Below are 497,897 nucleotides of genomic sequence, written 5' to 3' on the forward strand. Positions count from 1 at the left end.
TAGGAACTCATTTTTGTAATGAATAGAAAGAAGCAAGATGAGGGGATCTTAGTGGGGCAAAATTAAGACCTATAACTCGGTGATCTCCGTTAAGGAAACATTTGGAACTTCCAATGATGGACAGTTTAAGTCATTTGCTTTTCCAGCCACTATTTTTTCTCTCTCCTTCCTCTTTTTTATCTGTTATAATCCCATTTGCCTTAAAGACTTTTGAGGGCCCTTGTCCTTACTGGGCCCTTATCGTCCATTTTCATTCCTTTACCTGTATTGTCCACACAAAAACCACCTTGCCCTCAAAGGATCCGATCACTATATTTTTTTCAAGCATTCCAAGGGTTCCTACATCTTGTTTCACCCTGACATTCACTTGCTCTTTCGTTACTTGATTCTCATACCAGCATGTACTCTCAGATAAGTACAAGGCTATGCTATTGCTGCCTTTGATTTTCACCTTTTGTCTGCCAGAGGAGTGTTTCTTCAAGGGCATCAGACGGACTATCCCAGGCGATTAAATTTTAAATGCTGGTTATTAGTCACTGCTGGTTTGTCAGCTCATTGTGAAGCTCAGGAAATAGGGATAGATAGTATATATCTATCTCTAGACTCAAAACAATGTCACATTTTACAGGAAATTCAGAGATGACCCTTCCCAACAAATAAAACTCATTTCTACAGACATAAGGTAAAAGCAATATAAGTATCTATTTTAACCTGAAGCTTTATTATGCATACTTTTTAAATGGCAATTTTGTTTTCTTTCCTCTCTCAAATTTTCTTATCCAGCTACTAAAATTATATAGATATATATCACATATTAAAATATATACCCACCATATGTACTAGGACATTTCTCTAGCATTAGATTGTAATTCCTCCTGGCTTTGAACTAATCACATCTCAGTAATGGAAAGAGGCAGATCGTATCAATAGGAATGCAGTGTGGGCTGCAAGTACATCATCTATTAATCTTATCTCGGCTCCTGCTTTGCCTTGAAGCTCTAGTCCCAGATCATGTACAGGTTTCTCTAATTCATTTTTTAAAATTCCCATTTCAGATGAAGCCCTTTCCACTTAATTCTGAGTGGTCTGGGTTTCAAATGAGAGTGGGTTAGGCCAATGATAGCAGCAGGCTCAGAAGGACCTATTTAACCTGGACCCTTATCTGGGTAGTTTCCTCTCATTTATAGAAGCATAAGATTTCCCAAAAAGCTACCAAATTAATGGTTGGTCCATAAAATAAACATATATATATAGTTATATACCTATGGGGAGTTGTGTCCTAGACACTCTTTACTATGTTATCAAAATCCAGGACTATAATCTTGGTATAAAAGCAAGCTAGTTTCTCGGTTGGTGTTATGGACTGAATTTTGTTCCCCCCAAATTCCTATGTTGAAGCCCTAACCCCCAATATGATGGTGTTTGGCGCTGAGGCCTGTGAGAGATAATTAGGTGTAGAGGAGGTCATGAGGGTAGAACTTAATGCTCTTATAAGAGGAGACATGAGAGAGCTTTCACTTTCTCTCTCCCCTCCATGCGAGGACACAGCAAGAAGGTGACTATCTGCAAGTCAGGAAGAGAGTCTGCACCAGAAACTGGCCAAGCTTGCATCCTAAGCTCAGACGTCCAGCTTCCAGAACTGAGAAAGTCAACTCCTGCTGTATAAGCCAGTCAGTCTATGGCATTCTGTTTTATATAGCAGCCCAAGCAGACTAAGGCAGCCAGTTTCACACACAATGCATATACCACCTCTAGAACTAACTCCACCAAGACCTAATTCCCACTGACAAGAAGCACTGATCCAGATCCCTTCTCCATGTAAGCACCTTCTCCCCATGGGGCATTCTGTCTTTGCTCTTAAAAGTTGGGTAAGCCAGTCCTTTAAATCCCCTTTATACATATATGCATTTGAATTTTGCAAGATAAGACCTGATGTCTGGTGTGTTCGCCTTTTGTCCAAAGAACCTACAGCCTGTGACCACCCAGCCCCAGCTGCCACACTTGAAGATTCTGAGAAGTCAGGGAAGACTCTCAACAAAATCCTTGTTTCTTAGCAAGAGCGTCTGGATCAAGTTCCTAATCTCATCTCCTAATCTGCTGAGCTCAGTTTTCTGTTTCTTCTCTAAGATCTCAGATAAAGCCAAGTGAAGCAGTTTGCTCTGAACATACAACTCCTAGGACTTTTCCAACCCTATGAAGGGAGAGAGTAGAGAGCTATCTATCACATCATTTCATACAAAAACCAACCATTTGTTAGATCCTAAACTATTTATTGAGTGCCTAATATATGATATATGAAGGCTATAATACCGAGTTTCTAAAAAAAAAAGGTTTTTTCTTCTATTTTACAAAATCATAAGTGTGTGTCTATGTGTAGAAAAAAAATGTTTTTAGCATTACCTGAAGAGTTGGCACCATAATCACTATTAGGAAAGAAATCACTTTTCTTCTGGACAGTCTGTTTTGGTGAGGTAGACGTGAAGGGGTGAGGGGCGTCAGGAACAAAAGCAAGAACGGAGACAGCTCAACTGTTGGGCTCCCCAGGAGACAGTGTGAGGGACTGGGTGTTGCTCCAGATAAAGAGGGGAGAAGAGGAGAGATGAAGAGCCAAACAAATGCCATGTAAGGATGGGAAACGTGTCAGGCAAAGTGGCCAGTGAAGAATGCACCCTGGTGAGCTGACTTTTACAAACAAGAATGCTACACAAAAATGAATAAATGATAGATAGATAGATGATAGATAGATAGATAGATAGATAGATAGATAGATAGATAGATAGATAGAAAGAATTGGTTTTAAAACAAGAACTGAGTAATCAACAATGCTTTGTGTTCCTGAGGGAACCCGGGTCTCACTCCCCACCCATTTATCCAATGCACACTGTGGTCCGGCAGTGGCGCCCCCTGGAGCCTCCCGGGTGCTGCGTGCAGGACTGTTCTCAGAGACCATTGTTTCTGATTCCCCAGAGCCCTTTCTGGCCCTGCCAACCCAGCCCATGCCAATTGCTCAAGTCTTTATAAACGAGTAAAAAGTAATTTGGTAAATTAGTAAATTCGGTTAATTCAGCAAATTAATCACTCAACAACTGGCAAATTGGTTTTAGGCAAATGGAACCAGCTGCCTTAGCACTAGGAAAACGAAATCATTTCCAGGCCTTGGCAAGTCTGTCCACCATTACGTTCAGCACAGTGCTTTGATGTGCACTCTTCCACTCCCAAATGCCAAAGGGTCTAAAATTCAAGAACCAGCCCTCATTCTCTGAGAGAGATCAAGGGTATAGACTTAGTCCTGGAAAGACCATCTCTGACAAAAGCTATCTATAGGTCTCCTTTAAGCAAAAAGTTAAGACAAAATGATTAACTAGGTTTACCCAAAAGAAGAAATATCCTTAAATGGCAGAGGCTACTATCAATCTGGGTAAGAAGATTATGTCAGAAGTAGGGCATAGACCAGTGGTTAGAATTCATGAAACTTTGAGGTTGGAAGTGTGGCCCAGGGCGTGACTGCAGAGTACATATGTATACAGGTCAAGGAGGGCCTGACACTCAGCTCCACCTCTTTTCTGAACATTGTCTGCGGAATGAAGGGAGGTACATGGAACTACAGAAGAATCAAGCTCCTGTACTTCTCCTTCTCCCCGCCCTACCGCCCCTGTAATTCTCTCATTGCATCATTCAAGAATTCAACTCCAGCATGCAGGAGGCAGGGCTGAGACCTCTTCTTGGTGAAGGCATCCTATGCCCTTCAGAGAGACCATCTCTTACTCTGCCACTGAATGGGAGATCACGTTGTTCCTCTGGGGTACGCTCTTTCCACGTGGTCCAGAGCTGAGCTCTAAAAAAGATCCTGGCTGTGGCCAGTTCACAGGGTTGGACTGTGCTGGGTCCTGCCAGGAAAGACGAGGCAGAAGGAATGTTGATTTTGGGAAAGAATGTGAGAGAGCATCTGCTCTTCTAACCTTATGGAATCCTCTTATAACCATCTCTCTCCTTCACCAAGACACAGAGAAGAAAGCCAAACATGTACTGAAGAGAGATCTTTTTGCAGTGAGCAGGAAAACTCCAGTTGGGAACATTAAAATCACCCCAAGACACAGACAGCACATGATATCCCTATTGGTAGCCCCCAACACTGGACCAGCCAACATTCCTGGATGGTGTGCAGATGCGTCTTTGGATCTCAAGATACACAGCCACGGTAGAGTCCCGTGCTGGGAATGGGGCAGAGGTAAGTATGTGAGTCTCCCCATCACTCCATCCACAAGTCCCAAAGGCTTGCCTAACACCAAGAAAAGGAAAGGGCAGTGTCAGCCTGGGCCCATCCAACTGGGAGCAGACAGCAGGATGACCAATATACCCAACATCAAGCCTGGGATGCTCCTGCAATGGGCCACTGGGGCAGTGGGGCAATTACCTTAAGGCTTGCCTTGAACAAAGAGTTGGGCTTATGGGCATGAAAACCCAGCAGCTCTATTCTCAAGTCCAAAAAATGGTGTTATCACAAAGAAACAAAGTCTCTCTTGGGCCCTCTAATCAGATTTGGGGAGGGGATAGATTTGTACAACTGCACAAATATGGAATTTAAAGCAAAGGTCAGAAGATGTACACATCGCTAGCTTTCTCTAGCAATCCTTGGAGTGACGCAACCTGTTATTAATAATACTCCTTCATTTGCTCAGGCGTGGAGCCAGCACACAGGCTGCAGGATCAAATGCTCGGCATGTAGCTGTGACAGAACCCCCAGTATCATCAGCAGCGGTGTGAGCACTTTTCAGAAACCACCAAATTCAATACCCCAAACACCCAAGGTTGAATTCTCCTCAGGGAGGGGCTGATTCAGCCTGTAGTTATTCATATTTGATGAGGTGCTCTGATTTTCAAGGAGGTCTAACATTCCTAACACTGAACTGGTTGGGGTCAGCCTGACAGGGTTCAGCAGAAAAAGTCCCATGGTCCTGTGGGAAGCCAGCACATGCCTTCCAGAAACAGCTTGCTTCACTGTCTTCCCAGACCTCAGCTCATTCCACTTCCTGGACTTAGATGAGAACAAGGCAAAGAAACAGAAATGGTTCATATTTCATCCTCCAGCTCCTGAGCTACAAAAGCCCTGTCACGTGGCTTCCTCCCAGAGCTCACAGAGCACAGCAGCCCCCAGATGAGCATGAATTGCCCCTCTGTCATCCCTGGCTAGGCCCTGGTGTGGCGTGTAGGGAGTTTACACTGTCACCCTTGTGCAGACAGCCCAGGCACACAGTGCTTCTGTCTGGATGGCACATTCAATTTCAATGGTTTCAAATCAAGTCACAAAAGCTGAGTGTGACCTCTACCCCAGGAAATAAGAGTGTACATTTGAGAGGGAATCTGACTCTCCACAGGAGCCTTATTGCTCTGCACTGGAAGAGACTTTGAAATGTCTTCTAACAAGGACCACAAGCAAACTTTTCTTGGGGATTCCCTCTTTGACCACCACAAACATTCTTGCTTTTCATCTGAGGATCCCCTGGGTTCCAGTTCCCAAGTACTAAGGAGACTCCTGGGAATAATGGTGCAGAGTTTGGCATGGGAAGGAGAGTAACTGTGGCATTCAGAGTTCCAGAATGTCCTCACCTTTCCACTGGAAACCCCCTCACAAAGCCTGAAAGGCCAAAACCATAGAAAAGACACGTAGCCAGCTGTTGCTCTCCCATGGCTGGTCAGGCAGCAGAAAGGGCAGGAGAGTGGGGAGATCAAGATGGAAAAGAGCTCGTCTCAAACTGTCGTCCTCCTCTTAGCGCAACAATGTCAAGTGGGGGCCAGCTCTCACAGGAAGTAAGTGCCTATGGCACTACTAAATCAACCAGTGAGTCAACTCGTATCTGTTGATATCCTTGGATACTCCTCACTGAGTTAAGCCCTGTGAAGAAGACAGAAGCACAAGGTCTGATCCTCTAAGGATGGCATCCACCAGCATCCCAGCACAGGTGAGGCAGGATGGTGTAGGGGTGAGTGCACACACTCCTGGTCCAGTCAGCCTGCATTTAAATCCACATTCCACCACTCAATAGCCAACATTTAGGCTTATTTATGTCACCATTTTCTCATTTGTAAAATAAGAATAGCAATGGGGTCAACCTTATAAGAATTGTTGTGAAAATTAAATGAGCCAATGTACAAACTTACATAAATGTGAACTATTAATGAGATAAGAAAAACAATATCGAACATAAAGCCAATAGGACAGACAGGAAATTTAGTCCATAAACTGAGGAGAGTGACAGGGAACATTTCTTCCATTTTCCTGAAATCAACTTGAGTCCAAGCCAAGCCCCCAGTAAATGTAACACAGTTGCTGTTGGGGTTCCCTGCTGCCCAGGGCTAAAGCCTCACCTGGCTCTCGGACATAAGAAGGCCTTGTTCACCTAGCACCTGCCCTGCTCTGGTGCTCTGGTTTCTGCTGAGGTGCCTCATATCCCAGCTCCCATGATCTCTGCCACCTTCTTGCCTCTCTCGGGGCTCAGGAGCCTTTGCTGACGTTAGAGACTGGGAAAGGGTCCAGCCTCCCTCAACATGCCATGCAGCCACCTCTGAAGTCTTTCTGCTGGCCTGGGGCCTGCCCGTATCTGTCAACCTCTGGCCCATCTTGTCTTCCCTTTTGGGCATCTTTTTCTCTGTCTGCTTATCCACAAAATCAACAAAGGTAACCCCAGTCCCACTTCTTTCTCTCCATCCCATCCAGGACATTTCACGGGATCATTGGACAAAAGGTGGGAAGACTTGACCCTAAGCAGTTTCTACTTTTCTCCCAGAGGCAATGATTCCAAAGGGCCTGTAAGCCACCTGCTTAGAGGGGAAGTGGGAACATGCAGCAAGCAAAATGCAAATTAATATCGAAAGATAGCATTCCGGTGCAATAATACAGCAGGAAATATTAATAATTATTAAAATGTGCCAGGCGGATGACAGGGTCCCCGGAAACCAAGACTTTGTGAACACGATTGTGTTCTACATCTCCTTACCTCCTGCAAGCTTGGGACAGGGTAGTGCAGCGTCTGGGTCACCTCAGCAGATTACAGGTGCTGTGGAGGCTCAAATCCCAGCATGAGGCTGGGGTGGCTTTCCATTGGGGAATAACTCCTTAGCTGAGCTGTAACATAAGACAGGGAGTGATCCTGGAGAAGGGCAAGAAGGAGGACATTGAAGAAGCTAGAGCAAGGACAAGGGATGAAGGTCACCATCCTGGAAGGGGAGGGAGGGCGAGGGAGACACAAAGGCAGTTGGGTATTTCTGGACCGAGGCAAAGCAGTCCTCAAAGACAGGGGCAGTTCACCGAAAAACTGTGTGCCTATGCTAAGCAGTTTGACCACTAACATTTTTGTCTGCCTTCGGAGACTAAGGAATGGGTGCCCTGGTGGTGTGGCAGGACTACGCAAAGCCTCAGGTAAAGAGACACATATAAAGATGAGTAATTTAAAACATACTTATGATAAAGCAAATGTAGGTTGATTAGTAACTCGAAAGCAAAATCTGAGTAAACTGTAAAAATAAGATAGGAACATGTTTATTCACTTATGAAGAGGATATCCCCATGTTCCCTGGGGACAGCATTGATCCTCCTCAATCCCGGGGTGTATTTCTGTAGCTAATTTTGAGAACTTTTTTTGATCGATAAGTTTTATTTTTGTTAAATCAGGATTCCCAGTAAAAAAGGAAAAAAGAAGTGCATTTTTCAGTTATCTAGTAACACACACACTCACACACAGACACACACACACACACACACACACACACACAATTCCAACAAAAGTTTTGCAAACATTACTTACTCTCACTATGTGAGAATCATCCTGTTTCCTTTCCTGCCCTATCCTATCCCATCCCATCCCATCCCATCATATTTAATTTTCCTTAAAATTCTGATCACAAATGTCTAAACTCATTTCAGAACCACCGATAGGTTTCCCCCCATACTATAAAAATTGCCATCGTTGATGTAGAGCCAGTAAACAGAGGTCAACGAGGAGGTAGCCTGGTTAAAATTTATGTTTTTAATAAATATTCTCTGGCTGTGTGGAGTTTGACTTTGAGGAGGATAAATGGAAGGAGGCAGATCAGGCAGGATGTTCTTTTGATTCTTGAGGTGGCTGCAATGAGGGCACTGAACTAAGGCAGAAATGAAAAGGAGGTGATGATCAGGATTTAGGAGCTAGAATTGTAGGGCTTGATATTGGGTTGGATGTGGATCTTAACAAATGGGAAAAGTCTCAAATGGCTCCTGAGTTTCTGCCTCAACACTGGGTCCCCCATTAACTGAAAGAACGAAAGGCATACAGGTCTTGGTGGTCAACAACTTGGTTCACCTTGACTTTGAGGTCCTTGAAGCACATCGGCATGGAGATGCCCAGCAGGCCTTTGTATATTCCCGTTTGAAAAATCAGAATTACAGATTCACGTTTGGGAATATGGGTATATTTCAGTACATAGGTAGCAATTAAAACTTTGAGAGTGGGTGTGATCCCCCTGGGAGACATCTATAGAAGATTGTTTCACTCTGTCTCTGTGAATGTGATCATATTATATAGAAACATATATAGTATTTGACATATCGAATTCATTGCTATCATATTTTACCCCCCCTACACACACACACACACACACACACACACACACTCACGCTGAAAACAAAATTAGCAAAATAACCCCTGACTTCAGAGTGGAACTTAGAGGGGCAAGACACAAAAATTGTCATCTGGCCCATTAAACCAAAGCCCATGTCCTGTTTGGGACATGACTGCTGCTCCATGAATCTGGAGGCACAGCTTTGGTGTATAGCTGCATGCAGACATCCAATCCTGTGCTCAGCATAGAGCCTGGCACACAGTAGGAACGCAAGGAGTCTAATTATAGAATGAATGATGTACGTTGTCCCACTTCCACATTTAACCATCACATGTATATACTTTGAGGTTAGGATTTATGCATGGCTGATAAAGGGGAGACCTTTCCATAATAGAAAAAAATGCTTAGAGTATGAATAAATAGTGTGGATTGCTTGGAAACGTGGCTAATATTTTTGGCAAGATCTAATAGAAATTTGTTCTGTATCTCAAATTGCAAAATATAATGACAGAATAAAAGAATCTTCTATTATGAGAATACAATGACCATATTCCTAACAAATGCAAGAGTCATGCTTGAAAGAGTTAGATGAAATTCCCCTGCTGCTACTAAAACACATTTCCTTATACAGATACATGATTTCACAAAGGTGCCACATTATATAATTTAAAAAAAAAACTACCAAAATGACTTATTTAAAAATATTTTAAGACTTAAAAATATCTATGTTAACTATATAATGAATAATAAACTGATTGCATAAATAACTTTGTTTCAAAAGGTATTATTTCCATTTTTCATTTAAGCACATTACAAACAGCAGATGCCTGAGATCATTCCATATATTGTTTGATGTTAAGATAAAAGAGCCATGCAAAACCTTCTAATCTGGGTTCAAAATTGTTTTAGCTTGACATTTTAGTCCTTTATGTACATATAGAAGAAGACTAATCACGTTTTTATTGATGGGATCAAAGAGACTTTCAGTTCTCAATGCGATGTTATAGTGTCTAATTTATTCTAAGATACTTGCTCATAAACAGGGCAATATATCTGTATGTGAACCTTAACTAACCTGAACTCCCCAGGGGCGATTAGTTAGCATTTTAAAAATCCTAATCAGGCATTCTCTGAGAAGCCTACTGCAGAAACTTCCAATATGGCTTTCTAAATCTGCACCAGAAGATGTAATTTGCATTAAAATGTCATTAGTGAAATAAAAGGTGTTCTAAGTATGTGGTCAGATAGAAACTGTATGCAAGCACATCAACTGTAGAACAAATGTGTAAAATTTTGCCCCAGTCACCTTCAGTGTAAGATCTTAGATCTGATCTAGTCTTCTGCCACTTGATGGAGGACTTTGTTGCCTGTTCAAATTAGAAGGCTTTTTTTCCTTCCAAGAATACTCTTCTATCTGCCTTGAAGTCAATGTTCATACAAAGTGTTCAGCCTGAGTGCCTAAAAGGACAAAGACCTCAGCAAGCCAAGTGCAGGACAGCTTGCTAATACATGTTAGGTGACAGCAGACTTCTGCCTGAGACTTCCAATCAGATTCCTAACACCTGGTGGCTAGGATGTGGGAAAGGGTGTTTTCCAGTTCCCACTTATGTCTAACAGTTGGAGGCTACTGGTAATCACCAAAAGAAGCTGACACTGTCATTGGCTGAGTTGACTTACGTGAGTTCTCAGGACTATAGTAAAGAGACCAGTAGGGGTAGCCAGAAATAGCCTGGCTGTGTGCCACTCCCAAACAATTTGAAGCCTAACCATTTCTAAAGTCTGAACATCCTCATAAAAAGTGGAATATAGGATGAAAAGGATAGAACATCTGAACTAGTCTAACGCTCCCATTACAGAGATGGGAGAACAGAGAAGAGACCAGAAGCTTGCCCCTTGCCCTTGGAGAAGTGAGTGACTGCCCCACACACTGCCTCAACAGAAGGCTAAACCAATCAGCAAAGAAGGGTCAGTCAGGCTCACTCTGTCCTTAGTTTAGGATCTGCTTTGATTTCCCTGGGGTGATTGGAGGGTAAAGATTTCCACTCAAAAGTATTGCTTTATGGGCTGCCATTACATAGTTGGTGGACTTTCTGCTGTAGATTTGAGGTTTGAATGGATGAAGCCACTAGACAAAATACAGAAACACAGGGATATTTGCTGAGATTAGGTCAACAGCTGAAATTTCATGATCATGGTGAGCCTTTTGAATTTAGCATGTCTCTCTCTTGTACAAATGATCTACATTTATCCAACAAACATAACTTGAGCGCTGATTATATACCAGGCACTGTATTAGACACTGGGGACACAGAACTGAAAGAGACATAAGCACCAGTCCTGGGGGCATAGCAAGTTCTCAGTAATAATTTCACAGGACTTAATTTACCTCTTGTTTTCCTAGATGACCAGAAGGACCTGGGATGATTTCCAAACAGAGATTACTAAGGAAAGGAGTTAAGGGAAAATGTCAAAAGGAAACAAGAATGAAGAGATACTGAAAGAGGTTCTTTCTGGAGACAACCTTCCCTGCATTGCCATGCTGTCTTAGGACCAGTGCCCTAACCCTGATTGAGGTAACTGAAGTTATTGGTGAGCTAAGGGATGTAAGACTGTTGGTAAAACGCAGGTCCATCAGTGGCAGGGTACTCTTGTCTTGGAAATAATAGAAATATAATATTTCTTCTCTGAGCACTCAAGCTCTGTATTTGCCCCAAATCCTTGCAATAAAGAGAGACTTCTTCCTTTCCATTGCCATTGACCAGATGAACTCAGAATCGTCTGGTGTTTGCGCCGCACAATGTCTTCAATGAAGCAGAGGTAGATGAAAGTAAAATACATCCTGTACCTTCTGCCAAGTTAGAATACAGGCCCAGATCGGGGCCAGATGTGTAAATCATGCCATATCATATTTTACCCTTTCAGAGCTCGGTTCCTCTGAGACTCTTCGAAATGGGAGCAGGTAAATGCTGACTGCTAAGGAACTTTTCCCTGAGATAGAAGCAAGAATTTTAGACTCAAGGAGAAAACCTAAATTTCCTGGTGCTGGGCATTACGTTTGCCCTTGGCAAACACTTAGAACTGCTTGGAAAAAGTAAAAAGTCTTGTTAGACATCAAAAACTCGGAACAATGCTTTAGTGCTTTAAGTGTAAATGAATCTTTGACACATATGGATTAAATTTCCCTTACAAAGCACATACTAAGACACTGAAGAAAAATGTTTCTGACAAGTCACATGCTCAGTTTACCAACTGTGTGTACAAACTATGTGATAGATCATCAGAGATCCCCAATTGTGTGCCAGCTCATGGGACATGTGCTGCCCACAGGTGGACGCATTTCACCCAATAAATGGTAATGAGAAAAGTGAATAGTCACATGCAGAAGAATGAAATTAGACCCCTTTTCTTACACCATACATACAAAAAATCAACTTAAACTGGACTGAAAATTTTAATGTAAGACCTAAAACCATAAAATTCTTGGAAGAAAGCATAGGGGGAAATTCCTTGACATTGGTCTTGGTGATGATTTTTTTCAATTTCTCACCAAAAGCATAATTAAGGAAAGCAAACCAAACAAGTGGGACTACATCAAACTAAAAAGCTTCTACACAATTAAAGAAATAAGAAACAAAATGAAAAGGCAACCTATGCAATGGGAGAAAATATTTGCAAACCATACAATATCTGGTAAGGGGTTAATATCCAATATATATTAGGAATTCATACAACTCAATGGCAAAAAAAAATAAATAGTCAAAGGATCTGAATAGATATTTTCCAAAAGAATACGTACAAATGGCCAACAGGTGTATAAAAAGGTGCCTCAAATCACTAATTATCAAGGAAATGCAAGTCAAAACCACAATGAGCTATTACCTCATACCTATTAGGATGGTTATTATCAAAAAGTGAAAAGATAACAAGTTATGGCAAATATGTGGGGAAAAGGGAATCTGTGTGCACTGTTGGTGGCAATGTAAATTGTTACAGCTTTTATGGAAAACAGTATAGAGGTTCCTCAAAAAATTAAACATGGCACTATGATATGATCAAACAATCCAACTCTGGGTATATGTCCAAAGGAAATAAAATCACAATCTTTAAGAGATATCTGCACTCCCATGTTCACTGCAGTATTATTTACAATAGCCAAGATATGCAAACTAAGTGTATCAACAGATGAATGGATTAAAAAAGTGTGACACACACAAACACACAAAATGGAACATTATTTAGCCTTTAAAAACAAAAAAAATCCTGAGATTTCCAGTCAACATGGTAGAGTAGGTAAGTGCTGTGTTCACCTCCTCTCAGGACCACATCAATTACAACTAAACTACAGAACAACCATCATTGAGAATCACCCAAAGTCTAGCTGAACTGAACCTACAACTACGGGCATAGATAAAAAGCTATCTTGAGACTGGTAGGCGGGACGGAGACATGGAATAGGCTGTTCCTACACTTGTGTGACCATTAAAGGTTTGAAGGGACATCTCAGCTGAGGAGGAACCCCTCCAAAGAAGCAAGGGGTCCCAGCCCCATACCAGGCTCCCCAGCCTGGGGTTCCAGTTCTGGGGAGAGAAATTCCCGTAACTTCTGGCTATGAAAACCAGAGGAGATTGTGGCTGAGTGAGATAGAGGTTGGCTGTACTCCAGGCACTCCCGTTATAGGGAACACACACAAATTTACTTGCTGACAGAATGACTCACTCTGAGCTCTGGCACTGGGGAAGCAGCTCGAAAGGTGCCAGGGACATACAGGGAGGCACTGAATTGTCTAGCTTCAGGGTGAGACTGGAGGGGCAGCTTTCTCCCAGACGGAGGAGCAGGCAGAAGCCATTGTTTCTTTGTTAAGTCCTCCCTCATCTCGATGTGCAGATGCAGGCAGCCGCCATATCTGACTCTCCATCAAACTGGCTATCACCTTTTGTCTGACCCACCCTAGTGATTCCCTGAGACCACACCCTACTCAACTTTTGGGCATACCCAAAAGCTGCTTCCAGTGGCCTTTCTGTATAAATAGACTGTCTAGGCTCATGCTGCAGACTTTCTTCAAATCTCTCAAAGATTCACAAAACCCAAAGAGCAGCATCTGGCTTCAGTGTGTCCTGTTCCTCTGGCTGATCAGCCCTAAGCCCCACACTAGCAACAGCTGGTCTTGGTTAGCAGCTTGGTCTCTTGAGGAACCTTCAAGCACAGCACAGGCAGCAGCCATCTCTGGATTGCTTTGTGGCTCATGCCAGGTGGCCCCAGGCTGCACAGACTGCAGCTGAACTTGGCCTGCAGCAGGTCCCTTGCCAGAAGGCCCTGGAGTCAGCAGACCCAGTGGCCAGCTTCAGATTGTGCTGGAGCATCACCTGGCCACCTCCAATGTCAACACACCCAATGAGAAGACTGGGAAGGCACCAGAGCCCTGCCAAAGTGACCCCACTCTGTAGGGTCAACTGCACAACAGCTCCTCCATTTTAGTCACAGCCAGCCCTCACAATCAATCAGCCTGAGAGGCAATCCCTACCACTAATGTGCAAACAGCAATCAAGTATCAACTACAACAGGAGGGCACACACAACCCACACAAGGGACACACCTGGAGGATCCAGCTCTGATGACCAGGGAGACTGCACCACTGGTTCCCACAGGACAACTACTTCCTAAAGCTACTCTACTAAGTCCAGAAGTCATAGCAGTTCTACATAGAAACAAACATGAGAGGCAGCCAAAATGGGGAGACAGAGAAACATGTCCCAAATAAAAGAACAGAACAAAGCTCTAGAAAATGAACAAAACAAAACGGAGACAAGCAATCTACCACATACAGAATTTTGAACACTGCTTATTAGGATGCTCAATGATCTCAGTGAGAATTTCAACAAAGAGATAGGAAACATTTAAATGGAGATAGAAACCATAAAAAGAATCAGTCAGAACTGAAGAATACAGTAATCAAAATAAAGACTACAATAGCAGGAATCAATAGTGGATTAGATGAAGCAGACGGTTGAATCAGTGATTTAGAAGATAACATAGCAGAAAACACCCAATCAGAGCAGCAAAAAGAAAAAAGAATCCCCAAAAGTGAGGCTAGTTTAAGGGGCCTCTGGGACAACATCAAGTATACCAACATTCACATCACTGGAATACCAGAAGGAGAGTGAGAGAGCAAGGAATTGAAAACCTATTTGAAGAAATAATGACTGGCAACTTCCTAACCTGGTGAAGGAAATAGACATACAAGTCCAGAGAGAGCAGAGAGACCCCAACAAGATAAACACAAAGAAGCCCACCCAAGACACATCGTAATTAAAATACCATAGGTTAAAGACAAAAAAAAAAAAATCCAAAAAAAACAAACAAACGAAAAAATATTAAAAGCAGCAAGATAAAAGTAGTTACCTACAGGGGAGCTCCCATAAGACTGTCAGATGATTTCTCAACAGAAACTTTATAGGCCAGAAGGGATTGGGTGGAAATATTCAAAGTGGTGAAAAGCAAGGACCTACAACCAAGGCTATCATTTAGAATTGAAGGACAGATAAAGGACTTCCCAGGCAAGAAAAAGCTAAAGGAGATCCTCACCACCAAAACAAGAAATCTAGAGGGACTTCTTTAAGACAAAACATAAAACAAAACAAAGAAATCAAAAATATGAATAATAAAATGGCAATAATTACATATCTATTAACAAGTACTTTAAATGTAAGTGGACTAAAAGCTCCAATCAAAAGATAGGGTGGCTGAATGGATAAGAAAACAATCCCTTACATATGCTGCCTACAAGAGACTCACTTCAGATCAAAACACACACAGACTGAAAGTAAAGGGACATGAAAAATGCACTTCATGAAAATGGAAACAAAACAAAAAAAGCTGTGGTAGCAATACTTATACCAGATAAAAAAGACTTTAAAACAAAGGCTATAACAAGTGACAAAGAAGGACCCACTAATCCCACTTCTGGGTATTTATCTGAAGAAACCCAAAACGCTACTTTGAGGGGATGTGTGCAATCATATGTTCATTACAGTATTGTTTACAATGGCCAAGATGTGGAGGTAACTTTGGTGTCTGTCGATGGATGAATAGATAGAGTAGGTGGTACATATTTAAAATAGAATACTGCTCAGCCATGGAAGGAAATGTGTTCTTGCCATCTGCGGCATGGATGGACCTAGAGGGTATTGCATTGGGTGGAGTATGCCAGGCAGCAAAAGACAGATGCAATGTGATTTCACTTATATGTGGACTCTAAAGAACAAATTAAATAAACAAACAAAACAGAAACAAACTCACACATAGAGAGAACATTGTGATGGTTGCCAGATGGGAAGGGGTTGGGAATGGGTGAAAAAGGGGCAAGGATTAAAACAAATTGGTTGCTGGAAAGTAGTCATGGGGATGTAGGGGATAGCATAAGGAACATAGTCAATGATGTTGTAATAATTATGTATAGTGTCATATGGGTACTAGATTTATTAGGGTGATAGATGGGAGGGCAGTTGGGGGACAGGGTAAAAAAGGTGAAGGCATTAATAAATACAAATTGGTAGTTAAAAAATAGTCACAGCGATGTAAAGTAAAGCATAAAAAATACAGTCAGTAATATGGTAATAATTATGTATAGAGCCAGGTGGATACTAGACTAGTCAGGAGGATTACTTCTTAAACTATATAAATGTCTACCCACTATGCTGTACACCTGAAATTAATATAATATTGAATGTCAACTGTAATTGAAAAATTAAAAAAGGAAAGGAAAATGTGAAGGGGAATAAGAGGTTCAAATTTCCAGGTATAAAAGAAACAAGTCAGGGGGATGTAATGTGCAGCATGGGGAATATCATCAATAATATTGTAATAGCACAGTATGGTGTCAGACAGTTGCGGGACTTATCATGGTGATCACTTCTTTAGGTATATAAATGTTGAATAACTATGGTGTACACCTGAAACTAACATAATATTGTAGGTTAGCTATATTTTAATAAAAATCATAAATAAGCAATCAATCCTGCCATTTGCAACAACATGGATGAACTGGAGGACATTGTGTTACTGAAATAAGTCAAACAGACAAAGACAAATATGCTATGGTATCACTTGTAAGCGGAATCTAAAAAAGTTGAACAGAACTTTTTACTGAGAGGGAAGAATGGTGGTTATCTGAAGCTGGAAGTGGGGAAAATGAGGAGATATTGGTCAAAGGGTACAAAGGTTCAGTTATAAGATGAATAAATTTGGTGACCTAACGTACAGCATGGTGATTATATTTAATAATAATGTATACTAGAAATTTGCTAAGAGAATAGATATTAAGTGTTCTTGCCCTCTCCCACACCCGCCACATACATACACGCACAGAAAGGTTACTATATTATTAGACGGATATGTTAGTTTGATTGTGGTAATGATTTCACAATTTTTATGTATATCAAACCATCACATTGTACTTTAAATATATACAATTTTGTCAATCATACCTCAATAAAGTTGAAAAACAGCATAGGTCTAATAGGGTAAAAAATGAATCAAAATGAAATAAAATGAGACGAAAAAAATCTGTGTGCTATTAACCATAGACTTGTTAATCCTCCTTTTAGATCAATGAGTCCTAGCATGACTTCCTTGACAAGAGAAACAACACTCTGAAAGTTAATCAGTCTAGGTTCTGCCTGGGACAAAAGCTAAGACTGTCTTATTGAAAAAATACTGATGCATCCTAAGGGCAACCACATAAATTTAAAATCTATAACGTTGTGACATCATAATTTGTGCACAAAAGAGAAGGTATGCCAGAAATATGTGAGTTCAAAAGACCAATAGGGAACAAATTATTCTGGGAAAAAATAAGTCAGATCTGTATGAATCCACAGCAATCCACAGTAGACAAGAGAGTCAACTTTAGAAAGTCAGAAACTAAGGTTTCTTTAGAAAGTAGAAATAAGGCTGACATATTTCAAACCTGGATAAGTGACTAAGTCCGTTAATCTAAATTTAAATCTGGGCAAGGGTGTGAAACGTGTTGCCATGAAGTTTAGAGGCTATTGACTGAGGAGTAAGAACAACTACAAAATTGTCCTGACTATTATTCTCTGGATGTAACATTCATAACACTTCTCAACCATATATAAAAGCTGTAAAAATGCAGTAAGAAAAAATAGTCAGCAGTCCTTATATATTAAATGTGTTTACGGTCTCAGCTTTGCATTCAGCATGACTTATTTTTACAACTTCTAGAAAAGGTAACTGTAATTATTAATTATTAGTAATCCCTAGAACAGCCAGCCCTGAGAATTTCTATGAGAATTTGTTAGAAGGAAAAACAGAAGGGAGGAAGGAAGAAAGACCAGTAACAATCCGGATTTTGAAGATTTGAGGAATTATAAGTGATTGAACTGGATATAGGACTTTATCATTACAGTGCATACTTGCAAATCAGAAGATGAAAAATTCAGTGCAAAACTGAGTAAAGACATATAAAAGGCAAATAAGAATGATTTATTTTGGGATGGGATGAACTGGAAAGGAGTTTTAGATGGAAGAAAGGGTGGGAAGATCTCAGCTAATTAATTTTGATTTTTTAAAAATTTTAGTTTCCACACAATGTTTCATACAAATTTTAAACTGCCCACATCATTCCCAAACTATTTTATTTCATGTTTCATCATTTGGTGAATTCAATCAGTTCCATAAAGGAAGCAGAAATAATGGCCAGATAAAAATATAAACTTCAAGAGGTTGGGAATCATTAGTGAGGAGCCCCACTCAGCCTGTTCAGCTGTGGGCTCTGCAGAGATTGAGAATCTCTTCTGAACTTAAGTCAAAGAATGAAAAGTGGCTACTAGGAGAGAGTCAGATTAAAAAGGACAAACTGTCACTAATTACTCAGCCAAAATTTTTCTAGGAAGTAGCAATACGGGTTTCAGGTATTTCACACTTTTCCCTAGAATAAGTTTTACCAAATTTTAGTAAAGACACATGGAAAGATTTCTTTCTGGGCATTAACTTAAAATCTCATTTTCAATTTTAATTTTTAGATGCCGAGTCCTGCAGTTGGCATTACAGAAGTGTTTCTGGAGGGTGGCCATGTTGCCGATGATTTTTAATGGATGCCAATGAAGAAAAAACATTCTAACTTGGAAGGAATAATTTAGGCCAGAGAAGAAAGCATAAGGCACTCTAAACACAAATCATCTATGTAAAACAAATGCAGCCATGCTGAAACAATACAGTATGTGCTTCAGACGCCCCCCCCCCAAATAAATAAATAAAAATATTGTGATACTTTTATGGGTTACAGAGAATCATATAAGAAATATTATAGAAATGATCATTTTTGGCACTGGGGAAAACTAGAGCATTTGCCTTAAACACTGTCCTGTGGGTAGAGACCCACTTCTAGCACGAAAGCCTTTTTTCCTTGCCAAACTCAAGCAGATAAAGGAACGGGAGCAGGTGGGGCACCAGGCCTTGGACCCGTAGGCAGGTGGGCAGAGATGGGATGAAGTAATGGGAATATCACACAAAGATGCCCAAAGACCTGGGATCTAGTACCATATCTGCCATTTGCTACATATAAACCATGAGTACGTACTCATCTGAGCCCCTATTTCTTGTAAGAAAAAAAAAAATGGTATGATAATTCTTGCTCTCAAAGTCCTTAGGAGGGTCAAGTTACTATATCAACTGCAAGGTGACAGTAAATTTGAGGGCTAATAATAAGCCCTTATATATGGAATCTCTTAAGAAGGAAACAGGTCTTTCTGGCTTAAAGCAGTAAGATGGAGCTTCAGCTTTCAACAGGTTGCAATAGAACAAGTGGGAGAGATATCAGAGAGTATCAATTAATGTTTAAGAACTGTAATACAGTAAGAGTGAAATTTTCATTTAATTATTGAACAGAGTTAACGGAAGATTCTTTGTGCCCAATGCACTGACAGTTGATTCAGCAGTTAGGCATGCCCGTGGCACTTTTAGTCTCATAGAGCATCATTTAATGCCATGTCACACATGACAGGAAGTCTTGCTAGACTCTCACTCAACCTGAGTCTTTCTCAGACTCCATTCTTCTCAGTCTCACTTGGACAAAGCTCTTGGAAAAAAGTTCAGCTTATCTGACTCCAACAGGGTGTTGAGTTTCTTGTGTCAAAGCTCTAGAAATAAGACACTATTCTTAGCTGGGTTTACTTGGGAAATATTTAGCAGTGGTTGTTAGCTATTCCAGGAATGAAACTGAATTTGGATGGGATCAAGTTGGCGCCTCCATTAGAGGAATGTCTGTTCTGGTGAGGAAGGGAGCAGGGGATTGTAACTTTAATTCAAATGTTTTAAACCATCTTGTGGATAAGTAGAAGTTATTGAACCCCAATTTCTAAACATAATCCAACCATAGCTCTGAGTTTTCTCATGAAAACTTCTAGTATTTCTAGTCAGCATGACACTAACCACCATGTTAATTAGTCAAACTCACCACATTGATGAAATTGTTCCATTGTTGAGAGATAGAAATTTTAGACATAAGGAGAAGCATTGGACATTTCCCCAAAACAAACCCCAAATATGTCCCTCAAAGGCTGACCATAATTCCTGGCACCCAACACTGGCATCAGTGGATGACCTACTCCAGTGTCTTAGAAGTTGCAGGTAGATAAATTCAATCAGGAAACCAGAGCTAGAGACTAGGAAGCAAAAAACAACCTTAGGGCTCAGTTGACATCTGAAGGCAGAATAATATGTAGGGAAATTATACATTTACAAATGTATATACAGAGGGGTCTGAACATGAAAAATAGTATATCACAATCCATTTTTAGGCTTTCACATATTCACAATACATATCCAACCTCTCTTATTCCCTCTGTTTGAGAAGACTCATCTATAAAAGTCCTTCATAAATGCACTTCCAATCATTGGGTCATTTAATCTAGATGAATATAGGAGTTAATATCTATAAAGCACTTAGAAAAATCCCTGGCACACAGTATTTTCTATATAAATGTTTGTTAAATTAAAATTTTAAGAATTTAGCACATTCATTTTTAAACAAGTCAACATAATTATAAACTCCTTGGAGCTTTTTAAAAAATTCCTCACAGGTCTATCGGCATTCTAGGAACACACTAAACATGTAATAAACACTACTTTCTAACTGATTCATTTCAAATATCTATTGAATACCTGTAGTGTTATTCAAAATGAAAACTTTTAAAATTTATTGTTCAGTACTTAAGTTGTATATGAACATGCAGTCAAACCAATTTGTAAAGAAGCCATCACAGTTATTTCTTCACTCTTGGCAACCTCAATGTGGTCCTTCATATCTTCAGTTCTGAGGATGAAGCGGTCAGCATATAAGGTTCCTGACATAGCCCCCAGAAGAAGTCACTCAGTGTGAAATCTGAGTGGTCAGGAAGCCACTGAGTTTCTGAGACAGGTAGTGACACAGCTCTACACTCAGGACCACTTGCTGGGTTCCTTGATCTCTGGCAGTGTTACATTGAAAAGAGCCCTCCTCTTTAAGGAGCTTTTTCTGAGTCTTATCAACTTTTTCTCCTCCTCAGCATACTTACCCTATTTAAAGTATAATTGCTCCTGGGAAAAAAATATGTATACATATATGAGGTCAGAAAATTAAGTTTGCGAACCTATTGCAATGATGTGACTAATCTTTTTTTCTTTTTTTTTTTATATCAGAGGGATTATTCATTACGAATTTGTACCAACTGGACAAACAGTTAATCAAGTTTACTATTTGGAAGTGTTGAAAAGGCTGCGTGAAAAAGTTAGACAACCTGAACTTTTCACCAACAATTCATGGTTCTTGCATCACGGCAATGCACCAGCTCACACAGCACTGTCTGTGAGAGAGTTTTTAGACAGTAAACAAATAACTGTATTGGAACACCCTCCCTACTCACCTGATCTGGCCCCCAATGACTTCTTTTTTTACCCGAAGATAAAGGAAATATTGAAAGGAAGACATTTTGATGACATTCAGGACATCAAGGGTAATACGATGACAGCTCTGATGGCCATTCCAGAAAAAGAGTTCCAAAATTGCTTTGAAGGGTGAACTAGGCGCTGGCATCAGTGCATAGCTTCCCAAGGAGAGTACTTAGAAGGTGACCATAGTGATATTCAGCAATGAGGTATGTAGCACTCTGTCTAGGATGAGTTCGCAAATTTAATTGTCCGACCTCGTATACGAGATTGCGGTAGATAAGGTGTTCCTTATGCTTACATTTTCATATTCAATTCTTCTACTTGTTTCTTTCAAACATGCATCACTTTCCCCATTTAAATTGCTGATTTCTGGAACTCCTCTGGTTTTCAATGACAAACAGAATTTGCTTAAAGACACTTCTTGATCTGCCCGGCTATTCTGCATGGGAATCTGTCCTTCCCATTTGGTGACAAGTCTGGTTTCCTACAGCAAACCGAGATGACACCCTGAGACCTATGAGGCCTGCTCCTCCAGGGCAATGAGCATCCTGAAGAGTCGAACCATAGAAAGAGAAAATGTTTTTCATTACCAAAAGCTAATGCAGAAAACAAGAAAGAAAGAGGAACCCTTGTGTCTGAGGTTGGAGAGGGTGGTCCTGAGAACATCTGCTACCTTGTAAAGAGTATAGCATAGAGGACACAAGTTTTTTGTCTCAATGGAAAGACATCTCACAAGACAGACACACAGGAGGGTCCCAAAGAAGTTAGAAGTATGAGAACACAGTGCAGGGGCTTCATTCGGTTTCTATTTTGACATTCAAACAAAGAAATGTGGCTGCTTGGGTGAACTCTCCTGACTACAAAGGAACCATCTGGGACTAATTATGATATCCAGCCTTATTTAAAACCATCACTTCATTTTGTATTTTCAGTTTCTCTAATGTAGTTAATTAAGTTTTCCTGTATCCCAACCATAATCATATAATAAAGATACATATAAATACACACACACACACACACACACACACACACACACACACACAGGAAAAAAAATGTATATACATATATATATATATATAGTATAAAAATATAAAATCTTTCCAAAGCTTTTGTGGAATTGTTTCAGGATTACCATTATGAGGAGCAAAAAGTTACAAAATTTTCCAAGATTTTTTTTCAAACTGGAAGTCATTTTCTGTCTTCTTCAACAGATATCAATAATAGCTCCAGAACAAATCAGTGGCTTACATCATTGCAACATCACATCTGGACACCACGAGTGCAATACACTCTTGTCCCTGCAAATTTGTGAGTTTTTTGCATTGAAGAAATATTACAGATCTAGAATAAATTAAGCTCTGCCCCTCTGGTCTATTGAAAACCCTTGTGGGAGCCCTGAGGCCATAAAAAATTCATATATTATCTCCTTCTCCCAAAGCTTCAGAGGCTGAACCAGATGAAATAAATCCTTTCTCTTGCAGGCTACTGGCTAGAGGTAAATGACTGTGGTGCCATTCCTCCCCTTTAGCTGTATTTCAAATCTTCCCTTTTTGAGAGAATAGCTTTAAAGAGGCTTCAGAATTCTCTGAAATCCCTGTACTTCTCTTTTCAGTTGCTAACTGAAAACTGAATTTGACCAGGAGGTAACATGACTTTGGGTGGATGACTAACTCTTAAATCATAAGGAAAGACACTAGATGCCTTCCTAAAAGAGTAGGAAGACTGTTATCCTTTTTAACTATGGAGTGGTTTTCTCTGCCCACAAAAGAGTTGGAGTCAACATGTCGAGAAAAATCTAATAAGATTTGTAAATAAGTCTTTTGATTCTACCCTCCTTTCCTGCTGGACATTTCTCTACCCCAGAGTCTGTCTGAGCTGGAGGAGAGAGAACAACTTGATTATTTGTGGATCTCTGGCAAAAGGTTTAATGAAGGACAAGGTTCAACCTAATTTCTAAAATAAAATTTTCAAATATTATTGGCACAGACTCAGTCTGTTCTCCATTACCACAGATAGCAGGAATTAACTGTAATTTTGCTTCTATTTGATTCTCTGAAAGGACAAAACCACACTTTTAATGCCAACACATGCACATTCTAATATTACAGTAAACCTTTTTCTGACGCATTTACAGATTCACAAAAAAAGAGAGCGATAAACTGAAACATTTGGCTAAGGCTTAGTTACTTCACTGAGAATCAATATTATTTCAGAAAGTGGTACAATGAAGAAATTATTAAATCCATTCTTTAAATACCCTCAGGTTAGAATTTGAATAACTAGAAAAAGAAAGAAATGCAAATTGTTTATTGTTTTCACATGCACAATAAATTCAGAAATTGTACTTCTTTCGAGAACCATATGGGAGAGAGACACTCTTTTCATCAGGAGTGGTTTTGTTTGTTGTGCCAAAAGCTAAAAAGATGTTTTTAATAACCAAAGCCAGTTTGTTATACAATCTGTCTGGATCTTACTTGTAAGAGAGATGAAGATCCCTTGGGTAGGAAATCGAGGGCGATGGGGGAGTTTTCTGAGATGATAGGAAAGTTGTGCAAAAAGCACAATTCAAATGGAAGCATCTTTAACTCATAATTGACAGAAAAACTGGTTTGCATGTATCATTGAGGAAACACTCATGGTTATTGAGGCTCCTTCAGTAACTGTGACCAAGTTCTTTATGAAGGGAAATGTGACAATGAATTGGGTGATGCAAACATGTCTCCTGAAGAATTCACCCAACAACAGCCTAAGTGGCTGCTCTTTGAACATGATTTTGAACCAAGGAAGGCCAGAACCCTACCTCAGAGGCTAGGAAAAAGATATTCTGAGGAAGGAGAGTGATCCTGAGAGGGTCACACAGATGTGTTTCACTAAACGTGTGTTTTTTTTGTGTGTGTTTTTTTAAAAAGACACATCAAAAACTAATGCCAGCACAACCTAAGCGCCATCAGTAGACGACTGGATGAAGACATGTGGTACATATATACAATGGAATATTATTGGGCCATAAAAAATGAATGGAATCTTACCATTTGTGACAACAGGGATGGACCTTGAGGCTATTATGCTAAGTGAAATAAGTCAGACAGAGAAAGACAAATACCATATGATCTCACTTATATATGGAATCTAAAGAACAAAATAAACGAACAAACAAAACGGAAACAGACTCAACGATACAGAGAACAAACTCATGGTTGGGGACAGGGGTTGGGGAGCTGGGTGAAAAAAGTGAAGGAATCAAGAAATACAAATTGGTAGTTACGGAACAGTCATAGAGATGTCAGGTATATCTAAGAGAATATAATCTTTAATATAGTCATAACTAGGACAATCGAGGGGATTACTACATAAATTATACAAAAGTCTAACTACTGTGCTGTACACCAGAAACTAATCTAAAATAATATTGAATGTCAACTGTAATTTAAAAAATAATTTTAAAAAAACTAGTGCCAGGCCATGATGAAGTTTTCATGGTCCAATATTAAATAAGAAAATTATACAAAGGTAAGTATAGTGCATTTTCCGTAAAGTTAAATAAATTCATTGTAATAGCTAGTCCTTTATTGTAAGATTATATCCTTCCTACAGTTTTCAAGTTAAAATATGCTTTAATATATTACATTGAACCACAGTAAATTATCAATATTAACTGTTTTTGACCTATAAAAATGGCAATTTCCTAGGTTTCAATCTAACATTAAATGATGATGATTAGATATGGAGCTTGTAATGGCCTTATGTGGCAACATATAGACCTGGTAACTATGTCAGTACCCAAATTTCTTTAAAATGCTCTAGTCTATATCATCCATATAACGCTAAAGTGCCAATAGAGAGTGTCTCAACTTGCAGCCTTCTAGATTTTGACTCTTATAAAATACAATATTTTTTTTTCCTAAAAGAAATCAAGACAGACACAAATGCTGAATAGAATGTTATAGACACCTGAAGCTAGGTTTATACAAAGAAGGAGCTGGCACTCTTGAGTGTTAGGACACCAGGAACACCATGAAGACATACGAGGCGGGGCTCTATGCTAAAAAAAAGACTTCCCAGCCCTCTCCCAGGCTGATTAGGAAAAGAAATTGCTGATCGTGCTCATTCATAGTCCTCCAGTGGAAGGCTATAGAAGTTGATCCTGCACTAGAAAGCATAGGTCAAAATCTATTGGTGGCTTGGTAGAAAAGAAGTTCCCAAAACACAGGGTGGTGGCTCCTGCCAGCAGTAGACATTCAGAGGAGCAATTCTATCCTCTGGTTCTCATGAAAGATGCCTGCCCGATGTGACCCTACCAATTACCGTTCAAGCACACCTGCCTGAACCACGTGGACCAATCAGATTCCCTGAGTGAGAATTTGAATTTATGGAAGGTGAGCTAGAAGGTCATGAAGATTTGGGGCTGAGGCTGCTATTTTGGATGGGCATGCTAGAACTGTATGCAAGCAGAGAACTGAAGAGAGAAAAAGTGAAGCGGCATGCCAAAGTGATGAGAGATCTTCTACCAAAGAGGAAGAGATGGAGAGACAATAAGCCATAGAAAGGAGCTCCTTTGGTTCCAGGCTGTATTCCAGTTCCAGGTCCATTCACTCAAGAAGACCTAGCTGGGTCTTGGGATTCATGAGATACCCCTGAGACTAATTTCCCTTTACTTAAGCCATTGTGGGGAACTTCTGAGTCATGTAAACAAAAGACCCCTGCTAAATTGTAATTAATCTATTTAGTGGAAGAAGAAACTGGATTATAGCCAGAACTGGCTACAAGTAATAGCCACCTGACTATATATTCCTCCTTTTAGATCTCTTCCCTTTCATATATGGTTCATCCTCTGCTCTTTCTTTCCTCTTCTGTGGAGGTGTGATAATTCAGATGTGGACGTAACTTCTAACTTGGAAAGGCCTCTAAACTAGATGACATATCAGTAAATTTTGGCTGTGTAACAAACCACTGTAAGACGTAGTAGCTAAAAACAACCATTTTTTAGTTCATAATTCTGCAGGTGGGCAATTAGGCTGACATTAGTTGGCAGTTCTTCAGGTCTCAGCTAGGCTCACTTAGACATCTGTGGACAGTTGCCGGACCAGCTGGGGGCTGGTGAGTCTAGGATGGCTTCAGCCCAGATGGCTTCTCTCTCCTCCAGGCAGTGTCTCACCCTCTAGCAGGCTCTGCCTCCATCACTGTTTACTTGGCACCTCAACAGTCTTGCAGGAGAACACACAGATGCTTAAACTCAGAATGGGCCCAGAATCACTTCAGCTGCATTCTAATGGCCAAAGCAAATCATCAGGCGAGCCCAGATTCAAATGCTGAGGAAATATATTCCACCTCTTAAGGGGAGCAACTGCGCAGTTATATCACAAGGGATGCAGATGGAGAAGGGGAAGGATAGCAGCCATTTTGCAAACAATCTACCACAGGTGGCCTCCCAGCCCAAGGTAGAGTCTATGAACAAAAGACATCTGGAAAAGTGGTTTAGTCCATCTCTGCTCTAACACCCCAGGAGAAGAGCTAGTTTCCATTTCCCTATCAGGTTCTTCCTGTCATATACAGTCATAAGATACAGAGGACCAAAAGACCAGACCCAGGCATGGGCTCACAAAGCTGATCTATGGGCTGAAAAGGTTGCAACACTAGAGCCTAAAAGCTGCAAAAAACAGAGGCAGACAGTTTCAAGAGAAGACTCCATCCAAAGAACAGCACTGCAAACACTGTCAGGGTATGACATGGTACATTTTGGCACGGCAATTTAAAAGTATCTCTCTTAAAATCCAGACTGCCAAGAGCTTGCCCACCACCCACAGTTCATCGGTGGACCTGAAAATGCTGGCTAGGCATCCCACAACTGTTAGTGGGACTTGGAGAAGGGATGTAGTTTCTAGTCGGTATTACAGGAAAGAGCTAGAGACACAGGAGACCATGAGAAAGCCACCTCTGGGGAGGGGCAGGAACTGCGAGGAAGCACATTGGGTTTCCACAATTCATGGAACTGAGCTTTTTTGTGTAGCAAAATGACCTTGAGTTGTTAGCTGAATTACACTAATACGTGACACGATTAGCACTAAAACATAGGTCTTTTTAATTCCTGGTTCAGTGCTCTTTCACATCATAATGTGAGTTTTAGATATATGAAGGAATTTCTGGGGCCAGGGATTTCAACAGCACAGAGCCCAGAGCAAGAAACTGTCTAAAGAGAAAAAGAGGATTCTAATAGCAAAGAAAAAAAAAAATCTCTTAACTATAAACTTCTAGTAATAAGAGTAAGTCCTGGGGAATCTAACGTACATGTTTAGCATAGCTAATAATACCGTATTCAAATATACTTCAAAGTTGCTAAGTGATTATGTCTTAAATGTTCCTACCACAAAAAAAGAAGTGGTACCTGCGTGACGTGATGGAGGTGTGTCTAATGCTATGGTGGTAATCATTTTGCAATATGTATTATCAGATCAACACGTTGTATGCTTTAAACTTACAAAATGTTCTGTATTAATCATATCTCAATGAAGCTGGAATGAAGAAAAATCAAAGTAGAAAAAAATAAAAATAAAAATAGTATCTCTGTTGTGTGCTACCTCAACTAACCTTCCTTGGCTAACAAAGTTTTTGCTTTCCATCGCTGCAGCTTTAGGCTCAGCTGGTTTGAAGGTCTTAGTTCCTAAGAAGAATGCTTTCATTAGGAGAGAAAGCAATGATTTTACTGAACTGGAAGTTGAGACTGCCACATAGCCAGCTTAGGGTCTTTATGCCTGTGAATCCACTGGCAAAAAAAGGTTCCCAACTGGGGGCAATTTTGTGCCAGGGGCATTTACAATGCCTAGAAACACTTTTGGTTGTCATAACTACAGGAGGAGAGTGCTACTAGCACCTAGGAGATAGAGGTCTGGGATGCTGCTGGACATCCTGAAGTCCAGGACAGCACCCCCTACAACCACGAATTATCTAGCCCCAAATGCCAATAGTATGGAGACCCAGGGTTATTCTTATGGCCCTGGTGATCCCGAGTATCAAGGGGAAATTGGATGCCACTGCACAATAGGGCAGAGAGGGCCTCTGGCGTGCCTCTTAGTACCCCCATGTGCGGTGATTAAAGCCAATGGAAAAGTGCAACAAGTCAGCTCAAGCAAGACTGCTTAACAGCCCAGAAACTTCAGGAATAAGTTTTCAGGTTACCCCACCAGACAAGCAACTCCAACTAGCAGAAGAAGGCAATTATAAACACCAGCTAGACTATGTGACTAATGGCACAAATGGTGGTACTCATGGTACTCATGAATATTTTCTCCTTATTCTGATACGAACATGTGTGTGTGAGTGTGTGTGTGTATGTGTGTGTGTGTATGTAAAATAGTTTTCTTTTCTTTCCCTCTCCCATTCCCCTACCATCTAACATAGATGGGTGATGGTTGTTAATCTTATATCTTAGTATTCAATTTACAGGATATCAAAGCAGGAGGTTGAGTGACCTATGAGAAGAATGAACATGACCAAAAACACAAAAGGGAATTAGGATCCACTTTTGGAGAAAGAATTAGTATATTTTCAGTTGTACACAGTGTCGTTGTATCATGTTAGGCAGAAGTATGACTTCGTTAATGTATTTATTTTTAAAATGAGTTTTCAGAGATATATATGTATGCCAAGGTGACAGTGGGGTGTAAAATGCCAATACAGTCAGACCAAACTGTGTCTTCCAGATTCACTTCCCTGTATGTTTCTGGTTAAGGAGGACCATGTTTGAGAGAGCTATTTGCATGAGATATAGAAGGTGGAAGTAAAGCTGCAGCCGTATTGTTTTTAACCTTCCAAAATGGTAGTCAGATACATACATTTGTAGCTCAAGCACATTATCATGTGTCTGCTGGCTCACCTTGTTAGCACAGAGCAGCACCCAGGCCTGCAGTTGCTCCACCTTCTCCTGGATCCTCCCTCACCATCTGTAATGCCTGAGCCATTTGTTTAGCTCTGTGACAAATGCTTTATCAAGGTTGGAGGCAGTGCAAACTGACATAGGTCCCAGTTCATTCTCATGGTCCCAATTCCTCTTCATGAATTCTAGCTTGTCCTTCTTCTTCCCCATTTTATATCCATCTTCCCTTCGCAGTTGCCTGCAATTCAGACTTCAAGATTTAGCATCAGACATCAAGACAACAGGCTCATGGAGACTATTTAATCAGTGTCCACAGTGGTGTTTGAGGTCAAAATCTCTGTAAAAATCCATCCATCCATATTCTCTCCACCCCCTTTCTCTCTCTCTCTTCCCTTCCATAGCCCTGGAAGGGTCCCTAGCATTGTGTTCTTATGATTGTATGTTTTTGTAAAAGTTGTAAAAATAAGCTACTTCAAATGCAGTCAACTTTTAAGGTTTTTAATTAGTTATATTTTGTTTTTCTAAATAGATGATCACCTTCATGCCTCATTTATATTTGTAATTTTATATTCATTTTCCTAAAGAGGATCTTCCAAATAGTAGCTGTTTCAAAATCTGCATCTGCCCCTGCAGAGGTCTTCCTGCATTTGAGGTCAGTTCAGAGTTGATTTTCCTTAAAACAAAATAAAACCCTTTTGCAGCTGCAGGATGAAATAAATGCAAACTGAAAACAAATGGAGAAGGTCGACAAGTCCTGAGTCCTGACCACAAGGAATATAAACATGAAGTCAATTCAGTCAATTCAGTCTTCACAGCAGTTTGCATTCAGGAAACTATCACTGTAAGAAGGAGGCCTACACTGGGAAATCAGGCTCAGTCTCGGAATATGCACACCTTCAGCAAGAAGAGGGATGGAACGGAGGGCATCGGAGCCAAAGAAAGGAGAGGAATACTAAGGGTAGAGCATTTATCCCAATCTCCACAAACATATTCTCCTGGACCGGGACCCTCCTGAAGAGCAGAAAAATTAATAACACGTAAAGAGAGTTTCATATCTCATTGGAATGACTCATTGAGGTGGGAATAAGAATACGCCTGTTTTAAAAGAAGAATTTGAGACTATGGAATAGGTTTCTAAATCCAGTGCCTCACATAAATGGGACAAAAACTCTTAAGGCCAGAGATGAGTTTTTGCTCATGATGATGCCATTGCTGGTTAAAAAACACACGAACATTTTAGGAAATATTTTATCACTGTAATATAGTTGAAAATAAAGTTTAGCTTCTTAACTAAAAACTGTAATAATATGTACTCAACAGTCAAACATTTCGCTAAGAACAAAATTACTTTTCTCCATGTTTCAAAGCTTTTCTGTTGTAACTTTTAAATTGAAGAATTAGTCTATATCTTGCATGGCCCTGACATATATACTTTTTAAACATTTTTTAAAACCACATTTATCTCACATAAATTGTAAAACCACATTTATCTCACATATATAACAGGATGGATGATGGATGGATGGATGGATGGATGGATGGATGGATGGATGGACGGAACGGATGGGGGGCAGGCAGTGAGGGGCAGATAGCTATCAATAGATGAAGAGCTGTTATTTTAAAAGTGCCTGAGTTTGACTTGGGTGGATTACAAAGAAAGACTTCTGATGAGGGACACAGGCTCTTTTTTTTTAAGAACAACACCAACACCATGCTGAGCACGTTGATTATGAAAAGTGAAGTTTTTTAGGGCCCATCCTCCAAGATTGAGGGGGGACCGGGAGGGAGAAAAATAGAAGTCTCCAAGATGGTGAAAGTTTGGGTCAAAAGAGAAAGATGGCAAGTGAGAACTTCGCTGTGAGAGGGAATTAAAAGCCCTTGAACAGAGAATTTGAAAGTATTCCCTGGCCCATGCTATAGTTCTCCAATTACCCCCTAACTTTCCGTGAAAGTCCGTCGCTGACATGATGCTTGTGTCAGTGTCAGACAGCAACTCCAGGAACTGACAGTAATGGGAAGGTGAGGCCACCAGAGGGGTGATTGAAAATCAATAGAGACAGAAAACCAGAGCTAGAAGAAACGAGAACAGACGTCACTGGAAGAAACGAGAACAGAAGTCACTGGAAGAAACAACGAGAACAAAAGTCACTACAGCTCCACCCTCCTCCTGAATTCTCAGCTATCTTGGGGAGCAGATGTATTTCTAACACTAAGGGGACTCAAGATCCTTGATTAGGAGAGTAAACTCAAGGCTGACTCCAGAAGGCCAGCATCAAGGTTACATCTGTTGCTGAATAATAACCATTATAACAACTAAGGGTGACCACCTACATTTGTCCTATTTTTCCTTCAAAAAAATGTGCAAAGGTCCAAACCACATTTTAAATGCCATTTATTTGGAACTAGAAGTTTTGCTCTAGTACCATGTGGTCCTTATAAAATGTTGATGATCTCAGCAACTGAAAGCATCATAGAGCAAACATTGCAAGTTCTATAATACTACATAGAGAAAAATCTGACATAAAGGTAGATTGTCCCCAAACGTCACTGAAAAGCTGGATCTGTTCATGTCAGTATCTTTCTAACTCTGAGGGGTAAGGGCATAGAAAGTACAAACAGGGTTAGAGGCAGAAGAGGTAGCTGTTCAGTATTCGCCCCAAAAGGTTGTGTCCCTTCTGTGTCTCCACGGAGGAAGAACAAGTGGCCTCTCCATCCCTCCCCCCAAAAGGAAATCTGTAACATTACAGATTCTCTGAGGACCTTATTCCATCAGTTTCCTCCCCTCTCTGGAATATATATGACACGTATATATTTTTAACCTTTCTCTATACCCTGGTTCCTTCCTTCTACACCAGAAGCTCCCAACTGCAGAGGCAATCAACTTGGTGTGGTGCCCATGCAGCTTATTAGCAATGATTTTTTTTTAAATACTGTTTGCATAAATTAGAGACTATTTAAGGGCTGCCCTTGAATATAATACCACTCTTACAGTCCGATCTGCCTTTTTGAGTGAAAAAGCCTGTTTATTTTCTGGGAATTGTCTGCATCCTGCAGCTACCTATTCCAGCTACCCACCTTTGTGCAGCAGGGATCTCAAAGGACTATCAGGCTGTAGAGCCCACGATCTACCAGCAGAGGGTAACAATACATGGGCACTACCCATATGGGAGGGCATTACCCATGTGAACATAGTTGTTCAGAATGTCACAGCAGGCAGATAGAAACAAAACAAACACCACAACCTTAGAACCTGCCTTATCCTACAACATGCTCCTGTTTCTTCCATTTGATTAAAATAGCGGTTTTAAATTCTTTCTGAAAAAAACTGTTAGATATGAAACAAACAAAGCAACAAATAAGTTTTAACTTAGCTAAACCTCTGTGTAAGTCTGATACCCAACAGGAAGCAGACACTCTCAAATTCGGATCAGTTAAGGAGGGTTTATGTACAAAGGGACCATTTGTTAAGGTCCCAGAAGAATACAGGAGACCCACAAGGAACAGTACAGTTGCCTGGAGCTAGTAGCAGCAGACTTGTTACCATCTCTGAGCCCAAAGGAACAAGGGAAGAAGTTACTAAAACCCGGAAGGAGAGAGTCATGTGGAGGCCATGTCGAGAGACGCAGTGATCTTCAGAGAAGGAATGCAAACCAGTCCAAGGTAGTCCCTCTGGGAGAAAACCAGGGGGAATATTCTGAGCTATCTCTACTCCCACTTTTCCATGGAGTATGATGTTCATCAGTGACCTTCTATTGGCTAAATCCAAGAAATAAACACTTAGTGCTTTTCTGGCTCTATCACTCTCTAGCATTTAACATGACTAACTATTCCCTTCATCCTGAAAGCCTTTTTGCCTTTGATTTCTGAGACACCACTCTTTTTGTGGTTTGCCTTCTTCCTTCTGATTACTTCTACCCTCGCCCCTTTACTGATTTCTCCTTCTCATCCTACTCCATAAGGATGGATTCCCCATGATCTCCCAGCAGCCTGTCCTTTCTCCTTGGGTGATCACATTCATTTCTCCATCACCACTGCCACCTCATGTTGAGCTTTCCCCCTATACCCATTGATGCTAGACTTACTCTGGGTTTCCAGAGACCAGATCTTGAGACAAGGACTTAAATGAAAGTCATTTATTTTGAAGGTGATACCAAGAAACATCATTAGGGGAGCAGGTAAGTAAGACAGGGCAGAGAAGGGAGTCAAGTGAACATTATCAACCAAGATATCACAATGAGCAAACGTTTAGTCTTGCTGGGGAACCCCAGGAAATGGTGTGAAATACATTCTAGAGAGGTCTTAGTCAAGGGGCAAACGAGCTGGAGTATTTATCCACAAGGATGAAGACCATTCCCAGGGGACATCAATTCTTCAGCACTTCTAGCCTGCCATGAATGCAGGTAGAGCAGCCTCTGAGGGCAGTTATGGGCAATGGGAAAAGTGGTAAGGGACAAAGAAATGTGGGTGGGACACTGACAGCATCTGCTCCATCTCCAGTGTTCTATTTCGAGTCCAGACCTCTTTATTTTGCCCCAGACTCACATATTCAGCTACCTACCTGGATCTCTCCCATCTCCCACCCCCACCCCTACCCTCATCTGTTTCTCCCTGATTGCAAAGACTGGCATCCCCATTCACCCAGCACCCCACATACTTTACCTACCAGTTATTTGTGATTTGCCACCTGATTGCCAAGTCCTATTGAACCAATTTCCTAAATATCTTTTGTAGCTCCTTCCTCCCACCCATTGTCTTAGTTTAGATTCTCCCTCTCTGTCTCTGAAAGATTGCAATAATCTCCTAACTGGCACTTCTGTCTCTATTTTACTCACACTTACCGGTACATACCATGTAAGCATCTTGCTTAAACTCCTCTCAAGAGCCTCACCATTACCTAAAGTCAAGATTCTAAGTCTTTAGTTGCGCACAATGATCCATTCCATCTCTTCATTTCCAGCTTCATCACTCTTCACTCCTCTAAATACCTTATAAGTGTCTGCCCACATACATGTATTCACAGTTCTCTGCACACAATAAAGTCCAATCTTTACATATGTGTTTCCTTCTGCCATGTTTGTCCATCTTCACATTACCTACCTGGTCAACTCCTACTCATGTCAAACATCACTTTCTTTGCCATATTGTTCCAGACGTCCCAAGAAGACAGACATCTGTTAGGCTATGCTCCTGTAGCACTAACAATTATAGATAACAACACACATCTGTTGGGTTGATAATAAAAGTATCCATGGGAATAATGTAAGTTCTTTACCTGAAGATCAGAACATATCAGAAGTCATGTAAAAATACAGAGACTGATTGACACGTATAAAATTATTCATGATAATGCACAACATTAGACATGAGGACCACAGACCCTTTTTTAAGAGGCCTCTTTTTCATTCAAGGGGCATGAGTTACGAACAGACTCAGTTCTAGGAATCTACTATGACGGCTCAAGTAAGGTCTTTTTAGACCAGAAGTAGATTATGATTATTACTATTATTCAGATACATGACTACTTCAGTGGACTGCCCAACCACATCTGTCATAGGTCACTTTACCATTAAAAAACATAATCTAATCTGATTAACACTCCTGCCCCTCAGCCCTTTAAACGTTGCTACTTGACCTCTGCTACTCCAGGATCGCGGCATCCTTATTGAGACTAAGGATTTCAGTTCAAGGATCTCCTACCTTCATCCATAGCCTACAGAGGGCAGCCACTAGAGCACTTTTCAAAAATGCTGATGCTATCTTCTCTATGTACTTTGCAGTGCTATGACAAAAGGAGTGTCCTCTGGGCCTTCACAGAGGAAAACAGTTATGGGGAGGGAGAGTAGGTCATACATGATAAATCCATTCCTACATCCCAATTCTCTAAGTTATTAAATTTCTTTTCTTAATATTACACCAAGGGATTTCTGGTATTGCTGTTTCATTTAGTGTATGACACTGTTGAATCCAAATTTTAATCAACCCACTGAGAAAACTTAAAAATACTCCCAACTGCTCAAATCAACACATTTAGTCCAAAGTCTGGTAAGAAAAACTATGTCAAAAAATTCAGCCCAATCTAAAATTATACACCTTGCTCTTTGAGTTAGCACCTTCAGACTCCATTTCCACATGTATTGGCCCAAGTCTTTTGCTACATAAATTAGCAAAACCTTGCAATTTCATTCTCCCAGATTTGACTTTGCAATTGGTTCCCTGGGAATGTGACTCTACTTGCCTAGAGTCACTGAGGAAAAGTAGCACCCACTGGCCAGATAACTAGTCTGGCAAGGCCATCAAAGGGTTTGCAAGTAGGGCAGGAACAGATTCATCTCTCGGAGGTAGCTTCTGCTAGCAAGAAAAACTTAGTGGAGTATGGGGCTTCAACATTCTTAAAGTCATCTAAATTCTCCCAAAAGTTACCATTCCTATTTCAAGGTTCCTCTCTTTCATAATCAATGCCCTCATGTTCATATAAGAGATGTAGAAAGGCTGTGAATTCCATCTGCAATGCAGTTTACCAATTTGTTTACCAATTTGCAGGATCAGACCTGGATCTGAGTTTCAACTATGTCAGTCCTTTGACAAGAGGTAAGAGCTCCTTACAGATCGTTATAGATCTGCCCCAGGCCTTTCACCACACCTTGAGCTGCTAAGCTAAGATCTTGAGCTATTATTTTCTTTCTATAAGCTCTCCGGCGCAGATACAAAGCAAGCTTATTCTACAGTGTATCTCCCATACCTGGGGTGACTATACATCCCAGTTTGCATGGCACCACCCTCTTTATGGCTGTTATCTTGGAATTGCTGACAGTCCCTTTCACCTTCAAAAGTGTCACAGTTTGAATAATGAATTATGCTTACCCTTCATGTACCTATAGCCCATCACAGCAACCATTTATACCACCAATGGACAACCAAGGCAACCACAGTGAAAATCTAACTGTTTCATTATGGAATGATATGGGCTTTCAGTTTCCTATTCCCTAATGCTAACAGAATCCCCACTGGTTTTAAGCCAGAGTCAGATAATCAATCCTAGATTCCCATTTTTTTGAAGGTCTGTTCCCTGCAATCATCTTTGGTACTAATAAGTACATAAATCAAGACTCTTAGTTGTAGACTACAGAATCTACTCTAGGTATTCAAACACAAAGGAATTCACTATAGAGTTTTAGGAGCTTCCAGAATTCTGAGAGGGCTGGAAGCAAACCTACATTCATGGCCAAGAATAACGCAGCCAGAAGAAATGTCCAACAGGAAACTGTTCTATCAGAAATCCCATAGTCATTGTCATTTGCTCATTGGCATCTAAGATGGCAACAGACTGGACCCATCCACACAGCTGCAGAGAAGATCCAATTTCTTTGTGTGTGATCCCCAGCCCTGCATAGTTCCTATCTTCATTCTAAGTTTTAGGCTGGAGTGTCTTCTTAGGAGAACCAAGGTCATGTGTGGAACCCTAGTTAGGGAAATGCAGTGTACTTTTTATATGTAAGATCTTTTTAACACAGAAGACCTATCAGAGAAGTTTTGGTGAGGATAAAGAGTGAGCCAATCTTCAGTATCTGCTAGGAACTGACAAAGATTATGGGGGAATCCATATTGAAGAAAGTGGTAGTAAGAAGATTAGTGGTGCTTCCGGAATTTCTAATAAGAGTTTGGGAGACACTGTCTTATTGGAAGGGGGTTTAGGGGATTTGCCTTAAAGCTGTGTTTGCAAAGCAAGCACACTGTTTTTACTTAGCTCAGATGTTTATTTCAAATAGTACTCAGGATTGCTAACAGAGGTCTAAATCAGACAAATGGGACAAACCTTGGCACTACAACCAGAGGGGAAAGGGGAGATACTACCAAGATCATCACCCCTACTTCATAGATTGAACTGGGCTGCCCGAGTAGCAAAGTGAATGACAAAAAAAAAACCTTGAATGAAGTGTTCTACCATTTTGACAGGTGTATCCTCTAAACAGTTCTGTGAAAGAGGAAAAAAATAAAAAAGCTTATTTTTTAAAGACAAAATTGTGACCTAATTTCTGGAAAATGGGAACTATGTTACAAGGTATTTTTAAATCTGGAACTTCCAGATAACCTTGTATTCATTATTTCTACATTTATCACATGGAAACTGGCAACAGGCAAGAAGGACCAAGTGTGTTTTCCCTTCTTCATATTGCATCTTTATTTTTTTGTGTGAGTCCCTAACTTGAAACATCACTTTGCTTTCAAGGTAGCTTTAGGGCAATGAATGATCATATTTATTTTTGTGGGATTTCTGAGAATTCCCTTTTCATTGCCCAGAGTCTATCCATGTAGGTGAGTAGATGCTTGAAAATGTATTTTGTGCATGTATTTTTTTTTTTTTTTTTATCAAGCCATTTGGTAAAAAACCTTGTATCGCAAGTCGAAGGGCAGACTAGAAACAACTCCTTTTGGAGACCACTGTGGACTCTGTGAGGGAGACGGGGTTTGTGCTGCTAAACATACATTTTGCAGATTGGTTGGCTTCTCAGTTCATAGCATTCGACTCCCTGGCTCCTCAGCAGCTCCCTCTCTTCGGCTGCGTCTCGAGCTTTCAACTGGGGGACGTGGGCCGGAGAGGCGATGAAATCGTAGTGCCGGTCCAGATAGCGCAGGTAGGCGAGCATGTGCAGGGCGTAGGCCAGGACCAGCAGCAGGATGAGGGCCGTGGCCAGGCCAATCAGAATGGCTGGTGAGAAGGAAGGGGCGCAGTCTCGGGCCTCAGCGAAGCGTCCGTCCTTGATGGGAAAGCCTTGGATCTGCCAGGAGAAGGAGCAGAGCGGAAGTGACATATTCTCTCTCTTCTGAGATCTTCCCAGTTGGGCTGGGGGTTCTGGACCCCTAATGAGGCAAATTTAAGATATTGTGACCATTTTTGCTGAATAATTTAAACGCATGATCTAACAAATGTGAGTATGCTTATGGAACAGTAAAACTTAATTTTAAATCAAGACTGACCTAGAAACTCCTCTAGGATATATGATTGTCATAATTAAGAGGCTCATGAAATTCAAGGCTCTTAAATAAAACTTGTTTTCATCTGTTTCTTAGGAATGTTCTCGTTCATCTCAAACCACAACTGCTGCAGTATCTCTAAAATTTGAACGTACTCAAAATTTTGTGTGTTAGTATCAATATCCCAAAGAGTTTTAAGTCTCAGTTTTTCTGCCTTTGATTCTGTTGACAGGAATTAGACAGAAAGAGTCTTTTAAGGGAAGATATCATGATTCTCAATGAGGTAAAATGGAAAATAATAAAAGCTCACACCACTTATTGAGTATTTTTTTTGTATGTATCAGACATTCCTTTAACTCATTTAATATTTACTTGTATAAGAGCCTGTAAATTACTATTTTATCCCTACCTTATGGATGAGGACAATGAGACACGAAAGTTAAGTAACTTGTCCAGAATCACACAGCATTAAGTGTAGTAAAGCAGTAATTCAAACAGCATCAGAGTTACGCCTCAGTTTACTACTTCAGAACTGCTACAGTGTTCTGTCTCTTCTTCCTCCCATCACATCTTTATCAGTCGTACTCTACAGATTTGGTACTGTTTTTTGGAAGAGCTGTATATCAACCCCTCCTTCTGTCCTATCCAGAGAACAGAAAAGAAAGCTTTCCCATATGTGAAGATGAAGTGCGTTAATTACTGGGAACCAGGAGAGGTTCAAATTGACAACTGGCCCAGTATCTAAATACTGTCACACTGAAAGAAACAAGGCTACAGAGCAACTACTCTAAACGACAGTAATCATTTGCGGAAGGCAGCCCCCACATTTAGCTGGGTTTTAGAAAATAACTCTGTGCTGCATCACTTTATTCAGTCACCCAGTTGGATTTAAAGGAATACAACAGAAAATTCAATTATCCATGAGTGCTTTACTGAGAACTTGTTTTTAGGACTTAAGTGGGCCCAGTACCGTTTCCCCGAAAATAAGACCTAGCTGGACAATCAGCTCTAATGTGTCTTTTGGAGCAAAAATTAATAAAAGACCCGGTATTATATTCTATTATATTATATAAGACTCAGGTTTATATTCATTTTTGCTCCAAAAGATGCAGTAGAGCTGATTGTCTAGCTAGATCTTATGGGGGAAACACGTAGCACTTTTCCATGCTAAAATGATCGTAGCCACCCATCACGCCATATACCTTAGGGGCCTTTCTCACCCAATTGTCTAGGCTCTAGACTGAATCCAAAACAGATTCTGAAGGAGATTCTTGGCCTGGCTCCTGGGATCCTTGGCCTGCCCCCTTCATGAAAAGGCCTCATCTTCAGAGTAGTGCCTGAAGAGTCAAGCTCTTAGTTATAAAAGCTGGCCTCAATTAATGCTGCAAATCCAGCCAAAGAGAATGTCCTCACACTGACTGCCACGTAATTCTTAACAAGACTTGGTTGAGAACAGTATCTGTGGAGAATGCCTGAAGGATATGTTGTCCGTCCCTTTTCTGGACTAGAGAGCGCAAGTACGCTGTATCCAGCCCACAGGTGTGTTTTGTTTGGCCCAGAGTTCTGAACACCCTGACAACTTCCTGTAAGAATCCAGATTTCTAGCTTCTACTGACAAGTCAAAAGATCCAGCAACACTGGGCCGGCATTCCCACAGAGCAAAACTTAGCAGGAGCTGAATAACATACGCTCCTTGTGATGCTGGCTACCCTTTGCCACAGTCCCCAGCTGGCCTACCTGAGACATCTGAGTGTGCCATGCATGTGACATCACTCACTCCATGCTTTATTTCTGGAGTATGCCAGATCAGCAAAGCAGCCTATGTGGGATGCTGCCGTCTGTATACATCCCTCAGCCACCATCACCTCTTCCTTGGGCTGAGTTTGCATTCTGCCATCTGCTTCCATTAAGGTGTTTTAACAAGGCCCACCTCTGACACCCAATGCTGTGCTCACTGTAGGGCTGCTGTCCAAAATACCAGCACGTGCTGCACAACCCTGGGATGGACGTACTTCTCGCAAGCACATTTTCAGTAGTCGTATGGACCCCATGGACATGTAACTGGATGATGATTCTTTCTTATGCTGACTGCTCCAAAGCTTCAGAGCCAAGTTACTGAGCCACCCCGAGCCAGGGCGGACAGATGGCCTTGTGGTTTTATTTACCAACTTCACCAGTGGCTCTAACTGCTCTTTTCTTCCTTTGTTTTTCTTAGCCTTATGTCTTCGCCTATTTTGCAAAGTTATCTTTCTTGTAATAAGTCACCATAAGTCATTTCTGGAACAGGGTGGAGGCATAAATCAGTGAATGCCTCTGTTCTAGTTAGATGAGATTGTGGGTGAATTATTCCTTGTTTTCATTATTACTGCCCCATTGCCCTTCCTGCATGCCTCTCTTTTAAGGGGCAAGGGAGAGAAATATATATATGCCTTTGGAGCTAGACAGTCCAGAATTCAAATTCTGCTTCTACCATTTACCAGTTACATAATTTTGAAAAATTATGTAATGATTAGAGCTTTAATTACCTCATTTGTAAAACAGGGATGATAATAGCTACCTTGCAGCATTATGATACATTTGGAAGACAAATATATAAAATAACTACCACAGTGCTGACACACAAGAGGGGGCTCACAGTGGTAGTTATTGTTTATCCCGCCACAGTCCTGAGGTTGGCACATAAATTAGGCCGTGAATTCTTTACATCCATAAGGATATTGAAATTCAGAAATTGAAAATTGAAAAGGTGAAGTAATTTGCCCAGGTGGCTGAGAAGTAATTTGGAACCAGGTTTGTTGGGCTCTAAAATGCAAGTTCCTTCCATACCCCAAGCTGCAGCTCATCAATACCACACCTCTCCAAGCTTGGGGAGGCATGTAAATACATATATAAAAATGTACTTATTATATATTAAATATATATAAATATACATGTATACACAGATATGTGAACTTCCATTTATATATGGGAAAGAGTGTTAAGTGCCCATAAAAGGGATAAGTGTGCCTGCTATGTATTTCAGTGAGTTAGAAGAACAAGTTAAAGCTTTTTTCACAGGTAAACAGGACAGAGGAACTTGACAGATGTCTCTCAGCCTGACATTCTAATGGTGAAAAGAACCTCTTATGCCCCCATGCCTTTCCCCAAATATTTTCAAGAGGATCTTTGAGATATTTTTGACTCCCTGGCTGACAGTTCCATTCCTACGCTAACTGCCAAAGCTGTCACTCACACTACAGATGTACTTCTTATCTGCCCCGATAGGATCACTGCTGCACTCCCTGAAGGAAATAAAATAATTGTCTGATAATTCCTCTCCCTAGAAGGGCCTCTCACTCTTGGAAGTGTCAGTCACTGGGCTTCAGGCCACGGCTTCATTCCGGCTTAGATTGCTGGCATTCCTCCCTGATAATTATTAGTGACTGCATAAAACTGACGGTGAAAGCAAGAGGGGTGTGGGGTATGCAGGGAGACGAAAGTATTCGCTTCCATTTCAGACCTTAGAGGATAAAGAAAAAATTACCAACATTATTTTAAAGGTACCCATTCCTTTCTTTCCCTTAAACACCTATGTTTCAATCACAGGTGTTTGCACACAAACACTGAGTTTCTTTGGCACCAACCACACAGGAGCATATGTTTTAGTTTATTACCTGGAAATCAACAAAAGTGACCTCCCACAGGCTTGACATATCATCCATGTCACTGGGCAACAAGAGGGCATCATATCGCTGTAGGCTGCTGACATGCTGGCAGTGGTAGGAACGACTTGTCAGAGCATAGATGCCAGTTGCGTTAAAAGTTGCTTGGATTGAATTATTAAAAATAATCTCGACTCGGTGCAGACTAAACCAGCTCTGCATGGACAACTTGTTGTAACTGGTAAGGGTGAATCTGAAAATGATCATGAAACAGTATTACCCCCAAAGCTCTTTTACATTTGCTGACACAGGACGTCCTCTATGAACAGTACAATTGTGCCCTCTTTTGTCAGGTAGTAGAAGTGGCTCCAAGAGAGCCTTTCACTTCGGTTCTGAGCAAGAGCTTCCTGCTGAGTGGGAATGAAAGCAAATGACAAGGCAGCCCATGAAAGTGAGCAATATAATTCCTACAAAAGGAAAAACACAGAAAGCTCGGCTTTTTTCTGTTTTTTTGTTTTGTTTAGTTTAGTTTTTAAGAGAAATACTACACTTTTTTTAATGAATAACATGCAAAGACTAAAGTGTTAAAAAAAAAGTCTATCGCAGTGTTTCTCAAAGTGTGGTCCCAGCACCCCACTATCAAGCATCACCTCGGACTTTGTTTAAAACTGCACTTTTCAGAAACCCTGAGGATAGAATCCTCCAGGTGAATTTGAGGTACAACACTTTTTAGGCCTTTTGTTCTAGAGCGTGATGGATCCTACCCACCTGCAATCCATTTCTTCTTTTATTTATTTTTTTCATTATTAGCTCCAGGTGTACAAAACAACATAGTGATTAGACATTTACACCCCTCACAAAGTGATAACCCCAACAAATCTACTACCCATCTGACACCGTATATAGCTATTGCAATACCATTGACTATATTCCCTATGCTGTACTTTACATGTCATGAATACATATATTTATTTTTAATTATAGTTGACATTCAATATTATTTTATATTAGTTTCAGGTGGCTTTTTTCTGTTTTAGAGTTAACATTTGATTTGATTTTTGCAAAACGACTGATAAAAACTTAAATGGACATTATTATAGAATTAGTTAAATAAATAATGGTAAAAAATAATAGCAATAGCTCTTACTATGTTTCAAGCACCCTTCTATGATTTTTGTGTGTATTTTATTTAATCTCCACAACAACACCATGAGAGAGATAATATTATATCGTCACTTTGCAGGTGAGGAATCTAAGACACAGAGGGGTTAAATAACTTGGCAAGTTCACTGTGAGAGCAAGTATTGGAGCTGGGCTTTGAATCCAGTCTGGTGACCAGAGCTCTTATTCTTAGCCATTGTGGAATGGAATATTCTCCAAACATAAAAACATTATAATATGCATAGGCCATGATCATTTTCTCACTGAAAACAAAATGTGTGACTGCACAGAAAAATATTCTGGAAGAATAGAGATCAAAATGTTAATAGTGATTACAAATGGTGGTTGGATTATGGGTGATTTTCATTTTTCTTTTTATAACTCAATTTTCTGACTTTTCTGTTGTCAATAGACGTGTTACTTTGTCTTAGGGCTTCTACAGAAGCAGACCCTGAGATAAGAATGTGAATACAGGAAATATTTTTGGAAGGTGATCCCAAATTTATTTGGGTATTTAGTCATTCAAAATATGTAGAACAGAGAGAAGAGAAATGACAAAAGAACGTAAGGCAGCCAGAAGTAACATATTATTAAGCGAGTTTCCACAGTGGGCAAATGGGGCTAAATGCCCATGGGGGACCATGGCAGCCAGAGTAAAATGCATGCCTGAGTTATGTCATCTGAGGGTGAAGGAGCCGGGGTTCTAATACACCTCTCTCAGTCACTGGGTGAGGGCTGCTGGGATAGGGAGGGAGGCAGTGGGCACCTTTGGCCAGTGAAAACCTCTAGACAAGAAAGACTGGCGATTGAAAGTTGAGTTGGTGGACTACAGTGCTCTCAAATGGAAATATCTGAGGGGATCTAGATGGAGTACTGACAGTGTTTGCACATTATTGTCAAAAAAAAATTCATAAAGCTTTTTCCTTTTTGGAAAAAGGTATGATTTGAATAAAAAATATTAACATTCTATATCAAACAGATACGTTATGTGTTTAGTCATGTTGTGGGATTCTATTTTTCTTACAAAATTTCTCTGAAAGGTGATGGCATGCATTTTTCTCTGTTATGATCAGTTAAACATTTGTGTCCCGTGATGTGTACGCAAGTGTTTTGAGGAGAGAGTTTTCCAAGGTTAAACGTGGGGAACACGAGGTTAGTCAAATTTAGCAAGTGCAACAACCTTTCTAAAGAGCCTGCCTTCAAAGAAACCTTAATATACAAATTTACACTGTGAATCTCCAAGAGGAGCACATGGTGTGCAGTCTCTCTCAAACATGTTTGATCACAGAATGCCTCTTCTGGGGAATCTTAGAAATATTTTCACAGAGCAGAAGTATTTCATAGAACACAGCTAAGGAAAGACTGCCCTAACACATTCTGCCAGTTTTCAAGTAATGTCAAAGGCACAGCTACCTCTAGTAAAAGATTGGTCTTATAGGAAAGGAAACATATTTTTATAATAATAAAAAAAATTAATGCCTTCAAATTGCTGCCCTCTTCAGAGCAGTTCCTAACTGCTTGGATAAACTACTGTTGGCAGATGCATCCTTCCATACATAAACACAGAAAAATGTAAGCCTGTGCTGACTGTCTGCTGGGGAATTCAGCTAACAGACACATTTTCATTATCGTTAAATGATGTGTGATTCACTGTAAGGAGCTGTACAGAAAATAACTTCAAACAAGAGCCTCAGCCCTTGGAGCTTTAAATATATTTCATTCTTTGCTCAGAGGAAAAGGGTAACACATTCTCACATTCATGCGTTCATGCGTTCTCTAGGTCCATAACTGAGGAAAACCATAGATGCCTTCATAAAAACCAAAGAAAGCGTTACTATAGAATCCCATCACATAACGCGACTGACTTTTCAGTGTAATTAGGTAGATGTGACATCTCACATGTCAGTGCCTAGCACATTGTGGGCGCTTGATACTTACATGTTGAATGAATACATTATATGGAGCTAATCTGAATCACTGAACCTATGATACTCCAAAGTGGTATCCAATACCTACCTTATACCAAGACCTTTGGGATTTTCAGCATCACCAAACTTCAGAGACAACCTAAAAAAACAGAAACAATACAGTCTATCAAAATAAGGATAACCCTTACTTCACAGTATACTTGAAGATTACCTCAAAATTACCTAAAAGCAACAAATAAAACTACAAAAGTTATAAAAGAAACATAGGAAGACATTTTTGCAATCTTGGGTAGGCAATGGTTTCTTGAAAAAACACAAAAGCGTGAACCATTAAAAAAAACGGATAAATTGTACTTTGTTAAATTCAAAAAAGTTTGCTCTTCAAAAGGCACTATTAAGAAAGCAAAAAAGGCAAGCCACAGAATGGCAGAAAGTATTCACAACACACACATAATAAACTTGTATCTAGAATATAATAAATAACACTAACAACTCAGTAAGAAGACAACCTAACTTAAAAATGGTCAAAAGACAATCACTACACAAAGGAAGATATACAAATAGCCAATAAGTACTCAGCATCATTAGTCATCAGGAAAATATAAAATAAAATCACTATAAGATACCATGGTATAGTAATCAGAGTGATAAAAACATTTTTAAATACCTACTCGTAAGCTTTTAATCTCTATATTTATTGACATTTTCTTGAAATTTAACATGAGATGTCCTCATAGCAATAACCACATTAGTTCCCTTTGAACCCAGTTCTTCTCCCTGGCAACATGAAAAGAGCCAGATGTCATCCTGCACATGCTGGGATTTGTAACACAGGTGAGGAACACCAAATTATGAACCTGAGAGTTTATATAGGACAGAGACAGCAGCCCCCCATCACCTCCTGAGACAGCAGAAACATTTGCTTCCTTAGAGTCAAAAATTTTCCTTGATAAGAGAAAAGGAAAGAATCCTTGGTACATATCTCAGAATATAAGCAGATGAGTTTCATTAGCCTGGATGCAAATAGTTCTCCACAAAGGAAACAAACAGCTGAGGTCTAATACCACGGTGTGTAAATAAATGTCTCCAAAGGGAAGACCAGAAGCTTCCCTGGGCTTCCAAGCCCTGGAATGTCTCCGTGATCCTAAGCTCATTATTCCTTGACATGTGAACACATTCCTCTGTGGTGGGAAATCTTTTACTAACTCCAAGGCTCATCTTTTAACCCAGGTCCCAGTAAAAGGTGTCCAGAAATTACTAACCACGCAGAAACATAAAATACAGTCCCACACTGACCATACCAAGTGTTGGTAAGGATGTGAAGCAACCGGAACTCTCATACGGGGCTGTTGGAAAGGTAAACGATAGAACAGCTTCAAAAAACAGTTTGGCAGTTTCTTAAAAAGCTACACACACACACACATACTATGTATTCCAGCCATTCCACCCCTAGATATTTACCGAAGAGAAATGAAAATATGTGTTCCTACAAAGATTTGCACATGAATGCTTATAGCAACTTTATTTGGAAAGTTATCTGAAAACTGGGGGAAGAAACAAATTTCCATCAAGAGGCGAACAGATAAATAAGCTATGATGTACGCATATGATGAATATCAGAATCATTATGCTAAAGTTAAAGAAGCCAAACTAAAAAGGAGTGCATACTATATGATTATATTTATATAAAATTCTAGAAAATACAAACTAACCTGTAACGGTAGAAAGTGAATCAGTGGTTACCTGGAGAGACGGGAATGGCAGGAGCGATGGTTTACAAAGGGGCACAAGGAAATTTTTGAGGATGATTAAATGTTTGTTCTCTTGAGTGTGGTGATGGTTTCAAGGGTGCACACATATGTCAAAACTGATTAAATTGTACACTTTCAATATGTGCTGTTTAGTATATTTTATTTATATTTCAATAAGGTTAAAAATAGGAATGATAAAAAGCTAAATAAATAATTGAAATGGGAAAACGTGAAAAATATAAATGCACAAAGGATGACAATGCTAAGAGACATTATAATATATAAAGGTTACAACACCTCAGTATACATTATAAAACAAAAAACAGCAAAAGTAGATAGTTATAACATATCCAATTACAAGCTTGAGAAAAATACCACATGGATGTAATTTCATTAATTTGTTTCCACTTATCATGAAAGAGAAATGTCAGCGACTGAGCTGAAGTTTATTTTAATACTATTATGGAGGAAAGACAGGGGGTGTTTAAAATAAACCTATAAATATTTTTATTCCCTAACATCATAAGCTTAGCTACCTTAGAAGCACTCATTTACAAACACTTTATAAGCTAAGCTAATTTACTCAGTAAAGGAAGTTTTCAAGAGGAACTTTCTCTAACAATATTATGGTAGTCTGTTATAAATTACTGAAAATAAAGAAATAAAATGCATTTCTTTAATAGTACTTTATAAATTTGACTGGTCACTTATTCTAACAGAAATTTCTCTAGTTTTTCCAAGGACTTAAAAGGGAACCAATGTGGTTATTGCCAATTTATAAGTACCCATGAACTGGCTCGTTAGCTGAGGAACTAAACCCTAAAGCGAAGTGATGCTGAGACTACCCTAATCTCTGCTCCCCTCTCCTGATGGAGCAGCTCAATGGCCTCCGTGCTTGTGGCGCTCCAAGAACTTTCTCCAGCCATCCTAGTTTCATTGAAAGCTGTTAACATGCTCTGCTGCAGACTAAAGAACACGAGGCCAGATTTCAACACAGCAAACCGAACAATCATTCAGTGACACTCTTCTCAGTGCCAAGCACTGCACCATAAACTGGAAACACAAAGAAACAGCACCTAGCGAGTCACTCAAAAAGGAGCTTCTTTTACTCTTCCGACTGCCTTGCCCTCCCAACTTTCAAAATGGATTCTGAATTCTTCAGACTGTAAGTGCCTAAATTCAAAATACAGACAGATGCTAGGATTATGCTCTATTTGTAGGGCTTTCAGTATTTAAAAAGACTCCCGTAGCTAATCTGTCTGCCAACAATTTGCCTTTCCCTGAACATTTTGCTTCCAACTGCTAAAACATGGTCATCTGTTTTTTAATCTGTGCTTTTGACCTTCTGTGGTTACGCCTTATGCCTTTCAGGGACTCCCTTTCTGGTTCTTGAGAACAGAAGATTTTCTAACGGCAAAGGCATCTCACTACCCTGTGCCATTCTCAGGCATCAGGGACGCTCGGTCTCAGCAGCTGGGCCCTGAAGGCGTCACATCCTAGGGAGCCCCCATTGGTCCCTTTGGGTGGGCCCTCCAGAAAGCCTGCCTTCACACTCGCCTGAGCGGGACTCCAGGAAGTAGATGCTGCACACTCAGTTCTTGTCCTAAGTACAATTCCAGGACGGTGACCAAGAAGAAACAAGTCAGGTCCCACCCAATCATTAATGGATTCATCACAAAAACCAAAGCTTCTCTAGGCCTCTTCACCAGGTAACTAGACACTATTTTACTCTAGTTAGCGTAAGTATGTTAGGAAGGTAATCAACTACTTCGAGTAGCACTTGACAAGTTCTCCCAGTTCTCATGCATACGTTTCCTGGTTTGATTTTCCCAGTCGTACGAGATAGGGCCGAGAGAGGAGGTAAAATGTCATGGTTAAAGACGTTTTAGACCCCAGCTCTATTACCGTACAGGCTGTATGACCTTAGCAAGTTGTCTGACCTCTACAAGCCTTGACTTCCTCACCTGGAACATGGGTAATAACAGCACCCGTGACTCAGGGACTTATTCGCAATAGTATTGTGAGGAATAACAGACCTTGTGCCTGCGAAGTCTTGCATGGTACTGGCCCACAGCAGGTGCTCAAGGCCTGTTAACTAAAATGATAGATGCCCGAAGCTTTTAAGTTTGATATAGTCCCATTCATTTATTTTAGCTTTTACTTCCCTTGCCTTTGGAGTCAAATTCATAAAATGCTCTTTGAACCTAAGGTCCATAAGTTTAGTACCTATGTTTTCTTCTATGCAGTTTATTGTTTCAGGTCGTTGATCCATTTTGAGTTAATTTTGGTACATGGTGACAGATAGCAGTCCAGTTTCATTCTTTTGCACGTGGCTTTCCAATTCTCTCAGCACCATTTATTGAAGGGGCTGTCTTTTCTCCATTGTATGTTTTTTGCTTCTTTGTCAAAAATTATCTGTCCTTATTTATGTGGGTTTATTTCTGGATTCTCAATTCTATTCCATTGGTCTGTGTGTCTGCTTTTCTGAAATCAATGTAACTTTACTAACAACTGTCACCCCAATAAACTTTAATTTTGAAAAAAATGATAGATGCCATCATCTCCCTCTCACAGATGATGCCCCTACGGTGGCTCCAGCGTGTGTAGTCACAGAGCTCACTGGCAGAGCTGGGCCTAGAAGCCAAGTTTTCACACTTTCTATCTCTGGGCTCCCCATGATCTTCAAGGTTCTAACGTCCAGCAAACAGCTCTGGTGCCCTGATCTTCCCCACAGATATTCTGGGATCAGGATAAATGGAATCAAGGGTGGTCAGTCAGCTATGGACAGGCAAGATGAGCCCCAGGCAATCAGCTCCTCTCTGCACAGCTGACCACAAATAAAGCGCCCTGTAGGGAATTAATTAGAGCCTGAGGAAAAAAGGCTGCGTTCTCAGCAGTGCTGGAGTCTCTTTGATAGTTGTGCTGTAACAGAATAAATAAATCTGGGAGGACTCTGGGTGCTTATGCTTACAATTCCCTAATTCCCTAACAAGAGATAGTTATCTCGCATAACAAAATAGTAAAACTTGTAATATAACTTGCAAGTTTATATTAATAGAATCCATTTTTACCCATCATCAAGAATTTTTAAATGAGAAGTTCAGAAATAAAAAAGTATTTCCAGCCAAAGCACATACATATAAAAAGAACACACACACACACACACACACACACACACACACACACAGTATGCTGTGGTTTATACAAAGCATTCTGCCCATCTAAACCAGGCCAGAACAGAATCTTCCAAAAGCCTCCATTATACCAGCAAATGTTGAAACCAAGGAGGTTTATAGAAAGTGGGACATGCCAGACTTCCTCCCACTGGACCAAAACAAATACAAGCAAAAAACTTCTCTTGGACAACTGAAAAGCAAAGAAAGGCATTGGAAACTGGTTTCCTCTTTGAAAGGGATATTTGTTTAATTTGCTTATTTTGAAACATGTTAAAAAATTCTCTGAAATTTGGATGTTCAAAGGTAAACTTGCCCATTTGCAAATATTGTTCCACAACTTCAGAACACTCCCTAGAATCAAACATTTGCCCTGACTAGAGTCAGCCATCTCTGTTTCACCCACTAGAATATGTATGACTCTACTCTGTGATATGTAATTTGCTCCCTGGTGGACAAAAGTACTTTGACACCTCACATTTGGAATTGATAACACACCTGGAATCCTTTTCTCTTTCTCAGAATGAGTTTGAGAACCTTCAGTTTCAAGCCTGATTTTCCACCAGGTAATGTAACAATCAGCTAAAGTGATCTGAAGAAAATTACTGGGGAAAAAAATAACAAAATTTTAAAAATTAATTTTTGACTTATCCTTCCATTTTAGACATTAAACATTTCCTCAACGATGTGTGTCTCTGTCATGTACAAAGGAGCATACTTTTTTTTTTCTGAAATGACAGAAAACTGGACCATCCAGTTAATAGACTAAAATGGCTCCAAGGGCTTCCTCCAGCGAAATGGTCAACTTACATGGCACTTTCTTCACTGCAATTTGAGTTATGAAGATCCACTGTTGCCTTCTGGCCAAAAGCTTCATCTGTAAGGTCCAGCCAGGTCTGGTTCTTAAATTTAATTGTTATTCTTTTGGTCCAGAAGAGAATACAGGGAATTCCACCCATGGAGACATTAATGGGGTTATGAGGGCTGAATGCATTCCAAGGTTTTTCTTCTAAATGTTCTTGTCTGCTCAGATTGTAGTAGAGGGCCTAATTAACCAAGTAAATAAAATTTAAGAGATAAATTAGTTTCCATAGTACAAAAGACTTCTTGGAAGTAAAAGGTCTAATTCACAACCTGTTGAAACTCTGGTCTCTCTAGCTCCAGAGTCCATGCTATTGTGCGGCAAAGAAGATGAGTGGACCAGATCATAACAAGCCTAAAATGATAGGTGTACCTGAAAGGCACATAAACCCAGTTTCACAACACACCCAAAATGGGAAAGGACGAATTGTGAAAAAAAAAGAGGGGATGAACTGGTGGAGCACAGCAGGTTTTTAGGGCCTTGAAAACTATTACTCTATATAACACTGTAGTATTATATGCTATAGAATCCCGTGTAATACTGTGGATAGACGAATTTGTTAAATTTCATAAAATGTACAACACAAGAGTGAATCCTAATGTAAACTATGGACTTTTGTTAATAATAATGTATCAATATTGGCTCCTCAATTTTAACAAATGTATCACACTAACGCAAGATGTTAAATATAGGAGAAATTGGAGTGTTAGGGATTGAAGGGGTACATGGGAACCTTCTATGCTTTTTGTTCAATTTTTATGTAAACTTATAACTACCCAAAAAAACAATAAAGTCTATTTTTTAAAAATGCACCATGCCATGAAACTAATGGTAGTAATCTTGTCAGAAAATAAGATCTTAAGACCTCAAATAATGCAGGACTTTAAACAAAGAAATTAACATTCTAAACAAAGGAAACAGGAGGTTTTTAGAAATCAAGCATAATTCTCCATCCCATTAATGTCCGACAGAACACTCTGTATTGCATATGTTCTGTATCCGCAGTGTCCGATGCAGCAGCCACTGACTCTATGTGGCTATTGTGCACTGGAAATGTGGCCAGTGTGACTAAGAAGCTTCATTTTCAGTTTTACTTAACATTATTTCATTTGAATTTCAATTTAAATAGCCACATGTGGCTAGTGGCTACTGTCTTGGACAGTGCAGCACCAGGTCATTTCATATACATAAACTAGCAAGGTAGTCTAACATCGTCCTACATCTTATGAAACCTTTGCTGATTTCCAGGAAGCCTGAGACAACGCACTTCAGTACCTGACTCTGGAGGTCACGAAGGCAGGTCTGTACCTGAAAGAAGATCCACTTATCTAGATCAACTATTCCATACCAGTTACTCCAGTGTATACAAATGAAAGAGAAATTTAACAGGCAGCAGCAATCCAAGCTTGCCAGTAAACCAAAGATAAAGTGGTACTACAGTAATCCTGTTTGGAATTGTAATGAAAATTTACAAGAGCAAGTGAAACTTTAGTTTTTTCCTCAACTATAAAATTACCGTGATACATTTCCCCACTCAAAGTTCAAGCAAGAATTTTATTTATTAATAGAAACAGTTATATTTTCACAGTGGCTCTGACCTGATTGATATGTGTTTTAAATTTTTTGAAATACAATCTAGCTTCCTAACACATTCATACCTGTGTGGTTGGTACTGTGAAATTCTGGATTGGTTTCATATCTCCATTATTCTGTTGATCTGTAAAATAAATGACATGAGTACAAAGGGTAAATGTTATCGATCGATTAATGTAGGTCAGTGACAATAATATTCTAAGCACTGTGAAATATGCCAGACTTGTGAAATATACCGGCTTGAGCTTCTTTTGGCTCATAATTTAGAATACACTAGTTTAAGAGATTTTCATATGACAGACTGTTGGTGCAAGCACCAGTATTCGGGAAGACCGTCACAGACAAAACCATTCCTCAACCCCCCAAAGAATCATAGGAACAATTACAGGCCTTACCATTCTTTATAGTCACTTCTTTACTTGAAGGTGTTCGAGAGCTGAAATGAGAACATAATAAAATAAAAAGATGCTTAATAAATAGCTACATTTCAAAATCTACATGAAGTTTTAAGGAGGATATTTGGGTTTATTACATCCCAGCGTAGAAGAGCAGAACATTACCCTGTCAAAACTATCCACTTTTTAAAAGTGAATTTATGATTTAAAAAGTAATATATGTTCTTCAAATAAATAAAATATTTTACAGAAAAATCTTATGATACATTGTACTGTTAACATACTAAAGCAAAAAAATTCAACCCTTTTTATTGAAAAAACAGACTCAATTGGCAGACAGGTAGTTCTGAAAATTATAAGTTATAATATATATCCTTCCAGTGTTTCACTCTACACACACACACACACACACACACACACACACACCACATATAATTTCCTTTTTATAAAATTTAAAAACAGATTTTTATAAACATTGTTTTGGAAACAATTTTTTTACTTAAAAATATATCACAAATATTTTTTCCATGTTATTACATATTTTTCCGACATAATTTTGAATTCCATGTGGTATTATAACATACAAATGTATCAATTTATTTATCCACATTCGTATTAAATATTTAAGATGTTTACAATTAATAAACAATACTACATTTGAACTTTATTGTGGATTGTTTGGTCATACCCCTGAGAAGTTCCTTAAGATAAATTCCTAGGAGTGAAATTGCCAACTTAGAAGATATACACATCTTTTTATCATGTAACATTGCAAACATACACAAATATAAACAGAAAAATAAGACACTCCCCACCAAATATGTGTCGCCATCATCTAGCTTAGATCCACTGTTTATTAGAGCCTGTGCTTTCCTCTTTCTTGGTTTTCTCCCTTACTTTGCTGGCGTAGCTTCCTGTGAAAGGGTGTGAGAGATACATTTTCTGAATCCTTGCATGATTCTTGTTTTTTATTTTTAGAAGCTAATAGGACATTTTCTTTATACCAGGCTCCAAAATGTTACAAGTACCTTATCTCACAAATATCAACTCAAAATGGATCACAGAGCTAAATGTAAAGGTAAAACTTTAAAACTTCTAAGAAATTTAATTTCCTGGATAGTAAAAGTGAGGCTCTGATCAAAGTAATCATATAACTATAATAGCGATATGCTTTAACCAAAAGATCACTATCTATTTAAATTCCAAGCTCTATAATGCAAGTTGAAAAGTAACTGAACATATGAAAGAAACACTAATGCCTAGACAACACTTCTTGAGGAGCTTCAAGCTTTCTGGTATCACCATACACAAACAGATTTTTTAAATTTCTTCAATTTGAACTTTATTTATTCAAAAATCATATTTCATGACACAGGGTTCAGTATTCAATTTTAAATCTTAATGAACAAAAAAAGAAAATTATGAGATCTATTTTACCTAAATAAGACAAAAAATTATCAAGTCATTTGGAAATATCTATTTAGCACAAGAGTTTAATGTTTATTGAATAAAAGTGTGTGAATGAATGAATGAATGAGCCACCATATCATTAATATGCTTAGCTTGAGACTTTGCTCCACTAATTAAAAATTTACATGTATTTACTAATGAAAACCTTTTAGTAGACAACATAGATTTATTTTCTTTTCAATGAATCTATAGTCATGAACATACAATAATGCTGTTATACTTCCTTTTTACATAAACTATAATTTAGATAGGCCTTGTCCACACCCATAAGCCTGAATTAATAAGGTTTTATGGGAAGCCATAATCTCAACCAAAGACAAAATATACGCATTTTTGTATCACTACATAATCTCTATACTAAAGCAAGAACTTAAAAACATATATCGGGTTAAACTTATGTGTGTGAACACTGAGAAAAGTAGGTTTAAAAGTAATTAAAAATTTTTTTATAATTTAATTATTTTTAAAACTACATGTTCAGACTCTTTTCTAAAAAAAGGGATCGCTGCAATACCTGAAAAGGAATCTAGAGCCCTAGGCTTGCAGTGGCTGGTGCCATATTTTTTATTTACCAGGTGTTCATCTCCCACATGTGCCTTCATGAAGGTGAAGGTAAAATAGCTCCATCGTGGAAAATCACATTCCCACCATGGCGTACAAGGCCCTTGAAAGACCCCAGGCTGCCAGCTATGCTCACCTCATTTTACCTCTTCCCTTTCTGCTTCAGCTATACTAGCATTCTTTAGTTCCCTGTGTAGAGCACCCCTGAAAAATGTGGTTTTATATGAGTCAGAGTGACTCCATTTCGTATGAGCAAGAATAACTCTATCTTGGACATTGAGTGCTGTGGAAATTCCCCATGAAGATAAACAACTTGTTTATATAAGTAAACAGCCACCAGATGGACAAAGCTGCAGCTGCATGGACTGATAGGAAACATGTCTGTGAGGACTGATAAGGGCATGCCACTCATGTCACATGGCTCCACTGAAGTCCTTAAGAACCCAGGACTTAAACAGCTTGGAGAGCCGGTCTCGACTGAGTGGTAACCACACTGCCACTCTGCTCGGGGAACCCTCCACTCTGCTCCGCTCCACTCAGACCGAACCTCTCTGCCAGCCCCACCTCCCAGGCCAGCCAGCCACCCTTCCTCACTCCACCAGGATTCTGATTGACTTTAGGACTGGTTTGTTACCATTTACTTATGATTATGGCGTGATGTAGCTATTGATGCCGAAGTTGCTGCAGCCCTTTGTGTGATTAAAGAGCATAGTGAAAGGCATAAGAACTTGTGTGCTCGGTTCTCACTCATGCCCACAGCTACCATGGAGACAGGTTATCCACCGAGAGCTTGGGCTCCAGGGTACACCAAGGGTCTCTCGTAGGTTAGTCCCACTGACTTGCAGGAAAAGACTGCAGCACAGACTGTGTACCTAGCAGTCGCTCGCGACATTTCCTGAATGCTTCTTCCCTGATCCGTCTTAGCACCTGCTGGTCCCTCTACCTGAAATGTTCTCCTCTTCCCCCTACATCCTAGTTATTTCCGCCATATTCTCCAGATCACAGATCAGATATCACTTCCTCACAAACACTGGCCCTAGTTACTCAGACTAGTTGAGATCATCGTTATATGTGTTCATAGTCTCCCATACTTTTCTTTCACAGCATGTTTCACAGTTTATTCATAATAATATAATTCATTAATGAGCTCTGCTCAACTAGACTTAAAGGTCCATGAAGGCAGGGACTACATCTGTGTTGCACACCATTGTAGATCCAGCACCTAACAAAGTGCCCAGCTATTTAAAAGTACCAAATATTAAAAACATGTGTTACATCCATGAATGAACTAACAAATTAATGAACAAACTCTGAAAGGGAAGTTTGGAAATGGGAGATCACACAGGATGCCACGTAAGGAGAAAAAGATTTCATTTTTGTTTAAGCATAAACCCAAATTGAGGAAGGAATATGTAAAGGAAGAGTGTTGAACCCTACTCTCTCCACGCTTAGGAAACTTATCAGGCTTAAAATACACTCGTCCTTCCTAGAGACTTAAGAACCTTGAATTGACTCAAAGAGTTAAAAGATATTTTTAATATCGGATCCATGATTTGCAAGAACATTCATAAAACAGCAACTTCTGCTTCCTTCATGATGAATTAGCATATATTATTAGATTCAAATGATTGTTGATTTGTGTGATTTCTAGGGTTTCTTCTGAACCTAAGATTATTTAAACATTAACCTTGCTTCAAAAGGAGAAATGGGATTTTTATGGTTCTTAGTACATTTTACCAGTGTACTAATATACAAATCAGTTATTTCTGCACAAACCAGGTGAGGAAACATTGCTAAGCTTCAACCACCTAAGGAATACAGGTCACTTATTATTAGAAAGTGAACCTGAAGGAAAGTATTAACTGATTTGGAAACAATAAGGGAAAACAAATAAAAAACACCTGTGCTTATAATTTTTATCAGCTGGTGACCTAAAGATTCTTTCACATAAGTTTGGCAGATCATCCTGCTTGCCGCTGTCTGTTGTGTTCACACTAAATTCCCTGTTATATTTGTTGAGATGGCACATAATAAATAATTAGGAGATATGACATAAGTTAATTGTTATTCAGATTCTGAATATTATTCCTTATAGATAAATGTCCTTATGTTCCCTTATATGATATGGAAAGAAACCAAAAGGACAAAGAAAAACAGAAAAAAATTTTTGCTTGTTAATTTTAAATAGTATGCACTCCACACAATTACCATCTCATATCAGTTAAAATGATTTAACACTTTTTCTTTGGAGGAAAGTTATAAATTTCTGAGGTTTAAATTTTTTTCCCTTACTCTCTTCTCACATAATAATGGCAGGAAAAACTGTGAAATGAATATGTACTTATAAGTATAAAAGAAACCTGACTCATTCTCTCACAGATACATACTTTGGTACATAATACAATTGTTTTTTGGGTATTTTGAACAAATAACGCTTCCCTCTTATAATAAAGACTATGTTTTTATCTCTTATTTATAAACTCTAGTTCAGTGATTTTAGTAGTTACTGAATGATCTAATCTAGCATTATCTATTTTGAATTATATATAAATGTAGGTATGCAACAATATAAAGAAATTACAGAACCACCTAATTTCACATTTGCACTGAAGTTAACAGATACATTGCATTAAAAAATATCCAATTACTCACTTTACATTCTTCCTGCCAAGTATCTGGTTCAACATTAGTGAAAATCCCATGCATAAAAAAATAAGTGAAAAACTAAACAAGATTTTTCTTTCCATTAAGAAATGAATCCGTTTCTTCAAACCAAGCATATCTGTTAACTCATAAATGCAAACAGAGCAGAGGCAGTACTTTTCATGCCATGTGACTGACAACATAGTCAACCAATTAAAAATGCAGCTTTCCTAGGATGTATTATGTGGGGCGGAAGATGGAGAGACCTGACACTGCTTAATTTGGAGTATAGAGTGAAACCAATGGGTCTATTTAAGTTATTTGATTACTCATCTCAATGAAAGATTATTATGCAGCAGATTTTTATAGAAAATCGGCTAATTAAGCTCTTTTTAGAAATTGGCATTGTTTTGATATGCTAACGCTTAATAAGAATCTGATTTTGCTTTTCAGGGAGCTGTTAAATTCTCCACAAAAATTCAAGAAATATGTATTATTACATGCATTTTTCAGGTGAATGAAAATCCTGAAACTGACCTAATTTTATATATGTGTCCTAGTTCACATTTTCCTGCTGCATTCATGACTCCCCATTTGCTGAGAAGCATGAGTACCAGTAAAGAGCACTGGCTGTGGAGTCAGACAGCACTTGAGTGCATCCCAGCCCCAGCCCTGACCAGTTACCCGATTATCAGGCAAGTTACTTTTCCTCCTGAGCCTAGTTTCCTTATCTGCAGAGTGGGGACAAAAGTAATTAACTCAAAGAACTCTCGTGAAGATTAAATGAAGCCCTGAATGGCCAAATCTATCTTGAGAAAGAACAAAACTGGAGGCATCGCACTTCCTGATTTCAAAATACAGTATAAAGCTAGAGAAATTAAACTAGTACAGTACTGGCATAAAGACAGAGACCAGCAGAACAGAATAGAGAGCCTAGAAATAAATCCACACATACAGTTAACTGCTCTTCCACAAGGATGCCAAGAACACACAATGGGGAAAAGACAGTCTCGTCAATAAATGGTGTTGGGAAAACTGAATATCCATATGCACCCTAATCTCACACCATACACAAAAATCAACTCAAAATGGATTAAACACTTAACACCTAGAGGACAGCATAGGGGAAGAGCTTTATGACATTGGTCTTGGCAATGATTTCATGGATATGACACCAAAGCACAGGCAACAAAAGCAAAAATAGACAACGGGGACTACATCAAACTTAAAAGCTTTTGCATAGCAAAGGAAATAATCAACAGAGTGAAAAGGCAACCTACAGAAGAAGAGGCAATATTTTCAAAAGAGTTATATCAGAAAATGACTGATAAAGGGTTAATTTCTAAAGTATATAAGGAACTCCTACAAATCAATAGCAAATAAATAAATACATAAATAAATAAATAATAACCTAATTTAAAAATAGGTTAAAAATCTGAATAGACATTTCTCCAAAAAAGACATACAAATAAATGGCCAACACGTATACGAAAAGGTGCTCAATGTCACTAATCATTGGGGAACTACAAATCAAAACCACAAAGTGGTATCACCTCACTTGTCAAGATGGCTATTATCAAAAGAACAAATTAAAAGTGTTGGCAAGGATCTGAAGAAATTGGAACCTTTGAACACTGTTGGTGGGAATACAAAATGGTACAGCTGCTATGGAAAACAATATGGAGATTCTTCAAAAAATTAAAAATAGAACTACCATATGACCCAGCAATTTCACTTATAAGTAATTATCCAAAAGAATTGGAATCAGGATCTCAAAGAGATATTAACACTCCCATGTTCACTGCAGCATTATTCACAACAGCAAAGATGTAGAAACAACCTAAGTACCTGTTGATAGATGAAATGGACAAAGAATATGTGACATAATCATATGTGACATAATCATACAATGGAATAGTACTGCACCTTAAAAAGGGGGGGGGGATTCTGCAATATATGACAATATGTGCAATATGTGAAATAAGCCAGTCACAAATACAACATAATTCCATTATATGAGGTATCTAAAATAAGCAAATTCATAAAATCCAAGAGTGGAATGGTGGTTGCCACGGTCTGGGGGGGAGGAGCAAATGGGAAGCTGCTAGTCAATGGGCAAAAAGTTTCAGTTAAGCAAGATTAATAAATTCTAGAGATGTGCTGTACAAGATTGTACCTATAATGACCGATACTTTATTGTAGACTTAAAAGTTTGTTAAGAGAATGGATCTCATGTTAGGTGTTCTTACCACAATAAAATAAAATTTTTAATAAATGAATAAATAAATATCAGCGATAAATGTCTTTTCTTATTTCAATGCCTGGCTAAATAAAGAACATCTATTGTTATTCCTTCATTATCAACCTCCAATCCCATCACACACACACACACACACACACACACACACACACACACACACACCTAAAAAGCACGAATAAAAATAAAAAATAAAATCCCCAAGAGTTAGTTTACATAAAAACATATGATTCAAATGCCACAATAAAGAAAATCCTCCAAAATAAATGTCAGCACTTTTGGCAAAGAACCATCTTGATCTCTTTAAAGGCAAAGTACTGAGAGCTGAAAGGTGCTATTTGTAAGTGACATTTCAGAGATGATGGATTATAGGAAGGCTGGGGACTTGACCCTAAGGAGACACGCCCCTTCCTCACTGCCACTTTACACACACACACACACACACACACACACACCATCTTCTAACATGGCGCCTGGGAGCCTTATAGAAAATGAGATTAAAGGACAATAACTGGGGAAACTGGAGGAATGCAGAGATAAGGAAGTTACTAATAAAAACTATGAAATAGAAAAGGTCACTGTCAACGTGACATTTCCATGCCCCATCTTACTCCTACTTCCCATCTTATTTCCTTTTCTTTTCTGTTCTTTCATTTCATCAGACTTCTACCCTTCCACTCCCCTTAGTTTTTTGTTCTTTCCCTGATTCTGTGGAATTTCTAAAAGCAAGAAAGTTCTGGACAGGAGTTTAGTCTTAGGCAGGGCTGTCAAATAAAATACAGAATACCCAGTTAAATTTAAATTTCAGATAAACAACAAATAATTTTAATAATAAGTATGCACCATGCAATATTTGGGGCATGCGATACTAAGTAATCATCTGTTGCTTATCTGAAATTCAAATTTAACTGGACATCTTGTATTTTTATTTGCTAAATCTGGCAATCCTAGGTTAGGGGCTCTATGCTACTCAAATTTTAATGACCATACAAATCACGTACGGTTTTCTTAAAATTCAAATTCTAACTCAGTAGGTCTGGGGTGGGACAGGAGCTTCTTTGTTTCCAACAAGCTTCCAGACGCTGCTGACGCTGCTGGCCTGAAGGCGGCCCTGTGACTAGCAAGGATCTAGAACACTACTGTGCAATGGAAATACAAGGAGAGCTACAAATGTAATTTAAATTTTTCTAGTGGACACATTGAAAGAAGTAAAAACAAACTGGTGCCATGAGTTTTAATAATATATTTTATTTAACCTAATGCCTCTAAAATACTACGTCAAATATAATTAATTTTAAAAATTATTAACAAGAGATTTTACCTTCCTTTTCCATCCTAAATCTAAAATCTGGTGTATAATATATACATATCTCAATTCAGGCTAACCAAAATTTCAAGTGCTCAGTAACCACATGTGGCCAGCAGCCACTGCACTGGACAGTGCAAACACAGAACATCTCTTTCTGCTGTCCCAGTGATACCTCACGGTCCCCCACGCCCCCCGTAGCAGCAGCAGTGTTTAACCACGTGGCTCCTCAAATCCCAGGTCAGAAGAGGGGGAGAGCCCAAGCCCCTGCCAATCCTGTACTGTGATAACAATGGTTCTGTGAACACTCAGAAATCTTAGTATTAGTCCCTTAGTGCTTACTATATAACAATCTGTCATGGAAATATGTTTCGGTTATATTTTCAGGTAGACACATGTATGTAAAACTTTTTATTTGAAATCAAGTACCACTTTAACATATTTTATGACTTGATGATCCTAAAATTTTAATATAGCATTCTTTCTGTTGAAATTTTCTCCCACTTGGTTAAAAAATATTTAAGGCAGAATAATTAGGAGCTAGAAGGTTTCACAGATGTATTTAAGAATAGAAGTCACAGTTGAGATGTGATTATCTGAGAATAGCTATCTTGTGACTTTAGAGGAGAAGAGCAGAGACAAAAAATGCTAATACGATAGAGAGCTTGTATGTCACCTGCCTGACACGGTACCTGCCTGCTCAGATGGCTGAGCAGGGGGTTTCAGTTCAGGAGAGAAACTCTGAGTTTCACCTGCCGTTTGCTTCAAAGACACTATTTCTATCTTTCAAGGCTGTTCACGATACAAGCATCCTAAAGATATTTCAGAACAAAGTACAGTTAGTTGACTTACTCACAAGTTAGTTGACTTACTCACAGACACATGCAAAATATCCCCCTCAACAGTCTCCATAAGAGAACAGAAAGTTATATATTCATGCTGCCTTCTTTTCAACTGAAAATCCCTTGGGTTTGCTTCATTTTCTGATTTACTGTGCATTACTAAATGAAATGTTACCTGAAATTTTGAATATCAAAATCTGTCTTCCCATAATCAAATATGACCACAAGGAATTGTGTTCTCGGGGGGGGGGGGATATGGATCTAATATAATTCTAACATTTGCCTTAGTGAGCATTTAGCATTTGCATTGACTGGGATATAACAGATCACAGTCTCTATTCATCCAAATGTTCTCAGACTGAAAATCACAGTAGTCAACTGCTGAAATCAATTAGAATGGTCTTTGCACACTGATTCCAAATCCAAATCCACCGACCTCCTACAAAGCCTTGCATGATGCAGCCCTTGCTGGTGTCTCTCTCCTCAGTTTACACTAGCCCTTCTCAAACCACTATGGTCCCGCACACTGGCTTGTACTCAGCTCCTCAACACCCTCCACGTGCCCAGCTTATCTGCACCTTAGTGATTCTACACATATCGTTCCCTCCGTAGGATCACTCCTCTAACTCACCCTGCATTCTGCTCACTCTCATCATAGCATAGATCACCATTTGTACTGAGACATTTATTTTCTTGTTACTTGTTTACAGTGCGTTTCCTCACCAGAAAACCTGCTCCACAAGGGCAGGGACAGTGTCTAATTAGCTGATATATACCTAGCGCTTGCAATGCTGCCGGTCTGAGTCTGTGCTCAATAAAAAGTACAGAATAATGAATAAATCTACCACAAAATGTCACATCATTAATTCCCACTTCATGCCACATGGTTGTGACTCCCAGGGCCTAAATATTTAGGCAACTGTAACTAGAAAAATCAACTAATCCACGTAGTTCATCAAAAGTAGTAGCTTGAAAGTGCAAATGGACAAAACCTAAGTTACATCAGTTCATTAGCAAAATACCATAGTATGTACTTCTTGCTTCTCGTGGAGGGGTAGGACTCTGTCATAGTTTATATATGTCAAGTTGCCTGCGCAATGAGGTGGCCAGATATTTGGTTAAACATCATTCTGTGTGTGTCTCGAAGGATGTTTCTGAGTGAGATTAATATTTAAATCAATAGACTGAGTAAAGCGGATTGCTCTCCCCAATGTCAGTGGGCCTCATCCAATCCATTGATAGTTTGAGTAGAAGACAAGATGGAGTAAGGGAGCTTTCATTGTCTCTACCTGTCCCGGAGCAGGGACATCAGTCTTCTTCTGCCTTCAGACTCACACTAGGACTGGACCTGCACCATCAGCTCTCCTGGCTCTCCAGCTTGCTGACTGCAGATTTTGGGACTACTGAGCCTCCATAACTGCAAGGCCAAGTCCTGTAATTAATTAAGTAATGGATAATTAAATAAATAAATAAATAGTTCCTATTGGTTCTTTTCCTTTGGAGCATCCAGACTAATGCTGACTCTTTATCAAGTTCAGAGCCTAACTGCTGCTACGATTTCTACCAATTTTCATTAAATCAACTTCTGAGTTGATTAGAATCAAGCCAGTAAATAAAATAGTTATAAGCGCTTCTAATTTAAATGTTAATGTTTCTTACTTTAGATTCCCCTTTGACTTGTTGGAACATGGCTAATGTGCCAAATTCGTGACACATATTTACATTCTTGGCTCTCAAGCTAAACTGAGACAGGAAGTCTGCTCTTTCATAAATTTGCCCATTGCACAAACGTTGATGGTCATGTCCTAGAGATGCCAGGAATACAAGGTAAAAAAGACCCAGTCCTCATCCCCAAGAAGGTTCCAGCCCAATGATGTGCAGAAATCTGAACACATTTTGCTGGTGTAAATACCTTTGGGATGTTTCCCGTAGCAAACCAGTGAGATCCGTGTCATGAGGTCTGTGTGCATCTTTTGTTACTGGGGTAGGTGAGTTACCCCAGTGCCCTTCCACTAACTGGGCTTTTATTCTTAACACAGTTTGAAATGGGTTTCTATTACTTGTAATGCAAAAGAAACTTTATTGAAAGGGATTTCTAAATAACAAATTTAGTGTAATAATACAGGCATGGACTATGAATGGAGGTTTGAGGGTCCGGGAGGCCCTAACAGACCTGGGCCCTAGGGAGGGAAAGGACTCCAGCACTCTCAAAAATGCTCTCTCCAGGCACCTGCAGGGTCCTCACCTTAACAGACAGGAGTTAGAGTTATAACTCACTAAAATAAAACTTGTGTTGAGAATGTGTGCTATCTGATGTTACCCTATGCTTTAAGCCATCATTTATAAGAAGACAAAATGGATTCTTTGGACAAAAATTAAAAAAAAAAATCACACTTAGTTTGAAAGACAGCATTGTATACAACTACTCCGTAAAAATCCAAGATGTTGTTTGCTAAATAATTAACATATATTTGGAAACTTTATCTTAAAACCTAAGTAAGTTTTAAAATTCACTGGCACATGTGCACATTGTGTTTTCCCGAAGAAAAAAAAAACACCTACCCCGAAAATAAGCCCTAGTTAAGATCTCAGCCAGACAGAGGCATTTAATATGTTATGACGATGTTCTAGAAGAAGATGACATGATTGTAATTGAATAAGTGCACATTGTTGTATATGAAAAAATAAGCCCTGATGGAGCAAAAATTAATATAAGACCCAGTCTTATTTTCGGGGAAACATGGCATTATTCCATAGTATGAAAAATGACGTATCTATAAACTGGTTACAGATTCATTCATTTGGGTTATCTTCATAATCAGTAATGACTGTTAGAAACAACAAGATTAAAAAAGTAATGGTTTAGTTTAATTATGTTATTTAGATTTTCTCCATGCTCATTTTTTGTGCACTAAATTTGACAATTTTTGATAGAATTTTATTTAACGTACCTACTGTGATTTTTAGATTTGTTGACGTATTTTTGAATTTAAATACTTTGATTCATGTATTATGATAATATGTAACTATGTAAGTGCTTATGACGACTATCTTCTGGATGGAATAAAACTTTTATTCAAAACAGAAACAAGCAAAAAAAGTAATGGTTTAAATAAATGGAAAAACTATTCCTGTTCAGAACTCCTCCCTTATTTTCTTCCTCTCTTCCTCCATTTCCTACTCCTTTTTCCTTTTGTTCTTTTCCTTTCAAAGAAAAAAATATCTTGTTTTACCATATTTAAAATTCTTTAAGCAATGATCAAAATTTTTCACATTTACTTTTATAGGAATTTAAAAATACATATTATAATAATTTGCATATTATTACATTCAAATAATCCAGAAATAATCCTGGTGAATCATTTCACTGTGGAATGCAAAAGCTTCAAGAGTGACCTCCAGTCATTCCCCATCACCAAAGATCAATTGGTCCCTACTGAACTCGTAGACAGCACAAATCTAGCCTGTCTATCAGATTCTTAAACCTCTCCAAGGAATGAGATTATAAAACTTAATATTCCATTGATTGAATAAAAGTATCTTTCCTTTCCTAGTGAGAAAAATTATCTTTCATTTCTTATAACTCAAAGGCACCTACTGAAATAGAAGCTCATTTTCTTTTGTTTGGTTCTCAGCCAAGTTAGAGAAAACCTGGAGAATAACTTAATATGCGTATTAGAATGATAATTCCCTTCCAGGAACTTCTCAAAGGGTATCAAAGAACAGCATCGTCAATTCACCCTAGATCCTACACAGAGGTTTAGTTATAGCAAATTTTAAAGATCAGGCCTGAATATTAGTAAGATTATATGGCACTACATACATATATCTTTAGTTTCACCTTGAAATAAATATGAGCATAATCACTGCACCAAAAAGTGTAGCTAGAATGAAAGGATAAGAGATCTCATTCATTTTGGATAGAGGAAAAATTGTATTTAATAATTTAATCAGGCAAAATGAAGCACTCAACATTTATCACTAATAGTTATACAGAGCATGTAATCATCCGTCTTATCCTTAGTGCATCTACTTTCTCACTTAAAGCTGTTATTTTAACTTGTCACATTTCCATAGCAACTAAAGCCTCAATTTTTACACTTAAAGCACTAGACATTATTTCTAACTAATCCAATATCAATTGGTAACATTGTTAAAACCTTTGGCTGTTCTTCCTAAAAAGTCAGTTCTCCCTAAAAAGTTAACTTCTCTTCCATACAGAACAAAGAATCTGTATCACCCTTGACCCAAATCTGCTCATCAACTGATTTAATTTATGAAGACCAATCTTTCTTCCTAATTGGGGAGAGGGGAAGGGGTCTGAGAGAAGTCAAATAACAATACCCTACTGCCCCACCTCAGTGCTAAACCAACAGAAATAAAACAAGGGGTGAGACAAGTAGAGACCTGAGGGCTTCTGATCACGATGACAAAGTAGGTAAAGACTGTGCTCACCTCTTCTTACAACCACATCAAAATCACAACTAAATTACAGAACAACCATCGATGAGAATCACCTGAAGTCTAGCTGCACAGAAATCCTATAACTAAGGACATACAGAAGCCACACTGAGGTTGGAAGGAGGGGTGGAAGTGCAGAACGGGCTGATCCCACACCCAAGTGTGGCAGTTAAAAATCAGGAGCAATCTCTTGGCTGCAGAGATCCCTTCTGAGGAGTGAGCCCTACACCAGGCTCCCCAGCCCAGAGTTCCATTGCCAAGAAGGGAATTCCCACAACTTCTGGCTGTGAAAACCAGTGGAGATTGTTGCTGAGTGAGAAGGAGGACTGCTGCAGTCCCAGGCGTTCCTCTTGAAAGACCCACACATGGACTTGCTCACTGACGGACTCACTCACTCTGAGCTCCAGCAATGGGGTAGCAACTCAAAAGATGCCAGGGATATACGAGGAGGAACTGAATTGTCTGGCTTCAAGGCGAGGGCTGGAGGGGCAGATTTCTCCCTGATAGAAGTACCGGCAGAAATCATTGTTCCTTTGTTGAGTGCTCTCAGCTCCCAGCATGCAGACAAAGGCAGACACTATAGCTGAGTCTCCATCAACCTGACTGTTTTCCCTGCCCTGATGATTCCCTGAGAACCTGCCTCACCCAACTTGTGGGCCCATCCAAGCCATTTCCAGTGGCTTTTCCATACAATTGGCCTATCGTGGCACATGCTGCAGACTTTCCTAAAATCTCTCAAAGTTTCACAAACCCCAACAAGCAGCATCTGGCCTCAGTGTGCCCTATACCTCTTGCTATACAGCTCCAAGGCTGGCACTAGTTCACACCTTAGCCTCTCTCAGGTAACCTCCAAACCCAGCGCAAGTGGCAAACATCTGTAGATCATTTTGCAGCTCATACCAAGTGGCCACAGGCAGCAGCTGACCTTTGCCTGCAACAGAGCCCCACCCAAGAGGCCCTAGCACCAACACACCTGGTGGCCAGCTTCAGACCACACCAGAGCACAACTCAACCACCTTCACAAACAACACACCCAAAGGGCAGACTGGGAAGGCACCAGAGACCTGCTAAAGCGAATCCTGGTCCATAGGGTCAGTCCACACACTATAGTTCCTTCAGTGTAGTGACAGCCAGTTCTCAAAACCAATCAGCCCGAGGGTCAATCCTTCCCACTGATGTGCAAACAGCAACCAATGCTCAACTACAACAGGAGGGCACATACAACCCACACAAGGGACACACCTGAAGCACCGAGCTCAGGTGACCAGGGAAACTGTGCCACTGGGCTCCACAGGACACCAACTACATAAGGCCACTCTGCTAATACCAGGACATATAGCAGTTCTACCTAATACATAGAGACAAACAGAGGCAGGCAGCCAAAATGAGGAGACAAAGAAACATATCCCAAATAAAAGAACAGAACAAAGCTTCAGAAAAGGAACTAAACAAAATGGAGACAAGAAATCTACCAGAGGCAGAGTTCCAAGCACTGGTTATAGGGATACTCAATGATCTCAGTGAGAACTTCAACAAAGAGATAGAAAATATAAAAATGGAGATTAAAAAAAATTAAAAAACAATCAGTCAGAAATAAAGAATACAATAATTGAAATAAAGAAACATTAGAGGGAATCAATAGTGGATTAGATGAAACAGAGGATCAAATCAATGATTTAGAAGGTAGCAGAAAACACCCAATCAGAACAGAAAAAAGAGAAAAGAATCCCAAAAAGTGAGGCTAGTTTAAGGGGCCTCTGGGACACCATCAAGTATACCAACATTCGCATCATTGGGGTACCAGAAGGAAAAAAGAGAGAGCAAGATATTGAAAACCTATTTGAAGAAATAATGACAGAAAACTTCCCTAACCTGGTGAAAGAGATAGACACACAAGCCCAGGAAGCACAGAGTGTTCCCAAGAACATGAACTCAAACAGGCCCACACCAAGACACATCATAATTAAATTGCCAAAAGTTAAAGACATAGAGAGAATCTTAAAAAACAGCAAGAAAAAAGCAGTTAGCTACCTATAAGGGAGCTCCCATAAAAATGTCAGCTGATTTCTCAATAGAAATTTTGCAGGCCAGAAGGGACTGGCATGAAATATTCAATGGGATGAAAATCAAGGACATACAACCAAGATTACTTTATGAAGAAAAGCTATCATTTAAAATCAAAGGACAGATAAAGATCTTCCCAGATAAGAAAAAGCTAAAGGAGTTCAAACCAGTATTATAAGAAATGGTAAAGGGACTTCTTTAGGATGAAAAATATAAATAATAAAATGGCAAGAACTACATATCTATCAACAATTACTTTAAATGTAAATGGATGAAATGCCCCAGTCAAAAAGATATAGGGTGGCTGAATGGATAAGTAAATAAGACGCTGACATATGCTGCCTATAAGAGATTCACTTCAGATCAAAAGAGACACACAGACTGAAAATAAAAGGATGGAAAAAGGTATTTCATGAAAATGGAAATGAAAAAAAAAAAACACACAAAAAAACTGGGGTAACAATACTTACTCCAGACAAAATAGGCTTTGAAACAAAGGCTATAAAAGGAGGCAAAAAAGAACCCAGTAATCCCACATCTGAGAATTTATCCAAAGAAACCCAAAACACTACTTTAAAGGGGCATGTGAATCCATATGTTCATTGCAGCATTATTTACAATAGCCAGGATATGGAGGCAACCTGGGTTTCCATCAATGGATGAATGGATAAAAAGACATGATACATATATACAAGGGAATATTATTACACAGTCATAAAAAAGAATGAAATCTTGCCATCTTCAACATGGATGAACCTAGAGGGTATTGTGCTGAGTGAAGTAAATCAGACAGAAAAAAAGAAATGCCACATGATTTCACTTATATGTGGAATCTAAAGAACAAAACAAATGGACAAACAAAACAGAAATAAATTCATAGATACTGAGAACATTTTGATAGTTGCCAGATGGGAGGGGGTTTGGGGGAGACGAGTAAAAAAGAAGGGATTAAGAAGTACAAATTGGTAGTTACAAAATAGTTGTGGGGATGTAAATTATACCATAAGGAATATAGTCAATAGCATCATAATAACTATGTATGGTGTCAGATGGGTACTAGATTTAGCAGGGTGATCTCTTCACAAATTATATAAATGTCTAATCACTATGTTGTACACCTGAAATTAATATAATATTGTTAACTGTAATTGAAAAATTAAAAATATATGTATTTAAAATAAATAAATAAATCAATAAATGAGACAAGTAGAGACTCAAATACCACCTTTATTACTGTGAAAGACCACAGTGGAGGGCAAAGTTCAGTGCAGGAAGAAAATGAACTGTAACTGAACCCCTTTCCCCAGAAGACAGATATGGCAGACTATCCTGGTAGCACTGGACTCTCAATAGGGAAAAGAAACCTGCCCCAGAAGAAATAGGAAATGTGTGCTCAGGAAGCAAGCTGAGTCCCTAAAAGGGAAAAAGGAAGAGCAGAACATGCCTAGATTATTTTTCCTAGACTTACCACAGATGTTACCCCTCCTTACCTGGCTTGGAATGAGTAAATTAGCAGAGAAAATAGAAGTTACACTAATTTAACTCTTTCTGCTTGGAAGGAAATACTAGGAAAGAGGGAAACTATTACTAGTTCTCCTTCCTAACCCCACTCCTCCAACATCTCAAGAACTACCAAACAGGATTCTTTGTGACAAAGTGTCTATCGGTTTGCATATACCTCTACTAACCAAAGGATACATCAGGTTGCAAGTTATAATAAAAATACTTTAATCTTAACAACTACAACCATTAGCATTCCTGGTGTTTTGCTGACAAATCATTTTCCATCAATTTTTGTGCCATATTTAACAGCCGTTAATTTTTTTTTTTTTCTCAACTCCTTAAAAAATCAAAGTTCTGCCTTATAACTAATCTGAACATCAATAAACATGCTCTGGTTAAGCAAATTAACTTCTTTAAGTCTCAATCCCCTCTCTGTAAAATGGGGTTAATAATAGCACCTACTACACAGGAGCAGTTTTGAGGATTAAAATAAATTATACTTGTGAAGTCCTATGCATGGTACCTAAATAACACTCATACTTGTCAGAGGTGGTGGCGATGGTGGTGATCATGATGATGTCAATGATTTTACTCTTTATGTCATGATCTAACTCCAAATTACACCCTGAACTTTATGACATCTCTGTCTCCAATGCTATTACCTATGATCTCACACCTGTGCTATTGCAGAAGCCCCCTCCGTGGATAACCTGAGTCTTCTCTTGCCCTTCTATAGTGCCCTTCGATAGCAGGCACAGTGATTTTTTTAAATGTAGAGCTGATCTTATCACTCTCTTACTTGAAGCCCTTCAGTGGCTTCTCATCATTCAGAATAAAATCCAAACTCCTTATCTTGTCCTACAGGTTGGACGTAAGCTGGCCCTGGCCACCTCTCTAACTTCTCCTTCCTCTGTTTTCCCAGTAGCCCACTACCCTTCACCCATGGCAGCCTTCATTTTGGGGGTCCCTTTAGAAAATTTAGGGCCCAAGGTCAAAGGGAATTCCCTGTCTTTTCAGGCTCCAAATTAAGTTAGTAATTCTTTATCTGGAAGTAAAAAATGTAAAGCTCCAAAAGTAAAAATTAATTCCTTCTTTTTTTCCTTTTCTTAAGGTATAGTAATCGAAATCCTTGGGTTACAACACATTCTAACTGTTGGTCCATGCCTTATTTGTTTGTTTTTATAATAATTAAACCCACTATGTAAATAAACCATAACCCAACATCCAACTATGGTCCCCACTCCGTCCACCTAATGTCACTATCATCCTGAATACAGGATACAGAAGACCTGAATAGCATTATCAGCTACCTTGGGCTAATGAACATTTATAGAACATTCTTGCCAACATCAGTAGAAAATACTTTCTTTTCAAGTGTACATGGAAAATTCACCAAGAGTGACTATATTCTGGGCCGCAAACCTCAGCAATTTTCTTAAAAATTGAAGTTAAAAAAGTATGTTCTTAGATCATAATGGAATTAAATGAGAAATGAACAACATATATTTTTTTGAAAATTCCCAAATAGTTGGAAATTAAGTAACACAATTCTAAGTAATCTATGGGTCTAAAGGACATCAAAAGTAAAATTAGTAAATGTTTTGAATTGAATTAAAACTAAAACATAACATACCAAAAGTGATGGCATGCAGCTCAAGCAGTGCTTAGACGGATCTGAGAAAGGGACAAAGGCCTCAAATCAATGACCTAAACTTCCACTTAAAGAAACTAGCAAAAGAGCAAATATAAACCCAAAACAAACAAAAAAAAGTAAATGATAAAGATAAGACCAGAAATCAACGAAATTGAAAACAGAAAAGCAATAGAGAAAATCAATGAAACCAAAAGCTGGTTCATTAGACAGATCAGTAAGATTAATAAACTTCTAGCTGACCAAGTAAAAAAGAGAAAGAAGACACAATTTACCAATATCAGGAATGGAAGATGAGACATCACTATAAATCTACATATATTTTAAAAATTATAAAGCAATATTACAAACAACTCTATGCCCATAAATTTGACAAGTTAGAAGAAATAGACCAATTTCTTGAAAGGCACACATTACCAAAGTTCACTCAAGGAGAAATTAATAACCTGTATAGTACCACATTTACTAAAGAAATTGAATTCATAGTTAAAAACCTTCCAGCAACAACAAATATACTAATATATATAAACATAGATATATGCATGCATCACAGAATGTCGTAACAGCTTTATTAAATAATTTTTGAAAACTTAGATGAAATAGACAAACTCTTAGAAAAATGACTCACCAGATCTGACTCAAGAAGAAATCACAGTTCTATGAATGGTTCTACAACTATTAAAGAGACTTAGGCTATGGCTAATTACCTTCCCACAAAGAAAACACGAGGCCCAGATGGTTTTACTAAACTTTCGAGGAACAAATCATCCCAACTTTACACTAACACTTCCTGTGAATGTAAATTCAGTTTGTAACTTGTCTCTTTGCTTTCTTTCAGGTGTTTTCATTGAACAGGGGTTTTTAATATGGTGAAATTTATCATTCTTTTCTTGTTTAGAAATATTTCCTTTCCCAAGTTCAAGAAGATATTAACTTCTATTTTCTATCAAGAATTTAAAATTTTTGTTGTTGACATTTAGGCCCTCAATCTGTCTGGAGTTGTTTGGGTTTTTTTTGTTTTTAGCCTGACATAATGATCCAACTTAATTTAGATAAATACTTTTTGTGCAGCTCCGTTTAACAGTTCTCCTTTAACACATTGATCTGACTTCTGATTCTGTCATTTAATAATATTCTATACTCATGTAAGTCCCTTGCTGGGCTCTCTATTCTACTCATTGGTCAATCTATCTTCTTCTATAGTAATACTACATTATCTTACTTACCTTCACAGAAATTTTTCATGCCTGGTAGGGCCAGGCCTTCAGGGTGTTCTGGCTGTTTCTGGCTCTTTATTCCTCCAGCTTCAATCTCATGGTTAATTGTAACCCTTTCCTTTCAATCACTCTCAACTCCCATGCCCTTCTTCAATTATATTCACCTGACTATATCCCACCCCAAGCCCTGTTAAACCCCAACTCTACCTACTTAGTCACTACACTAAATGAATCTGAAGAACACACAAAACCATACTGACTGATGTTACTTCCTAACTACTGTGTTTCCCCGAAAATAAGACCAGGTCTTATACTAATTTTCGCTCCAAAAGACCCATTAGTGCTTATGTTCAGGGGATGTCATTCTGAAAAATCGTGCTAGGGCTTATTTTCTGGTTAGGTCTTATTTTTGGGGAAATATAGTAGTTTCAACCTGTTCAACAATCCTACATTCTTTAGTCAATCTTCAATCTTTCTTCACCCACTTCTAGATTAGGAGGCAAAATTTATGTTGAAACCTAATTCCTAATATGATGGTATTAGTAGGTGGGGCCTTTGAAATGTGATTAGGTCATGAGCCCACATGAATGGGATTAGTGCCCTTATAAAGAAACCCCAGGGGCAGCCTGTTAGCTCAGTTGGTTAGAGCGCCGGTGCTCCTAACAACAGGTTGTTGGTTCAATGCCCACATGAGCCACTGTGAGATGCACTCTCCACATCTATATTGAAACAACTACTTGACTTGGAGCTGATGGGTCCTGGAAAAACCCACTTAAAGTAAATAAAAGTTTTTAAAAAAGAAACTCCAATATGTCAATTATATAGCAATAAAATTTGAAAAAAACAAACAATAAATAAATAAATTAAGAGACATCAGAGAGCTCCCTTGGCCCTTCTGCCATTTGAGGTTATGGCAGCAAAAAGAGAGTCATCTGTGAACCAGGAAGTGGGCTCTCACCACACACTGAATATTCCAGCAGCACCATGATCTTGGACTTCCCAGTCTCCAGAACTCTCCAGAACTGTAAGAAATGAATTTTTGTAGTTTATAAGCCACACAGACTATGGTCATTTGTTATAGCAGACCAAATGGACTAAGACATTATTCTTCAGCAAAACAAGGGCACTAAAGTTATTTACCCTTTAGTGTTATGAGAATTAAATAAATTAGTAAATGTAAGGCACCTAAAATAATATGTTGACACAAAGTAAGTACATACTATTATATTTAACGCTAGTATTGTTATCCTGGATAGTGCTTTCCCATCCTACCCTTTGTCCACAAACCTCTTCTCCCTACTCATTCTCTTCACTGATGACCTTCATTCTTATTTTATTGTGAAAATAGAAGTAAAAAGAGAAGTTCCACATTTCCCATCAACATATCTTTCACTTTACTTGCAGTTGTACCCCTGTACTCTGCCTTCTCTATAACTATAAATTGTTACTATTCCTGAGATCAATTCCTCCACTTGGGCAACCCTCTAGTCTACTCAGGGGCTTGCTCATACAATTATCCTTTCTCTAATGAATTATCCATTTTTTCCTTCTCTACTAGAAACAATGCCATCAGCTACAAAAATGTCAAGAAATCTGCCGTCTTAAACAAACCCATCCTGACTTCACAGACTCCTCCGGATATAGCCCCTTTCCTTTGCCTACTATAGAAAAATTCTTTGCAAAAATTGTCTATAGTTGCTGTCTACACTTCCTTCCCTCTCATACTCTATTGACTCCGATCAGGCTTATATTTTCACCACTCCATGGGATCCCCACTTGACAAAGTCACCAATAACCTCCACGTTGCCAAATCCAAAAGAAAACTCTCAGTTTTCATCTTACCCGCCTTTCAAACATACTCACTTCCACTTTCTTCACTTGGCTGTGGTTAAAGCACAGTATTGGTAACTCCTTTTCAATCTGTTTTGCCCGACTGTTTTCCTTCACCTGCTTCTGTTTTGTATCACTAAGTTTTGGTGCGCCCAGGGCTCAGGCCTCTGACCTTTCTCTGCTCTAACCACAGTCATCCCCTAAGTGGTCTCACTCAGAGCCATGGCTTTCAATGCTACCTATTCACCGATGACTCCCCTGAAGTCTCTATCTACAACTGCCCATTTCACATCCATACCTGATTGGGTAACAGGCACCTCAAACTTAATGCATCTATAACAGAACTTGTAATGTCCCCTTCGAAATCTGCTCCTCTCCCAGTATTTCCCACTCAGTAAATAACACAAGTCACCCAATGGTGCAGGTTGAGAACCATAATTAACTCCTCTCTCACATCCTACAGTCCTTAGCAAATCCTGCTGGCTCTACCATCAAACAGTACTGTGTTTCCCCGAAAATAAGACCTAACCGGACCATCAGCTCTAATGCATCTTTTGGAGCAAAAATTAATATAAGACCCAGTATTATATTATATTGTATTATATATTATATTGACCTGGTCTTATTTTAATGTAAGACTGGATCTTATATGATATAGTATGAGACCCGATCTTATATTAATTTTTGCTCCAAAAGATGCATTAGAGCTGATGGTCTGACTAGGTCTTGTTTTCGGGGAAACACGGTATATCTAATCCAACCATTTTTTACTACCTCCACTGAGAGTTCAAGCCGTCATAATCTTTCAACTGGACTACGGCAACACTCTCCCAACTGGCCTCACAGATTCATCTCTTACAATGTTTTCTCCTCACAACAGCCACAGTGATCCTATAAAAAATATAAACCCTATCTCGATACTCCCCTGCTCAAAACCTTCCAGGCATGCAATCGCATGAGGAGTAAGTCTTCACCATGGTCTACAGCTTCACATGACCCTGTGCACCTTGCAAACCTCATCTAGAACCACACTACTTCTCATTCACTGTACTCCTCTCCCCTGATCCTTCAGTTCTTGTAATGCACCAGCTTATTCTGCTTATTGAGAATCCCTCCTCTTGGAAGGCTCTGTCCCATATGCTTATGCGAATGACTCCCTCTTCTTTAGGATCTCAGCTCAAATGTAATGTCCACAGAGATGCCTTCTTAAACCACTCTATCCAGAGTAGCCACCCCCATCAGCAAGTTCCTATCATCCAACCAATTCAGTTGTATTTGCACTTATCAGTGTGTAAAACTAGCTTTATTTTTAAATAAATATATGTATTTTTCTGCCTTCTCGCACCTAAAACATATGCTCTTTAAGAGCAAAATCCTGCACTCTCTTGTTAGTTGTTATATTCCCAGTGCCTAGAACAGTGCCTGGCACAGAGAAGACATTTAAAAAACAGTTGTGGGATGAACCAACACTCCAGAAATCTCTATTTCATTCGACAAAGGAAACTAAGGTTTAAAGAGCTAATTAAAGAATCACCCAAGGTCGCACAACCAGTACCTGGCAGCTTTGGGGTTTGAAGCCTGGTTTTTAATTATTACATCACATTGCTTCACTAATTTTTTTCCATTTACCATGTTGCTTCTGAGTACGAGTTACGACTAGGAAGTCTAATTTTCCAACCTATAAGCATGAGGCACAGACGCCTTCCTCCTACCTAACGCCACTAAGCCCCGCCCCTGTGGGTTTGTCGAGAGCGCCTGCGCCATGAGTGGGTCTCGTGCAGAGAGTTCTGGGATTGGTAGTCCACGTTCCTTCCGCCTCCGACTTTCACATAAAAAGAATTAAACAACAATGAAAATTAGATATCGCTGAGTTTCACACATATTAAATAAGACGCAGATTCTGGAAAGTGGTACAAACTTGTCTTTTTCGAAGAAGAGGGCCAAGCTTCGGACTAGGCGCTGCACAGACAGCCGCTGGGGTCCTTGGCTGGGCGGGGCTTGTTCGCGGTGGTTTGTGGCTCCTTCCTGGGCTGTTTCTCTCTTTTGCTCGGGCCCGTGCTTCCGACAGGATGGGTGAGTAGTCTCGGGCAGGGTTTGGGGGATCGCAAGTGGAATTTGGGGTCTCTGGGGCGGGCGGACGAATAGGAACAGAGCGGTGAGGAGGACGCCACGGGGAAGGCCGATGGGGAAGGGCCCAGGAATCGCCGCTCCCGCAGGCACATGGCCAGACGCCGAAGGGGCCCAGGCGACGAAGAGGCCGCGGAGCTCGAGTTAACGGGGACGCTGGGAGGCCAACCCTGCCCCTGAGCGTTGGCGTGGGGTTTCATTCCTTTGGGAAAGCGCACCCATTGGAGCGCTTGTGTCTACTTCTTAGTTGGTTCAAGGAAAACTTGGAGATTTAGACTATGCACCGGCTTGTAGTCCAGGTGAGGTTAGTGTCTTAGAAGATGTAAAGCACGACGGGCGTTTTTGCGGCGGAACTAAGGTGATTTTGATTTTTAGGCAAGTGTCGCGGTCTTCGTACTGCCAGGAAGCTCCGAAGTCACCGACGAGATCAGAAGTGGCACGATAAACAGTACAAGAAAGCCCACCTGGGCACGGCCCTGAAGGCCAACCCTTTTGGAGGCGCTTCCCACGCAAAGGGAATCGTACTGGAAAAAGTGTAAGTGAAAATAAATGACCTTTCCGTCATGGTGTATTTTACTAGGGTAACTCACGACACATGTATTTCAATAAGTGGTGTAAATTTTATGTCTGCGTACCCATATTTGAAAGTTTACGGTAACGTGAGCGTTTACGGTTAGGTAACTAAGGTTTTTAATCTCTTAAAATCTGCTTGAAAGAGTTGGGGTGTGATTGGAAGAGAGAAAGTAATAATGAGGGGACAAAGTTTAACGTGTGCGAACTATTCTAAGCAATTGGCACTTACTGTTTAATTTTTGCAATCATCTCCTACTTGAGAAACTAAGGTGAAGAGAAGTTTCTTGCCTGAGGGATACAGCTAAGATTGAGCCACATGAATTTGCCAGTACTCAGATGTTTCTGACTTTACAAACAGTAATTTCATACAGTCCAATCACATTTAGGGAGGGCAGGGTTTAAATCCAGACTTCCTAGTTTGGATTCTTGTCTCATACAACTATAAAGGGGCCAGAAGTTTCTGCCATTGTGCTAATGAAACGAGGAAAAGAAAAACTTGGTTGAAATCGCAGAAGTATAGCAATTTAGGGTTGGTTGAAACAGCAGTTAACAGTACAATTTTGAGTGCGTTTTATGCTTGATGAACTGAAATGTATCCCTTTTCAGGAAGTGAGCTTACTCTTGTGCTGTTTATGTTTCAGAGGGGTTGAAGCCAAACAGCCAAATTCTGCCATCAGGAAGTGTGTCAGGGTCCAGCTAATCAAGAATGGCAAAAAAATCACAGCCTTTGTACCCAATGATGGTTGTTTGAATTTTATTGAGGTAAGTGCTTCAGACTGTTGTAGACTGGTTCTGTCTTCTCCCAGGGTGGTTTCCCCAGTGTTTTATTTAATGGTATTTTTAGTGATTGCCACTGACACCAGTAGTAAACTATTGGTTTTATTCCAGGAAAATGATGAAGTTCTGGTTGCTGGATTTGGTCGCAAAGGTCATGCTGTTGGTGACATTCCTGGAGTCCGCTTTAAGGTTGTCAAAGTAGCCAATGTCTCTCTTTTGGCCTTGTACAAAGGCAAGAAGGAAAGACCAAGATCATAAGTTTTGATGGTGAAAACACAGTAGTAATAAATTTTCACATGCCAAAAATAATGTTGTTCTTATTTCTTTTACCATTGAGATGTATGCTTTACCAATTTAGGATATTGGAAAAACATTTAATTCAGGATTCTCTAGAGTAAATGGGATTCATAATAAACTTGACCCCCTCTCTGGAATAAACAAACAGTAAATCTGGAATAAATAAATACAGCATTCTGGTATGGAGGGCTTAAAACTGAATTTCTAGCAGGATCACCTTGGGTACCCTTGACAATGCACATTCTTAGATTCATTTCCCCAGGGACACAATATAATAAATACTACCCTCTAATTGCTCCATGCTCTGGTTTTTGAGTATCTAAAGGTCAGGATCCATGTTGTAATTCTGTGTTCATGACAGCAAAATTTAGGCATGGGATGATTTAGTAGGTAGAAGTTAATGGAAGTGAATGCCTGGCAAATTAAAGCAGAGGAAGAGTTTAACAGTGAGGGGAATGAGGTATAGAAAGATTGGTGCAAGTGCTCTTTGTCCTGAGCCTGTCAGTAACCGATATTTTGACCTTGAGGTTTACTTTTGGGCCCACAAAATAGTGTGTCTCACACCCAAAGTGAAACATCCTGGTTTCTTCTGCCTCCTGTGTATTGTACCCTGCCCCCCTAACCAAGTGACCCTGTCATTCTTGGGTACAAAATGTAAGCAAAATCCTAGCAGCTTTTGTAGAAATAGTTAATTATATGGGAAGGCAATACTGAAAATGAATTTTGGAATCACGACCTGGTTTTAAGACAATTTGTAGCTACTGTAATTGAGGGTGTGGTATTAGAGGAACAGATCAGTAAGGTATATTCCCTAAGTAGATCTGTCTATGTATGGATGATTTTAAACAGGTAATTCAATGGAGGAAGGTAGTCTTCAATAAATACTATGGACCTCCATTTGCAAAAAACAAAAATGGACCTCACCCTGAATCTCAGAGCTTATAAAAATTAACATCTGAATAAAATATAAATACAGAACTTGGAGAAAACATCTTCATGATTTAGGGTTAGGTGAAGTGGTTTTAGACACTACCAATAGCACATCACACACACACAAAGGGTAACTTGGACTTCATCATACACATTTTTTCAATTTCTTGTGTCTTGAATTAAAAATTCAAAAGTTTTTTTTTTAAATTGTGAATAAGTAGATACTTGGTTACCTCATATTTGCCTAACAAAGCCCAGAATCAAAAACTTGCTCTGATCTGAGTAAGGATGAAAAGAAACCAGACTGGGAGAAAGTATTTGCAAATCACATATCTAACAAAGGACTTTTGTGTCTTAAGATACATAAAAACTCCCCAGTCTGAATCGAATTACAAAATGGGCAAATAGTTCACCAAGGAGATGACAAGCACATGAAAAGATCAATATCATAATCCATTGGGAAAATGCAAATTGTAAGGCAATAACATTGCACCTATCAGAATGGCTAAAGTTAGAAATACAATACCAAGTACTGGTGGTCCTGGAGCAACTGAATTTCATACCTTGTTGGGAATATGAACAGTCTAGTCACTGGAGAAGTTTGGCAGTTTCTTAGGAAGCTAAACGTATGATCCAGCAATTGCACTCCTGGGTAGCTGTCATACAGAAATGAAATGTCTCCCCACACAAAATCCTGTACATGTATATTCATGGCAACTTTATCTAGAGATAGCCAAGAACTGGAAACAACCTAAGTGTCTTTCAATGGGCAAATAGATTAACTGGTAGGTATATCCATAAATGAAATAGTCAGAAAGGAAACTTGTTACATGCAACAACTGTGGATCTCAGGTATTATGCTAAGTGCAAAAAGCCAGTTCAAAAGGTTGCATACGTCCTGTATTATTTATATAAAACTAAAAATGACAAAATTGTAGCGATGGAGAAGAGATCAGTGGTTTCCAGGAATTAAGGAATGGCAAAGTTGAACTATAGCAGGAGGAGTTGCTTTGCAGTGACAGAAGAGTTTTGAGTCCAGGTTGTGGTGGTGTTTACACAAATCAATACTTGTGATGGAATTTCATAGTCCTATGTACAAAAAAAAAAGTGCATATAAAAACTGGTGAAATACAAATAAGGTCTGTAGTTAATGGCATTGTACCAAGGTCAAATTCCTGGTTTTGAAAATACACACGTTATCAAAGATGCTATTAGGGAAAGATGGGTGAAGGTTATACACAAACTGCATTATTTTTGAAAATTCTTTTGAGTCTTATTTATAAATTAAAGTTTTTTAAAATTGTGAATGAGTAGCTATTTAATTTGTGTTACCTCTTATATTTGCCTAGCAAAGCCCAAACAAATCAGAAATTGTTACAGCAGAAAGAATCTGGAGATCACTCAGTCCAGTGATATTCCGAGATCCTGGGAATATCAGAATTCCCTAAGGCATTTGCTAGAGTACAAACACTCTGTATCTTCTGGGAAACAATCTTTAGGTATTTCAAAAGAAATGTCTTTTTGACAAACTCAGGCAATCTTTATGTAATAATCCCCTTGCTTTCTCCACTTACGAGAGGAGGAGGGGAGAAGGGGAAGAATGAGCAAGCTACTAATCTTACCCAGCCACATCACCCTATAAATCAGAAGTCCAAAAGAGGTAGTTCCTAATTATTTTTGAAATACTTCGCCCAATTAATTGGCACAGCTGAAATCAGAACAATAGTCTGTCCTCTAAATGAAATTGTTCCTATAGGAGACCCATCCTACTGCCAACAATACACCGTCGCACAAGTAGCTATTTAGCCAGTTAAGGCATAGATTTATGCTGGGTATTTAGTAAGAGTTTTTGTTTTGTGCCTTTTGAAGGGGAAGGGGTAGTAAAACATGATTAATAAATTTTCTGTGGGTTTATATGGAAATGTCAAAACACTCCAGTTAGTGGTGTTCTTTAAAGAAATGTGAAACTATTAGGGAAAAAGACGCAATGCCTCTATTATATGTCTTTTCCTTTTATTTTTTGGTAAGAACTTGAGAAACACAGTTCTAACTTGACAGCTATGCACATTTGAATGTATATATCTGCATATATGAATTTGCTGTGTTTAGTTCTAGGAAAATGTGTGGTGGCAGGATTTGTCTGGAGTCACTTAAAGGTTGTCAAAAAGTACCTAATGTTTTCTTACTAGCTTTTGTGCAGTCAAGAAAAGAGGCCAATATCATAAATTACCATGTTACAATAAACTTTTCACTAACAGCTACTTGAATACTCTTTATTTGAACCTATAAAATCTATTTAAATGGATCATTTAAGTATTAACTCACATTTTTTATGACATTGTAGTTAGGTGATGTCTCGAGTTTGTACTGAGCATTCTTAATTTCTAGCACAATTCCTGTCCATACTATTGGGTAAAGTGCTGTTTGTTAGTATGGAGGAAGAGAAAGGGAAGTGGATATGAAATCTTATTGTCACAGTAATGTCACCACAAGAGTTCTAGAGCAAAGCATTAAAACATTTATCGATTGTTTTTCAGCATAAATTGTCTCATGGGAAAAATCACTTTTAAAGTGACACATTTGAAGGGACCCGTGAGTGACAGATAACCTATATTTCCAAATTTGCACACACATAGTCTTGACCTCATTCAGACTGTCACTGAAGCCTTTAACATGTGGAGTGTATCTTCAAAAACAAGGGAGCCACTCAGCCCTCAGAACTTCAGCCAGGCACGGGCGTGGACCACTGAAATTCCTTCTTTTAACACTGCTTCCCTGATAACCTGAAGCTTTCAAACAGCAACTGTGACACCAATGAGGCTTCTTGGTCAGGAGAGAGGGAAAGGAGGAAATCTTGGCTGCAGAGCACCCCTTCAGGTCTTCCAGTCAGAGAAGTACCAGCTCAGTCTGCAGGTCCTCACCAATGGTCTGCTTGACTATTTGTGGTAGTGAGTTATTACTGACGGGATAGTCTACTCACAGTGTGAGAGTTCTTGTTTAATTCTAGCTTTCTAAAACCTCTGTCACTGAGGTTAATTAGAAACAGAGCAAGCAGGCATGTCACTTGGCTGGGCTAAAAGCATAGGACATATTGAGCACACCCACATTTTCAAATAAGTTTAGATGCTAACGAATACATTGCAATGTTTCCTTACCTCTTTTAGCAACCAGCTAATGTTTAAATGTAAACAATAGTGGGCAAAGTAGGCAAAGTAAGCCACATTTTAAATAAGTTTTCACTTATTTAAAATCATGCTGAGAACAGTTGAGAGAAATGTTACTTGTTGAAACATGTTTTGTCTATTAACACCTGCTTTAGAAACAGTGATTTGAAATAGTTTTGTCATATCTTTTCCCCCCAACAGCTTTGTGGACTTATTTATCCAGCTTATAAAATGCAAGAGGTTCCAAGTATTTCCCTAGGCTTGTAATTCCAGTATGCAGTGGTTGAGGTTGTTCATTCTGTGTTTTACATTCTCTTATGTTTATAATTAGGTAGTTCTTTTCCTATCCCTATACCCCTGTTTCTCTTGCCCATGGTGTGTGTGTCTGTGTGTGTGTGAATGTGTATAATAGAAGAAAGCCATTGTGAATGGGATTTATTGACCAGGATTCTTGATCTATCCCACATGGGATTTATCCCATAGATTTTGGAGGGTCTATGATCCTCCTGAAACTGTACGCAGAATTTTCTGAGATAAACACACACACAGATGCTCCCCGATTTATGATTGGGTTACAGCCCTATGAACCCATTGTAAGTTGAAAATATTATAAGTCAAAAATGCATTTAACACACTTAACCTACCAAATATAGCTTAGCTCAGCCTACCTTAAACATGCTTAGAGCACTTACATTAGCCTAGAACTGGGTAATTATCTTGAGTTTCATCTCAAGTGTAATTGCCTCCCTTTTCTTCTTCCCAGAAGCAGGAGACACAGACGGGCATTTTGTAGATACGATGGGATGTGAAAACACAAAACACAATGTCCAAAAAATGCTGGCAAGACAGTACACTGTGGAGTATAGTTGTTTAACCTCATGACCACGTGGCTGACTGGAAACCAGCTCACTGCCGCTGCCCAGCATCAGGAGAGAGGATTTTACCGAATATCGCTAGCCTGGGAAAAGAGCAAAATTCAGATCTGAAGTATGATTTCCACTGGATGCATATCACTTTCGCACCACTGTAAACTAGAAAAATCACAAGTCAAACCATTGTAAGTCAGGAACTGTGTGTGCACGTGTGTGTGTATATCAGATATGTGTGTGTACACACACATACACATTTTTCTGAAAATGGGGTCCTATACTCCTTTTTCAGGACTTACAAAAGGGTTCCTTATCAAGAAAATACCTACTGTTAAAATCTGCACAACCATGAGCAGACTTAGTCACATATTTTTCATTTTAATCACAGCTGAGAACCCTCTCAAGAAGTTGTCTATGGTTTGACATTGTTTATGCCATGTCCCCAGTGTGGAGAGGATCTACAGATGGATGATCCAGTTTACAGAACCTGCAAAATGCACATTTCACATTCTACCGATTGCACTGGCTCACCTAAGTATGGAACAGTGGGCCACTTTAGAGAAAGTTCGCCGATGGCACAGGTCAAGGCAGAATCAGAAAGAGGGTGGAAAGCCTCACCCTCAGAGTAAAAGCAAAGGACAAAACCCCAAAGACTTTTTAACATCTAAGACTGGAGTAAAACTTGATAGAATAGATCAAATAAAAAATGTTCAGTATGCACCTATAAAAATAAATGACATAATGGTTGTGATTTTAAAATATTTGAACAAATATAAAGTAAAAAAAAAAAGTGAAGCAAATATGGCATCAGTCTTGGTAGTAATTGCTGATTCTGATTTGTAAGTATTGTGAGGGTTCATGTACTATTGACTTTTGAGTATGTATGGAATTTTCCATCATAATTTAAAAAAATTACATACACATGCTAATTGTTTAACTCCATGCTTTCTGGTTATATCAGAACCAGCACAGGATGGTCAGCTCCAATCGGGATAAAATGGAGATGTGGGTAATCAAGTGGATAAGAAAGAAGCTGGAACCTAATCCAGCAGCAATGAGAAATATAAAATGTATCAGGAAAAGACGAAGCTGCGAATCCCTGCATAGTTTAGCAAGACAGAAGAGGAAAATGTTTGATTCAATAATAAAAGCAAAGTAAAATAAAATCATTTTCAAAGATTTTAGGAAATGGTAAAACAGACTGCTGTGGGAATGTAAACTGGTACAGCCTTACTGAACAATTTAGCGACATCAAAAGTCTTAAGACATTCCTCATCCTATGACCTGTTAATTCCCTTAATAACAGCATAACCAAAAAGAAACAAAAGGTAGCAACTATTTCTGCACACATTTCTCACTGCATTACTTTCTGAAAACTCTTTGAGGGAGGGGCTTTGTCTGCCCTACTGACCACTGTAGCCTTAGCACAGGCCCCCGACACCCAGGGAGTGCTCAATGAATGGATGTTAAATGAACACAGAAAAATTAGAAATAACATAAAACCCAATGATAGTAGAGTTATTTGGTACATTTTGATATAGAAGAAATACTAGTTATGTTTTTCAAATAAAATTAAATGACATTGGAAAACGTTCCAAATATAAGGTGAACTGGGAAAAATCAGGATATAAAACCATATACAGAATTATTCTAATTAGACATGTTTAAACTAGTATGAGGAAATATATCAAAAATTTAACTGCAGTTATCTCTGGGTGATACATACTTAAGCAATTTTTAAATTTTCTCCTTCCTTCAAATATTTCTGTGGTTTCCAAATTATCTATGAGGACTAAAAATTTTTTTCAAAACGAATTTTTAGTTTCACAATCTATGAATAGATAGGCAGAACATTACAAAAAGAGCCAAAGTCATATTCGATCACTTCTAATCCAAGTTCCCATTCTCCACTTTCCTAGGCCACCTCTCATGAGTTTGGTGTACATCCTTCTAGACCATTTTTTATGTTTTTACACACACACACACACACACACATATACTGCACATGCACTACAGAAAGTGTGGTATTGGTATATTTTTGATATAGTGTTAAGTTGCATGCATGGTGTGCATCTAGTTTTTGTTTTTGTTTTCTAACTCAATCTATTTACGAGAACTGCCTATTTTGATACATGAAGATTGAATTCATTCTCCTTAATTGCTATACAGAACCGCATTTTATTTAGCAAGTTCCCTATTAATAAGCAGGAAAGGCCTGGTAATCTCTCTCTCTCTGAATCTACCGAAAGAGGGGGCGTAAGGAGACCACATCCCACTCTGCTGCCGGTGTCAGGGGGAAGAAATCTTCTCAAAGGATGGAGTGGATGAAGTTCCCAAAAGAGGAAAGTAGGTCCTGTTCCTGGTACCTGCAAAAAGGAGACCATGGCAGCTTTCCCTTGGGGCTTAGTGATCACCCACAAACACAAACACTCCGCAAAGATTTGTTGAGTATTAGCAAGTACCAGGCACCATGCTAAACCCTGAAGATCTGGATGCCTGTGCAAAAAACAATGCAGCAAGGCTGTAGATACACTGAACTATGATTTCCCATTCAACTACCAGGGCATGCTTTGTTACATTTCTGCCTCATTAACAGTGACTTGGAGTATTTGAAAAGCTTCAAAATAATCCAAGAAGTCATCAAGCAGCTATCAAGTTGATTTATCCCCATGTAAAGTCAATTTCAATGAAGGAATACATGTGAGTTTCCACTTTTAAAAAAGAAATAATTTACCGTGTTTCCCTGAAAATAAGACCTAGCCAGACCACCAGCTCTAATGCGTCTTTTGGAGCCAAAATTAATATAAGATCTGGAATTATATTATGTTATGTTATGTTATATTATATAAGAACCTATATTATATAAGGTCTTATATTAATTTTGGCTCCAAAAGACTCATTAGAGTTGATTGTCCGGTTAGGTCTTATTTTCGGGGAAACACGGTACAAAATGGGACTTGATCTCTAAAATCACTTTCAGCTCTAGTGTTCTAGAATACAGGATATTTGCGATAGGACTGTTTAACCACTAGGTGTCACTATATGCAACACAAAAATTGAATAAAAGCAAGGGCTTTACGTTACACTACTGCTCAAAAAAAACTACCAAATTCTAGAATAAAAATGTGAAAGCACTTTTACAGACATGCTCTCTATAAGAATACAAAGGCGTAGCTGCAGGAACCTATCCACATATTAAAGTAGCCCAGCGCCATGGGCACAATAATAGTTAAATACTTCCTATATCCTTTTAGAACCGGCAGCAATGTACTGGCCAGAAACATGAGGGAATCAGAGGGTCCCAGAAGCAAAAGTGAGCTTATTTGTCCATTCGTTTTAAAATCTTTGATTGTTCTCTGAAGTTAGAAATACATTTCAATCACAACCTAGCACACACATACACCCTCATAGATACAGAGTTTATATATAGGGATACATTCATATATATAAAATGTACTTGAAACCAAAGCTTCACAAAATAATAATACCCTTACTATGCGCAATGTACTTTTTTTCTATGTATTTGTGAAATAATAGAAAATATATATGTTGGTCTCTTCCCCCCCCCCCCCCCCCGCCCCGTTCCTGGCACAGAGCTCCTAAAACCTTTGTGATTTCCTAAGTGGTAAGAGCATGAAGAGCATCTTTTGTTCTACTACTTGGTTTTTCACCTTAGTTTCCGACATAGATCTCCTAAATTCCTTGGAATTTCCTGGGTGATAGGAGTATCTTTTGTTCTAAAGAGGAGACTCTTGGTGGGCTCCAGAATAGCTTTAGGATGGGGGCTGGTCACCAGAGCGACCAAGCCCTGATTTAAAGCTGGGAAATGTCAATCCCATATCCCATCCTCCTGGAAGGGGACAGGGAATAGAAGTGGAAGAAATGATCAATTCTGCCCATGTGAAGAAGCCTCCATAAAACTCCCCAAAGCACAGGGTTCAGAGAGTTCCCAGGTTGGTGAACACATCTACATGATGGAGGGTGACTCACCCCAACTCCACAGGGAGAGAAGCTTCTGCACTTGGGACCTTTCTGAACCTCACCCTATGTATCTCTTCATCTGGCTATTTATCATATCCATTATTAGATAATAAACGGTAAACATAAGTGTTTCCCTGGTACTATGAGCCATTCTAGCAAATTATTGAACTCAAGGAGAGAATCATGGGAATCCCAGTTTACAGCTGGTCGGTTAAAAATGCAGGTGACAACCTGGGACTTGTGACTGGTGTCTTAAATGAGGGCAGTCTATCTATTCAGGTAGATAGTGTCAGAATTGACAGAACTGAATTGTATTGTAGGACACCTAGCTGGTGTTACAGAATTGTTTGATGTGTGGAAAACCCACACATGTGGTGTCAGAAGTGTTGTGAGTGTGGGAGTATTGTGAGAGTAAAGGAGAAACACAGAGAGTGTTTTTTCCAGACATATTCTATTTCATAAAAAAAAAAAGTTACTGGTCATATACCAATAAATTGATTTTACTTGATCTAATACATTTCCTTCCACTTAATACATTAAGAAACAGAGGCTCAGAGAGGTACAGTGATTTACCCCAGGTAAAACAGTAAGCCAGAAAGAACTCAGGCTTTTTAGGACACTGGCAGGTTTTGTTTTGGAAGATCCTAAGCAAAAATTGCAAATGTCTTTGGCATTCTCCCACCGCTTTCTGTACTCCTGTACCTTCTAAAGCCTATGGGCTAGCTAACCTACTGGTGAAAAAACTGACAAAGTGTATGCGTGATTAGTTACATGCAGCAGTCACATAAAAAATACAGGCTGTTTCTATAGTGCAAATATGATCACTTTACTTGAATGCCCTCAGCAGCTGTTTGTGGTTTTCAGGCCGAATACAAATGCTCAATATGACAATAAAGGCTCCTGCAGACGTGGACCCAGTCCTGCTAGCCAACCTCACTTTACCACTTCTCCATAAGCACCTTAAAGGGCTTTTCTCCATTCTTGACCTGGCTAAATCAAGTTTTTTGTGACTCTACTCACATTCCCCTTCTCAGAACATTCCCTCATGCTTGCTCTCCACACCTGTGCCACAGCACACATCTTACATACTGTCCCTGAATCTTCCTCTTGTCTGTCGTCTTCACTGGACTGTGGCATTTTTATGAGCCTGGGTCCCATCTTTCTGTTTGCTACCCCTGGCACCTAGCCTAGGGCTCAGTACATAAGGGGAACTCAGTAAGTATCTGCTAAGGAAATATTTGCATGTCCTTACGCAAATTTTAATCCGAAAAAAACAAAAACCAAAAACCACAATTCATTGGAAGATCAGCTCTCAGAAAAGTATGTAAAGAGCTGGATTTGACAATGCAGATCTCCATTTCCTAACATCTTGAGAGCATGAATAAAAACTGTACCAATCTTGGAAGAAATGGTTCCAAAAACCCAGTTTTGACTTCTTTTTTTTTTTTTTCTCTTTCACACATTTTTCTTGGAGGGAGAGAGAGTTAGTTAGTCTCGTTTTTTTTTTTTTTTTTTTTGTGTGTTTTTTTGACAGTCAATAGGTTTTATTTACATTGTATTGAGAAAAGGAGACAAAAGACATCCCTTTACAATTGTCTTCCAGCAATCTCACCTTTGAGGAGAATATATAACAAAATTTTATATATAAGGAAACATAAATATCTATATATACAAAACAGACATAAATACACAAAGATAAAGTGGTTATAAAGTCTCTTGAAGTACAAATTTATGAACTGACCACTAGACACAGAACTTAGATCTATAATGGAAAAAAAATCACTATGAGCCTGAAAAAAAATTAAAATACCACTGTCACTAACAAAGAAAAAATTAAATAGAAACTAGAAAACAATAATCACTGGAAAACCTGGGTCTTGTAAAGATTTCTTTCCATCAGAAGATGCAGAAACATTTTTCTCCCTGGTGCAAATGAAAACGTTTCTCAAGCATCCCCAGTTTCTTCCCTGCTTTTTCCCCCAGGCGCCAGTGTAGACGGCCGGTGTGGATTTTTTTCCAAAGATGAGAAGTAGAAATTTGTACTTTATCGAGAGTGGGTGCACTTTTCCCCCTAGCCCCCCTTTCCTCTGCCTCCAAGATGGTAGCTAGTCTCGTATTTTTAAGCTTTGGCTTGTAGGCTAGAACCTGATTATCAACCCAGCCTCTGGCCCTTCCACTGGGCATTCAAAGAACTGGCCCACCCACTCAAACCCCCAGAATGAGCCTTTCCTAGATCACATATGAAGGGCAAACAGCAACTCTTCAGTACGTGCCACCTTAGAAGATACTAAAAGAAAAGTGGGTCATCACCTTAGGTCACTTACTACCTGTAATTAAGGAGGGAAAGAAATCAGAGTGAAAGGGAGACAACTAAATGCTAGTAAGACTAAGTACAGTGAGTAATAGAGGGAGATGTGACCAGTAGGGATGGTGGTGTTTATTGATGGCTTTGTGAAAGCGAATCATACAAACGAGGTTGAGAACTGGGTAGAGGGGTGGGGAAGGAAGCATTTCCAGGTGGGAACCAGCATGAGCAACAGCCAGATAAGGATGTGAACAGAGAAGACTTGCCTGATCAGGAGCACGTTTGTGTTGGGCAGGAGTCAGGCATGAAAGGCGGTGGGAAGGAGCAGATGTGCTGGCGTCCTGACAGGGGCAGGGCCATGATCCACTGCCCCTTTCTCCACGCAGCACCGTGTTGGGTCTGATGCACATTCGGAGTTACTTACCATTTTGATCTTCTCCGTGCCCTTGTTAGGTGAGTGGGATAGATATTGTAGGCTTTTTTTGTTTTTAATAGAAATGGTAAAAGACTAAAGAAGATTAAGAAAATTGGCCCAAGTCACACAGCTAGCAATTAACCAGACTCAAAGTTTAGATCTCTAGATTGCTCGCTATGTCTCAGACCCAAGAATTGGAGTGGGCCTCCCTCACAAGTCACACAGCTAAACTTCCTCATTTTGCAAACAAGAAAAACTGAGGACCAAACAAGTTGAAGCAATTTTTCCACGGTCACACAAAAAAGCAGAGTTTAGGACATTGGCTGGTAGCTGCTTTAACCAGCCTTATTTCTGAGTGAAGGGGCTTTTCATTATGTTAGCTGGAGAAGAAACCCAGAGGAAAAATTCTCATATTCCAGAGAAAGAAGTTTTACTTTGACAAAACAATTTTTTTTCTGTTTTATAACTGTTGGGATAATAGCCTGTTATATAACTGCATTTATAAAAATGAAAATTTTTATCAACCAAAAAGTATAAGTTTTTTTAAGTGAAAAACATTCTGAAAAGAAACAGAGCTGCCTGAGGAGAGGGATCTATCTGGGGAAGGAGGTCCCCACAACATATAGGAGAATTTCAGAACTTTTTTCTGCCACTGATGAATTTTCAGGTCTTCGTCAATCAGAAAACAAAAAAAAAATTATTTTAAACTTTAAGCAAAACAACACACTGGCCCCAAACTGACATAATACTATCATCTCAAAATCTGTCAGCAAAAGATAACTGGTATTTCCAGACAAGTACATAATCCAGATTAAACATTATTATAATTTTTTAAAACCCAGAAATGACATGGCTTGAGAAATGACTTGCTGAGAAATCTGTGTTTACATTGGGGAGAGTGGGGAGAGGGGGAGGAATCCCTCACAGAAGTTGAAAAGATGTTAAGTGGCAAATACCAAAATGCCCAGCAAGCATGTAAGCAGCTCTCATCCCAGTATGAATATGTGCAGCTCAGCATTTTAAAATTTACTTTTAGCTTTTCTAACATTTTGAACTAACACTGTCTCTACTTCCGCTCCCTCTATGAGAGTCCTGCCCTTATCCTGCAGACTGGAAGTGCTGTCACAGTCCTCTTGGGTTCCCCAGAAGGTAATCTCTTCACCCTAACCATTTACCCAGGGGGCCACCCTGAGAACAAATGACTCCTGGACTTCCTTACTATCAGGTGGTCTCAGGGGCAATGCCGGGACAAATGTTAGGAGTCAGTCCAACTTGCCGCAGTTATACATAGAATTGGACAAGGCCTGTTGGGAGATGAAAACAATACAAATAAATGCCACACTAAAGGCACATCTGGACCAGAGGTTCTCCAGGACCCAATGCGTCAGGATGACCCCAGAGAGGCTGTTTCACAAGGTGGTACCCAGCATTTGTACTTGTAAAAGATCCTCAGGGGATTCCACAGTGCATCCCTCACTGACAGACACTAATCTAGATGCTCTAAAGAGCCAATTACATTTTTTCTCTTAGTTTCAGCCCCTAGCAAGTTAAAATGAAAAACAAAACAAGTAACCCGAAACGAAAAATTCTTCCAGATTATGTTCATCTTAATACTTTACTGGCTAGTAAACTTATTGACAGACTGGGTGAATAAAAGTCAAACATAAGAAAGGAGAGCATTTAATGAACATCTTATATAATAGTTTACAATATTTTCTCAGGTATTAATGATCTCACAGAGTTCTCACAGCAACTCTGTTGAGGTAGCTTGTTACTCTCATACTAAAGATGAAGAAGACATGTCTCAGCGACATGAAAAAATGACCTGAAAATGCCCTATGAGGTCAGTATTTCTATTATCATGTTACATTAACTTTTTGCTGTTTATATTGATTTGTGTCTTTGAGGTATTTCTTCAAATATATGGTATATCAGTTGCTGCAGACATTTGCTTCCAAGGGGGAAAAAAAATCCATGTCAAAATCTTGGTGACCTGAAAACTCACGGTATGGATCCTATTAAAACCAGGGTGGGCCATGTCAATGTTCAGCATTCTTCATGCTGCAATTTCTAAGCTCTTTGACTCAATAGAAGAATCTGAAGAACAAGAACAAAACAAAAGTCAAGAGGATAAAAGAAGGTTAACTGAACAGTACAGACTTATTTCAAGAAGATCAATTCTAAAACAAAAATACCCTGTCCTGTGAGTGTCACTTATAGCAAAGTAAAATGCTTGCTAAATGATTGGGTGCTAGTTGGTTGGAAAACAAAAAACGCAAGTCAGCGGTCAGCTCATTAGACATGAAAGCAAACTTACATGGTGGGGACAGCAGGGACAACTTATCAACGTACAAGAGAGACACCAGGATCTTTGTAAGAGCAAAACATTCAATCTGGGCTTTCCTTTTTACCTGTCATTCGACATTTCATTCATCTTGAGAGGCTGCTCTGGCATAACTCAGAGGCAGATTCAGCCCAACAACTGGCCCTACAATGCTCAGCCAAGATGTGATGTAGTTGACATTCCTGGGAAACAAGTGAAGATACAGACAATTTTAGTGTTTCCGTTGCAGTTTGAACGAATGGTAGAAAATCAGTTACCAACAACAAAAGAGGTGTGCCCACCACTTGGAATCCCAGCATTTCCAAATGTCTGCGCTGTTGTTTGACAAGGGCTCAAGCTCCAAAAAAACTGTGAGGATTGCTCACAAAGGTAGCTGGAGGCCTTGGGATTCCTGAGTCCCCCAGATGATTCCAATTTTATGCTTAAAATTTACAGCATTTGCTAAGGTGGTGGAGTGCAGTGATTAAGAGCATGGCTCTGAGGCAAAACCGGTGGTTTTGCAATTTTCAAATCCCAGTTCCACGCCTTAACTAGCTGTGTGACCTTGGCTGAATCATTTAACCCCTCTGTGCTTTAAGCGTCCTCCTCTGTAAACGGGGTAAAATAATAGAACTTAGCTCATAGGGGCATTATAAAACTCCAATGCATTAATATGTTTAAAATAGAAGAGCACCCAGGACACAGTAAAAATCAATAAGTGTTAGCCATTGTTATTATTACAAATAATATTTCTTTTTTAGCGTAGCTTTCAGAGTCACATAAAAAGATTTACACTTTTAAAATCAGAGTAAAAGCCAATGTATCTTGATGGTGTTTCGTACCTATTGATTTTCCGAGAATTCTTTAACAGAGGAGTCATGAATTCACTTGTCTTGCAGGGATGAAGTACGAAAAAGGGTTGCCCGAGGATTGGATGCTCCTGTAAGAATCAGAGTTGGTTCAGGATTGCCAGTGTTTAACTTCAAAAAGTTAAAATACATCATCAGGATTTAACTTCAAAAAGTTAAAATACATTATCTGGTTTGTTCCTTTAAAACAAAGGTTTGTTTGAAATTCCAAGATATTAAATTAAGATACAGACAGATTGCAGTTTTGAAATATAATTCATAATCCAAACATGAGAAGAGGCTGCTAAGAAGGAGTCATGTACTGATAAAATAGTAGTCAATCATAGGAGGGCACATGGCTTGGTTTACACAATACAAACTGTAGATAAATCTTATCAGTCCCCTTTCCTTGTCAGCTAGTGTTTCCCTTGGGTCTTTAATTATTCTTTCGTTTTTCCTCAAGGATATGTGTGAAGCCCAGTAGTAGCCTGACCATCTGAACAATGCATTTTATTCATTTCTTTGTTAGTGGTAAGGGGACCAAAATCATTTGCACTTTCTTTTATATAAATTTTGTCAACATGTTAATTGTTTCAGGCTTAACTGCATTCAGTGCCAATGGACGCATGTTCGGTGGATAGAATGGGGGGCGGGGGGTGAGAGCAGGGAGGACGTGTTGCATTATTTAAGTTGTTCTGTCTGTCTGTCTCTCTTTCTGAGTTTCTCTGTTTATCTGTTTCCCTCCTTCTGTTTCTCCCAAGACTATAGGGCTGTTTCTATGAGTTAAAAGCCCATGTGGTGAAACACCACTGCCTTTGTAGCAGAATGACTGGATAAGATACAGGTCAGACTGCTGCTAGGTTAGGGATGTGGGCATCATTTGGCAAGCAATGGTGAGCCTTAGCAGGTTTCTCTGTAGTGAGTGATCTATGCACAAATTCTATCAACACGAAAACAATGATTCATGATAAATTTATTGAGTATTTCCATTGTGTATTAACCATTATGCCAGAGACTGCAAGTTCAAATATTGCTATGATCTGAATGTTTGTGCATATGTTGAAAGCCTCATGTGCAGTGTGATGATAGGAGGTGGGGCCTCTGGGAGGTGATTACATCATAAGGGTGGAGCCCTCAGGAATGAGATTAAGGACCTTATATAAAAGGCTCCATGCAGTACACAGTATTTGTCTTTCTCTGTCTGATTTATTTCACTTAGCGTAAGCATAATGCCCTCTAAGTCCATCCATGCTATTGCAAATGGCAATATCCCATTCTTTTTATGGCCAAGTAATATTCCATTTGACACACACACACACACACACACACACACACACACACAAAACATCTTCTTTAGTTAGTCATCTATCGATGGACATCTAGGTTTCTTACCTATCTTGGCTATTGTACATAATGCTGCAAGGAACATAGGACTATGATTTCATGAATATGAGAAATCTAAAAAAAACAAAACAAACGAACAAACAAAACAAAACAGAAATAGATTCATAGATATAGAGAACAAACTGGTGGTTGCCAGAGGGGAGGAGAGTGGAGGGAGGGTGGATGAAAAAGATAAAGGGGAATAAGAGGTACAAACTTTCAGTTATAAAATAAGTCATGGAGACATAATGTACAGCATAGGGAAGATAGTCAATAATATCGTAATAACTTTGTATGGTGACAGATGTTACTAGACTTACTGTGGTGAGCCCATCATAAGGTATATGTGTCAAATCACTATTCTGTACATCTGAAACTAATATAACATTGTATGGCAACTACACTTTAATAAACAATAAAAACCAAAAAACAAATAAACAGAAATAAAACAAAAAGAGGCTCCAGAGAGAGAGCTTGCCCCATTCCTCCATGTGAGGACACAGTGAGAAGTCTATGACCCAGAAGAGGGCCCTCACGAGAAAGGTCTGGTAACCTGCTTTCAGACTTCCAGATTCCAGAACTGTGAGAAACAAATGTCTATTTTTCATAAAATACCTAATCTGTGGTATTTTGTTATGTCAGCCCAAAGAGACCAAACAAATACCTGCAAAGATCATGCAGGACCTGAAGGACCGAGGCCAGGGAAGTACACCAGCAGGGGAAAGGCACTTTGGGGCTGTGCCAGCTATCTGCTCAAGCTAGCTGTGACAGGCGGGAATGCAGGGTCAGTGTGCCAGGGCTTCTGATTTGTCAAAATAACCTAGCTTTTCATCCAGATTTTAAGGTAAAACCTCCTAAATTTAAACGTCGGCACATTTTTTTCTTCTTTAACATAGTGTGGGCCAAATAAAACAAGCCTGCCAGCGGAATTTGGACTAGGGGCTGCCTAGCTTCTTCTCCTCTTCTCAGCCAATCCAAGGAGAAGCTGAACTCAGAGCTACCCATGGGAAGAATTATGTGCGGTTTTCCCTGCTACCTCCCCCCACCAACTCCCAAACATTCATGCCTGCGTGCACGTACGTGCACACACCCACTCACAAGAAATGGGAGGGACAGCTTCTCTTGTACTGGAGACATTGGATGTGGAGATTTGGGGGTTACATGTGTGGTGAGGGCTGGGTTATCCACTGGGTGTGGGCTGGTGTATGTCTCTGCCCAGCAGCTTGATTCTGACAGCAGAGCCTGAGCTCCTTCTCTCCAGCTCTCTCCCCACCACTCATTCCCATCCCTAACCAGACCCCAGGGTCACAGCCCAGATGTGTTATTCCTGTAGTAACTCCTCCTGTCCACCAACTCGATTCTGGCTTCCTTTACCTGCCTTAAACTAATATTTATTAATTCAACACGTATCTATTGATCATCTCTTATGTGTCTCTCGGGAATAGTTCTGGATATAGTTATAGAGATCACTGTATCTCAAAGATAAACTAAGTCCCTGATCCTTGGAACTTACATGCCAGTGCAAGAGACAGCTAATAAACACACAAAACAAATAAATATACAAGATAATCAAGATATGAATGAAATAAAACAGGGTAACGTGGTTCTGGAGGGATCGTGGTGGCTTAGAGTTGATGAAGAGAAGGCCTCACAAAAGAAGTGATCTTTAAAAAGAGTTCGGAATGACAAGAAAAAACCTACCATGCAGAGGTCTGGCACCAGAGTGTTGGAGGCAGAAGACTGTAAAGGGAAATGAGCATAGGAAATGTTAAAGAATTTTAGGATTATCCTGGACTAAAATAATTACTGTTTGGAGGGTTGGGGTGTAGAAAGCCAAATTTAGTCTAAATTTTTTTGATTACTTTATTAGTAACCAATGGAAGGAATAAAGAGCCGTAACCACATCTTATTGATGAGAAGACATGTTACCTTCTTTAACAAAATGAAACCTAGACCGCCAAGGATGGTATTAGATGGAAACACCCATAATGGGGCGTGTCAGCTCCACCATGCAGCCTCTACTCCTCTCTAGGACTCACTCTTCCCTTGGCATCCCTTTCATACCCATGGGGAAACTCCTCCAGCTTTAAACATCCAAGCCCAAGCCTGTGGCTGAGGTAGAAGAGACTGTTCAAACAAGACTCCACTAAAAGCCTGGGAATACAGAAACGGTAATAAACACACAAAGAAACAGGGCTCTTGAAGATCCAGAAGTACAATACTGGGGCTCCCAGGCCCATTTGAGTCATGTAGGACATTAGGAAAAGACCTTGACTGAGTCTTCCCTTCCTGGCCTACATGGTGGATGGAAGCACTCACCACCACCCAAGAGTGTCCTCCAAAAATCTTAACCTGTCACAATTCAGTTTTCTGAGGACTTGGTGACACTCATGAGGAACGACTTCATCAGAGAGTCATGACCTTATCTCTTCCTTACAGACCTTTGGCCTAACCTTTACAAGACCTCAAAAGAAAAACCATATTAGAGTAGAACATATATCCAAGAGATACATGCACACTTATAGTTCAGGGGACCATTTTCTAAGCAGATATAGGCCCATGCCACACTACAGCTCTGCTCATTTGATGCTGCTGAGTAAAGAATTGGACTTTACTTCTGCAACTCATCTTCTGTTCAGTCTATGAAGTCTGACAATTAAGTTCGCGAACTTGTTGCAATGATGTTGCTAACATTTTATTTTTATATCAGAGGGATTATTCGTTACAAATTCATACTAACTGAACAGTTAACAAAGTGTTGTAAAGGCTGCATGAAAAAGTTAGACGACCTGAACTTTTCGCCAACAATTAATGGCTCTTGCATCACAACAATGTACCAGCTCACACAGCACTGTCCATGAGGGAGGTATTAGCCAGTAAACAAATAACTGTATTGGAACACCCTCCCTACTCATCTGATCTGGCCCCCAATGACTTCTTTCTTTATGCAAAGATAAAGGAAATATCGAAAGGAAGACAGGTTGATGACATTCAGGACATCAAGTATAATACGACAACAGTTCTTATGGCCATTCCAGAAAAAGAGTTCCAAAATTACTTTGAAGGGTGGTCTAGGCACTGGTGTCGGTACATAGCTTCCCAAGGGGAGTACTTTGAAGATGACCATACTGATATTCAGGAACGAGGTATGTAGCACTTTTTTAAGGATTAGTTTGCGATCTTCATTGTCTTACCACGTATATAGCAAGAGCAGGCATGGGTTCTGCAGTTAAGACTATTCAGAGTGAAGTCCTGCTCCACTTCTTAGTAGCTGTGAACTTTTGGGCAAACTACTTAACCGCTTTATGTCTATTTTTCCTTATATGATACTCAGAACTAATGATAGCATCTACTTCATAGACTGATGGTGATTGTTCCTTCAATGAGAAAATGCCAGAAAAGTGTTGAAAACAGTGCCTAACACATAATAAGCAGTTAGTTGGTTATTATTATTCAACCCACTGAATCTAAATAGACAAGGATAATAGCACACCAACATCCAGAATAAGGCCTACTGTACCCTATAAAGAAGCCCAATTTCAATATCTAAAAACAGGGAGCTCCTATAAAGTTATGTAGCATGGTAAAAACTAATTAATGTCTAAATATTGGAAAACAGTTGACAACTTATTATAACTAAAGGCAAGAGAGATCTTAGTAAAAAGTCTAAGTATACATATATGGCAATTAGAACTATCAGTACATTGGTATTTGAGAAAAAAAATTGATGAAAAATAATTTAAATAAATTTAAATTAAAAATTCAGGCACTTCAAAAACACTTCAGTAATCTACATTTTAGTATTCATTTTTCTTCAAACAATAGTCATATTAGTCTTAAAGCAGTCATATTAATATTTAAGGTTATGCTCTAATAAAATAAAATGCATGGTAATCTTCATGTGAAACACCTTTAGGAAAAAAAATAGAAACTCTCATGCCTTAGAAGAACTTTTAGAACAGCTTGGACGTTTCTTCAATGTAAGTTTGGTTTCCTGAAAAAGAAAAAACCTTAACATTTTTTATCCTTTACTATATTGAGAATTCATGTCTCTGTAATAAGATAGACTATATTAAAACAAATGTCTTTAAAATCAAAAGTTTAAATTGGATTTTAAAATAAAAATTATATTACTTTCGAAGATGCTTTTGATTTTAAAGGGCAAAGCTATGTTATGTTGATCAGTTTAAAATAGGAATCATTTTGTATAATCTAAGACATATTTGTATAATCTATTAAGAAAAGTTTTACACATAGATAACAATAGGAGTCGACTTCCAGTTGTAGCAGAAAGTTGAGGTCAGCAAATCTTCTTGAAAAACAACTATAAAACGGAAAAAAAAAACAAAAAACTGCCAAAATAGCAACCGTTTCTGGGCTGTAAAAATCAACCAAAGGCAAACAAAAAATTTGAGAAGTGTTTGATTCATGAAAAGCTGCTAGAACTTCAAGTTAGAAACTGCAGCCTTCTGGCCTAGAAGTACCCCCATACCCTCACCCACCTCCACCCATTCCATCAATGGGTAAGTTTTACCAGAGGGGAGCTGTCCTTGAGAAGCAGTGGCTGTGCTGCCAGTGGGGCTGACTTGATTTTCAACAGACAGTGAAAACTACCACCCAGTGGCGTTGGCAATAAAAATACCAAAATTAGTACTAAATGAAAAGGAAAAACTGTAGCTCTGCTAGCCAGATGTTGTAATTCCAGTTGAAGCAAGCAGCAAAGCAATCAGAAATTTAATGAGAAGATCCTGGAGGCAAGACAGTTGTAGAAGGACTACGTAAGTTCTCCAGGCGTCCCTGGCTGATGGGAACTACATAAATGTGCAGGGGAGATACAGGAAGACCTGATAGTGCTGACTTGAATATTAACTGAATTGTGAATGTGCTTCCAACACCCACACACATCTATCGCCAAAGGAGGGAAGATTTATGAGCTTTAGGTATTTAAGCACAATGTCTGCCCAAATTGTTGGCTAACCAGAGAACTATACATAGCTGGGTGACCCCAACGAAGACAGGCTAAAGCATGAAAACACGAATGAAAAACAAAAGCAAAGACATCAATGGCCATATGTACAGAGAGGCAAGTCTGCAGATAAAGCCAAGGAAAGTTCCTAAAACAAACAAACAAACAAATACAATAGCAACAAGAAAAAGACAACACTCAGGGAAAAATATTGGACTCCACAATTGCAACTATACGTCATCTAACATGTCTAGCTTAACTTTGAGACATGGAAAGAAACAAAAAAGTGTGATGTATACTAAGGGGAAAAAAGGCCAATTAATAAAAACTTACTCTGTGTGGGTCCAGATTCTAGATTTACAAAGAATTCAAAGCAGCTATTATAAATATGTTTGAAGCACTACAGAAAACTATTTAAAGAGTTAAAAAGGAAAAATTATGATAATGACTCTGCAAATAGGTAATCTCAATCAAGGAATATAAACTATGAAAAGAACCAGATGGAAGTTCTAGAGTTGAAAAGTACAACACAGGGGAAAAACAAAAGCACTAGATAGGTTAAGTATATATGAGATAGCAGTTAAAAGAATTAGTGGACTTGAAGATTTATTAGTAGAAATTATTCAATTTAAATGAAAGAAAAAAATAAAGAAAAATGAACAAAGCCTCAGGGACCTATGGGACAAAACCAAGTGTACCAACATAAATGTAATAGGAGTCTGGGAGGAGAGGAGAGAGTGAAGAGGCAAGCAAAATATTTGAAAAAGTACTGTTTGAAAATTTCTAAACTTTGATTTTAAAAAAAATTAATCTACAGATACAAGGAGCTCAACAAACCCTAAGTAGAAACAAAAATAAAGCCACATCTAGACACACCATAATCAAGTGGCTGAAACCAAAGACAAGGAGAAAATCTTAAAAGAAAGAGATAGTTCATCACATAAAAAAGGAATAACATTACAATAATGGTTGTCTTCTCATCAGTTCAGAAGGCAGCAGAAGAATATATCCAAAGTTCCAGAGGAAAAAAACCCAGAGCTGTCAACCAAGAATTCTATCACCAGCAAAACTATCCTTCAAAATTGAAGGTAATATAAGCATATTCCCAGGGAAACAATCTGTAAGAATCCCTTGCTAATAGACCTGCCTTATAAGATAAACTAAAGTAAGTCCTTCAGACATTAATACCAGAGGGTAACTTAGTCCATAGGAGAGAATAAAAAGCATCATAAATGGTAAATACAAAAGATGAGTTAAGTATTTTTCTTCTCTTAATTAGTTTAATAGACATAGATTATATAAGCAAAAATTGTAATACTGCAGTGTTGGGTTTATAACACATATAGATATAGTACACATGACAATAATAGCACACAGAAAAGGGAAATAGAAACATATTGAACAAAAATTGCTATGTTTAAGTTAAATTAATCAGTATTAACTTTTTTTCTATTGTTCGAATGTTAGTAAGTGTTGTTTTTGAGAGCAATTGGAATCCCAAATCTCCTTTTTGTTGTTTAACAAATCCTTTAAGTATGTTGTTAATCATGACCACTCTTCTAGCAATGTGTCATAGGCATCCAATAATTAATTACATGGTTAAATTGTATGCAGTCAACATTCAATGCTACCTCAAATGTGTTAGTTGTGGCAAATTAACCAAATCATTAATTACTTTTTAAAAACACATGAAAAATTATTTTAAAAATACTCAAAATAAATCCTGTTTCCAAGTATATAAGACTATTGAATGCAGGCCTTGAGTTATTAAGAAAATAATAATGGTTATATAATGCAGAAAAATAAAAAGTTTCCCTGGTGTGATTAGAATTCATATGTTCCCTCATTCATTCACTTAGTAAATATTAGGTCTTCTTGTCTTATATTTTGATAATGATTTAACTTTTACTAAAGACAAAGGATCTGTAATTTTAAAATGTGGTCAGTCTTGTCGATGGATATCTTAGTGCTGGAGCAGTGACAGAATTAGCTTTGCAGCCTGAGCCAATACTATTTTTTCAGCCACTTTAAATCAGCTGATCCTGCAAGCCAAACAATTTGTATTCAAAGCAAAGTAGAAAAAAATTTAAATAATTTGAAGCATTTGATCAGTGTAGACAATCAATCTAGATAATATTTTCCAAAAGCCATTTTTCTGCAATGGAGATTTGTTAAGACTTATGCAATCAAGAAAGATTATCTGTATTTTCCCCTTTCTCCTTCAGACAGCCGGAATCAGAGATGAAAGCTGTTATTAGTTGGTTTAGGAATTATGTGCTGGAATTCAAAAAATATCTAAAATCCTACACTTTATTTGTTTAAGATACCATTTTCAGAAATGGAAGAACATCAAAACTGTCAGAATTTTTTTAGTGACATTTCTTAGATCAATTCAGAAGGTAAATTTGTGTGAAAGTGCTACCATCTGCTGTCAGTACTAATGAACTGATGCAAATCTGCGCTGAGAAAAATGTCAGTGTGGAAATACATGCAGCCAATGAACTGTGTTAGGCTTACAACTCAATAAACACTTCTACTGGAACAAAGTTCTGCTAAATGGTTTTCTGTGAAAATAGAAATGATGGGTCAGATTTCTATCTCCGTAACTCCTGAGGAGTTATATAGGCACATTCTCTTATGAAATTTAATTTAGCAATGGTTAAATGTCTCATAAAATAAGTCTGACATGAATACTGTGAATTGGTTTCAGAACTACTAGATATGACTAATGCAAGGAAATGATAATATTACACCTTTATTCTTACTTCTAATAAATATGATGAGTTACTTGGTTCATTTCTTAGTATTCTTGTCTCTCCAGGAGAGCACAAATATAATTTCACATCCAGGTTCCAAGCTTTCATCCAGGTTCATATTCCAGACTGATCAAATTTGCCTTTCTCTGGGCACATTCCTTAGAAATGGAGAAGGGTATCTCCCTCATCCTGCCCCCCGCTACCCTGTAAGCAGGGAAAGCAAAATGGCTATTGAGCATGTACAGTACGAGGCACTGTAGTATGTGCTTTGCACGAGGTCACCTATCCAAATAATTCTTTGATGAAGGCTTTCTTATTGGAGAACAGGTTCAAAGAAATTATGCGTAAAGTCATCCATGTAGTGAGGGCCAAGCACCTCCAAAGTCCACACTCTTGTACTGCAGCTCCTCACCCTGCGACCAGCGTTGGTGTCAAGGACATCCCCTGGCTTTAATCCTCTCTAGTCCATCTCCTCAAATATATACCTTTTACTTCAAAATAATGTATTTTCATAAAATTGTAAGAGCAATACATACAGAGAGCTCAGCGCATAGAGAAAAGAACAAAGAATAAAAGCAGAATAACTTAAAACTGTCCAACTCAGATTTAATCGCTTTTTGGTGAATTTCCTTTCAGACCTTTTGATACACACACATTTATAGTTGTCTGTTGCTTATTATTCACTGAACAGATATTTATCAAGTGCCCACTACGTATGTGTCACTCCCTGCCATATGTGCTTTTTGTTGAAATTCTCTAAGTATCTTTGCGTCCTGTTGTACTGATTTCTGTACCTATTTTTATCATTTTTCTGTATATATTTTGTTTGGATTTTTCTAGTTCTTAATTTTTTTTTTAATGTTCCATAGGTGCTTAAAAGAATATGCATACAGATTATGTGATCTTCAGTTGTGGGCTAGAGGGCTTCCCATGTGTCACTAGATCAAGGAAGGCATTTGTGTTGTCCATGTATTATTCTCTATCTGTATCTGCTTGATCTACCAATTCTGAGAAGTTCAGATCGCCATCATGATAATTAATTTGTCCATTTTTGCTTGTAGTTTGTCAATTTTTGCTTTATCCTGAAGTTGTGTTATTTAAATGCATATAAGCATATCTTCCTAGAGAATGAAGTTTTAATAAGAAGTGATCACACTTATCTCTGATTATGCTTTCTGTCAAAAAAGGACTTTTATCTGATATTAATATAACCACACCAACTTTCTTTTTACATTAGGCATTTAAAAAATTATTTGCCTTTCAATCTTTTAGTGTCCTTATGTTTGAGATATCTTCTGTAAAAAGAACATAGATGGATTTTTAAAGAAATCTACCTTTACAATCTGTCTCTTAAATGGAATGTTTATTTCATTTGCAGGTTTTATGATTCCTGATATAATTTTACTTCATTTCTTCTATCCTATTTTAGACTTTTTACTCATTCTGTTTTTAATGTTTCTTCTTTTGGTTTCCTTTTTTCCTCCTCTGTTGCTTTATTTTGGATTGACTGAATGTAGACTCAAAATTTTTTTTCCTCTTAATTAGTTTGAAAAGTTCATGCTGTATTTCTAAACTTTTAGTAGTTATCCCACATTTTTTAAGTAAATATTTTACTTAATAAAATCCACAGTTACTCAATATTTTTACTTTTTTCCTAAATAATTCAAGTACCTTAAGATATTTAACTTTGATCACCTCTTCCTGATTTCTGTATCATTGTTGTCCAATATTTCAATTGTATCTTTTGTTTTTTAACCTCATAAATTAGATATTATTAGTTTTTTGTGACTCAGTGTTTGTTGAGATTTACTCACACTTCACTATTTTTGCTTACCATTTTTTCTTATATCTCACATATTTATCCTGGGATCATTCTTTCTATTGTTGAAATATGTCCTTCAGAAGACCCTTAATGAAGATCTGTAGGTAGTAAACAGTCCCATATTGTGAATGTTTTATCTTGCCCTCATTTTTGAAAAAGAAGTTTTGGTAGGTAAAAAATTCCAGGTTACAATTATGTTCTCTCAGCACTTTGATTATACAGAGGGTGGCAAAAAGATGTATATACATTTTAAGAAAGGAAAACTGTATTAAAATTGTAATACTCAATATATACCAATAACAAAAGATGAATACAAGTCACCTTTGACTTCTGCAATTACAAGAGGTGCTCAAAGTAGTTACCATCAGCATCCAGAACGTCTGGTTATGGCGAACTACTGCTTGAGCAACGATGACCAACGTGTCCACTTGTATACATTTTTTTGGCACCCCCAGTATTATCCCATTTTCTTTTGTCTTTCATTTTTTTTCTGTATGGAAGTCAACTATCAATCTGTCATTTCTCTTTAGATCTTCTCTTTCTCTTTGGTGTTTTACTATAATGCATCTAGGTTTGGATTTCTTTTCATTTATCCTACTTGGGTTCATTGAGTTTCCAGAATCTAAATGTCAGTGTTCTTTCAACAATCCTGAAAAATTCTTAGTATCCACACTTAAATATCGCCTCTTCTTTATTCTCTCTCATTTCTTCTCCTGGAACTCCTATTAGACATGTTTGTCCTCTCGCCCTTATATCTCTTAACCTGTTATATTGACTATCATTTTCTCAATTTTTGCTACAATGTGTGTAATTTCTTCAAATTCTTCTTTTAATATATCAATGCTCTCTTTAACTATATTTATCTGCTTTTTGGTCTAGGCCTTCTAATTGTATACTTTCCTTTCTAAAAGTTCTATTTGATTATTTCTTAAATTTTCCTGATTATTTTTATAGCCTCTTCTTCCTATATCATATTTTCAGTATTTTCTTCCATTTTTAAAAGTATATTCAACACATTTTATATTGTTGCACTGAAAAATTTCAATATATGAATTTGAGGGTCTGACACTAGTTTATTGTTTCTGCTGGCCCTCACTTTTAATGGCTAATTATGAATTCTGTCCTTTTTAATTATGATGTAATAGTAGGGCTATAAATATGGTAATTCTTTAAGGCCTGGTATTAAAAATGCATCCCTTCATAGAAGTTTATATATGCTTCTGTCTAGTGCCTAGGGGGTGAGAGGGGAGAAGAGGATTCCAACTCCATACTCACATGAGGATAGGCTTGTGTTTAGGAATTAGTTTGGGATAGTTTTCTTTTTCTTTTTATATGTTCTATACAGAGGAAGGCTAAGAGGGTCATATGGGGAAGAGAGAGAAAATTTAAACATATATAGAATGATGGGGAGTGCTATTTTAGGTAAGTTGGTAAAGTAACGCCTCTGTGCAGAGCTTACATTTGAGCAGAGACCTGACCAAGGGAAGAATAAGCCGTGTAATTCTTTGCAAAATAAAACTTTTTGCCTTGGGAATGACAAATACAAAATTCCTAAGACCCTAGTGAGGGAGTGTGCTTGGAGTGGTCAAAGAACAGCAACAAGACCAGGAAGGTCAGGTGAAATGAAGGGGAATAGTGTCGGGAGTTAGACTGGAGAAGTAACTACATAAGAGGCAAGATCACGTAGAGTCTTGTAAGGCAAAGAAAAGATTTGGAATTTGATTCTGAGTATGATGGGGAGACTTTGGAGGATTCTGAACAAAGAAGTGGCATATTCTGATTTACCTTTTAAAGTATTACTCTTGATACTGTAGAAGAAAGTATGATATAGGAAGAAGGGCAAGAGGGGAAGCAGGAAGAACAGCTAGGAGGCATGGTAGTAGCCCAGACATGACATGATGGTCGCTGGTACTAGGTGACAGCAGTATGGATGGGGGGAATGTTCACTTTCGAGATTTATTTTGAAAGTAGAGCCAAGAAGATTTGCTAAGGGATTTGATATACTGTGTGAGAAAAAGGAAAGAGCCAGGAATGGCTCCAAGGTGAAATGTTGGTTTATGTGTGCTTGACTGTTTGTCTGTTGAGGTTTCATAGGGGTTTTCTCCTTAATTTATATTAGCTCTTCAGGACCTTTTGAGAACACTGATCCTTTTCATTCATTCAATTGTCACTGTGAGCCATGCACGGGGTCAGAGTTCAGTAGCATAGTGATACATAGACAGATCACCCCTGCTCTCATAAAAGTTGTAGAAATATTAAAAATATTTTTATTTCCAGGTTTTTGTCTTTACATTTGTTCACGATGATTTAGATGTGGACAGTGATATTAGATAATTAAATTTACACTTTTCCTCCTTTTTTATTTCTTTTATCACTTTATGTTTAAAAACACCTCGTTCAAAATTCGAATACTAGATATTTACCTATATTCATGTACAGTTTACCATTCAACTACTTGCTATTCCGCAAACACATGGCTTTTTCTTACCTCCGGCCCTTTGTACATGTGATTCTCTCTGCTCGGAATAACCTCTCACCCGCCCTCACCTACTCATGCCCATTTCTCTCCTACAGAGTTCAGCTTTCTTTTATCCCAGCCCTGCCTCCCCTCAGGTGGCCTCCCTCTGTGCTCTCATTGAACCCCATGCTTAACCCCACTGCTTCATTCCACACTGTTCTATAAGGAATTGACTGCTTACAGGAGTCTTTCTCTACCATCCTGTAGTCCCCTGAGGGCAGAGGAAATACACGTATTCTGGTTACTATGTTATTCTCAGCACCCAGGACAGTGCTTTTCATCTAGTAGGCACTCAATAAATAGTTTTGGAATTACTACATAGACAAAGACATCCTACTGTGCCCAAGTAAATTGTTTTTGGTACATGCAACCTGTGCCGTAAAGGGGAATATCTGTGCGGAAAGTACCAGTGGCCCCCTATGCCACCGGGGGGACATAAAAGGGACAGAAAATTATTTTTCTTTGTCACAAAACCAGGGACAGCACCTCATATACGAGTCCTCACATAACATAAGAACTTCAATATCTGTTTTCTCAATTATTTTTTTTCCAAATTGTATCTAAGAACAAAAGAAAGGGTTTGAAAGGATGGTTAGAAATAATTCTCCACATAAAAACTTAGGTCAACTATGCAATTTTAAAATCTATTTGTTTTCTCAAAAAAATAATATTCTACATTATCATTGAAAAATAATCGATGCACCAAGATGTAAATTTTAATTCTCTGAGTTAACCTATCTTCTGCCACACCACAGTACCCCACTAAGGTGTGTTACACAGACTAAGAAGCGAGTCAAATACTACTAAAATATATAGCTATATTCGTGCCTTCCTACTTATCTCACTCCTTTATTATTTCATGTGCTTTTAACTCATGCACGAATCCACCCATCCATCAATCCATCCATCCATCCATCCATCCATCCATCCATCCATCCATCCAACCATTCATTTATTCATCAAATATTATGGAGCAAGTTCTATGTGCCAGGCACTGTTCTAAGCACTAGGCATATAAGCGTACTCACGACAGAAGTAATATCTGTTCTTATGGAGCTTACATTCTAGTTTTAGATACTAGAAAGACATAAGACAACATTCCATTATCTCAACGCCTGAGGTTTACAGTCCAGTTGCACCCCCAGTACTAAAAGTCCTGGATTTTATCTCCAGGGGAAAGAGTTCTACAGGTCAAATAAGTTTGTCACCACTTACTCCCCTTCTGTTAGGATTTCTAAAGAGAATAGAAAAGCAGATCCCTAGGAGAACAGCAATTTCACTTGGCCTGATGGGGGTTGGGGGGGTGGGAGGGTGAGTAATAGCACTTGTAACCAGGAACAAGCAAAGCTGGCAAGAGAGATGCCCTCTGTGGGAGAGATTTTTTTTTTCCAGCCTTTGGAGAGGAGGCATGGGGAGGCTTCACATTTGAGAGAAGACTGTGTAGGGATCACAGAAATGAGATGCTTCCCACTGTAAGATGGAGGGCATCCTGAGGAAAGCCTGCAAGTGCCTGAGGCCAGAGAGGAGCTCACCAGTAAACTAAAGGAAAATCACAACACGGAGGTGACCCAGGCCTCAGGCCCCACGAATGGGAAGACCAATCATTCCCTGGAATGATACTCATAGTGAGATCCTGATTCTCGCAACTCAACTACTATTTTCACCCTACAGAGCTAATGCTTGTTGTAATTGTGCAGTTCTGTAATGCTGTATTGAATGCACTGCAGTTGGAAATAACACAATGTACACAGGGTGTACATTTTCATGAGCTGAGTCAAATGAAATAGGACATCTCTCCTCCCCTCCCCTCCCCTCCTCTCTCCTCTCCTCATTTCTCCCCATGCTTCACTAGGACATCTGCAGTTCAAGGATTACAGAAATCGCTATAATATACAACAGATTATATATCACTCAAAAGGTACAAATCCAGGAATTGGGGAATTCAGATAAAGGAGAGGTTACTTCTGACTGGTAGGCAGAGGGGTCAGCAAAGACTTCCTGAAGATAAGGTATTTAATCTGGTCCAGATCTTAAGTAATGGTCAGGACTTGGGTCGGGGGAAGAGAAGAACGTGGCGGTAGAATTTAAGATAAAAAGCGGCTACTCTGAGTTTAATGGGAACGGAGTTAAAGTGAGAGACACACAGACTTCCATTTTTTAAGTAAGACTGAGAAGTTTGGTAAATTTGGAGAAGAAAAATGTTGATTTTTGCTTGTTTTGTTGTTAGTGGTGTTAAATGATTGAGGCAATCTCTGTAAAATCCAAAGTATTCTCTGGAAGTAATCAAATCCCATCCAAGATAAAAAGCAAGGTTTGAAGGACAAGTAATCCTCTCCTATAGTTCTGAAAAAAGACAGGGTAAAAGGTGGAAAGAAGAAATTCCCCAGTACAGATTTCTATCCCTAATAAGTGAGTGAGGATATAGGTAGAAAGACAGTGAAAAAATATTAAAGAAAAATAAAAAACATAGGAAAGAAATAAAAGTCTTGTCCAAGTACCCAGAAAGGTCAGCAAGTTTCTCCTTGTTTCTGGGAAGGGCAGGGGTGCCAAGTGAAACTACGCTTTGCTCTGGCTGCACCTGTTGACATTCTGTGGCCAGTTAATTAAAAATAAAATTCTAATGGTTTGGGGGAAGGTGGATTCAAAGAAAAAGAATGGACAGTTCTTTAAATTCATATGCTATGCAGAAGCCACCAGGTTTCCTAGAATTTTTATTAAAAATTACAGACATCACAGCATAGTTCTCAGACACCATCTCCTCTGCTAACAAAACTTTCCTTTCATGGCTCCAGAGGGAGTCCAGAAACGAATTCTCCCACCCCCGCATAAATCTACAAAGGGCTCCCTCCCTGGGCTGCTGACAGTCCGAACTGTAACTCCTGGATTAGAGAGCAGAGCTTGAATATATTTATAGAGTCTATATGGGTTGTCGCTTTAAGCAACACCATTAATATGCCAGAACTCTGAGTTCCCAAACTTATTCAGTTATCAATTTGCTGTACATAATTTAATCTCTCTGTATTTTGATATGCAAAATGGAAATAGAACTGCTGATACTTCACAGGGTGAAAGGAGATAACCAACAAGACCATTATAAAGCTTGCTGGGGGAAAAACAGGGCTTATGTAAATGTCTATTAATTAAACAGGAACGGTTGCACAACTAGGTCAGGCATGATGATAAGACTGAACAATCCACCCCAGCCACCAGCATCAAAAAGAAGAAATGAACACTTAATCTTTAATAGCACTTGTTGGTTGCATTTTATAAAGAATATTGAATTGTAATATTCTGTATCACAACACAGAGTAGCATATTTCAGACCATCCTCAAAGAATTCTTTGATAAAACATAAACTTATTAGAGACGACAGTCCCCTCCCCAAATAAAAACCAAGAAAGCAAGCGAATTACTAATGAAGAACTTGTAAAAAGCTAATCAAAGCTCTCATCCAGAGAAAATGAGAAAATCTGAGGCTCAGAATAATTTTGTATATTGATGAGATTTTATATAGCGTCACAGAGAGAAAAATGAAACATTTAAATGAAGAAAAAAAGGACTTGCAGTCTCTGTTTAAATGCCTTGTTATGTTCCATATCAATGTTTTTATTAAAATGTTCTGTTCCTGTGGAAATATCCCTTTTAAAAAAACACCTGATGGGTGGTGCTGTCAGTAGACACTCTTGGTTTCTCTGAGTATTGGGAGGGCCAGACGGAAGGTCCTGCATTCCGCCTCCCCCTATTTCTTTTTCTCAGAGGGGTGGCTTATCCAAGGTCGCAGCACTCAGAAACGATGAAGCCGAGACTCCTGTCCAGATTCAAGAACAGAATGTAGTCTTTTCCCATCATTTCCAAGCCTGCTAAGACTAAAAGCAGCCCTTCAGCCTGAAACAATTTGCAGGCATTACATTTACTCTATTTTTGTCTTAAAGGAAAACAATTTGGAGCTTTGCTTTCCAAGCATTAATTACTTTCCCCCCTTCCTCTCTATTACATAATGGTGACAATTGTGGCTTACTAAATCTATTTCTGGTATAGTCACTAAAACAGTGACACTACTAGAGCAAGTTATGTTAGGGTACAGAGTGATGAATCAGAACTCAGTAAATTCAGGGATTTTCAAGAACAAACTCCCAAAACAGCCTAATTTATTGATAACCAGATGTTAATGTCTGCCAACTATCACACAGGACGATGTTTTGTGAACAACACAAAATAAAATAGCAGTCTATTACTACAATTACTTTTTAGAATGGTGACATATAGAATTTTAAAGCAACAGAAAAACATACAGATGAATCTTCAAGACGATTTTTTAAAATCCCATAATGCTTCTCTTTAGATATATAATCAATGTAAATTTCTAATAAAAGCACCCTTGTTTAGAGCTAACAGTTATATATTTTCTTTTTGCTTCTTACCCAACTTAGAATAATAAAAAGATTCCTTTTATTCCAAGAATCAGATTTCCCAGTAATTTCTTTAAGTTAAAATTAGTTTTTCTCTTTAGATCTCTCAAAAGAGATTCCATAAAGAAAATTCCTAAGGATGTGATAAACTCATTACAAAAATCTACTATTACTCGTATAATAATGAAAAATGTTAAGTAAAAATTTAGCTATAAAAATTTAGCTACTATGAGACATTTCTCCCCCTTTTTTTAGACTACCAATAATTTGAAACTACATAACAAAAACAATGCTATTGACAGTCTGCAGTATTAAGAAATTATACTCTTCTATATAAAAATGTAATCATGATATTTTTTTCAGACAATACTTGTATCCTTGTATTTTGCAAACAAGCATTAGAGAGAGGAATAAACTGATACATCTGGGCAAGAATGGCAGTTTATTTTAAAGATATTTTATTAAAAATGTAAGCAACTTAATGTCAGAATAAAAAAATTACACTTTAATCCCATTTCCTGACCAAATCAATTTTTTAATGTTTCTGTAGTAACTTCTGTTGGAGTTTTAAGAACCGATTTTTATAGTTTGGATCTAGTTCAGTATTTTCTAGACAAGAAAGTTTAGGACTCCCCAAAAAGAGAGTTTAAAACCGAAAAAGAAAACTGGTATCAGGAAATACACAGGCTTTCTACATGAACTCAGGAGATGAACCCTGCGTCAAAGGCTGAGCTCTGAGCTCACCATTATTTTCTCACCATGGCCCTTCAGACCAGCAAAGTCAATAAATTTCATGATTACTTCAGACTAGGTCATCCTTGAGCTCTTTTTTCCTTCCTCTTAAAGATTGATTTCTTCCCAATTTTATTGATATCTACCTACCTTTCTATCTTTCATAGTTATGTGCACAGTGACTATATAATTTTGCGATTCAATTTTTCCTCTTACCTAACATTATTTTGCATATACTTTTTATATTTTGCATAATCCTTATAACTTTCTCTTTAGCTATTAAAGATTTAGATCATTTTTCAGTTTTATTTACACTATCATAAACTGTGTAATAGTGTAACATATGTGTGTGTATATATATATATATACATATCTATGTATATATATTATGGATTATAGATTATTTCCTTGGAATAAAATTTCAGGAATGAGTAAAAACAATAGGGATATTTATATGGTTGTTAATCTATATTACCATATTCCCCTCCAAAACGACTGAACTAATTTATATTGCCATCAATAAAAACTGGTTGACTAGTACCTCACTGTTTAAAGTAGCACGGTCTTAATATTAGAATTAGACTCTCCTTTGAGATATTTCACAAAAACATCATACAGATTCTATAAAGACTGTAGACAACCAGCATAGGCTTTATGCCACTTCTGACTTGGCCATAAGATGCAACCCTGGGGAATTACTGACTTGAGGCAGGAGAACATACGGAGAAGGGTTAGGCTCAGGGTGGGGTTGGGCGATTCTCTAAAATGCTTGTAAACACATTATGTTCCTGGATGATACTTTTCCAGATTGGCTGGAGCAGGAGCAGCAACTTTTAGGAAACGGTGTGCCAAGGCTCCAAGCGCTCAGAGCAGGCCTGCGTTGTCCACGCCAAGTCTCCAACAAGCTGGTGCCTAGGTCTCAAAGGTCCATGAAAATAGGCTCCAACAAGTCACACTAACTAAAACTTATGCTCTTCTCAGGTTCTGTGCCAGTTGGTATAAATATGGCTACAGTATTATCATATCACTCCTCTAAAATGCTCTACTTTCCTTGGCAAGGGTCTGGAAAGTAATGTTAAGTGTAAAAACCAGCACATAAAATTGTATATTCATTATGGTTACAACTATGGATATGCTGACATGAAACCTGCCCAGTATATAAACGGCATCCAAACTTTCATCTTGAGGTATGGCATGAAATAAGAACGAAAACTAAAATTGTGCATGTCAAACTGACATAAGTATAATGGGAATTAAACACACCTGAGGGCATATACATTTTCTTCAACACTTCTTATTTTTTTAGGTAGAAAATAGTCCACTGCTAGGATGTCCCTCATAAGAGGCCCATTCATTCTTTCTTGTCCTAGTGGGTGCTCCACTAGTAGTAGTAACAGCTGCCTTTTCCAGTAGGAAGGAAACTCTCAGAGCATCCACCCAGCCATAGAGCCTCTCCATTTCTGCCTCAGGACAAGAATCACTCCTGAAGGGTCCTTTCCACAAACAGATCAAAGGACAAACCCAGCTTCCCATTCAAAACCAAGAGCTCTCTCCCAGGCATTACTAATCAACCTGGGACTATCCTGTTGTCTCTACACCAACCTTCTCTGTGAAAGACTGAAGGCATTCAGTCAGGTTAGTCCACACAGAGTCAAAATGACTTTCTGCCAAGGGAGCCTCAGAGTTCTAGAATTTTACATAGTTTTATAAGTTGATAAAAATCACAGTATTCTTAATACCTATATTCTTAATACCTAGTACTCAGAAAACAAATTATAAAGGTAATTTTATACCTCTACTTTCACTTACATCTTTACTCCTATAAATGAATGTTTTATTCCAATGTCTTTGAACTTTTTTGCTTGCACACACCTACATTTACGAACTATATATCTACATACCCCTAGGCACATAAGCTGACTACTAAAATTTTTCATTAAATAGTTGTAAAGGATGTAATTTTCCTCTGAATTTTAAATGTTGACAATTTTAAATATACATACTATTTTGCATATACCTACAATTTCAAATAATGCTATTATGTCATTCTTTTAAATGCACTCAAACGAAAATAAATGCCACAGTGCTATAATACCCACCATCATTCATTTTTAAAAATATGAACAAGTGGATATTCTATATTTTTCTCCTTGAATTCATCTCATCTGCTTCTCTCAAAGAACTTTATCCTAATGTATATTTTATGCTTAAAAGCTTTTTATTGATCATATTCTTATAAACAAATATATATACATAGAGAGAGAAAGGAGTTTATTTTCCAAAATTTTCTGTGACCATTTTGCTCTAAGTGTTAACTAAGATGTCTGAGTTGTCATTATAATTCTTAGTAGTACTCAGTTGATCAAAACAAAATAAATATAAAATTTAATAAACAAATAAACATATAAAGAAAAATAGTTTTGGAAATCATAAGTTAATAGCATCATTTAGTATAACCTACAGGTCATACTTTATTCATATGTGTATGAACCCACCTAATCCTCACAATACCCTTCTCTTATTATCCCCATTTTTTAGATGCAGAAACTAAGGTTGAAAAGGCATAAACGGCTCCTCAAGGTCGCAGAACGTGGATCCACATACAGACTCACTGGCTCCAGAGCTTAGGTCCTTAACCACTACCCTGTCCTTCCTGACTCTTAAACATATGGATTGGGATGGCAGAGGATCAATAAAGGGATGTCAAATTGTTCCTTTATTTGGTGCCCTGGCTGAGCACCATGCCATGGTAAGGGATGGGATGGGAGTGAGGTAGGCCTTTGTTTTGTACAGTGGGAGAGAGGCAACAAGGGGATGTGGGAAAGGAAAAATCTCGACCATGAGTGCCTTTTCCAGCAGATGGATTCATGGGAGGGTGCATGTGGTGGTAGAAGGTCTGGGAATTCATTCCTTTAAAACTCTCCATACCCACATGTCCTTTGGGAAGTGTTCACATACACCCAAGGAGGCATACGCTCCAGTTTGTACGCTATTGGTCCACTCAGTCTCTGATACAGTAAATGTTAGAGAAGGTTTGCGAGGCATTTTTAATGCTTTAGAAACAAAATTTAATTAAAATTCAAATTATTTTAACCCTTGAATTTTACTTTAAAATGGCAGTTAATTTCAATAATTTGGAAGGACACAAATGCTAAACTGTAACAGGATAGTAATAAGCATCACTATAATCTACATGGTAGGTTTATAATGATGAGATGTAATGCATGAAAAGCTTGCAGGTCAGTAATAGAGCCATGCATAAAATGCTCCTTGCAAAATCTTTATTTGCATTTCTATTACTGAAATCATTTCCTAATAATGAAGTTGCCATGAGAGAAGCTCCATTACTAAGGAATCACTGTTACAGAAACAACATTATTAAAGCATTGCTACGTACAGGAACTTTTATTAGGATGATACAAGTTATATATCACTGTAATAAAGTTTCCATTATAATCCTAATTGCATAAAACTGTGTTGGTGGATAGCAATGCTAGGGCTGTAGGACTTTTAATAAAGTATCAAAATAATGCTTTGGTAATAGGATTGTTTAGAATACTAATACTTCAGGGAAGGCTGAACTGACTAATGGATGTTTATGTTACTGATTATACACGCTCTACCAAGAATTAAAAAGAAAAGATGTGAAAAGAACCCTCATGTACCTAGTAGCACACAGTGTGAAAATGTATGTGTTGAGGCATACATACCAGCTCTCTTTAATATAACAACTTAGCATGTCCATTTCACTTACTGGTACAACAAGATAGCAAGTGGCTAAAACGGACATTTGCAACTGTGATAATGAAGAGGCTTAATCTTCAGATATATAGAGAGCTGGAAGTCAAAGACTTAATATAATTATATACACCCACAGACATATCTTGGGAAATTGCTTGTTAGAAAAACCATTTGAATAATGTGCGTTTTTGGTGTGTTTTTATATGTGTGTGGAGAGAGAAGGAGAGGGAGAGAGAGAGGGGGAGGGAGGAAGAGAGAGAGAGAGGCAGGAAGAGGAAGAAGGAGGGAGAGGGAAGGAGAGGGAGAGAGAGGGAGAGAGAGGATGAGAGGGAGAGAGAAGGGGAGAGGGAGAGAGAGAGAGAGAGAGAGAGAGAGAGAGAGAGAGAGAGAGAGAGAGAGAGAGAGAGAGAATGAGAATATTTAAATGCTATAAGGATAACTTACTCTAAAATGCTACTCCGTATCATATATAAACGACAAAGTGATCTTTCTGAGTTATAGCTAGAAGTTAGTATTGGACTTAGGTTCACACCAGAGAATTTTAGCGTAGTCTTTCCTTTTTTTCTTTTTTTTTGCCTTTGCATTTGCATTTGCTCTAAAGGAGTCAAGTACTGGGCAGTTCCCTCTAGACGCATATATAATGTTCACCACCAGAGACCGCCGGAGAGCCATCCAATCACCCAGTGGGCACAGAGAGGCTCCAAAATATATACCTGCTGCGTGAATTCGGGCAACGAAGGTACCAGGCTGTCTGAAAAGGACTTCAGCAGAGGCTATGGCACCAGAGGCCCTAACGGGTGGCTCCGACACAGCCATATTCACCGTCGGGCAATGGGGCCTAGGTAATTTTGGTTTTGAGAACACTTATGGCAGCTGGAATGGCTTGGAATCTGCTTGGAAAGCAAAGGTAAAAAAAAAAAGAAAGAAACTATTATATTTCACCTTTGAAGACAGTGTATCCTTTCCACAATTCCCTCTTGACCTCTTCCAGATATGATGAACTGCAAACAGTTGGGTGGGGTTAACTTAGGGCCCAGAAGGTTCATTTTCCCTACTGACTCCAGTGATCAAGGGCAAATGGGAACATTCCCCTAATGTGATGGTTCCCAAATGTTTTTATCATCTGTGGTGAAGGCACATGGTTTTTGTTTGTTTGTTTGTTTTTTGTTTGTTTCTTTGTTTTTACTTATGAAATATGTTATTTTTCAGGATTCTAATATTCTCTCATTAAATATGACCAACCCAAACTAATTTGCACTGAGACAGTGAGGGACTCTATTTCTGAAACATCTACAAAATTGAAATCTTGACTTGGGAGTATGTGACATTGAGAAAGTGAAAGGGCTTAATTATCTAACTGGTCAACTCAATACCTGCAAAAACAGAGGCACCCAAATATTTGAAAATATTTCGACTTCCATGAATTTAACCAGAAATTTGAATTCAGATAATTTTGAAAGAAACTATTTAAATTTTGGCATTCATGTGAGTTTGCAGCTTATAATTCACTGATATTCTCATTTTCAATAGGTGGGGGGGCACCCCAGTCCTTCTTTCATGCCTTGCAAAGAAGGTCTCAGTTCTCATTGTGACGGGAACAGAGAGAGCTCTTACATGAAAGCCTTACAACAAAGTCGTGAAGACTCAAGAGGCTTGAATAAAGAAATGTTGATTGGTTGATTTCTTTGGAAATTGATTCTATCTTCACTGCCTCTCATTTCCCCATCTTCTCCATGAGCATTTTGTCAGTATCCCTCAAAGCACAGCTCTCCTTTAAACACCTCCCCTTTCCTCAGTCTCCTTGAAGACAATCGGTCCCACACATGGGGCCCGCACAGCCATCTTTTCCCTTTCAGCCCCCGACCTGGTTCCCTTTGCTGCAGTCTCTCCACTCCCTTTCCCTGAACAGATACCTGATTCATCATACCAGTTACCAATTTTATATCACTCTCTTGCTCAAAATGATTCCTTCTTACCTACTGCTTATTAAGCAAAGCTCAACTGGGGGTGGGGGCATGGATCCCTTTCAATATCTAACAAGAGTTATGGACCTTAGAATAATGCATAGTGCACGCAGGTTGTATGCCTATGATTCAAGGGGTTCACATATATGCTGAAGCCTGGCGATTTGTAGCCCTAGGTTAAACTCACACTCACACACACACACACACGCACACACACACTCATATATTAAAGTTTGAACTGTGCAACCCTCTATTGAGTTTCTCCGCAAGCTGCCATCAAACTATTTTTCTAGCCTTATCGTCTATCAGAGTTACCCCTAATCACTGACAAGAGGGAAGGCTCCTCTGAGCACACATCACATTCCAGGGACTATTCCAAGCCCTAAATTCACAGCAGCAAACAAGGTAACAAAGGTTCTTCGGTTGCTCTTCTTCTATGGACTTGTAATTCTCCTGTGTCTTGTCACGCCCTGACCTACCACTGCAGATCCTCAAAGGTATGCGATTCCTAGCTTTAGAAACCTGGCTCATCATGTATTTTATACTCTTGTTAATCGGGTTTGCTCTCTACTGCCAGCACACCTTGTGTTTCCCCATCTCTGTACTAGTCCCCTACCTGGAATAATCCTACGTATCTCTCCCCACTTACGTACCCAGTATTCAAAGATAATTTCAAGTCTCTCTCTCTCTCTCTCTCTCTCTCTCTCTCTCTCTCTCTCTCTCTCCAAAAAGTCTTTCTAGAACCATTTCAGGTCACAATAAATAAACTCTCTTCTTATAATGTCTATCAGTGACCTGGTACCGTTTCATATATTGCCTGTAGCACTTCTTTACAGTTGTCACCTTATGTAACTTATTATTATTGATTAATTCTGCTATGTAATCTGTGGACAAGAAGACCCTGCTATGGATGTGTTTCCAGAGCATTGCTGTCCATCACAGTGCCTGTTACACACACCACCACTAAATCTCTGTTTGTTGGTTATTACTGATTGATTTCAAGAGATGATGCCACTGAGATGATGAAATTGATCTCTAACTTTCAAGGGTGATCCAGAGAAATTTCAAAGAACTTTTCTCTGCTTGGGGATTGATAATATGACCGAAGTGATTCACAGCTTAGCAAGTCCACCAACCACTGTTATTCATCATTCTGACTGTGAGCCACCTGTGTGCAGCCACCGGCATGCGGACAACGTGTAAGAAGGTTGCTTATATCCTACACAATACTTTGTTTTTGCCATCTAAGCAGGGTAGCGATCAGATGCATTCTTATCTGACCTAACCTTCAGGTTTAGTACCTGAGTTGCTATCTTTGAAGACAACAAAGGGCATCTTAAAACAAACAAACAAACAAACAAACAACCAGATAGCAGATGAGAATGGTACACTGAATGCCGCCTTGTTTGGTGCTATTAGGCACGGTAAATGTATTTGCTATCTCTGTCTGCATCTATAACTCTCACCGTCATTTCCTTGCAGAGCAAACAAATGTTGCTTATAAACTTCCCTACACAGCCTGTCTTTGCAGGATTTTCTAACTCGCCAACGTGCTGAACAGAATCAAATGCCTTGTTAAAACCAAGTATATGGCATACAAATTACAATGCTATTCTTTATCAGAGATGGTGTGACTAAATTTCTTAAGCATTAAACTTGTTTTCTTTGAAATCTGAAGAACAATACGTCCTGATTGTTCTCCTGGCATGTACAGTTCCACTCATGCCTCTGCAACTGCACAGTGATGCACCTTTGAAATCCTGAAGAACGTCTTCCACCTTCCAGAGCCTAGGGCCATCTCCACCTGGGCTGCTGTTTACCCCAGTGGCACATTTCCATAACGCTATAGTCACAACCAGATGGTCCACAAAATGATGCTGGTTTGATGGCAAAACAAATATGAATTTATCTCTATGAAAGTATCATATTATTTGAGCTGATGTCCTATATTAGCCACCTAGTAATATTAATTTTGAACTTGCTGAATAATAAAGACCATGTTTTTATGATCAACTTGACACATGATCATTAATAACAGTGATACCTAATATTTATTGTATGGTATTGTTATGTGCTAGAACCTATTCTAAATATTTTATATGTATGATTTTGTTTAATCCATGTAGCAACTCCATGAAGTATGTACAACTATTGTCACCATTTTGCAGATGAGGAAATTGAGGCACAGAGAGGCTCAGTAACTTCCTCTACGTTTCACAACGAGTTTGGAAAAGCAAGCATTTGAATCCAAGCAGTTTAGCACTCAATTAGCTGTTCTTAACCACTATGTTATACTACATCTCATTTATTTAATTCTATTCTTTCCCCCCAGTTTTATTGAGATATAAGTGACATACAACACTGTTTAAGGTATCTAGCATAATAATTTGACTTAACCTATGCTGTGAAATAATGATTACAACAAATTTTGTTAACATCCATCATCTCATATAAATATGAAAAAAAAAAGAAAAATAAAAAATTGGCTTTTTTCCTTGTGATGAGAGTTCTATTTAGTTTCATTCTTCAACTGGTAAGTTAAGGTATCACTAACTATACCCTGTCTTGTCGTGTCACAGGAGAAATGGTGTCAGATATTAATCATGACTCCATATAATACGGTATTCAGTGGGATGACTTATGGGTAGGCGTCCAGTATTACCGTTTCTGAGTGTCCCTCCATGTATCCAGGGAACCTTTACCTTCACAACGAAATGTGCCCCATGCCATTGTTTGTATTATGGACTTTATGCTGACTCACAGCTTGTCTGACTGGATGGTTACAGCTGAAATAAGCACACAATCACCAAGAGTGGTGCTGCTCTTTCCATCACACTGGAGAGAGGGTCTAGTCAAACCATCACAGACATTTTTCCTGAGAGCTTCTGCTTCTCTAACATAGGAAGAAAGGAAGGCACTAATCCTCATCATAGTTTGGCCTACTTCAAGCATGACCTTTAATGCAACCGATTGATACAAGCTTCTCCGTGAACATAGTCACTAAAACACAAGGAAAGTATTTATTTCGTGAATATCCTGATTGGGGTGCAGAGTTAAGGCTTCAGACTAGGAATTAATGCTGAGTCTGCTGACTATATATTCCAGGTCTATTGGCCTTCTGTAACTCCTCTATATTCCTCTAGCACATGACAGTGTGAATCATTCATTTGATTCTTATTTACATGCAGCTATCATTATTTGTATTTATTTGTATCTGTATTTTTGCTACATCTTACATTGCCAGCATCCGGTCCTTGAATCATCTCTATACTGTGGATGCTGAGTTCTGTCAAATGGTCCGGTGCTGCCTTAGCGCTGGGCTTGTCTGGCTGTTGGAAACGCCTCAGGGTGCACAGACAACAAGACAAGTGGAAACACCAAGAAATGTTGCCAGGGTTGCACTGTCCCTGTGATGAATGACATCTGGATACTTCCTAAATTATTACTGCACTTGGCACCCAATCTGCAACCTGAAGGCAAAAAAATGTACATACGTAGTACTCGTATTTTCAAAAACTATCAGATCAGTTCACGTCAATGAACATTTATTAGTCCTTACTTATGCAAAGGGTGCATCCTGCTCATGCATGTCACATAAGGCAAAATAAAACACAGCCCCTACTATAGAAGAGGTGGCACTTAAGCAGGAGAGATACATCCTTGAACAGTCTTCAGTTGGTTTCCTAACTAGAGAAATGCAGAGACATCACATCATAACAAGGCATAACATTGCCTTGTTAGCTTGGAGAGGACCGTTAGGCCAGGTGGGAAAAGTGTTCCTGACAGAGAAACACCAAAGAAAAGGCCTGCAGTGATAGGGCAGTGTGGTGTATAGAGGGGGCCATAGAGAGACGGAGAGCCCGAGAGGAAGAAGTTATGTGTGTTGCGCAGTGTTGGATTATGTTTTTCCTCAACTTGTACCCACCCCAGCTCTTCACCAAATCATGTATTTTCCCTCCTAACATTTCGCTCTAATATTATTCCTTTTTCTCCATCCCCCCCATTTTTATTGGTCCACTGCAGTAGTCTTCCCACCAAAATAAAGATTTTTATTGTTTCAAAGGAAGTTGGAGAATCACAGCTTTTATGTTGAAAGAACAAGCCATCCATGATACGGCTTCTGTTAGCTTGTCCTGCTCCATCTCTGCTGCTCTCCTCCACTCCCGTGGTCCTGCCATGGAACCCTGCACACACCTCCCTCTCCCCCTTTCCCCATGGGTTTTACCAACAAACTCCTGTTCAGCTGGAGCATTACTCCACGTGCGAGGCCTCTGTTCTTTCTCCCAGGAAGAAACACTGCACTTGTTCTGTCCCTAGCTCCTTATGCAACTTTCAAGGTGGCTCTTATTCTGCTGTGTTGCAATTGCTTGTCTGAAGAACTATTTCCCCACCAGAATATAAATCCTTTGAGGGCAAGGACTGTGTGTTAACTGTGTCCTAACCCCAGCTCCTTGCTCATAATAGGTGCTCATTTAATGCTTGTGGACGAGAGAAAGAGAAAATGAGTAACTGCTATTTTCTACCGATTCTAATTATAAGTCCGGAAGTAATAAAAGCATTTTAGATTGGATGGTACAGGTAAATCAGCTTGTCTGAGAGTGATGTTCCCACGTGGGGCAAGCCTTCTCTCTGTGGCCAGGTAGACTTCAGCTGTCAGATGTGCGGATGTTACAAGTGAGGAGCCCAATGTTGGTGTTAGGCTGCTAGCCCGACTCCCACGGCAACACAAGCCTCCGTGAAAGTAGCTGCCGAAGGTGTCTTCACTGTGTACAATGCCACAGCTAATCAGAGAGGACTGTGTGGGTATACAACCACTACATGCCAAGATTATGCCTCTGTAGAACCTACTAAATAGTCAGTGCCTATAAAATGTTTACTATTAATATAGCTTTTCCACTAAAAGAGAAGGGAGTCAGTGGAACCACCATCCTAGCATGCTAATTAATTCTCTGTGTGAAAAGAAGTACTAATCTCCATTTTAAAGCATCAATCATGGAAAATAAACTGAAATGTGACCAGATTTTAAAATGCTGCTTGTTCTAAAATCAGATGTAAATGAAAGCTTACAGGATTCTGTAAGAGGCAATTATATATGGTACCACGAAACCCCGTTTAAACTCAATCTTCTAGGAAACTTTAAAATACTTTTTCCAGTTTGAAACCATTCCTTAATATTACCCTTCATATGCTTTCCTTGTCTAAGAAGCTTTGCTCTGAAAAATGTTCTCCCTATCTCTAAGTGAAATATTACAGAATTTCCCAGAAGCATTAGCGGTGGTTTCTTAGCAACTGTTGATATGTCTCAAAACATCCTGAGACAATCTTCTCTGAGACATGTAGTTTCTCTCTTTCTCTCTCTCTCTCTGCTAACAGAATTCCACAATATGGCACAAAAGATTCATGTGGTTAAAAATAACTCTGGACACACATTTTTAAAGTTGATGGAGTGTTAATGATTTAAGTGTTCCATATCACAGCTTGGGTAGGTATGCCTCGACAATAGTATATCAAAGGGTTCTGTGCAAAGAGACTTTAGAATATTTTTCTTTTTTAATCACACCATTAACACTCGTGACATTTCAGAAATAATGTTTATCGATTTTGGTGTTAACACTCCCATAAATTAAGTGATGTAATAGACGGAATTATTGTGGTACTATAAAAAACGTGCCATTCAGATTGTTAACTACATATTAGAAAAAGCAGGGACTCTGGATTTATGTAAAAATAACCTCTGATATGAGTAGTAAATAAGAGATGAAGGAAACTGCTATCGTCCAGTGATGATGGGTCTATCTCCACCATTCTATCTTGGCTGTTGCACCCAAAACAACTGAACTTGTTTAATAAAAGCAAGTTATAATAGCAATGATCATTCTGCGCGCACACACACACACACACACAACTCAAAGATGAAAAATAAGACACATGAATTTAAGGTTACTCATCCCAAAGGAGCCAGCATAATGAAAAGTATTAGAAATTGAGAAAAAAGCATTTAGAACCTGTAGGAGAAAAGAACCACATGGTACAAAAAGCTAAAATGACCCCTAATAATCTGGGGGGATATAAGCTTCCTCAAGGGACTTGCCTCTTTCACTAGAAGAAGAAAGTCAGAGTGCAGCCAAAATCTGTGATTACAGTTCTGGGATAGGAGTAGGCAAAGAGGGAAATGGTGAAATCACCATGTAATGGACAGACTGAAGGCCTTCCCCTGTGTGTCTGTGTGTGTGTAATAGGACATGTATGGGATAAAAATTGTATTTACGCCTCATAGGGTTATTGTGAGGAGTAAGTGAGCTAATGCACATGAACATAACATAGTGCCTGGAACATAACAGGTGCTTACCACATGTTTAGCTGCAATCATCATCATCATCATCACCATCACCATCATCCTTTCTCCCATTTAATATGGGGGACAATGAGTTTCCAGGGAAGTTAGGCAACTTACTCAAGGTCACACAGCGACCAAGGGAACAGGCAGAGACTGACTGATCTCTGACTAATTGCAAAGCTCCTGACCTTTCCAAGGTTTCTATTGGTGTAAGCATTCTTACCGGAGGGTTAAGCATTTTGCTTCTATGAAATGGGTTTCATATAAAAAGACACATATAGCTGCTGCTACCATCTTCATTCTTATAATTGTAGACTCAAATAAATCTAATTAAATGACTCATAGTATGAGTTCTATTGGTTAGGCATATTAGAATAATCTATTGCTAGGCTAAGACATTTCCTGGTCATAGGTTAAGTATCTACAAGTGGCTTTTGCTGAAGTGTTGCCAGTCTGTCATTGATCTCCCATTCTGTGCACATCCGATTAGCATTCTTGAAGTTACATAAGTTACTGAGATGACTAACTTGATTATGTTGTTTTAAAACAATACTATTACTGTGGATATAATTTTTCCATATCTGAACATCAAAATTCATTCATTAGAGAGTTCATCAAATAAGTCTGGATATAAATTAGTAACATGTCTGTGTTCTGGTTTGGAGATGAAAAAAGCAAGTTACTTGAAAATAAAAGGGCAGAAGATTTATTTTTAACCCAAGATATACTTAGAGTTAATAGTCCTAAACCCGTGTGGCTCAGGGCCAGGGCAAAATTCCCTAATTTGAATCTTTTTGTTGCCCTTCCTCTTTGCTCTCAAACAGACAAGCTAATAAGCAGCGGGGACATATCTTGGATCTACAGAATATTTCTACAGTTTCTATTTTCTAAATCATCAAGCTGTTCTTTAGTTTTATAGAGCAGTTTTTCAACTGTTGAGGATCTTTCTGCAGAAAAGCAATTTGATTTCTATCCTTGGCTTTTCGATTTTACATTCCATTATCACTAAACATTGATTAAGCCTGCTACAATACACTCCCTTGTATTTGGGCCTTTGAATTCTCAGAAGGTCAGTATTTATTGCAATTTAACAATTTGGAAATATTTTTAAAATATGGTTAATGCAGGTGCTGTATTTATCAGTGTTAACCTTTGTTTTTTATTTCAGAAAAGAAATGAATTGATGTTTCTTAACAAATATGGCATGTTTAATTCAAATCTCTTTTAAAAAGATATATAAAAATATTCTTTTTATGGGAATATTATTACTAAAGAAAACTTAAGATCTGGTAGGCAGCTTTCTAAAATGGCTCAATAATCCTTATCTCTCGGTATTCATTCTTTGTGTAATCCCCTCACCCTGTATGTGGGCTGGACCTAGTGACTTGCTTCTAATGAATGGAATATGACCAAAGTGATGGGATGTCACTTCCATGATTAGGCTACAAAAGGCTGTGACTTCTATCGTACTAGCACACTCTGTCTTGCCGGCACTCTTTTGCCTTCTCACTTCCTTGCTCAGATGGAGCGAGCTGTCATATTGTGAGATGCTCTATGCAGAGGCCTCAGTCCAGCAGCCTGAGAGGAACTGAGTCCTGCCCACAATCACGTAAGTGAGAAAGTGGACCCTTCCCAGCAGAGCCCTGAGTGGACCAGAGGACCCAGGAAAGCCACATCTATTTTCCTGGCCCACACAAAATAGAAGATAATAAATGTAAAGCCACTAAATTTTGGGATCATTTGACATGCAACAATAAATAAATGAAAGCGATAAAATACACAGTGTTACCAATCATTCATACTATTTAGTAAATATTTAACAAGCATCTTATGTGCCAGGTACTTGGCTAGGTACTGGGAACGAAACACACATGGTCCTTGTCCCCTGGGCCCAGGAGAATATTATCCTGTCTGCTGTTCCTGGCTGCCAATTTTCATTTGCTTCCCCAAAGGAACTGGATGAGTGTTGCCTGCCATTTGATGAGAGAGCTCCTGTACCTGAGACATACACTCCTCAGAAGGCCTTTGGTAAGCCACAGCCTGGTCTGAACAATGATCTCTCGTTCTGAGAGGCTGACAGTCCTCTTCTCAGGAAGCGCAAGCGTCCTGACATATGTAGATAGTGACACTTTAATACTCAGATTCTTTTACACAGGAAGGATAAGGACAAGCCTTGAATGTGTTTTTCTCATATTAAAAATAAACTTATCCCATTAGTCTAATCATAATAGCAATTATAATTGGGACCCAATTATAATTGTTGCAACAACAATGCAACTGCAAATCTTCTGTAAATTAGTAGTCTTCATCCGCTTCTACTAAATTATTCCTATCAAGCTTATAAGATATCATACATTTAGCTCATTATCATGCATATGTTTTTATGTCCTAGTCCACTTTATTTACATTGCCTTCAGATTTTGTGCCCATTCTTTTGATGGTAAATCTATATTCTTGAAGATCAGTTCCATTTTTAGAAATATCCTAAGTCATTCATATTTAAATGTCTGTGGATTCTGACGTAGGGTTCAAAGATTACTATGTGGGAGTCCATGAGTATGAGCAGACGTCTTTCTCTTCTAGCTTCTAGACACACAGTTGGACCAATGAGTCATTTAGGCAGTACACAGAAGTGACAATGCAGCAGAACTTCATAATTAAACTGGTGGAATAAACCCCAAATGTTTGGGATCAAATTTATTAAGCTAGTTTAAAAGATAATATCTAAGGCCCAAGGTGGAGAGAGTGCAACTCTGGTTGACTAATTCAGAAAGAATGTGTCAATAGAAGAGAGAGAATTAGTAGAGATCAGGGGAAAATGGGAGTCAGAGAGCTGACGTTGGCAGTGCTCATGTAGCACAATCCAGGACAGAGAATTCTGGGAGTGTTCACCTATGTGCTAAGCACTGAATTACATGGTGAGCACAAAAGGTGTAACCCTGCTCTCCTGAACTCTACATTCTAGTAGAGCAGATGATACAGTGCCTAGACTAGTTGGCAGGAATATGCATGGTAGAGTTGGCCACACCAGGCTAGATGTTACCTTTAAAATCATCTAATTCTTCTTGTTGTGCTTCTGGGTTCACCAGATAATATTCTCATAAGGTGGCTCCCAGTAATCTCACTTGGCAGTTACAATTCATAATCATAAATTAATACATTGACATTCTAAGTTTTCCGTATCAGTCACTTATGAGTCTTACGAGCATTCTCTCCGAGAGTTGCCTAAAAAGATGAAGCAAAGTGGTGGTCACCAGGCAGGACTGGAGAGAGGTAGTTGGAAGCAGCGAAGGCAGGGAGAGATGACAAGCCCTGACCAGGGTCAGGAGGAACCTAAACTATTAGCTTGGAAAATAATAACTTGTTTCAAGTCCAAAGGCAAAGTTTAAGACAGAAATTGGAGTGTGGGAAGCAAAATCAGTATCTTTGAGTTAAGATAAGTTAAAGATGGAATCGAGTCAAGAAATAAATAGAGGCAAAAAGTTCAGAACTAAGTGAAATAAAAGATGTTGTTAGTTTTTTTGGCCTGAGAAACTAGGAGGATAGTGGAATCATTCATTGAACTGAAAAAGACTTCGTGTGAGAGGGAGTGGATTTAGGGAGGAGGAAAATCAATCCCATGTGGGCCACCTTAAGTTTGAGATAGCGTCACACTATCACATAGACTATTTAGATAAACTAATCTGAAGTGCTCAGGGGTCTCTGAGATGAAGGTTTAACTTCAGAGTCACTGGCATACAAAATGTACTTAATGACATGGAACTGTATAGAACCACTTAGAAAGAGAAGGTAGACACAGAATGTCTACAAAGCCCTGGAGGGGCTCTAACACTTATAGGTCTAATACAGGATGAACTCAAGAAGTGGGACCGTTAGGTCAAAGGGCATGTGCATTTGGTTATTTTTCTATATAATGTCAAATTGACCTCCACTGAGGTTTTATCTCTTTGCTCCCAATGAAAATACTGTTTCCCCCATTCCCTTCTCAATAAGATGTTTTCAAACTTTTCTATCTTTGCTAATATGGTAGGTCAAAAATGTCGTATCAGTGTAGTTTTTATTTATTTCTATTTATGCGTGAGCTTGAATATCTTTCCAAATATTTAAGAGGCTTGTTTGTACCGATCTGTGATTTGACTCTTCATAATCTTTGACGGGGAAGTTTCTCAAGATAGGTGAAAATAAAGATGCTTGTATAGCAATGGGAAGGATCCTGTGGCAGGGAGACATGACGAGACAAAAGAAAAAGGGCGTCACTGCAGGAATCATCTTGGAGAAGGAAGAGGGTTCAGGATCCACAGCACAGGGCAGTGGCTAGTGTTGGGAAAGGGGCAGGTACCCTTTCCCCACGGTAACAGGAGTTAAGCCAGAGTGTGTGGGTATAGATGTCTGAAGGCTTGAGCGTTGGTGCTGAGAAAATGAGGTGACTCTGATTGTATCTAGTCTGATTGTGAGGTATGAGAGGGAAGGAGGAGCTGGAGCCATGAGAGGAAACAGAGTGAAACAGTGCCCTTGAGGAGTGGGAAAGTGGATTTACTAGAAGAGTGGCAAAGGGCAGCTTGGCAGTGCTGCATGTCCTTTTGAGATTTGTGGTCATCAATTTGAAGTGAGCCTTGACAACGTGGTTGTGTGATTTTTCTCCAGAGATGTTCAATTGCTTGGATATAGGTATACCATGACAGAGATACAAGATAGTAAAGTGTTTAAAAGAGAAGGATTATTGACCTGGGCCATGGAATCATGGAACCACTGGGTATGGAGAGATGTGACAACAGTGAGGTATAGAGGTAGTGACAGTAAAAAGTAGAGGGGTAAATGGATTGAAGGACTCGTGAAGTTGGGGGAGCAGCCAGAATAGGAATGCCTGAGTATGTGAATGGGGAGAGTCTTAGGAGGTAGTACCTGAGAGAAACAAATAGAGTCCACAGTGAGTTAGCCCTGGCCTAAAAAGAGATAAAGATAGTACACAAAGATAAAGGAGTCCTGAGCCTAAAAGAGCAGTTTGAGATATGCAGGAGAGAAGTCTGCGGGAGAAGCAGGATCCTCCTGAGAGCCACGATTCAGTGGAGGACAATAGCTGAAAGGAATATTCAGTGGAAAGGCTGAGAATGTTGGAAGCTTTTCCTCCCATGGAAGAGGAATTCTAGAGAGTACAGTGAAAAGCATGGCATGGACAGACAAGTGGGAAACAGTTAGGCAGAGAAAAAACAGAAGAGAATAAATATGAGGACCCAGGAGAGGTTAGATGACTGCTCGTACTTACACCATGAGTAGGGAAAAATCTAGAACCTGTAGCTTATATATAAGAAATAATGAAATCATACAGTATAAGATGTAAGGAAATGAAGCCGTTTCCATAAATGTGTATTATACAATGATCTACAGAATTGTAAATTCCTCGCCGATAATATTGCAACTGGTTCCCTTTGAACTTAAGATTCCCTTTGAATCCCGTTGTGCATTAGGAAAGAAACTGTTCAGTATTTTACAACTGGGAGCTTTTGTGCTAAAATTAAAACCCGGAAGTTTTCTTTATGATGATAAGCCTCCTTATCTCTATAGGAGAAATTTTAAGTTCTAATTAAACTTCTAAATTAAGCTAAATGGAGGCCTCGATCATTGAATAGAATTCTAGAATTTCAAATTGCATGGAAACTTAGATGTCATCTAGTTTATCCAACCTATCCTAAAGAAAAAAAACAACACTTTTTATATTAACCCTCCCCTACTCCAAACTCTCTTTCTCAGCCTCCTCAGCATATATCCTTTAACTCTTGTGACTAAAATCTGACAGCCGCTAACAACTCGTTTTCCCTTGCTGCCCTCTCAAACAAACTCAGTCCCTGGAGGTGGGGCAGGTGTGATCCCTCCCCACAGCCAGTCCCAAACGGTTTCCCCAATGACCTTCTTCAAAAGCCCCAGCTCAAATGAGTCCCATGGCCAGCATTGTTCCCACTAAGAACTAGGCAAGCTGGAAAACATTTAACAATCTGTTTGAAGGCATCGGAGAGTTATAAAAACACGGGATTGTAGGACAAAGAATCAGGAGAAGAAGGAAGCCAGTAATGTGAGCCTGGTATTTGGAGCTGCCTTTCCTTTGTAGGGCTGACTCTGAAACTTCAGGGAATGCCAAGGAAGAGTGGCCCTGGGAAACACAGGAGGGTTTTGGATGGGGTTTGGAAGGACTACACCTCACAAGTAAGGGCATTAAAAACAGATCAGCCAATATAGCAACTAAAGACCAGCTTAAAAACATCTCAATCCTTACCTGGATCAATGTGATCAGAAATTGCTAGTACCCTAAGCTAGCTGCCTGCTTGAGGCAGAAATAAATCCTTTCTTAGAGCCTTAAATTATCTCTGTAAATTTTATATACACAACATCTGGCTCCTATTAAAAAGAAGACATATATATATATATATATATATATATATATATATATATATATATATATATACATATGAATGAAAAGACGTGACCGAAACCCGAAAGAAAAACAGACAATAGAAACAACCCAGATGATTCAGATAAAGAAATTTAGCAGACATGGACTTCAGACTTCTATTAATGTTTTCAAGACAAGCTTGAACATTTTGGTAGAAAACTGGAAGTTTTTAAATGAACTAAATTAAAATGCTAAACCCAAAAATACTGTAACTCAAATTTAGAACTCAATGAAAGGCTTTCAGAGAAGATTTACATAGATGAAACTGGAAGATAGGTCATAAAGAAAAGAAATCCAGAATGAAGCACAGAGAAACAAAAGTTGGGGGAAAAGAGCCTAACAGAAACATGAGATATGGAGAAAAGGTCTAAATGCTTATAATTGGAGTCAACAAAAGAGAGGATAGAGAGCCTGGGGCAGAAGCAATACATTTGAAGAGAAAATGGCCAAGAAGTTTCAAAAACCAATGAAAAACATCAAAGGGAACCATGAGTCTCAGGGAAGTTACATATAAGAACTATAATGATACATAGATACATGATAGTTAAAAAAAACGAAGAAGTTAATCCTGAAAGTAGAGAAAAAAGAAAGACTACCTTCAAAGAAGTTACAATTAGACTGATACCTGAATAGAAGCATATCTATTGAAGAAATCAAATCTATTATTAAAAACCTTCCCATGAAGGAAACACCAGACCCAGATAGCTTCCCTGATTAATTCTCTCAAACATTTAAAGAAGAAATAACACCAACATAACATAAATTCTTCCACAGAACAGAAAAGGAAGATCCCTTCCCAACCCACTTTATAAAAGTAACATATATTTGATCTAAATTGACAAGGACATTATAAGAAAAATTACAGGCCAATTTCTCTTATGAATATGGATGAAAATGTCCTAAGCAAAATATTATCAAACGAAATCCAGCAATATATTAAAAGAATAGTGTATTAAAACCAAGTTGGATTTTGTCCCAGGAATATAAGGTTGATTGAATATTTGAAAATCAATCAATGTAATTTACCATATTAAAAAAGTAAAAAAGAAAATCATTTGATCATCTCAAAAGATGCAGATAAATCATTTGATTTAAAAAAAATCAACATTTAAAAACACTGAGTAAAAGAAATAGAAAACGTCCTTAATCAGATAAAGAATACCCACAATAAAACCTAGGCAAACTTCATACTTAAAATATTAAAAGTTTTCCCTCTGAAATGAGATGCCCATTTCACCATTTCTATTCAGCAATTCACTGAATGCCCTAGACAAAGCAAGAAGCTAAAAAAATTCAACAAAAAAATATGCCAGATCTGTAAGTAGAATACTATAAAACAATATTAAAAGAAAAATTGAACTGAATTAATGAAAGGATATACTATATTCATAGATTGAAAAAGTCAATATTGTAAATATTCCCACTCTTTCCAAATTGATATCAGATCCAATTTAATAGCAGTCCCAGCATGATTTTGTAGAAATTGACAAGGTGATTATAAAATTTAAATGAAAGTGAAAAGAGTCAAGAACAGCTAAGAAAAAGAATGAAATTACGCAACATTCTCTACTGAATATCAAGACTTACTATAAACCTACAGTAAAAATAGTGTGGTATTGACACAAAGACAGACAATTAAATGGAACAAAGAATCCAGAAACAGACCTCAGTGTATGTGGAAACTTAATATGTAACAAAAGTGACAGAGCAGCGTGGGAAGAATGATCTTTGTTTTTTTGTTTTTTGTTTTTTTTAATTGGGGAAGGGGAACAGGACTTTATTGGGGAACAGTGTGTACTTCCAGGACTTTTTTTTCCAAGTCAAGTTGTTGTCCTTTCAGTCTTAGTTGTGGAGGTGCGCTCCAGGTCCAGTTGCTGTTTCTAGTTGCAGGGGGCACAGCCCACCATCCCTTGCAGGAATCGAACTGGCAACCTTGTGGTTGACAGGATGCGCTCCAACCAACTGAGCCATCCGGGAGGCAGCTCAGCTCAAGGTGCCGTGTTCAATCTTAGTTGCAGGGGGCAGAGCCCACCATCCCTTGCGAGACTCGAGGAATTGAACTGGCAACCTTGTGGTTGAGGGCCCACTGGCCCATGTGGGAATCGAACCAGCAGCCTTCAGAGTTAGGAGCATGGAGCTCTAACTGCCTGAGCCACTGGGCCAGCCCAAGAATGATCTTTTTGATAAATGGTGCCAATTGGATAATCACATGATAAAAAAAAATTAAATTTAACCCATACCGTAAACAAAAACCTATTCCCAGTGGCTCACAGAAATAATATGAAAGGTAAAATAAAGCACCTAGATAACAAAGCTGCCCAACCAAACAATTAACAGCCCCATGTGGCTATTTAAATTTATTAAAATTAAATAAAATTTAAAATCAGTTCCTCAGTCACTCTAGCCATATTTCCAGGGCTCACTAGCCACATGCGGCCAGTGACTATTGCATTCAATAGTAGAATACATTTGCATCTATGCAAAAAGCTGTATTGTACAGCACTGGATATAGACTATCTTCATGACCTTGGGGTAGACAATGATTTCAAACAGGCTACGGAAAGCACCAACCATAGAGAAAAAGATTCATAAGGTAGACTCCATTAAAACTAAACACTTCTGGTTATCAAAAGACATCATTAAGGAAATCAAAAGTCTGGGTGCCATGAAGGAGGAGTTATACATTTATCCACTAATGAACTCATACTCAAAAATATAATAAAACCCCTTACAAGTCAATAAGAAAAAGACAGGCCAGACAACAGGATAATAGGTACTTCATTCATATAGGAATGTATCAACCTCATTAATAAACATCAGGGAAATAAAATTTAAGCCACAATGAAATAACAAAAAAACACATCCACCAGAATGGTTAAATTTTTAAAAATTGACTATTGAACAACGGTCAGAATATGGAGCAATTGAAACTCCTACACTGCTGATGGGAGTGTATATTGATACAATAGTTTGGAAAACTGGTATTACCTACTGAAGTCGAACATATTCATAACTCAGCAATTCTATTCTTGGTATATACCCAAGAGATGTATATGGTATAGATGTATAGAATGATCATTGCTAACACTTTGGGAGGGGTGGGAGGTGGGAGGACCCATATGTCCATCAATAGTAGAAAGATCAATAAATTGTGGTATAGTCATACAATAAAATGCTGTGCTGTGTAGCAATACAAATTAATAAATTCCTGCTATATGCAACAAAATGAATGAATCACACAAACATTGCATTTAAGTAATCAAAATTTTAAAAATGTAATACATAGTATATGATTCGATTTATATAAAGTTCAAAAACAGTCAAAACTAATATAGTAAGGTTCGAGAAGTAAAACAACTGTTTTATTTATGGAGAAGGGAGAGAAAGTGATTGGAAGCAGGTATGAGGTGGGAGCTTCTGAGACTTTTAGAAATGTATTTCTTGACTGAATGATGCCTACACAGGTGGAATCACTACATGCTAATTAATACTCTGTATGCATATGATTTGTGTGCTTTTGTGAATGTATGTTATACTTCAATAATAAGATGTTTCTAAAAATCAGTTCCTTTAATATGGAAATAATGTTGAAATAGCCCTGAAGACTTCACAGGGATGCCATGTCTGCTTTGGCTCTCCATCATATCTCAGAGTCTAGCACAAATCTGGCCCACATTTGTTGAATCAATGAGAATAAAAATAAAATATAAGATGTTAACATGCTTGCAAAATGGCATATAAAATTCTATACAAATGAAACACATGAAGAAGAAAGCAGTACTATTTCTCATACAGAAGAGAACTGGTCAGTTTACATCTGCCAACTCTACCACTGTCCCCCCATCTCCTTTCCTGCTTTATTTTTTCCATAGCAGTTTTCATCTTCTATCAAATTCTACAATTTACTTATTTTGTTCATTGTTATCTCCTCCACTAGAAACGTAAGCTCCATAGAGCAGTAATTTATACCTGTTCTGTTATTGAAGACATAATAGGTGCTCAATGAATATTATTAAATTAAATTGTACCTGGGACTGTGTTAAATATATCGACTATTTTATCTTAATCTTTAAAAGAACATCCAGTGAGATCTCTTTATCTCCATTTTAGGGACTTAAAAAAAGGAGTCTCATAAAAGTATATTATTCCTTAAGATGTAGAAGAATGCTATAGGAGGAAACCAAAAAGGTAAGACAAATAGAAGCACGAATGAGATGTAGGAAAAAAAAAATTGAAATATGTCAGTCATCACAATAAAAATAAACAGATTAAACTCCCTCATTTAAACATAAAAATTATACACTGGATTTTTAAAAGTACAGCAATATGACAAAAAATATATATATAGCACGTAGACATAAGGACACTATACTTCTTGTGCCAACCAAGATGGAGTAAGCCCACTACAGCCTTTCTCTCTCATTGATTAAAATGAAAACACCAGGATTTAAAAAGCAACTACCCCCAGAACTCTGAAAAGTTAGCAGTAGTAGCAGATTGAGAGAGTAGCCAAAACTTGAACAACTTCCACGGGAGTAAGTTCACTGGTTTTTTCTCATTTATCTCTTAGCTTTGACCCAAGGGTTGTCCCACTGTGGAACTGTGCAAGGAGTGCAGACAACAAAAACACTGGGAGAAACCCTCTCTGACCAGACAACAGGGAAACAGGTCCCTGCAAGTTGAAGAGGGTGGGGACGAATCCCGTGATTTTTTTCTTTCCCTCTTTCTTCTCTCACAGTCCTGCCTCAAGGAGGGACCCAGTCTTTCTAGCCTGAAGACCAGAAAAAGAAGCCTCTGGAATCCAGAGTGTGGGAGAAATCCTGGAATGCAGAGAGCTGGAGAAATGGATGTCTTGACTCTGCATAGACCTGATAAAAGTCCCAGGCTCACCCCCAAGTGTGCATGTCCAGGATGGAGCCACCCAGCCTCACAAAGGCTTTGAGAACTGAACTGCAACTTAAACTAACACCCAAGTCTCAGAGTAACCCCTGAGAGGGGTACCCAAAGGGGAGAAGCAAAGGAGCACAGCAAATGCTTAGAAAATTAAACTGACATTAGAAATACCACAGAAGATAAGACAGAACTTACAGTCTGAACCTAAGTGGGTTGATGACAGGCTAAAATAAATAAACAAAATCAACATTCTCTTCGGGTTTTTAGCAGGACCTGGGATCTCACAACCAATAGTCAAATAACCGGGATAGAATCCAAAATTATTTAATAAACTAAGAATTAGAAAAATTTGACCAATTCTCAAAGGAAGAGACAAATGCCAATCTCAGAATGTCCCAAATACTGGAATTATTAGACAAAGACACAAAAACAGCTTTGATAAATATACTGCAGGAGGTAAAGAAAAGCTCTCCTGAAATGAATGAAAAAATAGAAGTTATCCACAGAAAAACAAAAATACCAAATGGAAACTTTGAAAAATACACTATCTGAAATTAAAAGTTCACTGGATGGGCTCTCTTAGAAGACTAAAGATGACAAAGGAACAAGTTAGAAAACCTGAATATAAATCAATAGAAATTATCCAATCTGAAGAGAGAGAGAAAGAGAGGGGAGAATTTAAAAAATAAATGGAATGTGTGAGAACATATAAAAAGATCCAAGACTATTCATGTCTCCAGAAAAATTTCAAGGAAAAGAACCTCACAAGCTATACATTAATCTGTCTTATGAAATGTAATACAAAAATCCTCAACAAAACATTAGCCAATCCGAGCCAAAAATACATAAAAAGGACACTATATCACGACCAAGTGAAATTTATCCCTGGATTGCAAGCCTGGATTAATAAATGTAACTCACCATGTTAATGGACTAGAGAAGAACAATCATATGAGCACACAACATAAAAAGCGTTTGACAAAATTGAACATCTTTTCATGATTTTAAAAAATTCTCATCAAACTAGGGAAGGAAGGAATTTCCTTAGGGAGCATCTAGAAAAGGGCATCTACAGCTAATAATATAGTGAATAGAAAATATAATGAACTATATTTAACATAAAAATATTAAATGCTTTTCTTCTAACTCAGGGGAAAGGCCAAGATGTTGATCAGGGTTCTTCAAAGAAACGAAACCAACGGGTGGGTGTGTGTGTGTGTGTGTGTGTGTGTGGACAGATAGATAGACAGACAGACAGACAGACAGACAGAAAGACAGACATACAGATAGATAGATAGATAGATAGATAGATAGATAGATAAAGAATATTTTACTTTAAGAAACTGGCTTGCAATGATGGAGGCTTTGGCACATCCAAAATCTGGACGTAGGCCAGCAGCCAGGAGACCCAGGGGAAGAGTTGCATTTAGGGTTCAAAGGCAATCTGCTGGAAGAATTTCTTCTTACTTGTGGAGGTCAGTCTTTTTCTCTTGAGGCCTTCAAATGATTGAATGGGGCCCACCAACATTATGGAGGGTAAACTGCTTTACTCAAAGCCTACTGATTTGAATGTTAATCTCATCTGAGAAATACCTTCACAGAAATAGCTATAATAATGTTTCACCAAATATTTGGGTACCATAATCTAGCCAAGTCGACATTTGAAATTAATCATCACAGCTCTCACTATTCCTATTCTACATCACTCTGAAAGTCTTAGCCAGTGCAATATAGCAAGACAAAGGGAAAAAAGGTGGATTAGAAAAGAAGAAATAAAACTGTCTTTTTTTCACAGATGACACGGTTTTCAATAGAAAATACTCACCTCCCAAAAAAATACAACATAGCTCCTAGAACTAATAAGTGAATTTAACTGTGACAACCTGGATGGACCTAGATGGTACTATGCTAAGTGAAATAAGTCAGACTAAGAAAGACAAACACCATGTGATCTCACTTATATGTGGAATCTAAAGAACAAAATAAACAAACAAAACAGAAACAGACTCATAGATACAGAGAACAAATTGATGGTTACTAGATGGATGGGAGGTTGAGGGGCTGGGTGAGAAAGATGAGGGGATTAAGAAGTATGAACTGGTAGTTACAAAAGAGTCATAAGGATGTAAAGTGTAGGGAATATAGTCAATAATATTATACAAACTATAGTGTCAGATGGGTACTAGACTTATTAGGGGGATCACTTCATAAATTATATAAATGTGTAACCACTATGGTGTACACCTAAAACTCATATAAAATAATACTGAATATCAACTATAATTTAAAAAATAGTCATGGGAATAGATAGCACAGCATTAAAAATATAGTCAATATTATTGTAATAACTATGTACAGTGTCAGATGGGTAATAGACTTATTGGGGTTATCACTTTGTGAGGTATATAAATGTCTAATCACTATGTTGTTTTGTACACCTGAAACTATTTTTTTAAAAAAAAGTGAATTTAGCAAGGTCTCAGGATACATGACCAACATACAAAAATTATATTTCTATATAATAGCAATGAACAATGAAATTTGAAACTTTAAAAAAATACTAGCAAATTACAATAGCATCAAAATCTGAAATATTTAAGTACAATTTTAAGAAAATAGATACAGGATCAGTATGCTTAAAACTATAAAACACTGATGAAAAAAAGCAAAGAAGGCATACAAAAAAGAGGAGTTATCCCTCTTCACATATTGGAAGACTCATTACTAAGATGTCAGTTCTCCCCAAATTGATCTATAGATCCAACACAATCCCAATTAAAATTCCAACTTTTGTGATATTGAGAAACTGATTCTAAAATTTATACATAAAGGCAAAGGAATAGCTGACACAATTTCGAAAAGGAGGTAAGTTGAGAGACTTTTTCTCTGATTTCAAGACTTACTATAATGCTACAATAAGCATGACAGTGCAGTAATGGTGAAAGGATAGAAAAATAAATCAATGAAACAGAAAAGAGAGTCCAAAAATAGATTTAGTCATATATGGCCAATTGATTTTTGACAAAGGTTCAAGGCAACTCCATCAAGAAAGAATAGTCTTTTCAACAAATTATGCTGGACCAATTGGACATCCCTATGCAAAACAAACAAAGAAACAAATAAATGAATAAATAAAATAAACCTGAACCCATACCTCACGCTTTACACAAAAATTAACTCAAAGTGGATCACAGACATAAGCATAAAAAATAAAACTACAAAACATTTAGGAAAAATCTTTGTGACTTTGGACTAAGCAAAGATACAATACTAAAACTACAGTACACAAACATTTTTTTGATAAATTGGACTTTATATCATTTAAAAACTTTCTGTGAAAACACTATTAAAAGAATAAAAAGAGAAGTCATATACCGGGAGAAATTATCTGTATATCACATCTGGTAAAGAACTTGTATCTGGAATATATAAAAAAACCTCTCAAAATCCAACAATAAGAATATAAAGCATCTAATTAAAAAATTGGGGAAACATTTTAAAAGACTTCACCCAAAAATATAGGAATGTCAAACAAGCACATAAAAAGATTTTCAATACTATTAGTCATTAAGTAAATGCAAAATAAAAACTATACCATGATATTACCATACACTAATTGGTATGGTTAAAATAAATTTTAAAACTGACAACAGCAAGTGCTGGTGAGGATGTGGAACAACCAGAAGTTTCAGAAATTGCTGGTGGTAACGCAAAATGGTTCAGACACTTTGGAAAACAGTTTGGTGTTTTCTTATAAATATCACATGGACTAGAAATCTTACTCCTAAGTATTTACCCAAGAGAAATGAAAACTTATGTCAACCAAAAAAAAAACACATGTTATTAAATGTTTATAATAGTGTTACTCTTAATTAACAAAAAGTAAAAACAACCCAAAGGTCCTTCAGCTAGTAAATGAATAAACAAAATGTACATTTATGCAATAGAATACTACACGACTCAGTAACAAAAAGTACCACATGAATGAACATTAAATGCATTGTGCTAAGTGAAATAAACCAGACTCAAAAGGCTATATATTGTATGACATTCTGAAAAAGACAAAACATAGGTGCAGAGAACAAGGGTTGGGGTGGGAAAAGGGCTGACTACAAGGGGCTGCACCAGGGAATCTTAACTGTGGTCACACACACACACACAAATTTTACTACATATAAATATTTTTAAATGATGTTCTATTTATTGGGAGGAAAAACAGAGAGAAATGAATAATTAAAGGGTAGAGATTTATAGACAAATACTACTCAAAAGAAAGCTGGTGCAGCTATATTAGTATCAGGCAAAATGATGTTTGGGTAACTTGCCCGAAGACATATAGATCACAAGGGGCAGATCAAGGCTTCGATCTACCTCTTTCTTGCTATAAACCCTATGCTGTTTTTAATATATCTTAATGACTGACATTCTAGTTATTAATACTTAGGGAATTCATTAATTAAAAAGAAAAATTTGAGACAATCTCTCATAAGCACACTAATTCTACCATGAACTAAATGCAGTTTTCATGTTTTAAGAAAAATCAGTAAATAAGCCATCCAGAAAAAAATGTATATTTAATTAATACTGGTGAAACTTATGTTTGACTTGGAGATTTCTTACCTTGTTTTCTTTCAATAATAATAAAAATCATCTATTACATCCACCCAAAATTTCAAAAAAATTTTTCCAGACTTCTTTCTAAAAAGAAATCAATATTAGCATTTAGAATTGAAGAACCCCTGTGACAAATCATCAGAAGAACCAGCCTACTTTTAACTGAAACATTTTCAGGAAAAACTAGAGGACAATTAGGTACATAATGTATCATTGTAAGAGCTGAATGTACACATGTAACTGGAAATATTAGGGTACATCTTGCTCCTTATGAGAAGTTAAAGGTAAATGATCATATTAACCATTAAGTAATACTTCCACTGACAAAATTAGAACGTCCCATCTTCAGAATAGTCAATGTGTAAAGTCAAGCAAAACAGCAATTGAATAAAGTTTCAAGCAAATTCCCAAATCCCAATAAATTTTTCTGGTACTGTTTCCTTCTAGGAATTTTTTTCAGTTAACGAGCAATTAAATAGTTTTAAGCAAATTCCCAAATCCCAATAAATGATTCTAGTACTGTTCCCTTCCAGGAATTTTTTTCAGTTAAAATACAATAGCTGCCTGTCCTCAGACTGTTGCAAAGTTACAGCAATCACCTCTCAGACCAAATTCAGGTTGTAATATCTCTCCTTTTAGGACTGAGTTTAAAGTTAAGGGCAAAACTACAGAAAACATATAGAAAAATGTGTATCCTCAGCCTAGCCTTCTATGTTGTTTATTAAATGCAAATCTAGTTTCTTCTGCTCACCTACATGTAGTTCAATATTACTTAGTCAGAATGTCTACACACAAAATCAAGAATTAGGCAGGTGAATTACATGGAAACCTCAAGGGAAATACACTGCATTACTAGCCAAATCCTCTTAATCAAACTTCTCCAGCCCCAGCACCGCCCTGCCTCCCAAATTTCCTCATGTTTTCACTTCAAAATACGCAAGGGCTTCTCCTTTCCATGGGCAGGGTGTACAACATCACACATTAACCAGGACCTGGAGGGAACATTCATAGTTTAGGAAATGGACTTTACTGCTTGTTAAACCCCTGCCTTTAGAAGTGTTCTCAGAGTATTCGGGCTCAGCTGAGGTCAGTCACCCAAAGCCCTGAATGGGAACATGATATGTGTCAAGCGGGGTCTCTGGTCCCGCTCCCCACATAAGAACGCAGGGCATGGTGAGGCCAAAAAGGAACACCAACGGAGCCATAGATAGGGGAGTCATACCTCTATATTCTCGCTGGAGGCTGGGTTGGAGATACAGGAAGCAGGGGCCACATAATCTCTGCCAACCAACAACCCCCAGCGTAGCCACAGCAGTTATATTATGGCTAATGGCTAACCGGTAACAGCTGATGGCCATCTAATAACCAAGCCAGCACCTTTCCACGTGAGGCCGAGAACCTGGAAACTGCTCTCTGGGACTCTGTCCCCACAGTATGAGTGCACGAATCATTTTATTTATAGACACAGACAGGCGGACATAAAGGAAGGAGCCCTTAAGATTTCCAATCCATCACCTGGAAAGTCACCTTGTCCTTAGACTGCTTTGGAAAAACCCCCCATCTGAGAATGACTGGTTGGTTTTGCTCTACTTCAGATTCCTTTAGTCTCTGTCCAATCTGGCTGAAAAGTCTTCGGGAGGGTTAGGTAGATCCTGCAGAGTTTAGGGACAGAATATTGTTAGGGGGACAGACTAAGAGAGGACAAGTTTCCTTTAAGTAGCACAGGGAACCGGCCAAAGCCAATGTTGGCTAGAGAGAGCTGAGGTTTGTGCAAGACTACTGTCAAGTACCAAGGTCAGGGGCCCACGAAGTGTCAATGCTAGTGTCACACAGCCAAGGGCTTCAGGTCAGGCAGGAATGAGACAGGAAGGAAAGCGGACTGCACACAAGCTAGGAAGAAGGGAAATAAACTGGGTAGTTTTCTGGAGCTACCTTGGTGTGTGTGCAGGTTGCCCATTGTTATCTAAGATATAAGTGAGCTGACCTGGTTTAAAGAACAGGGAAGACACTATTGGCAGCTGTAGAAACTTAAGATCCTTAGTTTCCAAAGTTAACTGGCTATATTTTCTGATTCTAAGGGAGCTTACAGAATATACCCAGAGGCCAAAAGTCTATCTCCTTTAAAGTGCCAGGATGAGAGCGAAATTCAAATACCCTGACTACCTTCCTCTGAGTCATATCATCAGCTGTTAGAAGTTGCCTCAGATTGACAGAATGAACTCTGTAATATCCAAGCTTGTGGACTCTAAGAAGTATTTATTATATCGCTATAGCAGATGCAAAGGTAGGCCTGGCCATACTGATCTCAGTTAAGACCAAAAAGATTTCTTTTTTTTTTTCTGAGCAACCTGCTAGAAACAATACAGACATATATTCCTGATACAACTGCCTCAAAAGATAGACCTGACATGTCTCGATACTAAAATTCCTCTTGTTGAGGAACAAGGTAATGTTACTTGCCTAGCTTTAACTTGACAGTCTTTTGAATTATATCGACAATGTATCATCCAGCTCAGATGTTTTCAAGCATCTTAAAGGAGCAGAACACTTTGCAAATAAAACCTACAAGGAGCCTAAAAACAGAAGGAAGTGGAGGTACTTTGATTGAAATAAGGTGGCGAGCTCCAAAGACCCATTTACTTATTTTGACCCCTTCCAGATTATGTCCCCTCTTCCCACCAGGCCATCACATACACCCTAATACACACAGAGAAGAGCCCCCAGATACCCACACTCAACCATGGGGCTTTCCTGAATCCAGGGTGAAACTCAAATTAGCTGGCACAGTAATTTCAGATCAGAGTACATGAAATGATAATGATTTGATTAAAGCTCCATCAGTAGAAGAAAGACCTGTTCTCTCAGATGAGAAGACCATTTTCCTATCGTCCACACCTGTAGCCATAGCCACTTTGATGAATGGGGGAAAATAATGGCCAAACTCGTGTATAGTTACAACTCAGTTCTCGTAAATCCAACCCTAAGAGGAAACATCATTGACATATTGAAGAGACCAGCTCTATTGGTCATTCAGCTATTGCTGGCAGTGATACAGGCACTGATGGCAAACATGTCTGTGAAGAATTGGAATAAAATATGGAAAATAATTGCATTTCACTGATTATTTCTACTTATGAGATAGACTTTGAGGATCAAAAATCATCATTTTACAGGACTCTTAAATGTATTTTCTCATTTAACAAATGTTTACAATTAATTTGATTGTGTGATGACCTCCAAGTTAAAGTGGGAGAGGAAGGCTGTAGGAACCTTTAAATGGGTTACATAAGCAACCTTCCAAGGTCTAGGGCATTGACTGCTCTGGCCATCCTCTCGTGGAGGTTCCCCACTGGCTGAATATTAACAAGTCTAAGTTTGAAAAACCTGCCTGAACTGCTGTGAGGGTGGGAGGGACAGGCCACTGCATTCTTGGTTATTAAAGACTATTTGAATATTGATCGAGTGTGGGTAGGGAGAAAGCCTGGCAGAAAGGAACATATTGATTGAGGAAGCAACTCAGACGTATTCAACTCAACTCCATTCATCAATGAATGGTTTAAAAACTTGACTACAATATCTATATATTCAATTCTAGATGTTTTGTAGGATATGTTCAGATATATCTTTATCTCAACAGGAAGCTGCAGGTTCAGCCATAGGTCCAATCACAACTATAGATTATAGAATACCACTGCTCACGGCATAGTTCAGGAAGAAGTATGTGGAGATGGAATCTCACGGAGGCCCAGATGGACTACTTCTACTGCTCATGCAGTCTCGGGCCATTCCTCCCATGAATTGCCAACCACATCCCATACAAAACAGCATTCCAAAATAGCCATCTAAAGCCGAATGTCTTTCCTGAGGAAGCAGATTGCTATCAGGCTTTTTAAAAATCTTCTTTTGAATGAGAACTACACAACTCTTTATCTAGTTAACTAAGTAAATATAATCCCCAAGTACTCTAGATCGGCCTCCCTCTTCTCCATAAACTACTAGTCTTGGCCTGTGAATATACGGCTCTAGGAAACTGGACGCTCAACCATTCTTCTATTGACCACTACAGTGGACCGTTCTTGGTAGAAGCACTGAATTATGTCTTCTGCTTCTCTTTTTCACAGTATTTAGGGGTTAATGATAATAATAGCTCACATTCTTAGCATCAACTATGTGCCAGGCATTATGCTAAACACATCCCATGCATTAACTCATATGATTCTCTCAACAACCCAATGGGGTAGTCTTTATAACAGTCCCCATATGGAAATAATTTCCCATTTTGCGAATGAGGAAGGTGAAGGGTCAAATTGCTTGTCCTTGGTCCCACTGGTAATAAGTGGAAGGACCTGAATAAGAACCCAAGAGTCTCTGATTTCAGCCCCAAACTCCCAACCTATTGAAAACATTGTCCTTGGGTGCAGCTATATATTACCGTACCAGTCAAGCTGCGCAAAACAATCTACTCTGACTAAGTAAAGCTCTCATTGGGGACTGAATAAACAAATTCTAGATGACTCCCAGGGACAATTCCCAAGGTCACACTGGAGAATGGGACACTACAAGTATGAGACCTACTGCCTCTTCTCAGATCAGGAATCTGCCATCCTAGAATCATGCCTCCATCCCCACGATCCGAAGCCTGCCTCTGCTGCAGTGACCTCCAACGCCATGTCACACATGCTGCAATTCACACCAACAAAATGATTGCCCCATCCTCCGCCTCCTGACACTCCTAGAGCTAGCAACTAACACCGAAGCCACACAGACATCGTTCATGATCCACAGTGCTCCTACCAAGTTCAACCTCCACACACTTCTGCTTTCCAAATGCTGTATAATGCATCTGATATGACAAACCTAAATCAAATTCAGGCCCCTCTCCATGAGGGAGACAGAGAATTGTGTTTTAGCTTTCCAGCATCTGCAGTACAGGAAGGGCACAAGAGCAGAAGGGGGGCATGCATGCTGAGTTCTACTCCGCTGTACCCACTGCAAGGTCCAAGGATGCAAGTCCTGTGGCGGGGTCTCCTGATTCAGGGTGCCAAATGTTGTGTGTCTAGGACCAGGTTTCAGAGTTTTCATCAGTTTTCATCTGACCCCAAATGGATCAGACTCAGTTTAATATGGTATCATTCATACAATACTATCTTGAGAATAAGATTAGCATCATAGAAGGAGCTAGAACATATTGCTGAAGGAGGTGAGCTCTCAAATACAGCCATCTGAGTTTCAAACCTGCTTCTGTAACTCAGTACATGTTTGACCTTTAGCATGTTATAATTTCTTTTTTCCTCAGTTTCTCCTTCTCTAAAACGTAGAAAGTAGCATCAATCTAATAAAGGTGTTCAGAAGAGTAAGTAAAATAATATGTATAAAGTACTTAGAAGAATGCCTGATACTTAGGAAATGCTTCCTAAATGTTAGCTCTTCTTACTGGAATAATCTTTAGACAAGATAAGTTCTAATCTTAAAAGGTTATATAATAGAGTTGTATTCGAGCCCCACACTTTTAAATTTATTTCCAATCTCATAGACCTTTTAGAAGAAGTAAGAACTTGATTTCCTGTGACAGCAAACAGAAAAGCAAGCACTCATCTTTATGGTGACGACCTGGTTGTACTTAAAGAACACATTAATCTAGTGGCCAATTACTGCCAGGAGGAACAGCTCAAGCACAACTGTGCCAAAACCGAATCTGTCAGTTTTAAAAGATGTTCTTCAGGATCCAAATGGATAATGTTTTGGAAGAATTCAAAATGCTAACTAACTCTTTAATTGTTTGGAGGGGGTGTATTTATAGTTACCTTATCCTGACAGGCCCGCTTCAATACAATTTTACTCACTCAAATATTCCAAATAAGTTTTGTTATCTGAGTGAAGTGGATGACTGACAATGCCAGCTCACAAAAACCGTGGAGTCCAAGATCCTATCTTCCATGCTGAAAGGAGCAGGACTTAGGAGTTTCCACAGATTCTGTTCAATCATTTGCACAATCTAAAGAAGCTTACAAAGAAAGGCCTTGGCCCTGCTGACAGGTCTCCTGCAGCTGCCTCAGGACAGCAGAAACAATGCTCAGTCTTAGCAAAAATGGAAATCAGACCCCTTTAGTTCTGACCATACGTCAACTTCCCTAGTGTCTACAATGTATGTGCCAGTCAATTGCAAGAACAACCACATTTCAGCCATTCATCAGTAACTTCAGTGTTAAAGTGTTTGATACATGACTCCAATTAGAAGCCTCATTGGCATCAGATTGTAACACATTAAGAACAATTATGACCAGTGTGAGCAGGCTCTTAGGGTTCAAATGGGCCCTCTAATAGACTGCTAGAAGGAGGACACCTTTTCTGAGCTTGACATGGGTCTATCTAACAAAATCTTTGAAAGTGAATATTCATTGACTCACCAATTCTACTTCTAAGAATTTATTCCAAAGAAATAACCTGACAAGTGCATGAATTATCTGTACAAGGATACTCACTTAAACACTATTTATAAGACAAACAACTGGAAAAGAACTCAATGTTGAACACATAAAATCGGTTAAAACAGTTACAGCATGGCCTTAGAATGAAATGCTATGTAGTCATTAAAGGGAAAATTTAGATGTATTTAAGTATTGGCATGAAAAATTGTCTATGATGTAAATTTTAAAAACCAGGTGCATAGTATGATCTCATTTGTGTTTTTTGTATATTTATATATAATATATACATATATGTGAATATATGTATTTTATATATAATTATATGACTGTATACAATCATTCTAGAAAGCTGTGCACTGAAAGGTTAGCAGTGGTAACTTTCACTGCTTAAGATCATGAGTAATGTTTATTCTTTATTTATGCTATTCTATATTTTATTAAAAATTATCAATATGCATTACTTTTTTTAATCAGAAAAAAATAAGTTATTAAAAAATGTAAGCCCAGATGATAGCAGTTTTATTTGAGGATCGTCTAAGATACCTACTGAGATGCACACATTCAGAATCATATAGAATCTCTAAGCTCTTTCTGTCTTATATCAATATAGGAATTGGCAAACTCAAGTGCCTTTAGAAGACAGGCAGGCAAAGTAAATAAGTGAAATAGACAGGGTATGAGGCAATAGGGAGGGGAAGTGACCATGGTTAAGTAGAGAGCACATATCCAGTCTAAAAGTATTCAAATTCAAAAAAATTTCCAAGCACTTAAAATACATCTGCAAGCTCAGTCTGAGCAGTAATCTGCTGATTAAGACCTTGAGAGTGTAAACCTACACACACAGTACATTACTGTAACGCACACAACGACAACTGAACGTCATTCCCTCCTCATCTCCTACAGCTGCTTTAAGTAGTATCTATGAAGCAGACGATTTTTCCATGTTTGTAAAATTATTTTTCTGAAATTTAATATAAAAAAAAGTTTGTCTCCCCTGATAAACTTGTTTGCTTCCTTCCATAACAGAATGAAAGCAATGAATTTAATTAGCTTTTCCTTTCTCTTTTTTGTTCTAGAAAGCTCAGAACTTTCCTTAACCTAGGTTTTGTGTTGCAACTGTCTCTTCCCTTCCATCGCTTAGTTCTTATTCCCTTGCTTGGATGGTTATACTATATGTATTCATCTTATATTAGAGTATATGTATATATACCAATTGAAATATTTTTTCGAATTCAGGTTGGACAGAGGGAAGTAGAAATAAATTCATAATATACTAAAAAAAATAACATCAGCATACAATAAAATAATTGTAATGACTTGCACAAATACTTTACATATTTTGGTATTATCTCTATTTATTGGCCTAATTTTAAACTATAGACTGCAAATATAGTACAAGGGAATTTAGCAGCTGACATTGAAAAAAAAATCAGGAACATAACAGGTTAAAACAGAAGCTGAAGGGGTTAAGAAGTGGAATGGGAAAAAACGTGCAACAATTACATTGTAGAATATGTATGTATGTGTAGCAACCATTGTGCCAAAACAGGATAAAACCAATAGCATCTTTCTTAGGAAGCTTATACCTGTATAAGGGACTCAGAACCAGTCTGGGCAAGTGTGTCTGCAGAGTCTGTCTCCTCTGCCTTCCTGCTGTCCCAGGCTGCCCTACCTGCCTCTGGCTACTGCCGTAGAACCCACCCATCAATTACCTGTACCTCAAAAACTGGAAATGAGCATATAAATATTCCTCAAACTTGAAGTTTAGGAACTAAGATGTTTATTAAAAATTAAAAATTGATGGTAGGTAATTATCAAAATGAAATGTGCTAAGATGAGTAATATTAAAATGAATTATTAAATATTTTTAATGGTATTTAATTTTTACATTTATAAGCTGTTTCGTTTTTTGGACTAGAAATTCCAAGGATCAATGAAATGCTGGGAAATTCTTTAAAGAAAACTTTTGTGTAAATTCAAAGGCATGTGCTGAGTCAAAAGTATAACTTTGATGGTAAAAAGCTAAGCAATATTCTCCTCAATCAGATATACATATAACAGAATATTAACCAGGCTTATCTCATGAAACAAACTTCAAGTTAAAGAAGTAAAAACCAAATATACCATTATAATCTGGTTACTTATAAGAAATACATTCCTTGTTTAACAATGTAGCTTGAATTCTCATTAAAATTGAATGAAACAAAACATGTCAGAAATTAATTTAATAAGACAAGCTTCTTAAGTAATAAATCATCCCCCCTTTTACTTAGATTAATTTGAACACTTAATTAGTGGTTAGTGGTCAGAAAACTTTAGAAATTAAAAGCTGGATGAGGAAGTAATATTATACCAATGCTTCAATAGCAGTTAGTATGAAGTTAAGACTTTCCCAAAACACTCCAGGGCGTAAAGCCAAAAAAAATTTTTTGAGAAAAATTAATTACTTACAAATACTAAGAAAGAAGTTTCACATATTCTTGTTTTACAAATATATTTCATAATGTAAAGAAAGTCTGAGGAACAAACAAAATTTATAAAAATGTATCTTTTTTTACCCCCAAACAAGAAAAACACAATGGAATGTGTAGACATTTCAGAATTGATATAAATAAATAAATAAATATGGAAAGTGAAGTACTTTGACAATGTATGGTACCCATGCATCAGCATTCAATAAATGTTAAAAGTCACAATGAATGTGCAGACTGACAATCTAAAAATAATTACTAATAGAGACAGAGAAACATGACACTGTCATCATTACCCTAAGCTACCAAAGAAAGTGAGATACAAGGATGAAAACATATTTCACTCTCCTAAGACGGGAAAGTGTGGTAGAATCACTGAGTAATATTAAAACATTGGAAGGTTTCTCAAAAAGTCTGCAAAATGGACACATTTACTGTGTATACACAGTACATATTTATATGTAATAAACACAAATACATTTACATTCATAAAACTACCCACTAAAGTGACTTACTAATGTCCAGAATGAATACCTAAAAACTCACAATCAACAAATTAACAGCAAATTACAGAGAAAACAATCACATGATGTCTGCAATCCCATTTAAATAAAACTTTACCGCAAAAGAGCCATCAATGGAGCTGGCAACGATTTTGAAGCAGCAACAGCAATCCATAAAAGCTTCTTAATTTTCTTGTCGTTTAAGAATTAAGCCACTTCCAGTTCACACAGATCCTACCAGGTGCACTAAATTGATGTCATTATGAGCCACCAGGAAATACCCACAGAGACCCATACCAACACGGAGAAGTTTTGTTAAACAGCTGTGTGTTTTAATTGATTTGTATTATTTAAAATAGGAACAGTTAAAAGTCAGTTATCGGATGTTGTGTAAAAGAGATGCCTAAAGACTCCAGGGAGACTGAGTTCAGAAGAAAGCCAATCACTGGAACTTCATTCAAGCACTTAAGATTATTACTAGAGGAAGCACAATTAAATCATCAGTTTATCAGCCATCATTATAAATCACCAGGCAACATATCAAGCTTCATTATTTAAGAATCCTTAACCAGTGACTTCCTGTATCACTGAGAGTCAAAAGCAATATATTCACCAAAAGGTACACGGAGTTTTGTTTTTAGTTGTTTTTGATTTTTCTTTTTTTGCCCTGAGAGATTTGTCATGGAAATATAATAAAAACTCACTAAAAGTAATTATCATATTTTTGCATGTTTTAGAGATGCTAAAGTCTTTGAAATGAATCAGTGGTATTTGGGATATTCAAAATGTATATTGCACAGGCTCCTCCTATTCCACTCCCTACAAATCTCCAACCCAGTTCTGTCACAGTACTTGAATGGGATCATATAAGAAAAAATAATCAATGGATTTGTTTCCACTTTTATGCTCCCAACACCATTCATTTACTTGTATTTAGACAGCCTTGCTTAGGTATGTGGAATCAGAAAACAAATTTCTTCAAAAGTCTTGGTTTCCAAATTCAAAGTGCACAGTTCAGGTATTAGAAAGAATACATTTGAAAGGAGAGATGACACAGGTTGGGTTTTATATACAATCCTTTTTCCTTAGTCTTCGCACCAATTCTCTATAGGTGCTACCATTATCTTTAATGAACAAATAACAGAGTCTTCACAATTTGCCCAAGGTCATGCATGCAGCTAGTAAGTGGGGGTGCTCAGAGTCAAATCCACTCTCTCTGCCACCAGCACCTCGATAAAGGCTCTGAAAGGAAGGAAGCCTCTTTGGAAAATGGCTGACCTCAAGTCTGGGCAAGAATTGCCCAACATGAACGTGCAACAACTTGTCACACCAAAAAACAAGAAGCCAGCAAAACTACTTGGGCTGTACCAACACAGCTCACAAGCCAACTTCAAAAGACTTTCACTGGCCAAAGATAGGGTAAATCAAGAATCAATGAAGATAATCACTAAAGTGAACTGAAATGAATAAAACGTTTATATCCATGAGTTCATACAGATACATAAAAACCCTTTCTTGGTCACCTTTGGAGGATGATAGAGCATCAACTGAAAGCTGAAATATGAAGAGAAAGAATCTTCACAGGAAGAAATACTAAACAACACAATAGAGATAGAGTTAGAAAAAAAATCCAACTGCAAATACTACGGGACAAACAACGTGTTTCTTCAACAAAAAACTGTACAGAAAAGAAAAAAAAAGGAGGGAAGAATGGGAATCTCAGATTCAAAATGTCTTAAGAGATGTTTACCATTTTAATGTGTAAATCTTCTTTAGATCCTGATCAAAGAAAGTGTATAAAAAAAGTTGGGGAAGTTTAAACATTAATTGCTTAAAGACATTAAGAAATTTATAATTTCAGTTGTGATAATATTATGGTTATATTGTGGTTATATTTTTTGAGTCTTTACCTTATTTTTAAATTAAACTTTTTATTTTGCATTAGACTCACATTCAGTTATAAGAAATGATATGGAGATCCCCTGTACCCCTCACCCAGTTCCCCCAATGGTGACATACTGCAAAACTATAGTACAATATCGAAAACAAGATATTGACATTGATACAGTCAGATACAGAAAATTTCCCTCATGTTGCCTTTTCCAACCAGACCCACTTCTCTCCCACCCACACCTTCCTCTCTAACAACTTGGCAACCACAAATCTGTTCTCCAATGTAAGATTTTGTCATTTCAAAAATGTTAGATAAATGGAATCAGATACTATGTAACCTTCTGGGATCTTTCTTCCTTCCTTCCTTCCTTCCTTCCTTCCTTCCTTCCTTCCTTCCTTCCTTCCTTCCTTCCTTCCTTTTCTTTTCCCCACTCAGGATAATTACCTGGAGATTCATCTGGGTTGCTGAGAGTGTCAATAGTGGGCTCCTTTGCATTGGTGAGTAATAGTCCATGGTAAGTATATACAGCAATTTGTTTAACCATCCACCTTCTCAAGGACATCTGTGTTGTTTCTATGGGCTATTAAGAATAAGGCTGCTACAAACATCTGTGAAGAGCCCTTATCTTTTAAAGGTATCTACTTAAATATTTATGGATGAGATAATATGATATTTAGGATTTGCTTCCAAAAAAACTCCAGATTGAGTGAGATGCCAAAAAAGAAGACCAACCATGAGTTTGTAAGTGTGTTATACTATTATCTCTACTTTTGTGTATGTTTATAAAAAGAAGACAGTAAGAAAAAATTACTTATCTGACTACTACACACCCTCATACATAAACACATACATCCTCAAGTAAAATTGAAGGTACGCTTTTTTATCTAATGACTTTGGCTGGTGCCAAGATCACAGGAGCTCTTTACTAAAACACAGAGATCACACCTTCCAGTGGTCATTACTGTAATATTCACTCTCCCCATTTAGGCAGGTCCAACCTAGGCATCTGTTAACTTCCTTTCGGAAGTTCTTTATTAGGTTGCAGGGTTGAGATAATAGGTAGTCTGTAATGCTGGACAAAAGCAGGTGAGTAATCACCGTAATCAAATGTATGAGATTCATGAGTGGTTTGTCTTCAAAAGAGAGGGTTCGTGTCTGACATGAGCAGGTCCTTATCATCAAGACAAATGCTGAGAGAACAGAAGTGTGATTACTAAAGATGAAGAGCAACAAACGATGTGCGCACAATCAAGCCTGGAAATGAACTGAAATGCATTTTATATTATGCGAAGGCTGCTTTTGTTTTTAAGCCACTCTACAGGACAGGATATTATTATCATGTTCAGTCTGCAAGCTAATGCTTCTTTAGTATAATTCTGCAAACTGGTATCTACTATTTTGTGCCACCGACATTCTATCAGCTCATTCTGCCCTCATGCTTTATCACACCCTCTCCTTCACTCCACTATTTTTTCCTACGCACGGGGCCTTACAAAACTCTCTCAAAGACCTCAAGCAAAGAAGAACACATAACTACCAACCCATTGACGGGTCTGGGATTAAAAGCCAAGACCTTCAAAGGAAATACTCATGATGACTTTAAATGCCAGGTAGTGTAATGGCAACAACTGGGCATCTCTTGTTAGGTCTTTAGTGCCTGTCCATGCACTGTGATAAGCAAGGCTAATGCTTAAATAATTTCTGTTATCAAAAGTGGGATAGCTGTCCACAAATAAATACCAATAAGATAAATTCCAAAGGAATATGCAAATGTTATCGTTGTATTGCAGTTCGGTTATATCAAATATCCCTCCTATTAGGTGGGCCCACTCTTGATGTTAGAAATAGTAATGCTTATTGTGTTAGGATTTATCATTATTATTATGCTATGGATAGGTAGGACAAAAATGTCCCACTAACAGGCTATCTATACGATACTTAAATGCCTATAAATTGAAAGACATTAATCAATTCCACCAAAAACAATTAAGGTATAGATTGGTTCATTTGATTGGTTCATTTGATTTGAAAGATGTCTATTTGTAACACCGTATTAGAAAACTAAGAAAATACAGTTGAGTTCAGAACCTTGTTCATATGACATGAGTCAGAACAGACATGTAGAATTAAAACCCAAAATGACATAGCCCGCCAGGAACTGTGCTATAGTCTTGCATTGAGGAGATTAGTAACAGGGCTGCTAGAGACAGAAAAAGAAAAAGAACTGGGCTCATGAACATAATGGAAAATATACCTGAGAAGGAACTGAGAAAAAAACGCTACAGTTAAATACATATGTATTTTTGGATGCTCTCTTCCCCTATCCTTTGCCATCTTCCTTTACACTCACAAACAAACATTTTCTGGGCCCTATAGATTCTGATGCTACAGTGTACATTTTTAGATGGTTTGTGGTCACTGACAAGACACTGGAAGTTGAAACTCTTAGTACTCACCTTGACATACTTAAAGGTTAATCTAAAATACTTTGCATAAAATGAAATGCTCTTGCCAAAATCTTTATGGCTGATTTGCTTATATATCTCATTACCTTTTATCATAGCAGCCACCCATGCCTTTTCTACAGGACTAGGATTTCAGAGCGGGCCATTCTTGTGAGCTGGCGGGGGTGGGGGGTTCAGAGGAAGGAACATAGGAGAGAACAAGAGGTGGAAATACGAAGACAGAAAGCAGGCAACAGGGAAGCCACGAAACCTGGGAAGAATTCCAAGAACAAACTGCACAAGATGGCTTCAGGGAATGAATCACCATGTGTGGCAGGAGCCAAGGCGGTGTGAAGTAGAGTAGAAGATAAGCTTAGGAGGGTGGGTTGGAGTGGAGGATATCTACATCATCTTGCCCCTGCCCAAGACATGCCTCATTATGTAAGTTCCCTTAATAAACTCTTGATGCTATGAAAAAAAGAGAGACAGAGAAAGAAAAAAAGAAAGGGCAAGTTGGAGCCAGGGAGTGGCAGCCCTTGAAGCCCAGGCGAGGCATTTAGACCCCATGCCATAGGTCCTTGGGAAGCTATCACAGGTTTTACATGGGCAACGTAAATCCAGCAGCGGTTAAGAAGATATGACTAATGGTAAGAGGCAGAGAGAAAAGGAGCAGAAGACCAGAGGTAGGAGGCTTTACTGATTGTTCCAGGTGAGGCTATAGGGCTTGATCTAGGAGAGTTAAAGAGGGAAAGTGAAAGGAAAAAGTTAATTTGAGGGGCAGTGTGAAAGATACATATACTTAAACCCAGTTTTGTCCTTAATTAAAACCTAGAAAATGGTCATTTGCAATCATTGTCAAAGAACTATTTATGAAATGCCAAGGATTCTATCATTATTATGACCAAACATATAAGAGGGCATGAAAATTCTAATGGTTGATAAAGTCATTTTTAAAAGAAGCTTTGATTAAGCTTAACAGAACCTTGGAAAAATAAGATTTTGATATAAGTAAAAAATATATTCAAGGAGACCATGATTGGTTACAAGGTGATGAGTATTTTTAAATTTCTAAAAAAAAGTAACTGCTGATTTTAGCAAGGCAGTAATAATGACTTACATGAGTGACATATTTATTTTGTTTATTTTTGCCAATCTGCTTTTTATATTTACATTCACAGATCTATTTTCTCTACTTTCTCAGATCACTATTACAAACCTATTATTAATCAAAAGTTATTTTTTTTCAAAGCCATCTATGAGTAAAACTTTAAATATTACAGGTCACACCAGCTAAATCATTTATTTTGTAGTGTATATGCCAACTTAGTTTCTATTCTCATTCACTTACTACCTTTTTATTGAGCACCTACTATATTATAAGTATTGTGCTGGTGCTGGGTGTACAATGAAGAATAAAACAGACCTGGTCTGTCCACATGAGAGCACACAGTACAGTGGAAAAGACAGACATTAATTAAAAAAAAACAAAAACCCAAATATATGATTTAAAATGTGATAAGCACTATGAAAAAAAAACTTACAGGGTGGTATGAGTGTTGATAACAAGGAGGCTAAACCAAGGCTGGGTCTGGGGAGGGTTTTTAAAGGAAACTGTATTTGAGTTGAAATCTGTAAGTATATAGAAGAGTGAAACAGGAAAAAGAGTACGGGAGAGAGAACTAGATGAAAAAATGAGCAGAGGGAAAGGACTGCATCTAATAAGATGAAAATACTCTCTAACCTGTTGGGTAATGGTGTCCCATGGCCCCTGCTGCAGCCGCACCTTATAGCACTCATGGACGCCTTCCCATATGTCCGTCAGAGTTAAAGGTCTTCCATCTGTGAAAGGGCATGAGAAACACAGTCAGTTAGAAATCTGTGTAGCACAATGGTGCTTGGTGTCTATCGGAACTACCCGAAGAATAGTATGATTTCTTTTTAAATCCTTGCTAATACACATACTATTTATATATCAAAAGAATGCTATATGAAGTACTATTTTCTTCCTGAGGGAAATTTCAACATTCAAGCTTCTCTCCTTTGTAACCATCTATCAGTTAAATTACCTGTTCCTTTAATGCCTCTATGAATTTTACAAAATAAATAAAATACAAATGTGTTTTGGAGAAAACTAATAGGTAAAAGCAAGGACCAGTAGACAAGACTCCGATATTCACAAGGTTGTACTATGGATGCCTCTGAAGTCTTTTTTTTTCTTCATTATTAGTTTCAGGAGTACAAAACAATGTAATAGACGTTTTACCCTCATAAAGTGGTAACCCCCAATCTACTACCCCTCTAACATCATATGTAGCTGTTACAATTCCATTGACTCTATTCCCTATGCTGTATTCTGTATCTTGTGACTCTATATGTGTGTGTGTGTGTGTGTATATATATATATATATATATATATATATATATATATATATATATAAAATTATAGTTAACATTCAATATTATTCAGCTTCAGCCTCAGGTATAAGGCATCCACACCATCCATGAAGCGCAGTGGTCAGGCATCTACATGGTCCATGAAGTGGTCTCCCTAATAAGACAAGTGCCCATCGACACCCTACATAATCTTTACAACATTATTGATTATATTCCCCAAACTGCCTTTCATCCCCGTGGCAATATAATGGCCACCAATCTGTGCTTTCTAATCCCCTCACCTTCTCCCTCATCCCCACCCCCCTCCCATCTAGCAACCCTCAGTTTTTCTCTATATCTCTGAGACTGTTTCTGATTAGTTTGCTCATTTATTCCTCTGAAGTCTTAATACATCCTGTTGTCCTTAGAATCAGAGACCATACACATACTTCTTTCATTCTCTTGTTGATCGAGTAATGTTCAGATCACTCTGTTGGATATCATGTGGAATAGAGAGAAGGAAAACACACAATCTCTCCTAGTAAGGAGCTTACCATCTAGCAGGGAAACTACGACAAGTATATCAATAGCACAACATATCAACAACGAAAATATTGGGAGAAAAAGTGATCGCTGCCAAAGGAAAACTGCAGTTCTCTGACAGTCCAGAGAAGGGAGACGTAAACAGCCAGTGTTTGTGGCAGGTGGTGAAGTGGATGTGAGCAGTGAAAAGACGTAAGAAGGAATTGACATGAGGAGACTAGTAAACGCTATAGCGAACAACAATACTCCTTTTCTTTGTTCGAACAGCTTCAATTATTCACCTATATCCTTAACCACTCAAGTAACATATTTTATTATGAAGACCATTATGGCACAAGATAAGTGGAAAAATAGGGAGATAAGTCTAAGTTCAGGAAAAATAGCAGAAAGAGGGAGTTACCTAGAACTTTTATACCAGACACGGCCAGAGAGAAGGTGGACTAACCGCTGCAATTTGACTGTAACTTGGCCCATTCAGAGCTGCCAAGTCCTTCAGACTTATGGCTGTGAAGTTTTCCTGAGGCAAGTTCACAATAATGTAAAGAAAACCCATCAGTATATTGAATCATTAGATACAAAAATATATTTGGTCATCAAGTGCAACAAAATTTGGGGAAATAATCTACTCAAACCACCACCGCCTCCCCCAAAAAAACCCAAGAACAAAACCCAAATGGCACTGTATTCAGACTTATACAAGTAGAGATGTGAGGGGGAGGAAAAAGAGCACTAGATTTGGAGTCTGGGCTGAGTTCGAATCCCAGTGTTGGCACTTACTCTTTATAAGACTGCAAGTTTTTTAGCTTTTACCTGGTAAACAAGGATAGTAATCCTTTTCAAATCTTGTTCTCATGAGGCTTACATCAGTGAACACACTTAGGACTGTGTCAGACACATAATAAGAGCTAAATAAATATTAGGCGTCTCCTCCCAGCCCTCATTGCACTACTCCAGTAATGCTCATACTGCAAAGAGAAAAGATTCATTTATAGACCATATTTCTTAGAATTTCCCCATGTTGCTGTACCATGCACATTGTGTTTGATATAGTAATATACTATTACCATAGGCAGAGCATTTCTCATGTTTGACCTGAAAAGTTGAACTTTTCCTCAACCTTTATTTTCAATAAATAGCAATAGAATATTTTGATACATTTTCAATAAGTATCTTCATCTTGGCATTTATCTGGCGGCAGGAGACCATTATCTTGTGATAAATAGTTTTATTCCATTGACATTTCCATGTCTATAAAATGAACAAGATTTATTCATCCAATTAACATTTGAATGTCATGTTTAGCTACAAGTTAAAAACAAGCTGCCTTCAGTATCTGTGTTATATTGTTTTCTGAACACATTTACAGAGTGGAGACAAACTTTGCCTTAAGATAAACACTACACATCTTCAAAACATGCACATGCACACATGTATGTGTGTTGGTGTTGGAGGACAATAGGATTGTAAGTATTCCAGTGTCAAATAGCAAACTAAATAATCAAATTATAAAAAGATGGCATGCTTTTAAATTTTTTTCAGATGTCAAAGTTAGAAGAAATCAAGTTGTAAGATAATAAAATATTAGAGCTAGTCAATTACTAATTTCATAAATAAAGAAATATACATCTGCCAAAATTATGCAGCTAGTTCATGACTGCACTGAGCTAGAATTCAGGTCTCAGGACTCACAATTCAGTGCTCTTCCTGCCATTCCATGTTGCCTCTGAAAGCAGAGACTGCGTCTATCCTTTCATCACTGCAGTCCCGCCGTGTAGTTCTAAGCCTCACTCACACGTTGCAAATGCTTTATAAATATTTACTGAATAAATGATAAGTGAAAGAACGCCTTCCTTATCTTTATTTCCTCTAAGTCAGAGAAAGGCTTTACAGACCTAGAGTAGAATGCTGGGTTTAATATCTGGTAATCAGTAATGCTTTTAATTTTATTCCTGAAAATATTTCAGTCAACAATCTAAGGATGGAGTAAATGGTTTCAATATTACCACTGTCAAAAACCTGCATCCTCTGCAGGAAACATTCATATCAAATGCAATAATCAGCAGCATAGCAACAATGTGGAGAGACCCAGAACAAAGGTGATAGAATATTTTCATCAGATTTGATGTTAGACTTGACGGTACGTACCATAAGTTTTCAAACATCACCAAATTTAGAGGGAGAGAAAAAAAGATTTAACACCTTCCAGATATAGGAATTAAAAAATGATCTGGTCAACTTCGAATAACAGATAATCACAAGGAGTTAAAAATAAGTTCAAAACAGAAAAAAAATGCATGACACTCCTATATGCATGTGTTACCACTTGCTATAAAGAGAACGGTGCATTTTAAGTGAATGAATGTGAGCGCATTCTCTAACGCATTTACAGAATTGTTTAAAGACACATGTATTAATGATAGTTAGATAAGTGCTTGTGCAAGCTACCTGGACAAAAGTGTCCATCTTTCCAGTTGCTGCTAAGTGCTTACACTATAGAAGATCTAGGTGATATAGCTTTACCTCTCACATATAGATATGACAATAATGATACAATAAAGTACAATGTAGGTTCCTTTCCCAAGCCTTCATCATTGGTTTGCTAATCATAGCTCACACCTTCATGCTCAAACACATACAAAAGTTCGTTTTGCATTCTTTTATACAAAACAAAAAATTGACCTCATCATTAATGTCTTTAACTGTGCCATACACAATTGATATCTAAAATATATTCAAATATGATTGTGACTAATTAATAACTCCAAAAACAAAATGGAGCTTTCAGAAATCCCATTGAAATCAATGAACTGAGATAGCCAAATATACAAAGAACCACATCACAAAAACAGAGCTTAAATATGGCAGACACTTGAAGAATTTTATAATTTTGTATCTGTCTACCTATTTGTGAAAACTAAAGACCCAAACTTTAGCTCAAAATTAAATGCAGGCATAAACAAATACTTGGCTGAGTTCATTAACACATTACGTGCCTTCATATTCAGTTCAAGGTATCTTCAATCAGAAACTTTAAGCCCTGTTAAAAGGGTTTTCTGTCTGGCCTCAGCCAGAAGAGACATTACCATACTCGATCAACAACTCTCTAATTTCAGACCCTAGATATTCGACAGCACCAATTTGAACATGCTTAGAAATCTCATTAATCACACAGAGGCTGAGAAGCTCAGTAAAATCCCTTGCATACTTGAAAAAGTGAAGTAGAAGCTGAAATATTTCAGCAGTAACCCACAAAGTGAACATGGTAAATTAAGGTCATTTATTTAACAATAAGCACTTATTGAGTGCCTACTATGTGTCTCTATCACCTGGAATGGTAATACACATTTGAGCGAAAGGAATATTCTATCAGCAACCTAAAATGTCAATGACAAAAGAAGAAGAGACATTGGATGAAAAATAGAATAATTAAAAAGTACAAGCTTAAGCAACTGCCAGTAGCATTTAATTGAACATTTTCATATAAAACTTCTGGACTGAGTAATAACCTACATGTCAAGTAATCTATATATTACTCAAAATGTGCAGTTTTCTATATTACATTTCTCAAGGCTATTAGTTTTCATGAACCAAATACCAGTGTGAGATATTTCACTAGCCCTAACTCACTCTAGCACGCTGAAATCACCTTTATCCTACTGTGCATAGTTTGACAAAAATTTCCTAACACTTAAAATGAAGATTAGAGAAAGTATACATTATTTAGAGTAAGTTTTAGAATAATGTTCTTAATGTGGTCACTAGAAATAAAAAGGAGTGGAGTTTTCAAAATGAAATATGTCATAATTCAATATATTGTCTTCAGGAGAGCTTGAAAGATATAAAAATTCATGTCATACTCTACAGGAAGGCAGAGATGATGCTCCACCAAAGGGGAAAATTCATTTTTGCTTCAGTGACAAAATTACATTGTGATATGAAATGAGTGTTAATTGTTCATGTGCATTCATATCAGCTACTATGCTGGCCAAGTCCGCAATTTTTATTTATCCCCACATACATTTTTAGCATTTTGTATCTCTCTTAATCTGAGGAAATCGGAATGAAAATTCCCCAAATACAGATTCTTTTCACTTATGTATGACAACAATTAATTAACTTCATTCACATGTTCCTTAAGTTTTGGTTGTTATTTGAATTACAGCGTCATGCAGTAAAATACATACATACATACATACATACATACATACATACATACATAAACAAACAAAAAACGAACAGGCGATGGAATTTGAGCCTCAACTGCTTAGTTTTCTATGTACCCTTGAATAAATCATTTAACCCCTCCACACACTCAGTTTTTATGTCTGTGCATGAGGATAATAACAATTTCTACTTTATAATGTTATTGTGAGGATCAAGATATATAAAACTCAGCTAGCATTGTTGAAAGGTACTGTGTCAAGTCCCAATTCTATATTAGCTCACAATCTTCAAACTTTTATGAAGTTGGTATTATTATTATTATCTCAGTTTGTGGGTGTTTTATTTTCTTTTCAGATGATGAAAGAAAGGAAACAAAAAGTTCAATATCTTCGCCAAGGTCATACAGTTGGTAAGTAGCAGAGCTAGGAATCAGAACCAAGGCTTTCCAGCTCCGACTGGGTACTTTTACCACTACACAGTACGTCTCTGTACCCAGGAGCTCTTTGTAAACTGTAAAGTGACACACACATATTAGTTGTGTTGTTGCTGTTGCCACTACTAGTTTCCACTGACACTGCCTAATCTAGGAGTATCTAGAATTTTGCCTTTCCTGGTTTTCGTACTAGGCCTGGGCCTACCTTTCCCCTATCACTGCATGGACAAACCTAAAGTCCAGCCAAGGCCTCTCTTGATTACTCCAGCTCAAAGTAATGTCTGTCTTCTGCGCCCTGGTAGCAATTTTTTTCCCCAGCTTTATTCAGATATAATGGACATATAACATTGTCATAAGTATAAGGTGTAGAACATGATGATTTGATATACATATATATAGGGAAATGATTCCCACAATAAGGTTAGTTAACACATTTATCATATCAGATACCTTTATTTGGGGTGTGTGTGTGGAGGGAGAACATTTAAAATCTACTTTCTTAGCAACTTACAAGTGTACAATACAGTATTGTTAACTGTAGTCACCATACTGTACATTATATCCCTAAAACTTATTCATCTTATAACTGACAGTTTGTACCCTTTGACCATTTCCCCATTTCCCCCACCCCCAGCCTCTAGCAAACACCAATCTACTCTCTGCCTGGTGGCAATTGTTACCTCTCTTACAGCCCTTAACATATGCTACTTGTTACCATGAATTTCAGGCCTGACTTTCCCTCATTAGACTGTAAGCTCCTTGAGGGCATCATCCATGTCTGATTTCCTTTATTCCTCTCTGCATTCCAGAAACATCTTCATGCCTTGTTCATAAATATTTTCCAGTAGTTGGACAGATGAACATTCAACATTAATCTAGAGCAATTAGCACAATTTACTACTAAGAATCAAGACTGGACAATCGTGATAAAAAAAAATTCATTGGTTAAACGTTCTGTAATTATAATTTAAAAACCTCATACTTTATGTATAAATCCATAGTATTAAGTAGATTCAGACGTAGTGGATACTTATTTTATTTTTCAATAACCAAACATACTTCCAATTTGGGAAATTCCAAAGTAAGTAGAAAGTGGGGCCCCATTTTGCACCATTAAAGCCCAGAGGCATCCCCTCACCTTGTCATTCTAATGCCTTTGGTTACTCTATGATGGACCCTTCCAATAAGTCCTTTACTGTTTACCATGGTCAGGTTCAATTATCTGCAATTAAGTATACCTAACTATTTTAACCCAAATAAATTGTTTAAAAGTCTTGCTTAATAATCATCTATTTTCAAAATTATGAGCCCCAAATTTTTAAATGTTATATATTTATGTAGTCATTTTGAATAGAAAATAAATGTAAGATGTCTTTTAGTGCATGAGAAAGTTGACGAATGTTACAACTGATTTTTATGAGAAATAAAATATGCCCGAAAAATAGCACAAAGAGAAGTAATTTTGAGTCACTTTAAACCAGGGGTGTCCAAACTTTTTTTCAACGTTTTTTACCAAGGGCTATATGTGGTAAAATACACAAACAGCCAGGCCACTCACTCGAGGTGAAGTACGTATTGCCTCACCTGGTTTATTTAAGTAAACTAAATATATTTTTGGAATTTGCTGCGGGCCAATAAAAAATGGATCGTGGGCCGCAGATGGCCCACGGGCTGCAGTTTGGACACCCCTGCTTTAAACTGTCCAGACACTGTGTTAAGAATCATATAATAATGCAAATGATGCTCTAACCTCTCATTTAAATTAAGTTAAACACTTACGGTAACAGAAATACATACAAGACCTTCTTGAGGAATCTTTTAATCAGAGACTGTCCCAAGGGAAGCAGCATTAGGTCCACAAGATACCTGAGACATCACCTCTGAGATATCTCTTCATCAGAACTGTGAAGACCATACCTGCCACCAGATGGATGAAGACCAATGTTCGGTCTGTGGGTTCTAAAGCAGAAGACACTATACTTTCTATCCTATCTAAAGTATGCTGTAGTGCTCACTTCGGCAGCACACATACTAAAGTATGCTGAGGGTTTGATTCCAACCTCTTGGTCTGACACCCCAGTACTGAGCATTTTGTATTTCTGGCTCTCTTCAGACTTCCTTACTCACAAAACATTGACCTATCCTGCCTGTAGCAGCACTTTCCCTATCCTTATTCCACCACTCAACTGGTCTCCTTCCCATGGAGCACGCAGGCTCCACCTTCTCAGCATAGCACCTAGCTATGAACTTGAAGAACTCTGTGACTTTAAAGGAGGAGAAAAGCAATAAACTAGTTTCAAGTTGTGCAGTGAATTTTTTCAGCATATTTTAAAAATAGGCTAATAAGTTTTGTGCTATACACACAGTAGGCATTCATTCATGTATATTTTAGTGGATGTTTCAAACAGGGTTGGTTCTGCCAAGAGTAAGCCAAGAAGTGTTTCTTCCTTTTGGACCACAACACAGACATTCGTGGGTGCAGGAACACTAATGTATAGTCTCTTGCAGGTAAGAAAATACATCACTAGCCTTTAATGTCCTCTTTCTGGCCTCTGGATCCATTTAAAATCTGTTGCTTTTTCTGTATACGGTGTTTTATACTAACATGGGATAGAATAAACCTCTTAGCTAATTAGCTGTCCCTGTAGTTTTGTTTCACATTTTTTCTCACACCTTTTCGTCAATACACTTTTAAATCAGGGCTTGATTTTTCAATGAGATTCTCTTCCCATCATATGTTCTAACCCAGTATCCTACATCTACCCTAACTCCCCACAATGTTTCAAACACATACATGGTTCAACAAATAATTTTCATTAAATTTCCTCTATTATTTGGACTTCTCAGTTCGAATATATTTTTATTAGTTAAATATTTTTTCATTATTTTTCTTAATAACTTTCACTATAAGTGAAAAAAGTGTAATAACTTCAAATTTCATTTCAATCCCTAGAATCTCTTTTTAATCTCCCAAAATTCATGTTCCATTTCACTATTATGATGTTGGCTAGATTTACTAACTGTTTACATAAATATAAGCGGCACATATGAGCTTTCTTAAAGAATCTCTAAAATCAAACAAGACTAAATTATCTGTCAAACCATTTTCTATTTTCTGCTAATTGTAATAATTAACTAGAATCATTTTTGCCTCAGTCTTTAAGTACCTCTCTAATCCACTTTTTCTTTTCCTGTTCAACAAGCTGCCTTAACTATCACTCTACTGCCAATGGTAATTTTCCCTAAAAATGTGTTCTTTCCAGCTCATTTTCTCTAAGAGGTTATTATAAAAACATTAAAATGATGCTATCAACAATACAAAAAATTCCTCTTCCTAAATTTCATTCTTCATAATTTTTTCTCCTCCTTCATCTATTCTGTTTTACTCAGTCATAATTTCTGCTCTAGGAAATCCCTCCACTGGTCCCATTCACTTCTGCTCAATCTTTCACTTTTTCTTTATATCCTCCAATCCATTCCCATTGATTATCTCTCCCATAATTTGACCTCAACGTATCCTTTCAATCATTTCCTCCACAATCCATCTTAAGGGAACCCCTACTCCAAACTGGCTTCTCACTGTTCCCCAAATATGCCATGCTCTCTCCAGCCCTTCAGCTTGGCACTGGCCCTTCTCCTTTTCTCCAATGTTTTTCCCAGCCTCTGAAAAGTCAGCCTGTTACCGTCCCTTGCAAGTTGTTGGGCAGAGCTATGTATATTTTACTTTCATTCTCTAACTTTCTCCAACCCCCATCTTTCTCATGTTCCTGTCCTTCTCTTCTTTGCACTCCAAAGAGCCTCTTGTTCGGACCATAACAAGCCTATTCCTCCTTCTCCTTGGTGACTCACACACTGCTCTAATTCCAGACTTCCCATTATTCTTCCTTTGTGCTGACCTTTACCTTGTTTTGGTTTATACTGCCTCTGAGAAGGAGTTATTATTTGGCTATGTCTTTTGCCCTGTTTCTCCATGAGCAGCCATTAGGCGTGTAACAAGTGGACAAATCTTTCACATGAAATATCTAGGTTACATTTTTAATTCTATACCCTTATTCCCTGGGCCAGTAATAGAATGGATCTACAGAAAGAAAAGACATTCAGTTACTGAATGGGAGAAATGTTTCCTTCCCTATTCAAAAGCGGCCCCTCTAATTAAAGAAATATGTCAAAACGGTTCCTAAGAAGAACCCATATGTCAGCCAAAGAATTAAATATTTTGAAAATGAGAAGAACCATTTGGTCTATTTTTCATAAGAGATTGAGAACAAAGGAAAAGAAGAGGCACAGAGAAGAAATTAATAAGAATTCAAGCTGAAATAAACATGGAAATCTCTAGTTATATCAATCAAAGGGGGACTATATAAGCTTAGGACTCTGCTGAAACCAAAACAATTATATATATACCTAAGGTTATTACTACATTTCTGACATTTTTCCATCAGCTTTTGACCAAAGCCAAGTCCCCAAAAGGGAAGATGGAACATAAAAAGTTGACGGAATGGTGGGGAGTACCTAGAAGCCTTTAGCATGGTACAAATAATTATTTAACACAGTGTGATTCAAAAATAGTGGAAGAAAAAAAAAACAAAAACAAAAAACAGTGGGCACTTAAAGATATCCATGCTTTGTGAGAATGAACTTCACAAACTATGAAGCACTACATTCAAATGTAGGCTATTTATTATTACCTGCCTCTCACCTATTGCTAGGTAGCAAATGGTATTAATCATGTCCTCCACCTCTCCCAAACCTGAAATGACAAGAGTAGTTAGGGAAAGAAAAAGATCAAGTGGCATGTTAGCTGAGTCTCAGGCAGTAGTTGGTTGGATGGACATTTGACAATATAGAGGAATAAGAGATTATCACAGTCCAATAGATTTGCACTTCAATAAACAGAATTGTACACTTGAAAGTAATATAATATTGTATGCCAATTGCAATTGAAATTTTTTTTAAATTATTTTTTAAAAAGAAAGAAAAATAAAAGCATCTCATTCCAGCAACTTCTACATAAAGAAAAGAACAAAGATTTCTTCTGGAATCTAAGCCAGTTGATAAAAGAAAAGGTAATGTCAATTTAAATGGGAATTACTACTTGTCCCCCACCCCCCAAAAAAAAGAGGTACTGGAAGAAAATTCACAGTAAACCAGAGGAACTGATTTTTACTAGCAACCAAATGCAAAAGAAATTCTAAATATCTGCCAAAAACAAGGCTAAGTGAACTATTTCTGATGCAACAAAAAAAAAAAGACCCCTGGGCAAGAAATTTTATAGTCATCCTCCTTTCTAGGTCGGAACTCTCTTAGAATGAGACAAAGAAAAATCTGGACCTGGAATAGGAGAAAGATGTTAGGAATCCACGTACTTCACTGACAGAGATTTGTTTAACACACAGATGAAAAACCAGAAAAATCAGATATCACAGAAAAAGGGAATGGATTGAGGGGAATAAATAAAAAAGTATGACTCCAGAGTAAAGGGTGATACATTTTTAGAATACCCATTAAGTTAAGTTAGATGGAAAAGAGAAAAGAAATTAATAGAATATGATAAAGGAAAGAACCATTTTTCATGTTTCGCTGCAAGAAAACATTCAGTATGCTCTGCGAAGATAAAATTTGATGTTTTAATGTACCTGAACAAGCACTAAATGAACTCTGGAATTAAAAAAATTTCTGATGCTCATTCGATATAACACAGAATGGGGTGGGGAGGAGAACAAGGAATGCTTCCTAACAAAATCAATGACTTGTTTTGGTTTTCCTTTATTAAGCATAATAAAGGGAACCTTAAAAGCATATAAATAGCACCCAAGAATGCTAATTTTTTTTAAGGAATAGAAAACCATCGTGAAGAAAAGATCTGAGGAAGTATACAAATTTCATTAAAATATAATTGGACTTGCAGGAACAATTACTGTGCTGTACTGTAAGGGGAGCTGTTGGCACGTAAGAGCAAGGCCCACGTCTGAGCTCATCCAGCAGCCTGGGCAAGACCCACTTCCCGCTAGAAGCAGTCATGTTTCAACACCTCCAATTCCCTAATGCTGACAAGCTAAACAACTTGTTTTGTCTCTGGGAGCTCTTCTCTGGTGATTAACTGCTTATGGTGAATACTAATTATAGGAAAGTACAGTATTGAAGAAGTCATGTCCTATTTCCTCTACCTGCAGCCTCGACGTCTGTGAATCTAGAAGGTACTAGGTAGAGCCATGATAAACCAAAACCAAGAAAGACATTTTCCGCCCCCACTCTGGTAAATAACTGTATTTCCTTCTACTTATTAGTATAACGCAGCTCACTGACAAGAAGCCTCCTTTAACCTCTGGGCTCCAAACCCAATAGAATTACAATAAAGTGAGTGTGTTAAAGGCCCATAATAATCATATGGATAAATCTGCAGTGAGAGTTTGTAAATTAGTGAACTCTCAGTGTCCTCAATTCCCCATGTCCCATGTTGAAAATTTACCCCAAATTGTCAGTTCTTAGGAATTGCACCTCAGATTAAAATCTTCTCACCAGGGAGTCTATGAGAATTTGTTCTTGTGTTTTAAATCCTAAGTGCTTTGTTAAACCGCCAACACCGCAAAATTAGAGACCATTAAACAATATAAGGCAGCAAGTGATTAAATCTACCAAATACACATTCAAAGCAGCTTAAGCTACTTTTTAATTAAAAATAAAATATCACTGGCTAAATTCAGATGTCTGAGCTATCCAGACAAAGTTAGAAGGCTGCTCGAAATGGCAAGTGCTGCTGATAAGACCAGACAGAAAAGGAGACATAGGGTAGGGGTTGGCTGGGGAAGTGGCTCTTGTTGTCCCTGGGCCTGGGACTGGCAGGGCCTCGAAATGCTGACCCGAAATGTTGACCCCTGTGCGGTTGGAGGACATGAAGGAGAAGTCGCACAGCGATGCAGGGTGAAGACTCCATGCGGTTGCTGATTAAATAAGCTTTATTAGCAAAGGCCTCCGAAGAGACAGGGTGTTTCCACCTTCTTGGCAAGAGGAATGAGTTGAGTAACAGCATTGCAGAAAGCTAAGGCACTGGAGATGTATAGATGGCCAAAGGAAATATTAGTGCTATGTTTCAGTAGAGCTTAAACTAATTGATAAATGGTTCTTGAAATAATTATTAGCATTGGGGGAAGAAGGTATGGGGGCTTTTTTGTTAATAGGATCACTTGAGATGGAAAGAAATTTTTACTGTAAATTTAGAAGTAAATAAACATTGTAGCTTTAAGTTGTTCTTACTTGTTTAAAGTAAAGGAAAAAAAGGGCCAGGGGGCTTAGTCAACGTTGGGCAGAAGGCCAAGAATCTGAAGATCAGACTTAAGGCTGGGATGATATCATTCACTCTGAAGTCTCGATACTCTCTTTCTAAAGCCTGAGAAAAGTTACTGGTAAAACCTTACCTCACCCACAATTTTCTTATTTTTAACTCTAATTTTTTCCCTCTCATGAACAATTTTCTAAATCTGCTTTCTGCCTTAATATGTAAATGTTATGGATTTACACTGAACTTCCAACATGGTCTTACCTAAAAAGCTTGCCCTGAAGTAAAGCACAGGCACTTGGTAGCTACAGGAATGTAAGACATGATACTCGTATTTAATCACTTCGGTTGCTGCTGTGGTGTCAGTCACTTCAAAGTCATCCAGGGGTAACTCTAAAGCCTCCTGAAAAAAAAGCAAAAACAAAAACAAAATGCGTTTGTCAATTAAAACAAAAAGTACACTAACGTGGAGAGAGAAAGATGGGTTTTCTTCTTGCAGAATAACAGTTAAATAAATATAGAACTATGAGGTAAGGAAGAGGGAGTTTCCCACATTAATGTTTAACATTTGAGTCCTGGGTAAATAGTAAAACCAGAAAACATTAGCATTAAGTAATTCCAGATTGTTTTTGAGAGACAAAGCAGGTCTGGGTAAAGAAACAGGAAGGGAAAAAAAAAAAAAAAAAAGATCTATTGCAAAGGCAACTCAGAAAAATCTTTACTGTTCAATTTTAGCAACAAGATGATGGCTATACAAGCTACCTTCTTCCTTACCTGTGAAAGCTAAAAACATCCTAACAATTGAACAAGAGGCTGTGAAATGTCCCTAAAGATTCTATTGTACTTGCCAAAAGATGATTCATTGTGTGCCGAACAATTCCCAGTTCCATTTTGAATAAGAAAGTTATTTTGCAAGAGGTTGAGTTTGTTAGGTACATTTCAAAACCTGAGCTGAATCTCTCTTCTTTATTATTGTGCTGTCTTTGGTATGCTTCTACAACAAATCTTTATTTATAATAGAGTAGAAGGCAAATATTAATGTTAGCTTAAATAGGGTTTTGTAAGCAAAGATGGTTATAGCCAGTTTCTGTCTCACCTAATCATTCTTTACTGGTTGATTTTTTTATGATGTGTTGGGTTTCTTAAGAATGTATCTTAATGTTTAGAAGCAATTAAATAGACATGTTGAGTCTGGTTCAACCCACATTCATTTATTTATTTGTATTGAAGAATTTCCTTTGAAATTAAGTTAGTAAAAGGAAAGAAGCAGGTTGGTTTGGCTCATTTCTCTCTCTCATTAAAACAGTAACAATGACAATGAACAATCAGAACGAGCTACAGGTAAGATTTCAAACTTTATCAATTTGAAATAAGGTTTCCTGTGGAGATAAATAAAGCCACAGACTGCTTTCCAGATCTGTTTCTGCTTTACCAATTCCCCATTCACCATCAATTCATTGGGGAGATATTACACTAGATAAATCACAACTGGAGATAGTTACAAAATAGTTTTTCACTAAATTCCAGTAAATACTATCAATTAAGTACAATGAATTAAATAACCAGAGAGAAATCACTGAACTAAATATTCCAGTACAGAAAATTAATACACTAGCAAGAAAGAGGTTTTTCTGTTTGTTTATTGAAATTTGTATTAGGCAAAGGTATCTATACCATCTTTTAAGGCAATTCTTTTAACCAAATTCTTTCTTTTTTGTCAACAATTGGGTTGTTTAGCATTTCTAATTTCTTCTCTTTCTTAACATTATAAAACATTACATCTTTGTGATAAAAAATAATTACAAACACTAAACAAGTACATAAAATAAAAAGTAAAATTCCCCTCATTCCAGCAGTTCTATACCTCAGATTTATAACCATTTTTAACAGGTCACTGTGTATTTTTTCAGACTTTTTTCTACTTCTTAGCTTACAAATACACACACACACACACACACACACACACACACACACACACACACAACTACTGCCAGTTAAATCATGCTGTATATACATATGGTCCTTGATTTGATTTTTCACTTGTGGGCATCCTACCATGTGCTGCCATGTCAGTGCTGTAGATTTTGATCCTTTTAATGGTTTTACTGTGTTCCATTGTATTACCATGCCATAGGTTTTATTTTTTTAACATTTCTATATTGCTGATATTTTAGGTTGATTTTAATTTTCTGCTACTACAACTAATGCTGCGATGAATATCTTAGCACATATATCCTTCAGCACCTCTGTTTTTCTGTGGTGCAGATTCCTAAAGGCAGCATTTCTGTATAAAAGGATATGTGCATTTTAAATTTTGATACTTCCAATCTGTCCTCAGAAGATGCTGTATCAATTTATATTCTCAACAAAAAGTATGAGACTGTCCTTTCCCATATCCCATAAACACCGAATGTTAGTTTTGTTTTTAATTTTTGCCTATTTGATGAATTTTTAAATGTCAATTTTTTGGTTTAATTTCTAGGTTCTTGATTATTAGTAAAAGTGAACATCTATTTATGTTTATTGGTAATTTGTATTCTTCTGTGATTATCCTTTCTTATCCTTTGCCTATTTTTGTGATATTCAGTGTTCATTTTCCTCACTGAATTATATAAATTATTTGTATTTAATTTATATAATTCCAAGGAATTAGAAATAGTAACCCCATTTGAGATATAGACATAGATAAACAGGTGTGCAGGAATGTGTGATAAGTACATGTATAATGCATAAAACATTTTCACTCAGGTTTCTTTTAACTTTGTTTCTTGTACATTTTATCTTTTTTTCTTCTTTTTTTACTTTTTATGTAGTTAAATCTGTACATTTTCTATTTGCAGCTACTGAGTTGCCTATCTTCATCAGAAGGCATCCTGCTATGAAGTCACCTCTATAAATTTATAAAAATGTTTAACTCCTTTTTTCTACATGCACATATTCTCACCCACACATTTTATTAGTTTCAGGTATACAAAAGAACATAATGATTAGACATTTATACACCTCACGAAATGATAACCCCAACAAGTTTACTACCCACCTGACACCTGCACACACATTTTAAAATTTACATTTAGACAATGAATCCATCTGAATTTTGTTTTTGTAGATGGTGTGAGGTAGGAATTTTTCTCAGATTATTTCTAATAGTCCAATAGTTCATTTTTCCCATTGATTTTTAATGCCACCTTTACTATAAATTAGATTTGTGTGTGTGTATGTGTGTTTGTGTGTGTGTGTATTCATTCCGTATTCTTCTCTATTGAGATATTTCTTCTTAGATCATCACTGCTCAGTTCTTAAGTAAATACTGAATTGGGTCATTAATTTTTGCAGAAAACTACAGAATTATACTGCCTGAGACTCAGTCCTGATAGGGAGGATAAAATTCCTGGGAAGAATGTCCTTCACCCAAACTCAAATTAAGCACTCAGGTGTGTGTTGGGGTTGACACTAGGTACTTGCAACTGGTGATCAATTAGACATAGATCTAGGTTCTCTGGAACAATTAGGAGGGCCAAGGAATAAGAGAGAGGGGCCAGAACAAGTTTCCTGAAGAGCCTATTCGTGGTTTCACTCCAGTCAATGTCCTCACTGGCAGCTGAGGGCCTCATGGGATTTGAAGGCTGGAGTGTTTGTCCTCTAATTGAGAGTGCTGCTGTGTCACCCAGCCCCTTGCTCTGGGCAGCCATCTATGAGAAAAGACATTTTTACATACTTAACTCATATTCAATGAATTTGAATCCTTGGTCTGCGTCTGCGAGGCTCTTTCCATCATTTGTGTTCACTTTTATGATACCCACACAAATATCACCCCCTCAAGCCACGCAAGTTGGAAATCACAGATTTCCACGTATTTTCTGCTTCCCTTTCCAAAAGTGTCAGACAGCGTTAGAACTTCAAGACTAAGGGTCTTCTTTTATTCATCTTTGTATTCCCAGAGACTCAAACACAGAGCTGAGAACAATAGTAAGCAATATTTTCTACTTCAGTAGCAGATCTGTTTCCTCCCACCTAAGTATACTATAACACACTTCATAGGTAATTTGCCAGCAACCTCACCCCCAGCCCAAGTTTGAAAGTAAGTAAATGGTGGAGTAAAAATACAAAAGATCACCAAAGATGACATACAAATGACAATAAGCATATGAAAAAGATGCTCAACATCATTAGCCATTAGGGAAATGCTAATTAAAACTACAATGAGATAACACTGCATATCTATCAGAATGGCTAAAATAACAAATAGTGACATCTTCAAATGTTGGTGAAGATGCAGACAAACTAAATCATTCATGGAATATAAAACCATACATCAGCTTCTTATAAAACGAAACATGTACTTACCACACAATCTGCCAATTACACTCTTGGATATTTATCCCAGAGAAATGAAAAATCTGTACACAAATTTTCATAGCAGTTTTATTCAGCATAGCCAAAAACTTGACACTGTTCAGCTGTCCTTCAACAGGTCATTGTTAAACAAATTGTGGTACATTATTCCACACTACTCAGCAATGAAAAGAGTAAACTTGATACACACAACCACCTGGGTGAATCTTCCAGGAATTCCAAAAAGAATAAAATACCTAGGAATAAATTTAACCAAGGAAGTAAAAGACCTATACTTGGAAAACTGTAAGACACTGAAAAAAGAAATTGAAGAAGATACAAATAAATGGAAGGCTACACCGTGGTCATGGATAGGCAGAATTAATATCATTAAAATGTCCATGCTACCCCAAGCAAGCTACAGATTCCATGCAACCCCTATCAAAATACCAATGGTATTTTTCACAGAACTAGAACAAATAATCCTAAAATTTATATGTAACCACAAAAGACACTGAATAGTCAAATCAATATTGAGAAAGAAGAACAAAGTTGGAGGTATCATACTACCTGATATCAAACTATACTACCGTGTTTCCCCGGAAATGAGACCTAGCCGGACAATCAGCTCTAATGAGTCTTTTGGAGCAAAAATTAATATAAGACCCGGTCCTATTTTACTATAAGACTGGGAATATAATATAATATAACATAATATAATGTAATATAATAAATATAATACTGGGTCTTATATTAATATTTGCTCCAAAAGACACATTAGAGCTGATTGTCTGGTTAGGTCTTTCCAAACACAGTACAAGCCTATCGTCATCAAAACAGCATGGTATTGGCATAAAAACAGACACAGATCAATGAAACAGAATAGAGAACCCAGAAATAAGTCCACACCTATATGATTAACTAATCTATGATGAAGGAAGAAAGGATATACAATATACAAAGAATATATAGTTTCTTCAATAAACTGTTGAAAAATTAGACAGATACATGCAAAAAAATGAAACTAGACCACTTTCTTACACCATATATATAAGAATAAACTCGAAATGGATTAAAGACTTAAATGTAAGACCCAAAACTATAAAACTCCTAGAAGAAAATATAGGCAGTAAAATCTTTGACATCACTTTCAGCAATATTTTTTATATGTCTCCCCAAGCAAGGGAAACAAAAGAAAAGTAAGCAAACATAAGTACATCAAACTAAAAAGTTTTTGCACAGCAAAGGAAATCATCAACAAAGTGAAAGGACAACCTACTAAATGGGAGAAGACATTCATCAATAATACATCAGATAAAGGGTTAATATCCAAATATATAATGATCTCATACAACTTAACACCAAAAAAAACCCAAAACAACCTGATCAAAAAAATGGGCAGAGCACCAGAATAGACATTTCTCCAAAAAGGACATACAGATGGCCAATAGACGTATGAAAAGATGCTCAACGTCACTAATCATCAGGAAAATGCAAATTAAAACCACAATGAGACATCACTTCACACCTGTCATATGGATATCATCAATAAAGCAACAAACAACAAGTGTTGGAGAGAATGTGGAGTAAAGGGAACCCTTGTGCACTGGAGGTAGGATTGAAAATTGGTGCATCCACTATAGAAGACAGTATGGAGGCTCCTCAAAAAATCAAAAATAGAACTACCATCTGACCCAGCAATTCTACTTCTGGGTATTTATCCAAAGAAATCCAAAACATTATTTTGAAAAGACATATATAATATATTCACTGCAGCATTATTTACAATAGCCAAGATATAGAAGCAACCTAAATGTCCACACATAGATGATTAGATGAAGAAGTGGTACATATATACAATGGAATATTACTCAGCCATAAAAAAGAATGAAATGTTGCCATTTGCAACATGGATAGACCTAGAGGGTATTGTACTAAGTGAAGTATGTCAGACAGAGTAAGGCAAATACCATATGATTTCATTTACATGCGGAATCTAAAAAAAACTAAATAAATGAATAAAACAGAAACTCATAGATACAGAGAACAAATTGGTGGTCACCAGAGAAAAGGGGGTTGCAGGGATGGGTGAAAAAGGTAAAAGGGATTAAAAAGTACAAATTTCCAGTTACTAAAATAGTCACAGGGATGTAAAGTACAGCATAGGGAATATAGTCAATAACATTGTAATAGCTACAAATGGTGTCAGATGGGTACTAGGCTTATTGGGGTGATCACTTCATACAGCATATCAATGTCTGATCACTGTGCTGTATATCTGAAACAAATGTAATATTGTATGTCAACTGTATTGAAAAATAAAATAAAACCTTTTGGAATAAAACAAAAAGGTTACAGACCGTATGCTTCCATTTATATAATATTTTTGAAATAACTAATTTAGAAATGAAGAACAGAGAGAAGATCAGTTTTGGGGGGTGCTGTGGAGGGAAGTGGGTATGGTTACAAAAGAGCAACATGAGGAATCCTTGTGGTGATGGAACCGTTCTGTATCTTGACTGTGGTTGTGGGTACCCGAAACTCCACATGTGATAAAACTCTGTAGAACCAAATACACACACACACACACACACACACACACACACACACACACGTAAAACTGGAGAAGTCTGAATCAGATCAGTGAACTGTATCCATGCCAATATCCTGACTGTGCTATTATACTACAGTTCTGCAAGATGTTACCACTGGGGGAAATTGGGTAAAGGGTACATGGGATCTTTCTCATTATTTCTTATTACTGCATGTAAATGTACAGTTCTCTCAAAATTTTCAATTAAAAAATGAAAAGGAAAGAAATAGTGAAGCAATTTGAGGCTTGTTAAAAACAAAATAAAATTTCTAGGACCTCAAGTGCTAACAGTACAGATGGCAAAGGGATTATGTTGATAAAGAGCGTCTAAGATCTGGGATTTGCTTTATAGTCACACAGGAGAGGGGTCAGAGGAGGGAGGTGTGAGAGGGGCATGACTGGTCATGGGGTGATGATGATAGAGGTTGCTTGATGGGTCCATGGGTGTTCATTATCATACTCTTCTGTCTACTTTTGTGAATACTTTAAATCCTCTAAAATAAAAAAAAATAATGATAACAAATATTTCTGATTCCATGTTACAGCATACAGAATCACAGAACTCTAATAGTGAAAGGAACTTGAATCATTCCATCTAGCCCAACAGTCATCCTGCAGATATGAACAAGGCCCAGAAGGGTTGGTGGTTTACCCAATGTCAACCAGGTAGTTAGAGGCACAGGTAGGCATATAGCCCATGTCTACTGACTAAAACCATTGTTCTTTGTACGATGCCACTTCCTCACTGTTACTATACTTAATTTGTTCCAATACTCTGGACAACATAATATTAACATTTTGGGTAAGTTTGATAATATTTTATTATTTTTATTCTCTTATTATGTTTTTAAAAGGACTTGGGTATACTTCATTTGATATTAAGAGTTATTAGAAAAAGAGTCACATGTACACTTATTTTCCTCAAAATGTTGCTATCTCATTAAATGAGAAGATACCTGTGTTTAGAAAATTACATTCATTCAAGGAGCTAAAAGATTAAGTGGTTCACATTAATTATAGAAACCTTGATTTTATTGAATTCAATTAACAATAAGTTGACAGTGATCTCTCACTTAGAAAATCTGATATGAATTAAGCTTTACAACTAAATCCATTAAACAGGGATCATGCTGGAGACATTTCATAGATATTTTATTGAAAGCAAACCCAAATAGTATATTGGGCTTAGGAAATGAGATCCATATCTCTATTTAGCCTGCAGGGAAAAGTAATTGAAAGAAGGAAAACTTTTCTTCTATCACTAAAAATCTCTATTACTGTTACTGAGCGAACATAACTAATGAGCTTTATTCATATTGTCCCTTGAGGGAATGAGAGTCTATTTGTTTATCTTCTACCAGTCAGGTCTTTAATGCAAACCTAACATTAATGGGCCAGAATCATAGCCAAGAAGCCAGAGTGACATAGAGGAAGAGCTGGTTCTGAGACAGTCTTTAGCTGGATCCATGTATAGATACATAAGCCATCTTAGCACAATGGGAAAATGGGCTATGTAACAAACTGGGATTTTCCTGAGCCAACAGCCTAATATTTTCAGAAGTGAGGAAGACTGCCGAAGCCTTTGACAAACCAAAGAAAAAAACAATGCCTTAAGAAGAAAAGAATTTTAATTATTAAAACATTCAAGGTGAATTATAAAAATAACCTATGTGAGACTTTCCGTAATCAGGTCCTTTGTTTCACAGCTTATCATTTGATATTGAGATGGTCTTTTCACTATCTTTACTCCTAGAATGACCTGTGTGGCTTTGAATAAGTGACTGTCACAAGAACCTTTGCGAGTGATGGCATTCTTTTAGCAACTGTGAATGGAGTATCTGGTAGATAAGACAGGGTTCACCACAGGCAGCCATGTGTCTGACAGCATCCGGGGTGACAGTGAGACAACAAGGGGTGTTCACGGAGATGATCCCAAGAATACTATCTCAGGGAAGGCTCCCCCCTTCCCAGTAATATTATCACCACTACTTCTGATTTTTGAAGAAAAAAAAAGGAAAATAAAGAGACACCATTCTTTGCTCTCCCAGTTCCATCAGAGGGGAGTGAATTAGCATCAGCATGGCCAATATGCATTCCCACTGAGAGAAAGAATCTGTCTCCTGTGGGATTAAATCCTTCTCTCCTGCCTGGCATGCTCAAGGGAAAAGCAGGAGGGAGGGGATGCAGAAACCCTCCAAAACACATCTGGCCATTTTCTGGATGTTTGTATCTGTCTCCATCGTGCTTCTTAGGCCGTTTCCTTTAGGACTGTGCGGGAGACAGGAAGACAGCTTGAGCTCAGAGCTGGGCAGCTAGCAAATAGGCTGAGTACACAGGGTCCACGGAAGAGGCTGTCTCTTAGATTCCATACTAGAGACACAAGTTCCCTGGCAGGAGGGAAGAGTAATAATACTTCACAGCACCTATTGTATGCCAATGACAATTAGTCCGTAAATCAGAAAAATAGATAAAAAGCATTGTGTTCCTAGAAAAAAATCAGAAGAACTCAGAAGGACTTTTTAAAAGAAAAGTTAAGTTCTTCTTATTTATTTTTTAAGACTCCTCAGCCATTAAAGCCAAAGAATTAACAGGATAAAGGATTTGACAATCAGAAATTCCTTATGGAGATCATGACTAACCTACGGAAGAGGGAAAGACTTGTACCTGGTATTCTGAGCTTCAGAATCAGTCAAACGTGTTTCTATTCAGAGCTCCCTTTCTTTGCATGTTACATAAGAAAGACCAGTGTCAGTTATGAGGGTTTATAGTTTTATAAGCACATTTATGCACATTATGTCATTTGCTCTCGTGCTTTAGGAGGAAAGCCCAAGGTCAGCCAGCAAGTAAGAAACAGAGCTGGGGCATTCACCTAAGCCCCTACCCCCAAGCCCACTCCTTCACTTTTCAAAAACTGTCAGATTTGGGAGGGTAAGGAACGTTAAATATATGTCTTCTTGGGCTCCACCCTCAAATTTCTGCCTTTGAACTCAGTAGTTCCAGGATGGGACTTAAGAATCCGCCTTGTTTACAACACTCCAGGTGATGCTAATGCAGGAGGTCAGCACACCACTCCAGGAAGCCTTGTCTCACATAGATGTGGAGGGTCTACTTTGGGATTCTTTCCTTAAGATAACATGGTCTACGGGACCATAGCATCAGAAAAGCCCAGTTCCCAAGACTCAAAATTATGCCCTAAACCAGTTTGCCCTCGCTGGCTTCTCATCTCATTTGGTCTCCTCTCCATGGGATCCCAATGCACCTCCACTAACCTGAGACATCAGCTCACCACCCCCACTCCCATGGATGGAGGATCTTTCACGGGCCCTTTCCTTTATTTCCTCCTATCCAAAAACCCCTTCATTGTCTCCTTTTTCTTTTGATTGATTGATTAATTATTGCTACAGTATCAATGGCCATTAATGCAAAGAGTATATTACTCCTTATTCAATTATGACGTTCAGCAGCAGAATGGTAGCTGATAACACTAATCAAAAGGAGTAAATTTTGCACCGTGTGTGTAACCACCAATGTGTAAGACTTGCCTTATAAGTATTCTAGGTTTTAACTCCAGAGCCAGGAAATTCTTCTCTGTGCTACAGGGTAAATCAGTTTCCATTAGGTTCATCTTTGCATAAAATTAAGAAACAAGAGTCATTTTTTAATAACATCCTTTGCAAAGTATAAACCAATGTACTGTCTTCAGATTTCTCTTTTCCATATTAAAAAAAAAGTCCTAGTCCTTCTAATTTTTCTTATATCCCTAGTTCAAGAGTTCTGTAAACATTTTCTTAAAGGACCAGCCATATAGTAAGCAATTCAGGCTTTTGGGGCACAAGGTCTCTGCTAGTGTCGCATGAAAGCAGCTGTCAGCAACAAGTTAACAAATGGAAGTGGCTATACTCCAGTGAAACTTCATTTACAAAAACAAGCTGCAGCCCGTGGACCTCAGTTTGCCCATCCATACAAGTCCATCTTAAGGTCTTCTTTAATACCATCTTATTGTATTTTTAGAAGTAATAAGCAGAATCTTATAAAGGGACCTGCATCTCTACTTGGTGAACTTTTGCTCTCTTTTCAATTTTTTTCTATCTTCGGGTGTCACATTAGATTTCCTGAAGGGATGATAAATGATGAGCCTTAAAAGAATGATGATCATTGAATCCAATAGGCTGAGGTTTGGCTGCAGTCATTTTCTAAAGTAAGAGAGAGCACTACCCTAATTTAAACAAGTGAGATTTTTAAATGTCTTGATGAATAAACTGCAAATTCCTTCAGCATATGAATAAACTTCTATACTCAAATCCACAAGTGAGTAAATTTCACTGCCAAAGAGTGAAAATGATAAGGTTTTGATAAATAGACCAAAAGCAAGCACTGTGGTAATTCAGATCCTACAGCATGAACTCACCACAGGCACAGGAAACATCACATCTAGGAAGGAGCAGAGAACTATTCTGAAGGATCACATAAGCCATCAGCTTCTTCCCCTTCCTCAGAACCATCTCTGGATTAGGTGGATGTGAATGGGGCTTTCCTACCAGGAGGATCCTTTAAAGAGTTCCACAAGCCCTACCTATGCCAGGCACTGTGCAAAGACCGGGTGCTGCGTTTAAATAATATGAGGTATGTGTGATCAAAAGCTAGAGTGAATGTTTAAATAAAAAGAATTACTATAGTAAGAGACACATTGCCATTAATTCCCCTCAAAGTACTCCCCCTTGCTTCCAATACGCTTAGCCCATCGTTCTTGCCACTTTCTGAAGCAGTTCTGGAAGTCCTCTTTTGTGAGTGTCTTTAGTTGCGCTGTCATGGCTGCCTCCATGTCCTGAATCTTTTCAAAACATTTACCTTTCATAGTCATTTTGATTTTGGGTAAGAGTTAGAAGTTACACGGCGCCAGATCAGTGAATAAGGTGGATGAGGACACACCGTAATGTTTTTATTTGACAGAAATTGCCAGAAGCCAAGTGTGACATGGAGTGTTGTCATGATGGAGGATGAAGTAAAGACATTCATGAAACAGGACTTCCAGAACTGCTTCAGAAAGTGACAAGAACAATGGGATAAGTGTGTTCAAAGTGAGAGGGATTATTTTTGAGGGGGACAAATGACAATGTGTCTTTTATTGTAATATATGTATTTTTTATTTAAACATTCATGGTATCTTTTGATCATACCATGTACTATTTAAGCAGCAATAAGAGAACAATGGAAGTTCTCATCTTTCAACTGGGGTGTAAGGATTCACTCAAAAATCTCATATAAAATCATTTAGATATTAGAGAAGAATAGTTATAGTCAAACGTGGCAAAGGGCATGGAATCTGGAGTTAGACCTGAGTTCAATTCCTGGCTCTGGCACTCACTGGATGGGCAGATCACTTAATCCCTCTGAGTCTCAGTTTCCTTTCTTGTTCAATGATGGTGCTTTCTACCCACTTTTCCTTTGTTTAGGGTATATTAAACAAGATAAAGTGTAAAACTATCTGTCTCATAGTAGGTATATTGATTAACTTACTCATTCACTCATCAAATGTTACAGGGTATCTTCTACGTTCTAGACCAGAGGTCGGCAAACATTTTCTTAATGGGGCAGACAGTAAATATTTTAAGCTTTCTGTATTGCATGTGTCTGTCAAAACCGTTTAACTTTGTCATTGTAGCATGAAAGCAGCCTAGACAATATGTAAATTAATGAGTGTGGCTTTGTCCCAATAAAATGTTATTTATGGACACTAAAATTTAAATTTCAGATAATGCTAATGTCATGATACACTATTCTTCTGATTCTTTTTCAACCATACAGAAAGTGTAAAAACCAATCTTAGCTTGTATACACAAATAGGCAGTAGCCATAACTTCCAAGCCTTGTTCTAAGACATCGTTTCAGTGGCTGGAAGCAGTGGGAAGAACAACAGACATCGTGCCCTAAAGGGAGGAGATATGTTCAATAATCACACAAATAACAATACAATTATCATCACAGTAAGTGCTACGAGAAAAAAATGCACATAGCTCCCAGAATATATATAATTTTACCACATCTATAAATTTGGCGTGTGAGATTTTAACCATTTTTATTTCAGCTCTTTCAGGTATAAACTAGTTGTATGTAGCACTGACCCTTTTTAATATCCTAATCACATTTCCCAAGGTTTATTTTTAGTTCAACGATCATAACATCCACCCAGACAGATTTTTAGGAACGCTTTTATTATCCAAGTTCACCAGACTGCCTTATCACCTACAGTCTGTCACCCTTGTTACCTTTAACCGCCCCCACGTCTTCCTAACCAACTTCTTGCAGCCCACTAAAACGTCTCCTTGTACACTTTGTTTTGTTCACTACACGTCCTCCTACCCTCAGCAATAGTTTCTGCTTGAGAACGCCCCTCAAGTTTCGTTCTCAGCTTTGGTCACACACATATGTGTGCACACATGTGAGGCGTGTGTGTGGACAGAGCACATACACATTTGTTCACTAATGCTCATCGAGCATCTACTGCACTGGGCTTGGTGCCACCACTGGAGTGATACTGGGAAATAAAACAGACACAATCTTTGTTCTCACTTAGCTTATAACGAGAAGGAGGGTGGGGGAAAACAAATCATTGCATAGACAATTATTTGATTATATTGCTACAAGTGCTATAAGAGTGTAAGGATGCATCTTCGGGCCTTACCTGGTCTGAGGTCAGGGAATGGCTTCTCCTGATATGGCAACTCACACAGCCCTTAGAATGGGAGTGCCTGGATGCCAGGGTGTGCGCCTGCCTTACTCACTCAGGTATCCCAAGCATCCTGAACTGTACTGGACAAATAGTAGGCATTCAAACAGTATTTGTTAAATAAGATAAATGGAGCGAGTATAACCTGTTGCCATTTTCATTTATAAATCAGAGGTCTATGAATATTTTTTGACTGTCACTCCAGGAGTCAAAAAATTTAAGCACTTATCTTTAATATGTGTATATTTACCTTTTCATCAATTATGAACCTGTATTTCTGTAGAATATACCATATATATTATACAACATGTTAAAATGGAAAACCTTAAAGGATAAGACAAAGATGAAGGAAAAATATCTCCCAAGTAATTATTTTAGTTAGGTGACGATCTGGGTACCGACAGCAGTGGCCTTCCCACCCTGCTTTGTTCTGAGCATGAAAGGACCTTGGCTGTCCCCTTGCCCTCATGCCTTCTATGGGCATCTTGCCCATTTTGCACTCAGCTTTCTGGTCTAGTGGTTGAGGCTGAATACTGTTGCAAAAATGTTGATTTTTAAAGTATCTGTTGAAAAAGTTAACACTTTAAAATGGTCACACTTATAAATAGCATGCAAATGAGCACCCAGTTTCCTGCCTTTCACTGGGCCCCTGGCTTCAGAGCCAGTGCTGCCGAGAGCCAGGCCTGAACACAATCCTAGGTGATCAGACACCCAGACTCCAAATGCAGGATCCTGCCTGCCGAGCAGTCCTGCCTCTCCTACACTTAAGGGCAGCAGCCTTAATTCAAAACCGACTCTGAAGAGCCAGAGGTGATTTCCTTTCTCTTGATAAAAAATCCCATTCTAATCTGCACCTAGACAAACAGCCCAGGGTTCCAAAGGTGTAAATCAACACGGTAAATAAAGTATTACGGACAAATATAGTTATTTTATTTATTAACAGTGAAGATACTTTCTTCACCAGTAATATTTTAATGAAAGCAATTTGAATATGCTGTACTTTTCGGTTTTGTTTTAAATCTTAATTGTGATACAGCATTTCAAAGGTCTTTTTTTTTTTTTTTTGATAGTGATTATAATGGTAGCGATAGCTAAGAAAGATCCACAGATCCACATAGAAGACGTCTGTCACTGGCTGTGCTTAGTAAATCATGACGCTCACATTTCAATCCCCTTCTGTAGTTGTTAGAGGTTGCTCTTCATATTCTAGATACTTTTCAGTGAGTTGTTAACCAACATACAGGGCTTCATGCTACTGTCAGGCACAACATACATGCAGGTCGAGGGTCATTATTAACAATAGTAAATATAAATCCTATCTCACGTAATCTTAATTTCAAATTTGGAGAGCCATTTTTTGAATGATTTGCTTATACTGCTGTTTTTACATACTGCTACATTTTTGTTTGTTAGAGTTTTCCCTTTTTTTTAAAGGAGGAATCATTAAAGCCCATAGTCTGCCAAGTAGGAGGGTGTTAACTCAGACTGGACGACAGCATCCAGGGTAACGCAGGGCATAGTAACCGCAGTGTGTCACCAGCCCCTGAAGGAGTGAGGCCACCACTGTCAGCTCCGTCCTATTGCCTGGCTACCACTGCTGCCTTGCTGTTATCTTGAGCAACATGTGTGATACCTGGTCATCTGACAAATGAACTGCATGAAGACCCAGCATGCATCCATGTTTATATATTAGTAAAGCTTCATTTAAAAAGTCCGTATCAATAGTGGCCCTAATGTGATTTCCCACATGGCAGTGGATTGTTTTGCAAGCCCTCTAGCTGCGTGCATCCTTTAAAGACTCTATGCTGTCACTCAGACCATTGTTAAACAAAATTATGAAGAAGGCAAAAATGATCTTTGGCATCCCCTACATCTATCTTGTCATGACCTTGTTTTCCTCTTTCATACAAAGCTCCCAAATCCAACCCTTCTGATCTGATCTGCAGAGGAAAGGGACCTGATACACTTAACAACAAAACATTACAGGCTGGACATGGTTAGCCTGCCAAGAGTCTTTGCCATTGAAAAGTTTTCCTGAACAGGAAAATCTTAATGAACCACTGACTATGCAGCTTCTGTATCAGAGAACAGGACACGGCGAAGAGGGGATCGTGGGGCAGCAGCGGTGGCTTCTCTGGCACACGTCAGAACAAACCCTAGGGACGACTGGCCTGCTGTACTAAGAAGGCCAGCCCTGCCAAGGCAGGTGCAAAGGGACATGTGGACATCACCAATGTCTCATGATCTGTCTCAGAGGAGACAGAAATTGCTCCTGGAAGGAACTGCATTTGATTTCCAATTGCTGGACCCTCAGGTCTCCCTGTTACCAATCCTGGGCATGCAACCACTTTTTCTATTTATAATGCTAATGATAAATCAACATGGAACAGAAGTTTCTAAAGAAAATAAAAGAAGCTTATGCTGGTAATGCTGAATTAATGTATTTTTCTGGTTACTTATAATGATAAAGAATTATTTGCATAGTAAGAAACGTGCTAATTTTATTAAAGTGCTATTAGATAAGGCTTTTAGACTAACTTGCAGCATCCTAAAAATTATACAGAATGACTTGATTTGTCAGTTCTAACCTCTTTGGAATCGTTTGCCTGCACAGTTGCCACACTTAGAGGAAAAACCAAATCCAGAACTGACTTGTTTCCTAAATGAATTGGGAAGTTGTTGTTAAGAAGCATCTGCTACTTTATTGCAGTCATGTAAAAGCATTCTTGTGCTGCTATAAGGGACTATTGAGCAGATGTTTAGAGCACTATACCCACAGCGATACGTGTATCATATAACGGACAAGGAGCTACAACGTAATTAATGATTTCAGTTCCTCTATAAACGAATTTCACTTTTTAAAAAATGGATTTAAAGTTGTGTCAAGAACTTTAACTTGTAACTCAAGCAATTCAGTAGAAAGGGAACACAAAATCATTTACAGCAACAAATAACAGAGCCAGACTCAGCCGCACAACCAACATGATGAAATCTGAGGGTGCAAGAAAGGCTTCTCCAGACCAAATCACCCTGCTAACCTCATGGATCAGCCAGAGAATTAACCATTAGAGATCAATTCCTTTGTGCCTTAAAGACAGAAGAATAAGCATTTTCACTGAGAATGGGAGCAAAAACTTAAAATAATTATCAGCTAAGATTTTTAAAATCATAGCCAGGATTTTCAAAGTGACAGTGTACTCACAATAGGGGAAGTGGGAACAGGAAACTGCAGCAGCAGCAGCAGCAGCAGCAGCAGCAGCAGCAGCAGCAGCAGCAGCAGCAGGAAAGCCAGCAGTATGTACAAACATGAACAGTGGCAGTTATAAATTGGTAACATGTTCCTCTTACTCTAATAAAATCCCGTAACTCTCAGTTAAGAAATTTAAAATGAATAACAGTGGTTAACAACCACATGAAAGTCTGCAAGAACACTGTTCTTTAATCCAAGATCCAGGCTCTATTTGGGGGTTCATGTCTTAGCATGGGTTACTCCCAATCCCAGAGCAGACCCTGAGAGGACGATTTGAGTGCAAGTAATCTACATGGTAAGTGATATCAGGAGCAACTATAAGGGAGTGGGGAAGTGAGGTAGGATGCGGAAAAAAGCAATACAGGGTACACTGGTGAACAGATTACCAGTGTGGGCAATCGGGGCTGCTTCCCTCTGGGAACATGGGGAGACTGCAGGGAACCACCTGAGGGGTTCAGAAATCAGGGTGTGTATTCACCAACTCCCACCTGCAACTGAGCACTGCTCCCTTTGGGGTGCTAACCCCTGGAACTGTGGGGTGCCTCATGCTGGAGCAGGGCATGCTCTTGCTGCTATGGAATGTGGAATGCCTTCAGGCAGAGCCATAGGTGCATGTATCAGGCACTGGAGCACACAGGGACAGGAAATGTCATGGGGACATGGGTGGGGATGGAGACCACTGTTGCTGGTCTGGGCAAGGCCTAACAACAGCGCCCAATCCCGACTTCACAATTCTGGAATCCAGAAAGCTCTGAAATTTTTTGAAAATATATTTTCTCATATGTTTGGCACCAAAATTCATTTGGTAGCAATTCTTACCTGAGTCTTTTTAGTCTTTATTTTTTCTATTTTTTATGAATATTGTTTCACTAAAAATAGTGTTATTTTTGAGCAGGGGATGCTGCCGAGACACTACTAAAAATGTAACATAATATAGAATTTACTTTTATAAAATTACATTACTTATCTAAAATCCTTAAAATTCTGAATTCCAAAACACATTGTAGCTCAAGAATTGTGGGAATGTAGTTTTCTTGTGCCTTCTACCTTTCTGTTACATTTGTCTTGAGCATAAACAAAATAACATAGATAGAAGCATTTTGACCTCCTTGAACAAAAATTCCTGAGCAATTATCAGATTAAGAAATCTGGGAAAAGGAAGAAAAGCAGATGAAAGGGAGAAGAGGAAAAATAAAGAGAAAGAAGATGGGGATAAAAAAAAGAAGAGAGACAAGGTATACTATGATAAAAAGCTAAAGGTATCAATAAAAACTGAGAGCTAGATTAAGACTGAACAAAATAACAACACAAACACATTTTATACTGCTATTCTCTAATAATATTCTACAATAATATTGTTGCCAAAATCTAGTTCCCAAAATGTTGATATAAAAAGATAAAGCAAAGACAGAAAGAAGACAGAGACTATGTATATGGATGAAACATATAAAAACTGCTTGAGAAATCTGATAATAGACAGTAATCAATAATCAAATGGGGATCACAACACACACCCAGTAGGAATAAGTCATCCCTAGTCTATAACCACCATTGCATCAGCGATACCTTCCTTCTGATTCTTTGCCTCACCCATTTCTGTGCAAGAATAGTCTCCCTTCACCACTAGAACACAAGGCTTCCTCCTTATTCAATGTTGGCTTAAAATTCCCCTGTCCTAGTACATCTCCACCGATTAACCATATCAGTCTACGGTTTGACCAAATCTCCTTAACAATGAAATTTTGCAATTATTATATTTGTATGTTCAAGCCCCTGCAGACTGGGTTTATTATGGAATGGCAGCTATAATTCCAGCAGAGCTTGTTAGCTATATGAGTATTTTTATTCACCAGGATGCTTGGAGCCCTCTCTTTATCATGGTCCATCATGTTGAAAGTCTTAATATTCCCATTTAAAATATCAGAACTCTACACTTTCAAAAATTTCTCCAGGAAAATCAAAACCCAACTTAAATGTAAAGATTTTAAAGTATAATATAAATAAAGGTCTCAGTCTTCTTAATAAGGTGATCTCATTAAATTAACACACGCATCATTTTCTTATCAGCTTCTCAAGCTCATATGCTTCATAAACCCAAACTAATTATCCTAATTATTGAGATCTACAAGCACAAACATTTATTCATTCAATAAACATTAACTGAGCATCTGGTATACCTAAGACAGTGTACTGAGGAGATTAAGAAAATAAAACATGAAAAATAAATGTCACACTTCCAGTTGTGGAGCGGCGGATTACCTAGCGCCCAGCAAAGTGGAGCTGGAGGCCACAAGCAGATACACCAGCCGGGGTCACCTTGCTGTTTCGCCCCATCTGACCGTGGCGCTGTCTGCCACTGGCATGTTTTTCCCATCCTGGTTCTTTGTTTATGAGGTCACCTCCACCAATTACACTCGGGAGCTACAAAGAGCTCCTCATCTCCTTGGTGGACTTGCTCTTCATAGACTTTGGGGTCCCCTCTTCCTGCTGCTCTGGGTCAGCATCTATGTATGAGCTCCTAAGGATTCCAAACTGGCAGCTTCACCAAATCCCTGCTTTTGTAACTTAATTTTTTTAACTATGGCTGGAAGTGTCCCCCTGGCTGCCCACAAAAAAGGCAGATGTGTGGCCAAAAAATAAAATAAAATAAAATCGGTCACGTAAGAATTGTGTAATTAGATGAGAGAGCCAAGTCATAGGAGTGATGTCAGAAACACGGCGCCATGAGGGGTTCGCCTTGATATCTCCCCTAGAAATTACAACAAATTAAACAGCTATAATTCAACAAAAGACTCCCTATGCAACACACAAACATGTCTGAGAGATCTGTGCATCGAAACATCTGAAGGTGGGCGAATCGGGGCACACAGGGGAGGAGGCAAGGGAGAAGAGCAGAGACGGGGGCCATGGGACCCAGCCCGGAGCTCACTGCAGTCTCGGGAGAGGACTGAGATGGCAGGAGCATCTTCTGTGGCCCCAGCAACCCTGCCTGAGGGAATCAGTATATAATACGGCTGAACCCAGCAATTGGGGCAGAGACCTTGGGGCAAAGACAAAATACAGAAGGGCTCTGACAACTGCAGTGCCTCACCACCAGGCAGAAAACAAAGCCATGGAGCTTGGCCGCCTCCATTGCACCGTCCCAGTGCTAGGAGCGGGCCCCAGAAAGAAGAAACTTGGTAGCAGTGTCAAATTAAAGAGCAGAATATCTACAGTCCTGAGAACTGCAGAGACAGCTCCTGAGTGGAGGACGCACAGTGCAGTGCAGCAATTCCAGTGACAAGGAAGGAGCTGTAGGGATGAGGCAGCTGTGGTCCAGCAGTCACGACTGCTCAGAAGAGGGCAGGGCCGCAGGCTCTCTCCCAGCCCAACTCTCCCAGCCTATGACAACCCACCTTTCTAGGCTGACCGCAGTGGGGGCACTGAGGTCTGCTGAGATGCACAACTCTGCATCGGGTTGCAGGGGCAACACTGGTATTTCAGAGGCTCAGAACCCCATTGCCCACTGCATCCTCCCACAGGGATAGTGCCCTGAAATTGAGGCAACCTGGTCACAGAAGAGAAACTCATCTCCCAAGGAAATCTCCCAACCTGTGAGCAGCCAAAACAATGGAAGAGGGAGAAAATAAAACATTCCAGCACCACATACTGGAAAAGCAAAAGAAAAACCTCTTTATATCAACCTGCTGCAGAATCTACTCCTGTAGATGCCCATGAAGAGAAAAAATAATTCATTAATTGTCATGAATAACCAAGGTAACAAGGCAGCTCAGAAAGAAAATGAAAAATTTCCAGAAAGTGAACTTAAAGACATGGAAATATATGACTTAAATGACAGAGAATTCAAGATTGCAGTTCTGAAAAACTTCAACAAGTTGCAAATAAACACAGACAGGCACTTTAATGAACTCAGAAATAAAATCAATGAACAAAATGAATATTTTACAAAAGAGATTAAAATTTTAAAAAAGAACCAAATAAAAATTCTGGAGCTGAAGAACTCAATAAAAGAGATGAAGAATGAAATAGCAAGCTTAGGAAATAGAGCTGACCAAATGGAGACAAGAATTAGTGATATCAAAGACAGAAATCTGGAAATGACACAGATAGAAGAAAAGAAAGACTTGAGAGTTAAAAGAAATGAAAGAACTCTACAAGAACTATCTGACTGTAACAGAATGATCAATATAAGAATAACGAGCATACCAGAAGGAGAAGAGAGGGAGAAGGGTACCGATAGTCTATTCAAACAAATAGCTGACAAGAACCTCCCAAACCTATGAAAAGAACTGGCTCCTTGAAGCCAAGAAGCAAATAGACCACCAAATTACCTCAATCCCAAAAGGCCTTCTCCAAGGCACTTTATTTTGAAACTGTCAAAAATTAATGACAAAGAAAGAATTTGCAAGGCAGCCAGGGAAAGGCATGCTGTAACCTATAAAGGGAACCCCATTAGATTATCATCAGCTTTTTCAGCAGAAACTCTACAAGCCAGGAGGGAGTGGAATCAAATACTGAAACTATTGTAAGAGAGAAATTTCCAGCCAAAAATAATATATCCTGCAAAGTTATCCTTTAAATATGAAGGAGGAATAAAGACCATTCCAGATATACAGAACCTGGGGGTATTTTCCACCACAAGGCCTGCATTACAGGAAATACTGAAGGAGACCTATTCGACCTAAAACACAAATACAAAAGGATACAAAACCATGAGCAAGATTGCTAACGGACAGACAGAAGCAGGAAATGGCAACTCCTACACAGAACAGGGCACTATACACTTAAACATAACATAAGGGTAAGAAGATAAAAACATAAAAAAAGAAAGAAAAAGATAATTTGCTACTGCAACTCAGAAATCAACTCACAGCAAAAGTAGGGATAATTTATGACAACAAAAACATAAAAGGGGAGGGAGTAAAGGTCCGAACTTGCAAAGGGGAATGGAAATAAGAAGCATGCTTTAGAAAAAGGACTGTTGTATATATGGAACTGTCTTTTATATAAACCTAATACTAATCACTCAAAAAAAAAAATACAGAACTGAGACACATAACATGAAAAAAGAGGAAACAGAGAGAAAATATCATAAAACACCACCAAAATAAAATAACAGACAGAAATACAAAGGCAAAAAAAGAAAGGAGACACCAAGCTACCAGAAAACTCCAGAAAAGAGAAAATGGCTATAGAAAACTCTCATATATCAATAACCACCCTAAATGCAAATGGACTGAACTCACCAACATAAAGGCACAGAGTAGCAGATTGGATCAAAAAACAAAACTCAACCATATGCTACCTCCAACTGACATATCTCAGCTACAAGGACAAATACAGACTCAAAGTGAAAGGGTGGAAAATGATACTCCAAGCAAACGACATTCAGAGCAAAGTAAGTGTAGCTATACTTATAGCCGATGAAACAGACTTCGGGATAAAATAGGTAACAAGAGACAAGGATGGACATTTCATAATGATAAAGGCGAAAATACAACAAGAAGACATAACACTTTTCAATATACATGCTCCCAATCAGGGAGCACCAAAACATATAGAGCATCTACTAACAGAACTAAATGGAGAAACTGACAGAAACACAATTATAGTAGGGAATCTAAATATGCCCTTGACAGCTATGGATAGATCATCCAAAAACAGAAAATCAATAAGGAAATATCAGCCTTAAATGACACATTTGATCTAATGGACATAATTGACATTTATAGAGAACTTCATCCTAGAACACCAGACTATACATTCTTTTCTAGCACACATGGAACATTTTCAAGAATAGACCACTTATTGGGACACAAAACTAGCCTAAGCAAATATAAGAAGATTGAAATCATACCAAGAATATTCTCTGCCCACAAGGATTTGAAATTTGAGATCAACTACAAAATAAAAGCAGGAAAAACCACAAATATGTGGAGATTAAACAACATGTCATTAAAGAAAGACTGGGTCAAAGAAGAAATAAAGGAGAAATTAAAAGATAAATAGAAGCAAATGAGAATAAAAACACATTGTATCAAAATTATTTGTATGCAGCAAAAGCTGCATTAAAAGTATTAAGAGGGAAATTTATACCATTACAGGCCTATCTCAAGAAACAATAAAAATCCCAAATAAACAACCTAACAATACATCTTAAAGAACTAGGAAAAGAAGAACAAATGAAACCCAAAGTCAGGAGAAGGAAGGAAATAATAAAAATTAGAGCAGACAATAGAAAAATATTAATGCAACAAAAAGCTGATGCTTTGAAAAAAATAATAAAATTGGCAAGCCCTTGGCCAGACTCACTAAGGGAAAAAGCACAAATAAACAAAATCAGAAATTAAAGAGAAAAGGTTACGATGGATATCACAGAAATACAAAGAATCATACGAGAAACATATGAAGGACTACACGCCACCAAATTCAATAACATAGAAGAAAGGGACAACTTCTTAGAAGTACATACATAACCTTCCTAGATGGAATCACAAAGAACTGGAAAATCTAAATAGACCAATCAACAGTTAGGAAATTGAAACAATCGTCCAAAACCTCCCCAAAAGCAAAATCCAGGACCAGAAGACTTCACTAGTGAATTCTATTAAACATTCAAAGATGACGTAATACCAGTCCTCCTCAAACTCTTCCAAAAGACTGAAGAAGAGGCAATACTTCCTAACTTATTTTATAAGGCCAACATTACCTTGATACCAAAAGCTGGTAAGAATAACATGAGAAAACAAAACTACAGACCAGTATCTCTGATGAATACAGATGTAAAAATCCTAAACAATATACTAGCAAATCGAGTGCAACAATACAATAAAAAGATTATACATCACAACCAAGTGAGTTTCATCCCAGGGGCACAAGGATGGTTCAACATACACAAATCGATCAACGTGATACACCACATAAACACAATAAAAAATAAAAATCATATGATTATATCAATAGATGCAGAAAGAGCATTTGACGAGATATAACATCCATTTATGATTTAAAAACATAATAAAATGGATATAGAAGGAAAGTACCTCAACATAATTAAGGCCATATATGACAAACCCTCAGCTTATATCATATTTAATAGTGAAAAGTTGAAAGCTTTTCCTTAAAATCAGGAACAAGACAGGGATGCCACCTGTCACCACTGTTATTCAACACAGTATTGGAAGTCCTAGCCAGAGCAATCAGGCAAGAGAAAGAAATAAAGGATATCCAAACTGGGAATGAAGAAGTTAATTGTCATTTTTGCAGATGACTTGATTCTTTATATAGAAAACCCTAAAGATGTCAATAAAAACTATTAGAGGAGTGACGTCATAGCAATGGCGGCAGCGGGGCGCACTTTTTGAGTTCTCCGTCGGATCTTATCAGAAACGGGAAGCTTATAACCCATCAAAGGACTCTCTGCTCATCACGCAGAACAGCGAAGAGACTCGCGCAGGGATTTCTTGCAGGTGGGGAAAAATTGGGCGAGCAGGGGAAGAAGGAAGGGCGGAGACACGCGGGTTGGGATCGGTCCACACCTGTGGCGGTAGAAATGCCCCCACCCTCGGGTTGTGGAAATCTGCTCCGCACCTGTGCCTGTGAAATTCCAGCCCACACCCACGGCTACAGATACGCAGGATATCCCAGGACGGAGGAGAGCCGGAAGCCACGAGGTGGGCGTTTACAGCGGACCTCTCCGCTGCAGGCGCAGCATATCCAGCATTAACTTCAGCTAATAACCTCAGTTGGTCCTTGGGCCGGACAAGGAACACAGACTCCGTGCCTGGGCACCTTCCCCGCTCTTCTGACCCTGCCCCGCCTTTCTAGAGACTTGATCTAGCCCCTGCACTAAGGAGCAGCGGCAGATTACAGAGGCGCCTTGGAGCGGCTCCGGGAAGACAGGCGGGCCCAGGGAGGAGGCTAGGAGCTGGGAATCTTCCGCCCCAGCCACCACCTTTTCTGGCCTGCAAGAGTGTTAAGACAGCGGGGCTGGGAAAGAAGACCCTCCTTCCATCCCCAGCCCCCACCCTTTCTAGCCAGCCTAGAAACACATCCCCAGCTGCAGAGACGCAGGGGTTCCCAGGACAAAGAGAGAACACAAAGCCAAGTGCCGGACTCTACTTTGCGTCCCAGAGCAGACCTCTCCCTCCCGCAGAGGGAGGATATCTAGCATTTGAGACTATTAAACTCCATACCTGGGCCCCTCCCCGCTCTTCCAATCCTACCCCCACCCTTCCAGAGACTTAAACTGGCTCCTGATCTGAAGAGCAGTGTCAGATTACAGAGGAGCCTTGGGGTTTGGGCTAAGGGAAGACTGGCCGCTGGCTTTGGTCCAGGGAAGAGGCTGAGAAGAGTGTGGTTTGCCCTGGACTAGGAGACAGAAGACTCATCCACCCAGATACCACCGTTTCTGGCCTGTGGGTGGGGTGTGACACAGCTGGGCTGGGAAAGAGAAGACCCCTCTTTCCATCCCCAGCCCCCACACTTTCTGGCCTGCCTAGGGCGTGGCAATTACATCGGCGGAGGCACTCCCAGGGATCAGCAGTAAGTGGTATATACAGCACTCAGCTTTCAGCAGCTGAGGAATTCCCCACACACACACACAGGGAAGAGGTGCCCTAAGACTCAGGAGAGCTGGACACAGGGCTGGTGGTGCTATTCTCGGTGTGCATATGTGCGCAAGGGCAGAAACTGCACTGACTTTGTAAAACCTACTGTCCAGACCCTCAGCCCCACGCATCTAAAGCTGCAGCCTCAGAGTCACTCTGGGCATCAGGTGACCGGCTCTACCTGCAAGGGGATTACTTGGTGGGCTTAAGCCACAACTGGCGCTGTCTTTTTTTTTTTTTTCTTTCTTTTCTTTCTGTTTTGATTTGTCTTTATATTTTTGACATCTTTGCCTCTGTCGAGTGAGGATTCTGTGCTACAGCAGAGAACAACTTGGAGATTACTTGGTGGGCTTAAGCCACAACTGGCGCTGTGTTTTTTGTTTGTTTGTTTGTTTTTTGTTTGTTTGTTTTTTGTTTGTTTGTTTGTTTTTGTTCTGTGTTGATTTGTCTTTATATTTTTGACATCTTTGCCTGTGTCGAGTGGGGATTCTGTGCTACAGCAGAGAACAACTTGGAGATTACTTGGTGGGCTTAAGCCACAACTGGCGCTGTGTTTTTTGTTTGTTTGTTTGTTTTTTGTTTGTTTGTTTTTTGTTTGTTTGTTTGTTTTTGTTCGGTGTTGATTTGTCTTTATATTTTTGACATCTTTGCCTATGTCGAGTGGGGGTTGTCGATTGTTTTTTTACATGTGAATGTATTTGACTTTTTCCTTGTTGTTATTGTTGTGCTTGGTGATTTGCTTTGTTCTGTAATTGCCCTACCAGTGCCCAGCTTAAGAGGCACAAGATTCAACATACCCAGCGGCCAACTCCAGACCAAGCCAGAGTACTACCGGGTTTGACCTACAAGTGATACACTCAGAGGGGATTCTTTACAGGCACATAGAGGCCAAAGGGCAAACCACATCTAAGCGGTCAATCCTCACGCAGCAGAATACCCTGCGTGGGCAAAGCCAAGTCTTACAACTAGTCAGCCTAGGAGTTAACTCCACCTACTCAGCAATTAAGGATCTTCTTTAACAGGACAATATACACAACACAAGAGTCACTTTTAGAGCACACGTAGGGGAGAAGAACGAAGTAGTGCAAGTCAAATATAAAGGACATTTATTATATACTAATCCAGCAAGAACTAAGAACTCCAGGGCACCTATCTAATACATCGAAGCAAACACAGAGAGTCAGCCAGAATGAGGAAACAAAGAAACATATCCCAAATAAAAGAACAGAAGAAACCTTCAGAAATGGAACTAAATGAAGCAGAGGTAACCAAACTGTCAGAGACAGAGTTCAGAATACTGATGATAAGAATGTTTAAGGAACTTAGAGAGGACATCAAGAAGGATGTAGAAATCATAACGAACAACCAGTTAGAACTAAAGAACACAGTTACCGAAATAAAGAACTCACTTGAAGGAATTAACAGCAGGTTAGATGAAGCAGAGGATCGAATCAGCGACTTAGAAGACAAGTTAGCAGAGATCACCCAAACAGAACAACAGAAAGAAAAAGAATAAAAAACAATGAAGATGGTTTAAGAGACCTATGGGATAACATCAAGCGCAACAACATGATCATAGGAATACCAGAAGGTGAAGAGAAGAAACAAGGGATTGAGAACATATTTGAAGTAATAATGTCTGAAAATTTCCCTAACCTGATGAAGGAAACCAACATACAAGTCCAGGAAGTGCAGAGAGTTCCAACCAGGATAAACCCAAACAGGTCCACTCCAAGACACATTATAGCTAAAATGGCAAAGATTAAAGACAAAGAGAGAATCCTAAAAGCAGCAAGAGAAAGACAGAGGGTTACATACAAGGAACTCCCATAAGACTATCAAATGACTTTTCTGCAGAAACATTGAAGGCCAGGAGGGAGTGGCAGGAGATACTCAAAGTGATGGAAAACAAAGGCCTACAACCTAGGTTGCTTTATCCAGCAAGGCTATCATTTAAAATTGACGGGGAGATAAAGAGCTTCCCAGAAAAGAATAAGCTAAAGGAATTCATTACCACCAAGCCAGCATTGCAAGAAATACTAAAAGGACTTCTGTAAATAGAAGAAAGACGAAAACAATTTATCCACAAATTTAAAAATGGCAATAACTATGTACTTATCAATAATCACTTTAAATGTAAATGGTTTAAATGCTCCAATCAAGAGACATAGGGTGGCTGAATGGATAAGAAAGCAAGACCCTTGTATATGCTGTATACAAGAGACTCACCTCAGATCAAAAGACACACACAGGCTAAAAGTGAAGGGTTGGAGTAAGATATTCCATGCAAATGGAAATGAGAAAAAAGCTGGAGTTGCAATACTTATCTCTGACAAAATAGACTTTAAAATGAAGAAAATATTAAAAGACAAAGATGGACACTATATAATAATAAAGGGATCAATTCGACAAGAGGATATAACCCTAGTAAACATCTATGCACCCAACATAGGAGCACCTAAATATATAAAACAGATATTGACTGACATAAAGATGGAGATCAACAGTAACACTATCATAGTAGGGGACTTCAACACACCTCTGACAACAAGGGACAGGTCTTCCAGACAGAAAATCAATACGGAAACAACAGCCTTAAATGACACATTGGACCACTTGGATTTAACCGATATTTTCAGAGCATTCCACCCCAATGCTGCAGAATACACGTTCTTCTCAAGCGCACATGGAACATTCTCCAAGATAGACCATATGTTAGGCCACAAAGCAAGTCTGGATAAATTTAAGAAAATTGAAATCATACCAATTGTCTTCTCTGACCACAGTGCTATGAAATTAGAAATGAACTACAGGAAAAAGACTGGAAGACACACAAATTCATGGAGGCTGAATAATATGTTACTAAATAATGAATGGGTCAAACAGGAGATCAAGGAAGAAATCAAAAGATATCTCGAGACAAGCGAAAATGAAAATACAACGACCCAAAATCTATGGGATGCAGCGAAAGCAGTCCTAAGAGGGAAGTTCATAGCACTGCAGGCCTACCTAAAGAAACAAGAAACATCACTAATCAACAGTTTATCTTCACACTTAAGGGATCTGGAAAAAGAACAACAAAATAAGCCCAAAGGGAGTACAAGGAAGGAGATAATAAAGATCAGAGCGGAAATAAATGAAATAGAAACCAGAAAAACAATACAAAAGATCAATGAATCCAAGAGTTGGTTCTTAGAGAAGATAAACAAAATTGACAAACCTTTAGCCAGACTCATTAAAAAAAGAGAGAGGACCCAAATTAATAAAATCAGTAATGAAAGAGGAGAAGTGACAACAGACACGAGATACAAAAATCCTAAGAAATTTCTATGAGCAACTGTATGCCAACAAATTTGACAACCTGGAAGAAATGGACAATTTCCTAGATGCATACAACCTCCCAAGGCTAACTCAAGAGGAGACAGAAAACCTGAATAGACTGATTACCACCAAGGAAATTGAATCAGTAATCAACAATCTCCCAACAAACAAAAGCCCTGGACCAGATGGCTTTACAGGTGAATTTTACAGACGTTCAAAAAGAATTGTCACCTATTCTCCTCAAACTCTTCCAAAAATCCAGAGGAGGAAGACTCCCAAACACTTTTGAAGCCACTATCACCCTGATCCCAAAATCAGACAAAGACACCACAAAAAAGAAAACTACAGGCCGATATCGCTAATGAACATAGATGCAAAAATCCTCAACAAAATACTAGCAAACAGAATTCAGCAATATATTAAAAAGATTATACACCATGATCAAGTGGGATTCATCCCTGGTATGCAAGGGTGGTTCAACATCAAATCAATTAATGTGATACACCACATTAACAAAATGAAAAATAAAAATCATATGATCATATCAATTGGAAAAAGCATTTGATAAAATTCAGCAGCCATTCATGATAAAAACCCTTAAGAAAGTGGGAATAGAGGATCATATCTCAACATAATAAAGGCCATATATGATAGACCCACAGCTAACATCATACTCAATGGGGAAAAACTAAAACCATTCCCTTAAAATCAGGAACAAGGCAAGGCTGCCCACTTTCTCCACTTCTATTCAACATAGTGCTGGAAGTTCTAGCCACAGCAATCAGACAAGAAAAAGAAATAAAAGGCATCCAAATCGGTAAGGAGGAAGTAAAACTGTCATTATATGCAGATGATATGATACTATATTTAGAGAACCCTAAAGACTCCACCAAGAAACTATTAGAGCTGATAGATGAATTTAGTAAAGTAGCAGGATACAAAATTAATATTCAGAAATCAGTTGCATTTGTATATACCAATAATAAAACATCAGAAGGAGAAATTAAAAAAGCAATTCCATTTACAATGGCTCCAAAGACTATAAAATACCTGGGAATAAATTTAACCAAAGAAGTAAAAGATCTGTACTCAGAAAATTATAAGACACTGAAGAAAGAAATGAAAGAAGATACAAATAGATGGAAACACATACCATGTTCATGGATAGGAAGAATTAATATAGTTAAAATGTCCATACTGCCTAAGGCAATATATATATTCAACGCAATTCCTATCAAACTACCAACGACATTTTTCACAGAAATAGAACATATAATCCTAAAATTTATATGGGATAACAAAAGACCCCGGATATCTTCAACAATCTTGAGAAATAAGAACAAAGTGGGAGGTATAACAATACCTGACTTCAAATTATACTACAAGGCTACAGTAATCAAAACAGCATGGTACTGGCATAAAAACAGACCCATAGATCAATGGAACAGAATAGAGAGTCCAGAAATAAATCCATGCCTATATGGCCATTTAATCTATGACAATGGAAGCAAGAATGTACGGTGGGGTAAAGACAGTCTATTCAATAAATGGTGCTGGGAAACTTGGACAGACACATGCAAAAAGATGAAGCTGGATCACCTCCTTACACCACATACAAAAATAAATTCAAAATGGCTTAAAGATTTAAATGTAAGATCTGAAACCATAAAATTCCTAGAAGAAAATATAGGAAGAAACTTCACAGACATTACCGGAGTAAGATTTTTACTGATATATCAGGAAGTAAGAGGAAAAATAAACATGTGGGATTACATCAAACTAAAAAGCTTTTTCACAGCAAAGGAAACCATCAATAAAACAAAAAGGGATCCTACTGATTGGGAAAAGATATTTGCCAATGATATATCTGATAAGGGTTAATATCACAAATTTATAAAAAACTCACTCAACTCAACTCCAAAAAAACAAACAACCCAATTAAAAAATGGGCAGAGGACATGAAGAGACATTTTTCTAAAAAGGACACACAGATGGCAAACAGACATATGAAGAAATGTTCAACCTCACTAACCATTAGAGAAATGCAAATAAAAACCACAATGAGATACCACCTCACCCCAGTCAGGATGGCTATCATCAATAAATCAACAAACAACAAGTGCTGGCGTGGATGCGGAGAAAAGGGAACGCTGGTGCACTGTTGGTGGGAATGCAGATTGGTGCAGCCACTATGGAAAACAGTTTGGAGATATCTCAAAAATCTGAAAATGGAACTACCTTATGATCCAGCAATCCCACTCCTAGGTATCTATCCGGAGAAATCCAAAACTCCAATTCAAAAATCTTTATGCACTCCTATGTTTATTGCAGCACTATATACAATAGCCAAGACCTGGAAACAACCGAAATGCCCATCAGTAGATGACTGGATTAAGAAACTGTGGTACATTTATACAATGGAGTATTACGCAGCCATAAAGAAGAAAGAAATCTTACCATTTGCAACAACATGGATGGACCTAGAGAACATTATGTTAAGTGAAATAAGTCAGAAAGAGAAAGACAAATACCATATGATCTCACTTATATGTGGAATCTAAAGAAAAGAATAAGTGAATGAACTAATCAGAAACAGTTTTGGAAACATGGAGGAAAAACAGAGGGTTGCTAGAGGGGTGGGGGGGTGGGGATAAGGGGAAGGTGAGAGGTTTTGGGAACGTACAGAGGGATAGTGGATGGGGGGAGGGGGGTTCACACAGTGTGAGGGATATAAATGATAAATGTCTAAGTTTTGCTTTGTCTTGTGCACCTGAAACTAATTAAAAAAAAAAATAAAATAAAATAAAATGTATGGAAGTGTTCCTGAAGGCATATACAATAAATGAAGAAACATTAAAAAAAAAAAAAAAAAAAAAAAGTTTTAATGTGGTATAAATAAATAAATAAATAAATAAATAAATAAATAAATAAAAAAAAAAAAAAAAAAAAAAAAAAAAACTATTAGAAACAATAAACATATACAGAAAAGTTGCTGGATACAAAATCAATGTACAAAATTCCATTGCATTCCTATATACTCACAATGAAATTTCACAAAAAGAAATGAAAAAAACAACAATTACTTTTGCAATTGCAACTAAAAGGATCAAATACCTAGAAATAAACTTAACAAAGGATGTGAAGGACCTATACATGTAAAATTAAAAGACATTCTTAAAAGAAATTGAAGACTACACAAAGAAATGGAAAGATATTCTGGGATTAAAAGAATCAAAATAGTTAAAATGGCCATATTAACCCAAAGCAATATACAGATGTAATGCAATCCCCATCAAAATCCCAATGGTATTTTTTCAAGAAATAAAACAAAAATATCACCAGATTGGTCTGGAATCATAAAAGACCCCAGATAGCGAAAGCAATCCTAAGAAAAAAGAACAATGCTGAAGGTATCACACTCCCTGACTTTAGCTTGTACTACAAGGCTACAATAATCAAAACAGCATGGTACAGGCAGAAAAACAGACACAGAGACCAATGGAATAGAATTGAGAACCCAGAAATAAACCCACATATACATGGGCAGACAATTTTCAACAAAGGAGCCAAAAACATACAATAGAGAAAAGAAAGCCTCTTCAATAAATGGTGCTAGGAAAATTGGATAGCCACGTGCAAAAGAATGAAACTAGACTGCTATCTGTCACCATGTACCAAAGTTAACTCAAAATCAAAGTCCTAAACATAAGACCTGAAACAATAATTTGCATGGAAGAAAGCATAGGTACTAAAAGTATGAACCTTGGGTTCAGAGAGGCTTTCATGAATTTGACCACAACCTCAAGGAAAGTAAAAACAAAAGTAAATGAATGGGACTGTGTCAAACTAAAAAGCTTCTGCCCAGCAAAAGAAACCATCAGCAAGACAAACAGACAACAAACTGAGTGGGAGACGTATTTCCAAAAAACTCCTTTGATAAGGGGCTAATATCCAAATTACGTAAAGAACTTGTACAACTCAACAACAAAAAACAAACAATCCAATTGAAAAATGGGCAGAGGACCTGAACAGACATTTCTCCCAAAAAGACATAAAATGGCCAACAGATACATGAAAAAATGCTCAACTTCACTAGGGAAATGGAAATCAAAACCACAATGAGATACCATCTCACACTTGTTAGGATGGCTTGTCATAAACAAGACAAATAATAATAAATGCTGGAGAGACTGTTGAATAAAAAGAACCCTTATACACTGCTGGTGTGAATGGAAATTGGTAAAGCCACAATGGAAAACAGTATGGGGATTCCTCAAAAAATTAAGAATACAATTATTATACGATCCAGCAATCCCTCTCCTGGGTATCTACCCCAAAAATCTGAAAACATTTATCCATAAAGATACATGTACCCTGATGTTCACTGCAGTCTCATTCACGACATGGCCAAGACATGGAAACAACCAAAGTATCCTTTATCCAGATGACTGGATAAACAAGATATGGTATATATACACAATGGAATATTACTCAGCCACTAGAAAAGATGAATTATTGCCATTTGTGACAACATGGATGGATACTGAGATTCATGCTAAGCAAAATAAGTCAGACAGAAAATTTCAAGAACCATATGACCTCACTTACATATGGGATATGAAACGGAAAGTAACAAAGGAACAAGACAAAGAAACAAAGACTCACAGACACAGACAACAGTTTAGTTTTTCCCAGAGGGCAAAGGGGGAGGGGGATTGGTAAAAGGGGGAAAAATGAGTAAAATATATCGTGATGGAAGGAGAACTGACTCTGGGGGATGAACACACAATGCAATATATACATGATGTATTATAGAAAAGTACAATTGAAACCTATATAATTTTACTAACCAATGTCACTCCCAATAAATTTAATAAAATAATAAAATAATAAAAAAAGAGAGCCAAGTCATGTAAGTTGTATCCACAAGTGAGTATAACTCACAGCCAACTGTGGGTTATGACTGTATGAGAAGCATAGTATACATGGGATTACAGATAAAGACCTCAATCCCAACTCTATCCTGCAAGGATGCAGAAAGTCTCGGTTTAAAAGGTGTCCGTTAGCCAGATAACGAATTACTACAACTGTTAGAAATGAGGCATAGGTTATTCCAGGCAGAAATGATGGCAAGATCTAATGTATCAGATACTGAAGCTCATGACCAATTTAGCAAGTCACCCTGACTGCCTTGAACATACGATATGTATACGTATGACACACAGTTAATGCTCAAATAGTGGTAACTATTACTGAAGCCATTTCTATAGTCATCTGTCTTTAGACTTTTCCCGTCAAATTCCATGGCCTATAGGATTCTGATGGCTTAAATCAGCATCTCCAAAACAGTACCTGCTAATGATGTCTCTTTTACTGTTAATGACACCGTCATCTTCCCAGTTATCTAGGCTGAACACTGGAGTTGTCTGATAAAAGGGGGCTTGTTTTGGGCCCTTACATTCAACAGTAATTTGCTTAGACAAACAAATACTCTCTAGGAACATGTCTTTCATTGGTTCCTTTTTTCCCAATACTGTTCCCAACCTTTTTTTTTTTTTTTAATCTCTTATGACCTCTCTTGAGGATTATTCTATTTAAATAAGCTTCTAATTTATCTTACCGTGTCTTCTCTCTCTGATTTTCCATCCATCCTTCACTTCATTTCCAGGTTATTCTTTTTTAAAGCAAAGCTCCAATCATATAGCTCTACCACATGACTAATCACAATAATAATCTAACATTATTTTCTTTCTTGCTAAGCAATGTCCTAAATGTTTTACATGGATTATTTCATGTAGCCCTACCAACAGCTCCATAAACCTGATATCATTATCATCTCTAGTGAATAAATGTGGAAATTGAACCCTAGAAAGCTTGATTAACTTGTGATGTCACTCAGCTAATCAATGATGTAATCAAGTTCCACACCCAGGCAGAGTGACTCCGAAACCGACCCTCTTAATTTGTTAGACTACCTCACAGCTACTTTCTTAGGATCTTCAGCATCTATCAAACATAGTTTAAGCTCTATACTTCAATCCTCTACAGTCTGACTTCAAGCTAACAATTCTAATCCTATTTCAAATCTCTTCCTTGAACTATAAACTATGCATGCCACTGTCATAAGCAACCTGATGCGATAAGGCCTTATTTTACCCAAACTGGGTCCTAAAGATCTTGACTACACAACTTGCCTAAGATTACAATTAGTAAGAGGTAGAGCCAGAATTCTGCCCATGTGTATAACTTTAAAGTTTGGAGATATTTGGGATTTGAGTCATCAACACGAAAGGACTAACTGGAACAACAGTAGTACATGACATTTCTAATGGACATAAAAAGATAAGGGCAAGGAAAAATCTTGAGGAATGCCATATTTCTGAGACAGGAGAGGAGGAGCTAGCAATAAGAACCTCACAGACGAAGAAAAATAAGGAGAGGAAAATGACATGGAAGTCACAGAAGGAAAAGCTTCCAGCAGATTGTGATCAATAGCCTTGGATGTTACAGAAAAATAAAGAACAGTCTGAAGAGACCATTTGAATTGATGTTTCTGTTATCACTGGTGACTTTTAAGAGAGAACTTTCAAGCATACAGGGAGAAAACGTTAAAGTGATGGGGCAAGAGGATAGAACTAGTACGATAGAAGAGTTGAAAATGTAACATGAAATGTAACATGAAGCTATCCTGTGGGTCACTGGGATCTTTCATGCTAATTTTTTAATGGCGTTAGAGTGTGTGTGTGCATGCATGGGTGTGTGTGTGTGTGTGTGTGTGTGTGTGTGTGTGTGTGTGTGTGTGTGTATGTAACTGCACACCTTAATTAGAATTTCAAATTATAAAAAGTATATGAGAATGATCCACTAGGTAAAAAAAAAACTACTCTTAACAAAGGAAGGAAATTCCTGACTCTTAGGCATAAATTTTATATATTATTTTCCTTTTTTTTTCTTTTTCGTCTAAAGAAAGCTATATTTGTCAGGATCTCTGGGCATTTTGCCCAATTTAGCTTATTTTTTTTCATATGTTCAATCTTTTCTGGGTATATTGTGACTGATACTTATAAATAATAATTTCGCATGACTACTTTATTTTTATGCCCCCTTCCAAACTAGGATTATGACTGAGACTAAAAGGGAGTATTAGGCAGAAAATACGTTTTCTGCACAATCCATAGGTATTTTAAGTAAAGGATACCTCAAAGTTGAACCTTCAAAAGCAATTTTCTTTATTAGCTTAATTAGTAATGATTGTGCTCAAATCAAGTGTATCAGTTCAAGAAACCCTTCAAGGCTCTAGATTTTGTATATAATTGCAAGGAATTAGGTATTTTGAAACATTAAGTAACTTCTAAATCTTGTCAACAATCAATCTTTCAACTCAAATTTATTGATCATCTAGTGGGAACACAGGACAATATTGATGGGGTCTATTTACAAGGAAATCTCTCATACTCATCCCATTGGATGAGTAGTAACCCATCCAATTTTTAAATTCAGAGCTACAAAACAAAACTTTATGGACACACACACACTAAGCAGTGGATTCCTGCAGCCAAATAGTTCTTCAAATGTTTCTGTTTCCAAAGGAAGTCCCCCGTCCTCCCCCCCCCCCCCCGTCTTTTAGTTCTCTCTGACTGGTTGAATATTAAGGAATCCAGTCTGTTGCTAAAATAATTTGCTTTTCCAAAGAAAATCAGGAGAATAAAAGCAAGATTGTGATCTTCATTGTGGTTTCAAAAAATTCATAGTAACTCAAAAAGCCTTACAAATCAAAGAATTACAGTTTCCCCATTCTACCACACACACTAGTATATGCACAAACATTATAATAATGCCCTTATGCATTAACAATCATTTATAATGGCTAGAAATTCATTTGTCTTTTAATTGCTTTAAAAGTGTTATCACAATTGAAAAGTAAATTTATTCAAGTGAAAAAAGCAATGGACCATGAACATGTGAAAATTAGTTTAGAGCATGTACTTCATCTAAAAGTAGAAATTTCTTTTCAAATTTTGGGCTTTTCTCTTGCAGTTTATAGTCAGGCAACAAAACTCAGGCTTTATTAAATGAATAATACTAACATTGAGTGAATTTTACTTGCATTTCACAGGCATAAGGTAGTAGGAAGTCTCCACAGTTTAGAGTAAGTAATTTGGCCATCAATTAAAGAGTTCACACACAAATTGAGGCAAAACAAAAGAGAATATTTCAGGAATCCCCAACTATCCTAGTACTCTTCCAGGGATTCAAATTTCACAACTACTATATCCCAACACATACTCCTCCTTGAAACTTTCTCTTCCTTTACCTTGATGACAACACTGTGCCCTGATTTTTCTCCTAAAATTCTGGACATCCTTCTCGGTTGCGATAGTTAACTCTTCTTTCTCTACTTACCTGTTAAATACTTCTATTCCCCAGAATTCTGTCTTCAGGCATTACCAGGCCTCACTTTACTGACCCTTTCTATTAATCTCAAATACGTCATGCTTTAGGTTTCATTTACATCCTAAATCTGAATCTCCTACCAAGATCACTCTTTGAAAGTTTAGACAAAAAAAAAAAAAAAAAAAGTTGAGACAGATTCATGTCTCCAGCTGGATGTTCCATGGCATCTCAGTTCCATGTGTGCAACATATAACCCATTACCTTTTCATTGAACCTGCTCATCCTCATACATCTCATGTCTTAGTTAAAGGTATTAAAATTCATCTAAAATAGTGCCAGGCAGTCAATAAAAACGTATTAAGGGAATGAAACAAGTCAGTTGGTCAACAATTATTAATTGAGAATATTAATATAGACAGACACTGTGCCAGGTACTAGGGAATATAGACGTAAGGAAAAAAGACAAAGTCCCTCCCTGGTGGAGTTCATTCCAATGGAGAAGACAGACATTAAATAAATTACAAGTGTGGTTTATTTTTACATTAATTGCAAGTGTAATGACAAAGGAAAAAATAACCCATCTCATCACTGAAACCGGAAAACTTTAAAATATCGTCAATTTTTTTCTTTCTCTCACATTCAATTTCTAATCAGTTCCCAAATCTTATTAGTTCCATTTCTGAAACTTTTCTGATTTATTTCTTCTCCTCCATCATTACTGTCTTGTTCAATTCAGGGCTTCATTATCTCTTTCCTTTTAACTGGTCTTCCTGACTGCAATCTCTCTTCTTTATGGTCCAGTCATGGCACTATTATATTTCTACAGTATAGATGTGACGGTGTCACAATCCTCCTGAAAACCATTTGGCATGAAGAATAAAGCCCCAAATCCAAGATATTCATGGTTCTCACACTCCAGCCTTCACTTGTCTTCCCAAATTTATTACATCCCTTCTGATCCTGGTCTCTAGGCATATCACACATGCATTCTTTCAGACCTTCCTTTTCTAATACTCAATCTCAGAAAAATGAAATTGGCTGGAAGACACTGGAGTCCTGGTTGGAGCAGGGTTCTCAAGGCCTGGCCAGATCATGTGAATGAAACTCCTCTTGTTTCAAGCTGGAGGAGCCTTAGGTCAAGGGAAAAGAGCAGTTAACAGAAGCAGTGACAGGGCCAAGTCAGCCTAAGAGTACATAGCTCAAAACCAGGTCAATCATCAAAAATGGAGGAGACGTCAACTAGGATCCGAAGAATAAAACCAGACAGCAGATAGGACAGAGATCCAAGGTTGAGATAGATATAGATACTTATTGATATAGATATAGAGGATATAGATACATGTAGATCTAGATATACATAGATATCAGACAATGGGGGAAATAGAACTCAAAGCATCTTCAAAGCTAAGAACAGATGACATCTATAGGTTTTCTTACAATCTTGTTCTCACAGTTGCCAATATTAATATAATAGGAAATATAATCAACCCAAATTTATTCTTCAAGGTTCTTCTCCATGAAAACTATCTGTAGCCCAACCCCATTCCATCTCCTAGCTAATCCTTTCCTTCACAATGTTCCCATAGTCCTTTGCATGTGCCACCTTTATAACAATCGACACACTCAGTCACAATTACTCACATGTCTGTTTACTCAACTAAAATATGAGCAGTACGTGGGTAGGGCTATGTTTTATTCATCCTTTTATCCTCAGTAGTAACACAGAGCAAGTTTGTTAAATTAATGAGTAAATATAAGGAAATAACAAGTGAATGAACAAATAAATACGGTAGTCCTAACTTAATCATACCTAATAAATACAAAAATCTGCTATTAAACTTAGAAATTGACTTTGGAAGCTGTTGCTTTTGTCTGTACAATAGTTTGGGTACAAGAGGAGAAATTTAATACTTTTCCTTGGCCTTAACTAAAGAATTCAAAAGTAAGATTCAAAAAGAAGTATTCAAATAGCCCAAAACTATGCAAATAAGCACAACTAGAAAATTATCACAACGCCAATATCATGCTGTTCAATAATGTTTTGTTTTACTTTACTTCTAAATAGTTGCATCCTAGTTAAGGCAAATGTATAACAGACATTCCACCCACTAGTTTATTCCTAAGCCTTAATGGCTTACTTGCTGAAATCATCCCACCATTCACCTCTACCTCCCATTCCTAGCATGAAATACAAAACATGGACACTTGTAATATACATGTAAAATGTACACTTTGTGTCTATTCATTTATTGATGGGAGAAAGTCTTACTTAACAACAGCCCTGAGACCAGAAACATAAGTGTCAACACAATCCATAAATTGTGACTAATAAAATAAGTTTTATTTTATAAATAAAATTATTCTTCTCTACTTTAACCAATTATCAATTTAACCAAGTATTTGCATTACTTGAATAATCATTAAGTATTATCTACTCATCTCAAATCTTTTTGAGGGCATACATAACTGAAATTTTGTAATCCTTATGGCACATAATTCAATACCAACCACCCTCTGGAAATGCAACATAAATTTGATAACACTTAGAAATAACTTGGTTGAATTAGATGACCTCAATAGCCCCTTCTAGATAAAAATTCTATTGTACTATAACTATTTTAGATTAAATAAGTAGAGACTATCAGGTATAGTAGTATAAGGGGTTCACAGTGAGGAATGTCAATCTGGTTATTTGCTAAATTAGCTAACCTGCCCTTGAAATATGCAGCCATCTCCCCATAAGAATTAGCAGTCAGCACCACTGCTTTCTACACAAAGTGCGCTCACAGCTTTTTTACTTTTTTATCCATCTTGTACCCATTCCAGATTTCTTAAGAATTTGACCTGGCTTCTTTCTCTCTTCTTGAATCTGCTACTGCTACTGCTCCTCTGGTTTCTTCCCAAGCTTCTGTTTGTATTAAGCCCTCAAATCTGGATCCTGTAACATCCCAACCTGATCCAGCTTGTCATGAAAGACTCTAGCCTCTGCTGACCTAGCCCTGCTACTAAATTGGCCTTACCTACACAGGAGGGAAATGTGCAAGATAACGTGTGAAGGATCATGGAGCAGGTGGGATAGGTAACCGTGTATCTAAAATATGATACAGTGTAATGTCATAGAAAATCAGTAAAACTTAGAACTGAATGACAGATTTGAATCTTAACTCTGCCATTTAATGGCTGAGTAAATGAACTTGGACAAATGGTTGAAATATATGATGTACAAGGAGCTCTCCCAATTCAATGCAATTTATTAAGAAAACTTTCTATCACCTACAACAGTACAAAACCAGTATAATGGATCCCATATGCCCTTAAGCCAGCTCCAGAACTGTGAACACTGGGCAGTCATATCTCATCCATGCCTCTGCCATTATTATTTTCCCTAAAGCAAATCCTAGGTATCATATATTTCATCTAAAAACTTCATTATTGTATTTTAATAATACAAATCCATTGTTATTATCACAGCTAATAAAACGAATTCCATAAAATCACCTAATACCTAATCCATGTTCAGGTTTCCCAGATTGTCTCAAAATTGTCTTAAACTTTTCATAGTTGTGTTTCTTTTAAACAGGATCCAACTAACAGTTACACATTCGATGATGTTTTTTATCAGATAATAAGGGAGAAAGTCTATAACAGGGATTAACTTGATTTGTTAATTCTCAAGTTTGGTATAAAATTGAGGACTTTACTCCACTCATCACAAAACTCTATATTTTCAGTATAATAGCCACTATCCTCAGGAGGATATTGAAATTAATTAAAATTAAGTAATACTAAAAATTCAGTTTCTCCATTCTACTAGCCACATTTCAAGTGCTCAATAACCACATGGGGCTGGTGGCTACCATATTAGAGAGCAAAGATATAAACTATTTCTCCCATTAGTAAGTGAACAGTCATACATCATTGCAGGAAATTCTGTTGGGTAATGCTGCTCTGGATCCTAAAGAAAAGACATACAATGTGTCATCAAACAATATGATGAATATTTAAATAAAAAAATTGTATTACAGTAAAAGATACATTGCCATTAATCTTCCTCAAAATACTCCCCCTTGCTTCAAACACACTTATCCCATCATTCTTGCCACTTCCTGAAGCAGTTCTGGAAGTCCTCTTTCGTGAGTGTCTTTAGTTGCACTGCTGTGGCTGCTTGGATGTCCTGAATCAATTCAAAACGTTTTCCTTTCATGGTCATTGTGACTTTGGGGAAGAGCCAGAAGTCGCCCGGTGCCAGATTCAGTGAATAAGGTGGATGAGGACACACAGTAATGTTTTTATTTGACAGAAATTGCCGTACCGGAAGCAATGCATGACATGGAACACTGTCGTGATGGAGGATGAAGTAAAAGACACTCATGAACAAGGACTTCCAGAACTGCTTCAGAAAGTGGCAAGAACGATGGGATAAGTGTGTTCAAAGAGAGGGGGAGTATTTTGAAGGGGGTTAATAGCAATGTGTCTTTTACTGTAACAATTTTTTTATTTGAACAGTCACTGTATTTCTTGATCACACCTCGTACTTATGCACCAGTCAGACCTCTCACTTCACAGAACTTAGAAAACAATTCTCACTGTAAACTTAATGTGCAGAATCACTGAGGGCTCATTCGAGTTCCCCAAGACCAACTAGACCATTCCTGATCCAGGGTCCTTCGATGTGGCTCCTCAAGAAAACGACCAGTAGGCCACTACCTACAAATGGGCTATGTTTCCAAAGTTTATTTATAACCTGTTTTGAACTTGAAACTATTTTGTTCAGGATCCCAGGCTACCTTTAAATCCCCAATTAAAACATGACTGGAATTTTACACAATGAACAATAGGGAAAAAAACCCCAGAAACTATTATTGCTATTGTGGGCTAGCCTGGAAACCAAATAACTACACGGGGTGTAATTTCTGTATGTCAAACTGTTCTTCTGGGTGGAGAACAGAGTGTCATCGGAATCACGTCTCATCCCTCACGCTCCTTTCTCCACTTCTGCACAGCGGAGAAGAAATAGCAACAGGGAAAGCAAAATGTTGAAGGACACTTCACTTGGGAAGAGCCTTCCCCCACCTGAGATAAAACAGCCAATTCCCCCACCTGAAGTAAAACAGCATCTTTATATATATATATACATATATATATATATATATATATATATATATATATATATATATATATATATATATATATATATAACTTGTAAGGGAGTCATTATAAATAAAATTCACAGTTCAACATAGGTAAATCCTTATAACTTATTTAAGCTAAGCAGTAGAAAGGCTTTCCTTGATTATTCCCGCCTATATTACAGTCTCAAAAGAAAGAAAATTTTATATAATGTAGGGTTGCTACAGGTCTTTCAACTCTTAACCAAGAAAGAAACCATAGACTAAAAGATTACTAGATTTGACTATAATTATTTTTATAATTATGTATGTCAGAAAACACTGCAAATGAAGTTAAAATACAAAAAAGAAAAAGAAAAAACTAGGCAAGATATGTATAACCTATACAACAAAGTGCTAACATCCTTAACAAATAAAAAATCTCATAAACCAGTGAGAAGTGAGTACCTTTGTAGAAAAATGGACAAAAAACAAGGACAAGCAATTTATAAAGGAAGAAATACAAACGGCTAAATAAACAGGAATATTTTCTAACTTCATTGATAAACCAAGAAACACAAAACAGAGATCATTTTTTTCCTATCAAATGAGAAAAAAAAAAAGTAACTTTAATTGCTATTCTCTAGCATTCATTCTCAGAGGAAGGTTTGCTGGAGAGGGCAGAACTACTGACACCTCTAAGGTACAACTTGTATCTTTCTCAGCTCCCACGAAAGAATGAATATAATACACTTGAAATAAGCTTTCACCCCACTGAAAACGCAAAATTCATCACATAAATATAAAATACCATTTGCAATAGTAATGATGGATAATTTTATTAAGGGGATGGGCATGATAAACTGAAAAACTTGACTTTTTATGTAATTTATTTTATCTCTATTATATTTCACATTACGGCATTTTAAAGCCTTTTTAGTCTGCTAGGATGCATCTCGCTACAGTGCTTCTTGGCATTGATTCATTAAGTATTCTTCATCTGATTCAAGGCAAAATATGCTTCTGATCAAATATGCACTCACATGCTCTTTGGCAAGCTGCAAACCAAATTAGAAAAATCATAAATCTGGTGCTAAATGTTCTGGAGGGATGGTATATGCTATACCTTCCTTATCAGAAAAGCACACATATGGATTGCAATATGTCAACAAACTGCCTCTGTGACTTTTCTCACTCCTAATTTTAAAAATCATAGAAAGATCAATAAAACAAGCTATATTACTGTATTTGGATTAATAACTAACAAACCTAGCTCCTTACTTCTCAAGTGGAAGTCATTCAAAAATACTTTGAAAGACACTCAAAATGTACTTGAAATGTACATTTTAATAACTACGTCTGCATAAAAGTTAAAAATAAATACATTTGATATATCAAGGCTGATACTAATTTTAATATCACTAACCAATTACACAATATGGTTCTCCAAAGAAAGTTTGCTGTTAAACAGCCTATGAAATCATTCTATCAGTTTGAATATGCCCCATCATTTAATAAAAGCTTCAGTTTCCTTATTTCAATCAACATAAAAAAAATAGTCAATTATCCCTAACTTCTAACCACATATTCAATGTGCATTTTCAATTTTCATGTCATAATTTTGTCACTTCACATTAAAATCATTTTAAAGGTGTTTTTTAAAAAAAAAAAAAAATAATTATAGCATCAATGTCCAATAAACCATGTACATAGTAAAAAATTTGCACCTCATAGAAATCAGGGTTTAAAAATAAAATTCTGTATACGATCATTTATGAAAATTAACAAAGATCACATTTTGCAAAATGAGATTTAGGTATACAACTATCCTACAAAACAATCAACCTTCCTATTCAAGTAATAAAATGCATTAATCAAAATTCTAAGCATAAGACTAGTCATAAATTTAAAAATCTAAAAAAATCTATCTTCATTACAGTATCTATACAAAGCTCTCAAATATATTTTTATAAAATAATGGTTAATAAACATTAATTTTTAAAAATTCATTACAATTATTATTCAGTAAATATTTATTTCAGGGGCAGTATAGTCCAAGTTCTGCGCTATGCATTATGGAGGGCAGAAAGATGCATAGGACACATTTCTTGGACGTATCAAGGAGAAAACAATCTAATAATAGCAAGGATAAGACATACATATCTCAGAACCATGGAATTTTCCAGCTTGAAAGGCTGTTCAAGTTTATTTAATCCAATATTTGCAAGTACGCATGAGAAATCCTGTGTTCAAAACAAGAAAATTTCTTTCTGATTTCTTAAAAGTTCACCATTACTTACTAGCAGTCTTCTCTTGAATTTTGCCACTTGTGAAATGCCTCGGTGTGCCCTTCACCAACTTTTCTTTTGTAGTGTTGGTTTTATCATGAATAAAACACACATACACAACAAAGATCTAGCATCTAGCATTTGTTTTGAATATTTTACCTGTTGTAATTTTTCCTTTAACGTTAGTCATATTTGGTTTTTTTTTATGTAAATCAAACTATAGATCATTTCTTCACGGTTTCTATCTTGAGGCCATTCTTAGAGAGATTAGAGAGTCATCAGAGTTTTCATCTATTAGTTGTATGGCTTCACTATAAAATTAAATTATTCAGCCCATCTGGGATTTTATTCTGGAGCACACTGTGAAATAAAGGTTCAATTTAATTCATTTTCCACATGGTTATAACATTAAATTTGAATAGAGGACACCACACACACACAAAAAAAAAAAAATTAAGGGAAAAATAAAGAGAAGAAAATAAAAAAAGGAAATTATACATAAAACGGAGAACAATTAAGTCAGCCTGAGATTTTTCCACAGCAACTTTCAACACCAGAAGACACTGACCAATTTTGCAGGGTTCTAAAGGAAAGAAGCCATGTCCCAAGAGCTGTCTGCCTAACCACTATGTCTGCATAGAATAAACAAAACAAAAGACATTCTCAACAATGAAACAGCCCCATAAAAAAACCTTCCTGGAGAATTCTACTTAATGATGGAAACTAGCCAACCAAAATATAAATGAAAATTAAAATTCAAGGACGGAAAAGTCAAGGTAAAAAAAATCATAGTGAATACTGAATACCAGTTAATTATATTTCAGTTAAATATAGAATTAAAATTAAACAATTACAGACATTAATTACAAAACAGAATGTAAATGTTATAAAGCTAAAATAAGTAAAAATAATCTTGTAACAGACAAAAATAGTGAGGGAGTAGGAAGCTAGAGTACATGTATATACGCATTTTTCAAAGCAGATCAGTGTAAATGATCTAAATAGAAACATATGTCTTAAAACCGTAACTCTTACCTCATTACATTTTTCATAATCTCATTTCTTAACTTTAGACAAATCTCTAAAATATACTGTATACTACCCCTTGTAGTGAAGAAGTACTTATTTAGAAGTTCTACAATTCTTTTAGGTACTGTTAGTTTCTTTTCCTTCTTATGTATTTAAGTAAAATTAAATTCAATCCTTTTTATTTAAAATAATAGGCATAGTATGATCAACAGATCAATGGAAAGGAAAGAAAGAAGGGATGGAGGAGGAAGTAGAAAGAGAAGGAAGTTGTATTTGTGATGATCTAATGTATTATGTTGGTTATTTGAGGGGGATTTTTAAATTTGTTCTTTGCATTTTCATCTTTCATAAAAGCTTATGTCATTATACGAACATAGCAGTGATATTTTCTCTGTTATAAAAAAATCAAACAAAAACTAGTTATAAAATAAAGATAAATAATCAAGGTTACGAGGACACTGTGCATCTTTTGGAAACTATAGAAGTGAGTTTGACCCACAAACAACTCACCTGGATATCAAAGTCATAATCCATAGATTCTGAGCCAAGTAGTGGTCCTCTGGGACCTTTTAACTTCACATATACAGAACTCTGAGGTAGAAGTCTACTTTGTATTTTAGTACACTCAAGTTCTGTGCATATTTAGGAAGTCTAATTTCCTGAGTGAACAAACCCGATGACCTCTCATAGGCCCATCCTGAACTGTCCTCCGCAGCAGATGACCGCTAAGGCACCCTCCTTCATACTCTGGACAGAGGCTTCAGTGCCTTGCACACAGCAGTGATGCAAACATTGTTGAGTGACGAATGGGGCATTCTGCTGACTGCTCTCATCTCTGTCACTGTGCAGGCTCCTTCCCACGCTTTTTCCTTTCTTCACCCTCCTACATGCAGGCATCCCCCAAGGTTTGGTTCTCACTTCACTCCTCTTCTCAGTCTAATTTCCCTGAATTATCTCATACACTTCCCAAACTCTAACTCTGGCTTCTCTTCTGAGCTCCAAACCTAAAATTGGAAGCATGTGCTAGACATCTCTACCAGGACGCCCTCCAGCATCTCAAATATGACGTGCCAAAGTTGAATTAGCTTCTCCTTAGCCCATCCCTCCCACCTGTCTCATCCCACTGGCCATCCATGTAAGATCTCCCTTACATCTCCAGTGGGGGCAACTGGCAACACATTTGGCTTCCTGGTCAGAAACTGAAAACCTGGAAGTTGTCTTTGACTCCTTCCTGTCCCTGTGATCCACACCTTTTATACCTCCATAATCTCTCTCACACACATTCCATCCTTCCCACCTACGCTGACATCATCTAATGCAACAGCAGCCCATTATAATGAAGAGAATACCAGGTGTGGACTCAAAAGACCTAGGATTTAAGTACCAGCTTTGCTCTGAATTTGTTTTGAGACCTTGTACACATTACCTAACATATTTTAGTACAAATCTTTACATCACAAAATCACTCTGACAGATATATACATAGATATATATGATTTAGGAACTGTGTTATTGTATATACTGTATGTATGTAAAATGTATATATACACAGAGAGAGAGAGAGAGAGGTATCTCTCTATATACACATGCACACACACAAATATGTATGATATATATACATGCAAATATAAATGAAAGGTAGCAGCAGCAGCAGAAGCATCCCAGCTGTTACAATATCTCACCTGATCTAGTACAAAGATGTCTAATTTTAATCTCTAAGTTGTCCAGGCAACTTTTTATCCTGAATGAAGTATTATCTTATTAAAATATCATTTGTTGCCTCTTAATGGTCTCCAATTTGGTAACCTTTGCCAAGAGAATAAAACCAAAACTCTTTAACATGGATTTCAAGGTGCTCCGTTATCTGTCTTCACCTTAGCTTTCTGACCTCACTTCTCAGCATATCCCCTGTATTACCCATGTTCTATCAAGCCACACCTTAGAATTTCCTTTTCTCACATACACCTTGCATTATGCTATTCTCTCCTGTCTAGAATTTCCAATTTAGGAAACTTCAGCTTCAAGGTCCAATTCAAATATCACCTTCTCAATAACATCTCCATGGATTCTTCATCAAAATAAGTGGTCCATATCCTAACTTGCAAATGGAAGGATCTTTACAATTCTCTCCTTTCAACTAGATTATAAATTCCTGAAGGCCAGAAACTGTGGAGTTATTCACCCTTGACTCTCCATTACTTATCAAGTCTTACATACATTAGATATTTAACGGATGTTTGTAGAACTGAATTGCACAAATAAGGTCCCTTTAAGTTTTTTAACTTCAAATAATTAGAAACACACCGCAAGTTAAAGCTATACAGTGAAAATGTATAATATTTAAATGATTAGTTGTAGATATCTTTTTAAATGAAAATGGAGAAAGACATTTTAAAAATATATTGTTAAGCTTTAAGCTAAACAAAAATATTGTTTGGTGCTCCCTCTGCTGGATTTGCAGCAACGACTTAAGAATGTTGAACAATAACACCACAAAGAAGTAAACAGAATCAGCTTATCTGCTCCTTGTATGTACCTCTTATAAATAACCACTAGAAATTTTTCATTGAGTTCGTTTAGAAATAATCCTATCTGCAAAAAAAGGTTGGTCTATGAAAATTGTTTATAAAGAGACGAAACTGATCTTACAATTTTGGTGATAATTCTTGTCAGAATTTCTATTTACACCTTTGTTCTCTAACTAAACCACCTACTTTATGTATAAACAATTTTAAATATTAGCTGAAACTACTGATAAAGTAGAATGAGATCTTTTTGTTTTCTAGTTAATCTATAGTTTTATAAAAAGGATTAGGAACATAAGAGGTTAAATTCTTCTTGTGTTTCTAAACAGAGTTATTCTGAGTACCCTGAAGGCATTTAATTCCAAAACAGGAAGCCACAGAGAGGAACACTTGGTTACACTAATGTTATGCAGATCTTTTGGAACATATTTTCCTAAACACTTGCTGAAAGAACCTTTTCTATACTGCACGCTATCGCATGAAGTTGGAGAAGGGTCCCACGGATACCACAGTGTACTTACTGCTCAAATTGCCCTTTATCACTTCTCTATTTTCCTCCATTTTCCTTACTTTAAATGGTCCCCTGCTTGCTCATGGAAAGAGTGGAAAGAAAATCAGGATGGGGGTCAGGGAATGTTTATTCACACACTATAGTTCGGTTGTTTCTGCATATATGTGCATAAGAGCTATGATACGGTTTATGGCAATCTTTCTTTTTTTAATGGTGTAGAACTGATACCATAGGAAGATTAACCCAAAACCAGCAAAGACATCACTGTTAAAGATCAGTGTCCTTTCCAATAAATTCATGTTTTCTATGCTTTTCACTGTGCTATAAAATCTCTTTAATCTAAAACATGTTAAATGAGCTCTCACCGTTGTCGCTGAAACAAAGAACAATAGTAAACCATAGACAAATGGAAAAAGCTGTGGATTCATGTAATTAAGTCGTGTGGATGCTGGAGCTATCTCTGTTACTGAGCAAATCACTTAATATGGTCAGCTCTGTTTCTCAACCTCTCCAGTAAGAGCTCAGACTACCAGTGATCTGTAAGGTGTTACCTAGGATTCCATGACTAAACATGTGAACTAGATCCTTAGTCCATTTTAAGTTATAGGTAGGTGTAAGGCAGGAAAAATAATCCCACCAAGGTGAATGCATTTTTCATATGCCATTTGATTTCATATACCATTTCAATGCCATGTTTAAAAATAGCTTTGTGTGTGTGTGTGTGTGTGTGTGTGTGTGTGTGTGTCTATCTTAGTTTATATTCAGTTATGTTTTAAAGAAAGTAAATGATCACTGAGCAATTATCCTTCTGTGCTGGAAATTAAGGTTTCATGCACATTCTTGATTATCCATAAAAATGAAGTGCAGTAATATTAAAAGCACTAATCTAGTTGGAAGAAATCAAACAGGAAACATAGTCAATATATTTGGATCTGCTTATGGTTACTTTCAAAGAATTTATGAAAATATTTATTCCATTCTTAACATTTATGCACTAAGAATTTGGTTGAAATCAGCTATGAGAATGTTAAAATAGTATTTTTAATCCATTCTGCAGAGTTTGGAAATTATTCTTTCTTGAGAAATCTCCATGTGAAGAACAAGGGTTTAACCACTGCAGGGTGTGACTACTGGCATTCTCCTGCTGGGATGTGTGCCTGTGAGCTGCCACCTCCCATCCCCACTGGGACTGCTGAGATGAGAGCCTGTAGGTGAGTGGGGGCATCCCTGCTAGGGCCATAATACAGTGGCAGCCGGGCGCAGGGTCAGAGCACAGAAAGATAGTCCCAGGCTCACCCTGACTGTCATCCAGTACATGGCAACCTCTAAAATGCTGAGATGCTGTCTTTTGAGCAAGGCTGTCAAATCATTAGATTTGTTTTTGGAATTTCAGCTCATGAATATGTCCTCTAATGTTCAGAGGGCATTCTCATTGAAATCTACCATTACATATATGACTGTAGCAAAGAAACCCTTACATCCCAAAAGATTTAATAGCATTCTTCATCATATAGTGATTCATTTCACTTTAAACTATTGAATGCCATATTCTGAAATGATACAAGGTTTCAGAGCTATAAATTAGGTGGTAGACAATGTCTAAAAAAAGACATTTTGATGTGTAGAGGAAAAATATGCAGAATATGTGATTCATTTTCATTTAACATATTATATACCCAATGATGAATGAACACAGGAAACTTATGATGTGGTTTGTTGCAAAATGGAAACAGTAGTATCCAACAAATGTTATGCTTCTTGCATTTCTTACGTTATCCGTTTACTCTATTAGCCAAAAACAGTGCAGTCAACTACGGAATAATTTCTGAACATTTCTGTAGAGAAAATTTCATTTCTGAATGAAATTACTGAACATTTTCCATAAAGAAAATATCAAGGAAGGCCATTTATCAGACTCCAGCTGTGTTGATGTCATGACGTGTAAGTGTGTGACATTAAACACTGACATTATTAGGTGTTCATCATAATATTAATAACTCAGTCCTTCGTAGGCTGTATGACATAGTATGAACTGAGAAAATCAGCTCATTTATGTCACGTTGATTTCAAAACACCTACATCAATAAATACTAGACATTTTGAAACAAAAATACATTTAAATGAAGATAACTTTATATTCTAGATGTTTTCCCCCTAGAAAATAATAATAATAAAAGACTGCATCTATGATGATTCAATATAATCTCACATAGAACTTCAAAAATAAAGCTTAAGTTTGTCTCCACTTTAGACCAGCAGGTCTCTTCTTAGACCCTTGCTTAAAAGTTAACTTAATAAAATATTGGTGTTTAAGAAAAAAATAATAGTTTTAAATTGTTGTAACTCTATTCTATTTATTACCTTCAGCTAATCCCAACATGGCAGCCAAAACTACTACAGAATCTGGTCAGTTAACATCACTACTTTGTTTGGCTGCAAAAATCAAACGTTAAAGCAGTTTCTTGACTACTATGCAGAAAAACCAGATTACCTATATCTATTTTTTTATATTGATATTTTATAATTGCACAAAGTTTGATCTAAAACTGATAGAAAACATTTTAACATTATCTAAAAATTGACAGGTAATTTTGAAGAGAGGAGATGAGAAAATTTCAATATAGATGAAATCTACTTCAGCTTGTAGACAGAGAACAGGCTTTTTTGAAACTATTAGGCAAGTGGGAGTGTAAATTATTATAATTAGCTATGAAAATTGTTTGGTAGAACCTACTAAAAATGAACATATACATACATACCTTATGGCCCATCAATTCCACTCCCAGGTATAACCCAACAGTAATATGTCCAGCTAGTCACCAAAAGAGATGTTCATAGCAGCACTCTTTGTAATAGCCACACACAAAAAAGTAAAGAATCCAAATTCCCATTATTCTGAAGAATGTATAAACAAATGTGGTACGTTCACACTACGGAATGGCATCCAGCAAGTAGAATGAACAAACAACTACATACAAGTTGGATGAATTTTACAAACATAACTGAACAAAATAAGACAGGCAAAAAAGAACATGTGCTGCATGATATATTTATATAAGATTACGAAAAAAGAGACGAGATGTATCTAAGTGTCAGAAGTCAAATTCGTGGTAATCTGACTTCTGACACTTAGATACATCTGCTAAGGAGCAGATGGTCACTGACAGTGTCAAGAAGGGGTCCTGGGGTTCTGGTGATGCTCTGTTGCTTCACGGAGGCATTGGATACAGGAGTGTGATCACTTTGTGAACATTTATTGTGCTTTAAGAAAAAAACAAACAAACTTAACCTGTAAGTAGAAGCAATAGGCGAGCCACTGAGCCCACCCCAGGCATACATACACACACTGTTATTTAGTACGGATTTCTGAAGGAAAGATTCACTCTTTTGAGGGGACAGAGACAAGTGGGAAGCAGGACAAGGGACGGAAGCTGAGGAATGGAGCTATTAACAAGTCACAGATAAACGGGAGAGAAAGAAGAGAAAGGGGCAGGCAGGTGTGTCTAAGAGTCAGTCCCAATTTCACAGCATAACTTGGAGCAGCTACACTGACAGGTCCATGGAATAAGGGCAGGGGCTAGTGTGTGTGTGTGTGGGGGGGGGGGCTGTTACATTAGGACCTCCTTTTTGAATGCAAAAGGAATCAATTGTTGATCTCTATATAACCAGATACGCTGACAACAGCTTTAAAAAGAAATTATTTTACATTTTACTAGACGAAGAATACAAAAGGAGCTCAGAAGATGTTTGTTAAATTTAACTTAATCGACATAATACTTACGTAATAGGTATTATTATTGTTGTCTACAGATAAAGAACCTGAGGCCTCGATGAGTTATTTGCACTAAAGTTTACAAATAACAGTGGTAAAATAAGTTTGGTCCTTTTTTTTTCTTGTAGAGGAGTTAGGAGGAAACAAGAGACAAAGGTAATCAATCCCTTGGTTTAATTTAATCCTTCCCCTGAAAAATAAGTTGTAATCTTTAGAAAGCCTGGCTCAATTTATTCAACACAGTATACATCACATTAGGAAAGGATTTCATCTGAGGATCAAGTTAGGATTCCTCAAACTAAAAGTATTCAAATTGGGTGTGAAATAAGGCCTAGCTGCCAACAAAAAGGAGAACCAAGCTGGGATACAGAGTTGCTTCCACAAAGCACAGCCAAGCTGTCCCTGGTCTGATAAGTATCAGGTAAGGGCACTGGCTACACATTGGAGGGGGACAAACTGTCTCCCCAAGACCTCTCCCAACCCAGTCCTCTATGCCTTGTACCATATGAACTCCAGTTTGATGCAAAAATGCTTTCCAGAAATGTTCTCTGTGAGTAACTAAAATGAAGGGGTATGTGTGTGTGTTTATTAATTTTATTAAAATCTCTTATAAGAAAAGTTAATCATACTAAAACTCTGCAAGGCCTGTACACACACACATACACACACACACACACACACACACGGAAAGTTTGCAAACTTAATTGTCCGACCTTTTCATACACACACTTTTCATACACAAACACACACACACGCACACACGCACACACACACACAAATCAAAACTATGCCTTGAAAATATATAAACCAAGTTATGTGTGGCCTATATTTTTATGTTTTGGAAAATTCATTACATCTCTAAAAGAGTACAATTTAACAGTGTTTATTTACCATTGCATTCTTACTGATATTTGGTTTACTTATTTGGAAACAAAGTTTCTTCTTTTATGATATTTTTCTAATTTGGAAAACAATAGCTTTTCTCCTGTTTCTAATGGAGCAGGTACCTAATAACCATTGTGTCTGACCTTTGAAGTATTATCCGTGTCAGCAAGAATGAGGACAGGCCTAAAAGTACTGGAGTATTTTCAGTCTACTTCCTATAGACTTACGGTGCAGGCAGGGTACTACAGTCTAAAATTACAAAACTCATAACTTTAATATGTTATATCTCTTAATTACATAATGGTGAATATACACCACATCAACATCTTCATGTTTTCTAAAGAAACCCACATAATTCAAAGACCAAAGGAAAATTTAAAATCCATCACAATATAAAACTGAAGCTATACATTTCATGTGCTACAAATCTTAAAACGTATCTGTATCATAGCTATATTGAGTGAAATTTGGGTCAATCAATGGATCAATACTTCCTGTAGCAAGTTAATCAATAACAAAATTCATAAAGCACAGACCTTCATGTATCAGAAATATTGCTATGTGTGTCAAGTATTATGAGCCCACAGAAACCTATTACTCTAGTGCCTTCCATCAAAAGAATATGCTGGCTACTGAATAACATGAAAACAAGACTTGTGTACTAAGTATTCACCTTAAGAAACATTTGTCATCATTGATATGTAGTAAGTAGATATCTAATTTTATTAAAATCTCTTATAAGAAAAGTTAATCAAACTAAAGCTCTGCAAGGCCTGTGCACACATATATTGAAATAGTCAGTACATAGTATTGAAAGGAACTGTGTACATATCAGATTTCCCCCTAAAACTTTCCTGATAGGTAATTTCTTAGTTGCTTTTGAATGTTCAATGACATCAGTAACTCTAAAAAAGCCAATTCAATTTGGGGCAGATAAAGCTATCAGGAAATTCTCTATATTTAGTAAAAGTTGCCCTTTTTTGAACTTCTACTATTGGTTCTATTCTGCTTCCACAGCAGCCCAGATTGGCCATGAAACTAAGCTGGGCCACAAAAATGTAAGTGGAAATATTTGTGGAAATGCTGAAAAGGTTTCTTACAAAGGAGAAGGAGGAGAAGGTGTGCCCTTTCCCCACACAATACCGACCCTTGTTCCTGCTGGCTGGAATAGGGATGTGATTGCAGGAACGCCAGCAATTTACCATGAGGTAAACAATCATTCATTGAAGATACCAGAGTTGGTCCTCAATGACTTCATGAAACTGCTTCTCCAGCCCTGTACTATCCATCCCCAGACTTAATTTTCACAAGAGAATAACCCTAAATGCGTACTTTTGTTATCCATAACTTAGAAACTTAGTTCCTACCTCACATACCAAGTCTGCAGAATACATTTTCAATATTTAAAGAACAACATCGCATCCTACCTAAATCCTCTCTACCTTAAACTTAACATTTTCAGCTTCCTCATCATTAAGTCAGCCTCTTCCATACAGGTTCAAGTTTATCAGAGTTCTTAAAAGTGTCACAATAGAACTCAATGCAATCCACCACATGGGATCTGACCAGTAAAGAACAGATAAATTAATAACTTCCTTTTGTTTCCATTCCAAGACAGCCTTATGCGTTAGTGTCTTCAGCAGTCTTCAAGGCTAAGATTCATACTGCGATGATAGGCAGCCGGAAAACTCTAGTTTTTTACTTTGTTTTGTTAGCCACTAGAAGTGCTCTTAAACCATGCTTTCCCTACCTAGTATATATTCAGTCATTTGTGTGTTTTTTCTCTTTTAACTAAGTATAGGCCTTTAGATTTCCTCCCATTACGTTTCTCCTTAGTTATAGTCTACTACAACATACAATGGAAAAAACTTTGAACCCCAATTTTGGCGTCCAACCTAAGTAATTATCCTTCTTAGCTTCTATCGTCTGTGTATTTGGTTAGCAAGTGTTCTGTGTCCCCACCAAGTCCTTGGTAAGAACTTGACATAATCAAGACAAAAGACAGAGCCCTTTAGTGATCCACTGAAGGCAAGAAGCACGTGGTCAACACTCCAGGGATGCTAGTCCAACCAGCTCTGAGTCCCAAAGATCCGTATCTCCTTTGAAGAACTCAGGGCCAAGGGCAGAGCCACAGGAAGTCCACAGGTCACACTCAGGAAGCCCTCATCCCTGACTGGTACCACCTACAGAGAGCCTGGCAGCACAGGCCAACTCACTGTGCAGGTAGGTAAGTGTGCCGAGAAAAGATGATGGGGGAAAGGAGGTGGTCAAAGCAATAGCTCCAATTTATATAACAAGTCTTAGATAAAAGGAAGTTACAGTCTCTTTAAAAGAAAAAAATCTTAGTACATTGAGTGTAGGGTGGGGACTCAAGCAGGGATTGATTGACAAAGCAGTGTAAATTCCATGACCACACCCTTTGCATAGTTATTGATTGCACTGGGCTTCAAAAGACTGATGAAGCTGCTTTTCAGATTTGAAATGAGTGTCTCATACCTTAGCCCTACAGAAAAACCAAGAGAGCAAACATTAAAGAACTTAAATATGCCAGTGTTGAAACGTATTAATGATTAATGATAATGTATTAAATGCAATACTGTGCTAAATTAATATATGCAAAGTAAGACTGATTTTTGCTTATGGAATTATCTTGTTTATTATTATGGCTATTAACTTTAAAAGAGCTACTTCACTATTTTTTGAACAAAAGGCACAGTCTAAAATACACAATGCAAAACATTTGGATATTGACTACGTGGTATGATCAAAATATATGGTGAATGCTTAAATAAAAAAAAAAATTATTACAGTAAAAGACATATTGCCATTAATCCCCCTCAAAATACTCCCCCTCCCTTCGAACACACTTATCCCATTGTTCTTGCCACTGTCTGAAGCAGTTCTGGAAGTCCTCTTTCCTGAGTGTCTTTCCTTCATCCTCCATCATGGCAACACTCCGTGTCACACGTCACTTTTGGTACGGCAATTTCTATCAGATAAAAACATTACGGTGTGTCCTCAACCACCTTATTCACCGGTTATGGTGTGTGACTTCTGGCTCTTCACCAAAGTCATAGTAGCCATGAAAGGAAAACATTTTCAACTGATTCAGGACATGGAGGCAGCCACAACAGCACAACTAAAGACACTCACGAAAGAGGACTTCCAGAACTGCTTCAGAAAGTGGCAAGAACCACGGGATAAGTGTGTTCAAAGCAAGGGGGAGTATTTTGAGGGGGATTAATGGCAATGTGTCTTTTACTGTAAAATTTTTTTTATTTAAACGATCACCATATTTTGTGATCACACTTCATACATCATCACTCTTAATTTGATGTAGGTACAGTCACTGTAAATTAAGGGTTTTCTATATCTATAAATGTTATTCCATTGATAAGGAAGAATATGCAGAAATAATATTTAAACATACATTGATTACTTCTGATTAAAAGATAAACATGCAAAGTAAATTATAATACTTTATCAGTCAATAATTACACCAATATCTCTTAAATAAGTTACATCTTAAATGAAATTATTCTATATTGTGTTAAACCATTGCTTTAAAATTAATTATTAAATATCGTTATCAATCGATGTACTTCTTACATTTATTAAACTACCATGAAATAGAGGACAAACTGCATCCATTCTTTTCATTGGGGAGCGGAAGGTTTTTTTCCAGTTAAATAACTTATACAAGTTTTTTTCTGACAAATATGTAGATTTTTCTAGTTTTTTTTCCCCCCAACAAGTAGTCTAAGAAAATAAAAATCTAGTAAAAATGCAGTGTGAACCATTCTGAGAGCTTTTTCTTATCCTTTTTGGTGAAGGAAAAGGAGGTATACATTAGTATGGTTTTGTCTAGTTTTTGGTTCATAGTTCATGTCAGTTCAAGTCCCTCTTGAAATCTAAATTAAATTATATTCACGATGTAATGCTGTTTTATTGCTCTTATATGGTTCATTTTTCTATTTCACTTCAATGTTGTCAACAAGTCTGTGTGTTGTGGGTGAGCTAGACAAAGGTCTCTGCAGTTTGGTCAGGCTGACTGTTGGGGACCATTTAAAGGAGAACTATCTACTCAGCACTTGTGAACTCATATTGTTCCTGCAGCTGACTAGGACTGTTTCAATTAATCTTCTTCAATTCTAACTAACCTGAAACTGTGTCACTGGTCCTATTAGCTAACAGCTTTGTCCTTAGGTAAAATCAAGTATGAAAGTCTAGAAACAATGATCCCCCTTTATTTGCACAGTGTTAATTAAAACTACCGTTAACACATAATTTAAAAGAACAAGCTGAGCTCAATTGTAAAAAGTTCACTATCATCATATATTCAATTTCTTTAGATATTAAAATACTAAACTTAAGGAAAAGCTTAAATGTTTCATTCTGTGTCTCAAAATTGATTAATCTAAATTAAAAGTATTCAACACCTTTACCTGGATTTAGCTTTTGAAAGCCTTGCCTGAAAGATACCTTTATTGACCATGGTGAATAAGACAATCAAGACTATAGCAGAATCCAGACTAAATGTCACAGTGGGAAATAAGAATTCCTCAGAGCAACAATTCATCCTTTTCCATATGATGTCTTTACTTTGTTGTTGTTGTTGTTGTTAAGATGCCCATTCTCTTTCCTCTACTACTCTAATTCCATACACTACCAATTCTTTCCTAGGCCCACACCACTATGAATGGGGTATGGTAAACAACACCCCAATTTTAAAAGATTGCTTTGGTTTTCTGAGCAATAGAAATAACAGTGAAAAAAAAAATCCGAGTGTAGAAATAATGCCCATTATTTAGCACCCTGTACTCTGGTATCTTCAATTATTAAAATAGAGCTAATATAATGGGAAATGACTAGAAATGTATTTTAAAATTAAATGAAGAAAATGATTCATGTTTCTAGTTTGGGTTTAGTTTTTAAACATGGCTATCTTGTTGCTGAGGTTGAAATTTTTGCAGCATGAATCTATTGTAATTTCTCTTGAGACTTCATCAGGCAAATATTATACTGTAATTTAAGATGGTCTTAGACCTTTTGATAAACTTTTTCACATAATTTAAGCAATTGTGGAAAAGACTTTCTAAATACTTTGATATTTTACTATTGAATCATTACAGCTCTGTGACCTTTGATCTTTATTCAGGAGTGTTTGGGTTTGGCAAAAAGAAGATGTTTTTAAATTTTAATATTAATATTTGTAGGGATAAAGGTCATTAGCATCCGTAACAACAATAATACTGTGAATCTGCATAATATTCTTCCTCAAAAAAGAAAATTCCTTCTTTAACAAAAAAAAGTCAAGGTTGACTGAAAATTCTGTTTTACAAAACACAAAACAAGTTTAAGATATTTGAGATACAACTGGCAGGCAATATATGGCAGATATAATTTTGCAGGGGTTTACTTTTGCTCAATTAAAAACAGAATGTATTATTTCTTCAAAAAGCATGCACAACTACTAAGTAAGTGGAGCTAATTTATTGTAACCTTGAGGTAATTCAGAAGATACTTCTTTGTGGGTAATTCACAGGTATCCCTTTGTAAGTATTTCTTTGTATGTAAGTAGTTAAAAAACAAAACAAACAAACAAAAAAATATATATATGTATAATATGAACATAAAAGACAGCAATTAAAAGACAGAAGATATTATTTGATAACATAATTTTACCAAAAAAAATTGGGGCAGTGGGATGTGTCAGAGCAAAGTATGAAGGTATATGGAATTGTAATCAGTGACTTCTTTTGTTAAGTAAGGACATAAGCCTATATAATGTGTTCATAGAAGCTTTCACTTTCGGATGCAATGCTAAGTTACCAGGCCAGCTCACACTTCTCACTAGGATGCTAATACCAGCAAACAAACTTTATAATATTTTGCATAGGGGCCCCATTATTATCTCACAAACTTCAATAATAGCCCACAACCTGTGGACCCCTCCTCTCAACACCTGGGAGCCTGGTACAGGCACTCATCAAGGAAGGTAAAGCCAAAGAGCTAGAGGGCAGCAAAAGAAATTGCAAAGCAGTGTTGATGCCACGGATTGTGAAAGATTGCAAGGTATTGAAATAGCAATATTCCAACAGGGGGAAGTTTCCATTTTGAGCTAACATTGGATTTAAGTCATTGCACAGGAAACATATCTGAGAGATAAAAGAGGTTACAGGGTTTAAATTGTTCTAAAATAAATATGAAGTCAGACTTACAAGAGCTAACTTTTAAGCTGCTCTACTAATAGCAAAAAAAAATGGCTGAAATTGACATCTGCAGTAATGTTAAACCCAAATCATCTGACAAAATAGACAAATCTTTAGAAATAGATGTGTGAGTGCACCTGCTTTTCTCACAGCAGTGCATAAAAATATTCCAAACCCAGACAGACTGTAGAACTAATGCTTTACGGGTCTTTATTTGACGATAAAATGATACCCATGTGATAGCAGATGCTCATGTTTTCATTTGAAAGATTAGTAGTATCTTTGGTAATCAACCCTGGTTCCTATTCTACAATATTAGTGGCAAGAATCTGTTTAAGACAAAGGAAAGAATCTGATAGACTTCTTGCCTCTGTGAAGTCTCCAGAGATGGGCTGTCATAGGATGCCACAGGTAAAGAAATGTTTTTATTTGAAAAGTTTAAGATCATTAACATCTATTAACTTTCCTGCTAAGCAATACACTTTGTTTTAAGAAACACAAGGTTCCTCTTGTTCTTCAGAGCCAACCTTTCTCTAGGAGCAAAGGAGTGGTTAGAAAATGATGGAAGGCTAAGAGATCCTCACATGGAGAGCAGCAAGTTACTCAGCGGACTTCTTCAGTGGCAATAGAAGCCTTTGCACTTCCTGTCTAAAGCCATCCCTCCCCAGGCAGAAGGAGCCAAGCAGGAGGCATGGTGGGCTGTGACACATTGAGGGAAGATAGGACAAGAGGAACTACTCACTGCAAGTACAGTCACCACTCCTGGTTAAAATAAAATGAAACAAAATAACTCTATGATTCTCTTAATTGAAGATCACATTTTAGACAAAAATTAAGTTTCACTAAAATTAATGACGGCAGCTCTCATACAGAGATAATTAGTATTTGCTCATTGCACCATGATAATAATAAACTCATCACATCATCCAAGTAGATTTTATGCCTGGTAAACACTATTCATATCCCTTATCTTATGTTATTAAAAATAATTTTAAAGAATAAACCACTCTTTGTTGAGTGTTTATGTTACCTGTGACAAATATAATAATTATATGATATATTACAAATTGAAAACAATGACTTTAAAAACTATTAAAAGCAAAGATGTTAAATAATTTGCCCAAGATCGCCCCATACATAAAGGAAAGAGTCAGAACTCAAACTTGGGTCCTGCTTTTTCTACCACCTGGACATCTCAACTGTCAAATCACAGGTTTCATCTCAATTTTACAACCTAGTTCCACTAAATCTTCTAAAGCTTCTCTGTGAGGGTTTCTTTCTGGTTTGTTAGTTTGTTTCTGGTTGTAAAAGCTATTTATATCCATTATTTTGAAAATTTAAAAATGTAAGAACAGAAATTAGAAAATAAAAATCACCTGGAATTCTGCCATCCAGAGAAATATTGTGTGTTGTGTGTGTGTTTGCATGTATGTATATTTCCCATAGTATATCTATATATACTAATTTATAACTTGCCTTTTCACTCAATATATTGAAAATATCTTTTGTGTTAATAAATATATATCTACCTCGTTTATAACAGCAAAATAGTGGTATCTTGAATGTATATACTACACATTCACACACACACACACACACACACACACATTGAACAACTGAGGAAATAATTGCAAACTTTTGAAAAGATAATTATGTGGGATTTAAAAATAAATAATTGCATATATAAAGATTAACTATTTAACTAATAATTGACATTCAAGTGTTTCCAGTTTTTATCAATAATTCTACAATAATTTTTTTTTACAAACTTACGGAATTATTTGCTAGGATAAATTTCTAGATTAGCAACTGCTAAAACAAGTAATCATTTTAAATTTTCATACATAGTACCATGTTTCATTCCAGAAAGACTGTGACAATTTATATTATCACCTAAATGTGTTTGTACCCATTTTGACACTCAAGCATGTCATTTGTTGAAAACATTACAAGTGAAAAATGGTATCTCTTAGTCATTTCAATTAGTATCTCTTTGATTAGCACTGAGAAAGAAAATCTTTTCCCGTATTTATTGATCATTTTCATTTTTTCTTTCACCAAATGCCCACTAATAAAAGCAAATAAACAAGTAAACAAAAATACATTTTTCTGTTTTTCATCTGGGATTGTTCATCTTTTTCATATGATTTACAAGGCCTACTTATATATTGGAGCTATTAATCCTTAATAGCACAAATAATTACAAATACTTTCCCTGGTTTGTCATTTGCCATTCAACTTTGTTTAGAGTGTGTTCTAAAGTACCATGTATTCATTTAAAAATAGTGAAATACAAATGTCATTTGCCATCTAAAATTATTAGGCTTCTGAAAACCTCCACTTCTGAAGTAACAGTGAAGTGATTTATCTTGCCACGTGAAACAACTAAAAAACTGGACAAAATATATGAAAAAATGATTTGTCAAGACATTGGACATCAAGTAACAAAAGATATTGATCCCTGAGACATGGGAAACAAACAAAGTTAAGCCCTAAAATTGTCCCAGCTTATTGCCTAGAGAGAGTTTTCAGGCCACAGAGCAGGGAGGCATAACATAGGCTGAGCCCATGAGGTTTTCTCCTCATGAGTTGAGGAGATAGATGGTACTGGGAATCCAGGGAGGCCCAGACAGTTAAGGGTATGCAGGACAAAGAATCGGAGAGGAGAGAGCTGCACAGAAAAAGAAGTCCCTCCCATCTTCACCGAGCATGGATTAGCTCATACAGGTATGTATGAGAAAAGAACTCATGTAAAGAACCATCCAGAAGCTTTTGAGGAAACAATAGGTGACAGTTGCATAGTGCTGAGAATAGTTTGGGTTCCTATTAGTCATAATTCATGGGGACTGGGTAGTCCTCAGAGAAGATGTACCTCATTAATGGACAAAATGAGCCCTAGACCAAAGGCTGCTCCCTGGTCCCACCTAACAAAGCTTACCAGTAAGACTTGAAAAGGATCAAACTGTTTCCAGATAACCTAACTCAGTATCGCAAAACAAAGTTCAAAATATGTATAAGAATACAAAAATACCCAGCACCCAACAAGGTAAAATCTACCGATATCTGGCATTTAATAAAATTTTTTTTAAAAAAGGCATGCAAAAAAGCAGAAAAATAGAAGTCATGATTCAGTGAAAAAAATAAATCAATTGAAACCGACGCAGAGATGACACCAATGATAGAATTAGTAGATAAACATAGTAAAAGAGTTATTACAGTGGTATTCTGTATGTCCAAGAAGCCCAAAGGTCAGCTTTTTTTTTTTTTTTTCCTGTAAAGGGCTTGACAGTAAGTAATTTGGGCTTTCCAGGTCATACAGTCTCTGTAACAACTGTACTCGTACTCAGCTCAGCCATTGTAATGCAAAAAGAAGCCATAAACAATGTGTTAATGAATGGGCATGACTGTGTTCCAGTACAACATACATACAAAACAAAACTGGTGGGCTAGATTTGCTTCATAGGCCGTCATTTGTCATTCCCTGAGCTAGAGGAAAGGTTGAACATATAAAAGATATTAAAAAAGACTCAAATACTTCTAAAGATGAAAATTATAATATATGATAAAGACTAGACATTGCAGAAGGAAAAAAAAGTAACTTGAAGACAAAGTAATCAAACTATCCAAAATGAAACAGAGAGAAGAAAGACTAAATCAAGAAATGAACAGAGCATCAGTGAGCTGTTGGGCCATTTCAAGCAGCCTAATACACATATAATTGCAGTCCCCAAAAGAGAGTAAGAGGGGAGGGTGAGACAAATATTTATAAAGCCATAAACCCACGTATACAGAAGCTCAACGAGCTCTAAGAACAAGAAACATGAAGAAAACTACACCAATCAAATCGCTTAAAGCCAGTGATAAACCTATTTCATTTATGAGTTAGGATAGTGCAAACACGGTTGGCAAGTTCTGGGATGGAGGTTACACATAATCCAAATCTATTTATATCCTATGTTTCAGATAATGAGTTCAAGAGAGTTCAAAGGTTGAGAGTAAGGGATTTATCTAAAACTTTATCCAAATCTACTTGGTTCCTGTTTTCAGGCAGTGTCTAGACAGCAAGAGATACTGAGGAAAATCATTATAATAATGGTTCCCAATAAAGTGTGCCTCACTATAGCTGCATCCTTGGCAGTGTAATATTGCTGCTTGAGCAATAGAATCTATTTATTTACCCCCTTATAACTAACTGATTGAACTTACAACTTGTTTTGACCAGTAAATTGTGGCAGAATTGTGTATGAGTTCTGAAGCCTGGGCCCCCAAAAGCCTCGTAGGTTCTGCCTTCAGTCTCGTGGGACCCAGCCACCATGTAAATTAAAGAAACTTAGGCTAGACAACTGAATAAAACACAACAGGGAGGGAGGGGTCACAGGCACTTAGACCTTCCAGTTCTGGCCAATACACCAGACAAAAACAGCCTTATAAATGAGTCTAGATGATATCCACAGAACTGCTTACCAACGTACAGGCTCTTGAGAAATAATAAATCACTGTAGTTTCAAGCCACTAAGTTTTAATATATATATATCTACATCTAGATCTAGATACCTCAATAGATATCAGAAACATACTTTTTGTTTATTAGTGTTATATTTAGAAAGTCCTTACCACTTCATATTATAAAAATACAAACCTATATTTTTCTCTAGTGCTTTTACACTTGAATTTGTACATTTAGCAGTTCAATTTGTTTTGGTATGTGGTATGAAGATGGTACCTAATCTTGCTTTTTCAAATAGTTATCTGGTTATCCGAATAACATTTAAGAAATAACCATCCTTTCCCCTCATTAATTTGAATGCTACGTTTACCATAAATTTTGAGGATAACTTAATGGGACAAATACAAAAGAAAAACGTTCAAACCCACCTTCAAATACAGATGTTATTAAACCAAATTAGTCATTGTTTTTATAAAAATTCCATATTTCCATTTTATGTATGTATATGCATACTTTATTATAAATATTTTTCTACATTTCAAGAAGAAAATCAGAAACATGTATTTTCCAACATTTTGTCATGGAAACAGTCTTATTCAGAAAACTTTTTGTATCATAGTCACTGTAACATGATTTTACTGGTACTAATTAACCTTGGTCATATAATGTGGTTTCTACAGTTCCCTGACTATGTATTAACCAAATGACCTTAAGTCAGCACTAATTCAATGGAAAATTGAGAAGTTGAGAAGCCTTCACTGCAGTCTACACATATAAGATAAAATTCCTATCAATGTTTTCCACATTACAAAAACATGGGAAAAACAGATCTCGTTAAATTCAAGGTAGGATATTGTCAACATGCAGGTCTCCTGGGAGTTTCTCAGTCCCTTAAAGTGATATCTGTTAGAAGACATTTTATGGAAATTATTGTAGTAGCAAGATTAAATCCTATGTCCCTACCAACAAAGCATGCTAACAGTGTTAAAGGAGAAATCCAATTCCTAACTTCAAGTATATATTCAAATGTTCATTCGACTTGCCTTCTTTTAGCTCTACTCTACTGTCAAATTTTCCCTTATGAGTGTCACAGAAACCATTGAACTGGAGGAAGGAAAAAAAAGCTTAAAAAGGCAGAAGTAGCAGAAAAGCTGACTTTTAAATGGAGACCCTCCAAAGGATAGCCTTCCCAGACATTAATTACTCCCTCTCCAAAAAAGGTCCTACACTGATAGGACTGCTCCACTTGAGATGGTCATGCTGCCTGAAATCACATCAATTAGAGATTCATTTCAGTCAATAAGTTTTCTCTCTCTAAAATATACAAAAATCTCTAGATGTTTAAGAGCTTACCGAACATCACATTTATGTTAATTTGTTCTTTCACTGGATTTTTCTAATAGATTGTGGAAATCACCTGCACTGAAAAAGTGGGATTTCCCTAATTATATTAAAAAGCACCTTCATTCTCCCACTTACTGGCTTTGAAATCTAAAATCATTTTTAATTAAACTTTTAATCTTGAGATAATTATAGACACACGTGTAAGACATACGTGTACCATAAGAAATAGTACAGAAAGTATATCCTTTACCCAGTTTCTCCCAGCGGTGACATCTTGAAAACTACAGTGCAAAAGTAAAACATGGATATTGACGTTGATATAGTCAAGATACAGAGCATTTCCATCATCACACAGATCCTTTTTATAGCCATCCCTGCCTTCTCTTTAACCTGGGCAACCAGTTATCTGTTTTCCAATGTATAATTTTATCAATTTAAGAATATTATATAAATGAAATCTTACATTATGCAACATTTTGGGTTTGATTTATATTCATTCAGCATAGTTCTCTGGTGATTCATCCAGGTTGTTGTGTGTATCAATGCTTTCTTCATTTTTATTGCTGAATAATATTCCATAGTAGGGATGCACCACTGTTTGTTTAACCATTCATCCACTAAAGGATAGCTGAGTTGTTTCCAGTTTGGAGTTATTATAAATAAAACTTCTGTAAAAAAATTGTGTATAGGTTTTTGTATGAACATAAGTTTTCATTGCTCTGTTATAAATGCCTATGAGTGTAATTTCTGGCTCATATAATAGTTACATGTTTAGTTTTTTTTTTGAAAACCTGCTAATGTTTTTCCAGAGTGGTTATACTAGTTTACATTTCAACTACAAACATATGAGTGATTCCATTTCTCTGCATCCTTGCCAGAATTTGGTGTTATAACTGTTTTTTATTAATTATTATTTTAGACATTTTGACTGGTGTACAAGGAAATGTCATTATTGTGGTTTTAATTTGCATTTCTCTAAAGGTTAATAATGAATATCTTTTCATGTGATTGTCTTCTGTATATCCTTATTGGTGACTTTTCATGCTTTTTTACCTATTTTTTTATGGGACCGTTTGTTAAGTTTTGAGAATTCTTTATCTATTCTCCATATATAAAATTGTTTATATATTCTCCTGTGTCCGTTATTTGGTTTGTAAATATTTTCTTCCAGTCTGTGATTTTCCATCCTCTTAACTAGATTTTCTTCAAATCAAAACTTTTTTTTTAAGTTTGAGGAAGTCCAAGTTATCAATTTTTCTTTTTATACCTTGTGCTTTTCGTCTGAAATTGAAAAATTATTTGCCTAGTCCTAGATCCCAAAGATTCTCTCTTATTTTCTTCCTAAAAGCTTTATAGCTTTATATTTTACCTTTAAGTCCATGATCCATTTTCAGTTAATTTTTGTATGAAATCTGAGACTTCGATAAGTGTTCATTTTTTTTCCCTACGGATGTCCATTTACTGAAATAGGTATCTTTCCTCAATTGAATTGTTTTGTGCTTTTGTCAAAAATCATTTGGATATATTTATGTGGGTCCATTTCTGTATTCTCTGTTCTATTTCAGTGCTTTATGTGTCTATCCTCCATTAATACCACACAATCTTGGTTACTATGACTACATAATAAGTCTTGAAATTAGGTAGACTGATTCCTCCTACTTTAATCTTTAAAAAAAAAAGTTCTAGATATTCTAGTTGTTTTGGCTTTTCATATAAATCTGAGGACAATATTGTATATATCTACAATAAATGTTGCTGGAATTTTGATAGGAATTGTATAAATCTATATATCAATTTACAGAGAACTGATATCATTGCTATGTTGAGTCTCCCAATCCATGAATAAATCTCTCCATTTATTTGGATTTTCTTTGATTTCTTTTATCAGGGTTTTGTAATTTTCAGCATGCAAGTCCTATGAACATTTTATTAGATTTATACCCAAGTATTTTCAGTTTCTTTCAGCAACTGTAAGTGATAGTTTTAATGGCATTGTCCATGTATTTATTGCTAGTATATAGAAATAAAACTAATTTGTATGTGTTTATGTTGTATGCTGTGGCCTAATCTTTTGTACACTAAAATCATGTCATTTGCAAATAAGGACAATTTTATTCCAGTATGTATGCCTTTTAATGCCTTGAAATATCAATGCCCAAGGTCAGAACTAGGGCACAACTAGGGCACAAACTAGGGCACACACTTCTCTTGCCTCACCCTAGTCCCAGCCTTGTTCTTCCCCATCACTTCTTTCTACTCCTGCGATCACTCCTTCATTCTTATATACCTGGATATTTCAACAGCTTTCTAATTCTAACTATAATCACTCCATGTTCTAACTATCAAGGTATTGCCAAATCTTCTTAAAAATAACTCTGTCTGGTCAAAAACTGCCAAGAGTATCTCATTATTAACTATAGTTCAAATTCCTTAGAAAGAGACATAGGCATATAATATTGTTTTAAGTTTCATTGGCTGCAAGCAACAACAACAACAACAAAAAAAACTGACTCTGGCGCTAAGTTAAGCAAAAAGATGGGTGGTAGTTGCTAGAACTAAAGGAAAAACTTAACAACTATGCCTGGGAAAAGACAGGAACATGTTAGCTCTCAACTCTATTATGAAAACTTACTGAATAATTTCAGACCATGTTTAGCTCTCCCTTCCTTGAAAATTTGTGTCACTTCTATGTATTTCTATTTGACTCCTGACGTGTAAACCTTTTCTCAAAAACTAACATTTGCCTCGGTGTGGAATCTTGTAAGGCAGGGTCTTATAATTCCCTATATCTTTCCCCTAATGACTTTCCCCTAATGGCCCTGTATCTAGTACATATTCAACATAAATTGAAATAAAAGCATTAAGGTACTTATTTTTGTTTTTGTCATTACAACTAAAACTCTTACTAATCTACAAATGAACATACATTTTGGTTATAAAATGCTGTTTCTTATAAAATTAATGTGAATTTTAATTTTAGAAGTATGTTGATACAAATTTTATCAAATATGCAGTGAAATGATTATTATGCATTATAAATGAATATTACACATTGTGGTAGCTAATTTCTAAAGATACCTCTCTTCTTTCTCCTCACCTCTTCTCCCACCACAATAAACTATGCCTTCTGAATATATTCATGCCCTTGTGTGGTTTCCTACCTTTGAATCTGGGCTGGTCTTGAGACTCACTTTTGACCAAGAGCATGTAGAAAGGTGATGCTACATGATTTTCAAGGCTGGATTATAACAATCTGCAGTCTGAGTCTCTTGGACTATGTGCTCTAAGAAGAAGGTCACCAGCTAAGAAGTCCAGCTACCCTGAAACAACCATGCTGGGAGAAGCCCAAGATAGCCACGTGGAAAAGACATGTGGAGGGAGAGATGCCCTGCCAACCCCAACTATTCCAGTCATCCCAACTGAGGTGGCAAACACTGAATCAAAAAGCCATCTTGGATGTCCAGCCCAGTTGAGCCCTGGTGACTCCAACTCCATATTGTTGTTTAAAGCAGCTACATTTTGCAGTGTCTTTTTGCAGCAAGATGTAACTAAATAAAAACACATACTTAAAACAATCACTCAGGTACATGCAGAAGAGGATCATAATATACCTGTATTTTTTTATTTTTATTCCAGTCATATCCCTAAAGCTATTATTTATTATTTTATGTGTCTTTTGTTATTGTTTTTCATGGTTTTATTTTGTTAATTCTATTGCCACTCTCAATTTTTTCCATTATTTCATATTATAAATTACAACTGACTTACTAGTAACAGTAATATAGTAACAGAAAACATTTTCTCTTATAGAATACATTTACTTGTTTATTAAAATATGTGGTTTTGAAACATTTCTTTTAAAGTAGGGATAATGTCTTGATTATTTTTCCACTATACAAAATAGTATGTCGTAGTTATTCAACAAAGGTTGAGAATTAAATTGATGTGTGATGAGAAATGATTGTTTGGTGAAAAATGTGATCAGATGTATTGTACTAATCCACCACTGACCCAGTTAAGAATTTTTAAAATAAAGAACTTTAAGACTTTTTCTTTGTCATCTATTGTCACATCTGTTTAAAATTCTTAAGTTTTTATTCTAATTCAATAGTATCCATTTGAATTCATTATTACTTCAAAATGCATACTGTAATTAACCAACAATTTACCCATAAAAATAAAATAATTTGATATTTTAAATGCATTTAAGGGCCTAAAAGGAAATAATTAGAAATAAATATAATAGTCCTTTAATATTGCTTTTGAACAAACAAAACCTCTTCTAAAAGCCTTGTTCAAAAAGTTTCTGCAAATATCCATATTTTTTTGCTAGTTTAATGGAGTAAGTTTCTTAAAAATTTAGTGAGTACGTACAATTCTATATTCTCTATATATCATTAAAAATTTAAAAATTTCTACTATAATTGTTTATAAACCTAGTTTATAAAATCAGTTTCTAAGAAAACCTTTAGTGTGATTACCTAGAAAAATTATAAATGTATCTCTATTTACTAAAACCTCAGTCTTCCATACTTCCTGATTTGCTTGCTAGTTAATGAAAGTAAACAGATTTCTAACCATTTCAGTAGTTTGGTTAAAAAAGGAATGAAAAGTTACTAAGAATTGGATAAAAGGCTGAGAATTTATTTTAGTCTCAATGCACTCATAGTGTACTTTTAAAAGAGAAAATCTAGAGACCATCAGCCAGAAAATATATTTAGAATAAATTAAGCATGTTCAAAGACTTTCAAGTGTCTTCAAAATGAAGCCATCCAGAACACATGACATTAATCAAGTAATTGAAAAAAACAAACAAACAAACAACAACAAAAACAACTCAGCCTGGGTAAGACAGTTCCTGAGGTATTTCTGAGTTCAGCAAGAAGATCTAGGAGGACAGGCATTCGGGCGTTCCTAAATTCCACTCCTCATAATTTTACTACCTTCTTTAGAACGTCTCACACAGTCACTTCATCGAATTCCAGAATATATGGATTATTATAAATCACGGTGGCCAAGGGGCCTGAAAAAAATCCAGTCTGATTTTTACCGTTTTATCTTCATAAGACAGAAGCTTAGCGGTCAGGACTTGAAGTCTGTCAAGAAAACTAAATGATTGGCTTAGTTCAGATAGAATCATAGAGCATCAAACCAAACTGTAAAACGAAGGAAATGAGACCAGAAATTTGAATCCAATTACATGGGTGAGGTCAGAAACAAATGGAGATTCATACAGGACCAAGCATAAGGAAAAGCAGAAAGATGGGGGCAAGCAAGGTGCACAATGCAGATTCAGGTTAGGAGAGGCAGGTCAGGAATATTGAGTTCAGAGCCCAGAGGCAGAAGGTGAGGCACTGATGTCTGGAGATGCGGACGGACCTAGCTCCCTGGCAGAGAGAACGCTCTCTCTAAATGGTCTCTGCAATACACCAAGTTGCACTTGATATTAGCTCCACCTCCACCCAACTGTAACACATGTGTTTATCCCTAAACACCTAGCCCCAGGCATCCCAATATAGCTTTTACACACTTTGCAGACTCAAAATGTTGAAAAGTTTTCCCTTGGTGTTCCCACAGCAGTGTCAGAGCAGACAAATGAATGGTTGCACATTTACATGATCCTTACTTATAACTTCATATGTAGGAAAACGACCAAGTAACTCTAAAGAGGTAAAGTAATCATTTTATCTTCTAAGATTTCTGGTGTTTTCTTCTTTGGATATAACAATGCACACTAAAAACCTTCACTGCACATTAAAGTAAAAAAAATTTTTAAAGGGAAATATCAATCTAAGAAAGCAGTGTGGATAGTGCTAGATAGGAATGTATACCCTTTGAATAATATAAATCATAAAACCTCAGTAGTAAAAACCCTTCCATCCACCGAGATGTTTGGAAAGACTGTGATGAAATAAAAATTATTGTGTTACACTCAAGTTAGAGAGTCAGTATTTTTCCATTCTTAAAAACCATGATCCAAATGCACTAAGACCTTTTTCCCTAATAATAATTGATCAAAGGAGAGAAATTTTACTGCTTACTTGTACTGCAGTCAGTGAAAGATCAGCACCTATAAGAACCTGCCAACAAAATACTCCAGACAAGCGCAAAATCTATGAAGTATAAGGAGTATATGTCCCACACTACAAAGAAAAAAAATCTTACAGCTTTTTCTAAAGCATCAATCAAATCAGAACGAAGTGCCACAGAGAGAATTTTGCTTTATGAAGTGCTGGCTTCCTTCAAGGTCATTCATGACGGTGATGCAAAGATGTCTGCAATACTGTGCTTTCAGTCTCAGCACTAGAGAACTGCCTAGGGTCCTTACTTAATGAGTTTACTAGCTGAGCTTCATCTTAATAGAAGCCGTTGAGTTCTAAAAAAAAAAAAAATTTTAATCTCAGCTCAGTGCAGTCTCTTTCACAGCTACAAAAAAATAAAGAGTACACTTATTCTAAAGTAATGAATACTGAGTTAAAATAAATGTGACATCCAAAGAGTCACTAAATATTACAGATGCCACTTTTTCTCATTTATTCATCATTCTGCTCAAAATCTATAAAATAGTTAACTTTTGACACTGAACCTCATATTTGTTGTCCTCCTGTCGCCCTAAGACACCTTTCATTTACTAAACCTCAGATCTTTAAAAAACAATCCAAGTTACAGAGGCTATAAAAAGCCTAAACCAGTGGATTGTGAATTAAGATTAGAATTAGGAAGCAGATAAATCTGAAAATGCACACTTAGCATACAATTTTTTTTTTAACTATCAGAATGTACCTGCATCTCCGCATTAAAAAGGAAAGAGGACCATGTACACTGCATATATTTAATATATTATCCTATTGGTATACTACTGAGGGAGTCCAAGTTAGTCTATTATTCTATTGATAGAATAGAATTCTTTTGTTTTTTACTTGATAATCTTGTCTGGCCTTCCAATGTTAGATACATCACTGGGACCACCCATATATTTCCTAAACCCTCTGGTTAGACTTAAGTACTTCCATGTTAAACTAGCTTTTCTGAGAATATTGTTATAATCAGAGGCCCTCAGAAGAATCATATTTTGCTTATTCTCTAAGATCCTCCAGTCACACTCACAGGACAAGAATTATTCAGCTATGAAAACCAAAAGTAAATTCCAAAGAGTTTACAAAGGAAGACTCGTGTCTCCTCTTATGACACTACAGCATTATAAGAGAAGCCAAGAGAGTCTAGTGTCTCTTTAAGTATATGTCCATAAAAATGATCCACATAATACTGTTTAAAAGAATTTTATGTCATACTTAATGGTGAAAAACTGAAAGCTTTTGCTCTAAAATCAGGAACAACACAAGGCAGCCCCCTGCCACCACTGTTATTCAACCTAGTTTTGAAAGTCCTAGCCAGAACAATCAGGCAAGAGAAAGAGATAAAAGACACCCAAACTGGGAATGAAGAAGTTAAATTGTCACTGTTTGCAGATGACATGATTCTTTATATAGTAAAAACGCCACCAAAAAAAAAAAAAAAAAAAAAAAACTATTAGAAACAATAAACGAATACAGTAAATTTTCTGGATACAAAATCAATGTACAAAAATCCACTGCATTCCTATATACTCACAATGAAATTTCAGAAAAAAGAAATTTAAAAACAACTCCATTTGCAATTTCAACTAAAAGAACAGAATACCTAGAAATAAACTTACCAAAGGATGTGAAAGACCTGTATGTGTAAAACTGTAAGGCATTCTTAAAAGTAATTGAAGAAGACAAAAAGAAATGAAAGGTAGTCTATGTTCACGGATTGCGAGAAACAACACAGTTAAATATTACCCAAAGCAATATACAGATTTAATTCAATCTCCATCAAAATCTCAACGGTATTTTTTTCAAGAAATAGAACAAAAAACCACCAGATGTGTTTAGAATCACAAAAGACCCCGAATAGACAAAGCAATCCTAAGAAAAAAGAACAAGACTGGAGGTATCACACTCCCTGAATTCAATTTATACTACAAAGTGACAATAATCAAAACAACATGGTACTGGCAGAAAACAGACACACAAACCAGTTCAACAGAATTAAGAACCCAGAAATAAATCCACATATATATAGGCAGATAATTTTTGACGAAGAAGCCAGAAACATACAATGGAGAAAAGAAAGCCTCTTCAATAAATGGTGCTGGGCAAATTGGAAAGCCACATGCAAAAGAATGCTATCTGTCACCATGTACCAAAATTAACTCAAAATGAATCAAAGACCTAAACGTAAGACCTGAAACAATAAATTGCACAGAAGAAAGCATAGGCACTAAAAGTATTAACCTTGGGTTAAGAGAGGATTTTATGAATTTGACCTCAAAGGCAAGGGAAGTAAAAGCTAAAATAAATGAATGGGACTATATCAAACTAAAAAGATTCTGCACAGCAAAAGAAACAGTAAGCAAAGTAAAGAGGCAACCAACTGAATGGGAGAAGGTATTTGCCAACAACACCTCTGAAAAGGGGCTAATATCCAAAATATATAAAGAATTCGTACAATTCAACAACAAGCAAACAAACAACCCAATTTAAAAAGGGCAGAGGACCTGAACAGACACTTCTCCCAAGAAGACAAACGGCCAACAGATATATGAAAAAATGTTCAATTTCACTAGCTATCAGAGAAATGCAAATCAAAACCACAATGAGCCATCACCTCACACTGGTTAGAAAGGTTATCATCAAGAAGACAAATATTAGGAAGTGTTGGAGTGACTGTGGAGAAAAAGGAACTCTTATTCACTGCTGGTAGGAAAGTAAATTGGTACAGCCACTGTGGAAAACAGTATGGAGGTTCCTCGAAAAATTAAGAAACAATTACCATATGACCCAGCAATCCCTCTTCTGAGAATCTACCCAAAAAATCTGAAAACATTTTTCCACAAAGATATATGTACCCCTATGTTCATTGCAGCATTTTTCACATTGGCCAAGACATGGAAACAACCAAAGTGTCCTTCAATAGATGACTGGATAAAGAAGATGCGGTACATATAGACAATGGAATATTACTTGGCTATAAGAAAAGATGAAATACTGCCATCTGCAGCAACATGGATGGATCTTGAGATTATCATGCTAAGTGAAATAAATCAGAAAAAGTCAAGAACCATGACTTCACTCTTATGTGGGATATAAAACTGAAAGCAACAAGGGAACAATACAAATAATCAAAGAAACAAAACCTCATAGACAACATTTTAGTGGTTACCAGAAGATAAGGGGGAGAGTGGTAAAAGAGGGGCAAGGGATTAAACATACGGTGATGGAAGGAGGATTGACTCTGGGTGGTGAACACACAATGTAACATACAGATGATGTACTATAGAAATGTGCTCTTGAAAACTATATAATTTTACTAAGCAATGTCACCCCAATAAATTTAATTAAAAAGCAATTTTATAATTAAGCGAGCCATAAAAAAATAAATAAGAACACTCAGTACAAACAATAATATTCTATATTAATAATGAAGAAAACCTAAGAAAACATAAAACAGACCATAAAATGCCAGCAAACATATTTTCATTTTTCAAACTCTCCTGAGAAGTAGATCATCACATTCTCGGAGTGCTTTACTCCTTTTGATATCCTTTAATATAAAGCTTGATGCTCAATACTCAGAAATATTTGTTGAGTGAAGCTGTGAGTTAAAAAAATTAAATTAAGCAAAATATAGGCATGAACTCCCTGAGGTTAGTGGAATATCATTCAGTATGCAGAAATAATACTTCACACATTACTTAAAGTATATATAACCAGAGAGCTCAGCATATATAGACAGTCAATATTCAGACATTTTTGTTTTGAAATACATATTTCAATAAAAAATGTGTGATTTATTTACTCCAAAGTTATTTTATTACTGAGCAATAAATGGTACAATAACATAGAGATGTTTATAACTAATCACCCTTAATTATAGATTAACAAATTTTAAATCTACTAAATTTAATACACAACATAGTACGAAACCTTCAAAATGCAAACTAAATACAAGCTAAATAACTTCTTTCAATAAACTCAACCATAATGAAAATATTTAACCCCGTTATTTAACATGGATATTAGATATGCATTCTAAATATCCTTGAATTTCTCTCACCTACGTGTTTCAGACACAGAAAAAATCCTAGTCTAACCTCTCTCTGTCCTCCTATGCAAGCCCTTTCCATGTTGCCCTCATGGTATTTTCCAACTGTCTGCTTTAAACAAAGAGTCCTTGCTGGCATTGGCTTGTTGCTTGTCAGTATTTAGCTCTCTCTTTCTGTAGCTAAGAGAGAGCAACCATCTGCTTCCCACAGCTTTTCATTCCTATGATAGCTTTTCTTTCCTCTTCCAACTCAGAAACAGAAAGCAAGAGATAAAACAAGGAATCTTAGGTCCACAAGAAGCTGCAGAACACCCAGGAGAGTTTCCTCCAAATCCGAAAAATGCTTCCTTAGCAACCAAGTTACTAAGGCCAATTAACCTCCCTTCTCTATCAATATTCAATTTACATTGAAGCCTTTTTTGGTTAAGCCCTTCAGTTTTACAATGAGATTTCTGGCAGAGAAAAAGGTGCTTCTGTCTTAAAGGAGCCAGGCCTTTTCCCCTGAATGTAATTGTGATTTGAACTTAAAGTGTTAGGTGATTTCCTAAACAGATGTAAGGGACTGGAAACACAGAAATGGCGTAGAAATTAAGTGCAATCAACCAACATAGGCCTAAAGTGAGACTGAAACATTTCAAAACAACCATAGACTGGGTACCAGGGAGAATAAGAGATATGGGAAAGTTGCTTTGGAGCTGTCAGTGCCTCATACTTGCCTTGGCTGATTTATATCCCTTCCCATAACCAACAAAGCCCAGGTTACCACTAAATAATCACAATATCAGTAGATTCCTAGCGAAAAGATGAATGGAAGTGAAAAGCACAGACAGTATCAAACCCAAGGAATTTTCTTTCAAGCAATAAAGTAAAAAAATTAAACTAGTGAGGAAATAGCATTTCAAAGTCACGAACTAGTTCAGAAGTAGTAAAAACTATAACATTTAAAGAAAAGAAGGGGGTTTTATAAAAATGTACAAATGTACATTGAAAACTCTTCCTCCTCCCAAGATTTCAAGCTGTGAGACGGAGGTTACATTTTTCTAAGTCTCATAATTAAATTATTATACTGCAGTCCAGTTAAGGTACAGAAAATGGCAAAAATATAACAGGTAATTAGTTGTTTCCTGGTGTTCATTTTCCAGGTCTTAATGAAGCAAAATCCTTTGTTAAATAAGTTTAACATTTCTTTCAATTCTATACATAATGCAATATGGAACAACCTGTATATAGTCATTTATAATAGGCACTAAATCATCCTTCGGCAGCTTTGGTAGCAGCTCTCCAGGATCCAGAACATGCAATTCCACTCTGTCTCAAAACAATCCTTGCTACTAACAGTCATAATCCAAAATTTCAGAAGCAGTTTTGTTTTCTCGTGTTGCCACTTAACCTCCGTAGGACTCTATCCCACTTGCACACAGATGTATTCTGAAATAGTAAAGCTGCCTTAAAGTTGCACTAATAAAAAATTATCATTTGTTAATCCTTGGCTCCCATTATCCTATTTCATCCTTATAACTACCCTGTGAGGCAGGGATTGTTATCAGACCCTTCTCTTGTTGAGGTAGTTCATGTTGAAAAAGAGTGGGGAAAGGAATACAAACTTTATAAAGTACCTACTGCAATGTATGTGTTCCTTGCACAGCACTGGCCAGGTGTTTTCTTCCATGATATCATTTAACGCACACATCAACCCCCTCTTCCACACAGACACCCAATTCCCCACCTCCTGACTCCCTTAAGTATTTGGGATCTAGGTTTACAGATGAAGGATTTGAGGCTCAAAGAGGTTCAATAACATGTTCAAAGTACACAGTTAAAATGAGGAAAAGTAGGGATTTAGAACCAAATTTGCCCAACTCCAAAGCCCTTGCTCTTTCAACCATGCCACACCACCTGCTACCCAAAGCCCAAAGCTGCCCCATTATGCTACTTTCCGAATCCCTTCCACTGACATTAGCAATCACCAAGGGCCTAAGTCATATTTTCCAAATGTGAGTCATGAGCCATTAGTAGGTTCTGAAATCAATTGGTGGGGTCAAGCAGCATTTTTTTCTTTTTAAATAAATAAAATAGAGCAGAACAGGTTAACAGAGTAGAATAGATCAGAACGAACAGAATTGTTTCACAAACCTTGGTTTCAGGTATGTGTGTGCAGAATGCACTGGATCCTGATGTAAAATGTATTTTTTATTGTGTGTTTATATCAAAAATGTTTGAAAGCCACTGGTCTGAGAGGATGCTCTCCCAGACTCGGATTATGGAGAAACTTATCAAGGGACTGGAAACTACTGAATGCTCAGCTCTGTTCACTTAAATAACACCAGGAAGCAAGAGACAGGAAGCCCTTTCTCAGACAAGGCAGAAAAAGGATTACCTAGAATCAGCATCGTAGGAGGATGCTGATTGTATAATTACACACCTCCTTCACAGCAGCTCCAGTCCATCAAGTAGATAGTATGGTTTATTTTTTACAGCACTAATTATGTAATTATCCATAACATTAAATCAGTTCTACCTGATCAGTCTATCACAGGTTTCCTGAAACATGTTTATTATGTTTATTCTTTTTAAAAAGAACACTAAACTACTAATCATCTTATATGCAAAAGTTCCAGTGTGGAAACTGGTAAACTTGTCTTGAAAAAGATCTTCTGTCAAATATGACACTTTTGGTCCTTTGGGATAAATGGCAATTGAAATTTCATGTTAATATACCTTGGAGCTGCTGCAAACAACAGATTTCAGACAAGTATGTTCTCATTTTTTTCTTCATTATTTCATAAAATGCCTATCCTAGAGCAATAATGCTACATTGGATGTTTTCACGACAAGCTTTTCTATAGAATAAAACTAAATTGTTCTTTATAATACTTCTTTTGGTATGTCATTCATTCAAAATAATTCCCTGAAAAAGTGCTACAAAGATAAATAAACTATGGCTCCCACACTCAAGGAACCAGCAGTTTATGAGGGGAGATATTACACTAGACACTGGCTTCCACTCAGCTTCTTCCCACCACCTCTGAGCAAAGCTATAAATAACCCAAGCGACAAGCCAATACCTGCAACAGCCATAGACCATACAGAAAGACTCACCAGATACACTCTAACCTGCAAGAGACTAAATCAAGGAATACACAAACAAGGACCAGTGCCAAGGCAAAGCATGCAAATTATAGACCCCATCTGCTTCTCCTACCCACATATTCACACTCCCTCTCAGGTCTGCCTCAGCCCTCAAACCTGTCTCACACAGTTCAAGACCACTCACCCATGATCGGCAAAGAAGACACAGCACACTCCAAATCGGTTAGAGAAACCACTGGGGATTCTTCTCCCTTTATCCCCATCTAACTTCACTGCAGTCTCATCTCTGCTCTCTGCCTAACTTCAAACCGATGACACCACCATTCTCTCTAATTCTTTGGGTCAGTGTTTTGCACTGGATTTCCTGGTGTTTAAATCTCAGCTTTCCTTAACAGATTCTGACTCGGTCTGTCTCTCTGACTCTCAGTACTCCCTACTAAATTGAGTGGAAATCCCAGGTTCGGGAACCGAATAATACACCAGCAACCAGGCTAATGCCCCAGCACAACCAGCCAAATACTACTATCCCCCAGGACAGAAGATTGAGACAAACCATGCTAAAAACTCCAACTATTTCTCAGACCAATGTAAAGTCAAAACGCAACACTCTCACATTCCACCCAAAATTCTGTTCTTTAGCGTAGAGGCCTTCTTGCTTCCCCCCAACTACCCTCCATACCCACCGTCATGCATATCCCCTATAGTCATCCCCAAGAGCCCAAAATGTAATATGTGGTAGAAAATGTTCTAGACGCTTTCTGGCAGGTTAATTATAAACTCTGTGTCACCAAATGAGCAGGATTTGGAGAACATCTTTTGGAAGTTAGTTTTCCTCCTCAAGAATGCCCACAGTGTGCTTCAGCCTCTCCTCTAAGTACTGAGAGTCACTGTAGAAACTAAGATTGGTTGACAGGTTCATAAGTCAGCCAAAGGTACAGACAGAATCTATCCTCAGCCCTCAAGTTTCTTGTTGCCAGATTCCAACCATGTGTTTTTAAGTCAGTCTGACTTATCAGCATGCCAGCTGTCAAAGTGAAAAGCTATGGGCACTTCAGCTTTATCTGAGGTAATTGCCCAATATGCTCTGATTAGCTCTACAGTCATGACTCTTGACTTGGTTTCTCATTTTCAGCCCCATTCCTGCTCTCGTATTCACCTTGGTTTGCATGGGTGGACCTTCAACACTCCCCAAGACCTCTGTCTTAGAGAAGATGTTGGAACTACTGCCACAAAATAATAATAGCGAAATGACCTGTTAGAAAGGGAGACTAAAAGGAATTACTTGTCACCAGTATCACAGAGACAAAAAGAAGAGAGAATTTCAAGAAGAAAGGGCTTAGTCAATAGTGTCAAATGTTGCAATGTGGTCAAGCAGAATGAAGACACTAAATGTGGTGATTACAAAGTAACTGGTACTTTACAGGGAAGCAATTCCCATAGCTTGATGTTGGTAGAAGTCAAAAGAAAAAGAGTTGAAGTCGGAATGAGTGACAAAAGAGCGAAGGTCACTTATTTAAGAAATCAGGTAGTGAAGGAAGAAGAGAGAATTGTAGAAGAGGATTGAGAAGTGTCAATATAGGCATGGCATAAACATATAGGGCCAAGAGCCATGGAACCTCAGTGTTGTGGCAATTACTGAGAAGGCTACAGTCAAGACAAAGAAAGAAGGTGGGAGAAATAAAAAGGAACTGATGTCATCGAGGGTCTTGCAATAAAAAAGGTACACAGCATGTTCAGAGAGAGGAGTAAATATAGTTGAAAATAAGGAAGTTATAAACAGAGAGGAAAACTTTAGAGTTTGAGATCATCACTGAATCTTTTTCCCTTTTGCTCCATATCTAACAAATTTAAAGGGAAACTGAAGGTAAACTACTTTACAAATAAGTATTGGAAAAAGAGCATTTAATAACATCACTTCAAATTAGTCAACGGTCATTTGAATGATCTCATCCAAAAATTCTGTCACTTTCAGATTACAACTACTTTCTTTTCCTTCAAAAGAAGGTAGGGTCAAGCAACCAATCATAGAGACCAAATTTAATTGGCCAGGCTGCTCTATCCTCTAGCACACTGGCCAAAGAAGGCATTCTTTTAGGCATCTATCCAGATGTTCTTTTTTTTTTTTTCTCAATGGGATAAGAAGTGTTTATTGTTTGAAGCTGCTAAGTTTGGGGGTAATTTGTTATGCAACAAAAGATAACTAATACACTCCTATATCTCCAATTTCAGTCCATCATCATGGGCTTCATTCTCGATTACTCTCTTTCCATATTTGTAGCTCCCTTCTCTAACAATGAGAAACACAACTACTATTATTTTTAAGACAATAACTTATTTGTCAATGCCCCCTCTATGTAACCAATTTCCATTGCTGTGTCACCCAACTCTCGCCCCCCAGATTTTCATCCTCCTCGCCCTTCAACACCCCTCATAAGGTTGCTGCGGGCCCATCCACAGGTTCTTTATGTAACACTGCCAGCTTCACAGCTTCACAGCTTTCCTACTCTTGTCAATCCATCCTAAACTATACCTGAGACAAACCTGTAACCTCTATCCTAAGGCTCCTTTGAGGTCAGCTAGAAATAGATGTAACTTTTCTCAATGCATATGCATTAAATCTTCTCTCACCGATACATAAAACCAACGGTTTGCTATGAATGAAGAATACCTCTAAGACAGCAAATTGATAAGCACCAAATGGAAGAACATTACTGAAGTTCCCATATCCCGTTTATACAATCAAAAACAATACTGTTAAAAACATTTTCATACCTCGCTCTTAGAGTTTTTCCCCTTTGCTTTTTTTCACTTTGAAAACCTTCAACACGGTCCAATATTTGGTTATTTTCATTTACTTTAAGATGAAATTATTATTCACCCGTAGGCACATAAATTCAGAAATAAACTTTAACAAATATTCCTGACCATTTCATTTAGTAAGTACCATTCAATAAATAGACAGTAAATTGATGAGACAATATTTACTCTAACTTTTTTGACTTTTAGTTAAGTTAGCAGTATAATGGGGAGAGGGCAAATTCTAGACAGTTTCAATCCAGAAAAATCAAGATACAGGCTCTATTAGTTTCTGGCACTTATGTGTCAGACACCGGCTAGATACAGAGGGCACAGTGGTGATTGAAGTGATCTAACCAGGTCAGTGCTTGGAGTCCAGTAGTAGAGTTCAGAACCACTATTCACTTGAAAATGTTTTGTTCTCTCCCCATAAAATAATCCATTTGCATCTTTAATAAAGGCTCTTCAATAGTGAGCATTTCAGGTGTGAGTAGAAGAAAAATTGGGGGTTATGTGGGTCATATCATGTAAGTAGCAATCTATATGTACTACTGTCCCTTGTTCTGGACAAAGGATTTGTAGTAAAATAGTATTCTATCTGATAGTCTTTATCTGATTGTTGAAAAAAAAATCCTGACAAGTAGCTAATTTCATTCAAGCTACAAAAAAAATGAAAATAAAAATTCAACATTTTAAACATCTGAAGATTGCAGGTTACCATGTGACTCCAATTTCAATTTTAACATTCAATTCTATGAGAATATATGACAAGGCTGTTTTTGAGCCCTGCATAGAAAACTATGATGATGGATATTTCTTTCACTCCAGAAAATATATTTTTTAAATAAACATTTTAATTTAACAAAGGAAGAAAATGAATTTTAAATATAATTAATACAACAATTATGAAAAGTCAAATATTTTAGATATCATTTACTCTCCTGTGATATCAAATCTCACTGTAATACATTCTAAGAAATGTATCCTTCTCCACATACAGTTTCCACTGACTTACAAAAAACAAACTATGAAAGGGGAGAAAGAAGTACTATGTAGTGGTTTCACTTTCATTTATTTTAGATTTGATTATAAAATCAAGCAGGCTCAGCAATTCTCCGTGTAAAAAAACCCACATAAAGTTTGTAACCCATTAAGTGTTTTTTTTCAAAGCTGTATCATGGAAAGTATCTCAAACTCATTAAAAGAAATGGGAGGAATATATAATTAGAACAATTAAAATAATGCGCTAAGTGTCCTTCCTCAGAAACAATTGGCACTTGTTAGATCCTTAGAACTAGACATAAGCATTCTACACTGAAAGTCAGATTTTCATACAGAAATATCAACTCAGTATTCTCTTAAGTCCACATCTGCTGCTAGAAATAATCTTACTTTTGATTTAAAAAACACACCTCAATATTAGGGCTATATATACATAAAGGACACTTTCTGATATAACTTGCTGCTGAGTTGAAATACAATGTATATGGCAGGTGCCTTTACAAAGGCTTTTCTACTAGCTTGATAACTAGAAAGAGAATTAGCTACCTGTCTAGATTGATTCAACTCTATTTCTCTCAGAAAAATAGATTCTCTCTTTGCTGTGCAAAGCAGAGAACAGAACATAGAGAATTTCAAAAGTAGAAGTAACCTTAAAAACCCATTTAGGCAATAGGTTCTCCCAAAACCGAATACACTCCCAGAATTTTACAAAGTGATATTACTCAGGTACTATCAAGGGCTAGAGAAGAAAGAAGATTCAGGAGAATGTGGGACATGTCCCTATCTCTATCTAAGATTTCTCGGCTTCAGCAGAACACTTTTAAGACCCCTGAGATTTTGTTAGATGGTTCAAATAATTTTAGTGACACATCCTTGTATGTGGTTTCTGATGAATTCTAAGAATAAGTAAACAAATACTTCTGTCATATACTAAAGAAATATAGTTTTTATAATACTATATCTAGTGCAGTATCTCACAATTTTGTTGGAACTGCAAATCCTAATCAGACCTGATTGGTTTTCAGAATATCCCATACTCTCCCCTCTCAAACACCACATACTCTATGGTATATACTTACACTATAAATTAAATAAAATTAAAATTTACTTTGTCTTTGAACTTTTTCACCATACCTCAAGTAAAACACAAAAGTGGGACCAGGGTCTGCTGTATAAACAGTTATTTTCTTTAAAAATTCATTTATTTATCAGCATGAGATGCATCATATCAATAAATAAATACTGAGTCACTACTTACATGCACTTCCACTTGTATGTACACACATTAAATATAACATACTTTCTATTATTTTCACATTGATTTAATAATTACATTTGCAAATAGTAGGGATATCATGCTTATTACTTATCATTTACATTTATCAACATGTCTATACTTTGGTCTAAAACTAGCAGTTGCTTTACAGGAAAATTGTTAACACTAACTGAGAACTGTACCTTGTCATTTATTCCATTATAAAAAAAAAAAACCCACAATATTCTGAGATATGAGTCTATTTTGGACCTACAAAACAGAACACATCCTAGAAGCCACTTAATAAAATCCTTAGGGCAAATGAGTATATTTGAAGACCTGGTTACCTCAGAAGATCATCATTCTCTGAATATGTTCTTTTGGCAATCGAGATCGTCTTCTGTTACTGAGTCTCAGCTTTATGCTTCAGGGAATCTATGATAGGTTGTTGTTTGTTGAGGGCTCAGTATAATATTCCACCTACCCTGGACCAAGGAAAGTCCCAGTTAGTGGACCACAAGGCCCTAGGACAAAAATCCTTTTCATCCAGTAGTATACTATTGCTATTTTTATGACTCTATCATTCTCATAGTTTTAAAAAATGTAATCTGAAGGTGTAACCCGAGGCTCTAAAGTAATGAAGATAGTAAATGAATAAATAAAATATGCTCAATACCCATCTCTGATACCTCTTCAAAAGGAAGAAATGGAACTTCAGTAATCCAACTTGAGACAAAAGAATCCAAACTTCAATAACATAAAAAATAAAATAAACAACAATTATCAATTTATGGAAATAAGAGTTCCATATAATAAAATACACCAAGAGCCAGTGTTGATTACATTGGTCCCTGTTGAAAATATCCATTTGTATTTAGAAGATTTTAAATAGAGGCAATGGATTTCCTTTGGTCACTGGTAAAGAAAAGATCCTGTTCAAAAATTGTTATAGTCCTGTTTGTTATTTCACAACCTCTGAAAGGCCATAAGCAAATCAAATTAACTGCTCTCAACCATAAATGTACTGTCTAATATGATTAACCTATAAGAACTCCTGTTCCCCCAAATGAGCACTAAGATACACCAATATATTGGGTAGATTTCTAAATATTATCTGATTCTTTTAATCATTATTTTAAATTATATTTTAAAAAGTCAAAGAAGATATAGATTACGATTTTCACAAATTTCTTGTTACATACTCCATTATATTTCACTTTGATTTTTAAAATCCTATGATTATCTATATATCATTGTAGATAATCTCACAGGCATCAAAATCATGAATCCAGCTATCTTTCTACAATTAAGATTGCCAGATCTGGTTAGAACAAGGGAGTGAGTTGATTTCCCAAATTATACATGATCAAGTTAAAAAAAAAATTTCTTTTTGAAACAACTATTAGCAGAGGCATTCCTTTGGATATCTCTAAATAGGAAATGTGATTTACAGATATGAAATAGATACAGAATTATGTAGCTTTAAGGTCTAAAGAGAATTCGGAGGTCCCCTAACTCAATATTCTACACAATATAGGACTTCTTTGGAAAATAGATTATAAATTGGTGGTCTGAGGACCATTTAAAGCACATGTAGTCTATTTGGCCTAAACAGATTTCTTTTTTTTTAAATTATGCCAACACACAAAAATCCAGATCATTGCCTTTTCTTGAAAATCCACCTGGGGCTACATGTCTACTGCCCCTTTGGATGAGTCATGCCCTCGCCCTTTCTCCACAGCTCCCATCACTTCCCATCAGCCCACTTCACTCACGCATCATCTGCCTCGTGCTTTAAACATCTGAGGATTTCAGTGAGTGACCACTGTTCTGGATAAAGGATTATCCATTCTGTGGATAAACATATCCACAAAAGGGGAGAGCTTACGACTTTACAAGTTGACCTATTTCATTGCAGACAACTCGAAACAGAGATTTGTCTAGAATAATTTCCAGACACGAACTAGTTCTAGCCTCAGAAATGAAGTAAGTCTACTGTCTATTCCACAGGAAAGTCTTCTAAATATACCTGCAGACAATTAACCTTCCTAGGTCTTCAGTTCCAGTTTAACATCCGCAGAGTCCCTAAATATTCCTCATAATAATATGTCTTCAAGCCCACCCACGGTCCTTGGCATGCTTCTCTACATGGATGAATTGTATTAATAATTTATTTTTAAACTATTATTTACATATTCATGGACTATGTATTCTAGTTATCAATATTCTTCTTTACATGTAATAATGTGGTATTCCTTGATCTAGATCAGTGGTTCTCAACGCTTTTGGTCTCAAGACCCCTTTACACTTTTAAAATTCACTGAGTATTCCAATGAGCTTTTGTTTCAGAAAGTTATATCTAATGATATTCACTGTATTAGAAATTAAAATTGAAAATTTTTAATGAATTCATTTAAAAATACATATTAATATAGCATATTTCTATGAAAAATTAATATATTTTCCAAAACAACATAAATGAGTAAGAAAAATAGCAAGGTTTTATATTTTTGCAATTTTTTTTAATGTCTGCCTTAATAGAAGATAGGTGGGTATTTCTAACTATTGCTGCATTCAATCTGTTGCCATATCACAAGTAGGTAAGCTCTGGAAAAATCAGGAAGAATGAGAGTAAAAAGTATAAACAACATCTTAATATTATTAGAAAAATAGTTCTGACCTTGTGGACTCCCTGAAAGCATCTCTGGGACACCTCCCCCACCCAGGAGTCGCCAGACCATATTTGGGATCCATTTAATGGATGTAGCTTAGGTTCTAGTTTTTCTAGTATCCATGGCATTCTTTTCACTTATCTTGAGCTTATGGTCAAGTAAAATCACCAGCTCTTTCTCATACAAATTGCTGTCATGTCAAGCCTCCCTCTTTTCATCTAAATGCAGACGTTATGCATGCATTTCTCCATAGATCTCATTTTGTTGGTTTCGGTTACTATTTGGTAGTGAAGGTTGTGGGAGCTGCACTCAGGTCACCTTAAAGCTGGTATACCTATCCCTACTCAGCTGTTGTGACTGTTGGATGATAACACACAGCCACCCTCTTTGAAGAATTTTTCAGTAAAACTGTAACCACCTCGCTTGGGAAGCTATGTCCACTTTCAGTTCAGCCAATGGCCGACTGACAAGCCAGTGACTGTCACAGAGTACAAAAGGCCAACTCAATGACACAAAGTAAGACTAATTCTGGATGTATTTTGTGCTCCAGAACTTCCCAGGGGATCAGACTAAAGTTAGTCTCTAAATGAGACCACATCCTTCCTTAGCTTCCATCCCTTGTTCTGTCCTGTTTCTGTCACTCCTTTTTTCCTACGAGCACATTCCTAATAAGTTACTTGAACAGAAATCTCCATCTCAGGCTCAACCTAAGACATTTTTCATCCCGGCAAGATTATTCCAATATCGACTCTATCATATACCAAATTAACTAACCAGCTCAGCTGTGCAGCATCTCAAATATGGTAAGCATTCTATTACAGAGCAGGGCAATGATTCTCCAAGGGTGGTCCCTAGACCAGCAGCAGCAGCATCACTTGGAAACTTGTTAGAACTCCAAATTCTCAGGCCCCACTCCAGACTTACTGAAGAAGAAAAATCTCCATTACATAGATGTGTCATGGTGAACTAATCTATTACTATTGTATATGTAATCTGTTTCCATTTTTTCCTATTATAAATAATGGTGAAATGAATATGCTTACAGGTAAATTTTTGTGCACATTTATGATTATTTTATAAGTATTTGTCTGCAATTTACTTTGGTGTAAAAATACTGCATCAACAAAGGTGTATGGATAGATGCATAGAGGCCTGATATACAATAAAGCAACCATAGCAAAATGTTAATAGTAGAGGTTAAGTAATAAGCACATGAACGGTCACTGCAAAATTCTTTCAACTTTTTTCATATGTTTGAAACTTTTTGGGAAGTGTTGAAAATGAAAAATGTTGGAAAAAATTGTATTTTATGAAGCTTAATTCCTAGAATTGAAATAGATTGTTCATAGTATGTACTCATCTTTAAACTTTATGAAGTTAAAACATCAACCAGAAAGTGTCAGTTCCCTCAGACTGTCAACACCACGTTTATAGTGCTTTTCAAATCTCTGCCAACTTGTTAGGCAAAAGCTGGTAATTCATCTTTTAAATCATCATTTCCATGTGCATTTTTTAAGTTAATATATAATGAATTGAAAAGTTTCCTAACATTCTAGGCTTCAGATTTGATTTGATATTTGAACCATGAAGCAGTAATCAAGATGTGAGCACTTAATTTATTACCAAGCACAATACCCTCAAGAATAACCTGCAAACCAACTTACATTGGTGAGAGTTTCTTCCAGGCCAGTATCATACACAGGCAAAGGGGGCTAGTGCCAGATTGTTGAATGGATCTGATTTAATAGTTCCTGATCAAAAGCTCTTTCTTCGTAAAAAAAAATGTCTCCTCACCCATTTTATCAGGATTCTCAAAATTCTAAGAATTAGTGATTTCTTCCTTTGTGTTGAAGCAGTTAGATACCCACCAATTCTACTTTAGAATTCAAGTATTTTACTTCAGTATGGGTTCCACATAATTATGGTGCATCCATAGGCTAGAATGTAATGGAACCATTAAATAGAACGATGGAATTCTACATTTACTGACATGGAAAGATGCCCATGATATACAAGTTCATTGCAAAATACAGGTATGTCTGTGTGTATATGACAGAAATTTGTGGAAGGGTATTTATTAAAATATTAATATTACCTCCAGTTGAAGGATATATGGGAGTTGTTTTACTCTTTTTATATCTTCCTCTATTGTTTATTTTTACAACAAACATATAAAATTTTTTTATTAATAATAACAAACACAATAAGGCTATTTGCATTTCAATAAAAATTAAATTGAAAATATCCCAGAAACCACTAAGCTATCATCACCTTATTAAAATTTAATTTAGCAAGATTTTCAAGTCAAGGTTAAAGTCCCCTAAGGAATGAGACCCAGATCTAACACATCTTGAAGGGTATAGGGGAAAAGAGTTAAAGATAGACTAGGCAAAGAGGTCTCCAGCCAAGTATTAAGCAGCCAAGGGACAGGTCTGTGTTATCCTGGGGGGATTTCATGGGAGAAAAGTCAACAGGCAATGGACGGTATCTGAGATCTTCAGATCCAGATAAACACAAAGGGTGAAGGCTCGCTACAGTCTATATAGACTCAGAATGGATCTCAAGTTTGCCACAATTCCTGCTTTCAATATTATAGACAAAAATACCTCCTGACAAAAGACGTTCACTTTTCTCCCAACAGCAGGCCCAGGATCCAATGGCAGCTAATTTTTTAAAATATATATTTAAAAGATTTAAATGTTTAAATTTATACTTCACAAAGACTGAAAAGGAGAATATAACATATTAAATCACTCACCTCCATGGGAAGACACTCCTGTACATGGGCAGATGTTCCTGGATGTCCCATCCCATTTTTAATTTGAAAATGCGTTTTGCACATGTAGCCATCAGAACAGTCCTGTGTTCCATCAACCAAAGAATACATAAGAAAATGCCAATTATTTTAAGAATTCATCATTCTAAGAACTACAGCTTCTCATAAATTCCAAGCAAGCAATCAAAAACTAAGTATATTGAATAAGATGAGATAATATAGATAAAGAAACTCATCCAAAACCCTGCACATAGTAGGTACTCAATAAATAGAAGTTTTAATCCCCCACCTTTCTCACTTATTAATGATGTTCTCCTTCTTAGATTAAATCCCCCCACTTTCATTTTCCCAAAAACAAAAGTCATAGAGCAAAGCTTTAGATTGGCAGCTGCTAAAATACATATGCAATGGATTTTAACTTATAGAATACTTTGTCAAATATATAATATTGACTTTCATAACATATATAGAAAGAGAAATTTTAGGAGGACTTGCAACAGATCTTGAAACTGGAAGGGACCTTCCATTTCAATTTTTTGTTCAAGGTAAGATCTCCATGAAAATGTCCCAGGGAGGTAATTATGTAGCACCTGCCTGAGCATTTCCAGGAATCTACACTTTACTCCTTACACCACTGCCACGTCCATTTCCATACATGGTACATTGTTCACTGAGAAAGTTTTGTCTTATATTGCCTTGAAATGTTTCCCTTTAACCTTAACTCACTGGTGCTACTTCTACCCTCTGGAATCTAAACTCTTTTCCACATAGCCATTCTACAAAGAGTTGAAGATAAACATTCAAATGTTCTTTAAAAAAGATGATATTCAAGCCTTTTACCAGTTGCATTCCTCTCCTGTTTCTTATACTTGCTCTTAAATACACTAATGGATGACGTTCATTTAACTGTGGTTGGTTCTTTTTTTTTTAAATTGAAAACGTGTTTGAATTCAATAAAGTCATGTGCAAAAATGTAATACCTCCTCATGCAGAAACATACTCACATATCAATAAAAAGTATTAATTATCCACCAAATTGTCATACTAACATTCACATTTTCACAGATTTAAAATAATTATAATTAAGAAAGATGTGGTTACTTGGTCTGAAGCAATAAGAAAATACAGAATAGAATTCCAACTAAACAATTCACTTAAATACTTTTACTAAGATTCAAAAGTCCAGTTTTTAATTATAAAACAAGAAAAGAAAAATGTTATAGTGTTTGTGAACAATTCAATATTGAATATATTTTACAATTTGTGTCATGTCAACTATGCTAGAGCATTTGATTTTAGGTAACTATATGGAATAAGTCCTAAATCCAATATGACTGGTGTGCTTATAAGAAGAGGGAAATTTGGCTATGGAGACACAGACACACAGCGGAGAAGGCCACAGGAAGACAGAGGCAGAGTTTAGAGTGTTTTATCTACAACCCAAAGAATGATGAGGATTGCCATCAACCACCGGAAGCTAAAAGAGACAGGGAAGGATTCTTCTCTGGAGGCTTTGGAGAGAGCATGGCCTTGCAGACACCTTGATTTCTGACTTCCAACCAACAGAACTATGAAAAAATAAATTTCTGTGTTTTAAGACACCCCATTTGTGATACTTTGTTATAGCAGCCCTAGGAAATGAACACAAAACAAGAGATTTTCTGAGAAATATGGAGGGACTTTTACAATGCTTCCCAGTTAGCCGGTCTAACATCCCGCCAGCACCCACACAAGGTCCCTGCTGGTTGGTGGTGATCAGTACCTACCAGCTCTAATTGACTGGACCCAACTCATTCTGACTAATTTACGCCACTGCCACAGGCCATTACATATTGTGACTACCATTCCTGCCTGTAAGGTAAGCAATCAGGTATCCAATACTACCATCTTGTATTAATTCATTAAGGTTCTGCACTTTGTAGGTTGAATCATTGTTTTAAATTCCAGCTCTACATAATCCAACAACACAACATACCCCTAATGGCCTTCTACCACTGAAATGTTTGTGTTTAGACAATGTACATTACTTTTAATATTGGCTTAAATGGAGAAAGAGATACACAGTTTTTGTTGTTGTTGCTTTTTACATCAAGTATCCATCCCCCCTTCTTTTGGAATAGCAGTCACTTTTCCTCTAAGGAATTATTCCCTTCTCCCGGATCAGTGTGGACGTGACCCCCCAGCTCTAGTCATGGCCCCCCAAGAATAGTCACAGGACTCTGATCTAGCCAATCAGGGTACTAGTCCTGCTGGCCTCAGAGACTCAGGAGGGCAAATAATCCAATCAGAGCCAATAGAAGTGATTCAGGACTTTTGAGGGGGGGGGGGGGGCAGGGTACAAGGCTGTTCTCTTTTTCACTGGATTTGAACCAGAAGATAAAGCCCCAGCAGTGTTGGCAGCCACCATGTAATTAAATGGAGTCTGAGAATGAAGCCAATGAGAAGGAAAGTAAGGCCATGAGATGCAGAGTCCAGATGCTGATGACACTATTTTTACCAACCATACCTAAAGCTAGCTCTACACTCAAATTTTGTAATTACATTGCCCCAAAAATCCCTACTTTGCTTTATCCAGTTTGGGCTGGGTTCTCTGTCACTTACCACCAAAATAATCTTTCTATTAAATGACATGTATATTGTACTTATTAGTTTAAAACTAGAAGATTTGCTTCTGCATTATATCATCACTCTTGTTATGATAGATCATCAATAGTGGATTATATAAAAGATTTGCCAAATACAATGAAACTATAATAGTATGTGTTTGTGAGATAAAGTACTGACAGTCTGTAATTTAAAAATAATCTAGCAAGTTAGGATCCTTAGTGCAGAATCGAGACTGCCATTCCACATAAAAACCTGGTCCCCATGGAGACTAAAAACACCCTGGACCTGCACAGGAGGAGGCAGGAAGAAAAGAGACATTCTAGTTTGTCCAGTTCAGTCGTCCCATTTCAGAGATAACAGGGTGAAGGACTGAAGCACTCTCAAGAGACTTGTCTTAAAGCTAATTAGGGGCAGAGCTGGAAGTGGAAAGCAGGCCTCTTGACCCCAGTGTTCTACTACACTAAACAAATTCTGCCAGAGAGCGGGATCATGGCAGAAAAGTGCTTACTGACTCATGTGGACTGGCGTAAGCCAGCACTCTGCACAGTGAGTAACAAGCTCGAGCCACTTACGTGTGGTCTGGGGACAAGCAGACTCAACGCCCCCTGGGAGCTTGTTTGACGTACAGAATCTCAAGCCCCACCTCAGACCTCCTGAATTGGAATCTGTATTTAACAGGCAAGTGATTCACTCACATGCACATCTGGAAGCAGGAGGTAGCATGCACGGCAATCCCTGACTCAAAGGGACTGAAATTGTTTGCATTAAACAGTAGTTCCCAACTCTAGCTACACATCGGAAGCACCTGGGGAGTTTTCAAAATGCTGTTTCTGGGGTAGGTCCCCCCTCAGAGCAGTGAAGTCAGAATCTTCCCAGCAGACACTAACACAGTAGCCAGGGTAGAGAACCACTGCACTAAATTCACTGGAGTCCTTCTTTTGAAATCTAAGAACATAGTCAACCCAGGGCTCTAAGGCTGCCTCAGAAGAAAAGATCACAGCAACCCCCAACCTTCGGGAACACCATGGCGCTCGTGGAGCTCTGCATGTGCTAAACGCGCCTCCCAGATGCCCATCTGGGAACTGAGACTGTGCTGAGACTGCTTGGTAAGCGGTCTTCACCACCATCTCAAATCCCACTTTTGGGCAACTGACCCAGCCTTGACCCAGTCCTATGTAACTGGCATTGATCTCGGAACTTAAAACTATTGTTGTCCCATGTCCAGTTACATTTCAACCATCAGGACTCCTTGCTGCCTAATCTACCACAGAGCAGGTGGCTTTCCTTTGTCACCATAGAAGAGAAACTATTATAAGAGGAAATGTCCAGGTGCTATAATCCAGACACCACTAATAAAAGAGAATACTTCCTCACAGTCAAAACTCCTCAAGTTATCTACATAGAATGCCCTTCACCTTACACCAAAATAAGGACTAAAGATTTAAATGAAAAAAAACAATACTATAAATGTGCTATATGAAAATATTGGAGAATATAAATACATACATAGAGCATTAAAAAGATACTCAAAAAGTAAACAAAAACCTCAAAGTCATAATAAAATATTGATAAATTCTATGGTATGGGAAAAATTCTTAACATCATAAAGCAAAAAAGAAATACCAAAATGTGAAAAAAAAGATTTTTAGCTCATATCATAGAAAAGGACTAATTTTGTCAACATATAAATAGCTTTAATTTCCTCAATATATGATTAATTCCAACAAAATAATAAGAAAAAGACCAACAGCCCAATAGGAAAATGAGCAAAGAAAATAAACAGATAGTTTACTAAAGAGGAAGTACATATGAATATTAATCATATAAAAATATGATTAGTGTCACCCATAAGAAAAATGTAAATTAAAATTATATGATACCATGTTTTTACCTATCAGATTGACAAAGATCAAAAAGTATGAAATACACTGTGTAGACAAAGATGTAGATAAAACAGTCACTCTCATGTACTGCCGGGGCAGGGTAGTTTAAATTAGTATAACCTCCCTGAAGATTAAGTTAGCAATAACTATCCCAATTAAAAATGTACATATCTTCCAACTAGAAATACTGCTTCCAGGAATTTACCTTACAAATATAGTTGAATATGAGGAAATAAACTTCGGGCAATGATATACATTAAACTATTGTTTTTATAACACAATATTGGAAATAACCTAAATGCCTATCATTGAGGATTGGTTAAATTAATTATGGTATATCCAAATACTGGAATGCTATTCAACCATAAAAAATGAGTAAGTTCTATAAGTATTGATACGGAATAATAATCAAGATAGGTCATTAAGTTAAAAAAAAAAGACGTGCAAAACAGTATGTATATGTGTATATTATGCTACCATTTGTATAAATATAAATACATAGCTTGTGTATGCACTGAATATATCTGGAAGGACATCCAAGACACTGGTATCGGTGGTGACCTCTTAAGGGTTTAAGTGAGGACAGTGGGAGGGTTAGAAAGGAAACTTTTAGTGTACAAACCCTTTTGTGCCTATAAATAAATAACACTTCATGTTAAACAAATATTTCATTGATTGCTCTTTGAACATATGCCTTGCGGCCATCACATTGCTGCAACAGATTCCAACCTTGAACTTCTCCGGAGAAAATGTCCTGAAGGCTTTATAGAACCCTAGAGAGATAACCAAGTTTTCTACTGTAGTTCTGACTGTATATTGGATAGAGATCCAAGAATTTCCTAACAAAACATGTTTGAGTCTGCTTTCTGACAAGCTGTCATGGGCTATGCCACCCAGGGAGCGATGTTATGCCTGTTGGAATCCAGCTACCAAGTAACTATAGGGCTTCTGTTGTTGAATTTTAATAAGCTTTTAACGATCTTCTCTAGAAAAATACTGCTATCTGAAATAATTGGGTGGTTATCCAAGGGCCTTAGCTCTACTGTGGAATAAAGTATTGCATATGGGACTTAAGTTCAAGTTAACTGCTGAGAATGACCAGCTTCAGGAAGAGGTAGACAAGGCCGTTGGGGAGGAATTAAGACAAATAGAAGTTTCTAGGTCACTGCACTGATCAAACAGGACTTTCACGGTTGGTGGAACCCTGAGGAACAGGCCAAACCAAGTCCACAGATCTCAAATGGTTGTTCTTTTCTCTTGTTAAAAAATCAAACCAAAACTACCATTAGCTGCCCAAAGCTGATTAACCATGGGGGCAAAAAAAAAAAAAAAAGAAAAAAGAAAGTAAAAACTGCTGCTGAAAAGCAAAGCTTGCACTGGGTAGGTCAGATATTAAATTAATATCTGCCAATTTTTTCAAATGTCAAAGTTATGAGTAGATGGTGTTAATTAAGGAAATTAATTAAGGAGTTCGAGATCCTCCAGAACACAGTTCTGAATTTGGTACTGTTTCCCCCTCATGCCCACCTAATCTCGCTAACTCTGGTTTCAATTTCTGATACTGTGACACCTTCCAAATGCAGGTGTGGACCCTAGCCAAGGCTGACTCTGATGCCTCTGAGTCAATATCAAGAGTGACCAGGTCCAGACAAAGTAATTCATGGGTAACTACTACTGGCCTTAGACTCACTTAGGCAAAAATTCAAAAGACCCAAAACTCAAAAACCCAAAAGTGAAAGTAAGGACTCAAGGTATTTCATCTTTGAAAAAGACCTTTGTACATTTCTAATGTTCCCTGTTCTTGGAGTTATAAAACATGACACAGCCATTTATTAAATAGTCCATCCATACCTCAGAACTTTCTGGGAGAGGGTTAGAGATAAACCTCAGGTAATAATAAGTTCCAGCTGAGGAAGTTGGGGCTGTCCTTCCAGGAAATAATCAAATCTTTTGGATGTGCCCATCCAATAGAGTCCGAGAGCCCCTTGCTTCACCATTTGCACATTACCTATAATGATTATTGCTTTTATTTGTGTGACCTAACATGCGAATTCCTACTGAACACATTTGTTCATTAGCTGGGAATTAACCCACACAAAAACCTTTGGTGACCATTGGTCCTTGGGTGGAGACTCTCTGGCTCTTTCCAATTTGAAAATGTTCTTTGAAAGTATGAAACTAAAAGGGAACTTGTAGGATTTTGACTTGAAATAGTCTCTCCACAGCAGCAGTGTGTCAGAGGGTTATCTGCCGTCTACCACAATACTTAGTTCAGCAGTGAATCTTGTTTACGCTAGCATACTCATTACATACTTTTATTAGATTTAAATGTCTAATCCACCTATAAACAAAGCACAGAGGACTAATTATAGTTACTGAACATAATCTACATATTATAAATCTTGATGATGTAAAGATAATATAATTAATTTTAAAAATCAGACTGGCGAACAGGAAGGAATGTGAGAGACAGTATAAGTACACTAAATTCCTCATCTACCATAGCAGGAATCAACAGTTATTGTTCAAAAATGTGAAATCAGGAAGCAGAAGTATACTGTTTAAAGTTACAGGGATAATTATGAGAATAACTAAGGAGTTATTCTTCATCAATAAGGGTTCCATTAAACAAATTTAATGAAAATGGAATACTATGTAGCTATTAGAAATGAGCTCACAAAGAAAGATGTCTATGATGTAATGTTAAGTGGAAACCGTAAGTTACAGAACAATCCCATTTAAGGACATATTATTATAAATGTGCATACATATATTTATATGTGCACACAAAAAAACTATAGACGAGTCAGAGGAGAGGGAAGAAAATACTTTCCTTTGTCTTTTTTACATCTGTGTATTATTAGACTTTTTACAGTGATCATATATTGTTTTCCCTTATAAAAATAAAATAAAATAAAGTAAAATAAAGACAACACCCATGAAAGAAAAAGTAATACTGTGCTGGGGAGACTGAGTAAGGCAAGTTCATTAAAGTTTTCCTTCTACTTTCTGCAATCAATGTGGTTCTAAGAACCATACAATGTTCTTGCATACAATGTAAATATTGGTTTTATGTTCTCTCCTTTTTAAAGTAAATATCTAGTTGCTAAACCAAAACAGCAGCAACACTTCTTACCTAAGTCATTGTCTAACAATACCATACCTTCACTGAGTTTTCCAAGTGGACATTGTTTTATGTCACTTAGGGCCTTCAATGTTCACTTCCACTCAATAAAGACATGCTGAGAACCCCACCACCGTGCTCGCTTGTATAAGAAGCTCGTTTTCTTACAATAGCCCTGCTCCCTTTTCCTGGCAGGACTCTTAGACCTACCAAGCTCCCCTTCTTTTCACCTCCAACCCCTCCCGACTTCCTAGATGAGCAGAGCTCACTGCTCTCCACTTTCCTGAATGCAGGTCAAAGCACAGCAAGGGCAGAGGCCCCAAGGAATAAGGAGCAGAAGAAAATCAGACACTTTTCAGGCCAGAAAAGAAGGTTACTGGGCCAATTTAGAGACTTTATTTGGGGGAAAGCGCACAAGTGTAAGTAAACATACATACTTACACAGCCTGCATATTTCACACAAGTTTTTAAAAAAGGATTACAGTTTACATGATGTTAAATTCCTTCCCTTTCTTGGAGCTAAAGCATCAAAAGTAAGTTTAAATCACACTGGTTCCATTTCCCTTATTAACACTTTCAACAAATATCACTACAATGTTAGGTTTCACTATTAAGCATTTGTGGGATTTCATTCTCTTTTCCTTCTTTTGCTTTTAATAATGTTTGGTTTTCGGGTTTTCCGACTTGCCCAATTTGAGTTTCCAATTTTCAGTTCATAGATGTGGGACCTCTGTATGTGCCCTCATATTTTTTATTATATTAAACAATTCGGTTTTGCCTCCCAGAGCAGTCCCGCTTATTTGTGCCCAAGGAATGGCCAATGGATGCTGTAACTGATTGGAGAGGATATGGGGAACTGGCTATAGTAAAATAATTCTTTTCTTTCTTTGTTTCCACTTCCAATTTAAGTTTGTAGAGATTTTGCCATATTTTGTTTGCTCTAGTTGAAATGTTCTCAAAGGTTTATCATTGCTTTTCCGATATTGTAGATTAAAAAAAAAAAAGAAAAAAAACGTATAGATGACCCAAGTTCTGACCTTCCCCATCTTGATTTCTGGATTTAAAGTTACTCTAAATCGTATTCCTTTCATAAATAAATTACTTCTTTTTATAACATTACCATTATAAGAGAATTGTTGAAGAGAATTAAGAGTATTAAAGTAATTTTGTATTTAATAAAGTAAATTGAGAGAAATTTGATAGTCTGACAGTAGACAATTATCAGGGTAGCACGCTGTCACTTTGATATCAAAGCACTATTCTTACAAAGCCACACAAATAATTTATTAACTTACCTAGTTTTTTTGTGGAATGAAAGGTGCCTGAGCTTAAACAGTTTTATTCAGAGAAGGATCCTGCCTTGAGTGTGAGAAGAAGGAATGGGGAGGTGAGAAAGAAAGGCCTTCCGGGCATGGGTGCCATACAAAGTACCACAAAACAGGTGGCTTAAAACAACAGAAAGTTATTCTCTCCCAGTTCCGCATCTAGAGGCTAGAAGTCCAAAATCAGCTTCCCCAGAAGAAGAGCTGAGGAAGGACAGAGTCCACGGTCAGTGCTTCAGAAGCTGTTCCAGCCTGTGGACACCAGGCCAGATCCTCATGGGTGCTGCTGAAAACCGAAAGGGCTTTGACCAAAAATGGGAATGGAGGTCCTACAGCTTTTAGAGTAGGTTGCATGATAGTATATTCACTGCTTTTTATCTATGGGGTCTGGATAATGTGAGATTGAAGACTTTGCTGGAGTCATTCTATTTGCAAAAGAGTATTCGATATCCACTACTTGGATCAATACCAGACACACGGCAAACTCACGCTGGAGGCAGAGAAGAGGGAAAAGGAGGAAGGAAAGAGGTAGGATGTTATCCACTCAGCCTTTGTTGTCAGTGTAACAAAAGTTTCCTGACACATTTCCCAGAAAGAGTCACAATCTCTGCCTTCATAGTCATTTCCATTCTAAGCCTGTGCATGTTTAAAGCTCTTACACGGAATGCCTAACCCTTCTGTCTTCCATCACAAGTTCTGCTTCCCATACCTGACAATAGGAAGTCTCAGAAGAAGGAAGACTGTTGCCTCTGCATCAAGGCAGGGGCCGTGTGAAAGCCAGGGCTGACTCAACGTGACAGCAGAAGGAGAGGAAGCAGAGCACCTCACTCCATACTTATGCTACAAATATTAGGGACTCTTCCTTTAATACCGCTTCTCCTTCTTTTCCATGAGTTAATCATGATCAACCTTATGATTGGAAACAGACCAGTTGAACTGGTGATCATACATGTAATAATGTACTAGCCTAAAATCTGTATTTATTAATTTCACATTTCATATAATCAGGGGACACACTGGTACCCTCCAAGAATTTCTGCAGTTTTCTAACTGATTCTTTGGTCTTTTAGCCATGAGAGAATAACAGAGACTATATTTACCCTCCCATCTTGAACAACTAGAAAACCAAACAAAAACACCTGAAATCAGGGTTTTTGGATATTGGACACAAGCAATGAAGGACGGTGACTTCTGAGTGAAGGGAAATGAACAGATGAGCTCTATAAGTGTCCCAGCTCACAGCCAAGAGAAAGGTCTTGTAAAAGAAAAGGTAAAATGGCAGATGATTTCATTGTTTGCTTAAATAATCTAAGAGAATCAATGGAAAAAGTAATAAAATAAACAAGAGTTCCAGAAGGTAGCCAGGAAAAAGATCAACACATAAAAATCAATAACTTTACAAAAGTAGTAACAATTAATTAAAATTATAAAGATAAAATGCATTCCTGGGATGAACAAAAACTGTCAAATATCCAGGAAAATACCTATCATTATGCCAAGAAAACTCTACAACTTTACTGTTGAACATAAAAAAAAAAAATCCATAGTTTTTTTTTTAATAAAACTTGTAAAGTGATTCTAAAATTTATCTAAAAAAGAAAGTAAACAGGGGTAGTTAATTTTTTAAAAAAGAACAAAGAATGGTAGAATTATCAGATATCAAAATCAACTAAAGATAACTCATTATAATTAAAATATATGTTACTGTGACAGAGAAGAAAAACAGATCAGGGATTAGGATATGGAGTCTAGAAATAGACTCACTTGTAGAATTTAATATATGTTAAAAAGAGAATTTTGGATCACTGATGGAAGAATAGATGAGTCAATAATGATTATTATTAATGAAGTCAACTGACTCGTCATTAAATAAAATAAACTACATTACCACATCACATAATCTCCAAAATAAATCCCTGGTGGATTAAAGCCCTAAATATAAAAAAATAAAATAATAAAGTTCTAAAAGAAAATACAATAGAATATTTTCATAATTCGAAGTAAGGAAGAATTTCCTAAGCAAAACCAACCCAGAAGCCATAAAGCAAAAGACTGGCAGATTTATTAAAAATTAAAAACTCCTATAATGACAAATGATACTATTAACAAAGTTAAAAGAGAAGTGACAGTCTGGGAAAAAAATATTTGCAATATATACAGGAAATGAAGGATTGATAGTCATAATGTATAAGATTCTCCTACAAATCAATACTACAAAGATAAACACAACCCTACAGTAAAACAGACAAAAGGTATAAACAGGAAATTCGTAGAAGAAATACCAGTGGCCAATAAGCATATGAAAATATGCTCAATATCAGTATAATGAGGAAAATGCAAATCAAAACAATGTATTGTTTTTCATCTTTTAGAATGAAAAAATATAAAAGATTAGTAATTATCCAATTTTACAGAGAGCATGAGAAAATGAGCATACTCATCTACTTTTTAATAGCGGTACAAATTGCTACAGTCTGGAGAGAAATTTTGTCTGTGTTCTCATTCATTCATTCATTCACTCATTTATTCAATAAATATTATTAACACCTACTTTGTGCAATGCATCGCATTACGCAGGCCCTAGGAATACAGCAGTGAATAAAACAGACAAAAGGTCTTGCGCTCATGGAGCTTGCATTCTGGAGTACCAGGGTCAAGGGCAGAGAAGATAACAAATAACTAAATATGCAGAGCAGGTATTTTTAAGTGCAATAAAAGTAAATGAATTAGGGTAAGGGGGATTGAAAGTGAAGGATTAGGAAGACGCTATTTTGCGTAGGGTGGGTAGGTAGAACCTCATTGATAAAATGAGCAAAGATTTAAAGGAAGTAAGGGAACAAGTCAGAAAGCTATCTAGGGGAAGAACACACTGGACAGTTGGAATGGGAATTGCCAAGGGCCATGGTTGATACTGCAGGAATACTTGTATGGCTGGCGCTGAGTGAAGGAGCTGTAGGATGGTATTAGGATAAGTAGAGAGGCAAGGGAGCGGGAACTGTTTAGGACTGGAAGTTACGTCAAAGCTTTGGATTTTACTCGCTGATGAAAACTGGAAGTCATTGGAGGGTTCTGAGTCAGAGAGTTATATGACTGGACTCACATTTTTAAAAGATCACTCTAGCTGCTATTTAGAGACCAGGTGAGAAATTATGGCAGCCTGGGCTAAAGTAGTATAGTGGAGGTGGTGAGCAGCAGTTGATTACGGATGTGTTTTGAAGATAGAGTTAATGGGATTTACTAACAGGCTAAATACAGGAGGCCGGAGAAAGAGAGGAGTCAAGGGGAACTCCAGATTCTTGTCCTGAGACACTGGAAGCTAATATTTACTGAAATAGGGAAGTATGTGAAAGAGGCAGGTTGGTGGGCATATGGCAAGGTTAAGTAAAAATGAATTAAATATGCCTTGTAGACATTCAAATGGAATGTCAATTAGGTTCCTGGATATAAAAGCCTACAGTTCAGGGACATGATAGATGCTAAAAATATAAATTCAAGAGTTATTGGTGACTATATATTATTTATAGGAAGGAGCTGGATAGGATCTCCAAGCAAATGAGTCTAATTAGTGAAGAAAAGGAATCCAAAGATTGAAACCTGGGGCCTCCAGTGTTTAGCTGTTGTGAGATGAGAAGGAACCAGCAGACGAAGCCAAGAAGCAATCGAAAGGCAGAAGGAAACCAAGAGGTCAGTGTCTCCAGTGCCAAGAAAAAAGTATTGCAAGAAGGGAGTAATAATGTGCCAATTTTGCAGTATCTGTCAAAACGCAAGGTCAGCATACTCTCTCATTCAGCAATTCTATTTTGAACTACCTATTCTACAGAAATATATAAGTACACATAAAAATTGTATTACATGGATATTTATTAAAGTATCATTTGCAATACCAAATTAAATGCCCATCAATAGGGGAATGCTTAAATTAGGTGGATCATTTAAGGGAATAAAATGCAACAATTAAAAATAACCTGGAAGAGGTAAGTAAGTTATTGACATGGAATGACCTCTGAATATTATGTTAAAAAAAAAACTACTTGAAGAATCATATAGAATGACTAATTCCAGATATATGGAAAAAGAGAACATGTATGCATATGTTACCTGCAAAGCAGGCAGGATCTGGTGATGAGAGAAAGCATGAGCTCCCAATCAGACTTACTGAGATATAAATTTGGCTTGTCACCTTGGAAGAAGTTTCTTAACTTCTCTTAGCCTGCCTTTCCTCTTCTATAAAAGTCCTCAAAGGGAGGTTCTAAGGATTAAATGAATTAATATCAAAAAAAAATCAATTTCTGGCACACAGCAGTCTCTCAGTAAGTGTTAGATATTAATAATGCCTTAATAGTGTAGATTTTAATATATAATAACCACACATATAAGTGCATAACAAGGAATTTTGAAGTTTACTCCCCAAACTGTTAGCACTGGTTTTTTCAGAGATGTTGGAACTGGGAGTTGGCAGAAGAGCTGAGAGACAGCCGAACGGGACTTAAATATTTTGCCATTACACATCTGTATTATTTGAATTTTTAATAATATACTAATGCAAATCCTACAAAAGTACACATGCATTTCTTGTGAAATGTCTAATTTTTTTTAATTGAAAGAGGAGAAAGAATAGTAAGTGTATGGATCTCAATGGCTATTCCTGGTGATTTCTATTCAATGATCTAAGGTTTAGCTGACACCAAAAAGATAAATCAAATTGGGATAATGTGAAGCAGGTAATATAACATTTTCTAGCCATTTACAAGAAAGATACACAGACACGTGGTAATAAAAGTAGAAAAGACAGAAGAGCCTGAATAAAATTAAATAAAGGGAAGAAAATGCAATTGAGCACAAATTCATAGACTCAGTCTAAGCATCAGGCAAACTGAAAACCCTGCCTATCACACCTGAGAGAAGCAGTTACCCAGCATCTCCTGAAACATTTCCAGTGACATAGACAGCAAGTATTATTAGTCAGTTACACTTTACATTAACCAAACATAGTCCCTCATTGTTCCTACTTATCTCATCTGAAGCAACATAGAATTAAGTCTCTCTCTTTACCAAGATTGACTTTTGGCTACACATTCCGGCCCTACTACCTTGTCTGGGCGGGCCCGGCCCTGCCCAGTGTGGGCAGAGAGGGCATTCCAAGCAGCAGGCTGCTGCACTGCTCCAAACCTAAGACAAATACAGCTAAGTTTCTTTCCATACAGTGATGCCAACAGGTAGAATGTTTAAGACAATGAGGTCGTACAACTGTATGGCTTCCAATTTCGTGTAAATTCTGCTTGAAGAAACAACAGGTATTTGCAGGAGACAAATGTTACAGTGTACTCTCTGCAGACTCAACTCTTTTATGCATAACCCCAAGTCTTTGTTTCATCATCACCTCTTTGTCTTCAGTACAAGCCCTTCACCAGCTCCTCCCCAAATCTTCCCAAGGTGGAACTCACTACTCCATGTATGGCTCTGCTTCTAATTACTATTTACTGCATTTGCATGTGTTTTTTTCTCATTATAATGTCATTAGCATTCAAGGGAGCCTGGTTGCCGGGGCAACCAGGAGTGGTGAAAGCAAGGCACAGCCTTTAATGAAAACTTAACCCTACTTCGTTTAATTCCCACTGTGTTTTTTGGCTCACTTCACTTTTGTGGTCACAAGAATGAAAATATCCTGCAGTTACCCCTTTTTATGTGGTGCTGCTCCAAGGTCTTGGGAACCTATGTGTGTTCCCCTGAACACTAACAGCACTATATTTCTCATAACTAACCTTGATAACTTCCTCTGATAACAATAAATTCTCCTTCTGATCAACACTGCTCACTCAGCACAGTCCTTTGACTATAAAAATAGTCTATTTTTCCTCCAGCTTAAGTATTTTCAGGTTTTTCAAATTTGATATGATTTCTGCAGTCCTTAGTAGCCTAACTGCCTGCCCCTGAAAACATTCTAAATGATTAGTTGAGATTAAATTCACTGTTTCTGCGCCATCATGCCAATCTGGTCACCTTCTCAAAAGGAAACAAGAGATTAGTTTGACAGGACTTTTTTTCCGGTCAATCTACAAAGGTATGCTTATCAAAGCTGAGTATAATAATAATAATGGTGATCAAATCAAGATTCAATTAAAAATTTTTTAAAAACAACAACTCAGTTTTAACAGGCAAAAATGAGATGAAACTCACTGTGAATAAAAATAAAATTCTAAAATTAGGCTCAAGAACCCCACTACACAGATATAAGAGCTCTTGCTTAACAGTAAAGCACCCTTTTAAAGCCACCAAGAGTTCTAGATAACTTCAAGTTCAGTAGAAGCCAAAGTGTGACAGGTTGTCATGTAGGGATTTCTTAGAACTCAGTGTAATTGTTACACTTGCAGGATAAAGTAAGGAGAGCAAGGTCAACAGTATTGCAGAACTGTTTTAAGAAAGCAAATCTTGTATGAACCAGCAACTAATGACCACAAAAATCTATTATTTTCTGCTATTGCTGTCTTTTACAATCTGAGGAATGACAGAATCAGTGGGGCCAACCACTGAGGTAAGGCAACCTGAGGAGTTAGCAACCAATAGGAAATGAGCTCTCAATTTTGATGTAGTGGACTTGGACCAGTGAGAATGCTACTGGACAATAAGACTAGCTATGATGATGGAAATGTTCTTTGTGCTGTCCAAAACAAGGCAATAGCCACTTGAAATGTGGCTACTGCAACTAGGGAACCAAATTTTTTGTTTTATTTTATTTTACTTAGTTTAAATTTCAATTTGAATAAACCACATCTGGGTAGTGGCCACCATATTCTAAAGCACAGCGACATGAATGATTGGCTGCTTCAGAGTACATGTTCTGTTAACATTTTAAGATCAGACTCTATTCTTCAGCTTTCCCCCAAATAAGCAACTGAAGTGAGGCCCAGCAACATCAGAGGCTTAGTCTAGGAGGAGACCCTACTATACGTGTATGAAGCATGCATTTAGGTCACATCCTCCCAGGCCATAGGAACAGTCTGCCTTGGGACCAGCAGTGTGAGTTTAGAAGGAGATGGGTGGTTAGCATTACCACGGACTTGAAGAGCAGTGTAGCATCGAGTCAAGTACACAGACTGCCTGAGTTCATATCCCAGCTCTGCCATGAATAGTAATAAGTGTGACCTCAGTTATCTCATCTGTAAAGTGGGGATAAGAACGACTACGATTACCAACCTGTGTGAGGAAAAACCGAGTTAATACATATGAAACACATAGAGTCTGACACAAAATAATCGCTTATGAGTATTTTTTCAAAAAAAAAATAGGTTTCTTCTTCAAGAGTTAACTTACTTTGATCAATTCCCATAAGTGAATTAGAGAAGGCTAGGATAACCTATTTTTCCTCCCAGGACTTACTTCCTCTATGTAATTCAGAGGCCACCTGAATAGCGATTTGGCTTAATCCAACTCAGTTTGGCTCATTATCCACCTACACGTCTCACTACTGCTAGCTCTTAACCCCCACCTCAGTTAAGACATAAGGTACAGCAGGCTCTATCCCAGTTAGTAAATATGTTTCCTGAACCTTGACCCTCTTCTAACCCTTGCTTTCTACTCCATTCTCTGAAATCTCTTAGTTATTGAATTTGGGACCTGTCACAGTTAACGTTCTTGCCTCAGCCTTCCAAATTGTCATACGATTCAGGCCACTGCTTCCTAACCCTTTTCACAACATGACAGACATAAAAATTCATATTTGAAAAGCATAATGGAGTAAAGTGGAGGAGATTTGGTGGTGGTTATATGAGACTTTGTGAAAAAAATCTTAAATACATTTTTGTAATATTATATAATCATTTCAGTCAATCCCCATTCCTAACCCCAGCCCTAGGCTAATCTTTCTGTTTCTATAGAGAAGAGTATTTATCACTTTTCTCCAAATGATGGAAACACCTTTCTCACCATTAATCAGAATACGGATAATTCAAATCTAAATTATACTTCAAAAGTGCCATCATTCAGTAAATCAAACACATATTCTTTTACCTTCATCGACAAATGTAATGTGAAAATTTCTTATGAGAATATGAATAAATTGTGAATACAACTGAAATCATACACTTCAAACCAATGATGCAACTTTCCCTTAAGTACACAAGATGTTGCTCTACTTGTCTTAATAATCATTCTTTATTGTTCAAACCATGACATAGAGTAAACACCACAAGTGAATTATTTTTAGATATTTTAGATACAACTTTATGCTGTTTCTAAATGAAAACGAATTGGAATGACAGTAACAAACAAGATTTTACCACTGAATATTGTGATGTGACTATAGCAGTTTTATATTTGAAACTCAATAAGAAAACAACTGCGTTCCAAAACAGCTAAGTATGCAGGTCCAAAAAATGAAGGCTTTTTTTTTTTTTTTAACTGCCATATTCACTCCAAAGCCCATTCGTCTCCTTTAGCATGCCAAAGGTTAAGCACATGTCTACTTAGCTATGTAATAAAGTGGCAAACACAGTGCACCACAGACATCACAAGACAGTTGCCTATAAAACTAGACTTCTGATGCTGGGCTCCAGTTTCACTTTCTCACAGGTCATCACCCTTGTCCAGGAGAGTTGTCTGAGAAAACTCGAGGTCATGCTGGTACGGCGCTGCCAGAGCGGGGTCCATGACAACCTCTGGTGGGACAAGAACAGGAATGGCAACCAACTCCAAGTTAGGTTCTCCAATTAGTTTTCTAGGAAATCAGAGGAAGGGCTTTTCAAAGTTGTAGTTACTTTTGGCAGAAATGTCATAGTACTTCTTTTGGTGGAAGACAACTGACTTTGCCTTCACTTCCCCCCCCACCCCCCTCCAGTCCCGTCCTTAATAGCCACTTTGTTGCTACACAGCAGGAAGGGGATGTTTTCACATACTCGTACCAGATCTCTATTTCAGTTAGGTGCATTCTTGTAAGTAAATCTCAAAGTTACATCAAACACTATAATGGCACACTGGGCTTGGATATAATAGCCAGCTCTCTCCATCCACCAAATTTCTCCTGACCAGCTGTATCCCTTACATTGAACTTCATAGGTCCCCTGTCGGTATGGAACACAAGGGGATGGACCTCAACATCCAAGGTAGCTACATACTTCTCAAATTCACTAGTCAGATGATGTTTCACAAATGCAGTTCTTCCAGTCCCACCATCACCAACCAATAGAAGTTTGAACTGAACTTGGGGTTCTCCTTGAGCAGCCATTGTGATGTTACTTCCAGAAGCATCTCTGGGCCCATCTGACTGAGGCAAGTGGATCTTTTTAAGCCCCACATTTCCAAGGCCCAATTTTCGCCTTGAACCCATAAATGTTATCAGTACATGTGAATACGTTATCATGAGGTCCTGGCAATTTTCTATTAGGTTCATTCGTTCAGCTAATTATGATATTTTTTCAAGCAAATAATTACCTTTTAACAAGTCTTCAAAATAAGAATTGTTTATCAAAAAGGCTCTAATTCTCCTTCCAGATCATAAAATTTTGACAAAATTCTCTTTAGACATCTACAGCCCTTCAGTTTGAAACAGTGGAAAGTTGTATTCCAATCCCATTTGTACACACAAAGCTGAAAACTGATGTGAGCGAAGCAGCTTCGGTTATATTCAATTCTCCATTTAGATACATCAGACGATGTGAAACTCATACACAGGCAAACTTTTATACAACAGAATTTCTCTGTGAATAAAACATCGTAGTATTTGAATCTCGGTGTTTTCACAACAACTCCTGACGTGCAGCCGGTACACCTTCTTTTCATTGCAGTCACTCCATCAGCACACAAATTCAAGCTTGTTTCCATAGCACCTTATTTGTTTCAAGGTATGAATGTACCATCTTCAGTATTTCATCCCCCGTATATCGTTTGAGTACTTCTTTACAGAGAACCGATATTCTTCCCAGCATGTCTCTTTAGGACTTCTAATTGTGCTAGAATTTGGCAGTTTCTAACATGGGTAGATGCATCAATCTGAAATAAATACTTGTTTGATTTAATAACAATCTGGATTATTGTTGTCTTTATGTCATATGACACATCATCAATACATTTACAAGTATTATTTGAGAGTGCTACCTTTTCCATCTCTTTTGATTTATTGGTCTCAATTTCTAGACTGGCTGGTAAAATGAGGGCTTCCGTCCTTGTGTGAGGCAGTTTGGTCTCAGCTTTTAATGTTGTGACCTTGTCACTGGTTTATTTAGCTTAATCTAAATAAACTGAAAAAGCTTATTGTTAGCACCAATCTCAAAAAGAGCTTTGGTTTTTTTTTGTTGCTTTTGCCAAACTTAAAAACATTCCAGTCTTTTCCTGAACAGGATGAATTTTTGTGGTAAGGTGCCAGTGTATTTTGCTCAGTACTTTGTCTTCATCTGATAAGTTTTCCTGCCAGTGAGGCTAATTTAGGACGAGAGGAAAAAAGTTACTGAGCACACACATCCAAGTTTGAGATGATTTTCATTTCATTACCTAACTAGTGACTTCAATTTTTTTTGATACTGTGCTTGTCTATGAAACTGATAGCTTTCCAGCTTTAATGAAGTTCTCCATTAAGATCAAAAAGTAAGTACAGTATCTGTAAAATTTAAGTCTTTTTCATTATAAAAAATTAATGGGGCCTATAGGCTTTTAAAACTACATAAAATCTATTTAAAAGAGTGGGGGATCTTCTGTGTTCATTAAAATGTTTCAGAAGTTCATGAAAATTCAAACAATTAACCATTGATTTTTGTTTACTCCAAAAATTAAAACTTTGAAATATTCATCAAATATACATAATGCATACACTGGTGTATGATTAAAAATATTTTGATAAATTTATTTTATGAAGCTAGAAAGTCTTTTAATGAATCAACTTTGTTAAATTTTATTCAATTATTACTTGATTTTTAAAAATAAATGTCTTTTAATTTCTGAAAACAAATAATAATTCATTACAAAATTCTATAAGAATGTGACTTTGGTTAATTGTTAAAACAAAGTCAAAAACTAAAGTAAGTACATAAATCAAGAAGTAGCAAAATCACTGTTTTACTTAGCAACACCTAATATTAGAAAATGGTAATAAAAGTGATAAAAATAATCATATGTAAGTTCTAAGTCAGGAAAATGCTAAAATAATGATGATAATGAAAATAGAAAATGAAATTGAAATTAAAATAGAAATATTTTGCATGCATTAAAAAACAAAAATTTTAAAGCTGGAAGTAACCCAAATATCCATCCACAGATAAGTAGATAAGTAAAATATGCCATACATACACACACACACACACACACACACACACACACACAAGAATATTATTCAGCCTTAAAAAGGAAGGAAATTCTGACACATGCTACAATATGCATAAACCTTGAAGACATTATGATAAGTGAAATAAGCTAGTAATAAAAGGACAAATATTATATGATTCCACTTATATGATGTATCTAGAGTTCATAGAAACATAAAGTAGAATGGCGGTTGCCTGAGACTGGGGTGAAGGAGAGTTGTTTCATGGTTACAGTGGTTCAAGTTACTAAGACAAACACATTCTGGAGAAAGATAGTGGTGATGGTTGCATAACAAGATGAATGTATTTAATACTACTGAACTGTACTACTGAACTGAACCACTTAAAATGAGTTAATACGGTAAATTTTATGTCACGTATTTTTTATATATTTTTTTATTTTAATTTAAATGGTTGAAATGGTACATTTTATATTATATATATTTCACACAATTTCAAAAATTGAAAAAAGCCTCACTGATGATAAGGATGTCACAAGTGTACAATCAAACAATGATTCAAGGTCCAATGTCAAGGGTAGGTGCTATGTGATATGGCGACTACAGAAAACTTTCTGACCACAGGTGCCATACCAAAAACTTTTTGGACCAAAATAATAAGTAAATTTAAGGAGTTTACATACGGAGCCATTCAAACAGTGCTCAAATATCATGGCAACTACTGTAAATTTCTGAATGGCTGTCCAAAACAATGTTAATGTGCTATGACCATTAGTATCTTGAACCCACCTGTAGCCTGTTCATGGCACAGCAATGTGACATGGCATAGCAATTAGGAAGCTCTGATCTAGTACTCAACATCCAGCTTTCTCCCTGATCAGCGTCTTGTCTCTCTCTCCCAAACTTAGGATGTTCTTGGACAATCCTCTGAGTAAATCTCATCCTTCCTCAGCCGTGGATTGGAACCTCTGCTTTTTCAATGCTATATTATACATAGTGTATCTCCCTTTCAGCACACTCCACCCTCATGAGCAGAACTCACAGAGTGGCTACAAAACAGCTAATGCATTGTAAGCAGCCTTAATAGAAGCAGTATCTGGAACAAGTTGAATTATATGACCTTCTAACTCTAAACCTCTAAGTCTATGACTCATGAACATTTTTATGACTCAAGGTTGTATAACACATAAATCTCAACTTTATATTCTGATTGCTGGTCCAGGTATCAACAATGAATAAAATGTACACCAAAGAGGCATGCCTCATAGTGATTTTTAGTAGCACTGAGCTACGCTAGGTAAATCCGAGAAGTAAATGAAACTTGTCATTGATGTGCTCCCATTTCTACCTCTACTTTGTCGTCAAGGCCTTCGTAATGTCCAGTGGTGGTCCAAAGTTCTTAACCCTGCCAAAGTGCCAAAGCACATAACTCAGCTTTCTGTTTTCCTCCCTGTCCTCCACCTAAAGCCTGCCCAATTTTTAAAAATCTCAATTTGGCAACAGCCCACCGCAAATCCTGGTCTGACATTCTGATTTGCTTATGAGAATGTCAACACCAGCTCTCACTCACTGGTCACTAGAGCATATGGACCTGCCCTTAATGGGAAACACAGAGTATTTCCACTTCAGGGTCTACTACCCAAACCCTTAGTTTATTAACCACTCAGGGTCTTGGAATTATAAATGATGATCTTTTCTCTTTATTCAAATTTTAATAGGTAATGTTATATAATGGAGCAAAGGGACATAAATCAACATTTGAAAATCTCATCCTAGACCAAATGCTTTTCAAACCATCTGTGGTGAAAGATCAGGATTTTTATTTCCAATCTGTCGTAGACACACTTTTGTGAAAAACACTAAAAATGAATTACTAGGAAAAAATGAAATTTAAAAAAATCCAAAACACACAAAATACAAGCCCCGACTTAAAAAAAAAAGAAAAGAAAAGAAAGAAAAAGAAAAATTTCCTTTTTCAGAGCAGTTTTGGGTTCACAGAAAAGTTGAGAGGAAGGTACAGAAATTGCTCATATACCACCTGCCCCCAACATGCACAGCCTCCCCCATTATCAGTATCCATTTTACATTATGTTTGACAGATATAAAACTACTCTGTCAAATTGCTTACAAGTTTTTAAGCACTCCTTTTCAATTTCTGTCCCTGTCTCCTTCATTGGTATCAATCGAGGACCACAGGTTGAGCAATACTGCCTTTCTCATCCCAACCCAAATATCCACCTTCACCCGGTTGTCAGAGTCAATCCTCTCCATAAAGAAGCAGGAAGATACAGAACGTCGTCATATGCTATGGTTAGTGAAAAAGTCACTTCGGGTACATACATATCTGCCATGTATAGATCCTTTTTCATAAGCTATTCACCAACCTAAATATGCTTTCGGGTTTATGAGAGTAACAGGGTCTAGGAGTCTCATAGGTGCCCTTCACTTTGAACCTCTCAGGTTTTTTTTGTGTGTGTATGTTTTTTTTCGTGTTTTTTTAGGGTAGTTAAAACCCCTATTCTGGTTCTTGATTATTTACATAATAAAGATCTATTTAAATGCACATGCACTCCGCCCTCCTGAAGCCAGCAGGAGGTGAACAGGAAGATCTGAGAACAAACTTCTCTGTATGTGTGCAAAGCATGTCTCCATTGTGCAATCGCTTTACAAATAAGAAATAAAAGCTGGGTTTATAAGACTTGGAAGGAAAGGTTTACGGCTTTGACTGTTTTTCATTACTGGAAAATTTACACGCTGAAAAGTAGCAAAAACCAGTGCAAAAGAATAAACAGTGGGTGCACTTCAAGGGCTTGTTTCTTTCAAGAATCAGGAGTAAAATTGGGTTTTATTAGCTGTTTCATTAAGTTTTACTTTGAAGAAAAACAAACAGTGAAAGCATATGTGCAACATCTGATGAAAAAGGATTTTATTCTAAACAGTCTCTGTACAAAGCTCATTAATGTAACATTAAATGTGAAGACTTGTCTAGCAATTTAAGGATAATTTTACTCATTTTAGTTTATTTATAATTTCTGACACAGTTTATTTAACATATTCTAATCTTTAAATCACCATGTGTACTAAACTAATATATTAAGTCTGTCTTTTCAATGACATTTTGCAATAAATATCTACAACAGCTGCTAAAGGCAATTAGTATATGAAGTTTGTATCAAATTTAACACCTAATGTAAAATAATACAGCTGGATATTGATAACTTCAAAAATTCATGGAAACAGGTCAGTTTTTCTCAATGAAACTTCTAATTGTAAATGCTTTCCTTACACTACAAGTATACTTTTTAAGAAAAATCTAAATATATGTACTACTATAATCCAATATCTGAAATCTAATTGTCTGATATAATATGCAAAGTATTAAATAAAAATCTTTTTCCTTAGAGCAAATTTATACATGCTGGACATTCATCATATTTCCACTGGAAGAATTTATTCAACTGCTATTTTTCTATTTCAAGACTAGATGTTGATAAGAAGCAACTAAAGTTTGTAAATGGGAAAAAAAATACTTATGTTCCAATTCCATTGTGCTGGCTATATAATAGGGTGGGCCTCTGGAATGGAGCAGATTAAATTTCAGCTTCTAACTAGTATGTGGATGAAGTCAATATTAGACTATGAGTTAGGGGTTAAGACTGTAGTTTCTGGAAGCTGACACACCTTGGTTTCAATCTTGACCCTGCCCCTTACCTAAAGACTACACAAGCTTAGACAAGTCAGTTAACTTCTCTAAGCCGACATGTCTCATCGGAAATAGACATACTAATAGCTAACTCGTAGAGATACTGTGTGGACTAAATTAAATGAGATATATGTAAATAATAGCTCAGTGATGGTGCTTTGATTTGGACTTTCTTTTTTTAAAAAAAATTATTACTTATTTTATCACAGCAATATAACACATAGTTCAAAAGTCAAATGGCACTAAAATGCATACATATACCAAAAACCCAGCAGCCCCTTTCTTACCCCTCCCCATACTCTGGTCAACCTACCCAGAGGCAACCACTTGCAGTTTTCCTTGTTTATCTTCAGGCATTCGTCTGCAAGTTCCGGACATCTTATGTATACAACTTTCTCCTGATACATCAAATTTAGATACTACCTATCTACTGATTATGTAGATTATGTATATTCATATTCAGTGTGACTGCCAAAATGAAAACAATAGGATCGTTAAAAAATGACTTGTGTTAAACTCATACATTGTAAAGAATGGATAGTAGAAACAGTCTGTCTTAGGAGCCTAAGTAGTCCAAGCCAATTGTAACTTGTTGATTCAGGCGTCTCTACACTTCCAAGTAGGAAATGTTTTTATTTTTTTCCAATAACTGTATCTAATTCTCCTGTGTAGAATCTCCTTTCCCACCTGGTAAGTGTGGCAGACTGACTGCATTAGTGACCCAACTTTTCATACCTCCCTATCCCCTTGGCCTTTTGCAGTACTCTCACACTGACGCTGAGCTTGGTCCCTAAGAACAGCTCAAGTAGAGGTCCAAAAGAGTGTTTGAGTGTTTCTGCTTTCTTCCTTGGGCGCTTACTACCACCATGAAAACAAGCTCAGGCTAGCCTGCTGGAACATGGAACCAAACCGAATCATCCCAACTGGAGCCATCTTAGACCAGCCAGCTCCCGGCCAGCCTTCAGCTGACTGTGGATGCCTAAGCAAGCCCTCTAGACACCAACTGAGCCTGATCAGCAGAATGGGTCCAGCCCATGTGTAGGCCTCTGAGAAATAATAAATGGTTGGTTAAAACCACGAAGTTTTGCAACGGCTTATTATGCAACAACACCTAACTGACATATTAGGGATGTTTAAACAATTTTGTCCCAGCCTATAACTTTTTAGATGCTTTCAGTTATTAAAACTCAATCCTTCAGATAATTAAGACTCAATCTTATTATTACTTTGTTATTTTGAAGATTTCAGACTCCAAATAAATCAATTTGAAGCTCTTTTCTTCCTATAGTTCAACCTGTATGCTCTGTAGCTTGGAATGGAGAAAGGAAGCATGGTCTTGCTCAGAGAACCTTCTAGCCCCTCACTACTTCTTCAAGAGCCTTTGGCTTAAGAATTGGAAGTATGAAGGAGGGTCAACCCCTTGCTTTAACTGGATGCAGTCACAGGCCTCTCCTTATTTGCTGCTGCTTCTCTGGCTGACGCTGACTGGGTGTCGATGTGTCTGCATGTGGCAAGCATGCAGCTGCCAGCTCTTTCATAGGGGGATTGTATGGGCTCTTCAGAGAATCCTGCAGTTAGACCACCGCGGGGATTATTTACCTGATCTAGGCAGTCACCATCTACCCTCTACCACTGCTGAGGTCCCTTTACCTCCAGGCTGAGAGTCTTCTTGAGCAGGACAATGGAAAAATAGGTCAAACCTAGCTACTCTCCCAAGTGACCATATTAAATATATTAAACAGTGTCTTTTGCAGCCCAGCACTCCCCCCTCAATCACTCTCATCTTCCGTTTAGCCCTGCTCCATCAGAAAAGGGCAGATCAGCAAGTCCATGGGAAAGCAAATGCCCAATTAGGCAATGAAATGACCTCCCTGACTACATGAAGACACCCCATACTCTTTACAAGTGGTCCTTTGGAGAAGGAAGGAGGCTATGGGAAGGAAGGGAATAATTTCTTATTACTAACTCTGCACTTCTCTGTGGAGTCCTATATTCATATTGAGCTGGGGTGGAGGTTCCCAGTCCTTCAGGAAAAGTTCCTCAGAACAGTCTCTGCAGGTAGGTTTCCGGCCCCAGTGGCTAGTAGATTATTCATAGCAACCCAAATATAGAAAATCAGTTACTTAGAGTATTTTGTCTCCATCTTGGGACCTTAGCTGCAACTCTGGAACAAGATAAAAAGGTCCCACCCAACACACTGTTACTGGTTATTTTAAAATGTAAAGTCTGCATTAAATTCTATTATACTGCTAATCATTACAGAAAAATTCCTTTTTTATAGAAATGCCAGTTTTATTAAAAAGACTGCCCTGGAGAGGTTATTTGAATGATACTTATTAACTTTTTATGTAAATTTTATGGTGTTTTCACAAATCTTACCTCATCAATTAAGGGATAGAAGAGGAACACTGGCTTTTTAAAAAAGCTTCTCATATCTTTTTCAAATAAAACTTTTTGTCAAATAAAATTCTCCAGACAAATTATAAATGTGTTTTTTTCTGGAAAATCAGATATTCAATCATTCATTTAACAAATATTTGTGTACCTACTTTATACCCAATGATATTCTAGTTGCTTTGGGCATCTCAACAAACAAAACAAAGATACCTGTCCTTTTAGACTAAGCAGGAACAGGGAGACATTTAAGAAATAAACTTAATAAATAAGTAATTTACAGAGCATCTTGGAGATGAATATATATGGGAAAAATCCAAAGTAGAGTTGGATAAGGTGAATCAGGAGCGCCAGGGTGAGGGTAGTAGGTGGCAGGACCAGGTTGCTTGAATGTTAAATCAGGTTGTTAGGAAGGCCTCAGTAAGAAGGAGACATATGAGCAAACACATGAAGAATATGGGGAGAGGAAGGGAGTTAGGCATACCTGGAAGAAGCGTGTTCTAGACAGCAGAGAGGCCAGCCAATTCAGAGGCCCCCAGGCAGAAGTGTTTGTCTGGTATGTTTGAGGAATGGCAAGGAAGTCAGTGTGCCTGGTGTTGTGAATGAAAAGAAGGGAAACTGAAGGTGAAGTAAGAGTTGATGGTGGTTTGTACCAGTGTGGTAGTGAGGGAGATGAGAAATGGTCTGATTCCAGATATTATGAAGGTGGAGGTAACAGGGTATCTGAATGGATCGGATGGATATGAGGTATGAGAGAAATAGAGAAGAATAATAGAGAAGAATCCAGCAGCTGAAACAACTGGGAAAATGGAGTTGCCACCAATTGAGAGGAGGTTAATTTGGATGGAATAGGGTGAGCAAGTTTGGGAGGGGCAAGATTAGGAGTTTAATTTTGAATATGTTGACTTTAGGACCTAAGAGGGGACATCAAAGTAGAAATGTCAAGAAGTTGGCCTTATGAATCTGGAATTCAAGAGAGCAGTCTGGGCAGGGGATATACAATTGGGAGTAATTGGCATTTGACGGAATTTAAATGATAACCTCCATGGTCACGAGACTAGCTAGAGAAGAGGATAAGACATAGGACAGCTTGGGCACTAATATTATGAGGTTGTGGAAAAAAGAAAAAAACATCAAAGAAGACTGAAAAGAAGTGAAGAGTAATATAATAGCTTAGTGCAAAAGTAATTGCAGTTTTTGCAATTATTTTTAAACTTTTAAACCGCAATTACTTTTGCACCAACCTAATAAAACGTAAACCAGAGAGTGGGAACATCAAATGAAGGAAGTATATCATGGAGAAAAGAATGGTCAATCCTGTCAATTGCTACTAAAAGATCAAAGAATTTACCAATGAACTTAGAGGTCACTGATGGCATCACATAATAATATTGGACCCACTGGCTCATTCCACTAAAAAGGAATTTTACTATTTAATGAAAATTCTTCTAAAACAAATAGGTTTTTAAACACTAGTCAATGACCCACTTATTTCAAATATATATTATACAATGAAATGCAATACAACTAAATGTATGTACACAAATAAAAACTTTGGCAGAACTCTTTGTGGTTTACATGATTTTAATCCAACTAAGCAAATGCATACAGGAGGCATACTCTGCTGAGCACCAAGGATATAAAAGCAAAATCCCTGCAGTCAAAGAGCTTTCAGACTACTATGGGGAATCAGGAAAGTACACAGATAATCACCACACAGAACTGTACAGTCAACTGTACAGCAATACAGAGAAGGAGAATCTAGGCCAAACTTGGGGGTCAAGGTTGCCTATCTAAGAGATGTGATGTTTTAATTTATCTTGAAAAAATATGTAATAATTATAGGCAAAAGGCTTAAGTGTACAAATCACAAAAGAAACTTCCAAATAACTATAAACATATGAAAAGGTGTACAAATGAACTAGTTTTCAGGAAAATGCAAATGAAAATCACCGTGTGGCCCCAGTAGGCAAGACTTCAAATCCTCTTCTCCAAAAAAACAGTTTTGAAACTGTTAAAAATTGTTCAAAACAACTATTTCAGGGATCTGGCAATTTACCAAAGTCAAATAACATATTAAGAAGCACTTATTCATGAAACACTGTTGAAATTTGGGTGAGAACACTGGGAGTCTGTGGCTCTCCTGTCTGGGGCTACTGCCGTCCCTCCCGGGTGGTCAGGGTGGGGGCTCTCCTTGGACCACAGACTGAGACAGCTTCATGGCCAGAGAGCCGCAATTGAACTGAAGCCCAACGTGAAAACATGCTGTTCAGCAGCATCACCATTAGCAAGTCTGAGGAAGCCATCTCTGTTGGTCCCATCAACCAACCAGCAACAAAACCAGAAAGGAAATAGAGATCCTGAAAGTGAGAGATCCACAGAGCAGCTTGAACTCAGCGAACAACCCTGGCTGTCTTCCACCTACATGTCCAGGGGAAACCAGACTGTCCTCATATCCTGCACTGATGGTAGGGCTGCATGCAAGCACAGAGGACAGACACTGGAAGGCAGACATTGGAAGGCAGGGCAGACTAGGAATCTGCCGGAACCATGGATGTGCTCCCCAACCCACGCAAACATCCTTCAGGAAGAGTGGAGGTCTTAATAGCTCAGGACATTTGAGCATAGCCTCTGACCAATCACTGGCCACAAAGCTGTACATAAATGTAACATTGAGAGAAAGAAGCCAGAGTCCAAAGAATACATCTTTTTAAGGCATGAGCTGTGTATGCTTAGCTAAGGAACCTATACTATGTCCTGAAATCATGGAGAATCACTAAAGGATTTTAACCAGGGAGTAGTAGATTGGATTTGCATTTTACAATAAAATCACTTTGGCAGGGTGCAAGACAGGTTGGCAGAGGGCAAGATTAGAGACAGAAAACAGAAATAATGGCCTAAACCAAGACAGTGGCAATGGAAAAACAAGGGAGAGGATACAGAGGTAAGCCAATCTGAAAGATTGTTATAGGTGGAATAAACTGATATAATGATCCATGAGATCTACGTATTGAGGAGACAGAGAAATGTAAAAGCCTTCAGGTTCATAGCCTGAGCCAGAAAGATGGCTACTAATGCAAAGAATTCAACTAAGAGGAGGTTGAAAGATGATGAGCTCAGTTTTGATCATGTTGAACTTGAGTTCTGCAGAACTCTAACCTATGAAATTGCTTATGTAATTAAACTTTGTGCAAAATCTATTGTTTAGAAAAAGATAAGGAGTATATAGAAATATGGGACAGCAGTGGTCCAATGACCTGGGTTCTTGCTCTAGTTCTAGCTCATACTTGGCCAAGCCAATTGTTATCTTGGTGGCTAAACATATTAATTTATTCAAGTTATCTTGATACAGAATGAAGGAAATAAGACGGCCTTGTATAATTATACAACTGTCATGAGCATAAAAGGAAGCTGTAAAACAAGTACAGCACACAATTTGTTCTAGAAATTGTAACTAACACAATGTGACCAAAATGAAGCCAAAAATATTGGACATGAAACCATATTTTCACAGTGTCAGATGACATGGAAAGCAACAAAGAATTATTTTAAAAAGTACTAGAAGTGCTAAGACAATTCATTCAGGTAATCAATTACAAAACATACCTAGCAAAATCAATCCTTCAAGTGAACACCTATGGTGTTCCTGAAAGGAAGAGAATGTTGTAGATATGTAATTTCATTCCAAATTTATAATTTAAAAGAAACTACCATTAAAATCCCAATTGGGAAATACAGCAACATTTGTTTATGCATTAACAGTACCTAAAAATGAAAGCCTGTAAATGAGGGAAATTCAGCAAAGCAACCACATTATATTAGGATATTGTGATTTTTTTGATGATTATTTTCTATTTTTACAAACATTCACAATCATAATAATTGTTGTCTGTAGTTGAAGGCCTTTTCTAAAGCTTTGGAAAAAAGCATTTTCCAAGTTCAACTATGAAATTAACTCATAATAGATCTGAGCAGATAAGCAAATTGTCCTAAAGAGAGAATTTAGTCTCAGTCTGCAAGATTTGACTATAATCTGATGGCAACCAAGTGAGAGATTGGTCAGTCATAATACTTAAAAAAATGAATGAAAGAAACATTGGCAATATCCATTACACTGTTCAATGTGAGAGTCTTACCCTACAGACTTTAAACTACTTGGACCCGATAGTAAGACTACCCTACTACAGGGCAAGATGTATGAGGTATGAGCAAACAATACAGTGAATGTTTGTATTAAAGAAAAAATTATTAGAATAAAAGACACACTGCCATTAATCCCCCTCAAAATACTTGCCCTCTCTTTGAACACATTTATCCCATCTCTCTTGCTACTTTCTGAAGCAGTTCTGGAAGTCCTTTTTCATGAGGGTCTCTAGTTTAGCTGTCATGGCTTCCTCAATGTCCTGAATCGATTCAAAATGTTTATCTTTCATGGTCATTTTGACTTTGGGGAAGAACCAGAAGTCACACGGTGCTAGATCTGGTGAATAGGTGGATTAGGACACACTGTAATGTTTTCATTTGACAGAAATTTGCCATACCAGACACAATGTGTGACACAGAGCCTTTCTGTTGTGGTCAAAAAATACGGTGAATGCTGCTGCTGAGTGCCATCCAACGGAAAGGCAGGGATCTTCACTATAGAGAGCAGCAAGTTGAACCTTAGTAACAGTGTGTGACAAGTTTCAGCTTGTTCGGTGCAGTCAGTCTGGTGGTGTGAGCTACAATTGAAAGAAGGTGTGTTTTAAAGTGTGCCGTAAATCCTCCTCCATCATGACAATGCTCTGTGTCACACATTGCTTCTAGTATATGGTAGTTTCTGTCAAATAAAAACAGTACAGTGTGTCCTCATCCACCTTATTCACCCGACCTGGCACCAGGTGACTTCTGGCTCTTCTCCAAAGTCAAAATAATTCAGGACATTGAGGCAGCCACGACAGCACAACTAAAGACACTCAAGATAAAGGACTCCCAGAACTGCTTCAGAAAATGGCAAGAACAATGGGATAAGTGTGTTTGAAGTGAGGGGGAGTATTTTGAAGGGGATTAATGGTAATATGTCTTTTACTGTAGTTTTTTATTTAAGCATTCACCGTATTGCTTAGTCATACCTCATATGATGTCACCCTTAGATTATGTCATCAAATATTTCATTCATACAACTACACATGAGAATTTGTACTCATTCTGTGCTCACATGATTATGATTTGCTCACCTACAAAACAAAAATGAATCACCATGATAACAGGAACATTCCAGTTCATTTGACAATTCTATTTACAGTTACTATAAAAATTATATATATATATATATATATATATATATATATATAGTACACACACACATATATATGTGTGTATATATATGTGTGCATATATATGTGTGCATATATATATATATATATATATATATCATGTTTCCCCGAAAATAAGATCTAGCCGGACAATCAACTGTAATGCATCTTTTGGAGCAAACATTAATATAAGACCTAGTCTTATTTTACTATAATATAAGACCGGGTAGAATAGCATAGCATAGCATAGCATAGCATAGCATAGCATAGCATAGCATAGCATAGCATAGCATAGCATAGCATATGACATAACATAACACAATATAATAAGACAGGGTCTTATATTAATGTTTGCTCCAAAAGACGCATTACAGCTGATTATCCAGCTAGGTCTTATTTTGGGGAAAACACGGTATATATGACATTACTTGGTATGGACCCATCTTTGAGAGACAACTCCATTCTGATCTCTCTGTACCTGAGGGTCAGATCCTGGGCTTGATAAACTCACCAGTGTAAAGATAACTTCCTACAAGGCTTTTTGAAATACAGCCTGTCAGCCTGCCCAGCGAACCCAAACATCACTGTTAGGCAGGAATGTGTTTTTAATTGTTAAAAGTACACAATTACTGTAATTATTTAAGTTTTAATTTATAAGTTTATAAAGTATTATAGCTTTTGTTTCTCTAATACGCTTGATAATCTTTAAAAACGGCATTAAAATATTTAATTCACAAGTGACACAACCTGTTCTTCTTAAAATGATTGCTTAAGATTTGCATATGCTTAAGTGACAAATCATATCATAACACACAATAAATTATGAATGAAAAATCTAGTGTAACTGACTCTGATTCAATGTTTATTACAAAAACACAGCATGTTGCTTTAAGTGCATTTTTCTCCTAATCTCCAAAGATAAATTAAAAACAAAATCTATTTAGTCTAATCAAGAGACTATATGAGTACAATATATTTAATCTTTATCTTGTGGCATTTGGGGCCAGAAATGATATTTCATTAACTCCCTGTAGATGGCTTAAGCAAATACAGCATTACACTAAAACTAATAGCAGTAACATGCTCACAACCCCCTGAAAAAGGATTATTAATACAGAGATATATTAAAAATTTTTAAATAAGCTGTAGGAAGAAGAATAAAAGTTAAGGAACAATTAAGTATTTAAAACCAACAAATGTATTTGTTACGCACATAAAGCAACATTATACTTAAGAAACCTGTGGGACATGTCTATTTCCTTTAGTAAACCTTAAAATTGTCACTAAAATTTTAGCAAACAATCTATCTAATCAAATTTTATACACAGGATCAAACGATTTAAGTAGATATTTAAGATTTCACCTTTGAAATAAAAATCATTACTTCCAACAATTTGATGTATAAAAACCACCAAAGTGAACGCGTAGGCAAAGTAACTACTTAACATTAATTCCATTATTTACTGTAATTTGATTATGTTTCTGATAGAAATATTCACTTGGGTTTTATATTATCAGCACATGTGAGACATGGTGAAGAACTAGTCCTGTCTGATATATATATAGAAAGCATTTTTAATCCTCTTTAATAATGTTGTGCTTCAGAAACAAATGAAATCTCTTAACAGAAGAAGGCTGTGTAATTCAAGATGTTGTCATCTAACAGAAATCCACTCCCAATTCTCTGTTTAGCTCTTTACTTCACAAAGTCCTAAATCAAAATTTGTAGAAATATGGATGAACTTGGAAGACTAATTATGCTAAACAAATAAGCCAGTCACAAAAAGATGAATACTATATGATACCACTTATATAAGATACCTAGAGTAGTCAAATTCATACAGACAGGAAGTAGAATGGTGGTTGTGCAGGGGAGGGAGAAATGAGGAGTTAGTGTTTAATGGGTACAAAGTTTCAATTCTCCAAGACAAAAAAAGTTCTGGAACTTGGTTCCACAACAGTGTAAATGTACTTAATTTTACTGAACTGTACACTTAAAAATGGTTAATGTGGTAAATTTTATGTTATGTGTATTTTATCATAATTTTTAAAATAAATAAAATTTGTAGAAATAATATTTTATGTCTCTTGAGTCTTTTCCTGAGTTAATTCATTAATTTTAATATCTAATGATAAATAAATTTAGAGTGAACTTGACTAACGCATAATTTTAAGACATATGGGGAGAAAAAAAAAAGCCAAGTTAATTAAACTGAGATATATTACATCACTTCATATTTGCCACAGATGCTTTAATGTTCCTGGCTTTATGTTCCTGGCTGTGAATTGATAATTGTGGGAGCTGGGCGATAGGTACATGGTAATTTATTATACTATTCTATTTACTTTTATATGCTTGAAATTTTTCATAATAAGACATTTAAGATAAAGATAGTTGCACAAATAACCAATGTATGAAATTCAGCAGGGCAGTGAGATTAATGGGAAGGGTAAGGTGGGTTTTCTACCAAGACAGTGCTGAAAGCTAGAATAAAATAAAATATGGAGATATTTTAGAACTCATTTTAAAAATATGAATTTGATCTAATTAACATAATAGTGAAGGGTTTTAAGAAAAGAAACGCGAATTGACCAAAGAGAAAGTCTACTGGAAAGAAGGAATTAAAAAATTAATGTAAATTTCTAAAAATAAACTGAAATTTTAAAATTTTACTCTATTTAAACTAGGAAAAAAGCTCTTTCAATAAGAAGTTTCTAAGCTGCAAAGGAAGTAATCAATATATTTCTAGTGTGCTGCTATATAAATTTAAAAATATAATCAAGTAGGTTTCACTAAAGAGACAGGCATTAATGGGGGGAGGAGATTCCCTTCTGACTAACAATTTTCAGATAAAGGCGTTGATGTCCTAGATATTCCCAGATGTTCAATGAGTTACATTTGGAGTCTGTTCTACTCCACTCTCGTGTTCTCTCTCCATTCCCCCCCACCACCCCCATCAACACTATGAACTCATGGGTTTTTAAGATATTTAATGTCTTTCAAATAATTGCATTTTTGGTCATTCGCCATCTCCTGCTCCCCACTTCTTAGACTAGAAAATAATACACTACTGACCAGTGCAGCATCCAGCCCCACTGAAAATCAATGATTTAGAAGTACTCTCCTAGTTCTGCATACCTCCAGATACAAAAGTTAGAACTCTTTTGACTACTTTTAGAAGCTGCTTTCTTTTAAAATTTTAAAAATTATTACAAGTTTCATTAATTCACACTGCTTTTCTCATCAACTTTGCAGGAAAAATGATATTTTGCCTTATCTATAAAGTTGAATGATACCAATTCTCTAAATGTTGTTATGATTCTTTTAAAATTAAAAAATAAAATGGATGGTGCCAAAGGGATTTATGAAGAAACCTAAAGTTATGAGTGACAATACGTGTATTCTTTAAGGAAACTTTCTATATAAGGATAAACAAGATTCTTTTTTAAATTAACTTTCAGGGGCAAGAAGAGACAGAGGGAGGCATTACAAAGATGTACAAGGAACCTTTTGGGGGTGACGAATATGTCCACTTTCTTTATTGTGGTGGAAGTTCACAGGTCTATACATATGTCTAAACTTACCAAATTATACACTTTAAATATGTGCAGTTTACTGTTTGCCCATTGGACTTCAATGCAACTATTTTTTAAAATAAAAACACATTTCTAGAGCCTAAAGAGCAAAAACAGTAGTGTAAGTACTATCTACAAACAGTCCCAGAAAAAGACTGAGCTATTAATGGAGATGGAAGGTTTCAGGGAAATAACCAAGTGACTGATTCACAATTTCCTTAAAAGTGGTACCATAAAAGTGGTACAGGAATACCGAAATTAAGTAGCAAAAATATAATATCCCAAAATTCAGAAGGGAGCGATCTTTTGCCTGGAGCCCCTTTTACTAATTCAGATCAACAGTATGCGCTGAGGCAAGGCGGTGAAAAATCACAGTCACACCACGCAGACATCCAATCCCAGACGTCATCAACTGGCCACACATAGCCCGTTATTACACATCACTGGCATGTTGGGTTTGGTCCTCACTGTGTTTGAAAAATATCTTTTTGAATTCGTTGCCAACATTTAAACACTTAGAGACTTCTCCCCTCAAATCGTTTTTTCATTTTTCTTGGAAGATCAGGTAACCCTTGGGCTTATTTTCCAATCTGGCAACAGGCCAAGAACTCTGGTCAGCCACAAACCACAGGACTCAGTGTCCATACTGTCATGTCCCTGGCAGCTTGATCCATTTACACTACCACACCTGGTCTCCGTAGACGTTAGAGTTTGTAATCCTTGCCCTAAAGCTATAGAGATTTTCTCTCAACAGTGTTTTGTTTTGTTTTGATACTATCTCTAGGCTCACCCCCACATTAAAAAGAACTATCCTTAATTAGAGGTGCAATTCTCACTCCCAATAGTAGGGAACTTTCCTAACTCAGCAGGCAGTGGCAGCAAACAAGAAGCTAGACTTAGCCATACCCATCCCTGAAGCAGAAGCCAGACTAAGAATAAAAACAAATCCTGGAAACTGGTTCTCAGGGCACTAGTTTCAACAAACTCAGTGAAGAAACTTCTGACACGCATAATTTCCTTCCCAAAGATCTTTCCCAGTGCCCCCCACCCCAACACACACATATATATACACACACAAATGCATGTAGTTTAGTCACAGCTCCCTCCTTAACCTTCTTATCCCCTATTCTCCTAGGTCACAAAAATGGTAACAGAAATCTGTACCATCTTGCCTCCAGGTTAAGATAAAAGAAAAATTCTTTTTTAGAGAACCTGGTGAAAAGGGAAAGTTTCCAAGGAGTAACCACACAAATTCTTACAGGTCAAAAGGCGTCAGAAAACTTCACTCCTTTAATAAACAACTAACATTTTATTTAATCATTATATATCAGAAGCATTACTATTAAGGTCAGAATGAGGACAAAGAGAACTTTTATCACTATTACTTAACACTTTTCTAATCAATTCATAAAATAATAGAGAAATATTACAAAGAGGGCAACAAAAAACTCTTCATTTGTAGATGACATCACTCTATCTAGAAGACACAAGGGAATTCACTGAAAAATTATGAAAACTAAAGGGAGAATTCAGTAAGGTGACTGAATAGATACAAAGTTAATATACAAAAATGAACAGTTCTTTTACATGTCAATAATAATCATAGACGAAAGAATATGAATAAAGATTCAGACAAAATAGCAAACAAAATTATCAAGTACACAGGATCAAAATTAATAAAAGGTACCAGTAAGGTCACGTTAACCTCGAGCAGGAGGTGCCCATGAGGTTTATGGGCTGTCTCCCCAACTGAGAGAGCAGGGCTGGAATCTACCATAGGAAATTGACTCTACACGTCTGAACCATCCCATGATCCACCCTGCCAAAGTGTAGCCAGCGTATGACCCAAGAGGAAATGATGGCTTCTCTCCCCAATGACACACTAGACCTGATCAAGACCTGGATTTCCCGGGCCTAGTTCTGAATCATAGGAATCAGCTCAAAACTGTTCATGTTTCTCACAGTGCATACAGGAAACAGTCAACCAGCAGAGAATCGAGATTCATCACTTTTGAGGAATCAAATAAGATGTCAAGTAGAGAAAACTTATTCTCTACAAAAAAGGGATTTCAAAGAACTCTAAAAGCATTTGGCAGAGAACAGTACTAAATACATGTGTGAAAATAAATGAGTACATAGACCTTTTACATTATTATAACTGACTAGAACCAAAAGCAAGAATGTTTTGGAATTTATTTACATCATTAAGAAATTCCCAATTAACACAGTCCTCAATATTTCAGAATTTGTGATTGTTTGACTATTTGACTGTGGTTTGATTTCAGGGTTATCTTTTCACTCTCTGAACAAAAGTGGTTTCCTATGAAAATTAATAGTGTAAACAAATGGTTTGAAGCATCTGTTTATTATCATATAATTTATATGCTAAGTATTCTTATCTATTAAATTAAAGCAGGTTACCTAAAGACTTTTCTAGATAATACTTCATTAGCCTAATTATAATGGGTACATATAGTTGAAGTAATAAAATGGACATCTGTTTTAAAATTCAAGCCTTTTACTAAATCAAGCTAGCTTTCATATTAGTTTCAATTACTGAGGTTTTACATGGCAAAAAAAAACCCCACAAACTAACAAAAAGAAACTCCATTTAAATAGGAAATAAAATTTTCTATTCTTACCTTTGATGTTCTCCATTCCCAACCATCACCTATCTGCTGTGAATGTTTGATGAATTCTGCACAATAATGCTGGAACGTTTTTTCTCCAAAGAACTCATCTTCTTCCATACTAAATGATAACTGCAATACAAAAACTAAGCATTAGCATCAGCTGTAGAATGAATACTGAAAGAAATTCTGCTAATTTACTTATTTCTTTAAACAAACCAAAATTTGAAACATAGAATAGAAAAATAAACTCAGAGCCATTCCAAAGAAGTTTTGTTTCTATCTTTCTCATCCTATCCCCTTCTTTTAATCAGAAAGAACATGTGATCAACATGGAAACCCAAAACCTAGATTTATAAACCAACACACATCTATGGTTCGAAAAGTTTAGTTTGTCCATAAATTTAGTTTCAAGAGCTTTTATCTCACCTCTTCTAAGCTGATGTTTCCAACCTCAGAACTTCCTCCTGTACCTCCTACCTTAGCTCTTATGTAAAGAATAGGACAGTGACGAGTGGAGCTGAGCTGGTCTGCACACTTTATTAGAAGAGTTCAACTCACTAACAATGTTCTAAAGTCTAAAAATATTTGTTTTTCAAGGTGTAAGGTTATGACCACCTAATTAGTTACCTACTATTGGGTCTACAAATGTGACAAATCAAGGAATACCTATATACTTATTATATAAATCTGTCCAAAACATAAAGCATTCTTTATAGAAAGAGAATTTTAGAGCTAGTAGGAAACTCACAGATTATGTTGTTCAAGTCTCTCGATGAGAAAAGATAGACCAAGTAAATTCCCTCATTCTCCTCATTAGTAACAAGCATCATCAGGTCAATTAGTACTTGTTGACCAATTACTTTGGCAAGTACTATGCTAGACACTTCACATTCCCATTTAGTCCTCACACAGTCCAAAAGGTGTTACCCCCATCCCTCAAATGAAAAAAGGACAGTAATCTGCTCAAGAATATCAATGAGAGAGGATTTAAAACCCAGTTTGGCTCCAGAGCCAATGATCTATCTATAATATCTGAGTCCCAGTCCAGTGTTCTTTCTTTTTCTTTTTTCAGTAGTTTCAGGTGTTCCAGTGTTCTTTCTGATTATTCAAATTTAGTATGACTTTTATAAGAATTTGTTCATTCATCCAACAAATGCATATTGAATATCTACTAAGTAGTAAGTACTGTGCCCAGATGAAGGCTAGATATGGAAAAAAATATATAGTCCTTGCCTTGTAAGAACTCATACAGTAATGAAGGGAAATAGGCAATAAAAATAATCACAATAGAAACTCTCTTAACCAACCTCCATTCAACCAATTTTGCCAGATTAATGAACACAATGTCCATTCCCTCCATAAAATGACTTATATCTACAGGATTCTGATCATCAAGTACCTCTACTCCTCTCAGTTGAAGGTATGCTCACAAACTACATTCTTGTATTATAAGTATACTGCAATTAAATGTTATGCAAACCACACCAATAAAATATAAGTTAAAAAGATAGACAACTATTATTTCTAAGATATAATGCCTTGGAAAAATTGTATAAAGGTAAGTCTCCATAAGAAAACCAAACTGCTATTGAACTAGCTATGGACAATGCAACTGAAAAATTTGGTGGTGGGGAAATCATACAATTCTGCATTCAGATTGTTGCATAAAATGGCTTCAGTTCTTCATTTAAATCAAAACTTTCATTTAAACCAAAAATCCAGAGGATGCATTCTGGGCTCAGTTTAATCAGGGATGAACAATGAATTCCAATAAAGTATCAACATTCAAAGACAATGCCTTGGTCATAAATGAAAAATTTGGCAAGTGAATGTCTTTATACAATTTAATATAAATTGTATGTATAAATTGAAGTAAAATATTTCAAGTATGCATGTATATTATTTTTAATTCTATCTTTAATCGACTTCCTCAATTAATTAATTGCTCAACTCTCATCTTACTGCACTGGAAAAGAGGACTTCTACTTAAAGTCTATACAATAATGAAGACATGTACAGATTATAGTTGGCACAAGAAGGGTCCCTCACTCAGGAGGGGAATGTGGGAGGGTATATGTTATGCAAGAGTCATCCAGGAAATGGAGAATCAGACCTTGGAGCTGAAAAGGTCAAAATAATAAATCGCTGCAGGATCTATGGAACATGATCTGAGGGGCACAAGCCTGAAGGCAGGGAGAAGAGTTAGAACCTGCAGCAGTGATCTGGGTGAGAGGTCATGAGAATCTGAATCCAGGTAATGAAAGAGAGCCGAAAGAATAGGCATGCTAAGTTATGGAGAGAAGCCAAGATTGATTTAAGAGATTTGGAAGTTGTCTGTATAAAAGAGACAAATGAAACAGTGAGGATGAATATTACTCAGTTCGAATGCATATAGCAGATTCTTAATATGGCTTCTGGTGGATCATGAATGTTTACACTAAATTTTGCATGTACATGCCTATCTATATTTGGGGGGAGAAAGATTCTATAATTTTCTACAGATTGTTTAAATGGTCTTCACCAAAAAGTTAGGAATCTCTATGAATAGTGAGAAGAGTGTGTTGAGAAAGAAATCTTTAGAACACTGGGGCATTTAAGGAACCTATAGAGCAGGGGTGTCCAAACTGCGGCCCACAGGCCAACTGTGGCCCGCAATCCATTTTTAATTGGTCCGCAGCAAATTCCAAAAATATATTTAGTTTACTTAAATAAACCAGGTGAGGCAATATGTACTTTACCTCAAGCGAGTGGCCCGGCTGTTTGTGTATTTTACCGCATATGGCCCTTGGTGAAAAACGTTGAAAAAAATTTGGACACCCCTGCTATAGAGGAAGAGGAACCAACAAAAGAGCTAGAGAATACAAAGTTAGGCATTAGGAGGAACTCCTAGGAAGGGCAATGGGATGAAGGTTTCAAGGGAGTAGAGAATAACTAACAAATAACCAATAATGTCAAAATAAAAGAGAGGCCTGTTAAGAAAAGGACTGAAAACATCCACCGAACTGACAATGGAGCAGTCATTGGTGCCTGCGTGAGCAATTTCAGCAGCAGTAGAGAGAAGCCAGGCTGTGATGGCCTAAGGAGAAAACTAAAAAGAAATAGTGAAAACTTTGTCAACTTTTTTTCAAAAAGCTTGGTTGAAAAATACATACAAATTGGGGACAGAAGTGGCACATAGACTTAAGGAAGGATTTTGTTTTGCCTAAGAAAGGGGGATATCTGAATATACATTTGAGCTGAGCAAGGGGGGTAGGGTTGAGATGGAAAAGCTGAAAAAAGATGAATCAATGTCCTAAAGGGGTTGGCAGGAGATGTGGTCAACAGCACAGAAGGATGGATATGAACAATACAATGGACACCTTGTCCCTTGCAATGGGAGGAAAGGCATTTGAGGATGAACACTGAACATAAAATTTAAAGTTTTTCGAACAGGACCCAAAGTTAGGGAAGACAAAATCTGATAGTCACAAGATTTGTTGATGCAGGGGCAGGCAAGATGGGCTACAGAAGTGATGGGATAGTGATGAAAGGAGAAATTTGAGAAAATGAGTATCAATTTGAAATGCTGGTGAGAGCAATGAGAGGACAGCAAAAAAAGATGAGCAAAGAGAAGTAAAGGCCCAGCAAGAGAAGTAAAGCTCTCCAGGTTGGAGAGCCTGAATTGGTGGTGCGATACTCTGCATAGTGTGATTGCCTTCAGGAGCGCTCAGATCCTCAAGTGTGGGAACCAGCAGAGAAGGCCACTCGACCATGCATGCAAACTTGGAGTTTTCTGGGTTGATTCAGTGGAAGGACCTGGTAAAGAGGAAACAGTATATGCTAGTGAGATTAGCTCAGAGGTTCAGAGTAGGTGGAAAAGGAAAAGATGCCAAGAGAAGGTTTAAGGGGATGGGCAAATAAGGCAGTATCGTGGAAGATTAGATATCAAAAAGGGCTAAGAATAGCTGTAGTGAAAGGAGGGAAATGAAAGAATGGGAAGACTATGAGATTTTAGATCTTGATGAAGTCTCAGCTGTGGCCACGGAAGTGAGTACATAAACTAGCTTGCAGCTGAAGGTCACTGATGTTTAGGAAGTCAAAAAACAAAAACGAAAAAAACAGAGTCTTATAATGTTTGCTGTTTTCCACATGGACACTGAAATCACTTAGGATTATCCTGACAATTGGTGGGGCTAGAGGGCTCTTTAACGAGTATGGAAGATCAACTGGGAGACTTGTAAATGAAAAGGGGCAAATAGTACAAGAAAGAGCACAAAGATAGTAAATGATACATAATCTACAGCACCAAGTCCATCAAGATCACAAATAAACTAACCCATGTGCTCCTGATGAACCAGAACAAATCCTTGGATTCCTTCTCAAGATGGCACTAAAAGCAGCCGCTACCAGTGGACAGGGACAACACGTGAGAAGAAAACCTACCCCACCATATCTGATAGAGCTGAACTGCAGGGGCCTCAAAGAAGCAGGGATATTTACATGAGGCTGAACAAGCAGTGACCAATACCCTGAGCCTTGAAGGGTGGAAGAAAAAGCCGCTTCCATTCAAAGGGTTCCAATATTTTTTTAAGCCAAGTTTCCTTTAAAACTAATTGGTGGAAGCACTGATCTGTGAAGATGTTAATTAACATCATGAGAGACAGAAGTATGGAAACTGATCACCATCCCCACCCTGAGTATTTACAATGCACACTGTGGTGAAGAAACTATTAACTCGGGATTTCTCATCTCTTTTGACCATAGATTTCTTTTTGGGGGGAACGCTTTTTAACAACTTATTTCACAGAAGGTAGTGAAGGAAATAATGGGTTAAGGCTTTGGGTAAGTTTGTTTACTATGGATGTGTGCTCCTGAGATCATAATGGAAAATCTGAGGAGGTGGGGGAACAGTGGGAGAACAGGTTTGGGAAGAGAAAGCACCAGGTACAGGAATGTAAGTACAGAAGAGATGATAAACTGCAGACAATAAGCTACTGAGGCAGTCACTAAATGTTTCTGAGATGTGAGATCTCCAGGTTACACACAGAATTCTGGTTGATAAAGTGCTTCAATGCAGGTACAAGTTGGGAAAGTGACATCTAAGAACACACTCAAAGGAAGAACAGGAGCTAACTAAGCAAAAGGGGGAACTGAAGGGAACAGAATGTGTAAACGTCTGTATATAAGAGAACGTTTGATAATTGAAGGACTCTTGTTTGACTGAAATATAGAGGTAGAAAAAGGGTGCTGGGAGAACTAGTGCTGATGTAGACAGAGCTCAAAAGGGGTTTGAAAGCGGGAATGAACTGATCAGGTCTGCATTCTGGCTTCCAGTGGAGACTACAGGTCTTGCCTGGCTGGATAAAGACCAGTTAAAAGGCTCTTAAATGAATCTGGGAGAGACATAATGATACTAAACAAAGATTGGCAGTAGGGCAGAAGAGGGAGGAATTCAAAAGACTTTTTGATGGTATACTCATTAAAACAACTGGTAGATCTTAGTATGTAAGGGATGGTGAGAGAGAGGATTGAAGAAAGATTCCCAGCTTTTTGCCTTAGGTGATGGTATACTGACTGAAACAAGGAACCCTGGAGGAAGAGAAGGTTTGGGAGTGAAACGAGTTTATTTTAGCCATACTGAGTTTCAGTTATAAATGCCTATGGCATTCCCAAGTGATGATATTTAGCAGGCATTCTGACATGGATCTGGAACTCAGAAGGAAAGAGAAATCTGGGCTGTAAATACTGATTGTAAATCAACATTACACAGATGATAACAGAACACATTCAATCATTCAGGGAGCGGATACAGAACTAGACTAGGAAGAATGAAATGGTGCAGTCAGAGAAATAGTTTTTCCAACGACATGATGGCCCTGACACTTACTGAGAAGTATGCAATCAAAGAAAAACTGAATCTAATTCATAAAGAATATCAATATATTTTGGAATATGTTATAAATTCCAAACAAACCCTTACTTAATAACAAAATTGAACTAAGTAAAAACACTCCATTCCCTAAGCCCTCTGGTTACTTGAGGTTTACTGAACTATTCAAAATGTTAGCTGAAACATAAAATTTCACTCAATAGCCATAGTTTATCTAATTAACAGCACTGTGCCACTAGCAAGATGACTGAACATCAAAGCACTAATTAATATTTGGTTGAATACTTTTAAAATTATCTAAGACTAGGCTTTGCTGAAGGATGTTACATACAATAATAAAAACACTTATGGCTTGATTACAAAATTAGGAACTATACTATATTAAAATGATATCCATCTCAATTCAAATCATGATAATGTGTCATAATGAAATATCACTGAATAATTATTCTTTTTGCTCAAGTAAGAATATTTCAACTCATTAAAAATGGAAATATAATATAATCAACATTTTAATGTGTACTTTTCAAGTTGTAATACTCTGGTATTCTACGAAGTTTATATACTAGTAGAGGCAGAAATTAGAATCTTATAACTTCCTATTATGAGATGGTTGAAATTATGATCAAAAATGGAAATAGCCACCACTGCAGCTTATTAAGCAACAAGAAAAATCCTTACTTTATAAATGAAAAACCTTAGACGTGAACTATGTTTCCAGACTGAAACAGAACACAGGTGAACTCTCAGTAAAAGAATGAATTCTAACTCTCATCTATCCTAAACAATGAACCTCTCATATCTTATTTTAAGTAAAAGTTAGAAATGAGTCAGAGCCCTTTCATGTCGTAAAATATAAGTTGTTTATACATCTGTTTTGCTTGAGTCTCTCTTGCTAAACAGTTGTTTTATATATTTTTAAGCTCAAACAATCAAACCCTTTTTTTTTTAACTGTTTCAGCAGATTAGAAAGGTAGAATAAATATTTTATTCTCCCCACCAAGTGAAAGAAGTCTTTCTAAACTACGGTTAGCCCTAAGACTAGACAGTGTAAAGAAGCTTATTCTGCTGCTATTAAATATATCTTTTCAGAAAAGCAGTCCCAGTGAATTCTAGTATCTTGTATAATCATTGTTCAAATGATCCTTATTTAATTAAAAACAATTTTTTTCACTACTACTCTCCATATTTTGTATGTGCTTTTTAATCTAATGTGTAGAGAACTGATATGTTTTTTTGGTCAGAGACATTTCTTTGGATGAATCTATAAATCAATGTGTATCCGGGTCATAAGGAGACTAAAACACTTTAAGAAATATAACTAAATTTCCCCAGAACTTAAGATCATTTATAAAAATGTGATTATCACAGAACATACTATGCATATACTTAAACATTAAGGATCATTTTCAACTAATAAAAGTAAGCAACTTCTTGTCCCTCCTTGCAGCAATTCTACATTATAACTTTAGATTTAGTCTCTTTCCTAACAAAACACGTAATTACTAGCTAGAAAGTTAAACTCAACCCATTACCTTTATGAGAATTTGGTTTGAATTCATTTAATTAGTTAATCACTTACCTAGCAGGGTCCTTGGGCAGTGGTCCTCAAATTTTAGAGAGCAAAGAAACACCCAGGGTACGAATTTAAATGTGGAATCCAGAAAGATGACCTCATTCTGAAGGCCCCAACATTAGTATTTACAATTAGCAGCAGAAATGACTTTTGAGTAAGAATCATGGTAGAAAACTGAGACAAAAGACGGTTCATTTTGATGGGACTAGTGAAAGGCCTGGATTTCAAGGCATTTGTCAGCCCGGGTGGGGCACAGCAGGCATGGCCCAGGTAATCCAATAAATAGGGAAGCAGCAAAAGAGGAAGTCTGTTCAGTCATGACAGCAACAGACTCAATGCTCCCTCCTTGTCGTTTCACTGAAACACATATCCCAAATCAAAGTTTCACTGGGATACAATATTGCACCTGGCCTAGAATTGAGGGGATTGTTATTGGTAGCTGAGCTTCCCTTGCTATGTCTGCAGCAGGAGCTCCACTTAGGAAGAGGATAAGAAGGCATCTCACTCTCCCCCATTCTATAGTTCCTTCAGAAAAATGAGCCTGAGTTGCCCCCTCCCCTACTGGCTTCCAATGCCCATTGGTGATTTTCTTTCAAGGCAGTTGTCTTTCAATAATATAATGTCCATGGCCAGAAGTGGAAGGTGAAGCCAAGGGGAGCACTGCGTATGGTGATGTAAAGTCCACCACAGGGAGCTGTGGGAACAGATGAGCCTCAGAATGGTGCTGTCTCACCACTACCCCTCCTCTCCCAAGTCCCCAAGCCCTATAAATTATTTCAAACCACACAAAAACACGCCCCTCATTATAGACACAGGAGCAAAAGATTAAACAATAGGAAAGGAAGGACCTTCCCTGAGCACAGAAAAGATCCTAAATTTGGCTGAACCTGTCAACCTGCTCTCCAACCTACCACTGAGAGCAAGAGTCCTCTAGCATCTAGATGCAGTGAAGGGGACGAAGGGAGTTTGCTCACTACGACCAGGTCAACACCATCTCTACATAAGTCCCTCCTCTGTCAAAATGAGAAAACCCAAAGCATCAATAACAGTACAGGGCCGATAAGAAGCTCTTAGACCACAGAAAAGAGGAGCACTACCATAAAGAGGAAGAGGGAAAGCATGCTTCTGAAGCAGGCTTACACTGGGAATCAGGGGGAAAACTTAGAAATATCGATTTTACACTCCCAACTGAAAAAGAAAAAGGAAAATCCAGCCTTAGAGGTACAAGAGATATTCAACAAATAGGAAGGTAAAGAAAATGATCAACACTATGTCAGAAGCTATAGACTCGCTGCTAGTCTAAACACAGATAACAGAGCTCTGTGTTTGCTTTTTTGTTTTTGTTTTTTATTGGGGAAGGGGAACAGGACTTTATTGGGGAACAGTGTGTACTTCCAGGACTTTTCCAAGTCAAGTTGTGATCCTTTCAGTCTTAGTTGTGGAGGGCACAGCTCAGCTCCAGGTCCAGTTGCCATTGTTAGTTGCAGGGGGCGCAGCCCACCATCACTTGCAGGAGTCGAACCGGCAACCTTGTGGTTGAGAGGACACGCTCCAACCAACTGAGCCATCTGGCCACTCAGGAGCTGAGCGGCAGCTCATTGACTTCATTCTAGTTGCGGAGGGTGCAGCTCGCTGGCCCACGTGGGAATCGAACGGGCAGCCCTGTTGCCCAGAGCTCACGCTCTAACCAACTGAGCCACCCGTCCACCCTAGAACTCTATATACAAAATAGCATGTATGTTTTTAAAATACACTACCAAGAACCATTATTTTGTTGGAAAAATAATAAATAAGCAGCTGGACATTTTTGTAATGGAAGTGACATTCCCTTTAAATTTTTCTTCTTGCAAAATCTTCATTGAAAACTGGATTAAATTAATGAGCCTTCTTATTTCCATAAGCTTTTCATTAATTCACTCAGCACCTACCACATCCTAGCACTTGCTGTGTGTGTCCTTACAGGAAGGAGTGTCAACATTTTCCTGAGGAAATCAGAGAAGACTCCAAAAAAAAAGAGAGTATGGAAGACTTAAGTTCCATTCTTGAAGAACTGAATTTTGAAATTTGAATAAGGGCCTACCAAGTAGAGACAAAGGCCTGCCAAAAAGATGAAAGAGATCCTACAAGACAAGGCCTGAAAAGTGTATGCTAAATTAAAAAAAAAAAAAAAAAAAGCAGCAGATAGAGCATAGGTTGAGTAAAGTATAGGCAGATAAGATCCAAAGGTTCCCAGCATCAGGAGGCACCAGTTTCAATGAGGATGTTCAGAAATTAGTGGGATCGCACTGGGTTATCACAAAGAGAAGGGGTTGTAGTTTCTTATTGCTGTTTACTGCTCAGGACCAAGGTATAAAAAGCATCTTACAATATATGAGACAGCCTCATAAAAATGCTAATTAAGCCCCATTTGAAAAACATCCGGAAGTAGGTTGGGGTTTTAAAAGGTCTGAAGAACTTAACCCTAGGGTTTCTTAGCTTATTTGTGAGATCTGCTTTCACAATCTGCATTTCACTCACTAAATATTTATTTCCAAGGAAGCTGTGTTTCTCCTGAGCAAGTGATATGTTGCCCTCTTTACTTTGACCGTTATGAAGCTCAGACCTTAGCTGTGGTCCACCTTTAACAATTGTACAACTTTTCATAGTATATATTTCAGTATAAAACATTCCAATCTCATCTCTCTATCAAAGCTTCATATTTTCTTTATTTTTTATGTTATTATATTATGTGTAGTTTATAAATCTCAAATACTTTTAGAACCAAATAGAGTATAAATTTTAAAACATAAGCAAGAGAAGTAAAATGGAAAACAGAAAGAAAACTAGAATCATCCTGGGAGTATTTAAGAGACTTTTTAAAAAGAGAATAATATACGGTCTTTGCCCTCAATAGTTTGTAATCAAATTTGTAAGAAAAGAACATTAGAGAATAAAAGACAGCAAAAACCAGGGATAAATTGTATAACCACTGTTTAAAGAATTAGTATGGATTAAAATAATTAAAATAGCATGTATTGAGCTCTTACTATATGTCAAAAACTGTGTTAACTTGTTAAATTCTCACAGCAACCCTATAAGGTAGTTACTGTGATTTTCTCCATTTTATGGAGGAGAAAACTGAGACAGAATAGTTCAGTAATTGTCCAAGGTAACACAGCTGTTAAATCTGGCCACTTGACCTAAGGCAGTCTAGAATCAGAGTCTGTGCCCTAGAAGAGTTACATTTCAGATAATACAAGGATTATAAGAGGATATTGAAAGGCAGAGATACAATGTAAAAAAAAAAAAAAAAAATGAAGAGGATGGCTTGGGCATGGGGACAGGCAGCGAACCTAGGAAGAGGTTGAAATGAGGCAGAGTAGGCAGAATCTGAGAGTCTGAGAGTCTAGTCTGGTCAAGATGGCAGAGTAGGTAAACACTGTGCTTGCCTCCTCTCATGACTATATCAAAATTACAATGCAACTACAAAATAACCATCACTGAGAATCGCCTCAAGTCTAGCTGAACTGAAGTCCTAAAACTAAGGACATACAGAAGAAGCCACCTGAAGACTGGTAGGAGGGGCAGAGACACATAAAGGGCTGGTCCCACACACACATGTGACCATTAAAAATCGGGAGGGACATCTCAGCTGAGGAGGAAACCCCTCCCCCCCCAAAGGAGCAAGGGGTCCCAGCCCCACACCAGGCTCCCGAGCCCAGGGATCTAGTGCTGGGGAGAGGAGTCCCCATAAGTCCTGGCTGTGAAATTCAGAGGAGATCGTGGCTGAGTGAGACAGAAGGTGGTTACAGTCCCAGGCATTCCTCTTAGAGGACCCACACATGGATTTATTCACTGACGGAATCACTCGTTCTGAGCTCCAAAGCTGGGGCAACAGCTCAAAAGGTATCAGGGACATATGGAGGAACTGAATTGTCTGGCTGTCGTGCAGGGAGGCCTGCGAGGTCTCTGGTCCCGCTCCCCACATAAGAACGCAGGACATGGTGAGGCCAAAAAGGAACACCCATGGAGCCATAGATGGGGGAGTCATACCACTATATTCTCGCTGGTGGCTGGGTTGGAGAAACATGAAACAGGAGCCATACAATTCTCAACCCTCATTGCTCCGCTTGCAGGCTCAGCCACCATCTTCTTGCTAGCCCCCATTTTCTGCTAGCGTAGCCACAGCAGTTATATTAGTGGCAAAAGGCTCACTGGTTACAGCTGACGGCCAGCTAGCCACAGCTGATGGCCATCCAATCACAGTTGATGGCCATTTACTACCTGAGCCAGCACCTGTCTATGTGAGGCCAAGAGCCTGGAAACTGCTTTTTGGGGTTCTGTCCCCACACTGGCTTCACAGCAAAGCCTGGAGTGGCATCTTTCTCCCAGACACAAGTGCAGAAGTCATTGTTCCTTTGTTGAGCCCTCCCCACTCCAAGCATGCAGAAACAGGTGGGTACTATATCTGAGTATCCATCAATCTAGCTAACATAATGCCGTTCACCTTCCACTGGTGATTTCCTGAGATCTGGCCCCACCCAACTTTTAGGCACACCCAAGCCATTTCCAGTGGCTTTTCCATATAAACAGCCTTTCTTAGCTCATTCTGTGGACTTTCCTAAAATCTCTCAAAGGTTCACAAACCCGAAACGAGCAGCATCTGGCCTCAGCATACCCCATACCTCTTGCTATGCAGCCCCAAGCTGAGCATTAATGGCAGCTGGCCTCAGTTTCGGGATTAGCCTCGCCCAGGCACTTTCAAGCCCAGCACAAGTGGCAACTATCTGCAGGTCACTTTGTATCTCATACCAAGTGGCCCTTGGAAGGGCTAACCTTGGCCTGCAACAGAGACTCTCCCAAAAGATTTCAGACTACAACAGAGCAACACCCAACCACCTCCACAAATGACACACCCAAAGGGCAGACTGGGCAGGCACCAGACCTCTGCTAAAGCAAATACTGCTCCATAGAGTCAGCCTCTGCACTATAGCTCCTCCACTGTAGTCACAGCCAGTCCTCACAACCAATCAGCCTGAGGGTCAACTGACATGTAAATAGCAACCAAGGCTCAACTACAACAGGAGGGCATACATAACACACAAAAGCAATACACCTGGAGCAACTGGCTCAGGGGACCAGGGAGACTGGCCACTGGGCCCTATTGGACATCTACTACATAAGGCCACTCTACTAAGACTGGGAGTCATAGCAGTCCTACCTAATGCATAGAAACAAACATAGAAGCAGCCAAAATGAGGAAACAAAGAAATACACCCCAAATAAAAGAACAGGAAAAAACTCTAGAAAAAGAACTAAATGAAAAGGAGGCAAGCAACCTACCAGATACAGAGTTCAAAACAACGGTTATAAGGATGCTCAAGGATTTTAGTGAGAACTTCAACAAAGACATAGCAAACATAAAAAAGGACACAGAATGCATAAAAAAAAGAACCAGTCAGAAGTAAGAATACAATAACTGAAATGAACAATGCACAAAAAGGAATCACCAGCAGAATAGATGAAGCAGGGGATTGAATCAGCGATTTGGAAGACAAGGTAGAATAAAACACCTCATCAGAACAAGGGGAAAAAAATAAAATGAGGATAGTTTACATAAGAGACCCCTGGGACAACATCAAGCATAACAACATTCATATCATAGGAGTATGAGAAGGAGAAGAAAGCAAGGAACTGAGAACCTATTTGAAAAAATAATGACTGAAAACTTTCCTCACTTGGCAAAGGAAATAAACGTACTCGTACAAGCCCAGGAAGTGCAGAGAGTCCGAAACAAGATGAACCCAAATAGGCCCACACCAAGACATACTATAATAAAAAAGGCAAAGGTTAAAGACAAAGAGAGAAACTTAAAAGCAGCAAGAGAAAGGCAACTAGCTACTTATAAAAGAGCTCCCATAAAACTGTCAGCTGATTTCTCAACAAAAACTTTGCAGGCTAGAAGGGATTGGCATAAAATATTCAAAGTGATGACAAGCAAGGGCCTACAACCAAGGGTACTCTACCCAGCAAGGCTATGATTTAAAATCAAAGGACAAAAAAGGACCTTCCCAGGCAAGAAAAAGCTAAAGGAGTTCATTACCACCAAGCCAGTATTACAAGAAATGTTAGAGAGACTTCTTTAAAACAAACAACAACAACAACAAAAATCAAAAATATAAATAAAACAGCAATAGCTACATATCTATCAACAATTACTTTCAATGTAAATAGATCAAATGCTCCAGTCAAAAGATAGGGTGGCTGAATGGATAAGAAAACAAGACCCTTACATACTCATACGCTGCCTACCAGAGACTCACTTCAGATCAAAAGACAAACACAGACTGAAAAGTAAAGGGATGAGAAAACGGTATTTCATGAAATATGGAAGTGAAAAAAAAAAAAGCTGGGGTAGCAATACTTACAGCTGACAAAGCAGACTTTAAAACAAAGGCTGTTACAACAGACAAAGGACTCAGTAATCCTATTCCTCAGTATTTATCCAAAGAAACCCAAAACACTACTTCGAGGGGACATGTGCATTCACATGTTCATTGCAGCACTGTTTACAATAGCCAAGATGTGGAGGCAGCCTGGGTGTCCTTCAATGGATGAATGGATAAAGAGTAGGAAGTACATATATACAATGAAATATTGCTTGGCCATGGAAGGGAATGGGACCTTGCCATTTGCGGTGACATGGATGGGCCTAGAGGGTATTGTGCTAAATGGAGTATGTCAGACCGAGAAAGACAGATACAATGTGATTTTGCTTATATGTGAAATCTAAAAAACAAAATGAACAAATAAACAAACAAACAAAACAGAAACAAACTTATAGATACAGAGAACATTTTGATGGTTGCCAGATGGGAGGTGAGTTGGGGGATGGGTGAAAGGGGGAAGGGATTAAGAAGTACAAATTGGTTATTACAAAGTAGTCATGGGGATGTAGGGTACAGCATAAGGAATAGAGTAAATAATATTGTAATAACTATGTATAGTGTCAGATGGGTACTAGATTTATTGGGGTGACAAGTGGGAGGCAGTTTGCGGGGCAGGGTGAAAAGGTGAAGGAATTAAGAAGTACAAACTGGTAGCTACAAAATGGTCATGGGAATGTAAAGTAAAGCATAGGGAATATAGTCAATAATATGGTAATAATTAGGTATAGTGTCAGGTGGGTACTAGACTAGTCAGAGGGACCATTTCTTAAATTATATAAATGTCTAACCTCTATGCTGTACCCCTGAAATTCATATAAAATATTGAATGTCAACTGTAACTAAAAAATTCAAAAGGGGGGAAGTGAAAAGGAATAAGGTTTAAATTTCCAGGTATAAAACAAATAAGACATGGGGATGTAATGTACAGCATAGGGAACACAGTCAATAATATTGTGACAGCATAGTACCGTGTCAGAGGGTTGCTGGACTTATTATGGTGATCACGTCTTTAGATATATAAATGTTTATTAACTATGAAGTACACATGAAACTAATATATTTTATGTTAGCTATATTTTAATAAAAATTTTTAAGATGACTAAAAACAAAAGGTCTGAGTATAAATTAAGAATACAAGAAAATGGGGGAAAGAGGGAGAGTTTATAAATAGCCTTAAAACTCTAAAGAGATTCCAATTAAACAGTGGGCACAAGAAACCATTATACGTTCTTTTTTAGAGAATTTTTATGAGTTTATTTGAGCCAAACTGATGGCATATGCTAGGGAGCAAGATCTCAAATGCTCCCTAGGTTCTTGAGCTCAGAAGAGATGATAGTTTTCTCCAAAAGCTATTATATGTCAAAGTTTCCTCCAAAAGCTATTAAATGACAGTGATAGGAAATAACCCTAACTTCAAATCTAAATTCATAGTAGTAAGTGCTCCTATGAGATCAAGCACTTTAAGGCCTCGGATGCCAGGTACATTCCTGGAGTCTCTGGTTCTGCATAGTTTTCAGCAACCTGTCCCTAATGAGTTTGGGTAGGATTTACTCTCCATTCCCCTACTTTCCATTGTTTTACACCTAGCCTTCTCAGCAGAAGACATTTGTTTCCAAGGAGTAATCACCAAATATTCCCTATGGCACTTTGTTGTTGTTATGGTCCCTTAACTATGTTTATGATTCAAACACTGCCTGCAGAGTCTCAAAACACATCTCTAGGCTTCAAAGATATTAATAATCAAATCAAGCTCTAGTCTTAAGAAATCTACTTATATAAACTTTACCCTACTTGTTTTCCTTAAGGGGTTTCTTATCTTTCTCAGAAATTCATAAGCATCAGGAATTGCTGTCAATTCATAATTTGTCACAAAACATTATGCCCAACTTGATTGCCTCATCATTAGCACAATCTCAGTTAACCTTATGCTCAATAAAAGGAGAGGGGAAGTGGGGAGGGGAGCAGAGAGGGAGGGAAAATAATCTTGTAACATCTATATCCAAATGAATCCAGTTTAGGACTAGTGTAAACTGTTGCCACTAGTTTCTTTAGTTTCCTCTATTAAAATATCAGTAACAATTCTTAAATCATGTAATTTCAAAAATTTTTACTTGAATTTCTCAATACTCAACATTTAGTTTTTGGTCAAGTTTTCATTTTGTAAATGTTTCCTCTTGTCCATATTTGACCCTTCAAAAAGTAAAAAGGATTCTACTTGGGGTCCTATAATGTTGAGTATTACACAGGGTCTATGTTTTCCTAATGTGAAAAGTACAGCTTATGCTTTTGCCACTAAAGAGTGGAGGCCATTGTCAAATTGTCATTTTTAAGAACTTAGAAACATGATTCATGTAAGTAAACCTGTGACAAAGATTTATTGAACTCAAAATGAAGGAGCAAGCCAAATGGTAAAAGTTATAAAAATCTTGGAAATAGGGCAATACAAATACAACCTGTAGGAGTAGTTTTTGTCCCAGAGGAAAAAAAAAAAAAAAGCATCTTAATTAGACAAAAATTGTAACTGCACAGCCTGGGCCCTAAACAATATTAATGTCAAGCAAAAGTACAGTCCCCTAAATAATTAATTCATCCTCAGGTGGGCCTGTTAGACAAGACTCCGTTTTGACTTTGTAAAGACATTTAGCTATCTTTTTGCCCTTTCTGAAATGTTTTTAATTTTTACCATAATAAATGTTTCCATAAGTTAACTATTCCTGTATCCCCTACCCCCTACCCCTCCATTCAAGCTTTCATATACTATGAGAAGATAGGCTACTCGGGAGAAAAAAAGACGTTGGTTATAAAGTTATTCCTCCTGGTAGTGAATCTGATACCCCCCGAAGTTAGGTGGGACCTGGTCTTTGAAATCGTCAGTAATTTCATATCCATTATTTCCAGGTTACAGGGATCAAGACCTGCTTATGTTCGTGCAGGCTTTAAACACACGGCAGTAACTACGTATGTGGAAGGTGAGGTCTCCGTAGTGGCTCAGGAGTGCCCATGGCTGAGCCCGATCGCCGGCGATGGGGTGGCACGCACCCTTGCACTCCAACCCCCCCACCCCACGCCCCACCCCTGCAACTAGCAGCCCCCGAGCTGCGGCTGCAGCGCAACAGCAGGGACCAGGCCGGCATTTCACTCGCGGGAGCCCCTTTGCCCCGGCCTTTTTGTTCAGGACTGGCTGTTTCCCGCCCACCCACACCCGCCCTTCCTCCCATCCCAGGAGTGGAGTGAGGACGCTGCGGGAAGCAGAGCCGGGAAGGCGCGGCCTACAAAGGCTGTGGGAATACTCACCCCGCTCCGCTCGGCCCCTAACCCGGCCGCCCAGCCCGCAGGGGGCGGGGCGACGGGGCTGGGGGAAGGGAGCCGGGGAGAGGTACCCTACGCTGAGCAAGCTACCGCCCCACAAGCGGCCTCAGGTAGGAGAAGGATGGGCCCCGGGAAGCCTAGGGGCGACGACGGAGGACCAGAGCCACGGCGCTAGGAGGCCCACCCGCGGAGGACCCCGGCCCCTCCCTCTACCGCCGCCAGGGGCGACCGATTCGGAGCATGCGCACTGCGCCTCCCGCGCACCACGGGGCCTGGCTCACGCAGGCAGCTGGCGCCTTGGGCACAGTCCCTGCCGGGGGTGTGACCTTCTTGCTGCGGGCGACGTTAGTCTCCAAGTCCCCGCCCATCACCTCACTGTCCGTGCGGGGAACCAAAAGGCGGTTGTACCCTCTGCTCTGCACTGGGCGGCCCGCTGACCGGGGGAGGGGGGGGGGGGGGGGGGCCTCAAGGCCCTCAGCACCCTCTCCTCCAACAAATACACAAATATCTGGAAAATTAAAAGGGTGACCAATTGAGAAAGGGTAGAACTAGACCAGGGCTGCGCTATGCAGTGCCACTAACATCTCTCTAAGAGGTTGGAGAACTAGGCGGGCTACTGTATGCTCACTGCAAAACAGTAAACACCACAACAATTAAGCACAAGCACAGCTAACCCCCTTTAAAACTAAAGAACCGAAGTAGAAGTTAGGAATTTGAGAATTGACAATAGTACCATCTGTGGCACATATATCAGAAAAGAAAATCTAGTAGCAGAATTAAATTGGGGAAAACGGTGAAAGAAAAGACTAGAGAAAGATACAGGAATATTAAAGATGATGGAACTTAAATACAGAAAATGCAACAGTAGATATCTGAGAGAAAACTAGCACCTGCTCCTTTTCACACAACAGAGTTAAACTTGTGTGAAAAGAAAAGAGTAAACATAGGCAAAGAAGTGAAAGGAAAACCTGCCTTCAAATGTACAGAGCATGGTTTTGATCTTGTAAGACAGTTATGTAAAAGTCACCACTGGAGAAAGCAAAATGATGGGTATACAAGACTAATGTACTATTTTTGCAATTTCCTGTGAGTCTATATTTCAAAATAAAAAGGTCTTAAAAAGGGACAGAATACTGATCAGTGGTGACCAGGGGAAAGGGCTAACTAAAAAGAAGCTTGACAATAATGTTGAAAGATTCTGTAGGGTCTCCGATGGGCACTTGTCTTATTAGAGAGACCACTTCAGGGATGGTGTAGATGCCTGATCACTGCGCTATACACCTGAAGCTAAAACTGAATAATAATGAATGTTGATTATAATTTTATATATATCCAGTGACAAGAAGTGGAGTACAGCATTAGGAATAGAGACAGTGGAAGTGTAATGGCTGTATGCGATGTCAGAGGGGTAGTAGATGGGGGAAGGGAGTTATAACTTTGTGAGGGATATAAATGGTAAATGTCTAACTATTACATTGTTTTGTACACCTGAAACTAATAATAATAAAAAAAAAGAAGTTTGAGGGAATGAGGGGAGGGAAGGAGGTAATGGAACTGTTCTATATCTTAATTGTTATTATTTATTATACTACTGTTTTGTTTACCTAAGCTAATAAAAGGAATAGATTTTACTACATGTAAAATAGTTTAAAACTCAACTTTTAAAAAGATACTGCTAGTCAAGATGAATTTCCTAACATGTTAGAGCAACTATAGATATAAATTAGACATTTTGTGATCAGTATGGAAATAAAAATTGTGTTCCATGACTATAATTCTACATACATTCCTTAGCTTAGAGCTTGTCTTATTTGATCATTCTATTTTAGAGAATTTTTGTTGCCAAATTTAACATGTTTTTATGTGTTAAAAAGAAATAATAGACCCAAAATGGAGTCACTTTTGCTAAGCCCACCAATACTTAATACCTAACCTAACTGCAGTTTCAGGGAAAGGTAACCTTACTAAAATAATCCACTCTTTTAACTTTCTTGTCCCACCCTGTTTTAGCTATAAAAACCTTTCATTTTGTACAGCTCCTCAGAGGGCCCTTCTAGTTGTTACCTAGAGGGGATGCTGCCCAATTCATGAATCAATAAAGCCAAGTAGATCTTCTAATTTACTCAGTTGAATTTTGTTCTTTAACATACGGAATTAAACATTTTTGGAAATTACTATATGTTTCATTTGATTGTTAGTAAGAGGCATATGTACTTACAACATGTAAAGTTGGGGACTTTGGCATGACACAGGGATTCCAATATTTGTATGAAAAACACAATGAAAGATTGTCAATTTTTAATAACAATCTATACTGCTATAATTTTCTGTGTTTCCTATGAAAAAATAGAATTCTTTTGAAGGTTACTGAAAATTAGTTACAAAAGTCTTAATAGCAAAGGATAAAGTTAATGTAGAATCTCAACAGCAAGGTGCAGTAACTAACAATGTATAGCAGTGGGATTGTGTAACTGTGTTCATATTTTGAGGATCCTATTCTTGAGGGCCTAGTTTGTACTATGAAGATTATAGCATGTTTCAGGAAATAATCCATTTGAACTACCTGAAAAAAAGATTGAAATATTTAAGTAAATTTTTATATTTACTGTATTTGTTTTCCAGTGTTCTGGGTTGGATTTATTTATTTATTTATTTATTGCATTTGAGGACATTTGGGAACTGTAACGTGTGTTTTAAATTTGTCAGGGGGATTCATTGTTTGAAAGGATCACTCTGCCGAGGATCTAATATTACTTGGGATGCTTCCCCCACACACACACTGGAATTCTTGGGAGGACCTTTCATCTTTCATTTGGGGGAGTATACAAAAAACTATGCATGTCTATAACATATCCTTCTGGGTTACTAGATTCTAGCCTTGTTCATTGCCTTTGAGCTATTTTGCTGTTCTTTGTTAAGTTATAGATAGGTTATAGATATGTATGTAACTTCTGTCCAATCTGGTAGTGATTATAATTGACTCCCCATCCTACCCATGGAAAAATCAATTATGTCCTATTTTGCCTGGTTTCCTCATATTATATGTATCAAATAGATCCTTTAACATGTGTTCATTTTTATATCTGTATGAAAGTAATGATTTTATCTTTTAAAAAAAATGTATTTTAATAGAGGTCTGAAAATTTGTACCTAAGAACCTCACAGAAATAAATTCTCACTGTGGCCTTTCTGTCCCAAGATTCTGTCCCAGGATCTCTGAAAGGAAAGACAGTCCATGGTCTTTGGAGGCATAAAAGGACAGTTGCCAGGCAAACCAAACTCTTGACCAAGAAGGTGTGAGGCCAAAGAAGAAGAAATAAATAAGAAAATAGATCAACAGAAAACTATCTGTGATAAGAGAATATGCAACACCTTTGGCATATGTGGAGGAAAAAAAGAGAGTCCAACAGGATATTTGCAGCATCCTGTATCCAGACTCTATTGATTGGAAAGCAATGGGTGGAGAATACAGAAGTAACTACAGAATCTCATAAGCTCTTCAAAATTTTTGGTTCAAACACTCTGGGCATTGTAGGTCCCAAGTTAGATTCCTTAGAACTATGCAGCAAGATGTCTTCAGACAAGTTCAGGATGCAGCCCAGGAAGCTTTTGTGCAGATTTAATTCAGGAAGCTGCCCTACATTCAGACCAAATCATAAGTTGCTCCTGAGGCAATGACTCCCTTTAGGCTGCCACTTAAAATAAATAACAATAACATGCACTTGCCCAGCCCCTTTATCTGCATTATCTCATTGGAGAGACAGGAGGCACGCTGTGGAAAGGGGACCAATTTGGAGTCAAGAAGTCAGAGCAAACTTTATTTCTGACACTTATTTGGCATGTAAATTTTGGGTATGTAAATTGTTAGCCTCTCTGAACCCTAAGATCAATATTCTATAAAATGGAGTTAGTAATAATCTCCGCTTTGCCGAGCCGTGGAGAACAAAAAGACATACATTTGCAAATTTATTGGATTGATATATAGAGGCAATGAAATAATACAAACATTAATATGATCATGTAATCTGTGTTTTCTAACACGAAAAGAAGGCCAGGTACAAAACAGTGTATTAAAGTATGACCTCATTTATAGTCCTGTAGAAAAATTAATAACCAAAAATGAATAATGGCTATCCCTAGGTAAGGGGATTATGAATAACTTTTCTTTTATACTTTTTTTGATATTTCAGCCTTAAGGAAAACTAATGTGTTATCTATGTGTTAAACTTTTCATAATAAAAATGAAGAATGCTATCTTCAATTTAAAAAAATTAACATCGATGTCTGTGACTTTAAATGGGAGCAAATTATTTATGATCTTAACATTACTGACTATGTATTTGACACAGAGAAAGGAATGTTATCTGGGTATAAATTATATCCTGTTATTCTGTAAAGGGAATAACAATGGAGGTAAGGAGGTCAACTTCAAAGGAAGAAAAGCCAAAATGTGATGGCTAGTAAAGGATGATTATGGGACATTCCAAATGTATAATTTCCTACCTTCTGCAACTCAGAGTTGGCTGTGGATAATGCCCCTGAATGGTTCAGTCTTCCTCAAATTCGGGGACTGATAGTATAAATATGTAGGCATAGATTTTAAAAGGATATAAAGAGACATCCTTATTCTATATGTATTCAATGTACATTAAAAGGCATATGAGGGAACATAAATAATGGCAGGAAGAAAGAGGACACCGTTAGAAAGGTTCAGTCCCATTGTAATCACATGTTATTGGAATGCTAAATGTGGAGTGAAACAGGCCGCAGTTGAGTAGTGTTGCTACATTTTTTATGTAATGTTTGACCATTTTGTATTATGAGGCTTTTAATTATTTATGCTATTTGGTTTATGTGATAAAGAAGAGGTAAAGCTTATTGTCATATAGACTTGTCTCTGATATTGGCTCTTAATACACATACCACACCCTACTTGTAATAGTCTGATGTTCAGCCTGGTCGATGGAGAAAAGCTGGGATTTTGCTTCACTGATCCATCATGATGGCCTCATGCTGATGATCTGTAGGGTGATGTAACAGCCCACCAGTGAAGAACAGCACTCAAAAGGACCAGTAAAAAATTGCAATGCCTTCTTAGATGCTTAGGAGTTTTGCTAATCTCAATAAAACTGTTCAGCCAGAGGTTAATGACTTGTGTAATGCTTGGCCTAGAGATTCCACCAATCTGAAGCTGCCTACGGCTCTAGCCAGGCAGACAGGGGTGTGGGCAGCTGTATGGTGTTAGAGGACATCTGCCTGGAATAAGAGCATGAACCCAGATGATATGAAAACACTCCACATGTGAGCTGCACCCTTGTCACATCACTGTATGCTTTCAATAAATGCCTTTGCTAAGTGGAATTGAGTTACGTCATTTCTTCAGCTTTCAGAAATCTAATGCCAGTATGGACTGGCATATCCAAATGGCGATATCCATCCAGTCAGCAGTGTGGTATACAAGTCCAGAACTCAAAGAAGAGATCAGGATGAATATATATATATATAGTGGAGTTATCTCCTATACTTACTTAACTTATATTCACTCTACTATATGTGCTTGGCAAAAAAAAGAAAAACATATTTTTTCTTATAACATGGTCCTTAACTGCAAGCCAACAACTTCATCTGGTATTCAACTCAAGAAACAACCTTCTGTTCCAATAGCGGAGGAAAACTGGCTCTGTAGGATTTCATGATTGATAGCATATATATTCAAAATCATGTGTACAGTATTTTAGAGGAGATTTTTCAAAGGTAATTTTAAGTCTACTCTATTTTTGCCATTCACACTGACTTTAGATCCTAACCCCCTCAAAAAAAGGCACTCCCCTATATCTGGGTATCATTGATTCACAGGTGACAGTTGCAGGTGTGGTCACAGAAGATACTATTCAAGGAGAGTATATAGAGTGAAAAAAGAAGAGATCTGAGAGTGGTATCTTAGAAAACATCAATATTTTAAAAGGAGATTAAGAAGTACAAATTTCCAGTTATAAAATAAGTCACAGGGATATAATGGACAGCATAAGGAATATAGTCAATAATATCGTAATAACCTTGTATGACAGATGGTTACTAGATTTTTTGTGGTGATCACTTCATAAGGTATAGAAATGTTGAATCATTTGTTGTATACCTGAAGCTAACATAACATTGTATGTCAAGTATAATTTAAAAAATAGAGTCAAAGAGCGGAGGTGGGGTGGGGGAAGGTACATAGCCCACAAGGATTCTAAGAAAATTAGGAGGGGGACAGGAAAGACTACCACAATAAAAAACCAAGAAGAGAGTTTCCAGAGAGTGGTTAACAGTATCAAAAATAAAGAAATCAAGGAAGAGAAATACTGAATAATGACTATTGGATTTGAAAATTAAGAAGACATTGATGACTGGGAAAAGCAGTGTTGATGGTACAATATGGTCTAAGTCAGTGCCTGATGGGTTACAAAGCTCATGGGTCTTTGAAACAATAAATAAAAACAAAAAAGAAAAGTGGCAAGTAGATGGAGACTTCAAGCTTTTCTGTGAAAAGAAGAAGATAGGGGAGCAGGTAGAAGAGAATCAGAGCCAAGGAAGGACACTTTGGTATTTCATTTTTTAAGTGGGTCTTCCTTGACCCAGTCTATAAGCCAAGCACAAGAACTAAAAGGAAAGAGGAGATAACTGAGGCAACACAATCCCTGAAGAGAAAGGAAGGGGTTGAGTCCCAAGTACTAATTTGCATGAATTGGAAGGAAGGCAAAGGAGGAAGATGTAGTGATCAGAGTGGAAATAAATGCCTTTGTATTAGGGAGGAAAGAAGTGCTGTGAAGGAGGAGTTCAGGAAAGTTTGTTTCTGATAGTTTCTTCTTTTTCTGTGAAATGGAAAGTTAGCAGAGAAATAGGAAGTTAACAAACATTTGTAACAGTCTTCAAAGGAAATAAGAAAAGCTGAGAAATACCATATAGTATCTGAGGGTATAGTTATGACTGGATTCCTATATTTGTACAAGTACTCATTCCTATATTTTGTGGGGATTTTTTTCCTTTGTCAGTACCACTCACCCTGCTTGGGTGAGGAAGTGTAAAACAGATGAATGGAAAGTCCAGAATTGCAGGCTTGCAAGATGCTGAAGAAAATTGAAAGGGTAGGGTAAATTAAGGTTGCCGGTAGCAGAGTGATAGAAGAGAGATTCATGGGGTCTGCATTGAATGGTAAGGAAGTGATTTCAAGGGGACCTATAGAATGGGGAAAAGGAGAGGAATCAGGAACTAAAGACTATCATAGTGTTAGTAAGAAAGTGTGCTTGTAGAAATTGGAGAGGACTGGCAGAATATAAGCGTATGTTTGAAGAGAAGAAGGTTGAGGTGTAAGATTCCAGGTGTATTAGTTAGTTCCAGATGAGGACAAGGCCCAAGAGGTCAACCCAAGGTGGGTTGCTGAAGTAGAGTAGAAGTGAAGCCATAGCATTTAATAGATCACAGAACTCAGAGACTATAATAGGTGTTGGGTCTTTCATGAAGGTGTTGACATTTCTGCAGAAATTGGGTGCGAGAGAAAGACACCTGGTACCAAAAACCTAGATGAGTGTGGAGAATTAAAAAAAAGGTACTTATGAGGAAGGTAGGAAATGGTACAGATGGGTTGATACAGAACCAATTCAATTGAAATCTTGCTTGATAGGGAAGTAAAACCATATGGAATTGACACATTGGAGCTGGGAGAATACTAGCAATACTTCTAGGTTATGAGGAAAGGAGCCAGGCTAAAGTAAAGTGAGGTCCTCAAGGAAACCTGTGTTTTGAATAGGTGGGTGTATTAGTCAGGGTTGCCCAGAGAAACAGAATCAATAGGCATATACAGATATGCAGAAAGAGATTTCTTATGAGGGATTGGCTCACATGATATGGCAGCTGAGAAGTCCCATGATCTACTGTCTACAAGCTGGAAGTTCAGGAAGCCAGTGGTATAGTTCCAGTCCAAATCCAAAGCCTGAGGAGCCAATGGTGTAAGTCCCAGTCCAAATCCAGAGGCCTAAGAACCAGTGGGCTGATGGCCAAGGAGACGATGAATGTCCCAGCTCAAGCAGAGAGAGCAGATTTGTCCTTCCTCTACCTGTTTGTTCTATTTGGGCCCTCAATAGATTGGACGATGCCCACCACACTGAGGAAGGTGATTGTCTTTACTCAGTCTATGGATTCAAATGCTAATCTCTTCCGGAAGCACCCTCCCACGCACACAACCCCCAAAATAATGTTTTATCAGCTATCTGGATATCTCCTAGCCCAATAAAGTTGACACATAAAATTAATCATCACAGTGATTGTATATCATACTGGCTGTCTCTGGAAAATGGAACTGTTAAGCCTATTAACACTTATCCATTCTTTTCATAAACTTACCATTGATCTAATATATGCCAGGAACTGTGCTGGGCGCTGGAAATATCACGAACAGGACAAGTACTGCCCCCGCCTTAATGGAGTTTAGTGTCTTTAGTCAACAAGATCCCAGACAAATAAGCAGAAAAAACTTCAGCCTGAGCATTTTATGAGGTTGTGTAGGTCTGGTTGTTGGAGGAATATTAAAAGCTAAATCAACCAAAACCTTCCCAAGAAAAAATATATGTACACAATCTGGCACCATTGATAGTGATAATGTTGAAAAGCCTTCCCACCTCTTAGAAAATGTCACTGATAGAGCTGTTTACTAAAGAGCAAACACTAGTTTACTGTATCGTTAGGGGTTATTTACATTACAACAAAGCATAGAATCGATTGATATGGAAATCAGTTAAGAATGCTTTAATAGCCAAACAACCACAGCACTGTACACTGTTATTCTAAAACATAATACCTAAGAAACATGAAAGTTAAATTTAAATGTTATATGCATGCAAGATGGAAATTTCCTAGATTCTTTTAGAAACACTATTCTGAATTGTTATTCTGAGTACCAAATGACAGGAGCAGTGAAAAGAACTAAAAATGAATTATAGGTAGATAATATGTGACTTACATGTAAGTTACATGTAAGATCATTATTTCTTTGACACTTGGCAAGCTTTACCCCAAAATAGTATTTCCTACTACAATCAGTAAATTTCAGAGACAAACATTAAACCATTTTGGGTTCATTTTGGAAAAGTTTTCTTATATAGTCAAATCTACAAATTCAATCACTATATTAAAATTTTTCTATTAAAATAAAATGTAAACTAACAATGTCAAGTTATCAGAGATAAAGCTTTCCATAAATAAATGTAATAAAATGATAAGATAAAATTGAAAACAAACAAACAAACAAAAAAACCTTTAAAAATAGATTATAATGTGCTGTGGAAAAGGTGAGAAAATAAAATGAAAGGAGAAGGAACGTGAAGCAATAAAAACTTTTCACAATATATCCATATCCCTAGAGTATAAAAATGTTCAAGCCTCAAATCCTGAAACCAACAGTTCTCTTTGGCCTTCTTAGCACATCCTCACAAACCTGAAGCATGAGCACAAGCTTTTAGGGCCCGGTAAAGTCTTTGGGAGGTTTGCCACCCCCGGTTTCCCTGTGGATAAGGCTCAGTGAACAAATACCAGGCTGAAACACAAGCTTTCCTTCCCTTAGGAAGAGGGATTTGGCTTAGGATGGGTTTCAGGATTTCAATCCTGTGTTTGCTTCCCCCACCTCCATGTGAATGCAAATTTGTCATTGGTACCATTTGTCTTATAGAACATATACATTCCAAAAAACATTAATTAATATTTCATAATATAAATGTTCTTCTATCTTATATTAAATACAATCAGGGATATGGTCCCACAGAACACATACTTGGGCCAGGTATAAAAAATGATAGTCACTTAATCATTCAACAACGACTTATGCAGTAAGCTCAAAGCACTTGGAGCAAAGCAGTGTAAAGATGAAGTCCTTGGTCACAAGTCACAGAAACTGACTGGCTAATTTTAGCAGGAAAGGAATTTATTGGCAGAATATCAAATAGCTCATAGAATCAACAGGAAGACTGAAGAACCAAGCTCAAAAACCAGGCAGGAACCAAGGGCAATCAGACAGCAGGAACCACAACAAGGTCACATGCAAGTTTGGACAGGATACGACTGCTGACCCCACCACAGGTAAAGACACGACTGGACCCGCTGGCTGCTGGGAACATACTTTAACCATCCTTACCCACTTAAGTGATTTGCATTCCCAATTCTGATTGGCCCAGCCTGGTTTTCATGCTCATGCCCTCACTGCTGGGGTCGGGAAGAGGGAATATCTGGCTAACTGGATTTTTGGAGAGGGGGTTAGAGCCCTAGTGCTCACCAAGACTCACACAATGGGGAATTTCCTTCAAACAAGAAGTGAGTTTAGATGCTCAACGGCCAAAGAAATTATAAATGCCCACTTTAGTCCACAACTTTCACCATCTAGCACACATCTTTCACCCCTGTACTTCCCCAAAGAGAGACTGTGGTCATCACTGCTGCAACTTGCCAGTATGCCATATTTTTTAAAGGGAGGTCAGCATGATATTCCAGATAATATTCTCATTATTCCCTCCCCCAACTCTTAGAAATTAATTTGTTCTCCATAAGGACAATTGGTCCTGATTTTGAGGTAGTATTAATGTACATCTTCTATATAAGCATTAATATTGGGGGGGGGTATTATAATGAGGCCATGTTCCTATAAGTGAAAACATCAACTTAAAAAACACACTTTTGTTCAAGGTAATAAAGAACATAATAGTGATACATAGTGGAAAGATAAGTATAAATTATGCAATAAAAAGAGTACAAAGGGGTACTTACGCCAGCACTGTGTTAGAATGGCAAAGACAAGATAGAGTCCTTGCCCTCCAAAAGCTTAGAGTATATAGAATGACAGGCATTTGAATAGGCCATTGGAACGTAGTGTGAGGAGTACTGTAATGGAAATACATGCTGAGTTTGATGGAAGCATGTAGGAAGGACCCTAATCTCAAATGTGGTGGGCAGAGTGGTGGGATGGCAGGGAAGACAGACTGGAGGATGTGAGGACATAACCCAAACTGTCTTCTGAAGGATGAGTAGGAGTTAGCTTCTATCTTGCGAGTGTATTTTATAATCAAGAGCAATAAATCACTCAGACAGCAATTATGCTGCATTTTTATTGAGAACAGCTCCAATGACACCCTTTATTTCACCTATCATAGCACTGAACGCGCTTTATTGTAATCACCTGTGTGCTGCAGTCTATCTTTCCACCAACGTTTAAGCTCTGTGGTGATAGGGAGGGACCATGTCAGCCCGGTCATAGTTGTATTCGCACCATCTAGCACCTTGCCTGACACAGGGTGACAAATAAGTGTTTGCTAAAGGAGAGAACAACATCAAAACATTTTACACATGGACATAGAAGTAACTGCTACAGAAACAATCTCAACAAGTAAACTACTATTAAACTTCAGAGGCAGCTTGTATATAGCTTACTTTCAGTTGGTACTTGTGATAGTAAAGTCATAAAACTGGGCTTATACCTTTGATCTGCTGTAAAAGATTCAGAGATTCAGCTGCTGCTTACTAAATAGAAATGCAAAAGAGATTAAGAGTAATGGTGTTCATATCTGTTTTCACGTACAAAAAAGGGCTCACTTCCAAAGTCTTTACTTTCCCATTAAGCTAAATGACAAGGACTCCTTAGAAAAAAACCCAGATGTTTAAAAGGATGTACAACATGCTGCAACACAATAGGGAGGAGAAGAAGTTGAAAGGGAATCTAATAGCCCTGTTTTAGCAAGAGAGGCAATAAACTCCACTTCAGGGTTAATGCTTTATGATGCATGGAAACTTATTGTGGTCCCATGGAAAACAACATCCCACTCTATAAAAAATGTTGGTGTTTGCAATAAATTAAACCCTAAATAGAAGATACTGATTTGTTTTGGAATTGTTAAAACATTTCTGGGCTTCACCCCCAGAGTTTCTGATTCAGTACATCTGGGAGGAGGCCAAGAACGTGCACCTCTAACAAGTTCTCAAATATGTTGATGCTATCTTGGGGGGCTACACATTCATAACAACTGGACTACAGCAATCCCTTGCCTTTTACATGGAGTTAGTGATTTCACTTACTATTATACCCGTCTACTCTTCATTCAGGTTAAAGCATCTGTCCTCATCTAAGAACATTCAAGACTTTCTTTCATCAACTTTTCTTGTGGGAGTCCCTTAGAAATGCTTAAACACATATAGTGATGGGCCATTGTAATAAACATACCTGTTTTTTATTGCATTCCCTTAATAATAGGAAGGTGAAAGTTCAGAAATATTAGAGTATGATTTTATTAGGGTTCTCCAGAGTAACAGAACCAATAGGATTGATTGATAGATTGATTGGAAGAGATTTATTGTGAGGAACTGGCTCACAGCTTATGGAGTCTGAGAAGTCCCATGGTCTGACTTCTGCAAATTGGAGATTCAGGAAAAGTGGTGGTATTATTCTAGTTCAAGCTCAGAGGCCTGAGAATCAGGGGAGCTGATGGTGTAAATTACAGTGCAAGGACAGGAGAAGACCTATGTCTCAGTTCAGCAGGTAGGCAGAAAGTAAAAGGGGTGAATCCCTCCTTCCTCTGCTTTTTTAGTTCTATTCAGGCCCTCAACAGGTAGGTTGATGCCTATCCACATTGGAGAGGGTGGTTTACTTTATCATATCCACTGGTTCAAATGCTAATTTCATCTGGAAATACCCTCACAGACACAACCAGAAATAATGTTTAACCTGGATACCCTTCGCCAAGTCAAGTTGACATGTAGACTTAACCATCATAGTGATGAAATGTTTAAGTAAAGACTTGGTATTTCCTTTCTGGAAATATGACAGTTGGAATAACCTGAAAACTCTACTACTATAAGAAATACTGGAAAAAATATTACTTTAAATCCGTAATTAACAGGCAGCTTTTTAAATGATTAAAACTCAGAACTTGGAGTGACAATGCCTCGATCTGAATCCCAGGCCTGCCACTTAATTAATAGCTGCATGACCTTGGGCAAGTTAACTTATCTGGCTCAGTTTTCTCATCTGTAAAGTTGGAAAAATATTATTATATAATGTATGGAGGGTTATATGTATTAAATGTAGAATGTTTACAGCACTATCAGTCCCATTATACATACTCTATAAAAGCATTAGCTCTTATTATTGTTGTAGTTTTATCATTATATTGTTATCTGTCAAGAATATATGGGAAATGTACAAATGTTCAAACTGAAATAGAAAAGAATATCAGATCAGGCACTGTGATCTGCTTGTCTCAGCAATCTAAGAACTTGAGTTTTTACACCTATGTAGAAAGATCTGCCTAAAGCTGTATCCTCGATAAAAGAGTCAACAAAATTGCCACTTACCAGATAAGAAAGTTTGTTTACTTTGGGCTGAGTTCCAGATAGAAAAGTCTCCCTCAAAGATACAGAACCACAGGCCTTTGACTTTCATGACTATGAACTTCAAATTTATACTATGGCCTGCTCCTAGAGACCTTCAAATTGAGAAATTAACATAAAAATTAATCCTAGGCTACTGATATCTCCAGGGTACCTCAAAAAGGAAAATATAAAACCTCTGGGAAAAGATACACTTTAACCAGACTACCCAGGATTATACAGATCAAACCTCTCTGAAAATAAGCTTAAAATATAAAGTTACAAAATAAGTATGGAAGATGGCTTTACAGGTGAATTTTACAAAACATTCAAAAAAGAATTATTACCTATTCTCTTCAAGTTCTTCCAAAAAATCCAGAAGGAGGGAAGGCTCCCAAACACTTTTTACGAGGCCACTATCACCCTGATCCCAAAATCAGACAAAGACACTACAAAAAAAGAAAACTACAGGCCGATATCTCTAATGAACATAAGTGCAAAAATCTTCAACAAAATATTAGCAAACAGAATTCAGCAATACATTAAAAAGATCATACACCATGATTAAGTGGGATTCATCCCTGGTATGCAAGGGTAGTTCAACATCCACAAATCAATGTGATACATCACATTAACAAAATAAAAAACAAAAGTCATATGATCATATCAATAGATGAAGAAAAAGCATTTGACAAAATCCAGCTGCCATTTATGATAAAAACCCTTAAAAATGTGGGAATAGAGGGATCATATCTCAACATAATAAAGGCCATATATGATAAAACCACAGCTAACATCATACTCAATGGGGAGAAGCTAAAACCATTCCCCTTAAGATCAGGAACAAGGCAAGGTTGCCCACTTTCTCCACTTCTATTCAACATAGTGCTGGAAGTTCTAGCCACAGCAATCAAAAAAGAAAAAGAAATAAAAGGCATCCAAATTGATAAGGAGGAGGTAAAATTGTCATTATATGCAGATTACATGATATTATATACAGAGAACCCTAAGGACTCCACCAAGAAACTATTAGAGCTGATAAATGAATTTAGTAAAGTAGCAGGATACAAAATTAATATTCAGAAATCAGTTGCATTTGTATATACCAATAATAAAACATCAGAAGGAGAAATTAAGAAAACAATCCCATTTACAATTGCTTCAAAGACTATAAAATACCTGGGAATAAATTTAACCAAAGAAGTGAAAGATCTGTACTCAGAAAATTATAAGACACTGAAGAAAGAAATGAAAGAAGATACAAATAGATGGAAATACATACCATGTTCATGGATAGGAAGAATTAATATAGTTAAAATGTCCATACTGCCTAAGGCAATATACATATTCAACGCAATTCCTATCAAACTACCAACGACGTTTTTCACAGAAATAGAACATAATCCTAAAATGTATATAGAACCATAAAAGACCCGGACAGCCTCAGCAATCTTGAGAAATAAGAACAAAGTGGGAGGTATAATGATACCCGACATCAAATAATACTACAAGACTACAGTAATCAAAACAGCATGGTACTGGCATAAAAACAGACACCTAGATCAATGGAACAGAATAGAGAGCCCAGAAATAAACCCATGCCTATATGGTCATTTAATCTACGACAATGGAAGCAATAATTTACGGTGGGTAAAGACAGTCTATTCAATAAACGGTGCTGGGAAACCTGGACAAACACATGCAAAAAAATGAAGCTGGACCAACTCCTTACACCATATACAAAAATAAATTCAAAATGGCTTAAAGACTTAAATGTAAGATCTGAAACCATAAAATTCCTAGAAGAAAATATAGGAAGAAACTTTACAGACATTACCCGGAGTAAGATTTTTACTGATATATCCCCTCAGGCAAGGGAAGTAAGGAAAAAAATAAACACGTGGGATTACATCAAACTAAAAAGTTTTTTCACAGCAAAGGAAACAAAAAGTTTTTTCACAGCAAAGGAAACAAAACGGGATCAATAAAACAAAACAGTATCCTACTGAATGGGAGAAGATATTTGCCAATGATATATCCGATAAGGGGTTAATATCCAAAATTTATAAAAAATTCACTCAACTCAACTCCAAAAAAAACAACCCAATTAAAAAATGGGCAAAGGACATGAGAAGACATTTTCCTAAGAAGACATACAGATGGCAAATAGACATATGAGAAAATGCTCAACCTCACTAACCATCAGAGAAACGCAAATAAAAACCACAATGAGATACCACCTCACCCCAGTCAAAATGGCTACCATCAATAAATCAACAAACAACAAGTGCTGGCGAGGATGTGGAGAAAAGGGAACCCTTGTGCACTGTTGGTAGGATTGCAGATTGGTGCAGCCACTATGGAAAACAGTATGGAGGTATCTCAAAAATCTAAATGGAAAATGGAACTACCTTATGACCCAGCAATTCCACTCCTAGGTATCTATCCAGAGAAATCTAAAACTCTAATTCAAAAAAATGTAGGCACCCCTGTGTTCATTACAGCACTATACACAATAGCCAAGACACGGAAACAACCGAAATGCCCATCGGTAGATGACTGGGTTAAGAAACTGTGGTACATTTATACAATGGAGTATTATGCAGCCATAAAGAAGAAAGAAATCTTACCATTTGCAACAACATGGATGGACCTAGAGAACATTATGTTAAATGAAATAAGTCAGACAAAGACAAATGCCATATGATCTCACTTATATGTGGAATTAAAGAAAAGAATAAATGAATGAACTATTCAGAAACAGTTTCAGAGACATAGAGAAAAAACTGAGGGTACTAAATGGGAGGGGGGAAGGGATAAGGGGGAAGGTGAGGGGATTAGAAAGCACAGTCAGTAACCACAAAATTGCCATGGGGTTACAAAAGTTAATTTGGGGAATGTAATCCATAATGTTGTAAAGATTTTGTAGGGTATCCAATGGACACTTGTCTCGTTAGGGAGACCACCTCAGGGAAGATGTAGATGCCTGACCACTGCACTGTACACCTGAAGCTGAACAATAATGAATGTCAACTATAATTATATATATATATGTGTATGTATATATATATATGTATGTATATACTTACAAGAAGCGGAGTACAGCATTAGGAATAGAGACAGTGGAAATGTAATGGCTCTTTGTGATATCAGAGGGATAGTGGATGCGGGGAGGGGGGTTGACACAGTGTGAGGGATATAAATGATAAATGTCTAACTATTACTTTATTTTGTGCACCTGAAACTAAAAAAAAAGCAATAGCAAATGTGACTTTGGCACTAGATAGACAAACAGATCACTGGTACAAAACAGGTGGCAGACTCACTGATGTCATTTCTTGGAATAAATTGGGGAAGTATTATAAATCATTGGGAAACAGTGATAGCATGATCATTACCTACATGTAAAAAAATAAATTAAATACCAGCCTCATTATATGATGGAAAAAAAAAAAAACATGTATGGAAATAATCCACCATTAGAGTCAGCAGACACAATAAACATTAAGATTAACCCTATTTGATATAATTAAGTAACCTAATATAGTTATCTATAGGATAAAAATATGACCATATTAAGATATTAGAAACTCCAAATTTTATTTTTAAAATTGAGAAACTATAAAAAGAAAAAAAATTGATTTGAAAAATAGAATTTCAAGAAGTGAAAAATACACCCACTAAAATTTTTCACAGTCATAGCTAAAGAGACAATTAGTGAACTGGAAGATAGATTTGAACCAATTACAGAGAATGAAGCAAGTACTGAGATAGAAAATATGAGAAGTTAACAGTAGGATGACAGACCATCCTGTTTTGCCTGGGACTTTCCTGGTTTCAGTACTGAAAGTCTCATATCCCGGGATAGTCCTCAGTCCCAAACAAACTGGGTAATTGGTCACCCTACTTAACAGATACAAAGAATATAATGAGAAGGGCCGACGTAAGATTTCCAGCATGAAAGAATATTAAGAATGGGAGAGAGGAAATACTTGAAGAGATAACAACTGTGAATTTTCCAGAATTGATGAATATGAATTCTAAAAATAACAGGGGAAAAAAATCTTAAGATTCAGGGATCACAGATACCAAGAAACATAAATAAATAAATAAATAAATAAATAAATAAATAAATAAATAAATAAAATAAAATTATACTCAGGCACATCATAGAGAAATTGCAGAACATCAAAGACAAAGGGTAATTATTGTGAATTACCATAGAGAGAAAACAGGTTATCTACAAAGGAATAAAATATACAGTGGCAAGAGATAGATAATACAAATATTGTACAGAAGTCAATGACAATAATTGTAAAGGCCTGAGATGAAATAACTCATCACCAGGAATTTATGCTCAGCCAAAAATTACTTACAAGTCAAGGCAACACCCTAATCCTACCTGATGAAAGGCTATTCTCACACTCACTGCCATAAAGGGAGACAGCTCTCCTGGCTCTGGCCCAGTTTCACGGTGTGTCCTACCACACCCCAGACCAAGCTTGCCTCTTCACCAGAAAGTGAGAGACTGGGAGCTTATGTACTTGCTGACTGCCTTTGCCAAGTGCTGTTTCTGGCGTTCACCTTGAGCCTCTTTATACAACAAAGGAAAACCCACAGTAACCCAAGTTGAACAGAGAGCTGAAACCAGAGTGGTAAGGAAATACCACAGGCTATTCTGAGGTATTTTCCAATAAAAGGAGCCTAGAGTTTCACGATTAATGGCAATGGAGGAGACAGGAGAAACCGTGAACCCATGGAATGGAGAGTCAGAATTGGGACCTTTACAAGCCAAGATCTTAGAAGGGCTACAGCGAGAGGATGAGAGAGAAGAAGCCCGGCTGGAAAAAAGAATCATTAAAGGAAAACTGTCTCTCATAGGCCACATCATGGGGTAAGGGAGGAATAAAAAATCACCCGGTGAATTCATAAGCACAACTCTGCCCACACATGGGTTTGGTATTCACATTAATTTGTGTGGTCTAGGAAAGTTCATGCCAAATGCTTCTGGTTCAATAGTGCCTCAGGGCATCGGGTAGAAACAAAGGCAAATCCTCACTACAAAAATGCACATTCAGTTCAGGCTTTGCTATACTTCGTTCTTCCACAAAAAATATAAATGTGTCCATGTGTGAGTGTGTGTGTGTGTGTGTGTGTGTGTGTGTGTGTGTTATTGATGTAAGTTAATAGTTCTTCGGATGAGTATTATGAAACTGCTATTCAAGCAGCTCCATATATCATTAGTGCTAAAATTGAATTCCTTTTAGAATTCAGTAGTTACCAGCCTACTTGCTCAGGTATACATTCCTAAAATTTCTTGCTCTACATTTTGAAAAGGCATTATACGATGTTCAATGAACTCTTTCATTTGTGACAATCAATGTTTAACATTCTAAAAGTTTAAGTCATTTGATTTACAGTTTTTATAAAATTATATAATTCCCTGGGTCTTTAATTATATACTTTCCAAGCCATATATATAGCTAATTCTTCCAAAAGGCTTCTTGTATTCAAAATAATAATCTTATTTTTAGTGTTTCCTCAACAACTACTAGCCTCTAATAAAAGTTGTCACAATTGTTTTTTTTGTTTTGTTTTTAATTATATTCTGATACCCCCTTTAATACCTAGCACAGTATGAATCGTGATGAATTGCTTAAGGTCTATGTGATTAGCGAAAGAGAAATAAGGAGGAATTCAGGGTATGGATGCTGGTAGAAAGAGGTTGCTGTTCTGGGTGTTAAGCATTAACTCAGATCCTGAAATGTTTTGGAACTACAAACCAAATGTCCCCAGGCCTCACCTATGTGGCTTCAGGGTGCTATCAACTTCCATAACTTTAGGACCTCAGCACCTTGCCAATATCTCCCACCACTGTGAGTCATTCTGGGAGCCCCTGGGGTGATTCAAATACATTAAAAAGCCTGTGCTCTGCTGCTTTTATACCTAATGTCCTCAGTATATCCACTGCATCTGGAAACTCTTGTGGACCTCACAGCCTCCACTGGAATGCTTCCTCTGCTCAGGTAGGAAGCTGCCCTGCCTGGGATGCTATTTCCTGTGGCAAAGCCTTTGAGGTGTCACAGTGACACCTTCAATCCTCCCTACATTGATCCAGGCTCTTTAGATGCAGAAATGGGGAGACTGACCTTTCCATAGGGATTGGTTCTGGCCTCTGGGCAGGCCTGGATAGTCAGATGTCCTTGTGTTCCCTCCATCTTATTGTTGCTCCAGTTCCTGGCCCCAAACACAAAAAGGATTCCTGTACTTACCACTCAAATCACTTGCTCAATTGATGCATGCATTTCAGTTTAGGCTTAGCTGGGATATCTACTTGCAAAACAATTTCTTGTTCATTAAAAAAATATATATATGGTGTACCTATTATGTGCAGGCTGCTGGGCTAGGAGTTGTGGTAGAGACAAGGAATTAGAGGCAACTACTCAGGCATGAGATTGACATGCTTCCACCTGAGGCAGATGGCCAGAGTCCAGTTGTAGCATCTTCTTTTTAAAAAACCTCATCAATCCTAATATCAACCCTGCTACATTTTGAAATTTGATATTTAAAAATCTGACTTAGGACAATGGAGACTAGGCCAAATAAAGAAAAGCCTAAATTGTTCCCAAAGGTTAATGAATGATGGTGAGGTTTATTATTCAGGGAGCTAAATAAAAATCCAGAGCAGTTTCAGTTGAATACATGCCTGTCCGTGAGGAGCCATCATCGCCTGGTGTTTAAGCTGCCACCAAGTCATTAGATACTTTTGGAACCTGCATTAATTCTTTTAATAAGTTTGTGCCTTGGGCAGTAAATATCTAGGACTGAAAGAACATGGATCATCTAATGAGCATACCTTATCACCTTGTCCTGTGATGGCAGATGACAAGATAGATGACCTATGATGGAAGATGACAAGATGTCTGTATCACTGTAGACAAACAAATGATTCATATCAGAACAGACAACTGGCCATTGATTGTACAGGAGACTTAAATCATAATGCTGACATCTAAAAGAGAGACGCTCACTAACACAGGGAGAAAAAACATGACCAGTAGTTTCCTATGGTATGGGAACATATACCAGACGGATACATTTAACATTACAAAAAAAAAAAAAAAATGAAATCTTCTACATCCTGGATTTCTCTTCCAGTTCTGAAACTGTGGAATCTACTCATGTATCTAGATACACGCTGTCCAATACAGTAGCCACTAACCACATGTGGCACTGAGCATGGGAAATGTGGCTAGTCCAAATTGAAATATGCTGTAAGTATAAAATATATGCCATATTTCTGAGATTTATTAAAATAAACAATGTAAAAGATCTTTAAAAATATTGATCACATGTTGAAATCAGAATATTCTGTATTTTATTGATCACCTGTTGAAATCAGGATAATCTGGATATTTTGGTTTAAGTAAAATATATTTTAAAAAGTAATTTAACCTGCTTCTTTTATCATTTTTATATGTGGCTACCAGAAAATTCAAAATTACATTTACAGCTTGCATTATCATTGTATTGGCTAGCACTGGCTTAGATATAACTGTATTTACTGTATTTAGAGATAATAACCTGAAGCTAGCCCTTTTGTGTTTAGATAAAATGTCCACTAATATCACCTCAACAGGTTCTCATAAGCAACTGTCACTGTGCTCAGTGTTCTGAGACAGATAAATAGTAACTTGTGCCATTGATAAGGCCAACGTTCCATCATTGCCCTGAATTCAAAAGAAGGTCCACCATGAAGAAGCCTACAAAACAAAGCCACTTACAACAGACTTTTTCATCCTGTGGCTTCAGCTACATGAACTAGCATAAATAGCTAAATTAGATAAATTCTAGAGGTATCCCCAAAATATCCTTTGGCTACTAAAGAACGGGTATCATTTGGCTCACTTTGAAAGAAAAATTCCTTGAAAACAAATAGAATATATTTGTGAGCTCCTGGAGTTGCAAGACTGATGCAAGGTCAATGACACTGAAAACACCTTTGTTATAGAATGACTCATGCTCCCCCCCGCCCCAGTTCTTAGATGAAGCCCTCACCCATAGTGTGACTGCCTTTGAAGATAGCTTTTAAGGAGGCAAGGTTAAATGAGGTCAAGGAGGCAAGGTTAAGAAGAGGCCCTAATCAAATAGGCCTAGAGTCCTTAAAAGAAGAGGATGCTTGACACCAGACCGGGCCTCTCCCCCCTACCCTTCATGACCCCAAGTAAGTGCAGAAGAAAAGCTATGTAAGGATGTAGCAAGAAGGTAGCAGTCCACAAGTCAGGAATAGTCTCACCAGAAACCAAATTTGCTGGCACCTTGATCATGGACTTCGAACCTCCAGAACCGAGAGAAATAAAGTTTGTTTAAACCAGTCTATGTTATTTTATTATGGCAGTCCAAGCAGAATAAAGCATCCATTAAAGGGAATTCTGGAGAAAGAGTTTATAAAACCAGTCTCATGGATCTGTAACCGCCTTCCTTGGTTGCTGATGTGACACCACATAATGGAGACCTGATGTCTTAGCAGTGACCTAGAAGTACTAAAGAAATCAGCAACACTCAAAGGCTCAAGATTGGTAAATTTCACATCCCTGAGAAGATATATTTTGAAATTTTCAAGTTGCTACAAAAGAACTGCTATGATATCTGTATGTGCCATGGGACCTTTCTAAAATTTTTCTTGCTGAAAAAGAACCTCAGAATTTTCAAGAGAAGCATAAAACCTTAGCTGTAGATGTCACTCTAATAAATATTAAGAGATTCTAATCTTGTTCTTTTACCTTGCACTCAAACTAGCCCTTAATTTAATATATCTTCACCTAAGTAGTTCTCATTAATAAGAATATGCTCTAAAATCAGGCCATTATCTATACTAAATTAATGCAATGGAGCATTTATTTTAATTCTAGACAGGTGGGTATCAAACGTCTCTGGCTCTAAGAATCATGTGTGGAGCTTATTAAAAATGCAGATTCTGGGTTCCCATCACCTGGGGGTTTTGACTGGAGAAGTATCTAAGGTGGAGTCAGACCTTTATATTAAAAATACATCCCAGGGATTCCTGATCTAGGCATCCCCTAGACCACATGTGAGAAACATTAGTCTAGGTTTCAAGCAAATTTGAAGAGCAAGTTATCCTGAATTTATTAGATTGGTGCAAAAGTAATTGCGATTTTTGCAATTATTTTTAACCTTTGAACCCGCAATTACTTTTGCACTAACCTAATAAATGGCATACACTTAATGTTGTCCACATGCTGGCCATTCGTTTAATTATACTTTGAAATGTATGCAGGCCCTCATTTTGTAACTCTCCGTTATGTCCCCAATAATGGCAATTTTACTGAAATGGTTATGTATGCTAACTTCATTTAATGTTTCACACACAAACTACGTACTAAAAATCATGTCAACACTTCATTTGAAGGGGCATTATTAACAAGCTGTAAAGAACATTTGCATTCCACAGTAAGTTTTGATCTAAAGTGAACAATGAAAGGAAAAGGGAAATGTATTCATTCACCCAAGTTTATATTAGTGACGACATTAGTGAAATCTGTTCCCTTAAGCAACAAATATAGGTGTGTGATATTGTGCTAGCACGAAGGGAGAGACAGAGATGCATTAGAGAGAGATCTGTCCTCAAGAGGTTTATAGTCTACTAGGACAGCTAAGGCATGGCCACAGCTACTGACATGGAAGATGAGAAGTGCTACACCATAAGGAGTACAAATCGAACATTGTGGGATTTTAGGGGAGGGAACATTCAGTATAATTGCAGTAAAGGCTGAATGTGGGGAAATGGCAGAAGATGAAGCCACAGAGATAGGCAAGGGCCAGATCATGAAGAGTCTTGTTTGCTAAACTAAGGAATTTGATATTTATCCTAAGAGTTATGGGGAGCCGCTGGAAGATTTTAAGGAAAGAGGTGACATGCATTCACGCCATCAGTAATTACTGAACACTTGCTGCATATCCAGCACTGAGTGGAACCAGTCACCTGTGGCACTTTTAAACTGTCTCTGAGCCCAGTTTCTACTCAGACCTACCCAAGTAGAACCTCTAAGGCTGGTGAACAGTACAGTGCTATTTAAAATCTCTCCCTGTGATTCTGATACACAGCCAAGTGAGGCAACCACCATCGAAGGGTATATTTGAATATGTACACATGAAAAGAATCTTTGCCCTAAGGTGTCTTCACCTGGAGAGCATTTGAGCAAAGTAACTGAGCTAATGATAAAATCACTTATGTGGTGAATGTTGCTGAAATCAACAGAGCAGGAGGCAGCAGCAGAAAAGCTGGCAAGTGAGGTAGGTGTCAATTGATTGGGTCCCTTAATTCTTGAACAAGGAACACACTCCAAAACAATTATTTCAGGAAACTGTTTTGTCTGTGACATCAGATAGAAGAAGAAACTGGAGGCAGAGATACCAAGAAGAGCTGGACACTGTAATTTAAGCATAGGATTATGGCGGAAGGCTGAGGTGATGACTGAGGGGATGGAGGAAAGTAAGTGAAACTGAATGACAGTGTTTGGGAACTGCCACATGGCTTATAATGTGTGTCACTAATGATAAAGGAGAGAAACACAAAGGAAGGAAATTGGCAGGAGAGAAAAAAAGTGGAGGAGGTAATGATGAAACTTGCATTGTAAGGTGTGACAGTTGTATCTAGAAATGTAAAGTGTTAATTGTTTGCACAGGATCTGGAGCATAAAGCACGTTAAATTGCACCGAAAGTGGCCATTTTGTAGCTGGAAAACTTAAGCATAAAAGGGCAAATATTCCAAAATGTCAAGTAAAAGTGGCAACTTGTCTTGTAACTCACACTTGAGGTTCATTATGGGTATTATTTAAAAAATAAATACCATACCCACAGTCTTGTTACTATTTTAACTTATTAGTATACATTATTTATAATATATATATATATATATATATCACTTTTTTTCATTAAAAAACTAAAACTACCCCTCTGCTGCCTTACCCCTTGCTTTTTGGCTGGAAGTCAATTTTGATAACAAGGGTGAAAAGGAAATAAGGAGCCTCTAGCCAGGGCCTCCTGCCAGGGACAGATGCGCCCACTCTCTGGTGCTTCCTATGCACAAAGGACTGAAGCTTTAAACTGGAAGCCTGAAAGAAAATAAGGCCGAATACATGTGTGCAGGCTGTGCACTGCACAGCTCTGGAGCACTGCTCGCCTCTGTAGATTTGTATAGTCAAAGTCTGGCAGATGGAATTTAAGTGTTTGAAGGAGGGGTGCTGTTCTCCAATTCTCACTAAGGCACTTTATGGGCTAGCCACAAGGCTGAAGGAAATCCTCTTTTTTTCAATATTTCTCAAACCATGGTCTTGGGACTAACTACACTAGAATCCTTTGTGAACTCACTTAAAAATTTAGATTTCTGGATCTCACATCAGAATACTACTGTGGTGGGCCTTGAAATCTGCATTTTAAACATCCATTAGTAAATTCTCACATTCTATTTAAATAGAACTTTTTGGCAGATCACCTCATCTTCCCTTAAGCAATCATAATGGCATAAAGAAGTATGTATTTTAACCATTTTTCTATAAAACAAAAGAGAGAGCACGCCAGTGCCTAACTGCCCTTCTGTTGTAGAATAAAAACGTGGGAATAAAAATGATGATGTAGACGGTGAGAAGTAAGGTTACAACTATTTTAATGTGAGAGATACAAAGAGGTGCCTCAAAATAATGTAGGAAATGGCACACTGGGTCATATGTTTGATCTGCCCAACCCAAAACGTCAAATTTATCCCTTTCCAAGACTCCTTTTTGAAGTCTACACTTAGGAGGATTTTTCAAACATTCCTAACTTGCCCATCATGAATCATTGATCACTGTTTACAAACACTCATCAAACATATTTACATTTCAGTTTGCACAGCCCATGAAACAATACAGTTTTTCTTCATTACCTAATGTGTAATGTTTCACCTACCTTTCTGTGCTCTGAAAGGAGCTTTGTAGAGCTTTAAATGGCATTCTCGGCGGCTGCACCAGGGACTCTGATGGACAAGGTGGTATTTGCCCTAGCAAATTCTCATCGATTTATAGACTGAAGTCCCAGCCACTTGCATCAGGAAGAGCCCTAATCATTTCAGTCTGTTCTCATAATAAAAACTGCCATCGCCTTTTAGTCATTTCAGCTGTCCTTATACAGATATATATATATATATTTTAAATCCATTTTTTTTAAGGTTTGGTGGCCTGAAATATACAGTAGTCTCCCCTTATTAGCTGTTTAGCTTTCTATGGTTTCAGTTACCCACAGTCAACCCTGGTACAAAAATATTAAATGGAAAATTCCAGAAATAAACAATTCATAAGTTTTAAATTGCACACTGTTCTGAGTAGCATGATGCAATCTTGCTCCCGGGGCTTCTCCCTGCACAGAACATGAATCATCCCTCGGTCCAGGGTATCCACGCTGTGCACATACCCGCCTGTCAAATCACCTAGTAGCCGTCCTGGTTATCAGATCAGCTGTTATGATTACTCAGTGCTGTGTTCAAACAACCTTTATTTTACTTAATAATGGCCTCACAGCTCAAGAGTAGTGATGCTAGCAATTTGGATATGCCAAAGAGAAGCTGCAAAGTGCTTGTTACATATTGTCGATGGTAGGCTCACACTACGTCACAATGCCTATGTCATTCACCTCACTTCATTTCATCACATAGGCATTTTATCATCTCATATCACAAGAAAAAAGGCTGAGTACAGTACAATAAGATATTTTGAGAGAGACCACATTCACCTAATTTTTATTACAATATGTTATTGTAATTATTCTACTTTATTGTTAGTTATTATTGTTAATCTCTTCCTGTGCCTAATTATAAATTAAACTTTATCATAGGTATGTATGTATAGGAAAAAAACACATTATATATAAGGTTTGGTACAATGTGCAGTTTCAGGCATCCACTGGAGGTCTTGAGATTTATCCTCTGTGGATAAGGGGGGGCAACTATACACATTTGTCTGCATATATACATACACACCCAAGTTTTCTTACAAGCATAAGCCCATGCATGTGTTGCTTCTAATATCATTTCTCACCATGACATCGCTTTCTTGACCTTTTGAACTATCATTTGAGACCTCAAAACAATCTCAGTTATTGAAATATCAGGTATTGAAATTTGATAAAAATGGAAAATTATCCAGATAGAAGAGCCAAGATGAACTGAATAACATTGGCCAGCTGTTTTCCCCTGAGCAACATCACCTTCCATCTTACCTAAACTCATCCTCAGCTGCTTGGCTTCCATCCAAGTCCACATTTTGGCCCGGAAGGTCTAAGGCAGAAAACTGCACTGCAGGGACCAGCTGAAAGAGAAGCATCTAACAAAGCATCATCTGGATGGTGATGATACTGCTTCTTCCATATGCCTCTTGATTACTTTAAAGATTCAGATCCTGACCTCTGCGACCATTCATCCTGGGCATGTGGGTATTGGTAAGTCCTGCTTTTTTGGGGAGAAAATGGCCTAAAGTCCAAAGCCAGGTATTTTAAAGCCTTGACTTACAGGGAGGCACAGACTTGGGTGTCCTTTATGTTCAAGGTCACTGTGTGTCTTGCAGTAACCATGCAAGCTGGCTGAGACAGCAGCAGTAGCATCTTGAAATCCCTCATCAGGATGCCTGACTCTCTTCCCTCTCACTTTTGTTCCTACACGGTTCTCATCTGGGGCATTGGTTCTTCTGACTGGCTTCTCTTTGAAGAAACTGGCCACTTCTTTACTTGATTTCCCCTTTTGAACACCCATCTAGTATGACTTAGGAAGCTTTCTTACATGAACACCCACCCAGGACTCTACTGCCTCTGCCCAGACTGCTGCTGCCCAAATCTCAAACAAAGCCTCAAGTGAACAAACACACTACCCTCATCCACTTAACAGTTCCATTTCCCCTGGGTTTATTTGCTTCAGGATACGCCATTTGGATGCTCTCTCTGAACCAGGAAGTGGGCTTCCACCAGACACCAAATCTGCCAGTGCCTTGATCTTAGACTTTCCAGGCTCCAGAACTGTGAGAAATAATTGTGTGTTGTTTATCAACCACCCAGGCTATGGTATTGTTGTCATGGCAGCCCAAATGGATTAAGGCAGATGCTCAAAGACGAGAATTCAGAAAATTAATCTAAAAGGGAAAGAGTAAATCAGAAGCAAGAAGATCCAATAGAAAGTGAAAGCTTCAAGGCAATGAATTCAGATAGTAGCAGTGGGAATGCGGAGCCACTCTTAAGAGGAAGATCCTAGGATGAGTCCCCATGCTACATAATCAGCACCCTTGAGGGTTAGTCCCCAACCCTCTCCTAACCTGAGTTTTCAGTCAGCCTTACACTCTGTGTTTTCATCTATTCCTGATGTCTTCAGCACCAATCCTCTGCGTCATTGCCTTTGTATACCTGTCCCTCATACTTTGGCTTTGACCCCCAACACTATTGCTCTGGTTCTGACCTCCGACTCTCTCCATGACTACAGTTTACATTGGTCCTCTTGCCTCACCCAGTTGAGCACTTTCTCCAAAACCCAGCCTCAGCTCAGGCTACTTTGACCAGCTTTCTTTCTAGGTTTGTGCTGGTTTCAAAACCAGAACTCAATTGCCTGACAGATTGGTTGGGCATGAGTGATAAGCCATTAGGAGTGAGGATATGGACCGGAGGTTAGGACCTAGGGTGGAAGATTGGTTGAATGGAGTTTCTCTATAGGGAGGCAGAAATGTGGGGAAAAGCCACTAGTCTGGGAGGTAAGGTGAGATGATCACTTTTCACACAAAAATTAGAAGTGACGATGGGAAACCTGAATGAAAATGTCAGATGTGCAGCCTGACGTGGTGGGAAGCCACTAGGAGAGAGGTCAGGCCCGAGTCATAGCATACAGACTCACAGGCTGTGCACTGCATAACTCCAAGGGGTGGCATTCACATAGACTAGGATGTAATGGTGCCCCCTGGAGTTGTACAAAGCTACAGTCATGGGCAGGGCAGGGAATTACTAATGGAGGAAATAGATGAAGCCAGGACACAATAAGACTATGGGGGAGACCAAACTGGGAGAGGAGCCCAAGGCTAGTATTGCACTTTAGGGAAAGTGTAGAGGGCAAAAGAGAATTTCTATATCAAAGAATACAGAGGAACTAAGTGGTATCATGAGTTAACTAGGATTTCAAGGAGGAAATAATCATCTCAAAAGCCACTGAAAGGTTATAGACGAGAGGACCCAGAAAAGAATTTAAGATGAAGCATAATGCAGTGACGAGAGGATTGATCTAGAATTGAGGAATCAGGCTTCCAGTTTTGGCATGGCCATACCTTAGGCAAGACTCCTTATATCAGTGCAACGTTTTCTTGTCTGTGGGTTGTTATGGATAAACCAATTGTGTTTCATTGAATGTTTCTATGTCAGACCCTTCTATAAGCACTGTATGTATCAACACATTTATTCTCCACAATAATTTTATTGTAGACTTCCAATATTATTTCCATTTTATAAGTAAAGAAGCTGATGCACAGAGAGCATGGAAGTAAAGCTTAAAGTGACACAGCCAATAAGCGGCCGTGTCAGAATCTATAAAATGAAATGGCTTGGCCTGGTGTAGGAGGATCTTTAGCTCTGTGATTTTAATATATACAAACTAGACGGTTGCTAGCGATCTTTTAGGATGAGTTTCAAATAGAGTTGAGAGAGAGAAAAACTCAATGACAATTTAAGAAGGGAAGTTTGGTGGTAAAAAGGAGAGAGAAAAGAATTGTGAGCATTAAAAACAACAGGGTCAAGTAACGATTGTTTCAGGATAGATGAGACCTCTGGAAAGTGTTTGCTTGAGGGGAAGGAGCCAATGAAGAGGAAGAGATTGAAGATGCTGGAGACCGAGGAAAATTGACAGCTGGATTGCAGAGAAAACGAGTTAGCTTTAAAAAGGGACACAATACCCAAAATGGCATAGAAAGACCAACGTTTTGAGACACAGAGTAGGAAAGATGGGAAAATTCATGTTTGAGGTTCTTGCCTTCAGGAAATAAGAATTAAAAGAGCAATCAGCTCAAAGTAGACATAGGGTCCATAGGAAATATTTTCATATTTTTATTACATTATGGAAGTAAAATGTACTCATAGAAAATTTGGAAATTTACGGAGAAGTGAAAAGAAACATCACTTACTGTTAAGTCCCAGGACACAAAAATAACTACTAGAGTATATTACCTTCCAGACATTAGGTGTTTTTTATTTCCCTCCACATATTAACACTTGCAATTCTAGTTATGATTTAGCTTTCATAATGCTCACATTTACAGTTCATTTAATATTCCACCAAGTGGATGCACTATAATATCCTTAACCATTTCCTACATTGGAGCTACTTCCAATTTTTCACTGTTTCATAAATAAAGCTGCACTGAATAAAGTTGCACATAAAATTTATTCTGTATTTAGAATCACTTTCAAAAGACAGAACCCTAAACGTATAACTACTAAGTCAATGACTTAGTATAATTGCAAACATCTTTAAGGCTTCTGTCAATTCTTATACCATTTTACATTTTATCAACAACGGATAAGAATACAATTTTCCTATACCCTTGCCAGAATTAATCATTTTTTAAAAAAACCTGTTAATTTGATAGATACTTGTAAAAAAGCAGTACCTTATTATGTGACATTTACTACTAGTCAGGCTGAATAATTTTTCATATATTTATTAATTATTCCTCTTTGTAAAGTGTTTATTTTGGTTCTCTGTACATTTATCTTTTAGGTTCATAGCATTTTACAATTTTAGAAGCTATTTATATAATGATGGTATTAATATGCTCTCATTTTAAACCTCTTAACTACTATTTTAACTTTATTAGATTTATAAAATTTATTAATTAAAATTGTTCTCTTATTATTACAACATGTATATGTATTGTGAGCCTGATTCTTCAATCTCCCTTTAATTATGCGAACTCTCCCATTTGCTTCTATTCAGTTCACTTTTGGCTTAAGTTGGTCAGAGTTGGTGTCTATGGGCTACAACAAAGAACCCTAACAAATCCAGCAATAATCAATTAAGGAATGCAATAAAAAGAAATTGATATATGCATTTGTTAGCAGCCAGAACTATAAAATATCTAGGAATAAACTTACGAGCCAGTACGCTAGACCTCCAGGAAGAAAAATATAAATCTTTGCTGAGGACATAGGAAAAAGCCTGAATGGAAGAGCAGCAGACCCTTTTCCTGGCGAGAAGGACTATTCTGAAGACGTCAAATTCCCCCCAAATGCTTGTATAAATTCAACGCCATTGCAATGGGATTGCTTGGAATATGCCAAGTGGTTGCAAATCTAGAAAAAGTAATATGAGAGCTCTTTTTGAATTTTACAACCTAATGTAAGGCAGTGATTGATACTTTGTGCTTAATGCAGAAAAAACAAGTAGAGTGGAAGAGTCTGGAAGTAAACCTGGGTAAACATGAAAAAGAAATGCGATAAAAGTGGCATTTCTGGTCAACAGGGAAAGGGATGGTTGTTCAATAAACTGCATTTTGCAATAGTTGCCTCATGACTTCCAAGACACCACACTTTATAAGCTTTCCCAGTACCTTGCTGGCTGCTCCTTTTCTGTGTTATTTATTGGCTTCTCCTTCTCCATCTAGTGCATCAGAACTTGAACATGGATTGTATTAGTTCCTTTTTTTTTTACATCGACCTTATCTAGGAATGTGGCTTTAAATACCAACTCTTTACCGATGAGTCCTAAATTTTCTCTCTATCCCTTACGTAGCTCCTAAACTCTAGGGTGATACATTAAACAGCCTACTTGACATTCCACTTGAGATATCTAAAACTTAATATATTTCTAAACCAGAACAAGTAATTCCCCTTCTGTCATCCTCCCCACCCCTACCAAAAATACACACCCATCCCTAGATTATAGCTCCCCTAATATTTCCAACCTGAGTTAATAACACCACTATCCACCAACATGCTCAATCCAAAAACCTAAGGCATCTCTGTTATACTTTTTCTTCAACCTTCAACATTCACTCTACCAGTATGTCTGTGGGCTCTGCTGGAGAGAGAGTAAAAATGAGTGCTGAAGAAATGAGCCCTGGAACCAAGCTATCTGGGTTCACTCTACCATTGACCAATTTTGTAACCTTGGGCAATCTACCTACACTTGATCAAGTTGTCATCTGTAAAACAAGGATAATGACATCATCTAATTCATAGGGTAATGGTGGGGACTGAGTTGTTAAGAGATTAGAACAGTAGCTGATGCATGTTATATATGTTCAATCAACGTCAGTTATTATTGTCTCCAAAACACATCTCAAATATGTCAAATTCTCTCCATATTCATGTGTACCTCCCTAGTTCAAGCCACCAGCATCCCTTTAACTGATATCCCACTTTCTGAATTGCCCCACTACAATTCTTTCTCCATACAGTAGTCAAGGGACCCTTTAAAAATGTTAGTTATTATGCTCCCCTGCTTAATAACTTTCACTGCCTTCTTTAATGTGGCCTGAAATTTCCTGCATGAACTAGCTCTGTCCCAACTCTGCTTCATCTGGTAATTTTCTCCATCTCACTCATGTCACTCCATCCACAGGAATTTCATTTCGTTATTGTATTGGTTGAATACAATAAGCTTGCTCTGTCCTCAGAGCCTTTGTCTGTGCTTGCCCTTCTACTTAGAACATTCTTTTATTGGCTCTTCCAACGGCTGGATCCCTATCATTATGGTTCCCCACAAACGTATCATCTTAGAGGAGCTTTCCCTGACCATAGCTGTAACAAAGCTCTGTTTTTCTCCATCATATCATCCTGTTTTACTTCCTTTATAGCACATCTAGCTGTCTGAAATTATCTTGTTTATTGTTTTAATTTTTTGTTGAATCTGTCCTCCATGTATGCTATATAAGAATAGGGACTTTGTCTGAGTCCCCTATTACAGTTGTATTTACAATGCCTAGAATGGTGTTTGGCAATTCTCAAGTGTTTACAATTTTTATTGCATGAATTTTAATAAATTGGTGAATTATTGAATGAATATTTAAAAATCCCAGGCCATTGGATCTTCACCTTATAGCTTATATAAGGTAAATTCCCAATTGATTAACTCTCTAAACATGAAAAATACAATAAAAACAATGATCATATTAAAGAAAAATAAAGGCAAATCGTTTTATGGTCTTAGAGTAGGAATATTTCTAGCAAGAAAACAACACTATGAAGCCATAGAAGAAAATACTGACCAGTTTGTTTGCATAAAAGTTAGAAAACTTGCACAGCTAAAGACACAATGGGCAAAGTTAAATGGACAGACTGAGAAAACATATCTAAAATATAAAAGACCATAAAGTAGATGCAAAAATCCTCAACAAAATACTAGCAAACCAAATCCAGCAATGCATAAAAAGGATTATAAACCATAACCAAGTGGAATTTACCCTAACAGTACAAGGTTGCTTTCACATACGAAAATCATTCAATGTGACACACCATATTAATAGGATAAAGGACAAAAAACACATATTCAACTCAATGGCCAGAGAAAAGCATTTGACAAAACTCTACATACATTCATGATTTGAAGAAAACAAAACCTATTAACAAACTTGGCATAAGAGAAAATTTCCTCAACCTGACCAAAGGGCAGCTACAAAAAAAATCCACAGCAAAATCATTCTTTATGGCAAAAGACTAAACCGTTTTCTCCCATGATCAGGAACAAGGCAAGGATGCCTGCTTTCATCTCTTCTATTCAATACACTACTGGAGGTTCTAGACAGTGAAGTCAGGGAAACAAAAGAAATAAAAGGCATCCACTGAAAAAGAAGTAAATCTATCTCTATTGCTGATGAAACATTCTTTATACAAAGAATCTTAAGGAATCCATTAAAAGACTAATAAACAAAAAAGTTCAGCAAGGTTGCAGGATATAAGATCCACATATAAAAATCAATTTGTCTGTAAACTATCCAAAAATAAAATGCCCTAGGCGACCACTAACCTACTTTCTGTCTTTATGGATTTGCCTATTCTGGGCATTTCATATAAATGGAATCATACTCTATGTGGTCTTTATGCTTGACTCAGCATAATGTTTTCAAGGTTCTTCCATCATGCAGCATGAATCAGTTCTTCATTCTTTTGCATTGCTGAGTAATATTCCATTGTATGGATATACCACATTTGTTTATCCATTCATAGCTGATAGACATTTGGGTTTTTCCCCACTTTTTTCAATTATGAATAATGCTGTTATGAACGGTTATGTACAAGTTTTTAGGTAGACATATGTTTTCAACTCTCTTGTGTTGAAAGTAGAAGTAGAATTTCTGGGAAATATGGTAACTTTATATTTAGCTTTGTGAAGAACTGCCAAACTGTTTTTCCAAAGTGGTTGCATCATTTTAAATACCAGCAGTGTATGAGGGTTCTGATATTTCTACATCCTCAACAATGCTTGTTATTATCTGTCTTTTTTATTATAGCCATGCTAGTGAATGTGAAGTGGTATCTCATTGTGGTTTTGATTTAATTTCCCTATAGCTAATGATGTTGAGCACCTTTTCATGTATGTATTGGTCATTTGAATATCCTCTTTAGAGAAATATCTATTCAGATCCTTTGTCCATTTTTAGGTTATATATATATATACATACATTTTTGTTGTGAATTCTTTATATATTCTTATCAGATATACAATCTGCTAAGATTTTCTCCCATTCTGTTTTTTTCCCATGTTGTTTTTTCACTTTCTTAATGGTGTCCTTTAAATCACAAAAAAAATTTAATTTTGATTAAGTCCAATTGATCTATTTTTTCTATGGTAGCTTGCAGTTTTAATGTCATATTTAAGTAACCATTAGCTAATCCAAGGCCACAAAGATTTGCTCCTATGTTTTCTTTTAAGAATTCTATAGTTTTTACTCTTACGTTTAGGTCTATAACAAATTTTGAGTAAATTTTTGTACATTGTGTGAGTTAGGGGTTATTTTTTATGCATGTGGATATCTAATTATTCAAATACCTTTTGTTGAAAGGACAATTCTTTCTCCATTGAAGTGTCTTGGCACTCTTATTGACAAAAATGTTCTACTTTAAAAATTTGGTATTATTGTAACAAAAAGTGGTAGGATGATAATGGTGTCCTTTGGCCTCTTGGCAATTTTCTGACAATCATTTGAATAGCTGTCACAGATGTCATCAAAATCTGTAAATGGTTTTCATATAGAGAAACAGCTAATCCTACAACTCATCTAACTGCAATGGGATTTTAAGTGGGACGCTGTCTCAATTTCAACCAGGGCTCCAAGGCAATAGGTGCCTTTGGCAAACGAGCAAAAAGTTAACTCTACCGGGTAAGTGACTTATAATAAAGTGGCCCTTCTGGCACCCTATGTTGACAGAAGAGCAAGGGTTGGAATTCAGCATTCACTCATCGCCATAACTTGGCATCTTTGTGTAGGGTATAAACTGCATGATGATTTGCAGTGGTTTGTATTCCATCCAGCAACATTCCAAAGCGAGTTTCAAGGCCATCTAAGGAAGACTTACAAAAAGTTGATAAAAACTATCTAACTCTAAAAAAAGAGGTTAGAGAGTCCAAAAGAGAGGATGGATATATACGTATATATCATATATATATATATGATATATACGTGTATATATATATATATATATATATATATACACAATATATATATATATATATACACACATATGTGTGTGTGTGTATATATGTATGTATATATGTGTATATATATATATGCATACATATATATATACATACATATACATACACAGATATTCCATTCTCAAAGGCAGGGGAAGACTAATCTACAAAACGCATTTGAAAGGAGGGAAAGGGGAGAAATAAAATTGTATGTGTACACTCTAACACTGCTACTCGTTCCGTGTATTCACTACTAAACTATCAAAATCAGTAAACTACAACGCGAATATTAGCCATGTCTCTTTAAGTCAGATAATGTCATTTCAAGAATTTCTGTAAAAACAAAAAACAAAAACAAAAAAAAGAATTTCTGTAAAAATAACTTTGATTCAATTCAAACAATACTTTAAGTAGATCCCTAAAGAAATAAGTGTATTGTAATTTGGACATTGATAGTTGTAACGTGATTTAAACACGGCTTTACTTTTTTGTTTTAATAGGATTCCACCCACTGCTTCCCTCTGTGCATTGTTTTGATGATCCTGTCACTTAGGGTTCTTTGAGCTCAGGAGTCAACAATGAATAAAATGAACTCAGCATTGGGATACGTTTTCAAGAATTCTCCACATAGTTTGAAACCACCCCATATAATTCCATCATACTTGATTATAACACGAATAGAAACAAACAAACAAAAAAAGCTAGTCATGACATACAAGCAACTTAATGTCAAATAATGTCGATGAATGAGCCAATTTAGAAAACTCTGAATTTACCTAGCCTAGCTGAACATCCATAAAGGGAACATAGCAACAACAGTGTTTCCATATGCCAGGTGAAACCCTCAGAGGGACTAGGCCTCCGTTTAATAATGAAAGAGAAGGGAAAGGGCTGATAATTATTGTGTCTAAACAGTGTTTTGTGGCCTAACATTGATTGTGTCTTGAAATCTCCTTTGGGAATGAGGCAGGCAGCTTTTCCTTTGCTTTCACAAACCTCATGCAAATTATTTAAACATTTTTGCAATTATTTTCCTGAAACTGAATTTTGGCCCAATGCCTAGAAACACTAAAAAGTGACATCACACCGTACCCAAAGATGCAGGTTCTGAAAAATTCTCTGGGGATCCTTACAACTAACTGTCTTGGAGGCCAATTTCCATATCACCATGTAAACATGGGAGTCTACTGGTTCTTCTGCCCTGAGACACTCCAGATAAGGACACAAGTAAGTGAATGTTTAGGCAATTTAATTTTGGTTATCTTGCTGTAACTTGACTGTACGTGCAGTTTCTTTTAATGTTCTTTCTAACTATCTGTGTGAAAAATATTTCTGTTGGCACTTTCTTAAATCCTTGATGTGTCTGTGACACCCCCCCTTTTCAATCTTAACCACAGAAAAAAGCCTGCTCCCCTTTTTCTCTATCCCAGACCTTATATCTGGTTATTCAGAAGGATAACTTTATAATTAATGCAGATGACTGGCCTAAAAATGATGACCCTCTTTTGTACTATTACTTCATGCTGAGGACAAAGAGGATACAGGAAAATTACTCCTTGGCCCAGGAAGTTTATTAAAATGCTAAATGAAGGTCTGGCGGCAGCTCAAAGAACTTTAAATAACCTTGTGATGGAAAACCTCCAAAACCTCTTTTTACCGTCAGCTTAAACTAGGCTGGCTGTGACAAAGAGTAAGAAAATAAGTAGTTTCAAGAGTGCAAAAATACATCTATCTTTAAAAGGTATGTCCATCCAATGGTGGCAAGCAAATGTGACACAGCTTTCTCAGGAATGATGACAACAATTTATCGTATCGTGGTTTTATAGGGTTCACAGCCAGTTCTGGACAGAATCCACACGTTAGGCATGTGCAGAAGGAAGTATAATTATGTCATGGTCGATGCAGTGTTCTCTCTTGTTTGCAGGGAAAAACATGCCACAGACACATTCTGTGAATAACATTCTTGTGGCTCAACTTTCATGGAATGAAAACACAAAGCTACATGAAGTAGAACGACAGTTGCTGCTTCAATTAATTCCACTCTAGTACCTGGGGGCTCTAGCTCCATACATGGTTTGGCTCTGTGTTGCTGTGCTGGATCTTTCAACATTCAACATGTTGCAGACTATCTGAAAGGTAAGAGTCTCCAGGGCAAAGTTGTTGAGCTGTGGTGTTTGTAAATTATTCCTTGGGCATCTGAAATCTGTGTTAGAATTTTCAGGAACCCATAGGGATAGAACACCACATACAAATTGATGGGAAGAGAAGCTAACCTTTTAGTGGGGTCTAGGGAGAACGAAAGAGGTAGATCTCCACAGGCCCAGAAGAGCCAACAAGGATGGAAAGAAGGCAAGTTTTCCTCAGAGCCCTCATACGGAATACCGGCGCCCTTTCTTTCTGGTCTGACTTCCTGACACATAGATGCACAGCCTCAACTAACTCAGCTTATCTCCTATGGCCTTGTTCCCAGCCCCTGAAGTTGTCCTCTCTGGGGGTCCCTGGGCCCCATGTGCAGCTATTCTGTCAATCAGTTCCCTACAATCGAGCTCCCCATGCCCAATGTTAGTCAGGAACTTAAGTGAATTGAGCCTAGAAATCAATGTCTGCTTTAGCTCTGATCCTCAGGCGTATAAGACCTGCTCCCACTCTGTTTACTGGGCTTGTAACTGCAGCCCTGCTATGTTTCTTCTACATGTCTTGGTAATTTACCTAGTATGAGTCCTTCTAGAACTAAAACCCACCTTGACCCTATGTTTCAGACCCCAGGCTGCTCCTCTCAGTCCCTGACAACTTCTGAAGTTTTCCTTCAGCATCATACCCCAAACCTGGCAGCCTCCTGACTGACAACAACCAGGTCAGATACAGAGTTCCTTTTTTCCTGCAGGCCAGCCCTGCGCCCCCCACAGCCTGCCCCAGCCTAATAAGCAGAGGCAGGTCCTGAACTGCCCTTCCCAGCCTGTCCTGCCTCACTCGGGTTATCTAGGCCATCACAGGCCATGCCCCAATATCTGAAGGCTTAAGCTCACGAGACTGACTTCTCTCTGCTGAGTGCTAACTGAAGCTAGAAAAAAAATCAGATAGCTGTCTGTATTAAGATCGATGCTTCTACCTTTGCAATCGCCATGCTTTTCAAGACAGTTAATATCATATATGCTACTGACTAATCAAATTAAGACTGTTATTACAGAGTCACTGCAAGACTTAATTTTGAAAAATGTTTCACATTTGAGGAAAACAGTCATGATTTAACGTTTGGGGGGAAAGCAGAATACAAAGCTATGTAAAATTTTATGAGCTCATTGTGGCAGACATCATGTGGGATTTTGGCTGCTCAGCATCTAAACTCCCTTCCCAAATTTGGGAAATTTCTCATCATGTGATTTTTCATGTGCAGTGAAGTCCTCCACTTTCATAGAGACAAGGAGTTAAGAGTCTTCCTGACACTGCTCCCTGACATCTGGGGCAGGCGTGTGACCTGGACTTTATCAAGCACCCAGACCCACCCAGACTTAGAATTGGGAGCCAGTGACCCACAGAAGCAAGGATAGTGGAAACTCCATTCCGTCAGGGAGGGCAACGCAGTTTTCAGGGCAACAGAACCGGCACAGCCAGCATCCGTGTTGGGCCAGCAGTGGCAGAAGTACCAGCTTTGGTGAAAGTCTTTAGTGTAGGAGCCTCGCTAGAATAATTCCATGGCATTTCCTGGGCTCTGGGTCTGGCTTATCAACCTCCCTTGTCATTTCTACTCCTTCTCTTTTCCAAGATTGTTTCTCCAGGCTTTCCTGTGAATTTCTAAGCTACCAAATATCTATCTTTTGAATAAATTCTTTGTCTTTAAAGGAGTGAGAGCTCTTTCTATGGCTTGCAGCTAAGAATCCTGACTAATATATCAATATTATTTAAAATGCAAACAGGTAAGACTTGATATACACCAAAAGTTAATAATGGTTATCTGTAGGTGTGTGGGATAACAATTTATTTTAATTTTCTTCTTTTCTCTGATGTGTAGTTTCTAGAAATTTTAATAAAATGGTGTTACCTTAGCAGTCAGAAAAGAAATAAGTTTTAAAATTTGAGATTGCTTTGGATCTCTGATGTTTTTAATTGTTGGAAAATCATTAACTTGATTACTCAAGTGGAATCCATGTTGGTTCTTTTAGAATAAGGTACCTTGTGACTTCAACCTTGGCCTGGGTAAATCATAGGTATTGGCGTAAGAGAAATACCAATATATTTTGTAGAGACAAGGAATGTCTCTTGTTAAAAAAAAAAAAATTCCAACTCTTACCTCTCACTTCTGATCTACACACATTTTCAATTTATTTTAGAACTCAATAGTTCTTTGAAGAGTGACCTGAGAAAACTGGATGTTTTGGGAACTTTAACATAACCCAAAGCAATAAGGATTTTCTTCTTAGCATTGATGTTTCTAAAAGTGTGTATAAGCACACGAATGCTGCTTTTATGATTCTTTGTTGGTTTCTCTTAAAGAGAAACTCCATTAGTTTTGTGAATACAAAGAATAATATGCTAGACACTATGGTATTGAAAGTAACTGTAATTTATGAATGATTACCAGCAATGGTGTGAGTCACAGAGAGGAAAATGTATAATGGTTTCCTTCCTTAAAACAAAATCCCAGCAACCAAGAGAAAACAGAGACTATCATTGTTAGGAAGTAGTGATAGTCTTGTGTCTTCCTGTAAGAGCACACAGAGATTTTCTGTAGCCCAGCCATATACCAGGAGACTGCCTCCATTTGACCATGGGTGAGAGATCAAAGTTACATGGGATAACTGACCCTCCATCAATACTACTGAAAAAAATAGTCAAGGAAGCTCTGTGAGTCTGAACCAGCTGTGGTCACTGGTTTGCTGCCATCCTTAGAATGTGGGATCCCCATAGATCATGCCAACTGAAGCAGCAAAGCACAGTGGAGTGGAAGGAGAGTGGAATTTAGTCCAACAGATTTTGTGTTACATAGCCGGACAAACATCCAAAACTGACTGCAGGAGTTACTTTGACCTCAGTTTCACCACAGAATGCAGATAAAACAAACATCTCAGGGTGTGATAGAAAATAATGTATATAACACTCCCAGTACAGTTTCTGGCTTATAATGGGCACTTAGTAAATGGAAATTCTCTTTCCTCCATGACCCCTGCCCCCCCTTATTTTTCTGGGAAAAATCTTTATCTTTTAGAAAGATTGACTTCAGATACAATTTTTGTAATCAGATAGGTAATTTCTTTAAATCTCTCAAGTCTGGTAAAAGGCTATGCATAGCTACCTTCTAACTGTTCCCTGGAAAGAAATGTCTTGCCCAAACCATGAAAAACTATTGATAGAGGGAAACATTCTCTATTAACTGAACAAATGATCTATGTCAATATTCCATGTGACAAATGGATTGTCATTAACATGTAGGAATCAGTCTTAAAATTCAGGAAAAAGGAATTAGAGAGTATGAGTTTAAATAATACAACAAATGAAGAATTGACACTTGGCTTGGCTAGCACGACAAGCTTCAATAGATAACCAACACTTTATTCTGTTTACTGAATAAGAGAAATACTCCATATTGAGCAAAATGCCCTCATAAATTTTTAAGGTGTGGCTAATTAGCCTGAACATTAAGATACAGCTTCCCATGTCCTTCCAAACAGCATTTTTCTTGCCAACACGTAAATGGGACTCCAGTCTCTGAGAAGGTGACACAAGAATAGAAAGGCAGAAAAGAAGGAAAATCAAACTAGAGAAGAAACTCTGTCAAAAAAAAAAAAAAATCAATATTTTTGCCACTGAGAAATTGCTACCATCCTTATCCAAGGAGGGGTAGAAAGGTCAGACCAAGCTAACTTGTGTGATAAATGAGTTTATAAAGTAGCCTGTATCAGGAGACTAATTTAATTGGCTGCTTTAAGTGTAATAATACACCACACTTCCTACAGATTTTTTCCTTTATTAAAATCTTATAATTAAGCTTAGTGTAAGGCACACCATGTCCACCTTAATGGTGCAAGCAGCTCCAATTGCTGCCGGGGCATAAACGCATTCATTTTTATGATTACCAATATCTATCCAAAATATTTTTTAAGGAAATATTTTTTTCCTTCTTGACATTTCAGACAATTCCAAGTCATACAAGGACAAAGGAAAAAATATTTTTGTTCTATTACCCCTGGGACATTTGGGACCTTACTAAATATCTACTGTTGTTGCTGCCAGATAGCAAATTAAACAAAAATTTACATTAAGGCATTTTGACTGTATACATTTATAAATACATATATGTGCATTCTCAAGTTTAAAACTCAGTGTCCTTCATCTCTACTAGTTATATGTTATCAAGATAGCTCATATTCCACTGGCTGTAACTTTCTACATTAAGAGACATATTTGGAAGATGTCAATTTTAAACAATTTGACACAAGTTCCCTTCCTCTTTTATAAGATTAACTGATAGATAGAAGAGATCTGGGTTAGGGACACATTAAAAATATCATAGAACAATGTAATCCAGACGTTTGCCTCCCAGAATGTTAAGAGAAGGATAAAAGGAAGTGCAAGGTTAAATCTTCATGAAGTTCTCATGAAGAACTGTCTTGGGGGACTCAGGAAATAATCCTGAGCTTAGGACCTGCAAAACTAACTTCTATATATAAGGGGAATAGAAAAGAGAGGAAAAGATCCAATGCAGTATTATATCATGTTTTCTGGTGATCACTGATAGAGATGGTAATAGATGTTGTACAAACCAACCATCAGAAAAATTAAAGGTCAGCTAAGATTAGGAAATTGTACTAAAAAGGGTGAAACATGTTTCTCTCTCTCTCTCTCTCTCTCTCTCTCTCTCTCTCTCTCTCTCTCTCTCTTTTTAACTTCAGGAATCCTCCAAGCCTCTAATAAGTTAAGGTGCATGGAAATCTCCAAAAAGTGTAGCAAATTAAAATAGAGCTCTTCTTATGCAAGAAAATCTAGGTTTACATATTAAAACAGGGGACTGCTAAACATTTTCCTGAATTTTCCAAACTTTCTATAGTGAACATGTATTAAATTTTTCATCAGGGAAAAACAAAAACCTTTTTCTTTTCCTTACCCTTATGTTCAATACAACAGTCAATCCTCTCAGCTCTACTCCAAAGTATATCCTGAATCCAACTACTTCTTATGAGCTTCCAAGACCACAAGCATAGCCAAAGCCCCCATCTTCTTACTCCTGGGTTGATGCAACACCCCCATAAGTGGTCACTGCTGCCACTCTTGCCAACCCTCAGTCCATCCGATTCCGCCACGAGAAGCCAACTAGAGGAAACTACCTGAAGCATAAATCAGATGACATATTTATTTCCCCTGCTTCAAACCCTCCAACGACCTCCCCTTACCCAGAATAAAATCCAAACTCCTGTCTTTGATCCTCAAAGCCCAACTTGATCTGGCACCTGTCTGTCTGTCTGCTCTCATGGGCCACCCCGCTCCTTGGTTCCTGCGCCCTACGACGTCACAATGACTTCTCACCATCTCCACACAAACCAAGCTCTTTCCACTTTCTGGGACTTTTTGCTATGAAAAAGCTTGTTTAGGGTCCTCACTTGACTCTCTCATTTTTATCTTTCAGATCTCAACTCATACGTCACCTTCCCAGAGAGCTTGTCCCTGACCACCCATTTAACTAAAACAACTCCCACCCATTAATTCTCTTCATTAGCACTCATTGCAACCTGCAGTGATCATATTTATCATAGTTACGATGCTTACCATCTTTTTTACTAGAATATAATCTCCTTGAGAACAAGGATGCTTACTCAGCTGTGTCCATAGTGCTTAGAATGCAGCATAGCACATATTAGGTGCTCAATGCATCTTTGAAAGAGGAAACATGGAAAAAAAGGCATTTATTGTACCTCATATGACACAGGGCTAAAACCCTGTTCCTCTCATAGACTTGTCAGCTGTACGTCACCCTCACTTTACAAAAAGAAAAACTAAGATTAGGAGAGGTTAAGCAACTTGTCCAACATATCACAGCAAGTTCCTGTATGTTGTATCAATAATAACTGGGGAGAAGATATGTTCTTCAGAAATTTTACCTTATAATCCCCCAAAACCTTAGCAATCTAAACTCCCCAACCCCTAATAACTAGTACCACAACAAAGCCTGTAGTCTCTCGCTCTTGTTATATTGACATTTCATTTATCGAGCACTTGACTGTTCTAAATAAGTGACTTTTTCAGATAACTAAAGCTTACCTGTAAATGTCAACACTTCATTTTTTTAAATCATGTTTGGTAAAATGTTTCTAAAAGGTACTGTATATGTCTCAGTCTTCTTAAACAAAGTGTGTTTAGCAGAATGTCATGTTTTCTGCATAACACATCATAATGTTTAGAAACATCAGTTATTATTCTGAACAAAAAGAACTGTCCATTCACCATAGCAGGATGGGCTACATAATGTGCAGGGCCCGGTACAAAATAAAAATGCAGAGCCTCTTGTTCAAGACCTAGTAAGAATTTTAAGATGACAACGCAGAACATCAAACCAGGCCCAGGGTTCTGAATGGCTGCACAGGCCATGAAGCTGACCCTGCATCATACCCCACATAGTGTCTTATATATAATAGGGATTCATAAGCATTTACTGAATAAGGAATAATATCCCGAAGCCTAGTGAGTGATAGGGCTTATTTCTCTAAACGAACTCAAATGTGGTAAAAATAATAGTAATGACTTTAATTATGTGTCAAAACTTTTTGTATATTATATGCATGACCTATCTGATCCTCAGAAAACCCTATAAGATTCATGTAACAAACGCAACTGGAATGGCTTAACCTAACACAGGTTCTATTTTCATATATTTGATAAGGGTCCAGTATCCAGAATATATAAACATATAAAGAACTAACAATTTGTATCAGTCAGGGTTTTCCAGAGAACCTTAAACAACAGGATATATATGTGTATATATGAGATAAATGAACTCATATATACAGAGGGTGCCAAAAAAAATGTATACACATTTTAAGAAAGAAAAACTGTATTAAAATTGTAATACTCAATATACACCAATAACAAAAGATGAATACAAATCACATTTGACTTCCGCAATCACAAGAGGTGTTCAAAGTGGTTACCAACAGCGTCCAGGCACTTCTGATTATAGCAAACTACTGCTTGAGCAACATTGACCAAAGTGTCCACTTGTACGCATGTTTTGGCACCCCCAATATATAACATATTATACATATGTAAACATATATACACACTTAATATAAGTATTACACGCATATACAATTATATACAAACACACAGACACACATGAAGAGATTTACTTTAAGGAACTGGCTCACATGATTACGGGTACTGGCATGAATGCTGGAAGCTCAGGCAAGATTTCTAATCTTGAGGCAGAGTTCTTTCCTCAGGAAACCTCAGTGTTTGCTCTTGAGGCCTTCAACTGATGGAATTGAGGTCCACCCACATGATTAAGGGTAATCTCTTCTACTTAAAGTCAACTGTAAATGGTAATCACACCTGCAAAATATCTTCATAGAAATATGTAAACCACTGTTTGACTAAACAACTGGGCTCTGTAGCCTTGCCAACTTGACACATAAAATTCACCATCACACAAGTCAAGAACAAAAAGACAGACAACCCAATTTTAAAAGGGACCAATAACTTGAATACATATTTCTCCAAGGAAGGTACACAAATGGCCAATAAGAATATGAACAGATGCTCAATATTGTTAGTAATCAGGGAATGCAAATCGAAACCACAATGAGGCCCCACTTCACAATTAAGATGGCCATAATAATAATAATATTCTTATAAAAGGAAAATAGCAAATATTGGATAGGATGTGGATAAAATGGAACCCTCATATAATACTGATGGGAATGTAAATGGTGCAGCCACTGTGGGAAACAGTTTGGCAATTTCTCAATTAGTTATGCATAAAATTACCATATGACTCAGCAATTACACTTTTAGGCATATAACTAAAAGAACTGGAAACAGCTGTTCAAATAAAAACCTGCACACAATTGTTCATAAAAGTGCTATTCACAATAGCCAATAGGTGGAAAAAAACCAAATGCCCATCAATAGATGAATGGATGAACAAAATATGATATATCCATACAATGGAGTATTATTCGGCTTTAAAAAATGTTGTACTGATACATGGTACAACATGGTAAACCTTGACAACATTATGCGAAGTGAAATAAAGCAGACACAAAAAGTCACATATTGTATGACTGCATTTATATGAAATGTCCAGATTAGGCAAATCCATAGAGACAGAAAGTAGATTAGTAGTTGCCTAGAGCTGAAGGGCAGAGGATATGGGGAGTGACTGCTAATGAATTTCGGGTTTCTTTAGGGGTGATGAAAATGCTTTCGAATTACATAGTGGTGAAGTTGTACAATGTATACATGCTAAAAACCACTGAATTGCACACTTACAAGATTGAATTTTATGACATGTGAATTATATTTCAGTAAAGCTGTTATAAAAAGAGTCACAGGCCTAAACATCATGCACAACATTTTGAAAAGTTTGGGACTTTAGAGGCCTTTTTAGCTCAGCTTCTGGGTACAACAAATACAGCAGTTGATTAATGTAACTACACAAGGGGGCTCAAGATAAAGGAACTTTTTCAGAATAAAAGCAGGAAATTTAGACAGAAGGGACAAGGAAAGAGGAGAACAGTTCCCTTTGTTGGAGTTCTTGTCTCTGCTCCTCTAATTTCTCTAATGCCCTCAGAACTGGCCCTTTCTAGGTCCTAGAATTCAATTTGAGAAACATTGGTCAAAGCCATTTGGTAGAGCCATGATAATATGTATCATTTAATCTGATGGACTCTAATAGGTCATCTGAAAGCATTAGAAAAAGTCTTGCATTGTTTGACACTCTTGTCAGATACCCAGTGATGGAGAAAGACATGTTAAAGAAATCTAATTGCCTAGAGGTGTTAAATAATTTTGTAGATAAGTATCTTGGTCCTATACTTTAAAAATAAAACAGCCTGCAAAGTCCTTCACAAGTTCCATAGCGGAACTTGAATGAGCTGAATCCCAGTGATATTGCTAGAGACTCATAGCGTATGAGGAAAAAGAGACGCTCAAAGAAATGACGCATTCTAGGGAAAAGCTAGGAAAGATCAATTGCTTATAATGAGCATAAGCTTCTACACCAAAACCAAGCTCAGGGGGAGAGGCCTGCGTCAAGAGGAGAGGTATTGACTGGAAAAGTCTTCTCTAGGAGGCTTACTTCTATGGTCCCAGAAGGAGCGTAGCTTCTGATACAGGGCAATCCTGTTATTTGCAAAGCAGAATTAAGGCAATTTGAAATTATGTAATGTAAAATAATAAAGTCTTCATGCACAAAACGGAAAAACAATGAAAATTCTGCAACTGCTTCTAAATTTATCGAGAATTTCAATTTCAAAGCTGGAATGTAAGGGATTCATACATTGGTTTTATGCTATTACTATTGGTGCCACTTTTAGCTGCTAAGTAGGAATACCTATCCTGTTTTTGTCATGCTTAGTCTAAAATTTAAGAAGAACTTTGAATTACACAAGATCTTTAGAAAGATCCTTCTTCTAAAGTTCCTCCTTCATGAAATGCTAGGAATAACAGACTGAGAAAATGAAGTCACTTGGAAAATGCATATGAAAGAGTTAAACCAAAAAACTGAAGGCTGTTGAGCTGGAGGCAGCCAAGGCAATGGGTCCTGAGGGCCCCAGGCTACGCTGTGACAGACAGAGAACAGCTTTCAGGTCACAGGTTAGGGTGGTGCTTATTTCAGGGTTCATGTTTTCCCTCTGCCATCTTTATCAAGCCCTGTTCAGATTACAGCATGATGTCTATATGGCCCCAAGAGACGTAACACATTAGATTGGCTTCCTTCTCATACACTCCTCTCAAGTTACCAGAGAATGCTCCTCTCAGTAGCTTCGATATTTGTCCATCTTAAGGTGAAAGTTTCTTCCTCTGGATCGTTTCGATACTAATTACAAACTCCCTAGCTCCATTGCTCCTGGCAGTGACCCAGTGATTGTTCTGTGTTCCTGAGAGAAATCCCTCCAAAAATGTTTCCTCACACAATACTTCTCTCCTAGCTCACCTCTAGCTGGATGAGATTCCTTGGGCCTAATTTGGTGTGTTTCGGGGACTATCATAGACCCCACACACCTCTGTGATGAGTTCAAACAGACATCTCCGTTCTCTACCTGGTCTTACGCACCTATAAATTCTCCATTATAACCCACGAAACGTACCTGCTGTCCTTTTCTATGCATGGCTTATTTAGCACAGATTATGCTGATGCAACTGTCAGCCCCTTCCTCACTAGTTTCTTGGAGTCTGGAAGCCATCAGGGAACCCCCTCCTCAGACACTTGTCCCCTCCCCCCAGGCCTTTTCCAGCTCTGCCTCCTGGTTATACAGAAAGGCTTTTCTTCTCCAGCTTGAAATCTGGTCCTGAGGCTTCTTTTCCACCCTGCAGTGGGCTTATCAAAACATCTTCTCAACAAAGGCTGGTCTCTTTCCACATGGGAATCTCTCCTGGCAGCTACTTGAGAGATTGGAAACTTTTTTCATTCAGTTCCTGTCAGAACTGAATCAGATCAGCTCATACCTCTGATTCCCACTGGTCGGCCAACTTCTGCTTTGCTCAGTGTCCAACTCTTAACTGGCTCCCTCGCATCAGGTTCTCCTGCTCCCTCTGCTGCAGCAACTCACTTTCTTTTTGGACTTCTGACTTCTGGCAGTTTTCTATCTCTATAGGTCTACCTTAACCTCAACCTGAACCATCACATACTGCTTCCTTAATACATTCTGTGATAAGATTTAGCAGCAGTAAGAGCTGTCACTCAAACAAGACAGCAAAGCAACTCTCCAGGGGTGTCATTCTTGGTAAGAAAAGAAACTAAGGAGTTCATTTATTTTGAAATAATTAGCTTTTCCCGTCCACCATCATCCAGGTTATGGCTAATGCTCTCCAAAAGCTGTCTCCTGGAGTGGTCTGGTACAGTTTTGGATTTCAACCTGGTTACCTTGCTAAATTCTTTAATTACCTCAGATTCAACATTGAACCCATGAGCATTATGCATCTTCCTAGGGAACCCACAATGCAATTGTTCTAAAACTTACATTGCATAAGAATCTCCTGGAGACTCTGTTTAAAAGGCAGCTTTCCAGGTCCCTTCTCTGATTCTGCTTTAGTAGATCTATGAGTCTGCCTCTTTCTCTAGTACACCTACGGATTCTCAAGCCAGAAACAGTAGGAACATATTCTGTCCCAACGTGGACCAATACTACTGTGGTGACCCAAGAGGTTTTAATAGTTACGTGTTCATTCTAATCTACATTTCTAAAAAATCCATGGAATAGCAAAACATGATTTCATAGATACTACTTAGAAGGCTAAATAAAAATAGTGAATTAATTTAAGTGATTAATGATTAAGTAATAGTGGAGGGAGAACTCATTTGAAAAAATTCTGAAAGTGGCAGGCACATGATAAAGTTGGAAGAGCAGCTCTTCAAGGCCTAAGACTGCTTCTATGAATATTTGACACGGTTATTTTTTAAATTTCCGGACTATTTATTTTATATATAGCATTTTTTATTATAAAAGGCTACATTTTCACTACATAAAATTTGAAAATTTCATAAAAATAGGAAGAAGAAACTAAAAATTACTGAGAAACCATCCTTGAGAGATTACCACTTATGCCTTGTATACTGCCTTCTTCTCTTCCCTCTCTTGGGCTTACTCATTCTCTCTCTCGCTCTCTCTCTCTCTCTCTTTCTCTCTCTTTCTCTCTCTCTCCTTTACTCTTCACACTTTTAAAACTAGTAGCACACTGCACATACAGATTTTCCACGGTTTTAAAAAAATTTTTTAACACTTTGCCATGTCATTTGTTTTCAAAAAAGATTATTGTTATGTTTAATAACATTCCAGCATAGAGCAGTAGTTAAGAACATGTGGACCAGGTTTCAAACCCTCGTTCTGCCTTGGGCAGATTATTTAAGTATCTTATGCCTTTAGTTCTCCATTACGAATACAGGAGTAGTAGCACCTAACTCACAGAATCAGAGTAAATGAGATAAAATACTTAGAACAGTGCCTACAAATAGCAAGTACTCGAAAAGTTTAGACCTTATCCCATGTGAATTGCCATATTTAAAGCATTCCATTTTATTTTATATATTTTTTTTAATTTTGGATGTTTTGTGTTCTTTAGAATGTGTGTGATTCCTTTAGGACTTGGTTCTAGAGTCCTATGATACAGGAAAACCATGTATCATAATGTAGGTGGAGGAACAGCTTTTATGTTCACTAATTCCCATGGCCGCATCCTTTGGCTTTTTGCTTTTTACATTTCTCAAAACACTGACATTTTGTTTTGGTCATTGTTCAAAATGTTTTCCCATTCTAGGTTACTAATATCTGACTCACACAAATGTGACCATTCTTTCACACCAGAGATATGAGGCTGTGTCACTATCATATACAGTTCTTATTACTTTGATCCTGTGACTACAGGATACAACTAGCACAGACAGGTAGGGATCATTCTCTTAAATATGATTTGCTGTCTCCATCTTCTCTTTTTCACTGCCACCGAAGAAACTTCTTAATTTGAAGAAAAGAATTACTATATACATGCTTGGTCAATCGCAAGGACAGTCACTCTCAATTATTCTGCTGAAGAGGGGAATCTGTCTTAATCAACTCTAAGGCAGGAAGTCAGCCTTAACCACTCTGTTACGCCTTCTTGCCTGTGTGAATTTTCTGACCTGTGGTTTGGGTGGTACCTTAGTAGTTTACCTTACTTAATATGAGGACTCCCTTTCTTATACTTGGATCTTGCCGACAAGACTGTTGGTAAGATGAGCATAGAAAACGCCTCACTTTTGCTTATAGAGACCAAATTTTGCACAGTGGTAACCTCCCGCTCTGGTCACAGCAGTTACGCCTTGTGATTCTGTTGATGAGCTGTGGGGATGGCCCTGTGGCTTGTGGTCACTGGAATCTCCATCAGGAAACCTCTAACAGAGCAAACTCTTTCTCCATTTGGCCTTTGGCCTGTTTGGTCAGAAACCCTCTGCTAGCTTCTGAGTCTTAATCGGCTCAATGATGACTTGTATTGTATAATTGCCATTTACCTTGTTTTCTCTGGTGGTTCTCATGTCAGCTTTATGACCTGTTAATTTTTCCTAACCTTCTCAGTGATGTGTAGTTCAGGTTGAAGTATTGCATCGTAGACTCCGGTGACTAGCTTAATATTCCATGCAGTTAGTTGGGATGCTAGCAAGTACCCATAAGGCCCTGCCAGAAGTCCTGTTCTTCTCTGTGTCTTCTGCCACTACCAAGTTGTGTTAAAATATGCATTTAATCTATTTAAAGATTTTGAGTGTGCTTCTGCTTTGCGCTGCAAGAGGAAATCCTTGCTTCTGCATGTTCTGCTATATGTGGTGGTTATGGGAAAGACTGCACATGGCAAAGCAAACCTATTTCCGGATGACAGACAGAGGACAATCGGGCAGTCTGCATGGGATGTTCCAACATTGCACAGATCTGTGTAATAGCAAATTAGAAAAAGCAGCACCTAGAGCTACAGATATATCTTTGTTTCCCTCAGCTTTCATTTGGAAAAATTAGAAAACTACAGAAAGTTTCCAAGAATAGTACAGTGAATATCCATATAACTTTTATCTAGATTCCCCAATTATTAACATCTTGTCACATTTGCACACTCTCTTTCTCTTAGTACATGTGTATTTGTTTATGTATATATACACTTTTATATATACACACATAAACACATTATTTTTATTATTATTTTGCTGACACTTTACCCCTAAGAATAAAGATATTATCTTACATAAACATAAGTCTGGAAATTGAACATTGATATGATAACATTATGCATTACACAGGCCATACTCACATTTCCCCAATTATCTCTTTTAACCTAAATGAGTCCCCAGCCTTTCTTTCTCCTTTGCAACATTGTTATAGGTATTTTGTTGTTGCTGATGTTGTTTTGTTTCACAGACTGTTCTTCAATTTGGATTAATGTGATTACTTTCTCATAATTAGATTCAGATTAAACTGGGATTTTGGGAGGTGGGGCAGGAATGCTACTAGATAACCCTGTGTGCATAAAATTAGGGGCTTCAATGTGTCAGTTTGTACATCATTCATGGTGCTAAGTGTGGTCCCATGATGAAGGTGGTATTCACCAGATTTCTCCATTACTAAAGGTATATTTTCTCCTTGTAGTAAATAAAAATCTATGGGGTGGAATTGTTTGAAATTGTTTGAAATCTCTCAACATTCTTTTACCCAGTAGTTTTAGCATCCACTGATAATTGTTAAATGAACAATTGTAAAAGGATAATATCCTATTTCTATTATTCCTTTTACATTTATTAGTTGGCATTTTTCATTAGAGAACTTTCCCTTCTCCCCCTCTCCTTTAAATTTATTTCCTATCTGTATGAATTCATAGATATTTTTAACATTTAATGTGTTTAGTCAATTCCTGTCATTGTTCATTCTGATGCTTGAATTGTTCCAAATTTGGCCAGTGGGAACTCCTTCAAGTTATTTGACATGTTCTTTTATATATATACATATATTATTGGGGAAGCGGAACAGGATTTCATTGGGGAACGGTGTGTACTTCCAGGCCTTTTTTCCAAGTCAATGTTAGTTGTGGAGGGTGCCGTTCAGCTTCAAGTTGTTGTCCTTTCAGTCCTAGTTGTGGAGGGCGCAGCTCAGCTCCAGGTCCAGTTGCCATTGCTTGTTGCACGGGGCGCAGCCCACCATCCCTTGCGGGACTCAAGGAGTTGAACTGGAAACCTGTGGTTGAGAGCCCACTGGCCCATGTGGGAATCGAACCGGCAGCTTCGGAGTTAGGAGCACGAAGCTCCAACCGCCTGAGCCACCGGGCGAGTCCCTATTTGATATGCTCTTGATGAAGACTCTGTACTCAGAGTGTTAATTTTGGACAATTATAGTCAAAAGCAAAAGGGACAAAGGGGAATAAAGCTCGTCAGCTCTGTGACAAACACTCTACATGCATTGTTTCACTATTTCTCACAAAAGCCTATAAAGTAAGCACTGTACATTTTATTGAGATGTTTTAAAATTCTGCAGTTAACATAAAAGTCCTGATATATAGATATTATAGCACCGATGGACGTCCAGGGTAAAATACTCAAGAATATCAAAAGGCAAATAAATGGAAGCTCACAACAGGGCCAGAACCAACATTTCCTTTATCCACACCTGCTAAAAATATTTTTGCTTTTGGATACGTATATGTTTTTATATGTTTAACCCAGTTCTTAAGTGATGTTAATCTAGAATCACATAGCATATTCTGGGTAGTTAAATACACACAAGTTAGTTGTGTATCTACCTTTATATAGTAGAAGCTCTCAACTAGTTCCACTTAACTAACTTGCTAGACTCACAGATGCTCTCCATTCCCTTTGCAAACCCAGTTTTCTGATAGGCCCGACACGCTGCGCACATGAGGATAGTAACTACACTCTAATATACCCGAGGACTTGGGCTCCCACTGCTGCTATGGGTTACTAACCAAGAGTCAGTTGTATTTGTTCCTGAGCATATTTGAGTTACTTAGACTTGTGATTGTAGTATTTTAATTATGAAATTAAGCATATTTTAATTACTTTGAAAATCAAACTAGGAGAGCAAAAAAGAAAGTAGTTATTATTCTGAAAATTAAGTTGAATGCTTTGGAAAGTCTCAAGAATCCCAAGTCACTAAAAAAATTACTGCCACAACAGGTGTGAGGGAAAAAAAATGTTTAAAAGACTGCAATAGGAATCTTAAAAGTCCTATCAGATACTAGATTCAGGCTGCCTCAGAGATGTCTGCTGTACTTGAAATAAACTGAAACTAGAAATAGATACATTATGGATGGAATTTATGCAAGAAAGTCTCCAACATTTAGATCTACCCTCGGGGGGAAAAAGGCCTTGACTCCACATAAAAATATTGTCAAAGCATGTTATATTTTTTCAGAATTTGGGTCTTTAACCAAATTTTTGGATGAATTGACTCATTACTGCTTTTGGCCTTATCAAATAAAAGTTTCTACTGTAAAGTTGTCATTCTACAAGGATTACAGTCATTCTTAATTATGGTTTTTGTGGCTTTAAAAAGTCTCAAGTGAAAGAATCATTTTAGGTTCTGTTAAAAAGTCTGTATACAGACGACGGAGACCTCACTGACTACTGTAGCTTCTGGTGCTCAGCATGGACAAATGGGGCACACTCTCCTCCAGTAAGGTATTATCTAAACAAGGTTTATGTGTACTGAACATCACACAGCAAAAAGCATCCTAAGACTTTATACAGTACTTATATATCATGTTATATGGTGTGTATTATTTATACGTTAAAGTTTCTATTGAATGTCTGTGTTTCAACAATGGCTATTGATTTTTTGGTATCTCCCTAAACACATAATGCTGTTCCTGCTTTTCTAAATTAGAGCTTCAAAAAAATTAGCTGAGCAGCTATTTCACAATAGTGCAGTATTCCATGGCCTATCTGCTGGGTCCGTCACCTTCAGCCCTTCCCTGTTAACATGAGTTCAAGCTTTTATTTGGCTTCTGGCTGGCATTGCTTCTTTACCACGAATCTAGAGAGGGACAAAACTGCTGCTGTTCTTCTAGGAGATATTTAAATATTTGTGGATGATGACTTTCTTTCCTTCACTTCAGAAATATATTCAGGAGCTGAAATGGCACCTAAATAGCCAGGACACAGAGGCCACACTCAGCAGCTAGATTGTCCCTGGTGTGGGAAGTGGGGGAAGATATCCCTTAATGACCCCTACTGTGCCCTGCCCTCAAAGCAAATCTGTAATACAGAACCAATCTCTCCCCCGGGGCTGGAGAACCAGCATCACCCTTTCAGCAGGCGAATGCGACAATACAAAAGCATGGGCATCAGAGCACAAACAAAGCAGTGTCATGCCACATCATGTCACATTGACTTGGATGGAGCCTCACTGATGACTGAATCTAGTCCAGACTCCTCAGGCTGACATCCAATCTCAGAGACCCCATGACAGCAGCCCACCTTCCCAGCTTAGTCTCACCACTTCCAATGTATATACACCATGCTCTAGCAAAACAGGAAACTTTCTTCTCAAATAAGCCCTTGTCTTTACCTGACTTTCTCTCCACCCTACTCCAATCAACCTCATTTTTGCCTATTGAAATATTACCCACCCATCATGGCTCCAGATCAAATGTTGCTTTTCCTTGATGCCTTCCTGGATTTCTCTAACCCATGGTCATCTCTCTCTCCTTTGAACTCTTAGGGTACAGAGCATATACTGCATCATTGTACTATCATTTTTACTTACTTCCTATGGTCCTTCAGGGCAGATACTAGGTTTTACTGAGTTTACATTTCCTGCAGGATAGCTTGCCCAGTCGGCAACTTGCAGACAGAAGGTGTTTAACTTCTAAATAAATGATTGATAGCTGTTAGCTGATTTTTATGTTCTTGAGTCTGTAACCAAGGAGTGCAATGCTGGATGTTTAGGAAATATTTTTAGCAGTTATATGGTACATAGATTTGGAATGAAAATAGTCAACTCTAAATCATGAAATCCTCTGAGCTGAAAGATAATGCTTAGAATTCAGACAGAGTATTTGACTTCCAGAGATGTTCTTTTATGTATGCTATAAATAGATTTAATGTTTATTCCAAGGCAATTTTTATTTATTAAACACTAGGAAAAAACTACTTCTATTTTCTTGACACTTTTAAATTCTTGTCTCCAATATTTTTGACTCATTCATTTAATTAATTATTAAAATGTCAACAGTTTTTTAAAAATGACTTAACACTGTGTATATTTGGGGGGCATTTAGTGGTCAAATACACAGTCCTTAAGATTCATACTCCAAATAACTACAAGGAAACGACATAAGAAACATGGTGGCAGCAGGAGTCCCACTTAACCGCTCCCCTTGAACTTACAACAAGTTGAATAGCTGTAATTTAACAAAAGATTCCTTCCACAATACACAAAAACGTCTGAGAGATCTGCACATCGAAACATCTGAAGGTGGGCGAATCGGGTGAACAGGGGAGGAGGGAAGGGAGAAGTGCAGAGACGAGGCCATCCACGCAGCCCAGAGGTCACTGCAGTGCCGGGAGAGGGGCAGATTGAGATTGCAGGTGCACTGTCTGTGGCCAGGAGCAATCTTGCCTGAGTGATCAGCATATAAGACAGCTGAACGCAGCAACTGGGGCAGAGACCTTGGAGCAAAGACTCAATATAGAAGTGCAACAACTGCGATCTACGGGCCCTCTCTCCAAGCAGAAAACAAAGTCACGGAGCCTGGCTGCCTCTCCCCACCCTCCCATAGCTTGCCTCCCCCACACTCTCTAAATGTGAGCAGTGGGCCCCAGAAAAAAACTGTAGTAGTGTCAGATTAAAGAACAGAGTATCAACAACCCTGAGAACTGTACAGACGGTTCTTGAGCGGCAGACGCACACTGTGATTAATTTCAGTGACAAGGGAGGAGACATAGGGGTGAGGCAGCTATGATCTAGCAGTTGGCATTACTTGGAGGAGAACAAAGACGCAAACCCACCAGCCACCTCTCCCAGCCAATCCCATCTCCACCTTTCGTGGCTGATCCTAGTGGGGGCACCAAGGTTGCTGAGTCACACAGCTCTGCATCTGGCTGCAGGGGAAGCACTGGCTTTTCAGGGGCTCAGAACCCCATCATCTACTGCATCCTGTCCCAGGGGTGGGGCCCTGAGAGCAAGGCGACCTGATCACAGAGGTGATGCCCACCTCTGGGGGAAATCTTCCACCACAAGAAAATAAAATGCTCCAGCACAACCCACTGGAAAACCTCTTCATATCAACCTGCTACAGAATTCACTCCGGTTCCGGTAGACACTGAGGAAGACAAATAATTCATCAATTACCATGAATAACGAAGGTAACAAGACAGCTCAGAAAAAAATGGAAAATCTCCAAAAAATAAAGACATGGAAATATGTGACTTAAATGACAGAGAATTGAAGATTGCAGTTCTGACAAAACTCAACAAGATACAAGAAGCCTCAAGCAGTTTAATGAGATCAGAAATAAAATCAACAAACAAAATAAATACTTTACCAAAGAAATTGAAATTTAAAAAAAAGAACCAAATAGAAATTCAGGAGCTGAAGAATTCAATACCCTGTTTCCCCAAAAATAAGACCTAGTCGGACAATCAGCTCCAATGTGTCTTTTGGAGCAAAAAGTAATATAAGACCTGGTATTATATTGTATTAATTATATTATATTATATTATATTATATTATATTATATTATATTAGACTCAGTCTTGCAGTAAAATAAGACCGGGTCTTATATTAATTTTTGCTCCAAAAGATGCATTAGAGCTGATTGTCTTGCTAGGTCTTATTTTCGGGGAAACACGGTAAAAGAGATGAAGAATGAAATAGCAAACTTAGGAAATAGAGCTGACCAGATGGAGAAAAGAATTAATGATATCAAAGACCGAAATCTGGAAATGGTGCACATGGAAGAAGAGAGAGACTTGAAAGTTAAAAGAAATGAAAGAACTCTACAAGAATTATCTGACTTCATCAGAAAGATCAATATAAGAATAATGGGTATACCAGAAGGAAAAGAGAGGGAGAGGGCACACAGAGTATACGGTATTGGTATTCAAATAAGTAGTTGACAAGAACTTCCCAAACCTATGGAAAGAACTGGATCCTCGAATCCAAAAAGCAAACAGAACACCTAATTACCTCAATCCTAATAGGCCTTCTCCAAGGCACATTATATTGAAACTACAAAAAATTAATGATGAAAAAAAAATTCTTAAGGTAGGCAGGAAAAAGAAGATGGTAACCTACAAAGGAAAGCCCATTATCAGATTTTTCAGCAGAAACTCTACAAACCAGGAGGGAATGGAATCAAATACTCAAACTATTGAAAGAGAAATTACTAGCCAAAAATAATATATCCAGCGAAGTTATCCTTTAGATGTGAAGGAGGGATAAAGACCTTTCCAGATATACAGAAGCCGAGGGAATTTTCTACCACAAGTCCTGCATTACAGGAAATGCTGAAGGAGGTTATTCTACCTGAAACAAAAAGAAAAAATGCTACAAAATTATGAGTAAGATTGCTAACAGACAGACAGAAGCAGAAAATGGCAATCCCTACACAGAATACGGCACTATACACTTAAACATAACACAAAATGTAAATAAGATAAAAACATAAAAAAGAAGAAGACAATTTGCTGCTACAACTCAGGAATGAACTCAAGCATAAATAGGCCTAATTTGTGACAACAAAAACATAAAAGGGGAGGAATTAAAGGTCTGAATTGGCAAAGGGGAATGAAAATAAGATACATGCTGAAAAAAAAGGACTACCGTAGGTATGAAATTTTTCTTTACATAAACTTAATGGTAACCATTCAAAAAAAAAAAAAATCCGGAACTGAGACACATAACATAAAAAAGAGGAAACAGAGGAAAAAATCATAAAATACCACCAAACAAAAGTAACAGACAGAAACACAAAGGCAAAGAAACAATGGAGACACTGAGCTACCAGAAAACAACTGATAAAATGGCTATAGAAAACTCTCATATATCAATAATCACCCTAAATGTAAATGGATTGAACTCACCAATAAAAAGGCACAGAGTAGCCAATTGAATCAAAAAAATCCAACCATATGCTGCCTCTAAGAGACACATCACAGCTACAAAGATAAACATAGACTCAAAGTGAAAGGGTAGAAAACGATACTCCAAGCAATTAGCATTCAGAGAAAAGTGGATGTTTCCATACTTATATCTGATGAAACAGACTTCAGGATAAAAATGGTAACAAGAGAAAAAGATGGACATGTCATAAGTATAAATAAAACAATACAACAAGAAGACATAACACTTATCAATATATATGCTCCCAGTCATGGAGCACCAAAATATATAAAGCAACTACCAACAGAAGTAAAGGATAAACTGACAAAAAACGCAATTATAATAAGGGACCTAAATATGCCATTGACAGCTATAGATAGATCATTCAAACAGAAAATCAATAAGGAAATATCAGCCTTAAATGACACATTAGATCTAATGGACATAATTGACATTTACAGCCCTTTCATCCTAGGACACCAGGCTATACAGTCTTTTCTAATGCACATGGAACATTCTCAAGGATAGACCATATGTTGGAACATAAAACTAACCAAAGCAAATTTAAGAAGACTGAAATCATACCAATCATATTCTCTGACCACAATGCTTTGAAATTGGAGATCAATTGCAAAAAAAAAAGGCAGGACAAAACACAAATATGTGCTGCTAAAAAATGACTAGGTCAAAGAAGAAATAAAAGGAGAAATGAAAAGACAGATAGAAACAAATGAGAATGAAAATACATCATATCAAAATTATTGGGATACTGCAAAAGCAGTAGTAAGAGGGAAATCTACATCAATACAGGTATATCTCAAGAAACAAGAAAAATCCCAAATGAATAACCTAACACTAAATCTTGAAGAACTAGAAAAAAAAGAGCAAATGAAACCCAAAGCCAGCAGAATAAAACAAATAATAAAAATTAGAGCATAACTAAATGAAATAGAGAACAAAATAACAATAGGAAAATTAATGCAACAAAGAGTTGGGTCTTTGAAAAGATTAATAAATTGAAAAACCTCTGGCTACACTCACTACAGAAAAAAGAAAAAAGACACATAGAAACAAAATCAGAAATGAAAGGGGAGAAGTTACAACAGATACCACAGATATACAAAGGCTCATACAAGAATCCAAGGAACACTCAGATAATTTCATGTTCCATGTCATTTGTGCCCTAGACCTTCCCCTTTCAGTGGCAAGAAATATTAAATTCAACAGTATCAGGCAAAAAACAAGCAAACAAAGCTTCCCTGCAGCTCTTTGGCCTAGGGTTGTTGGGTCAGGGAACCGAGATAGAGAGCGGTTTGGTAGTTTACTTGGGGCATCTGGATCTTAAATTTGCAACATTAAATAAATGGGAAACTCTAAGGAATTCCAAGAGTAGAAAACTCTACAGAGGAAGATAGATTTGGCTCTGAGATCCCAATTTGCTATAATTTCAAACATTATTTTAGCCCTCAGGACAAAGAAAGCGATACATTGCAACTGGCAAAAAAACAAAAACAAACAAACAAAAGCTCAACTCCAAAAAAATAATAATAATACTATGAAGGTATATGCCACCAAATTCAATAACCTAAATGAAATGGACTTAGAAATATACAACCTTCCTAGACGGAATGAAAAAAAGGAAAATCTAAATAGACCAAACAACAGTAAGGAAATTGAAACAATCATCCAAAACCTCCCCAAAAGCAAAAGTCCAGGACCGGATGGCTTCACCACTGAATTCTACCAAACATTCAAAGATGATCTAATATCTGTCCTTCGCATACTCTTTCAAAAATTTGAAGTTGAGTCAATACTTCTTAACTCATTTTATGAGTCCAACATTACCCTGATACCAAAATCTGGTAAGGTTAATACATGAGAAAAGAAAACTACCGACCAATGACTCTGATTAATACAGAAACAAAAATCCTAAACAAAATACTAGCAAATCAAACAAAATACATTAAAAAGATTATATATCACGATCAAATGGGGTTCATTCTAGGGCCACAAGGATGGTTCAACATGTGCAAATCAATCAGTGTGATATACCACATAAACAAAATAAAAGATAAAAACTATGTGATCATATCAATAGACACAGAAAAATCATTTGACAAGATGAAACATCCATTTAAGATTAAAACACCTAATAAAATGGGTATAGAAGGAAATTACCTCAACATAATAAAGCCATCTATGACAAACCCACAGCTAATATCATACTTAATGGTGAAAAACTGAAAGCTTTCTCTCTAAAATCAGAAACAAGACAGGCATGCCCCATCACTACTGCTATTCAACATCACATTGGCAGTCCTAGCCAGAGCAATGAGGCAAGAGAAAAAAAATAAAGGACATCCAAATTGGGAATGAAGAAGTTAAATTGTCACATTTTTTGCAGATGACATGATTCTTTATATAGAAAATCCTAAAGACTACACCAAAAAACTATTAGAAACAATAAACAAATACAGTCAAGTTGCAGGATACAAAATCAACATACAAAAATCCATTGCATTCCTATATATAAACAATAAAATTTCAGAAAAAAAAATGAAAAACACAACTCTTTTTGCAATTGCAACAAAAAGAATAAAATACCTAGGAATAAACTTAACAAAGGATATGAAGGGCCTGCAACTATAAGACATTATTAAAAGAAATTGAAGAAGACATAAAGAAATGGGAAGATATTCCATGTTGATATATTGGAGGAATCAATACACTTAAAATGGCAATACTACCCAAAGCAATACATAGACTTAATGCAATCCCCATCAAAATCCCAATGCCACTTTTTCAAGAAATAGAACAAAAAATCCCCAGATTTGTATGAAATCACAAAAGACCCCACATTGCCAAAGCAATCATAAGAAAAAAGAACAATGCTGGAGGTATCATACTCCCTGTCTTCAATTTGTACTACAAAGCGATGATAATCAAAATAGCATAGTACTGGCAGAAAAACAGACACCCAGACCAATGGAATAGAATGGAGAACACAGAAATAAACCCACATATATATGAGCAGATAATTTTCTACAAAGAGGTCAAAACAACAATGGAGAAAAGAAAGCCTCTTCAATAAATGGTGCTAGGAAAACTGGAAAGCCACATGCAAAAGAATGAAACTAGACTGCTATCTGTCACCATATACCAAAATTAACTCAAGATGGACCAAAGACCTAAATCCATAAATTAAACTGAAACCATAAATTGCATAGAAGAAAGTATAGGTACTAAACTTATGACCTTGGTTTCAGAGAATTTCATGATTTGACCTCATAGGCAAGGGAAGTAAAAATAAAAATAAATGAATGAGACTATATCAGACTAAAAAGCTTCTGCACAGCAAAAGAAACCATCAACAAAACAAAGAGGCAACTAACCAAATGGGAGAAGATGTTTGCCAACAACACCTCCAAAAAGTGGCTAATATTCAAAATATATAAAGAACTCATACAACTCAACAATGAAAAAACAAACAATCCAATTAAAAAAGGGCAGAGGACATGAACAGACACTTCTCCCAAGAAGATATACAAATGGCCAATAGATGTGTGAAAAATGCTCAACTTCACTAGCTATTAGGGAAATGCAAATCAAAACTACAATGAGATACCACCTCATACCTGTTAGAATGACGATTATCAACAAGACAAGTAATAACAAGTTTTGGAGAGGTTGTGGAGAAAAAGGAACCCTCATACACTGCTGGTGGGAATGTAAATTGGTAAGGCCACTATGGAAAACAGTATGGAGGTTCCTCAAAAAATTAAGAATAGAATTATCATACTACCTAGAAATCCCTCTTCTGGGTATCTACACAAAAAATCTGAAAACATTTATCCATAAGATATAGATACCCCAATGTTCATTGCAGCATTATTCATGGTGGTCAAGACATGGGAACAACCAAAGTATCCTTCAATAGATGATTGGATAAAGAAAATGAGGTACATATACACAATGGAATATTACTGGGCCATAAGAAAAGATGAAATACTGCCATTTATGACAACATGGGTGAGATTTGAGATTATCATGCTAAGCAAAATTAGTCAGACAGAAAAAGTGAAGAACCATATGACTTCACTCATATGTGGGATACAAAACTGAAAGCAACAAATGAACGTGACACACAAACAAAATATCATAGACACAGATGATATTTTAGTTTTTACCTGAGGGGAGGGAGGTCGTAGAAGAGGGAAAAGGGGGTCAAATATATGGTGATGGAAGGAGAACTGATTCTGGGTGACGAACATACAATGTAATATGATTATGTATTACAGAAATGTACACTTGAAACCTATATCATTTTATTAACCAATGTCACCCCAATAAATTTAATAAAATAAATAAATAAATACAGGGAATGACTCCTTATATGTAACACATCCCAATAATTTATTGTCGATGCATTCTATAATGATATATCTATTTCCTTTTTGCTTTTCTGCCAAAGAGTTGGGTAACAGGCAGTTGACAAGCCCTACGGAACTTTTTCTATTAACTTTATTCCACTGTTCAGGATGGATTGTGACATTGCCAGCATTATGGATCACTCAGCATCCTCCCCTCCCCTTTATTTTTTCTAGTACTTTGTTCTCTTGGGGCTGAGGGGCATTTCAAGGTGGGTTCAGTGCATTAAATACGTGTGTGGTCTGACTACAGGACCAGGAGGGTATACTCTAGTGACCTCATTCCAGGGTCTCGCTTCATGTTTATCTCTGTGTGTGAGATGCACACAGCTAGCCCCTGATCAGCCAGACACATTCCCAGTTTCACTCATCTTGCTTATTTGTTGAGAGGGTTCCACATGTTCATCAAGCCCATGTAATATCTCTTAGTTTTGGGGGCAAGTTCCCTTAAATGTGGTCATCAAGTATAGATTTTGAGCATCTGAAAATGAAATGAATGGTTTCAAACTACAAAGGAGACAACAAACTATATTCTGTTGACTTTGGCATCATAACTGGGCTTTACTGCTCAAACGAAAAATTGTTGGTCTTGAGTGATAGCAGAAAATAGCTTAGTTACCTGTGTCTAAAATTCCAGCCTCTCAACCATCTATAAAAGGAGACCTTGTTCTAGCCTGTCAAACTCAAATATTTATAATCAAATGACTAAAGGTTCTGAGTGACGTATAAGAGGTGATCGGTATTTCTTTGGCTAAATGCTCCATACAAATACAGGAATTTGAGTCTTAAATTCCTCTCTTTTGTCCTCATGGGCTTTTCAGAGCTCACATATAAGACTATAAGAGGACACATATAAGAGGACTTTGCACTTGCTATTCCTTCTGCTAAAAATTCTCTTCCCGCAGATAAGCACATGGCTTGCTCTCTTTATCTCCTTCATGTGTTTGCTCAACTGTTCCCTTCCTTCTCAGTGGAGGTTATATAGTATTGGGCGAAGTGGTCATCCATTTATAAAGATTGTATCTGTCTTCTTTCGTGCTTTATTTTCTCCATAGCACTTATCACCACGTGAATGACTATATATAAATATTTTGTTTATAGCCTGTCTCCCTCTATTACTTGAAACTGCATGAGGGCAAGAAGTTTTGACTATTAACTCAATGTTGTATCCCCAGCCCCTACTAGATGCCCAGCACATAGTAAGCACTCAGTAAACATTTGCTTGGTGAAAATGAGTAAATTTAGTCTCCCCACCCCACCTTTCTTATTTTCCCCAGTCATCTTTCCAAAATATAAATCTGGTCATGTTACTGCCATGCTTATAAACTTTACGTAGCTGCCCATTGCCTACAGAATACAATTCAAATGCCTTAGCTTGGCATACAGAATCCCAACCCACCTCTCCAATCTTTACACTTAGCACTTAACCACTCAATATTGCCCAAACTTGCCCAGCTCCTCACATCTCCACGTGTTTGTGCACATTGTTCTCTTCACCTACAGTGCTCTTCCCACCTTTCCACCTGGGCAACTCCTGATCATCCATCTGGGTCCAGCTGAAATTTGGGCTCCCTCAGGAAGCTTTCTTCCTCTATCCCAGGCAGAATCAGCCTGTCCCTTATCTGGGCTCCCACTTTTATTATAGCATCAATGACATGAGGTTACAGTTGTTTATACATCTATGTTCTTTTACTAAACTGCAATATTAGCCTTTGTCTTCCTTAGTCCCAATCATCAATAAGATTATATATGTAAAGCTTCACATAGTAAAGACACAGTTGGTCCCTTCCTTCCTTTCTTTCTGACCATGCCTGAAAACTGAGTCTGCTTAAGTTATGACATATAAACTCTTCAAGGACTGGAAACATAATAATCTTTGAATCCTAGTGATTTCTATAGAAATTGACACTGCAAGATTTTTGAATGAAATGATAGATGGAAGGATTAATAGACAAATGGACCCTCCAGAGGCCCAAGTTCCAGGTCCTTTCCTAAGGCCTTTCCCCATTTTTTTCAGTACTACTTTAGTTCATAACTGCTTCATTACCATTCTTTCTTATATGTACAATTATCTCTTCAGGTGCCCAATTAAATAATTCCACATATTTCGGGGCTATAAATGATAAACTGCAGACCCAAGTGATTAACTTTGGAGGTCTAAAGTTTATGTGTAAAAAACAAATAGAAAAAGAAAAGGTTCATCAGAGGCCATACTGAAACCTAGATAAGAAAGTTAGAGATACTGCGTACAAAGCTGCAGCTTGTAATTTTTCAACTTCTAAATGTAGTATTCAGGCTTCAGGGAATAAACAATAAGCAAAGAAAGTTAGATTTCAATGCATTAGAAATTGTTTCATACTTGATTCCAAAAAAAGGATTAAAAGGACTTGACATAGAATAGAGTGATTTTATCAAGGCAGAGGACACTGGAAGGAAGGTCATAGAATGGAGCTGAATACACAGGGACAGCCATAAATCACGTTAGCAATCAACACACCCAGTGTTCTATGCCCACTAGCAGCAGCCTGTGCTTAAAAGAAAATGTAAATCCCTCATCCAGCGCTGGTTTGCAATCCTACGCTTGTAAAAAAACATTTCTTTCTAAGTCCATCCAGGGTTCAGAACATGACCTGATAAATAGCCCCCATTTTATTTTAGTTACTAAATACATGGATGGGAAAAGCAACAGCATTCACAGTGCGTGGGCAGGTGACAACAGCCTTCTGGACCACCGGTTCTGACATATGAGATTTGTAGTCCTAGGTGCCTGCACCTCTTTTACTCTGGGAATCTCATCTATCACCACTTGACTCATCCAAACCAATCCTTGGCCGACTTCTATGCCAATGCCTTGAACATTGAAATCACTCTCTCTAACCAATCCTATCTTTCGTCTTCTACCACTCCTTCCCATCCATTGGACCCATTCTCTTCAGGACCTCACCGTGGAAAAATAAGATGTTTATGGCAAATAATACCAGTTTTCCTCCAATATTTTCTCCTTCTTCCTCATAGTAGTAGAAGCCCCAGGTTTTATCAGGGTATATGACTGCTCACATTAAAGGTTACATTTCCTTGCTTTCCTTGTGACAAGGTGTGTTCTTGTGCCCAAGTTCTGGCCGATAGGGTGGGAGTAGTAGTGACATGTGCAATCTCTAGGTTGTTTTCCTGAAAGGAAAGAGCATGCCATTTTGCTACCTACTGTAGTATGTGGACATAGTAGTGAGTTGTTCTGAACCATGTGGATGAGGACAAAGCAATAAGATAAAAGGAGTTTGGGCCTCTGATAACTTCTCAGAGCAGAGATGCCCACTAGCTCAGTATAATATATGAAAGCAATAACTTTTATTGTATGCAAGCCACTGTATATTGGATCCCTGTTAAAGCAGTCAAACCTATAGCTTAACTTGCAGTGTCCTTCATATAGTGATCTGGCCACCAAATATATTTTTCCATCCTTGGTTTATAACTTCTTCCTTAGACCCTTCACACTCAACTCTCTACTCACTTGCAACTTCCTGCTTTTTTCCAAGCAAGGTGCTCCCTTTTATGACCCAGTCTGTGCATGCTATTCATTCCAGCATCAATATCTCAACTTGTCAACTCCTCACCCAATATTCAAGACTTATTTTAAATATAGCACTGTTAATCTTTTATTGCAACTACCATCTTTCCCTGAAAATAAGACCTAACAAGAAAATAAGCCCTAACATGATTCAGGATGACATCCCCTGAACATAAGCCCTAATGTGTCTTTTGGAGCAAAAATTAATATAAGACCCGGTCTTATTTTGGGGGAAACACAGTATCTGTTTTACCTGATTTAGCTGTATATTCTCTCTCTGGCTTTCCAAATCTATTCTTTATCCTTCATCCTGCTCTGTGCCCATGGGGACTATACAGATTGCATAACCAGAATCCTTTGACCTCTGGTTTCCAATTGGATTTGGCCAATGGAAGTCAAGAGACTGGACATTATGGGGGTGAAAAGGTGCTAAGGTATTTATTTTCCCCACATTTTTTCTGTCAGGCCACAGTTTGACAGGGTCTGCATCTCTCTATATAAGAAACACAGCTCCTCTACATAGCTCCTTTCCAGCAGCTCCTCTATGGATATTGCTCTCATCAGTTTCCAGAAACAGCTAGGCAGTAACAGCTTCTTGGTAGTGCTAGTCTCTGAGTGCTTCATCACATCTTGTGGTTTTTCTTAATCCTACCCATTCATCTATAAATTGTTCTATCATTAAATTCCCTTCAAGTAAACTTTTGAATTTGTTTCTTCTGACACCCTGATCCATACTGTCTCATTAGACTGTCACTAGAGTATGACAACCTCAAAGGCAAGGACCAACAGTGAAATATTTTTCCATCCATAATGCCTAGTTTAGCATCTAGCTCATAATTTTGGCACAATCATTCTTCAGAGAGTAAAAACCATTTCTGCCCATCAAGATTCTTACTTTCCGAAGAAGAGGACTGTTGATTTTGAGTATAAAGTTTAACTTACATAATTCTAGATTGTGAGTTTAAACTCTCACTTTAATTTCAAATGAATATAAAAGTTAATTTTTCATTCTCCCTTATATAATCATGTAGCAGCTAAATTCCACTCCAAATATTTACTCCATTTGTTTTTTCCAGCTTGTTTCACTTGTTTACCTGATAGCTTATCTTGTATTGATATCTTCCGATTATGTATCTATCCAAAGTTTTGACCAAAAGTGCTGAGCCAGGGACATGGCCGAGGACTGAGATCTGTGGGGGTCCCACTAAAGATTTTCTTCGGTTAACGTTAATCTATGAATCAATACACTTTTGGTACCTATGATCCATTGCTGTGATGCTCTTGTACATAGAATTGTTTCCTTAATTTCACTTTTGGATTTTTCATTACTAATATACAGAAATATGACTGATTTTTGTATATTGACCTTGTATCCTACAACCTTGATGAACTCTTATTAATTCTAACAGTTGTGTGTGCATGTGCGTGTACGTGTTTGTGTTACATAGGATTTTCTAGATACAAGATCATTTCATTTGCTAATGGAGATAATCTCTTCCTTTACAAACTAGACACCTTATTCCATCTCTTTAAACCCACTAAGTAACTGGTATTGCTTCCAAAATGGACCAGAATGAACGTGTTCGAAAATAGTTTGCTAAAAATCTATTTACTTGATATTTGGTTGGGGGGGGGAATAGTACCCAATAAATCACCAAGGACTTCTTATATGGAATTTTTAAAACCTAGCCAGATAATAAAGCTCCCATTATGCAGCATATAGTGGAAAGAATAGGTTTATAGTGTGAACCCCAGCTCTACCATGTCATAGCTATATAACCTTGAGTAAGATAAGTGAAATGCTACCTCCTATGACTGTTATGAGAATAAAATGAAGATAATTTACATGTAAAGAGCTCAGAACTCCAGTGTACACTCAAATCCACCCCCTCCTTTCACCCCCACCTCCATTTGTAAGAATAAATGGGATTCTTCTGTAATTTGCATTCTCATATTCATATGAGGTGAACCACCAACGAGAAAAGAGGCTTAATTTACCTTTCACGAAAGCCTAATTTCTTCCTATTTCCCATCCCTAAATTAAAAGCAGACACCAAGAATAATCCATTGTATAAGAAGGAAAATAACTAGGATCATGGGGTATCATTAAGAGGTCACATGATCCAGAGGGGAGAAAGTGCTATAGAGAGCATTCAGGGACTTAGAACATGTAACCTGAATAGTCCTGAAGCTCCATGTGTCTCAACTCTATACTGAGTCATATTTAAAGTCCTGATGCCAAAAGGAATCTTTTTTAAAAATCCATTTTTAATCTAAATCTTCCAAATGAGTTTTAATTCTCAGTTCACAGAATATGTCTCCAGATGTGTATCCCTTTCCTCTCCAATTTTTTCACATCCTATAGATTTAGAATTAAAACCTTCTGCTCACCAAACCCTAACACCACTTCAAGAGAGCCCACGGAATATCCTGTCCAATTCCACTGTCTTTGTTATGTGGATCAGCCTACCCTCCTTGTTCTTTTCCTTTACTCCTTCCGGTCTATTGGGTCTTCTCTCTTTCTACCCATTCTCCCGATTCTGTCTTCAAAAGATCCAGAAACCAGGCTGATAAAGTACTCACCTTAGGCTGATAAAGGGTGAGAAAACAGACACTCATACACTAATACATCTTATCTCTATCCTACCACTTAAGGTTATCTTATACACCACTCTTCCACCTTTCTTGCCTTTTCCTAAATGCCCTTAAATAAATAAACAGTTATCTGAAGAAGGCATAAATTGGGTCCCACTTTTTTTTTTTTTTTTTTAAGGAGGGCATAGTTCACAGTGGCCCATGCGGGGATTGAACTGGCAACCTTGATTTTATTAGCACTGTGCTCTAACCAACTGAGCTAACCAGCCATCCTGGGTTCCACTTTTTAATTTTCACTATTCACTTATTCAAAAATGCTTATTGAAAATTTACTGTGTGCTCTTCCAACACTAATAAATCAAGTGTTTGGAAAGAAAGTCCACAAGACATAATTATAATACACGCTCTTCTAGTTACTCTCTGTTCTGTCTCTCCCAACTTCTAAGAAGTTTCTGAAGGTATCAATAGTAGATGATCAGTTAGCTGATTTGGAAGAATTTGCTCTCCTGTGTTTCAGAGGTATTCTTCAACAGAAGATAAATTATTTAATTGGAACGAGAACAAGTTGAAAGTTACATGTTAATCTCTATTATCCACTGTAGATTATAAACACCTATGGATTATTTCTGGCTTAATTTGCCTTTAATTTCCATCAAAGCTGCCATCCACTATCCTTATTTAAATATTATGTTGGTGTAATGGACAATTTTATGTGACAACTTGACTGGGCCACAAGGTGTCCAGATATTTCATCAAACATTATTTTGGGTGTGTCTGTGAAGTGTTTTTGGATAAGATTAACATTTGAATTGCTATTTAGCTGGGACAGTAGCCTTTTCCTGCTTTCAGACTTGAATTGAATAATTGGCTCTTCTTGGATCTCAAGCCTGTCAGCTTTCTGACTGGAACTTACACCATTGGCTGTCCTGTTTCTCAGAACTTGGGACTCTGGAACTACATCATTGGCTCTCATGGGTCTCAAGCTTGCTGACTGCAGATCTTAGGACTTCTCAGCCAACATAATTGCATGAGCCAATTCCTTATAATCTCGATAGATAGATAGATAGATAGATAGATAGATAGATAGATAGATAGATAGATAGATAGATAGATAGATAGATAGATAGATAGATATAGATATAGATGATATAGATACAGAGATAGAGATAGAGATATATATATAGATATATCTCATCTCTCTCTCTCTCTATATATATATAGATATATATATATACCTGTATGTCTGTGTGTCTTTCTCTATCTGTATCTCATCTCTCTCTATATATAGATAGACAGATACATATAGATAGATATAGATATAGATATATAGATATATATAGATATATATATATATATATATATATATATATATATAGAGAGAGAGAGAGAGAGAGAGAGAGAGACAGAGAGAGAGACAGAGAGAGAGAGAGAGAGAGAAGAGAGAGAGAGAGAGACAGAGACACAGACAAAGACATATCCTATTGGTTCCTTTCTCCAAAAAACCTTGTCTAATAGGTAGGCCTTTGTTTATTCTGATCTAGCAGAAGCTCTAAAAGAAAGTGTTAAAGGCAGAACAATTAAATCTTTGTCCTTGAAAAAGTGACATCATAAATTATATGGCTTCATGCTGATAGAGATTAAAAAATGTTGAGTCTCGATCAGTGGTTCTCAACTTCAGTTGCTTATTATAATCACCTTCGATGTGTAAAACAAAATCTTGACACCCAGGGCTTACTTCAAACCAATGATATCATAATTTCTGGGAAAGACCCAAGCATCAGAACGTTTGAGGTTCTCCACTTGATTCCAATGCACAATCAAGGTGTAGATGATCTGTTGGTGTCTTGAGAAGTAATAGACTCCATTCCTAGCCTGAAGTTGAAAGGAGGAAGGGAGGGAAGTAGTAAAAAGTAGTAAAATAGATAAAGAAGAATGATAACTCCTCAGATCTCTTAATTCAGAACTTGACAGAATTATCCATTATCTTGCTTGAAGTTTTGAAAATTCTCAGTTTACCACAGTGGCCATATCTGAATATAAGTAGGAAATACATTCCAAAATATTGTTTTGATGACCTTTTTATTTCTAGTCTTGATCTTTCCATGACTCTGACTTCTTTCAAGTGTAATACCGTATTTCCCCGAAAATAAGACCTAGCTGGATCATCAGCTCTAATGCTCCTTTGGGGCAAAAATTAATATAAGACCTGATATTATATTATACTATATTACATTAGACTCGGTTTATATTATATATATTATATTATATTATATTATATTATATTATATTATATTATATTATACCCAGTCTTATGTTAAAATAAGACCGGGTCTTATATTAATTTTTGCTCCAAAAGACACATTAGAGCTGATGGTCCAGCTAGGTCTTATTTTTGGGGAAACATGGTATAAAGTTGAACCACACAATTAACATCTTGCATAAAATTACACAGATCCCACCATGGAGGACCAGTTACCAAGTACCCCATTGTCTGTAAAAAGGGAAGTTTACTTCAAGGAGTGACTTAGGTACTTGGGAGAGTTTTTCATTCAATGTTTAAAATACACAGACCACTTCTTAAGATAATAGGCCCCAGGTCTGAGAGATTTGTAAACTGAGAGATGGTGGTAAGGGATGACTGAGAGAGATGGAAATAGAATAAGGGTGGGGAGAAAGATCGAGTGGGACAGAGAAAGAGAGACAGGCAGAGAGATAGACAGTTATAGCTCTAGAGGGGCCATTAAGGTTCAATTCCCTTGCCACACACCTCTCCCTCCATTCACTCAGCTCCTGTAAATGACTTTTCTGATTTACAGAGCAGGGAGGGGCTATTCATTTCCTGTGTATTAGTCCATTACTTACTAATATCTGAAACCAGACTGAAAGACATGGTGTAGGCTGAATGGGAGGAGAGAGGATAAGAAGTATGAATTTATTCTTTTGGATTTTTTTTTCCAATGGGCTCATTTCATCTCATATCTGGTGTAACAAAAATATTACTGCAATTTATTAAAATTGTGAGGGAGGAAAAAGCAAGAATTTTTATTATAAGTGCCAAAAGGAATGAGCACTCAGGCTAATCACTTTCTAAAATTTAGTAGGGATTCAAATTCTGAACTAATATATATTGTCATCAACTTTCTAGGCTGTTCCTAGGCTCATGTTCCTTATGAAACTAATGTTTCTTCTCAGAGAATATTCAGTGGAATCATGAGATGGTACATTTCTCTGGCTAGATCCAGTGGGGATTGAAGAGATGGCATTTATAAAAAATCAATTTGTCACAACTTAGATCTAGCTTTAATGAAATAGGGAATGATGTAATGTTAGCTATCAATGAGATATAGCATGGAAAGAGCAAATTGCAACAGTTCTCTCTTTGAGTTAGCAGATGGGAGTTGATTCTTAACTGGTCCTGTTTGTATTATCAAAGCCCAGCCTAGGTTAGGAAACAAATTTTTAAATGGCATAAGAGAAAAGGCTGATGAGTTGACAGGAGCAGTATACCTTGTAATTAATCACAGAACTCATACTTGGATAGGTAAGAACTTGTTGGCTCAAACATTAAAAACCATTTCAGAGGATCAGTGTTTCACAAGAGAGAAAGCAACCACTGCATCACAGAGTGGACATGCTTCAGGGGGGAAAGAGGCAGTTGGTTTTTAGCCCAACATTCTTGGCTATAATTTTTTTTTTTTCCCCTGCCCTACTGGGCTTTCTTTACCAGAAAGTTGCAATGCAGGCTATGGTGTTTAGAACCTCTCTTTTAAAAGGTAAATATAATATTTTTTTTGTACAGGGTCTAGCTCATTAACTATGTGTATACATACAGGAACACCATTAGGGAGTTTTCCATCAGTGTCTCCACCCTTTTTTGTCTTAATTATTAAAACCCTGATTTTGTTTGGCCACAATGTACCTGGTCCCAGCAAATGAATCATGATTGGCCTGAGGCCCTTATGTTACAGCCATAACCTCTTTTGCTGAATATTTGTTCTCTCCGCTTCCCCTGCAGTGAGGGGTGGTCCTGTGAGCCAGTTCTGGCCAATGGGATGTAAGAGGGAATCTCCAGGGGGTTTCTGGGTAATATTTTGCTTTCTGACAAAAGGGATATTTAAGGAGATTTTCTTGGAGTGCTCTTGTTCTTCCTGTCTGAGATATTGATGGAAAGGCGTGATGAAGCTGAAACATGTATCTGTGACTGCCTATGAGTCAATAGCATGATAGAAGATGAAGATAACGCCACGGATGCTAACCCAGAGCCATAACATTGTTGAGCCACTGAACAAGCCCTGGGATTGCCCACAACTAGACTATTGTGAAACAAATAATAAATACCCTTTTGACATAAACTGATGTTTGTTGGGTCTTCTGATGTTTGCAACCAAAAACATCCCAACCAGTACAGTTCCTTTCCTATCAGGACATAAGTTTTTATTGCTTTGTCATGTGATTATGGAGATGATTCTTGTTCCCTTTGTCCTTTTGGTTTATTAATCCAGTTTTACATAAATTTTAAATAATTGGTAACCTCATTGAGAATAAAACCTTTCTTTCCATGAAATCAAATGGTTAGTACTTTAAAATGTTAACTAGCCATATGTAGTATTAGCCATGAACACTCATTATATTGCAGCCATTTTCAGTTAGAGATTCTGGAAGAATGCCTGAAGAACAGACCAGCATTCTTCATCTGAAAGTTTGGTACTATGACTACAGCAATATTGTTTCCATGTTGATGAATGGACATGTGTGTATTTGCTATAAAAAATAATTTTTTTATTAGACTTCAAATTTACAGAGTGCTTTCACATGTATAATTCAATCGATTTTTCATAACAACCTCATGAGGCAGGTATTATTTTTAGCTCTGTTTTACACATAAGGATACAAAAACTAAGGAAAATGAAGTGACCTGTTTCTGTTAATTCAATTAATAACTGGAAGAACTTGGATTTGGATCAAAACCTACGTTCTCCCTGCAATACCCTGCCTTGGAGAACAATCACTTGGATAGCTCCTAGGCTCTTGCTTTCAGCCATCAGCCCACATATTCCTAGATCTCATGATGCTCGTATTATTAGTATATTATACTAAACTTCATAGAACTTAAAAATTGATAAAGTATCTGCCATACCCATAACAAATTGCTAGCCTCATATTAGTTTTAGTAAAACTGGCATAAAACAAATTTTACAGAGCCCTAAAAGGGCATTAGGGTGATATTTAGAGGAATTCCTTCTCCTAGAACTTCCATAGTAATTTTTCTTACCTCCTATTATTACTTAAATCATATTAGGATTAATATGTAACCCCTCCAGGACAATGATTCTATATTCAGTTGTTTTTATCTAGCGCAGTGCCTACCACATTGCAGAAACCACATAATATTTGTTACGTGAACAATGAGCTACTGATCTAATCATTCAAGACACAAAAACACTTTCACCTTTTCTCTCTTAAGCACATTAGTCTACTGTCTCAAAAATTTGCTTTGGAGACCCAAAGCTCTCTGCAGTTTCAGGAAAGAAACATTACAAGTAGTAGCAAGGTGAAGTTTCTTCACACTTTGTCCTTCTTGAACTGGTGGAAATATCCAAAAGCAAGAGGAAAGCAATTAGTTTTTCAGCAGTAATGGTAGTTTCTAGAAATAGCTTATCCATCTTCCATTAGGACCTGTCTCCTTTCTAATCACCTTTCTCCTCATGCTGGATTAGTTTAGAAACATTATTGCCAGAGTTTAGTGCATGCCTCTGGTTTTAAATATTGCAACCACATCACCACAGGTAGTGAAGGAAAACAGCTGGATTGAGGAAAGCTATATACCTATTAAAGTGTCAAAAGAGTGAAATTATAGCTCAGATAATCTGAATTTTCTGTGAAAGTTAAAAAAAAAATTAAGAGAAATCCATGCTCTTGGTATTTTTGAAATGTGCTTCCATTTCCATGGAACTTAATTGCTCTCATAAAGGAAAGAAGCTCATAACGGGAATCCTGAATGTTTGTGAATCATCATTGGGCAAATTGAGTTTGTCCCAAATGGGTAAAACAACCACTTTAAGACATGTTCATGCTTGGATTTTATATTTTTAAGTCTCTTCAAATTTATTTTGGGGATCAAATCCTGTTTAGAATTGAGGGAGGATGAAATGATTAATGAAAAATTTCATGCACTAAGTAGTCCGAATTAACTTTAAAAATGTCAGTTAACTAGAAAGTCAGAAAGCCCACAGGGATTAAAACATAGGCCATTTCATGACCCCACGAAGACATGGATAGCTACAATCACCATAATGTCACAAAGGGGAATTTTACCATTAATATAATATGCAAGAAAACTTAGGAAAATGTGTGCTGTTATTAATCTGATATCAATCGACATTAGTATCTTTAAGGAAGAAATTATTGAAAAGAAATAAAGCTGGGAAAATAAATATTGCTGCTACAAAATACTGTGTTTCCCTGAAAATAAGACCTAGCCTGACCATCAGCTCTAATATGTCTTTTGGAGCAAAAATTAATATAAGACCCAGTCTTATATTACGTTAATAAGGCCCGGTCTTATAGTAAAATAAGACTGGGTCTTACATTATTTTTTGCTCCAAAAGATGCATTAGAGTTGATTGTCTGGCTAGGTCTTATTTTTGGGGAAACAGGGTAGTATGAATCTGATAGGCTCCCAGACATTTATACACAACAATACGTTAGGCTCCCACCAAGTGAGTTTATAGAAACCTAAACTTGCTTGTTTTTTTATTTCATCTCATGGCTTCTACCATATTTTATTTCTCTTCATTTTGAAATAGCTAGGTAGCATGCTGGCAAAGTCAAGGAGAAGGCTGCCGATTGTGAAGATATAGCAAAAGAGAAGATTTTATTCCATTTTATCTGCATCTACATCTTTATCTGTAGAAACACTTATGATGTATTTACTTAAAGAACCAATTTAAATAAAAATACATTAATGCAAAAAAGCGAGTATTCTAACTCATACTAACATTGAGTAGTTGCTATAAGGAAAAATTTCAATCACCATGTGGATGGAGAAGGCATGGTTGCCAATTTTTCAAAAATATATACATTTAAGACTAAGATCCTTTTCTCTAATTCAAATTTTTAAGTAGAACCACAATATATAAAACACTCAAATGTAGTGTGGTTTGACTTTAAGGAGGTGAGGAACCATCCACTTTCTCCCATAAGGTAGTCCTGACACACCACCAGGATCCCCAAAGCTCCCAGTTTGAAAATCACTGGAAAAGTTGCATGTCCTCAAAACCACGCTCTAGATGTTGCTCAGTCACCAGAGCTGTATTACTTTGGAAACGTGATTTTTGCTCCATGGAGCTTCAATTCCCTCACTTATAGAATGAATGATCACTAAGATTTTCTAGTGCTAATATTTTATTCTGATTTCTAAATATAACTATTCACATTAAGATCCTACAAAGAAATCATTTGGGAGTAAAATATGAAGAAAGGCACCGATGATTTATATTAGCATTAAGAGCATGTTGTTTTGAAATATGATATACTTATTTACTCTTAAAAATACAATAAAAAACCATGCAAACCCTCCAGGTCACATTTCTTGATCTACGGTCATTGTATTCCATCTCCAGTTTAAACCATAGCATGTCACTACACATCAGAGAAAATATTTGTTACCTCACATGTCTGCAGTCCTCTGTATTTTAAAGCCTCTGTAATCTTAAAGCCTTTAAGATTACGCATGTGTATTTTCAATCTCACATTAGTAAATTGACCAGTGTGTCTTTTTCAGCTGAAAAAGTTGCCATTATTATTCTATATGAATAGTATATGATTTGGTCAGTGGTATTTGCTTGGTCAGGCTACAATATAATTAAATACATATTTTTATTCTAAAAAGTGTGCACTCACAACAGTCTTCACAAATTGATACTTTGTTTTCCTATTCTATATTATGCCTCTATGCTGTTCTATATTATGCATCTATGCTGTTCAGTATTTGGCATATAAATAAATGTAAAAGTACACCTGGTATAATTAGAAATGCTGTGGGTGTTGAGGAAGATGTAAGGGCAATGCTGAAGTGATTGACCAGGTTGGGCAAAATATAAATATAGTCATAAGGAATTGGTGGACTAGATAGGGAGGTAGGAAGGTTTCCAGGGATTTGTACATCCCAATGTTACTCAAGAGCAATGAGAAAGTTGGAAGGGGTGATGAAAGGGGAGAAGACCAGAAAGCCAGATCGCAGAGGCAGACAAGAGCTGAGCGATCCAGGTATAGATGCACAAGTGCATTATTGAAGGAGAGTGAAGGAAGGGATGTCTGAAGTCCAGAGAAGGTGAGTGCTATAGCCTGAATATTTGTGTGCCCCCAAAATTAATATGCTGAAATCCTAATGCCTTCAGGTGGTTATTAGGTCAGAAGGGTGAACCTATTGAATGAGATTAGTGCCCTTACATGAGACCTGAGAGCGATCCCTTCCCTTCTCCCATGAGAAGACACAGTGAAGGCACCAAGTATGAGCCAGGAAGAGAGCTCTCATGAGGCCACACCATGCTGGCATCTGATCTTGGACTTCCTAGCCTTCAGAACTGTGAGAAATACATTTCTGTTGTTATAAGCCACCCAGTCTGTGGCATTTTGTTACAGCAGCCAGAACAGGCTAAGCTAGTGAGTCTGGGGACTTCATGGATCATCAAGAAGGATCTAAAATGGCTGAGGCAGAACTTCAGAGTCTACACACAAACACTTTGCTTCGGGTAATTGCTACCACATCACCTAAAGTGTGCAAGCACAGACCAGATGGCTACCAATAGGATGGGATTCCCAAATCTGGTGGGAAGTTGATGAAATAATTTCCATAGTTCCTTCTTATTCCTAAAATTCTGTTATTTCCACCAGGAAAAAAACATTAAGTTAATTTGATCTTGCACAAGGCGTAAACATTTATAAGTAGGAGTCAAAATGATTCAGAGTATATGGCAGTTAACTACAGATATGAATGAATTTTAAAATGATACAATTCTAAAGATCCTGAAGTCCAGTTTTTTCCATTATACAGAAGAGAAAACGGAGGCCCAGGAAGAGCACATGATTTGCTTAAGGTCATGAGACAAGTTTGACATCTCTGCATTCTAGATTAATCTCTTTTTTCCACTATATTGTGCTGCTTTTAAGCCATATATATTTTGTGCTGATCTGCTAATTGGAGATAAATGGATGCTATTAGCTGGTTAGATCTGTGTGAACAAAGAAAATTACAGATTTGAGACACAAGTGCAGATAATTCTGTTTCCTAAGATGTTAAAAAAAATTTAATGAAAATATCCAGATGATTGAAGCCTGGACATTTTATTTTTAAAGTTTTTTTTTTTTTTTTTAAATAATTACCTTATTCTCCATTTTACTTTACTAAATGCTCAATAAATGGAGATATTGGCCTCATTTCTATGAGGTTTCCATAATAAATGATTCACTTGAGAAGTGTACAAAAAAAGAGAGAAAAATGATCAAATTGAACATCACCAATAATGGAACAACCTTCTCATACTCTGCACTGAGAAGAAAATAGCTCTTTTGTAGCATTCTTGCCACAAATGCTTAACCTGAATGCAACTATATGGCAACTATCAGATATATGTCGTGGGACATTTTACAAAATGATGGGTCTGGATTCTTCAGAAATATTAATGACATGAAAGTTTTTTAAAAAGTGGAGGAACTGTTTTAGATAAAAGAAGACTAAAGAGACATAAAAACTAAATGCAATGCATGATGCTTGATAAGATCCAGGTGAGAAAAAACTAACTCAGATTGGGGAATTTTAGGGAAATTTTAATATAAACTACATATTAGATAATTCTATTATATAAATGCTAAATTCCTTGAGTATGACAGTGGCGTTGCAGTTGTGTAGGAGGCTGCCCTTACTCTTAGGAGACACATGTAGAAGGATAAAAGGGTGAAGTCATGATGTCTGCAACTTACTTTCAGACTGTTCAGTCATAAGAAAGTGTGGTGTGTGTATGTGTGTGTTCATGTCGGGGAAAAGCCGAGGGGAAGAAGCGAGAGAGAGCTTATATGGAAAAATATTAATAACTGGTGATTCTAGGTGAAGGGTATGATGAGTTTTTATTGTACTTGAAATTTTTCAAAATAAAAAGTTAGGGAAAAATTGGAAGCTCTGTGAGTTGTTTTTCTCTGTACAACATATACGGTAGTAAATAAATAAAATGGGAACCTTTATACCTTGTCCAATAAATTATTACTTGCCCTAGGCAAGCATCTATTAACAAGGCTATTACAAAGCACTTCCAAAGTATTGAATAAAATGGTAAATAAATGACAGATCTAGTTGTGTGTGTTTCCTAAGGGAATCTCTCTTGAGTTATTTAGGAGTAAAACTTTAGGAACCACACATACCAGAAATGATGTGTATGAAGTAATCAAACCTTTAGAATTGTAGAATACCAAAGTTCCTTAGTCACAACTACTCAGAGACAATGAATGTAGCCTTTTCTTTCCTTTTTCAAAATCCCACCATACCCAACTAGGTCTACATTTAGCATGAAGCACATACTTTGCCCTCTAAACAAAGGAAGGGTTTCTCATATACCTAGTATATAGCAGGGGGTGGGGGTTGACTAGAAAGATTTCTCAGAGAAAGTGATACTTGTTCAGCTAGTGGAAGCTGGAGAGGGTAAAAGGATTTTGCAAAATGTGGTGGCAGTATGAACAAATGCAGCTGCTGGGTAATCAGTTTATCCAAATATAAAACAAGATTTACTGTTCTCCAAATGTCTGGGGAAAGGGGGTTATTTCTCCCTTTACCCCATAACTCCTGTTGTTTTGCCTTTGTTCAATGACAACAAAATCTAATGACTGTTTCCCTCATATATGAGTCAAATATTTCTATGCAGATAACAATATTTCTGAGTTATTCTTTTACAAGAATTATCATGATTGGCTTAGAGTAAACAAATCAAGACTCATCCTTTGAAGCTGGGACAGAGAATGTTGCCAGCTTTCCCTCAAACACATATCTTTACATACAGAATCACGTGGCTATCTGAGCAAAATTGGGATTCTGTTAGCAAGGAAGATGGCAACAACCATGTTTGTCAGGCAGGTGGCCATCAGTGTCTACTACAAGAAGGGAACAGACTCAATAAATACTTTGGAAGCCCAAAGGTATTGGGACGTGAAGGCCAGAAGATAAAAATGGTACTCATAATTTTGGGCTTGCAACTCTGGGAAATTGTGATACTATAAAATGAGATAGAGAATACAGCAGAGAAAGCAGATTTGGGAGTAAGATAATATATTCTGTTTTTATTAAGTTGAATTTGAGATATCCTTGGAACATTAAGGTATAAAACACAGCAAATATTTGAAGTTCCAGGTAGAACACAGGATTGGACTTGCATATATAGATTTGAGAGCCATCAGCATATGGTAAAAATGAAAACCACAGAGTAGTTAGGTCACCCAAGGAGAGTATGTAGCATGAGAAAAGAAGCAGACAGAAGAGGAACTTGTAAGGGAGATAGAGGAGTGGCTAAGAAGGTTTTAGGGGGACTGGGAGGGAGTAGTTTCTCATCTTGGAATCTAGATAGAGAGCATTAAAAAGTAACAGACATTGTCAAATGTGAAAGAGGGATCCAGTTAGCCATAGTCTAAAGATGTCATTGGATCTGACAATATAAAATCACTGGTGACCCTAAGGCAGTGGAATGTGAAAGTAGTAAGCAGAGAAGGAAATGGAAGGTAAGGAAGTAGAGGGAATGACATAATTAATATTCAGAATAGTTCAGGTGAAAAGGAAAGATAAAGATGGAATATGTTAGAGAAGGGGGGTGAAAATTAGCATAATATAGGTTAAGAGTAAAGGACCAGTAGGAAGAGAACAGTTGAAGAAAGAGGAGAGAGAGGGATGAAATATGACATTAAGGTCTGGAAGGCACAAAGGAGGATGAGATGGTGGTAAAGAATTAGGGGTGAATCTTTAACAAGGGGGTGGCATTGGGTCAAGAATAAATGATACAAAATGGAGACTTGTACTGATGAAGCAGGCATCATGGAAAACAATTGTATTGTACTCCATTTTATCAGTGATTAGGAAGCAGGGTACTTTTGTTGGGACTTTTTCAATTGCAAATGAGGAAACCAACCTCAAATAGTTCAAGGAAGAAGACAATGAAAATATTTTAGTTCACATAACTTAAAATGAGTATGCTGCCATCAGGTGCAGCTAGAATAGACACTCAAAGTTACATCATAAAGATCTTCTTGTCTTTGTTGTCCCCTACTTACATTACTTAGCACAATTGATCTCAAGAGAAGAAAATGTCTCCTTTCCAGTCATGCTTCCAAGGTCCTAGGAAAGATTTTGATTGGCTCACACTAAGTCAAATTCCTACCCCTGAACGAATCACTATGATCATCCATTTAAACCACTGACATAAGAAAGGTGAATAGGGGGTTTTACTGCCAGAATAAAAGGGGAATGCATGCTGAGCAAAAAACAAGAGATGTCAACTGCCAAGGTCATTTGATGATGGCAAGGGTTTTGGGAGTCGAACTGAAGACTTGTGATAGATAGAGATTTGGAATAGTCTTTTAAAAATTCATGGGAGCATTTCTGGTCAAGATGGCACAGTAGGCAATCGCTGTGCTTACCTTCTCTCATGACCACATCAAAATTACAAATAAGCTACAAAATAACCATCATTGAGAATCGTCTGAAAATGTTGCTGAACTGAAGCCTTACAACTAAGGACATGCAGAAGAAGTCACCTCGAGACTGGTAGGAGGGGCAGAGACGCAGAAGGAGCTGGTCCCATACCCATGTGTAACCATTAAAAATAGGGAGGGCTATCTCAGCTGCGGAGGTCGACCCTGGAGGAACAAGAGGCCCTAGCCCCTCCCCAGCCCAGGGGACAGAAGTCCTCATAATTTCTGGCTATGAAATCCAACAGAGATTGTGACTGAGTAAGATGGAGGGTGGCTGGAGTCCAGGTGTTCCTCTTAAAGGGACAGTGAAAGGACTTACCAACAGAATCACTGGCTCTGAGCTCAAGTTCTGGGTCAGCAGCTGGAGAGGTGGTAGGGACATATGGTGGGGAACTGAGTTGTCTGGCTTCAGGATGAGGGCTAGAGGAGCAGCTTTCTCCAAGATAGAGGAGCTGGTGAAAGCTATTGTTTCTTTGTTGAGCCTTTCCCTTTCCTGGCATGCAGATGCAGAAGGCTGCCATATCTGAGTCTCCATCAAGCTGGCTAATGCCATTCATTCATCATGCCCTGGTGATTCGAGACCACACCCTGCCCAACTTTTGGGCATACCCAAGCCACTTTCAGTAGCTTTTTCATACAAACTGCCTGTGTTGGCTCACGCTGCAGACTTTCCTAGGATCTCTCAAAGGTTCATGGAACCCAGACAAGCAGCATCTGGCTTGAGTGTGTCCTATACCTCTGACTGAGCAGCCCAAAGCCCGGCACTAGCAGCAGCCAGCCTTGCTTCATGGCTTGGCCTCTCAAGCAACTTCCAAGCACGGCAAGAGTAGCGGCTATCTGTGGACTGCTTTGTGGCTCCTGCCAGGTGGCCCTAGGTGGGGAACTGGCTGTGGTTGAACTTGACCTGCAACAGGTCATCTCCCAGGTGGCCCTGGGGCTGTCACCCCCAGTGGCCAGCTTCTAGTTGAGCTGGAGCATCACCCAACTGCCTCCAAAAACAATACACCCAAGGGGCCAATGGGGCAGGCACCAGAACCCTTCTGAGGCAGATCCTGCTCTGTAGGTCAGCTCCTGCACAACAATTCCTCTACTGTAGTCACACCCAGTCCTTACAACCAATGAGCACAAAGGTCAATCCCTCCTATCGACATGCAGATAGCAACTAAGGCTAAACTACAAGAGGAGGGCACATACAACCCATAGAAGGAACACATCTGGAGTGTGTGGCTCAAGTGACCAGGAAGACTGTGCCACTGAAGCCCACAGCACACCTCCTATGTAAGGAGGTCATTCTACTAAGACAAGGAGGCATAGCAGCCCTACCTTATACATAGAAACAAATACAGGGAGGCAGCCAAAATGGGGAGACAAAGAAACATGTCCCAAATTAAATAAATAAGTAAATAAAAGAACAAAGCTCCAGAAATAGAACTAAACAAAACGGAGACAAGCAATCTATCAGATGCAGAGTTCAAAACACTGGTTATAATGATGCTCAGTGATCTCAGGGCAAACTTCAGCAAAGAAATAGAAAACATAAAAATGAAGACAGAAAACATAAAAAAGAACCAGTCAGAAACAAAAATACTATAATGGAAATCAACAGGGAGTCAACTGATTAGATGAAGCAGAGGATCAAATCAGCAATTCAGAAGACAAGGTAGCAGAAAACACCCAATCAGAACAGCAAAAAGAAAAATGAATCCAAAAAATTGAGGAGCATTTAAGGGACCTCTGAGACAACCTCATACCAACATTTGCATTATAGGGGTACCAGAAGGAGAAGGGAGAGAGCAAGGAATTGAAAACCTATTTGAAGAAATAATGACTGAAAATTTCCCTACCCTGGTGAAGGAAATAGATATACAAGCCCAGGAAGCTCAGAGTCCCAAACAAGAGGAACCCAAAGAGGCCCACACCAAGACACATCATCATTAAATGCCAAAGGTTAAACACAAAGAGAGAATCTTAAAAGCAGCAAAAGAAAAGCAGTTAGTTACCTACTTTAGCTCCCCTACTTAAGGGAGTTCCCATAAGACTGTCAGCTGATTTCTCAGAAATTTTGCAGGCCAGAAGAGATTGGCAGGAAATATTCAAAGTAATGAAAAGCCAGGACCTACAACCAAGATTACTCTACCCAGCAAAGCTATCATTTAGAATCAAAGGACAGATAAAGAGCTTCCCAAACAAGAAAAAGCTAAAGGAGTTCATCACCACCAAAGCAGTATTACAAGGAATCTTAGAGGGACTTAGTTAAGGTGAAAAAAATAAAATAAAAAATATGAATAATTAAATGAGAATAACTACATACCTATCAATAATTACTTTCAGTGTAAATAGCTTAAATGCTCCAATCAAAAGACATGGCGCTGAATGGATAAGAAAACAAGACCCTTACATATGCTGCTTACAAGAGACTCACTTTAGATTGAAAGACATATACAGACTGAAAGTAAAGGGATAGAAAAAGAAGGGGGGTGGGGGGTGGGGTGTGGGAGATGAGGGTAAGGGGGACTGAATATATGGTGATGGAAGGAGAACTGACTCTGGGTGATGAACACACAATGGGATTTATAGATGATGTAATACAGAATTGTACACCTGAAATCTATGTAATTTTACTAACAATTGTCACCCCAATAAATTTAATTAAAAAAAAAAAAAGATATTTCATGAAAATGGAAACAAACTGAAAAAAGCTGGAGTAGCAGCACTTACACCAGATAAGATAGGTTTTAAAACAAAGACTGTAACAAGAGACAAAGAAGGACCTAGTAATCCCACTTCTGGGTATTCATCCAAACAAACCCAAAATGCTACTTTTAGGGGACATGTTCATCCATATGTTCATTGCAGCATTATTTACAATAGCCAGGATATGAAGGCAACCTGGGTGTCCCCGAATGGATGAATGGATAAAGAAGAGGTGGTACATATATACAATGCAGTATTACTCATTCATTGAAAAGGAAATCTCACTATCTGTGACAATATGGATGGACCTAGAGGGTATTGTGCTGAGTGTAGTAAGTCAGACAGTGAGAGACAAATGTCATATGATTTCATGTATAAGTGGAATCTAAAGAACAAAATAAACAAACAAACAGAAACAAACTCATAGATACAGAGAATATTTTGATGGGTGCCATGTGGGAGGAGTTTAGAGGTGGGTGAAAAGGGGAAGGGATTAAGAAACACAAATTGGTTGTTACACAGTAGTCATGGGGATGTTGGGTATAGCATAAGAAATATAGTCAATAATATTGTAGTAATTGTATGGTGTCAGATGGGTACTGTGTTTCCCCGAAAATAAGTCCTACCCAGATCATCAGCTCTAATGCATCTTTTGGAACAAAAATTAATATAAGACCAGTCTTATTTTACTATAATAGAAGACTGGGTCTTATATAATATAATGTAAGACCAGATCTTATATTAAGTTTTGCTCCAAAAGATGCATTAGAGCTGATTGTCCGGTTAGGTCTTATTTTTGGGGAAACATGGTACTAGATCTATCACTGTGATAGATGGGAGGAGAGTTGGGGGCAGGCTGAAAAAGGGATTAAGAAATCCAAATTGGTAGTCATGGGGATATAAAGTATAGGGAATATAATCAATAATATGGTAATAACTATGTATAGTGCCAGGTGGGTACCAGTTAGGGGAAATCACTTCATAAATTATATAAATGTTTAACACTATGCTATACACCTGAAACTAATATAAAACAATACTGAATGTCAACTCTAATTGAAAAAATGTTTTAAATGGGGGGAAAGATAAAGAATAAGAGGTTCAAAATTCCAGATATAAAACAAATAAGTATATTTCCTACAGCATAGAAAACATAGTCAATATTGTGATAGCGTGGTACAGTGTCAGATGGTTGCTGGACTTATCATGGTGATCGCTTCTTTAGCATAGGGAATATAATCAGTAATGTGGTAATAACTCTGTATAGTGCCAGAGGGGTACTATTGAATAACTATGGTGTACACCAGAAACTAATATAATGTATGTTAGACATATTTTAATAAAAATCTTTAATATATATATACACATTTATATATATATATATATATATATATATATATATATATATATATATATATATATATATATACACACACACACACATATATGAGCTTAACTTTGCCAAGAAACAAGATTGACAGGCAGAAACAATAAGGATCCACCTGAGGTTGACTAAGTCAGCAGAGACAAGATTGTACCCAACAGTGCTTAGCTACTCAGGGGTAAATAAAAATAATAACATTATGTATGTGCTAGACTGTTGCTAGAAAGTGCATGTACTGACTCATTTAATTCTCATAATAACTCCATGAGAGTGATGTAAGGATCAAATTGTGCAGGAACAAAGGAGGTTAATCATGGCATTGAGATTTCCCTGATGAATGCAGTGAAAAATAGAAAAAAAAAAAAAGAAAAATAGGCTACGAGGGGATCAAGACTTCATGAAAGCCCAGGACAAAAGTGCGATTGGAAGGAGGTCAATGGATAGAAGGGAGAAGAAGAAACTGAAGGTCTAAGGTCTCTCTGAGGTTGACTGGGGTTGGGATTGAGAGAAAGACAGACTTGGGAGGACAGAAAGTTGTGGTCAGAGACTAGGATATTGAATTTGAGATATTAGGGGGATTTCAAATTCACTTCTGCCTGACTTTTATTCCTATCATTAATATCCAAACATACAGTCTTAAAACTCAACCAAACCAGAGTCTGGTTGAATTCCAGCTTTAGATGAGTAATCGTGAGGAAGACATTTAACTTTTCTGAGGCTCCTATTTCTTCACCTACAAATTAGATATGATAAAATGCCTACGTCATAGGTTGTATGAAAATCAGGTGAATTGATGAAGGTGCCTACATTATACTATATCTGGTATGTAGTAGATGCTCAATCTACTATACACATTAACATTCACTTTTACAGTATTATCACCATCATTATCACTAGCTTACACATAATTAAGATAAGCTTTAAAGAAACCATGAGGGCAACGCTCAGTGTCTCATTCATCCTTAAGACTTAGCGCAGTCTGACACACAGGAGGGACTCAGTGAATGGATGTAGAACCCAAGTAACCTGCTGCCTTCCATTTCAGGGGTCACCTACTTTAATATCTTTGGGGAAAACTAGTTTTTCCTCATGTGTGCTTCTGATTCAGTCCACATCGAAGCCTGCTTCTTTGCCTGACTTAATTGAACAAGTACTCATTGAGACCTGTTTTGTGTTTGGCATTTTGCTAGAAACTGGGGACATAATGGTGCCCAAACAAACACGGTTCTTTGCTCTCATAGAGCTTATGACCAGAGAGGAAACAGACATCAATGGAATAGTCTTATACATAAATATAAAATTACAACTATGATACATGCTACTAAGAAGAAGCTATCAAGAGGAGACTGACGGAGTCAAGGAGGGTGGGGAAAGTTTCCCCATGTAAATGATAATTGAGCTGAGAGAGAATTTGACAAAAAAGTAATGGAAGAGCTCCCTAGGCAAAGGGAAGAGCATACGCAAAGTCTCTATAAGGAGGCGCACATCAAGAATAAGAACTGGGTGGTTGGAGCAAAGAGAAACAGAGAATGCATTGTGCTGGGTAATGCTGGAAAGGAAGGTGATGGTCAGCGTACGCAGAGCCCAGAATACCCACTCATTCTACCACTGGTCACCACACAGAACTGCAGGCCACTATTTTTCTTGATTAAGTGCTGGTCTTAGACGAGAAATGAAGAAAAAGCCTTACTTTACTTTACTCTCTCCCTTAATTCTCTATTCACCACTAGCCCAAGACTGCTGTGAAGAGTAGAATTTTCATAGAAAGTTTGGGAGTAAGGAAGGGGAAAATGTGGCATTGTTCAAATAGGGGACAAGTGAAAATTGAATAACAGACATTACTGGTCTTAACATGTTCCAAGGCCATCTTTCACTCCAAACTCAGCTAGGATGCTAAGCCAAGGTCATCTACTCTGGACTTCTACCCCAACAATGCAACTGCAGTCATCATTCCTGCTGGTGTTTGTTTGTTCTCTTTAACCTGTCCAAGGTCAGGTTCTTAAGCATGACTTCCATCACTACAGATGAGAGCAGAATGTTTGTACATGAAGGTAGTAGGTTCATTTCTTTGAGTTCATTTCTTCCATCACAGTGACTAACTAAGAACTCCTACGTCAGCTCACTGAAAACCAGTCAGATGACTGTGTACAATCAAATTCCTTTCAATAAATTAAAAAACCGGCACCATTTAAAACTTTTCATTCATTTAACAAGCATTTATATTGCACTTAAAATGTGCCATTGGCTCTGCTGGTTCCTGACATGGGCAAAGATGTATCTTGTAATAGAACCATAAATGAAGTGTAACCATGTTTTGTGGGAGCACAGAGGAGAGTAATTCTCCTTGGGAAAGTGGGATGGAGGGACTTCAGAAGGTAACGTTTGAGATGTGGTCTTGCAGAATGAATTGGAGCATTCCAGGAAGAGAGAGAAGGTATATTCCACCATAGAGAACAACATGTGGGCAGCATGTTGGAAAGTCTGTCTGGGGAGATGAACCATGTGAGGCAGACCAACTTTATGGCCTTAATAAAGCAACAATGTAACCAAATCCATTTCTTAAAATGGACTTCAAAGCTCTGGAGATGCCATGTGGCATCATAGCTGCTTAAAATTTTTTCATTAGATGTTGTATACATTAGTCAAGAAAAATTCAGCCAGTTATCTTGGGTGTTTAAAAATGATTTTTCGATTTCACCCAGATTGGCGTTAGATAAACCAGTAATAGATTTCTAGCCTTGTGATTTGTTCACCTCTCATTTATCATGGTCCCAAATCAGAGCACTGGATAGAGACCAGGAAATGACTTTCTTATACAAAATAAGAATAAACTAGGTGGGCAGGCCCAATAAAATGTAACCATGAAACCGATTCAGAAAGTCCAGTCAATTACTGGTTATCTCTGTGTGGATATCCACTATTTGGTTTACTGTATCACTTGGTAATAGTAAGAGTAATAAATAGTCAACCATTTATTGAGTGACCATTACGTGACTCATAGGTGAGCTTTACTCACTAAATATCTAACCCTCCCACCTTTTTGAGGTAGGTTTTGTCCCTATGTTAGCCACAAGGAAATTAAATTTTATAGATATTAAGTTGCTTGCTTAGAGCAGAATGATAAGGTACAGGGATTATAATGCTACATGCCTGGGTTTGAAACTGGCTCTGCCACTCTTCTTGACCTTGGGAAAGTTGCTTGACCCCTCTATGCCCAAGTTTCCCCATCTTTAAAATGGGGATACTATATCTAAGCACTTACAAAAGTGAACAGCATAATTTTTTTTTTCTGTTAGAATTATGTATACCCAGATTAAAACCTCTCAGTAACCCACTGCTGCCAAGTGTTAATCAATGTAAAATTCCTAAGTGAAGGCATCTAGGAAGGAAAATGTGCCACAAAATGAGAGTGTTCCCCAAAATAACAGAGAAATGGTTTTAGATGAAATCTTTACTTGCCTTCGTGATTTGGGATAATGGAAGGATGACATCATTCTTAGGCTGTGTGGCTGCGGCACTCAAAATTCAGAACGTACAAAATCACTGGCAAAACTTGTTGAGACTTCAGATTCCTGAGCATATGCCTCCCCTCCCCACCTAAGATGCTGGTTCAGGTCTAAGGTGACTGCTGAGTTTTACTGTCATGTCTCATGCAAAGAGAAAAGAAAAAAGCATGTTTTTCTGGTTTTGTTTTTTCTTCTGTTAATTATAGGAGCCACCAGCTGAAATCCCCTACTATTAACCTGAAGCCCGTTTGGATTTCTGCAAATCCAAAGGTTAATTCTCTTCTTTGTTATCTTGTTGAAACTTGGCTCCAATGTAATGTCTGGGTTCCCCAGGGTCCAGAATCCTCTAATAAAACTCAGAACTATTTTGCCTTTCTCTAGGAGCAAGGAAGTGAGACTGACTTCTCAACTTTTAGCCCCTAAGAAATAACGGCAGGGGTTTAACATATCAAAAATATCAGTATGCTATGCTGTGCTATAGCAACAGGAGGGGGATGGATCACAGTCTTCAGTTCGTCTTTTTCTTATAAACAGGGTAAGTACTAAATAGGAGAAATGAAAAAAGAGGATAAGAACATTTTGCTCTCCACCTTACTCTCTCAAAGAAACTTCTTGAGCTAAATCCTGGGGCAAGGAAGTTCTAATGTTTTATAGAAATGAAAAAGCATCAGCTCTCACTCTCAAAGGGCAGTCCAGAGCCTAGACAAGCTGACCTGGGAATCCTGTTGATGAAGGGTTCTCCCCAGCTGGGTATATGCCAGACTTTTCCTCCGTGTCTTCTCGTGCTGGGTCTTTGTGCACTGTACACTCACGGGAGTTAGTCTCACCCCCACCAGCACCCCAGGCAGGAGGAAACCCAGAATCTGCTCTACCCTGGGTTGCCAATGACAACTGGAAGCTCTAGGCTGGGGAGACAGCCTACTGGACAGCCTGTTTTTGCTCTTTCCCAATCTGTTCAACTCAGTTGCCTGCCGGCAGGAGTGTTCTTTTTGTGCCAGCTTCAAACCACTGAGTGCCCTGGGCATGGGCCCGGTGTCTGAAGCTGCGTCCAGTGCTTGGCCCAGGGCTTGGCTCTCTGCCCAGATGTTGTCAAGTGTCTGCAGCGGGTATCTGTCCCTTCATCCGCCCATCCTCCAATCTTCTCCTTGGAACAGTGGGATGAGAAACATCCATCCTTGACATTTTTCCAAGCCTACCCAAAAGCTTCTTCATGCCCTTGTTAAGGGAATGGGCCCAGAGTGATTGCAAGCACTGGCTGTATAAGAAGGAAGGGTGCTGGGACTTGTAAAGGCATTTAGGAATTCCCTCAGAGCCTTTGAGAGATCATGAAACATTTTAAAGGGCCTTTGGGCCCTGGGCTGTGGATTCTTCAGGAACCATAACTTGAATGCCGCCTCAGCTTACAGGACTCTTCCAGAACCTCTCCATCCTTAAGATCCTTTAGCTAAATATAGCCTTACGGAAGGGGGGGGGGGCAACCTAGTTAATTATAGCCTCAAAGGGCTTGTATGTGAGGCTGAACCTGTTAAACTATACCCCTAGGATACTATACAGCCATTTAACAGCTGCCTCTGGGTGCTCCAGACAGGCGGGGTGTGGGGGTTGGGGAGGGGGGCACACCACAGGAGTGTGGCCTGAAGGGAGAGGAAGAGTCAAGTACATGGAAGGGAGAAAGAACCACCCACTGACTTGGAGAAAAGACTGACAGAGTCAACGCTGGAGTTCCTGCTATGTTAAAATTCCCACACCAAGTTCCTGAGCACAGAGATTTATGCCATAGTTAAATCTCCAAAGTCGAATGGCTTCAGAAAATTGTAGAAAAGTAAACATACTATTTAACCACTAAGTGGGTGGCCATCACATATGTTACATATCTGAAAATTTAAGTCAGAACAGCTTGAACCATTCCATATCTAATTCCCAATAGTAGTTCTGAGCTGGATTAGTATTGCTTATTAACAAAACCAAGACTGCTCTTTCCCTCTGAAAAAAAAAAAAAGGTCGCTAGGCCTTCAATATAAATCTATGTATAAAAAAATAAGGCTTTATTTCCAAAATCATAAGCAAGAGAGCCAGTTTTTTTCTAATTTAGGATTCTTTGTATGCATATGTAAACAGAAAGAGGTGCCCGGTCTGGTTTTTAGAAAGCAAGTTTAGTTTGCAGAATAGGCAATTAGAAAAATATCATCTGTACCTTCATATACAGCAAATTTGGAAAGAAAAGCACCAGTAGACACACAAAAAAAATATTGAATGCTAAATGTAATTGCCACAATGACTCTAACTACAGCCACAATTAAATGATATCCTAAACTTTCGACCCACAGTTTAGTCAACAGCTTCTTTTTCGCACCTACTTATTACGTAAGTCATGGAGTAAACGGTCATTTACAGCAGTATTTATCAAATTCCCTCATTCACAATGAGCTGGAGATACTTTCCACATACTACTTTTAAAAAGTCACTAAAAATTCTTTGGATCACAGGAGTAAAATTAAACAGCCTGTCAAAGATAATGGTAAGTGAAATTGCAATATGTAGTCCTGGGTGTAAAGATTCGCTTCACTCAAAAGCATTTCCAAGTCAAATAACTTCAAATGATAAACTTTTCTTTAATATTCTTATGGACAAAGAAATTCCATAACAACTTTTTTGGGGGGAAAAACAACAACAAACTACACTTCTATGCTGTATGAAAATGTTAAAAATATTTTTTATCCATAAAACTACAATTACCATCAAGGGCTTAATAACCTACTTTGGATTTTAGAATATTTACTATCTAATCTTAGCATACTGCACTTTTGGGTGAAACACACAAATTAATTATAATATCAACACAAAATTTCTTTACAGTAGTGGCAGCACTCTTAAATATGTAAAAACATGTTACAGGTTATAAAATAGCAATAGATTCCAAATGCAGTAAAAGTAATCTCAGATTAAAACTGGCATCAAATTCGAACAAACACATTCATCTACCAAATAGCACTAGAGAGTGGACAGATTTTTATAAGCAAAGAAGGAATACAAGTAGGACACCAGACTCTAGTGTAGTATGGTGTGTGTACACACACACACACACATACACACACATTTTTTTTCTCATAGACTGAAAAACCCAACCAGCTCTATGGGAAGCAGGAATATCTCTCTTTCTTTCTCTCTCAGAACTGCTTTCATTTTGACCCAAATTTGCTGGCTTATTTGAAATGATTTTACCTTTCTCATTACAAATTCATTTGAAGCAAAACTATAGAATCTTCTAATTTAGGGCATCAAAAATTATTTCTCTTAAGGACATGGACTCTTCCATTATTTAATTTTATATACTATTTCTTTTATTTCGTCATTCATTTGGTATTAAATTTTACAAATTTAGTCTGATGCCAACCAGTGATCCGCCTGGGAAACTTGCCTTAGCAGCCAGATGTCCAGATAAAAAAATAACCCATCTTTGTAGAAGAAATATACACAAACATTTACACATCATACAAAATAAGATTGAAATGGGTGGGGCCACTTGATTGACATCCATTTGTCACGTTCACTGGAAAATTTCATGGGCAGCTTCCAATATGCTTAGACAAATTTAGATGAATGGAAGCGCTGACTAATGATGCCATTATCTATATACCAAATATAAATGAAGTTCTGAAAATCCTGAGTCATTCATGTGAGCTACTGAAATGACAGGGGAGGGGAACTTAGAAAAATGATAACAAAATATCTTGAGATGGCAAATTAATCAAAAGAAACAGCATTCAGATATGTAAAAAGATAAAATATGCTTGGTTTTGTGAGAGAGATCTAGGTTTAGTAGACAGGCTCTAGGCTTACGAATTGCAAAAACTACATTATGCACAATATTTTTTAACAATAAAATTATTTTAACCATTAGTAACTAAGAGTTGTTATTTTAGGAGAATAAAGTCAACATATTTGTTTTCCTGAGGCAGGCAGGGGCAGTATTGTGCTATTCATGAACTTCTTTAATATGAAGTAATTTTTAAAGCAGTTTAGTTAGCTTTGGCCATTATCTGTACAGATATTTCACCTTTAAATACAAATAATTGCAAGAATTTCATTACTTAAAAATGTATTTAGCATGAAATTCAAAACCTATGTTTTCATTAAAGGACATTGTTCATAGGAGGGTCTATGTTTTTCAGAAGGGTTTGTTTTAATTGAATTCTTGGGGTAAAATTCTAAAAATCATAGTGACTAAAATAACCTAAACGTAACCAAAAGTAAACTGAAAATACTTTTTTAAAAATGTTCGAATTAATTTCCACTTTAAAGAATACCATAGTTGACCCAATTAGCTCTGCAAATGAATTTGATTGTTTGTCATTCTTTATGATTTTACAGTAGACTATTTTCACCCATCCAGCACCTTAGATCCCCAAAGATCTCAGTGCACATTTAGTGATATTTACCTTATGAAGTAACTAAATCCAGATGAGCATAGAGCTCACATCACTGTAAAAAGAAATTGTTTCCTCATGTTTACCGCTCCCATTCCAGGACTAGAAACTGAAAACTCTGAAAATTATCCTTGTGCAACTAGGAAATTGTGCACAGAAATGCAAAACAGTTTTATTTGTAAATAAGCCCAGCCATAGAAACAATATAATACCATGCTCTGTAGAAGTCCTCCAGCCTTTGTAAGTCAGGTTTCTTACACTAGCACAGATTAACAACCAGGGCAAATAATTCACACACCTGGAAATGGAAATGGAATCCCCCACATGTCCTTCCTTGATTCATGTCCACAATGAGGTACAACAATGTTGAGTCGTACTTTGCAGACTGTAAGGAAATAAATAAGTAAAAATTAAAATACCACCCAATGAAGTCTGAATAATTCAGGGAAATTATTCAGGCATGGCCAATGGGAAAATTCACTAGTGAATACCTAAACTTTCAAGAAAACACATTTCTTTATGTGTGTGTGTTTTTTTTAATTTCCTCCTCTGTAACTGTATTTGAATCTGTGTGATTTATGTTTGCCACAAGTATCTTCTAGTCCCTGAGAAACACCTCAGTTGCATTTTCTTTAGATTTTGATTTTTGGTTTTGTGTTTAAGGTAAACTGGCTCTTTGGGACTAGTACAGTTTTCCTGTTTAGGGCAGTTTGAAAAGTAGAGGGAAGAATCTTGCTTCTTATTATCAAAGATACATGATTGTAGACATAATTTTTCTAAAACCATGGTTACTAACAGCGTACCAACAAAAAGTGTCAATTCAGTACCTGGCTCCCTAAATAAAGTAAACCTGTTTCTTTACCCCCACAATATCATAGTGGGATAATGGGTAGCATTCTCTTCAGAGATATTTATTCACTCTGACTTATTATTGAAGAGTAGAGAAGAATTTTGCTGCAGCCACAAATGGACAGATTTCCAATTCAAAGCAACAGACTTTGGGTTGCCCACTTTAGAGGTACTAAACCCTTTCAGCCATCCATATCTGACATGACATTACAAGGGGGATACCTCAACCCTGCCTCTGATTTCCTAGGTCTGAATATAGTCTGTGGCCTTCCAAACTAGATACAAAGTTAATGTCAGTTTCCAGCTCCTCCATGAAAACTTGTGGTCCCCAGGTGGCACTACTTCATGAATGCCTGGGGTCACAACTCTGCAAGTCAGGCCTTGTCCTCTCCAGCAGTCTGAGCAGGATTCAAGGAGTCCCGATGAAAGTACAGAATACAAAGTGTTAATCAGAGTCCTCCAACACTGGGAGGGTGGGAGGGGACAGCAGCATCTTAGTGGGGGGTGGGGGGTGGGGGAGAGCAACTGGAAACCACAAACACCCAAACTGGGTAGCAGCAACTCTAACTAAACCCAGAAACGTAGCTTAGGGAAAGGAGTCACTTTAGACTGAATAGTGTAATCAAGGTACCAGAACAGACCTATCAAAAGACAGAAAAGGTGGTAACATCCTTGCCCTCAAAAGCAAAGATTTCTTTTATGTTGAAACCTCGAAATACATTTTGACTCTAATGCCCTTTATTCCGAAAGATCCCTTAAGTGTCTGTATAAATGTCCTGCAGGAGTGTGGAAAGTCACCCTGCCACGCCACCCCCTCACCGGCTTTGCCTCGCTACCGCTTCCAGGTAACCTTTGTTGCCGGATCAGGACGCAAAGCAACAACCTTCGCCCCGGTCGGTGCATCCTCCAACCCTTCGGCCACCAACAGGCTGCAGGACCAATTTGCCGCACCCCAGCCCCAGCGCCCTCCCCCGCTTCCCTGTGCCCAACCCCAACAGCCTGCACATCCCTACGCATCCCCTTCCCCATCCCTACCCTGGGAGCCATCCTTTATCTCCCCCAGAAACCCACAGGCACTGTCCGTGCCCACCAGCACATTCCTAACAGCCCCAGCCTTCCAGGAAAGCATAAAAAAAAAAAAAGCATGACATCACGGGCAGGTTTATTTGGGTTTGTTTGTTTGCTCGATTAAATACTCGTGGAAGGTGAGCGTACACCACACAGGATAAGTTTGATGTTGACAAACTTCTGGTGGCAGCGAGACTGTGTCAGCACAACTTCCGGGATAATGAGAGCTGCTTTGCAGGGAGCGCGGCAGCAGCGGCGGGAGGCGGCCGCAGGACGGAACAGCAAATGCTATTCAGCCCGAGCAGTTTCAAGCCGCCCGAGCTGGGGAATTACTGTAGTCGAGCTACGGCTCTTACCACCGGCGCTGGATCTGGGCGCGCGTTAGGGGGGGAAGCTGCAGGCACAGGGCGCGGAGAGGAGAGCTTTCAAGTTACTTTGCTCCATCTCTGCACCCGGCTGAGGCTTGCAGGCTGCGTGGTAACTGCAAACATCTTGTTCCTGGCTTCTTTGGGCGGCCGCCCTGGAACCAACCAACTTTTCTCTCCCCCCAAACTCCCTCTTTGTTTCAAATAGGACTCTCCAAAATTTATTCTTGGGAAGACTGACAGCCGGGGTCAAGAAACAGCTGTTGAAGTTAATGTTTCTTCCTCCCACTTCGTCTGATGGTTGTGCCCTGCCAAGACAAAGTGAGAGGCACTGCCTGGTGGCTTCTTTAAACAGACATGCATATAGCCAAAAAAAAAAAGGGGGGGGGGTTCCCTGCTTAACATACAATCTGATCAGAAATGCAACAGCATGTGCCGTTCAACTTGTGCTGATTACTTGCTCAAAGGATGCTGCAGCTTTTAGTTTTGAACACTTTGAGCAGTGGGGGAGGGGATGGCAGAAGTGGTTGACACTTTTCACGTTTTGGCAAAGGGGTAAAAATCTTAAACCTTCCTCTGACCCACCTCTCACCCTCTAAGAATGGTAGAAATAGTCTGGGGGAGGGAAAAAAGAGTTGCATTCCTTCACAAGGTTTAATTCACATTTCAAAATTCAAGTCATTATGCAGAACTAGGGCTTGCCTAGAGCTAGGTAAATTGTTTATTTGGAGACTTAAGCCAATCCTGGATGGTGCTGCCAGCTCTTGGTGGCTCTTGGTGGCTTTCTCCAGATTAGGCCAGCCTCCTCTCCTCTTCCCCAATCTAACTCATTCGCCCTGAGGACCTACTCTGGGGAAAGCTACACTGCTTGTTCTGCTGCTTTCTCCAGGGTGAAGGCTGGTTTTAGCATAGCCCTTCCTCCGCTCTCTTTTAGAGTGCCCGGTGGACTGCTAATGGGCCCCTTGGGTTATCCTTCTAAGTCTCCATTCCCTGATGGAGCACTCTCCAGGTGTCCAGCCTCTGTAGTGGGAGTGCGCTGATGGGAACTCAATTCCTTCCCCGTCAGAGGGTTTAACCACTCTTCCAACAGACCCATCATCCTTTGGGAATGGTCCGTGGTCCGCTCACTTGGCCTCTCTCAGACACAATCATATGAAGACATAAAAGGCCCTCCTTCCACACTACCAGGTTACCCTGTCACCACATCGCAATGCAGTGCCATCACAAAATGCTATTGCATCAGGCCCAGGGATATTTTAGGAAGCTTTCAAACTGGGTCCAACAAGCCTTCTGCAGGCATCAGGGCCACACTGCCAAAATCAGGGCTGCAGAGCTGCCAGACAGGTGGCAGTGATGCCCTCTCTATTCTCAGCTCCATTACCCACTTGCTCCCCCGCCCCCAAACCAGTCAGATCCACTTGCTGGCTTCCCACGCTTCTCTTTGCCTTGTTCTCAGATGCCACCACCTTTGTTTTTCCTCGTGTCTCTGCAAAGTGTTTTGGTCCACCTTCTGATGTATTTCCTGTTTTTCTGCCTATTGTAGTCCCTCGCTGAGGCATTATTTGTATTTGTTCTTATGAACTACAAATCAGCTGAGTTACATTTGGAGTTGCAGTGGCTGCCACGCATACAGCCTCCAACTTGCGTGTCTGTGGGCCTCCTCGACTTGTTCGACTTGGATGAACTTTTCTCATTCTTCGGACTCTGGATCACCTAGTACATTGGCATGATGGCAGTGGCCAAGAACCCGTGCCTCACCCTCAGCAAGTGCCCCCTTCGCTGAGTCCTGCTAATGCAATCCAGCAGCCAATTGACTTCAATTCCTTCCGCTTTATTGTTCTGGGTCCTTAGAGAGGCCAGTGCTCAGCATCTAACAGGGCTGTAAGGCAGACCTCCACTGATCCTGCAGTTGTAATTCTCCACTGCTGGCTCCTGCAGTTTTATGATGGCCCTTTTCTCCCCAAGATTGACAGACATAAACTTCCAGCGAGGAGGCCTGCAACAGCACCCTTAAAGGCTTCTTTGTGTGGAAATGTAACCTTCGGGCAAAGTCGGCTCTGCTCCAGGAAAGGCACGTTATCCTGCTACAGGGATGTACTGTGCTGGGTCAAACCTCAGGATTTCTCCTCCTGGCTGGCTACCTGGGATTCTCCCAGGGACCATGCTTTCTTCCTCTAAGTAGAATTTTTTTGTGGAGGGACTTCGGGAGGTTGGGAATAATGTAAGGAGACCTGTTGTGGCTGTTTAGGGAACTTTACATGCAATCAGAGGGTTCAGATGTCCTTCCTTCAGTGAGTGGGTCTCTAAATGCAACCACAGGTCAAGGCGGTCCTAGTGGGGTGGGAGTTAGCACCATTTGCTCTTCTCAGAGCTGATTCTACCGCCATGCCCAAATGGAATGCCTTTGGATCACTTAGAGGATCTGATCTATGTATACAGGTGTTGGGTCAGACAAATTACTCCAAAAAAGTAGGGTGAAAAGATACTGAATCTTAATTTATCATGCAGGATTAAAGTCAGTTTTAAATCAGGTAGAATTACTAAGAGATTTAGAGCCAGTGTCTTTTTCCAAAGAGGAAAAGGACTAAAGAATCCTCTATGTTGAAGTGCAGTGACATCAGGAATGTAGCATCTTATGTTTGGAGGTTTTTTGTTTGTTTTCTGTTTTCCCCTCTACTTTTTAAATGTTCACATATATTTCCAATCAGTCAAACATAAGAGTAATAGGAATTTAGTTATCAGATATATATGATTACACATTAACTGTTCTATAGAGACAAGTGCAAAAAAACAAGATGAAGGTATGCACTTGTCATTAGAGAGGGCTCCCTGTAGGAAGTGGGACTGTGCCTGAATTAAGGGGCAGGTGAGATGTAGCTAGTTAGAGAAGATGAACTCGGAATCGGGGAGAGTTAAGAAAGACACAAACAGTTCATACAGAATCTAGTTGAGATGTGGGTATTTAGTTCGGTAGCCGCAGGAGCTGGATTTATTAATATAGAGAGATTAATATAATGCTTCTAGTCATTGTTTCTGGAAAATGTATTCTCACAGTCAAGAACATGGACTGCGAAAGCAATGGGAGCAAGGCCATGTCTTTAGATCACATTTGAGATAGCAGAATATGGACAGAAATAAAAAATACACATGCAATTATTTTCCCCCTTCTCTTTCTTCCTAAATCTAGGCAGGAGTTTAATTTAGGATTAAAAGGCTCTGTTGTTTCTCCTCTAGCTTCTCCTCCAGTTATCCCATCCACACTCCAGTTCTGGTTTTGGGCAGAACTGCAATTGTCCTTTGTAGGGAATTCCATCAACTCCTGTGCTGGTTTTCTAGTGTGGGAAAATGTCGACTGGGGAAGCTAAGACCACCAAACTAGTTTCATTATGACCCAAGGTACACTTAAATCCAACCCTTCAGTGGTAGGCCCAGCACTCTTCCACTACAGCGCTCATTAAAATGTTATTTACATTTTACGGTATGATCCCAAGCCATAAGTTGGGATTTTTATCTTGACATAGAAAAAAAAAATACTCTTGTGATATCTGGGCCTGCAAAGTTTTAACTTCTACTATGGAACTACTGGTGATTTGCAAAATAAGTTCTTAGCACTGGAGAAAGATCTTCCCATTTCCATTCAGAGAAGTTGGCGGGGAAGTGAAGAACAAATGAAAAACCCATGGTTACAAAATTAAACTTATTAGTCAAATAGATTTTAACCTTTATCTTCCTCTTAAAAGTTAATTTAATGTTTGCCAATAGTACAAAATCCTCAACTCTGACAAAATCACATTTTTATACTTTGGTCCGAAGCCTACGGCAAAGGTGACGATGAGTCTTCATAACTACGCTCGATCTCCTTGCCTTTGTTCACGTGACCAGAATTATTCCAGATCAAAACCAATATCATTAATCTCAGTCACTTTTAGGTGAACCAAACTGTCTGGATTCTTACCTCAACAGGCCAAATTAAATTAACATTTTAATGATGTGTTTCTGGCATTGTTCATGCTTCATAAAGAGTAACTCACTTTATTTGACTCAAGGCGACAAGGCTAAACAAATGATTCAAAAAAGTGGATCTTTTCCAGGTCTGGAAATTAAGTTTCCTTGAGTTCTTCTGAGGCAGTTAAGATTCTTCAGAATCTACAAGTCCAGTTATGTGATGCTACCACTTTTCCAAGACAACCATTAAAAATTGCAGCTAGAACCAGTTATGAGAATAATTTTTTGCAACATCTTCATGAAGGCCAAATGAAAATTAGAGGCCATCTCTCAAATGGAAAGAGGCCAAACATCTAAGATCTCTGGAGATGCTTGACATCTTGCCATGTTGTCATCACATTCAAATCCTGGATAAGGTATTCTCGTCTGAGTTTCACTGACTACCAGTAAGGGGCATGTGCAGAATAATAAGTGATTCAACTTTTAGTGTTCCAGTTAAAACCTAACATGCCTAATAACATTCCCAGGAGGAGGGTATGGGGAATGCGCATCAAAGATGGTATCAGCTCTTCACCTGTCAACAGCCTGATGACATCATGCCTAGGAGCCACCTTGATTCTGTGGTTTGTAAAATTCTGGGACTACTGTGATTACTCTATGGAATGCTCAGCTGAAAACAATGAGCCCTTTCTCAGCTGCAGAATGGTGGACAACAAGGTCAACTACAGAGGATTTTTGAAATTAAATTCTAGGAGAAAGCAACCACTTCACTGACCCAAGAGAGCTTTTATTGCCAAACAGCAGTCTCAGACCCTAGCAGTTACACAGTACATTTGGTTTCTAAATGTGTTTGCCCCCCAGAAGATCAGAGTAATGTAATCTTTTCTTTCTTTATTTTCCTAACCAACAGGTGAAACCATAAGCTGTCTTCCCATCTCTGCTCATAAAAGTCATGTGCCAGTCTGCAAAGAAATGCCTGTATACACAGGGAATCTTCAAATTTGCACGTATATCAAGAGGCCTTCAACATCATGCATCTAATTATAATCTAAATCTAAATCTAATCATGCAGTTGTCTAAATATAATCAAGCAAATTAATAAATTCCATCACTTTTCAGCACTACACTAGCAGTTGACTTTCTTTTCAGGGCCATTTTTTTTTTTTTTTTTTTTTCCACAAAGAAACAAAGTTATTATCTCTTTGCAGAATTTATTGCAGATGTGACAATTAGCGAGAACCATATGATCTTGCTTAAGATGTAAATACCAGGTGGATGGCTGGGCCCACTCACTAATCAAGTGATTTGTTCTCAGATAATAATGTTTGGGATTCTGATGCTTGCCTCAGCAAAACTGAAAGTTATTATTTTTCATCAACCTTTGAGGTTGTCCGTAAGTCATTGCAATGTTCAATGCCAAGTCTCCACATGCTCAGAGATAAAGAGAGCAAAGAAGAGAAAGAATGTGTATCTCATTATCCACAAGTTATGTTCCTATCATTTGGGATGTTGAGAATACTTTTTGGAAATTTTTCAAGACAAAGACTCCCAGACATTTTTCATTAAAAAAAAAAAAGGATATTTTTCTATTTCAAGTACTATCCCAAGAGTGGAAGAGTGTATGAAAGAAGCAGTTTGTTTTCACTCTGCAATAAGGTAAGTGACCTAAATGATTTGTTTTGTATCTCATAATGACCACAGTAGTGAACTACAACCATCTTTTCCATATATTTGGTCCTGCTATGATTTTGCAAGCAAATACATATAAATATACATATAAACTTTGCCTAAAAGATCAATTTTTTTTTTCTTTTAAAAAAATGTACACTTTTTAAAAGTTTTGAACTCTTCATGAATGGATCGTAAATCCAAGCTAAAGTCTAATGATAGTTAAGTCATGCTGTCCTTGTATTTCAAAGAGTTCTAAAGAGCAAGTTGGTACAATTAAGTGGTAAATACTATGGCATTACTACATTACCACTAGAGGTTATGCTATATAACACATATAAAGCACTTTTACCCCATGTATTGAATATGCCATGCAAAGTGAGTCCATTGAAGTATCTCAATGGCAACTTTAAAAAAAATGATTTTTGTTGCAACTTACTTCAGAACCCAAAGCACCTCTGGTTATCCACAACTTAGACAGAATACAGGCAGAAGAGAAAGTGTTACTCTGCTAATGTGCTTCAACTCTGCCCTAAAGGGATTATTTCCAGGAATGAAAAGGAAGACCAAGTCTACAGAAATCTTGGCAACCTCCTCTCCAGGAAGACTATAGAGATTTCATGGATATTTGTTGTTTGCCAGGAGGTGTTACCTTTCTCCAAATTCCATTCCTGTGGCTGGTTTCCTCTTTCCTCCTGGGGTAAACTTCACAGTAAATATACACATGGATTAGTACCATGCCCAATATCTCTTACTTCCGTCCGGACCATGGAATGATGAGCGCGTAACCTGCAATGAGGAAGGAGTGGGTCATAAAAATGAAGAGAGGAGGCTCTAGAGTCACAAGTGCTGGGTTCAAATTCTGGTCCTGTCCTTAGCAGCAGGGTAACCTTGAGTCAGTCTCAGGTTCCACATTCATAAATGGAGCAGAGAATAAATACATACCCCACTGCTCACCATCGCATTTCATTAGAATCCCCCTCAAAAGTCCCCTGAAGCTCTCATAAGATCTGGATGAACCTCTAACTGGCCTTTGGACCAATCTGTGAGTTTCCCTTCCAGTGGAGGATAAAGGGTTGCCTTTTTCTCTGCGTGTTATCTTACGCTTAGAACTGACTCTCAGCTAATGTTTGACCCAAAGAAGCCTAAGTGGGGACAGACTGAGAAGTCAGCTAGTCAGTTTCTCCACCTTCACAGAGTTGTAGCACCTTGCTCAGACCTTGCTCACTGATGGCCAGCTGTTGTTGCCTACCTCATTCACTGAGGAGCTTCTTTCTTACGTTTTCAACTGGACTGTGAATTTAATGAGGCTCTTAGCGGTCTTACACATCCTTGTATTCCTCTCAGCACTAAGTACAGCACAGTGTCTTGAAAACAACAGACTCTCAGCAATTGTCTATGGTTTGATTATTTTGAGAAAGAGCTCTGGGGTGTTTATAACAAAACAGGTTCATATTAAAGAATCCTAATATGCCCCTTCAAAATGGGCCTATAAAAACTCAGGTAGGAGTACCCTGTTTGGACACTAATGTAGTAACAGCCCATTTTTCTTTTCCATTTTTACATTGGCCCTATCTTAACTATACTAGTTAAAAGTATTTTGAATTGACTGTCATCATATTTGAAAGTATAATAAATACTCCTTATAAATAAGGCTACCAAGAAGGGCTTTCCCCATTTCCCACACACCTATTAGAAATGACTGCTAATAGTTTGAAATATATATTTCCAGGTTGTTTTATTTATTTTTATTTTTTGATGCATATACTAACATTTATTATTTCATAGAAGCATTCTTATACTATTCATAGTCTTTTTGGCACTCGCTTTTAAAAAATTTAACAATGCATTATAAATGTTTCTCCATGTCAACACACACCTCATTCCTTTTTAGTACAGTGCAGCATAGCACAGAAGTTTCTTATTACCCAGCTATTCATTATCATTACCTGAATCCCAGTAGTTGCTAAGTTGTGTAGGGAAGCAGATTTTAGTCATAGCAGGAAAATGTCCACTGATGAACTGGCCACTTACTAAATTAGTCCCCACTCAAATAGCCCTCCCAACTTAATACCAGCACTATCCCCACTCAGCCAGTCAATTTTGCTGATTGTAGATGTTATAAACATCCGACAATACAGTGTAAATAAAATGCATTTCAGTTGCCATGTAAAATTGCTAATCTTGCAAAAGATGCCGGATTTTATGAAGTCACTGAAAGTGATTTTGTAGAACTGTTCCATAAGCAAATGAGTATCTGGCAGTGTTAGGCCAGTTAACAATTAAAGATGAGAAAAACAACAAGGATGATAAGAGGATAAGTTCTTCAAAAGGAGAATTATTTGAATATCAAAGGATTAAGAGAGGCTCTCAGGGAAATTGATGAAGCCCTCACATCTTTTTTCCAAGATGACCTTTGTGTGATTCTGCTATAAAAGTCAGTGTGAAGTGAAGGGTGTCAAAATTTCCTATCAAATAATTTTGTTAGAAAATTATTCCTCTCACCAAATCAACACTTGATTCATCCTTTGTTTATTCTAAAAATTAGAGCCTTATTGTAATTAGAGTTGTTATATGACTATCTTCTAAGATAAATCATATTTAAAGATAAGATAATCTTTACTTTTATTTTTTAAAACAAAGAATCAAACCTTTTTTTTTCCCCATTCTTTATTTTACAATGCTAGTCTCTATTACTTTTGCAGCTTTCAACAGATATTATGGCAAACAGAAGCAACAGGCACTGAAAATAAGGCTCCTAATAGATTCCCTAGTTCTCTCTCCATGAGACATTTAGAAGCAGGACTGGCCACTTTGCAAGGAGTGAAGCCCCAGGGTGTTTGGATAATTGAGGGGAGGGAAGAGGGCTTACAAAGGAGACAGGCAGTGGACTTCCTCTGGCACTAATCCGGCACATAGATTTTTGGGCCTAATGTAATTTGAAAAAATAAAAAAGATGTAACCTTATTTGTGTCCAAGCTGGTAAAGCAAGTTATACCAGTTAAATGTGGCTATATCAGGATTTATTGTTAGCAGTTATCTACTGACTGATATTTGGTTTGTTTCCAGTGTTTTTACTACTACAAACAATGTGGCAATGAACAACAGTGTACCAATATATCTTGGTGTACTTGTACAAGTATCTCTGTAAGAAAAATTCATAGAAGTGTAATTCCTGGGGTTGGAAAAAGTGACATTAAAAATGTTGACAGGCATTAGCAAATCGTCATACCATTTAATGCCCCCACAGTATCTGAGAATGCCCATTTCTCCACAGCTTCACAATGAAACTATTATCATTTGTTTGCCAATCTGATTGCAAAAAAAATTGCTATATATACTGTTGTTTTTATTTTCAGTAATATAAATTCTTGATCTGCAACATAAACTTCACTCACTGCTTGCTGGAATCTTGAGGAAGAATCTCATTATAGACTGAAAAATCTGCATGATGGATGCAGGGGGAGATCATCTCATCCCTGGTGATGGGTAGGAGCTAAAAAATGGAGCTCAACATGCATTTTTCCGTTCAAAAACATCCCTCTTTGGAGCTCTTGTCGTCACTGCTCACACAAGGTAAAGTGTTTATAGTCAGTAGTGGAAGATGGAGATAATTATTTTTGCAAATTCCTGATTTCAGGACTGTGAGATCCTTTACAGATTTCAAAGTATATAAATAGATCAGGTCAGTAAATCCTGAAACTGGATGCTTGGTGTCATCCAAGCCTATACACTTTCCATCAGGATTTTGGTCACAAAAAGCATCAGCATTCTAACTGAAAAATTCTTACATATAATGAGGACCTAAAAAAGAAACAAAAAATATCCATAGAGTATGCATTTGTCACAACTCATCAAATGGTAGATTAAGATGTGTACATTACACTGTGTATAAATTTTACATAAAAAAGAAACCAGAGTGCTCAAAAAACTAAACATAGAATTACCACATGATCCAGCAACTCCACTTCTGGGAATAGACCCAAAAGAAGTGAAAGCAGGGACTTAAAAAAATACTTGCACTCCCATGTTCAAAGCACCATTATTCACAATAGGCAAAAGATGGAAGCAACCTAAGTGTCCATCGATGGATGAATGGGTAAATAAAATGTGCTACACAATGAAATATAGCTTGGAAAAGGAAGGAAACTCTGACACATGCTACTATGTGGATGAACCTCGAAGACATTGTGATAAGTGAAATAAGCCAGTAACAAAGGACAAATATTTTATTATTCCACTTATATGAGTACCTGGAGTAGACAAATTAATTGATACAGAAAGTAGAATCGTGGCTACTACGGTCTAGGGAGAGGAGAGGGTAGAGATTTAGTGTCTGTGGGTATAGAGTTTCTGTTGGGAAAAATGAAATGGTCAAGAGATGGATGGTGGTGATGGTTGCACAACAATGTGAATGTACTTAGTACCACAGAACAGTATACTTACAAATGGTTCAAACAGTAAATTTTATGTTATACATCTTTTGCCACACTAAACAACGTTTTTAAAACCCCATAAATAAATATTGAACTCTAATGATATGCATGCTGAAGTGTTTGGGGGTAAAATGTACTGATGTCTTCAACCTTTGAAAAGTATCAAAAAATGAAGATGAATTGATAGATTGATGGAGGAATGAATAGGATATGTGATAAAGTAAATACAGCAAGTGTAAATTGTAGCATCTACATGATATATGTATGGGTGTTCACTGTGCCAGTCTTCCAACTTTTCTGTATGTTTGAAAGTTTTCTTAATAAGATGTTGGAGGGAAATGACCTAGACTTAAAAAAATAACTAGCAAATGAAAGTTTCTCTTTACCACAAATTCATATTTTGTTTTTGTTAATTATGGGGGATAATTTTGCTGTGGAGAGATCTTCAAGCAGAGTTAAGGAAATAGGACTGATTTTTCGTTTATTTTTAATAATGGTCAGACAGGAACATTTATTAGACAAGTGTTGGACAGGTATTGATTCACAAGTGACTCCATGATATTAAAAATGAACTCAATATCACCAAAGTTGATAAGTATCTCTCTATATATATCACGGGCAAGGGTCATAGTTCAGCTTTTTCTTCCTTCTGTAGAATTTGAGCATATATATTATAGAAGGAAAAGAATCCCATTCTACTTAGTCAAATGGAAAAAGATGACACAAATAGATTGGCTATGATGACATGCAACTTTAGGGCATTTGAAAGACTGGAAAGCTTCCTGATAAATATTAGCTCATTGTTGAAGTATAGTAGGTTATAAAGAGCAACTCTTCGTTTCCTCAGAAACATTTTAGAGAGCTCCACATTCCTTTTCTTCGGTTTGTTAACAAGTAAACAGAGAGAGACGGCCTCCATTTCTGGGATCTCTACATTGCAGGCATGATTAGGCAGTTTTTATAATTATAGAAGCATATGATCATCCTATTCCAATAACACTCTTATTGCATTGGAGCAAACATGCAAAATTTCAGAGGTGCAAACTTAGTCACTACAGGGGCAAGGAAATGATTCTAATGAATAACTTAGGCCAGTCCAAGTAGGATTTATGGTCTCTTGGACATCCTTATTCTAACCAAAGGAGGAACCCATGACTCAGTCTTAGCCAACTGTCCCAAGATAGCCAGATATGTCAGTTTTTTAAGAACAGTCTAAAATTGTATTTTTCAAGATTAAATGTGGCCAATCAATTCAATTTTTCTTTTTCAAAAACAATGTGTTGGTCAAACAAAATGTCTTTGCTGACATTCTGGGGCCTGTAGAATCCTTGTGTGTGACCTCTAATGTATGTGTACAAGATGCTACAGTCCAACTCTCTTTGGTACTGCCATCTAGTAGAGTTCAGATCTAGCGCTGTTTTAACTCTTTGGGATTCTCTGCTCATCTCCACTGTCCACAGTTTCTCCCTTGTAACTGGAATAGAATTGTTAAGGTCTTTATCACTTTAAATAGAAAAGAAATATTTGACCTCTGTGAAATTTGCAATATTCATGCAGCAAATATGTCTTGAAAATCTATTTTGATTCACAAACCTTTTGCATTCCCCCTAAAAAAGGTAAATCAACAAAATATTTAATTCATGGAGTCCTCAATTTATTTACATATAATGATTGAAAATGTATGTGTTTGCAACCAATGACATTTTTTACATAGGATAACTACCCTTTAATGAGTGCCACCTCTGGATCATTCACTGTCTGAGGCACTTTACATATTTAGTTTCTTTAATTCTTATATTATCGCAACTTTACAGAAGAAGAAATAGGCTCAGAACAATTGCATGACTTGCCAAGTGTCAGAGCCAAGAATCAAACACATGTGAGGGTCAGGCTCCAAGGCCTGTTGTCCTTTAATTCTTCATCACCGTAATGCCTCTAATTCAGTGTTCTACCTGATGTTAAGGTCATCAGGACAGACTACAAAATACTACTGTCTCCATAATGTACTTGTAGAACTATATTCCTAATATGCTACTTCCAGCAGAACCCAGACTCAGATATGATTATGTTTCTTTTTTCACTTCCCTCACTTTTATGTGGAAAAATACATTTCATTACCCAGGTGATACATAGATAGATATATTCTCAGTGTGAAATATCCACACAACACAGTTGTCTACAGAACAGAAAGGAGAATTCCCTCCCTCCCCCACTCTGATCCCAGTCCCTCTCCTGGCTCTGGCTCTACCACTACTAATAGTATGGCATGTTTTTTCCAGAATTGTCTTATCCATTCACATACATATATGTACATATAAAAATATGCATGCAGCTATGTTTCTATGGTAAATATGTTCAGAATTCCATCTTGGGATGTCAGAACACTTTTCCTTTGCAGCCCTGGCAGCTTCCCCAGCTCCTAGTGAATGTGGGAAGTCCTGGGGGTGGGGTGGGAATGAAGATGGCTATATTAGCTATCTATTGCTACATAACAAACTACCCCACAATCTATCAGCATAAAGCAATGAACATGTATTATCTCACACAGTTTCTGAGGGTCAGGAATCTGGGAGCAGCTTACCAGGATGCCTCCAATTCAGGGTCTCTCATGAAGTGGCATTCAAGATGTCACCTGGGGCAATGGTCATTTTGAGGATTGACTGGATCTAGAAGATTCACTCCCAATTTGGCTCGCTCAATGGTCACTCACTGGAGGGCCTCAGTTCTTCGTTAGCTGTTGACAGGAGTCCATAGTTCCTTGCAATGAGGTCCTCTCCACAGGGCTGTTTGAATAATATGATGACATAGCTACTAGATTCCCCCAGAGCAAGCAATCCACAATTCATGAGGCCGGACAAAGAGGAAGCTGCAATGTCTTTAATGGCCTGGTCTTGAAAGTCAGACCATCACTTCCACCAAATTCCACTCATTATAAGAGAGTCATTACATCTAGCCCACTATTAAGGGGAGGAGACTTAGGCTCCACCGTTTGAAGAGAGGAATGACAAAGAATTTGTGGACATATTTTAAAACCACCACAAGGGCCATTTTGTGTGGGAAGAAAAAAAAGAAGCATGCAGATTCTAAGATGAGGGCAGAACAGTGTGAGTAGCGTTTCTGGGAGGGAATTCCCACCCATTTTCAGGAATTTTTTTTGCTTTCTCATTCCCAAATTCCGAGATATAAACTGTTTTCTGTTCTCCATGATGAATCATTTCCACAAAGTGACAGCCGATACTACCAACCACCTAGGTTCAAGGAGCCAATTTTCCTGATTTCCCAACCAACTTTTCTCGGGATTCAAGAAAGGTAAAGTGAAAAACTTCATGAGAATGGGCAGGAATTCCTGCCTGGAAACCCTAAGTCTGAGTAACAGGGAAGACAGGAGAGGTACGGAGATACTGAGGTAACAGGATCTTGAGAGGTAGAATGGCATGGCTGGCAATCCTGGCTGCACATGAGAATCTCCCAGGGAAATTTAAAAAGTCCTCCTGCCCCAGGCCTCACTATAGATCAATTAAATCCGTATTTCTGGGATTGAGACCCAGGTATCAGTATTGTTTAGCAGCTCTCCAAGTGATTCTAATGTGCAGCCCCAGAGTTGAGATCCATGTAAGAGCAGAGGTGCTGGAGTCCGGCTGTGTCTGGGCTCAAGTCCCAACTATATCAATTAAATAGCTGTGTGATCTGAAGCAAGTTAATTCGCATTTCTGTGCATCTGTAAAATGGGGATATTAATAGTACTTCCTCATTGGGTTGTTCTGAAGATCACCTGAGTTAATAACCCATGCAAAGTGCTTTGAATAGTTCCCTGCACAGAAAGTGCTGTGTAAATGTTACTACTGTGATTGTTAGCAGTATTCAATGGATTTTTCCTCCCTCCAGCTCCCCCTTTCCAAGTGACTAAGCCCAGAGAGAAGTATGGCTTCCTATGTCCCACCTCCCTTCTCTTCCTTTGAGAGGAAGGTACATGGACCCTTCAGCTTTCTTCTCAGGCTCTGCAAACCCTTCCTGGCTCTCAGGCAGGCTCCAGGTGAACTGAGAAGCCGAACTGTTGCCACTGAAATGGTGGGTGTAGCTGCAGAAGAATCTCCTGCATCTTGGAAGATGGAGAGAGAAAGTAGCATCCAGGGGAAGTAGGTAAAGGGAAATCCCCCCTCAGCTTCACAGAAAACTGTGATCCAACCTATTATATATCACAGGAGCTGGAGCGGTACACATGCCTCACGATTCCTTCAAGAAGACTTTCCTGATCTGTTTCTTAGAACTCCTACGATACCAACGTGGTCTCTAAATTACCTGTTGCCTTTTACATTTATTCATTTATTCATTTACCTTCTGCGTTTTCTCTCCTTTAGACAGTAAGTTCTTTTAGAGGCAAGGACTGCTTTCTGGGAGAAATATCAGTGAAAGGAGGGAGGGGAAGATGAAGAAGGAAAAAGGGGTATCTTGTTTGGATTATAGATTCCTCTTTAAGCTTCAAAAATTTAAATATACGTTGCTTTGTTAACTCCCTCCACTTCCCCCCCCCCATACCAGTATATCCTTAAAATGCCCCTTCCCCTAACTACCATTTTCATGGAAAAATAACCTGAGTGTTCTTTCTCCTGCTTTTATGCAGCAGAGGTTAATAAATTGCAACTATTACAGGGTATCCCAGCTGATATTGATGAGGCAGGTACAGAAATAAGCTAATGGGTTAGTTCCTATAAAGAAATGTGTTTCTCCAGCATAAAAGCATTACTCTAAAGGAAAGTAGATTTCATTTTTTTCTCACCCCTTCCAGGATAGATCGAGGGGGAAATAATTGTTGACAAAATTCCTACACAAATATCCCCGTTCTCCAACATTAAAATGAGAATTACTTGAATAGATTATATCTTCATTCTGTTTTTTAACCCTTCTATTTTGCAAGTTTATGATTTGCATCCTAAAATTTAAAGATCTTTCTAATAAAATACATTAAGCAAAAACATATTTAAAGCTCCTGCTTTTTATTAAGTGTGCTTTTATAATAAATGTGGACAACAAAAGAACATTGTATTAATAGTTAGAGCTCTGACAGTAAGGTGCCTCATTTCTTTTTTTGAAGAGTGTCTCATTTCAATAGCACTTGTGCTTAGTTTTAAAATGCAGAAATGAACATCATGGCTAAAAATCCTGGGTAGATGGGGCCTGATCCCATGTGTATTATTGGTGTGAAAACATGAAGCGATCTTGTTAGCAAGCATCGCGATGTTTAAAAAGAGGTCACTCTGGATTCTGATTTCTCCTAGTTGAGTTCGTTTATTTCTGCCAATGCAGGGAATCCTGAATTTTAAGCCTTATAAGCTAGAAATAAAATTAGCCTTAAACCTAATAATTATTCTAAAAAAAAATATGGACTTTTTTTTGGGTTGTGGTTATAATAATTTTTACTTACATAAATAGCTGATTTTATTGGTCTGGTTAAATGATTCCCATGTGTACTTCTAAAACTTTCTACAGTCATTCTTCATGGACTGCCATCTCAGCTATTAGAAAAGAAAAAAATGAACTCAAGGCTTCTTTACTAATGATCTCAGCCAATAAGCCAACAGAGGGTTCACTGGGCACCAATGACCTTCCCAGGAAAGCTACCAGCCTGAAAACTGAAGAAACATGGCACAGAGATACAGCAGTAAAATTCAAGAGACTAAAATAAAGTCAGTGAGCCTGCATCGTCGCTAAACACTGAATACATTTAAGTGCTAGTTTGACAAGAAAGCATGGCAGCTTTTTAAGGATTTCATTTTTAAAACTCTGGTATGATTTTGTTCCTCTAGCAGCATTATCGTGTGTCTGTGTTTGTTCCCAGTGAGGTCATTATTAAGTGAATTGAATTATTGTTCTGTTCAAATGACCTGTGCATTCAACAATGTGTGCCGAGCTCCAGCAAGAAATGTTTTATGTATTATTGGGAGATGGCCATCTGTGGCACAAACCGGGCCTCCCAACATGCAGAAATGTTGGGAGATAGTTTATGTTCAGTTTTATCTATGATCAGAATTCCATTTATAAGCTTTTTTCATCCACTTGTCAACACTGTTCACTATAGCAACACTGAAAATGGCCAGAAATGAACAGATTTATCAGAGCCATGTGAGGTCAGACTGTATGTTTCAATTACTATATATTGGATTTTTATCATACATTTAAAATTTTGTCCATAAAAATGGTAACAATGTAATAAAAAGTGAAAGTAGTTTTCTTTGATCAACTTCTTTATTGTAAGTTACAAAGTGAACAAGCTAGATTTCATGAGTGTTATTAAATAATGGGTCTCACATTATATATGTATATTTTAAATATAACATTGGTTGTCCATGCCAAGAAACATGGATTAATTTTTTTCAAGTCTGAAGAATACTGTTCTTCCCTTTTCCTGCATATATAATGGAACAGCATAATGATATGTAAAATTAAATTTTAAAATTGTAGATTATATTTAAATCACATCCTCTCAACCTTTTCATATCTTTTTCAAATAAACTATTGATAATACTAGGGGCATATTGGACCAACTGAATGATTTCACATAAGGTAAATATACTCAGATATTTTATATTACAGAATGAAATGATTTTTGGTATCTTTTTCTGTTTGTTGTTGTACTGGTACTTTAATTAAAATAGGAATCTCCTTTATAATTGATTATAAAATCTTACAAGTGGAAAAGGACATTTACCAGTGATTTTCTTTCCTCCTTCCTTCCTTCCTCCCTCCCTCCGTTCCTGCCTGCCATCCATCTCTTTCTTTTTTCTTTCCTTCCTTCCTTCCTCCCTTCTTTTTTTAAAATAAAAGCCTTCTAAATTATATGAAGTAGTGTTCACTTTGGATCTATAGCTGTACAATTTAAATATATTTAGATTTTAATTTAATCTGTAAATGAGAGGTGTTTGTTGAAAAAATGACTAGTATCAGCAAACAGGTAGAGAGATAAGCTTTGTTCACAAATGTAGCCCTGGAGTCACATTACACTCACTCACCTTGAAAGTATCATAATGAAAATGATGATGGTAATGATGATGATGATGATACAGCCATGATAACTAATATTCAGAGAGCACTTTATCTGTGCCTGGAGCTAGGCTGTTTCACAGACATTGTCTTATTTGCTCTTCACAACAACCCTATGAAAGCAGCTAATGCCATCTTTAGATGAGGAAAGGGAGGCTTCAGAAGCTAAGAAACTTGCCCAAGGTCACTTATTAGGGACCGCCCCCTCAGGTCTATGTTTTGGAGAGATGGTGGAAAGGCTAGAATATGTGTGGCTATCTTATTTCCCCCAGTCATTAGTAGAAGTCAAGCCCAGTACAGAGCCAGTGGCTTTGCTATGGCTGTGACAGGCCTCAAGCTTCTGAGCTGAAAAATATTCACCCTGGTCGTGATGCTTTTGCTCGGACTGGAAGCACTTGGCTCTGGCCCAGATCTCTTCAGCAAGTCCTTCAGCAAGTGGGACTGTATCTCCTCAATTCCCACCTCGCTGATGCCCTTTCGATTTTCTGGTGCAAATGTTTTTATTTCATATTTGTTTGATGTTGTATACTGTGACTTTTCATTCCTGGTCTTCTGTGACACATGTCTCACAGTGGACACAACCCTAAATTCCCCAGCTTTTGTTATTGTTGTTCAGGAGGAGCCCTGATAGGACTGGAGATGATGCCTCATTGAAATAGTAGCCACAAGTGGCCGAGAACAAAGGGCCCTGCTCAGTAGGAATAGCAGTGTAATTAGCTGACCTCCTGGGATTTGGATGAGAAAGTCAGGAGAGTATTGATCAAATAGGAGTAAATGGAAGTGGGACAGACACTGAAGAGTGGAGATGACAGAGAGGAGAAGGCAGGAGGGAGAGACCAAGAAAGTAGCTGGCCTTAAACTTGTCATGGCTTTTTGGTCCTTTCAGTAGCCACATGTATCCTTGCACTTTTTCTTAGGGAGACGTGAGTGACACTCTGTGCCTTTGCAGTTGCATGAGCCTGGCAATACACATGAGCATCCCATCACCAACACCCTTCCATGGCTTCTTTTTTCTACCTCTGTCTTTGATGGATTGATTACAAAAGGGATACTAGTCAGTATGCTTTCCTTTGCAAGTGACAGAAACACACTAAAACCACTGTAAACAACAGCAAAAACCACACACGTGGGTGAGGTGGGGCGATGAGAGAGGAGTGGGGACTGAACAAGACTAATAGAGAATGCAGAACTGAAAACATTTTTGCAGAACCTAAATAGCTCCACACCGTTCTCTTCCACTCCTCTTTGTCTTTTGTCTTTTTCATTCTCGCACATTCTACCTGGTAGAAGATATGGCTGATAGCAACTCTTGAATCCCTTCTTACAGCTCTGTGACCAGAAACAAATGAAAACTTTCCCTACCAGTAGAACTTACAAATTTTTCAGGGAAGAACTCTGGTTGGCTGGGCTTTGGTCATGTGCCATAGGAATATTTGGCAAGGAAGTAAGGTCACACAACGCCCCCTGTGGCCCAGGAGCATAATGATCAGATTCTACACCCACCAGAAATCGATGGTTGGAGTGGGGAAAAGCAGTTCCCTGAGGGAACAGGAACACTATTTTGTGCAGACAAAACAAGCTGCATCTATAACAAGAGGTGTACCTGTATAACTTTACCATACCTTTTGCAGAGAAGCAGAAGAGCAAACGGAGTTTTTTTGCCTGATTTCCCAAGGTCCTCATCCAGATGTACTCCACACTCCCTGCTCCCATCTCCGATTGTTGGCTCATCTCGGGACCCTACAACCACCTCCCTGAAGACATTCACTCACCTCCTCCTGGTAGTCATCCTCACCACTGGGCTCGGAACTGGAATGAATCTGAAGACCTCAGAAGAGGACGGTGGAGGCTCTCTTCTCTTTACACCACGGGTTCTCAGTGTGTGATCCCTGGACCAGCAGCATCAGCATCACCTGAGAACTTGTTAGAGATGCACATTTTCAGGCTTCACCCCAGGTGTGCTGAATCAGAAACTCAGGATGAGGCCCAGGAATCTGTGTTTTAACAAATCCTTCAGGTGATGCTGAAGCAGGCTAACGTGTGAGTATTTCTGTGTTAAGCCATCCTTTCAACAGTCCCTTGTTCAGATGGTTTCTCCAAAGCATTCCTGAGTGAAGACTATTGGATCCAAGGATGCTGGATTCAAGGCCTCTGTGTCCACTATGAGATGCCACTGTGCCACGATGCATCCATCCCTTGCCACTTGGGTGATCCGAATAGATCCCAGAGAGAGTATGAAGGAAAAGGGGAAGGCAGATGAAATCATGCTACGGGGTTCTCTCATATGGCTCATTCAAGGCAATGCATTCCTGCAACGAGAACATGCATTTTCCTGTGCAGACACAAACACGTACATCTAAAGTATACTTGGGGGCACTTCTTTGTGTCAGCTGCATGGGCTCTTTGTTGCTCCCAAGACTTTAGGGGTGGTTCTTGGAGGAACATTTTCTTTCTTCTCCATGCACCCAATGGGACTTGCTTAAGAGATCTTGTGGGCTTAAAGAGGAAAACTGAACCCCAAGCATTTTTCTGTCCTGTTTTCCTGTTTATACTGTTATAATAGAAATCTGAGATCATGTGTTCTCTGCACCGTGAGCATCATTATGGTATCTTGTAAGCACTGTGCATGCAGGAGATGTGGAAGAGATAACAGAAACTGGTGGCCTCCACTGCTTTTGCTTCAAACCATTAATACTGGTTTCTGGCTCATTCATTCAGAAATAGATACTTCTTTTCATATCTGAAAGCTCCTAACATTAAAATATCCCACTTACTACTCAACAACAAAATAGATTTCAAAAAGATTTATATTTACAATGTGAACTTATCAATATGTACAATATAGACCCATGTTTTGGGCAAGTAGAATTATTCAAAAACAAAACATTAGAAATCTTAAAAAACAAATGAGTTCTAATTTTTGTCCTTAGAATCCTCTGGGTGCAAGAACCCTTGTATAATCATCTAATCTTCAGCTTCACCTTTAAGCCAAAACTGCTTCTGCCAGGATGGAGTTCTCATCCCAAAGTAAAAGGATTTGCAAACAAGGATTCATAACAGAAGTGCCATTTTATCCTTATTGGTGGGATTGCAAAGTGATAATTTAATTTAATTACATGATAATTTAATATCCCCTGTGTTTCCCTGTGAGTACTTCGAGGACAGTGTTTGGAGTGGCAGCTAGGTCTCTGACAGCATAGTTATACTAGTGGAAGGGAAGGTTGTACCCACAATTACTAGCTAGGTTTTTGAAAACTCTCAATCTCTGAAAACATTTAGCTCATGCTAAAAAATTTTTTTTACACAAAATAACAACATTCTCTTTCAAAGTCATTCATTTGCATTCTTATAAACAGAGTTAGACTTCCAGAGAATAGTTGAATATTTATTTGCCCAACCAAGGACTCAGCTTTCTTCTCTAAAATAGGAAGAAGAGACAGCCACTTCCCGATTCCTTAATTATATCACCAGTCCCCAACCCAGGCCCTAGAAACTGCCTAGAAATCTGTTGTTTTGGCTTCTTCAGTAATTCAGAGAGTAAAAGACAGATAGGACTTATGCCAGATTTCACTTTGTAGTGAATTATTTAAAATTGTTTAAAAGGATAAATATGCTGGAAATTAAATGTGACAGACTGTTAAAAATTGCCCGAGGCAATTTTTAGAAATCTTCAGATTTCTATCTACTACCTTGGGTAAGGAAAAATGGTGATGCTGATAACAAAGAGAGGAAAGTCAGAAGGAAAATTTAACTTGTTAAGAGGATGCTGAGTTTAGTTCCCACCTGGTGAATTGTGGTGTTACCCAGGGTATTGGGCTCTGTGGTGTGCCACTTACACTTACTCTACCAGTTATTAGGGTGTTACCTGTTGACGGCTCATAGCTGAGTCCATCTCCAGGAACTTCCCTTAGCCAAAGGGGCTGCCTTGCCCAAAATTATGTGGGGTTTTTTTTGTTTTGTTTTGTTTTGTTTTGTTTTGTTTTCCCACAGGGGTAGCTCACATCCAGTAACTGGCTGATGAGGGGTACCCAGTCCTAGCTCCCTTGCCTCAGTTTGAGGACCTGTCTGATGAGCCATCCACATTCAAGCTCCCAGTGGGATTGGCTGAGGCCTTGTTGCAACTGCATCACATTTCAACTTCTCCTCCTGCCCCATCCTGCTTTCTTCACTCACTTAGAAGTGTTGTTTTCCAAAGCACACCCTGATAAAATTCTTGTATACATGTCTTCATCTCTATCTGTTTCCTGGGGAATCAAACCTAAGACACCCAGGAACTAAACAAAGATGTTAATATGGCAGGAGTGGGGGGATAGTGGTGAGTGGGTAGGTAAAAGGAATTACTTCTTCACTATAGGACACTCTTAATAAATTTCTTTTAGGTTATAAGCTTTCAATTTGTAGCACCCTTTAAGGCTGATTTGATGTATTAATGTAAATAACATCAGTATACATCAATTAGGCAACGCACAAGATAACTAGTTTCTGACTTGACAATCTCCATTAACAGTCCGATTGGTTTATCATATAACCTGTTGGTACTATTCAGATAATGCTTAGTTTTGACAATAACAAGCTCATTTTTAAAAACTGCATAGATAATAAGATTGTGTGATTTCAAAGTTTCCAAAGTGAGTTCCTGACTTAATGTGAACCCCATCTGATAGTTTCCCATAAGCAACTAGAGTCATATACAATTAGCTCCTCAGGAAATCTAGTAAAAATGTGCTTTGTTTGTTTTTTAACCACCTAATGGGACAAAGCCCCAGGTCAAAGTCTTCTGTGTAATGATTATATGCAGTGCAATCAAGACATGTAGCTCGGTTTTACAGATATTAATAATATTGTGAGAACCATCCTGGAGTCACTGAAAGGCAAGAGCCTGGATGTCCGTTGTATCTCTCCTCTCCACACCTTGTCCTCATGAATACGTGTCGCAGGGCAACACAAGCAGCCCTGATGTTCTACTGTGAGTCGCTTCCAGCAGTGACAGCCCAAGGCAGCTGGCCACGAGTAGCAGAGACCACAGCAGTGGGGCCCAAAGCGTACAAGCTGCAGAATGGCTTCCCTAAATCATTGCATTTTCACAAGCTCGGCTTTTGCTAGCTTCCGCTGATGTCCTACAGACTTGGGTTGGAACACCCCGAAAAATAGCTAATTATTCCAATTTTTTAAAATGACGAAGCAGCACATATTCCCTAGACCTCCTGGTTGTTTCAATTTGGAGACTTCCAAAATTTGTGGTGTTGCCTGTGTAATGCAGTCCTCTCGACCATGACAGACTATGTGTAGTAGAACGTTGCAGAGAAATACACTGCACATAAGACGAAGTTTGGCAGTTTCTCTCTCTCTCCTCTCTCTGTAATTTGATATTAAAATAGTGATTTAACATTTTAATGTGGCATAGTTGACAATGTAGGTTTGTGCAATGAAAAGATAATTACTATAACATTTTAAATTTCATTACGGCATTTTTAATAATAAAAACAGTAAAATGCTTTTGCATTTTAGACTCAGCCTAAACTTTAATAATTATTCTTATTCAAATGACAGGATGTGGAACATTTGAATGTTGTGTATATACTCATGAATGATTTAGGGGAACTATGAAATTATATTAAATTTGAAGAATAGAGTATAGTGTAGGGGGGAAACCTTAATGACTTCACAGGAGAAATATTTATCGGAATATCATGTTACCTTTGTTTGTAGCATAATGGTCTCAGAGGGACCCAGTGAGATTGTTTTGATGGTAAATTTATTACACAGTTTTTAGGGACCTGGGCCTGAGGGATCTTGTTGAACAGGGTTTTGTGATCCCAGAAGCTATAAGGAACTTTGGCCTCTCCCAGAGAGAGTCTCCACAGAGTGAATCAAAGTCCTTGGAGATCCAAAACAGATGCCGCCCAGGAATAGCAAATGTTTCAAGTTGGTGTCAGCTCACCATGGAAGGGAGCAAACAGCACATACTTCAGTCAAAATGTAGTATTTCCTTTCATATGGCAAGTCCCCAGCATTTTTAATAAGCTTCTCATTAAAAGCTCAGGCTCGAATACTGACCTATGGGAACTGGAATTCTGGCTCTATTTGCTGGCCATTTGACCTTAGCTAGCTAGTAAACACTCCTGAGCCCGTTTCCTCATCTGCAGAATGGGAACAGTGGTAGCACTTCCCTCACACAGCGTGATGAGGACTCAATGAGGTAGGTAATCAATGTGTGGCACTCAGGTACATACACAATGCCTTGGCACGTGATTAAACTCTCCAACAATGGTAGCCATTATTGGTATTGTAAAGAACTCATCTTTAAAGCCCTGTTTTGTCTGTACGTGTATGAGAGGGATCCACGAGGGCAGGACTTGTGAAACAGAGTCTGCACTATGTACTTTAATGCCTCAAATTCCATCTTCACTTGGGGACCTGCAGCCTACGAAGAGAGCCAGCCTGAGGCTAGAGGCAGATGATATTTCTTACAGCCACGGCATACCTTGGAGATTTCAAGAAGCCAGACTCTGACAGAGCCCCCAGGACAGCAGAGGGCCTTCCAGACTCTTCTCTCTCACTACTCACATCTCTAGCATGGGCCTCAGGGAGCCCAAAGATTCTGGACAAGCCATAGGGCACAATGACAGTTTGCCAAAACAGAAAATGCCACACTCCCACCTACACTTGTAAGAGTTTGCCTGGCTCCTTTCCTCTGCAATTCCCTTCTACCCTGTGACCCCAATCTGGAAGCTTAGCCTCCCCCCGAAACCTGTGACCAATCTTATGGTTTCTCAGAAGGAACTGAAGAGCAAGAATAACTCTGGTGGTTCCACCTAAGGACCACCCTGCGGCTTCTTCTGCTTTGGTTATTTGTGTCAGTTCTGATAATAATAGTAACTAACATTTTTAAACACCTACTCTGTGCTCGCCCTGTTCTAAGCACTTTACATACATCCATTCATTTATTTCTCACAAAAACCCAATGAGTAAGGCATTGGTATTCGTTTCAGTTTATAGATGAGAAACTCCTCAGATGAGGAAACTGAGGCACAGAGAGGCTAAGCAACTTGGCCAAAGTCACACAGGTAATGAGTGACAGAATGAAGCTCTGAACCCAAGCAGGCTCGTTGTACAGGCCATGCACCTAACTACTTCCCTCCTAATAAGCTTCTCCTTTAGTCCTCCGTCTCAGCCCCTAGCTTGTGCTCCCATTCTAAAGATCAAGTCTCCAACTTGTTCTGTCTGCTGTGCTGATGGGGCCCTCACTACAGACTCCCGGGGACTGGTGCCCTGCTCCTGAGCCCTAGGCCAGTAGCCCTGCTCCTTCTACCCAATCACAGGCCTCTCCACCCTGGATCTCTGCTTGGGATGCTGCCCAATGCCTAGTTCCAAACATTCCAGATGCTATCTCTCTGACAGGGTTCCCTCCATCATCCACAGGGACTTTGGTCTCCAAGCCTCTTGCTCACCGACATTGGATGTCCCGAATCTGGAATCCAGCAACTCCAGGCATAGCTCTGACTGCAATGGCCCAAGCTCCATCCCTGATGGCGCCATGCTGGGAATTCCCTTCAAAGAGTGCCCTAGCTGTGACAGAGTGTGGCCACATCATTTTCATACCTGCTAATTCATTCCCCTTTTCCACAGCTGCGTCTGGAGGGGGCCATTACAGAGCACCAGCATTTCAGCTTTCTGAAGATACACTGAATGAGCAGAGAATCACCCAGAAGCTCCTCTGCACAAGCACACATTAGGGTTACTGGTCTGTTCGGCATGTGTAGACAGGCTTCTAACCATGTAAACAAGAAGAGCAAAGATGACTAAGCCCCTCAAAGAGCAGTAAAAATATATTCACAGTGTCCTTAAGACTGTGCCATATCCTTCTGAGTAGGAAAGGGAAACTTAGGCTTTCTGTATGAAACTGAGCCACTAGATGCTTTTCAATTTAATGCCTAAGATATCGAAATGTCAACTATCCCACAACGTTTGGCTAGGCCAATTGAAACTAACTGAGTAATAAAATATACCTAGCACAGTAGGAGAGTTAGGGGACTCCTTAGTCATGAAAGCACACATTTGATGAACAGGTCAAAAAAATTCCCCTGTCTCAAAGGTACAATGTTATACATTTTTGAGAGGCAACAGATTCCCAACCTAAAAGGTGATAGGGCCGCCACCTAAGATAATCAGCTTCAGGTCCAGAGCAGAACCACACGTGTCTCATGGTGAAGGACACCTCTGACATGAGAGGAAGGCCTGGGACATCAGAGCTGCCTAAAACTCAAAGGATAGTCTGTGACGCCCTTGGTACAAGCACAAAGTCCTTAAAAAGAAAAAATGCAGGCCTAATTGGTTCAGGTGGGAGGGTGCAGGAAGGTGGAGAGGGCAAAGGTCACAGTACAGTTGTTAAGATCAGAAATCATAAAGGAAGATATTTTTAGATTACACCCACCAAACAATTAAATTCTCTGTAAAACTAAGGCTACTATAAACAAAATTAAAAGTTAAACAAGCTGGTTATAAGTCTATCTATCTATCTATCTATCTATCTATCTATCTATCTATCTATCTATCTCATCTCTCTCTCTCTGCCCAGCCTCTGACTTCCCCTTCTTATGTTTGGGAAATTCTCCACTCTTATGACTCTGGATGAAACACAGTGTCCACTTTCCACCACAGGACATGAAAAGTCCCCTTATTCACCTTTTCAACTCCTTGGCAACTAGGCTGCAGGCTGTGACAGAGGCTCAGCAACTAGATACTCTGGCTCAGGACCCTGAATCTGGGGTAGAGGACATTCCATTTTGGTGGCAGCAGCAGCAAGTCTGCAAGGCCAGTGGGGACAAAGGTGCCTGGACTGGCTTTTAGCATCTAGTGTCTGTATTAGCGGGGTCCTTACCAGGCTATGCCTAAGTGTGGTTTGGGCTGCTGTCTGCCTGCCTCCCTTGGTGCTGCTCTGTTTTCACAGTCCAGTTTTCTAGCTTTTCCAGTGATGCTGCGATCTACCAAATCTCCTTTCAAAACATTCATTTTCTGCAGGAATGAGCCAGTCACTTTCTGTTGCATGTACCCAAGAACCCCTGACAATATACTGGGAAACCTACTTGCAGCGTTTTACAAGCCAAAGCACAATATTCCCCAAATACAAATGGTTTTAACAAATTCAATAAGGAAAGATGCATATTCCATAGAAAACAGGGCAAAGGACATAAACAACTTGCCAAAGAGAAAATACCAATGGGCCATAAACTTAGGAAAAGACATTGCCCTTACATTTCCAAGATGCAAAGTTTTCAAATACTATTGAGACATTCTTCCTATATCATATTGATAAAGATTAAGAGTGCTAATACTCAATATGGTGAGCTTGTGGGGAACAAGTTGTTGGGGGTATAAAATCACTTAACCTTTCTGGGGGGAATCTGATATTGTGTATCAAAATTTAAAGAGTTTCTTTTGGCCCAGCAATTGTGCTTGTAGGAATTTATCCTGAGAAAAGGCATGACCCATGAAGTTCAGTTCCCAAATGGTGTCTTAGAATATATAGTTCATGTAATTCAAACTAAATCCATACTTCAAAGTAATTTCAAAATAACTCGTACCCTTTACTTGTTTGTGTCAGACACCATGGAAAGGATGGACTCACAAAATTATAGATCCCTTTTCATCCTCTGCCCTTATTCGCTGCCCCTGTATTTTGAAGCTCAGCTCCTCAAAGACTATCCTAAAGTACTCCTTCCACTCTAGCCCAGGCAACTCTCTCTCCTCTCTCCCTTTGGACCAAGAAGACCAAGAATATGTCTTCCCTAAGGGCAGAGGAGTGGGGGAGGCTGAAATTATCAGGGAAGTAAAGAATGGGAACATTCACAAATTAATAGTCCTCGTCTCAATCCCATCTAAACATAAGTAGAGAATGGTTGTAAGACATACATCTCAGCCCCTACCATCCTCTCCGCACTCTATTCCAGCCACCCTGACTCCCTGCTGTTCTTCAGGCCTTTGCACTTTCTGTTGCTCCGGCCACACTGCAATTCAAGATAACAAACATAGGGCTTGTTTCCCACCCACACCCATCCTATTCAGGTCTTTGCTCAGATGTCAGTCACCTTCTCAGGGAGATCATCCTTGGTCCTCTTATTTAAAATTGTAATACGCAGCTCCTTAATACTTCTCCTTCTCCTCCCTGGCTTGATTTTTCTCTATGGCATTTATCAGCCACTGACATTCTATGTGGTTTTACTCATTCATTTATCGCCCATGTCCCTCCTTTCCCACTAGGATATAAATACCATGGAGGGATTTTTTTGCTTGTTTTGTTCACTGATTTATTTATCCCTGGTGCCTAGAACAGAAGCTGACACAGAGAAGATGCTCAAACAAATATTTGTTAGGGCCGAAATATGCTTTTATAGTAAAGAAAAACAACACACTCCGAGTGTTCTGTAAATTGTAGATTTGTTGACTACACTACACCACATTCACACAATGGATTGCTTAGCACACTGTGAGGGGAAGAATAATATTTTATCCTGATAATAAGATATTCTGATAATATCAGGTTCTAATTCTTAGACCTGTAAATGTAACCTTACAATGAAAAAGGATCTTGGAGGTATGATTAAGTTGAGGAATTTGAGAAGGAGAGATCACCCTGGGATTACTGGGTGGGCTCTAAATACTGTCACACAAAGCGTCTTTATGAGGGAGGCGGAGGGGGGGTTAATATACACACAAAGGGGAAGGCCATGTGAAGATGAAGTAGAAAAAGATTTGAAGATGGGAGTGATGCGGCCACAAGCCAAGGAATGCCAGCAGCCACGGGAGCTGCCGATACCCTGATTTCCACCCAGTGACATTAATTTCAGAACTCTGGCCTCCAGAACTGTCAGGGAATGAATTCCTGACGCTTTGAATTATCAAGTTTGTGGTAACTTGTTACACCTGCCACAGGAAAATAATACACATCCCTAACTTTTATATTATTTTGGATTATTCTAGGAATAAAATTTTCTCTCCCAGTAGAGGCATCCTAAGTGTCAAAAATGACTCAATTCCTTTTTTAATTAAACTCTTTATTTTGAGATAATTGTAGCTTCATATGTAGTGAGTGGTAAGATAATTCAGAGAGATCCCACATACCTCTTCCTCAGGATACCAGGGAACATCTTGCAAAATGATAGCCTACTATCACAGGTCTCGTTACTGGCCAGTGCCAATGATCCTCCTGGCTCCCTGTTTTGCCTTCTCTGACCCCACCGAGCAAGGGTATCAGGGGTGCCTCATTACAGCCTAATGAGGGTGGAAGTCTTGAGTCCCACTTGACTTTTGTTGCTGTGGGATGGGCACCCATGCCCAGTTCTGATATTGATAGTTTTTTCTTTGGTGTTTGGCTAGAATAGAGCAGTTGGTGTCTAAAAGTTTCGTCTTTCCTGGCTGCCCCTTTCCTTGTCCTTTGGCTAGACTAGAGAACAGGCTTTTGTTGGAGCTTTTTTCATCTGTGCCCATTGGTGTTTCTGAGTTCCTGGCTTCTTCAGCTCCAAGTCTTGGATAAATGAGCATAAAGAAACCTGGGGCACTCACCACCACTTCATTCTTCAGATCCTGACGTCCCCATTAAGTTTCCTTTCTTCTCTCTGCCTTTCAGGGTCTTCTTAAGTCTGCTTCATATATAATGCCCAGGGCTTTTAACTGTAGTTAGTGGGAGGAACAGGGAAAACTCTGTCTACTCCATCTTCCCAGAAGTGAACAGATTCTGTTTTATTTGGGGTTTTCCACATAGAGGAAGAATGAAGGAATGGAATATTTGGAAAGCGCTGAAAAACGGAGAAAGCTACTTCCCTGTAATGTTTCCAGTCTTACCATCACGCTCCTCTTAATACTTAGATACAGACTTTCCTTGTATAATATTGTATTTGCACATTTTTAAAGCTTTTTCTTATAAGCTCAGTTCTACTGTGAAGTCTTTGGCAAAGACCACAACTTACACTTTTTTGTTCACCCTGACTAACCAAAGAGGAGGTGTATAGTAATTGTTGACTGAATACATAAAAAAATAACTACCACAGGCTCAGTAATATAGAAGTTTTAGAGAGGAGTACAGGGAAAAAAATTGTCCTCAAGGGTCTTAAAGTCTAGAACAGAATGACTTAGCCTGGGTATCCCTGTTACGTCAAGTCTACCAACTCAATTTCGTATGACAGAATGAAAAGTTTGCTCACTCCATGGGATGTGGAACCCAACCCCTAATCATAGCAGGTGGTATTCTGGACTGTTTCATATGTCAACTGGTGCTTGAAAGCAAGGAAGACTGGCAGATCCTATGGGTTCATTTGTTCACACTTTTTAAAAATATTTTTTCTCTGGAAAAAGCTCTGATACTCTATGATATTTGAAATAGGCAAGTCTTACAAAGCTTTTACCATGCAGTGAGGCATGTAGGCTAACCCATATCTTAGGCCCGTAGAATACTTCCGCCTGGGCCTGAGGAAGACCAGGGCGGATGAACCTATTTGCAAGCCTTGTACTTGTATCTTATTTTGCAGACTGAATTCCACCCAGCAGTGGCTGACAGCTTTAACAAGCTGTCAGCAGTAGACAGAGATGGTCATAGGTTTGTGAAAGCACTCTTACTCCTAAAATAACACAGCAATGACTACGGTCTTCAAAGTTTCTTTCTGAATACCAAAACCCCATGGATAATAACAACTTTCTGTCTCTGAGTTTTTAAGGCTGAAATGTCTCATCCTCTATGGGCTTTAACATGAATGGACAGAGGGATGAAATTACCTTTGCTTCTAGACTGCAGATAATCCGAGGACTGGCGCCATACTGTTCTAACTCTGATGCCTCTTTGACTTATCTATAAATTGTTTAACCTCTTTTTACTTTCTCATTGGGATAGCATAAAGATTACCTCCTCACTTGAATGCTGTAAATGAGACAGATATATCAGCAGAGGTTTTTTTTAAATTATTATTATTTCAAGTGTAGAAAACAATGTAATAGTTAGACATTTACACCCCTCACACAGTGATAACTCCCCTCCCCCAATCTACCACCCCTCTGACATCGTATGTAGCTGTTACAGTTCCACTGATTCTATTCCTTATGCTGTACTCCACATCCTGTGACTATATATATGAAATTATAGTTGACATTCATTATTATTCAGCTTCAGCTTCAGGTGTACACTGCAGTGGTCAGGTACCTACACCGTCCATGAAGTGGTCTCCCTAATAAGACAAGTGTCCATCAGATACCCTACAAAATCTTTACAACGTTATTGATTATAGTCCCCAAACTCAGCAGAGGTTTTTTTTTGATGTGAGGTACATTCACCAGAAAAAGTACTGTCCTTGGGTTTCTAAAGTATAAAGTTTAATCTTCAGTCCCCAGTGTCTGAACTCTTGGTTGATTAATTCATGTAAGATCTTCACAGTTTTCTCCTTTTCATACCCAATCCAAATCTCAAGGATGATATACAGAAATTAATTTTTGAGTTAGAATGGGAAAAATTGTGTTAAATTCCTTCAGCGGAATCAATGTGGAGTGAAATGTAAGTTGTTGAATCTACAATTCTTTGACTAGCAGTTGTCCTTGCCATTTTTATTTTAATTTTGAATGTCTGCTTTTACAGTAACTATTTTAATTTATACTTTCAAGTATTTTACAATAATGTTTAGTAGAGGGGGAAAAATGGCCAGTGCACAGATAGTTTACTGAGGTTGGATGACCACTGTTGAGTGGATTGGATTTTCACCATTGCTATCTGGAATGTGGAGCTTCTACCTGACTGGTATTAAGAGACACCTTTTGTGATGGCTAATTCATGGTCCTAGAAAAACCATATAGTTAACTGTTCTAATCGCAAAGTCTTTGTTTCCTCAGACACTTAAGAACACATTTAAATTTGTGATGAATCTAGTTTAGAAACTTGATATTTGACATTCTACCTCCCCCAGCCCTGCACCCATGCCCAGCTCTGATATTGACAGTTTTTAAAAAATGCATTCAGTGGTGAATTCTGATGATTTGTTTACCATCTCTATGTACCCCCAGGGCACTACAGGGAGAAATAAGTGAAAGAATGAATGTGAAAGTAATTTGTTAGCTGTGAGGGTAGTTTAACGTTATACTCTTTATAATCTTTAAAATCATTGTCATCACCATCAGCACATCACCTTCATCAAGCTGTACCTCAACTATTGCAAACTCATTTCCTTCCTCTCTTTGCTTCAGTTAGTTCAAATTCCTCTCTGAGTAATCTTTCTCTCCCATCACTCCAGCCTTATTCTCCTCCTTCAAACCCCTCCTCTGTCTTCCGGATTAAGCAACCTCACATCTTTCCAAAAGATTCATTTTCTCCTCTGAGGGTTTTTTCCTTGACCATCACAACAATCTCAGAAATGCCCAGTGTCAGCGTTGACTGATGACAGAAACTAATCTCTCTCTCTGCTGTCTGCTAGCTCTGCCTTTCACACATTCCATTCTTCTCAGTGCAAATGCCCTGTACTTGACATGAGAGCTCCTGCGGAGGACTGGCCTCCCTCATTTAATTTGCTATCAGTGCCATCATTGCTATTTATGGGTGAGGCACAGTACGCATTAACATGCCATAATATTACTCTAGAAAGATGGCATTGGGAGCCAACTTTCCTGGACTGCCCACTGGGCTTGACCTCCCCACCCCGGAGTTAAAGGGGTCTGGTGAAGGGCCATTACCCACCCTTTAGCTCCTCTTGCACATAGGCATACAGTTGAGGAACAGGTATTGTAGGGTCCCTCTGTAATGACAGGATAGTGTTTTTCTTTGTCTTCTTTCCATATCCCTTTCTGTACCTTTCAGCTCTCATTATACGTACACTAAGTACTCCATTTGGAGAAAGTAGCTGGCTTCAACTTTGATAACTGAATGATAGTCTAAACTACAGGCCTTTAAATTAAAAGGTATTTATGGAGTTGAAGCTTATGTAAATGTATGTTCAGAGTGTTTCCATCAAGTCTTTTGGCTACCTTTTCTTGCTGTCCAAATTATAACTACTATTTATCGCACAGTCACTATGTATCAGGCCTATGCCAGGTCCTTTACAACAATCTGCAATTTATACAATCCCTACTTTATGGTAAAGGAAATTTGGCATCTGAGAGGTTAAGGAATTTACCCTAGGAAATAAAACTAGCAAATGACAAAGCTTAGATTCACACCCAGGCTGCCTTTCCACTATAGACGTCTGTCCCCCTGCCCAGATTTGGTGCCCCATACTAAAAAAAACCTTTTTCCCTCCTTTCTAATTAATTTTTCTATTCTTTAAGCTTTTGTTGTAAGGAAAAAACGAAGACAATTGCCAAGTTATATGAATTTAGGCTAATGTATTGATGACTCTTACCCTTAGAAGAAGAATTTATCAGGACAAGTTAATCATTAATTTGTGGAATGTGAGAAAACTATTTTGGTGGGATGTGTTTCCTTACTTAGCCTAAGTTACCAAAAGCATCGCCACCAACACATGCACAGGCGCGCGCGTGCGCGCGCGCGCAGACACACACACACCTGGGGAAAAAGAGGTTAACAATTTGAAGCTTGTTTTGTGCTTGCCTCAGATTTAGCCAGTTGAGCTAAGTGGTTCAGTAAGTATCGACAAACTAAGACCTGAGCCCTGGCTTATATATGGGATTCAAGGTTCATTTTAATACTACTCTACTCAAAAAGCTACTGGCCTTTCCAATTAACTAGAGAACATTAGACATTTTATGTTCAATACTTCAAGTTTAGCCACTGGAGAGAAATTATTTGAAAAGAGAATTGCTAAGGGACCTGGCAGAGGAGGTACTATATCTATATATAGTCTTTTTCTCTTTCAATTTCTCTCTCTCTCTCTCTCTCTCTCTCTCTCTCTCTCTATATATATATATATATATATATATATATATATATCTTTCTCTGATGTTCCAATGCTTGCCAGTTCCCTCCGAAGACCACTACTGAAATTTTTAAATCATATATGTTAAGGCTATATAATTAAATATCTAATCATATCCCCAAGTCTCTTTGAAAAATGTTTTATTTTAAATTATGCTAGGAACGCATAATTACAGGCTTATGGTTTTAAAAAAAGATGAAAACAATACAGAAATATAGAGAATAAAAACTAAAATTCTTTATCATCTTAATTTGTGTTTCATTCCCTTCTCCCAAATAAATCAATATGCGTAGTTTGGTGTGTAGCTATCTGGACTTTTTTCTATCATTTACATACAGTTAATGTATACACAGATGTGTTTTTTTATGTGACTGAGTTTATACTAAATATAATCTGAAATTTACTTTCTTTAGTATACCAGGGATGTATTTGTTCTTGTATGTTCTCGGTGAAGTCCTTTAATCTCTTAAGCCTCAGTTTCTCCCTTCTGTAAAAAGGAGAGGCTCACATGGGCACTGGCCCATGAAAGCCAATTGTGTGTATCTCTTCCCAACTCCTTGTTTAAATATCAGGTTGGTAACTTGAAGTTGGCCATGGTGGAATTATTTATTCCACAGAAATTGCAACTACTACACATCTGGACTCCCCCAGTCCAACATGCTAACCCTAACCCCCTGACCTTTATGGGCATGGCTAACCCTAACCCCAACCCTTCACTTCTGGTGTAACCTACATCACCATTCAAACTCAAATTTGGTTCTTCTCTTCTGCTGCATCTCATCCCCCCAGCACACACCTGCCTTTTCTCCTCAGGAACTTGCTCCTTCTTTCACTCCTAGAGTGGAGGAAGAGGAGAGCCAGAAACAGAAACCAGTAATTTAATGCCAAACACAATCTATTGAATGTATTTTATGGCACACCAAAAAATTCTATTAATTCAGTAGGAGGGTTTATGGGAAAATCAGGTGCCTGGATTAGTATCTCATGCCAAATCACCGTCCTCTATCGTAAAGAAGCAATCAGGGTGCGCTTTGGTCACCATAGGCAGTAGATTAAATTGGTGTGTCATTCTGGGTCTCCATGTCCCATTTCGCAATATAAGACACATCCATATGAGTGTCTTGGACCAATTCCTCCCCAGGTGCTAAGCATTTACCAACACAAAACTGCTTACATTGTGGACTGTTATAAAGATTCAATTAAATGATACATACACTGTGCCTAGCACATAGTAGGTATTCGGCACTATGTTAATTCTTTTCATTGTTTAGCTGAGGAAGCTACAGTCCAAAATGGTTTACTGACTTGCCTAAGGTGACAAAGCTGGTTACTGACAAAGCACAGACCAGGACTTGAGGCCTCACAGGAAGAGGTGGTTCTATGAAACCAGCGGTTCTCAATGTGTGGTCCAAAGAGTCCTGGACAAGTCTTTTCTTTTCCAGCTACATCTTTGTATGAGGCTGTTTTCATCATATACTTTACTCAAAACAACATAGCAGAACAGGTTAAATGCAGAAGCAGATATGAGAATCCTTCTATTTTCTACTAAGCCAGGCATTAAAGAGATTTGCAAAAATGTAAAAGAGTGATGTTACTTTTCTTTTGGAAAACAGATATTTTTCATAAGATATGTTACCTAAGCTAACATACTTGTTAGCATTGTTATTTTGAAAGAAATGTATAAACATTTTTAAATGTCCATTTTTCATTTCTAACATGATATATGTATCTATAGGAGAGTGTCTAGAACTATGACCCATGTAAATAAAAGCTTTTACATTCTTAAATTTTAACAGTGTAAAAAGGTCCTGAAAGCAAAAAATTGAGAACAGCTGTATGAAACCATCCTCTCCCCACAGTACATTATGATGCTTCTGTGTGTCAAATAAGTAGAAGGGATTACAACCATGAAAAAAATCTTTAACTCTTAAATAAGTTAGAATGTGCTAGAATGTAATATTTTGAATCTGGGAATTTTGAAAGACTACCAGTTAAAAAACAGTGGGGTTAAGGGTGGTATACTAGGGAAGGCTTGCCCTGATTTTAGCAGTTGTGATACTTAATTTTATGTCAATATGCCTGAACTATAGGGTGCCCAGATATTTGGTCAAATATTATTCTGGATGTTTCTGTGAGGCAGTTTTGGATGAGAGTTACATTTAAATTTGTGGACTCTGAGTAAAGCAGATTGCCTGCCATAATGTGGAGGGGCCTTATCCAATCAGTTGAAAGCCTGGATAGAACAAAAGAGTTATCTTCCCCAAGCAAGAAGGAATTCTGCCAGCATGCAGCCTTCAACTGTAACATTAGCTATCCCCTGGGTTTCCAGCCCACTGGCCCACACTACAGACTTTGAACTTGCTAGCCTCCATAATCATGTGGGCAAATTCCTTAAAATAAACCTCTCTCTCATAGGTAGTATATATCATATTGGTTCTCTGGAGAAACCTGACCAATACAGCAGTAAAGTGGGGGACACATTAGGGAATAATGGCCTGGGGGGTTGAGGCCTTTAAGTTCCTGTTAGGCAGGCAAGCTTCTATCTCCGTTGCTTAAGGGCTAGAGCAGAGGGTCTTCAGCTGGGGAGGGCGTGCTTTGTGAGCAGGCCAGACTATGGACCCTCTTCCCTTCCATTCCACTCCCCACCTGCTATACCACACTAGGAGCCTAATTAAGGTTCCTGCAGGTCCCTTGATCCTATTGGAAATTTCTTGAAGAAAAAAAATTGTATATATGTGTGTGTGGATATATATATAGTCATGCGGGGGACCCTGTTCGCTGCACCATGCGTTATGCAGGGTGTCACGCAGGGTCTCTGGTCTCGCTCCCCACATAAGAACGCAGGATACGGTGAGGACAAAAAGGAAAACCCACGGAGCCATAGGTAGGGGAGTCATACCATTATAGTCTCGCTGGCGGCTGGGTTTGAGACACTGGAGGCAGGAGCCACACTTTCTGCAACCTGCCATCCACGTCTCTGCAATCTGCAACCCGCACTCCGCCATCCTAACTGCAATCCATGCTTGCCAGCTCAGCCACCATCTTTTTTCTAGCCCCCATTTTTCTGATAGCGTAGCCACAGCAGTTATATTAGTGGCCAATGGCTCACTGATTACAGCTGACGGCCAACTAGCCACAGCTGATGGCCATCCGATCACAGTTGATGACGATTTACTACACAAGCCAGCACCTTTCCATGTGAGGCTGAGAGCCTGGAAACTGCACTCCTGGCTCTGTCCCCACATATATGTATATATGTACATATATATATGTGTGTGTGTGTGTGTGTGTGTGTGTGTGTGTATATATATATATATATTTTTTTTTTTCCTACAGAAACACTTCAGTGAAAATGGGTTTTGTTAATAGTGTCAATTTTTTTTACGTGATTTGAGAATCTTCTAAGAGTGGTTGTGGGTTTGGGTTGTGAAAGGAGCATGAGGATTCTGGTCAAGATGGCCGTGTGGGAAAATGCTGTGCTTACCTTCTCTCACAACCACATCAAAATTACAACTAAATTACAGAACAACCATCACTGAAAATCACCTGAAGTCTTGCTAAACCAAAGCCCTACAACTAAGGATATACAGAAGAAGCCACCTCGAGACTGGTAGGAGGGACAGAGATACAGAATGTGTTTAGTACTACACCTGCATGTAACCATTAAAAATCAGGAGGGATATCTTGGCTGCAGAGGTCCCCCAGAGGAACAAGGGGTCCCAGCCCCACACCCGGCTCCCCTGCCTAGGGTTCCAGTGCCAGAGAGAGAAATTCCCATAATTTCTGGTTGTGAAAACCACAGGAGATTGTGGCTGAATGAGACAGAGGGTGGCTGGAGTCCTAGGTGCTCCTTTGAAACGGACCGCGCATAGATTACTTGCTGACAGACTTGCTCTGAGCTCCAGTGTGGGGGCAGCAGCTCGACAGGTGACAGGGACATATGGGGAGGAACTAAGTTGTCTGGCCTAAGGGTGAGGGCTGGAGGTGCAGCTTTATCCCAGATGAAGGAGCTAGTAAAAGCCTTTTTGGCTGTTGTTGAGCCCACCCCCTCCTGGCATGCAGACACAGGAGGCAGCAATATCTGAGTCTAGATCAACCTGGCTAACACCATTGGTTCTGCCTTGGTGATTCTGAGACCATGCCCGCACAACTTTCAGGCATACCTAAGCTGCTTCTAGTGGCTTTTTTGTACAAACTGCCTGCCTTGGCTCATGCTGAAAACTTACCTAAAGTCTCTCAAAGGTTCACAAAACCCAAAGTAGCAGTATTTGGCTTCCGCATGTCTCATAACTCTGGCTGAGCAGCGCTAAGCCTGGAACTAGTGGCAGCCGGCCTGGGTTCACAGCTTGGTCTCTCAAGGCACCTACAAGCATAACACAGGTAGCAGCCATCTGCGGATTGCATTGTGGCTCATGACAGGTGGCCCTGGGCAGGGAATAGGCTGGGTTGAAATTGGCCTGCAGTGGGTCCCCTCTCAGATGGCCCTAGGGCTGGTGTGCCCAGTGGCCAGCTACGAACTGAGCTGGAGCATTACCTGGCCACCTCCAAAGACCACTCACTCAAAGGGCAAACTGGGCAGGCACCAGAGTAGCTAAAGCAAATCCTGCTCCATAGGGTCAGCACCTGCACAACAGCTCCTTCACTGTAGTCACAGCCAGTCCTCACAAGCAATCAGCTTGAGGGTCAATAACTCCCACTGACACAAGCAGCAACCAAGTCACAGGTATAACAGGAGGAAACACAAAATCCACTCAAGGGAGACACTTGGAACACCCAACCAGAGAAGAGACATTGCACCACTGGGTACTACAGCATGCCTACTACTAAGGCCACTCTACTAAGACTGAGGCATAGCAGCCCTACCTAACACATAGAAACAAACACAGGGAGGCAGCCAAAATGGGGAGACAAAGAAGCATGTCCCAAATAAAGAACAGAACAAAGCTCCAGAAAAAGAACTGAACAAAATGGAGACAAGCAATCTATCAGATGCAGAGTTCAAAACACTGGTTATAAGGATGCTCAGTGAACTCAGGGAGAACATCAACAGAGAGATAGAAAACATAAAAATGAAAATAGAAAATATATAAAAGAACCAGTGAGAAATAAAGAAATGAAGAAAATACCTGAAATGAAGAACACATTACAGGGAATCAACAGTAGCAGATGATTGAGTCAGCAATTTAGAAGATAAGGTAGCAGAGAACACCAAAACAAAACAGCAAAAAGAAAAAATCCAAAAAAAAATGAGCCTCTGGGAGAATGAGAGTTAAGGAGCCTCTGGGAGTATACCAAGTGTACCATCATTTGCATCATAGGAGTACCAGAAGGAGAAGAGAGAAAGAGAGCAAAGAATTGAAAACCTATGTGAAGAAATAATGAGGAAAAATTTCCCTAACCTGGCAATGGAAATGGATATTCAAGTCTAGGAAGCACAGAGAGTCTTAAACAAGATGAACCCACACCAAGACACATTATAATTAAAATGCCAAAGGTTAAAGACAAAGAAATCATTTTAAAAGCTGCAAGAGAAAAGCAGTTAGTTGCCTACAAGGGAGCTCCTTTAAGGCTGTCAGCTGATTTCTCAAGAGAAAATTTGCAGGCCAGAAGGGATTGGCAGAAAATATTCAAAGTGATGAAAAGCAAAGACCTACAACCAAGATTACTCTACCCAGCAAAGCCACCATTTAGAATTGAAGGACAGTTAAGGAGCTTCCCAGATAAGGAAAAGCTAAAGGAGTTCATCACCACCAAAGCAGTATTACAATGAATCTTAGAGGGACTTCTTTAAGATGAAAAGAGAAAAATAAAACATATGAATAATAAAATGGCAATAACTACGTATCTATCAACAATGACTTTAAATGTAAATGGATTAAATGCTCCAATAAAAAGACAGAGGGTGGCTGAATGAATAAGAAAACAAAACTCATACATGTGAAGAGACTCACTTCAAATCAAAAGACATACAAACTGAAAGTAAAGAGATAGAAAAAGTTATTTCATGAAAATGGAAACGAAAATTTAAAAAAAGCTGGAACAGCAATACTTATAACAGACAAAATAGACTTTAAAATAAAGACTATAGACATTTGCGATCAAAATGGCGGCGTGAGGGGAGCCTCTGTAAAGCTCCCCTGGAATTTACAACTAATCGAACAACAATAACTCCACAAAGGACTCGCTGCACAGCAGACAGACAAGACGAAGAGGCCCACTACTGAATTCACCTAAAGGTGGGTGAATAGCTCGAGTGGGAAGGAGGGAAGGGAGAAGTGTGGAGACGGAGCCCGCAGGCACAGAGCACACACCTAGCTCAGTGTTCCGAGCTCGCTGCATCCTGGAACTACCGCAGCTGCGGGAGAGGGAAGAACTCGGACTGCTAGGGCTCCGCTTATGGCCCACAGGGCTGAGGGGACAGCATATAACACGGCTGAACCCAACGCTCACGGCAGAGACCTCGGAGAAAAGACTGAGGGAAGAAGGCTGAAAATGGTGGTTTAAGCCTGCACTGCCGAGCAGAGAACGGAAGGAAACCTTAGGCACTGAGACTAGCTGCCCCCTCCCTACCCTCCCAGAGCTCACCCCGCCCCCACCTGCCCGGTGCTAGAAGCGGAACAGTAGCAGTGTCAGATCAAAAGAACAGACTATTTGCTGTTCTGAGAACTGTGGACCGCAGACACAGATTCACAGCCCAACTAGTTCCGGCAAAAGGGAGGGAGCTGTGGAAGCAGGACCGGCTGTGGTGGTGGTCGCTGCCATTGGTCTGGGCCACCTCTCACAACTCACCCCGCCCCTGGCCCCACCTATCTGGGAGGATCCCTGCAGGAGTAAACAGAGCTGCTGAAACATATGGGCTCTGAATCTGGTGCAGGAAGAGCTTTGGAACTTCAAAAGCTCTCTGCATATCCACACGGACACTGTGCCCTTATACCCAGGCAAACTATTAACAGAAGAGAAGCCCGTCTCCCAGGGAATCCCCTCATTGTGTGAGAAGCCGGAATAGTGCAGAGAAAACATAGCACTACCGTGTGAGAGAGAGAGAAAAAAAGGCTGCAGTCGGAGAGAAAATAAAACATTCTACCGACAAGTACTGGAAAACAAGTGAAAGACCTCTTCCTATCAACCTGTTGCAGAAGCCACTCCTGTAGATGTCTAGGAAGATAAATAATAAATCAGTAATTGCCATGAAAAACCAAGGAAACAAGACAGCTCAGAAAGAAAGTGAAAACTCTCCAGAAAAGGAACTTAAAGATATGGAAATATGTGACTTAAATGACAGAGAATTCAAGATTGCAGTTCTGAAAAAACTCAACGAGATGCAAGAAAACACAGAAAGGCAGTTTAATGAACCTAAAAACACAATCAAAGAACAACACGAGCATTTTATGAAAGAGATTGAAATTTTAAAAAAGAACCAAATAGAATTTCTGGAGATTAAAAACTCAATAGAAGAAATTAAGAATGAAATAACCAGCTTTGGTAGTAGAGTTGACCACATGGAGGAAAGAATCAGTGACATCGAAGATAGAAACCTGGAAATGACACAGATGGAAGAAGAAAGAGACTTGAGACTTAAAAGAAATGAAAGAACTCTACAAGAACTTTCTGACTCCATCAGAAAGAGCAATATAAGAATAATGGGCATACCAGAAGGAGAAGAAAGAGAGAAGGGAACAGAGAATACATTCAAACAAATTGTTGATGAGAACTTCCCAAACTTGTGGACAGAATTGGACCCTCAAATCCAAGAAGCAAATAGAACACCTAATTACCTCAATCCCAACAGGCCTTCGTCAAGGCACATTGTATTGAAGCTGCCTAAAATCAACGACAAAGAAAGAATCCTCAAGGCAGCCAGGAAAAAGAAGACGGTAACTTACAAAGGAAAGCCCATTAGATTATCATCAGATTTTTCAGCAGAAACTCTACAAGCCAGGAGGGAGTGGAACCAAATATTCAAACTATTGAAAGAGAGAAATCATGAGCCAAGAATAATATATCCAGCAAAGATATCCTTTAGATATGAAGGAGGAATAAAGACCTTTCCAGACATACAGAAGCTGAGGGAATTTTCTAATACACGACCTGCACTACAAGAAATACTAAAGGAGGCTATTCGACCACCATCAACAGGGACAATTTGTGGCAACCAAAACTCAAAAAGGGGGAGAGTAAAGGCCTGAACCGGAACATGGGAATGGAGAGAGTAAGCGTGCTGAAGAAAATGGAATACTCTAAATATCAAACTTTCTTTTACATAAACTTAAGGGTAACCACTCAAAAAAAACCCAGAACTGAAATATATACTGAAATAAAAGAAGAAACAGAGGTAAACATCATAGAATACCACCACACAGAAATAATAGACAACAACAAAAAGGCAAAGAAACAATGGAGACACAGCCTTACCAGAAAACTAAAGATAGAATGACAGGAAATCCTCACATATCAATAATCACCCTAAATGTAAATGGACTGAACTCACCAATAAAAAGGCACAGTGTAGCAGATTGGATCAGAAAACTAAACCCAACCATATGCTGTCTCCAAGAGACACATCTCAGCTACAAGGACAAGCATAGACTCAAAGTGAAAGGGTGGAAATTGACACTCCAAGCAAATGGTACCCAGAGAAAATCAGGTGTAGCCATAATGATATCAGATGAAACAGACTTCAGGGTGAAAAAGATCACAAGAGTCAAAGATGGACGTTTCTTAATGGTAAAGGGGACTATACAACAAGAAGACATAACAGTCATCAATATTTGTGCCCCCAATCAGGGAGCACCGAAATATACCAAGCAACTACTAACAGAACTAAAGGGAGAAATTGACCAAAACACAATTATACTAGGGGACCTAAATACGTCATTCACATCTATGGATAGATCACCCAAACAGAAAATAAATAACGAAATAGCAGCCCTAAATGACACATTAGATGAAATGGACATAATTGACATATATAGAGCACTTCATCCTAAAACATCAGACTATACATTCTTTTCTAGTGTACATGGAACATTCTCAAGGATAGACCATATATTGGGACATAAAATCAGCCTCAGCAAATTTAAGAAGATTGAAATCATACCAAGTATATTCTCTGATCACAAGGCTTTGAAATTGGATATCAACTGCAAAAAGAAAGCAGGAAAAAACACAAATACATGAAGATTAAACAACATACTTTTAAAGAACAACTGGGTCAAAGAGGAAATTAGAGGAGAGATCAAAAGATACATAGAAACAAATGACAATGAAAATACATCCTACCAAAATTTTAGGGATGCAGCGAAAGCAGTTTTAAGAGGGAAATTTATATCATTACAGGCCTATCTCAAGAAACAAGAAAAATCCCAAATAAATAACCTCATGTTACACCTTAAAGAACTAGTAAAAGAAGAACAAGTGAAAGGCAAGGTCAGCAGAAGAAAGGAAATAACAAAAATCAGAGCAGAACTAAATGAAATACAGAACAAAAAGACAATAGAAAAAATTAATTTGACAAGAGCCGGTTCTTTGAAAAGATTAACAAAATTGACAAACCATTGGCTAGACTCACTAAGATAAAAAGAGAGAAGACACTAATTACCAAAATCAGAAATGAAAAGGGGGAAGTTATCACGGACACCACAGAAATACAAAGGATCATCCAAGAATACGATGAAGGACTATATGCCACCAAATTCAATAACCTAGAAGAAATGGACAAGTTCTTAGAAACATATAGCCTTCCTACACTGAACCATGAAGAACTGGAAAATCTAAACAGACCGATCACCAGTAAGGAAATTGAATCAGTCATCCAAAATCTTCCCAAAAGCAAAAGTCCGGGATCAGATGGCTTCACTAGTGAATTCTACCAAACCTTCAAAGAGGATCTAATACCAATCCTGCTCAAACTCTTCCAAAAAATTGAAGAGACAGTACTCCCTAACTCATTTTATGAGGCAAATATTACCCTGATACCAAAACCTGATAAGGACAACACACAAAAAACCAACTGCAGACTAATATCTCTGATTAATACAGATGCAAAAATCCTAAACAAAATTCTAGCAAATCGAATACAACAATGCATTAAAAAGATTATTCATCACGACCAAGTGGGGTTCATCCCGGGGCACAAGGATGGTTCAACATGCAAATCCATCAATGTGATACATCACATAAACAAAATAAAGGACAAAAATCATATGATTATATCAATTGATGCAGAAAAAGCATTTGACAAGATACAACATCCATTTATGATTAAAACACTTAATAAAATAGGTATAGAAGGAAAATACCTTAACATAATAAAGGCCATATATGACAAACCCTCAGCTAATCTCATAATTAATGGTGAAAAACTGAAGCCCTTTGCTCTACGTTCAGGAACACGACAGGGCTGTCCCCTATCACCTCTGCTTTTCAACATAGTGTTGGAAGTCCTTGCCAGAGCAATCAGGCAAGAGAAAGAAATAAAAGGCACCCAAATTGGGAATGAAGAAGTTAAATTATCACTCTTTGCAGATGACATGATGCTATATATAGAAAACCCTAAAGACTCCACCAAAAAGCTATTAGAAACAATCAACGAATACAGTAAAGTTGCTGGCTACAAAATCAATGTACAAAACTCCATTGCTTTCCTATATACTAACAATGAAATCTCAGTAAAGAAATACAAAAAACAATTCCTTTTGCAATTGCAGCGAAAAAAATAAAATACCTAGGAATAAACTTAACCAAGGATGTGAAAGACCTATATGCTGAAAACTATAAGACATTTTTAAAAGAAATTGAAGAAGACACAAAGAAATGGAAAGACATTCCATGCTCATGGATTGGAAGAATCAACATAGTTAAAATGGCCATATTACCCAAAGCAATATACAGATTTAATGCAATCCCCATCAAAATCCCAATGGCGTTTTTTAAAGAAATAGAACAAAAAATCATCAGATTTGTCGGGAACCACAAAAGACCCCGAATAGCCAGAGCAATCTTAAGAAAAAAGAACAATAATGGAGGTATCACACTCTCTGACTTTAGCTTGTACTACAGGGCTACAATAATCAAAACAGCATGGTATTGGCAGAAAAACAGACACATAGACCAATGGAATAGAATTGAGAACCCAGAAATAAAACCACATAAATATGGACAGATAATTTTTCACAAAGAAGCTAGAAACACACAATGGAGGAAATACAGCCTCTTCAATAAATGGTGCTGGCAAAATTGGATAGCCACGTGCAAAAGAATGAAACTGGACTGCTATTTGTCACCATGTACCAAAATTAATTCAAAATGGATCAAAGACTTAAGCATAAGACCTGACACAATAAACTGCATAGAAGAAAACATAGGTACTAAACTTATGGACCTTGGGTTCAAAGAGCATTTTATGAATTTGACTCCAAAGGCAATGGAAGTAAAAGCTAAAATAAACGAATGGGACTATATGAAACTTAAAAGCTTCTGCACAGCAAAAGAAACCATTGACAAAATAAAGAGGCCACCAACTGAATGGGAGAAGATTTTTGCAAACAGTGCCTCCGATAAGGGGCTAATATCCAAAATATACAAGGAACTCATGCAACTCAACAACAAAAAAACAAACAACCCAATTGAAAAATGGGCAGAGGACCTGAAGAGACATTTCTCCAAAGAGGACATACAAATGGCAAATAGACATATGAAAAAATGCTCAACATCACTAATCATCAGAGAAATGCAAGTAAAAACCACAATGAGATATCACCTCACCCCAGTCAGAATGGGTATCATCAACAAGACAAATAGTAGCAAGTGTTGGGGAGGCTGTGGAGAAAAAGGAACCCTCATACACTGTTGGTGGGAATGCAGACTGGTGCCGCAGCTATGGAAGGCAGTGTGGAGGTTCCTCAAGAATAGAATTACCATATGACCCAGCAATCCCTCTCCTGGGTATCTACCCAAAACATCTTAAAACATTTATCCATAAAGACACGTGTGCTCCAAAGTTCATTGCAGCTTTGTGTACGGTGGCCAAGGCATGGAAACAACCAAAATGTCCTTCGATAGATGAATGGATAAAAAAGTTGTGGTATATATACACAATGGAATACTATTCGGCGGTAAGAAAAGATGATATAGGAACATTTGTGACAACATGGATGGATCTTGAGAGTATAATGCTAAGTGAAATAAGTCATACAGAAAAAGCAGAGAACCATATGATTTCACTGATATGTGGTATATAAACCAAAAACAAAAGAAGAAGACAAATGAGAAACAAAAACTCATAGACACAGACAATAGTTTACTGATTACCAGAGGGTAAGGGGGTGGGGGGTGGGAGACAAGGGTAAGGGGGATCAAACATATGGTGATGGAAGGAGAACTGCCTCTGGATGGTGAACACACAATGGAATTTATAGATGATGTAATACAGAATTGTACACCTGAAATCTATGTAATTTTACTAACAATTGTCACCCCAATAAATTTTATAAAAAAAAAGGCTATAATGAGACAAAGAAGGATTGAGTAATCCCACTTCTGTGTATTTATCCTAAGAAACCTATACGCTACTTTGAGGGAATGTATTCGTCCATATGTTCACTGCAGCATTATTTATAATAGCTAACATCTGAAGGCAACCTGGGTGTCCCTGAATGTATGAATGGATAAAGAAGAGGTGGTACATATATACAATGGAATATTACTCAGCCATCAGAAAGAATGAAATCTTGCCATCTGCAACAACATGGATGGACCTAGAGGGTACTGTGTTGAGTGTAGTAAGTCAGACAGGAAAAGACAAATGTGATATGATTTCACATCTAAGTGGAATCTAAAGAACAAAATAAACAAATGAAACAGAAACAAATAGAGGCAGAGAACATTTTGATGGTTGTCAGATGGGAGGGGGTTGGGGGTGTGTGAAAAAGGGGAAGGGATTAAGAAGTACAAATTGTTACACAGTAGTCATGGGGGTGTAGGTTATAGCATAAGGAATATAGATAATAATATTGTAATAAATATGTATGGTGTTACACAGGTACTAAATCTATCGGGGTGATAGATGGGAGGGTTGTTGGGGTCAGGATGAAAAAGGTGAGGGATTAAGAAATGCAAATTGGAATTTACAAAATAGTCAATGGAATGTAAAGTAAAGCATATGGAATACAATCAGTAATATGGTAATAACTATGACTAGTGCTAGGTGGGTGCTAGACTAGTCAGTGTGATCACTTCTTAAATTATAGAAGTGTCTAGCCGCTATGCTATACACCTGATGTAACATACAGCATAGGGAATACAGCCAATAATATTGTGACAGCGTGTTACGGTGTCAGATGGTTGCTGGACTTATGGTGACCACTTCTTTAGGTATATACATGTTGAATAACTATGGTGTAGCCATGAAACTAATATAATATTGTATGTTAGCTATATTTTTAATAAAAAATTAAAACAAAAAAGAAAGAAGGGAGCATGAGGACAACCACATGCTCATGACAAGACTGTCACCAGGCTCTGAAAGAGGGAGCAGGGCAGGCAGACATGGGGCTCAGGAACAGATATTTCATCACTCCCAAGTTTGCCGAGGGTTGTGCCCAGGAAATTTAATTGAGTACAGTACTTTTTTTTTTTAACCTGAATATGTTGGAGCTAGTTTCCTGGGGGATTCATCAGTTGAGGTATCTTAGATCCTTGGCTGTGAGCCATAGAATGCACTTGACCTGAGTATGATATAAATACCTTCCACTCCATTGATGTATTGATTTGTTTTCACTTAGCCGTCTCTAGGTACTATACACATCCATACCCCAGCCTAAGTTCCCAGAGCGCAGGGGCTGACTTAGAGAAATTCTTTGAATAATATAAGAGCCCAAAGAGGGAAAGACTTCAGATTTATCTAGTACCTAAAATGTATCAGGTATTTAAATATTAAGCTTATCTGATCTTCAGCATATTTAACAAATAAGGAAACTGAGTCTCAGGTTACACAGGTAACGTGTAGTGTTATTTTCAAAAGCATTTCCTGCTGTCTATTGTTGGTGGGTTTATTTCCTTAAAGTTCTGATATCGTTAAGACGGAGCCCTGAGACTGCAGCGGACGCGCCTAGGGAAGGGAGGAGGAACACGCATCAGAGAATGAGAAGGAAGTACAAGGGGTGGGGGAGAACGGACATGAAAACTCCCAAAATAGACAGTTTGAAACTGAAATATGCTGAGTAATGTTGAATGTACAATTTCTATCTTTTTTCTTACGTCTGAGTAGGAATGGGAGCTAGAAACTAAGTTATTAGTATTTTTCAAACGTATTTGATCACTACCCACAATAAATGCATTTGACATTATGACGAGTAAACACTGTGTGTGTGTGTGTGTGTACTGAAACAATTTTCATGGAACAATACTTAGTCCTTGCCATATGCAAGAAAAACTATGTTATTTTATATTCTATTTCTTTTTTTTTAAATGATAGTTAAACCTATAAATTGATTTCATGACACATTAAAGACTGCCAATCTTGGAAAAACAGAGTTATAGAAAAGTTATTTTTGACTCACCTAAATAACTTGTTCAAGGTCATGTAGTTTAAAGGGTGGATGTGGGATTTTCCCTGCAATTCTTGTGCTGAGTGTGAACAAGCCCCAGAGAGAAGTCCCACCTGCCAGTCAGAGGTACCCAAAATACAACCCGCCCATCTCGCAGACGTCCCTAGTTTATAGGGGATACACATACTACTACAGGGACCCCATCTGCTTTCAGCTACAAAATGTTTCTTCCTGGACAAGTTATGAAACTACAGAGCTGCAGGCAAAATCTGAAGAACTTTAACGAGGAATTATCAAAGAGAATACAAGAAAAGAATATTTTCCCCACTGTAAGGGAAACTTCCTATACAGGTGTACTTTCATTCAGGAGAAAAATGTAACCTATATACCAAGTTCAAGGAGAATAGGAGGTAAAAAAGCTCTGTTCCCTCTGGTCCACCTCAACCCACACCAGCCAGCTACGTCTCCAATAGGATGAGAATGATGGGGAGCATTGAGCCAGGGGCAAAACAGAGGGTATTTCTCCCTCTACTGACTTGCTTCTCTACCTCCCCATGCTCTGCATCTTCTTGGCAACCTTTTCTCTTCCTTGTTTATCTTTCCCATTTCCCCCCTTGTCAGTTTTATTTTGGGGTGGTCTATAATGTTGAAGAAAAACAAAAAACTAAAAGCTTTCTCTTTCCATGAAGCAGCCGAGTGATACTTTTCCTAGGTTGAAAGGCTGGTTGCCCAGGAACCTGACTTCCCAAGCATCTCCTTTGATGAAGTTGGAGTCTTCATCTTCAATACCCACACTCCTTTCCCTCTGGAGTATTTCTGGGCTGTGGTAATCCCTTTGGGGAAGGCTGAGGATAAACCTGGTCTGAAACTTTCCTGCTTCCTGTCATTTGTCTGGTCTGCTACCTCTCAGATTCCTTTCATTCCTCCCACTGGAACAGGGGGAAGGGTTGGCTGGATGAAATTGTTGATTCCTGATTTCCCAGCCCTGAGTGATCGGGCTGCTGCCCCTGTTTTCTCACTCAGGCTTTCAGTTTCAATTGCTCTGGTCTTCGTGCAGTTTTTGGAACAAAATTAGCTCTTTCTTGCCTCAGAGCCTTTGCTTAAGCTACTCATCTTCCTGTAAAGCTCTTCCTTTGGTTCTTCACATAGTTAGTTCCCTGTCCTCCTTTGGGGCTCAGCTTAATATCATATTTTCATGGAGATTTTCCTCAATCATATCCTCTAAAATAGGTCTCCTTTGTTATCCTCTCTTGGGCCTTGGTTTCTTTCATGATACCAATCACAATTTGTTAATAGTGTACTGAACTGTCTTTGTTTCTGCCTCCTCCACTATAGCAAAAGCATCTAAAAGGCATAATCGATCCTATGAAGTGGACAGTGTTATCCCCTCTTATACATTAAGAAATCTAATTTGTCTTGTAATTAAGATACTGTTGGCAACCTTCAACAAAGCGAGTTCTTTGCCAGGCTCTTCTTTCTCTCCCACTAAAATCATTCACTCGATCATTTGTTCATTCACTCATCTAGTCAACAAATATTTACTGAGCACCTACTTAGTTATTTTGATCCAGAAACTGTGCTGCAATGGTGAACAAGGCAGTTCTTGCTTACTTCACTCTGTGTTGCAGCTGGCCAGAATGATTGTTCTCAAATGCATTTCTCTGCTAAAAATCTTCATAGCTTCCAAATGCTTTCTGTATGAAATCTAAGCTCTGTAGTAGAGAGAGCAGTGCAGGACCTCTGTGACCCAGCACCTCCTTCCGCCCCAACCACATGTGCTGAACTCCTCTCCTGCCCTAGGCTCTGCTGGGGAACCAACTACAGGAGCTCCTCTGAAAGAAAGGCAGGGAGCAACAACAAAGGTCCCTTGGGCTTGCTTTTTCTGTTTCTCTCTCTCTCTCTCTCTCTCTCTCTCTCTCTCTCTCTCTCTCTCTCTCTCTCACACACACACACACACACACACACACACACAGCCTGGGACAATTACTTACAACAACGGTTTCTGGGTTGCTCATACAAAAATCTTAGCAGGTGTATTTCTCTGCTTGTTGGTCAGACAGCCTTTTGCTCCCACCTGCTGGGTCATCGGCTTTTTCTAATTGAGATCTCGGTCCCAGTGCAGCAGGCCAGGGGTTGAGCTGGCCCTGTAACTCGAGGGCAGGCTTCCATAAAGGAACCCCGCTTTGCCACGTCACCTTGTGGCCAGTCCTGTCAACAGTGGCATGAACTTTGCTCGCTCCAAGGATGCTAAATGTCTACCAAGTGCTAAAGAAGAGGATGTCAGAAGCTCCAAACCTAAGTTCTCTGTATCAGGAAGCTTTTCCTCTGGATGAGGCAGCGCCTTGAGACCCTGCCATATTAGAAGGGCCAGAGGGAAGAGAATTGAAGTCTTTGAAATTTGTAAATATTTATTCTTACTTTCAGTTCCACATCTCTTCTGAATTGGTGCTCTAGACCCTCATAAAATGGTCTCCTTTTCATTTTGTGCTACTTGTGGATTGCTTTTAATTTCTTGTTTTTCCCCCCTTGGGGAAATATCATGAACAAAAGACTAAGAGGGAAGGAATTTCTTCAGCTTTTCTGGAAACTTGTAGTGGCTTGTTTTCTAAATGTTTTATGCTTCAGTTTCTTCATCTATAAAATGGATAATTAGCAAAATTACTGAACCTTTGTCTTTCATAAAATGTCTTATAGGATAGGTGCTGTGCAAGTAACATGCTATGGGATGATAGCCTTTTGTTAGTGTTTATAAACATAATTTGAATTTTCCATTAATTGGAATTAATCCTGTTTATAAAGAAAGACCTTTCCAATTAAATCACTGGAGTGTGACTTAGGTGGCAGAAGCCTCATTTTGCTCTACTTCTAACAAAATGGGTTCCTACTCTATTTTAGGTAAATTCTTAATTTGCATCTTCTTTTGTCCAGTTTCAGTGAAGAAGTCTCACCTTTTATGTCGTCTTTCTAAACATTCTTATTTATATTCAAAAACTTTATTCGATAGTATGCCTCTTCTCATTATTGAAAATCACTTTACAGCTGAAGGTTAAGAGCAATGTTTATTCAAGGTAATGCTACTACGTGCTTTAAGGTTTTAAAATAAAAACAGGTAGCCTTAACCCTTCATTAAACCACTATTTTAGTAAATCATATTTTATTTTATCCTATATTCATAATGTTTCTTCTCATTAAGAATTAAAATTATTTTGAACATGACTAGCCCCAAATGGTAATGAACTACAAAGCTATTTATACTTTTAGTTTTCTTATAAGTATTAATAAATGTCAACCTGATTCAAACATTGATCTATGTTTTAATGACCCACTTACAAGCCTTTTAAACCTTCTATAATATTTTCTTGAAAAGCAAAAGATTTTTTTAAACATTTCTAGATATGCTTTGAATCTAAATCTCAGTTACTTTCAGTTAGTCACTGAAGGCATACACATGATATTATGTACGTTTGAGTATTAATTTGTCCCTTTCTAAGTGGTGCCAATAAAATTAGAAACCAAAGAGGGCCGAGGTGTGTCCTGACCTCCTGTGACCTATTTATTAATAATAATATGGGTGCTTTGAATTTGAACCCATTTGGCTTTGGATCCAGACAATTCATTCCAGTCAGGAATCGCCCAAGCTGATTTCTTCTGACTAAAGAAGATCAGAGGACAAAAAAAAAGGGGGGGTGGAGGAGTCAGGGGTTCTAGATTATCCTTCCACATCCTAAAACAAGGTGTTCCAAATAATTCAGGGAGAGGTGCCCACTATCTTCTGTCAGCCTCTTCCTTTTCTCCGGGTATCATGCTAAATTGATTTAAGTCCTGGGAACAGATTTCAAGATGACATTTTAGGTATACCACCGATAACTATTATTAGGAAGTTCTTAATAAATAATAGCCCACCTCCCTTGAATCTCTGGGACTGGTACACACTTGAACTACGTTCCCCAGTACGTCTCTAAATCAAGATGGTAGTTTAAACTCACTCTAAACAAAATTAATCTGTCTGTCTCAAGTAATCTGCCTACAAGTCTTTATGGCTGGGATGCTGTAGACTCAGGCAATGTTTTGCACGGCCCATCATCAGGTAAGGTTCCTTAGCCCGTGTCTCCTTGGAAATATGTGGGCCTATGGTTAACTCATATTAAGTGATTAGTATCATAGCCGGCTCATAAATGCTTAAGACATATTAGTGTTTACTTTCTTCCTTCTTGAGAGGATTTCGAGTATGAAAAAGCTAGGGAAAATATGGCGGGAACATGGCCAATGGACTCCAGGTCAGGCAAAAGATATTTAGCTTTAGTTTCCTCTTAGAGAGGAGTCCCAGAACACACATCTCTTGTGCCTCTTGCAAGGGTCTCCAGCATCCCAGCTCTGCTAGTTGTCACCTAGCTGGGCTGTACTAGATGTGAGAGGACAACCAATATTGATTCTGAAACTGCCTTAGTGCAAAGTCCAGAGTGATGATGATCAGAACTCCTGCAAAACAAAAAAGTCTTAAGAATAAGTTGAAAAGTGGGGAATTTTAATTTTCTGCAATCTGAGAAGCAAAAAGAATTATGGAAAAAATACTGTTACAATTGCCCCCTCATAAAGCTATTTGTATAGTTCTTACAGTCCCCCTCAAGTCATTTATAAACACTGGTGGTGTGGGATATAATCCATTCAAACCAAAAACACTAGTCAGTCCCATAAAATTTACTAAAGTTTTAGAGAGGGAGATCAAGGAAAGTTTTACACTGCACCTCGCTTGTGATATACTCTCCCAAACCCTCTCTCTATTCCACAGGGCCTCTCTGCCCACATCTCCCTGGCATGCTGCTAGACCCATACTATAGCAGACTTCCATTTGTGCCCCTCTCCTGCAGTGTAATGTAATGCTCAGCCTTCCAAACGCACTTTTCCTCCCCAATCTCCTACTACAACTGCTTTATGCATAAGCCCTTTCACCACACTATTCCAGTTTCTCCAAACTTGCCTCGCTACATACAGATGCACAGCATAAAATAACTCTTAAAAGTAACCCTGAGTTATGTATGGTTGTATGAGGTCTGACAATTACGTTTGCGAACTTACTGCACCGATGTTGCTAACCTTTTTTCAATATCAGAGGGATTATTCATTATGAATTTTGTACCTACTGGACAAACAGTTAACCAAGTTCACTATTTGGAAGTGCTGAAAAGCCTGCGTGAAAAAGACAAAAACGACCTGAACTTTTTTGCCCACAATTCATGGCTCTTGCATCACGACAATGCACCAGCTTACATGGCACTGTCTATGAGGGAGTTTTTGGCTGGTAAACAAACAACTGTATTGGAGCACCCTCCCTACTCACCTGATCTGGCCCCCAATGACTTCTTTCTTTACCTGAAGATAAACAAAATATTGAAAGGAAGACATTTTGATGACATTCAGGACATCAACGGTAATATAACAGCTCTGATGGTCATTCCAGGAAAAGAGTTCCAAAATTGCTTTGAAGGGTGGACTAGGTGCTGGTGTTGGTGTGTAGCTTCCCAAGGGGAGTACTTCAAAGGTAATCATAGTGATATTCAGTAATGAGGTATGTAGAAGTTTTTCTAGGATGAATTTGTGAACTTGTCAGAGCTCATATGGATAGGCTGAGAGGGGTTTATATCCTCAAGATACAACCAAGTGAGCCATTTGATTCTGGCTGAATCCTGTCTCCCAAGGAAGGTGGATAGATCGATATGAACTAAAGATAACTTCGGGTTACTGGTACCTTCACATTACAAACTCTTAGGAGTCTATTGTTTGGAAGCCCACTGAGACTCAGGAATATGTATAGTTAAAAAATGTGTAGTAGCCACATGTTGATATCCTTCTTGTCCCCTTTGAGCTTCCCAAATCACAAAGCGTTTCACACAAAAGCATTATCAAAGTAAATCTACTGAAGGTTTAACAGGATTGATGGAGGGAAGAGTTTCTATCACACACCCCATAGGAAACAACTTAATAAAACTTCCATTATGCATTTCCCCCTAAAGTCTCTTTATAGATGGGCTATCAGCTGGAAGCTTCTTTTTTTTATCCCTTCCTCCAGGAAGCCCTTGGCCTTGCACATGCCTACTCTCTCTCCCCTCTGTGAGGCAGAATCTTCTTCATCTGAAAAGCCTGGATCACAGCAGAAGTCTTACTTGCACCCCATAACAAACTTATCAGAGTATTTATGGCAAAGCAAGCCTCTTCCTACAAAGGCATTCTCACACTAGCTGGCAAGAAGATAGTGTTTGCTCCATATGTTACATATCCTTTATTATTTGGGTTTGTTCACTTTAAGTATGTAGAATCAGATTCATCTTTCTGACAGGTACATTACAGGTAAATGACAGGGTCTTTTATCTCCCAGGCAATAGACTAGATAGAAGCTAAGGCTATAGCAGTGAGTACCGGCCCTCAATGAGCTTAATGTCTGGTAGAGAAGGACAAGAAAACATGCATTTCAACTCAGAGTGCTAAGTGTGATATTGGGGGTATGTTGTGATACTGGGGGGTATATTGTGATGAGAACACTTTCAAAAGTCATGCCACCCCATCTTGAGGGAGGAAGGTCTAGTAAGGCTTCCCAGAGGAAATGACAATAGCAGCAGATGAACAGTGTCGGGGGAAGAGAAGGGTGGCTGCAGCATTCCAGTAAGAAAACACGAGGTGTTAGACCCAGAGAGGAGAGGGAACATAGGCTGACCCAGGCTTCAGGCTTCCACAATCCACCATTTTGGCACACAAAGGCTAAGGAGGGAAAGAGTAGAGAAAGATGAGTCTGGAGAAGGAAGTGTTCTACATGGCCTGCCATGTCACGCTGAAGAGGTAGAGTTGGTTTTTTGTTTGTTTGTTTTTGTTTTTATTTTTGTCTGGTTAGTGGGAGAGATTTTTAGCAGACAGGCAGCACATTTCTACTTCTTTATGAAAAAACTCATTGGATGAAAAAAAGCTAAACCAAATCAAACCAAGGTGTTTGTGTGGTAAGCGCTATGTTTGAATTGTGTACAAAGTGTTGTGAGGGGCTGTTGGGGCTCAGGAGGGGCTTCTACAGCAGGTGGTCTGGGAGGTAGGGGGCCACTTGAGTAGTGCAAGTAACTCCCCCCCCTCCCCCACTCAGTGAACTGGTTTTATTCTGATGCTCACCCTTTAATTCTTGAGAACTTTGAAGACAATATTACTCAAACACCTTCTAAAGCCACAGTCTCACTTAGTATTTATCTGAAGCTCCTGAAGGCTTTCTTTCTTGCCAGGGACATGAATCTGAAACAATTTTAGAGCCCACATGATAACTTCCTTGAATAAATTGTCATAAAATTTTCAACTTTGAGGAAAACTATCAGCTATCATAATAACACTAGGAGCCTTAATCTAATTTTGGTGCTATTTCATGAATGATCTACAAAATCCAAAAGTCCTACAAAAAGGTTAAAGACTGAAGTTTACATGATCATTAATTTATCTTTTTTTTCAAGAGAAAATAGCTTCTCTCCTCTGATGAGAACAATATAAATTAAAAAATTGCATCTAGTAAGAAAGATTTGGACATGTAGAAAAGGAAAATAATTTTGATACAAATGAATGTCAAATTTTAATTTCTCAACAAAGAACTATTAAAATAATAATTACATAATGTTGAACATCTGTGTTTCAAGTGCAATTTTTGTATCTTGTCATTTAATATTCAAAATAGTCCTATGAGCTACATACTAGTATTACCATCACCCCCATTTTATTGACAAAGAAGGAGAGGTTCAGAAAGGCTATGCCTAAAGTCATGCAGTTACTAAGTAGGAGAGCAAGGATTTGAACTGTCTGTCTCCAGAGGTTATGTTTTATTTCTTGCTGCTGTAATCAGTCTTCTTAGAGCTCTTGGCCCCTCCCTTTGGGCTAGATATTGGATAGCAGCTTGGCAAAAGGCTAAAGTACAGACATGTACAGAAAGGATAACTTGTATTTAATAATCCTATAAATCCATAAGAGAGTCAATAATTTAATTTTAATATCAACCTCCATAGCCTTCCTTTCCATTGGACCACCATCATTTTTAATGAAGGTTATAGGGTATGGCCCTAAATTTATTTTTTATTTAAATTTATTTATTATTTATTGTTTCCTATTTTTGTACAATTCTATCCTATTGGATTATTTTCCATTCTCATCAATCTGTGGGCCATGATCGAGTAAGAGAGGACTGAATACTCCCCACGTGGTTTTCAGTTGTTGGGAAGGTAGTTTCCTGTCGTGCAAGGAGGATACTCTAATTGTGAAGTGCAGCCCTGGCTTTGAATTCTAGCTCTATCATCTCATAATTGTATGTGCTTAGAGAAATTAAACTTCCCCCCGCGCCAGTTTTTTCATCTGTAGATTTCATTAGCTGACATCTGTAGGCACCTGTCAAGCATTTGATAAAGAGCAGCTTTATTTATAGTGAAATCTGCTTCCTCTTATGCTACTGCAGGTTAAACTGTTGCAATAGGTTCCTCAGGCCTGGCCTGGTTTGTTCACAAATACTTCCTCTTCCTCCCATGGCATCATATGTACAACCTTTCTGAATAAACGTTTGATTAAAAGGTTGGCAAGTAATTCTGGTGGTGACAATTAGGGGCTACGGCTCACTGGCTCAAACTGCCATCTCTAAGATGTATCTTTTAAAATCAAATGTCCATTTGGCTTTGTTTTGGGCTCAGAACGAGGTGATTGTTTAGTAATACGTCATTCACTAGAATCCTGGAGTCCTGGGTCTATTCACTCTCCTGTTCACAGGGCTGTGACTGTTGGTCTGAACCTGTGCCACAGATTCAAAGGTTATATTTGCCTTCATAGCCCAGGAAACAGGTTGGTTTTTAGGCACTGTGCCAAGGGTCTGAGTTTAACATACACTTGAACGCAAATGACAGGGGTATCCCCTTGTTTGTTGGTTAAATTTTATTTATTTATTTATTTATTTACTTATTTTAAAGTGTACAATTCAGTGACATTTAATAGATTCACAGTGTTGTACAGCCATCACCTCTATCTAGTTCCCAAACATTTTCCTTACCCCAAAGGGAAATGTCGTGTCCAGTTTGCTGTTGTATTGATTGTGTTTTTAGAACACAAGGCTTCCTTCAGGATCAGCCAGACCTCCTTCCCTGGTTATCTGTGGGACTGGTGGCTCCTGCCCACGCACAGCGTGGGACCTAGATGTAAAAAACTTGGTGATCTCCTCCCCCTTTTAGATACAATTTACATGCCGTAAAATTAATCATTTTAAAGTATACAATTCAGGCAACTAGTATATTCCCAAGGTTGTGCAACCATCACTACCAGACTTAGTGATTCTTACTTTTCCAAATACATACGCCAGATGGAAGAACACACTTTTTGCTTAGTATCTATTTACCTTTACATAAATTGCTGGCACAAAAAAAATCCAGAATTCTGATTGCAGTGCTTTGCTCTTCAGGTCACTTTAGTTTGAATATTAAAGTGAGTTCATTAGCATGAATTACAAGCATATTCCTTTTTATTTAGATGTCTTCTTTATTTCCAACCATGAAAGAAATGATTGTGAAATACATACAGCCTACCTACACATGTTTAATTCTTTTCTTCTCATATATTAAATTACTTTTCTTCATGAGTATGTACAGCATATTCCCAGAAAAACATTTTTCCAGCGGGAAACAGTCAAGGTCCCCAATTCTATTCCCTTCGAATATTGTCTTTTCTTATCAAGCAGAGGTAGAAGTGCTACCACTCATATTGCTTCCTTATTTCAGCGATTCCACTCACATTTGGTAAAAAAACTAATCAGTTTTTGCTTCTCCTATTTACCTTTTCAAATTTAAAATATTTTATTTTCAATGTAGGTACTATGGCAACTATCATTTTAAAATGTAGATTTTCAAAAGAATGGACAAATTTGTGTGATGGTTTGTATATAAAAATAACACGATGGACCAGTAGTATCCATGTAGAATTGTTTTCCAATAGCAATGATGAATGTATATCAATGGTACAGTTACAGGTACAGGGAAACATAAATATCCCAGGCCAGATAAATACCAGTAGTTAATGTCATTGTAGAACAGCATCATTTGGCACAAACAGCCCTTCTGTTATTGGTTGATATTAAGCTGGTTGCTTTTTGATGGAGGCATCTGGGATGAACTTAAGAGTCTAGAAGATTCTACAAGACAGGCTACAGTTTCAAACTGAATTCCTTCAAAGAGTGATAAAAATGAAAATGAAGAATGAAAACCATGCTAATTGCAGTTCAATGATTCTAGTGGTGCCATTGCAATCTACTGGAGAAACTAGTTTCCATTTCACATCCAATTCTATTGTCAATCGTTCACTCATTCTAGTGTTTATTAAGCATCTACTATGTATGAAACTTTGTGTTAGGCACTGTTTTATTAGGGATCTTATGATCCAAGGGAAGAGCCTATGCACTTTTATAGTTAGGAGGTTAGATTCCATTATAGCAGAATTGAAGGAACACACAAATTATTTTATTTTACTAAAATTTTATTGAATTGAATATGATTGAAATAAGTTATTGGCTAAAGCTGAGAAATCTTTTTTATAACAATAATGGTATTTATTGTAAGGGGATCTAAACTGTAATATAATACAATTACAATCATAAATATAATTACGACTGCGTAAGTGCTGAGGGAATACAGTAGAGGAGATTAATTAGAGACAGGTGGTTCTAGGACTCCTCCAAGGGTTTCTGATTGATTCAAGGGGAGTTCCTGGTTCTCTCTAGATTTCTCTTTGCTCCTGAGGGACTCTCTTCCACTGTGAGCTTCTGAGGGAGAAGGTAAGGGTTTTTGCATCTGCACCCAAATCAGAAGGATCTTTTGGCTCCAGCTTTTAAGTCTCACCTTATTTCTTTAAAATAATTAATATTACTAGAAACTATTCTGTTTGCATTAAAGAACTTATCTTTGAGATCTCTGATGATGGAAATTTTCCTCAGTTTTGAAAAATAGCCTTTTAAAATGAAGTGACATGCAAAGGACTAGGGTCAACCCCCACCAACTCTGTTGAGGAGAGGCATACTTAATGATGAACCTCACAAGTTAGGAAACATTAATGGATCCTGACAAAGCCTTTACTGGGATACCATGGTCACTTGCACATGGCTGGTCATGCATGAGGTCTTACTTATATTAGAGCAGGGATGTAACCACTCCCCATCCTTTTGTCTTTCCATACACTTACTCATTTCATAGCCTTGCATATTTGATAAGAGATTCTCCTAACATTGAACAATAGGTGAGCTGCTGGAGTAAGGCTTGTTTCGCAGTAAGTTATTTGGACAGGTCTAAACATTTTGCCTATCACTGACACTAATGCTAATTTAACAACTAACTCAGGGAAATAAAGACAGCCCCAGGTTTTGCTGGGTACTCAGCCCTCACTCTAAGGTTCAGGATGCTTATACACAACAAGCAGCAATTAGAAGTTCTGCATTACTTCACCTAGACTGTCCTTGGTCTTGCAGTTATTTTAAAGTAGAAATACATGTTCAATCACCATCAGTAAGAAACAAAACTAGTCAAAGTTCAAGTGTGGGGGCAGAGCCCCAGAAAGTAGTTTCCAGGCTCTCGGCCTCACATAGAAAGGTGCTGGCTCAGGTAGTAAATGACCATCAACTGTGATTGCATGGCCATCAGCTGTGGCTAGTTGGCCGTCAGCTGTAACCAGTGAGCCATTGGCCACTAATATAACTGCCGTGGCTACGCTAGCAGCAAATGGGGGCTAGCAAGAAGATGGTGGCTGAGCTAACAAGAGCGGATTGCAGAGAGGCGGATGCCGCCAGAGAGAATATAGTGATATGACTCCCCTACTTATGGCTCCGTGGGTGTTCCTTTCTGGCCTCACCATATCCTGCATTCTTATGTGGGGAGCGGGAGCAGAGACCCTGTGGGACGCCCCGCATGACAAGTGGCTGGCACAGTGAGCAGGGTCCCCAGCACAACATCAAGTTAAACCGGAAAGGAGAATTGTGTGGAGCTCCATCTCCAAAGGGGATGTCATCAAGGATACCATGCTGACATCAACTGTCAGGAACCCTGAGTCCAACTTCAGCTTCATGATGACTCTATAATCCCAGGTGAGTCACGTAGACCCTCTGCTCCTCAGTTTCCCCACTTGCCTCCTTTTAATATGTATGCAAAACCTTACAGAAGAAGACTTTTTAAAAATGACCTGTTTCCAAGCATCTGTACAGGAACCAAGAAAAGGAACTTTTAAAAAAAAGCAAACTTCTAGCTTGGGTTGATTTTACCTCAGTACCAAAGTACAGCCGGTTGCCATATAGGGTTAGGAACCAGCAATCAAGCAAATGTGAAGTTCCAAGAATCTCACTGTTAAGTGCCAGCAAGCAAAAGGTAGCCTGTCATGTTTCTAAACCACTGGCAGGAAGGGAAGAGGCTGAAGCAGGCAGCTCAGAAAACTGTAGGCAGGATGTAACAGAGCCCCAGGGTTAAAAAGAGAAGACCATAGGGGTGAAGTGGGCTCTATGGCTTAACAAAGTGGTTAATTGTCATCACATGATTCAAATATGTTTGTTTCTTAAACATTCACCCCAGACTGAGGTGGACAAGGGGCCTCCTTTTAGCTACAGCCGATTAACGACAAAGAAGTGCAAAGAGAAAAAGAAACCAAAAAATGAAAGAAAAATATTGTGATTATTTGCATTACCAAAAGTGATCAACCATCGATTCTTTAAAGGCTGTGAAAACAACATTTCACCGTTGTTTTTCAGCCACAGCTACCAGCAGAAACTCCCTATAGAAAGAGGCTAATAGCTACACAGACAACAGAGAAGGAAGCTGCTTACTTATAACCAGCACCTTCAGGATGACAGAGAGCCAACAGGGCATTTCACCCTGAAGGTGTATGTGTGATTACACAAAACCTTCACTTGGTCATTTTTTTAGGTGTTTTAATAATGCTGATGCAAAATAAGAGTAAAATTACAGGTGCCAGTTCCCAGTGTAGAATGCTGATAAACAACTTACCACTTTGCAGTGGCTGGTCACATCTGGAGCCTTTTGGGATGCAAAAGTACTGGAAGGATTATTGCAAAACTTAAAGACACTTTTGCTGCCATTACTTTGTTTTTAACCTAAATTAGTGAGGATTTTTGGGGGTTGGAGGAGTGCTTTTTTAGAGAGTCATATGCTTATATCATAAACTTATTGAGTTAAACACTAATCAAATAGCAAAATGGAAAAAGGCGTTAGGTTCAGAATAGTTGCTTGAAAACTTTTCTAAATTGACCTTAAATAGTCAGAGGCTGGTATAAAACTACGGATGGTGGATTATGGTTTATTAATTTTGGAATGCTTTCAAATTTCCCCATTTAAATAACCTGCTTAAACTTGATTTGTTGTTGTTGATAACTCTCCTTAAAATGTTGAATTAGCATATAATGTGCACAGCATAAGAATAATAATATAAATAGAAGTGCATTGTTCTTATTCTTTATGGAGTTACTGTTTTTCATAACCACAAAAGAACATTAGCATAAGGATACGATGTTGTAGTTGATATTTTGCTCATTTTTAATAAAGCTCTTCTTTTAGAATATAAATATTTCTCTGTATTTTATATCCACTTTAAGGTTATTTAGGCCCTGCCCCAGGACTTGTCATGGATGAAGAGAGTCGTGGTCTTCGCCTGCAGAAAAGCATTTCTTGATTCTTATACATTTCCATCAGGTTGCTTGAGGAATAATTGTTCATGTATGTAGCTAGTAGTATGTAACCCTCCTGCTCTCTTTACTTTGTGTACCCCTACATTGAAAACATGTGATCCAAACCTTAGGCTGCAAACTGGTCCTAGCTACTGAAGTATGGATTCCAGGAGATTATTTGCTATATCTATCACATAGGAAATCAGGCATTTTAATGAACGGACATGTTTTTCTATAGCGTTACATGGACTGACAGGGCTGGAGATGCCTGAAATGATTTGGTTAGACTCATTACAGTCCTCCAGAAATCATTTCCTGTGATAACATGTAGTACATTTCTCATAGGGCGTCCTTGTCAAGAATAGCCCTCTTTTAAGCTAAGTAAGAACTTATGAAGCTTAATAGATTTTATTACTGAATACTGAAGCCGTGTGCCCAGTATGTGAAGCATTCTAGCTTTCTTCATGCAAATGAGCGGCTATACTTATTAGGTCAATCTTGAATTTAGGGGAGAAAAAAAAGCCTCTCTGTCAGCTGTGCCCTGTTTGTACATGTAGACACAGGCACACACTGGTTTGGACATGTATTAGCATCAGGCGTTTCTGCACTCAGAAAGTAATTTGTTCAACAAAATGTGCATATCTGAATGAATGGGGGCTTCTGTGGTGCTCTCTTCAATTCCAGTTCCTTCTTCTTAAAGTCTGATTTTAAGCCCTATGCACCCCCTTTTTTTGACAGTAATGTAAGAAGCTTTCTGTCTGACTAGGTCAAGAAGTCAAAAGGACTTTTTTTTTTATCTCCTTCTAGTTTCTACACACTGCTTATTAATTTGGAGTGATACTATGTGGTTTGTTGTTTAAAAAAAAAATAGGACTCACATAGTGAGTGAAAGGAAGGAGGAGATAAACATTTTCTGAGTATCTGATATGTGCCAACCTCTTTCCATATATTATCTCATTTATTCCTTATGACAAGCTAAAAGGGAAATATTATTATTCCCAATGTATGTATAGATGAGGAAACTGAGGCTAACAGAGGTGATGTAACATGACCAAATCCACAGAGCTCATCTTTAAAGGAGCCAGAACTTCCATCTGGGTCTAACTCTAAATTTTATGTTACTTCCATTACACTGTACTGCCTTCTGTGGATTCTGAAACTTCGTATAGGGAGGACCAGAAGGAGAGAATTCATTTGCAGGATAACATCTCATACTTTAGAAGTGTATTTTCAAACCTAGTTAGTACGTCTATGTGCAGCAAATTGCGCTTGTTCTTGAATATTCTACGGTCCAGTCTGCATTTTACAATTGGAAAAGCATATCTGGAAAGAGCTTCATCTTGGTAGCTATAAAAAACAGTTGGAAACTTTTGCTTTGGGTACAATAAAATCTGCAGAGTTCTTGGTAATGACCTTTTCAATCGTGGTATTAATATTTTAGCCAAAGCTCTATTCATTGCCAAGAAGAGAAAGCCACTCAAGAAGGCTATATTGTGAGGTTAAAACAGGCCATCTTATGGCCATCCTAGGAAAAAAAATCATCAATGTACACAACGGACTGGATGAAGAACTAGACCTAGAACAAAGATACTGCCTCTGTCTCCCTGTCACTTCATGATTTACTGTTTTTGCTTCTCTCTGTATATTTACTCCATCCTCTAGCATTCTCTGTCCACTCATCCGCATGCTCATAGCTGACAATGGCCACCATAGATTCCAAGTTCTCAAGGTCACTGGATTGCCATTGAGGACACGCTTCAGGCTCTTTCATTTCAAGAGATCTGATTTCACACGGCCATTGGGTGTCCTCAGTCAGGTGTCCCCTAGCGTCACCCAGGAGGGAGGCACAAACATGATTGCTATGCCTACCTGTTTAGTAAGAGTTACAGCTGTGGGCAGTCCCTAGAGAAAGGGGTTCTGAGTGAAGCAGTAAATCCAAATACATCTCGAACCATAAATAAAAAATATATGGATATGACACTACAATTTTTTGAGTGTATTCATATAGTCTCCTTTGATCTGGAATTATGTATCCCCATTTCACACTTAAGGAAACTATGACCTATTAACTGGTTTAATGATTTGCTGAAAGTCATTTGGCAAAGTAAATGGAGGACCCAGGACTAGAGACCAAAGCAGTGGTCTTTCCACCCTATTAGGCTGCCTCTCTGCCCATGGAAATGGACACAATTTATGGAAGAAAGTTGTTATGGCAGTGGTCTTAAACCTACAGTTTAATTCACAATTAGCATTCATGAATAAATTTGCTAACTTGAAACCATAGTGCATTCTGGCTTCCTTTCATGTACCACATTTTTGTGTTGTACCTAAAGGTTAGTACTGTACTCCATCAGAAGCTTGTGAATGCATTTTCTTATGTAGGTATGGCACAAACTTGTAGGAATTATAGATACCATGAAAAGAATAAGGTGGATAGATTGCTTGGAGCTATGGAGTAATTGTAGTTCAATTCTGTACAGGTAATAAAATATGCCTTTAATACGTCATGTGACACTTTTGTGGAGCTGGAATGTTTCACTGAAGCACAGGCTCCATGAAGATAGGGATGTTGTGAAGGAATGTTTTTAAAATGCACAGAGGAATGAATCCTTAGTCAAATCTATAACCACTCACACTTGTGCCAATGACTCCTGAATCTCAAACTAAAACTCGAGAAAAAACTGAATGAAAATGCTTGGAGTTATCCTCTTTGCCCAGACATAATGCAATTTCCCTGCGCTAAATTCTGTTAATTTTTCCAAAATGTAAAGAAGTGATAACATTTTAGGGATGAAAGAAATTTATTTCTGTCTTCAAGAAAAGAACAGTCTAGTATAATGGACAAATTGAAGTGCATCAAAATGTAAAACATTTTCTTTATTTCATTCCTAATGGACATATCTGCTGGCAGTGACCACCATGGCAAGAAATGGATGGCAATTTTTCACGCAAGAGCATTACAAATAAATTCCTGTAGTGCTTTAAATGTCTGGAAAAGTCTCTGAAAACGGAACTTACATGGTTACACAGTTAACATTCAGATATCAAAGAACTCAGCAAAATAGAAACTGTTTAAATATTAAACATCAAATTTTCCTTCTTTCAAAGGACTAATAACTTAACGATAAAAATTGTCTTTGAATCTCGCCATCACAAGGTCTCAGTCCGGCAGTGGATTTTAAGTAAAAATTTGCAAGCAGTTTCTATTTAAGCCAAATGAACAGCTGAGCAAAGGGGAGTGAAGGAGTAGCCTGTGCCCAACTCACCTTGCCCAGACAACAATCCACCTCCTTTGTAGCACAGGCCCCTCCTCTCTGGAACTGCCGCCTGCAAAGCAAAAGCACCCAGATCAATGCTGGCAGGGAAATGCATGTATACAGAGGCAAGGCACTAATCAGGTCCTCTGCAGCTGCTGGCCGAGCCCTCAACACTAAGGAAGAAACACGCAGCCAAGAAAGAGAAGCAGATGGTGGACAAGGCACTGGAAGAAGGGAAAACAATGAGGGAGGAATCCCTGGGCTTGAAAATAATGAGGCACCCCAACAATAAAAAATCCCTTTGTCCATAGTGATGAGGAAAAATTTCATTAAGATGTTCTCAAAGAGACGCACTCATGTGGAGACAGGGGCAAAAGGTGAGGTGATTTGATAAAGCTGTTTCAGGAGGAGCTAGAGCCTAAGTATCCATTCCCAAACAGCAGCTCTGTTATTGAACTAGAGGCAAGGTGGGGCCCAATCAAAAGTGGCAGAAGGAATCATAACCTGGGAGGATTGGAGAGTTAGGGGACATCAACACATATTTTTCTGTATTTGTGTCCCCCTAAAAAATATGGATTCAGCTTGGTTCTCAATAGAACACTCGTAGAGAAAGAAGTAAAACATCGTTGAATCTTGAAGCTGACAATAACCTTCAGGCTTTCCAGTCGAACCACGCAGGGACAAGGAAGAGTTTCAGGAAGATCCAAGAGCTTCCTCAACGTCACATACACCTCAGGGGCAGAGAGCCAGACAAAACCAAGGTCAATTTCTCCTAGATCTCAGGATAGTGCTTTTGGAGTTTCAGTAAATTTTCTACACTTTTGAAACCCTTTTAGCTATGGGCTCATAGTGGAACACTTTATTTCAGTAAGTAGGTTAAAAATGAAACACTACGGGATAGTTAATAATAAAACTGGTTTTTATAAATGATGACCTCTATAGGAAATATGACTCCTATCAATTAACCTATGAAGGACACTTTGGTTTTGCAGATAATCAGGCAGTTATGTCCCTGCTGGATGTCAGGGAGCCTTTTCTGGATATTGTCACCAAGTGGGTTAGGTATTGTAACAGATTGACATTTGAACTAGTAAATTCCTATAATGAAAGCAAGGAATCCAGAAACTCTGAGTAGCATGGTAAGCAACACTGTTCTTCCAAAGCACTTACTTTATTCCCTTCATCTATTTGATTAATGCATACAAAAACTGTAAGAGTTGTACGGAATTAGGAGAGGAGTGATTTTGCTGAAGTACTTCGCATATTGAACACGTCTGCACTGGAGGTCTTCAGGCAAGTGTCTCACATTTTCACATTCTAAAACAATGAGTGGATCACTAAAGAAGTAACCACCTTTCTTTGTTTTTTGACACATGTCAAAGATCCCATTTAATTCGCTAATTAATAAGGAAACCACTAATGTTACAACGGAGCCAAAGGAAAATTCACAACCCCACACATATGTGGTCAAAGAAGGCATGCTGAAATGAGTTTTAAAATGGATGCAAAAACAGGGAAAATGTGCTGATATCCACAGGCAAATAATTGATTGCATTCCACCAGACACAATTTGGACTTTTATCATCAAGAATTACATTTTTATCAATTTTCTACAAGTAACAGAATTGTGAAGCAGCTTAAAGACAAAATGGACAGTAAGAGATGCCATAGAATCAGAAAACCTAGAAGGATATGCTATTCCATATGTGCCTTGTTTTCAGCTGAAGACACCCAGTAATCTTTTGGCCCATTAAAATTCTTTCACAATTTTTCCTACAGTTCACATTTTACAGATTGAAAAAACTCAGTATAGAGAGGTAATAGCCTAACCTGGATCCCCCAGTGATAGAGCTAGAATGGGAACCACGATCTGACTGGTTCCGGGACACTGCTCTTAACCTAAAAGACAGTAGTTCTCACCTGAGCATGACAATGTGTCTCAGGGATGTGTAAATGCCTGGACACATTTTTGGTAGTCACAGTTTCAGGGTGCTTCTGGCTCCTAATGAGAACAAGCTAGGGATGCTGCTGAATATCACACAATGCACAGGACAGCCCTCCATGGCAAAAACCGCCTCTTTTTGAAAAATATCCACTTTAAAAGGTGATATGTCGTTTGGACCCAGGTAGATTATAAATGACTAAGAACCTACATGCCAAGGCCACTGAAAAAGCAAAAAGCATACTTTTCAGAGGATCATCTACTTAAGAATCTTCCATCAGTATGTAAATCATTAAAGAATTGAAAGGGCTAACAGCAACTGGTAAAATTCAGTGATTAGCCCAGTACAAATATTGGCTAATAACATTGCAGTAGTAGTTATTCAACTTTCCCACAGGCACTGCTTAGGGGGCGGGGTCATGCTAGGGAAAGTATTCAATTGGCAACATTATCATAAAACTTCCCTGCATATGGAAATAAAGGTAAATGAGAAGTATAAATTTCAGTATTAGATGCAGAGTTAGTTAGATTCCGGCCTACACTTACATTTTATTTTAAGATGTACTGTATGGTAGATGCAATGCTAGGTGCAAGAGATATATGAAGATAGAAGTTTATGAGCTAGTGGGGAAGATGAACATGCATATAAAAGATTATAATGCAGCATGATCATTCCAGGATTCTACGGAAAAGCAAGCTTAAGACTGCAAAGAGGAGAGAGGGACGGCAACTCAACGAACTAGAGCTCGTTCTGGAAGGATGGACTAAGAGAACAGGAGGAGAACTCTGAGCAGACGGAATTGCACTGTTCAGAAGCATGGACATTAGAGAGATTGGTCTGTTCTGAGAGCATAAATGAAAGGTGAAAGGGGCAAAGGGATTCATGTGAAATGACAATGGACAGGTAGCAAGGGTCTGACCAGAAAGAGCCTCCTATGTGGGTTGTTTCCAGATTTTTGGCTATAATAAGTAAAGTGGCTATGAATAGCACAAGTCGTTTGTGAACATATTCTTAAAAAATTCTCTTGGATGAACACATGGGAGTGAATTTGTTGGACCATAGAATAGATCTATATTTAACTTTACGAGAAATACCACACAATTTTTCAGAGTGGTTGTACCATTCTATACTCTCACCAGCAATTATGAGACTGCCTGCTACTGTACCTCCTTGCCAATATTGAATGTTGTCAATCTTTTACATTTTAAGTCACTTTAGTGGATTCATAGTGGCATATCAGTGATTTTAATTGGCATTTCCCTGATGATTAATGATGTTGGACATATTTTAATGTACTCATTGGCTATTTATGTCTTCCTTTGTGATGTTTCCAATTCTTTTGCTCATTTTAAGTGCGTTACCTGTCTTTTTATTAAGTTGTAAATGTGTTTTGGATATGTCTTTTGCCAAATATATGTATTGTGAATATTTTCTCCCACTCTGTAGACTGCCTATTTATTTTGTTAACAATGTCTTTTGATGAGCAGAGATTTGTTGACTTTGGCAAAGTACAAATTGTTAATATTTCCCTTTTGTAATTAGTGCTTTCTCTGTCCAATCTAAGAAATTTTTGTCTACCCCTCATCGTGAATAGTTTCCCCTATGTTCTTCTAAACACTTTAGTTTTAGCTTTTGTAGTTAAGTCTATGATGCATCTCAAATTAATTTTTGAATATGATTTAAGATAAGAGTCAAGTTTCATTTTTTTGCACATATGGGTATCCAGTTGTTCCAGAACCATTTACTAAACAAAACCATCTTTTCAATCCATTGAATTTCTTTAGCACCTTTGCTGAAAACCTTTTGACCTATAAATGTAGGTCTGTTTCTGGACTTTTCTCTTGTGTTCCATTGATTTATTTGCCTATCCTTTTATTAGTACTACTCCATTTTAATTAGCTTTATAGTAAGTCTTGAAATCAGGTAAATTAAGTCTTTCAACTTAGTTCCTTTTTCCCCAAAAAATATCTTTGGCTGTTCTAGGTCCTTTGCTTTTCCATATATATTTTAGAATCAGCTTGTCCACTTCTACAAAAATGCCTCATGGAATTTTGATTGGGTTTGCATTGAATTTCTAGATTACTTTGAGGAGAATTGACATCTTGACAATATTGAATGTATCAACCCATGAACATATTCATGTCTATTTAGGTTTTTATTTCAAATCTCTCCCCAATACTGTATATTTTTTCCAAATCCTGTAAAACTTTTTCCTAGCCATAATTCATGCACCTTTTTTTCTTCCCCCACGCCCGTTCTCCCAATTCTACATTCCCTAAGCCTAAAGAAGCATCCCGGCAATGGTAGAACCTTCTCTGAGTAGACTGGGGTGGGGGGAGGGGGGTCAAGCAAGGGAAACATTAGATGCTGGGAAGGCTTCCACATAGAAACAACTTCTATCCCATCTCCCTGAGTGTAAGACTCCTAGTTCAGAAAGAGCTTATGTAACTGGGAAAGCTTGTGGGAATTCCTGGAGGCTAGGGCAAGATAAGACATTCATAAGAATGGATTTATATTCTTACGTGTAAAGATAATAAATACATAAGAAGGTACTCTAGAAGCAAGCCACTTTCAGAAACTTTTTATCCTATTTCCTTTAAGCCTCCATTATTACACTATCCAACAAATTGGTTCAGCCCTGTGCTCCAGGAGGGCCTAGGTTTGGAATTCCTGGGGAGCTGCAGGTCAGGAAGGAGCTGCTTTGCCAGTGCAAAACAGGGGAGCTGGCACAGTGGCCGTCCACACTGTTTTGATCTTTTGGTCTGATACTTGTTTTTAGTTTCACTTTCTTTTCATTCTGGTCTTTCCATATCTGACCTGAATAGCACCATTCGTCTGGTTTGTTAGTTAATTTTAATGATAACAGCATATTACCACTAAAGTGGCTTCTCAGGTCACAGTATACTGCAGAGAGCAGATTGTTAATTAAATGGTAATGTTTTATGAATTTGGAAGTAATTTCTAAAGTTAATAGTTATTAGTTACCTTGAAATTAAAAAAAAAAAAAAAAAAAAAGAGTCATCAGGATATAAAATCAGCACATAATTTGCAAGCTGCCCTCCAAGAAGATCACATCACACTCTGTCCAAAAGAAACAGCTTTGCTGACGAGGCACTGACATAGTTAAGAGAAACCATGAATCATGAGGGGCCAGGAAAATGGTGCTGCCCAGCTCACATTCAGAGGCAGCATAATTTATGAAGCACTGAGGACAGTGGGAGGTAGGCTGTCAGAAATGCTAAGTTCTCTGTGGAATTATTACATTCCCTTTGAAAGATTCGATGTCATTGAAAAGAGGTAATCTGGGGAAGCTTGGAGGTTCTGTGCAATTGGGAAAAGTGCAAAGATGCTTGGAAACGAAGCCAAATTTCTTTAGCCCTTTTCCCACTGGAAATCAAGCCCAAGGTTTTATGAAAACAGACTTTCTTTTCAAGCATCAGGAGGAAATACTGCAAGAAGGACGCCCATGGCTCATGGAAACTTCTGGATAAACCGATACCAGACTGGTCAGAGCTATGCAGAAATTGCATCGACTCTGCCTTTAAAATCTATGTTTTCTTTATCCCTCAGCACACACTTTTCAATTATTTAAGATCATATATTGCCTACGGGCTCAAGGGAAAGAGAGAATGTAAAAATTAACAATATATGTTGACGACTTGAGCAAATTTATTATTAATTAAATTTATTCTTTCTTTTGATAAGTAATAATTTCTATTATAATTGGGTACTTACTAAGAGCTGAAGACAGTGTTGAGTGCTTTGTATGGGTTAGTTTACTGAATCTTGCCATAAATATAAGCACCATCTTCAATTTAGAGATGGGGAAACTGAGGCTTAGAAAGGCCAAGCAACTTGCCCAAGATCATACAATCTATCAAAGGTAGAGCCTATATTCCAGTCCTTTGGCTTTTATAAAGGTATCAAGTTTTAATCTAATAAAAAGATTAAAATGACTAAATCTACTTGACATTTTGGAATGGAATATGATTCACCTTGAAAAAAAGCACTCTGGATTTTGGCATAGCAGACTGGCTATTTCTTTTTGTCAAGTCATTTTTATACAACTCCTGTCTGGTCCATAATGGCTCTGAGGCATGTACTCTCTGAAAATAGATGAAATCACTCCACTGCTAATGCCTCAATGGAATGTTCCCTCAACAAGAGAGAAAGTTTACTCAACTTTGGAATGTGGTATCTGCAAACTATTCCAAAACCACCTCATACTACTTTCAGACCCCTTTTCTCGCTACCTGTTCATATACCCAGCTTGTCCATTAGGACTTGGATCATAAAGAGATTTCTTTTAATGGGTCATATTCTTTTCTGTCAAGCAGCCATTTATTTCCTTGGAGGTCCATTGTACCCACGATCCATTTCCATGGGGGTAAGTAGTCCTGTTTCTGAGGTATTTATAAGAAATTTTATAACCGTTTCTATGGCGACAGAGGATGAGAACATTACTTCAAGCCATTTAAAATGATAATTCAACAAAACAAATGCATATAATTTCGTTTACTACCTGGCTATTTGAAAGGTCTAGGGTAACTTGGTTGGCAGTTAGAAGAAACCTTTTACTCCTCACTTCTTTGCATCAGGCAACTACCTGGTCAGAAAATTGATTTCCAGAAACATGAATGGCCACAGAGCAATTTTAGCAACAGTTTTAGCTGAACCTTTGTGGTAAACAATGCCATTTCCTGGGTGCAAAGTGATTGGACTTCAAAATGAACGATCAAGCCCACAGGCGAGCTTAGTACAGCAAGTAGGCCTGCTTTCCAGGCTAGGAGTTAAGCTTTTCTCTTCTGAATCAAATATCAGAAATAAGCCTTTCCCATTTAGGTATGCTGCTAGAAAAAAATACCGGTCCCTCACAAGGGGAGCCTTTTGATTTAGTTCAGTTCAACAGATGGTTATGGGGATGTAATGTGGCATTGTGGAGAGAGGAGAGAGCAGGCCCACCAGCGCTGGATTCAAATCCTAGCCTTAGTTGTGCAGCCGGAGAGAATTGTTTATCTGCCTCAAGGCTCTTTCTCCACCTGAAATGAAAGACAATGATGTCTCCATTGATAGGGTGTTTTAAGGATTAGAAATAATATGTATATAATCTGCCCCCGCACCCACCCGCCATTTTCCTTTCTTGGAGAAGAAACGGAAGCTAGGAACAGTTAGAAGCAAATTGATACGTTTTACTTGGGTTCTCAGAGCATGATAAAGGAGGTCCTATTTGTAATGTACAACAGTGCTCCCTAGAATAACATCCCTTCATTTGTCTCCCCAAAGTCCTGCTTTCATAGGGCTATCCTTTCTTTCTCTCCTCCTTCCTCCCGCGTCATTAGTTCTGTTTCTCTGGCTCCCATTCTCCAATTCTGTATCACAAATGGCCAGGAGTGTGGCAAAGGTCTGATTGCCCTCAGAGGACAAAAAAACAGATGCTATAAAGCAAAAGCCAGAATTCTCTTTAGAAGGCAGCAGGGGTGTGGGAAGGGCTGTGAACACACCCTCTAAAAAGGTTTGCTCTGTCATATACATATAACACTCACCTCAGTGATGGGAACGTAGCAAGTGCTCAATAAACAGGTTCTAGAGTTAGGAGCATCTACAATGTGCCAGATATTTATCTCGTGAGTGTGAAGTTTACAGCACAATAATGAGTAAGATAAGATCCCTGCTTCAAGGAGCTCACAGTGTAGCAGTTATTCTTGAATTCGGTGTCTGTTTTAAGGAGCTACATCAGCAATACAACAATGAACATGCCCTCATTCATCTCCATCAAATATCCTAGGCTTAGTAAAACATTTACATGGCACAAATGACAAATTAATATATTGGTTATATTAAAGGGAACTAATATCAAAATGACCTGGCAACATTTCTTAAAACAAAACAAAACAACCTATCAAAAGCAAATTACTTAAGGTACGCATTTACTAGTTTTACATTTAGCAACAAATGCTATTTGTGTGTTGTGTAATAATTGAACTGTTATCATTGTGCATAAACTGTGTCATTGCTTTTTGTCAATTATGTCATCCATTCTTGGATTACAATTATAAACACAGATATTTCATTCATGAATTTCTTGCTTCTTTCCTCTTGTATAATGGTGTGGGGACAGAGCCCCAGAAAGCAGTTTCCAGGCTCTCAGCCTCACATAGAAAGGTGCTGGCTCAGGTAGTAAGTGGCCATCAACTGTGATTGGATGGCCATCAGCTGTGGCTAGTTGGCCGTCAGCTATAACCAGTGAGCCATTGGCCACTAATATAACTGCTGTGGCTACACTAGCAGAAAAATGGGGGCTAGCAAGAAGATGGCACCTGGGCTGGCAAGTGTGGATTGCAGTTAGGATGGCGGGTTGTGGACAGTGTGGATCCAGCCTCCAGTGAGACTATAGTGGTATGACTCCCCCATCTATGGCTCCGCGGGTGTTCCTTTTTGGCCTCACCATATCCTGCTTTCTAGTGTGGGGAGCGGGAGCACAGACCCCACCAGACGCCCCACACGACAAATGGCTACCCTGTTCTAGCTCTAAATAGGTTGTAGAATCTAAAATCAGCTATTTATTAACTATATTTTGCAGCAAATTACTTAACCTCTCAATGCTTCAGTTTTGATACCTGTTAAATTTAACCTCATGAGATTGTTGTCAGGATTAAACAAAATAATGTATCTTTGTTATCTAACACAGAGTTTGGCACACGGTGTCAACATTTAACGAATGGTTATTATTGCTGTTATTATCATTATTGTTTACTACTGTTGTCATACCAATTTATTACACGAGCTGGGCTCTATGAGGTACAAACAGGAAATAGCTTTATTTTGAAATTTCATTGCCTTCAAGCACCTTCTGTCTTAACTCCCTACCCCTGGATGATACCTCAAACAGATTCTGTGTACTTTCCTGTTACTTTAGGATACTAGACAACAGTCTCAGTTCCAGAATTTAAAAAGTCTAGTCCAATGTAAATTTAAACTTCCATTTCCCATCCCATTTAAAGCTCCTCCCCTCTCCTCAGCTCAGGCCTGGCCCGTGAGTCCACAGATCAGTGTAGGGAGCAACACAGAGCCACTTCCTTGTGCTTCTAGGCTCTATTTTTTTTTTCTGTCACCTCCTTTTGGTTCCTTCAGGATGAGGGATAGGGGGTTAAAAGGATGGGGAACTAGAGGAGATGGTAGCTGCTGCTCCTTGTACTACTTTCTTGGTTCTCTCTTGACATACTCTCTCAAATGGCCTCAGTCTTAGCAACTAGTCAACCCCAACCATCTCTTTTAAGAAGCACTTTGATGGGTTCTTCCAAGACTCACTCCCGCACCTCCCCACTGTCAAGAATGTCAAACACTGTTCTGTTCTCCCAAGAAAGTGAAACTCTGACCCAGCATGCAGCCCTGGAAGCCAGCTACCTCCCATGCTGTTTGGCTTATGGGAAATTCACCCTCCTTTTCCTGTCACATTCTGGAAGGGAAAGCTCTCCCATTGCTGTTCTCTCTGTCCTAGTCCATGTCCAGGTGAAAGTCAGACATCAGTCTCTCTGTTCCCCAAACTCCAGGGAACATGTGATTGGAGAGGAAAGACAAACCAATGCACTTTCCACTTTTGCAAATTCCCTCCCATCCCAGAATCTCTTTAATGACTCACTAACTTCTCTTATATAGGTTGGGAGCGTGATGGAAAGGACAGTCAAAGAACTAGTTAGGAAGCCCTGTGTGCATGGGTTTAGTAACTGTATTTAGAATGTGTGGGCTTCTATTGCCTATTGTCCTCGGCCGTGGTGCTTTGGCGGAAACCGAGACAACAGGAAAAGTCCCATCCAGCATCCTGTTACATTTTTATTATGCCTGAACTTTTACAATAGTCTCTTAATTGGTTTTCCTGCTGCCTATCACCCCCTCTTTCATGCTATGCCATACCTAACTGCTAGATGAATCTTTCTCAAAAACACACCGAGTCTTGTCATATTTTCCTTTTCAGTCTAACACTGTGGCTTCCACATGTTGGCTACCCTTTCAACAGCCCTTTCAAACATAAAAGAAAAACCTTAAGGTCCCCAAACCGAACGTAATCCCAGAAGCCTAAGTTATCACAGTAGTAGAGTTTCTGGGAGTTGCAAAAGCTCCTGTGACACTGGTTTGCTTCCAACTGCTCATTATGTCAAATAAACTCCCCAGGCTACAACCATAAACTCCACTAATTCAATGAGGTATTTACAGTACGATCAGAGATCCCTGCGGCACTAAAAAGTATGTTTTTAATATACAAGTCCAGCTTTATTGTTTCATCAAAATCATCTAAATTTTTAGGAGTGACCCACTGACTGAACATTATCCAGATCACTGAGAGCTTATTTCTCCAAGAGCCACACTCTACATCAAGGGAGTGCAAAGTGTGACTTCTAGAGAAATAGAATTTTGGAACTCGGAGAACCTCTAATTCAATTTTCCTGTTTTACACGTGTCAAATGGTGACTCAGAGAGGCTGTGACTTGCCCCAAGTCACCCAGTCATTTGAGGCATGATACAATCAGTACCCAGGTCTCCAGATTCTTAGAGTCAGGCTGCTTTCACCATCCCAGGTGACAGCATGCCAGTTGGGTTCATTTCTTTGTAAACCACTGTCTAATTAGTCCTTGTACTGCAGAAGTTTTCTTACGTGTAATGGAAAGGGGATGTTCTTCCTACAATTGGTATTGAAGTCTTCTCTAACAGCATGTAGAGAGAAGAAAGTTATTACTTTTAGAAAGAATTAAAATGGACTGCAGACACAGAATTTGTCTCCAAAGTTGCTGATGGATCTTTTCAGTAATGAAAGGGAAGGCCCAGGATGTATGCTGGATGGGAAAGGCTGAGACAAAACAAGCCAAATTGATTTAAATAATAAAGTAACAGGAATTTTCCATTTCCAGAGAGGATCAGGAAGAAGGTATTTTGGCAGGCCAAGGACTTGGAGAAAAGAGAATAATGGGGGTGGTGGTGGTGGGGGGGCAAGAGAAGGTCTCTGGAGATGGGGAAAGTGGGCAGACCAGAGGGGAAAATAGCTAAAAAGAAACAGCCTGTGCCTGAAAACTTTAGGAGCAAAGAAGTTTCATATTTGAGTTGAAATGCTTTTCTATACTGTACTGTGATCACCCTTGGTGGTCCACAAGTCTTCAGTGAAAGTCTGTTACACACAACAATGAGTATTAGAGGTGTCCTGGGGATAAAGGATGAGGCCATTTGCCCATGCCTGGGGCAAAGGGAAGTGGGGAGAGTGAAAAAAGCATGGAAGACCCTGATTGCTAGCTTGGTGCAGTAATCACAATAAGAGCCCCAAAGATGTCCATGTCCTAATCCCAGGAACCTGTGAAAGTATTACTTACATGACAAAAGAGAATTAAGGGCATTAATCAATAGGGAGATTTTCCTGGATTATTCAAGTAGGCCTAATATAATCACAAAGGTCCTTAAAAGTGGAAGAAAAAGACAGAAGTCAGTGATGCACTATGAAAGGGCTACCCTTCTGCTTTTGAAGATGGAGGGGGCCATAAGCCAGGGAATCCAAGTGGCCTCCAGAAGCTGAAAATGACAAGAAAACAAATCCTTCCCTCAAGCCTCCAGAGAAGTAACCAGCTGACACCTTGATTTTAACCCATTGAGACTTGTATCGGATTTCTAACCTACAGAACTGTAAGATAATAAGTCTCTATTGTTTTAAGCCACTAAATTGGTGGTAGTGTTTTATGACAGCAACAGAAAACTAATACAGTTGTCTAATTTAGACTTTACAAGAAATCTTAATACTTGTATTTAACCCAAACGCTTCCAAGTCCTTTAGTTTTCTGGATTCAACCCTGTGAAAACACAGAGCTGGCCTCAATATTTCCAAAGATTTCCAAAGTCGTAAGGAGCTGATATTCTTCTTGGTGGTCATTCCAGACTACTACCAGAGAATCAAAGTTTTGATCATTTCCTGAATTATTTCTACTTGATTTATGTTGGTATTCAAGTTCCTGTACAGGCTTGCCCCACCCTGCTTTCCCCACTTTACCTCCCACTATTTCTCTTCACAAATAGTATACTCCTGCTAAACTGAACCACTGGTACCCCAAAATGGCCCTCTCTACTTTTGCTGGTGCTGTCTTGTCACCTGGAAAGCTCCATCTCCCCTTAGGCATGTTAACCTGCTTGTCCTTCACAGCCAAATTTGAACACTGCCAAATATCCAGAGCCTCCCTAGCTCTGCCCTTCTCAAAACTTCCCCAGCATTTTGTTCTTAGCTCTCTTATGACCATGTGCCATCACTCACTTGCAGCTTGGCCATTTGAGTACATCTCCTAATTCACTGCATTGACTGAAGGCTCCTTGAAAACATTAACGCATATTGCTTATCTTTACATCCTCCACAGCACCAAGCACACTGCTTTTCACAGCAGATGCTCAATACATGTGCGCTGACGGGAGTCATGAAAACATTTTTGTCTAAACAACTTACTTAAAGTAGAATCCATTATAATTTATGCTATCAATACATATCTGTCTTTTTTTTTTCTTCTGAATGCAATGGTTCATAGTTCCAAAAGGAACAAGCACCATTTCTAAATAATTGTTCTATATTTATGGATATCATTTAATATTGGGTATGGTGAACACAGATCTTGGTGTGCCTGGGATAGCTCTAGTTTTTATCTGTTGTCCTTTCATGGTTATTAATAGTGCCAATTTCATCCCCAAAGTATCCCAATATGGATGCACATTGGATGGTCATTTGATTATTGGAGGACACAGGCTATAAAGGCAGCCTCTGGCTTTCATCCTTTCCTAAGCATGACAACTGAAAACTAATTGCTCCTACCAGGTGTTCTCTCTGCTCCAGCTGTTTGGCATGCTCCAGCTGTCTTTTTCTTCCATGGCGGCCGTTAATGCTTGGGTCTACCCCTCCTTCTCTCACCCTCCTCCCTGCTTCCTACCCTTGGTTTGGTAGGAGTGTCTGGAGTAGCAGTATCTGAGCAAGAAGAAAAAAGAAGGCATGACGAATCTCCAAGTTAGCTGCTCTTTTGTCACTCACCATCCATGTGTCCCCAGCCTCACCATCCTGCTCTCATCTCAGTGTTCCAGGAATCATTCCCACCCTTTATTGTTCTGTTGTTTATCCTTCAGTGTCTGACTCTGTGTTATGCCCCAACATCCATTGCCAACTTCAGCCGCAGACTGATTTCACAGGAGCGATCACCAGTGTCTGTCTTACATTCAGGGTCACCCCCAATCTCGGAGCAGCAGAGATGCTCCTAACATCTCAAATTGTAACTCAACATATTTTCCTACAGGAGCAATTTCCAAAATGTGTTTTGGGGAACTCTAGTTTTGGGTGTTAACATCTGCTACTCAATAAAAGGGTTTCGGTCAAAGAAGGTTGATGAATTCTCAATAGAACAATTTTAAGCAGTTTTTTTTCCTGCAGAACTTCTTAAAACCTTTAATATGCAAATGTACATTATGCATCTCTGAATGGGATATATGATATGCAGTGTTTTCCAAACTTATTTGACCTTGGAACTTTTTTCCTTGAAACTTTGAGGGAAATTCTTCTGTGAAACATATTTTATCTCAAGGTAACATACTTAATTCTTGTGGGTTAGGCATAGATTCTTGTGAATTGACACAGGGACATAGGCATTATTGTTCTAGTGAGACAATGCATTCCAAGTTCTATGACTGCGTTTTTGGAACATAGCAGGTTGTACAGTGGATAACTGCATGTGAGTCCCTTCCAGCTAAGCACTGTGTGTCCAGAAAGCAAAGGCCGAAGACCAAGTAGAAAGCATCTGGGACCATCGGTCGGAAGATATCTAGTCTCAGGTTTACCACTATTAATTAGCTGGGTATTCCTGAAAAACAATCAACATTTTGTCCTCCGTTTCTTCATCTATAAAATGGATGTGCTTACTGATGATTGTAAATAAAAATAAATAATACCTGCTTAACATAACTCACAGGATTTTTAGGAGGATCTAGTAAGATGATCACATGAAAGCACTTTGAAAACAGTAAGGCTTTTCTTAGTAAGTACATATAAAAATACCATGTTATTTTTTTAATTAACTTGGTTTTGCAATAGGGGCATGGATGCAAACCCATAGATAATCTTCTATCCTTATTTATTTATTTTCAAAACACTTCAATCCAAATTACGTTTCCCAATACTGGTAATAAAGAATAATTCATAAATTTTAACTTTACTTTTTTTCTCTTTCGAGATCTTCTCTCTGGTGGAGAAACAGCACAGTGGCCAAGACAAAGAAGGAATCAAGGGACAGAAATATAAGCCTGACATTTAATAAACTGGATAATCAGGATAAGATAGGTCAGGTCATTGTCATATTTGAACTTAAAGTGGGGTCTGATTAATTTGGAAACTAATGTAATTGGGGCAAATTCCATCCTCAGATTTTCAGGCAACTTTGAATCCAAAGTTATTAGCTGTCACTTAACATTCCCATTGGCAAAAGTGGAGAGCATGGCCCCTATGGACAAAGCCTAAAATGTCATCTGTGACAACATGAATGTTTCATATCACAAAAGAGCAGGACATATTAGTTGTCACACTACTCCATTTTCTATCTCATTGATGGGCAGAACATGTCACTGGGTTGTGGGCAGCGGCACCACGGGTCTGTTTCTTGGCCCTCTAAGCTCCAGTACTGGAGTAATCTATTAAATTATTTCACAGGTGTTCTGGGTATTATTCTTGAGCAATATTCAATTTTTTTGGTTCAGACATTGACTTAGAGTGTTCAGACTCTAAGTCACCTGTTAAAATATCATTTATCTGGAAGATTCTGGTATGCTAAACCTGGATCATCAATTAAGATTAATTCCTTGCTCTATTTGCTTGAAAATGAACTTGTAGCAAAAGTGCTGTACCAACAAGTACATATTTAAAGTAACCTCCATTGTTTATTACTCTAATGGTAGAAGTCATGGATGATTCTAGGGAGGTGAATTATACCTTTCTTTTTAGATAAAGGATCTCAAAGCATATTACACAAATTCATTAATCTGAATACATGGTGAACATCTTGTTTGCCATTTCAGAGCTACAATTACTCTTGGTTTTACCGACAGTAATATGTTGTTAAAAAATGAAACCAGAACCCAATACCCTTTATTTCTCTGCTTTTGGTTCTCCTTTGACCAGTTAGCGTATGCCACCAATTTCTAGGCATTAGTTTGAATTTTTCAACAGTGAGTTAATTAGCACAAATTCTTTGTCGTGGTTGAGGAGGGGGAGTAAATAAAATAGGGAAACAAGATTGAGAAGAGTTGAGGGAAACAGGTTATTTCATCTTTCAAAGATAAAGTTCTGTGGAAGGAAGCTTCTTGGGTGTTCATTAGGAATACAAGCCTCCATACATGCATGGAAGAATGGGGAGCAAAAGGAATTTCAATTACTTTTCCATGAAATCTGACCCAGAGTTGAACAAAGAGAATTCTAAAGCTTTTGCATATGCCATTTGGCGTGGGGTGGGGGTGGGGGGGTGGCATCAATCTCCTCCCCTTCTCTGGCGTTGCTTGAACAAAAAGAATTCTTGAAATTGAACTTGTTCAGGTTTTTATAAATCAAGATGTCAACAAATACAAGCACTAGTCTAGTTACAACAAGAGACTGTAGTTTACAGAATAAAACTAACCCTGTTTCTTTTTTTTTTTTTAAGCCTTACAAAGAATGCATTGTTTATTCTTGTGTAAAAACGTCATGTAAAGAAGCTCTCTGTCAGGTACTCTGTTTATAGTTGTTGTTTCACAACTCAATTATAATGTTCCCCTCTGTCTAATAATTAGCATATGCATAGTAACGAGGCTTGAAAACCTGTTCTTTTTCCCACTGTGTGTCAGCTAAATTTCCAAATCGTCATGGAGAACGGGTTGTGCCTGTGTAGGTGAGTTGTCTTTCCCTGCTGCTCTGGCAGCTTGCCCCTGTGCAGTAGCTGAGGGTCAGCTCTTGGAGAAAGGCCCAGCCACAGGCCTGAGCAGGGACTTCCTGCCATCTGGATCAGTCTGGAGCACAAGGAGAGATGTCAGCAAGAAGCGCTCAAATGACTCCTCTCCAGCTCCTCTGGGATCACCAGTATTTCCCCAGGTCCATGACTGGGAAATTTCACAGTCACTACCAGTAACTGGATGTACAAGTTTTGAGCTTTGTATTTGGTTTCTTTTCATGCCTGGGATTTTGTGGCTACTTACTACCTTTTGACCACCCTTTCTAGGTTTGAGGAATTCCCCTTCCCCACAGTACGAATCTTGCCTCCCCAAATGTACTTTCCCAGCTTCTCTTACAACAGTTGAGCAAATGTGTGTCCTAAGCCCAGCCAATCCACCTTGCTTGTAGGAGAAATTGGTTTGGGAGGAAACAATGAGAGGAAGTAGGTACCTCACAGAATCCATTTTATGGTAAAAGTGGTGGTGGAAGTTTCTGGCTTTTGGAGCAGGACAGTGGTAGAGGTTCCAGCATCCAGTGTCCACTGCTAGCAGTGTTCACTGAGATAAGGTGCTGGGGCTACAGGGGTCTTCCTGTGGCCCCTGTGAAAGATGCAGTGGCTAAAACCAAGATCTTGTGATAAAAAAAAATTAAAAACATCTAATGTAATTGCTCATTAGACACACACAATCTGAAAACCTATGTATTTAACTTGATTTGTTGGGATTTTTTAAAAAAGTTATTAAGATGATAACTTTTAAGTGCATTTTTTTCCATCGGTAAGTAATACAGCTTATGTTAAATAAACTCAAAGACCAAAGTGTCTGTGGGCAACTGGTGTGGCCTGGTTACCCTTTAGATATTTGGGAGCACATGTGGGTTATATTTAGTTTGGATATTATCATTTACCTGTTTCTGAGCTTCCTTCTCCCTCTTCCTTTACTCTCTTCTTATATCTGTATTATTGCACTAATTTGATTTTTCCTAGGGTTGAATGGACAGAGATTCTCTGGTATACAGCATGGCTTCAAGGCAGGAATGCAAAACCCGAATAGTTGGGTTGAGGAGAGGGATTACAATGGGCCTACAACATACCTCATGTGACAGAAGAGCAGAAAATCACATCCAAATCAGTGAGAACTAAAATTTTTGAAGTAAATGCTACTTTATTATTTTCCAAATAACTTGCATAATATAAGAAAAATGATGTTTGTTGAGAATCGGTCAATTGGTTTTACAAATACTAGTCATTATTAGCCCATGGAAATGGATCATGACCACCCTTAACAGTACAGAAATAACAGCTGGACCCAGAATTTGAAGATAAGCTTGGAGAACATTAGGAGACCCCTTTTTTTTCAGGGAAAGAAATCATTATAAAATGTTTTCTCAGCCAGAATGACACACTGCAACTGTGTTACTGCAACATTACAAATTTATGGGATCTAAATCAATGAGTTTTAACCATAGAGATAAATTCTGAGGGATGAGGCATTTATGAACTGAGTACATAGTACTAAGTTATAGGAATCGCATCTAAAGATCTTCACTATTTTCTGCCACTTGCTCTGCCACGATGTTGAAAAGGATGGATACTCTAAACACTAACGAGCCAGTCTTTCTTTAGTCATTCTATTGGTTTGTAGAATGATCTCTCCTTCCATCCTGTACCTTGTGCTATAATTGCTACATGACAACATTCCTGTTATGAGCACTGTTCAATTATTAGTGACTCAAGGAAAGAGTATTTAAATGTTTTGGTAAAAGTCTGTCAGGTGGAGCTGTAACTGACTGGATGGAGAAAGGAAACCACAGTTTTCTCCGATAGCAGGAGTGTTCTGTATCACTTTTTAATGTTCCTTCTAGTTCTATGAAGCTACGTGATGAAGCTACGTGATCACTTTGTATGTTTTATAAATTTTGTGATTTCCACTATATATACAGAAAAGTAAGAGAACAATATTCTCACATCAATATTACTTTTTTCTGCTTTTCTTCATTCCCACTGATATTTTATTATTAATAAATTATTTTAAACTCAATTTTGAATTCTTCTGTTCTCAACACTATTTTGGTATTTCTATAATTCTGAAAACCACCTCTAAAGTCAGAGATATAGCCATGTGGCTGGAGTAACGTAGATTCAGTTTGACCTGGGTCAGGAAGATGGCCTGGTTCTGTCTTTGAGCTCCACCTAAACGTTGGTATGCAGGGTGGGAGACACAGAGATCCCCCTTTCAAACCCAGGTGTGGTGCGTGTCACAATCTAAAGGGTCAGCCTCAGTTGTTAAGAACCAGTTCTCTGGAGATCACACCCTCCCTAAGGCAGCTCAAATCTGATGAGTAAGACTGGGGTATAAAACCAGGCCATTTTGGCCAGACATTGGACACTCTGATGGATAATATTTGCGTGAGATATCTTCACCGGATTGGCTGAGGCTTTGTCAGGCCTGCATTGGGGTTGACTTCTTCCTCTGTCCAGTTCTACTTCCTCCTTTTTCCTTTTACAGAGTTAATACCCAACAAACACATTGTATTCCAAACTCATCTCAGACTCTGCCTTCAAAGAACCCAACCTGCGACAGCAGGCAAGTCATATGGGATCTGGAGGCTTTTCTGGTCAAGGTCTGAATGATCTAAGCCAGTATTTTCAAATGTTCTTTGTCCTAGATCTAACTGTGTGTGTATGTATGTATGTATGTATGTATCTTTTAAAAAATAATTTTCCTCTTTTGTTTGTGTGTAGTCTTTTCATTTTGTTTTTGTCTGTTTGCAGAGTTTTATTTGTTTGTTGGAAGGAACTGTAGGAAGCTCTTTATACATTAGGAACCTGAAGAGAGTAAAATGCTGATTTCCCCCATCAATTTCCCTGTAATGGAAAAAATGTATTCTCACTGAAAAAAAAATACTTGGTTCTAGCACATGAAGTAATTTATAGTTAAAAGATTTGTATATACAATATCAGGAGTATCCTTATATTTTTATCTCACTGGGGAGCCAAGACACAGGAAAAGTTAAGTTCTAGTAAAAGGCTGCTTATTATAATATATGATACAGATTATAAGAGCAGAGAACAGCTTTTAAAGGAGTTGGGAGTCAGAGAGGAGTAGGGAAGACCATTCAAAGTCAGGGGAACAGCACGTATAAAGTGATAAAGTGTTGACAGATGCACCATATGGTTACAAACCATAAACAGCATAGACCAGCTCCACTGAGGAAGAAAACATTCATAAGCATTCACTAAGCACTTATGATGTGCCACGCTCTGTGCTAAACCTAGTACATGCATTTTCTCATTCAATTCTCATAATAACCCTAATACATACTCAGTAACATCACCTCAGTTTGCAGGTGACAAAACTGAGGCACAGAGAGTTTCAGTGACTTGCCTAATATCATAGAGCTAACAATTAATGGAGCAGGGCATTCAAGCCCAGGTGGTCAGACTTCAGCTACTGGGAATAAAATGTAATTCCAGAAACATTAGTAATCACTTCCAACGGCCAGGCACAAACTGAGATAGGAATTGAAAGCAGGGAAATGTCTTCAACAATACATTCCCCCATATCAAGTTCAACATGGAGGTATACTGCAAATGCCTGTGAATGGATAGGCTATTTTCAATAGTAGGGAAGACAGACATGCATAAATAACTACAACGTACTGAAAGCTACAGGTACAGATGGATCAGATTGGATAAAAATCTGAGGGGAGAGAAAGTTATCCTGTAAGCAGTGAGGAGGCATTGAGGTTTCTGAGCAGGAGAGTGACATGATGAAAGCTTGTTACTGAAAACTTAATCTGCTGACTGTGTGCGACTTGTTTCCTTATTGTCAGCAACATTAAGCCACTTGGAACTCCAAGCAAGTCAGATCTGTGATAGAAAAGAGAAGGAAATATTTCTCTCTCATGTCCTGCTCACCAAAATTCTACTAAATTGCTTTAGATGCTGGAACAATAAATTGGAGTAAGACAGAAGCCTAAAAGCTGAAGGTGTGCTGAAGCTCTGTGTTCAATCATTGTTGTTCCTAAGAATAGAAGGAGCCCCAGACTATAGGGGAGGGTAGATGGCTGGAAACATTGTATGTTGCAAATATCTAAGAGAACTAGGATCTAAGGCAATGTAAGCATGATCATTTTAGAGTCATTCATCATTCAGTCAGGCAGTCATTCAATGAGTATTTGTTTACCAAGTGCCCCTGGGTACCCGGTACTGTTCTAGGTCTTGGGACATGGGGATCTAGTATGAGAAGAAGTACAAGACGGCTGCCCCCATGGTGAATGCAAGCCAATAGAGTAATTCAGATTGTAAACACTTCAGATCCTGACACGTGGAGAAAATAAAACAGCAACAGGGTGAAGAGGGCTTGCAGATGGGAGAGTAAGCACTTCAGAAAGGAGTCTCAGGGAAAACTTCTTTGTGGAAATGACATTCCAGTGGACTTGAGTAAAGAGAAAAAGCCAGCCCCACAAAAGGCAGGGGGAAGAACATTCCGTGCAGAGGCAACTGCCAGGCAAAAGCCCTGAGGTTGGAAGTTGAGGAAAAGGCAGCGGGAACCGTGGGCTTCTGCCATTAGCCACATTCAGAACTTTGAAAACCAAATGTGAAATACTTCCTCTTCCAATACTATGCCAGCGAGATATTTTAACAATGAACAAGTTGATGATTCTCTTTATTACCTTTGTTCTTACTAACCAATTAAAATTTCCCATCCAAAACATATGAATATTTTTAAAAAATGAATTTGAGTATAAACTGACAATAACAACAAAAAAGAAAGAAAGGCATAGACAATAAGGAGTCCAAAATATGGATGAAGAGTTTCAGAAGCTCACCTTGTGGAGGGGGGTTGGTGAGGGTTGGAAACGAAAGGCTGAAAATCATGTACTATTTATTAATTTAATAAATCTGTCTTGATGTCAATGTAATCGAATGTTGCAACAAAATAATGGTCTCCTGCTGCTACATAAATGTTGAGGCCAAGCTCTGATGTTCATTTTCAAGACAGGAGACATTGATCCTTCACTAATAGAATATTACAAGTTTATTTCTATTATGCTAAGTAACCAAAGTTGATTTCATTGTTTGATTTGATGGATGTTGGTGTTGTCAGACTTCAGAACGGTCTGGGGTAGGAGGCCAAGACAATGAGTTCCCCCCCCCCACACACACACACAACTAGGCATCCTTGGATTTCATTCTAATATAAAATCAATACAGGAAAACTTTAGGGATACTTAGTCTCTGGGATCTTTCTTCTGATGTCCTAGGATTGGGGCTATTTGGCACAAGATTGTTCTCCCCTGGGACCAAAGAGACTCGAGAGCCAGACAGTCAGTGAGTTGAATGGGGGCTCCACCCAACTGGAAAGGCAACAGGAAAAGTGATGAGAGGAAAAAGACAGCTACAACAATAGAAGGAGGAAGTGAAGCCAAAAAAACAAGAGAAGGAGGAAAAGTAACAGTGAACTACAGTAATCCAGCAGGAAAGGAAAACCACATGGGGAAAAAAAACCCAAACATAAAAAAAAAAACCCAGAGGGTATTGCACTTTGCTGATTTAGATACAGGGAGCCAGTTTTTGACCATTTCTAGAGGGTAGGGCAGTTGTTTACAGTGATCCAATGAATGGATGATGATGCGATCCAGTGATCAGTTCTCCCTTTTCCTAAGCAGAATGTGAATTAAACAAAGATCCTGGTTTTGGGGTTTTATCTACCACAGATCACACAGCCAAATAGATCTGGGAATTGTGATGACCAAAAGAGAAATAAACAAGGTGAAGCCTGGAACGAAGACATAAAAATGACCAATTTAGTAGGAGTAAGGAGAATACTTCCCTCGTTAAGTATCAGAAAAGATCCATACCAAATCATCTCTCCTTTTAATATCCTATCATGAGCCAAAGTCTTCACTTTACCATAGTCAAAATGGGAGGAAATGATGTACTTGATAAAGAACAAGACTGCAATAAAGCGGGGTGTGGCTTAGTGTTTGATTTTGCCTAATCAGGGGCTTTTGCTGTAAGAACAGAATTCACTGTTGCTTGCCACGCTGAAGCGAGATCCCACGAGCCCTGCTTGAGTGATCCCACCTAGTTTTGTTTTAATCCAACCTGAATTTGCAGTGAAGCTTGCCCTTCTAGAATCATAGTACATGAAAGAGCAAATGTTAAGGGGCGAGGGTGGTTGAAACGATCTGTGTATCAGATTCCTGAGAGGACCTGAAGAGATAGGCTGCCTGGGTGGGAATTACGTCCTGTTATTCCCTAGTTGTATGAAAAACGGGTGAATAACAATCCCCACCTCAAAAGACTGTGAAGAGCATGAAGTGAGATACTCTCTATAAAGCACTTAGCCTGGCACACTGTTAGGGCTTGATAAATGGCAGTAGTGTGAATACACGAGAAATCTGTGGCATGGCTCGCAAAAACTAAAATTCTTGCATGGCTGAACCATATAACACTATCATCAGTCAACCATTTTTGACTTACAAAAATAGCAGTTTCATATATTTCAATTTAATATGTTCCCACTAACTTCTCTGTTTCGCTCACATTTTGTCATTTGACAGAGGCTAAGGCGAAGAGAAAAAGAAAGGGAAGAGAGAAGAGAGAGGAAAAACAGGTAAAAGAAAGAACAGGGAGGTGGGAGGTACTGCACTAAAGCCCTCTGAAGGGACCTACACTGACTAGAAGCTGAGCTGATGAGATGTAGTCCTGCTCCCCAACAGACCCCACCCTCTCACAACCCCTTTAGAAAATTCCTGAGACATGGATGTGGCATATGTCTCCTTGTGCCACAAGTGATAAATGCTCCTGTAAAATAAGGAAAACACCGAAACTATAGAACAGAGCTAGCATCTCCTTAAAGGACACTATAGCCGGGGCTAGAACAAAAGAAGCAGTACAGAAAGCTGGGGTGTAGGGACAACTCTTCCAGAGGGGTGGGAAAAAGGGCACTGCGTTCTTCCTTGACCACCCTTCTCTGCAGAGTACCTCCATCCGTCACCAGAGTAAGATCTTTGTCTGCCTCCCTTCTAGAAACGGGCACTAGGATAGAAAGCCAAAGCAAATGGTTATAGGACTCCTGAAGCCTCTAATTCCTGGGTAACTCAGCATCAAACAGCATCAAACAGTACCAAAGGAAAATATTCCAGAGGTCAGTATCCTTGGCCAAAACACTGCTTAATCCAGACAGGAACAAAAACTTGAGCCCTAAGTAGTATCCACAGGACTGTAGACACTGATTAAGGTTCTCCTTAAAGAACCAAAAATCTCATGAGTGTTAGAGGGAGGACAGGGCAGGAGGTACCACAAAGCAGCAGTAGCAGGTCAGAGCCAAAAATGTCTTCTTCCTTAACTTTCTTAGCACTGGCCCCCATACCACAGACAACTTGGGTCTTGGAAGTTGGGCGAGGCTGATGGGGATTTGCCGTGTGGTAGTCAATCCCTTAGCACCATATGGCAGGGGGGTCCTTCTATTCTCTGCCTCAAGAATTTAGGTCCAAGAAAAAAGACTTGATGCATTAGGGAAGTTGATGATAATGATATAAAATTATTTATCTGGTGAGGAATCTGGTTTGTACATGTATAATCTAATGATGATGATGCTAGCAGGTAGCAATTACTACCACAGAATACTTAATACATTTTCGGGGACTTACTGAAATACATAGGATGGAGCCCCGTTGGTTACCAAGACTTTTGAGTGTCCCTGAATAAAATATTTAAAGTGCCCTCTATATCTTTGGCAAGTATATATGACTCTGATAAGATTGTTTATACCTTCTTGCTCACTATTGGAAATGGCTATATTCAGCACTTATCTTAAATGGATTTTTAATACTATTAAAGAAGTTTAAAACATATTTTAACCACTTATTCATCAATGACTCCAAGGTAAATAAAATATAGTAGTGGTACATTTTGTCATCTTCTCTTTTTGCCACACTTGGTTAAGAGGACCAGGTTGTTTTGGAAAATTATGAAAAGCAATTGTAGATTTTTTTTTTCCCTCTGTTTCCATTCCCAACAGAAAGAAATGACACTGCATGGAATGTTGCATAGCCTCCTTGAGACTGGGGCTTTTGTCAACTCTCAGAGTGCAAAGATATCATGTTGGCATAACCTTAGTAGGTAAAAAACCATTGTAAAGATTTAGGAACGCACTACAAAGAATACAGTATTATTTTGAATAAAGAACACTCTTTGGCATACTTCCTATTACATAACTTGCAACATTTAATGACAAAAATCCAGCCAGTGAACACTGCAACACTTGGAATTTGTTTTGCAAACTGTTCTAACGTGTGTGAAATTGCCATACATGGTAGCTCAGTTTTCTTCATCTTCAGTTTATGCACAATTCTTTATATCAGGATTATTTTATTTTATTCCAAATCACTAAATTTCAAATTCTCGATGGTGCTAAAAAAGACTGAGCACTCTGGAGATGGAACTGTTTAAAACTGGTAGATCTGCACATTGTCTCTCCTAAGCATTGATGTTTATGAATATCTAAATTGGGATTTTTAAAATCTAGGGCAATAGGTTAAGAGTTACTGACTCAGATTAACTGATGTTAAACCAATAGCAGTGTGTCAAATAATGTTAATTTCAGGCCCCATTTCATTTATTATTCTGGTAGAAGAGACCACATGGCATGTGAGCAGTTTGTGAATCTGGGAATGCTGGTCTGTTCTGCCTGGGAACGAGTTTTCACGCAGTAGTTTGAGTGACAAACAGCTCAGAGCTTGCTCACATTCCTCTGTGGAATAGTCACTTCTGAGAGGGAGAGGTGTGGCTTTGTGGTCTGGGAACTGGACTGTCAGCCAGGAACACAGAGTTCTCATCCTGGAACTAGTTCTGTTTTCTTTATGGATCAGATCATATTAATGAATCTTTCTAGGACTCAGTTTACCCAGTTTAAAAATCTGGTTAGGAATATCTTACGGGTATATTGAGTACTAATGAATGGATATCTTTTAAACAATTTGAAATGAAAAGTGATATGAATGTAAGTAAGGCGATGTAATTTCCATAAAATAAGTAGTTTTATGAAACAAATAAATAGAACAGTTTTGTCCTTTAGAAATATTACCCCCAAATAAGAAAAATCATTTTAATGTTTAATTTCAATTTCCTTTTAAAATATTTTAATTTCAGTATTTCCTAGAGTAAATATTTTTACTTTAAACACTTTTTTTTTTTTTTAGGAGAGCACAGCTCACAGTGGTCTATGCAGGGATCGAACCAGCAACCTTGGTGTTATTAGCACCACGCTCTAACCAACTGAGCTAACCAGCCACCCCAATACTTTTCTTTTTAAGTTAACATGTTAAGTATTCTGTGTGATACAAATAATTAAATTCATAATTAGCTTCCATTTAAACATAAAGAGGCAACCTCTTTGTTCTATATAGCAAAGGGAAATCTTTTCTGAAGTGCCATGCACTGTAAGAATATAAACATTATTAACCTTAACGTTTTAGAGAAATAAATCAGGATCAAAGAAATGTATAGTCAATCTAGAACTTGAGCAGGGTGGTAAAATAAATGAACTGCATGTTTTAAAATGATGAAGATT

At 38.0% G+C, this 497,897-nt stretch overlaps 3 protein-coding genes, 2 long non-coding RNA genes and 2 pseudogenes across 10 annotated transcripts; 3 read left to right on the plus strand and 4 right to left on the minus strand.

Moving 5' to 3' along the window:
* Window positions 1–33,006: 33,006 nt before the first annotated feature.
* Window positions 33,007–76,381, minus strand: LOC109455057 (V-type proton ATPase subunit S1-like protein). Of its 6 annotated transcripts, XM_019746364.2 has the most exons (9): window positions 76,248–76,381; window positions 73,821–73,884; window positions 52,888–52,928; window positions 52,558–52,616; window positions 50,848–51,083; window positions 45,202–45,252; window positions 42,037–42,277; window positions 37,895–38,187; window positions 33,007–34,605 (listed from the first exon to the last, which is right to left on the minus strand). In XM_019746364.2, the coding sequence occupies exons 4-9, from the start codon at window positions 52,594–52,596 to the stop codon at window positions 34,590–34,592; spliced, it is 876 nt and encodes a 291-aa protein (XP_019601923.2). In that variant the 5' UTR covers window positions 52,597–52,616; window positions 52,888–52,928; window positions 73,821–73,884; window positions 76,248–76,381; the 3' UTR covers window positions 33,007–34,589. The 6 variants fall into 6 exon arrangements, with proteins under 6 accessions (XP_019601923.2, XP_019601919.2, XP_019601921.2 ...); XM_019746360.2 differs by lacking the exons at window positions 73,821–73,884; window positions 76,248–76,381 and adding an exon at window positions 57,571–57,712; XM_019746362.2 differs by lacking the exons at window positions 73,821–73,884; window positions 76,248–76,381 and adding an exon at window positions 57,571–57,712 and having other exon boundaries at window positions 33,007–34,682.
* A 227-nt stretch (window positions 76,382–76,608) lies between these two features.
* RPS23 (ribosomal protein S23) lies at window positions 76,609–78,478 on the plus strand. The gene is made up of 4 exons (XM_019746386.2): window positions 76,609–76,765; window positions 77,195–77,354; window positions 78,034–78,154; window positions 78,281–78,478. The coding sequence occupies exons 1-4, from the start codon at window positions 76,762–76,764 to the stop codon at window positions 78,425–78,427; spliced, it is 432 nt and encodes a 143-aa protein (XP_019601945.1). The 5' UTR covers window positions 76,609–76,761; the 3' UTR covers window positions 78,428–78,478.
* Window positions 78,479–80,093: 1,615 nt separating this feature from the next.
* LOC109455074 (uncharacterized) lies at window positions 80,094–86,981 on the minus strand. Its single transcript, XR_002138560.2, has 2 exons — window positions 83,253–86,981; window positions 80,094–80,485 (listed from the first exon to the last, which is right to left on the minus strand). It is a non-coding gene; the product is annotated as an uncharacterized LOC109455074 (long non-coding RNA).
* A 5,563-nt stretch (window positions 86,982–92,544) lies between these two features.
* On the minus strand, window positions 92,545–426,935 carry ATG10 (autophagy related 10). Its single transcript, XM_019746380.2, is given in 10 exon segments — window positions 92,545–92,656; window positions 93,296–93,393; window positions 155,363–155,460; window positions 168,675–168,813; window positions 257,462–257,563; window positions 295,273–295,392; window positions 405,939–406,025; window positions 414,188–414,324; window positions 420,553–420,754; window positions 426,782–426,935. Coding segments are annotated over 8 exon segments (843 nt in total). The 5' UTR covers window positions 414,275–414,324; window positions 420,553–420,754; window positions 426,782–426,935.
* Window positions 187,530–187,829, plus strand: LOC109455058 (dolichyl-diphosphooligosaccharide--protein glycosyltransferase subunit TMEM258; annotated as a pseudogene).
* On the minus strand, window positions 274,566–295,378 carry LOC109455071 (GTP-binding nuclear protein Ran; annotated as a pseudogene).
* LOC141570686 (uncharacterized) lies at window positions 312,290–317,802 on the plus strand. Its single transcript, XR_012495063.1, has 2 exons — window positions 312,290–312,555; window positions 315,645–317,802. It is a non-coding gene; the product is annotated as an uncharacterized LOC141570686 (long non-coding RNA).
* Window positions 426,936–497,897: the final 70,962 nt, after the last annotated feature.

The sequence above is a fragment of the Rhinolophus sinicus genome, linkage group LG03 (genome assembly GCF_036562045.2).
Source record: "Rhinolophus sinicus isolate RSC01 linkage group LG03, ASM3656204v1, whole genome shotgun sequence".
Lineage (NCBI taxonomy): Eukaryota > Metazoa > Chordata > Mammalia > Chiroptera > Rhinolophidae > Rhinolophus > Rhinolophus sinicus.

Coding starts and splice junctions, on each gene's coding strand:
- LOC109455057 (XM_019746360.2), bottom strand. CDS start 57,698: ATGCTTGGTTTGAAGAAACGGATTCATTTCTTAATGGAAAGAAAAATC. Junction 51,084..52,557: donor TCACAGTACCAACCACACAG/GTATGAATGTGT, acceptor TTGGTTAATTAG/GCCCTCTACTACAATCTGAG. Junction 45,253..50,847: donor TGCAGTGAAGAAAGTGCCAT/GTAAGTTGACCA, acceptor CTGTTTTTTTAG/GTTGTCTCTGAAGTTTGGTG.
- RPS23 (XM_019746386.2), top strand. Junction 77,355..78,033: donor GGAATCGTACTGGAAAAAGT/GTAAGTGAAAAT, acceptor TTTATGTTTCAG/AGGGGTTGAAGCCAAACAGC. Junction 78,155..78,280: donor GTTGTTTGAATTTTATTGAG/GTAAGTGCTTCA, acceptor GTTTTATTCCAG/GAAAATGATGAAGTTCTGGT.